This window comes from Ovis canadensis, chromosome X, assembly GCF_042477335.2.
Source record: "Ovis canadensis isolate MfBH-ARS-UI-01 breed Bighorn chromosome X, ARS-UI_OviCan_v2, whole genome shotgun sequence".
Lineage (NCBI taxonomy): Eukaryota > Metazoa > Chordata > Mammalia > Artiodactyla > Bovidae > Ovis > Ovis canadensis.
In genome coordinates this window covers 142,962,091-143,538,806 of record NC_091727.1, presented here as the reverse complement: position 1 = coordinate 143,538,806, position 576,716 = coordinate 142,962,091, and the positions used below count along the sequence as shown (strand labels likewise).

The window sequence follows — 576,716 nt, the reverse complement described above, 5'->3', positions numbered from 1 at the left end:
GGCTTTGGCGTAGTCAGTAAAGCAGAAATAGATGTTTTTCTGGAACTCTCTTTCTTTTTCCATGATCCAGCGGATGTTGGCAATTTGATCTCTGGTTCCTCTGCCTTTTCTAAAACCAGGTGGCTTCGTGGTAAAGAATCTTCCTGTCTATGTAGGAGACACAGGAGATGTGCATTCTATCCTTGTGTCAGGAAGATTCCCTGGAGAATTAAGTGCCAACCCATTCCAGTAGTCTTGCCTGGAGAATCCCATGGACAGAGGATCCTGGCAGGCTACAGTCCATGGGTTGCAAAGAGTCAGAAATGACTGAGAAAGCAGCTCACTCACTCAACACCTCATAGAGCAGAGATGAGCTATCATGCCTGAGCCTAATCCAAACCTCTGATCCACAGAATTGTGAACAAATAAATTATTTTTAAAACTGCCACCAAGTTTTGAAATGTTTTCAATTTAAAAGCAGTGGTTAGCTTGTATTGTGGTGCTGGAGAAGACTCTTGAGAGCCCCATGGACAGCAAGGAAATCAAATCAGTTCATCTTCAAAGTAAAAAAAAAAATGGGGCCTAAATATCATTATACAATAATTTGAAGATTTTCACTGATTTTGAGTCAGTGACTATGAGTCAGATACATACTTCAGTTCTTTATATATCACTGTGTTAACTTTAATAAGTAAGTTGTTCTGCCTTCTCATTCTTGCTAAGCAAACCTGGCCTGCTTGTTTACTGTAACTATTTTGATTTTAACTAATTTGATTAACCATTTATAATGGTGCTTTATTAACCCATCTGCATTCACAGAGTTCTCATGATTTTACACTATATATAATTGATTGAAGACAAATTATTTACTGATTTAGAAAGATTAGGGTTACTACTGTAACACCAATCTCCTTCAGACAGAAAAGCCTCTTTACAAAGCCTGGAAGGGTTGTAAGAGTAAATCCATATGACAGCATGGTTGCATTTTCAAGATATTACAGTAATGAAATATGTCAGACAGAGAAAGACAAATATCAAATACTTAATAACTTCACTTATAATGGAACCTTTAAAATAGAAACAGAAGCAAAAACCTTAACTCATAGATATAGAGAAAAGATTGTTTATTGCAGGGGGAGCAAAATGGGTGAAAGTAGTCAAAGAGAACAAACTTCTAGTTATAAAATAAGTCCTGATGATGTAATGTACACAGTATGATGACTATAGTTATAATACTGCATTGTATATTTGAAAATTACTGACAGTAGATCTTAAAATTTCTCATCACAAGAAAGCTTATAATTATTTGTGGTGATGGATGGCAACTAAACTTTTTGTGGTGATCATTTTCCAATGTATACATATATCAAATGATTATGTTTTACACCTGAAACTATTATAACATTATATGTCAACTACATCAATTTTAAAAAATTAAATATTTTTCTAGGTGATTGTGTTTGTTTGTTTAGCCAAAGAACATCACTGATATTTTTCAGCTAGCCAAAGATAAACAAGAAAAAAAAAAGTAAATAAAGAGATACAGAAGAATTTTACTATTTTATTTTTCTTAGAAATGGATGTTTAAATAATTGCATATTTTGCTTACTCAGTTATTCTAACTAAGCCTTTTGAACAGAAGTTCCTAAATTCTATAGATAAAATATAGGAGATACTAGCCCAAGAAAATTGCATGCAATAATTTATATAGAGATGTAAAGTTACATTTATTTGATGAGGCATGATAGAGGACCAGACAAAAACATTATCATATTTACACAGAGTTCCATGACCCAATAAAGTTTAAGAAGCACTATGTTAGAGGTTCATAACTAAAATTCTAAAAGTGGTGGAGAGAAGGTAGATAGGACAAAAGAACTGTTTGGAGGCTGTTGAAATAAGCCAAGTGTGAAGTAATAAAGCTGAGACTAGATGCAAGTTGAGATGGAGAAGCACGATTTAAAAAATTATTTCTGAAGTAACTGTCTTCCATCAAGTGCCCTATGAAAAGACTCTGAGACAGAGAATTGTATTTAGGAGATTAATTTGGAAATGCTTTTGGAAACAACCTTCTAACAGAATGAAAGAAGCAGGACTGAGTAGAAGGAGGAGTAATACCATAATACAGTAGCAACAGAGGCCCCATCCAATCTTGGCAAGAATGTTGAGCTTGGTATGACCTTTCAGAAATGTGCTAGGAGGTTAAGGGACCCGGTCTTTTTAATCCTCCATTGACCCATGAGAAGATGCAGGCTATGGTTAGGGAAGAGACATGACCTTCGTGAGTCCATTTCCCTTCAGTTTAGTTCAGATTAATCACTCACTCCTGTCCAGTTCTCTGCGACTGCAGCACGCCAGGGGTCGCTGTCCATCACAAACTCCCAGAGTCTGCCCAAACCCATGTCCATTGAGTCGGTGATGCCATCCAACCATCTCATCCTCTGTCGTCCCTTTCTTCTCCTGCCTTCAATCTTTCTCATAAACAAGGTTTTTTTCAAATGAGTCAGCTCTTCACATGAGGTGGCCAAAGTACTGGAGTTTCAGCTTCAACATCAGTCCCCCCAATGAACACCCAGGACTGATCTCCTTTAGGATGGACCGGTTGGATCTTCTTGCAGTCCAAGGGACTCTCGAAAGTCTTCTCCAACACAACAATTCAAAAGCATCAATTCTTCAGCACTCAGCTTTCTTTATAGTCCAACTCTCACATCCATACATGGGTACTGGAAAAAACATAGCCTTGACTGGATGGAACTTTGTAGCAAAATAATGTCTCTGCTTTTTAATATGCTGTCTAGGTTGGTCATAACTTTCCTTCCAAGGAGTAAGTGTTGTTTAATTTCATGGCTGCAGTCACCATCTGCAGTGATTTTGGAGTCCCCCAAAATAAACTCAACCACTGTTTCTACTCTTTCCCCATCTATTTGCCATGAATAGTCCCTTGGACTGCAAGGAGATCTAGTCGGAGATCAGTGCTGGGTGTTCATTGGAAGGACTGATGTAGAAGCTGAAACTCCAATACTTTGGCCACCTGATGCAAAGAACTGACTCATTTGAAAAGACCCTGATGCTGGGAAAGATGCTGGGACGGTATTCCATGATCTTAGGGTTCCAAATGTTGAGCTTTAAGTCAACTTTTTCACTCTCCTCTTTCACTTTCATCAAGAGGCTCTTTAGTTCCTCCTCACTCTCTGCCATAAGGGTGGTGTCATCTGCATATCTGAAGTTATTGATATTTTTCCCGGCAACCTTGATTCCAGTGTGTACTTCCTCCAGCACAGCATTTCTCACGATGTACTCTGCATATAAATTAAATAGGCAGGGTGACAATATACAGCCTTGACGTACTCCTTTTTCTATTTGGAACCAGTGCATTATGCCATGTCCAGTTCTACTGTTACTTCCTGACCTGCATACAGATTTGTCAAGAGGCAGGTCAGGTGGTCTGGTATTCCCGTCTCTTTCAGAATTGTCCACAGTTTATTGTGATCCACACAGTCAAAGGCTTTGGCATAGTCAATAAAGCAAAAATAGATGTTTTTCTAGAACTCTCTTGCTTTATTGATGATCCACTGCATGTTGACAATTTGATCTTTAGTTCCTCTGCCTTTTCTAAAACCAGCTTTAACATCTGGGAGTTCACAGTTCACATATTGCTGAAGCCTGGCTTGGAGAATTTTGAGCATTACTTTGCTAGTGTGTGAGATGAGTGCAATTGTGCGGTAGTTGAGCATTCTTGGCATTGCCTTTCTTTGAGATTGGAATGAAAACTCACCTTTTCCAGTCCTGTGGCCACTGCTGAGTTTTCCAAATTTACTAGGCTATTGAGTTTGGCACTTTCACAGCTCTATCTTTCAGAATTTGAAATAGCTCAACTGGAATTCCATTACCTCCACTAGCTTTGTTCGTAGTGATTCTTCCTAAGGCCCACTTGACTTCACATTTCAGAATGTCTGGCTCTAGGTGAGTGGTCAGACTATCATGATTATCTGGGTCATGAAGATCTTTTTTGTACAGTTCTTCTGTATGTTCTTGCCACCTCTTCTTAATATCTCTTTCTTCTTTTAGGTTCATAACATTTCTGTCCTTTATTGAGCCCATCATTGCTTGAAATGTTACCGTGGTATCTCTGATTATCTTGAAGAGATCTCTACTCTTTTCCATTCTATTATTTTCCTCTATTTCTTTGCACTGATAACTGAGGAAGTCTTTCTTTTCTCTCCTTGCTATTCTTTGGAACTCTGCATTGAAATGTACTACTGTTCTTTTCACAGCTATTTGTAAGTCCTCCTCAGACAGCTATTTTGCTTTTTTACATTTCTTTTCCATGGGGACGGTCTTGATCCCTGTCTCCTGTACAATGTCATGAACCTCCATCCATAGTTCATCAGGCACTCTGTCTGTCAGATCTAGTCCCTTAAGCCTATTTCTCACTTCCCTTATCAGACAGCAATTACTGGGGAAAAATTCAATATAAACCATCAATGGCCAGCATTCTTAGCAGTTGAAAGAATGAGTGCCTTTGTATTGAGAAGGAATATAATTGTCTCACTATTTATTCATTAGAAAAATATATTAGTACAGTTCTAAAATATAGAGGTTCATGGTAATAATTATGGTGTGCCAGATATGTGATAAGTATTATTAATACATCAATAAACAGGAAATTAATGTCATCATTTCCATGGAGTTGTATTCTAGGAGTGGAAGGAACAAAAATAAACAATCACATAAATAGACAAGATTGTGGTAAATGTTTTGGAGAAAATAAACCAAGTTATAATTTTGAAGAGTTACCAGTAAGCTATTTTTCTAAACTTTTTATTTTGTATTGGATATTAACAAACAAGGTTGTGATACTTTTAGGTGAACAACAAAGGGATTCAGCCATGTTTTTGTAGTTCAGTCTCTCAGTCATGTCTGATTCTTTTTGACCCGTGGACTGTAGCATGCCACACTTCCTGGTCCTTCACTATCTCCCAGAGTTTGATCAAACTCATGTCCATTGAGTCAATGATGCCATCCATGCATCTCACCTTCTGTCTCCCCCTTCTTCTTCTACCCTCAGTCTTTTCCGGCATCAAGGTCTTTTCTAATGAGTTGGCTCTTCGCATCAGGTGGCCAAAGTATTGGAGCTTCAGCTTCAGCATCAGTACTTTCAATGAATATTAAGGGCTGATAGGATTGATTGATTTAATGTACTGTACAATTTCTTATAAATCATTGGGTCACTGCATCTTTTAAAAGCTAGTTTTACAAAGCAAGCTCTGAACCAGCAAATAAATCAAAGTAGATTGCTTCATCAACAGATAGCATATATCTATTCAATAGGACATTTGGTAACATTAACTGGCAAATTCTTTTAGATATGAAATTGGAGGTACACATCAGGGTAACAGCTTGCCTGGCACATAGGAACCTTTCACCAAATGATATTTTATTCTTCCAGTGTAGAAGTAATATCTCCATCAAATGCTTCAGCTATTGCAGAAATATATTCCAAGGCAGAGAGTGGTGGGGTACACAAAACAGGTACCTAGATAATTAGATCCTCATTTGGATAGCAAAGTTGTCTGAGTTATTTGCTGCTGAGTGAGAAAGTAAGTTTCAGATTACATTAGAGGGCTTGACTTAAAAAAAAAAAAACACACATTTATTGCAATTGGGTGCATTTAAAAGAATATCTTATGTGATGCATGTCCTGATAGAAAATCTGGAGAATATATATAAATGTAAGGAAGAAAACTACATTTACCTATAATCTTACCTCCCATTGATAGCTGCTGTTAATAATCAAAAATATATTCTTCAAACTTGAGATATTTTGCTGAATACTTAAGATTAAAAATACATTTCTGGTCAAATCAGTTCACATCACTTGCACAGAAAATGTGGCAGACCACTATCACACAAGCCAGAGTGGCTGGTAAAGTTTCACCAAATTATATATTCAAGGAATAATGGCCGAGTGATAATGAAAAAGCAAACAGTTTCATGGTATTTTAAATTAGTTTTTGTATGAAGGTTGTACTATAACCTTTGAGTATTCTTTGACGTCTTTTTAAAACTAATTTAAAACTGACAGTTTAATAGGTTGAACTGGTTACTGGTTTGCTTCTTGGTGAAATTTATAGCATAGCTTACGGCAAAAAAGTTCTACTTGCCATTTCTGGATTCAGATGAAATACAATGCCACAGGACATAAGATTTGTTTTCCTGAATGGCTTCTGAAGTAGCTGGATGATATAAATCAGGAGTTTAGAAAAATTAATAGGTGTGGACTTACACTAATGGGAAACAGAAATTTGGAAAATTTCTGGTAAATAAATCCCTTCTCTCTTTCTCATTCTGATGGACTTAAAGAAGTATAATTTCTCTGTACATGTTGTTGGGCCAATCGGGTGTAATTGTTAGGGAATCTGGCTTACAGTCTTTTGCAAAGTAGTGGCCTATGTAGGAATTAATTAGCATGCATTGCTTTTCATTTTTCCTGCCCCTATTTTCATTTTTTCCCTACTCACAGTATCCTAGCATTAGACCTTCCAAGTAAAGTTTTAGCAATGTATTCTTGCCTCAGACTCTGCTTTTTAGGGAACTTAGCCTGAAAAAAGTATATATGCCAATGAATACATATAGTGTTATCACTGATAGATAAAATAAAACTGCTGTCCACAGAAGTTGTGACAATTACAGTTCCCACTGACAATGTACGAGACTGTTTACTTTTCAAAACCTTAAGAAAATATATGATCAAAACTTTAAATTGTATTTTTCAATCTTTGCAAAAAGTAGCATTTCTCATTTGCACCAAGATTATTCATCACATCACTGTTTTAATTTATTTATTACTATTATTATTTTTAATTCACACATTTATTATGGAACACCCTTAGTTTAATGGTATCATTAGCAATTAATTGAGGTTAAAGCATCTGCCTGCAATGCGGGAGAACTGGGTTTGATCCCTGGGTTCGATCCCTGGGTCGGGAAGATCCCCTGGAGAAGGAAATGGCAACCCATCCAGCATTCCTGCCTGGAGAATCCCATGGATGGAGGAGCCTGGTGGGCTACAGTCCACGAGGTCGCAAAGAGTCGGACAGGACTGAGCGACTTCACTTTCACTTTTCATTTTCGCTAACCGATTATTGCTATCCCAGGAGAAATTTTGAATTAGAGAAAGACTCCTTACAGCAATAACCAGGGACATGATACAACTTACCAAATACAAAGCAAAAGGAAGAAGTTCCCAAAACATAAACCTTAGTTCAGGATTCTTTCTGGTCAGATGATATAAGCTTATGCATCATGTTCCAAGAGAAACAGTCTTAGGAAACTAACCACAATCAGTGCCTTTGTGCATTTGGTTCGATCGATGGATCAATACTGTCTTATTACCAACTGCTGTAGTCAGAGTTGGACTTTGAAGAAAGCTGAGCGCCGAAGAATTGATGCTTTTGAACTGTGGCATTGGAGAAGACTCTTGAGAGTCCCTTGGGCTGCAAGGAGATCCAATCAGTCCATTCTAAAAGAGATCAGTCCTGGGTGTTCATTGGAAGCACTGATGCTAAAGCTGAAACTCCAATACTTTGGCCACCTCATGCGAAGAGTTGACTCATTGGAAAAGACTCTGATGCTGGGAGGGATTGGAGGCAGGAGGAGAAGGGGACAACAGAGGATGAGATGGCTGGATGGCATCACTGACTCGATGGACATGAGTTTGACTGAACTCCGGGTGCTGGTGATGGACAGGGAGGCCTGGCGTGCTGCAATTCATGGGGTCACAAAGAGTTGGACATGACTGAGCAACTGAACTGAACTGAACTGAAGTGCCAGAACCTTGTCTTGAGCTAAAATCTGCCAACATTAAGTTTTTTGCTCCTTTCTTTAGCATTTCACACAGATCATTTCTTGTCTCTCTAAAAGTAAAAAATCTACAGTCTGTTTTGAAATGTGTTATATTCCAGGAAAATGTAGGTAATAAAAATGAAACTTTATCTTCCCTGTGTTCAACATTAAACAATATATTTTCCAGTTACGTGAAACTTTCATTTAATTTCCAAAACTTCCTTTAATACAAGTCCACAGCCTATCCACATCCACCGTATCCCTTAATACTTGCTGCAATTCCATCTCTATTAAATATCCTTCCTTAACAACTTGAGTTCACCATAGGCCCTTATTTTTTATAAGCCTTAGATTAAATGTAATTTTTATTTTTTAGTTGGCACTAAATAATAAATTATCTTGTACTGCTTTGTTTTGCACATATGTTTTACACCCGAATGAGACTATAAGCTTCTTACAGCAGGAGCACAGTAAGAGCATTGTGGCAATAGTCCATTTCCAATGCAGGCAATAAGGATGCTCATTTTCCTTTTCCAAAATTAATTTTCATTGAAATGTAGTTACTTTATGATACTGTGTTCATTTCTACTGTACAGCAAAATGAGTCAGTCATACATATACATGTATCTCTGTCCTTTTGAACTTCCATCTCATTCAGGTCACCACAGTGCATTAAATAGAGTTCATTAATGAAGTGCATTAATGAGGTCAATGATAGTGACTTCATTTTGCTGTCATTTAAAAGGGGGTGGGAGGAAATGGGATTGACACATATACAACATTAACACTACATATAAAATAGATAACTAATGAGAACATACTGTATAACACAGGGAACTCTACTAAGAAATACTTAAATACCAATACTTCAGAAATATTAATAAACTTAGGTATGCAGATGACACCAGCCTTATGGCAGAAAGCAAAGAACTAAGGAGTCTCTTGATGAAAGTGAAAGAGGAGAGTTAAAAGAGGAGCATAAAAACTCAACATTCAGAAAACTAAGATCATGACATCCTGTCCCATCAGTTCAGTTCAGTTCAGTTCAGTTCAGTCACTCAGTCGTGTCTGACTCCTTGTGACGCCATGAATCACAGACCTCTGTGTCCATCACCGACTCCTGGAGTTCACTCAAACTCATGTCCATCGAGTCTGTGATGCCATCTCGTCCTCTGTCGTCCCCTTCTCCTCCTGCCCCAAAACCCTCCCAGCATCAGAGTCTTTCCAATGAGTCAACTCTTCGCATGAGGTGGCCAAAGTACTGGAGTCTCAGCTTTAGCATCATTCCTTCCAAAGAAATCCCAGGGTTGATGTCTTTTAGAATGGACTGATTGGATCTCCTTGCAGTCCAAGGGACTCTCAAGAGTCTTCTCCAAACCACAGTTCAAAAGCATCAATTCTTCAGCCCTCAGCTTTCTTCACAGTCCAACTCTCACATCCATACATGACTACTGGAAAAAACCATAGCCTGACTAGATGGACCTTTGTTGGCAAAGCAATGTCTCTGCTTTTCAATATGCTATTTAGGTTGGTCATAACTTGTCTTCCCAGGAGTAAGCGTCTTTTAATTTCATGGCTGCAATCACCATCTGCAGTGATTTTGGAGCCCCCCAAATAAAGTCTGATACCGTTTCCACTGTTTCCCCATTTACTTTCCATGAAGTGATGGGACCAGATGCCATGATCTTCGTTTACTGAATGTTGAGCTTTAAGACAACTTTTTCACTCTCCTCTTTCACTTTCATCAAGAAGCTTTTTAGTTCCTCTTCACTTTCTGCCATAAGGGTGATGTCATCTGCATATCTGAGGTTATTGATATTTCTCCCAGCAATCTTGATTCCAGCTTGTGCTTCATCCAGCCCAGCATTTCTCATGATTGACTCTGCATATAAGTTAAATAAGTAGGGTGACAATATGCAACCTTGATGTCCTCCTTTTCCTGTTTGAAACCAGTCTCTTGTTCCATGTCCAGTTCTAACTGTTGCTTCTTGACCTGCATACAGGTTTCTTAAGAGACAGTTCGGGTGGTCTGGTATTCCCATTTCTTTCAGAATTGTCCACAGTTTATTGTGATCCACACAGTCAAAGGCTTTGGCATAGTCAAGACAGCAGAAGTAGATATTTTTCTGGAACTCTATTGCTTTCTCGATGATCCAGCAGATGTTGGCAATTTAAGCTTTGGTTCCTCTGCCTTTTCTAAAACCAGCTTGAACATCTGGAAGTTCATGGTTCACGTACTGCTAAAGCTTGGCTTGGAGAATTGTGAGTGTTACTTTACTAGCATGTGAGATGAGTGCAATTGTGCGGTAGTGAACATTCTTTGGCGTTGCCTTTCTTTGGGATTGGGATGAAAATTGATCTTTTCCAGTCCTGTGGCCAGTGCTGAGTTTTCCAAATTTGCTGGCATATTGAGTGAAGCACTTTCACAGTATCATCTTTCAGGATTTGAAATAGCTCACTGTCCCATCACTTCATGGCAAATAGATGGAGAGACATTGGAAATGGTGACAGACTTTATTTTTGGTTGGGAAGACTCCAAAATCACTGCAGATGGTGATTGCAGCCATGAAATTAAAAGGTGCTTACTTCTTGGAAGAAAAGCTATGGCCAACCTAGACAGTATATTAAAAAGCAGAGACATTACTTTACCAACAAAGGTCTGTCTAGTCAAAGCTGTGGTTTTTCCAGTAGTGAGAGTTGGACTACAGAAAAAGCTGAGCACCAAAGAATTGATGCTTTTGAACTATGGTGTTGGAGAAAACTCTTGAGAGTCCCTTGGACTGCCAGGAGAGAAAGCCAGTCAATCCTAAGGAGATCAGTCCTGAATAATCATTGAAAGGACTGATGCTGAAGCTGAAACTCAAATACTTTGGCCAGCTGATGCAAACTGACTAATTTGAAAAGACCCTGATGCTGTGAAAGATTAAAGGCAGGAGGAGAAGGGGTTGACAGAGCATGAGATGTTTGGATGGCATCACTGACTTAATGGATAAGAGTTTGAGCAAGCTCTAGGAGCTGGTGATTTACAGGGAAGCCTGGCATGCTGCAGTTCATGTGATGGCAAAGAGTCAGACATTATTACGTGACTGAACTGAACAATGAAGTCAATTATTTATTATTAATGACCTCCCAATTGCTCTGTGCATATCATGTCATATCAATTTTGCTTGTATTCTGAGGCATATATGATTTATATCAGGTTATTGCTCAGGCAGAAAGTAGAATGCTGATCTAGCATATAATAAAATAATGAGCTTTTTGAGTTGATTTATAGTCTTTTGTTCAATTCCTAGTGAAAATGTGGGATTTATTTTTTTTTAAGTTTCAATAATACTTGAGAGCTTCCCTTCCTCACAAAATACTTAGATTGCTCAAGCTAACATAATATTGAATAAAAGTTATTATGCTTATTATCTTCATTATAATTATATCTATAATCTATTGAATGCTTTCTCTTCATCTTGTATATTATTTCTGCAATAATCAAAGAGGTACTATTATTATCGACATACTGAAAATGAGAAAACTAAGGCTCAGAGAGGTTAAATAATATGTTCAAGGTAACATAGTCAGTAAGGCTTAAAGCCAGAGTTTGGACCCAAGAAATCTGATACAGGAGCCTATTAGTTAGCCCCTATACTTCTTCTCTTCCATTGCACCTGCTCTTTCACCATCAAATCCTACAATTTTTACTTCAAACATTTTTAGTTCATACCAGTATTCTTTATGCCCTTGCAATTATAAATAAATGGTTACTGTATCTTTATTTTTTTTTTAGTTTTTTATTTTTTAAATTTTAAAATCTTTAATTCTTACATGCGTTCCCAAACATGAACCCCCCTCCCACCTCCCTCCCCATAACATCTCTCTGGGTCATCCCCATGCACCAGCCCCAAGCATGCTGTATCCTGCGTCAGACATAGACTGGCGATTCAATTCTTACATGATAGTATACATGTTAGAATGTCATTCTCCCAAATCATCCCACCCTCTCCCTCTCCCTCTGAGTCCAAAAGTCCGTTATACACATCTGTGTCTCTTTCCCTGTCTTGCATACAGGGTCGTCATTGCCATCTTCCTAAATTCCATATATATGTGTTAGTATACTGTATTGATGTTTTTCTTTCTGGCTTACTTCACTCTGTATAATCGGCTCCAGTTTCATCCATCTCATCAGAACTGATTCAAATGAATTCTTTTTAACGGCTGAGTAACCATAAATAAATGGTTACTGTATCTTTAAAAAATTTTAACTTTAATCAATATTGTGAACTCTCATATTTTTCAGTTTATGAAATCTTGTGCAACATCCACTCTCACTTCACTTGTACATATAATTACAATGATGATGTGATCACTAATATAGAGCCAGACATCTTGGAATGTGAAGTCAAGTGGGCCTTAGAAAGCATCACTATGAACAAAGCTAGTGGAGGTGATGGAATTCCAGTGGAGCTGTTTCAAATCCTGGAAGATGATGCTATGAAAGTGCTGCACTCAATATGCCAGCAAATTTGGAAAACTCAGAAGTGACCACAGGACTGGAAAAAGTCAGTTTTCATTCCAATCACAAAGAAAGACAATGCCAAAGAATGCTCAAACTACCGCACAATTGCACTCATCTCAAATGCTAGTAAAGTAATGCTCAAAATTCTCCAAGCCAGGCTTCAGCAATACGTGAACTGTGAACTCCCTGATGTTCAAGCTGGTTTTAGAAAAGGCAGGGGAACCAGAGATCAAATTGCCAACATCCGCTGGATCATGGAAAAAGCAAGAGAGTTCCAGAAAGACATCTATTTCTGCTTTATTGACTATGCCAAAACATTTGACTGTGTGGATCACAATAAACTGTGGAAAATTCTGAAAGAGATGGGAATACCAGAACACCTGACCTGCCTCTTGAGAAATCTGTATACAGATGAGGAAGCAACAGTTAGAAATGGACATGGAACAACAGACTGGTTCCAAATAGGAAAAGGAGTACGTCAAGGCTGTGTATTGTCACCCTGCTTATTCAGCTTATATGCAGAGTACATCATGAGAAACGCTGGACTGGAAGAAACACAGGTGGAATCAAGATTGCCGGGAGAAATATCAATAACCTCATATATGCAGATGACACCACTCTTATGGCAGAAAGTGAAGAGGAGCTAAAAAGCCTCTTGATGAAAGTGAAAGAGGAGAGCAAAAATGTTGGCTTAAAGCTCGACATTCAGAAAACGAAGTTCATGACATCTGGTCCCATCACTTCATGGGAAATAGATGGGGAAACAGTAGAAACAGTGTCAGACTTTTTTTTTTTTTTTTTTGCTCCAAAATCACTGTAGATGGTGACTGCAGCCATGAAATTAAAAGACACTTACTCCTCGGAAGAAAAGTTATGACCAACTTAGATAGTATATTCAAAATCAGAGACATTACTTTGCCGACTAAGGTCCGTCTAGTCAAGGCTATGGTTTTTCCTGTGATCATGTATGAATGTGAGAGTTGGACTACAAAGAAGGCTGAGCACCGAAGAACTGATGCGTTTGAATTGTGGTTTGGAGAAGACTCTTGAGAATCCCTTGGACTGCAAGGAGATCCAACCAGTCCATTCTGAAGGAGATCAACCCTGGGATTTCTTTGGAAGGAATAATGCTAAAGCTGAAACTCCAGTACTTTGGCCACCTGATATGAAGAGTTGACTCATTGGAAAAGACTCTGATGCTGGGAGGGATTGGGGGCAGAAGGAGAAGGGGACGACCCAGGATGAGATGGCTGGATGGCATCACGGACTCGATGGACATGAGTCTGAGTGGACTCCGGGAGATGGTGATGGACAGGGAGGCCGGGCGTGCTGCGATTCATGGGGTCGTGAAGAGTTGCTCACAACTGAGCGACTGAACTGAACTGAACTGAACTACTATTGAAGAATTCTGTATTGGTCAGAGTTTGATCATAGAAACTTAACCACAGGAAGTATATATATAATTATGTTACCCAAGATGGATGTCCTCTTGTTCTCTGTACATCCTGTGCTCTAGCATTCCCTGCTTCACATACACCCTGCTCTCTTGACTGACTTTCCCCTTTAATCATAGAGCCTAATCAGTAATTACTTATATACTTGTCTCACCCCATCCCTACCCCAGCTAATGATTGTTCTAGAATGGTTCCCCTTTGATAGTTTAACAAAGGGAAGACCTCTACCTCCAGGAAGTACTTGTCCCAAGGGGCCAGAAGGGGTTAAGAGAGACAAAACCAATGAACCATTCTGACATCAATTCTCCCCATAAACTGGTAGTCTTCCTATTCTCCCCAAGAGTGAAGGGTACTGTCGTGTCCTGCCCACCCCAGGGTAGGGTGTCACTTTGAGACCTTGCTTCAGATGTGTAAGCTCCCCCATTCATTAAACAAATGTTTCTCCTGCTGACTCTGGGCTCTTTCTTTGACCTTGAACCTGGGAAAGTATAGGCCTTGTTGGCCTGTGAGTGCAACTCTCAAATATATATATTTGACCTTGCGTGTGCATGTGTGCTTTGTCACTCAGCCATGTCCAACTCTGCAAGCCCATGAACTGTGGCCCGCCAGGTTCCTCTGCCCATGGGATTCTTCAGGCAAGAATACTGGAGCAGGTTACCATTTCCTACTCCAGGGGATCTTCCCAACCCAAGGACCAAACCTGCCTCTCTTGCATCTCTTGCACTGACAGGTGGGTTCTTTATCACTGAGCCACCTAAGAAGCCCATATTTGACCTTAAGCTTATGTAATTGTAGAACCTTAATAAATAGTCTCTTTAAGTCTGTTGATTTTACATTTAGTGGTCTTGAAATCTGCAGGGAAGGCAGCTGAGGAGGGCATGAATATGAAGTAAGAGAGAGTAAGGGGTGGCTGGAACCCATGAAAATGAACCTGATCTCATGTTGGTTTCTAGATTGTTTCCAGTTTCAAAGATGTGGCTATCATGCATATGAATTTGGTATCTGTATTACTGACACTGTTTGTGATGCCAGTTGTCTTGCTGTATCTCACTGTGTGCACTGTTTGTTGAACCCATGGTCGACAAGGCATGAGTGGAGAACCTGGAAGAAGACTCAAGGAGCTGAGGAGCTATAGGAACCACAGACACATTTATTCTCTGCTGGCTGACAGAGCAGCGGTAGCAGCAGCCATAACATAACCTAACACAACACAACCTCTCTCCTGACTGGCACAACAGCCATAAAAATAGGCATGCTATATTCTCTCCTCTCATGGCTGACCCAACAGACACAGCCGTGCTATAGCAGTAAGGCCACCAATTTGTGGGTGGCGCTTATACAGGCATACCACACACAACCTGGGACCAAGTGAGTACCTCGTGATGTGCATGTGCAGTGCTATAAGTGATCTCAGCTGTTACATAGTCATTATTTACAAGACATGGGGCGAGAGAGCCTGAACACAGTATCTTGGCTAGTTTGCTCTCTGTCCACAGTATCCTTCATCGAGGAACTAAATACTCATCTGGCTCAGTAGTCACAGAACGTTGAGGATCCAGGGGGAGGAAAAATAGCTGAAGTCCTGCTTCTGCCTTTTGCCAAAATGACTAGTCAGTAGATAAGCAACAACATGTATGAATTGCAACAACACCTGGTACTCCTGCATCAATCTTCTAAACATAAAAATACTTTGGCTGCTACTTTATTTTTACCTTCCAAATCTCACACAAAATGATTTATGACTCTTGCTAACTCTAACTATGCAGGGAAGGAAATTCTGGGACATGTGATTCCAACTTAGCTAAGTTGACACAATACTACTCCACTACAAACGCTGTTTATAATTTAACAAAGCCCAAAGAGAGTTAAAACCTGGATCCCTGATAGAAATCTTGAGCACACCCTGAAGTCTTCCTGTCTCTGAACCTCTGGCTATGAGAGAGTATTATTTAAGCTGCATTGTCTGTTCTTATTATTGAATGCATCCTGATACACAGTGCATCATATCAGCAGAAACTAACGTTCACTGTCATGTAGTAAGATTTAAGAGAAGTGAGCATAGGGAAAGCAAATTTTATGAAAGGTAATGGGAAACAGAAGAGAAATTAAGGTAAAGTCCAGAGCATGAAGAATTTTTTGAAAGTTCTGAAATGTCAGTAGGCATCTTCAGATAGGACTGCATTAAGGATAAGTTACCTATTTCCTGTTTTGGGTAAGAGGTCAGACCAGATGGCAGAAAAGAAATGTTTTAAATTTAACAATTTAAAATAAAACAATTTAAATTGTTTTCTTTGCACACATTTGTTTCAGAGCAGATATTCTTTGCAGTCTGTTTTTTTTTTAATTTTAAAAAATGACCTTCACTAGCTCACATTGTGAAACTAGGAAAGAAGCACCAAGGGGGGGGGGGTGCATTTTATGGATGACTTCCCAGGGAAGAGTAAATACAACACTGGAATCCACTTTAGTGCAGTCATGAGACACAGACTGAAGTGTTTGACTGAATTAAAAGAAGAACAAGGGACTTTGTTTTTCTCTAAATGTACCAGAGTGCAAGACAATCTTCTTTATTACAAAAACTTGTCTCTAATATCCAGCCTCCCTTTGGGCTTCCAGTGACCTAATTATTTAAATCTGTACAACAGCACATTCTGTGAGATGATATTGGAAAGTACCAAGGAAAATATATGTACCAAATTATATTTGGGGAGTGTAAGCCTAGAGGAACTGTTTGTATAACTTAATTGTATCTTTTGAAAGTATATACATTGTATGATCTTATTTCCAGTGATCTAAGTATATAATTACAACATGTTCACTCTAGATACATGGTTATATTTTGAAAAGAATACTCTGATGAATACTAATCCCACAAATACATAGTTGGTAAGAATTTAAAATGGCAGAAGAGCTCACTTAAGTTCTTTTTCAAAAACTGATGTCAATAGTTCTGTATAAATAGATATTTTGGTTGTTAAAGTGTTTATAAAAGTGGTACTTCTATTCTCAGGCATACATATTATTCTTTGAGGCAAAGAAAGAATTTGAGATTCATTGTTTTCCATAAATTGTTTCACAAAAATTTACTCAAAATTTAAAAAATAAATGATGTTAAACCTTTTTCATAAGAAATTACCAGAGTTTGTGTTGTGAATTCACCTCTGGCTAATCATTGCCAGTGACTTTCAAGTCCGATGGATTGGTTGTAAAGTGACAAGCAACACTGAATTGAAGGGTAGTTTGTGTTAGGCAATCATTAATCATGACTCACTGTCTCTAACTGACCTGACTTTTCTTTATCTTTTTTTTTTTTAAGTGGACAATAATATATTTGTTTACTTTTTAAAATTATATAACATCATGAATGAAATAATGCCATTTACAGTAACATGGATGGACCTAGAGATTATCATACTAAGTGAAGTAAATCAGAGAAAGACAAATATCGTATCATATCACTTACATGTGGAATATAAAAAAATGATACAGATGAAATTATCTACAAAACAAAAATAAACTCACAGACATAGAAAACAAACTTACGGTTACCAAAGGGGAAGGAAGAGAGAATCGGAGTTTGGGATTAACATATACACACTACTATATATAAAATAGATAACCAAAAAGAACCTACTGTATAGCACAAGAACTATAATCAATGTCTCATTATAAAGGAAAAAATCTGAACAGGAATATATATGTGTGTATATATATATTGGAGAAGGCAATGGCAACCCACTCCAGCACTCCTGCATGGAAAGTCCCATGGACAGAGGAGCCCGGTAGGCTGCAGTCCCTGGGGTCGCGAATATATACACATGTCTAATTGAATCACTTTGTTGTACTCCTGAAGCTAACACAACATGGTGAAACAATTATACTTCAGTAAAAAAAAAAAATCAAAAGATATAACATTAATAAATTAATATATAGCTGGATAAAATTATATATATATATGTAGCCACCTGACTACCAGATCAAGGTACAGAACACCTGGGCACCCCAACAGACTTTTGCATAGCCTCTCCCAAGAGTAACTGTCCCTAAGAGTTACTGCTATCGTGACCTCTCCTAAAAGATTAGTTTTGTCTGCTTTTGAACATCATTCAGAAGGGATCAAACAGTATGTACTTTTTGGACCAATTTTTTTTCATTGCAGATGATGTCTGTGAAATTCATCTACTGTCTTGCATGTAGAAGTAGTTACCTTTTCCTGTTGTGTGACACTCCACTATATTGAATATACCACAGTTTTCTTACTGATGATACTGGGGTTGTTTCCAGGTTTTGGGTATTATGAATAAAGCTTCTATGCACATTCTTGTACATGACTTTTGGTGCACATAAATGCTCATTTCAGTTTGATATATAAACAAGAAATGAAACTGCTGGGTCATGGGGTTTCTTTTATATTTAGCTTGAGCAGATACTGCCAATTTCCCAGTATCAGGGTATCAAGTTACACTTCCACTAAGAGGGTATAAGAGTTCCAGTTGCTGGACACTCTCACCAAAACATGGTATTGTCAGTACTTTCTTTTTTGGCTGCACTGTAGCATGTGGGAATTTTAGTTCCCCTGGGATCAAACCCAGGCCCCCTGCACAGAGACCTAACCACTGGACCACTGGGGAGGTTCTGTCAGTACTTTTAATTTTAGTCTGTCTGGGGGATGCAGTGCAGTGTAATTTATATTCCTTGATAGTTAATGAAGTGGAACGCATTTTCATATACTTATTGGCCATCTGGATGTAGCTTCATTTGTGAGGTATCTTTCAAATCTTTGGGGATATTTAAAAAATTATGTTGTCTGTTTGTTATCAATTTGTGTGATTTATTTATATATTATAGGTAAGATACATTGCAATAATCTTCTGGTCTGTGGCATGCCTTTTCACTCACATAATAGTATTTTTTTTTAATTGAGGTATAGTTGATTTACAATGTTAAACACAACAGAGTGCCTCAGTTATACATATATACATTCTTTTTCATATTATTTTCTGTTCACATAATGGTATTTTTGATGAGCATTTAAATTTTAATGGAATTCAATTTATTAATCTATTTTTTTTACAGTTAGTGATTTTCCTTAGTAGATTATATTTTTCAGAGCAGTCAAATTCAAAGCAAAACTGAGCAGAAGGCAAGGAGATTTCCCATACACTCCTGGCCCTCACACATACACAGACCTCCTCTCCATTACCAACATCCCCTCAACAGAGTGGTACAGTGTATCATGCTTTGAATTTCAAATTCCTCTGGTTCATTGTCAGTATAGAGAAAAGCAACTGACTTTTGTCCATAAACCTGTATCCTGCAACTTTGCTATAATCCCTAATTAGTTCCACTAATTTTTCAAAATGTTTTCAATTTTCTACATAGATGACCATGTCATCTGTGAACAGAGTTCCATTTCTTCCTTATGAATCCCGGGCTAGTGATGTTCCATGTGTGTCTTGTTTAAAAAAATCTTTGTCTATTCCTTGGTCATGAAGATTTGTCTCTATTTTGTTTTTGCTTTTTTAGAATGGAAGTTTTTTTTTGTTTTATCATTCACATCTAGGTCTATGATCCATATCTGACTAAACTTTACAAATGGAGTGAGGTAGAATTGAGGTTTATTTTTTTCCCTATGAAGGTACAATTAACCCCAGACCATTTATTGAAAGACTATTGCTTCCCCTCTGAACGGTGGTGGTTCCTTGGTCATCTGTCGCTGGGGACCATATATTTATGTCTGTTGTGGACTTTTATTCCATCGGTCTGTTAATAATCCTTGTGCCAATGCCTTAGCATCTTGGTTGCTATAGATTTAAAATGAGTTTTGACATTCAGTTTTATCCTTCTGTCTGACCTGACTTTTCAAATTACCTTTAAGCATTGCATTTTTGTAGTTTCATAAGGTTAGAAATATATGGAAACTGAGTAAGGAGTAAATGTGGAGAAGTGGGGGATCAATAGATGGGAGTCTTTACTAAACAGTGAAAAATGGTTAGATTTGAACCAACAACCCACATATGATTGCTATATATTTCCATGTGATGTGTTTCAAGATATGTTTATTATTTTAAAGTAAAATGAGAATATAAAAACTAATCAAACCTAATGTGTTTGCCTGGACAAAAAATAACCCATAGCTATTTTCTAAATCTTAAATAATTCAGCTAAGACATTGAAACAACTGTAGTAAACTTCACTTTTGAATATGAGCCTGCTTCTTTTTCTGTCACTGCAAAAGCTAAGGTCTGATTTGAAAGTCTAATTGCTATACCCAAGAGTAAACTAATACTTTAAACAAGACCAACACAATCTTGGTACACTTGGAGGGAAAATCATGAATGTTGTACTTTGTTATACTTTACAAAGCTTCATTATAAATCAGGTATGCTGAAGTAATAAATTTTAAATCTTGAGTATTCTTTTGTCTAGTTAGTTTCATAAGCAGCTTTTAATAATTTTGATGGTTCTGTTTTATTTATAGGATAAACTCCCAGTTCCCTAGCAAGGTCTTTTTTTTTTTAAGTGAAATAAAATGTTTATTAGGAGGAAAAAGAGGACGTGTGAATAGACTCACACACACGGGATCAGAGAGAGTCGCACTGTCATGGTAATTTGAATCACGAATATGGGGCCTTTCTTTCTGGTTTCCTTTGTCCACTAATCTTGCTTTCTTTGGTTCTGTTTATTTCAGGGCCCTCCCATGTGTGTGCATGTGCATCTCTTAGCCAAGATGGATTCTAGTGAAGAAGCCTATGCGTAGGTTGATATAACCTGCTATAGGATGCTCTTCTTCCCTTTTTGACCCCCGGGAGTCCTTCTGTGAACGTGTAGTCAAGAAGGTCTCCTTGGCCTCGAGAATAAGAAATATATGGTCTTCTTATGTCTTACCTGGGCAGGGCTCAGCTCCTCTCTACCACTGCCATTACTGTTATTCTTAAGTGTTCACTTGGAGGTAACGTCCAGTACAAAGACCTTTTGAAACTTGACTGAGACACCTTTTTAAATATCCTTCAAACTAACCTTTTTTCTCCATCACCCGATCCTCATTGAACACTGGATCATGACCATACTTTTGTTCATTCCATTCCCTTGGCAGAGAATATATCCCTTCTCCACCAAGGAATTAGTAGCTGAGACACTGCCTTCTCTAGGAAAATGTTCTCTGTTCTCACCACCCAAGAAGAATCTATCCTAATCTATCTTCCATCTGTGTTTCCACAGTACTCAGTATCTATCACAGTTTTAACAGTTACCAAATGTTATTTTAATAAATTGCCTATATTTTTTTTCTTCTTGAACATTGTGATCAGATCTATATGAAATCACAGTTTGTCTTCTTTTGACGAGCATTTCTATACTCTAAAAATTCAAAAATGAACATAATACTGTGTAAGTGTATATATAAGGTGTCACAGAGACTCCAAAGATTGAAACATTATTATTGAATTTCATATGGGAGAGTGACAACCCTCTGGAGTTTACAAAGATCTTGAAAAATATGTAAGACTTCTCTGTACAGACATAGAGGAAGTGTGAAAGTGTAGAAAACATGAATCAGAAGAGATAGCACTGGCAACCACATAATAGTCATCCTTATTTTCCTGGCAGAAGTTAGTATATCAATACATATATATTTTTAATGACTGAATAAAGCAACAACAACATCAAAAATCTCAGCATATTCCAAAAAATAAAATATTTTACAGATTACATTCCCTGATCAGTCAGTCCGTTCAGTCGCTCAGTCGTGTCTGACTCTTTGTGACCCCATGGACTGCAGCACACCAGTACTCCCTGTCCATCACCAACTCCCGGAGTTTACTCAAACTCGTGTCCATTGAGTCGGTGATGTCATCCAACCATTTCATCCTCTGTTGTCCACTTCTCTACCCACTTTCAATCTTTCCCAGCATAAGGATCTTTTCCATTGAGTCAGTTCTTCGCATCAGGTGGCCAAATATTGGAGTTTCAGCTTTAGCATTATTCCTTTCAAAGAACACCCAGGACTGATCTCCTTTAGAATGGATTGTTTGGCTCTCCTTGCCATCCAAGGGACTCTCAAGAGTTTTCTCCAACACCACAGTTCAAAGGCATCAATTCTTTGGCACTCAGCTTTCTTCACAGTCTAACTGTCACATCCATACATGACCACTGGAAAAACTATAGCCTTGACTAGATGGACCTTTGTACGGAAAGTAATGTCTCTGCTTTTTGATATGCTGTCTAGGTTGGTCATAACTTTCCTTCCAAGGAGTAAGTGTCTTTTAATTTCATGGCTACAATCACCATCTGCAGTGATTTTGGAGCCCCCCCAAAAATGAAGTCTGTCACTGTTTCCACTGTTTCCCCATCTATTTGCCATGAAGTGATGGAACCAGATGCTATGATCTTCGTTTTCTGAATGTTGAGCTTTAAACCAACTTTTTCACTCTCCACTTTCACTTTCATAAGAGGCTTTTTAGTTCCTCTTCACTTTCTTCCATAAAGGTGGTGTCATCTGCATACTTTAATGAGATATATTGATCAAGTACTGCTCTAGATAATTGCTGTCATGGTAGTACTTTCCTCATGAAGATAAGTAGGGAAGTGTTCCATTCTCTTCAATACTCGGCAAGAGACTGTGTGAATATTACTCATCTATAAAAAAGAATTCCTTTGGGCCAGTTCTAATGAGGTGGATGAAACTGGAGCCTATTATACAGAGGGAAGTAAGCCAGAAAAAGAAATATGAATACACTATGTCAATGCATATATATGGAATTTAGAAAGGTGATAATGAAAAACCTATATACAAGACAGCAAAAGAGACACATATGTAAAGAGGAGACTTTTAGTCTTTGTGGAAGAAGGTGAGGGTGAGACGATATGAGAAAATAACATTGAAACATACATATTACTATATGTAAAATAGATGGCCAGTGCAAGGTCAATGCATGAAGCAAGGCACTCAAAGCTGGTGTTCTGGGACAACCCAGAGGGACAGGATGGGGTGGGAGGTGGGACGGGGGTGCAGGATGGTGGGACACATGTGCACCCATGGCTGATTCATGTAGATGTATGGCAAAAACGACCACAATATTGTAAAGTGATTAGACTCCAATTAAAATAATCAATTTAAAAAATAAGTAGGGAAGTATTCCATTCTGTTGAATACTTTGCAAGATATTATACAATTTTGATATTAATTCTACTTTACATATTTGGTAGTATTCTCAGGTGAAACCATCTAAGCCTGAAAATCATTGCAGGGGAGAGGAATTTTATAATTGCCAATTTCATTCTTTAAATGTTATAGAACTATTTATGCTATCTTTTGATCTTGGTTGAGTTTTTGCAGTTTGTGGTTTTTGAGAAAAAAGAGTGTCTCTTCTGTGTTGTTGACTTTATTATTATGAATTTTTATAGTATTTATTTTTTTAACCATTTAGCAATTGCTGGATTGCTAATGAAATACCATATGACATTGATGATATTAGTTATTCATGACTTGTCTCACTTATTTTTGTCAATCTTTGCAATAAATTAATCAAATTTACCAATTTTTTTCAAAAACTCACCTTTTCATTTAATTAATTTTTTCTATTGCTTTTATTGTTTCAAATTAATTGATAATCATGCTTTTTTTAAAAATATGGTCATCCTACTACTCGATCTGATTTTATTTTGCTATTAAATAGGAATTCATTAGTACCATCCAACACATTTTAAATATTGTTATTTTCAGTAATTACACTTAATATAAATGGACAACTCCAACCAAAGGGCAGTAAGTGGAAGAATGGTTATAAAAACATGATCCAGTTGATGGGAGTAAGATGGTGGAGGAATAGGACAGGGAGACCACTTTTTTCCCCACAAATTCATTGAAAGAAAATTTGAACGCTGAGCTAATTCCACAAAACAACTTCTGAAAGCTGGCAGAGGACATCAGGCACTCACAAAGGCAACCCATTGTTTTCGAAAGGTAGTAGAACTAAATATAGAAGATAAAAAGAGAGACAAAAGAGTTAGAGACAGAGACCCATCTCGGGAAGGGAGTCTTAAAAGAGGAGAAGTTTCCAAACACCAGGAAACCCGCTCACCGGCAGGTCTGTGGAGGGTTTTGTAATCTCAGAGGGCAACATAACCGGGAGTAAAAGATAAATAAATAAAATCCACAGATTACGTGTCTAACAGTAACTCCCAGCAGAAAAGTAGCCCAGACTCTCATATCCACCACCAACAATCAGGGGCTGGACAGGGAGGCATGGGCTGCATTGCTCAGGGTAAGAACCAGGCCTGAATGCCCTGAAAGCAATCTGAGGGAGCTAATGTGAGATAGCAACCCAGACTGTGGGATAGCCAGAGAGAGAGAAAGAGAGAGAGAGAGAACTGTCCCATGAAAAGCCCTAACCTAGGGCACTGCCAGGCTGCTCTCATAGCAAAGAACTGAGAGCTAGCTGGCTGTGCACTGGCCCATACCCCGGTGGAGGCAGGGAGGCAGGTGGGGGCAGCCAGAGCCAGAAAGGGGCAATCTTGGTCCCAGAAATGGCATCCTCTACCAAACTGCTAGCAGGCTCCCAGTTGCTAACCAAGACCTGGGATTTTGGACAGCTGACATCTGCCGGGAGGGTTGCAGCCAGAGATCAACACCCTAGAAGAGACACATGGCACACCTGAGAAGGCACACTTGCTGCACACCCAGAAAACTGAGCAGCTGGAACAGGGGAGGCGATAAGACACACTCCTCAGCTGGGAAAGAGTGTGCTCACCAAGCAGCTTGTTGCCTGAGCTGCTTGGACTTGGGAAGGACACAAAATGCAGTTCCCACTGTACCTTTGTGGAGTACCCAGAACCTGAACCTGGGGAAGGACACAAAATGCAGTTCCCACTGAGTCTGCGCCTTTGTGGAGTACCCAAGAACCTGAACCTGAGCAGGTTAGACCTGGGAAGTGCACAAAACCCAGGGCCTACCTCAGAAAGTTCCCCTGCAGAGAAACTTGGAGCCTGAGCAGTGTAGACAGGGAAAGCACACATGCCGTGAGTGGGGGCAAACCCAGTGTGGTCCCGACACTGCGAGCACCCCACACACAAGCCTTGTTGTGTTTGCAGTGTTCCTCCCTCCCATAGCACACCTGAAGAAGTGATCCTAAATAAGTGACCACCTTTGCCCCCTTGTGTCAGGGTAGAAATTAGACACTGAAGAGACCTGCAAACAGAAGAAGCCAAAAGAAACAGAGGGAATTGCTTTGGAAATGTCAAGTGCAACAGATTAAAACCCTGTAGTTAATACCAAATACATTGGAAGAGGCCTATAGATCTTGAGAAGTATAAGAGGAACAAGGAGCTATCTGAAACTTAACTGCCCCCTCACTACCTGCAACAGCTCGAGAAATTCCAAGATATATTTACTATGATCATTTTTAAATGTTTATTTTTTTTTATTTTTAAGTCCTCTATGAATACTTTAAGTTTCATTTTTATAACCTACTATTACCTTGCAAAAAACCTTCTATTTTTAAAGCAAACTTCATATATATTTTTTATAAGTTTTGCAATTATGTTTGTTTTTTAAATAGTGTGTTTTTGAAAGTCTAGCCTCTACTGTAGATTTTTAATCTTTGCTTCTTGGTATTTGTTATCAATTTTCTACCTTAAAGATTTCAATATTCAAAACACATTTTTACTTAGGAGTGTGATTACTGGCTTGATGTCTCTCTCTCCCTTTTGACACTTATTTTTCTTCCCCGGGTCACCTCTATCTCTTCCCTTCCCCTTCTCTTCTCTATCCAACTCTGTGAATCTCTTTGGGTGTTCTCAGTTGTGGAGAACACTTAGGGAACTGATTCCTGGCTAGAACTGTCTCTCTCCTTTTGATTCCCCCTCTTCTCTTCCTGGTCACCTCTATCTCCTTCCTCCCTCTTCTCTTCTTTATGTAACTCCATGAACCTCTCTGAGGGTTCCAGACTGTGGAGAACACATAGGGAAATGATTACTGGCTAAATTGCTCTCCCTTCTTTTGATTCCCCCTCTTCTCCTCCTGGTCACCTCTATCTCCCACCTCCCTCTTCTCTTCTCCATGTAACTCTGTGAACCTCTCTGGGTGTCCCTCACTGTGGAGAATCTTTTAACCATTAACCTAAATGTTTTATCATTTGTGCTGTATGGGTGGAGAAGTCTTGTAGACTGAAAACCAGAGGATGGAGGCTTACGTCCAAAACCTGAGAAAACCAGAGCACTCCTGACTCCAGGGAAAATTAATCGATAAGAACTCACCCAAAAGACTCCATACGTACACAGAAACCAAGCATCACCAAGAGCCAACAAGTTCCAGAGCAAAACATAACATGCAAATTCTCTAGCAACACAAGAATATAGCCTTGAGCTTTAATAAAGAGGATGCCGAAAGTCATTCCAAAACCACAGACATCTAAAATCTTACTACTGGACACTTCATTGTACTCTGGAGAGAAGAAATCCAGCTCCACCCACCAGAACACTGACACAAGCTTCCCAAACCAAGAAACCTTGACAAGCCACTTGCCCAACCTCACCCACAGGGAGGAATATCCACATTAAAGAGGAACCGCAAACTTCCAGAATAGAGAAAGGCCACCCCAAACACATCAATCTCAATAAGATGAAAAGGCAGATAAATACTCAGCAGGTAAAGGAACATGATAAATGCACACCAAACCAAACCAAACAAAAGAGGCAGATATAGGGAGTCTACCTGAAAAAGAATTCAGAATAATAACAGTAAAAATATCCAAAATCTTGAAAAAAAAAAATGGAGTTACAGATAAATAGCCTGAAGACAAGGATTGAGAAGATGCAAGCAATATTTAACAAAGAAATAGAAAAAAATAAAAGTTAATCAATAATGAATAATGCAATAAATGAGATAAAAAACACTCTGGAGGGAACCAACAGTAGAATAACGGAGACAGAAGATAAGATAAGTGAGTTACAAGATAGACTGATAGAAATAAATGAAGCAGAGAGGAGAAAAGAAAAAAAAAAATAATAAAAGAAATGAGGAAAGCCTCAGAGACCACTGCGACAATGCTAAACGCCCCAACATTCGAATCATAGGAGTCCCAGAAGAAGAAGACAAGAAGAAAGGCCATGAGAAAATACTTGAGGAGATAATAGTTGAAAACTTCCCTAAAATGGGGAAGGAAATAGTCACCCAAGTCCAAGAAACCCAGAGAGTCCCAAACAGTATAAACCTAAGGGAAAACACCCCAAGACACATATTAATCAAATTAACAAAGATCAAACACATAGAACACATATTAAAAGCAGCAAGGGAAAAACAACAAATAACACACAAGGGGATTCCCATAAGCATAACAGCTGATTTTTCCATAGAAACTTTTCAGGCCAGAAAGGAATGGCAGGACATACTTAAAATGATGAAAGAGAAAAGCCTCCAACCCAGATTACGGCACCCAGCAAGAATCTCATTCAAATATGAAGGAGAAATCAAAAGTTTTACAGACAAGCAAAGGCTGAGAGAATTCAGCACCACCAAATCAGCTCTTCAACAAATGCTAAAGGATCTTCTCTAGACAAGAAACACAGAAAGGGTGCATAAACTTGAACCCAAAACAACAAAATAAATGGCAACAGGATCATACTTATAAATAATTACCTTAAATATAAATGGGTTGAATGCCCCAACCAAAAGGCAAAGCCTGGCTAAATGGATATAAAAACCAAACCCCTATATATGCTATCTACAAGAAACCTACCTCAAAACAAGGGACACATACAGACTGAAAGTGAAGGGCTGGAAAAAGATATTTCACACAAATAGAGACTAAAAGAAAGCAGAAGTAGCAATACTTATATCAGATAAAATAGACTTTAAAATAAAGGCTGTGAAAAGAGATGAGTAAGGACACTGCATAATGATCATTGGATCAATACAAGAACAAGATATAACAATTATAAATATATATGCACCCAACATAGGAATACGTAAGGAATTCCCATAGGAATTCCCATAGGAATACGTAAGGGAAATGCTAACAAGTATGACAGGGGAAATTAATAATAACACAATATAGTGGGAGAATTTAATACCCCTCTCACACCTATGGATAGATCAACTAAACAGAAAATTTACAAGGAAACGCAGACTTTAAATGATGCAATGGACTAGTTAGACCTAATTGATATCTATAGGACATTTCACCCTAAAACAATGAATTTCACAATGAATTTTTCTCAAGTACATACGAAACCTTCTCCAGGATAGATGACATCTGGGCCTTAAATCTAGCCTTGGTAAATTCAAAAAAATTGAAATCATACCAAGCATCTTTCCTGACCACAACACTGTAAGATTAGATGTCAATTACACTGACTTGATGGACATGAGTTTGAGTGAACTCCAGGAAAAGGTGATGGACAGGGAGGCCTGGCATGCCGTGATTCATGGGGTCACAAAGAGTTGGACACTACTGAGTAACTGAACTGAACTGAACTGAACAGGGGGAAAAAAAAAAACTATTAAAAATTCAAACATATGGAGGCTTAAAAATACGCTTCTGAATAACCAAGAAATCACAGAAGAAATCAAAAGAGAAATCAAAATATGCATAGAAACGAATGAAAATGAAAACACAACAACCCAAAGCCTATTGGACACTGTAAAAAGAGTGCTAAGGGGAAGGTTCATAGCTATAGAGGCTTACCTCAAGAAACAAGAAAAAATTCAAATAAATAACCCAACTCTACACCTAAATCAACCAGAAGAGGAAGAAATGATGAACCTCAGTGTTAGTAGAAGGAAAGAAATTTTAAAATATAGGGCAGAAATAAATGCAAAGGAAACCATAGCAAAAATCAAGAAAGCTAAAAGCTGGTTTTTTGAGAAGATAAATAAATTGACAAACCATTAGCCAAGAAGAAACAAAGGGAGCAGAATCAAATCAACAAAATTAGAAATGAAAATGGAGAGATCACAACAGACAACATAGAAATACAAAGGATCATAAGAGACTACTATCAGGAACTGTATGCCAATAAAATGGATAACTTGGAATAAATAAACAAATACTTAGAAAAGGACAACTTTCCAAATTGAACCAAGAAGAAATAGAAAATATTAACAGACACATCACAAGCACAGAAATCGAAACTATAATCAACAATCTTCCAGCAGACAAAAGCCCAGGACCAGATGGCTTCACAGTCGAATTTTACAAAAATTTAGAGAAGAGCTAACACCTATCTTACTCAAACTCTTCCAGAAAATTGCAGAGGAAGGTAAACTTTCAAACTCATTCTATGAGGCCACCATCACCCTAATACCAAAACCAGACAAAGATGCCACACACACACACACACACACACACACACACACACACACACACACAACTACAGGCCAATATCACTGATGACTGTAGATGCAAAAAACCTTAACAAAGTTCTAGCAAACAGAGTCCAACAACATATTAAAAAGATCATACATCATGACCAAGTGGGCTTTATCCCAGAGACGCAAGGATTCTTTAATATCCACAAATCAATCAGTGTAATACACCACATTAACAAATTGAAAGATAAAAGCCATATGATTATCTCAATAGAGGCAGAGAAAGCCTTTGGCAAAATGCAACATCCATATATGATAAAACCCTCCAGAAAACAGGCATAGAAGGAACATACCTCAACATAATAAAAGCTTTATATGACAAACCTATAGCAAACATTATCCTCAATGGTGAAAAATTGAAACCATTTTCCTTAAAGTCAGGAACAGGACAAGGGTGCCCACTCTCACTACTATTATTCAGCATAGTTTTGGAAGTTTTGGCCACTACAATCAGAGCAGAAAAACAAATGACAGGAATCCAGATTCAAAAAGAAAAAGTAAAAATCTTACTGTTTGTAGATGACATGATCCTCTACATAGAAAATCCTAACGACTCCACCAGAAAATTACCAGAACTAATCAATGAATATAGTAATGTTGCAGGATATAAAATTAACACAGAAATCCCTTGCATTCCTATACACTAAAAATGAGATAACAGAAATTAAGGAAACAATTCCATACACCATTGCAACTAAAAGGATAAAATACTTAGGAATGTATTTAATGAAAGAAACAAAAGACCTATTTTAGAAAACAATAAAACATTAATGAAAGAAATCAAAGAGGACACAAATAAATGGACAAATATATCATGTTCATGGATTGGAAGAATCAATATACTAATGAATATACAAATGAATATACTACCCAAAGCAATCTATAGATTCAATGTTACCAACAGGATTTTCCAAAGAACTAGAACAAATAATTTCACAATATTTATGGAAATACAAAAAAAAAACAACCCTCTAATAGCCAAAGCAATCTTGAAAAAGAATAATGGAACTGGATGAATCAACCTGCCTGACTTTAGGCTATATTACAAAGCTACAGTCATCAAGACAGTATGGTATTGTCACAAAGACAGAAATATATATCGATGGAACAAAATAGAAAGCCCATAGATAAATCGACACACCTGTGGACATGTTATCTTTGACAAAGGAGACAAGAATATACAATGGAGAAAAGATAATCTCTTTAACAAGTGGTGCTGGGAAAACTGGTCAACCATTTGTAAAAGAATGAAACTAGAACGCTTTCTAACACCGAACACAAAAATAAAATCAAAATGGACTGAAGATCTAATCGTAAGACCAGAAGGTGTAAACCCCTACAGGAAAACATAAGCAAAACACTCTTTGACATAAATCACAGCGGGATCCTCTATGTGTTACCTCCTAGGGTAATGGAATACAAGCAAAAATAAACAAATGGGACCTAATTAAACTTAAAACCTTTTGCACAATGAAGGAAACTATAAGCAAGGTGAAAAGACAGCCTTCAGAATGGGAGAAAATAATAGGAAACGAAGCAACTGACAAAGAATTAGCCTCAAAAATATATAAGCAACCCCTGTAGCTCAATTCCAGAAAAATAATCGACCCTATCAAAAAATGTGCTGAAGAATTAAACAGACATTTCTCCAAAGAAGATATACAGATGGCTAACAAACACATGAAAAGATGCTCAACTCATTATCAGAGAAATGCAAATCAAAACCATGGTGAGGTACCATCTTACATCAGTCAGAAAGGCTGCTATACAAAAATCTGCAAACAATAAATGCTGGAGAGGGTGCAGAGAAAAGGGAACCCTGTTACGCTGTTGGTGCAAATGCAAACTGGTACAGCCACTATAGAGAATAGTGTGGAGATTCCTTAAACAACTGGAAATAGAACTGCCGTATGACCCAGCAATCCCACTGCTGGGAATACACACTGAGGAAACCAGAATTGAAAGAGAAACAAGTACCCCAATGTTCATCACAGCACTGTTTATAATAGCGAGGACATGGAAGCAACCTAGATGTCCATCAACAGACAAATGGATAAGAAAGCTGTGGTACATATGCACAATGGAGTATTACTCAGCAATTAGAAACAATACATTTGAATCAGTTCTAACTAGGTGGATGAAACTGGAGCCTATTATACAGAGTTTAGTAAGCCAGAAAGAAAAACCACAATACAGTATACTAACACATATATATGGAATTTAGAAAGATGCTAACAATAGCCCTATATGTGGGACAGCAAAAGAGACACAGATGTATAGAACAATCTTCAATTAAAATAAATAAATGAAATAAAAAAAACATGATCCAGCTATATCCTGTGTACAAAAGCACTTTAGAAGCAAGAATGCAATTAGCTTGGATAAGAAAAGATCAAAATAATACAATATTCACACTGTTAGCAAAAAAAAAAAAAGGTGCTGTGGCTAAACTGATACTGTCAAAATCATCTTAAAAACAAAAATTTTTATTGGAAATGGAGACAATTTATATTAATAAAAGTAACCATTGAACAGAAATAGGGGTGATTTAAATAATATTTGTGCACAAGAAGAGAGACTCCAAATACTTGAAGGAACAACTGATGTAATTAGAGCAGAAAATATGCAATTTAAAATAATAATTGAAAGCTTTAATACCCTACTTCCAATAATGGGTCAAAGATCTAGACATAAGTTCAACAAGTAGACTTGATCAATATTATAAACTACCTAGACATAATAGACATTTATCGAACACTCCACCAAACATGGCAGAATACAAATTCCTTGGAACAACCTATGGTAAGATTAATATAGTAAGCCACAAAAAAGTATTAAATAATAAAAAAATATTTCAGTTGTTATTAAAAAACAAACATATTCTCTGACTACAGCAGAATAAAATTTGAAGACTGAGAGAAGGAAAGGAAGGAAATTCACAAGTATGCCAAAATTAAACAATGTAAACTACCTCACAATTGCACTCATCTTACACACTAGTAAAGTAATGATCAAAATTCTCCAAGCCAGGCTTCAGCAATATGTGAACCATGAACTTCCAGATATTCAAGCTGGTTTTAGAAAAGGCAGAGGAATCAGAAATCAAATTGTCAATATCCGCTGGATCATGGAAAAAGCAAGAGAGTTCCAGAAAAACATATTTATGCTTTATTGACTATGCCAAAGCCTTTGACTGTGTGGATCACAATAAACTGCGGAAAATTCTTCAAGAGATGGGAATACCAGACCACCTGACCTATATGCAGGTCAGGAAGCAACAGTTAGAACTAGACATGGAACAACAAACTGGTTCCAAATAGTAAAAGGAGTACGTCACGGCTGTATATTGTCACCCTGCTTATTTAACTTATATGCAGAGTACATCATGAGAAACGCTGGACTGGAAGAAGCACAAGCTGGAATCAAGATTGCTGGGAGAAATATCAATAACCTCAGATATGCAGATGACATCACCCTTATGGCAGAAACTGAAGAGGAACTAAAAAGCCTCTTGATGAAAGTGAAAGTGGAGAGTGAAAAAGTTGACTTAAAGCTCAACATTCAGAAAACGAAGATCATGGCATCTGGTCCCATCACTTCATGGGAAATAGATGGGGAAACAGTGGAAACAGTGTCAGACTTTATATTTCTGGGCTCCAAAATCAGTGCAGATGGTGATTGCAGCCATGAAATTAAAAGACACTTACTCCTTAGAAGGAAAGTTATGACCAACCTAGAGAGTATATTGAAAAGCAGAGACATTACTTTGCCAACAAAGGTCCATCTAGTCAAGGGTATGGTTTTTCCAGTGGTCATGTATGGCTGTGAGAGTTGGACTGTGAAGAAAGCTGAGTGCCGAAGAATTGATGCTTTTGAACTGTGGTGTTGGAGAAGACTCTTGAGAGACCCTTGGACTGCAAGGAGATCCAGCCAGTCCATTCTAAAGGAGATCAGGCTTGGGTGTTCTTTGAAAGTTCAGCTCAGTTCAGTCACTCAGTCATGTCCGACTCTTTGCGACCCCATGAATCGCAGCATGCCAGGCCTCCCTGTCCATCACCATCTCCCAGAGTTCACTCAGACTCACGTCCATCGAGTCTGTGATGCCATCCAACCATCTCATCCTTAGTCATCCCCTTCTCCTCCTGCCCCCAATCCCTCCCAGCATCAGAGTCTTTTCCAATGAGTCAACTCTTCGCATGAGATGGCCAAAGTACTGGAGCTTCAGCCTTAGCATGATTCCTTCCAAAGAAATGCCAGGGTTGATCCCCTTCACAATGGACTGGTTGGATCTCCTTGCAGTCCAAGGGATTCTCAAAAGTCTTCTCCAACACCACAGTTCAAATGCATCAATTATTCGGCACTCAGCCTTCTTCACAGTCCAACTCTCACATCCATGCATGACCACAGGAAAAACCATAGCCTTGAGTAGATGGACCTTAGTCAGCAAAGTAATGTCTAGGCTTTTGAATATACTATCTAGGTTGGTCATAACTTTTCTTCCAAGGAGTAAGCGTCTTTTAATTTCATGGCTGCAGTCACCATTTGCAGTGATTTTGGAGCCCCCCAAAATAAAGTCTGACACTGTTTCTACTGTTTCGCCATCTATTTCCCATGAAGTGATGGGACCAGATGCCATGATCTTCGTTTTCTGAATGTTGAGCTTTAAGCCAACTTTTTCGCTCTCCTCTTTCACTTTCATCAAGAGGCTTTTTAATTCCTCTTCAGTTTCTGCCATAAGGGTGATGTCATCTGCATATCTGAGGTTATTGATATTTCTCCCAGCAATCTTGATTCCAGCTTGTGTTTCTTCCAGTCCAGCGTTTCTCATGATGTATTCTGCGTATAAGTTACATAAGCAGGGTGACAATATACAGCCGTGATGTACTCCTTTTCCTATTTGGAACCAGTCTGTTGTTCCATGTCCAGTTCTAACTGTTGCTTCCTGACCTCCATACAGGTTTCTCAAGAGGCAGGTCAGCTGGTCTGATATTCCCATCTCTTTCAGAATTTTCCACAGTTTATTGTGATCCACACAGTCAAAGGTTTTGACATAGTCAATAAAGCAGAAATAGATGTTTTTCTGGAACTCTCTTGCTTTTTCCATGATCCAGCGGATGTTGGCAATTTGATCTCTGGTTCCTCTGCCTTTTCTAAAACCAGCTTGAACATCAGCCAGTTCTTTGGAAGAACTGATGCTAAGTCTGAAACTGCAATACTTTGGACACCTCATGTGAAGAGCTGACTCAATGGAAAAGACTCTGATGCTGTGAGGGATTGGGGGCAGGAGGAGAAGAGGACGACAAAAGATCAGATGGCTAGTTGGCATCACCAACTTGATGGACATGAGTATGAGTGAACTCTGGGAGTTGTTGATGAACAGGGAGGCCTGGCTTGCTGCAAATTCATGGGGTCACAAAGAGTCGGACACGACTGAGTGACTCATCTGAACTGAACTGAACTGAAGCTTCCCTAGTGGCTTGTTGGTAAAGAATCTGCCTGTAATTCAGGAAATGTAAGAGATATGGTTTCCATCCCTGGATTGGAGCGATCCCCTGGAGGAAGATATGGCAAGCTACTTTAATATTCTTTCTGGGAAAATTCCATGGACAGAGGAGTCAGGTGGGCTACAGCCCACAGGGTCACAAAGAGTCGGACACTATTTAACACACACACACATGCACATGCTCCTAAGCAATCACTGAGTCAAAAAGAAACCGTAAGGAAAATTAGAAGTTACTTTAAAGTGAGTGGAAAAATAACAAAACATCCCTAAATTTATAGAATGCTCCTGAAGCAGTGCTTAGAAGAAAATTTTGAGGTGTAAATAAATGCTGCTGATGCTGCTAAGTCACTTCGGTCATGTCCGACTCTGTACGACCCCATAGACGGCAGCCCACCAGGACCCCCCTTCTCTGGGATTCTCTAGGCAAGAACACTGGAGTGGGTTGCCATTTCCTTCTCCAAGGCATGAAAGTGAAAATTGAAAGGGAAGTCTCTCAGTCGTGTCCAACTCTTAGAGACTCCGTGAACTGCAGCCTACCAGTTTCCTCCATCCATGGGATTTTCTATGCAAGAGTACTGGAGTGGGTTGCCATTGCCTTCTCTGGTAAATAAATGACTATATTATAAACAAAAGACCCCAGAACAATAACCTAACAAAAGCAACAAGAAGGAATAAAAAATTTAAAATAGAGCAGAAATTAAAAAATAAACAAAATAGTGAAGTTAAAAGTTGTTTTTTGAAAACATTGAGATAATTGACAAAACTTAAGTAGACTGACCAACAAAATAGAATAAAATTAATAAAATCAAGTATGAAAGAAGGAATATAAACTGCATAACCTTATAAGAATTTAGACAGGGTTATATGGGAATTCTATGAATTACCGTATACTAACATAAAATGAACACATTCCTAGAAACATTCAAAATATAATGGAAAAGAAATAGAAAGAAATGAGTCAAATTAGTGATTTGTTAAAGTTCCATAAAGAAAAGGCTGAAAAAATAAAAGACTTCATTGGTGAATTCTAAACATTAAATATACGGAACACAAATTATTCACAAATTGTTTCAAAAAAAAAAAAAGAAATGGATCGAATAGCTTTCAGTACTTTCTATGAGGTTGGTATTCCCTAATACCTGGAGAAAATGCTATTAAAACAAATATAGCCACACTTAAAAATAGAATATATGTAATTATCAAGTGAAATTTAACCCAGGAATGGAAAGACAGTTTAACATCTCCACTCAATCAACAATATACCAAATTAATAAAGGATAAAAACCACATGATCATCCCCTACATGCAAACACAACTATTTAACAAAACTCAAAACCCATTCAATTAAAAAAATCAAAACATGATATGGCATAGAATGTAAAAAGAAATTTTATAATCAGATAAAGGACATCTATGAATTACTGAGTCATTAAGTAATCTCACATTTGATTATTTATGAAACTGCTTTTCAGTGTTCACACTACTTTACTTTCCCATCAATAAATGTATGAGGTTTCCATTTTCTTCACACCTTGTTCACTGTTTGTTATTCTCATTTTTTAAAAATTATATCTACCCTGGGTGCATGTGTGCTCAGTCACTTCAGTTGTGTCTGACTCTTTGCAAACCTATAGACTGTAGCCCGCCAGGCTCCTCTGTCCATGGGATTCTCCAGGCAAGAATACTGGGATGGGTTGCCATGCTCTCCCCCAGGGGATCTTTCCAACTCAGGGGTTGAACCTGCATCTCGTGCATTGCAGGCAGATTTTTTACCCACTGAGCCACTTGGGAAGCTTACACCTACCCTAGTGGGTATGAAATAATAACTCATGGTTTGATTTGCATTACAGAGATGTTGGTCATGTTTTCATGCATTTATTTACACACATCTGGATAAATATCTGTTCAAAAATTTTTCCCATTTATTAATGTGGTTTTCTTTCATTATTGAGCTGAAAGAATCTTATGTATATTATGGACACCCGACCTTTACCAGATATATGATTTCAAATATAAACTCCATTTTCTGGGAAACCTTTTCTCTTTCTTTTTATTGTCATTTGAAGCACTTTCTTTTTTAAAAAAATTTAATGAGGTTCAATGTACCTATTTTTCCTTTTTATTTTTCAGGCTTTAGATATTGTATCTCAGACACCATTGTCTAATATAAGGTCACAAAAATTTACTCCTTCTGCAGGTTTTGTAGTTACAGCCCTCACATTTAGGTCCTTGATACAATTTGAGTTAATTTCTGTATAGGGTGTAAGCTAGGCATTCAAAGTCATTATTTTTCTTGAGAACATTTAGTTGTCTTAGCACCATGATTTGGAAAAAGACTGTTATTCATTTTTATTGAATGGTCTTGGCACCTTGTCAAAAATTAGTTTAATATAGATGTATGATTTGTTTCTGGACTTTCAATTCTAGTCCATTCATATGTTTATCCTTATGCCAGTATCACATTGTCTTGATTACTGTGTCTTCACATGAAGTGTTGACATTGGGAATTGCGAGTCCTCCAAATTTGCTCTTTTTTCAAGATTGTTTCGGATATTTTGTGTCTTCATATTTCCATATGAATTTCAGAATAAGCATATCAATTTTGCAAAAGTATTTGGGATTTTGAAAGGGTTATGGTGAGTATGTAGATGTGCATTACTATCTCTGTTTTAATATTTCTTTAATATTTTTTTATTTATTTAACTGCATTGGGTCTTATATGGAGCACACAGGATCTTTGTTGTGTCCAGCAAATCTTTCGTTGTGGCGCTTGGGCTCCGGACTGTGTGCTCAGTAGTTGTGGTGCTCAGTCTTAGTTGCTCTGTGGCATGTGGGATCTTATCCCTCAACCAGGGATCAAACCCAAGTCCCCTGGATTGCAAGGCAGATTCTTAGCCACTAGACCAGGTAAGTATAAGCATTGGCATCTTTAAATACTGAAACTTCCAATCCATGAACACCAAATATCTTCCCCTTTATTTAGATCTTTGATTTCTTATGCTTTATAGTTTCTGTCTATAAATCATGCACCTGCTTGTATGCTAAGATTATTATTATTGCTAAATAGTTTATTATTTTTATAATATTGTAAATGTAATTAGTTTTCTTTATTTAATCTTCTGGTTCAATGCTTGTTTACAGAAATACAGTAGTTTTTTTTAATGGTGATTTATCCTGCAATCTCACTGTACATATTTAGCATTAGTTATATTTTTTTCTGCATGCATTTTTTAGTGTTTTCTACATATACAATCATGTCCTCTGCAAATAAAGGTGGTTTTATTTCTTTCTTTTAAATCTAGTGCTTTTTATTTCATTTTCTTACCTGATTGCTCTGGCTAGAACCTTCAGCATAGTATTGAATAGAGGTTGCAAGAATGAAGATTCTTCTCTTCTTCCTGATCTTAGACAACAGCTCTTAGTCTTTTACCATTATGTCCGATGTTAGCTATAGGTTTTTTAATAGATGTCTTTTATCAGATTGAAGAATTTCTCTTCTATTCCTAGATTGTTTAGAATTTGCATAATGAATAGGGGATTGGTTTTGCGTGAATGCTTTTTCTGGATCTATTGCGAAGGCTATGTGATTTTTTTCCTTTTTCTCTCTTAATATATTGCATTACATTGATTAGTTTTTATATACTGAACAAGTCTTGTATCCCTGGGACAAATTACCTTTAGTCATTGTTTACATTCTTTTAATACAATGCAAAATTTGACTTGTATCAAATATTGCATCAAATATGTATAAATTCTGTAAGATACATTCAGTTCAGTTCAGTTCAGTCACTCAGTCATGTCCGACACTTTGCATTGCTCTACATTAAAGAATTCTTTAAGGTGCCATTCTGTATATTTGTATTGTGTCTATTCTGATCATGTTCTTAAAAACATCAGTCATTATTTATTGCCTTCCACATGAGAACTTTCAGCATAAATTTCTTCTTATCCTTAATGTCAAGAGTAATGGTAAATTTTCCTGAACCACTGGTTTATTTTTATCTTATAAACAGTATGAACTATGATTCGGTTTTCTCAGAAAGTGTATGGTATCTAATGGCATGTAACTTTTCCTATTAGCTTATTTTCTAGGTGTATTTTACGTTCTATCCTTGTTTAGCTTTTTCTTTGTCATATACTAATAATTTGTTATCTTGCTCTATTTTTTATTATCTTACAAGTGGCCCAAAGTCCTTTTTTGGTGTAATATAAAAAATATTATATACTACTTGTGAACTGCCTATTCTCTATCTCTTATGTCTCAAAGACACCTAAATTCATTATGTCCAAAACTGAGCTTATGATCTCTCTCTATGTAATCCAAATATAATTTTTATCTCAGTGCACTGTACTTTCATTGGGCAAAATTTTGAAACATGGGTCATCCCTGACAACTTTCCTTTTCCTCATTTTCTCTCTTTAAGTTATCATCAAGTTCTGCAGATTTTGCATTCTAATTATCTCAAATAGGCCCAACTTTATCCTCTCAATTATCAATATAAAATATTTCTGAACTATTTTCTTTTCCCACCTGGACTGCTGCATTAGTCCATTAACTAATATAATTGCATTTACTCTTTTCCCTCACCAATCTATTTTCTACTCTGTATTTAAGATTGCTACAAAATGCAAATTATATTGTTATCCAGTTGCTGAAAACTTTGCAATGACTACTAATTCCCTTAAAAATAAAACAAGTTAACATTGGCCTACAGATCCTAGGTAGTCTAGCCCTTATTTCTCCTTGTACCACATTCTGCCCTGTTTTCCTTGCTAGGGTCATGCTGATTTTCTCTTAGCTTCTCATATATGTTACAGGCCTTCACACAAGCTTTTATCTCTGTCTAGAAGCCTCCCAAACCACCCATCCCCACTGACATGCAAACTCACTCTATTTAATCATCAGTTCCTCCTTGAAATCTTCCTTGACCTATTGACTAGATTAAGTTATTTTTATGTGATTTCATATTAACATGTATTTCTCCATTATGACACTTGATACAGTCCATTTTAGCTTTGTTTGTGTGGTTATTTGCTGAAGGCTTCTCTTCCCTCTCTGCAACTAGCTGAGAGAGATAGAGAGATTTATAACTGTGTAACTGTTCTTATATTTAATTCATGTGACACATTTAATATTGATTTTCCTTATTCTAGATTCTAAGTGATAATTTATTTGTAATAGCCAAGATGATTTTAGGGTTGTTTCTAGGACCACACTGCTAATCAGAGCAATGCTGTTCAATAGAACTTTCTGCAATGATCAGAATGGCATATATCTGTGCCATCCAAGAGTAGCTGCTAGCTACATACAGTTTTTGAGCAAATAAAATGCAAATGATGTAATTGAGAAACTGAATTTTAAATTTTATTTCATTTTCATTAGTTTATATTTAAATAGATACATGTGGCTAATGGTCATTGTGTTAGACAGAGTAATTCTGTCCAGAGACCAATTTTGAGGGAAAAAAAATGTTAAAGAAGTTTAATGTGTGTCCTTATGTTTGCATAAATTATCTTCTAAGCTTTCAGACTCATCTAGTTAAACAGAATATTATGAAATTCTAAAGGTTTTTGGAAATGGTCAGTCGATCTGAGGAGCAGGGGTAAACTAGAAGCTGAGTGATTGGGAGTCTGACTTATCTCCCACTTTCCCATCTTTATACCTTTAACCAAACAGAATAATTTTGTGTGTGTTCTAAATTAATCTTCTACTTAACTTTTTACTTGAACAAAGATTTGGTCCAATTAAAAGCTTTTAGAAACAACTACCTTGGCCAATAGATTTTATCTTTATTCAGGAACAGCATGCAATATCTACCCTGTATGAGCATGTGTGTATTTATAGGAAGAGAAAGTTGTTGTCCATGTAGAATGAATGAGAGACATAAGAAAGTCTCTCTACCTCCAAGTATTTCTCTCACTCCTCTACTATAGTACATAATAATATTAATACATGTATATAATACATATTAACTTCTGCATGTAGAATGTGAAAGATGTATACAACAGTTCTAGGAATCATCTTATTGAATTTTGACCCCTAACAAGGAATTTTTCCACCGAATATCTGACAAGAGCTTATTAACAGTTTCAGAGCAATGCTTTAGATGAAGAAAATACTGAAAGTAACAGTTTATAAATTCACAGATGCAATAATGGGCTAACTTGCCAAAGACAATTGGAACTGGGGCAAGATCAACTAAGTAGAGTTTGACAGAAAAAAAGTCAAACTCCAAAGAAGAAAAATGGCTAAGTGACAACTGAAGCAGGAAGTGATGGCAGAACAAAGTGACCTTGGAGAGCACATGGAACTACTTCAGTCAGAACTGTGAACTGCGGCAGTAGTCAGAATGCTGACATTACATATCATGAAAACTGAAGAAATCATTGAGGGTAGCACCAAACAGGTCTAGCACTGTTATACTTGAGTGGTGAGTTCTTCTGATGGACGTGTAGGCTATTACCAACCCGTTAACTAAGGTAACTCTGAGCATCTTTCCTTGATAGTGGGATCTTGTATTTATTTAAGAAGTCTAAATTTCCCCTATGGCCTTTGGTCTACTTGCAAAGTCTTAAAAGCCGTTAAACTTTTTCCTGAACATTTTCAGTGATGTGGAAAAGAAAACTAAGAGAATTTAATACCTACTACTTGTGAGACACTGGAGAAGGAAATGGGAACCCACTCCAGTATTCTTGTCTGGAGAATTCCATGGACAGAGGAGCTTGGCGGGTTATAGTCCATGGAGTCACAAGAGTCGGACACGACTTAGTGACTAAACCACCACCACCATTTGTGAGACACAGTAGCAGAAGATAGTTAAATCAATGTTCTCATGCAATCGCTACCAACAACTTGATTAAGTACTATTATTAATAATATTTTGCAGAGAGAAAACGCAAAGAAGTAAATTACCTAAGTTCACATAACAGGTTTGTAGTGGAGTCAGATACTGAATCTAGTTTTGTTATCCTCCCTTGCCCTCTTTTATGTATTGTATAGATTTCTAAGTCTCCTCTTAATATGTGGGGCTAAAAACTGCTCTGATCAGTCCATAATACAAGAAAAATTTGCCAGGCCTCTGTGACTGAGTTACTTTTTTCAGAAGATCTCTTTTAAAATGCATATTATTTAATAGTATATTAATTAATCCATCTAACACATTGAAATATACACATTAGTTTTATCATATAAACCTCATAAGGACAGAAGCCTGAGGAATCAGAACAAAGGGCAGGTCTAGACTCGAGACCACATAGGGGATAGTGAGAGATATTGGAGAGGATGGAGGCAAAGAAATAAGATAACAGGACAAGTCATGTAAGACCAGTTTATATTACAGGCTATCTTTATTATATTGTTTGAATATTCTTTCCTTTAACAGCCAAGAGAAATTTCTGGGTAAAATATTTTGCCAGTGCAGTCTTCATTAGGTCACAATATGCTGTGAGTTCTTGCTGGATTAAAAAAAAAAAATGCCCTGTGGTTATTAAGAGGTGATTGTGAGAAACTTCTCTGAATGACAACTTCCAGCTACAATGAGCCACATTTAATGAGTAGCAAAGCTATAATTTAGTCTTTGATCACTATCAGCAAACACCTTGGGTTGGCCAGGAGCTATAAGTATATGCTGCACTGATATTCTCACAGGAGTCTCACAATTTATTTTTCTTTTATGTTATTTTCTAGTGAAAGGATCATTCTGTGTTTCATACCTGGTATAATTTTAAAAACTTCTGTTATGAGGACTTCCCTGGTGGCTCAGACAGTAAAGCGTCTGCCTACAATGTGGGAGACCCAGGTTTGATCCTTGAGTCAAGAAGATCCTCTGGAGAAGCAAATGGCAACTCACTCCAGTATTCTTGCCTGGAAAATTCCATGGACAGAGGAGCCTGGTAGGCTACAGTCCACGGGGTCACAAAGACTCGGACATGACTGAGCGACTTCACTTTTCACTTTATGAGTGTATAACTAACCAATTTCGACTGCATAGTTAGTCTTAGGCAATAATTTCCCCAGCTACTGGTGGGATTTTGCACTCAAAGCTGTCATTAAAGACTTCTTTTGTGCAAATCCCTGAAAAGTGATAGAGTTTTAATCATGTAAGATTTATCAGGATCTGGGAAAAAGATCTGACAAAGCTGTTTCTTGTGATGTTATACTGAAAATTGCTTTGGTTAGAATGATCCTGCAGTTCATCCGTTTTGATCCCTACTTTTGTATCTTTGGATAGTTGAAGGTCAATGACATTACCAAATACATTTTGTCTTAGATGTTCTTTAATACATTTTATGTCAGAGCATTCAGAGAATTTTGTTATAATCTGGTCTAGATCTTATGATTTATGTAAAGAGAACATTTGGTAAGCATTTATATTTTTACATTTTTTATTTTTTTCATCAAGATGTTCTGTGAATTGGTGTTTTTTAACTTATTTTCTTTCTATAATAAAAATGTTTTAGAAGCATAGGTGAAAAATGTATATTTGAAAAATGATCCTGCACATTCCAGGGCTACTGAAATTGTGATTACAAAATGAGATCCATGCAGTTAACTTTATTAAAATAGGATTGCGATTATTTCTAAGTGATTCTTGGCATTTGAGCCCAAATAGAAGTTTCAACTTCCTTTGAAAAGTGCAGCACAATGTCATGATTTGCTTATTGTTTTCTTCTTATTTTGTTCATGTATGAGAAATCTTAGAGGACTGACTAGTTCTTAGAAACAGGGAGACTATGAATTGTCTAAGATTATTATTCATGGCAGGATACTGCCCAAAGTAGGTACCTTGTATAATCAAAGCAGACTTTGACAGTGTACAATAAACTGAACTATGGTAGAAGGGTAGAGGTGAGTTAATAAATTAATATAAAAATAATAATAATAAGGAGTTCAGAACCAACCTACCACACAGCTCATGGCATGGCAGATGGTCATGAAGTAATCATAGGCCATCACAATCAAGAAAAAGTCATCTAATCCTGCAAGTTCAGTTCAGTTCAGTCACTCAGTCGTGTCCAACTCTTTGTGATGCCATAAACTGCAGCATGCCAAGCCTTCCTGTCCATAATCAACTCCTGGAATCCTCCCAAACCCATATCCATCAAGTCAATGATGCCATCCAACCATCTTATCCTCTGCTGTCCCCTTCTCCTCCTACCCTCAATCTTTCCCAGCATCAGGGTCTTCTCCAATGAGTCAGCTCTTTGCATCAGGTGGCCAAAGTGTTGGAGTTTCTGCTTCAACATCAGTCCTTCAATGAACACCCAGGACCTATCTCCCTTAGGATGGACTGGTTGGATTTCCTTGCAGTCCAAGGGACTCCCAAGAGTCTTCTCCAACACCACAGTTCAAAAGCATGAGTTCTTTGATGCTCATCTTTCTTCACAGTCCAATTCTCACATCCATACATGATTACTGGAAAAACAATAGCCTTGACTAGACAGACCTTTATTGGCAATGTAATGTCTCTGCTTTCTAATATGCTGTCTAGGTTGGTCATAACTTTCCTTCCAAGGAGTAAGCATCTTTTAATTTCATTGCTGCAATCACTCCCTGCAGTGATTTTGTAGCCCAGAAAAATAAAGTCAGGCACTGTTTCCACTGTTTCCCCATCTATCTGCCATGAAGTGATGGGACTGGATGCCATGATCTTACTTTTCTGAATGTTGAGTGAATAGACTATTAAGGATATGAGGTGGTTAAATAACTACTATTTACTGAAGGTTTACCATGTCCCAGGTACTGTTTCCCAGGTGGTGCTACTGGTAAAGATTCCACCTACCAATCCAGGAGATATAGGAGTTGTGGGTTCTATCCCTGGATTGGGAAGACTCCCTAGGGAAGGGCATGGCAACCCACTCCAGTATTCTTTCCTGGAGAATACCATGGAGAGGAGTCTGGTGGGCTATGTATGGTCCACAGTGTTGCAAAGAGTTGGACATGACTGAAGTGACTTATGACCACAAAGGTACTGTTTAGCTATCACATTGATAGTCCAAGAACTCTAAAAGGTATCAGTGATCAATTTAAAACTTTTATTTTTTATCAGTTCAGTTCAGTCTCTCAGTCATGTCCAATTCTTTGTGACCCCATGAATGGCAGCACACCAGGCCTCCCTGTCCATCACCAACTCCCGGAGTTCACTCAAACTCACGTCCATCGAGTTGGTGATGCCATCCACCCATCTCATCCTCTGTCATAAGAGTATGACAAAAATACATCTGGGAGATGCAGCCAGCATAGTTACAACTTTTCTCTATGTCTAGATGTTCAGCAGCACCTTTGAGAGGGTGGGGTAGGTCAAACAGGTGTCTGTGTGTGTTAAGTTACTTCAGCCATGTCCAACGCTTTGTGATCCTATGGACTGTAGCCAGCCAGCCTCATTCCATGGGATTTTCCAGACAAGAATACTGGAGTTGGTTGACATGCCCTCCTCCAGGGGATCTTCCTGATCCATGGATTGAACTCACAACTCATGTCTCCTGTATTGGCAAGCGAGTTCTTTACCACTAGTGTCACCTGAGAAGCCCCAAACACTGTCTGCAAAGGACTAATTGGAAAGCAAGAAGTGCAAAAGCGTGTGGACATGAGAGTCAGAGATAGTAGCCATAATGATGAGCAGGTTTCAAAACACAGTGATCAGGTACATGGAGAGAAACAGCTAAAATATGAGGGGCTGCAGTTCTGGTTCCTCTGAAATTCCCAGAAGAAGTAATTTTATAATTCTTGCAAGTTTCCCTACATTTTTTTGGTGGAGATGACTATGAGGGAAGAATGTGATTAATTTTCACACAAATTGTTTTACTCAAGTAGTTGAGATGTTACAATTATGTTTTGAAGTCAAGTAAGTAATTTCAAGGACTTCTATGATGGCTCAGCTGTAAAGAATCTGCGTGCAATGCAGGATACCCAAGTTTGATCCCTGGGTCAAGAAGATCTCTTGGAGAAGGGAATGACAACCTACTCCAATATTCTTGCTTGGAGAATTCCATGGACAGAGGAGCTTGTTGGGCTCCATGAAATCACAAACAGTCGGATACAACTGAGCAACTAACACACACACACACAAAATTAATTTCAAAATTTTTTGTTTCAATCTGGTCTTCTTTAGGGGATTCCCCCTTGCTCTCTCTCATTAAGAATTCCTGTCCCTCCTCCCTCCCCGACCATTCCTCTGCATAAATTTATATTTAAAAAAAATGAATTCCTGTCCCACATTCAGCCTTTTCTCAAAGAGGTCATGTATTTTACAATTTTGATGAAAAATTCTTTCAAGCATTTGAGAAAATATGTTGAGTGTTGACCATATTCTAAGCACTGTGTAGCAAACAGTATGAGTGCTGAAAAACAAAAACTCCTGCAATCCTATGGTGAGTAAATTATATAAACAAAGAAAGAATTGATCTATAGCATGTGAGATTGTAACAGGTGTTATAAAGAAGAATGAAGATATAAAGGAGAGAGTGGATAGTGGGGTGCTATTTTTTACTGGATGATCAGGCAAAACCAGCTAAGAAGGTAATATTTGCACTGAGATCTCAAAGTTTAGAGATAAAAAATATTTAATTAAAAACAAATTCTATATCTTCATTTATATTATCTGGTTGATGAAGCATTGTGATCATACATTGCTTTTCTTCTTTAAGCATGATTTCCTTTACTTCTTTGAACATGTTTATGAATACCTTGAAATAACTCTCTGTGAAACTAAGATCTAGTTACTTTCACAGGAAGTTTCTGTCATTGCTTAGTTTCCCTCATGTTTGAGTCAGACTTTCCTGATTTTTTGCATATCTCAACTTCTTTTAGGAAACCTGGCATTTCGGGTAGTATATTGTGGCAACTCTAGGGTGTTAGACTTTCCCCAATTCTGAGGTTTGGTGTTGCTAGTTGATTATTTATTTGTTGAGTTATTGAATGAATTGTTTTAATGAAGTCTATGCTCCCCTTGCTGTGAAGCCATTTATGTCTCCCTTCAGAAGGCACAGCCTTGGATTTGTGCACAGTAACCTTGGGATCGGACTTCCCTGGTGGCTCAGACGGTAAGTGTCTGCCTACAATGCAGGAGACATGGTTTGGACAGAACATTTTATTTCTGAACGGCATTCCTGCTCTTAGAGGTAAGTACTCAGAAGACAGAGTTGGCTGTAGCCTCTATTCTCAGCTTTCCTCTCCAGGTGAAGAAACTCCACTTTATGAATGAGGTGGGCAATGTCAATTGCTGCTGCTGCTGCTGCTGCTGCTGCTAAGTCGCTTCAGTCGTGTTCAATTCTGTGAGACCCCATAGACGGCAGCAGGCTCTCCCGTCCCTGGGATTCTCCAGGCAAGAACAGTGGAGTGGGTTGCCATTTCCTTCTCCAATGCATGAAAGTTAAAAGAGAAAGTGAAGTCGCTCAGTCGTGTCCTACTCTTAGCGACCCCATAGACTGCAGCCTACCAGGCTCCTCCATCCATGGGATTTTCCAGGCAAGAGTACTGGAGTGGGGTGCCAGTGCCTTCTCTGAATGTCAATTGAAGCTCCAGTATTTTAAGTATACTGTGCTCATTATAGAGCTTCTTCCCCATGAGAGGGAAATGAATGAAAGAAGAAAATCCTCACTTCTCAGCCTTACTACCCAAAACCTTAGTCTCTGCAACAGGTAACTGGATGGGGAATGTTAATGACCTGTCCCTCCTGGGAAGGTATTGTAGCTCTCTAGCTGGTATCTGAGAGGGTAATCAAGTCCTGTTCTGGGTTATACATGCCTTGAGTGAGTTCTTGCTATACTGAGTTGAGGGGGAGTGTGTCATGTTTGAAATGACACAGACATTCGCTCTTCCTACTATGCTTTAGTAAGTTTTCTTTGAATTATTGTTTCTTCATTTGCTGCTTGCCCTTAAGGCCATTTCTCAAGATTTAAAAAAAAAAAAAAAGTCTACATGCTTTGCATTAATTTCACTGGGAAACAGGTTCATGCTGCTGACAATAAAGCGTTAATAAGAGGCTTCTTAATCTTAGAAGAGGCTGTGGTGGTTTAGTCCTGCAATATAATCCTTGAAATTGTTCCAGAAAGCTTACTCTAGAGTCTAGTTATTAAACTTTCCCCATAAGTCTCTAAGTCACACCTTTTACTAAATTCTTTTTTGCTTAAGCTGGGTGAGTTGATTTCATTCTCTGTAGCTGAACTCTCACCAGTATACTTTGAGATAATCAGAGTATGTTTTTAATATAACGATTTACGATTGATGTTTCAAGTCTTAGTGCCATATTCACACACAGTCATCTTAGCCTTTTGTTTGTACATACTTCTGCATCTATACATTCTCCTTTGCACAGCCAGGACACCTCAGAGAAATTATTCTACTTCCTAAAGCTGTAGATAGAGGGAATGTTTCTGTATGAAAGCAAAAGAAAGGGTTTCTGTCTAAAATATTAAAGTTGATGCCAAATAATTGAGGTTTTCACATTGTGAAAATGTGCTGTGTGATATTGGAATACATTCTTAAATAAATGTGGTTATGTTATATATCATTTTAATCTGCATTTCTCACTTTATATTTGTTTGCTAATGACATTACTTGCAGTGTATATAATATGTATTTTAGACTATGGAAATGATGTTAGACATAGAGCATATTTGAGTGATTTTTTATTCAAGTTCAAAACGGGTCATAAAGCAGCAGCGACAACTCACAACATCAACAATGCATTTGGCCCAGGAATTGCTAATGAACGTACACTAGTGCAGTGGTGGTTCAAGAAGTTTTGCAAAGGAGACAAGAGCCTTGGAAATGAGGAGTGGTGGCATAATGGCCAACCATCAGAAGTTGACAACAACCAGCTGAGAGAATCATTAAAGCTGATCTTCTTACAACTATATGAGAAGTAGCTGAAGAACACAATGTCAACCATTCTACAGTCATTTAGCATTTGAAGAAAATTGGAAAGGTGTAAAAACTTGATAAGTGGGTTCCTCATGAACTGAAAATCAAAAACAATCATCGTTTAGAAGTGGCATCTTCTCTTATTGAATGCAACAAAGATAAACCATTTCTTGATAGATGTTGACATCAGAGGAAAAGAAGATTTCATATGACAACTAGTGATAAGCATCTCAGTGGTTGGACTGAGTAGCTCCAAAGTACTTCACAAAGCCAAACTTGCATGAAAAAAAAAATCATGGTCACTGTTTGATGATCTGCTGCCCATCTGTTCCACTACACTTTTCTGAGTCCCAGCAAAATCATTACATCTGAGAAGTATGCTCAGCAAATCGATGAGATGCACTGAAACCTGCAACACCTGCAGGCGATATTGGTCAACAAAAAAGACCCAGTTCTTCTCTATGACATTGCCTGACTGCATGGTGCACAACAAATGCTTCAGAAATTGAAGGAATTGGGCTACAGAGTTTTGCCTCATCTGCCATATTCACCTGTCCTCTTGCTCAACAACTACCACTTTTTCAAGAACCTCGACAACCTTTTGCAGGGAAAATGCTTCCACAAGCAGCAGAAGGCAGAAAATGTCTTCCAAGATTTCCTCAAATCCTAAAGAAATAAACTTCTCTTTGGAAAAAATAAAAATGTATTGATTGTAATGGTTCCTATTTTGATTAATAAAGATGCATTTGAGCCTAGTTATAATGATTTAAAATTTGTAGTCTGAAACCACAATTACATTTGCACCAACCTAATAGCTCTCTTGCTAGCTCATGTTTTATGTGTATCTTGAATCTTTATGATATTTTTGCAATTATTTTGGTTGAGGTAAGAGATGTTTCCCTGGTGGCTTGGCAGTAAAGAATCCACTTGCCAGTGCAGGAGATGGGTGTTCAACTCCTAGGTCAGTGTGGGGAAATTAACAAGATGATGCTAGTCAGGTTCTCTTACCCCAGCTCTGTCACCCCATGTTCTGTGAACAATAACTTTGCATGGTGTGTAACAAATGAGATCCCTTACAGCACTGTGCATGTGCATCATAAGGTACTCGCTTGACCATGGGCTATTTTGTTCTGTAAGTATACGTAAACTTCACCTGGGAAAGTCATGAGGGGTTGTGTGTGGTTATGTTATGCTATGGCTGCTGTGCCAGCCAGAAGAGAATAAACATGTCTGCAGTTTCTACAGCTCTTCACATTTTCTTCAGCCTCTTAGTTCGTGCCTTGCCTACCATGGGTTCAGCAAACAATGTGCACAGTGAGACACAGAGAGACGACTGCCACCAGGCACAGGATCAGCAATACAATTGGCATAGTAGGCAGGATACCCAACAGGTTGGTGGGCCTGAGGCTCCACTGGATGAAGGAAACCAGTGGCCACCACAGAGCATGTGGTACCATGTGGCTTCAATCTTCTTGGCGTGGGCTCTGGTGAAAGACTGGGAAGCACTGGATGGGTCACCAGAGAGCACTGAAAAGCCATTACAGGTGGTGAGATCCCGTTTGACAAACAAGGTGGCATAGACTGCTGCTGGCACCATGGGGTGGATTTTCCTGACGGACCTGGAAGCAAATATGGATTAGTCTGTGTGATGCCATGCTGCTGTGCAATGTGCAGAGGTACTTGGAAGAACTAGAACAATGTATATTGGCATTAGAGCAAGAACCCTGTGGCCCTGAATAACCTAGCATCTCTGAAAGCCAGATGGTAAGTGACGTTGATGATGAATATTATGAGACTATGTGTCCCCGCTTGGAAGAAAGACCTGTTGTACAGCAGAAAATGAAGCATGAGCAGCCTATGGCCCACAGGAGACATCCCCAAGGGGCCTCAATTTGATTGAGTTCACAACATATTGACCAAGTGGAGTTGGTCAACTGGGGTAAGCAGTTTTGTCAAAAGCAAGGGGAACCCTTGGCAACATGGCTTTTGCAACTCTGGAATACAGGGTGAATGGTATCCTGTGTTCTAGGGATGAGATAGAACAGCTGTCATTTATAACCAGCCACCCCTTATTGAGAAAAAGGTTGCAGAATGCTAGGTGACTCATGCAGGGTGTGCCTAACCACACACCCTGATGGAATGGATTAATACTGTCATCCACACCATGTGGTCAAATGCAACGTGGGAGAGCTCCCAGATGCTGTGAGTAAATGGTATACCTAAGCCAAGTTGACCCAACTGCTGAGAGAACTGGGCATGAAGCTGTCAATATTTAACCCAAATATCCAAGGCCCACATGATAAGCATCTTACTGGCGGCATGTGAGATGCCATTTTGAACAATGCCCCATCCACCTCTTTTGGATCCTTGACTGCTATTCTTGTGCCCTATGTGCAGTGCCCGATTTATGAGGTGACCTTGATGGTGGCTAGCTTGGGAGAAATAGAGGGACAAAAGCAGTCAATGGGGTTTAGAAGTGTGAAGACCCCAAAGGGGGCCTGAACTGGTAAAGACCCCATCCAGGTGACGAGAATGCAAATGTGGGATGATTTACTGGCAGCAGGAGCTGACAGAAATAAAATTGATAGCCCAGTTTTCTTCTCATAGAGCTATGGAAGCAACTGAGACTGGAGCAGCACTTTACTGAGTTTGGGAAGCACACACAACAAGAGATTTGGGCGGTTCAGTTAGAAGATTACATGGCACCTGAGTGTGTTCCTTTCAATGATGCCCTTTCCTGCTTTGAATAGAGTTCAGACCAAGGTGCCCTCCTGAAGAGCCCAAGCAAGGACCAGAGGCCTTAAGTAAAACTTGCAATTCACTGGTCACTAGCTAATGTACAGAGAGTAATGGCCCTGGTTAACATTGGTGCCAAATACAGTCTTGTTTATGGCAAGCCAGAGCAGTTTCCCAGTCCTAGTGTATACATTGGTGGCTATGGCACACAAATGATCTAGATTTAGACTGTAAAGATTTAGGTTGGGTCCTCTGATGTAGATTTAGTAGAAAAGTATACTGTAAGGCTGCGTCCTATGATCTGCTACTACCCTCTTATTCTCTCGCAGATTTAGAACAGTTTGAAAGCATTTGGAGTAATGTGGGTGAGCTGAGAATGCCACACACACAAAAATTCCCCTCCTTAAAGGAGTGGTCCAGCCTGGGGGAAGGGGTTTTTTTCAGTTCTTTACTGAAAACAAAACAAAACAAAACCCTGCAAGGGTGGAGTTGCCCCTATGGAGGCTTTACTGCAATTTCTCAAGGACAGGTGGTGGATTGGACTTGGCCGTTAAAGATAAAGGCACTCCACATGCAGTGGTTGGCTCTTCTAGCCCCATGAGGACAAGGACTGCAATATGAGTTCCAGGTGATACCTGGTGTTGAGTTTTTCTTTGTACTGGGCATATAGCTTGCACCCTAGTAGTTTGTTTTTGTAGTCTCTACTGCTGTTTCAGGATGTGGATTCAAGTGGTGGCACTGTGCACTAGGAAGGTGCCACAGAGGGCATAGTCTGTGGGACAAGAGACCCCAAAGGGGTGGAATGTGGGGAAATTAACAATACGGCACCAGTTAGGCTCTCTTGCTGCACCTTTCACACCCCATCACCCCATGTTCTGTAAACTATGACTTTGCATGGCTATGTAACAGCTGAGATCACCTATAGCAATGCACATGCATGTCACGAGGTACTCACTTGGCCACAGGCTTCTTTTGTGTTGCAAGTATATATAAGGTTCACCTGGATAAGCTCTGTGTTGTTAAGTTATATCTGCTGCTATGGCTCCTGAACCAGCCAGGATAGAACAAACACATCGACAGTGTTACTTCAGGGCTTGAAATATTTGAGGGTATTTCTTTAAACAAGGAATGTAAAATTTAACTTGAATAAAATATTTTATTCTTAGTGAGAGAATTTTAATTTCTGCATTTAACACAGGGTATTAGAGAGCTGGAAGTCTGGATGGTTCTGAGTTTCTTGTTATATAAATGCTGTGTTAATGGTGTCTAGTTTGCAGCACATTGTAAGAAAATGTTACTGGAAGTTTTAAAGGCCAATTAGAATCCCATTTCCAACGTAGCCGTTACTATCACATTTCTGCTTGTGAGTTTCTCTTCTTCTAAATTACAATTTTCTGTATCAGCCTATTTGGCTCTCCAATTTTGGAGGCAGTGGTTTGCCCTGTAACTTTGCTTCTCTGACAGATCTAAGAAGAATTGTTGATTTTTCAGTTTGTTCAGCCTTTTACTTGTTAAAGTGGTGAATTGAAAGATCTTTATGTGCCAAACTGGAAACTCATCTTTGACAACCTTAAAAGAGGAAAGTTTGTCTATCTGATCAAAAATGAAAATTGCATATTGAATATAAACTTTCCAAATAGCAGCAAAATAGGATATTTTTTCTTGTAAGTGGAAAAAAAAAAAAACCAGCAAAAGTAAATGAGGACTTGTTTATGTGACAATCCCAATTCAGAATGCCTACAATATATCTTGGTTATAGCCTTTCACAGAACATAACTTTAAAAATAATTAAAAAATCATTCTTCATAATTGTAAAGCAGCATATTTTCCTTTCTCTTAACATCTTTTTGTTACATATAAAAATAGAAATCTGATTTACTTTCCCAAGCCAAAGAAATCATGGCAATGTGAATGAAATGATTTTGAGTTTTGGATTTAAAAATAATAATGCAGGGAATAATAATAAAAGGATTTCTCTAAATGAAACCATTTTGTAAATGAGCAATCAAAGATTAAAATAATGCAACATATTTATGCAAAACAATTTAACCTTCAATGATTATATATACCTTAAACCAAAACAGAACCAAAATGTACAACTTTTACCAAAAGAATAAAGACAAATAAAAGCCAAATCCTCATATGCTGGAAGAAAATAATATTTTATATGGAGTGTTGGAATAAGAAATGTCATTTACCCCCTAGGACAGAAAAAAAATTCAATTACCAACTCCTCTTATTGCCTCTCCTGGGTTATCATATCTCACCTGATAAGTGGAAGAAAATATCAGTCAGTCCAATAAACTATTTGAGTCCCTTCTTCTTTCATTTAAGCTGAGGCCAGAAAAGAACAATAACCAACTGTTTTTTTTCTTTTTCATAGTATACGATCCTTTTATTTATTTTTAAAATATAAATTTATTTATTTTAATTGGAGGTTAATTACTTTACAATATTGTATTGCTTTTGCCATACACCAACAGGAATCCACAACATATAAAGCTTTTTAATGGTAAAAAGTGAGTAAAACTAATTTGAAAAGATATTTCTTAATTAGAAGGGAGAGGATATAAATATATTCTGATGAAGTAGACTGATGCAGAGGAAAGGAAACCTATAATGATGAACAATTGTCTTTTCTTCTCAAAAAATGTATAATAAAAATAAATTCAGAATAGTGATTATGCTGATGTCAGGTAAGGGCAAATATGGAGAATTGAAGGGGAAAGTAATTGCATAGAGAACAGAGGGGATTTCAACTGTATTTGAGGTAGTTTATTTTCTAAGCTAGTAAGTGGAGATTTATTTAATATTTCTTTATACTTTCTGCTTATTTTAAATAGTTCACAATAGAAAGTGAAAGTGAAGTCACTCAGTTGTGTCTGACTCTTGCAACTACATGGACTGTAGCCTACCAGGCTTCTCCGTCCATGGGATTTTCCAGGCAAGAATATTGGAGTGGGTTGCCATTTCCTTCATTTTTAAAATTATATTTAAAGCAGTAGTATTAGAAATTGTTTGAAAAGATCATCTCCTTTCATTCCTTCTACCTCTAGGCAACATTATATCAAAACCACACTGCAAAAGCTAATGAGGTCCTTATACATTTTTGTGAAAATAAGACACACAGCATATTTTGTCATTTTAGTGACTATCAATTCATATGGTCAGTGAAGGTTACAAAAAACTAAGTAAAACTTCTCCAGCCTTAAGGCTATTTCTCTTCTACTTAATTGTTTCAAATCCTTATTTTCCTATGACATTTGCTCTATTGAGATAAAGACATATTAAAATGCAAAGGTTCTCTGAGGGAGCTGTATAAAGATATGAGAAAGTTTTAATTGAAAAAATGTCAAAATTGTGGAAAGGATTATTATTTAATAGTATGTTTCAGGCTATAGTGGATATATGAGAAATGCTTGCCAAATCCATGCTCCTTCTTTTGGAAGTAGCCTCCGCATCCTCAGCTGAGAGATTACTTATGCCAAATTCACACTCCCTCCCCAACATAGGCAAGCCAATAGGATTCTTTCCTTATAATTTAAACTAAGAAATTAACAAAAGCATCAATTTTTAGGCCATGTGCATCGATGGGCAGAAGGGAGATCTGCATAGGCAAACAGGAAAAAGAAACAGATGTCAAAGATAAATGGAGATAAAAATCAGGTGGCCCAAGACAGGTACAATAGCTATATTTATTTTTTATAAATATTCAGATCATACAGAGGCATATTTTAAAGACTTTGGTAAATGTTCTGAGTGACATTACAACCAAGTGAAATGTTTTTAGCAAGAAATTTGTAATGAGTAGGCACAAATTTTTAAAAAAATCATCTCAGATGTTCTAGGGAGAGAGGAGGGGAATGTAGGGGCTTGAGACTAACATAGGGAGGCCAGTAAAGTGTCAATTGCAGTTATCCAAACCAGAGTTGATGGCTCCTTGGATTAGAGGGGCCGTGTAAAAAGTGGCCAAATTGGCTGTATAGTATGAAGGTCGAGCTAACAAGAGTGCCTGATTAATTTGTTGTGATGGATAAATGAAAATGAGTTATCAAATATGATAAAATTTGAAACGAGCAACCAAAGGAATTAGTTGTAGACTAGTGAAGATATGTTGAATTTAGGGTGAGTAATAGATTTTGTTATATTACTAAAGAGTACTACAGAGAGTATTAATAGACACAACATCTGTGGAAATCAGGTAGACCAGCTACAATTACATTTAATAGTATATCCAGCGATTTCCTTCAAGGAATTTATTACACAGATATTGTTAAACATGTACAAAATGGCTAATGTAAAAAGTTATCCATTGCAGTCATGAAGAAAGTGCTAATTAAATAAATTAACAGTACAGGATATATTTGCATAATGGAACAATGTGTATTTTTAATATAGAATCAAGGTGTACTTCATGCATGAATCTAGAAAAATCTCCAAAATATATTAAATGAAAAATGTAGATATATGAGAGTGTGGTTTATATGTTACCATTTGTGTAAAAATAATGAGGAGTGAGATTAAGACATGGAAAGATGAACTTGCTTTTATTTGAAATGAATATCTCTGGAATGACATGAACCAAGTAATAGTAATATTTATACTATATGAACAGGGAGGACAGCTGGGAACAGAAGCAGAAAATAATTATTATACTCCTTTGTATTTTTTGAATTTTGAAACATGTTAATGCACTATTCATATATGAAATTAAAATTAGCTCTGTGAGTTTACCACAGCTATATAGACAATAACTTCATAGCACCTTGAGAAAATGTGAAAGAAAAAATTGTTGAATCTAGGGTAATTTTATTGAATTACGGAAAAAAAATATCATATTAAGTTTAGGATCAGATGAGTATGTGTCTCCTTGTCACTATTGCTGCAAGTTAATATGGCTCCATCTTTGTTTATAATAAAAATTTTATTTGAAAGGTCAACATATCCAACACTTTAGAACCTTGCTGTATGAATATTTGTAACATTTCATTGAGAAATGTTTTTATCTTTATTTATATAACAGTAACATATTCTACAACTAAAGTTTTTTATTAATCTAGGCAAATGTTTAATTTTATTTATTTTAGCTTATTCATACCAAAAAATGTGTTTGAAAAGGAGCAGTTTGATACAGAAACATTAAATGTTGGTCCTTTAAATACTATAAAATTTATTGGCTAATACAAATTCTATATTTTAAGTATGTTTGTATAAAATGGAATACTAATTTCTTAAAAATTCACATAATAGTTTTCAGTTATGTTTCTGGAATTAACAGAAAATATATTGAACAATTCTTTTTTTTTTCCAAAGAAAAGGTTTAATTATTAATACAGAGTAAAGAATGTCCAGATTGTAGCTTCATCTATTGATGATTACTTCTCTTAATATAATCGTACTGGTTTCACTGAAATTTGAAGGAAGTCCCATATCCATACATACATGTGTGTTTCAAATACTGCAGCCCTTGTTTTAGTAACAGTACATACAAAAGAACTATTTAATGGTATCTGCATTAAGATAGACCTAACTTTGTTTCAGTATGTCTGCCCTCTGATGCCCTCTTGCAACACCTACCATCTTACTTGGGTTTCTCTTACCTTGGACTTGGGGTATCTCTTCACGGCTGCTCCAGCAAAGTGCAGCCACTGCTCCTTACCTTAGATGAGGGGCATCTCCTCATCACTGCCCCTCCTGACCTTGAACATGGAATAGTTCCTCTAGGCCATCCTGTGCCCTCACAGCCACTGCTCCTTGGACATGGGGTTGCTCCTCCCACCTGCTGTCCCTGGCCTCAGGCATGGGGTAGTTCCTCTTGGCTGCCGCCCCTGACCTCAGATGTGGGGTGGCTTCAAAAGTACGTGAACTGTGAACTTCCTGATGTTCAAACTGGTTTTGAAAAGGCAGAGAAACCAGAGATCAAATTGCCAACATCCGCTGGATCATGGAAAAAGCAAGAGAGTTCCAGAAAAACATCTCTTTCTGCTTTATTGACTATGCCAAAGCCTTTGATTGTGTGATCACAATAAACTGTGGAAAATTCTGAAAGAGATGGGAATACCAGACCACCTAACCTGCCTCTTGAGAAATCTGTATGCAGGTCAGGAAGCAACAGCTAGAACTGGACAAGGAACAACAGACTGGTTTCAAATAGGAAAAGGAGTACGTCAAGGCTGTATATTGTCACCCTGCTTATATAACTTATATGCAGAGTACATCATGAGAAATGCCGGAGTGGAAGAAACACAAGCTGGAATCAAGATTGCTGGGAGAAATATCAATAACCTCAGATATGCAGATGACACCACCCTTATGGCAGAAAGTGAAGAGGAACTAAACAGCCGCTTGATGACAGTGAAAGTGGAGAATGAAAAACTTGGCTTAAAGTTCAACATTCAGAAAACGAAGATCATGATATCTGGTCTCATCACTTCATGGGAAATAGATGGGGAAACAGCAGAAATAGTGTCAGACTTTATTTTTTGGGGCTCCAAAATCACTGCAGATGGTGACTGCAGCCATGAAATTAAAAGACACTTACTCCTTGAAAGCAAAGTTATGACCAACCTAGATAGTTTATTCAAAAGCAGAGACATTACTTTGCTGACTAAGGTCCGTCTAGTCAAGGTTACGGTTTTTCCAGTGGTCATGTATGGATGTGAGAGTTGGACTGTGAAGAAGGCCGAGTGCCGAATAATTGATGCTTTTGAACTGCGGTGTTGGAGAAGACTCTTGAGAGTCCCTTGGACTGCAAGGAGATCCAACCAGTCCATTCTGAGGGAGATCAGCCCTGGGATTTATTTGGAAGGAATGATGCTAAAACTGAAACTCTAGTACTTTGGCCACCTCATGCAAAGTGTTGACTCATTGGAAAAGACTGATGATGGGAGGGATTGAGGGCAGGAGGAGAAGGGGACGACAGAGGATGAGATGGCTGGATGGCATCACCGACTCAATGGACATGAGTCTGAGTGGAATCTGTGAGTTGGTGATGGACAGGGAGGCCTGGCACGCTGTGATTCATGGGGTTGCAAGGAGTTGGACACGACTGAGCGACTGAACTGATCTGAACTGTGATGTCACACTGTTGTTGTTATATATATACATACATGTTTTTTTTTTTATTATTATTATAGTGAAAATCCTACAGGAAAAAAAAATATTGCCCTCTACCCTCCTAAGTTCTTGGTTGATACCTCCTATGCAAATTAACAGGAAAAAATATTTTTGTTGTTCAGTTGCTAAATTTGGTCCAACTCTTTGAAACCCCATGGGTTGCTGCCAGCCAGGCTTCCCTCTCCTTCACTATCTCTCTGAGTTTGCTCAGACTCATGTCCATTGAGTTGATGATGCCACCCAAGCATCTCATCTTTTGTCACCCTCTCCTCCTGTCATCAATCTTTCCCAGCATCAGACTCTTTACTAATGTGTTGCCTCTTCACATCAGGTGGTCAAAATATTGGAGCTTTAGCTTCAGCATCCGTCTTTCCAAGGGATATTCAGGATTGATTTCCTTTAGGATTGACTGATTCTCTTTTCTGTCCAAAAGACTCTCAAGAGTCTTCTTCAGTACCACAGTTTGAAAGCACCAGTTCTTCAGCACTCAGCCTTCTTTATGGTTCAACTCTCATATCTGTACATGACTTCTGGAAAAACCATAGCTTTGACTATATGGACCTTTATTGGCAAGGTGATGTGTCTGCTTTTAAATATGCTTTCTAGGTCAGTCATGGCTTTTCTTTCAAGGAGCAAGCAAGCATCTTTGAATTTCAAGGCTGCAGTCACCGCCTGTAGTAATTTTGGAGCCCAAGAAAATAAAGTTTGTCACTGTTTCCATTTTCCCCCCACCTATTTCCATGAAGTGATGAGACCAGAAGCTGTGATTTTAGTTTATTGAATGTTGAGTTTTAAACCAGATTTTTCACTTTCTTCTCAAGTTCAATAAGATATGTACCTGTGCTATGTCAATGGGAGATACCCAGGAAAACTGAGTAACTTCTTGAAATGGCACAAGCCATCACCTTAAATGTCATCTTCATCTAAAGAAAAAAGATGCGGAATGAAGTACTAGGGGAGCCGGTTATGGGATGGGAACAGAAAAAGCACAGTAAACAAAGGTAAAGTTGTTATGCAGATTTAAGCTGTCTTTTACATTGAGTTTCTAGAGATTTAGTCATCCATCTCTTCCTGATACAGAAAGGGAAATACCCTTGCAAACGGAGATTTCCCTTATAAATATAAATGTATCTTAATAAGGGTAAATCTTATTTGGTTTTTAAAACTTCTCCTGTGTGTGCTGTTTTAGAAAAATAATCAGCTCAAGATAAATCTTATGTTAGACATATATTTTATAGTGGTATATTTTCTTATTTTTCAAGATTTAAGCTAAAAACAAGGATTTTAGTCATAAACAAGACTAAATAAGAAATAAGTCACCTAAACAGACTGATAGCATTTGGAAATTTCTGAAAGTATTTTACAACAACAGCAAAAATAAACTTGTTTTGAGGAAAATCCAAAATAAATTAATACCCTTACAAATTAAACAATGGGATGGTTCCATGTCCTTCTGTTTTCTTCCACAAAAAGGGTCCACTGATAAAGATACTTGTTATTCAGTTCAGTTCAGTCACTCAGTCGTGTCCAAATCTTTGCGACCCCATGAATCGCAGCACGCCAGGCCTCCCTGTCCACCACCAACTCTCAGAGTTCACTCAAACTCACGTCCATCGAGTCAGTGATACCATACAGCCATCTCATCCTCTGTTGTCCCCTTCTCATCCTGACCCCAATCCCTCCCAGCATCAGAGTCTTTTCCAATGAGTCAACTCTTTGCATGAGGTGGCCAAAGTACTGGAGTTTCAGCTTTAGCATCATTCCTTCCAAAGAAATCCCAGGGCTGGTCTCCTTCAAAAGGGATTGGTTGGATCTCCTTGCAGTCCAAGGGACTCTCAAGAGTCTTCTCCAACACCACAGTTCAAAAGCATCAATTCTTCAGCGCTCAGCCTTCTTCACATTCCAACTCTCACATCCATACATGACCACAAGAAAAACCGTAGCCTTGACTAGATGGACCTAAGTTGGCAAAGTAATGTCTCTGCTTTTGAATATGCTATGTAGGTTGGTCATAACTTTTCTTACTTGTTATTACTATTAAACAAAATGAATATAAAATGCACAGCTTCCCAGTGGTTGGCCAAAAGTTAATAGGCAAGGACATGTTACAGGGAAGAACAAAATCTGACTCTGTGTTAGATCTGTTTCTTTTATTTAGCCTTTGCTCCCATTGCTTTTATTCACTACAAGGATACAGAGTATACACCTATACATAGTGGACTGTCTTGTGGAACCTTGCCCCTTTTCCTGAATGTTAAACCAAATGTTAAACCCTGTCCACCTGTGGATGCCTACAGGAAGGAAGAAATTAACACACTCCCACCCTGAGGCTGGACATTCTAGGAGATATTTATCAGATTTTGGTCTTTTTTACTTTACTTCCTCACTTCTTCCCTTCTGTGTTCTATAAAAGATACTAGCATCCAGACACCAATAGAACAGTTATTTTGAAGCATTAGTCTGTCATCTTCTCAGGCTGCCAGCTTTCTGAATAAAGTTGTATTACCTGTCTCAACATGTTGTCTCTGATTTATTGCCTTTCTGAGCAGTGAGCAGAGTGAGCTTGGACTCTGTAACCAACAAATGTGATAAAATGAGAGGCCAACAAGAGAGAATATAGCACTCAGCTTCCAATTTTTCCCTTAAACTGGTAAGATTTATTATTTACTATTGACAGTTAAGTTTACAGCTCTCTTATAGTTACAGTCCCTACATTTTGCATAATACAGCTACCACTATGTTATTTCACCTTACTTGGATGCAATGTTATCAATTGGAACCATTGCAAGAAATCTCAGCTATGGTGACCCAAGGACTAACGTGCAGATATAATCAAGGAGGGTCTTGGAATGTAGGAACAGAAAAACCAGACTCGTATCATCCTTCCACTCCCATGTTGTAACTATTAATGGATTTCAGCTCCTTCTGAGCAGTATATAGCCTGTTTCCCCTCCTACCCAACACAGGGAGGAGGTATTTGCCTTATTCTTACCCACCCAGTATCCATGCCTCATCCAATCAGCAAAGGGCCTACAAGACCCCCTATCCAATTCCTTCTACCCTGGGTGTAAAAGTGGACTAAGAACTCCTGTTCAGTGTCAGTTCTCCCTTGAGCTGGCCCACTGTTCTAACAGTGTCTCCCAATCTAATAAATTTTATTCTCCTCTCATTCCACCTCATGTCTGGAAACACTTTTCCAACCTGCACCAAGACCATGACATTTTTGGTGGCCTGTAGGGGGAACTTGTGATCTCTTCCCTCACCTCCTCATTTCTCCTTTTTCAAAGGAGTTCTTTACCAACAGGCAAGTGTTGTGGAAGCAACTGAGGAACTCTGTCCATGGTTACCCTCTGGTGTGTTCCAAAGGCCCCACTGCTCACTGTGCCCCAGTAGCTGCTGCCTGAACAGGTTAGGGTCTCTCTTTTGTCTTCTTGCCAACTGAGAACTAGGCCAACCAATATTGTGTGAGCACGGGTCAGACGCTTAAAAGCCAATAGGGTGCCTGCCACACGAAGACTCCTCTGTGAGGATAAGGGGGGCATGGAATGGATCAGGTCACAAGGGCATATGCCCCCAAGAAAAGTTGGAATCAAGATTGCTGGGAGAAATATCAATAACCTCAGATATGCAGATGACATCGGCCTTATGGCAGAAAGCAAAGAGGAACTAAAGAGCCTCTTGATGAAACTGAAATAGGAGAGTGAAAAAGCTGGCTTAAAACTCAACATTCGAAAAATGAAGATTACGGCATCCAGTCCCGTCACTTCATGGCAACTAGATGGGGAAACAATGGAAACAGTGACACACTTCATTTTCTTGGGCTCCAAAGTCACTGCAGATGGTGACTGCAGCCATGAAATTTAAAAAAAAAAAAAAGGTGCTTGCTCTTTGGAAGTAAAGCTATGAGCAACCTAGACAGCATATTAAAAAGCAGAGACATTACTTTGCTGACAAAGGTCTGTATAGTCAAAGCTATGGTTTTTCCAGTAGTCATGTATGGATGTCAGAGTTGGACTATAATGAAGACTGAACACTGAAGAATTGATGCTTTTGAACTGTAGTGTTGGAGAAGATTCCTGAGAGTCCTTAGATTGTAAGGAGATCAAAAGAGCCAATTCTAAGGGAAATCAGAGTACTAAATATTCACTGGAAGGACTGATGCTGAAGCTGAAGCTCCAATACTTTCCCACCTGATGTGAAGAACCAACTCATTGGAAAAGACCCTGATGCTGACAAAGATTGAAGACAGGAGGAGCAGGGGACGACAGAGGATGAGATGGTTGGATGGCATCACCAACTTGATGGACATGAGTTTAAACAAGCTCTGGTTGTTGTTGGACATGGAAGCCTAGCGTGCTGCAGTCCATGGGGTCTCAAAGATTTGGACACGACTGAGAGACTGAACTGACTGACTGACTGTTCAATTGTTTTAATGTAGAAACATTATTTATTAAAGGAAAAGAACAAGACTGGAGATGAATAATTGTTGTGTCAGAGCTATCCAAGGTACTTTGCATATTCACTCATTTAATCCTCACAGAAACATTTTGACGGAGGTTTTATATACGGACTTAAATATTAGGGTGAGGGGATGAGAATTAAGTCTCATAGAAATTAAGTACCTTGTCCTAGAAACCAAAATTTGAATGGAGAATTATCTGATTGAAAAGCACATGTTCTTCAGAGTACATTAAGCTCTGTCCTGGTTATAGTATAAATTCCCACGGTAGGAAGGATAAAATTTACTACTAAAAAGTAAATGCTGGAAATGTATATAAAGCAAATATGAATAGTGCTTATATCACTGAGTGCCAGGATAATAACTGTTTTCCTCCCTTGTTTTTAAAATATTTTTTCTGTACTTTTTTTTAATGAACAAAGATTATTTTTAAAACTTCATTTTAAAATAGTGAAACTTAATTTTAATTTTGAAGGAGATGGATTTTGAGAAAACATCATAAGGCAGTAGTTTTCATCTATGTTCCTGTGAGCTCTAAAATTCTATGGAATGGGTTGTTGTGGGGGCAAACCAAGGGAGTGGGACTTGGGACATCCCTCTACACTTCACACAAAGATTTTCTGGTTTTATCAATTATATATATTGAACTATATAAAAATATCATTTCTAGAAAAAATAAAAACAAAATAGTTTCTTTGCCAAAAGGAAAAAGATTGAAAACTTCTGTCATGGAACTAGAGTAATGTTGCTGTTTTTCAGCCACTAAGTCATGTCCAACTCTTTGCAACCCATGGACTGCAGCATACCAGGCCTCCGTGTCCCTCACCAACTCCTGGAGTTTGTCCAAGTTCATGTCCGTTGAATCTGTGATGCCATCTAACCATCTTATCCTTTGTTGCCCTCTTCTCCTTTTGCTTTCAATCTTTCCCAGCACCAAGATCTTTTCCAGTGAGTCAGCCATTAAAATAAGGTGACCAAATTATTGGAGCTTCAACATCAGCATCAGTCCTTCTAATGAATATTCAGGGCTAATTTCCTTTAGGATGGACTGATTTGATATCCTTGCAGTCCAAGGGATTCTCAAGAGTCTTCTCCAGCACCACAATTCAAAACCATCAACTATTTGATGTTCGGCCTCCTTTACGGTACAACTGTCACATCCCAACTAGAGCAATAAATCCACCCAAATTTGAACTAGTACAGGGTCATTATGGCAGAGCAGCAGCCTAACCCTCTTGTCATCTGTGATAAAGACATCAATATTAGTCACTGTCAACCTTCATTAAGTTCAGATCTTATATTCTTCCATCCCTAAGGGTGTGTTTCATTGATGATTTTCTTAGCAAACTACACAAGGACACAGGGACAGAAACTCACATCAAACTGGCATTTAGAACCAGATTGTTTTTTTCTTCCATTGAGCATTTACTACAAAGAAACAAAACCTCTTTTCAACAAAGTTTTTCAATTTTATTAAACTTATAATGGATACTTAATCTTTCTCAAATAAATACACTAATTTAAGTGAGTTTAATATGGGAATACATATTATGGTTTAAATATATATTTTGACATTGTTTCAATATGCATTTTTATTTTTTAAATCTCAAATCTAGAAAGCATGGTGAGCCTAAGAAGTTATTTCTATAATATATAGCTTTTTTGAGGTATTACATTCTCTTATTAAATTCAATTGGGATTTCATTTTCCACTACCACACATGTATTAATGAACTTTTTATGACTGTATGACCCCTTGCTGAGAATGAAATCAACCTGTGCTTTTAAGCTATATAAATCCCCACTTCTGTATAGACAAGATGCCTCATCTACTCATGACCTGCCTATCAATAACAGATGCCCCATTGGAATAGCTTCAAAAGCTAAGTCTTGGCCACGATTTCAAGGGACTACTACACAACTATACATCAAGGACCTAGACATGGCATACTGTGGGCAGCCCTGAAGGTTACTGAAGAGTCACACCAAAGGGGAAGTGGGCAAAGGACAGGAGAAAGAAACAAATAGAGTGACTTCCAGACATTTTCATTTTGAATTCTGACTTTCATTTAACTCAAATTCTTATCAATATGCAGACTTCATTCAGCTGTCAGCCATAAGGAACTTACCAAATCTTTCAAAGAAGAGCTTCTGTTTCACTAGTGGCTGCTTGCTCAAGTTGCAGAACATATCTGATCACAAGCACTTCAAATTTTGGGTTCCAAAGTGAAATAGTCATGGAATTTACTTATGATTAGAAAATTTTAAATCTATCCCATTCTAAATATGGTGGACTTATCTGGGGAGAAATAAAGAAGGAAAAATTCCTGCTTAAGAGCGAGCAATACCAATACAAAAATCGTAGCTGGAAAGAATACAAAACTAAGCAAAATAAAACTGGAGACAAAACTGCTCAATTAAGTCAAATTATTTCTGGGGTGGAATACATTTGTTCCTGTTCTTAATCATACTCATGTGCTCTAATTATATATTTACATGAACTTCATGAATTGTGTTCCTGTGATTATGAGACTCATGGTAGTTGTGGCTTAGCTTTGTCTTCCTTCGTGCACTTATCTATTTACTTAAATAATGTATAGCAAAATGGAAACTAAACAGAGTTAATTCTGGCTGCTCCTGATTTGATGCAGACTCTCAACACATTCTTTACTACAATAGCCCAGGAGAAAGTGCTTTATTTAGGATGATGGGATGGGCTTCCACCCACTGCTGCCTTATATGAAGCTGCTCCCTATTTCCAAAGGGCCACTTTTTCATAATTTGTGGCTCTCTATATGAATATAGCATTAAAATACTTCATCCCAATTACAGTAAGACAAACAATATATATTAGAAATTTCTCTAAGACAAATCATACATATTGATTGAATTCCAACTCTATGGCAGGCAGAATACAGGCAGTAAGGCACCTTACCTTACTACTGAGTGAGTAAAATTGTAAGAAGCAACAACTATGAGGAATCTTGACTTACCAGAAGTACCAGTCAAATTTAGGGCAATGCCCTGTTCATTATTTCCATTCTTGCTATAAGATCCCAGGGACTTAGCCTGTTTTCTCCTTCTTTCTGTAGTTACTACTCTATCCTTAGGGATTGCTCACCCTCAAACTGACAATAGATGCATTATATTTTTTCAGCTCCTTTTTTTGTTGTGTTGTTGTTATTCTTGAATAAAAACACAGTAGCTCTTTTTATTTCAAGGACCTTAATACTAAGTACTATAACAACGATAATAGTTAAAATGGAAAAAAGCTTTAAAAAATAATTTAAAAGTTCAAATATTTATGGTACCTGACCTAGAGGCCTAGATAACCTTACTGAGTCAGTACCTGGACAACCCCTGAAGGTCTCTTCTCTTGTTTTGAACAGAAGAAAATAACAGAAGACCCTGTTTTCTGGAGTAGAATTCAAGATTTGAAATGGACAAAAAAATTAGCAATCAGGCATTTCTTGTTTTGTAGGGCTATTACTCACCTCTAGGAAACTGTTAACTAAACAACATTTGGAGTAGATTACCATTTCCTCCTCCAGTGGACATCATTGTCAGAACTACGATGTTGTCTGACAACAAGAGTTGTCAGGACTCTTCACTCTGACCCATCCTCCTTTGGAGGCTCTGCAAGGCATGTCTCATATAGTTATTGAGTTATGCAAGACCCTTCACCACGACAAGCCTGTGTTCCATGAAGGGATCAGGGACCATCCTGAAGTCTATCTCTTGGGACATAGCCATGCATGCCATTGCCCTTTTGGAATAAGAAACAAAGCCACCTCTACCTGTTCCTATTCTTAGAGCCAAGTAAGACCCTTGTTCAAGTTAACATTTATTACTTATTTAAATGATCCATTCTTGGTTCATGAAATATTATGTAATTTTTTATCATGAGTAAATTTTATTTTATCTAATAAACATTTTGTCTATATGTGTTGGTAGTGATGGAGTGTGAGCCTTCATATAAATTCACAAGTCCAACTTGACTCAATATCTCTTCCATAATATATGGATAAATAAAAACAGGTATGTACAGATTAATATTTTGATTTTACCATTAGTAAATTATAGGTAATGAAAGAATGATCTCAGAATATCAGCAAATTTGGAAAACTCAGTAGCATCCACAGGACTGGAAAAAGTCAGTTTTCCTTACAATTCCCCAAAAAAGGCAATGCCAGAGAATGTTCAGACCACCTTAAAGTTGCACACATTTCACGTGCTGCCCAGGTTATGCTTAAAATCCTTCTAACTGGATCTCATCAGTACATGAGCTGAGAACTTCCAGATGTACAAGCTGGGTTTTGAAGAGACAGAGGAACCAGATATCAAATTGCCAACATTCACTGCATCACAGAGAAGGCAAGGCAAGTTCCAGAAAAACATCTACTTCTGCTTCATTAACTGATCAATTAGTCAAAGCTAAAGCCTTTGACTGTGTGGATCACAACAAACTATGGAAAATTTTTAAAGAGATAAGAATACCAGACCATATGCAGAATACATCATGCAAAATGCTGGGCTGGATGAAGGAAAGCTGGAATCAAGATTGCTGGGAGAAATATCAATAACCCCAGATATGCAAATGACACGACCCTTACGGCAGAAAGTGAAGAACTGAAGAGCCTTTTGATGAAAGTGAAAGAGGAGAGTGAAAAAGCTGGTTTAAACTCAACATTCAAAAAACTAAGATCATGTTATCTGCTCCCATCACTTCATGCCAAATAGGTGGGGACACAATGAAAACAGTGGTGAACATTGTTTTTTGGGCTCCAAAATAACTGAAGATGGTGACTGCAGCCATGAAGTTAAAAGATGCTTGCCCCTTGGAAGAAAAACTATGACCAACCTAGACAGCATATTACAAAGCAGAGACATTACTTTGTCAACAAAGGTCCATCTAGTCAAAGCTATGGTTTTTCCGGTAGTCATGTATGGATGTGAGCGAAAGTGAACGTCACTCAGTCATGTCCGACACTCTGCAACCCCATGGACTACACAGTCCATGGAATTTTCCAGACCAGAATACTGGAGTGGGTAGCCTTTCCCTTCTCCAGAGGATCTTCCCAACCCAGGGATCGAACCCAGGTCTCCTGCATTGCAGGTGAATTCTTTTACCCACTGAGCTATCAGGGAAGCCCCAATATGGATGGATGTGAGAATTGGACCACAAAGAAAGCTGAACACTGAAGAATTGATGCTTTTGAACTGTGGTGTTGGAGGAGACTTTTGAGAGTCCCTTGGACTGCAAGGGGATCAAACCAGTCAATCCTAAAGAAAATCAGTTCTGAATATTCATTGGAAGGATTGAGATAAAGCTGAAACTCCAATACTTTGGCTACCTGTTTTGAAGAACCGACTCATTGGAAAAGACCCTGATGCTGGAAAAGATTAAATGCAGGAGGAGAAGGGGAGGATAGAGGATGAGATGGTTGGATTGCATCACTGACTCAATGGACATGAGTTTGAGCAAGCTCCAGGAGTTGGTGAAGGACAGGGAAGCCAAGTATACTGCAGTCCATGGGGTTGCAGAGAGTCGGACATGACTGAGTTACTGAACTGAACTGATGTACTCATTGGTATTTTTTTTAGCCTATTCTACCAGTTACCGAGAGGCTGCGAGAAGTATGTTAAAAACGCCCTACTATGAATATTTTTTTTATTATTATTCCGTTTAGCTATATTAATATATATATGATGAAGTGATTTTATTAGGTGCATAAAATTGAAAATCGTTTTATTACAGTGGATTGACAGTAGGATATTACCCATTAATCTTCAGTGTAACTTCACTGTCTTAGGCTAACTTGTGTCCCCATAGTATATGTTTTTCCTTTAAATCTTTAAATATTTCTGTGTCCTTGTCTTTATGATGAGTCTCTGGATACTGTATAACTGTTAAATTATTTTATTTATCCATTTTAAAAATTATTAATGATAGTCTGTTATAGTAATAGATTCTTAATAAACGTTTGGAATTTTCTCATTCTAAGTCCTCTTTTTTTATATATGCCTTATGATTTTCCACAGAATATGTTTGTATTTTATATATTTTATATACTTTCACATATATATTATATATTTTCTGATATGAGTGAATATAAAAAATAAATGTTTGGAGATCCTCAGCTATGCACAATAAGAGCTGTAGTCTAGAATATCAAATAAAGCTATGTGGAATCCATGTATTTAAAGACTGTAATATTCAATTACATTTATTGAATATATATGATTGTATTATATACATGATTATAGTCAATTCATAAATTAATGTGTGTTTACTTTATATGTTGCTTATATGTAATGCATACATATATGCGAATATGTAGTTAATTTTGACTAGCAAACATAAGTATGATGCTATCTTCTCAGCTGTGAAAAGTATGGTAAGATATTCATTACTTTTTATAGTTAGTGTTGGGTGGTGATTTTTCCCATCTTTTAAGATTTCATAGGGTACAACTCTTTCTCCATCCTTGGATCAGAGGAATGAAAATTAGTTGTTTTATTTGTTTTATCAAAACTATCTAGATAAGTCCATGAAAATTTAGATAGGAACAAGACATTTTGCTGTGGTAGCTTTGTTGTCCCTTCCAAAGTGAAGCATACTGTGTAGTTTAAAAAGATCAGTGAAATGCTGTGAAGCATCAGAAAGGATGTTGAAAAACAAAATGGAAACATGATCCTTAGTTCTATAAAACCATGATATGGCCACGTTTATTTGAACTTTTCAGTCACTGGCCCCTGAGAAAAGACACAATGAGGCTGAGGAAAATCTAGAGGAAATGTTAAATGATTAAGGGTCAAATGTGTATTATGGGGAGAGTGGGGTGCCACAAGAAGAGAGTTTTAAAGGAAAGAATGTGTTCCTGCTAGAATTATAAGAGTGAAAACGTTCTACTAGTCTGAAGGGGGCTAACAATAGCAGAGAGAGTAAGCTATTGTGGACTTGTAAAATAAAGATATTTGATATTTTTTCATAGTTACATCTTTGCACTTAATGACTAATTTGAGTCTTTGATATGCACTTGAAACAACTTTTAAGATAAACTGTCTTAAATTTCCTTTGGTTCATCTACCTAAAAATGATGTCTTTACATTTCTATTACTAATAAAAAGTTCATGTAATATGAGAAGAGCGTTTGGGGCTATTAGTTTCTAAGTGTATAACTCAGCAGGAGAGCAGTGTGTGGTACAGGTGGAATACTAACTAAAGTATGTAGTCCTGTCCAATTAGGGCATGAGAATGTAGGGAAACTGCAAGGTTTTATTACAGTGGTTTAAAAGGTATTTAAGATTTAAAACTCTCAAAATATAATACAATCATATACAAGACTTTCTGACTGAAATAGTTTAGAACGTGTAGGACACACCATTTTTGTCCTCCTTTCTCCGCTTATGACAAACTCTCACATATTTTTAGAGCCTTTTAGTGCTCAGAAAGGGGCATCCATGGTGGTTCAGTGGTTAAAAACCCACCTACCAATGCAGGAGATGCAGGGACATTGGCTCGACCTCTGAGTTGGGAAGATCCCCTGGAGAAGGAAATGGCAACCCGCTCCAGTATTCTTGCCTGGAGAATTCCATGGACAGAGGAACCTGGCAGGCTACAGTCCCTGGGGTTGCAGAGTCAGACATGACTGAGCATGCAGGTATAGTCCTCAGAAAGATAAAGTCTGAAAATTCCAGGTATAGTGAAAGAGTACTGCTTTAGACCAGTAAACTTGGGGTCCAGCTTGGGTTTTAAAACTGGCCCTAATGTTAATCAAATCAGTTCAATTTTCTATTCATATTGCATGATCTATTCTGCTGAGTCTGCATATTGGCCATTCACTTATTTTTATTCACTGAGCATATATCAGTTGTACTACATGTTAGCTTGCTTTATATTTCAGTTTTAAAGGAGGACATCAATGAATTGTCAATCACCTTTGGAAAGTTGGCTCATTATCCAGAGAAGCTCCTCACAAGGGAATACCTTGTTCAACATAAGCCAGAAGAGAAGATTTTAAATGTTTTATTGTAACTCCTAGTTGGAAATATATTTTATGTAGTGACCTAGTTTATACACACACAATTAGTCACTGATTAGAATCATCCTAAATATGATACACTCTTAATAACTGCATTGTATTTTTTTCTCTTCTGTGTTATCTTACCCTATTCTGTTCTAATTCATTAATAGAATGTTGGACTGTTTGTAGGAATGGAGGAATGAATAGGTGGAACACAGAGAATTTTACGAATAGTGAGGATACTCTGTAAGATGCTATAATGATGGATATGTGGCATACATTTGTCTAAATACATAGAATGTATAACACCAAGAATAAACTCCAGTGTAAACCATGGACTTTGGGCAATGAGCATGTGTCAACATAAGTTCATCAATTGTAATAAATGTACCACTCTGGTGAGGGCTATTGATAATAGGGGAAGCTATGCTTGTGTGGAAAAAGAAAGTGTGAGTAGCTCAGTCATGTCCAGCTCTTTGGGACCCCATGGACTGTAGCCTGCCAGGCTCCTCTGTTCAAGGGATTCTCCAGGCAAGAATACTGGAATGGGTTGTTATTACCTTCTCCAGGGGATCTTCCCAACACAGGGATTGAATCCGGGTCTCCCACATTGCAGGTCAATTCTTTACCATGTGAACCACCAGCTTGTGTGGAAGCTAGGGGATACATGGATAATCTTTTTATCTTCCTCTTAAGTCTGATGTGAACTGCTCTTAAAAATAAACTTAAAAGCAACTTTAAAAATCCAAATTTGATAACCCAACATCTGGATTATCTCATAGTAGGTCTCCATTAATTTTTCTTCTCTTGAGAAAAGCAAAGAATGCTGGACACAATTGATATAGTGAGTACAAGTGGGTTGCCACCTGCAGTTTACAAAACATTGGTTTGCAGCCTAGCACATAGTCTTTCAAGATGAAGAATATTTTAATAGGATTATTTTGTTTGCATCTTCATTTTCCTAGACTGACTTTTCTCTTCATGCTGTGTTTTTCTTAATAGAACTCACTTAGCTATGTTTGTTTGTTTATTCAGTCCAGATCAGTCACTCAGTCATGTCTGACTCTTTGTGACCCCATGAACTGCAGCATGCCAGGCCTCCCTGTCCATCAGCAACTGCCAGAGTCTACCCAAATCCATGTCCATTGAGTCGGCAATGCCGTACAACCATCTCATTTTCTGTCGTCCCCTTCTCCTCCGGCCCTCATTCTTTCCCAGTATCAGGGACTTTTCAAATGGGTCAGCTCTTCGCATCAGGTGGGCAAAGTATTGGAGTTTCAACTCCAACATCAGTCCTTCCAAGGAATACCCAGGACTGACCTGCCTTAGGATGGGCTGGTTGGATCTCCTTGCAGTTCAAAGGACTCTCAAGAGTTCTTCAACACCACAGTTCAAAATCATCAATTCTTCTGCGCTCAGCTTTCTTTATAGTCCAACAAACACATTCATACATGAATATGGGAAAAACCATAGTCTTGACTAGATGGACCTTTGTTGGCACAGTAATGTCTTTGCTTTTTAATATGCTGTCTATATTGGTCATAACTTTCCTTCCAAGGAGTTAGCGTCTTTTAATTTCATGGGTGCAATCACCACCTGCAGTGATTTTGGATCCCAAAACAATGAAGTCTGACACTGTTTCCACTGTTTCCCCATGTATTTACCATGAAGTGATGGGACCAGATACCATGATCTTAGTTTTCTGAATGTTGAGCTTTAAGCCAATTTTTTTCACTCTCCTCTTTCACTGTCATCAAGAGGCTGTTTAGTTCTTCACTTTCTACCATAAGGGTAGTGTCATCTGCATATCTGAGGTTATTGATATTTCTCCTGGCATCTTGATTCCAGCTTGTGCTTCTTGCAGCCCAGTGTTTCTCATGATGTACTCTGCATATAAGTAAAATAAGCAGGGTGAGAGTATGCAGCCTTGATGTACTCCTTTTCCTATTTGGAACCAGTTTGTTGTTCCATGCCCAGTTCTAACTGTTGCTTTCTTACCTGCATACAGGATTCTCAAGAGGCAAATCAGGTGGCTTGGTATTCCCATCTCCTTCAGAACTGTCCACAATTTATTCTGATTCACACAGTCAAAGGCTTTGGCATAGTTAACAAAGCAGAAATAGATGTTTTCTAGAACTCTCTTGCCTTTTCAATGATCCAGCCGATGTTGGCAATTGATCTCTGGTTCCTCTGCCTTTTCTAAAACCAGTTTGAACATCTAGAAGTTCATGATCCACGTATTGCTGAAGCCTGGCTTGGAGAATTTTGAGCATTACTTTACTAGCGTGTGAGAGGTGTGCAATTGTGCGGTAGTTTGAGCATTCTTTGGCATTGCCTTTCTTTGGGATTGCAATGAAAACTGACTTTTTCCAGTCCTGTGGTCACTGCTGAGTTTTCTAAATTTGCTGACATATTGAATACAGCATATTAGTGATGATAATATCAATAATAGTAATAATAATGCAAATTTATGTAGTACTGGCTATTTGCCAGGAAATGTACCAATAATTTTGCATTCATTTATTTATGTAACTATCACAACACTTTTTTGAGTTAGAGACTATTAAAATCTTCATTTGCAGATGAGGGCACTGTTCTATGATATTAAAAAAAAATCTTTTTTCATCAAAAGGAAAAGGTAAACTAACAGTTAAACCTTCAAAGTAATTCCTAGCCAAAAGTATAGGTTTGTTTTTACTATAGTGCCTATATGTGGTCATGATAAATATTTCAAGGATAATATATAAGTAGGGAAAATACAAGCATCTACTCTGCCATTTTATTCCCTAATGATAACAATCATAAAGTGTTGCTTCTCAATATAGAGTGTATTTCAACTTGTTTTCCTTATCAGCATATCTGTACAGTCTCAGCATGTACAGATCCAACTTACTCTAAATAGCTGAATGTTTTTCCATTGTATAGATGTATCACAATTTGTTTAAGCAGCTCCCTATTGATCGTTAAAAGGCATGTGCAGTTTAAATTTTTGATACTGTAAAACTGTGCTCCAAAAGAGTATATCAGTTTTGACTCATACTGACAAAATATAGAATTGTCCCTTTCCCTACTTGCTCATGAAACTCAAGCATTATCATAATTTTCTATTTAGAATGTAAAAGTTACTATCTTGTTGTATTTTCATTGTATTTCTTGAATTATAATTATGGCTGATTACCCTACATGTGTTTTTAAGACATCTGTTGTTTTCTATTAACTGATATTTCCTTTTTCTATTTGGTTGTTTTCCTTTTTCTGATTCATTCTAAGACTGGCAACAGGCTTCTTCCTTCCACAACATATGCTATGGCAACACCAATGCAATATATTAATGAATATATATGGAATTTAGAAAGATAGTAATGATAACCCTGTACGTGAGACAGCAAAAGAGACACAGATGTAGAGAACAGTTTTTTGGACTCTGCGGGAGAGGGCAAGGGTGGGATGATTTGGGAGAATGGTATTGAAACATGTATATTATCATATATGAAATGGATTCCAGTCCAGGTTCAATGCATAAGACAGAGTGCTTGGGGTTGGTGCACTGGTATGATCCAGAGGGATGGGATGAGGAGGGAGGCAGGAGGGGGGTTCAGGATGGAGAACACATGTACACCCATGGCGGATCCATGTCAATGTACGGCAAAACCAGTACAATATTGTAAAGTAATTAGCATCCAATTAAACTAAATAAATTTATATTAAAAAAATATTGACCCATTGAATGGCATCAGAGATATGTCCAAGGAATGAAGATAGGAAAATAAGGCTAAGTGACAATTTTCTTTGGAATTCCTTCGTAGAATAGAGGCTACTTTTTGGAATTATGAAATCAAAAGGAAGCTAATAACAACTCTGCTTCACTGATTATTTACTGCTTCACTATAGTTTCACTAAAATTCATCAGAAGAATGTCAGAAAATCTATAACCAATGAAATTTTTTCCTCTTCACTGATATGTTTATTTACAAGATTTTAAAGTAGATTTTTGCTAGATTTTTCTCTAATAGAGGCAACATCTTGATGTAATTTGAACTTCAATATCTATACAATTTGCAGTTGACTGTCATGAAAACTAACAAAATAAGTAATTGCACATTATCTTACATTCATACTCTTCCAAAAGTAGAAATACATCTATGTAATTTCAAAAGAAAATACAATTCAGATATCTTTTGGAAAACATTAATAGCAGCATGTTAAAAAAAAAAAAAAAGGCTCATGTGCTATAAGCCCAGAGACTTACACAGATACACATAATTCTGAGGTATGATTATCTTTGCCAATCCCACTAATTCCACTGTCCCCCCAAATCTAGCAAATTTGAGGGCAAGCTCTAAGGGCTTGCTTATATAAACATTTATTTGGATTACAGCTATTCCTGTGACGTGCAATGAGAAAGTGACTGACCAGAGAAAATCACAGTCATAGAGCCTATTATTTTTTTCTGGCTGATTTTACACAGTCTGATTATGATGTACCTTTGTTTACTTTTCTGAATGTTTCCTGTTCACGTTTTTATGAGCTTCTTTTTTTTTGTGGGTTTATAGTTTTGATCAAGCTTTTGTTTTATTGACTTTTATTTTTTCTCAACTGTTTTCAAGTTTATTTATTTTTTAAATTTTTGTACAGTACTCAAAATATTTTTTTTTCTCTTTCAGTCTCTCTCTCATCTCCTGTAGTGACTTAAACATATATTAGGCCTCTTTACATTATCATATAAGTGCAACCATACAATATCTATTCTCCTATGTCTAGCTTATTTCAACTAGAATAATGGTTTTAAGGTTCACCTATGTTACGTCTTTTAAAATCTATTTTTATTAGAGTATAGTTACTTTACATGAACTTGAGCAAACTTCAGGAAATAGTGGAGGACAAGAGAGCCTGGGTGGGGGCAAAGAATTGGACATGACTTAGCAACCGAACAACAAGTTGCTTTACAATGTTGTAGTAGTTTCTGCTGTACAATAATATGAATCACCCATAAGTAAACAAACGAATATATCCCCTCCCTCTTGAACCTCCCTCCCAACCCACACAGCACTCCTCTTGGTCATCACAGAGCACTGGGCTGAGCTGTCTGTGATATATAGCAACTTCCCACTGTCTCAGAACTTCATTCCTTTTATGGCTAACAAATTTTTATTATATATATACCACAAAAAATAAAATATAATCTATCCTAAATTGGTGACATTGCACTCTATTTTGTGATTCTTCATCTGAAGTAACATTTATTTTATTGGTATCATTGTTTGCTTTTATTACAATAGTAGTTGTATATTCATTATAGACAATTTGTATTTTGTAAGAAAACTCACAAAGATGAATTTTTGGACAAAAATGTCTACAGTACCATTATCCAATGATATTTCTTATATGCTTTTGTCCAGTGTTTGAACATTGCAAATTATATAAATAAAAAAATATATATATATGTATATATACACACACACACATATATATAGTGATACAGTTTCTTACATGCCTTCTTCATTCAACATTATTTTAATATTCTTTGATAATCTAATTTTAATGACCACATTATATCATATAGATATATCATAATTATTTACGCAACTTTATTATAGCTGGATAGTTCATTTTCAAAAATAAAATACTATAACAAATGTTCCTATGTATATTGTTTGGAGAACACAACAGGATTATCCTTTAGAATAAATTATTAGCAGTGGAATTACAGATACTCATTGCCAAACTGTTTTCTAGAAATCTTGCATGAACTTTTACCCCCACTAGTAGAAGTCTGCTTTATTGGATTGCTTTCAAATACTGAGTATTTTTTGAAGTTTGTCAATTTCATAGACAGATGTATTGTCTCACTTTATTTTAAACCACTTTGATCATTTGTAATGTTTAACATTTTAAAACTAAATGTACTGGTCATTTTTATAACAACTTTTACAATGCTTCATTTGGGGTACATTGAAAATGTAAGAAAAAAGTCTATCAGACAGTTATGAAATTCAAATCTATTAGATAACTACTTAAAAGGCTATTGAGCATATTGAGTAACAGTACAGTAATAATCTTAGAGAGAGAAAATGAAGGCTTGAAATAGCACTGTAGTCATGGAAATAACATAACAGAAGATTGGAGAGTTATTTTAGAATATAAGTCATAAGACTTGTTTGCTGATAAGACATAGGAGAAAGAGAGAGTAAGACTAACAAAAACAATAGCAGTTTCTTGGCTAGGTGACAGAGGAATGAAGATATTATTAATTGTAATAAGAATTATGTAAAGAACATGGTTAAGGAAAAAAAATAATGGGTATAGTAGTAAACATGAGATATTTGAAGTACTGTTATATACAATCTGAGGAAATGGTTTAGCAGCAGGTTAAGTTCCTACATATCAATTATCCTGTATTAGTAGAACAGAAAAAAAAATTCCCCCAACAAACTCCTGAATATGCATTAGAAATCAACATACTTAAAAATGGAATTTCAAATAATAAAAAAAAATAGAGTAGAATAATTAGTGATATTGAGCATCTTTCCATGTGCCTCTTATCCATTGGTATGTCTTCTTTGGAGAAGAGTTTGTTTAGATATTCTGCCATTTTTTAAATTATTTAATTGTTTGGTTCTTTTTGATATTTAGCTGTGTGAGCTCTTGTATACTCTGGAGATTAACCCCTTATTGGTCGCATCATTAGGAAATATTTTCTCCCATTCTGTAGGTTGTCTTTTTATTTTGTTTATGGTTTCCTTTGATGTACAAAAGGTTTTAAGTTTAATTAGGTCCATTTTTCTTCTTTTTGCTCTTATTTATGTTACTCTAGAAGATGGATCCAAAATTATGTTGCTGCAATTTATGCCAAAGTGTATCCTGCTTATGGTTTCCTCTAAGAGTTTTATAGTATTCAGTCTTACCTTTAGGCCTCTAAATCGCTTTGAGTTTTTCTATGCATGTTCATAGTGTTAGAGATTGTTCTAATTTCATTTTTACATGTAGCTAACTAGTTTTCCCAGCACCACTTATTAAAGAGACTCTCTTCTCTGCATTGCATATTCTTGCCTCTTTTGTTATAGAGTAATTGACCTTAGGTGTGTAGCTGTGTAAGCTTATTTCTTGGCTTTCTATCCTGTTCCATTGATCTATATTTCTGCTTTTGTTCCAGTACTATATTGTGCAAATCAAAACTACAGTGAGGTATCACTTCACACCAGTCAGGATGACCATCATCAGAGAATCTACAAATAGTAAATACTAGAGGGAGTGTGAAGATAAAGGAACCCTCCTACCCTGTTGGTGGGAATATAAATTGATATATCCACTACAGAGAACAGTATGAAATTTCCTTAAATAACTAAAAATAGAGCTATCATATGATCCTGCAATTTCACTCCTGGGCATATATCCAGAGAAAACCATAATTTGAAAAGATGCATCATGCCCCAGTATTGCAGCCCCATTGCAGCACTACTTACAATAGCCAAGACATAGACACAACCTGAATGTCCATCGACAGATAAATAGAAAATGTGCGGTATATATACATAATGAAATATTACTCAGCAATGTAAAAGAATGAAATAATGGCACTTGCAGCAACATGGTTGGACCTAGAGATTATCATACTAAGTAAAATAAGTCAGAGAAATACAAATATGGTGTAATATCACTTATATGGGCTTCCCAGGTGGCACAATGGTAAAGGAAACTGCTTGCCAATGCATGAGATTCAGGAGACGTGAGTTCAATCCCTGGCTCGGGAAGATGCTCTGTAGGAGGAAACAGCAACCCACTCCAATATTCTTACCTGGGAAATCCCATGGACAGAGGAACCTGGCAGGCTAGAGTCCATAGGTTCAAAAAGAGTTGGACACAACTGAGCACACATGTACATAGCACTTATATTTGGAATCTAAAAAAAAAAAAAAACACATACAAATGAACTTATTCACAAAACAGAGACTCAAAGACTAGAAGAAACCTTGCAGTTACTAAAGGGGAAAGGTGGGTGGAGGGAGGGATAAATTACATGGTTGAGATCAACATATCAACACTACTACATGGAGACTGGGCTTTCTCGGTGGTTCAGTGATAAAGAATCTGTCTGCACTGCAGGAGCCACGGGAGATGTAGGTTCTATCTCTCTGGATCAAGAAGATCCCCTGGGGGAGGAAATAGTAGCCCACTCCAATATTCTTGCCTGGAGAATCCTATGGACAGAGAAGCCTGGAGGGTTATAGTCCATAGCGTCACAAAGAGTCAGTCATGATTGAAGTGATTTATCATGCACACAGGCACATTGAGAGCACTGGTGTGTCTGTGAATGTAACTGTATTTGATTAAATGAAGGAAGGACTATTAATTTGTTTAAACTTATCTGTTAAACTCCTGAAAGACATGTCTGGTCCTTCTCTTGATAGACTTAACATTTTATGTTTTGACCATGCCACTGTCTCCTCTAAGTTCTTTTTTTTTTTTTTTTTTTTTGCCTTCCTGTGAATTTAGGTCTTAAATTTCTATTAACAGGTTTAGTATTTAGTATGCTCTCAAGTGAGTTATAGATAAAAATCCTCATGATACCTATTGAAGGATATTTTTGTTACCTGAACAACGGAAACATATGCAGTAAGAGAAATGATCACAGAGATCAGTGAAGTGTTCCTGTTCCTGAATAATATGAAGGAAGGAGCCTAGGTGTCCATTCCAAGTAGAAAGATGGTCACGTACTTGTCACTTCCATGTGGTCCAAGTGAAAGTAGTTCACTCTCATTATGCATTTAAAATGCATTGGCATGTGCACACACACACACACACACACACACACACACACACATAGAGCAATATATCATGCTCAGTCTCTCCTATGACAACTATTAGATATGATCTCTTCAAAGTCCTTATGTTGGATGAGCTGGAAATAGCTTTTATCATTTAGTGTAGAAAACCTGGTAATAAGCCTAGCCATTGAGAGGCAGAGAGAAATAGACAGGGAAAGAAGGCTTGCTCTTAATCACTGATTGTCTCATAACAGCATCATTGAGAATCACAGCATAACTTCTAATATGGCTACTTTGACTATGGTATGGACCTAAAAAAGCAGAAGATATTAAGAAGAGGTGACAAAAATACCCAGAAAACTATCTTAAAAAGATCTTAATGATCCAGATAACCACAATGGTGTGATAACTCACCTTGAGCCAAACATTCTAGAAATGGAAGTCAAATGGGCCTTAGAAAGCATCACTATGAACAAAGCTAGTGGGGGTGATGGAATTCCAGTTGAGCTATTTCAAATCCTAAAAGATGATGCTGTGGAAGTGCTGAACTCAATATGCCAGCAAATTCAGAAAATTCAGCAGTGGCCACAGGACTGGAAAAGGTCAGTTTTCATTCCAATCCCAAAGAAAGGCAATGCCAAAGAATGTTCTCATTACCTCACAATTGCACTCACCTTACATACTAGCAGTGTAATGCTTAAAATTCTCCAAGCTTGGCTTCAACAGTACATGAACTGAGAACGTCCAGATGTTCAAGCTGGATTTAGAAAAGGCAGAGAAACTAGAGATCAACTTGCCAACATCCATTGTACCACAGATAAAGCAAGAGAATTCCAGAAAAAAAAAATCTACTTTTGCTTCATTGACTACGCTATTGCTTGTAGACTTTTGGATCACAGCCATTCTGACTGGTGTGAAATGGTACCTCATTGCGGTTTTGATTTGCATTTTTCTCATAATGAGTGATGTTGAGCATCTTTTCATGCATTTGTTAGCCATCTGTATGTCTTCTTGGGAGAAATGTCTAATTAGTACTTTGGCCCATTTTTTGATTGCATCGTTTATTTTTCTGGAATTGAGCTGAAGGGGTCACTTGTATATTTTTGAGATTAGTTGTTTGTCAGTTGCTTCATTTGCTGTTATTTTCTCCCACTCCGAAGGCTGTCTTTTCACCTTGCTTATAGTTTCCTTTGTTGTGCAGAAGCTTTAAAGTTTAATTGGGTCCCATTTGTTTATTTTTGGTTTTATTTCCAATATTCTGGGAGGTGAGTCATAGAGGATTCTGATGTGATTTATGTCGGAGAGTGTTTTGCCTATATTCTCCTCTAGGAGTTTTATAGTTTCTGGTCTTACTTTTAGATCCTTAATCCATTTTGAGTTTATGTTTGTGTATGGTGTTAGAAAGTGTTTTAGTTTCATTCTTTTACAAGTGGTTGACCAGTTTTCCCAGCACCACTTGTTAAAGAGATTGTGTTTAATTCATTGTATATTCTTGCCTCCTTTGTCAAAAATAATGTGTCCATAGGTGCGTGGATTTATCTCTGGGCTTTCTATTGTGTTCTGTTGATTTATATTTCTGTCTTTGTGCCAGTACCATACTGTCTTGATGACTGTGGCTTTGTAGTAGAGCCTGAAGTCAGGCAGGTTGATTGCTCCAGTTCCATACTTCTTTCTCAAGATTGCTGTGGCTATTCAAGGTCTTTTGTATTTCCATACAAATTGTGAAATTATTTGTTCTACCTCTGTGAAAACTACCGTTGGTAGCTTGATAAGAATTGCATTGAATCTATAGATTGCTCTCGGTAGTATATTCATATTCACTATATTGATTCTTCTGATCCATGAACATGGTATATTTCTCCATCTATTAATGTCCTCTTTGATGTCTTCCACCAGTGTTTTATAGTTTTCTGTATATAGGTCTTCAGTTTCTTTCAGTTCAGATTAGTTCAGTTCAGTCGTTCAATCATGTCTCACTCTTTGCGACCCAATGAATTGCAGCACGCCAGGCCTTGCTGTCCATCACCAAATCCCAGAGTTCACTCAGACTCATGGCCATCGAGTCAGTGATGTCATCCAGCCATCTCATCCTCTGTCGACCCCTTGTCCTCCTGCCTAAAATCCCTCCCAGCATCAGACACTTCTCCAATGAGTCAACTCTTTGCATGAGGTGGCCAAAGGACTGGAGTTTCAGCTTTAGCATCATTCCTTCCAAAGAAATCCCTGGGCTGATCTCCTTCAGAATGGACTGGTTGGATCTCCTTGCAGTCCAAGGGACTCTCAAGAGTTTTCTCCAACACCACAGTTCAAAAGTACAATTCTTCGGCGCTCAGCCTTCTTCACAGTCCAATTCTCACATCCATACATGACCACAGGAAAAATCATAGCTTTGACTAGACGGACCTTAGTTGGCACAGTAATGTCTCTGCTTTTTAATATAATATCTAGATCGGTCATATCTTTTCTTCCAAGGAGTAAGTGTCTTTTAATTTCATGGATGCAATCACCATCTGCAGTGATTTTGCAGCCCCACAAAATAAGGTCTGACACTCTTTCCACTGTTTCCCTATCTATTTCCCATGAAGTGATGGGACCAGATGCAATGATCTTCGTTTTCTGAATGTTGAGTTTTAAGCCAACTTTTTCACTCTCCTCTTTCACTTTCATCAAGAAGCTTTTTAGTTCCTCTTCACCTTCTGCCATAAGGGTGGTGTCATCTGCATATCTGAGGTTATTGATATTTCTCCCAGCAATCTTGATTCCAGCTTGTGTTTCTTCCAGTCCAGCATTTCTCATGATGTACTCTGCATATAAGTTAAATAAGCAGGGTGACAATATACAGCCTTGACACACCCCTTTTCCTATTTGGAACCAGTCTGTTGTTCCATGTCCAGTTCTAACTGTTGCTTCCTGACCTGCATACAGAATTCTCAAGAGGCAGGTCAGATGGTCTGGTATTCCCTTCTCTTTTAGAATTTTCCACAGTTTAACGTGATCCACACAGTCAAAGGCTTTGGCGTACTCAATAAAGCAGAAATAGATGTTTTTCTGGAATTCTCGTGCTTTTTCCATGATCCAGTGGATGTTGGCAATTTGATCGCTGGTTCCCCTGCCTTTTCTAAAACCAGCTTGAACATCAGGGAGTTCACAGTTCACGTATTGCTGAAGCCTGGCTTGGAGAATTTTGAGCATTACTTTACTAGCATGTGAGATGAGTGCAACTGTGGGGTAGTTTGAGCATTCTTTTGCATTGCCTTTCTTTGGGATTGCAATGAAAACTGAAATTTTTCAGTCCTGTGGCCACTGCTGAGTTTTCCAAATTTGCTAGCATATTGAGTGAAGCACTTTCACAACATTATCTTTCAGGTTTTGAAACATCTCAACTGGGATGCCATCACCTCCATTAGCTTTCTTCATAGTGATGCTTCCTAAGGCCCACTTGACTTCACATTCCAGGATGTCTGGCTCTAGATGAGTGATCACATCATCATGATTATTTGGGTTGTGAAGATCTTTTTTGTACAGTTCCTCTGTGTACACTTGCCACCTCTTCTTAATATCTTCTACTTCTGTTAGGTCCAGACCATTTCTGTCCTTTATCGAGCCTATCTTTGCATGAAATATTCCCTTGGTATCTCTAATTTTCTTGAAGAGATCTCTAGTCTTTCCCATTCTGTTTTTTTCCTCCGTTTCTTTGCACTGATCGCTGAAGAAGGCTTTCTTATCTCTTCTTGCTATTCTCTGGAACTCTGCATTCAGATGCTTCTATCTTTCCTTTTCTCCTTTATTTTTTGCCTCTCTTCTTTTCACAGCTTTTTGTAAGGCCTCCCCAGACAGCCATTTTGCTTTTTTGCATTTCGTTTCCATGGGGATGGTCTTGATCCCTGTCTCCTGGACAAAGTCATGAACCTCATTCCATGGTTCATCAGGCACTCTATCAGATCTAGTCCCTTGAATCTATTTCTCACTTCCACTGTATAATCATAAGGGATTTGATTGAGGTCATACCTGAATGGTCTAGCGGTTTTCCCTACTTTCTTCAATTTGAGTCTGAATTTGGTCATAAGGAGTTCATAATCTGAGCCACAGTCAGCTCCTGGTCTTCTTTTTGTTGACTGTATAGAGCTTCTCCATTTTATATTCTCTGAAAAGAATATAGTCAATCTGATTTCAGTGTTGACCATCTTCTGATTTCCATGTGTAGAGTCTTCTCTTGTATTGTTGGAAGAGGGTGTTTGCTATGACCAGTGCATTTTCTTGGCAAAACTCTATTAGTCTTTGCCCTGCTTCATTCTGCCTTCCAAGGCCAAATTTGCCTGTTACTCCAGGTGTTTCTTGACTTCCTCCTTTTGCATTCCAGTCGCCTATAATGAAAAGGACATCTTTTTTGGGTGTTAGTTCTAAAAGGTCTTGTAGGTCTTCATAAAACCATTCAACTTCAGCTTTTTCAGCGTTACTTGTTGGTGCATAGACTTGGATAACTGTGGTATTGAATGGTTTTCCTTGGAGACGAACAGAGATCATTCTGTCGTTTTGAATTTCTTTAGGTAGATATATTCCTAAGTTTTTATTCTTTTTGTTGCAATGATGAATGGAATTATTCCCTTAATTTCTCTATTTTCTCATTATTAGTGTATAGCAGTGCAAGGTATTACTGTGTGTTGATTTTATATCCTGCAACTTTACTATATTCATTGATTAGCTCTAGTAATTTTCTGGTAGAGTCTTTGTGGTTTTCTATGTTGAGCATTATGTCCTCTGCAAACACTGAGAATTGTATTTCTTCTTTTCCTTTCTTGATTCCTTTTATTTCTTTTTCTTCTCTGATTGTTGTGTCCTAAACTTCCAAAACTATGTTCAGTACTATTGGTAAAAGTGGGCACCCTTGTCTTGTTCCTGACTTTAGGGGAAATGGTTTCAATTTTTCACCATTGAGGATAATGATTGCTATGGGTTTGCCATATACAGCTTTTATTATGTTGAGGTATGTTCCTTCTATTCCTGCTTTCTGGAGAGTTTCATCATAAATAGGTGTTGAATTTTGTCATAGGCTTTCTCTGCATCAATTGACATAATCATATGGCTTTTATTTTTCAATTTGTTAATTGGTGTATTACATTGATTGATTTGTGGATATTGAAGAATCTTTGCATCCCTGGGATAAAGCCCACTTGGTCATGGTGTATGATTTTTTTAATGTGTTGTTGGATTCTGATTGCTCAAATTTGTTAAGGAATTTTGCATCTATGTTCACCAGTGATATTGGCCTGTAGTTTTCTTTTTTTGTGTGTGGCATCTTTGTCAGGTTTTGGTATTAGGGTGATGGTGGCCTCATAGAATGAGTTTGGAAGTTTACCTTCCTGTGCAATTTTCTGAAAGAGTTTGAGTAGGATAGATGTTAGCTCTTCCCTAAATTTTTGGTAGAATTCAGCTGTGAAGCCGTCTGGACCTGGGCTTTTGTTTGCTGGAAATTTTCTGATGACAATTTCAATTTCTGTGCTTGGGATGGGTCGGTTAAGATTTTCTATTTCTTCCTGGTTCAGTTTTGGGAAGTTGTACTTTTCTAAGAATTTGTCCGTTTCTTCCACATTGTCCATTTTATTGGCATATAATTGCTGATAGTATTCTCTTATGATCCTTTATATTTCTGTTATCTGTTGTGATCTCTCCATTTTCATTTCTAATTTTATTGATTTGATTTTTCTCCCTTTGTTTCTTGATGAGTCTGGCTAAAGGTTTGTCAATTTTATTTATCCTCTCCAAGAACAAGCTTTTGGCTTTGTTGATTTTTGCTATGGTCTCTTTTGTTTCTTTTGAATTTATTTCTGCCTTAATTTTTAAGATTTCTTTCCTTCTACTAACCCTGGGGTTCTTCATTTCTTCCTTTGCTAGTTGCTTTAGGTGTAGAGTTAGGTTATTTATTTGACATTTTTCTTGTTCCTTGAGGTATGCCTGTATTGCTACGAACTTTCCCCTTAGCACTGCTTTTACTGTGTCCCATAGGTTTGAGGTTGTTGTGTTTTCATTTTCATTCATTTCTATGCATATTTTTATTTCTTTTTTTATTTCTTCTGTGATTTATTGGTTATTCAGCTGCGTGTTGTTCAGCCTCCATATGTTGGAATTTTTAATAGTTTTTCTCCTGTAATTGAGATCTAATCTTACTGCATTGTTGTCAGAAAAGATGCTTGGAATGATTTCAATTTTTTTTTGAATTTACAAAGGCTAGATTTATGGCCTAGGATGTGATCTACCTGGAGAAGGTTCTGTGTGCACTTGAGAGAAAGGTGAAATTCCTAGTTTTGGGGTGAAATGTCCTATAGATATCAATTTGTCTAACTGGTCTATTATATCATTTAAAGTTTGCATTTCCTTGTTAATTTTCTGTTTAGTTGATCTATCCATAGGTGTGAATGGGGTATGAAAGTCTCCCACTATTACTATGTTATTGGTTTTTTTTTTTATCATCTTACCCATTTTTTTTATTTATTTTTTTTTAATTTTTATTTTTACTTTGTTTTACTTTACAATACTGTATTGGTTTTGCTATACATTGACATGAATCCACCACGGGTGTACATGCGTTCCCAAACATGAACCCCCCTCCCACCTCCTTCCCCATAACATCTCTCTGGGTCATCACCGTGCACCAGCCCCAAGCATGCTGTATCTGGCGTCAGACATAGACTGGCGATTCGATTCTTACATGATAGTATACATGTTACAATGCCATTCTCCCAAATCATCCCACCCTCTCCCTCTCCCTCTGAGTCCAAAAGTTGTTAATTTCTCCTTTCATACTTGTTAGCATTTGTCTTACATATTGCGGTGCTATGTTGGGTGCATATATATTTATAATTGGTATATCTTCTTCTTGGATTGACCCTTGGATCATTATGTAGTGTCCTTCTTTGTCTCTTTTCACAGCCTTTGTTTTAAGGTCTATTTTATCTGATTTGAGTATTGCTACTCCTGCTTTCTTTTGGCCTCTATTTGCATGGAAAATCTTTTTCCCAGCCCTTCACTTTCAGTCTGCATGTGTCCCCTGTTTTGAGGTGGGTCTCTTGTAGACAATATATATAGGGGTCTTGTTTTAGTATCCATTAAGCCAGTCCTTGCCTTTTGGTTGGGACATTCAACCCATTTACATTAAAGGTAATTATTGATAAGTATGATCCCATTGCCATTTACTTTACTGTTTTGGGTTCGAGTTTATACACCCTTTTTGTGTTTCCTGTCTAGAAAAGATCCTTTAGCATTTGTTGGAGAGCTGGTTTGGTGGTGCTGAATTCTCTCAACTTGGGCTTGTCTGTAAAGCTTTTGATTTCTCCTTCATATTTGAATGAGATCCTTGCTGGGTACAGTAATCTGTGCTGTAGGTTATTTTCTTTCATCTCTTTTAGTATGTCTTCTCATTCCCTCCTGGCCTGAAGAGTTTCTATTGAAAGATCAGCTGTTATGCTTATGGGAATCCCCTTGCGTGTTATTTGTTGTTTTTCCCTTGCTGCTTTTAATATTCATTCTTTGTGTTTGATCTTTTTTATTTGATTAATATGTGTCTTGGGGTGTTTAGTCTTGGGTTTATCCTGTTTGGGACTCTCTGGGTTTCTTGGACTTGGGTGATTATTGCCTTCCCCATTTTAGGGAAGTTTTCAACTATTATCTCCTCAAGTATTTTATCATCGTCTTTCTTTTTGTCTTCTTCTTCTGGGACTCCTATGATTCGAATGTTGGAGCGTTTAATATTGTCCTGGAGGTCTCTGAGATTGTCCTCATTTCTTTTAATTCGTTTTTCTTTTTTCCTCTCTGATTCATTTATTTCTACCATTCTACCTTCTACTTCACTAATCTTATCTTCTGCCTCCATTATTCTACTATTTGTTGCCTTCAGAGTGTTTTTGATCTCATTTATTGCATTATTCATTATATATTGACTCTTCTTTATTTCTTCTAGGTCCTTGTTAAACCTTTCTTGCATCTTCTCAATCCTTGTCTCCAGGCTATTTATCTGATATTCTATTTTGATTTCAAGGTTTTGGATCATTTTCACTATCATTATTAGGGATTCTTTCTCAGGTAGATTCCCTATCTCTACTTCTTTTGTTTGGTTTGGTGGGCTTTTATCCTGTTCCTTTACCTGCTGGGTATTCCTCTGTCTCTTCATCTTGTTTATATTGCTGAGTTTGGGGTGACCTTTCTGTATTCTGGCAGTTTGTGGAGTTCTCTTTATTATGGAGTTTCCTCACTGTGAGTGGGATTGTACGGGTGGCTTGTCAAGGTTTCCTGGTTAGGAAAGCTTGTGTCAGTGTTCTGGTAGGTGGAGCTGGATTTCTTCTCTCTGGAGTGCAATGAAGTGTCCAGTAATGAGTTTTGAGATGTCAGTGGGTTTGGAATAACTTTGGGCAGCCTGTATATTGAAACTCAGGGCTGTGTTCCTGTGTTGCTGGAGAATTTGCATGTCTTGCTCTGGAATGTGTTGGCCCAAACTTATTTTTTTCTTATAAACAAAATAGTATACATGATTATGCCAAAACTGACTTATATATCTAAGCAAATATATTAGCAGTAAAAACAAAATCTCTCAACATTGGCACTGTTGATATTTAGGGCTGGATGATTCTTTGTTGTGGGGTGCCATACATTGTAGATTGTTGAATATTTAATAGCATTCCTGGCCTCTACCTACTAGCTGTTAATGGAAACTCTTCTTCCCAACCCACTCTGTTTCTGTGTCTCCTCACTGCCATGTTGTAATAATTAAAAAAATGTCTACAGATACTGCCAAATATCCCCTGGGGGGCAAATTTTCTCTAGGTGTTAACCAGTGAAATAAATAAATCTCTGTGTAATTAAGAATTAAAAGTTGTTGTCCCCCCCCCCCAACACACACACACACACAGTATAGTACAGTTGTTATGATCCTCGACTGTTGATCCGATCTTTTGGCATTAACATACTGACTCAATCTTGGGCAACTTAATCTCTGCAACCTTTACATCTTTATATGCAAAATATGGATAATAATAAATTGTAGCCCCTTAGAGGGCAGATACTGGAGGCAGCTTACCCAGGTTTGAATACTGGCTCTGAAACTTCTGTTACTTTGGGAAAATTACTTTAATTTTCTGAGCCTCAGTTTCTTAATTTTTAAGTGAAATGGCAATAGCATTTACTGGATAGAATTAGTGCAAATCAAATGCATTAGTTTACATAGAGTGATCCTTGTCTGACACAGTAAGTTTTGTGTTCATGTTAACTAACATCATGTTATTATTAAAATTTGAAATATCTGAGCAACTATGCCTCATTTCATAATCTCACAGTCACTGACACCTTCCGTATGTGTACCTGGCTATTTAGAGAACTAAGTTAATAAAACACAGAAAAATTATTAGTTAACAATGTTTGTCCAAAAGATTTAGAGTTTTCTTTTTCATTATTAAAACAATCAAGCTGGTATTAGTTATACAACAATGCATTTTAGGTACTTGTTTTGTGGTTTATTTTACTTGCTTTCAGTATATCTACTTAATGTATGGGCTTCCCTGGTGTCTCAGAGGTTAAAGCGTCTGCCTCCAATGCAGGAGACCTGGGTTCGATCCCTGGGTCAGGAAGATCCCCTGCAGAAGGAAATGGCAATCCACTCCAGTATTCTTGCCTGGTGAATCCCATGGATGGAGAAGCCTGGTAGGTTACAGTCCACGGGGTCGCAAAGAGTTGGACACGACTGAGCAACTTCACCTCACCTCACCTCATACTTTGTATTGACATGAATAGGTCACTGGTTTCAAGTCAGAAGACTGGTGTTTAGAATGTGTTCTGTTACAAACTTGATGATCCTAAGACAAGTCACTTAATGTTGTCACACTGTCCTCATCTAGCAAATGGAAATAGTTAACCCAGCCATATTGATTTCACTGAGAAATTTTGAGAACCATGATAGTGAATGCTTTGGAAAAGCAAAAAGTTATTGTTATGCCCAGAGTCTGAGCCCCCAAAACTGAGCGAATAAGACATCCACAGCAATGCAAAAACATGAAGGGGTTTTATTTCTAGCTCGAGCTAGGGCTCCTACCACATCCAGTGCAGTGGAGTGGAGCAAGGAGCCCTGAGCCCAGATTTACAGCAGTATTCATAGGTTTTAGTTGGCAAGGGCTGATTGGCTGCAGGAGTTTCCTAGTATTTACTAATTGGCTAATCTTTGTTGGCTGCAGGGGTTTCCTGGTATTTACTAATTGGCTATTGGCTGCAGGGGGATGTCTTTTATGTCCTGATAAACTCAAACCAGGTTACGGGGAGTATGCTGATTAGACAAGTCCTGGCATCCATGGGGATGACCTCACTGGGCAATGACTCAGGCTTTCCCATGAGTCCTACCTTAGTCCCTGAAGCCTATCATGGTGTTTGTTAGGTCCCAACATTCCCCCCTGTCTTTTGTTATAGTGAGGAATCTTCCTCAGCATTTTGGGGCAGGGCCTGATATTGCTGCCTAAGTACTAGTACCTGGACTGTATTGATGCACTCTTTAACAAATGTGATAAGTCTATTTAGGATACAGGGGCCAAGAGTGAGCTTGGCCAGGGACTCCCTGATTACCCCTGAGTGATTCACATAAAAACAACGTTCTTCCCCTAACACAGCTCATAGGCCCCCTGAGAGACTTCATATTCAAGATACTTTTTTGGGAATTGGGGCGGAGGTCTCTTTCTTCTGTAACTTCTTCCTGCTGTGCATGGGCGTAGGCCTGCCTAGCAGAGCAGAAGTCTCTCTACCTGATCTAAGTTGGGGTGTTCCACATCTGAAACCAGGTTTTACCCATGTAGTTGCAGCGATTTAGTTGGCCCCTCTCAGAGATGAAATAGACAAGGGCCAAACAAGAGACCTAACAGGATGGTTATCTCTGGTCCCCGGAAACAGAAGGCAACATTTGGGGTGAGGGTTACAGGGTTTGTGACCACTTCTGATTGGTTGGTGGTGAGGCAACAGAGAAGTGCTCCAAGAATCTTGTGTTCAGTCTGAAGTTACCATCCTCCATCTGGGGGGGGGGCTCAAAGACATTGTTATGCATTTTTTTTTTTTTTTTTGAGTAGGAACCAGGACTCTGTCTGGAGGCTGTACCAACCTTTGATTGTTTTTCTTTTTGTATCCCCTCCCTTCCCTGATTAGCAATTGTTTGAACCCATGCTTTAGAATTCAGGGAAGGCCAAGGAGGCTGAACAAAGTCTATATCCTACAGATAAGAAATGGAGAACACAGAGCAGATCTGTACTCCAGAGCCCCACAGAGTCCCGCTCAGTTTTAATTTTAGGGAACTAGGCAACAATGACTATGATAACTTCCTGTCAAAATGGGACACAGGACTGCCCCAGCTTGGAGCAATACAAGCTCTAATCTGAAAGTACACCCATATCATCACCTAGTTATTTTTCAGGATATCTGAACCGTAGCTACTCTATTTTGACTTTTGTAAACGATTTCTTAATAGCCAAAGCAGATTTCACCGTTAATGACATCAGTGTTTCTCTAGATATGAGAAGATGCAAGAATTGAGACTCATAAAATTTTCTCCTGAAAAGATCTAACTATCTGACGGCCTGTTCTGCCAGTTTTCCCAGAGCACAGAGTGCCTCGTTCCTGATTTTCACCCTGAACTCCTTTCAGGGGCGTTGAAAGTCAGCAGTTGCAGCGGCCATGATTTAATCTTTGTAGATGTAGGTCAGTCTTCAGTTGGCAGAGCCCCTTTTTGCTCATAAACTTGACCATGATTATGAGGGGGGGAGCACTTCATGACCATTTTATCCCATGGTGCTGAGAATGTCCATTCTCAGGTTTGGCAAAGATTTTGTTGACAGGCCACTTAATGTGCTGTTACTGGATTAGGCCATAAAACAGTATCCAAAATTCTCTGGACCACCTGTCTTATTAGCTTCTTGGTCCAGGAAAATATTCCCTCTTGTTGCTTCTTGCCATATCTAGAGTTACACTGTTACCATCATCGATCTCATATGGGACTATAAATTATTCTATTAGAGGCCTCATACACACATTTGACAGTGTAAGAAACAGCAATTTTGTAAGACAGGGGAAATACAAATAACATAGCCAGCAGTATTAGTAAAGTCACAAGTAAGACTTATGTTAAGAACTTCCATTAGATGTAGCCCAGTATATCTTCAGGTCATCTGACTTAGTCTGCCCTGTAGAATCTTTATCTTCCAGGGAAATTATATATTGGCACCATCTATAAGGCATATAGCCCAGTTTTCTAGTGTTGCTAGACTGATTATCTTTAGCATGATTTAATTTTTTTAAGTAAATTTTCTCAGGGCCAACCAGTTAGAGTCTGGTAGTAGAGAAATGTACCAAGGTAACCCAGAACTAGACACAGGCCACAAACCCAACAGTTGGATTGATTTTTAAAACTAGCATAGGATCAGGCCTATGATAGAAAAGCATTTGACTTATATGCAAAGGTCTAAAAAGTCAAGAAAACATAAACGATCATACGAATCAGGTCCCACATCTTGGGGAAGCTGTCTACCTCTGATGTCATCATCTTCTCATCCTGGTGTAATGTAGTTTCTCCTGATAAAAAAGTCCTTCCATCCATGTTGGAGACAGTCCCTTAAATTATGTCTTTTTCCAGTCCTGGTTGCAGGTCATGAGGCGTCTGATCTTCACCCAAAGACAGATTACTGAGATAAGCTTCAGAAACAAACTTAGCGTGTTCTTCAAGAATTCAATTAAATTTTACATTAACATCACATAACAGCAAAGAACTATGTAAGAGATGAGTAATTTTACCAAAGTATTGTCATAATTAGTTTGAGAGGAAGATGTTCCCTACTCCCTGAAAACATAAGTTTCAACCCCATAATTTTTCAGATAGAAACCATAAAAGTTATATACGCTGGTTCATTCAGTCCTTTTGCTAACTTTTGTGAAGTCATCAGGTTTTCCATTAAAATACCAGGACATATCAGAATGTTAAAAACTCCATATAATTTTTAGGATATCTGTATTAGTAATTTTACCATACATTATAAGCTGAGTGGATTTATTACTCATCTGATAATCTTTTTCATGTAATTTAACCAACCAAATAAACACAGTTTAATATCTCTCTTTGGGATGTTTCAGGGGCCCTCTGAAGCACCCCAAAGTTAGCTAGAGATATAAAAGCATGTATCTTATTTACATTTTTTAGAAGTTTCTTCACTTGAGGTAATTTCCTTGTTGACAAACTTGTAACAGATATAATATTTAACTTCTACTTAACGTTAATTATTCTAAGGCCTGTCTATATTAGATAGGTCAACAAACAAACATTAATATCAGGTATTTAACATTGAATATTTCCCAGTTCGAATGAACCTGGAATTTATTGTTTAATTTAGAATTACTTGATTTGTAAGTGCTTACCTTTTTTAAGCCAAATAAATAGAGCGCATATACAAAAATATTACCAAGACATATTTAGACAGACACAGTGCAAGATCTAGCTTCAAGTCTTTTTTTTTTTTTTTTCTTTTTCCTCAGTGTCAGATAAGTGTTCCTGAGAGCCCTGGTCTCAAGGCACAGGGAAAGAAAATCAAGTTCTAACAAAATGGCAGCAGGTCTAAACCACATGGTTGCCAGACAAAGCAAAATTTCCTTTTCCAGGGGATCTTCTTGACCCAGGGATCAAACCCAAGTCTCCCATATTGCAGCAGACGCTTTAACCTCGGCTCCACCAGGGAAGCCCTTAAATACAAAAATACAGTCTCTCAGAAAACCTCCTATAGAGACACAGAACTTCAGATCTAAGTACTAATATCAGTCATAAGGGACAAAGGAGTAGAAGTCACTTGCCCCATGACTACAGAGAAGACCACAGGAGACAAAATGAACACACAAAGAGCAGAGACAATGCTGACACTCACACAGACACAACAAACAGATAACAAATACACGTCGTCTGAGAACACAACACTAGGTCTTCCTGGGCCCCCTCAAACTTTCTTTCCCTTGAGGTAATCTTACCAACAAGGCATCCACAGAGCCAGCCGCCTCCCCAGCATGATGCCGGGCCTCAGCCTTATGCTGGTCTTAACCAGAACTAACACCGGTGTTCAGATATCTCTCCTCCTAGTGAGGAAACCCCTTCTACTGGGAGAGTGTTATTCTTCCCAGTTAAAGGGATCCCAGACAAGACCCCAAATGTTATGCTCAGAGTCCGAGTCCCCAAAACTGAGAGAATAAGACGTCCACAGCAATGCAAAAGCATGAAGGGGTTTTATTTCTAGCTCGAGCTAGGGCTCCCACCACATCCAACACAGTGGAGTGGAGCAAGGAGCCCTGAGCCCAGATTTACAGCAGTATTCATAGGTTTTAGTTGGCAAGGGCTGATTGGCTGCAGGAGTTTCCTAGTATTTACTAATTGGCTAATCTTTATTGGCTGCAGGGGTTTCCTGGTATTTACTAATTGGCTATTGGCTGCAGGGGGATGTCTTTTATGTCCTGATAAACTCAAACCAGGTTACGGGGAGTATGCTGATTAGACAAGTCCTGGCATCCATGGGGATGACCTCACTGGGCAATGACTCAGGCTTTCCCATGAGTCCTACCTTAGTCCCTGAAGCCTATCATGGCGTTTGTTAGGTCCCAACAGTTATGGTGACGATAATGTTGATAATGATAATGATGATATATCAGCACATGGTGAAAGTGAAAGTCACTCAGTCCAGTCCAACTCTGTGACCCCATGGACTATACAGTTCATGGAATTCTCCAGGCCAGAATACTGAAGTGATAGCTGTTTCCTTCTCCAGGGGATCTTCCTAACCCAGGGATGGAACCCAGGTCTCCTACAATGCAGGCAGATTCTTTACCAGGTGAGCTACCAAGGACTAAATCTTTAAAACATAATGAACAAAACTGCACTGCATAATATTTTAAATTATTCTAGTTTATTTGATATAGTTCTATTAAAATAATATAAATAAATCTTGAATTTAATAATATAAATCATCTATTACAAAATTATATCTACTCTACTTCAGTTCATAGAGAAAATGGTCTAATACATATTCTTATATTTAATCTCATTTTAAATTTAAATTGTATATTCTGAAAACAAGCATGACACAGTATTCAGTAAAGTTTTAGGCTACCAGTTTAAAATGAGAAAACATATGCAAAAATATTAAAATTATTTTTCAAATTTGGTAGTTGTCTACTTACAGTAGGCATATCTCTCCCTTTTAAATATTATAAAAGAGTGTAATTTAATAGTGTTCCATCGCATTAAATTTGGAGTCAAGTCCTAGATGTTATAAAAATTGATGAGATGATTTCTAAAGTCCTTTCTGTCAAAATATGGTACTCAAATAATGCCAAAATAAATCAGTTTGCAAAGAATTGAGGCCCAGTGAATAGATGGATGTACTGAAGTAGAGCAGGCCACCTGGAGAAGTCCCATAGTGTTTGGGGAGAATTCAAAACATTTATAGATAATATTTTTTTCATTACAGTGGGAATTGGGGGGAAGGAGGTGCTGGCCACCATCCAAATGCCTGTTTTTTACTTAGGAGGAATCCTGCACCATATACAAAAATGAAAGTGAACTGGTTTCTTTTTCCCTACCATATTAGGTAGCAAGGCCACAAACCTAAGACTAACACTCTACCCTAGACACTGTTTGACTCTACAGAGCTCAAAGAAAGAGATGTCCAACATCAGCACTGCCTTGGAGTGGTGGTAATGACTTGTTTACCAGACAATACCTAACAAAGGAAAAACCTTGACTCGCAACAGCCTGAGTTTACATAAGGTCCAAAAAATAGGTGAATTTATTATAGTTCAATTATATAAAACTTTGGAAATACTGAAATTCTTGGCACGAATAAATAAAATTTCCATATATACTGAGGTTATAGCAAAGATACTGAGACTTTTACCAACAATGGTAGGAAGAAATGAAGACAGTGAATGAAGTTTTAGGAGTAGCTAATTCAGTTTCGTGGCTGAATAAATAGGTAGCTCAATCAGTTTGGGCCTCCCTGGTGGCTCAGACAGTAAAGAATCTGCCTACAATGTAGGAGACGTGGGTTCTATCCCTAGGTTGGGAAGATCCCCTGGAGAAGGGAATGACAATCACTCCAGTATTCTAGTCTAGAGAATTCCATAAACAGAGGAGTCTGGTGAGCTACAGTCCATGGGGTCACAAAGAGTCTGATACACCTGACCATGTTTTCATTTTCAATCATTTTATTTATTCAACAAATATTTACTTAACACATATACTGTACTGAGTTTTGGTGTTATAATCCTTGCCTCAAAAATCAACTATTTTAGGATCTTTGGTGAGACAAATATGTAGGTCCAGGCCATCTTGTGAGTGCAGAGGAAAGGCAGCCAGACAAAAGTAATATGGAATGGAGGAGAGAATTGAAGTCTTCCTTGGAAAGTTTGACCCCTGAGCTGAATATTAGTGGGTGAGTGGCCACTATACTCTGGAAGAGAAGGGTATGACAGAGGATGAGATGGTTGGATGGCGTCACTGACTCACTGGACATAAGTTTGAGCAAACTCTGGGAGATGGTGAAGGACAGGGAAGCCTGGCATGCTGCAGTCCACGGGGTTGCAATGAGTTGGACACAACTGAACAACAGGATGTATACAGGCAAAGTAGGGGGATAGGATGGCAGAGGAGTAGTCTATAAATAAGTGTACAGACTGAAAACTCAGCTTCAATGGGAATGAAGAAACTGGAAGATGGTAAATTATAATTGTTACTGAAAGCTAAAGATGATTTAGATATTCTTGTTGAATGACTAATAAAACTGCCCTTGGGTAAGATAACAAGAGGCTTTGCTAGTACTGAACAAATAGTAGGTAATCTTTTATAGAAGGATGGTAGGGATAGAAGAGGAAAATTAAATAATTAAGTTTAAAATCCCATTAGAGGATTAAAGACAGAAAATTTTTGGCAAGTTTGGGAGACTTTTGTAAGCCAATGGCCACTTAAGAAAAGAATCCAGTAACCTAGCAACAATCTACTCTCCCTTGAATGAAGACCAGGTGCATTCAAGGACCAGGCATACTCAAGCTACAACTCCTGATAGTTTTAAAAAATAAATAAATAAAAACAATAGATATCGAGTCTGAACCTTGTAACATACAGTCAGGGAGTTAACAATCCTTGAAGAGTAGCATTTCTATATGTAGCCAAGACAGAAATATAGTGAAAGGGGAAAGAAACTAGGTGAAAGGGGACAGAAACTAGGTGAAAGGGGACAGTATACTGAAAACTGAGATGAATTACCATATTTTAGTTTATGTTACCACCACTTTGCTAATATACATATAATTTAAATAGCACCATGACAGTATGAGATAGACCATATAGGGTTAAAGGGGGAACTAATGATGTAAATCTTGATGTCTGTCCCAAAATGAAGAAGGTGGTTTTCTCCCCTCTTCACTTTTTCTTTGATTATAAAACATGTAGTCTTTGCTCTTGGGGCTGCACTCTCTTGTCTGACTTCTATCTCCCCCAAGCACCCTATACTTATAAACTCACTCTTTGCCTGTCACTTTGTCTCACACTGTATTCTTTCTGTGCTGAGACAAAAGAAACCAAGCTTCAATAAGACCTGACATCAGGTGACTGGTTTCAATTAAAAGACAGGGGATTTGAGTCCCCTCCTAAGACAGGAGATGTGGGTTTATGTCACAGTCTGAGGTGTTGTTTGGTTTAAGCCCCCATCTGAAGAGGAATGCAGTTTCACAGGCACTGAATAACTTTCAGTACTACTAAGTCTGTTTTATTCTATAGGTAGACGTTGTACTCCAAAAAGCAAACTAAAGGCAGCAACACACATTTCCAGCAGCTAACGATTAAGTGCAATAAATGTTTGTCACTCATTCCAGTCCAATATGGGTTGGAGAAAAGTAAGAACTATTTTCTATGCTCTTAATTAGGAAGCCAGATTTCTTCCATATAGTGGCTTGACAATTCTGTAGGGTCCTAGTACCTTCCAGTGGATCATCTCCTTTTCAGGCAGAGAAAACAAGACAAAGAAATGAGAAAGAGAGACCACATGAAAGGTCTCAGGAGAGGTCAGGCCTGGAAGTAGTGTGCATTTATTTTGCCCATATTTCATTGCCAAGAACTCAATCATGTTTTTACCTAATATTAGGAATGCCCAATAAATGTGGTTTAGCTATCTACTAAAAAAGAAATATAAATGAATTTTTTGAGCATGTAACAGTTTCTCTGCCACAGATGAGGTATCACTCTTTGAGAGGAAAAGATCCAGACTGAGGGTAAGGCTGTGTGTATGTATAAACTACCGGATTATAAATTGATGAAGATAAGCTAATCCTTAATATAATGTTTTATTTATTGTGCTATGGACTAAAAGGGCTACAATTATTTGTCAGAAATCTTGGTGTATTTGGCACACTAATAAAGAGGTTTTTTGTTCATTTTTCTTCTGTTTTGATAAGAAATTCTTTTCATTCAAAGTAGCCAGAGAGCTTGCAGGATGAAGCTTATAGTTACCATTAATTTTTAGAAGAGAGTGCAATGGAGTATCACTCAGCCATTAAAAAGAATACATTTGAATCAGTTTTAATGAGGTGTATGAAACTGGAGCCTATTATACAGAGTGAAGTAAGCCAGAAAGAAAAATACCAATACAGTATACTAATGCATATATACGGAATTTAGAAAGATGGTAATGATAACCCTGTATGGGAGGCAGCAAAAGAGACACAGATGTATAGAACAGTCTTTTGGACTCTGTGGGAGAGGGAGAGGGTGGGTTAATTTGAGAGAATGGCATTGAAACATGTATAATATCATATATGAAACAAATTGCCAGTCCATGTTCGATGCATGATACAGGATGCTTGGGGCTGGGGCACTGGGATGACCCAGAGGGATGGTATGGGGAGGAGGGAGGGAGGGGGGTTCAGGATGGGGAATCCATAGTGGATTCCTGTTGATGTATGGCAAAACCAATATAATTTTGTAAAGTAATTAACCTCTAATTAAAATAAATAAATTTATATTTTAAAAAATAAACTGCCAAAAAATAAATAAATTTTTATTTAAAAAAAAAAAAGAGAGAGAGAGAGATTTCCCCAGCATTCTAGACAGGGACTTGAGCCAAGAGAAGAAAGTTTGACTTTTATAAAGTAAAACCAGTCCAAATTCCACTAATTGTTTCTGTCTCCATCCACCTAATTGACATGTAGTAGATACATTCATGGGCTTCCCCAGTGGCTCAGCAGTAGCAAATCTGTACTGCCAGAGATGGTTGAGACTTGAGTTTGATCCCTGGGTCATGTGGCTGGACGAACCTATACAGGCAGGCTAGATAACCTTCAGAGGAGTCCGTAAGTTTAAACACTCTTGTCACGCCCAGGAATTTTTATTGACTTGGAGCTGCACATTTGCTCCTTCTCCGAGAGAACCGGTGGGGAACAACCCCCCATAAAGTCAGAGGTGTAGGTGAGATCACGAAACAGTAAAGTAGATAGATTCTGGTTTGGGGGGTAGATGCTCAGGAACAACCCACTCCACCATTCTTGCATGGAGAATCCCAAGGACAGAAGAGCCTAGTGGACTGTGGTCCATAGTGTTGCAAAGAGTGAGACACAACTGAAGCAACTGAGCATACACTTACAGAGAGATACACCCATCCCCTTTATGGAGCAAAGCCCTGTCATGATGAAGGGACTTGTGTAATTCAAGAAAACTATGAATCATGCTGCACAGGGCCACCCAAGTTGGACAAAATGTGGTCAACTGGAGGAAGTAATGGCACAGATAGTAGACAGAGTACCTGAAGACCTATGGATGGAGGTTAGTAACATTGTACAGAAGGTGGTGACCAACACCATCCCAAAGAAAAACAAATGCAAGAAGGCAAAGTGGGTGTCTGAGAAGGCTTTACACAAAGTTGAAGAAAGAAGAGAAGTGACAGGCAAGGGAGAAAGGGAAAGATATACCCAAATGAATGCAGAGCAGCAGAGAATAGCAAGGAGAGATAAGAAAGCCTTCTGAAGTGAAGAATGCAAAGAAATAGAGGAAATAGAGGAAAACAATAGAATGGGAAAGACTAGAGATTTCTTCAAGAAAAATGGTGATGTCAAGGGAATATTTCATGCAAAGATGAGCACAATAAATGACAGAAATGGCAACAATAAAGGGTCTAACAGAAGCAGAAGAGATTAAGAAAAGTTGGCACAAATACAAAGAAGAATTATATGTATATAAAAAAGGGAGGTTTAATGACCTGGATAACCATGATGGTGTGGTCACTCACCTAGAGCTGGATATCTTGGAGTGTGAAGTCAAGTGGACCTTAGGAAGCATTATGAACAAAGCTAGTGGAGGCGATGAAATTCCAGCTGAGCTATTTCAAATCCTAAAAGATGATGCTGTAAAAGTGCTGCACTCAATATGTCAGCAAATTTGGAAAACTCAGCAGTGGCCACAGGACTGGAAAAGGTCAATATTCATTCCAATCTCAAAGAAGGGCAGTGCCAAACAATATTCAAACTACCATACAAATGCACTCATGTCACATGCTAGCAAGGTTGTGCTCTAAATCCTTCAAGCTAGGCTTCAGCAGTACATGAAATGAGAACTTAAAGTTGTACAAAATGGGTTTGGTTTAGAAAAGGCAGAGAATCCAAATATCAAATTGCCAACATCTGCTTGATCATAAAGCAAGGGGATACCAGAAAAATGTCTACTTTTGCTTCAATGACTACACTAAAGCCTTTACCTGTGTGGATCACAACAAAGTGGAAAATTCTTAAAGAGATGGGAATACCAGACCACCTTACCTGTCTCCTGAGAAACCCAGGTCAAGAAGCAACAGTCAGAACCAAACATGGAACAACAATAGACTTGTTCAAAATTGGGAAAGGGGTACACAAGGCTGTATATTGTCACCCTGCTCATTTAACTTATACGCAGAGTACATCATGTGAAATGCCAGGCTGGATGAATCACAAGCTGGATTCATGATTTCCAGGAGAAATAACAACAGTATCAGATATTCAGAGGATGCTATTCTAATGGCAGAAAGTGAAGAGGAACTGAAGAGCCTATTGAAAGAGGAGAGTGAAAAAGCTGGCTTAAAACTCAACATTTAACAACAACAACAAAACTAAGTTCATGGTATCTAGTCCCATCACTTCCTGGCAAATACAAAGGGAAGAATTTTAAGCAGTGACAGATTTTATTTTCCTGGGCTCCAAAATCACTGAAGATGGTGATTGCAGCCATGAAATTAAAAGACTCTTGCTCCTTGGAAGGAAATCTATGACAAACCTAGACAGCATATTACAAAGCAGAGACATCACTTTGCTGACAAAGGTCAAAGTTATGGTTTTTCCAATAGTTATATGTAGATGTGAGAATTGGACCATAAAAAAGCACGGGAGCTAAAGAATTGATGCTTTCACACTGTGGTGCTGCAAAAGACTCTTGAGAGTCCTTTGGACTCCAAGGTGATCGAAAAAGCCAAAAGGAAAAGAACCTTGGATATTCACCAGAAGAAGTGATGCTGAAGCTGCAATACTCTGGCTACTTGATGTGAAAAGCTGATTCATTGGAAAAGACACAAGTGCTGGGAAAGATTGAGGTCAGGAAGAGAAGAAAGAGGCAGAGGATGAGATTTTTAGATAGTATAACAAATTCAAAGGACATGAATTTGAGCAAACTCTGGGAGATAGTGAAGGAGAGGGAAGCCTGGCATGCTGCAGTCTGTGGGGTCACAGAGAATCAAACACGACTTAGTGACAGTAACAGCAACAACAAGACACACTCATGAGGTTTCACATGCCTCAACCTCAGGAGTGCAATGATATTTGTTGATTTTGAAAAATTGAGTATAATAGCTATGCACTAATGGCTTGAATGAAAACTGCTTTCCAATCAACATTAATCAATGTTGCTTGTTTTGTATTATTCAGATTACATAGTTAATTATTATATTGGTTCTGTTCAAATATCAGTTTAAAAGTTGCGTTTTATTTTTAGATGTTATACCTTGTTTGAATGTCATAGCCTAATATATGATTAAGCCTCTTAAATATACTTGAGATTTCTCAGTTTCTAGTTATGTCCTTCATTAACCATTATTCAATAGCTGCTGTTAAAAGTGATCCTCTCTGAAGCTTCATTATTCATTGAACTCTTTCTTGTAGTCAGTGAATCAAATGCCTTCCTGCTGCAGTCAGAGCAGTCTTTGGTAATAGTTCCAGTAGTGGTATTTCCTGCCCCTCCACCCTCACTCCCATTGTCTCCTTGACTGAAGCAGTCCGCTTGAATACAAAGCACATCCTAAACACAAACTTCCCTGCTTATGAGCAACAATCTCATTTTTATGTAAGTGAAGTACATTGTAAAGATTCACTTACACTTTGGAAATGAAAGCCACAATCCTTTGTTGTCAGTCATACTAAAATGCTGTTTCCTATCAACAAATTGGAACAAAAGCAATTGTCAAAATGTGTTAACACTTCAGGAGGCAGAATGTTAAATGAGTATCCAACTGAGAGAAAGGTCTACCCTAGGATAAAATGAAAATTTTCATGTTTCTCTTTTGAGTACTTACATAAGAGAAACTTACTTCTAAAATATTCAGAAATAAAATGCCCAAAGGAGAAAACCAGTGGGAAAATAAAACTACAAAGGAAGCACTAATGCTGAATAAAGTAAATTGTGAAAAGAAAATCTCTTTAAGCTTCATCAAATTGTACCAAAGACCAGTCAGCATGAACAAAGAGCAGTGCTGTTTGGTTTTTTTTTTTTTAATCTCAATGATAAAGAACTTTATGTATCACAAGAACCTGAGCTAGAGCCCAACACCACTGCTCTCTCTTCTTGAAATTGACATGCCCCAAAATTAGAATATTGGTCTGTGTTTGGGATGAAGAGGGTATGGAGAGTTAAGCATATCTTCTGGGTCCCAAAAAGAAATCAATGTCATATTAATGCTAGAAAAATTACAAAGGTGTGAGGGAGATAAATAGAATTAACAGGGATTGTGCTGGAACAAAAGGTAGCAGCAGTGAAATTGTCACTGTTCCTTGGACTGAAGGTATAAAAGCAGGGAATGGCTGCCAGAAGCTGAAAGGAGAGAGTCTAGTAAGGTAAAACACCTTGAAAGTACCCAGATCTAGTGTGGAGGAGCACATAGAAAAAGATGGGACTCCACAGATAAGAAATCCAGAACTCTAATTCTATATTCCTTCTTTTATCCAATCTCTGGATGTGTTTTCCCATTGGCTCAATGTAAATGAAAGCCAGGGTGAATGTAAGCCTATTTGTTGGCATAACTCATATATGTTACACCCTTAGGACAGAGAGTAAAGTGGGAAAGAATGGAGAACCTAGAAGGAGGAGAAAATAGACCATATTCAGCACATCAAGTACAGAGACATAGCTTGGAGACTCACTAGATAATAGATGTCATTAAATTTTATAGGTTTCCATCTCATTGTGGTGATGGAAACATTATAAAGCTGAAATGCAGTGATAGCTGCACAACTCTAAATTCACTTGCACACTTAAAATGAGTGAGCTTTTTGGTGTGCAGATTATACTTCGACAAAGCTTCTTCAAAAAAAAAAATACAAAATACAATCCTACATGCAGGGCAGCAAAGGAGACACAGATGTAAAGGGCAGACTTTTGGACTCAATGGGGAGAAGGCAAGGATGGGATGATTTGTGAGAATAGCATTGAAATATGTATACTGCCATATGTAAAATAGACAATCAGTGCAGTTCCATGCATGAGTTAGGGCACTCAAAGCTGGTGCTCTGGGACAATCCAGAGGGGAGGAGTGGGGAGGGAGGTGGGAGGGAGGATTCAGGATGTGGGGGGACACATGTGCGTCTATGATTGATTCATGTCTATGTATGGCAAAAACCACCATGATATTGCTGCAGTTAACATCTGCAGTGATTTTGGAGCCCAGAAAATACAGTCTGACACTGTTTCCACTATTTCCCCATCTATTTCCCATGAAGTGATGGGACCGGATGCCATGATCTTCGTTTTCTGCATGTTGAGCTTTAAGACAACTTCTTCACTCTCTTCTTTCACTTTCATCAAGAGGCTTTTTAGCTCCTCTTCACTTTCTGCCATAAGGGTGGTGTCATCTGCATATCTGAGGTTATTGATATTTCTCCCGGCAATCTTGATTCCAGCTTGTGCTTCTTCCAGTCCAGCGTTTCTCATGATGTACTCTGCATATAAGTTAAATAAGCAGGGTGACAATATACAGCCTTGACACACCCCTTTTCCTATTTGGAACCAGTCTGTTGTTCCATGTCCAGTTCTAACTGTTGCTTCCTGACCTGCATACAGATTTCTCAACAGGCAGATCAGGTGGTCTGGTATTCCCATCTCTTTCAGAATTTTTCACAGTTTATTGTGATACACACAGTCAAAGCCTTTGACATAGTCAATAAAGCAGAAGAAGATGATTTTCTGGAACTCTTCTGCTTTTTCCATGACCCAGCGGATGTTGGCAACTTGATCTAAGGTTCCTCTGCCTTTTCTAAAAAAAGCTTGAACATCTGGAAGTTCATGGTTCATGTATTGCTGAAGCCTGGCTTGGAGAATTTTGAGCATTACTTTACTAGCATGTGAGATGAATGCAATTGTGCAATAGTTTGTGCATTCTTTGGCATTGCTTTTCTTTGGGATTGCAATGAAAACTGATATTTTCCAGTCCTGTGGCCACTGCTGAGTTTTCCAAACTTGCTGGCATATTGAGTGCAGCACTTTCACAGCATCCTCTTTCAGGATTTGAAACAGCTCAACTGGAATTCCATCACCTCCACTAGCTTTCTTCATAGTGATGTTTTCTAAGGCCCACTTGACTTCACATTCCAATATGTCTGGCTCTAGATTAGTGATCACACCATCGTGATTATCTGGGTGGTCAAGATCTTTTTTGTACAGTTCTTCCGTGTATTCTTGCCACCTCTTCTTAATATCTTTTGCCTCTGTTAGGTCCAGACCATTTCTGTCCTTTATCGAGCCCATCTTTGCATGAAATATTCCCTTGGTATCTCTTATTTTCTTGAAGAGATCTCTATTCTTTCCCATTCTGTTTTTTTCCTCTATTTCTTCGCATTGATCACTGAAGAAGGCTTTCTTCTCTTCTTGCTATTCTTTGGAACTCTGCATTCAGATGCTTATATCTTTCCTTTTCTCCTTTGCTTTTTGCCTCTCTTTTCACAGCTATTTTTAAGGCCTCCCCAGACAGACATTTTGCATTTTCGCATTGCTTTTCCATGGGGATGGTCTTGATCCCTGTCTCCTGTACAATGTCACGAACCTCATTCCATGGTTCATCAGGCACTCTATCAGATCTAGTCCCTTGAATCTATTTCTCACTTCCACTGTATAATCATAAGGGATTTGATTGAGGTCATACCTGAATGGTCTAGCGGTTTTCCCTACTTTCTTCAATTTGAGTCTGAATTTGGTCATAAAGAGTTCATGATCTGAGCCACAGTTAGCTCCTGGTCTTGTTTTTGTTGACTGTATAGAGCTTCTCCATCTTTTTCTGAAAAGAATATAGTCAATCTGATTTCAGTGTTGACCATCTGGTGATATCCATGTGTAGAGCCTTCTCTTGTGCTGTTGGAAGAGGGTGTTTGCTATGACCAGTGCATTTTCTTGGCAAAACTCTATTAGTCTTTGCCCTGCTTCATTCCGCCTTCCAAGGCCAAATTTGCCTGTTACTCCAGGTGTTTCTTGACTTCCTACTTTTGCATTCCAGTCCCCTATAATGAAAAGGACATCTTTTTTGGGTGTTAGTTTTAAAAGGTCTTGTAGGTCTTCATAAAACTGTTCAACTTCAGCTTCTTCAGCGTTACTGGTTGGGGTATAGTCTTTGATAACTGTGATATTGAATGGTTACCTTGGAGATGAATCCAGATCATTCTGTTGTTTTTGAGATTGCATCCAAGTACTACATTTCGGACTCTTTTGTTGACCATGATGGCTACTCCATTTCTTCTGAGGGATTCTTGCCCACAGTAGTAGATATAATGGTCATCTGAGTTAAATTCACCCATTCCAGTCCATTTTAGTTCGCTGATTCTGAGAATGTTGACGTTCACTCTTGCCATCTCTTGTTTGACCATTTCCAATTTGCCTCGATTCATGGACCTGACATTCCAGGTTCCTATGCAATATTGCTCTTTACCACATCAGACCTTGCTTCTATCATCAGTCACAGCCACAACTGGATCTTGTTTTTGCTTTGGCTCCATCTCTTCATTCTTTCAGAAGTTATTTCTCCACTGTCTTCAGTAGCATATTGGGCACTACTGACCTGGGGAGTTCTTCTTTTAGTATCCTATCATTTTGCCTTTTCATACTGTTCATGGGGTTCTCAAGGCAAGAATACTGAAGTGGTTTGCCATTCCCTTCTGCAGTGGACCTCAATTTGTCAGACCTCTCCACCATGACCCGCCCATCTTAGGTTGCCCCACGGGCATGACTTGGTTTCATTGAGTTAGACAACGCTGTGGTCCTAGTGTGATTAGTTTGACTAGTTTTCTGTGGGTATGAAAATATTGATTCTAGTAATGTAATAGTTAAAATTTTTGCAATGAAAGCAAGAAAAATCAAGTTAATGGAACAAATATATACTAATTTATGAATAATGTATTTGTTTTATTACATAATCCCTGGTGGATCAGATGGTAAAGCGTCCGTCTACACACCTGGGTTCAATCCCTGGGTCAGGAAGATTCCCTGGGGAAGGTAATGGCAACCCACTCCAGTACTCTTGCCTAGAAAACTTATGAATTATTTATTTATTTTATTACTCATACAAATACCACCAAACTAAAGAGAAAGTCATATATGTAAAATAATTATTTGGTATTTTTTTGCCTTTTTAGCAGTTTTCAGCATATAAAACTATAGTTAAAATGTTTTGACTTTATCAATATAAAGGTATAGTCTTCAAGGTAGGAGAGATAATTTTTTAACCTTTTGTTAGCTCATCTGCAAATTTTCTTTATATAAATATGACATACATACTTCTGTTGTTTCCTCCATAACATAGGGATAGGCCTGGCTTTCAATGATAGTGTGAATGTGGAAGGATTGAAGAGAAATCTTGTCAAGAGTTCCTAGAGCTAGTGCCTCCTCATGATGGAACTGGGGGAGGGATCAAAGTTACCAGGAGCAAAGAGAGTTCAAGGACTCCCTCTTCACTCATAACTTTGGTGGTTTGGAGGCCAGGTAAGGTGGATTTGACAGATATACAGCCTTTTAAAAATTGATATAGTTGACATGCAATAAAGTTTCCTACATATGAACAAGTTCCATTCCATGAGCACGTTCATAAGACCAGTTTGTTCATAAGTCCAACAATGGTAGCCTAGCTACCCAACTAACACAGTCAGCTATATAGTACTGTCCTGCAATAGGTTTATAATACATTTCACACAAAAAATATTTTAAAAACAAACACAAAAAATTAAAACATTTTTAATCTTATAGTACAGTACCTTGAAAAGTACAGTATTACAGTACAATAGCTGGCATATAGAGGTTGGCATGGAGTGAGTAAGCAAGAAGAGTTACTGACTCGAGGAGGGAGAGGAGCTGGGAGATGGTAGAGCTGAAGGATTTTCAGCAATAGGAGATAGAAGGAAAGCTGCAATTTCACTCACGCCTGAGGCTGGTGGAAGGCACAGTTGTATCTTTGAAAGTTTGCAAATTATAGGTTTGTATATAGGGAACTTACTATATTATATCCTACAACTATACAACATAGTAATTCACAATTTTTAAAGGTTATACTATACCACTGGTTATTATAAAATATTGGTTATATTCTCTGTGTTGTACAATATATGTATGAAGCTTATAAACATAGTAGTTTGTACCTCTTAATCTCCTACTTATGCCCCTCCCCCTTCCCTGTCTCTACTAGTAAGTGCTAGTTTGTTCTCTATGAATATGTTTCCTTTTTAATATGTTCACTAGTTTGTCCTAATTTTAGATTCTACATATAAGTGATAAAATATAGTATGTCTTTCTCTGTCTGACATATTTCACTTACTAAATATTCTCCAAGTTCATCCAGGTACAGTACCTCCAAGATGTATCTGGAGTCTCACATTCATTGTGAGAATGTGAGATATTTTAGCAATATTCAAAATTACAAAAACTTGGAAACAACCTAGACGTCCTTCAATATAGGAATGGATAAGTAAAATATATACATTATTTGGCTAAATAATAGTTCATTGTTTATATATTACACACACACATGCACACAGAGTGAAATGTTATTTAGCTTAAAAATTCTGCCATTTGAAAAATCATGAATGAATCTGGAGGGCATCATGCTAAGTAAAATTCACACAGACATATATAAGTACAATATGGTATCACTTAAATCTGAATTTTTTTAAAGGGACCAATTAATAGGAATAGAATATTCCTAGATATTTTATTCTTTTTTGTTGCAATGGTGAATGGGATTGATTGCTTAATTTCTCTCTCTGATTTTTCATTGCTAGTATATAGAAATTCAGGTGATTTCTGTGTATTGATTTTGTATCCTGCAACTTTGCTAAATTCACTGATTAGATCTAATAATTTTCTGATACTATCTTTAGGGTTTTCTATGTACAGTATCATGTCATCTGCAGTGAGAGTTTACTTTTTCTTTTCTGCTCTGGATTCCTTTCATTTTTATTTTTTTCTTCTCTGATTGCTGTAGCTAGGACTTTCAAAACTATGTTGAATACTAATGATGGAAGTGGACACCCTTGTTTTGCTACTGATCTTAGAGAGAATGCTTTCAGTTTTTCACCATCAAGAATAATGTTTCTGTAGGCTTATCATATATGGCCTTTACTATGTTGAGGTAGATTCCTTCTATGCCCATTTTTTGAAGAGTTTTAATCATAAATGGGTGCTGAATTTTATCAAAGGCTTTTTCTGTATCTATTGAGATGATCATATGGTTTTTACATTTAAATTTGTTAATATGGTGTATCAAAATTATTGATTTGCATATATTGAAGAATGCTTGCATCCCTGGAATAAACCCAACTTGATCATGGTGTGTGAGCTTTTTGGTGTGTTGCTGAATTCTGTTTGGTAAAACTTTGCTGAGGATTTTTGCATCTATGTTCATCAGTGATACTGGCCTGTAGTTTTCTTTCTTTGTGTGTTGTCTTTGTCTGGTTTTAGTAACAGGGTAATGGTAGACTCATAGAATGAGTTTGGAAGTGTTCCTTACTCTGCAATTGCTTTGAAAGAGTTTTAGAAGGATAGGCATTAAAGTGAACTCGCTTAGTCATGTCTGACTCTTTGCAACCCCATGGACTGTAGCCTACCGGGCTCCTCCATCCATGCGATTTTCCAGGCAAGAGTACTGGAGTGGATTGCCATTTCCTTCTCCAGGGGATCTTCCCAATCCAGGGATTGAACCCTGGTCTCCCGCATTGCAGGCAAATGCTTTACTGTTTGAGCCACCGTTTGATAGAAATATTTGATTGAATTCTCCTGTGAAGCCATTTGGTCCTGGGCTTTTTTTTTTTTTTTTTTTGGAGATTTTTTATCACAGTCTCAATTTCAGTGCTTGCAATTGGGTTGTTCATAATTTCTATTTCTTTCTGTTTCATTCTTGAAAGATTGAACTTTTCTAAAAATCTGTCCATTTCTTCCAGGTTATCCATTTTATTGCCATATAGTTGTTCATAATAGTCTCTTATAATTCACCCCTAGGTATATACCCTGAGGAAACCAAAATTGAAAAAGACACATGTATCCCATTGTTTATTGCAGCACTATTTACAATAGCTGGAACATGGAAGCAACTCAGATGTCCATCCACAGATGAATGGATACAGAATTTGTGGTACATATACACAACGAAATAGTACTAAGCCATTAAAATGAACACATTTAAATCAGTTCTAATGAGATGGATGAACCTAGAGCCTATTATACAGGTTGAAAGTGAAAATGAACTCACTTTGTCATTCCTGACTCTTTGCAACCCCATGGACTGTAGCCTACCAGGCTCCTCCATCCACGGGATTTTTCAGGCAAAAGTACTGGAGTGGATTGCCTTTTCCTTCTCCAGGGGATCCTCCCAACACAGGGATTGAACCCAGGTCTCTTGCATTGCAGGCAGATGCTTTACAGAGTGAAGTAAGTCGGAAAGAGAAAGATAAATATTGTATTCTAACACATATACAGAATCTAGAAAAATGATATTGAATAATTTATTTATAGGGCAGTAGTGGAGAAACAGATAAAGAAACTAGACCTATGGACATGGGGAGGGGGAGGAGAGGGTGATATTTATGGAAAGAGTAACATGCAAACTTACATTCACTTCACTTCATTTCACTTCACTTCACTTCAGTCGCTTAGTCGTATCCGACTCTTTGCGACCCCATGTATGGCAGCACACCAGGCCTCCCTGTCCATCACCAACTCCCAGAGTTCACTCAGACTCACAGTCATCGAGTCAGTGATGTCATCCAGCCATCTCATCCTGTCGTCCCCTTCTCCTCCTGCCCCCATCCCTCCCAGCATCAGACTCTTTTCCAATGAGTCAACTCTTTGCATGAGGTGGCCAAAGTAATGGAGTTTCAGCTTTAGCATCATTCCTTCCAAAGAAATCCCAGGGCTGATCTCCTTCAGAATGGACTGGTTGGATCTCCTTGCAGTCCAAGGGACTCTCAAGAGTCTTCTCCAACACCACAGTTCAAACGCATCAATTCTTCAGCACTCAGCCTTCTTCACAGTCCAACTCTCACATCCATATGTAAAGTAGATAGTCAACAGGAATTTGCTGCATGACTCAGGAAACTGAAACAGGGGTTGTGTATCAGCCTAGAAGAGTGGAACGGTGAGGGAGATGGGAGGGAGGTTCAAAAGGTAGGCAATATATGTATACCTATGCCTGATTCATGTTGAGGTTTGACAAAAAACAACAAAATTCTGTAAAGCAAGTATCCTTCAATTAAAAATAAATAAATTACTTAAAACATTTATTAAGAATGAAGACTGTAAAAAAAGAGTAGAACGGTAGTTGCTAGGGACTGAGGAGAGGGGGAAATAGCTCTATATATGTCTAAGGGTACAGTTACAGTTAAGTAAGTTCTGAAGATCTAATGTGCAACATGGTGCTGTGATTAGTCACTCAGTCATGTCTGACTCTCTGTGACCCCATGGACTGTAGCCTGGCAGGCTCTTCTGTCCATGGGGATTCTCCAGGCAAGAATACTGGAGTGGGTCACCATGCCCTCCTCCAGAGGATCTTCCCAACCCAGGGATTGAACCCAGGTCTCCTGCATTGCAGGTGGTTTCTTTACCCTCTGTGTCACCAGAGAAGCCCGTAAAACATGATGAATGTAGTTAAATAATATATTATTGTATACTTGAAATTTTTTGACAGTTCCTCTTATGCATCCTTATTTCCCTAAAAATTGAACTACATGAAGTGATGAATATCTTCTTTATCTTGATAATGGCAGCCATTCCACAATGCATATGTATATTAACTTATTGTGCTGTATACTTTAAATACATATAACTATATTTGTACATTTTATTATAATTAAAATGTTGAAAATACTTTTAAAACCCATACATGTAGTTTCAAATGGCAAAATTTCCTTTCTTTTTAGAGCTGAGTAATAGTCCAATTTGTGTGTGTATGTGTGTGTGTACACACACCACATCTTTATCCATTCATGTGTTGATGGATACTTTAATGTTGCTTCCATTTCTTGTCAATTGTAAATGATGCTGATATGAACATGGGGGTGCATGTATCTTTTCAAATTAATATATATATTTTTTGATATTGGAATTGCTGGGTCGTATGGTAGTTTTATTTTCAGTTTTTCGAGAAACCTACAGGCTTATTTGCACAGTGGCTTCACTGATTTACATTCCCACTAAAAGTGTATGAGGTTTCCCTTTTTATTTTATTTTTAATTTAAGAATCAAAAAGAATTTGACAATACACTTAATTATGTCTGTTTATAACCAATATAGTTAGTTATTCTGCCTCTTATTTTTAAGTCTTTCAGGATAATATTTTTTAAGAATCTAAGCCAATTATTTTACAGGATGTTTCTCTTTTTAACATGGTCTGTGTATTTTTGTTGCTTCATGACAAGATTTGGGGATGCATATTTTGTTCTTAATATTTATATTTTTTTTGAAGTATAGTTGACTTACAATGTTTCAGGTCCACAGCAAGGTGATTTAGTTATACACATACACATACACATACATTATTTTGGAAATTTTTTTTGCCATTTTATGTTATTACAAAATATTGGCTATAGTTCCCTGCTTTATACAGGAAAACTTTGCATATCTATTTTTTAAATTAAAAATCAAGCATTTTTATTCATGCTAAGTCAAACTAGTGGAATCAAAATGCCATACTTTTTTATTAAGGCAAAAATTCATAAATTTTCTTATATATGTATATATACAAAAGCTTTTCTACTATGTTTGATAAAAGCTTGAGAAAGAACATCAAAAAAGATAAAGAAGAGATGGAGAAATTAGAACACATAAGCTGAATGAAATGGGAGCACTGAATATGAAGTAAAAACAAGTGAAAAAAAAACTAGATAAAAGTAGAAGATCATCATATAATCCAGTTGTTTGTAAATATGACAGCTCATTAGAAACATATCTGGAGCTCTGGAGGAGAAAAAAGCAATACCTAGGCATTTGTTTTTTCAAAAAAATTCAAGATAATTCTGATATGCATCTGGATTTTGAAAAGTGATTACAGGTTTTTCTATTCAACCATAGTTTTGGTGATAAAGAATTCTATCATTTTTCTGTTGACCAATCATGATACAACAATATTAAGTGAATAATAGTTACATAATCACAATAGCTTCCCTCATAGCTCAGATGGTAAAGAATCTGCCTGCAGTTCTTTGGAGACCTGAGTTCGATTCCTGGAATATCCTGGAAGATCCTTTGGAGAGGGAAATGGCAGCCAATTCCAGTATTCTTGCCTGGCGAATCCCACAGACAGAGGAGCCTGGCAGGCTACAGTCCATGGGATCACAAGAATCAGACACAACTTAGCGACTAAATCACTACTACAAATCACAACAATAAAAGATGTTTATCAGTTTTGACAATCAATAGCCACACAAAAAGATAATTACAATTGCAAGCCATAATGGGAACATGATTAACCTGATGATATAAAATAAATACATATATTTGGGGGGAGGTCAAGCAGAGTGATGTGGTAAGTGAAAGTGCATGCATGCACATCTTTTCATCTACCCATCCAGTCTGTCTTTTGGTTGGTGTATTTAATCCATTTACATTTAAGCTAATTATCAATATGTATGATCCTATTGCTGTTTTCTTCATTGTCTGGGATTTATTTTCTGTAAGTCTTTTTCTTCTCTTATATTTCCTGCCTAGAGAAGTTCCTTTAGAATTTCTTATAAAGATGACTTGGTGGTGCTAAGTCTCTTAACTTTTGCTTGTCTAGAAAGCTTTAGATTTCTTCATCAAATCTGAAGGAGAGTCTTGCTGGGTTGAGTATTCTTAGTTGTAAGCTCTTCCCTTTCATCACTTTAAATATGTCATGCCATTCCCTTCTGACTTGTACAGTTTCTGTTGAGAAATCAGCTGATAGCCTGGAGAGTTCCCTTGTATGTTATTTTTTCCTTTTTCCTTTGTTGCTTTTAATATTTTATCTCTGTCTTTAATTTTTGTCAGTTTGATTATCATGTGTGGCTCCTTGGGTTTATCTTGCCTGGTACTCTTTGTGCTTCCTGTACTTGGTTGACTATTTCCTTTCCCATGTTACAGAACTTTTCAGCTATTATCTTTTCAAATATTTTCTCATGTCCTTTCGCTCTCTCTTCTCCTTCTGGGACCCCTATAATGCAAATGTTAATGCATTTAATATTGTCCCAGAGGTCTCTTTTCCTTGTTTGTTGGTTTGTATTTTATATTCTGTTCTGTGGCAATGATTTCCATAATTGTGTCCTCCAGGTCATTTGTCCATTCTTCTGCCTCAGTTATTCAGCTATTGATTACTTCTAATGTATTATCTCTGTTTGTTTGTTCTTTAGTTCTGTTAGGTGTTTGGGAAACATTTCTTGCATCTTCTCCATTGTTTTCCCAAGATCTGGGATCATCTTCACTATCATTATTCAAAGTTCTTTTTCTGGAAGTTTGCCTATCACCACTTCATTTAGTTGTTTTCCTGGGGTTTTGTCTTGTCCCTTCATCTGCAAAATAACTTTCTGCTTTTTCATACTGATTAACTTTCTGTAATGTGTTTTTTTTTTCTTTTAGCTGCTGTGGGACTGTGGTTCTTGCTTCTTCTGTCTGTCCTCTGATGGAGGAGGCTAAGGTTTGTGCAAGCTTCCTGATGGGAAGGACTGACAGTGGCAAAACCTGGGTCTTGCTCTGGTTGGCAGGGCCTTGCTCAGTAAAGTTTTTCTCTGATTATTGCTGGTGGGTGGGATTGTGAATCCTCCCTGGTAGGTTTTTGTCATCAGGTGACCTAGCACTTGGGTCTACTGGCTCTATAGTTGGATTAACAGCCAGCTCCAAGAAGATTTATACCAAAGGGGACATTCCCAGAATGCTGTTGCCAGTGCCCACATCCTTCTGTGAGCCGCCGCTGACCCACTCCTCCACAGGAGGTTCTTCAACACTAACAGGTAGTTTTGACCCAGTCTTTTATTGGTATTGGTGTACCAAGATTTTGTTTGTGCCCTCCAAGACTGGTGTCTCTGTTTCTCCCAGCTCTGTGGAAGTCTTGTAATAAAATCTTGCTGGCCTTCAAAGCAATATTCCCTGGAGATTCCCAGTCCCTTTGTTGGATCCCCAGGCTGGGAAGCCTGACGTGGGGTTCAGAACCTTCATAACAGTAAGATAACATTTTTGGTATTATCGTTCTCCAGTTTGTGGGTCCCCCACCCAGTGGGTATGGAATTTGATATTTTCGTGATTGTGTCCTTCCTATTGTCTCGCTGCAGCTTCTTCTTTGCCTTAGGATATGGAGTATCTTTTTTGGTGGATTGCAGTATCCTCCTGTTGATTGTTGTTCAACAGCTAGTTGCAATTTAGTGCTCTTGCAGGAGGAGATGAGCACACATCCTTCTACTTCACCATCTTGAACTAGAAGCTGGGGATGTATAATTTTAAAAGACAGCAGTTGTTAAAGTAATATTTACAATGGACATTCATCCTGAAACACTTCCTATTTTCTATTCATAAAACATCTCTATGAAATAGGCTCTATTTCATTAATAAATCTTCAACCTAGTTACACTGAAATTAGAAAGAAGTCAATAAAGTAAAGCAAATTCTAAACTATATGGTTACTAATAATCCCTCTTCATAGATAAATCAGTTAAAATATCATTATTAACTCACTTTAAGATAATAATTTTCTTGCTCTAAAAACTTGCATTTTGAAAATTCTGTTGAAAGATGTCTATGATAAAATTGTGTTTCTTATATTTTAGCCTTCAGTGCACAATTTTCATAAAATTATCACAAAATATCTGGAAAAGGGAGATTTATATTACTACTAGATCCAGACTTCCAAGTGTTGCAACAACTGAAGTATAATATAGTGTGATTGATTTAAATCAATATTGTAGGTCCCAGGGAGACATTTTTATTAATACTCAGAGTTTCCAAGCTATGTGGAATTAAACTGGCACGATTATGCTTATATTCCCCCCAACCATGAATTTTTCTTACCATGAAACCTTCAGGGGCTCAATAGAATAGGAACAGAAAAGGAGTATGGATTCCATATACATTTAAAACATATAAGAACTGACTTTTGGTGTGTTCACTGTATCTAATGATACTCAGTTTTAAATAGCCCCTTTAAATATTTTATTTTAAATTTGTAAAACAAATCTAAATGGTAATATATACATATATCACCTATTTATTTATGATATTTCTTATAATGCTTTTCACTGACAGAGCAAAGTAATAAAAGCAAAGAATTTCAGACATGCAAACTATGAAATGTCACTATAATTTTCTGTTGGAAAAAGCCAAAATGCATATACATACACTTTCACAGTAATACTAAAGTTAGGCTCTGAAATGGATAAATAAAGAAAATAAGATGAGATATCCTTGTCTTTTTCCATGAGTATGATGAGTCTAAAATTTGAACTAAGCTACTTAGTCTATTTGTACACTGTTCTTTACACTGTTGGTGGTCGTTTAGTCACTAAGTCATGTCTGACTCTTGTGACCCCATGGACTGTAGCCTGTCAGGCTCCTCTGTCCATGGGATTCTTCAGGCAAGAATACTGGAGTTAGTTTCCATTTCCTCCTCCAGAGTAATCTTCCCAACCCAGGAATCAACCCCGGGTCTCCTGCATCGCAGGCAGATTCTTTACCAACTGAGCCATGAGGGAAGGAAATGGAATAAAGTGAACACTTTACTTATTCCAATTTATAAGTATCCATTTTCACAGCCTTTTTCTAATTGATATGATGATTAACATATTCTTTTTTTTTTATAACTTAAAGCAGTTATGTTTCTGCATGATTTATTTTTCCATTGATCTATTCTTGCCTAGAGAATCCCAGGGAGTGGGAAGCCTGGTGGGCTGACATCTATGGGGTGGCACAGAGTCGGACACAACTGAAGCAACTTAGCAGCGGCAGCATACATTTTTTCTTTTTAAAAGATGTATTGGATTGTATGACATTTCTCTGTAAATTAATTCAAAAAACCTTGAAAGAATTATATCTTTTCAACTAATAAATGAAAAAAAAGATTGCAACTGCCCTGTTTCTGATGAGAGAATGAACTAACAGAAGCTAATAACTCCCTCCATTGAACCCAAATTCATGTTGATGTGACAAAAATGAGAGAGAATTTGATGGATCCCAGGATCAAATATAAAAATAAGAAACACGTGGAGATTCAAAATCTGGTTGGGACCAAATGTGAGAGGAGAAATAAACTGTTTCCAAAGAAGGCCAAACACTATGGTCAGGGGATAAGTCAGAAAAAGCTTCTTGTTTGTCTCAGTCCATTCAGAGCTTCCCTGGTGACTCAGATGGTAAAGAATCTGCTTGAAATGCAGGAAACTTGGGTTTGATCCCTGTGTCAGGAAGATCCTCTGGAGAAGGGATTGGCAACCCACTCCAGTATCCTAGCCAGGAGAAATCCATGGGCAGAGGAGCCTAGCAGGCTACAGTCCTCGGTGTCACAAAGAGTTGAATATGACTGAGCGACTGACATGTACTAGTTTGTTTGTTTGTTTGTTTGTTTTTTCATTCAGGCTGCTATAAGAGAATGACATACCCTGGGTGGTTTAAAAACAACAGAAATTAATTTTTCATAGTTCTGGAACCTGGAAAGCCTAAGATCAAGGTGATGGCAGATTTAGTTTGAGACCCCACTTCCTGGTTAATAGGTGGTAGTCTTCTCATTGTATCCTCACTGGGCAGAAGGGTGAGGGAGCTCCTTAGAGTCTCTTCTATAAGAACACAAGTCCCATTAGAAGCACTAGTGCTATTCATGAAGACTCAGTCCTCATGATCTAATCATGTCCCACAGCCCTTACCTCCTAATACCATTATGATGGGTATTAGAATTTAATATATGAATTTGGATGGACAAATCTCCCAAAACATTTCATTTTTACACTTTTTCTTCTTTACATTTACCTTGATGGATCATTGCCTTTCTTGTCACCAACATGAGGGAAAAAAACAGCAGTGTCATCACAGCAGCAACTAAAAGTGGCTGCATATTATTAGGGCAATGCTAGATCCCAGCTGGAATGAGGGCGACTACTACTAATTTCAGGCCAACTAGGACTCTGAGCATTCTCTTCACTGAGCTTTAAGTTAGATGGCAACAAACAAGGAAAGTAGCCCTTAGAAAAAGCAGTGGTTGATGTCAAGGCGTGGTGCTGCTTCCTGAGGGACAATATTCCTGGGGAAAATATATTGAGTGCATTGCAAAAAAATGGTCAAAATCAGGGTCAAGGATTTCCTTCATCTCTCAGATACATATCAGCAGGCAATGCACCTTATATGTACAAGAATATATGCGCTAACAAGAAAAACAATAAGGTATCTGAGAAATCAAAACATAACCAAAGAAATGAAAGCAACTAAACAAACTATTCCAGAGTAAGCAAACTTATGGATAATAGATCATTATAAACATAGTTTGTAAATATGGTACAGATACTCAGCAATATAAAGGAGGTTATAGGAAATGAAGTAGAAATAAGTTAAAAAACAGTATTGAAGAAATTGGCTGACTGACCAAAGATATCCTCAAAAAAGGAATTAGTGAACTAAAAAATAAGGTTTAAGAACTCTCCCAGGAAACAGGAAAGTAAAAATGTATATAAAAGAAAATGTAGGATATATGAAATAAAATAATAAGAGTACAAGTATCAACATGTGTATTAACCTTAGAAGAGGATAAATAAATGGAACAATGAAGTTCTTAAAAAATCATGCCTGAGAATCTTCCCAAGTTATAGGCAGATATAAAGTCATTAGCTTAACAGGTTAATAGAAACCAAATATAATAGTTTTTTAAAAATCTGCGTGAATAATTTATTAGTGAAATTTAAGAACATCAAAGGGAAATGTGGGGAGCATTTGCATAGAAAGAGGAGATCACATACTAACGTTCTTTTTGTTCTTGATAGAAACAATGATATAAGAACACTAAAAAGTTCTGATGGAAAGAAACTTTAACTTTAGGACTTTACATCCAGGTGTATTATTATTTAAATGTTAACAGATAAATAAAATATAGTTTCAGAAATCCACAGCCTTGGAGTGTTTACATTAATATTCTCTTTGAAAGCATATTTGGAAAGAGTATTCCACCAAGAAGACAAACTATTCAGAAGGATAATATGAAATATGGTGATTGAGTGTAAATATCTATCTTAGTAAATTATTCAGGGCCAAATGTTTAACAGTATATACAGAACATGAGTACATATGCTATTGCTGAGGGAAATTTGGGTAGACACATATAAGCAATGATTGCAGTTTAAAATATGAATTTATCTCCTAGAGAAACAGAGATGTTTTCTCTTAGAGAAACATAAGATGGTGGAGGAATAGGATGGGGAGACCACTTTCTCCCCCACGAATTCATTGAAAGATCGTTTGAACCCTGAGCAAATTCCACAAAACAACTTCTGAACACAGGCAGAGGACACCAGGCAACCAGAAAGGCAGCCCATTCTCTTTGAAAGGAGATAGGGCAAAATATAAAAGATGAAAAGAGAGACAAAAAAGTTAGGGATGGACACCCACCCTGGGGAGGAAGTCATGAAGGAGAGGTTTCCAAACACCAGGAAATCCTCTCGTCAGTGGGTCTGTGGGGAGTTTGGAATCTTGAAGGGCAACATAATCTGAAAAAATAAAATAAATAAAAACCCTACAGATTATGCGTCTAGCCATGACTCCCAGTGGAGAGGTAGCCCAGACCCTCACATCTGCCACCAGCAACCAGGAGCTGAACAGGGAGGTGAGGGCTGCATGCATGGGGTGGGGACTGGACATGAATGCCCTGAGGACAATCTGAGGGAGCTGACATGAGATAGCAACCTAAACTGTGGGATATCTAGAGAGACAAAAGAAAGAGAGAGAGAAAACTTTCCTGCATAAAGCTGTGATGCACAGACTGGCCTGCTCACAGAATGAAAGATTGAGTGAATACAGAGGAGAGCTAGCTAGTTGTGGACAGGTCCCTCACCCTGCTGGGGGCAGAGAGGCAGTCGGGCAACAGTCAGAGCAAGAAGACTAGGGGCAATCTCGGTCCCAGAGATGGCATCTTCCACCAAACTGTGAGCAGGCTCCCAGTTACTAGCGAAGTTTTCCTGGGATCCTGGACAGTTGACATCCGCCAGGAGGGTCACAGTCAGAGATCAGCTCCCCAGAGGAGACACACTGCATACCTGAGACGGCACTCTTGTGGCACACCCAGGAAACCAAGGGGCTGGAACTGAGGAGGTAATAAGATGCACCGCCCAGCTGAGAGAGTGTACTCACCAAGCACGTGGTCGCCTGAGCTGCTGGGACCTGGACCTGGGAAGGGCACAAAACGCAGGCCCAACTGAGTCTGTGCCTTTGCGGAGTACTCCAGAACCTGAACCTGAGTGGCTTAGACCTGGGAAGTGCACGTGAAACCCAGGGCCCTCTTTAAACTTTTCCCCTGCAGAGCAACCTGGAGCCTGAGCAATGTAGACTGGGAAAGCACACATGCTGTGAGCAGGGGCAAACCCAGTGTGGTCCTGACACTGCGAGCACTCCCCACACATGCCAGTGATATTTGTTTGCAGTGCTCCTCCCTCGCCACAGCACAACAGAAGTTAGTCTAAATAAGTGACCACTTGCACCCCCTTGCCTCAGGGTGGAAGTTAGACACTGAAGGGACTTGTAAACAGAGGAAGCCAAAATAAACAAAGAAGAGGAAACTGCTCTGGAAGTGGCAAGTGCAAAAGATTAACATCCAGTAGTTAGCACTGACTACATTGGAAAGGGCCTATAGACCTTGAGAAAAAGTATAAGCTGGAACAAGAAACTATCTGAAACTGAACTGACCCCACACTGCACTCACTCAACAGCTCCAGAGAAATTTCTAGATATATTTTACTATTATCATTTTGCAATTTTTATTTTTTGTTTTTAAGTTCATTATTGCTCCTTTAATTTTCACTCTTATAACCTACTATTTGCTTGCAAAAAAAAGACCTTATTTTTAAAGTAAATTTCATGTATATATATATAATTATAATTTTGTGAGGTTTTTTTAATATTGTATTTTCGAGAGTCTAACCTCTACTCTAGATTTTTAATCTTTGCTTTTTGTTTTTTGCTATCAATTTTGTACCTTTAAATCCAATCTTCAGTACCCATTTTTACTTAGGATAGTGATTATTAGCTTGATTGCTGCCCCCCCCCCCCCCGTTGATTCTCCTTTTTCTCCCCCAGGGCACCTCTATCTCCTCCCTCCCTCTTCTCTTCTCTACTCAGCACTGTAAATCATTTAGGATGTTCTGGGCTCTGGAGAACAATAAGGAATTGATTCCTGGCTAGATCTGTCTCACCTTTGGAACCCCCTTCTTCTCCTCCTGGCCACCTCTACCTCGTTCCTCTCTCTTATATTCTCTATGGAACTCTGTGAAAGTCTCTGAGTGTTCCATGCTGTGGAGAAGACATAGAAAATAGATTACTGGCTAGATTGCTCTCTCCACTTTTGATTCCCCATCTTTTCCTCCTGGTCGCGTCTATATCCTTCCTCCCTCTTCTCTTCTCCATGTAACTCTGTGAACCTCTCTGGGTGTATCTCTCTGTAGAGTATCTTTTCACCATTAACCTAGATGTTTTATCATCAGTGCTGTATGGATGGAGAAGTATTGAGACTACTGTAAGAATAAGACTGAAAGCCACAGGCAGGTTTAAATCCAAAACTTGAGAACACCATAGAACTTACTCCAGTGAATATTAATTAACAAGAACTCATCCAAAAGCCTCCATAACCTACACTGAAACCAAGCTCCACCCAAGAGCCAACAGGATTGAGAGCAAGACATACCAACCTAATTCTCCAACAATGTGGGAACACAACACTGAGCACTAAAATACAGGCAGCCAAAAGTCACACCAAACCCACAGACACCTCAAAACTCTCTACTGGACACTTCATTGCACTCCAGAGAGAGGAGATCCAGCTCCACCCACCAGAACACCGACACAAGCTTCCCTAGCCAGGAAACCTTGAAAAGCCACTCTTTCAACCCCACCCACAGGGAGGGAGCTCTACAATAAAAAGGAACCACAAACTTACAGCCTACAGAAAGGCCACCCCAAACACAGCAATCTAAACAAGATGAAAAGGCAGAGAAATATTCAGCAGGTAAAACACATGATAAATGCCCACCAAACCAAACAAAAGCAGAGGAGATAGGGAGTCTACCTGAAAAAGAATTCAGAATAATGATAGTAAAAATGATGCAAAGTCTTGAAAATAAAATGGAGCTACAGTTATATAGTCTGGATACAAGATTGAGAAGATGCAAGAAATGTTTAGCAAGGACCTAGAAGAAATATAAAAGAGTCAATCAACAATAAATAATGCAGTAACTGCGATCAAAGCACTCTGGAGGGAACCAGAATAGAATAACTGAGGCAGAAGATAGGATAAGTGAAGCAGAAGATAGAATGGTGGAAATAAATGAAGCAGAGAGGAAAAAACAAATTAAAAGAAATAAGGACAATCTCAGAGACCTCCAGTACAATATTAAATGCCCCAACATTCAAATCATAGGAGTCCCAGAAGAAGAAGACAAAACAAAAAACCATGAGAAAATACTTGAGGAGATAATATTTGAAAAGTTCCTTAACATGGGGAAGGAAATAGCCACCCAAATTCAAGAAACCCAGAGAGTCCCAAACAGGATTAATCCAAAGTGAAACACCACAAGACACATATTAATAAAATTAACAACATCAAATACAAAGAGAAAATATTGAAAGCAGCAAGGGAAAAACAACAAATAACTCACAAGGGGATCCCCATAAGGATAACAGCTGATCTTTCAATAGAAACTCTGCAGGCCAGAAGGGAATGGCAGCATATACTTAAAGTGATGAAAGAGAAAAACCCACAACCCAGATTACTGTACCCAGCAAGGATCTTATTCAAATATGAAGGAGAAATTAAAAGCTTTACAGATAAACAAAAGCTAAGAGAATACAGCACCACCAAACCAGCTCTTCAACAAATACTAAAGGATACTCTCTAGACAGGAAACACAAAAAGGGTGTATAACCCGAACCCACCAAAATAAAGTAAATGGCAACAGGATCGTACTTATCAATAATTACCTTAAATGTAAATGTGTTGAATGCCCCAACCAAAAGATAAAGTCTTTCTGAATGGATAATAAAACAAGATCCCTATATATGCTGTCTACAAGAGACCCACCTGAAACTAAGGGACACATACAGACTGAAAGTGAAGGGCTGGAAAAAGATATTCCACACAAATAGAGACCAAAAGAAAGCAGGAGTAGCAATACTCATATCAGAATAAATAGCCTTTGAAATAAAGTCTGTGAAAAGAGACAAGGAAGGACACTACGTAATGATCAAAGGATCAATCCAAGAAAAAAATATAACAATTATAAATATATAAGCACCCAATTTAGGAGCACCAATATATGTAAGGCAAATGCTAACAAGTGTGAAAGTGGAGATTAACAGTAACACAATAGTAGTGGGAGACTTTAATGCCCCACTCACACTTATGGATAGATTAACTAAACAGAATACTAGCAAGGAAACACAAACTTTAAATTATACAATGGACCAGTTAGACCTAATTGATATCTGTAAGACGTTTCACCCCAAAGCAATGAATTTCACCTTTTTCTCAAGTGCACACAGAACCTTCTCTAGCATAGATCACATCCTGGGCCATAAATCTAGCCTTGGTAAATTCAAAATAATTGACACCATTGCAAGCATCTTTTCTGATCACAACGAGGTAAGATTAGAAGTCAACTACAGGAAAACTATTAAAAATACAAACATGTGGAGGCTAAACAACATGCTTCTGAATAACCAACAGATCACAGAAGAAATCAAAGAAGAATTCAAAATATGCATAGAAACAAATGAAAATGAAATCACAACAACCCAAAACCTATGGGATTCAATGAAATCAGTGCTAAGGGGAAGGTTTGTAATAATGCAACCTTACCTCAAGAAACAAGAGAAAAATCAAATAAATAACCTAGCCCTAAACCTAAGGAAACTAGAAAAAGAGGAAATGAAGAATGCCTGGGTTAGTAGAAGGAAAGAAATCATAAAAAATTAGGGCAGAAATAAATGAAAAAGAAACAAAGGAGACCATAGCAAAAATAAACAAAGATAAAATCTGGTTGTTTCAGAAGATAAATAAAATAAACAAACCATTTGCCAGACTCATCAAGAAAAAGAGGGGAGACAAATCTGATCAACAAAATTAGAAATGAAAATGGAGAAATCACAACAGACAACACAGAAATACAAAGGATCATAAGACACAACTATCAGCAACTATATGGCAATAATATGGACAACTTGCTAGAAATGGACACATTCTTACAAAAGCATAACCTTCCAAAACTGAACCAAGAAGAAATACAAAATTTTTAAAAACTCATTGCAAGCATGGAAATAGAAACTGTAATCAAAAATCTTCCAACAAATAAAATCCCAGGACCAGACAGCTTCACAGCTGAATTCTACAAAAATTTAGAGAAGAGCTAACACCTATCCTACTCAAACTCTTCCAGAAAATTGCAGAGGAAGGTAAACTTTCAAACTCATTCTATGAGGCCACCATCACTCTAATAATAAAACCCGATGAAAATACCACAAAAAAACAAAACTGCAGGCCAATATCACTGATGAATATAGATGCAAAAATCCTTAACACAATTATAGCAAACAGAATCCAACAAATATAAAAAAGATCATTTATCATTACCAAGTGGGCTTTATCCTAGGGATGCAAGGAATCTTCAATATTTGCAAATCAATTATTGTGATACACCACATTAGCAAATTGAAAGATAAAAACCATGTGATTATCTCCATAGTAGAAGAGAAAAGCCTTTAACACAGCTCAACATCCATTTATGATAAAAGCACTTCAGAGAGCAGGCATAGAAGGCATATAACTCAACATAATAAGAGCTATATATGACAAACCCACAGCAAACATTATCCTCAATGGTGAAAAATTGAAAGCATTTCCCCTAAAGTCAGGACAAGACAAGGGTGCCCACTTTCACTGCTACTTTTCAACATAGAATTGGAAGCTTTAGCAATGCAATAAGAGAAGAAAAATAAATAAAAGGAATCCAGATTGGAAAAGAAGTGAAACTCTCACTGTTTGCAGATGATGTGATCCTCTGCATAGAATACCTTAAAGACTCCACCAGAAAATTGCCAGAGCTAAACAATGAATATAGTAAAGTTGCAGGATATAAAATCAACACACAGAAATCCCTTGCATTCCTATACACTAATAATGAGGAAAGAAAAGAGAAATTAAGGAAACAATTCCATTTACCACTGCAATGAAAATAATAGAGTACTTAAGAATAAATATACCTAAAGAAACAAACTACCTATATATAGAAAACTATAAAAAGCTAATGGAAGAAATCAAAGAGAACACAAATAGATGGAGAAATATGCCATGTTCATGGATCAGAAGAATCAATATAGTGAAAATGAGGGTACTACCCAAAGCAATCAATAGATTCAATGCAATCCTTATCAAGCTACCAACAAAATTTTTCACAGAACTAGAGCAAATAACTTCACAATTTGTATGGAAATAGAAAAAAACCTCGAATAGCCAAAGCAATCTTGAGAAAGATGAATGAAACTGGAGGAAGCAACCTGTCTGACTTCAGGCTCTACTACAAAGCCACAGTCATCAAGACAGTATGGTACTGGCACAAAGACAGAAATATAAATCAATGGAACAAAATAGAAAGCCCAGAGAAAAATTCACGCACCTATGGACACCTTATCTTTGACAAAGGAGGCAAGAATATACAATGGATTAAAGACAGTCTCTTTAACCAGAGGTGCTGGGAAAACTGGTCAACCACTTATAAAAGAATGAAGCTACAATACTTTCTAGCACTGTACACAAAAATAATTTCAAGATGGATTAAAGATCTACATGTAAAACCATGTAAGGCCAAAGAACTAAACAGATATTTCTGCAAAGAAGACATACAGATGGCTAACAAACACATTAAAAATCACTCAACATCACTCATTATCATAGAAATGCAAATCAAAACCACAATGAGGTACTATCTCATGCTGGTCAGAATGGTTGCTATCAAAAAGCCTAGAAACCATAAATGCTGGAGAAGGTGTGGCGAAAAAGGAACACTCTCACACTGTTGGTGGGAATGCAAACTAGTACAACCACTATGGAGAACAGTGTGGAGATTCCGTAAAGAGCTGGAAATAGAACTGCCATATGACTCAGCAATCCCACTGCTGGGCATACACACTGAGAAATCCAGAACTGAAGGAGACACGTGTACCCCAGTGTTCACCGCAGCACTGTTTACCATAGCCAGGACATGGAATCAACTTAGATGTCCATTGGCAGATAAATAGATAAGAAAGCTGTGGTTTATATACACAATGGAATATTACTCAGCCATTAAAATTAATGCATTCGAATCAGTTCTAATGGGGTGGATGAAATTGGAGCCTATTATACAGAGTGAAGTAAGACAGCAAAAAAAAAAAAAGAAAAAAAATACAGTATATTAAGCATATATATGGAATTTATAAAGATGGTAATGATGACCCTATATGCTAGCTAGTAAAAGAGACACAGATGTAAAGAACAGATTTCGGACTCTGTGGGAGTAGGTGAGGGTGGGATGATTTGAGAGAATAGCATTGAAACATGTATATTATCATATATGAAATAGATTGCCGGTCCAGATTCAATGCATGAGACATGGTGCTCAGGGATGGTGCACTGGAATGACCCTGAGGGATGTGATGGGGAGGGAGGTGGGAGGGGGGTTCATGATGGGGAACACATGTACACCCATGGCTGATTCATGTGAACGTATGGCAAAAACCATCACAATATTGTAAAGTATTTTAGTTCAGTTCAGTTCAGTCTCTCAGTCGTGTCCGACTCTTTGTGACCCCATGAATCGCAGCACACCAGGCCTCCCTGTCCATCACCAACTCCCAGAGTTCACTCAGATTCATGTCCATCGAATCGGTGATGCCATCCAGCCATCTCATCCTCTGTCATCCCCTTCTCCTCCTGCCCCCAATCCCTCCCAGCATCAGATTCTTTTCCAATGAGTCAACTCTTCGCATGAGGTGGCCAAAGTACTGGAGTTTCAGCTTTAGTACCATTCCTTCCAAAGAAATCCCAGGGCTGATCTCCTTCAGAATGGACTGGTTGGATCTCCTTGCAATCCAAGGGACTTTCAATAATCTTCTCCAGCACCACAGTTCAAAAGCATCAATTCTTTGGTGCTCAACCTTCTTTACAGTCCAACTCTCACATCCATACATGACCACAGGAAAAACCATAGCCTTGACTAGATGGACCTTAGTCGGCAAAGCAATGTCTCTGCTTTTGAATATACTATCTAGGTTGGTCATAACTTTCCTTCCAAGGAGTAAGCGCCTTTTAATTTCATGGCTGCGGTCACCATCTGCAGTGATTTTGGAGCCCAGAAAAATAAAATCTGACACTGTTTCCACTGTTTCCCCATCTATTTCCCGTGAAGTGATGGGACCGGATTCCATGATCTTAGTTTTCTGAATGTTGAGCTTTAAGCCAACTTTTTTGCTCTCCTCTTTCACTTTCATCAAGAGGCTTTTTAGCTTCTCTTCACTTTCTGCTGTAAGGGTGGTCTCATCTGCATATCTGAGGTTATTGATATGAGTATTAATATATTCAGTGTCTAGAAGATAATTTATACGTTTAAGGAAAAGAGCCAGTGAATTTCTGGCTTTCTAGACTGGCGTGGGGCGGAGGTAGTATTCTAAGTTTGCTCCGTAAAATAAATACTCTACTATGTTTAGAAACTTATCTGGCTAAAAATTACCTCTTTTTTATAATAAAAGGCATTTTGTTAGAAATTCTATCCCTGTCTTTACAATTAGACAAAATTATTTTTCTCCAACTAAATTTTCCAAATATTTCTACCTATCACCAATTAAAGTGTTTGTTTATGGAATAGCTGCTTTTAAGCAGGGAGACAAACATCATTAATAGATAAAGATATATTGTATTTTGGAGTTAGAATAATGAAAGGTTAAAGAGATATTAAGACATTTAGAAAGAGCAAGGACAGATTTTGTGATCATTTCCCCATCAATCATTGAATATTGATCTTGCCATGTATACTGACTTTTATTCAGTTTTTTATACCTCTTTGATGAAGCCCTTGTGCTTTGGGAAAAGATAACTCTATCTCTAAACTCTAGGATAGCTCATGTGAATTAGGCCTAAGATAACTTACATAACACCATTTATTGCCGGGTGGTTCAGTAGTAAAGTACCCACCTACCAATGCAGGGGATGTAGGTTCAATCCTTGGGTCAGGAATATCCTCTGGAGAAGGAAATGGCAACCTACTCCAATATTGTTGCCTGGAAAATCCCATGGACAGAGAAACCTGGCAGGCTACAATCTATGGGGGTCACAAAGAGTAAGACATGACTTAGAAACTAGAAAAACAACAAATTTATTGCCAGCAGTTATTTTTAAGGGTAAGTTATTTTTACAAGTAAGAATATGCCCAATTCAGTGCAATAAGTAGGTAAGCATACTATATGTATTATAATCTAAGCAATTAGGACACATTTAAGAGAGAAAAGGGGATGCTGGTAATAACTATTCCAAAATATGAGGCATAAACTGGAACTGCTCCAAACTAGAATATGAGAATGTATACGTATTCCCATATGAGAATACAACTAGTTAGATGGAAAAAGAAGTTTGCTTGGAATTTCTTAGAAAAGAGTCCCTTGGATCTGCAGAAAAAATTGTGAGGGTCAATATGTCTCTGTGTTACTTCCTGCTTGAACATTCTGTGATTTCTATGTGGTTGTCTTAGCTATTATAAAGATAAAAGGAAAAAAAAATAGATCCATCCAAAATTACCTTGTTTAAATTAACCAGTTAAATGATTTAAAATTTCTTAACAACTAAATAACAGTCCATTAACTTTTGTTAGTCCAAAATTTTAGTAGATAAGCACCCTAGTATTTTGAAAACTTTCCTTTATGATAGAAAATAAAAGATGTAAAGATTGTATGTTTGCCTTTTTCCAAACAAACAAAACAAAAACAAAACTGTTTTATCCATACAATATTAGTCACGGGTGTGACCATGCCTCTAAATAACTTTCCGTCAGAGATAATCATATAGCCATGTCACTAACCTGAGTAATTACAAGAATCCCTGAAGGAACCTAGTTTAAATTTTAAGTTTCATCTGACTTATAACCAACAAATATGGAAAACAGGTAGAAAGAGCATGAAGTCGTTAAGAAAAAAGAGTGACACTGTCCTTTTTCCCCCATTATTAACTATCTTCCTCTTCAGTCAGTGAATTGAGCTCAGTAATTCTGGAAACAAACAAACAAACTATTCCTACAGGGCATACAATATCCAATAACTTCCTCCTTCGTGTTTAATGATCTTGTATGTGAGGAACCAATCTAATTTGTGAAAACAAATTACTTTTTGGAGATATGTTATTTCAACCCAAACTGAATATATTATTCATTTTTTTTATGAGCATTTACTCTTTTTTATTGTTTTGAAGTATAGTTGGTTTACAATATTAGTCTCTGTTGTACAACTGGTAATTCAAAATTTCTATAGATTATATTACATTTAAAGTTATAAAATATTTTAAAGTAGCAATAAAGACTATATAAGATGCAATTCATTATTTTTGTAACTGTTTCATGGTTCCGTTGGGAGGTGAGGCTTAAATCTCATACAAGATGTTACCTTGATTAAGTTGCTTTTGAAATCAAATGCAACATAATTTTAACATAAAATATCACTCAAGGGAAACATTTCATTTGCAAAGACAATTAATGAAATCCAAGGCAAAATATCTTAGTAAGAGTAATACAGAACACGTAAATTCTGATCAGCTTTAAAATTGCCACCAGAGAGTTCAATAGTGGAGTTTTTTTTTTTTTTTTCTAATAAACTAGGAAATCATACGAGTTTTCAAGACCAGGAAAATACTTCAGAAAGACATTAAAATTATGCCAGGACATAAAAATATACATGATAACATATAAAACTTAAAAAATTAAGCATATCAGGAAATACACTAGATTGTAACAACTTATTGGCCTTATTCCTTGACTTGGTTCTAGTAATACTAGGAGATTACTATGCAAACTGACAGTTGCCTTATAACATTTCCCCATTCAACCATAAAAGGCACTTTAATCAGCTTGAATTTGCTCAACTAATCAAGTAACAGTATTCACGATCTGACTCCAAATCAGCCATATCTCTTACTGTTTCTCTTAACACACTTAACTAAGCTAAATGGAAAAAAACTTTCTATTCCTAGCATACTTTCCAATGTTTTCTAAAGTCTGTGTTTTTATTCACATTAGTCCTTCTGCTTCATATGTTGTCTCACCCTCTCTCTCTCTCTGTCTCTGTCTCTCTCTCTCTCTCTCTCTCAATCAGGTATATTTAAGTCCTACCTATTAAAAAATCATTTCTTCCAGGATGAACTCTTCTCTTTATCCTCTTATACAAGAACAGTTATTTCATAAATTGAACCTTTCATATGATCTTTTATAAACCATCAATGTATATCTATACTATTTCACTGGAAGCTTGATAAAAACAAAAGAACACTCTTCTCATTTGTTCAAGATTGGCAGTAACAAGCTACATGACCACATAACTTCTCTGAGTCTATAAAATGAGAATAGTAAAACAGGTGGTCTCTGGGGCCCCTCCTATATCTTTAGTGATATGAATCTATTAGACCTTTAGCAGCTTAAGAATTATATTTGTGACTTCAAAACAAATCCAGTGTTTTGTATATATTAAGCATAGTAAGAATTTAATAACTAAAGAAATTAATCCATAAAATAGAGTTATTAATATTTATTTTGGTCAGTATTATGATGACACAAGGATGAATTAGCTAATTTAGCTGAAAGTTTTCTCAATTAAAAGATTCATGCAACTGTTGAGCAAATTCAATATCTTAATTTAATTCCTAAATGAGATCGGCAGTTACAAATAGCATCAAACCATAGGATCTTAAAAGTTTTTAAACAAATGTACAAAAACTTGTTTATCTATGAACTAGAAACTAGAATTATAATGATTAATGTAAAGTATTCCCTTCCTGTGTTTTTTATTTTTTGGATATATATATATAAAGTATCTCTGAGAGTGTAGTTCAGTGTTACTAAATCCACTTATACCACTGTGCAAACATTAACATTAGCTATCTCGAGAAATTTTTCATCATTTCAAACTAAAATTCTTTATTCGTTAAACAATAACTTTCCATTTTCCCTTCCCCCCAGTTACTGGTAACCAACATAATACCTTCTATCCCTATGAAGTTGACTTCTCTTGGAAGTCATATAAAACAAGTAATGTATTTATCCTTTTGTATCTACTTTATTTTACTGAAGATAATGACTGCAAGTGAAAGAGGTGAGTGAAAAATTCAACATTCAGAAAACTAAGATAATGATATTCGGTCCCATCAGTTTAGTTCAGTCGCTAAGTCCTGTGAGACACTGCGACACCATGAATCGCAGCAAGCCAGGCCTCCCTGTCCATCACCAACTCCCGGAGTTCACACAGACTCACGTCCATCGAGTCAGTGATGCCATCCAGCCATCTCATCCTCTGTCTTCCCCTTCTCCTCCTGCCCCAAATCCCTCCCAGCATCAGCGTCTTTTCGAGTGAATCAACTCTTCTTGTGAGGTGGCCAAAGTATTGGAGTTTCAGCTTCAGCATCAGTTCTTCCAATGACTCTCCTTTAGGATGGACTGGTTGGATCTCCTTGCAATCCAAGAGACTCTCAAGAGTCTTCTCCAACATCACAGTTCAAAAGTTTCAATTCTTCAGTGCTCAGCTTTCTTCACAGTCTAGCTCTCACATCCATACATGACTACTGGAAAAACCATAGCCTTGACTAGATGGACCTTTGTTGGCAAAGTAATGTCTCTGCTTCTTAATATACTATCTAGGCCGGTCATAACTTTCCTTCCAAGGAGTAAATTCATGATGACAGTCAACATCTGCAGTGATTTTGGAGCCCCTCCCCCAAAATAAAGTCTGACACTGTTTCCACTGTTTCTCCATCTGTATCCCATGAAGTGATGGGGCCAGATGCCATGATCTTAATTTTCTGAATGTCGAGCTTTAGGCCAACTTTTTCACTCTCCTCTTTCACTTTCATCAAGAGGCTTTTTAGTTCCTCTTCACTTTCTGCCATAAGGGTGGTGTTATCTGCATATCTGAAGTTATTGATATTTCTCCTGACAATCTTGATTCCAGCTGTGCTTCTTCCAGTCCAGCGTTTCTCATGATGTACTCTGCATATAAGTTAAATAAGCTGGGTGACAATATATAGCCTTGATGTCCTCCTTTTCCTATTTGGAATCAGTCTGTTGTTCCATGTCCAGTTCTAATTGTTGCCTCCTGACCTGCATACAAATTTCTCAAGAGGCAGGTCAGGTGGTCTGGTATTCCCATCTCTTTCAGAATTTTCCACAGTTGATTGTGATCCAAACAGTCAAATGCTTTGGAATAGCCAATAAAGCAGAAATAAATGTTTTCCTGGAACTCTCTTGCTTTTTCAATGATCCAGCGGATGTTGGCAATTTGATCTCTGGTTCCTCTGCCTTTTCTAAAACCAGTTTGAACATCAGGAAGTTCACAGTTCACATACTGATGAAGCCTGGCTTGGAAAATGTTGTGCATTACTTTCCTAGGGTGTGAGATGAGTGCAATTGTGCAGTAGTTTGAGTATTATTTGGCATTGCCTTTCTTTGGAATTGGAATGAAAACTGACCTTTTCCAGTCCTGTGGCCACTGCTGAGTTTTCCAAATTTGCTGGCATATTGAGTGCAGCACTTTAACAGCATCATCTTTCAGGATTTGAATTAGCTCAACTGGAATTCCATCACCTTCACTAGCTTTGTGCCACTGTGTAATTCTGCCTCATTTCAATATCGATTGAGCAAGTATTATATGAAGTATACAGTGCCAGAAAATAGAGCTATAATGCTGTACAAGCTAAACAACATCCTTGACCTCATGGACATTAAAATGCAGAGTAGAGAGACATTTACCAAATACTCAAATGTGAAACTTCAACTTTGATTAGTGATATAAAAGAGTAGTACAGCATGCTCCAAGAATAGGAGAATTTGACCTGGTCCAAGAGGTAACTGATTCCATGAGGAGTCTCAAGCTGAAATATGAAAGATGAACAAAATAACTAGGTGAAGAAGAAAGGGAAGAACGTTTCAAAAGGAGGAAATAACATGTGCAAGAGCTTTGTTATGGGAAGTAATATGGCACCATAGAAGACTTCAAAGACTGATTCCAGCAACTTTCAGAAATATAGGAGTGAGGGGGGAAATAGGATGAGACAGTTGTAATAACCATCAGGGTCCAGATCAAGCCAGGCCTCATAGCCTTTATTTAAACTTTTGATTTTGATTTTTAGAGCCATGGGAATCTATTGACGTGTTAAACATGAGTTTACACGCTAAAATTTACATTTTTAAATGATTATTCTGGCAGTTGAGTGTAAAAGTACTTATTTTGGTCTTGCTAAGATGGTAGTTTAGCACAAAATGCTAGATATCTATCAGTCAAATTCCATTATCCACTAAGTTTGACCCTGGAGGAATTTCACAGATGAATATCCTAGAATATAGGAAGTATAAGGAAAAGTGAAAAAAATTCTGGAGACACAAAAAGCTATTTTGAACTGGAGAGACAGTGCTGAAGATTGTGAAAAGCAATAAATTTAATCTCAAGGATACATACAGGAATTTTCAATCAAAAATTAAAGAATATATATTCTTCTCAAGCACATATTGGGCATTTTCAAAAATGGAACATGTACTATGCAACAAAATATATTAATTTTCAATTAATTTTCAATGCTTCATAACAAATCATTGTTGATTTAGCTATATTTTCATCTGGTGATTTAAGTAGGAAAGAAGTCACTTAGAAACTCCTTTTGAAAATTGGCATGTTCATTTTCTTACTACTACTAAGTCACTTCAGTTGTGTCCGACTCTGTGTGACCCCATAGACAGCAGCCCACCAGGCTCCCCCATCCCTGGGATTCTCCAAGCAAGAACACTGGAGTGGGTTGCTATGGCTGTACAAATCATGATAACTTTCATCTTCAAAGCCAAAAAGAAAAGAGATTTTCTGTTGGTTCAAGTCACTAACCTCTAGATCTTCTTGTAAGGGCTCCACTTATTAGGTCAGCCCCACCCAGGATAATCTTCCTTTGATTAACTAACAGTCAAGTAATTAGGGACTTTAATTACATTCTCAAAATTTCTTCATCCTTACCTTATAAGGCTTATATGGCTCTTCCCTGGTGACTCAGACAGTAAAAGCCTCTGCCTACAATGTTGATCTTGCATCAATAAGGAACTCTTTTCATATGACCTAGATTCCTTATGTCTTTTTATACATATATATATATATATATATATACACACACACATAGATGTATGGCATATGTATCATAAATGTATCTATAGCATATATATGGTATATAATTATATACTATATAATATATACTATAATTATGTAATATTGTATACTTATAAAATTTTACATAATTGTATTCATATATACACATATATGCACATACATATATACATGATATACATGTATGTTATTCATTCAGTCATGTCTAACTGTTTGCAACCCAATGGACTGTAGTTCACCAGGCTCCTCTGGCCATGGGATTCTGCAGGCGAGAATACTGTAATGGATTTCCATGTCCTTCTCCAGGGAATCTTCCCAACTCAGGGATCAAACCCAGGTCTCCTGCATTGCAGGCAGATGCTTTACCATCTTAGCTACTAGGGAAGCCCATAATATAGATATGTTATATATATAATTGTATATTTTAATATATAATATATATAAATGCAGATACACATAATATATATTAAATATAATGCAATTATTAAATTATTTTATGATTATACAATAATATAATTATATTATATAAGATATAATTATACACCATATAATGCTATAGATATGTTTATACTATAGTTGCTATATATAGGTTTTATTTATATATATATATGTATATATGGATATAAAAAAAGGCATTTAGGTCACATAAAAAGAGTTCTTAATTGACATAACCAGATCAACAACCAGAAAAACACTGCAACCATCAGTTCCTACACTTATACCCACAGATGATATGAAAGCTTATGGACTCTTTCTACTGGGTTGTCAGGTTATCTGCCACAAACAAGGGGTGCCTAACAATGAATTTCCTTTATTTTTATACAAAAGTTAGGCAATCACCCTCTATTCTCCCTCCTCCCCCCCAAAAAAAGCAGTGAAAAACCCCTTTGCTTGCATAAGATTAAATGGAAAGTATCCAGGGTTCTTATCCTCACCTTCTGGAATATAAATGTACATTTCCAAGTGCTAAATAAACCCCAGTTGTCTATTTTAAAACAGAAATATTGCCAAGTTCTGGGCTTCAACCCTTTGTCATGTAAATACCAAGGGAGACAGAGCTCTAGTCTTCCTGGAACTTTGGGACTTATCCTAGAGGTCTAGTCAGGACTGTAACTATTAGACTCTCTCTGGAAGAGATAGACATTTTATTGTTTCTTTGGATCAAAGCAATTCAGGGAAAAATAGCTCCAATCTTATTCTTGTGTATGTGAAAAGTAAAATGTTCCTAAGAGAAATTAAGACAAATATTTTCTATCTTTATATTTTTATATCTCAGGAAGTTAGGGCTTTTTAACAGGAGAACTGAGAACTCTAGAAAGCTTCATTTCCTCACATCCACACATATACAAAAATTTGCTATGTCAAATATAGCATAGTAGATAAATAGAGAAAGACTATTCAATGAAAACAGGTGGAAAAAATGTTTATTCATAGGGAAAAACTGAATTTGGACCATCACACCATTCAAAATTAAATTTATGTAAGAAATTAAAAACCTTGCATATAAAAATAAAATGGTATAATGTTTAATGGGAAATATAGGTGAATATATTCCTGACTTCAGGGTAGAGAGGGACTTCTAAAGACAAAAAAAGAATCTTAAGACATGATAAACTTGACTATATTTAAAGCAAAACTTCTCTCCACTTAGCAAAGCTTTTAGGAGAGTAAAAACACAACACACACACACACAAACACACACACAAAAGAAAAGCAAAAATTCACAAGCCATAGACTGGGAGATAAAAAAAAAATTGTATTACAGCACATATAAACAAGAAAGAACAGTAACTGAAAAACATGAATGTCATGTAAATCAATAAGACACAATATAGTCATAGAAAAATCAGTGAAAAAAGAGGTATTTCAAGTGAAGAAAACATTTACAACCAATAGAAAGGGATCCTCTATTCCATTGACAATCAGGAAAATACACATAAAACTACAATGAGAAAACCCTATACTTATTCAACTGGCAAAAATATAATAAAATAAAACAAAAAGTTTTCAATAAAAATAAATCAGGACAATGCCAAGATTTAGAGATAGAGTGAATCAATAGGCTATATATTTCTGGTGGGTGAACATTTTGTTGATAGAACCTTTTCGGAAAATAATTTTCATTATATTAGTTACATGTACAAAACATATATTTGTAAATGTATAACATAAGACATATAAAAACAGAAATATCAACAACAGTAAACAAAGCTGGAGCAACTTGAATGACAACATATGGGGAGAAAGTAAACAGGGATTATTCATTCAGTTCAGTCGCTCAGTGGTGTCTGACTCTGCAAACCCATGGAGTGCACCATGCCAGGCTTTCCTGTCCATCACCAACACAGAAACTTGCTCAAACTCATGTCCATCGACTTGGTGATGCCATCCAACTATCTCATCCGCTATCATCCCCTTCTCCTCCTGCTTTCAATATTTTCCAGCATCCAGGTCTTTTCCAAGGAGTGAGTTTTTCACATCAGGTGGCCAAAGTTTCAGCTTCAGCATCAGCCCTTATAATGAACATTCAGGACTGATTTCCTTTAGGATTGATTGGATTGATCTCCTTGCAGTCCAAGGGAATACTGAAGAGTCTTCTCAAACACCACAGTTCAAAGGAATCAATTATTTGGCACTCATCTTTCTTTATAGTCCAATTCTCACATCCATACATAACTACTGCAAAAACCATAGTTTTGACTAGACAGACATTTGTTGGCAAAGTAGTGTCTCTGTTTTTTAATATGCTATCTAAGTTGGTCACAGTTTTTCTTCCAAGGAACAAGCGTCTTTTAATTTCATGGCTGCAGTCATTATCTGAAGTGATTTTGTAGCCCCCTCCCCCAAATAAAGCCTGTCTCTGTTTCCATTGTTTCCCCATCTATTTGCCATAAAGTTATGGGACTGGATGCCGTGATATTAGTTTTTTGAATGTTGAGTTTTAAGCCAAGGTTTTCGTTCTCCTCTTTCGCTTTCATCAAGAGGCTCTTTAGTTCTTTGCTTTCTGCCATAAGGGCGGTGTCATCTGAGTATCTGAGGTTATTGTTATTTCTCCTGGCAATCTTGATTGCAGCCTGTGCTTCAACCAGCCCAGCATTTTCCATGAGGTACTCTGCATAAAAGTTAAATAAACAGGATGACAATATACAACCTTGATGTACTCCTTTCCCAATTTGGAACCAGTCTGTTGTTCCATGTTTGGTTCTAACTGTTGCTTCTTGACAGCCATACAGATTTCTCAGGAGGCAGGTCAGGTAGTCTGGTATTCCCATCTCTTTTAAGAATTTTCCAGTTTGTTGGGATCCACATAGTCAAAGGCTTTGGTGTTATAAATAAGGCAGAAATAGATGTTTTTCTGGAACTCTCCTGATTTTTTCAATGATCCACTGGATGTTGGCAGTTCGATCTCTGATTCCTCTGCCTTTTCTAAACCCAGCTTGAACATCTGGAAGTTCATAGTTGATGTATTGTTGAAGCCTGGCCTGGAGAATTTTGAGCATTACTTCGCTAGCCTGTAAGATGAGTGCAATTGTGTGATTGTTTGAACATTCTTTGGAATTTCCTTTATTTGGAATTGGAATGAAAACTGATCTTTTCCAGTCCTGTAGTCACAGCTGAGTTTTCCAAATTGGCAGACATATTGAGTGCAGCATTTTAACAGCATCATCTTTTTGGGTTTTAAATAGCTCAACTGGAATTCCATCACCTCCACTAGCTTTATTCATGGTGATGCTTCCTAAGGCCCACTTGGCTTCACATCCCAGGATGTCTGGCTCTAGGTGAGTGACCACATAATTGTGGTTTTCTGGGTCATGAAGATCTTTTTTTGTATAGTTCTTCTGTCTTCTTGTCATCTCTTCTTAATATCTTCAGCTTTTGTTAGGTCCATACCATTTCTTTTCGTTATTGTGTCCATCTTTTCATTAAGTGTTCCCTTGGTTTCTCTTATTTTCTTCAAGATATTTCTAGTCTTTCCTAGTCTATTGTTTTCCTCTATTTCTTTGCATTGATCACTGAGGAAGGTTTTCTTATCTCTCCTTGCTATTCTTGGAGCTCTGTACTCAAGTGGGTATATCTTTCCTTTTTTCCATTGCCTTTAGCTTCTCTTCTTTTCTCAGCTGTATTTGTAAGGCCTCCTCAGACAACCATGTTGCCTTTTTGCATTTATTTTTCTTGGAGATGGTTTTGATCTGTCTCTTGTACAATGTCACGATCCTCCTTCCATATTTCTTCAGGTACTCTGTGTATCAGATCTAAACCCTTGAATCTGTATAATCACAAGGGATTTGATTTGGGTCATGCCTGAATGGTCTAGTGGTTTTCTCTACTTTCTTAAATTTAAGTCTGTATTTGTCAATAAAGAGTTCATAATCTGACCCACAATTTAGCTCCCAGTCTTGTTTTTGCTGACTGTATAGAGTTTCTCCATCTTTGGCTGTAAATAATATAATCAGTCTGATTTCAGTATTGACCATCTGGTGATGTCCATGTGTATTGTTCTCTTGTGTTGTTATTCATAAGATGAATAGTCTTATAAGATGGATTATTTATAAGATGCAGTATTTTTCAGCAGTCAAAAAGTATAAACTGCAGTTACTAGGGAGTGCAACTGAAGAGCATTGTCAATGTTTCCCAGATGGGACTACACCAAATAAGCACTCTGTATGAAAATTCAGTCTTGTTTTTAATGAATAACTGAGGAATGTTAAAAGGAAGAGGTTAACAAAGCAAAAGAAAAAAATAAAGTAGGAAACAGAGAAAGTATAATAGTTTGGTCTTTAAAGAGCATAGTGAAAACATGAAATAAAGAAAAGCAAAGATTAAACACGATCATGTAACTTGAGAAAAAGGATAAAACTACAAAAATATAGGAATGACACATGAAAGATAATGTTAACATATTAGCAAGTTTTAATGAAATAAACCAAAGGCCCTAAATATGTAGAAACCTGAATGTTTAATAACTATTGAGAACAAAAGAATGATCACCATCTCCAACTTCCCAAATATTTCCTAACTTAGATTATTTAAAGTGTAACATGTGTTATATCTCCAATGAAAATATTATACCACTCAAAGTATTATGAAGCATATGAAACAATGTAAAATTTAGTAGCACAATCTTGATAGTCAAACTTCCCAAATAAAATCCAAATAAAAAGACAGTAAGAAAAGAAAACCAAGGATCAATCTTCACTACAAACATGTATCATGTAATAACCTAAATAAGATATTATCAACTTAAATCCATCGTTAACTCAAAGTAGAATCACAACCATAATGGCTGAGTTACAAAGTTATATGATTTGCACAGAACATGCAGAATCAGTTACTCCTGCCTGCTGCCTTCCAGCTCCTTGTGTTAAGCTTAGATCAGTAGTCAGATTTCCTTCTCATTTATTTTTAATTGTCTCTCATGGGCTCCCATCATATTTCATGTCCTCTGTTCTCATACCACTCACCTATATGTGTTTTAATGACTCTCAGTTTCAAAGAAAAATAATTGGGGTCCTAATTAATTTTCTTTCAGAGGACCCCTTGTAAATATCAGTTACAGACAGATATGTGTGGGAAGCAATCATCCCCACCTCACAGTTGCCAAAAGCAAAATGTACAAGGAAATTTGGAATAGAGGCTACACATATCATCACATATTACCAAGCCAAAATACTATTACATGTAAAATGATTTTGTAATATTTTTACAAACAGAAAAATAAATGATGAATGCATAAAGCAACATTAAATTGTATATGCTGATTTTCCAAGCCCTCAATTTTTTATTTATAAAATTTTAATTTAATCACTCTGAAGTAAAATTACTAGTTATCAGAATTCTTCTCATGGAAATTTTAAAATCTATCAATTCCAGTCCTCTCCCTAGATTGCATTACATGTCTCATCATCTATTTCTTAACATTTATTGTATGGTATAGGAATTATAAGTAGCTTAATTCAGAGTTTAATCTTTGCATTCCAAAAAGAGAGCTCTTATAAAAGAAAAATCTTAACTTTCAAGACCTTTTTATCGCCCTTGTACTATAAGAGTCTGTTTTTGGAACTCAAGGCTACAAATTTGACTCTGTAATCTCTGAGGTCTTCTGTGATCTCAGACACTATTCTCCAGCAAAGCAGACAGTATAGAGGTGGCAAAAAATGCCTCTTGGGTATAGGAAGCATAATACTGCAATTGTACTATTGATGGAGTATTTTTTCTAATTTAGTTTTATATTTATTGATTTCAGACTCAAGAACATTGTAACAGACTGATCCCTTGGAGACAATGTTCTCTTTCTTTCTCTCATTTCATATTTCTGCCTATCCCCTTCTCCCAGATAATGCTAAATCTTGCTTTACTATATGAATGACAAAATTAATGTGATTTAAACTGCAACGCTTAGTGGTAACTGAGAATATTTCCTTTGCTTTTAAATGCTCATGTTTAAGGAAATTATATTTGTATTATGTATAGCTTCAATTTATTGACAATTTAACTCTGAAATCAGTGTTGTTCTCTTCTCTATCTATACACACTTTCCAGGTCATTTCACTCACTCTCATGGTTTTAAATGCCGTTTATGACTCAGAAATGCGTAACTGCAGCTCTGACCTTCTGGATGTCTATTTGATATCTCCTGTTAGATGTCTAAAAAGGCCTCTCATATTTAACACTACTGGCTTAGTCTTCTAGGTATCAAAGTCTGAAGTAAAAATCAGTATGATGGCATCATTTGGGAGGACAAATCCAGTTTAGTAAATGCAAGGAGTAAAAGGTAATGAAATGCAGTTTAGATTCATCAATTATGTTCACTCAATACACAGACATCTCAAGGTTTGCAAGATCATAACTCAGAGCAATCCACAGTGGAAATAAAGACAGAGATTTACCTGCCAAGTCCTTTTTGTAGGGGGCATGAACATGTGCTTATGCATAACTGCATTCAAGAAAGGATTTGTTGACCATCTGCAGACTCCAGCTATCACCTCCTTCAGAGAACCATCTAATCCAACAGCACACATTTCGTGGGGCAGCTCACTACCAAAAGTGGATTACATAGGTAGAAAAGTTAGGCCATATTGGTCTACTTCAGGACATTTCTAATGGGCTTTACATGCCCAACCATAGGGTTAGTCAGTTTTGTTGAGTGTTTCTCACAGTTGCAATTCTCCCTCTATCTCATCTTACTTCTGTATCCTTCCATACAAGTGGTAACCCACAATAAATATACAACATGCTAATGTAAGTATTTCTATGTTCCAACAGAGGTTTGAAATTTGATTTCTGGTTCCTCTGCTTTGTCTAAATCCAGGTTGTAAATCCAGGAAGTTCTCAATTCTTCTAGCTTGAAGGATTTTGAGCATAACCTTGCTAGCATATGAAATGAGCATACATATACGGTAGTTTGAACATTATTTGACATTGGTATTCTTTGGGATTGGAATGAAAACTGATCTTTTTCAGTCCTGTGGCCACTGCTGTTTTCTAAATTTGCTGACCTGTTGACTGTCACACTTTAACAGCATACTCTCTTAGAATTTAACATAGCTCAGATGGGACTCCATCATCTCCACTAGCTTTTTTTCTTGTAGTAATTCTTCCTAAAGCCCACTTAAATTCACACTCCAGGATGTCTGGCTCTAGGGGAATGATCACACCATCCTAGTTACCCAGGTCAGTAAGATTTTTTTTTTTAAGTTCTTCTGTGTATTCTTGCCACCTCTTCTTAATCTTTTCTGCTTCTGTTAGGTCCTTACTGTTTCTGTCCTTTATTGTGCTCATCTTTGCATGAAATGTTCCCTTAATATCTTCAGTTTTTTTAATATAAATTTATTTATTTTAATTGCATGATACTGGATGCTTGAGGCTGGTACACTGAGACAATCGTTTTCTTGAAGAAGTCTTTAGTCTCTAGAATTACATTGTTTTCCTCTCATTATTTTCATTATTCACTTAGGAAAGCTTTCTTATTTCTCCTTGTGATTCTCAGGAAATCTGCATTCAACAAGATGTATCTTTCTCTTTCTCCTTTGCCTTTTGCTTCTCTTCTTTCCTCAGTTATTTTTAAGGCCTCCTCAGACAACCACTTTGTTATTCTTGCATTTCTTTTTCTTTGAGAGGTTTTAGGTCACTGCCTCCTGTACAATGTTATGAACCTCTGTCCATAGTTCTTCAGGCACTCTATCTACCAGATACAATCTCTTGAATCTGTTCCTTACCTCTGCTGTATGATCATAAGGGATTTGATTTAGGTCATACTTGAATGACCTAGTGATGTTTCCTATTTTCTCCAATTTAAGCCTGAAGTTTGCAAAAAGGAGCTGATAATCTGAGCCTTAGCCAGATCCAGGCTTTGTTTTTGTTGACTATATAAAGCTTGTCCATCTTCAGCTGCAAAGTACATAACCAATCTTATTTCAGTATTGACCATCTGGTGATGTCCATGTGTAGAGTTGTCTCTTGTGTTGTTGAAAGAGGGTGTTTGCTATGACCAGTGTGTTATCTAGGCAAAAGTCTGTTAGCATTTGCCCTGCTTCATTTTGTACTCCAAGGCCAAACTTGCCTGTTACTTCAGGTATATCTTGACTTCCTTTTTGTATTCCAGTTCCCTATAATACAAAGGGCATCTTTTTTGTATTTGTTCTAGAAGGTCTTGGAGGTCTTCATAGAACTGATCAACTTCAGCTTCTTCAGCACTAGTGGTTGGGGCATAGAATTGGATTACTGTGATGTTGAACGGTTTTCCATGGAAATGAACTCATATAATTCTGTCAATTTTGAGATTGCACCAAGTACTATATTTCAGACTCTTTTCTGACTATCAGGGCTAATCTATTTCTTCAAAGGGATTCTTTCCCACAGTAGTAGATATAAGTATCATCTGAATTAAGTTCGTCTGTTTTAGTTCAGTGATTCCAAAATGGTGACGTTCACTCTTGCCATTTTCTATTTAACTACTTTCAAGTTACCTTGCTTCATGGACCTAACATCCCAGGTTCTTATAAAATATTGCTCTTTACAGCATTGAACTTTACTTTCTCCACTAGACATATCCACAACTGAGTGTCATTTCAGCTTGGCCCAGCCTTCTCATTTTTTCTGGAGCCATTTCTCTGTTCTTCCCCAGTTGCATATTGGACACCTACCAACCTAGGGAACTCATCTTCTGGTGTCATACGTTATGCTTTTTCATACTGTTCATTGGGTTCTCAAGGCAAGAATACTGAGGTGGTTTGCCACTCCCTTCTCCAGTGGACCATGTTTTGTCAGAACTACTACTGCTTCATTGACTACAATAAAGCCTTTGATTGTGTGGATCACAATAAACTGGAAATTTTTTAAACGACAAGAATATCAGACTACCTTACCTGTGTCCTGAATGAAGGTCAAGAAGCAACAGTTAGAACCCAACATGGAACAATGGACTGGTTCAAAATTGGGAAAAGAGTATGTCAAAGCTGTATATTGTCATCATGCTTATTTAACTTTTGTGCAGAGCACATCATGCAAAATACTGGGCTGGATGAAGTGCAAGCTGGAATCAAGATTGCTGGGAGAAATCCATTCTAATGACAGAAAGTAAAGAGGAACTAAAGAATCTTTTGATGAGGTTGAAAGGGGAGATTGAAAAAGCTGGCTTGAAAGTAAACATTAAAAGAACTAAGATCATGGTATCCATTCCCATCACTTAAAATAGAAGGGAAAATAGAAGTAATGAAATATTTTATTTTCTGTCCATATAGTCAAAGCTTTGGTTTTTCCAGTAGTCATGTACAGATGTGAGAGTTGGACCATAAGGAAGGCTGAGTGCTGAAGAATTGATGCTTTCAAATTGTGATGCTAGAGAAGATTCTTAAGAGTCCTTTGTACAGCAAGGAGATAAAACCAGTCAATCCTATAAGAAATAAACCTTGACTATTCATTGGAAAGACTGATGCTGAAGCTGAAAGTCCAATACTTTGGCCACCTAATATGAAGACCTGACTCATTGGAAAAAACCCTGATGTTGGGAAAGATTGAGGGCAGGAGGAGAAGGGGAGAACAGGGGATGAGATATTTAGATGGTATCATCAACTCAATAGAAATGAGTTTGAGCAAACACCAGGAGACAGTGAAGTGTGACAACAAATCTTGGTGTGCTGCAGTACATGAGGTCTCAAAGAGTTGGCCATGACTTAGAAACTGAACAATATCAATGTAAGTATTTGTATCCAGAAAACTCAGCCTACAATATCATCTGTCTCTCATTTCTCATTAGTCAAAGTCCATTTGATAAACAGTTAATTCCCCAAACATATGGTATATCATCTGACTCCTTGGTAGTTACTTAAGGATAAAATAGCATTCTAGTTCACTGGGGACTGACAGAGTTTTAGCACTGATAGTCCTGCTTGTTCAATCCTGGGCAATGCATAATAAATTTGTTCACTATACTCAGGAAGACAGACTCCACACTACCTGGCGTGAAATTTCGTTTAAATATAGACATGGAAGAGTAAGTAGCAACTTTTTTTTTTTTAACTTTATTTTACTTTACAATACTGTATTGGTTTTGCCATACATTGACATGACCCAGAGAGATGTTATGGGGAAGGAGGAGGGAGGGAGGTTCATGTTTGGGAACACATGTACACCTGTGGTGGATTCATGTCAATGTAAGTAGCAACTTGATGCAGTACAGTTACCCATCATAAGACAGAAATGAGGCAACTGAGGAAATCTGAAAAGGAACATGCTCTGTTTGTCCAGTTCATTGTCCAGAATTGCACTAATTCATACATACTCTCCAAAATGCTCCTCTCATTCTTCTTCATGTTGGTATGCAACACTGCCATTCATTAGTTGCTGAAGGCAAGAACTTTGAACTTCTCCTTTTCTCTCAATCCATATCTAGTCCATTCTCAAATCCAGATGGTTCTACCTTCAAAATATATCCAGGATCTTATCCCTTCTAACTTTTTCCATCACCATATAGAATTTACCATGATTTTTTTTCCTGGACTTCTGCAAGATGTTGCCTGACTAGTCGTCTTGACTTTAGTTTTCCCAATTCAATTAGTTCTCTAAACATTAAGCAGATAATTGTTTAAACAAGCTGTCCCAATAATGTTAGTCCTCTACTTGACTTTCTCTGAATATTCACCATCACCCTTAAAATCTACAGTCTTGAGAGGTCAATAAGGTGGAATAGGAGGGCATAGAATTCACCTCCCTTCAATGAAAACATCAAAACTACATCCACATGTGAAGGAATTTTCACTGAAAAAAACTGGAGACTGAGAGAAAGATTATTTTATGTAGCAGTCTCTAAGTAAGATTTACACTGACTTTGGAAGGAAGGAAAGACAAGCAATAAATTTGGGGCCTGAACCTCTTGGAGGGGACACAGAAGAGGAAAGTGATTATATAGGCTTAAAGATTCTTTCTGGGAAATAAGAAGTTTGAGCCTCATATTAACCACCCCCATCCTGGAGTTGAACACTGATAGTACAAATCTCCTTAATTTGAAAACAAGTGAGGCTGAGAGTAGGACTGTAAGAAACCTAGACACCACTCATAAGGGGTATATACACATTTGTATAATCCAAAAATAAGGAGGAGTAAGAAGATTGAAATTGGCCAGGATCATGGCTGACTCTTCCCCACTGCCCCGGTATGTGCCCCAGCCTGAGATACATGCCAGCTCTGGCTCCTCCTGCTCAATGGTGAAGGAATATAGTGGCTGAGAGGAGTGCACAATTGTGAAGAAACAAGTGACTCAGACTCAGAAAGGCATATGAACAGGGCAGGGGCAACCAATCATTTCTGGTGCTTATTTTGGGAGTAGATTGGATATCTGGTGCCAGGGCCACTACAACCCATGCTCAATCCATGCCAAGTACCTGTATCAGACCCTCTTACTTCAGCACTGCTCCCCTTTGGAGTGAGGGTGATGATGCTGGGAGGTGGAGGGCACACATTTAGAAGGAACAGAGCCAGCATGGGCCAAAAGCTCAGGGCTTATGCTCCAGGAACATAGAATCCAACCCCTCTACCAATAGGATGGTGTTGGCCACTGCACAGAATAGGTGCCCCAGGTCAAACTTGACCATGATTCTAGCTGTTCCATCTCCAGCCTCACCTCTCACCAACTGGCAGCACACCCAGGGGAAAGATATGACCCATGTTCACTTCAGATCCAGCTTTCCCACCAAAGAAACTATGAACAGACTGTATAGGGACACTCCCACACAAGGATATCACATCAAGATCATCATAGGGTGCTCACTGTGGCATCACATATACTAAAATTGGAACAATATAGATTAGCATAGCCCCTGTGCAAGAATGACATGCAAATTTATAAAGCATTCCATATTTTTGATTTGAAGAATCAGTATTGTAAAAATGACTATACAATCCAGAGCAATCTACAGGTTCAGTGCAATCCAAATCAAATTACCAATGACATTTTATAGAGAATTAGAATTTACAAATTTATGATTTGTATGGAAACACAAAAGACCATGAATAGCCAAAGCAATCTTGAGAAAGAAAAACAGAACTGGGGAAATCAGGCTCCCTGACTTCAGACTATAGTTAATACAAATCTACAGTAATCAATACAGTATAGTCCTGGCACAAAATGGACATACAGATCAATACAATATGATAGAAAGCACAGAGATAAACCCACACACCTATAGTTACCTAATCTGTGACAAAGGAGGCAAGAATACATGGTGAAGAAAAAACAGTATTTCCAATAATGTGTGCTATAAAACATGACAGCCATATGTAAAAGGATGAAACAAGACTCCCTAATACCATACACAAAAATAAATTAGAAATGGATTCAAAACCTAAATATAAGTCTGGACACTCTAAAACTTTTAGAGTTAAACATAGGCAGAACACTCTTTGACAAACATCACAGCAGGATCTTTTTTGATCTTCCTCCTAGAGTAATGAAAGTAAAAATAAACATGTAAAAATGGGACTAGACTTAGGGCTTCCCTGGTGGCTCAGACCGTGAAGAGTCGGACACAACTGAGCAACTAAGCACAGCACAACTAAACTTAAAAGCTTCTGCACAGCAAAAGAAACAATAAACGAAACAAAAAGACAACCCAGAGAATGAAAGAATATTTGCAAATGAAGCAACCAACAACGATTTAATCTCTAAAATATACAAACAGCTTATGTAGCTCAATATCAAAGAAGCAAACAACTCAATAAAAATAAGAAGATTTAAATAGACATTTTTTTCAAAGAATACATACCTTTGGCCAAAAAGCACATAAAAAGCTGTTCAACATCACTAAATACTAGAGAATTGAAAATCAAAACTACAATGAGGTATCATCTCACACTAATCAGAACAGCCATCATCAAAAAATCTAAAAACAATAAATACTGGAGAGAGAGTGAGAAAAGGGAACCCTTTTGCACTGCTGGAAGGAACGTATTTAAATGCTTTTGTAAAAGTATAAAAGAGAATCTTAAACTTGGAATAAACAGGCAGTCCAAAGAAAACTGAGAGGCTGTCTCATTCGCTGACACCGTTCACCTCTTCAGGTTGAATCCCTGGCTGCTGGAGTTGGACTCTGGCAAGTGGTACCGAGAACAGGGGACACTAAAGAGTAAGTAATCTGAGATTGTAACGTGGGACGGTTAGGATTGTACCTGTGGGTGGCCGGCTCCCCTCTGCAGTTTAGGCAGGGTGAGGAGGGTACAGAATCAATAAAAATATTCTCTAGAAGAATGGGTTTCTCTGCATCTAAGAATAGACAAATGTTTATTGAAATATTACTTCATATGTTAGCCCATAGAGGCGTTAAAGTAACCACAGGGAGACTGTCTAAATTTCTACGTTTGTTTTATACTTTGCATGGGCCAGAAAAGGTTCCTGTAGATGTCTTTTCTCTGTGGAATATGAGTAGAAATGTCCTGAACTCCTGTCATGAGGCTGTTAGATAGTCTATGGGGGGGGGGGGGGCTATAGCGGTGGACGATTGGTCTCCACCTTCTGCACAGATCATGTTTTCTGCCATTGACAAAGAAAAGAAGAGAGACTGTGCTCTACCTCCGGAGGAAGGAGAGGGCTTACAGGACGCTGTGGCTGGGCGCCCTGGTGAGCCCCCTCCCCCTCTATGCAAACCTTTAAAAATTTATCCACCACTTTCTGACTTAAGGCGATCACCGCCACCTCCTCTTGCACCTCCCAGGGCCCAGGAGTTTCCCACTTTGCCTCCAAAGCCTCCCAGAGCATTGCCTAAGGATGAGAAAGATAAAGAGGCGTTTTTTTTTGTTTGTTTTGTTTGGTTTTTTAAACAAAGGACCTTTTAAAGCAGAGGCATGCACAATATACAGAGCCTGCTCCTTGGAGAAAACCCCCTCAGGGGAGCCTCACCCAGGCTTAAAAAAAAAAAAAGAAAGAAAGAAAGAAAGAAAGATTAATCGTAATAGAAACAATTCTACAAAAAAAAAAAAAAAGTGTTTCTCTTGTGGTCAAATGGGGCATTTTTGCTGGCAATGGCCTGCCAGGCAGAGACAATGGGCCATGCCAATGCAAACTAATACCAACCCCCCAAAGGCACTTTGCCCCAGATGCCAGAAAGGACATCACTGGGCAAAGGACTGCAGATCTAAATTTCAAAAGGATAGGACTATGCTCACCCCCCAAGTACAGGGAGGTAATTCTTCCCAGTTTAAGGGAAATGGGCAGCAGGGGTAGCCCCGGCCTCAGACAACAATAGGGGCAGCTGTATTGCAGAACTCCTCAGAGCAACCCCAGGTAGTGTAGGACTGGACCTCAGTTCCACCACTGCAGCAATATTAACCCCTGGCATGCCAGTTACTCCGATTCCAATGAAAGTGGTTGGCCCCCTACCTGAGGGCATTGTAGGACTTGTGCTGGGTGTAGCTCGCTTTCTTTTCAAGGAATTTCGGTGGTGCCTGATGTAGTAGACTCTGATTATACTGGGGAAATTAAAGTTTTGATCTCACTGCCTACCAAAACTGTGCAAATTAATAAAGGTCAAAGAATAGCACAGCTTTTGCTTTTACCTCATTATCAGACAGGAAAAACCTTGACTTCTCAAGCTAGGGGCCCCAGAGGATTTGGATCTAGTGATCTAGATTTTTGGGTGCAGGAAATTACAGCTTCTAGGACTTTAAAAGATCTTTTAATTCAAAGAAATAAAATTTCAGGACTGTTAGATATTGGAGCAGACGTCTCTTGCATTGCTGGAAAAGACTGGCCCTCGTCCTGGCCGACACGCTTGACCAGTGCTGGCCTGGTAGGAGCAGGTTCAGTGCCCTCAGTTGCTAAGAACTCACAAATTTTGGCATGGTCAGATGAGAAGGGGGCACAAGGCACTTTTTGCCCATATGTGGTTCCTTCACTACCTTTTTCTTTGTCGGGAAGGGATATATTATCTCAGATGGGAATGCTTTTATATAGCCCAGATGAAAAGGTTACTAATCAAATGCTGCAAATGAGGTATAATCCTGATAAGGCTCTTGGTAAAGATCAGCAGGTAATTGTTTCGCCATTAAAGGTGGTTCCCAACAAGAACAGAGAGTCTGGGATATTCAAATTGATCCTAGATGCTGTTGCTCTTGCTGCAGACCCTATTACCTGGAAATTTGATGATCCAGTATGGATGGAGCAATGGCCTTTAACAGCCAAAAAGTTACAAGCAGCTGAGGATTTAGTTATGGAACAACTGGCAGCTGGCCATATAGAACCTTCTAATAGCCGGTGGGCCTCCCTTCCCGAGTGACTGTGCCTTTTCAAAATAATGTGATAGTTATAGATCTACAAGATTGATTCTTTACCATTCCCCTGGCCGTCCAAGACTCTAAGCGGTTTGCCTTCAGTGTCACTTCAGTTATTTTGAACAGCCCTATAGAAGCTCAACATTCAGAAAACAAAGATCATGGCATTCGGTCCCATCAACTCATGGGAAATAGATGCGGAAACAGTGGAAACAGTGTCAGACTTTATTTCTGGGGGGCTCCAAAATCACTGCAGATGGTGACTGAAGCCATGAAATTAAAAGACGCTTACTCCTTGGAAGAAAAGTTATGACCAACCTAGATAGCATATTCAAAAGCAGAGACATTGCTTTGCCGGCTAAGGTCCGTCTAGTCAAGGCCATGGTTTTTCCAGTAGTCATGTATGGATGTGAGAGTTGGACTGTGAAGAAGGCTGAGCACCGAAGAATTGATGCTTTTGAACTGTGGTGTTGGAGAAGACTCTTGAGAGTCCCTTGGACTGCAAGGAGATCCAATCAGTCCATTCTGAAGGAGATCAGCCCTGGGATTTCTTTGGAAGGAATGATGCTAAAGCTGAAACTCCAATACTTTGGCCACCTCATGCGAAGAGTTGACTCATTGGAAAAGACTTTGATGCTGGGAGGGATTGGGGGCAGGAGGAGAAGGGGACGACAGAGGATGAGACGGCTGGATGGCATCACTGACTCAATGGACGCAACTCTGAGTGAACTTTGGCAGTTGGTGATGGCCAGGGAGGCCTGGCATGCTGCGATTCATGGGGTCGCAAAGAGTCAGACAGTACAGAGCGACTGAACTGAACTGATAGACGGTTTCAATGGAAGGTTTTGCCTCAAGCAATGAAAAATAACCCCATGTTGTGTCAGAAATTTGTAGACCAAGCTGCACAAAATGTTAGAAGAAAGTATAAAGATCTATATTTGATACATTATATGGAAAATATTTTCGAAGCTCATAAGGACAGAACCATGTTACAACAAATTTTATCTGAATTGATTGAGGCCTTGGAAAGCTGGGGTTTAAAAATAGCTCCAGATAGTTCAGTTCAGTTCAGTCCCTCAGTCGTGTCTGGCTCTTTGCGACCCCATGAACTGAGGTATGCCAGGCCTCACTGTCCATCACCAACTCCCGGAGTTTGCTCAGACTCACGTCCATCGAGTCCATGATGCCATCCAGCCATCTCATCCTCTGTCGTCCCCTTCTCCTCCTGCCCCCAATCCCTCCCAGCATCAGAGTCTTTTCCAGTGAGTCAACTCTTCGCATGAGATGGCCAAAGTACTGGAGTTTCAGCTTTAGCATCATTCCTTCCAAAGAAATTCCAGGGCTGATCTCCTTCAGAATGGACTGGTTGGATCTCCTTGCAGTCCAAGGGATTCTCATCAATCTTCTCCAAAACCACAGTTCAAAAGTATCAATTTTTTGGCGCTCAGCCTTCTTCACAGTCCAACTCTCACATCTATACATGACTACTGGAAAAACCATAGCCTTGACTAGACGGACCTTAGTCGGCAAAGTAATGTCTCTGCTCTTGAATATGCTAAGTTGGTCATAACTTTTCTTTCAAGGAGTAACTGTCTTTTAATTTCATGGCTGCAATCACCATCTGCAGTGATTTTGGAGCCCAAAAAAATAAAGTCTGACACTGTTTCCACTGTTTCCCCATCTATTTCCCATGAAGTGATGGGACCAGATGCCATGATCTTAGTTTTCTGAATGTTGAGCTTTAGGCCAACTTTTTCACTCTCCACTTTCACTTTCATCAAGAGGCTTTTCAGTTTCTCTTCACTTTCTGCCATAAAGGTGGTGTCATCTGCATATCTGAGGTTCTTGATATTTCTTCTGGCAATCTTGATTCCAGCTTGTGTTTCTTCCAGTCCAGCATTTCTCATGACGTACTCTGCATGTACGTTAAATAAGCAGGATGACAATATACAGCCTTGACATACTCCTTTTCCTATTTGGAACCAGTCTGTTGTTCCATGTCCAGTTCTAACTGCTGCTTCCTGACCTGCACACAGATTTCTCAAGAGGAAGCTCAGGTGGTCTGGTATTCCCATCTCTCAGAATTTTCCACAGTTTATTGTGATCACACAATCAAAGGCTTTGGCATAGTCAATAAAGCAGAAGTAGAAGTTTTTCTGGAACTCTCTTGCTTTTTCCATGATCGAGTGGATGTTGGCAATTTGATAGCTGGTTCCCCTGCCTTTTCTAAAACCAGTTTGAACATCAGGAAGTTCATGGTTCACGTATTGCTGAAGCCTGGCTTGGAGAATTTTGAGCATTACTTTACTAGCATGTGAGATGAGTGCAACTGTGCGGCAGTTTGAGCATTTTTGGCATTGCCTTTCTTTGGGATTGCAATGAAAACTGAAATTTTCCAGTCCTGTGGCCACTGCTGAGTTTTCCAAATTTTCTGGCATATTGAGTGCAGCACTTTTACAGCATCATCTTTCAGGATTTGAAACAGCTCAACTGGAATTCCATCACTTCCACTAGCTTATTCATAGTGATGCTTTCTAAGGCCCACTTGACTTCACATTCCAGGAAGTCCGGCTCTAGATGAATGATCACACCATCATGAAAATCTGTGTCATGAAGATCTTTTTTGTACAGTTCTTCTGTGTATTCTTGACACCTCTTCTTAATATCTTCTGCTTCTGTTAGGTCCAGACCATTTCTGTCCTTTATCGAGCCCATCTTTGCATGAAATGTTCCCTTGGTATCTCTTATTTTCTTGAAGAGATCTCTAGTCTTTCCCATTCTGTTGTTTTCCTCTATTTCTTTGCATTGATCACTGAAGAACGCTTATCTCTTCTTGCTATTCTCTGGAACTCTGCATTCAGATGCTTATATCTTTCCTTTTCTCCTTTGGTTTTCACCTCTCTTCTTTTCACAGCTGTTTGTAAGGCCTCCCCAGACAGCCATTTTGCTTTTTTGCATTTCTTTTCTATGGGGATGGTCTTGATCCCTGTCTCCTGTACAATGTCACGAACCTCATTCCATAGTTCATCAGGCACTCTATCTATCATATCTAGGCCCTTAAATCTATTTCTCACTTCCACTGTATAATCATAAGGGATTTGATTGAGGTCATACCTGAATGGTCTAGCGGTTATCCTTACTTTCTTCAATTTGAGTCTGAATTTGGCAATAAGGAGTTCATGGTCTGAGCCATAGTCAGCTCCCAGTCTTGTTTTTGTTAACTGTATAGAGCTTCTCCATCTTTGGCTGCAAATAATATAATCAATCTGATTTCGGTGTTGACCATCTGGTGATGTTCATGTGTAGAGTCCTCTTTTGTGTTGTTGGAAGAGGGTGTTTGTTATGACCAGTGCATTTTCTTGGCAAAACTCTATTAGTCTTTGCCCTGCTTCATTCTGCATTCCAAGGCCAAATTTGCCTGTTACTCCAAGGTTTCTTGACTTCCTACTTTTGAATTCCAGTCCCCTATAATGAAAAGAACATCATTTCTGGGTCTTAGTCCTAAAAGGTCTTGTAGGTCTTCATAGAACCGTTCAACTTCAGCTTCTTCAGCATTACTGGTTGGGGCATAGACTTGGGTTACCGTGATACTGAATCGTTTGCCTTGGTAATGAACAGAGAGCATTCTGTCATTTTTGAGATTGCATCCAAGTAGTAAATCCTCCTTTTTCTTATCTAAGGAGGGTATTAAATACCCATACCATGAGTCATGCCCCTTTGTAGCTGTGGAGAGATCATTTACTAACTTTAAATGATTTCCAGAAATTATTAGGGGATATTAATTGAATACGCTCACATTTAAAACTGACCACTGCAGATTCACAGCCTCTGTTTGATTGCTTAAAAGGTGATCCTGATCCCAGTTCTAAGAGAGAATTGACCAGTGAGGCCAAATCAGCTCTTGTTAAAGTGAATGAGGCTTTAATTGATCAGTTAATTAGGATTCATATTACCAGAGGATGGGATTTAATTATTCTCACCACAGAGCATACACCTACATGATGCTTGTGGCAAGAAGGCCCATTGGAATGGCTCCATCTACCAGTGACCCCAAGAAAAACAGTTTTATATTTTCCCAGCTTGGTGGCACTTAATTATAAAAGGAAGAAAAAGAAGTGTGGAACTTTTTGGAAAAGAAGTAGCAAATATAGTGATTCCATTCAATAAGGATCAACTGCCATTTATTTTACAAAATATTGAAGATTAACAAGTTGCCCTGATAGATTTCAGGGGTTGAATTTTGTTTCATTTTCCCTCAAGCCCTCTTTTGCATTAAAAACAAAACAAAACAAAAACAACAACAACAAAAACACATCCAGTGATTTTTCTGAAAACATTTTCTATTCAACCTCTGAAAGAGGCAATTTTAGTTTTCACAGATGGTTCCTCTAATGGTAAAGCAGTCACAATTATTGATGAAAAATCCCATGTTCAGGTAAGTGAAGAGACATCGGCCCAAAGAGCTGAGTTAAGGGTGGTTATTTGGGCTTTTCAACATTTGAGAGACTGTATCTTCAAACTTTTGACTGACCCCCAATATATTTCAGGGTTGTTTCCTCATATCGAAACTGCTAATATTCCAGAAAATAAAACTACCATCTTCTCCTTGTTATTTGATTTACAGAAGGAGATTAAGCATAGAGATAAAAAATATTTTGTGGGACATATTAGAGCACATTCCAGCTTGCCCGGCCCTTTGTATGAAGGAAATGCTTTAGCAGATGCATTAACTAAAGTAATTGCTTTAAACTTACATGAAAAGATTGACAAGGCCAGAAATTCTCACAAAATTCATCATCAAAATGCAGCTGGTTTAAGGTATGAATTTCATTTCCCTAGGGAAGCAGCTAGACAAATAGTTATGTCCAAATTGCCCAACGTTTAATCCATCTCCACTATTAGGATTTAATCCCTGAGGCCTTAGGCCTAATGCTCTCTGGCAAATGGACGTAACTGATATTCCAGCCTTTGGAAAACTGTCCTTTGTGCATGTTACTGTGGATACCTTTTCTCATGTTATTATAGCCTCTGCTAGATCAGGTGAAGCAGCAAGAGATGTAATTCAGCACTTGTTTCAATGCTTTTCCCAAATAGGACTCCCTGAACAGATAAAAACAGATAACGCCCCAGCTTATCCTTCTGCTGCTTTTAAGAGATTATTGTCAGCAATTTTCCATAGTGCATTCACTAGGAATACCTTATAATCCCCAAGGCCAAGCCATATTGGAAAGAGTGCACCAGACTTTAAAAAGTCAGATAGTTCAATTAAGACAGGGAGAATTAAATATTCCTCTCCGCATAATGTTTTTACACCATGCTTTGTTTGTAATTAATCAGTTAAAAGTGGACACACAGGGACAGACTGCATTGACGAGACACTGAACTCCTGAAGGGGCTATGACACGGCCTCTGGTTAAGTGAAAAGACCTCCTTACAGGAGAATGGAGAGGGCCAGATACACTGCTAACTTGTGGGAGAGGGTATGCTTGTGTGTTTCCACAGGATTCCACTTCTCCTGTTTGGACCCCTGAGGTTACTAAAATCCGTGAAGTCCTGGAATCCAGTATCGAAAAAAGATGGGGAGACCAGAAGCTTGTCAAGTCCAGAGCTTAGGGAGCCAAGGAAACGTCAAAGGGTGAAAAACATTTCACCTGAGGCTTCACCACTAGTACATCGCTTCAGGACCTGGCACTTCAGGAGAGACATGTTGATCGGGTTCAACTGCATTCTGCCCCACCTCGTCGCCATCATCATATTTAAAGAACCACTTCCAGCACGGTACCAACTTGGGGCCAGCTGAAACCTCCCGCTCAGCAGGCTGAAGAATTATAGAAAGGGGGAGACATGAGGCAACTCCTATGGTAATGTTTGTGGCTATGCTTGCTGTGTTGGCTTGTCAGCCGAGGCCTTCCAGCACAGAAAAAGTTCATTGGGCCGATTTTCCTAATCCACCTTCTTTCCACCCTGTTGATTGGATGAGTGAGCCCATTCGTGTTTTTCTCAATGATACTCTTCTTTTGGGCAGGGCTTCTATCTATCCTAATAATGTTAAAACAGTGGTCACCGCTCCCTTCAATTTTTCAGGCGTATCCATTTACCCACCTATTTGCTTTGTCATACATTCCTCTTTACAAGAAGCAGCTCCGGTTTTGAATGGATGCGTTAGCACTTCCTTGAAAGGCATGCTTGCTGATTCTCCGTGAAGTGATGGTAAGAGAGACTTTTGGTCTTTACAGCTGCTGATGCCGGGGGCACAAGAAATATTTGATGCCTTAAAAAGGCAGCCCCTCATTTAAAGGACTATCTGAGCTGTGCACTCCCCACCTTGGACTCTGATGAACAAGGACTATAGGCCTGGGAAAGCATAAGCAGAATTTCTGGCTTTCCTCATTGGAAAGAATGCATGTACGCCATAAAGTTATCTATTCCCATTGCTGTCATCAGACATTTTCTGACCAAACAGGGGTGCCCCTATCTTTCGAATCAATGATGGGGCTTGATTTATGTAGAGCCTTATAGGCCCACATGGAATAATTCATTTCTCCCTATGCCTTTAGTAATTACTAGGTGGCATGCTAATGGATGGGTTCCTCCTTTAGTGAGCTTCAATGGAATGGGTCCCATGCAGCCTGAGTTATGGAAAGCGTTGGCTGCTATGGTGCCTGTGATTTTACATAGACCTTTAAATGAACAAAGATACATTATACGGGCCTGCGTACATTCTCCCTATGCCTTTTTGTTGGCCAGAAATCAGAGTGATTTGGAAGTTTCTGAAGGAGAAACTGTTTACAATGTTATATGTGTGAATTGTTTTATATCAAATTGTGTTGAAGGGAATGATTATAATAATTATAAGGCTGTGATGATTGTAAAGCAACCACCATATTTGATGGTTCCTGTAAAATTAGAGGGACAATGGTTTGATGATTATGCATTGAAAGTTTTATATGAACTTAATGGCTTAATTTCTTGACCTAAGACATTCATTGCAGCTCTGGATGTGGGAATAACTGTCTTGATTGCCATAATTGCATCAGTTACGATTTCTGTTGTTGCCCTGTCAAAAGAAGTGCATATGGCCTTGTTTGTCGATCAGCTGTCCAAAAATTTCTCCATAGCTCTTACTACGCAGGAAATTATAGATAAGAAAATAGAAAATAAGGTCAATGCTTTAGAAGAAGCAGTTCTGCTTATGGGGCAAGAAATTACAAATTTAACAATTAAATTGTCTTTAAGGTGCCATGCTGAATTTAAATGGATGTGTGTTACCCCTCTACAAGTGAATGAGTCCATGCACTCTTGGGAATACATTAGAAATCATATTTTAGGTGTCTGGAATCATTCAGATTTTAGTATTGATATTTCTAAGTTACATCAGGATATTCAGAATATGAAGCAGGCGGAGTCTGACTTTTCCTCTCAATGGCTTTCTAATTCCCTCTTTGAAAATCTGGAGGGGTATCTTTCCCATGGATCCTTTTCTACAATATTCTGTGTTTTCTCAGAGGCTATTGAGCTACCTTATCAGATAAATCACAAATCTTCAAGTCTTTGTTCTCAGTTCAGTTCAGTTTAGTTGCTCAGTCATGTCTGACTCTTTGAGACCCCATGAATCGCAGCATGCCAGGTCTCCCTGTCCATCACCAACTCCCAGACCTCACTCAAACTCACATCCATCGAGTCAGTGATGATATCTAGCCATCTCACCATCTGTTGTCCCCTTCTCCTCCTGCCCCAAATTCCTCCCAGCATCAGTCTTTTCCAATGTGTCGACTCTTCTCATGAGGTGGCCAAAGTACTGGAGCTTCAGCTTTAGCATCATTCCTTCCAAAGAACACCCAGGACTGATCTCCTTCAGAATGGACTGGTTGGATCTCCTTGCAGTCCAAGGGACTCTCGAGAGTCTTCTCCAACCCCACAGTTCAAATGCATCAATTCTTCAGTGCTCAGCTTTCTTCACAGTCCAACTCTCACATCTATACATGACCACTGGAAAAACCATAGCCTTGACTAGATGGACGTTTGTTTGCAAAGCAATCTTTCTGCTTTTGAATATGCTATATAGGTTGATCATAACTTTCCTTCCAAGGAGTAAGTGTCTTTTGATTTCATGGCTGAAGTCACCATCTGCAGTGATTTTGAAGCCCAAAATAATAAAGTCTGACACTGTTTCCACTGTTTCCCCATCTATATGCCATGAAGTGATGGGACCAGATGCCATGACCTTTGTTTTCGGAATGTTGAGCTTTAAGCCAACTTTTTCACTCTCCTCTTTCACTTTCATCAAGAGGCTTTTTAGTTCCTCTTCACTTTCTTCCATAAGGGTGGTGTCATCTGCATATCTGAGGCTATTGATATTTCTCCCAGCAATCTTGATTCCAGCTCGTGCTTCTTCCAGCCCAGCATTTCTCATAATGTATTCTGCATATAAGTTTAAAAAAAAAAAAAAACAGGGTGACAATATAGAGCCTTGACATACTTATTTTCCTATTTGAAACCAGTCTGTTGTTCCATGTCCAGTTGTAACTGTGGCTTCCTGACCTGCATATAGGTTTCTCAAGAGGCAGGTCAGGTGGTCTGGTATTCCCATTTCTTTCAGCATTCTCCATAGTTTATTGTGATCCACACAATCAAAGGCTTTGGCATAGTCAATAAAGCAGAAATAGATGTTTTTCTGGAACTGTCTTCATTTTTCTCAGTTACTGGAAGATTATTGTGATCCTTTGATGATATCATGTTTCCTTGGTTTCTCATTTTCTTTGAAATTTTGTGTTATTTTCTTCACATTCACAGTAGAAGTCCCCTCCTCCAATCTTTACTAACTTCAAAATAGAAATACTTTCCACCAGCCCTGCTAGGGATTCTACTTCTTCAGACATTCTGTGAATTTGCCTGCTCCATGCTTCTTCCTTCTAATTATGGAAGAATTCTTAAGCTTATATGCCATTTCCCGATGCTGCAATGTACCAGGTCTGGTACTGAGAGCCTCCTTTTTTGCTTGCCCAATGGTGGAGGTAAAGCTCAAGTGTGGGGTAGTTCCTTTGCCATGGATTTTGGCTGACATTCTGCAGGTGCTCAATAGCCATCTGTGAAATCTTGCTTTTATCAGAGTGAGGAGCACATACAGAGTGCCAGTTATAAGGTAGGAGGTGTGAGTGAGGTGCACAGGGTGCTTGGTGTTCTCTGGGCCATTTGGAGGATTCATGGATGAAACATCCCCAATGGCTCATGAATAGGTTTCATTATGAATTCCAAAACAGTTAGTAGGACCTGTGTGCCTTTAATGTCCTCCTACCTACTTATCCACCTGTCTCCCAGCTTCTTCCTGCCACCAAGTCATGGAGCTCATGGTTCCGTATATTGGATGGAGTGAGAGAAAAATGGGCCTCTTTTGCAATGTCCCACATAGCTGGCGAAGCCAGGCACTCACTCACACGTTCTCACTTTCCCTGCAGAGAGAAACCATGGGTTAAGAAGGCTCTGATCTGTGTTTCCTTCGAGGATAAGTAACATGTATAAAGTCAAATTGTTTCTCTTATTCTCCCCAATGCATCCAAACTTTTTTTTTCTTTCCCCAAAAGTGTGCTGGTATTTCTCTGCTTGAAGCCTGTATTTCCACACAGATTCTCTCATCTGAGGGTGATTGTATAAGACAGTTCTCTTCATGGGCTCCCAGACCATGACCAGAAGAAGCTATAGACAGTTTACAGATCATTGCTGTATCTACAGCTGGCACTGATACATGGGTGGGCAAGACTCTTCCTTGGGCCCTTGGTGTATGGGGCTGGATCTCACAAATTCTACAATAGAATATTTTTGTTCATGGATGAATGCAAATTGTTATTGAGGGAGTAGACATGATAAGAGATGTGTTATTCAGCCACGTTACTGACATTATTCTCAAAAGGATATTTTTCTTAAGTCATGAATGTTCATTGAACATTACTGAGTGATTTTCTTTATCTATCACAATGAACAGTTTAATTCGTCTACTTTAATCTGTTAATATTTATGATTTTAGTGATAATATTAACAAACCTTACACTAATAAGTTAAATCTCACTTGGTAACAATGGGTTGTTTTTATATTTACTTCTGGATTCAATATGTTAATATTTTATTTAGGATTTTCACATCCCTGTTTACAAGCGAGATTAATCTCTGTTTTATGATTTTTTTAAAGAAAAATTCTATTCTTGTTCTATCCTTGTCTGATTTTCAATTCAGGTTTTTGGTAATTGGCTCAGTTTCCAATTAATTCTTAGACAATGCTATCTGAGTGGTCGCAGTATAATTTATTTACTCAACTTCATATTTGCTCACCATATCCAGTACCATTGTCCAAGACTTCAGAAACCTCTCTCCCTGTCATATACCATGTTTTTCTCTGAATAATATCAGAAACTAAGCTTATGTTGTAACTTTCCTTTCAGGAAGCAAAAAATGCCACATGGATTAGCTGAGTTGTAAATTCTCTACTTGCTGCTTCACATTTGTAATCCATTACTTGTTCTGTGTCCTCAGATATTGACTATTGTGTACTGCTCATCTAGAATCTCTTGCCAGTTGGCCTGGGGTTGGTTTTGAATAATAGTCAGAGCTGGTAAGGGATGGGAGGACAGAGGGAAGAAGAGGTTCTGGTTTTTCTTCACTGCTTCTTTGCTTCTACAGATTGAATTGTGATCTACGCCCCTCCTTCCCCCACCCCTGATCTATATGTTGAAGCCCTAATCCTCAAAGTGACTATATTTGGGGATAGGGCTTTTAGGAGACAATTAAGCTTAAATGAGGCCATAAAAAAGGAGTCCTAATCTAGTAGGACTGGTGGTCTTAAAAAAGAGGAAGAAATCTCTCTTTCCCTCTCCTTTTTTCTCCTTTTCTTTCTTCTCTCTCTTCTTTCTCTCTCTTTTCTCTCTTTCCCTAAGCACACACACTGAGGAAAGGCTATGTGAGTGCACATTAAGAAGGTAGCCATCTACAAGCCAGGAAGAGAGCCTTGCCAAGACACCTTAATCTTGGACTGATACTTTAATCTTGGACTTCCCAGTCTCCAGAAATGTGAGAAAAAAAAAATCGTATTATTTAAGCCACTTATCAGTGTACGTTATTTTGATATGGCAGCCTAAGATAACAAATACATCTATTTTGACACAATGTCTCTGGTAACAGCTGCATTCACCCACAGTTTCCCACTGGGAAATTCTCCTGCACTATGACCTTTTGTACTGAGTTTTGACAAGATTATTTCCTCCTGTTGTTCCTAGGAGTGGTGGTAGTTTTCCATAACTGGTTATCTATAATTGTTGTAATGTCCCTTGTTTATCCCTTGAGCCCTACTTACAATTCACTAATGGTCTCTTAGGTTAAAGTCCCTTCATTTCTACCATCTATAGTAAATTCTGTTCTCTGTTAGGATGCTGGTTACTTTCCCAAGAGAAAGCATCCTGTGATTTTTTAAAGAGGTACTACCAAAGCTAGCAGTTACAAAACATTGCTTAGTATATCAAATATATCCTACCATAGTATTTAATAAAAAATTTAGATTCCAGAATTATTTTTCTCAACTTTAAGACCCTTAGTAAAGTTTCCAGATACATTTTCCAACTATATGAAAATACAGTCCCTAACCAAAAGTTAATCACTGTGGTTACCCCCTCATTATAGGAGTTCAAATATAGAGACTACCCTATCCTCTAAATCAAACTTTATTTTGATGACAGAGATTTAATTAAAAGAAATTGCTATACTTGATGCCTTTAGATGGCCAAGTCCAGTTAGGTGGTACTTTTAACAGTAGGAGAGTATGTTTGCAAAGCCTCAATAAGCAATGTGCAAGTGTCTTACATAAAAAGCACAATCAGAAGATCAAATACAGGTGGCTTCTAAGAAAAAAGAATATCATGAACAAAATCAGTTGTAAATTATACACTGATTGTGATATGCCACCAGAGAATCTGTTGGTCTTTCAGTCAACAAGCTTGGTTGGGCAATTAGGTTAACACTCACAGCACATAGATAAATTTAATACTCATGTTTCCAACAACAAATTACTAAGGTATTTTTAACGAGATAAAGAAATGATTTAATTACATGGATTCGAAGGCAGGATGGAAGAAAATTAAAGCAAAAGTGGGGGGGGTTCAGGATGGAGTGGACACATGTATACCTATGGCCAATTCATGTTAATGTATGGCAAAAATCATCACAATATTATAATTATCCTCCAAATAAAATACATAAACATTTTAAAATATTTTCTACTCTATAACTTGATATTTGATATGTCTTCTTACATACAGTGATCTACATTGAAAATATTGCTCACATACTCTAAGGTGAATATGAAGATAAGTAACAGTGGGGAATGGGGAATGTACAAGTACATTATGGTCTCTGTTGAATATACTTGGATGAATAGTTTGCCTTGGAAATGAACTGAAGTAATTCTGTCGTTTTTGAGATTGCATTCAAGCACTGCATTTCAAACTCTTTTGTTGACTCTGAGGACTACTCCATTTCTTCCAAGGGATTCTTGGCCACAGTAGTATATTGTATGTTGTCACCCTGCTTATTAAACTTATATGCAGAGTGCATCATACAAAATGCCAGGCTGGATGAATACAAGCTGGAATCAAGATTGCCAGGAGAAATACCAACAACCTCAGATATGCAGATGATGACCAATCTAATGGCAGAAAGTGAAGAGGAACTAAATGGCCTCTTGAGGAGGGTGATCTGGTCTGATCACTTCATGGCAAATAGATGGAGAAACAATGGAAACAGTGACAGACTTTATTTCTTGGGCTTCAAAATTACTGAGGACAGTGACTACAGCCATAAAATTAAAAGACATTTCCTCCTTGGAAGGAAAATTGTGAAAAACATAGATCGTGCATTAAGAAGCAGAGATATAACTTTGCTGACAAAAGTCCGTGTACTCAAAACTGTGATTTTTCTGGTAATCATGTATGGATGTGAGAGTTGGACCATAAGGAAAGCTGAGCATCAGATAATTGATACCTTTGAATTGTAGTGCTGGAAAAAACTTTTGAGAGTCTCTTGGACTGCCAGGAGATCAAATCAGTCAATCCTAAAGGAAATCAATTTTGAATGTTAATTGAAAAGAATGATGCTGAAGGTCCCATAGTTTGACTACCTGATGCGAGGGGCTGTCTCATTGGAAAAGACCCTGATGCTGAGAAACATTGAGGGCAGGAGAAGGGGGCAACAGAGATGGTTGTATATCACTGACTCATTGGCCATGAGTTTGAGAAAACTCTAGGAGATAGTGAAGGACAGGGAAACCTGGCCTGCTGCAGTCTATGTCATCTCAAAGAGACATGACTTAGCAAGTGAACAACAACAGTGAATACACTGGTTACTGGAGCAGTGAACAACCTTCCTAGTGGTTGAATGCATTTTGTTCATAATATGTTCTTTCTCTGTCACTCCTTACCTGTCACTTTCCACTGATATGTGCTGTATTTCAGGCACTGAGTCTAGTTTTCTTGCCATTGTTATTGATTTCTGTCCCACTCAATTAAGTTCATATATAAACACCTGTGGGATCTTGACATATGTTTGTGGCTAATAATTGCATTGATCTATCATGTCCTGGGCTAAGAAAAGGACAGTATGCTGCTGATTAAAAAAACTGAAGCTTATTAAAATTTATAGGAAGAGTAATTTGACTGATGATCAAATTAAGTAGCATGTAAAGTTTCAAAGATGGTGACTAGCTATTTTTATTAATCTAATTTTTGAGTATCAAATTTCATTGAATATCAAACAAAAATTAATACATATGATGTATACAATGTTGCGGATTCATGTTGATGTATGGCAAAACCAATACAGTATTGTAAAGTAATTAGCCTCTAATTAAAATAAATAAAGTTAAATTTAAAAAATAAATGATAAACGTTGCATGAACACCCAGTTTAGATGTTTTTACCTATATTGTATACATATATAGTATATGCATATATACACACACATATATATGTTATATACATATATGCATGTATATGATTTTTTTAAAGAAATTAACCAATGTGATTGTGGAGAATGGCAAATCCTCCTAAACCTGCAAGATAAGCTGGCTAGCAAGAAATTCAGTTAAGAGCTAATGCTACAATCTTGAATCCAAAATCTACAGGGCAGGATAGCAAGCTGGTAATAAAGGCAGGTTTGAATTGTTTAATTTTTAAGAAATGTCAATCTTTGCTATCAAGGTTTTCAATTGATTGGATTAGACCCACCCATATTAAGGAGGGTAATATTATTTACTCAAATACTACTGATTTAATGTTAATCATCCATATATATATATATGAATATATATATAAACATATATATATATACACACAACAGTACATAAATTGGTGCTTAAACAAACAAACTGCCACATAGCCTAGCCAAGTTGACATGTGAAAATAACCACCACAATCTGTGATGTTATCTCTCAAAATATTTTAGGATAACAAATTTAATTTTATTAGTTCAGCTCAGTTTAGTCACTCATTCATGTCTGACTCCTTGTGATCCTATGGACTGCAGCACGTAAGGTTTCTCTATCCATCACCAATGCCTGGATCTTGTTCAAACTCATGTCCATCAAGTCAGTGATGTCATCCAGCCATCTCATCCTCTATCATCCCCTTCTCCTGCCTTCACTCTTAACCAGCATCAGGGTCATTTCCAATGAGTCAGTTCTTCAAATCGTATGGTCAAAGTAATGGAGCTTCAACTTCAGTCCTTCTGATGAATATTCAGGAGTGATTCCTTTTAGGATTGACTGGTTTGATCTCCTCGCTGTCCAATGGACTCAAAGAGTCTTCTCCAACACCACAGTTCACAACATCAATTCTCTGGTGCTCAGCTTTCTCTATTGTCCAAATCTCACATTCACACAGGACTAATGGAAACATCATAGCTTTGACTAGATGGAGCTTTGTTGGTAAAGTAATGTCTCTACTTTTAAATATGCTGTCTAGGTTGGTCATAGTTTTTCATCCAAGGAGCAAGCGTCTTTTAATTTCATGGCTAGAGTCACCATTTTCAGTGACTTTGGAGCCCAAGAAATAAAGTTTCTCACTGTTTCCATTGTTTCCTCATCTTTTTACCATGAGGTGATGGGACTAAATGTCATGCTCTTAGTTTTCTGAATGTTGAGTTTTAAGCCATCTTTTTCATTCTTCTCTTTCACTTTCATAAAAATGCTCTCCAGTTCCTCTTTGCTCTCTGCAATAAAGGTGGTGTCATCTGCATGTCTGAGGTTATTGATATTTCGCCTTGCAATCTTGATTCCAGCTTGTGCTTCATCCAGCTCGGCATTTCACATGAGGTACTCTGCATAAAACTTAAATAAGCAGGGTGACAATATACAGCCTTGATGCACTCCTTTCCCAATCTGGAACCAGTCCATTGTTCCACGTCCAGTTCTGACTGTTGCTTCTTGACCTGCGTACAGATTTCTCAGAAGGCAGTTATGGTGGTCTGGTGTTCCCATCTCTTGAAGAATTTTTCACAGTTTGTTGTGATCCACACAGTCAAAGGCTTTAGTGTAGTCAATGAAGCAGAAGTAGATGTTTTTTTCTGGGATTCTCTTGCTTTTTCTATGATCCAACGGATGTTAGCAATTTGATCTCTGGTTCCTCTGCCCTTTCTAAATCAAGCTTGAACATATGGAAGTTCTTGATTCACTTACTGTGGAAGTCTAGCGTGGAGAATGTTAACCATTACTTTGCTAGCATATGAGAGGAGAGCAATTGTGCTATAATTTGAACATTTTTTGGCATTGCCTTTCTTTGGGATTGGAATGAAAACTGACCTTTTCTAGTCCTGTGGCCACTGCTGAGTTTTCCAAATTTGTTGACATATTGAATGCAGCATTCTCACAGCATTTAAGATTTGAAGTAGCTCATCTGGAATTAATTTTATCAATAATTGAGCATATTTTAGAGCCTGAGTTTGAGAATTCAGTACTGAAATTTTTAAGACAACCAAGGCCATAGTATCAAAATTTTTGACAAATCATGTTCATATTTTGGCATTTTAAGTGTTAACAATTTGTTTAAAGTGTCCATTTGTAATTAAAAATTTTACAAATTAAAATTTGTAATTTTACACATTAAAATATGTAATTAGATAATTGCTTATATTCGTGAGTTTAAACTGAAATCTTTGTAAGCTTATATATAAAATGGAAACATTTAGAATGAAAACTCCCTGAAGGCAGGGATTTTCTTCCCCTTCAGTTCAGTTCAGTTCAGTCGCTCAGTCGTGTCTGACTCTTTGCGACCCCATGAATCGCAGCACGCCAGGCCTCCCTGTCCATCACCAACTCCCGGAGTTCACTCAGACTCATGTCCATCGAGTCAGTGATGCCATCCAGCCATCTCATCTTCGGTCGTCCCCTTCTCTTCCTGCCCCAAATCCCTCCCATCATCAGAGTCTTTTCTAATGAGTCAACTCTTGGCATGAGGTGGCCAAAGTACTGGAGTTTCAGCTTTAGCATCATTCCTTTCAAAGAAAGCCCAGGACTGATCTCCTTCAGAATGGACTGGTTGGATCTCCCTCCAGTCCAAGGGACTCTCAGGAGTCTTCTCCAACACCAAAGTTCAAAAGCATCAATTCTTCGTTGCTCAGCCTTCTTCACAGTCCAACTCTCACATCCATACATGACCACAGGAAAAACCATAGCCTTGACTAATTGGACCTTAGTCAGCAAAGTAATGTCTCTGTTTTTGAATATGCTATCTAAGTTGGTCATGACTTTTCTTCCAAGGATTAAGTGTCGTTTAATTTCATGGCTGAAGTCACCATCTGCAGTGATTTTGGAGCCCAAAAAAGTAAAATCTGACACTGTTTCCACTGTTTCCCCATCTATTTCCCATGAAGTCATGGGACCAGATGCCATGATCTTCATTTTCTGAATGTTGAGCTTTAAGCCAACTTTTTCACTCTTCACTTTCACTTTCATCAAGAGGTTTTTTAGTTCCTCCTCGCTTTCTGCCATAAGGGTGGTGTCATCTGCATATCTGAGGTTATTGATATTTCTCCTGGTAATCTTGATTCCAGCTTGTGTTTCTTCCAGTCCAGCGTTTCTCATGATGTACTCTGCATAGAAGTTAAATAAGCAGGGTGACAATATACAGCCTTGACGTACTCTTTTTCTTATTTGGAACCAGTCTGTTGTTCCATGTCCAGTTCTGTTTTTCCAGTGAAAGTGAAGTTGCTCATTCATGTCTGACTCTTTGCGACCCCATGGACTGCAGCCTGCCAAGCTCCTCTCTCCATGGGATTTTCTAGGCAACAATACTGGAGTGGGCCACCATTTCCTTCTCCAGGGGATCTTCCCAACCCAGGGATCAAACTCAGGTCTCCCACATTTTAGGCAGATGCTTTTTTTTTTTTTACCATCTGAGCCATAAGGGAAGTCTAATAGTCATATATAAATGGAGAGTTGGGCTATAATGACAGCTGAGTGGTGAAGAACTGATTCTTTTGAACTGTGGTGTTGGAGAAGGCTCTTGAGAGTCCCTTGGACTGCATGGAGATCCAACCCGTCAATCCTAAGAAATCAGTCCTGAATAAACATTGAAAGGATTGATACTGAAGCTGAAACTCCAATACTTTGGTCACCTCATGCAAAGAACTGACTCATTGAAAAAGACCCTGCGCTGGGAAAGATTGAAGACAGGAGGATGAGATGGTTGGATGGCATCACTGTCGAGATGGACATGAGTTTAGTAGGCTCTGGGAGCTGGTGATGGACAGGGAGGCCTGGTGTGTTGCAGTCCATGGGGTCACAAGGGGTCGGACACCACTGAGTGACTGAACTGAACTGACACAAGATGTTATAAACACAGATTAAGAACAACTCATTCTGCCTAGGGAAAACCCTAACAGGTTTCAAAGAAGAGTTAATGATGAAATTGCCTTGTGATAGATGAATAAGAGTTTTTTAGGAATATGAGGAGAAAGAATCTCACAGCAGAGGGAAGAAAAGTAATATTAGAAGGGAGGCTTTGAAAAGCATGATGTGTTTGGGGAAGAAAATGTAAAAATGTAATCTGCGCTGTTGGAATACACATTATAGCATAAATTAAAAATTATTTTCAGATTTCAACAGTCCAGAAAATAGTTCGATCATGACCAGTATGAATTAATCCAACCAGCTTGTTTCATAATAGCAATAAAGAAGGGAAAGGAGTAGACAGTAGGGGTATGTGAGGGAAACTAGGGGATCAGATAGGTGGTAAACATGACGTCCAACCAGGAAGTCAGGAGACTGAGATTGGTAGAGGAGCTAGAGAATGGCAGACAAGGAAGTGTCCTTCCATAAATGTGAATGATACATTTACCAACTGATAGGAGAAAAATTGGGCTTCCCTGGTGGCTGAGCTTCCCCAGTGACTCAGCAATAAATAAGTAAATAATCCACCTGCAATGCAGGAGCCACAGGAGACACAGGTTCAATTTCTGGGTTGAGAAGATCCCCTGGAGGAGGGTGTGGCAACCCCCTACAGTATTCTTGCCTGGAGAATCCCATGGACAGAGGAGCCTGGCAGGCCAAAGTCCACATGGTCACAAAGTCAGAAATGACTGAAGCAACAGTGCACACACACACGCAGAAGAACAATTAACGATAACCTTATGTTTAAAGATGAATTGTGCTGTCTCTGTGTAGTAAATCCTACCTGCTGACAAGCAAGTTTCTCTAGATAAGAACTAACAATAAACCTGACTCTATGAAAACTTGTGGAAACAGCCTCCAACTTTCTGCTTAACACTCTACTACTACCTTATGTCATCAGCCCCAAACTCTTCAGGTATATGGCATCCTGTGCCTGTATGTACCAGATGTTCTTAGGCTATTTTTTGATTGCCTCAAGATCTCCATAATGGTGCTTTCTCTGTACAAGCTTATCCTATGTGGGCAGAAACATATTATGTGCCAATCTTTCCCTCCTTCTTCATCTGTCTTCCCTGTTCTGTGTCCTCAGTTCACTTCAGTCCCTCAGTCGTGTCCAACTCTTTGTGACCCCATGTACTGCCGCACACCAGGCTTCCCTGTCCATCACCAACTTCCATAGCTTGCTCAAACTCATGTCTATTGAGTCGGTGATGCCATCCCAATTCTCCCTCCCAATATATATCAAATATGTCTACTCCTTTCTGTCCAAAGTATCTTTGCCTTAGTTTGGCCTCCATCCTTCAATGGTTCCCTATTACTGACAGTATAAAATTCAAATTGTAATGATAATGGTCTGAAATAAGTTAATGGCAGTTTCAAAATAACTAAACTTTATGAATTTGTTTATACTTTGAAAGAATCTGCCCTGTTATATCAGCAAGTTATGAAATGCATGAATAAAAATGATACTGGTTGTATTAAAATGTTTATGGAAGCAGCAGGTTGGATGTGACATTTTGTAAATTTAAAGACAAGTAATAACAGACATAAGAACTTGTTCAATTGATGTAATGTCTGCAAAAAAAAAACAATTAAAAAATACCATTAAAATGCTGAATTTGAACATATACTTGTGCTTTCTCTAAACTGTTAGTAGCAAAACTCCTTTTTTTAATGAGGTGCCATACAATTTCAGTGATAATTATGTAATTAATCTGAATGGTCTTGAATAGACTTTTTGAATTAATTTGTCCATCTTTTCTGCAGAAAAGCTAACCTTTGAATACAAAATTTTTTAGAGTAACAATCAGAGAAATTTCTATAATTCCCTACAAACTTTGTGAGTTTTTTCTTCCTGTTTTAGACCCATAGGGCCTGATTTTCAGTTTAAAACTTATCAAATGACTTTATGTGTGCCTTTGGGCAAGTCCACAATATTGTATGTGCCTCAGTGTTTTCATCTATAAAGTGATGATGATGGTGGTGGTGATAATTTCTTATAAGGTTGTTGTGAGCAATAACATGATGTATGTGAACCATTTAGCACAGCTCCTATCACATGGTAAGTTTCTTTTTTAATATAAATTTATTTTAATTGGAGGCTAATAGGTCCGTCTAGTCAAGGCTATGTTTTTTCCAGTAGTCATGAATGGATGTGAGAGTTGGACTATGAAGAAATCTGAGCGCTGAAGAATTGATGCTTTTGAACTCTGGTATTGGAGAAGACTCTTGAGAGTCCCTTGGACTGCAAGGAGATCCAACCAGTCTATTCTAAAGGAGATCAGTCCTGGGTGTTCATTGGAAGCACTGGTGTTAAAGCTGAAACTCCAGTACTTTGGCCACCTCATGTGAAGAGTTGACTCATTGGAAAAGACTCTGATGCTGGGAGGGATGGGGGCAGGAGGAGAAGGGGACGACAGAGGATGAGATGGCTGGATGGTATCATGGACTAGATGGAGGTGAGTTTGAGTGAACTCCGGTAGACGGTGATGGACAGGGAGGCCTGGCGTGCTGCAATTCATGGAGTTGCAAAGAGTCAGACACGACTGAGTGACTAAACTGAACTGAATTACTTTACAATATTGTATTAGTTTTGTCATACATCAACATGAATCCGCCACGGGTGTACACGTGTTTGCCATCCTGAACCCCCCTCCCACCTCCTTCCCCATACCATCCTTCTGGGTCATCCCAGTGCACACATGGTAAGTTTCATTCAGTATTATCTGTCATTATTATCACTATTATAATTTTCATATGCTTTGTATGAGATCTTTCCAACAAACTTTAAAATTTTATTAACTACTTTCCATTTTTCAAACCACTCTGTCATCAATGTTTTTAAATTAATAACATTTTGAGTTCTCACTAAACCTAATATGACTCAACCACAGAGAATACAAATAAGCATGGAGAAGAGAAATGGTATCAATCAGAATAGATTATATTATCATGCAACAACAATCAATACACAAACCTAATTTAAAATGATGAAAGTTTATTTCTCGCTCATTCTACAGGTTCAGTACAAATCATCAGGGCATCTGTGATCATCATAGTCACTAAAGATCTCAGGCTGATGGCACAACCATCAGAACATTGTTAGTCACCATTGTTGTTCAGTTGCTAAGTTGTTTCCGGTTCTGTGACACCATAGACTGAAGCAGGCTAGGCTTCCCTGTCTTTTACTATCTCACAGAGTTTGCTCAAAACTCATGTGCATTGAATCAGTGCTGACATCCAACCATCCCACCCTCTACTGCCCTCTTCTACTTTTTCCTTCAATGTTTCCCAACACCAGGGTCTTTTCTAATGAGTTGACTATTTGTAACAGGTGGCCAAAGTATTGGAGCTTCAGCATCCATTTTTCCAATGAATAGTCAGGGTTGATTTCCTTTAAAATTGACTGGTTTGATCTCCCTCCAGTCCAAGGGAATCTCAAGAGTCTTCTCCAGCACCACAATACAAAAGCATCAATTTTTCGGTGCTCAGCCTTCTTTATGGTCCAACTGTCACATGCATACATGGCTACTGGAAATACCATAGCTCTGACTATGTGGACCTTTTTTGGTAAAGTGATGTCTCTGCTGTTTAATACATTGTCTAGGTTTGTCACAGCTTTTATTCCAAGGAGCAAGCAACTTTTAATTTTGTGGTTGCTGTCACTGTCCACAGTCATTTTAGAGCCTAAGAAAATAAAATCTGTCACTCTTTCCACTTTTCCCCCATCTATTTACCATGAAGTGATGGGATTGGATGCCATGATCTTAATTTTTTTGAATGTTGAGTTTTAAGCTAGCTTTTTCATTCTCACTATATCAAAAGGGAAAAAGAAAACACTGGAGAATCTTATATCAACTATTCAATACTGTGCAATGTCATGGGATGTCTCTGACTCAAAATCATTGCCCAAAACTAATCGCATGGCTCTACCCAAATGCAAGAAGTCCAGGAAGTGTAATCTTATCATGTGTGCAAGATGGAGAGGCAGATATATATCGCAAACAACATGAATCTGACTATAGTCAGATTCAAACATATCCTAAACTTGGGTAGATATTATTAGATAAATGTCCCGTTGAAGGACTGTTGAAGTCTTTCTGTTGATTCCTAGGGATTTTATATTCTGACATTTACTATTAATGAGTGAAGTAATAACACTGTATTTCACCCCATTAAATTGAACAGGATGTAACACAATCGAATCATTTACTCACATTCCGTATGATCACTTCTTTAGAAGTATTCCCTACCACTTGAACATAAGTTAAAAAATTGGAGTGGCTCAACCTTTAAACTGTATCGAATCTAAAAGAGAAATACAACTAAGAATTTCATCACTAGTTGACATGAGGAACCTATGCTAATTCTCAAGTTCCTGCTTGAGTAACTGGGTAGGTAGTAGGTTGAGATAAGGGTGAGAGTAGCATATTTGGATGACTGTAAAAATTAGATGATGAATTCAATTTTGCCTTTATGATATTTGTAGCTAGGGAAATCAGTCTGGATTGGTTATGGAATTTGTGGAATCAGCATTGTACCAGTTAAAATATTTAACACCATTAGTACTAATAAAATAATCAAGAATGAATGTATAACACTGAAAAGAGTATAGGTACAAGGATAAAACTCCGTGGAATAACAAACAACCAAGATGTATATCACCTGGTAAATGAACATATTAATTTGTGATATTAATACAGTCACATAAAATAGGGCTCCCCAGGTGGCACAGTGATAAGGAATCCATCTGCTAATGCAGGAGACAGAGGATACCCAGGTTCCATCTCTGGCATTATAAAAGTTCTTGAGCACAGCTAAGATTAGCAGAAATGGATTTGCAGTGATGCCTATGTGCACTGCTCTGTCCTTCTCCAGTAGTTCTCATAAACCTGGACATAATTGGGTGGGAAAGTAGATAAGAGAACTGACTGAGAAATCTAAGGCATGATTGGTGAGGGTAATAGAAGGACAATTAGAATATGGCAAGAGGAATAATAATGGGAAATGTGATACTGAATATATAGCAAAGGAACTGAAGACTGAAAAGAGCTGATAAGTTGAGAAAAATGGACAGGTTAAACAGCTAAAATTCTTGACGAAATAAGAAAGGAAGTGAGTTGGAAGAATTGTAGATTTGTATTAGAATAGTAGGGATTACCTGGTAGCTCAGCTGGTAATGTGACCCTGGTTTGATTCCTGGATCAGGAAGATATTCTGGAGAAGGGATAAGCTATCCACTCCAGTATTCTTGAGCCTCCCTGGTGGCTCAGCTGGTAAAGAATCTGCCTGCAGTGTGGGAGACCTACATATTGCAGTTTAGGACATAAAATCTGAAGCAGTACTGGACATGGATGAATGACTGTGATATGAAAGCTCTCCAAGTTGAAGTAAAGATACTGTGATGTTAGAATGGTAGGTGAATTATCTACATGGACTTTATCAATGCTGATATCAGTATTTGGGATGGAGAGACTGTGCTCTAGGTACCAGAATCTTCAAAAGTGACTAAAAGGTCAATGGATGAATAAGGCAAGGAAGGGCAAAAGATGGTAGGTAATATAGGTAGGTAATATAGCTGGATACTACAGGCCTCAAGGATGAATGGTTTTCAACTACAGCTGGAGGAGTAATTATATTATCTATTATATTTGTATTGTAAATAAAAGCTTATCATCTCATATATAGATAGCAATGCATATACTTCCAGGAAATAAAATTTAATGATCTAGTAAACAACATGAAAATAAATGTTAAATACAAATATGTATGTGATGCTCTCAGATGTCACCTAGTTTTAAGTCAACTCTGGATAAAATATGACTCCAGTATACTTGCTGTAAATTCATTTAAACAACTAATATCTCATTAATAAAAATCATTGAGAAGTTCTTGCCTCATAATGGTTATACAACACACAATATATTCTGCAATAGAGTAAAACTATTAGTTTTTAAAGATTGGTCTCTGAAAGCCCTTGAAATTGACACACCCATAATGTTAATCAATTTATTCTTTTTTTAAAAAAAATCAATATATTCTAAACATGAAGGTGATGCTATGGATTTATCATAAGTTTCATATATTAAGTTCATACTAAGCAGTTAATCTGAATTGCTTATTCATATTAAGCAGCAGAGTGATATTTCTGGGTTACTGATCTCTTAGGAATATAGATTTTACATGAAAATCTAGATGAAGGATGTGATCATGACCAGAGGACAGTATAATTATGACTAGTACATTAAATACCTTATTTTAATCCAGGTACCTTACTTTAATTGAATATCTTACTTTAATCTTTTACAACAGGTCCCTACCCTGAGTCTGCTGTTCTCAGGAAGTATTCCTAGGTGCTGATCCTTTCCAACTTCCTGTTACTCCCAAAACATTACCATTAGACCATCTTTGTTCTGTAGAGCTTTTTGCCAATTATGCGAATATTCTATATCTTCACTGTCCAGGATGGTGTGACTGGCCACATTTGCCCACTGAGCACTTAAAAAGGGCTAGTGTGACTGAGGGGTTAAACTTTTATATTTCTTAATTTTAAACATTTTAAATTTGAATTTAAGGAAATCTTATGTGGCTAGAGGTTCTCATGTTAGAGAACATATCTTTAGACTTTGTTAGATTATCTAAAAACAGATTTCATGCTAACAAGTAAATGTTTGATCTATGATCTATCCTTGCAACTGGATTTGAAGGTACAGTTTTAGGGTAACATTATAAGTACAATTCTTTAAAACAAAGGATTGATACTATAATGATGAAATGGGAAGTACTTTTACAAAGTGACACAGCAGGAAATTTAGGGATATAGGTTTTACATAATGGCCAGAAAATTCCATTGGTGTGGTAGTAGTTTAGTCATTAAGTTGTGTCTGACTCTTGCAACCCCATGGACTGTAGCTCTCCAGGCTTCTGTGTCCATGGGATTTCCCAAGCAAGAATACAGAGTGGGTTGCCATTTCTTTCTCTGGGGTTGCAATTTTCTTTCTCTGGGGTTGCCATTTCTTCCCAATTCAGGGGTCAAACCCATGTTTTCTGTGTCTCCTGCATTGCAGGCACGTTCTCTACTGCTGACCCAACAGGGAATCTGAAAATTCCATTATGAACAGAGGAGTCTGGTGGGCTACAGTCCATAGGGTCACAAAGAGTTGGACATGACTGAAGCGACTTAGCATGCAGCATGCAGGCAATAGTCACTTATGCTAGCATAAAAGATTGACCTTGATAGCATAGGTTGATTTTTTAAGAGCCTCAGTTTGCTGAGAAGTCAGAGTTCTTACCTCACTAATGTATGAGGTCAATATATTTGCATTACCACCTATTTCTCAAGCCAAAATTGTACTACTCACCATTATATATATAAAAGTACATGTACTTTGAGATACAGTTTGGGGATGTTAGTAATAATCTTGAAAGACAGGTGAACTTAAGGGAGAAAGAGTCCCCATATTCCAGTTGGTCATGTAAAGCAAGTCTCTTGACATTTCAACATTCTTCTTTTCCCCCTTCCATACACCACCAAACTGAAAATTGTGGCGAGCAGGGGTGCAAGGCTCTTCTCTTTATTAGACTCAGAAGTACTGAAGTATTAGAGCATATGACATTGAAACCGTTTCCAATGCTTCTGGAATAACACCTTTGAAATTCAACTCATTTACTTACTATGGATTGCAGTTTTATCTCTTGCTATTCCCCGATATGAACTCCCTCCAATTACACTGTTTAATTCTTTACCTAATAAATGCATCTTGCACCTTTTATATCTCTTGCTTTTCTTCTTCCAGTCTCCCTTTGAGTCTCAGAATTAATTTTCTTACTTTAAAATGGGGCAGGTAGTGATTGAATCATTGTACTTTTTTAAGGATTTATATTTTGTATGAAAAATAGACAACAAAACACCTGGCACACGATGAATATACAATAAATGTTTAAATGCTAGAGGATTTTTTTCTTCCTGTTTTCTTCCTTCCTCTAAACACCACCATAATTTTTGCCATTTATATTATATCACTTTCTAACAGATCTTTATATAACTTCAACCAGAATGTAATTTCCTTGAAAGCAGTGAGGGGAGGCATTTTATAGATATAGTTGTATTTATTACATAGCAGGTGCTTAATAAATAAATGTTTCTCAGTTGGTTTTTAGGGATCTTTGGAAGAAAAGTTATGACTAACCTAGATAGCATATTCAAAAGTAGAGACATTATTTTACTGACTAAGGTCTGTCTAGTCAAGCTATGGTTTTTCCTGTGGTCATGTATGGATGTGAAAGTTGGACTGTGAAGAAGGCTGAGCGCTGAAGAATCGGTGCTTTTGAACTGTGGTGTTGGAGAAGACTCGAGAGTCACTTAGACTGGAAGGAGATCCATTCTGAAGGAGATCAGCCCTGGGTTTTCTTTGGAAGGAATGATGCTAAAGCTGAAACTCCAGTACTTTGGCCACCTCATGCCAAGAGTTGACTCATTGGAAAAGACTCTGATGCTGGGAGGGATTGGGGGCAGGAGGAGAGGGGGATGACAGAGGATGAGATGACTGGATGGCATCACTGACTCGATGGACGTGAGTCTGAGTGAACTCCGGGAGTTGGTGATGGACAGGGAGGACTGGCATGCTGCGATTCATGGGGTCGCAAAGAGTTGGACACGACTGAGCAACTGAACTGAACTGAACTGAGGAATATACTAGAACAATATAAAATGACTACACAAGGTTATATGCAAGATGAATATGGACAAGTTCCTTAACATCTCCAAATCTCTATCTTTTCATGTGTAACATGGAGATAATAATAATATTTAATTTAAAATGTTATTGTAGAAAGAAGAAAAATCTAAGCATGGGAAGAAATTAAGGTTAGGTTGATATCACATCTAAGTTTATGGGTGTTTAGTTCAGGAGAGATTTTGACAAATGACTGTCCAGAAGAGAATAACCAGGGATATAAGTTATTTTGTTGTCCATGTGGTGCAGTGACAAAGAATTCGCCTGCCAATGCAGGAGATGCAAAAGATGCGGATTTGAGCCCTGAGTCAGGAAAATTCTCTGGAATAGGAAATGGCAACACATTCCAATGGCAACACACTTGCCTGGAAAATTCCATGGAAAAGGAGCCTGGCGGGCTACATTTCATGGAGTTGCAAAGAGTCCGTCCTGACTGAGCAGGTCACACGCATGAAGTACGTAGATTAAACATGGGCGGGGGCACGGGGGGGGGGGTGTTGAATGACACCATCAGTTTTTAGCTGTGTGAGGAATTGTATTTGGCAGAAGAAACAATTAACTCTACCTTGCTCCAAAGAGCAAAATAGGACTATTGGGAAAGTTATAGCGATAAAGGCTTAAATCACTTCAATTTGATTTGCCTATATAATGTAGTAGAAGGAGCCTGAGAAAAGGAATTAAAACACTTAGATTCTAATTTCAGCTTTGCATTTATGCATCTGTGCAATCTTGGACAAGTTATTTATCATTTGAAGTCTCAGTTTCCAATATCAAAAATGAAGCTGCTTAACCAAAAATTCTCAAATGTTTGAACCTGAATATTCTAAGATTTTAACTTAGAAAAGAGAGAAAAATTTCTTCCCTTTAAAAGACATACTTGATAGAATGTTTTCTATGATATAAATAAGGCAATTGAATTTCAATAATTATTATGATTGTGGACTAAGCTGGATTTGTATTAAGTCATAAGTCTAAAAAATTATGGTAGTTCCTTATTATTCCTCTAACAAATATTTAATGTATAACTTAGTGGTTCATATAAAGTAACCTATCCAGTGCTTTGATTTTTGAATAAGGTATTAAATAATAGCTAAGGCAAAGACCTGGAACAATACTGAAAGTACATGTAGCTCTGTACTGTGAAAGTTTTGTTATTAAATAGAGTGGAAAAAAAAATAGAGTGGCAGTCTTTGTACAATTCTTAGAACAAATGGATGGTAGTTTTTTGTAAGAAACAAAGATGTCAGAAATTTTTAAAAAAGAGAGAAAAAATGATTAAAATGAGTGTTGTTTATTACAAGTCTGGTATTCCAGATTTAAATTGCTACATGTTGTGAAAAGGAAAAAGCAGTTTCAAATTTCATCACTTCCTTAACGGACGTGAGTGTAGTTCCTAGAATGTCAATAGCCCAAAGCTACCAAACTATTGAACAATGTATTAAAATTTCATGATATAGTTTCTTTAGCAGCAGTTTTACTCTGGTAAACTATCATTCAAGAAAATACAAGACCAAGCTTCTAAGAAGTGTTTACAAGGCCTTATATTGTTGAGCCTAATTTTCAGATTGTATCGAAGGTCAAAGTAATTCATGGTACCCTCATCATTCAGGAAAACTACCCTCCAAGCAAAACACAAGCAGAAGAACATCATTAAAACAAATGTGGAAATATATAATTTTTTATTTTCAAATTAGCTTCTTTCATGGTGGTATTATCTTTATACAGGCATATAGGTATTTTTTTCTACCTTGTGAGAGCTCTATGCAACACTATAAAGAGAACATTAGCATTAAGGCAAGAGACTGTCCAAGATCACACAGTTTAATCAACAAATATTGAAAATCTACTATGGGCTAGGCCCTGTGGAAGGTACAAAGCAATTAGAAGATATGATCCTTGCCTTTGAGAAACTTATAATTTGATTAGTGAGGCAGGTCTAAAATAATTAAAGCAAAATGAATGATAAAAGATATCATGTGATCAAAAACCTAAAGGAGGAGAACTGAAGGAGCATTTTACTCAAAGAAACCTCCATGGAGGAGAAGAGTGGTAAGATATACTTTTAAAGATGGATGGAGTACAGAGAAGGGTTTTTTATTAGAGGTCCTGAAAGTGACATACTTTGTTTCTGCTCACATTCTTTGGCCAAATTTGGTCCCTGGGCCACATGGAACTGCAAAGAAGCCTGGGAAATGCAGCCTACTTATGCAACCAGGAGGAAAAAGAAAAAAAAAATTGTCACAGATGTAAGTCACAGAGAATGATCCATCTCTTATTACTGTATTTATTGTATTTCAATCAGATAGGATACTCTAAATAACTTCTTTAGTTTTTCATTCTGTCTATATAGTATATTAGTCTACAGATACTTTCTAAACCTATTTTTGACCTAAAACATTTTTAGATTATTCATAATGCTGTACTGTGCTTAATTTGCTCAGTCATATCTGACTCTTTGTGACCCAATGGACTGTACCTGCCAGGCTCATCTGTCTATGGGGATTCTCCAGGCAAGAATACTGCAGTGGGTTTCCATGCCCTCCTCAAGGAGATCTTCCCAACTCAGGGATCAAACCCAGGTCTCCCACATTGCAAGCAGATTCTTTAACATCTGAGCCATGAGAAAAGCCTACGTAGCTTTACTTTTTTTTTTTTAATTTGTGTAGGAAATAATTTTCACCACAAAATGCCATATCTAGATACCTTTTTTCCTTCTCTTCATGTTTTGTAAAAATTAAAGTTCTCATTGTACCTAAAAGTATTGTTATTGTTAAATGGGAAAAAGTAAGCTACTTAAATATATATATATATATATATATATATATATATATATATATATACATACACACACATATATACATATATATATGTGTGTCTTTTTTTTTACTTTTAAATTGGAGTATAATTGCTTTACAATGTTGTGTAAATTTCTGCTATACAACAATGTGAATCGGCCCTCCCTCCCAACCCCCATCCCATCCCTGTAGGTCATCGCAGAGCACCAAGCTAAGCTCTCTGTGCTATACAGCAACTTCCTGTTAGTTAGGGTTTTTTTAAAAATATATATATATTTATTTTATTTAAAAAATAATTGCTTTACAGAAGCTTGTTGTTTTCCGTCAAACCTCAACATGAATCAGCCATAGATGTACATATATCCCCTCCCTTTTGAACTGCCCTTCCATCTCCCTCCCCATTCCACTCCTCTAGGTTGATACAGAGCCCTTGTTTGAGTTTCCTGAGCCACACAGCAAATTCCTATTAGCTATGTATTTAACATATGGAAGATGATACCACCCTTATGGCAGAAAGTGAAGAGGAACAAAAAAGCCTCCTGATGAAAGTGAAAGTGGAGAGTGAAAAAGTTGGCTTAAAGCTCAACATTCAGAAAACGAAGATCATTTCATCTGATCCCATCACTTCATGGGAACTAGATGGGGAAACAGTGGAAACGGGGGCTCCAAAATCACTGCAGATGGTGATTGCAGCCATGAAATTAAAAGACGCTTACTCCTTAGAAGAAAAGTTATGACCAACCTAGATAGTATATTCAAAACCAGAGACATTACTTTGCCGATTAAGGTCCGTCTAGTCAAGGCTATGGTTTTTCCTGTGGTTATGTATGGGTGTGAGAGTTAGACTGTGAAGAAGGCAGAGCACCAAAGAATTGATGCTTTTGAACTGTGGTGTTGGAGAAGACTCTTAAGAGTCCCTTGGACTGCAAGGAGATCCAACCAGTCCATTCTGAAGGAGATCAGTTCTGGGTGTTCTTTGGAAGGAATGATGCTAAAGCTGAAACTCCAGTACTTTGGCCACCTCATGCCAAGAGTTGACTCATTGGAAAAGACTTTGATGCTGGGAGGGATTGGGGGCAGGAGGAGAAGGGGACTACAGAGGATGAGATGGCTGGATGGCATCACTGACTCCATGGACGTGAGTCTGAGTGAACTCTGGGCTCAGGGACTGATGGACAGGTAGGCGTGGCGTGCTGCAATTCATGGGGTCTCAGAGAGTTGGACACGACTGAGCGACTGAACTGAACTGAATGTAAGTTTCCATGTTACTCTTTCCATACATCTCACCCTCTCCTTCCCTCTGCCCATGTCCATAAGTCTGTTCTCTATGTCTGTTTCTCCATTGCTGCTCTGTAAACAAATTTTTCAGTATCATTTTTCTAGATTCCATATATATGTGTTAGAATATGATATTAGTCTTTCTCTTTCTGACTTACTTCACTCTGTATAATAGGTTCTAGGTTCATCCACCTCATTAGAACTGACTCAAATATGTTCCTATTTAAGGCTGAGTAATATTCCATTGTGTATATGCACAAAAACATCTGTATCCATTCATCTGTTGATGGACATTTAGGTTGCTTCCATGTTCTAGTGACTGTAAATAGTGCTGCAATGAACAATCACATACATGTGTCCTTTTCAATTTTTGTTTCCTCAGGGTATATGCCTTGGGATTTCTGGGTCATATGGTGGTTTTACTCCTAGATTTTAAGGAATCTCCATACCATCTTCCATAGTGGCTCTATTAATTTACATTCCCAACAACAGTGCAAGACGGTTTTGTGTTTCTTTATGTATGGTGTTAGGAAGTGTTCTAATTTCATCCCTTTACTGTCCAGTTTTCCCAGCACCATTTATTGAAGAGGCTCTATTTGCTCCATTGTATATCCTTGCCTCCTTTGTGAAAAATAAGGTACCCATAGGCGCATGGGTTAATTTCTGGGCTTCCTATCTTGTTCCGTTAGTCTAGATTTCTGTTTTTGTGCCAGTACCATACTGCCTTGATGACTGTAGCTGTGTAGTATAATCTGAAGTCAGGAAGGTTGATTCCTACGGCTCCATTCTTCTTTCTCAAGACTGCTTTGGCTATTAAGGGTCTTTTGTGTTTCCAAATGAATTGTGAATTTTTTTGTTCTAGTTTTGGGAAAAGTGTCATTGGTAATTTAATAGGGATCACATTGAATCTGTAGATTTCATTTGGTAGTATAGTCATTTTCACAATATTAACTCTTCCCATCCAGAATCATAGAATATCTCTCCCTCTGTTTATATCATCTTTGATTTCTTTCATTAGTGTCTTATAATTTTCTGTGTACAGTTCTTTTGTCTCCTCAGGTAAGGTTATTCCTAGATATTTAATTCTTTTTATTGCAACGGTGAATGGGATTGATTGTTTAATTTCTCTTTATTATTTTTCATTGTTAGTATATAGAAATGAAAGTGATTTCTGTGCATTGATTTCATATCCTGCAACTTTGCTAAATTCACTGATTAGCTCTAGTAATTTTTTGATACTATCTTTGGGTTTTAGCTATCAGTTTTATAAAGGGTAGTGTCGGAGAAGGCAATGGCACCCCACTCCAGTACTCTTGCCTGGAAAATCCCATGGATGGAGGAGCCTGGTGGGCTACAGTCCATGAGGTAGCTAAGATTCGGACATGACTGAGTGACTTCAATTTCACTTTTCACTTTCCACTTTCATGCATTGGAGAAGGAAATGGCAACCCACTCCAGTGTTCTTGCCTGGAGAATCCCAGGGACGGGGGAGCCTGGTGGGCTGCCATCTATGGGGTTACGCAGAGTCAGACACGACTGAAGTGACTTAGCAGCAGCAGTGTATATATATCAGGGCTACTTTCTCAATTCATCTCACCTACTCCTTCTCCTACTGTGTCATTGCCACAAGTCTATTCTCTACATCTGCATCCCTATTCCTGCTCTGCAAATAGGTGTATCTGTACCGTTTTTTAGATTTCATATATATATGTTAATATACAAGATTCTTTTTCTGACTTACTTCACTTTGTATGACAGTCCCTAGGTTCATCCACATCACTACAAATGACCCAATTTTATTCCTTTTTACGGGTGAGTAATATTCCATTGTATAGATGTACCACATCTTCTTTATCCGTCAACAGACATTTAGGTTGCTTCCATGCCCTGGCCTTTGTAACTAGTGCTGCAATGAACATAGGGGTACATTTCATTTTAATTGTGGTTTTCTCAGGGTTGAGAAACCAATCCTGGTTTCCCAGGATTGAGATTTCAGGGTCATATGGTAATTAGCTGTTCTGCCATTAGTCAGCACACTACAGAGTCTAGATTCAGAACCAGGTTTCTAGACTAAAAGTTTTTGTACTTTTTCACTTGCTGTGAATATCATTTTAAATATATGAGAGTTATTTTTTGTAAGTTTCAATCTATCTTTGGTTAACAGGAATTTACAGTTCAGTCTCTATTCTGCCTCTTAATAGCTCTTTTGTAGCTTAATGCACATGAAAATCTTGGAGAACAGTAGACAGTACAACCACAGAATGGCAGAAACCCGAGTTTATGAAACACCAGGTGAAGGTGGAATTCCTGGAAATCCGAAATATTTGTTCTGAACAACAACAAAAATATACAAATCTACATTATTTGACTCATTAAGGAAAAAAGCACTTTGGGTTGAATCTGGATGGCTGAGAAAAAACAGAAAGCAAATGGCATCAGAACAAAACATGAAAACACAAATAAATGAAATGTTTTAAGGAAGACAGTGAGTTTGGCTTTCTACCTTTCGAGAAAAAGATAATTCATGAAAAGACATTGAGTTATACACTGAAGGCCTTTCTTCACTATTCTTCACTAGTCTTGTGTACACTTTGGTCATTGGTATCATAAAATCTGCCAGAAACCTTTGGTCAAAAAGTATCTCACTAGTTTGAAAAGGAAATGGCCAATTTATTTGTATAGCATTGGATAATAATAGCCAATATTTGTGGTGTGCTTACTATGCTGACTCCTATTCTAAGTGCGGTATATGGATTATCTCACTGAATGCTCCCAATCCTATGAAGTAGATACTATTATTAGATACATTATACAATAGTAGAAATTGTTTGAGACTGGTCTTTCTTCAGAGACAGGAGGCATTGCCTAGTTGTAGTTTGGGCTTCCCTTAATAACAGTTCTACCAGTTTCAGATTTGTCAACTTCAAATGAAACCAGGCCAGTAGGGAGAATGCAAGGGAGTCTTTCATTACTTCTTCACTTGAAAAAGGCATAAAATTTGTAAGCGAGCATTCAATTAAGTTCAGTTCAGTCACTCAGTCATGTCTGACTCTTTCTGACCCCATGAATGGCAGCACTACAGGCCTCCCTGTTCATCATCAACTCCCGGAGTTCACTCAAACTCATGTCCGTCTAGGCGGTGATGCCATCCAGCCATCTCATCCTCGGTCGTCCCCTTATCCTCCTGCCCGCAATCCCTCTCAGCATCAGGGTCTTTTCCAATGAGTCAACACTTCGCATGAGGTGGCCAAAGTACTGGAGTTTCAGCTTTACCATCATTCCTTCCAAAGAAATCCCAGGGTTGATCTCCTTCACAATGGACTGGTTGGACATCCTTGCAGTCCAAGGAACTCTCAAGAGTCTTTTCCAACACCACAGTTCAAAAGTATCAATTCTTCAGCACTCAGCCTTCTTCACAGTCCAACTCTACATCCATACATGACCACAGGAAAAACCATAGCCTTGATTAGACGGACCCTAGTCGGCAAAGTAATGTCTCTGCTTTTGACTATAATATCTAGGTTGGTCATAACTTTTCTTCCAAGGAGTAAGCGTCTTTTAATTTCATGGCTGCAGTCACCATCTGCAGCGATTTTGGAGCCCCCAAAAATAAAGTCTGACACTGTTTCTACTGTTTCCATTTCTATTTTTCATGAAGTGATGGGACCAGATGCCATGATCTTCATTTTCTGAATGTTGAGCTTTAAGCCAACTTTTTCACTCTCCTCTTTCACTTTCATCAAGAGGCTTTTTAGCGCCTCTTCACTTTATACCATAAGGGTGGTTTCATCTGCATATCTGAGGTTATTGATATTTCTCCTGGCAATCTTTATTCCACCTTGTGTTTCTTCCAGTCCAGTGTTTCTAATGATGTACTCTGCATATAAGTTAAATAAGCAGGGTGACAATATACAGCCTTGATGTACTCCTTTTCCTGTTTGGAACCAGTCTGTTGTTCCATGTCCAGTTCTAACTGTTGCTTCCTGATCTGCATACAGATTTTTCAAGAGGCAGGACAGGTGGTTTTTTTGGAACTCTCTTGCTTTTTCCATGATCCGGTGGATGTTGGCAGTTTGATCTCTGGTTCCTCTGCCTTTTCTGAGACCAGCTTGAACATCAGGGAGTTCACAGTTCACGTAATGCTGAAGCCTGGCTTGGAGAATTTTGAGCATTACTTTTCTAGCAGGTGAGATGAGTGCAATTGTGCGGTGGTCTGAGCATTCTTTGGCATTGCCTTTCTTTGGGATTGCAATGAAAACTGAAATTTTCCAGTCCTGTGGCCACTGCTGAGTTTTCCAAACTTGCTGGCATATTGAGTGCAGCACTTTCACAGCATCATCTTTTAGGATTTGAAACAGCTCAACTGGAATTCCATCACCTCCACTAGCTTTGTTCATTGTGATGCTTTTTAAGTCCCGCTTGACTTCGCATTCCAGGATGTCTGGCTCTAGATTAGTGATCACACCATCATGATTATCTAGGTCGTGAAGATCTTTTTTGTACAGTTCTTCTGTTTATTCTTGCCACCTCTTTTTAATATCTTCTGCTTCTGTTAGGTCCAGACCTTTTCTGTCCTTTATCGAGCCCATCTTTGCATGAAATGTTCCCTTGGTATCTCTAATTTTCTTGAAGAGATCTCTAGTCTTTACCATTACGTTGTTTTCCTCTATTTCTTTGCATTGATCACTGAGGAAGGCTTTCTTATTTCTTCTTGCTGTTCTTTGGAACTTTGCATTCAGATACTTATATTGTTTCTTTTCTCCTTTGCTTTTTGCCTCTCTTCTTTTCACAGCTATTTGTAAGGCCTCCCCAGACAGCCATCTTGCTTTTCTACATTTCTTTTCCATGGGGATGGTCTTGATCCCTGTCTCCTGTACAATGTCACAAACCTCATTCCATAGTTCATCAGGCACTCTGTCTATCAGATCTAGCCCCTTAAATCTATTTTTCACTTCCACTTTATAATCAGAAGGGATTTTACTTAGGTCATACCTGAATGGTCTAGCGTTTTTTTTTCTACTTTCTTCAATTTGAGTCTTAATTTGGTTATAAGGAGTTCATGATCTGAGCCATAATCAGCTCCTGGTCTTCTTTTTGTTGACTGTATAGAGCTTCTCCATCTTTGGCTGCAAATAATATAATCAATCTGATTTTGGTGTTGACCATCTGGTGATGTCCATGTGCAGAGTCTTCTCTTGTGTTGTTGGAAGAGGGTGTTTGCTATGACAAGTGCATTTTCTTGGCAAAACTCTATTAGTCTTTGCCCTGCTTCATTCTGCATTCCAAGGCCAAATTTGCCTGTTATTCCAGGTGTTTCTTTTTTTTTTCCCCAGGTGTTTCTTGACTTCCTACTTTTGTATTCCAGTCCCCTATAATGAAAAGGACATCTTTTGGGGGTGTTAGTTCTAAAAGGTCTTGTAGGTTTTCATAAAACCGTTCAACTTCAGTTTCTTCAGTGTTACTGTTTGGGGTATAGACTTGGATAACTGTGATATTGAATGGTTTGCCTTGGAGACGAATCAAGATCATTCTGTCATTTTTGAGATTGCATCCAAGTACTGCATTTCGGACTCTTTTGTTGACCATGATGGCTACTCCATTTCTTCTGAGGGATTCCTGACTGCAGTCGTAGATATAATGGTCATCTGAGTTAAGGTCACCCATTCCAGTCCATTTTAGTTTGCTGATTCCTAGAATATCAACATTCACCCTTGCCATCTTTTGTTTGACCACTTCCAATTGGCCTTGATTCATGGACCTGACATTCCAGGTTCCTATGCAATATTGCTCTTTACAGCATCGGACCTTGCTTCTATCACCAGTCACATCTACATCTGGGTATTGTTTTTGCTTTGGCTCCATCCCTTCATTCTTTCTGGAGTTATTTCTCCACTGATCTCCAGTAGCATATTGGGCACCTAATCACCTGGGGAGTTCCTCTTTTGGTATCCTATCATTTTGCCTTTTGAAAGCCAGGACTGATCTCCTTTAGAATGGACTGGTTGGAACTCCTTGCAGTCCAAGGGACTCTCAAGAGTCTTCTCCAACACCACAGTTTAGAAGTATCAATTCTTTGGTGCTCATCTTTCTTCACAGTCCAACTCTCACATCCATACATGACCACTGGAAAACCATTGCCTTGACTATATGGACATTTGTTGGCAAAGTAATGTCTCTGCTTTGCAATATGCTACCTATGTTGGTCTTACTTTACTTCCAAGGAGTAAGCATCTTTTAATTTAATGGCTGCAATTACCATCTGCAGTGATTTTGGAGCCCCCCAAAATAAAGTCTGACACTGTTTTCACTATTTCCCCATCTATTTCCCATGAAGTGATGGGACCAGATGCCATGATCTTTGTTTTCTGAATGTTGAGCTTTAAGCCAACTTTTTCACTCACCACTCTCACTTTCATCAAGAGGCCTTTTAGTTCCTCTTCACTTTCTGCCATAAGGTTGATGTCATATGCATATCTAAGGTTATTGATATTTCTCCCTGTAATCTTGATTCCAGCTTGTGCTTCTTCCAGCCCAGCGTTTCTCATGATGTAGTCTGCATATAATTTAGATAAGCAGGGTGACAATATACAGCCTTGATGTACTCCTTTTCCTATTTGGAATCAGTTTTTTGTTCCATGTCCATTTCTAACTGTTGCTTCCTGACCTGCATAGAGGTTTCTGGAGGCATATTCTTCAGTAAACAAATTCTTTGTTTTGCTCGGGTAGTAATTTGAGTTTAAAATTGATAAAAGAAAGACATTACATGTAAAATATCTAAATATCCATGAACGATATGAGCACTTCTAGTTTTGTTCACAAGTATGATCCATGATATCACCATCAATATGCTGATTCACAGCTTATAGATATATAGGCAAAATTATTTTGCTCACATTTTTCTTGGGAGTGAGAAATATATAACCAAGTTGTTTCCAGAAAATTCATCTGATGCATGGAGCTATTTTAAGACAGAAATGCCTCCATGGAAGATTTTATATGCAATTATACAAACCAGTCAAAATTATGCTATAGGACAAAATATGATTGGTAACACATTATTTTCAATGAAAGGCAATAGGTCTTTCTTTGACTATGCATTAAAATTGAATTATCACAGGATAAATTGTTAATTTGATAATATAGGAATAAAGAGACAACACAGTCAATATTCAAGAATGCTATCTTTCTATAAATGTATCTGGGTGTTTCTACATAGCCAAATGTGCAAATACCCATTCAGATTTTTTTCTTATATGATGCCAAACTGCTATAAATGTCTAACGATTGCTTACATTTTACCTAATGTTTGTTATTAATTAGACAAATTGTAAATATTGTTTTAAACTCTAAAGAAACCTTATTAATCTGTGTACTAGTCTACATCCATTCTGTACTATCAAATTGACAACTTTTTGATACCTTCATTGAAAAAGGTAGTGAGTTGCCTTTTAAAATATTCATGAAAAGAGTTCTGGTATCCAAATATTAATAATCGATATTTCAAGGTGATAAGGTTTAGAGTGAGTTTGGGTTACTTCTTTGTATTTTTCTGTGTTTGAATTTTTTATGATGTAAATATATAATTTCTATAAAATCAAAAAAGTATTTATTTAAAAACAATACCTATGAAACTACTAGAAAAGGAAAATCTTTGGCAACGACTTCAGGAAATAATGAACTGTAAAGCTACACCAGATTGTGGTAGACATTTTGTAATCTCATATATTTAAGAAGCCTCCTATATTAATAAGAAATTCACAAAGAGAAAATATATATGGGCAACAAACCTTTAATAAAACTTAAATTCACTAATATAGATGGTATACAAACAAGGTTAAATGAAATATCCATCTACACCCATTTGTCTGGCAAAAATGAAGTTAGAGTAGAATTGAGAGAGATTCCTTGTTAAGCAAAGTAGTCAGTTTTATAAAATAAAGAACATATATGTTTATATCTATATATAGATATATAAAATGAAAGGACTTTTACCCCCAAACTGGCTTAGGCCTTCATCCTTCAAGTCTTTAAAATATGTGACTGATAATGTTTTCTGATATGAGATAGTTCATTTTATTATGTTCCCAATTCCTCTAGACCTTGCATTGACTTTTGTTATTAAAACTCTTGCTTTGGTTTCAATTTTTAAAGAAGGTTGAATTAAAGACTGTGAAACTTATAATATTTAACACTATACTTCCAAGTTTCTGTGGCTGTGCTCAGCTCTCTGTACTGTTTTCTTTTATCCCATCAACCTCATTTTGGCCATGGCTTGAAATATATTTATAATTCTATGACTAAAAGAAGGGAGGGAGGAAATAAACTTGAGGCCACCTTAGCATCTGTTATGCTAGCATTTCTACATTCCAGTAGAACACTGTGATCAGACAGGAACAACTATATAATCACATATAAAAAATGAAGTTGGACTCCTTTCTTATACCATATTTAAAAACTTAGTTAAAAATGGATCATAAGCTTAAATGTAAGACCTAAAACTATAAAATTCTTAGAAGAAAATGTAGGTATAAATCTTTGTGATGTTGGGTTAGACAGAGTCTTTTTAGTTACAACACTAAAGTCATAATTGAAATTTGTTGCTAGTTTCAATAAAAATGATTGATCATTTGGGGAAAAAACACAATCAACAAAAGAATGAAAAATAAACTAGATAAACTATATTTCCCCAAAGGTCAAAAATATTTATGTTTTAAAAGACCACTAAGAGACTGGAAAGAGAACCTATGGAATTGAAGAAAATAATTGTATATTATATCTGGTAAGAGACATGTCAAAAACATATAAAGAAGCAACTTAAAAATCAGCAAAATATTTCAATGGATAGTTATGCAAGGAAGACTTACAAATGATCAATAAACACATGAAAATATACTCAATACCATTATTCATCAGGGGAATGCCAATTAAAACCATAATGAGATATTACTTCACACCCACTAAAGTGGAAGCAGTATTGGCAAGGATGGGAAGAAACTAGAACTCATGTCTTGCTGGTAGGAATATAAAACACTGGGCTCAGTGGTAGAGAATCCAGAATCCACCTTCAATGCAGGAGACCTGGGTTTGATCCTTGGGTTGGGAAGATCCCCTGGGGAAGGGAAAGACTACACATTCCAGTATTCTGGCCTGGGGAATTCCATGGAGTGTATAGTCCATGGGGTTGCAAAGAGTCGGACATGACTGAGTGATTTTCAAAGGGGCTTTCCTGATAGCTCAGATGGCAATGCAGGAGACCTTGGTTTGATTCCTGGGTTGGGAAGATTCCCTGGAGAAGGCAAAGGCTATCCATTCCAGTATTCTAGAGCTTCCCTTGTGGTTCAGGTGGTAAATAATCTGCCTGCAATGTGGGAGACCTGGGTTCAGTCCCTGGGTTGGGAAGATTCCCTGGAGAAGGGAAAGGCTATCCAATTCAGCATTCTGGCCTGGAGGATTCCAAGAAGTCACAGAGTGGGACACGACTTAGCAGCTTTCACTTTCAGCCACTGGAAAAACACTGTGGCAGTGACAGACCATAGACAAAAGACACATTTACTTTTTGCATCAGGCTCTGAAAATTATAGAGCTGACCCTGAACACAGCTCCTGGAGGGTAGGATAATTCAAAAATATGTGGCTTTTACAAAAATATACATTCAGTTCAGTCAGTCAGTTCAGTCGCTGAGTTGTGTCTAACTCTTTGCGACCTCATGGCGTGGGAGGCACACCTGGCCTCCCTGTCCATCATCAACTCCTAGAGTCCACCCAAACCCGTGTCCATTGTGTCACTGATGCCATCCAACCATCTCATGCTCTGTTGTCCCCTTCACCTCCTGCCCTCAATCTATCCGAGCATCAGGGTCCTTTCAAATGAGTCAGCTCTCTGCATCAGGTGGCCAAAGTACTGGAGTTTCAGCTTCAACATCAGTCCCTCCAATGAACACCCAGGACTGATCTCCTTTAAGATGGACTGGATGGATCTTCTTGCAGTCCAAGGGACTCTCAAGAGTCTTCTCCAACACCACAGTTCAAAAGCATCAATTCTTCAGCCCTTAGCTTTCTTCATAGTCCAAGTTTCACACCCATACATGACTACTGGAAAAAACACAGCCTTGACTACGTGGACCTTTGTTGGCAAAGTAATGTTTCTGCTTTTTAATATGCTATCTAGGTTGGTCATAACTTTCCTTCCAAGGAGCAAGCGTCTTTTAATTTCATGGCTGCAATCACCATCCACAGTGATATTGGAGCCCAGAAAAGTAAACTCAGCCACTGTGTCCACTGTTTCCCCATCTATTTGACATGAAGTGATGGGACCGGATGCCATGATCTTAGTTTTCTGAATGTTGTAGTAGGTAAATAAGAGTTTTTTAAAAAAATTATTAAAAGCACTAAAGGTACAAAGCAGAAACAAAGTCATAGATGTCATAGATATAAGAGGGAAGGTTGGTAAGGGGAGAGAGAAACAGGGTGGTGTGGGTGGTAAGGGAAGTTAAAAGGTATAAATGCTAAGTTACAAAATAAATAACTCATGGGGATGCAACGTACCATGTAAGGAATATGGTCAATAGTGATGTAGGGGGCGGTCCTAAGATGGCAGTGGAATAGGAAGGGGAGACCACTTTCTCCCCTACAAATTCATCAAAAGATCATTTGACCGCTGAGTAAATACCACAAAACAACTTCTGAATTCTGGCAGAGTACACTAGGAACCCAGAAAGGGAGCCCATTGTCTTCTAAAGGAAGTAGGACAAATTATGAAAGGTAAAAAGAGAGACAAAAGAGTTAGGGATGGAGACCCATCCTGGGGAGGGAGTCTTAAAAGAGCAGAAGTTTCCAAACACCAGGAAACCCTCTCACCAGCGGGTCTGTGGGCAGTTTTGGAATATCAAAGGGCAACATAACCAAGGGGAAAAATAAATAAATAAACCCCTCAGATTATGTGCCTAACTGCAACTCCCAGCAGAGAAGTAGCCCAGATGCTGACATCCACCACAAGCAAGCGGGGGATGAACAGGGAGGCATGGGTTGCATTGCTTAGGGTAAGGACGTTGTCTGAATGCCCTGAGGGCAATCCCAGAGGGCTAACATTAGATAGGAACCCAAACCCTGGGATAGCCAGAGAGGGGAAAAAAAAAAAAAAAAAAAGAGGAGAGAGAGAGAGAGAGAATACTTTCCTGTGTAAAGCTCTAACCAAAGGCAATGCCAGGCCCGCTCACAGAATTAAGGACTGAGCGAATATCAGAGGAGAGTTAGCAGGCTACAGACCGGTCCATCTCCACTGGAGCCAGGGAGGCAAGCAGGAAATAGCCAGAGCCAGAAGGAAAGGGGCAGACTTGGCCCCAGAGATGGCATCCCCTACCAAACTGTGAGCAGACTCTCAGTTCTAACCAAGTCTTCCTGGGATCCTGGAATGTTGACATCCATCAGGAGGGTCACAGCCATGGATCAGCACCCCAGAAAGGATGCACAGCACACCTGAGATGACACTCGCACTGCACACCAAGGAAATGGAGGGGCTGAGATTGGAGAGGTGATAAGATGCACTGCTCAGCTGGGTAGAGTGCACTCGCCAAGCATCTTGTTGGCCGAGCTGCTAGCACCAGGGAAGGGCACAAAATGCAGGCCCAACTGAGTCTGTGCCTTTGTGGAGTACCCAAGAATCTGAATCTGAGTGGCATAGATATGGGAATTGCACACAACCCAGACAGTCCATGCACTCCCAACACATGCCAGTGATATTTGTTTGTAGTGTTCCTCCCTCCCCGCAGCACAATTGAATAAGTGAGCCTAAATAAATGACGACCTTTGCACACTTGTGTCAGGGCGGAAGTTAGATACTGAAGAGACTTGCAAACAGAGGAAGCCAAAATAAACAAAGAAGAGGGAACGGCTTTGGAAGTGACAGGTGCAACTGATTAAAATCCTGTAGTTAGCACTGGCTACACTGGAAGGGACTTATAGACCTTGAGTAGAAGTATTAGGTGGAACAAGGAAATATCTGAAACTGAACTGACCACGCACTGCCCTCAACAGCTCGAGAAATTCCTAGATATATTTAATATTATCATTTTTTAACTTTAAAATTTTGTTTTTATTTTTAAATTCTTTATTACACTTTAATTTTCATTTTTAAAACCTACTATTACCTTGAAACTTGATGGAAGTGAGTTTGGGTAAACTCCGGGAGTTGGTGATGAACAGGGAGGCCTGACATGCAGCAATTCATGGGGTCACAAAGAGTCGGACACGACTGAGTGATGGAACTGAGCTGATTACCTTGAAAAAAAAAATACCCTATTTTTAAAGCAAATTTCCTATTTATTTTTATATATAACTTTTGTAATTTTCTTTTTTTTAATATTGTATTTTGAGAGTCTAAAGTCTACTCTAGATTTTTCATCCTTGCTTTTTGGTATTTGTTATCAATTCTGTACCTTTACGAATCTAATCTTCAGTACCCATTCTTACTTAGGAGTGTGATTACTAGCTTGATTGCTCTCTAATCTTTTTCTCCTTTTTCTCCCCAGGGTCACCTCTATCTCCTCCCTCCCCCTTCTCTTCTCTACTTAACTCTGTGAATCTCTTTGGGTATTCTGGGCTGTGGAGAAAACTCAGGGAACTGATAACAGGCTACATTGGTCTCTCTCCTTCTGACTCTCCATCTTCTCCTCCTGGTAACCTCTATCTCCTTTTTCCCTCGTCTCTTCTCTATGGACCTCCGTGGACATCTCTGAGTGTTCTAGACTGTGGAGAGCAGATATGGAACTGATTACTGACTAGAAAACTCTCTCCTCTTTTGATCCCCCCCTGTTCTCCTCCTGATTACCTCTATCTCCCTTCTCCCTCTTCTCTTCTCCATGTCACTCTGTGAACCTCTCTGGGTGTCCTCACTGTGGAGAATTTTTTCACCATTAACCTAGATGTTTTATTATCAGTGCTGTATGGATGGAGAAGTCTTGAGACTACTGTAAGAATAAGACTTTAAGCCAGAAACAGGAGGTTTAAATCCAAAACTTGAGAACACCAGAGAACTCCTTACTCCAAGGGACATTAATCGACAAAACTCATCCAACAGCTTCCATACCTACACTGAAACCAAGCTCCATGCAAGAGCCAACAATATTCAGGCAAGACATACCAAGCTAATTCTCCGACAAATCAGGAACATAAACCTGAGTCCAAAAATACAGGAGGCCAAAAGTCTTTTTAAACCCATAAACAACTGAAAACACTACTGGACATGTCATTGCACTGCAGAAAGAAGAGATCCAGCTCCACCCACCAGAACAGCAATACAAGATTCTGTAACGTAAACCTTGACAAGCCACTCGTCCAATCCCACCCATAAAGAGGACCCTCCTTAATAAAGAGCAACCACAAACTTCCAGCATACAGAAAGGCCACCCCAAAGACAGCAACCTAAATAAGATGAAAAGGCAGAGAAATATTCAGCAGGTAAACGAACATGATAAAACCCACCAATCCAAACAAAAGAGGAGGAGACAGGGAGTCTACCTGAAAAAGAATTCAGAAAAATGATAGTAAAAATAGTCCAAAATTTTTAAAACAAAATAGAGTTAGAGATAAATTGTCTGGAGACAAGGATTTAGAAGATGCAAGAAAATATTAACAAGGACCCAGAAGAAATAAAAAAGAGGCAATCAATAATGAATAATGCAATAACTGAGATCAAAAGCACTCTGGAGGGAACCCAGAGTAGGCAACAAATAACTGAGGCAGAAGATAGGATAAGTGAGGTGGATGATAGACTGGTATAAATAAATGAAGCAGAGAGGAAACGAGAAAAAAGAATTAAAAGAAATGAGGAGAAGCTCAGAGACATCTGGAACAATGTTAAATGCCCCAACATTCGAATCATAGGAGTCCCAGAAGAAGAGGACAAAAAGAAAGGCAAGAGAAAATACTTGAGGAGATAATAGAAGAAAACTTCCCTAAAATGGGGAAGGAAATAACCACCCAAGTCCAAGAAATCCAGAAAGTCCCAAACAGGATAAACCAAAGGCAAAACATCCCAAGACACATATTAATCAAAATAACAAAGATCAAACACAAAGAACAAATATTAAAAGCAGCAATGGAAAAACAATAGCATACAAGGGGATCCTTTATAAGGATAACAGCTGATCTTTTGATAGAAACTCTTCAAGCCTGAAGGGAATGGCAAGACATACTTAAAGTGATGAAAGAGAAAAAACTACAACCCAGATTACTGTACCCAGCAAGGATCTCATTCAAATATGAAGGAGAAATCAAAAGTTTTACAGATAAGCAAAAGATGAGAGAATTCAGCACCACCAAACCAGCTCTTCAACAAATGCCAAAGGATCTTCTCTAGACCGGAAACATAGAAAAGGTTTATAAACTCAAATCCACAACAGCAAAGTAAATGGCAACGAGATCATACCTATCAATAATTATCTTAAATGTAAATGGGTCAGATGTCCCAACCAAAAGACTAAGACTGGCTGAATGGATACAGAAACAAGACCCCTATATATGCTGTCTACAAGAGACCCACCTCAAACCTAGGGATACATACAGACTGAAAGTGAATGGCTAGAAAAAGATATTTCACTCAAATGGAGAAAAAAGAAAGCAGAAGTAGCAATACTTATATTATATAAAATAGACTTTGAAATAAAGGTCATGAAAAGAGACAAAGGAAGACACTACATAATGATCAAAGTATTAATCCAAGAAGATATAACAATTATAAATATGTATGTACCCAACATAGAAACACCACAATATGTAAGGTGAATGCTAACAAGTATGAAAGGGGAAATTAACAGTAACACTATAATAGTGGGAGACTTTAATACCCCACTCACACCTATGGATAGATCAACTCAACAGAAAATTAGCAAGGAAACACAAACTTTAAATGATACAATGGACCTGTTAGACCTAACTGATATCTATAGGACATTTCACCCTAAAACAATGAATTTCACCTTTTTCTCAAGTGCACACAGAACCTTCTCGAGGATAGGTCACATCCTGGGCCAGAAATCTAGCCTTGGCAAATGCCAAAGGAAATGGCAACCCACTCCAGTGCTCTTGCCTGAAAAATCCCATGGACGGATGGAGCCTGCTAGGCTACAGTCTGTGGGGTCACAAAGAGTCGAACACGACTGAGAGACTTCACTTTCACACCTAAAGCAACTAGAAAAAGAAGAAATGAAGCACCCCAGTTTTAGTAGAAGGAAATAAATCATAAAATTAGGGCAGAAAATAATACAAAAGAAACAAAGGAAACCATAGCCAAAATCAAAAAAGCTAAAAGCTGGTTCTTTGAGAAGATAGATAAAACAGACAAACCATTAGGCAGATTCCTCAAGAAAAAAAAAATGAGAAGAATCAAATCAACAAAATTAGAAATGAAAACAGAGAAATCACAACAGATAACAGAAATACAAAGGATCATAAGAGACTACTATCAGCAACTATATGCCAATGAAATGGACAACTTGGAAGAATTGGATGAATTCTTAGAAAAGTATAACCTTCCAAAACTGAACCAATAAGAAATAGAAAAATTTAACAGACTCATCACAGGCACAGAAATCAATACTGTAATCAGAAATCTTCCAACAAATGAAAGCCCAGGACCAGATGGCTTCACAGCTGAATTCTACCAAAAATTTTGAGAAGAGCAAAACACCTATCCTACTGAAAACTCTTCCAGAAAATTGCAGAGGAAGGTAAACTTCTAAACTCATTCTATGATGCCACCAGCACCCTAATACCAAAACCAGACAATGATGCCACACAAAAGAAAACTACAGGCCAATATCACTGATGAACATAGATGCAAAAATCCTCAACAAAATTCTAGCAATGAGAATCCAACAACATTTAAAAAGATCATACATCATGACCAAGTGGGCTTTATCCCAGGGATGCAAGGATTCTTCAATATCTGCAAATCAATCAATGTGATATACCACATTAACCAATTGAAATATAAAAAAAAAACCCATATAATTATCTCAATAGATGCAGAGAAAGCCCTTGACAAAATTCAATATCCATTTATGATAAAAACCCTCCAGAAAGCAGGCATAGAAGGAACATGCCTCAATATAATAAAAGCCATATATGATAAACTCACAGCAAACTTTATCCTCAGTGGTGAAAAATCGAAAGCATTTCCCCTAAAGTCAGGAACGAGACAAGGGTGCCCACTCTCACCACAACTATTCAACATAGTTTTGGTAGTTTTGGCCGCAGCATTCAGAGCAGAAAAAGAAATAAAAGGAATCCCAGTTTGAAAAGAAGAAGTAAAACTCTCACTGTTCACACATCACATAAACCTCTATATACAAACCCTAAAGACTCCACCAGAAAATTACTATAGCTAATCAATGAATACAGTAAAGTTGTAAGATATAAGATTAACATACAGAAATCCTTTGCATTCCTATACACTGGCAATGAGAAAAAAGAAAGAGAAATTAAGGAAACAACTGTATTCACCATTACAGTGAAAAGAATGATGTATTTAGAAATAAATCTACCTAAAGAAACAAAACCTGTATTTAGAAAACTATAAAACACTCCTAAAAGAAATCAAAGAGAACACAAATAAATGGAGAAATATACCATGTTCATGGATTGGAAGAATCAATATAGTGAAAATGAGTACACTACCCAAAGCAATCTGTAGTTTCAATGCAATCCTTATCAACTTGCCAATGGTATTTTTCAGAGAATTGGAACAAATAATTTCATAATTTGCATGCAATTACAAAAAAACTCGAATAGCCAAAGCAATCTTGAGAAAGAAGAATAGAACTGGAGGAATCAACCTGCCTCACTTCAGGCTATACTACAAAGCAATAGTCATCAAGACAGTATGGTACTGGCATAAAGAAAGAAACATAGATCACTGGAACAAAATAGAAAGCTCAGAGATAATCCACGCACCTATGGACACCTTATCTTTGACAAAGGAGGAAAGAATACACAATGGAGAAAAGTCAATCTTTTTAACAATTGGTGCTAGGAAAACTGTTCAACCACTTGTAAAATAATGGAACTAGAACACTTTCTAACATCAAACACAAAAATAAACTCAAAATTATTAAAGATCTAAATGTAGGAACACAAAATATAAAACTCCTTGAGGAAACCATAGGAAAAACCCTCTCTGACATAAATCACAGCAGGATTCTCTATGATGCACCTCCCAGAGTAATGGAAATAAAAGCAAAAATAAATAAATGGAACCTAATTAAACTTTAAAGCTTTTGTGCAATACAGGAAACTATAACCAAGGTGAAAAGACAGCCTTCAGAATGGGAGGAAATACTAGCAAATGAAGCAACTGACAATGAATTAATCTCAAAAATATACAAGCAACTCCTGCAGCTCAATTTCAGAAAAATAAAAGACCCAATCAAAAAATGGTCCAAAGAACTAAATAGATATTTCTCCAAAGAAGACATACAAATGGCTGACAAACACCTGAAAAGATGCTCAACATCACTCATTATCAGAGAAATGCAAATAGAACAGTCTTTTAGACTCTATGGGAGAGGGCAAGGGTGGGATGATTTGGGAGAATGGCATTGAAATATGTATACTATCATATGTGAAACGAATCGCCAGTCCAGGTTCAATGCATGATACAGGATTCTTGGGGTTAGTGTACTAGGATGACCCAGAGGGATAGTATGAGGAGGGAGGTGGGAAGGGGGTTCAGGATGGGGAACACGTGTATATCCATGGAAGATTCATGTTGATGTATGGCAAAACCAATACAATATTGCAAAGTAATTAGTCTCCAATTAAAATAAATAAATTTATATTTAAAAAAACACACAATGAGGTATCATCTCACTCTGATCAGAATGACTGCTATAAAAATTCTACAAACTGGAGAGGATATTGAGAAAAGGGAACCCTCTTATATGGTTGGTGGGAATGCAAACTATGACAGCCACTGTGGAGAACAGTATGGGGAATCCTTAAAAAACTGAAAATAGAATTACCATATGGTCCAGCAATCCCACTTCTGGGCATACACACCAAGCAAACCAGAACTGAAAGAGACATGTGTACCCAAATGTTCATTGCAGAACTGTTTACAATGGCCAGGACATGGAAGCAACCTAGATGTCCACCAGCAGACAAATGGATAAGAAAGCTGTGGTACATATCCACAATGGAATATTACTCAGGTATTAAAAATAATGCATTTGAATTAGTTCTAATGAGGTGGATGAAAGTGGAGCCTATTTTACAGAGCAAAGTAAGTCAGAAAGAAAAACTCCAATATAGTATACTAATACATATATATGCAGTTTAGAAAGATGGTGATGATGACCTTATATGCGAGACAGCAAAAGAGACACAGATGTAAAGAACAGACTGTTGGACTCTATGGGAGAAGGCAAAGGTGGGATGATTTGAGAGAATAACATTGGAAGATGTATATGATCATATGTGAAATAGATCGCCAGTCCAGGTTCGATGCATGAAGCAGGGTGATCAGGGCTGGTGCACTGGGATGACACTGAGGGATGGGATAGGGATGGAGGTGGGGGGGGGGGGTCAGTATGGGAACACATGTACACCCATGGCTGATTCAGTGAGTGTATGGCAAAAACCACCACAATATTGTAAAGTAGCCTCTCTTTAAAATTTTAAAAAGTAATGATGTCATATCATTGTATGGTGACAGATGGTAACTAGCCTTATCATGGTGACCATTTTGTAATGTATACAAATATCAAATCACTATGTTGCACACCAGAAACTCAGTTTTACAGGCTAATTATGATTAAGAAACAAAGAAACCCACAGAAAAAGAGATCAGAGGTGGGAATATAGGGAAAGAGGGAATTAGATGAAGATGGTCAAAGCATCAGACTTCTAGCATCAAACTTCCAGATCCATGGATCAAACCCAGATCTCCTCCAATGCAGGCAGATTCTTTATTGTCTGAGCTACTGGGAAAACCCAATAACAATATATATGATCATAATTACAAACATATAAACATGTATATATGGTATATTATTGATATGAAACCAGCAAAATGATGGTAGTTGTACAAAATTTGTTTTATTGCACACGACAATTTTCTCTATTTTAAAAACAGTATTGCTCTAGATTGAGCATTTGTACAATATGTTGAAACCTCATGCCAGTGTGTTGATATGAAGAGATATGGCACTTGGGAAGTTTATAGATCCTGAGTGTGGAACCCTAATTAATGAAATAAATGCTTTTATGAAAGAGATTTAACAGAGTTCCCTTCCACCACACACTGTGACAATGGGCCATGAACCAGAATGTAGGCTCTCCTCAGACATGGAATCTGCTAGAACCCTGATCGTAGACTTCCCATATTTAAGAATAGTGAGAAATAAATGTCTGTTGTTTATAAGCTTCTTAGTCTATGGTATTTGGTGAAGCAGCCTGAACAGACGAAGACAGGTATACAGCATTACTTTATTTTTCTAAGAAGAAAATTTTTCAATCTTTATACGAAGGTGCTTAAGAAAACATTGAACCAATTATAATAATTTTATGTGTAGTGTCACCTGGAAGCAAAGTCAGATGAAATCATTCTTGAGGGTCTATTGGCTACAATAAATTTTATTTCAACTTTTATTTAAAATTTTAAATTTTTGTTCATCATGGAATTTTTATATTAATTTTGATATTTTCTAATATTGTATTAAAATACCCTTTATCTTGATTTCTGAGCTTTTTAGAAATCCCTTAAATTTCTTGCCTGAGGTTAGTGCCTCACTCACATTTGGCTAGTCCCTGCAATATTTATAATCTTGTGTTAAGAAATTAAAGTAAATTAATGCCTTATCATTTGTTTGGGTTAATTATGAATTATACTTTTCTTTCTATGACAATAATAGAGATTTATATTTTTAAGAGCCCCCATGTTTTTTCTCATGAAGAGATCTAGAAATAAGAAGGCCCGCTCATTTTCAGAGGTACTCAAAGAAGTGGTAAAGTGAACAATGTTAAGCGTGGTCCAAATTGCCTCTTGAGATCAGTGTGGGAAACTGGAACTGTGATTTTATCCCATTTTCCATGTCAACTAAGCTGAATATAAAGTGCAATCAAAAGTGGAATGGCACTGATAGCATAGCACATAGAATTCACTCATGAATTCACTTATTTTCAATATAAAGTGAACAATTTTTCTAGATTTGTTTCCCAAAGCCAAGAGTTCTCATTGCAACATCCCTCAGATTCTCTCCCAGAGTTCAAGCTGTACGAAGAATATAAAAGCCCTCATTCGCTTGCAGGTTAAAATAGGTGTTGCACCCTTTATATTGGTAAAGTGTTTGGGTATTTAACTCAGATCTGGGTTCAAATTTTTTGCAAGAATTAAATGAAATAATTTTAATAAAGCAGTTAATACAGTGTCTGATCCATACTTAGTGCTTGTAATATAGATAGATGATAGATGTAAATACAGATGTAGATGTATAAAAATAAACATATTCATACATATAGAATTATACATATTCTCCGCTTCTTGCATAAATTCACAGAGAGTTCCTTTAAGAGGGTAACTCTTATTTAAATTAGCTGCTGCTGCTGCTAAGTCGCTTCAGTCGTGTCCCACTCTGTGCGAACTCATAGATGGCAGCCCACCAGGCTCCTCTGTCCCTGGGATTCTCCAGGCAAGAATATTGGAGTGGGTTGCCATTTCTTTCTAGTTAGGGCATTAAATGAGTTGGCAATGACACCTTGGGTGCCAAAGTGTACCATATATTCCATATAAGGAAATATAGTTTATTCTGTATTCTGCCCCACTCAAACTTAGAAATTATATATATAAGAATCTTATTTTAAAGAAAAGCCTGTTTTGTAAGATCTTTAATACCAGAGGGTTGTTCAATGAATATATTTTAATACAGTTAAACCTCCTTTAGGTAATATATCACCTTGTAAATATAACATTAACATATTACTATGGCTGTATATGATGAGACTACAAGGCAAATTACATCTCTAAACTTAAAAATTAATGTTGTGTTTTTTTTTCTAAATGCCAAATTAGTGAACTAGAGTAGGAGGTTTTATTCATAGGGACAATTAATTATTTTACGACTCTAGCCTCAATTTCTTGGAAGTATCCCATTCTTTCATGATTATATTTTCCCTCAGGACCACTGATAAGATAATTCTGATCTATTTATATATAACTAGATTCAAAGTAGTAGATAATTGTTAACGCAAAGCAACGCTCTATTTACAAGAGATGCACTAAGCCCTATATATTAATAGATGTTAACATCTATCCAAAGATAGCTTTCCCATCAGCCATTATTTATTTCCTTGTAGTAACTCAAACCATTAAACTTTAAAACCATTAAAATCACTTGTGGGTGACAGATAGTTAATGTGGAGAATGGAAGGAGCTGTCTTGAAAAGATTAATGTTGAAAAATTCTTCATAGATGAAATGACAAGGAAACTTCTAAAAGTCCCCCATGTTGGGATTAACATATTTTCCCGTTGTTGAAGACAGAAAGAAGCAGATGTTGAGAGGCTGGGATGCAGGATCTCAGCATAGATCATTTTCATTGCTGAAATATGTCTTTGTAAAAGTTCTCTGAAAAAAATTATGCTCTCTGATTAACTGCTCTAACTCATGTACACCCGTGGTGGATTCATGTTGATGTATGGCAAAACCAATACAGTATTGTAAAGTAAAATAAAGTAAAAAAAAAAAAAAAAGAATATTAAACAAACAAAAAAGAGTTACAATTCTGAGAAAATTTTAAAACATGCTAATAACTAATCTTAAACATGACGGTGACTTATAGAATAATGAAGTTATGGTAGTCATGTATGGTAGCAGTAAAGCTAAATTTGCAGCTGTGGGTTTTTTTAATCTTTTTTTTTTAATAGGTGAAAACATCTTTTAACATTGACTCTGAAAAACTAAGGTCACAAAATAATAGTAATGGTGTATGGAATAAATGAATAAAGCATAAAGCCCTGGTAAAGCATGGTTATTTGTTGGAGGAAAAAAGGTTATGGCATTACTACCCTGGAGAGGTTTCTCAGGCTTTTCACATTCTCTGTTATCTTGGGATTCAGTTTAATGACACAAACCAAAAACTGACTGACAGAATTTTAGCTTAAAAGAAAATAGTCATTTGATATATATTTTTATAGCAAGTACAGTAAACCTTTGGGTGGCCTACATATTTATTTTGCTAGTTTGCTATTTCTTTTAACTCTGCATATAGTGTATTTTGCCTGTGAGAAAAAAATATATATAACTTTATGTCCTCAAATATTTGGTCTTTTTGTTTAAAGTTTCTGTGCTTCACACCACGCTTAGAAATGCCTTTTTGAGTCCCACACAAAAACATTTCCCTGTATTTTCCACTTATCATTTTGTTTATATATTAAAAGGTTTAGTCTTCTGAAATTTATTCCTATTTCAGACTGAACTGGGGGTTCTAGCTGATTTATTTCCATATAGCTAATTATGTTTGCAACATATATTAAACAATCTATCCTTTCCTTGCTGATTTGAGATGCTACTTTTATCATGTTATGAGAAATAGCATTGTTTCTGGTCTTTCTCTTCTATTCCATTGATTTTCACCTATTTAGTCCTCTCCCAGGGTCAAATAACTTGTACCTTATATTACATTTAGATAACTGCTTTAACAAGCATCATGTCTTCATTAATCTAATTAATTTCTGACATTTTTATCAAAATATATTTGATGTACAACATTGTGTAAATTTAAGGTGTAAAACGATTGGCAGTATGATTGCTATTGTAGCCTTAGCTAATACCTCTATCACATTACATAATGCAAGTGTGTACACTTAACTTGTCTCTCATTTTCCCACTCCTCAATCCCTGTAGCTCCTGGTAACAATATCTGTTTGCTGTTTTGTTTTTGTTTTAGATTTCACATGTAACATATTTTAGATCACTAGTGTCGTACCTTCTTTCCATTCAGGTAGAATTTAGAATTAAATTATTAAGCTCTGAAAGATATCCTACCATGTGTCTGAATTGCATTGGATTTAAATTTATAAATCAAATTGGGCAAATTGACATTTTGCATTATCAAATCCTCCCACTCAAAAATTAGTTTTGTCATGAAGTAAGTCAGACACAGAAAGACAAGGACTATCGGATCATGATCTCACTTTTATGTAAAATCTAAAAGCAAAAACACAAACCCACCAAACTCACAGAAAAAGAGATTAGATTTGCAGTTACCAGAGGAAGGGATTGAAGTGAGAGGAACTGGGGCAAAGTGGTCATAAGTACAAAAATTCAGTTACAAGAAAAATAAGTACTAGAGATGTATAATATGACTATAGTCAACACTGCTGTATAATATAGGGATGTTTTAAAGAGAGTAGATCCTAAGAGTTCTCATTACAAGGAAAAATGTTTATTTCTTTTGACTATATCTATATGAGATGATAGATATTAACTAAACCTATTGTGGCAATCATTTCACAACATATGTAAATCAAACTACAATGTAGTGCATCTTAAATATATATATATATATGTGAATTATTTCTCAATAAAACTAGGGAACATCAGTTTTGTAATCTATACAAACAAGTACTGGTCATTAGTTTGTTTTCAGTCTGCTTTCCTTGAAAGGATCTAGTGTCATAGTTTAACTAGATGAGTGATATGAAATGATAACTTCTATATCTCTTTTTTTCTGCTCTAGAACATTAAGAAATATCAGGAATTTTCTTTTCCTTGAAAACTTACTGAAAATTGATTGCAACATCATTGATTCTATTGTCTGTTCAGTTCAGTTCAGTTCAGTTGCAGAGTCGTGTCCATCTCTGCGACCCCATGTATCACAGCACACCAGGCCTCCCTGTCTATCACCAACTCCCGGAGTTCACCCAGACTCACGTCCATTGAGTCAGTGATGCCTTCCAGCCATCTCATCCTCGGTCATCCCCTTCTACTCCTGCCCCCAATCCCTCCCAGCATCAGACTCTTTTCCAATGAGTCAACTCTTGGCATGAGGTGGCCAAAGTACTGGAGTTTCAGCTTTAGCATCATTCCTTCCAAAGAAATCCCAGGGCTGATCTCCTTCAGAATGGACTGGTTGGATCTCCTCGCAGTCCAAGGGACTCTCAAGAGTCTTCTCCAACACCACAGTTCAAAAGGATCAATTCTTCTTTGGTTCTCAGCCTTCTTCACAGTCCAACTTTCACATCCATACATGACCACAGGAAAAACCGTAGCCTTGACTAGACGGACCTTAGTCGGCAAAGTAATGTCTCTGCTTTTGAATATACTATCTAGTTTGCTCATAACTTTTCTTCCAAGGGGTAAGCATCTTTTAATTTCATGGCTGCAATCACCATCTGCAGTGATTTTGGAGCCCAAAAAAATAAAGTCTGACACTGTTTCCACTGTTTCCACTGTTTCCCCATCTATTTCCCATGAAGTGATGGGACCGGATGCCATGATCTTAGTTTTCTGAATGCAAAGCTTTAAGCCAACTTTTTCACTCTCTTTTTTCAGTTTCATCAAGGGGCTCCTTAGTTCCTCTTCACTTTCTGCCATAAGGGTGGTGTCATCTGCAATCTGAGGTTCTTGATATTTCTCCCGGCAATCTTGATTCCAGCTTGTGTTTCTTCCAGTCCAGCGTTTCTCATGATGTACTCTGCATAGAAGTTAAATAAGCAGGGTGACAATACACAGCCTTGACATACTCCTTTTCCTATTTGGAACCAGTCTGCTGTTCCATGTCCAGTTCTAACTGTTGCTTCCTGACCTGCATACAGATTTCTCAAGAGGCAGGTTACGTGGTCTGGTATTCCCATCTCTTTCAGAATTTTCCACAGTTTATTGTGATCCACACAGTCAAAGGCTTTGGCATAGTCAATAAAGCAGAAATAGATGTTTTTCTGGAATTCTCTTGCTTTTTCCATGATCCAGCAGATGTTGGCAATTTGATCTCTGATTACTCTGCGTTTTCTAAAACCAGCTATTGTCTGTTAGCTATTAATAAATGGCAACCTATTCCAGTATTTTTGCCTGGAAAATCCCATGGACCTAGGAGCCTGGCAGGCTACAGTCCATAGGGTCGCAGTGAGTAAGACAAGGCTAAGAACAAATATACATACATATAGCATGATTTTTATAGTTTTCTTCTTTTTTTACTTTTGGTCAATTCAAGTTGTATGTTATACCTTTTCTTGAGTAACTTTTTTAACTTATGTAATTTATTTTTTATAATTTTTGTTAATCTAGATTTGCAAAAATTTTTATATAAAATTTTGCATAATATTTTCTCAGTTTTTAAATTCTTCATATCCTCATTTTTCAACCTTATTCAAATTTGTGTTATTTTCATTATTTTCTGAGTTAGACCTGTGATGGGTGATTTTACTTTCACAGAAACTACTACTGACTTTGGTTTAATTTTTTTTTTAATTTTTTAAAAAATATAAATATTTATTTTAATTGGAGGCTAATTACTTTACAATATTGTATTGGTTTTGTCATACATCAACATGAATCCACCACAGGTATACACGTGTTCCCCATCCTGAACCCCTCTCCTTCCTCCGTCCCCATACCATCTCTCTGGGTGGTCCCAGTGCACCAGCCCCAAGCATCCAGTATCATGCATCAAACCTGGACTGGTGATTCTTTCATATATGATATTATACATGTTTCAACAATATTCTCCCAAATCATCTCACCCTCTCTCTCTCCCACAAAGTCCAAAAGACTGTTCTATACATCTGTGTCTCTTTTGCTGTTTCTCATACAACGTTATAGTTGCCATCTTTCTAAATTCCATATATATACATTAGTATACTGTATTGTTGTTTTTCTTTTTGGCTTACTTCACTCTGTATAATAGGCCCCAGTTTCATCCACCTCATTAAAACTGATTCAAATGTATTCTTTTAAATGGCTGAGTAATACTCCATTATGTATATGTACCACAGCTTTCTTGGGAGTGCTTTTCATATTAACTGACTTACTTACTTTTGTTGGTTCATTTTGATTTTTTTTTCCTAGCTTCTTGGCTAAAATATTTGGTTCATTGATGTTTAAAATATATTTTGTACTAATACAAAGTGATTAAGTTTACACATATTATTTGCCACACAGTTTGGATACTTCTTCAAGTAAAATTACTTTTCAATTTGCTCTAGTAACGACAGGTATATGCAGATATATTCCAGTGAAGAGAATTTACCTTAAAATACTACAGTTATTATTATTAATAATAAAGAATTTTATTGACTGCTGTTTGTACAAGCATAAATATTTCACTTAAAACTCTCAATAACCAGTGATATAAATTTAGTTATATATTTAAAGTTATAATATTAATTCCTAATTTACAAACAAATAATCTAATAACAAGAATCTTGCTTGAGGTCACACAGCTAATGAGTGGCAGAGATAAGAACAGAACACTGTCTGACTCAAGCTCACAATTCTAACTACCATTTTCTGCTGCCAAGCCTGCTCCAATGAAATAATGATGGCAGGAAGGAACGAGCAGAGAGGGAGGCAAATAATGGGGACATTATTAGGTCACAGAATACACTATGCATTTTTTTATCTGTTGTCTTTTAAATAAAACATTATGACATGTGCTTCATGAATCTTATTTTAATATCAGTAGTTTTTGAAATATGTTCTAATAGCCCAGTGATATTAATCACAAACTAATTTAATCCAAATAAAGAGATTTTGTAAATTATTTTACCTTGCAAGAAGATAAAATTGCATTAATTACTTTGGTTATCATGTTATCAAGGCACAAAAATGCTGCTTAGAACAATCTTAGTATGGAATTTTGGAAATGTCATTAGATTTTAAGTGCTTATTAAGAAAATGTGTATGCATCAAAGGAAAGAACACTATAAATTCCTCAGGAAAGTTGATTTTGAGCTAATGAAAACAGTTTAAAGAATCTAGGAAATAATACAGACAAAATTAATGTAGAAAGGGAGAAGAAAGCAGAATTAAGGCAGTCATTGGCATCCATTCTAATACACTCTAAATAAAGAAAAGATAATAAGAAAAATGTAGTAATATTAGAATTTAAAAAAAGAATCAGCAAATACTTAGCACATATAATTAATAAACTATAAAAGTATGTGATAAGGAAAAAATAAGAGAACCATATTTTTAAGTAGCAGCAAAAACTGATATTATAGTGAGGAAAATGCTATACAATAGAAGGTGCATTGTACTCTTGGCTAATAACAGCCTCTGGATTTTGAGAACAAACAGGAATATGTCTTGACCTATACAGTATGATAGCCGCTAGTTTCATGGGGATATTGAACACATGAAGTGCAGCTGGTCTGAACTGATATTTGCTTCAGTATAACACACACACACATTTTGAAAACTTAGGACAACAAAAAAGGATGCAATATCTCATTAATATTTTCATTTGATTAATATTGAAATAATATTTTGGAAATATTAGATTATTATATAATAAAATAATCTTTCTTTTGTACCTTTTAATTATGGGTACTACATACAAAGTTGCATATTCCTTGCATTATATATCATTTGGATTTCACTGTCCTAAACTAATACCACACACACACAGAGTGAAAGGTCAAACAAAAGAAAATCCTACAAAAATAATATACTTGATTGATTCAGTATTCAGGATTTGCTTTCAATTGAAAATAATATACTTGGTCCATTCAGTATTCAGTATTTGATTTCAATGGAAATCATTAAAGGTAGACATTTCATTAAGGCTCTCAAATTACCCAAATTGTCTTTCTAAATTTCTCAAATTGATAAGATAATTATTAACTCTATATTATATATATCTACATAATGTTACTGTTGTTCAGTCACTAAGTCATGTCCGACTTTTTTGTGACCCCCATGGACTGCAGCATGCCAGACCTCTGTGTCTCTCACTATCTCCCAGAGTTTGCCCAATAGGAAACATTTATTTGGGAGAAATAAAATGGAGCAGATGGTTTCAACTGGTGAGGCTCAATAAATAAATGACACTCATCTAGTGAAATGTTTATCAAAATAATGTTATAGGTACTAGTACATCCTGCTTAATTAAGTATATATGAAAGGATAATATTTAATGATTTATTATTTATTTAATTTAGAATTTAATTTAGAATAGTTTTCCAAAGTCTTCACAGTATTTGTGCCTAAATGTAATAAGGTCTACTTATTTACAAAGGGCTTAGGCTTTTGCTCATCATGTTGATAAAAGCCAACTTTCTTCTTTGGTTAGATCAGATTGGGGTTAATTTAAATTTTCTTTGGCTGGATTCTCAGATATATTTATTCAGGGAACTTATTTCCTATATTGCATTAAAGTGGATACTTGTTTGTCTCCACAGCACCCATTTCATCCTTCTGTCATTATGTGATGGTCATGTAGTTTGGGTGGGACTGACTCTCCTTAAAATGGTGAGCCCTGAGAAGCATAATCCAATTAGCACAATCTCACCTCCTGCAATACCAAACTATGGATAGTCAATAATCCTGATTCAAAGCAAGAATATATGGTAGAATAAAGTAGAATATATGGTATTCTGCTGACCACCACATTGGTTTGGATTGGTTCAAAATTTAGCACAGGAATTTTGTATAAATGTGTAGTGTACTGATGTAAATTCTCTAACTGCTGCAGCCATTTTGCTACAGTAAGAACAGTCTGAAAAAAAAAATCACAACACCTGGAGGAGAGCAGGGATGAAAAAATACCAGAGAAACTGAGTTAGACGCCTGATTAAACTGCCTGAATTCCTGCCCCTAGACTTTTCCAACAACATCTTGCCAACATGTTTTTTTTCATTGCATAAAACAATTTAAGTTGAATTTTCTGTTAAATATCAACCAAAAGCACCCAAACTGAAATACTTATAGTTTTCCCTTGATTAATTTTTTATAGTCTACTGTAAAAGTGTCTCTGGTTGTTTGATGGAATTTCTTATTCTTTCTCATTTGATTAATTTTTCTGAAAATTTTGTCTGTTCTGTCTTCTGCCTACTCATAGTTTGGTATCACTATTGTTGAACAGTGTAATTTGTTTGAGATTCAGTTAGAAGATCCTCATGAATTACAATTTGGCATGATTATATTTAGTCTGTGTATTCCTCTTACTCCCAAGTTTTGGTCAGTCATGTTGGTTTATTTATAAATAAGTAATATTTTATATGAGTGACTCTTCCTAACTGGGAACTGTTATAATACATCAAATTAAGCTTCTGAAATGCCAAAACATATTGTTTGAGTTTGCTGCTTGCTTATTATAATATCTGACATCTATATAAATCACTGGGTTTACAATGAAATTCATTCTTTAATTTATAAAAACATTAAGCAGACTATGCTTTCTTTGAATCCAATGATTTTAAGCATGTAGATCCATTGTCATACACATATATATTAACATATATGTTTGCATATATGTATCTTTATGTTCATTTTCTCTTATATGTTGTTTATATGTTCTGTTACTCCATTTTTGTGCCTCCTTGGATCATATTTCTTACCTAATGCTGCTTCTATTCACAGATGACTATTCAGCTGGTCATGACTCTCTGACGTTACACCTACATATCCCATATTATAAATGGACTCAGTCTTGGAAATCAACTTTTTTTTTTTTACAGTGTAGCCAATATATACTGTAGAGAATTGCTTGTGTAACCCACATAATGTGGGCAAGAATGAATAAACAGAAAACAGAAGAGTTACTGCTTTCTAGGGAACATTTAGCAGCACTGTACATGGAATGATCTGGTAACTATTATCATGCACCATGAAGGACCTTTTTCATCTCAGCCACCATTAAACTGCACCCTGATACAGTGTGGCAGGAATGATTCACATTAAGAAAATATAGATGAAGTTCTGAAGCAATCAGATTAAAATCACAACCACAGTCTTCTGGATCTGCACTAGTATAGTAGATTGTTTCCATATTTGGCTACTGAACATCTGAAATGTGGCTAGTCCAAACTGAGATAAGCCATAAGAATAAAATATACACTGGTTTTTAAAGACTCAGTATGAACAAAAAAAGGAAACTATATCATTAATAAATATTTTATATTTATTGCTTGATGAAATGATAAAATTCTGGTTATATTGGGTTAACTGAAATTATTAAAATTTATTTCATCTCTTTCTCTTTACTTTTTAAATGAAACTATTAACCAGTACTTTGGCCACCTCTTGCGAAGAGTTGACTCATTGGAAAAGACTTTGATGCCAGGAGGGATTGGGGGCAGGATAAGAAGGGGACAACAGAGGATGAGATGGCTGGATGGCATCACTGACTCGATGGACGTGAGTCTGTGTGAACTCCGGGAGTTGGTTATGGACAGGGAGGCCTGGTGTGCTGCGATTCATGGGGTCGCAAAGAGTTGGACATGACTGAGTGACTGAACTGAACTGAACTGAACTGATTAGAAAATATAAAATTACATATGTTGTATTAGAATTTTGTTGAACAGTGCTGCTATATGGAATACTGAGATGACTAACACCCTTCAATAAATATTGATTGCTAAGAATGTAAAACCTAAGCCTCCATAAGCAAGGTGTAAGACCTAGTAATAAGAATACTAAAGCAATAAAAAATACTAGCCATGTGAAACAAGAACCATGTGAGGTCTGGGAATCTTATAACAAGCTCCCAAGGTTGATTCAAATACAAGGTCAGTTTTGAGAATCACTGTTTTATAGTCGTTCCCAACAAATCCTTTCATAGTGTTCATAAATTTCCAAACAAAAGTACACCTTTGAGGGACTATTATAAAATAAACCTGTACCTGGTGGGCACTCCCTGACTTTGAGTTGAGAGCAAAGCTATTTAAGCAACCTTCCTTCTTAATAACTATGGCTTAAAAAACCATATTCTCTGGGCTATAAGCAGAGAAAAGTGAGGGAAAACACATTGAAATATATCAACCTATATGTACATAAATATTTTTCATCATGAAAGGTGTATTTTACAGCTACAGAAATTTTCTTAAGGGATACCTCATTCTATAATGAACTTAGCCTTAAATACAATGAGAATGGACACTATAGACAGAAGCAACAAGCCACATATTTCCCTGGTGGCACAATGGTAAAGAATCCGCCTGCCAATGAAGGAGATGCAAGAGACAAGGGTTTGACCACTGGGTTAGGAAGATTCCCTGGAATAGGAAATGGCAACTCATTCCAGTAGTCTTGCTTAGAAATTTCCATGGATAGAGGAGCCTGGCAGTCCATGGGGTTGTAAAGAATCAGACACAACTGATCACACACACACACACACACACAGCAAGTCACAGAATTTTTGTTGTTGTTGTTACCAGTTATGAGAATGTGGAGGAAGAGTCAGGTAAGACAAATGTTATTTGTTTCCAAGACAAGAGCAGAGGCAGGATTTTTGTTTGTGAGAGAGAAAAACTGCTGTTTTATGTAATTACTTCAAAACACTGCTTTAAAAATGTTTTGTTTTCCTTTTCAATATTTTTTTTCTAGTAAGCATACAAAAACTTTTGAAAATAATTTCTAAACCTCTGCCCTCTAGATGAAAATAATAAAAGCAGATGGACCAAAGTTTCTGCTGGGGTGACCTGCAGCTAGAGAAGACAGTAACACTTACATAAATCAACAAGAAAAAGAAAAGCTATGAACCATAAATTCCTGTTAGGAGTAAGAAGATTTTTCTGAGTAGATCAGATTTATTTTTTGTAAATTAATTCATTTATTTTAATTGAAGGCTAATTACTTTGCAATATTGTAGTGGTTTTTGGCATACATTCACGTGAATCAGCCATGGGTGTACATGTGCCCCCTATCCTGAACCCCCCTCCCACCTCCCTCCCCATCCCATCCCTAAAGGGTTGTCCAAGTGCACCAGCCCTGAGCACCCTGTCTCATGCATTGAACCTGGACTGGTGATTTATTTCTTTCTTATGATTAGGAGGAAAACAGTTAAATGATATAAAGTCATCACAGAGCCCTACTCACACCTGGCACCTGCTCTAAATGTTCTTCCACTAGAATCGAGAGTGCTTGAGACACACAAGGAGGCCTCCCCAACTAGGTCCCCATTCACCCTTAGGTCAACAGAACATCAGCATTTGAAGGAAACTATTCTACTTTCTAGACTCAAACCCTAAGCCTGTGATAATGGACTTAAGTCTTAGTTGCTGAGTTGTGTCTGATTCTTTGAGACCCCATGGACTGTAGCCCACCAGGCCCCTCTATCCATGGGATTCTCCAGGCTAGAATACTGGAGTGGGTTGCCATTCCTTTGTGCCAACTTCTTTCCTCTTTCTTTCATTATTTTGTTATTTTTCTTTTTTCCCATATTTTTCATTCCCTTTCTTTCTTTTTATTTTATTCTTTCTTCCCTATGCTACTCTTTATTATCTTTTTTTATTTTGCTATTTTACAATTTCTTTTATTTTTCTCTTCCTCTTTTATCCCTGTCTCTTAGTCCCTTTCTTTCTCCCTCTCTCTTTCCCTCTCTTTTCTTCATTCCTTTCCATTGCTCTCTTATTTTCCTCTCTCCTGTTCTGTTACTTTAAAACAAGTTATTCTCTTTTTTTTTTTTTCCTGTCTACTACAATTCCTTTCCTCTCCCTTATCTCTTTCCTTCCCCACCTCAACTCTTCCATTTTTTTTCTGCCTCCTTAAGTATAAAAAACAAAACATATATGTTCAAACAGAAGATGAAGAAAACTAAATGATTTGGAATTGTGTGAAAATCTTCCCATGTCCAAACTTGTTGAGGTAATCAAAGTTTATTTTTCTTGTTTGGTATCTTTCACTTTGGATTTTAAAAAGGGGACGAAGGGTGGAGAGAAAGAGAGGGAGAGAAATTGATTTTTTATGGTTTCTTCATTCAATTGTTATCATTGTCTGTTTTGACCAAAACAATAATCAAATGTTCCACATAATTAAAACTTTAACCTTTTTGAGGACATCTTTGTATGTCTGTACATAGAGATCTACCTTATGCTTTTAAAAGCTCCATGATATATCATTATCTGGATGGTGAGGCAGCATCACAAAGTGTTTAAACTTGCTGTTACTTGAGTCAAAGATGGAGTTTGATCTGACTCAGATGATAGCTCGTAGAGTAATCTTGAACAAGACACTTGCTTTCTCTAAATCTCGATTTTTCATCTGTAAAATGGCAATAATATAATAGTATCTACTGACCATGATGGCATTAATGTTCCCTCAGCTTAACTACAGAAATGGTCTGGACCTAACAGAAGCAGAAGATATTAAGAAGAGGTGGCAAAAATACACAGAAGAACTGTACAAAAAAGATATTCACAAACAAGATAATCATGATGGTGTGATCACTCACCTAGAGCCAGACATCCTGGAATGTGAAGTCAAGTGGGACTAAGAAAGCATGACTACGAACAAAGCTAGTGGAGGTGATGGAACCCCAGTTGAGCTGTTTCAAATCCTGAGAGATGATGCTGTGAAAGTGCTGCACTCAATATGCCAGAAAATTTGGAAAACTCAGCAGTGGCCACAGGACTGGAAAAGGTCAGTTTTCATTCCAATCCCAAAGAAAGGCAATGCCAAAGAATGCTCAAACTACCACACAATTGGGCTCATCTCACATGCTAGTAAAGTAATGCTCAAAATTCTCCAAGCCAGGCTTCAGCAATACATGAACTGTGAACTTCCAGATATTCAAGCTGGTTTTAGAGAAGGCAGAGGAACCAGAGATCAAATTGTCAACATCCGCTGGATCATGGAAATAGCAAAAGAGTTCCAGAAAGACATCCATTTCTGCTTTATTGACTATGCTGAAGCCTTTGACTGTGTGGTTCACAAGAAACTGTGGAAAAGTCTGAAAGAGACGGAATACCAGACCACCTGACCTGCCTCTTGAGAAATCTGTATGCAGGTCAGGAAGCAACAGTAAGAACTGGACATGGAACAACAGCCTGGTTCCAAATAGGAACTAGAGTACATCAAGGCTGTATATTGTCACCTTGCTTATTTAACTTATATGCAGAGTACATCATGAGAAATGCTGGGTGGAATCAAGATTTCTGGGAAAAATATCAATAACCTGAAATATGCAGATGGCACCACCCTTATAGCAGAAAGAGAAGAGGAGCTAAAAAGCCTCTTGATGAAAGTGAAAGAGGAGAGTGAAAAAGTTGGCTTAAAGCTCAACATTTAGAAAACGAAGATCATGTCATCTGGTCCCATGACTTCATGGAAAATAGATGGAAACAGTGGAAACAGACAGTGGAAACAGTGTCAGACTTTATTTTGGGGAGGGGGCTCCAAAATCACTGCAGATGGTGATTGCAACCATGAAATTAAAAGATGCTTACTCCTTGGAAGGAAAATTATGACCAACTTAGATAGCATATTGAAAAACAGACATTACTTTGCCAACAAAGGTCCGTATAGTCAAGGCTATGGTTTTTCTTGTCATCATGTATGAATGTGAGAGTTGGACTATGAAGAAAGCTGAGTGCCGAAGAACTAATGCTTTTGAACTGTGGTATTGGAGATGACTGTTGAGAGTCCCTTGGACTCCAAGGATATCGAACCAGTCCATACTAAAGGAGATCAGCACTGGGTGTACTTTGGAAGGACTGATGCTAAAGCTGAAACTCCAATACTTTGGCCACTTCATGCGAAGTGTTGACTCATTGGAAAAGACTCTGATGCTGGGAGGGATTGGGGGCAGGAGTAGAAGGGGACGACAAAGGATGAGATGGCTGGATGGCATCGCTGACTCGATGGACATGAGTTTGGCTGAACTCCGGGAGTTGGTGATGGACAGGGAGGCCTGGCATGCTGCAATTCATGGGGTCGCAAAGAGTCAGACACGACTGAGCGACTGGACTGAACTGAACAGTTTAACTATACTTTATACAGGCTTCTTCCTGATTCTAGGCCCTTAACCTTCCTTTTTTAAGGTCATTTACTTTAGAGAACTTACAAATTATTTCTCAGCTCCTCTGAGATATAAATCTTTCTAAAAGTCTTTTGCCAGTTTTACAACCCAGTTATGTCTTTCTCAAGAATCCATCCCTTTAAAATGTAATCATAAGATGAACTTATTTGCAAAACAGAAATAGAGATGCAGATGTAGAAAACAAACATATGGATACCAAAGGGAAAAGAAGGAGGTGTGGGATGAATTGGGAAATTGGGATTGACCTACATACACTATTAATACTATGTACAAAATAGATAGCTAATGAGAACTTACTATATAGCACAGGGAATTCTACTCAATGATCTGTGGTGAGCAAAATGGGAAGGAAATCCAAAAAATAGGGGATATATGAATACTTATAGCTGATTCACTTTGCTATACAAAAGAAACTGGCATGACAGTGTAAACCAACTATACTCCAGTAAAAAATGTAATCATCAAGAAACATAGCACCGTTTCCTCCCAATCTCTGTGGGACAGGGGGAGCTTAACTTTGGTGTATGTCTTGCTCAATCAATTATCCTGTCTCCTGTCATAAACATATGAATTTAGTTTTCCTCCATATAAAGCCAATTAGTAAACAGACGGCCTATGAGTCCCCACTAATGCCCTCTAGTACTTTTCCACTAGTTTATTCCAGAGTTTATACTACACCCCCCTATCCTTTGAACAGTATTGAGTTCAGACTGAGTTCTGACTTCTTGTTGCAATAATCTTAAATAAAGTCTTCCCTGCCTATTTAACTTTGCCTGTTGCAATTTTTGCATTGACACTAATTTGTACAGCTGTTGAGAGGGACAAATGCGATAACAGACACAAAGTATCCAGTGCTTGGTCAAAACTAAGTCCTCAGTAACCATCAGTTATCTTAATTACCATAAATGATTTGACCTACATTGACTGACATTTTCAATATCTGTAAAAATGTTTTCATTTTCACAGTGGTGAATGAATACTCCCATGTGTTTACTCTTCCACAATTTTGCAAGTATTTTTATAGGCTATTTTTCTAGAATTATATTTTAAAATTGTGTAAGGATTCATGAAGTCTATTTCAAATGGGAAGGAGAAGCCTCAAGGACTTCTCTGAGCGGATGGGTTGGGTGAAGAAAAAATTACATAGTGGTTTAAGCTGAACTCTCAAACTTCTGCTTGAAGAAAATCAACTCTGGTTTTACCTGTTTTATATATCAAAGTTCAAGGTCAGTTTTGCTGGAAAACAAAAGGCGAAATGCTTCTGTTGCTAAAAACAACAGCTACCACATGCACAAATATTTGTTAGGGTATTAGGGTCCAAGGAATTGTGTTTTTAAAAATATTTCCAGGGACTGTAATGAATATTAAATTTGATAACTGGTGGAAAATATAAAAATATGTGCTGGGAATCACATGCATTTGGTATTTCTGGGTTTAAATCCTAGCTTCAAATCTACCACTCACAAGCTATAACAGTGCCTCCTAACCCAGCATGTGCATTATGATCTACCTTTATATAACTCACCTCAGGCAGTCAGTGAAAGTCAGAGTTGCTCAGTTGTGTCTGACTCTTTGTGACCCCATGGACTATATAGTCCATGGAATTCTCCAGGCCAGAATGCTGGAGTGGGTTGCCTTTCTGTTCTCCAGGGGATCTTTCCAACCCAGGGATCGAACCCAGGTCTCCCCCATTGCAGGCGGATTCTTTACCAGCTGAGCAACAGGGGAAGCCCAAGAATACTGGAGTGCATAGCCTATACCTTCTCCAGGGGATCTTCTGACCCAGGAATTGAACTAGGGTCTCCTGCATTGCAGGTGGACTCTTTACCAACTGAGCTATCAGGGAAGCCCTAACTAACCTTCAACTACATAACAATTAGATTTCTTCCTCAATGCTACCAATCCCTCTCCCCTACAATTGTCTTTACAGAGGAGAGTATTGGGAACCAATTCATTTCGTCTTCTCATCTCAAGCCTGCTGCCCTGATATGACTGACAGGAACGTCGCTCAGTCGTATCCAACTCTTTGCGGCCCCATGGACTGTAGCCTACCAGGATCCTCTGTCCATGGGATTTTCCAGGCAATAGTACTGGAGTGGATTGCCATTTCCTTCTCCAGCAGATCCTCCTGACCCAGGGATCGAACCCAGGTCTCCTGCATTGTAGACAGACGCTTTACCGTCTGAGCCACCAGGGAAGTCCGATATGACTGACAGTCTCCCCAAACTGTGTTAAATCTATTTCTCTCACTCTAATTAAAAAAGTTCTCAAACACCAATGCACATTAAAATTCCCTAAGGAAGTTTTGAAAATACTCATTCCCAGGTTACACTTCATACAAATTAAGTCAGAATATCTGGGTGACGGAGTCCAGGTATCACTTTTTAAATACCCACAATTTGCACAGTTTGGAAACCACTGCTCTAGCTCATGGAGGGCCTGAAATGTGGACTACTTCCCCAAATTTTTTTTGCCAGCTGCTAGTTCCTGGGTTAATTTTAACTCAAGCCAACAAACAATTGCAAAACATCAATGCCAAAATTAGAACCCATCTTCTAACAGCATCTCAGCAGTCCAATCACAGTGACCATACTATGCCCCTACCCCAGGATTGAGACATCTCCATATCCATCCCATCCTTTGCAGGAAGAGCAATAATTTTTGTGGTGGGGGTGTGGCTCTGGAGAAACATCAGCGACACAGTTACATTTGCAATAGCTTTTGAAGAGGGAAAGTAGTTTCAAAGGTAAAGAGATGGAAAAAAAAATGATATTAAAAAGCGGCAACAGAGGCAGTCCTAAGATGGTGGAGGAATAGGACAAGGAGACCACTTTATCCCCCACAAATTAATCAAAAGAAAATTTGAACACTGAGTAAATTCCACAAAACAACTTCTGAATGCTGGCAGAGGACATCAGGCAATGAGAAAAGTAGCCCATTTTCTTTGAAAGGAGGTAGGAAAAAATATAAAAGACAAAAGAGGTAAGGATGGAGCTCCATTCCGGGAAGGGAGTCTTAAAAAAAAGAAGTTTCCAAACACCAGGAAACACTCTCACTGCTGAGTCTGTGGTGAGCCTTGGAACTACAGAGGGCAATATAACTGGGAAGAAAAATAAATAAATAATTAAACCCTACAGATTATGAGCCCAACGGTAACTCCCCCAGAGGATAAGCAGTGCAGATGCTTGTATCTGCCACTAGCAAGCGGGGGCTGGGAAGGGAGGCACGGGCTGCATTGCTTAGAGTAAGGACCGGGCCTGAATGCCCTGAGGGCAATCTGAGGAAACTAACTTGGGCTAGCAAACCAAACTGTGGGATAGCTACCATGCAAAAAGCCCTAACCTAAGACACCACCAGACCCGCTCACAGAACAAAGGGCTGACTAAAGCTATGGGAAAAGACCTAACCTAAGACACTTTCAGGCCCACTCACAGAACAAAGGACTGAGCAGAGCTAGCTGGCTACAGACCAACCCCCTCCGGTGACAGGCAGCCAGAGCTGGAAGGGGGAAATCATGGCCCCAGAGAGGCATTATCTACCAAACTGAAAGTAGGTTTCATTGCTAACTAAGACTTCTTGGGATTCTGGATGGTCAACATCCACCTGAGAAGGTGCGCCAGTTGTACACCCAGTAAACTGAGTGGCAGGGATGGGGGAGGTGATAAGTCACAGCGACCACTCTCACCAAACACCTGGTCACCTGGCTGCTCAGACCTAGGAAGGGCACAAAACGCAGGCCCAACTGAGTCTGAGGACTACCCAAGTACCTGATCCTGAGTGGCTTAGACCTAGGAAGTGCACACAACCAAAGGCTGGCCTCAGACAGTTCCTGGCAGAGCAACCTAGAGCCTGAGCAGTGTAGACAGGGAAAGCACACACGCCGTGAGCGGGGGCAAACCCAGTGTGGCCGAGTCACTGCAAGCACACGCCAGTGTTATTTGTTTGCAGCGTCCCTCCCTCCTCACAGCGCGATTAAACAAGTGAGCCTAAAAAAGTGTCCACCAACCCCTCCTTGTGTCAGGACGGAAATTAGACACTGAAGAGACCACCAAACAGAAGCTAAAACAGAGGGAATCGCCTTGGACATGACAGGTGCAATAGATTAAAACCCTGTAGTTAGTACCAAATACATAGGAAGGGGACTATAGATCTTGAGAAATATAAACTGGATCAAGGAACTATCCGAAACTGAGCTGACCCCACACTGCCCACAATAACACCAGAGACAGTTCTAGACATATTTTTATGATTTTTACTACCATTCTTACTTTTTAAAAAAAATTTTAAGTCCTCTATTACTCCTTTAATTTTCATTTTTATAACCTACTATTATCTTGCAAAAAAAAAAGAGACCCTATTTTTTAAAGCAAACTTCATATATACATATATATACATATATTATAATTTTTGTGACTTTGTTTGGTTGTTTTTTTTTTTTTCTTTAATATTGAATGTTTGAAAATCCAACCTCTACTCTAGATTTTTACTCTTTGCTTTTTGGTATTTGTTATCAATTTTGTACATTTAAGAACCCAAACTTCAGTACCCATTTTTACTTGGGAGTGAGAATACTGGCTTGACTGCTCTCTCCCCCTTTGGACTTTCCTTTTTCTCCACCAGGTCGCCTCTCTCTCCTCCCTCCCCCTTCTCTTCTCTACCAAACTCTGTGAATCTCTTTGTGTGTTCCGGATGGTGGAGAACACATAGGGAACTGATTACTGGCTGGATCTGTCTCTCTTTTGATTTCCCCCTTTATCCTCCTGGCCACCTCTGTCTCCTTCCTCCATCTTCCCTTCTCTGTATAACTCTGTGAACATCTCTGAGCGGTCCAGACTGTGGAGCACACAAAAGGCAGTGATTAATGGCTAGCTTGCTCTCTCTTTTGATTCAACCTCATCTCATCTGAGTCACCTCTATCTCCCTCTTCCCTCTTCTCTTATCCATGTAACACTGTGAACCTCTCTGGGTGTCCCTCACTGTGGAGAAACTTTTCATCTTTAACCTATATGTTTTGTCAATGGTGCTGTACAGATGGAGAAGACTTGAGGCTACTGTAAAAACAAGACTGAAACCAGAGGCAGGAGGCTTAAGTCCAAATCCTGAGTACACCAGAAAACTCCTGACTCCAGGGAATATTAATCGACAGGAGCTCATCAAATGCCTCCATACCTACACTGAAACCAAGCACCACCCAAGGGCCAACAAGTTCCAGAGCAAGACATACCATGCAAATTCTCCAGCAACACAGGAACACAGCCCTGAGCTTCAATATACAGGCTGCCCAAAGTCACTCCAAACCCACTGACATCTCATAACTCATTATTGAACACTTCATTGCACTCCAGAGAGAAGATATTTTGCTCCACCCACCAGAACACCGACACAAGCTTCCCTAACCAGGAAACCTTGACAAGCCACCCATACAAACCCACACAGAGTGAGGAAACTCCACAATAAAGAGAACTCCACAAACTGCCAGAATACAGAAAGGCCACTCCAAACACAGCAATAAAAACAAGATGAAGAGACAGAGGAATACCCAGCAGGTAAAGGAACAGGATAAATGCCCACCAATCCAAACAAAAAAAGGAAGAGATAGGGAATCTACCTGATCAAGAATTCCAAATAAAGATAGTGAAAATGATCCAAAATCTTGAAAACAAAATGGAATCACATATAAATGGCCTGGAGACAAGGATTGAGAAGATGCAAGAAGGGTTTAACAAGAACCTAGAAAAAAACAAAAAAGTCAATATATAATGAATAATGCAGTAAATGATATCAAAAACACTCTGGAGGGAAAAAATAGTAGAATAACAGTGGCAGAAGATAGGATTAGTGAGGTAGAAGATAGAATGGTAGAAATAAATGAATCAGAGAGGAAAAAAGAAAAGTGAATTAAAAGAAATGAGGACAATCTCAGAGACCTCTGGGATAATGTTAAATACCCCAACATTCAGATCACAGGAGCCACAGAATAAGAAGACAAAAAGAAAGACCATAAGAAAATACTTGAGAAGATAATAGTTGAAAACTTCCCTAAAATGGGGAAGGAAATAGCCACTCAAGACCAAGAAACCCAGAGAGTCCCAAACAGGATAAACCCAAGGTGAAACACCACAAGACACATATTAATCAAATTAACAAAATCAAACACAAAGAACAAATAATAAAAGCAGCAAGGGAAAAGCAACAAATAACACACAAGGGGATCCCCATAAAGATAACAGCTGATCTTTCAATAGAAACTCTTTAGGCCAGGAGGGAATGGCAGGAAATACTTAAAGTGATGAAAGAAAATAAACTACAGCCCAGATTACTGTACCCAGCAAGGATCTCATTCAAATATGAAGGTGAATTCAAAAGCTTTACAGACAAGCACAAGTTGAGAGAATTCAGCACCACCAAACCAGCTCTCCAACAAATGCTAAAGGATCTTCTCTAGACAGGAAACACAAAAAGGGTGTATAAACTCGAACCCAAAACAATAAAGTAAATGGAAACGGGATCATACTTATCAATAATTACCTTAAATGTAAATGGGTTGAATGCCCCAACCAAAAGAAAAAGACTGGCTGAATGGATACAAAAAGAAGACTCCTATATATGTTGCCTACAAGAGATCCACCTGAAAACAAGGGACACATACAGACTGAAAGTGAAAGGCTGCAAAAAGATATTCCATGCAAATAGAGACCAAAAGAAAGCAGGGGTAGCAATACTCGTACCAGATAAAGTAGAATTTAAAACAAAGGCTGTGCAAAGAGACAAAGAATGATACTACATAATGATCAAATGATCAATTCAAGAAGAAGATATAAAAATTATGAATATATATGCACCAAACATAGGAGCACCTCAATATGTAAGACAAATGCTAACAAGTATGAAAGGAGAAATTAACAATAAAACAATAATACTGGCAGACTTTTAATACCCCACTCACACCTATGGATAGATCAACTAAACAGAAGATTAACGAGGAAACACAAACTTTAAATGATACAATAGACCAGTTAGACTTAACTGATATCTATAGGATATTTCATCCCAAAACAATGAATTTCAACTTTTTCTCAAGTGGACATGGAACCTTCTCCAGGATAGATCACATCCTGGGCCATAAATCTAGCTTTAGTAAACTCAGAAAAATTGCAATCATTCCAAGCATCTTTTTTGACCACAATGCAGTAAGAAAAGATCTCAATTACAGGAGAAAAACTATTAAAAATTAGAACATATGGAGGCTGAACAATACGCTGCTGAATAACCAACAAATCACAGAAGAAGTCAAAAAAGAAATCAAAATATGTATAGAAATGAATGAAAATGAAAACACAACAATCCAAACCTGTAGGACACTGTAAAAGCAGTGCTAAGGGGAAGGTTCATAGCAATACAGGCATACCTCAAGAAATAAGAAAAAAAGTCAAATAAATACCTAACTCTACACATAAAGCAACTAGAAAAGGAAGAAATGAAGAACCCAGGGTTATTAGAAGGAAAGAAATAATCTTAAAAATTAGGGCAGAAATAAATGCAAAAGAAACAAAAGAGATCATAGTAAAAATCAACAAAACCAAAAGCTGGTTGTTTGAGATGATCAACAAAATTGACAAACCATTCGCCGGACTCATCAAGAAACAAAGGGAGAAAAATCAAATCAATACAATTTGAAGTGAAAATTGAGAGATCACAACAGACAACACAGAAATACAAAGGATCATAAGAGACTACTATCAGCAATTATATGCCAATAAAATGGACGACTTGGAAAAAATGGAGAAATTCTTAGAAAACTACAACTTTCCAAAACTGAACCAGGAAGAAACAGAAAATCTTAACAGACCCATCACAAGCACAGAAATTGAAACAGTAATCAGAAATCTTCCAGGAAACAAAAGCCAAGGTCCAGACGCCTTCAGAGCTGAATTCTACCAAAAATTTAGAGAAGAGCTAACACCTATCCTATTCAAGCTCTTCCAGAAAATTGCAGAGGAAGGTAAATTTCCAAACTCATTCTATGAGGGCACCATCATCCTAACACCAAAACCTGAGAAGTTCAATTCAGTTCAGTCTCTCAGTTGTGTCCGACTCTTTGCGAGCCAATGAATCACAGCACGCCAGGCCTCCCTGTCCATTGCCATCTCCCAGAGTTCACTCAGACTCACGTCCATAGAGTCTGTGATGCCATCCAACCATCTCATGCTCCGTTGTCCCCTTCTCCTCCTGCCCCCAATACCTCCCAGCAGCAGAGTCTTTTGCAATGAGTCTACTCTTGGCATGAGGTGGCCAAAGTACTGGAGTTTCAGCTTTACCATCATCCATTCCAAAGAGTACCCAGGGCTGATCTCCTTTAGAATGGACTGGTTGGATCTCCTTGCAGTCCAAGGGACTCTCAAGAGTCTTCTCCAACACCACAGTTCAAAAGCATCAATTCTTTGGCACTCAGCTTTCTTCACAGTACAACTCTCACATCCATACATGACCACAGGAAAAACCATAGCCTTGACTAGACGGACCTTAGTCGGCAAAGTAATGTCTCTGCTTTTGAATATTCTATCTAGGTTGTTCATAACTTTCCTTCCAAGGAGTAAGCGTCTTTTAATTTCATGGCTGCAATCACCATATGCAGTGATGTTGATGCCCCCCAAAATAAAGTCTGGTACTGTTTTCACTGTTTCCCCATCTATTTCCCATGAAGTGATGGGACCAGATGCCATGATCTTAGTTTTCTGAATGTTGAGCTTTAAGCCAATGTTTTCACTCTCCTCTTTCAGTTTCATCAAGAAGCGTTTTAGTTCCTTTTCACTTTCTGCCATAAGGGTGGTGTTATCTGCATATCTGAGGTTATTGATATTTCTCCCAGCAATCTTGATGCCGGCTTGTGCTTCTTCCAGACCAGCATTCTCATGATGTACTCTGCATAGAAGATAAATAAGCAGGGTGACAATATACAGCCTTGACATACTCCTTTCCCTCTTTGGAACCAGTCTGTTGTTCCATGTCCACTTCTAACTGCTGCTCCCTGACCTGCATACAGATTTATCAAGAGGCAGGTCAGGTGGTCTAGTATTCCCATCTCTTTCAGAATTTTCCACAGTTTATTGGGATCCACACAGTCAAAAGCTTTGGCATAGTCAATAAAGCAGAAATATATGTTTTTTCTGGAACTCTTGCTTTTCCCATGATCCAGAGGATGTTGGCAATTTGATCTCTGGTTCCTCTGCCTTTTCTAAAACCAGCTTGAACGTCTGGAAGTTCACAGTTTATGTATTGCTGAAGCCTGGCTTGGAAAATTTTGAGCATTACTAGCATGTGAGATGAGTCCCATTGTGTGGTAGTTTGAGCATTCTTTGGCATTGCCTTTCTTTGTGATTGGAATGAAAACTGACCTTTTCCAGTCATGTGACCACTAGTAAGTTTTCCAAATTTGCTGGCATATTGAGTGCTGCACCTTGACAGCATCACCTTTCAGGACTTGAAACAGGTCAACTGGGGTTCCATCACCTCCACTAGTTTTGTTCTTAGTGATGCTTTCTCAGGTCCACTTGACTTCACATTCCAGGATGTCTGGCTCTAGGTGAGTGATCATACCATCGTGATTATCTTGGTCTTGAAGATCTTCTTTTTTTTTTTTTTGGAGGTTCCTCTGTGTATTTTTGTCACCTCTTCTTAATATCTTCTGCTTCTGTTAGATCCATACCATTTCTGTCCTTTATCAAGCCCATCTTTGCATGAAATTTTCCCTTAGCATCTCTAATATTCTTGAAGAGATCTTTAATATTTCCCATTCTGTTGTTTTCCTCTATTTCTTTGCATTGATCACTGAGGAAGGCTTTCTTATCTCTTCTTGCTATTCTTTAGAACTCTATATTCATAGGCTTGCATTTTTACTTTTCTCCTTTGCTTTTCACTTCTCTTCTTTTCACAGCTATTTGTAAGTCCTCCCCAGACAGACTTTTTTTTTTTTTTTTGCATTTCTTTTCCATGAGATTGGTCTTGATCCCTGTCTCCTGTACAATGTCAGGAACCTCCATCCATAATTCATCAGGCATTCTATCTATCAGATTTAAGCCCTTAAATCTATTTCTCACTTCCACTGTATAATCGTAAGGGATTTGATTTAGGCCATACCTGAATGGTCTAGTGGTTTTCCCTACTTTTTTCTGAATTTAAGTCTGAATTTGGTAATAAGGAGCTCATGATCTGACCCACAGTCAGCTCCTGGTCTAGTTTTTGCTGACTGTATATAGCTTCTCCATCTTTGGCTGCAAAGAATATAATCAATCTGATTTTGGTGTTGACCATCTGGTGATGTCCATGTGTAGAGTCTTCTCTTGTGTTGTTGGAAGAGGGTGTTTTCTATGACCAAAACTCTATTAGCCTTTGCCCTGCTTCATTCTGTACTCCAAGGCCAAATTTGCCTGTTATTCCAGGTGTTTCTTGACTTCCTACTTTTGTATTCCAGTCCCCTATAATGAAAAGGACATCTTTTTTGGGTGTTAGCTATAAAAAGTCTTGTAGGTATTCATAGAACCGAACAACTTCAGCTTCATCAGCATTACTGGTTGGGGCATAGATTTGGATTACTGTGATATTGAATGGTTTGCCTTAGAAACGAACAGAGGTCATTCTGTCATTTTTGAGATTGCGTCCAATTACTGCATTTCGGACTCTTTTGTTGACCATGATGGCTACTCCATTTCTTCTGAGGGATTCCTGCCCACAGTAGTAGATATAATGGTCATCTGAGTTAAATTCACCCATTACAGTCCATTCTATTTTGATGATTCCTAGAATGTTGACGTTCACTCTTGCCATCTCCTGTCTGACCACTTCCAATTTGCCTTGATTCATGGACCTAACATTTCAGGTTTCTAAGCAATATTGCTATTTACAGCATTGGACCTTGTTTCTATCACCAGTCACATTCACACCTGGGTGTTGTTTTTGCTTTGGCTCCATCTCTTCATTCTTTCTGGAGTTATTTCTCCACTGATCTTCAGTAGCATATTGGGCACCTATTGACCTGGTGAGTTCCTCTTTCAGTATCCTATCATTTTGCCTTTTCATACTGTTCATGGGGTTCTCAAGGCAAGAATACTAAAGTGGTTTGCCATTCCCTTCTCCAGTGGACCACATGCTGTCAGACCTTTCTACCATAACTTGCCCATCTTGGGTGGCCCCAGTGGGCATGGCTTAGTTTCATTGAGTTAGACAAGGCTGTGGTCCTAGTATGATTAGACTGACTAGTTTTCTGTGGTTATGGATTCAGTGTGTCTGCCCTCTGATGCCCTTTTGCTACACCTACCATCTTACATGGGTTTCTCTTACCTTGGACATGGGGTATCTCTTCACGGCTGCTCCAGCAAAGTGTAGCCACTGCTGCTTGCCTTGGATGAGGTGTATCTCCTCACTGCCGCCCCTCCTGACCTTGAACATAGAACAGCTCCTCTAGGCCGTCCTGTGCCCGTGCAACCACCGCTCCTTGGACCTGGGGTTGCTCCTCTTGGCTAATGCCCCTGGCCTCGGGCATTAGGTAGCTCCTCCCGTCCGCCATCCCTGGCCTCAGGCAGGGGGTAGCTCCTCTCACCTGTTCCTGTGCCATCGCAGCCTGGCACTTTTGGCCGCTGCCCCTGATAACGGATGTGGGGTAGCTCCACTTGCCACTTCCCCTCGGGCATGGAGTCCTCACGGCTTCTTCCTCTGACCTCGGATGTGGGGTAGCTCCTCTCGGCCACACTTGTGTGCCACCACAGCTGCCCACGCTTGTGCACCATCGCAGCTGACTGCAATGAAAAAGATGCCACCAAAAACGAAAACTACAGGTGAATATCATTGATGAACATAGATGCACAAATCCTTAACAAAATTCTAGCACTCAGAATCCAACAATACATTAAAAAGATCATAAATCATTACCAAGTGGGCTTTATCCCAGGGATGTAACTTCAGTTCAGTTACTCAGTGATGTCTGACTCTTTGTGACCCCATGAATCGCAACACGCCAGGCCTCCCTGTCCATCACCAACTCAGACTGAGTTCACTCAGACTCACGTCCATCGAGTCTGTGATGCCATCCAGCCATCTCATTCTCGGTCGTCCCCTTCTCCTCCTGCCCCCAATCCCTCCCACCATCAGAGTCTTTTCCAATGAGGCAACACTTCGCATGAGGTGGCCAAAGTACTGAAGTTTCAGCTTTAGCATCATTTCCTCCAAAGAAATCCCAGGGCTGATCTCATTCAGAATGGACTGGTTGGATCCCCTGGCAGTACAAGGGACTCTCAAGATTCTTCTCCAACACCACATTTCAAAAACATCAGTTATTTGGTGCTCAGCTTTCTTCACAATCCAACTCTCACATCCATACATGACCACAGGAAAAACCATAGCCTTGCCCGATGGACCTTAGTCGTTAAAGGGATGTCTCTGCTTTTGAATATGATATCTAGGTTGGTCATAACTTTTTTCCGAGGAGTAAGCGTCTTTTAATTTCATGGCTGCAGTCACCATCTGCAGTGATTTTGGAGATCCAAAAAATAAAGTCTGACACTGTTTCCACTATTTCCCCATCTATTAGCCATGAAGTGATGGGACCAGATGCCATGATCTTCATTTTCTGAATGTTGAGCTTTAGGCCAACTTTTTCACTCTCCACTTTCACTTTCATCAAGAGGCTTTTTAGTTCCTCTTCACTTTCTGCCATAAGGGTGATGTCATCTGCATATCTGAGGTTACTAATATTACTCTCGGCAATCTTGATTCCACCCTGTGCTTCTTCCAGTTCAGCGTTTCTCGTGATGTACTCTGCATAGAAGTTAAATAAGCGGTGTGACAATATACAGCTTTGACGTACTCCTTTTCCTATTTGGAACCAGACCGTTCTTCCATGTCCAGTTGTAACTGTCGCTTCCTAATCTGCATACAGATTTCTCAAGAGGCAGGTCAGGTGGTCTGGTATTCCCATCTCTTTCAGAATTTTCCACAGTTTATTGGGATCCACACACTCAAAGGCTTTGGCATAGTCAATAAAGCAGAGATAGATGTTTTTCTGGAACTCTCTTGTTGTTTTCCATGATCCAGCGGATGTTGGCAATTTGATCTCTGGTTCCTCTGCCTTTTCTAAAACCACCTTGAACATCAGGAAGTTCACGGTTCACGTATTGCTGAAGCCTCGTTTGGAGAATTTTGAACATTATTTTACAAGCATGAGAGATGATTCAATAATTTCAGCATTATTTCCCATTGCCTTTCTTTGTGATTGGAATGAAAACTGACCTTTTCCAGTCCTGTGGCCACTGCTGAGTTTTCCAAATTTGCTGGCATATTGATTGCAGCACTTTCACAGCATCCTCTTTCAGGATTTGAAACAGCTCAACTGGAATTCTATCACCTCCACTAGCTTTGATCGTAGTGATGCTTTCTAAGGCTCACTGGACTTCACATTCCAGGATGTCTGGCTCTAGGTAAGTGATGACACCATCATGATTATCTGGGTTGTGAATATCTTTTTTTGTGCAATTATTCTGTGTATATTTGCCACCTCTTCTCAATATCTTCTGCTTCTGTTAGGTCCAGACCATTTCTGTCCTTTATCGAGCCCATCTTTGAATGAAATGTTCCCTTAGTATCTCTATTTTTCTTGAAGAGATCTCTATTCTTTTCCATTCTGTTGTTTTCCTCTATTTCTTTGCATTGACCGCTGAAGAAGGCTTTCTTATCTCTTCTTGCTATTCTTTGGAACTCTGCATTCAGATCCTTATATCTTTCCTTTTCTCCTTTGCTTTTCACCTCTCTTCTTTTCACAGCTATTTGTAAGGCCTCCCCAGACAGCCATTTTGCTTTTTAGCATTTCTTTTCCATGCAGATGGTTTTGATCCCTGTCTCCTGTACAATGTCATGAACTTTATTCTATAGTTCATCCAGCACTCTATGTGTCAGATCTAGGCCCTTAAATCTATTTCTCACTTTCACTGTATCAGTTCAATTCAGTTCAGTCACTCAGCCGTGTCTGACTCTTTGCGACCCCATGAATCTCAGCACACCAGGCCTCCTTGTCCATCACAATCTCCCGGAGTTCACTCAGGCTCACGTCCATCGAGTCTGTGATACCATCCAGCCATCTCATCCTTGGTTGTCTCCTTCCTCTGTGTAATCATAAGGAATTTGATTAAGTCGTACCTGAATGGTCTAGCGGTTTTCCATACTTTCTTCACTTTAATTCTGAATTTGGTCATAAGGATTTCATGATTTGAGCCACAGTCAACCCCTGGTCTTGTTTTTGTTGACTGTATAGAGCTTTTCCATCTTTGGCTGCAAATAATATAATCAACCTGATTTCAGTGTTGACCATCTGTTGATGTCCACCACGCTTCTGAGGCCAGAGGCAGTGGCCGGTAGGAGCCACCTCACGTCCCACAGTAGTGCCTAGAGAAGCTGTCCAAGGTTGATGGTCAGAAATGGCGGCGGTGAGGAGATACCCCTCATCCAAGGTAAGGAACAATGGCTGCGCTTTGCTGGAGCAGCTGTGAAGAGATACCTCATGTCCAAGGTAAGAGAAGCCCAAGTAAGATGGTAAGTGTTTCAAGAAGGCATCAGAGGGCAGACACACTGAAACCATACTCACAGAAAACTAGTCAATCTAATCACACTAGGACCACAGCCTTGTCTAACTCAATGAAACTAAGTTATGCCTGTGGGGCAAGCCAAGACGGGCGGGTTATGGTATAAAGGTCTGACAGAATGCGGTCCACTGGAGAAGGGAATGGCAAATAATTTCAGTATTCTTGCCTTGAGAACCCCATGAAAAGTATGAAAAGGCAAAATTATAGCATACTGAAAGAGGAACTCCCCAGGTCATTAGGTGCCCAATATGCTACTGGAGATCAGTGGAGAAATAGCTCCAGAAAGAATGAAGGGATGGAGCCAAAGCAAAAACAATACCCAGCTGTGGATGTGATGGTGATAGAAGCAAGGTCCAATGCTGTAAAGAGCAACATTGCATAGGAACCTGGAATGTCAGGTCCATGAATCAAGGAAAATTGGAAGTGGTCCAACAAGTGATGGCAAGGGTGAACGTCGACATTCTAGGAATCAGTGAACTAAAATGGACTGGAATGGGTGAATTTAACTCAGATGACCATTATATCTACTACTGTGGGCAGGAATCTCTCATAAGAAATGGAGTAGCCATCATGGTCAACAAAAGAGTCCAAAATGTAGTACTTGGATGCAATGTCAAAAACAACAGAAAAATCTCTCTTTGTTTCCAAGACAAACCATTCAATACCATGGTAATCCAAGTCTATGCCCCAACTAGTAATGCTGAAGAAGCTGAAGTTGAATGGTTCTCTGAAGACCTATAAGACCTTTTAGAACTAACACCCAAAAAAGATGTCCTTTTCATTATAGGGGACTGGAATGCAAAAGTAGGAAGTCAAGAAACACCTGGAATAATAGGCAAATTTGGCCTTGGAATGTGGAATGAAGCAGGGCAAAGACTAAAAGAGTTTTGCCAAGAAAATGCACTGGTCATAGCAAACACCCTCTTCCAACAAAACAAGAGAAGATTCTACACATGGACATCACCAGATGGTCAACACCAAAATCAGGGTTGCACAGATTCTTCAATATCCACAAATCATCAATATAATACACCACTTTAACAAATTGAAAAATAAAAGCCATATGATTATCTCAATAGATGCAGAGAAAGCCTTTGACAAAATTCAACATCTATTTATGATAAAAACTCTCCAGAAAGCAGGAATAGAAGGAACATACCTCAACAGAATAAATGCTATATATGACAACCCCACAGCAAACATTATCCTCAATTGTGAAAAATTGAAAGCATTCCCTCTAAAGTCAGGAACAAGACAAGGGTGCCCACTTTCACCACTACTATTCAACATAGTTTTGGAAGTTTTGGCCACAGCAATCAGAAAAGAAAAATAAATAAAATGAGTCTAGATTGGAAAAGAAGTAAATCTATCACTGTTTGCAGATGACATGATCCTCTACTTAGAGAACCCTAAAGACTCCACCAGAAAATTGCTAGAGCTGATCAATGAATATAATAAAGTTGCAGGATATAAAATCAACACACAGAAATCCCTGGCATTCTTATACACTAATAATGACAAAACAGAAAAAGGAATTAAGGAAACAATTCCATTCACCATGACAACTAAAAGAATATAATACTTAGGAATATATCTACCTAAAGAAACTAAAGAGCTATATATCAAAAACTATAAAACACTGGCAATGACGACATTGTATGCAAGACAGGAAAAAAGACACAGATGTGTATAACGGACTTTTGGACTCAGAGGGAGAGGGAGAGGGTGGGATGATTTGGGAGAATGGCATTCTAACATGTATACTATCATATAAGAATCGAATCACCAGTCTATGTCCGACGCAGGATACAGCATGCTAGGGGCTGGTATATGGTGATGACCCAGAGAGATGTTATGGGGAGGGAGGTGGGAGGGGGGTTCATGTTTGGGAACGCATATACACCCGTGCTGGATTCATGTCAATGTATGGCAAAACCTATACAGTATTGTAAAGTAAAAGAAAGTAAAAATTAAAAAATAAATAAATAAATAAAAAATAAATAAAACACTGGTGAAAGAAATCAAAGAGAACACTAATAGACTGAGAAATATACCATGTTCATGGATCGGAAGAATCAGTATAGTGGAAGTGAATATAATACCCAAAGCAATCTACAGATTCAATGCTATCTATATCAAGCTACCAACGGCATTTTTCACTGAGCCAGAACAAATAGCTTCACAATTTGTGTGGAAATACAATAAACCTCGAATAGCCAAAGCAATCTTGAGAAAGAAGAATGGAACTGGAGGAATCAACCTGCCTGACTTCAGTCTCTACTACAAAACCACAGTCATCAAGACAGTTATGGTACTGGCATGAAGACAGAAATATAGATCAATGGAACAAAACAGAAAGCCCAGAGAAAAATCCACACACCTATGGACACCTTATCTTTGACAAAAGGGGCAAGAATATACAATGAAGAATAAGATAATCTCTTTAACAAGTGGTGCTGGGAAAACTGGTCAACCACTTGTAAAAGAATAAAACTAGATCACTTTCTAACACTGCACACAAAAATAAACTCAAAACGGACTACAGATCAAAACGTAAGACCAGAAACTATAAAACTCCTAGAGGAGAACATAAGCAAAACACTCTCTGACATAAATCACAGCAGGACCCTCTATAACCCACCCCCGAAAATATTGGAAGTAAAAGCAAAAATAAACAAATGAGACCTAATTAAAATTAAAAGCTGCTGCACAACAAAGGAAACTATAAGCAAGGTGAAATGACAGCCTTCAGAATGGGAGAAAATAATAGCAAATGAAGCAACTGACAAATAATTAATCTCAAAAATATACAAGCTACTCCTGCAGCTAAATTCCAGAAAAATAAACGACCTAATTAAAAAAAATGGGCCAAAGAACTAAACAGACATTTCTGCAAAGAAGACATACAGATGGCTAACAAGCACCTGAAAAGATGCTCAACGTCACTCATTATCAGAGAAATGAAAATCAAAACCACAATGACGTACCATTTCACACCAGTCAGAATGGCCACAATCCAAAAGTCTACAAGTAATAAATGTTGGAGAGGGTGTGGAGAAAAAGGAACCCTCTTACATGGTTGGTGGGAATGCAATCTAGTACAGCCACTATGGAGAACAGTGTGGAGATTCCTTAAAAAACTGGAAATAGAACTGCCATATGTCCCAGCAATCCCACTGCTGGGCATAAACATCGAGGAAACCAGAGTTGAAAGAGACACATGTACCCCAATGTTCATCTCAACACTGTTTACAATAGCCACGATAGGGAAGCAACCTAGATTTCCATCAGCAGCCGAATGGATAAGAAAGCTGTGGTACATATACACAATGGAGTATTACTCAGCCATTAAAAAGAAATACATTTGAATCAGTTCTAATGAGGTGGATGAAATTGGAGCCTATTATAGAGAGTGAAGTAAGCCAGAAAGAAAAACACCAATACAGTATCCTAACACATATATATGGAATTTAGAAAGATGGTTATGATAATCCTGTATGCGAGACAGCAAAAGAGACACAGATGTATAGAACAGTCTTTTGGACTCTGTGAGAGAGGGCGAGGGTGGGATGATTTGGGTGAATGGCATTGAAACATGTATATTATCATATATGAAATGAATCGCCAGTCCAGGTTTGATGCATGAGACAGGGTGCTCTGGGCTGGTACACTGGGATGACCTAGAGGGATGGTATGGGAAGGGAAGAGGGAAGGGTGTTCAGGATGGGAAACATGTGTACACTCATGGCAGATTCATGTTGATGTATGGCAAAACCAATTGTAATTAGCCTCCAATTAAAATAAATAAATTTATATTTAAAAAAGTGGCAACAGCCTAAGGAAAGGTGTGAATAGTGCTGAAGTAGAGTATAGTATTAGGTGTCTTGTGTTTTATCAACACTTCTCAGACGGTGTCTGAAGAACTGAACCAAAATCCAAAATCATCTGGTTGAGCACAAGACTTCTGCATTTCTGCCAAGCTCCCAGGGTGATTCTGGAGTTTGACCTTCACATAAGTGGCAATTGGATACTATCTCAATGGAAAAAAAAATAATTAGAGTTCATCTTACCTTGAACTCCTTTTCTGCCTCCTGCGGACTTGCTAGCATCTACACAACCCCACAGTTGGTTTTTGCTGCCCCCTTGTGGAATGCGATAGGAATTATCCCTTCATTTCCCACTCATTTGTTGTGCATGGCTTTGGAAAAGCACACTATTCAGGAATCTTGTGCCCATCAAGCAAAGTTGGTAACATTAGAGAGATTCTTGGGACATCTCTCTTCCATTATTTCCATTATCTTGTATTACTGTAAAAATTAATAACTTCTTAGCTACCTCTAGGAAATCCAATTCTACAGCCTCCCTAAATCACTAATTCCTATGGGAGAGGGCAGAGGGTTCTGAATGGCCAAATAAAAGGTTCTTCAGGAGTAGAGATTTTGCACTGGATAATAACTTTCTAGAAATCGAACTTTGAAAAGATAAATGTAACAGAAGCACAGAGAATGGACTAGATAAGAGAAAAACTAGAGACAGGGGATTATTTAGACCACTGTGATAATTGAGAATCAGAATGGTTAGGAAAGGGACAGATGTGACAGACATCATAAAGATTAGACAGAATTAAGTAGTTTACTAATATCAGGAGTGTGGGATGAAAGAATATGATTCATTTCATGGTAAACCATTACTATTTTCTTGATCCTATGACTGAGGCACTAATCTCACCTGGTAACAGTTTACTGCACCTGAAAACTCAGTTATTTCAATATAAAAGAACTTTCATTTTCTAATTTGAAACTCTTATGGTATAAAGTAAAGATAGTAAGTCCTCAGGCTGTAGAGCAGATGTTATTCTCACATAGAGATAGCTATGGAACCCTATGCTAGCTATTCATTTATCATAAGGCATTGTCTCCAGAAGACAACTCTAAACCAAATGTTCCCTGTGAGAAATAACATCAAGTCATAAATGACAAGTATCTCTAGTTGTAAATATCAATTAATTGATCTGATAAATTAGCTCTTACCAGGTAGTAGGAAGGCTGGTGGGAATGACGCAAAAGACATTAGATGAGAGTTGGGCGGGTAAGTCAGGGTATTGTGTAAGATGTTACTTTGGGGGACCTGGAGTCACCTTCATGCACCATGAGAGCACTGAGTTCCTCAACTAGTAGTGATAACAACTGTTCATGTTTATTGAGTGGCTGCTTCTCATGTGGCAGGCACTAATCAAAGCTTCTTACCTGTATTAACTCAATCCTCACAGCAATCCAATGAGCTGGTAGGTGCTATTAACCCTATTTTACTAGCAGAGGAATGTCAGGCATATTGAGCGTGAGTAATTAGCCAAAGCGACAGTTAGGAAGTGAGTGAGTGAAGTGAGTGAAGTTGCTCAGTCGTGTCCGACTCTTTGTGACCCCGTGGAATACCAGGCTCCTCCATTCATGGGATTCTCCAGGCAAGAATACTGTGGAGTGGGTTACCATTTCCTTCTCCAGGGGATCTTCCTGACCCAGGGATCAAACCCGGGTCTCCCGCATTGGGGGCAGACGCTTTAACCTCTGAGCCACCAGGGAGGAGGTGGAATTTAATCTCCAACAGTTTAGCTCATTGCCTACATTATTAACCCCAGTGTTATAATACCTTGAAAATATTGTAAGAAAAAGTGTGTTTCTATGGGATAATACGGAGCCCTAAAGTCTCTAAGATGCTCAAGGTCTTAGGTTAATGCCACTCCTCCACAAGATCCAGGAGGAAACTCAATACTGAAAACATCTGGCAGCACCCTCCAGGACAGAACAGTGATGGGTAGGAGGCAAGAAGAGCAGAGGAACAAATAAAGAGTGAGTTATGAGGACATGATAGAGTAAGAGAGTTACTAAATGGCAGAAGTAGGATTTAAAGCCAGTCAATCAGGTTCCAGAATTCAGGTACTTACTCACTATACAATGCCACAGCTTATATGAGAGAACCTGGAGAAGAAATATCATAAGGACAATGGTGGTATGCCAGTTAAGATTTGGGTTTTTTTCCCTTTGTAAATAATACAGTGCATTTTTTTTTCCTTCAGAGAATGTGCTTTCTCACAATGCAGTATAACTATATTCCCTGCTAGAGCTGACCTCTGTTATTATCTATACATAATTCTGAGCCTTCTAAACATTATGATATGACCTGGTGCTGAGCATCTACAAAGGGAACTTTTAAATTCTGATTTTCATGATGAAAACCTGTACTTTTTTCTTTCCCTTCCAAAGCTGTTGTGAGTCTTACAGCTCCATAGGGCTTCAAGTGAAATTTCTATTTTACATATTCATTAGAACGCAATAAATTGTTTAAGTACTAAAATTTAAATACTGGGGAGTCAGGATCACCTTTTTAGACATTTTCCCAAAACTGTTGCTATATTAAATGTGTAGCAGTCATGAATATCTGTTATATTTAATTTCCTACAAATCTAAGCAGCCTCCAAAAAATTGCTTCATGCCTTAACTAAATATAAGACAAGAAGGGGGAACCTATCAACATTGATACAAAATACACAAAAGATAATATGATTACTTTTTATTCTTTTTCAATTATCCTTAAAATCCATTACAGTTCAACCTGAGAATAAATAGATCTCCTTTGCTGAAATTAGGATGATTTAAAGAAAAAAAAATTTTTTTTAAACTGGAACCCTTAGTTAGCAAGATTTCATAAACTGTACTTTTTGAGGGAGAATATAAAAACACATCAGAGATAACATGAAGAATTCATGTTTAAAGCACTTTCAACATATGTTTGGATTCAGTCCAGATTGTGCTCAATTTTATATATTCATCATCTTGTGCTGAGCCAGCCTTAAGCAAAACTGTCAAATAAGTCACTATGTCTTAAGGGCACACAAATGCTCTCTGGCTTTGCTTGGCAACCCATTCAGTCTTTTCCATCTACCTTTATTCTAAAATGCTTTTTTTTGTCATTACATCAAAATTCTTCTACAGCAGCTTCACTGGACCTCAGCTTACCTGTGAGGAGGGAAATATTTGATCAATTAAACTTATTCATTAACATGTTGTAAATGATTGTGAAATGCTTAAGATGTTAGCCTTCCCAGAAGTATTTGCATTTTGAAAGAGTCACGTTTTAATCTAAAGGAATCTTTAACATGAGAATTACAACAAAAGTCCATTTAGCAAGGGTAAATTTTCTGGTTCACTACAAATTAACCCTCCAGGAAAGCACCTAAAACATTGTTTGTTTCTCTTGTAAAGTGGAACTTTACATTAATAAGGAAGAGTTTAACAAGATTTTTCAGGAAAGGTAAGTAGATAATAAAATCCTTGAGTTATTATATATTTGGGAATGCTTTTCTTTTACCTTTAAAATAAACAACACACTAGATAGATACATAATTATTGGGCTACGACCTTTTATAATCCAAAATTTGAAAATGTGCCCTATTTTTATTTTTTTTAATGCAGTGTGAATGAGAATCTACCAAAACCTGACAAAGATGCCACCAAAAAAGAAAACTACAGGCCAATATCACTGATGAACATAGATGCAAAAATCCTCAACAAAATTCTAGCAATCAGAATCCAACAACACATTAAAAAGATAATACACTATTACCAAGTGGGCTTTATCCCAGGGATGCAAGGAAGTCTTCAATATCCACAAATCAATCAATGTAATTCACCACATTAACAGATTGAAAAATAAAAGCCATATGATTATCTCAATAGATGCAGAGAAGGCCTTTGACAAAATTCAACATCCATTTATGATAAAAACTCTTCAGAAAGCAGGAATAGAAGGAACATACCTCAACATAATAAAAGCTATATATGACAAACCCACAGAAAATATTATCCTCAATGGTGAAAAATTGAAAGCATTGCCCCTAAAGTCAGGAACAAGACAAGGGTGTCCACTTTCACTGCTACTATTCAACATAGTTCTGGAAGTTTTGGCCACAGCAATCAGAGGAGAAAAAGAAATAAACGGAATCCAAATTGGAAAAGAAGAAGTAAAACTCTCACTGTTTGCAGATGACATGATCCTCTACATAGAAAATCCTAAAGACTCCACCAGAAAATTACTAGAGCTAATCAATGAATATAGTAAAGTTGCAGGATATAAAATCAACACTCAGAAATCCCTTGCATTCCTATACACTAATAATGAGAAAGTAGAAAAAGAAATTAAGGAAACAATTCAATCCCATTCACCATTACAATGAAAAGAATAAAATACTTAGGAATATACCTACCTAAAGAAACTAAAGACCTATATATCAAAAACTATAAAACACTGGTGAAAGAAATCAAAGGGGACACTAATAGATGGAGAAATATACCATATTCATGGATTGGAAGAATCAATATAGTGAAAATGAGTATACTACCCAAAGCAATCTACAGATTCAACGTAATCCCTATCAAGCTACCAGCGGTATTTTTCACAGAACTAGAACAAATAATTTCAAGATTTGTATGGAAATACAAAAAAACTCAAATAGCCAAAGCAATCTTGAGAAAGAAGAATGGAACTGGAGGAATCAACTTGCCTGACTTCAGGCTCTACTACAAAGCCACAGTCATTAAGACAGTATGGTACTGGCACAGAGACAGAAATGTAGATCAATGGAACAAAATAGAAAGCCCAGAGATAACTCCACACACCTACGGACACCTTATCTTCAACAAAGGAGGCAAGAATATACAATGGAGTAAAGACAATCTCTTTAACAAGTGGTGCTGGGAAAACTGGTCAACCACTTGTAAAAGAATGAAACTAGATCACTTTCTAACACTAAACACAAAAAATAAACTCAAAATGGATTAAAGGTCTAAATGAAAGACCAGAAACTATAAAACTCCTAGAGGAGAACATAGGCAAAACACTCTCTGACATAAATCACAGCAGGATACTCTCTGATCCACCTCCCAGAATACTGGAAATAAAAGCAAACATAAACAAATGGGATCCAATTAAAATTAAAAGCTTCTGCACAACAAAGGAAACTATAATAAGGTGAAAAGACAGCCTTCTGAACGGGAGAAAACAATAGCAAATGAAGCAGCTGACAAACAACTAATCTCAAAAATATACAAGCAACTTATGCAGCTCAACTCCAGAAAAATAAACAACCCAATCAAAAAATGGACCAAAGAACTAAATAGGCATTTCTCCAAAGAAGACATACGCATGGCTAATAAACAGATGAAAAAATGCTCAACATCACTCATTATCAGAGAAATGCAATTCAGGACCACAAAGAGGTACATTTCACGCCAGTCAGAATGGCTGTGATCCAAAAGTCTACAAGCAATAAATGCCAGAGAGGATGTGGAGAAAAGGGAACACTCTTACACTGTTGGTGGGAATGCAAACTAATACAGCCACTATGGAAAACAGTGTGGAGATTCCTTAAAAAAACTGTAAATAGAACTGCCTTATGACCCAGCAATCCCACTGCTGGGCATAAACACCGAGGAAACCAGAACTGAAAGAGACACATGTACCCCAATGTTCAATGCAGCACTGTTTATAATAGCCAGGACATGGAAACAACCTAGATGTCCATCAGCAGATGAATGGATAAGAAAGCTGTGGTACATATACACAATGGAGTATTACTCAGCCATTAAAAAGAATACATTTGCATCAGTTCTAATGAGGTGGATGAAACTGGAGCCTATTATACAGAGTGAAGTAAGCCAGAAAGAAAAACACCAATACAGTATATTGACACATATATACGGAATTTAGAAAGGTGGTAATGATGACCCTGTATGCGAGACAGCAAAAGAGACACAGATGTATAGAATGGACTTTTGGACTCTGAGGGAGAGGGTGAGGGTGGGATGATTTGGGAGAATGGCATTGAAAAATGTATACTATCATGTAAGAAACGAAGTGCCAGTCTATGTTCGATACAGGATACAGGATGCTTGGGGCTGGTGCATGGGGATGATCCAGAGAGATGATATGGGGTGGGAGGTGGGAGGGGGATTCAGGATTGGGAGCTTGTATACACCCGTGGTGGATTCATGTCAATGTATGGCAAAACCAATACAGTATTGTAAAGTAAAATAAACTAAAAAGAAAAAAAAAATAAAAAGAGAAAAAAATAATAATAAAGACCAGCCTGAGATTTTGTTTTGCTTTTGCTTCATTTTGGTTTGTGAGCCATCTATTTCTTTTGTAGGAATACTTGTAAGTTTCTTTATCCTTAGTCAGTTCAGTTGCTCAGTTGTGTCCGACTGTTTGCGACGCCATGAATTGCAGCTCGCCAGGCCTCCCTGTCCATCACCAACTCCCGGAGTTCACTCAGACTCACGTCCATCGAGTCAGTGATGCCATCCAGCCATCTCGTCCTCTGTCGTCCCCTTCTCCTCCTGCCCCCAATCCCTCCCATCATTAGAGTCTTTTCCAATGAGTCAGTTCTTTTTATGAAGTGGCCAAAGTACTGGAGCTTCAGCTTTAGCATCATTCCTTCCAAAGAAATTCCAGGGCTGATCTCCTTCAGAATGGACTGGTTGGATCTCTTTGCAGTCCAAGGGACTCTCAAGAGTCTTCTCCATCACCACAGTTCAAAAGCATCAATTCTTCAGCACTCGGCTTTCTTCACAGTCCAACTCTCACATCCATACATGACCACTGGAAAAATCATAGCCTTGACTAGACGAACTTTGTTGGCAAAGTAATGTCTCTGCTTTTCAGTATGCTATCTAGGTTGGTCATAACTTTCTTCCAAGGAGTAAGCGTCTTTTAATTTCATGGCTGTAGTCACCATCTGCAGTGATTTTGAAGCCCCCAAAATAAAGCCTGACACTGTTTGCACTCAGTGTCAGTGTCTTTATACTTGAAGTTGAATAACTTTATAAAGGTATCTTGATCTTAACCATTTCTAATATTTTTGTCCAAGAACTCTTTGATCTGCAATATCTGAGTTTTTCAGAATTTTTCAGAAAAGCTTCATTTTACTATATCTTATAGTTTATGGAAATGGCACCCCACTCCAGTACTATTGCCTAGAAAATCCCATGGACGGAGGAGCCTGGTATGCTGCAGTCCATGGGATTGCTACGGGTCGGACACGACTGAGCGACTTCACTTTCACTTTTCACTTTCATTCATTGAAGAATGAAATGGCAACCCACTCCTACATTCTTGCCTGGATAATCCCAGGGACGGGGGGCTGCCATCTATGGGGTCGCACAGAGTCAGACACGACTGAAGTGACTTAGCAGCAGCAGCAGCAGCATAGTTTATGGGTAACTTCTGTTCATCTTTCATAAGTATCAATTATTACATGTTAGATCTCCACTTTTGTCTTCAATATTAATCATCTTCTTTTGCATCCAGATTCAAATTCCAATTCTGCCACTAACCAGCTATGTGGCTTTGGATGAGTTTCATAAACTCTGACCTACCTGTAAAATGTAACTCATAATATTATTTGCCTTAGAGGTTTGTTATGAGGTATGAACAACATAATTGTGTAAAAACACTTAGCATGGTAGCCTACAGCTGGTATTAGTATTAACTATTATTATTCAAGACTTCGGACAAAAAACAGAGAATTGAGTATTCATTATATTATCAAGGCAGAATGAGGAACTCTTGTTTTAAAAATCAGCTCATCTTCATCTTCCAATAAATAGAATGATCAGGCAACAAGGAAACCTCATTTTTAAAGCAATTTGGTTAGTCTTTATTTAAATAAATTTTACTTTAACATATTATCCTTTTAAACATAGTTTCCTTATTCCCTTTTGCTTTCTCTTGTTTTGTGAGCACTTTAGAGGCCCTGAGATTAAACACTTAGAAGGAGATGCATGTTAGTCGCTCAGTTGTGCTCTACTCTTTGTGACCCCATGGACTGCAGCCAACCAGGCTCCTCTGTCCATGGGATTTTCCAGGCAAGGATATTGGAGTGGGTTGCCATTTCCTCCTTCAGGGGACCTTCCTGACCCAGGGATAGAACCCAGGTCTCCCGCCCTGTAGGCAGATTCTTTGCCGACCGAGCTACAGGGGAAACAGAAGGAGATGTAAATGCCCTAACATACTGAGACACTCAGCATTGTTAGTCACATCTAGCCACATGGGGTTAAGGTGAGATGGCAGGCCTTGAAGCTTGAGAAAAGTGTTAGTGGACCCAGAGAAAAGATGCATAATTTAGATGGTATTTCAAATCAAGATACAAATTAATCTGGATAGCTAGAGTACTATGGAAAGTCTGAAAAAGGTCAGGTGTTTTTTTGCTGTTGTTGTTTGTTCCTTTTTAAAGCAGTTACTTGAGCAACTGCCTCTTTGGCTTTCCAACTGCTGCAAATACAGTACCAATGATAAACACCTCACTGAGCTTAAGTTATCTGAGTTAAAATTGGAAATAGTCTGGTGAGACCTTTATTTGGAGAAAAGCTCACTGTTTATTGTAGGAAGAGAAATACTTGAGCAGGACCATTTATAGATGAATTTTCCAGAGAAGAGTTAAAGTCATGACACATCAAAGCCAAACAGGAAACTGCTTCAGTGAGCAATCAGAAAGTTTTCTTAATTTATTGTTGGCATGAGCTCTTGGCTTGATTAATTACTCTTAATCTCCCTTCTGTGGTAGCTACTTTTAATTGTATATTTACTTCTGGAGTTATTTGGTGTTAGGAGTAGAGATTATTCTGAAGAAAAAGTTTCATTTTTCCTCTGCTAATCATTTTTTTTTTGGCATATATATATATCTATGACTGACCACTGTAAAATCTGTAGAAGTTAAGCTCCATGAGGAGAAGGACCATATATGCTATACTTACCTCTGAATTCCTAATGCCCAGTATAGTGCCTGGCACCTGGTATATACTTTATTGAATGAATGAATGAATGAGAACAAGGACTCTTTTGTATGTGCACCTCAGTATTCTGTGTTATTTGTATGTAATCTTTGTCATTCTCTTTCTTGAATATACTTATTCTCTCCCTGATACAGTTACTTTTCTTCTAAGAACAAGTGCTTAATCATAAATTTCTTTCAAAGGGAGCATAATGTGAACGTTTTCTATAATAATATGGTCAGCAATCTGTGATAAAGGTTGGAGTTTGCCTAAATTTAATTGATGAATTATACAACATCTTAGCCTAAAATCAAAGCTGGAGAATGGCTCATTTGGAACGATGATTCAGGGACAGGAGCTAAAGACAGAGAATGAAAGAGACAAGGAGATTAACCCATCCAAAGATGCCTTATCAAGGTGGCTACTCTTACCAGTGACTGATTTCAGGCTCCTTCTGACTCTTGTGAGAAGACTTGCTAGGAAATGTTTCTAAGAATTGTCTTCTCCAAAGAAACAAGGGGAAAGCATTCATTCATTGAATTTCATTCTTCATTGGTCAAGGGTTACCCTAAGAAGCATTAATTGCCTTGTACTTTCAGATTGCATTTGTGTGAGCAATGGGGAGGGTACCCTGGAGGTGGGCGTGGCAACTCACTCCAGTATTCTTGCCTAGAGAACCCCATGGACAGGAGCCTGGCAGACTATAGGGTTGCAAAGAGCTGGACAGGACTGAAGTGACTGAGCATGCATGAGCAATGAGCAGGTTCCCATCATGACCTTTCTATGGTATCAGAGAAGCTCAGGGCAGGAGACAATAGATATTTAGTTCAGACTTTAGGGGAGGTACTGTCAGTTTTCACCCGTCCCAAGCTGGTCAAAATCTGTGGGGAACTGGTTACAACAGATGTGGCTGGAGTAAGAAGTGAGGCTGAGAGATTTGAAGTTGTACATAAGAGCTATTCCATGTGAATAGTTAAATGACTAATCACTTATGAATATGCTTGAAAAATATGTTTCAGATAGCACCATTGAGATCCAAAAGAATACTTGGGCTACAATTCAATCTATGAATTCTGTAGCTGCTTGTGAATCGCATACACTTCACTCTGGTGTTTTGACATTAGCAGAGTCTCAAGATTGAATTCCAAGATGATATTCAACCAAAATGTATTTTAAGAGAAGAAAAATTATGAAAACAAGTGAAGTGTAAGTCAAATTGGAATTTAAAGGAGATAAAGACACTGTTCTCCTAACAAAGGCAACATTATTTTTGTAGAATTTGAAGGTATTTAACTTAAATAAGATTTCATCTAGAAATATTTATGTTTAGCCTGATTTTTAAACTGTTTCAGAAAACTTGACACTTAGATACAGTGTACTTGCAAAATAAAGTCAGACCCACTCACATTTAGAATCATATCTGCAAGGAAAATGACTTGATTCTTCTGTGCTCTGGATAGCATTGCCCTTAGAAACCTAACACCTGTCATGTCAAACACAGCTAGAATAAATACACTCACATCATGATGCCTAACAGAGAAATTTAGCCTGACCACTGCTACCAGAAGCCATCATCAGAATGGTTGTGCTCCATAATATACTTATTCATCAAGGTCAAACAGTGATTAATCATAATCAAGTAGTTTTTCTCATTTAAGTCTAGTCTGCTGATATAAACTTGATTTTAAATGCTGATCCTAGCTCAGTTCCAGGAGCCCAGAGCTACTTTAATTTTCATTTCACTACTCAAGATACTCGTTAAGGTGCATTCAAGAAACAAGAGGAGCATATAATTTGGCTGAGTCCCAAAATGTCATGCTATACTTCAAGGAAAATATTGATATTCTTGTGGACTGAAACTACTCTTGCACTAGAAATTATTGCTGAATTTGTCAATTAGCTAAAGATCAACTTCCATCATAAGTTACACACTGACACATCTAGGCCCCAGAGATGTAGAAAAATACAAGTATCCAGTGAGTGCAGTTGAGTCTGTAGATTGCTTTGGCAGGTCGAGTAGGAAGTTGGATCCCCAGACCAATATGTATTTCTCTTTTCTGGCAGCTTTCAGATCAAGAACATTACATAAAATGACTTACTGTTCATACATTTGCAGCGAATTTTGTATATGAAAGGTGTTTTATTCATGTCACTGTGATTTCTCTCAGTTTAATTGAAGAAATAAAAATTGAGACCTGTCTGACTCTCACCATTCTACTTACAAAATTAAAATAATAAAAAAATCAAGTATTTGTGGCAAAAAAATTTTAAGTTATAATCATGCAGTATATTTAGGCTATAAAACAGTCAATTCAAAAAAGTGGTGGTGCATAATGGAAAGAGGGCCAAATATGGAGCAAATATATGGAGACTGTCAGTCAAGATAGGCTAGGCTATTCTGTGGTATCGACAAACTCCAAAATCTCAGAGGCTTAAATAAAATAACAAAGGTTTATTTCTTCCTAGTTTTACTTATCCAATGTAGGCTGACCAGGGTAGGGAGGGTAGGGAGTAGGAAGTTAAGGAACTTTTCTCCACATAACTGTCATTCAGATTGATGGAATCTCCACTAACTTAAAATGCTGTCATTTTAATACAAAACTCAAGGGTCCATTGCAACATGGGAAGACAGGGCTTGAGAGTTGAGCCCAAGTATTTCAATGCTTCTTCCAGAAAGTGACATGCCACTTTTGATCTCATTACACCAGGCAGAACTAGTTATATGGCCTCCTCTAATTTCAAGGAGGTGGGGAAGTATAATCCTCTGTGTACTAAAATGAAAACAGAGCTGAATACATTGGAGGGTGCTAATAATGGCTACCACAATTTTAATCAGGACTACACCCTTTGTACATTCCTGGGAAAATGACAGCCTTTCTGAATCTTACTCTCCTCATTGTAAAATAAGGATTTTTGCCATGGAAACTATTAAATGAGATAAATGATTTAAAGTACAGAGTATTCAACACATTGTAAATATTTGATAAATGATGAACATTCTAGTTCAGGGGGAAACTAGTCTACTCTTACCACTTAGTCTTGAATTAACCAAGTTTGTATTTTGCCTGGTGGCTCAGACAGTAAAGATTCCACCTACAATGCAGAAGACCTGGGTTTGATCCCTGGGTCAGGAAAATCCCCTGGAGAAGTGAATGGCAATCCGCTCGAGTGTTCTTGCCTGAATAATTCCATGAATAGAGAAGTCTGGCAGGCTACAGTCCATGGGGTTGCACAGAGTAGGACATGATTGAGCAAAGGTTTAAAACATAAACTTGGTCTATACCAACAAGATTCATTATCTCAAAGTCAGTTCTTCCTATCACTGAATTTTGGGTCTGAAATTATTCGTGTTTATACTGCTATCCATCTGGATCCTTTAGGCCTGAATAAGTTTTCATTCCAATGCCAAAGAAGGGCAATGCCAAAGAATGCTCAAACTACAGCACAATTCCATTCATTTCACATGCTAGCAAAGAAATGCTCAAAATTCTCCAAGCGAGGCTTCAAGAATACATGAACCGAGAACTCCCAGATGTTCAAGCTGGATATAGAAAAGGCAGAGGAACCAGAAATCAAATTGCTGACATCCACTGAATCATAGAAAAAGCAAGAGAATCCAAGAAAAACATCTACTTTTGCTTCATTGACTATACTACAGCCTTTGACTGTGTGGATCACAACATACTGTGGAAAATTATTCAAGAGATGGGAATACCAGACCACCTGACCTGCCTCCTGAGAGATCTGTATGCAGGTCAAGAAGCCACAGTTAGAACCAGACATGGAACAATGGATTGGCTTCAAATTGGGATGGGAGTATGTCAAAGCTGTATATTGTCACTGTGCTTATTTAACTTATATGCAGAGTACATCATGCGAAATGCCAGGCTGGAAGAAACACAAGCTGGAATCAAGATTGCCAGGAAAAACATCAGTAACCTCAGATATGCAGATGACACCACCCTTATGGCAGAAAAAATAGAGGAACTAAAGAACTTGATGGAGAATGAAAAAGCTGGCTAAAAACTCAACTTTCAAAAAATGAAGGTCATGGCATCTGGTCCATCACTTCATGGCAAATAGATGGGGAAACAATGGAAACAGTGACAGAAAATGACTTCATTTTCTTTGGCTCCAAAATCACTGCAGATGGTGACTGCAGCCATAAAATTAAAAGATGTTTGCTCCTTGGAAAAAGAGCTATGACAAACCTAAACAGAAAATTCAAAAGCAGAGATATTACTTTGCTAACAAAGATCCATCTAGTCAAAGCTATGGTTTTTCAAGTAGTCATGTATGGATGTGAGAGTTGGACCATAAAGAATGCTGAGCTTTTGAACTGTGGTACTGGAGAAGACTCCTGAGAGTCCCTTGGACTGCAAGGAGATCAAATCAATCAATCCTAAAGGAAATCAGTCCTGAATATTCATTGGCAAGAGTGATGCTAAAGCTGAAACTCCAATACTCTGGCCACATGATGTAAAGAACAGACTCATCAGAAAAGACCCTGATGCTGGGAAAGATTGAAGGCAGGAGGAGAAGGGGATGACAGAGGATAAGATAGTTGGATGGCATCACCAACTCGATGGACCTGAGTTTGAACAAGCTCAAGAATTGGTAATGGACAGGGAAGCCTGGCATGCTGCAGTCCATGGGGTCACAACTAAACAACTGAACGACTGACTGAGACATGAGTAAAGATTATCTATGATTAATCAAGGTACTATGACCACTGATATAATTATTGTTATGTGTCAAGAATAGCAAAGAGTGGTTCCATAACAACTTTGTTCAGATTAATAAATAACATTTTGTTTTTTAAACATATTTGTGGTTACTATGCATATATGTTTTGGTTGCTTTGGGTATATACAGGTTTGATTAATAATGTATTTAGTAGCTTTTATTAAGTGGTTAATGTCTACATTTTGTGCATCTAGTTTATCTTTGCCTTATATTGTCAGCATGTCTGTGAGGTATCCTGCCTTCCATTTACTTTATTATTGCCGCAGAACACTTAGGATCATGATCTATTCATGTTGGGGATCCAATATATGTTGATTGACTACTGGCTGTGTAGCTTCAATGTTTCTTCTTAATAAAAATAAAGTACTTATTAAGTGTTAAGACAAATCATTTTGATGGATACATTTCTTTTTTATTCCTTTTTAAAATTATTTTTAATTGGATGTTAATTGCTTTACAATGCTGTGTTGCTTTCCATAACTATACACATATACCCTCCTTCTTGAGCCTCCCTCCTTTCCCTCATCCTAGACCTCTAGGTCATCACAGAGCATTGAACTGTGTTATAGAGAAACTTCACACCAGCTATCTGTTTTACACATGATAGTGTATATATGTTGGTGCTACTTTCTCCATTTGTTCCACTCTTTCCTTTCTCTACTTTGTCCATAAGTCCTTTCTCTCTATCTGTGTCTCCATTCCTTCCCTGAAAATAGGTTTGTCGTTATGATGGATACATTTCTAAATGCAGTGCATGTATTTTTTCCTTTTAAACAGATGTTAATGAAAATATCCTTTGATAATCTCTTCTATTCTTTGAAAATACTTAAGTTTACCTACCATTTATATCCATATGATCCAAAATGTCTCAGGTAGACACTTGATCTTGTTTTGAACTTCAGGTATATATTTCCAACTATAAACAGGATATCATTATCAGAATGTATCTTCTGTCATCTTCAGTTCAACATGGACAAAACTGAACTCATTATCTTTCCTCAGAAATCGAGTGGAGTTATTCTTCCAGTTTTCCCTATCTATAGTCTAACATACAAGTCTTACAGTCATTCTTGACATCTTCTGCCTTGTTATTAACATTCAGTCAGTAACTCAGTCTCATGGAAACTACTTTTTGAATATCTCTCATTATGTCTTGTTACTTCTACTGCTTTAGTTCATCTATTGTCAATGAAACAGCCACAATTTTCCCCCCTAACAAGACTCTTCACTTCTAGTCTTTCTGCAAATCACCTTTAACACTATTAGAATCAGTTCAGTTCAGTTGCCCAGTTGTGTCCTACTCTTTGCAACCCCATGAATGGCACACACCAGACCTCCCTGTCCATCACCATCTCCCGGAGTTCACTCAGATTCACGTCCATCGAGTCCATGGTACCATCCAGCCATCTCATTCTCGGTCGTCCCCTTCTCCTCCTGCCCACAATCCAGACCAGCATCAGAGTCTTTTCCAATGAGTCAACTCTTCGCATGAGGTGGCCAGAGTACTGGAGCTTCAGCTTTAGCATCATTCCTCCCAAAGAAATCCCAGGGTTGATCTTCAGAATGGACTGGTTGGATCTCCTTGCAGTCCAAGGGACTCTCAAGAGTCTTCTCCAACACCACAGTTCAAAAGCATCAGTTCTTCGGTGCTCAGCCTTCTTCACAGTCCAACTCTCACATCCATACATGACTGCCGGGAGTCAGCGTGAGGAACTCCACCCATGGCAAAGGTCATGTGGAAGGAGGCTTCGGCATACGCAAAGGCTTGATCAAGCCTCAGAAAACACCCTGTTCCCAAGCATCTACCCCCAAAACCAGGGTCTGCCTACTTTACTGTTTTATGCTCTCATCTATACCTCTGACCTTACGAGGGGCTCTCCCCCATCACCATTTCTCTCGGAGAAGGAGTTAACTTGCAGCTCCAGTTAATAAAAATTCCTGGGTGTGACAAGAGTGTTTCAACTTACAAACTCCTTTGAAGGTTCTCTAGCCTGCCTGAGCGGGTTCATCCGGCCACATGTGATTGTTTACAGCCTCCCAACCGTGAGAGGCACGAGATGCTTTAAACTTTCTATATACAGACTCTTTTGAAAAGTTAGAAAATTATTAGTATAGTATAGTGGGTTGATTAGGAATTATTTTGGTGAAGGGTTTTTCATTTATTGTGCCAATAATTGTTGCTAATTCCCTGCCCTGGGTGTGACAAGGGTGTCTCAGGTCAAACCTCTCTGCTGACAGACTAGCTTGTGTGACAACCTCTCAACCATAAACAGCACAGGGAGTTTGGAGTGTTTTGAAAGTCTTATTTAGCATAGGGCTTTTCTCATTGTTGAGTCAATGATTGCCACCAGGCCTCCATATCCTTAGGCACCTGTGAATATATTAATCAATGTATTTGGAATATAGAAAAGGAAATATAGTAGTTTTTAAGGTTAGCAATACTAGACTTTTTGAGTTAATGAATTTTCTCTTTCGGTATAGATCATTGTACTTTGTTATAAATCACTGTGTCCTTGCTATGCAAAAATGTAACTTTATCACTAACTTAATACTAAATAGATCTTAAGGGGAACATTGGTGAAGGGTTTCCATTTGTTGAACCAATATTTGCTGCTAAATCTCCATATTCCTTGCCCTTATAATGAATATAACTAGCATATAGGAAAAATAAGTATTAACCTTTAAGATTAATCATGTTAAACCTTAGGCTAAGTAATAAGTAAGTTCCTTTCTTGATTGTAACCCGCTACACCCTCACCCTATAGGAATGCAACTTTATCTGCTACCTTCAGAGGGTGGTACCTGGTTTAAGAAAAAATACCCTTAGAAAAAATAAGTTTTTTGGTTACCAGAAAGAAAGGATCATAAATGTTAGCAGGCCTCATGGCCAGAAGATGATGTAAAACCCATAAGACCTTTGTATAATTTTATATGAAGCACCTGATTGTGACAAGGGTCAGGTCTGCTGACCCCTGCATGACTTTGTATTCATCCTTATGTATAACAAAAGGTATATAAACGAATCTAAGAAATAAATAAATTGGATCAGTTTCTGGAAGGACTGATTCCCCCATGTCATTTTCTTCCCTTCTGGCTGAATTCCCATCTGGTATGTGGGTACTCACCAAGCCTACTAATTCTGCCTGCACTTCTAAGATTGAATTGGGGAGGCTTCAGTGCCTCCTCTCCTTAGGGAGAATGGAAAGACTCCTGTGGCCTACATAGGTGGTGACTGGTATTCCACGTAAAGCAAGTTATTCAGCCTCCTTTTCTCCACTAATTTTCCTACTACACTATCCTTTTCTAATCTCTCTCTATATCTGTAATTAAATAAGTTTTTTCCTAGGACACCAATTCCGTCCTCACCTTCAAATTACCCTGATTCCACTGAGGCTGGACCCCAGCACATGACCACAGGAAAAACCATAGCCTTGACTAGAAGGACCTTAGTCGGCAAAGTAATGTTTCTGCTTTTCAATATACTATCTAGGTTGGTCATAACTTTTCTTCCAAGGAGTAAGCATCTTTTAATTTCATGGCTGCAGTCACCATCTGCAGGGATTTTGGAGCCCCCAAAAATAAAGTCCGCATACAAGGTCATCATTACCATCTTTATAAATTCCATATATATGTGTTAGCATACCGTATTGGTGTTTTTCTTTCTGGCTTACTTCACTCTGTATAATCAGCTCCGGTTTCATCCATCTCATTAGAGCTGAAAAATATGTATTCTTTTTAATGGCTGAGTAATACTCCATTGTGTATATGTACCACAGCTTTCTTATCCATTCATCTGCTGATGGATATCTAGGTTTTTTCCATGTCCTGGCTATTATAAACACTATGTTCAATGCAGGATACTGGATGCTTGGGGCTGGTGAATGGGGATGATCCAGAGAGATGATATGGGGTGGGAGAGGGGAGGGGGGTTCATGTTTGGGAACTCATGTACACCCGAGGCGGATTCATGTCAATGTATGGCAAAACTAATACAGTATTGCAAAGTAAAATAAATAAAAATAAAAATTTAAATTTAAAAAAAGGAAAAAAAATCTAACAATGTTTCCACTGTTTCCCCATCTATTTCCCATGAACTGATAAGACCAGATGCCATGATCGTTTTCCGAATGTTGAGCTTTAAGCCAAATTTTTCGCTCTCCTCTTTCACTTTTATCAAGAGGCTTTTTAGCTCCTCTTCACTTTCTGCCATAAGAGTCGTATCATCTGCATATCTGAGGTTATGGATATTTCTCCCAGCAATCTTGATTTCAGCTTGTGTTTCTTCCAGTCCAGCATTTCTCATGATGTACTCTGCATATAAGTTAAATAAGCAGGGTGACAATATACAAACTTGACATACTCCTTTTCCTATTTGGAACCAGTCTGTTGTTCCATGTCCAATTCTAACTGTTGCTTCCTGATCTGCATACAGATTTCTCAAGAGGCAGGTTAGGTGGTCTGATATTCCCATCTCTTTCAGAATTCTCCACAGTTTACTGTGACCCACACAGTCAAAGACTTTGCCATAGTCAATAAAGCAGAAATAGACGTTTTTCTGGAACTCTCTTGCTTTTTCCATGATCCATCAGATGTTGGCAATTTGCTCTCTGGTTCCTCTGCCTTTTCTAAAACCAGCTTGAATATCAGGGAGTTCACGGTTCACGTATTGCTGAAGTCTGGCTTGGAGAATTATGAGTATTACTTTACTAGCATGTGAGATGAGTGCAATTGTGTAGTAGTTTGAACATTCTTTGGCATTGCCTTTCTTCGGGATTGGAATGAAAACTGACCTTTTCCAGTCCTGTGGCCACTGCTGAGTTTTCCAAATTTGCTGGCATATTGAGTGCAGCACTTTCACAGCATCATCTTTCAGGATTTGAAATAGCTCAACAGGAATTCCATCACCCCCACTAGCTTTGTTCATAGTGATGCTTTCTAAGGCCCACTTGACTTCACATTTCAAGATGTCTGGCTCTAGATTAGTGATCACATCATCATGATTATTTGGGTTGTGAAGATCTTTTTTGTACAGTTGTTCTGTGTATTCTTGCCATCTCTTCTTAATATCTTCTGCTTCTGTTAGGTCCAGACCATTTCTGTCTTTTATCGAGCCTGTCTTTGCATGAAATCTTCCCTTGGTATCTCTAATTTCCTTGAAGAGATCTCTAGTATTTCCCATTCTATTGTTTTCATCTATTTCTTTGCATTGATCATTGAAGGAGGCTTTCTTATCTCTTCTTGCCGTTCTTTGGAATTCTGCATTCAGATGCTTATATCTTTCTTTTTCTCCTTTGCTTTTCGCCTCTCTTACTGTCACAGCTATTTGTAAGGCCTCACCAGACAGCCATTTTGCTTTTATGCATTTCTTTTCCATGGGGATTGTCTTGATCCCCGTCTCCTGTACAATGTCACGAACCTCATTCCATAGTTCATCAGGCACTCTATCTATCAGATCTAGGCCTTTAAATCTATTTTCACTTCCACTGTATAATTAGAAGGGATTTGATTTAAGTCATATCTGAATGGTCTAGAGGTTTTCCCTTCTTTCTTCAATTTAAGTTTGAATTTGGTCATAAGGAGTTCATGATCTGAGCCACAGTCAGCTCCTGGTCTTGTTTTTGTTGACTGTATAGAGCTTCTCCATCTTTGGCTGCAAAGAATATAATCAATCTGATTTCAGTGTTGACCATCTGGTGATGTCCATGTATAGAGTCTTCTCTTGTGTTGTTGGAAGAGGGTGTTTGCTATGACCAGTGCATTTTCTTGGCAAAACTCTACTAGTCCTTGCCCTGCTTCATTCCACATTCCAAGGCCAAATTTGCCTGTTAACTCCAGGTGTTTCTTGACTTCCTACTTTTGCATTCCAGTCCCCTATAATGAAAAGGACATCATTTTGGGGTGTTAGTTCTAAAAGGTCTTTTAGGTCTTCATAGAACCATTCAACTTCAGTTTCTCCCGGGTTACCGGTTGGGGCATAGACTTGGATAACTGTAATATTGAATGGTTTGCCTTGGAGACGAATCCAGATCATTGTGTCGTTTTTGAGATTGCATCCAAGTACTGCATTTTGGACTCTTTTGTTGACCATGATGGCTACTCCATTTCTTCTGAGGGATTCCTGCCCACAGTAGTAGATATATGGTCATCTGAGTTAAATTCACCCATTCCAGTCCATTTTAGTTCGCTGATTCCTAGAATGTCGACGTTCACCCTTGCCATCTCTTGTTTGACCACTTCTAATTTGCCTTGATTCATGGACCTGACATTCCAGGTTCCTATGCAATGTTGCTCTTTACAGCATTGGACCTTGCTTCTACCACCAGTCACATCCACAGCTGGGTGTTGTTTTTGCTTTGGCTGAATCCCTTCATTCTTTCTGGATTTATTTCTCCACTGATCTCAAGTAGCATATTGGGCACCTAATGACCTGGGGAGGTCCTCTTTTGGTATCCTTTCATTTTGCCTTATACTGTTCATGGGGTTCTCAAGGCAAGAATACTGAAGTGGCTTGCCATTCCCTTCTCCAGTGGACCACATTCTGTCAGACCTCTCCACCATGACCCACCCGTCTTGAGTTGCCCCACCGGCATGGCTTGGTTTCATTGAATTAGACAAGGCTGTTGTCCTAGTGTGATTAGATTGACTAGTTTTCTGTGAGTATGGTTTCAGTGTGTATGCCCTCCGATGCCCTCTTGCAACACCTACCATCTTACTTGGGTTTCTCTTAACTTGGGCGTGGGGTATTTCTTCACGGCTGCTCCAGCAAAGTGCAGCCACTGCCCCTTACCTTGGACGAGGGGTATCTCCTTACTGCTGCCTTTCCTGACCTGTTTTCCTCAGTAGCTTTAAGAAATGATACATTAAAAAATTTTCTGGATACACATCTATACACTTTCTCAAAATGCATCGAGTCGTTTTTTTCACATAGGTTTGCCCACCTCTTGGACTGTACTTCCTTTGTGGAGTTCACTGAGCTAGCTGGAATCCAAGTCAAAGCCCTAGACCGACATACTTACTGTATCTCATATGCCAAGCATAAATGTAGCAAGCCATTTCTGGACATGAATGAAATGCGCCAACATGCTGCATTATCTGGCTTCCTGAATGCCTTCTGAGTACCTAGATGATGCAATCTGAAAGTAGTGGGTATTAGCTTCCCATGAGGTGAACTTGATCAATAAATGAGTCAGGCAGATAAACCCCTTCTCCCTTCAGCATTCAGAAGAATACTGAAAGAAGCAGGTCCTCTTTTCAAGCTTTCCAGAAAAGTCAAGCAACAGTGGTGCTGAACAAACACATTTGCTGAGAACAACTATGTCTCTCCACAGTGCCTGTGTTGAAGCAAAAACCAGCTCAGGAATTCACTGCCTGCCACTGTTTCATGCCTTTCCTTGCCTCGCTTACCCTTTTGTTCTTTACTTTCAAATCCCTGGACTTGCCCTTGCAAATAAACTGTCAGCACATTAATCTAGCCTTAGGCTCTAGTCACGGAGAACGAGGGCTAAGACACATAGTGAAAATCAAACAGTGTAAAGGGTAGACAGCAAAAAGTAAGTCTCCCCCAAGAAAAACAAAGCATAAGTCACAGAGTCTCATTTTCCTGCCTCAGAGGCATCCAGTATTAGCAGTTTTTATTTGTCCTTTCAAAGCAACTTCATGTATATTATATATTACACACACACACACACACACACACATATGATATTTCCCTTTTTTATACAAGCAAAAACATAATACTCCCATTGCTTCCTACATTTTCACATAGTCAATTTTCCAAAACATAAATCCAATCATGTTACTCTCAAACTTCAAAGCTTCTGGTGGTGGCTTCTCATTATCCCCAAATAAAAGTCAAATTCTGAGCACTGAAGACCCTCTACACTCTAGCACCCACCTCTGACTGTCACCATTGCTGTCTAGTTCCCTGTCTTAATATTCCTTTTATTTAGTCACACTGAATGTTTTCTTTTCCCACTACAAGCAGTGCTCTCTTATACCCATACATTTGTGCATGCTGTTCCATTTGCACAAAATATTTTTTCAATAGGTATGTGTGGAATGATTAAATCATTGGTCAAATAATGACTATAGTTTGATGTTCCTGTTAAATTGTACTTTATTTCCTCTTCTGTAAGTTAGCTATCAGTTTTAATAGCTGTGGACATATGTTTTGAACAGTGTCTGCTAATACCTCTAAAATAGCTATACAGTCTAGGACAAGGTAGGCATAGTGTTTTCAGAGGAAATCAGGGAGACAAGCTAGGTAAAATGATAACCTCAATTTTCTATACAGTGCTTCTCTAAAAGTACAAGACCCAGGCTCTAAAACGGATTTTTTTTTTTTTTTTCATTAGTTGCTGTTCTCAGGTGACTCATTTAATTCTGGCTTTCAATTGTGCTCCAGGTGATTGATTTTGCTAGAAATCTGGTAGGTGGATAAGTGGAATGTTACTGTTTCTTACATTTTTCAAAATCCTAATATAGCACATGGGTACAGAAGAAAGGAAAGAAAGGAGCGTTCAACCAAACTGCCTTTTCTCTGGCCTACATGTGGAAATATCACTACGTATTCAAAAACCTGAACACTCATTAACATCCTAGACATTCTCTATGTAAAACAAGAGTGAAATACACAGAACTGTTTACTAAGACTTTGAGGGAAAGTTTTCTGATATTTATACAAACTTATTAAAAGAAAACGAAGTTTTCAGTAAGAGTTTTGGGATTGCTTCAACTTTGTTCAGATGAAGAAAACAAGGCTTTGAGCTTCTTTAAAGGAAAAAGTTATATATGCATGAAGTATTGATTTAATCCTTCTTGATCCAAGGTCTCCCAGAATACCAACATTATGTAGTGCATCCCCTCTTGTTCATAATGCATTAAAGGGCATCCTATATGTTTTACTGAAGGCATTTTGAAATGAAAGTTTCTTCAAGTAATATACCTTTCTTAGAAAACAGCTACCTGTTGGCTTTTCTCTACCTTGGTTGTCCATGTTGTGCTCTGTTGAAGGCCTACAAAGACTTCTCTGTATCTCTCTACAGACACACTTGATTGTGTATGTACAGTGGGGCTTCTGTGGAAACTGGTTATTAAGAAACTGTTATGCCTTTGTCCATCTTTAAAGTGGGATAAAATAATGAGTTACTAAACCAAATTGAAATGTCAGTCCCCTTTGAATGAAGGTTATGAGAAGTGGCAATTTTTAATCACTTGCATTAGATATGAATGTAACAGACAAGATACATGAGATGCTTAAAGAAATTAATTTTACTTTGGGTAGTGAGAAAGCACAGCAAATTCCTATGAGGGAGAAATAACGGATCAATTCTATTCAACGTCATGGTGAATAATCTTAAATGGTTTTAAAAGTAGCTCTTACAATCCAGATTTTTTTTTTAATAAAAAGGAAAGTAGAATAAGAAAATAATTGAGAAAATCATTTTATCCTTGCAATTCACTTTTAATTTGGTCTAAACTTTCAGCCTAACCATGAAACATTAATGTTTAATAGATGATAATGTGTGCAACAACAACAAAAATGTTGTTGAACACATTAGGAAAGTTTGCCCAAAGGCCAGCTAATTATGCCTTTATAGGCCTTACCTAAATTTATGGTTATGTTCTGATTTCCCTTTACCCTTTTTATGTAAGTTTCTGTGGAATTCCTCATGTATGATGTGTTCCATTAACTGAGGATATTTATAAATGGTGTTGACTCATTATTTGGATACACCTTGGCCTTTCTTATGGCAGAGGAGTAAGAAAATAGAGAAGTTGAAAGATCAAGAGGTGACATGTTTAGAGTGACAATTAAATGCTACTTTAAGGTTCCCATAACAGGCTTCACAGTCTTGAGGTAAATACACATACATTTGTAACCATAAGAAAAATCAGAGTAAAAACTATTTCATACTTTTCCAGAAAGTGAGTATGATAACTAGGCCTTATAATATAGAAAAATGGTAACTTTTAGTTACTATTATATTATAGGAATAAAAAAGGTAATTGATCCATATCACTAACATTTTCCTCACACCAACATTTAGGGGTTTCAGCAAAGGAAATCAAGAGATTGAGGGGGAAATCTATCAGAAAGAAGTGAGAGGAAATTTAGCAGCATGAAGGAAAAAAAATATATACTAAAAGCATCAAAGTACTGACAAAATCAGGTTCATTATGGCTGTCTTCAGATATCACCTAATTCTATACATTTTAATATATATTCTACCATAAATGACTTTAATCAACTAAGATTGATACAAATGTAGTCTCTTCACATTTCTTACATTAATAGCATGTTATCTATTTTCTGGCTATAATTAAACCTAATGATAATAATAGATAATTATTATTGATATAATGCTTATGGAACATCAGGAACTATGTGAAGTATTTTGCATGCAATATCTCATAAAATCCTTATGACCACTTTCTACAAGGAGAGGTTAGTGAATGATTCACAGTTCCCAGATGCAGAAACACAGGCTTACAGAAGAGAAGTAATCTGCTTGAGGTCACAAGAATAATCATTGGTACATCTGGAATTTGAAAGTGTATCTCTGTGTGACTCAAAAGGTTATGTGCTAACCACTCCAGGACAACTTCTTCACTTAATGCTGTATCTTCATGAATCTGCTGTTGGATTAGGAAAGAAGCAAATGAGGTCAGGTGTCAATGTTGGTGTTTTTATGGCAAAACCAATGGATTCACTTCATGACATTTACTGAGCTTCTTTTTATCATGAGGAAACATTAGAAATTATATGCCAAAGCATGAGAAATTTAAAAATGAAAAAGATACAATATTAATCTCAAGTTCTTTCCAGTCTAGTGAGTGAAAGCAGATAAGCAAACAGACTCTTATAACTCAGAGTGATAGCAGCTATGAGGTAGAAGCGTAGGTTGCAGAAACAAGTCAGAGTCAGCAAATCAACTTTGGTAGGTTCAGAAAAGGTATCTCAGAAGTCCTAGTGAGTCTCTTTCTGTTTTGTCATATTCATTCATTTGCTTTATTCTTTGTGTATTTTTTTAATATAACAAAACAAAAAGAGATTCACAGTTATAGAGAACAAACTAGTGGTTACTTGGGGAGAGGAAAGTGGACAGGGCCAAGATAGGGGTATGGGATTAAGAGATACAAACTATTATGCAGAAAATATATAAACAACAAAGATATATTGTACACCACAGGGAAGTATAGCCATTATTTTGTAGTAATGGAGTATAAGCTATAAGAATACTCAATCACTATGCTGTACACCTGAAACTAATATAATATCACAAATCAACTATATTTCAATTATATTATATATCAAGAAGTCCCAGTGAGACTTGTACATAGAGAGATGCAGATAAACAGAGAGGTAGGAGTAGCAAAAAACTGGCTTTGCAGGCACAGGGATCATCATGTATAAAGATCTGAAGAGGAGAGAGAATATGGTACATTTGAAGAACTGTGGGTAGTTAAGTAAAACTATAACAACAGAACTGTTTAGTTGAGAATAATGTTTTATCTCACCTGTTCAGTCTCAGGGCATGGATTTCTAGCCTCAGTGATCCACTAAAAAGTGTCCTCAAGTGAATTCAACTGTATTTTTGGAGCACATTTTACTCCATCGTCTCTTCAATGCCCTGTAAAATGTGGAATAGCTACCAACCTGTCAACTTTCAACTGTCCCTGAATTAAAAAAGAGGCTAAAACTACTATCTTAAAGAACTTTGGTACTTAGCTGATTAGTAAGATAGGTAGAACCTATTTGAAGCCCTCTACCCTGAGCATTTCAAATGACCCAAGCTATAACTGTTTCTGAGTTCAGTTCAGTTCAGTTCAGTCGCTCAGTCGTGTCCAACTCTTTGCAACCCCATGAATCGCAGCACGCCAGGCCTCCCTGTCCATCACCTTCTCCCAGAGTTCACTCAGACTCACGCCCATCGAGTCAGTGATGCCATCCAGCCATCTCATCCTCGGTTGTCCCTTTATCCTCCTGCCCCCAATCCCTTCCAGCATCAAAGTCTTTTCCAATGAGTCAACTCTCCACATGAGGTGGCCAAAGTACTGGAGCTTCAGCTTTAGCATCATTCCTTCCAAAGAAATCCCAGGGCTGATCTCCTTCAGAATGGACTGGTTGGATCTCCCTGCAGTCCAAGGGACTCTTCCCCAACAACACAGTTCAAAAGCATCAATTCTTTGGTTCTCAGCCTTCTTCACAGTCCAACTCTCACATCCATACATGACCACAGGAAAAACCATAGCCTTGACTAGATGGACCTTAGTCGGCAAAGTAATGTCTCTGCTTTGAATATACTATCTAGTTTGCTCATAACTTCTCTTCCAAGGAGTAAGTGTCTTTTAATTTCATGGCTGCAGTCACCATCTGCAGTGATTCTGGAGTCCAAAAAATAAAGTCTGACACTGTTTCCACATCTATTTCCCATGAAGTGATGGGACAGGATGCCATGATCTTCGTTTTCTGAATGTTGAGCTTTAAGGCAACATTTTCACTCTCCTCTTTCACTTTCATCAAGAGGCTTTTTAGCTCCTCTTCACTTTCTGCCATAAGGGTGGTGTCATCTGCATATCTGAGGTTATTGATATTTCTCCTGGCAATCTTGATTCCAGCTTGTGTTTCTTCCAGTCCAGCGTTTCTCATGATGTACTCTGCATAGAAGTTAAATAAGCAGGTGACAATACACAGCCTTGACGTACTCCTTTTCCTATTTGGAACCAGTCTGTTGTTCCATGTCCAGTTTGAACTGTTGCTTCCTGACCTGCATACAGATTTCTCAAGAGGCAGGTGAGGTGGTCTGGTAATCCTATCTCTCTCAGAATTTTCCACAGTTTATTGTGATCCACACATGGTAAACAAATTTATTATGACTATGCAGGCACTACCATTAGAAAATATGAATCAGAACAAATTGTCATATAGCATATGTGCATATTTTAAACAACTGAGGCAGTGAGGAAGCACTGCCCACATGGCATATATTTTCACTGGCACCCCATTTGTGGCATGCTGGGTAAACAATTGAAAAGGAGCGTGGAAAAGGCATCTAGGTTAAATTACATGATACACCTTTCACTGGTGTTCCTACACTATATAGGAAAACTGAAGGCAAAAATTACTGTTAGCATTATGGTTCTTGACTACATAGCCAGGCAAAGGCTTAATGGGGGTGGTGGCATTCGAGCTGATCCCTTACAGGAACATAAACTATCAATAGTTACAGTTGGCAGGAAAATGTTCTGGGTTGTGGGAACAATAACAACGACAATAAAATGTAATGATTGTTAAGAGCTCTCTAGCTGGCCGGAAATTTTGAAAATATGTCATACGTTTAGCTCATTTAGTCTTCACAACAACCCTATGTGGTAGGCATTATCATTATCCACCTTATAGATGAGGTACAGAATAATCGGAAAAATGAAGTAGCATGCATAAAGCCACAATTCTGGTAAGCATTACAGTGAAGTCGCTCAGTCATGTCCAACTCTTAGCGACCCCATTGACTGTAGCTTACCAGGCTCCTCCATCCATGGGATTTTCCAGGCAAGAGTACTGGAGTGGGTTGCCATTGCCTTCTCCAGGAGATCTTCCCGACCCAGGGATTGAACCCAGGTCTCCTGCATTGTAGGCAGATGCTTTACCATCTGAGCCACCAGCATTAGAGCTGAGATTCAAAATAAGGTAATCTGACCACAGAATCTATACCCTTTCTTGCTCCCACAAAGTAAATGAGTAAAGAAGCGGTAGTAGAAAGATAAAACAATGTCCCTAGACCATGTCAAATATCCTGGAGCTACTGGGGCATAGCATATGATACTAAGTGTAAATAATGAGAGTAGAAGTTAGAATAGTTTGGAAACAGCTTATCAAAGACTTGAAAAATTATACTAAGGAATGTTTAATTGAAATAGTGACTGGAGTAAGATTAGGGAATGATAATGGCTTTTAAAGATGTTAAATGACATTGCAACCCACTTTGGGAATATTATCTTAACTATACCATTTAGAGATAAGGGCATACAGGAAAGAGAGACAAGAGATGGGAATGATGAAAATATTTGATGTCCCTTCTATGAGAGCTGCTGCCTTAGGTAAGTGGAGAGATAGAGAACAAATGATACATTCGATTTTTGGTGCTAGAATGGAGTGCATTAGAGGAATATGACATATTTAAAACCCATAACCCAATCCAAGTACCTAACCATAATGTCGTTTATATTGTAGCCATTTCTGAATTTTCCCAGCAAAGAGATACCAGGTAGTTTGTGTCATGTCATAACCACAATAACTAATCTCAATTATAATAGTGTTTAAAAAGGTATCTTGTGTATGACAGAAAGTTAACACTTGAGAAAGAAGCCCTTATGATGAATTTTGGTTGAGGGTTATATACACTATTTTAGAGGATTATATTTCTCACACTGTATTCAAGGGTACCATTTAATGCATTACCACATTCCTTCAGCAGTAAATCTAATGTGATCCTGTCTAAAACTATTATCTCCTAAAGTCTGAATTCCTATAAAAGAATGACTTAGGCATGGAAAGAATCTGGCACAACTATCTGCTTATTGCTTGCGTATGTGTGCTAAGTTATTCAGTCATATCCAACTCTTTGCAATCACATGGACTATAGCCCACCAGGCTCCTCTGACAATGGGATTCTCCAGGCAATAATACTGGAGTTGGTTGTCATGCTTTTCTCCAGGGAATCTTCCCGACCCAGGGATCAAACCTGTGTTTCTTACATCTCCTGCATTGGCCGGCGGGTTTTCTTACCACTGCTCCCACCTGGGAACCTTATTGCTTAGAGTACTAAATTACATCTTAGAAGTTTTAGATACTATAATGAAAAATCCAATATACCTGGAATGAGGGACTCAGTTTATTCTCAGATTCCCAGATGCAGTCCAGTGTATTGGTTAAAAGTGCACTATCTGGGCCACACCACCTGGATTCAAATTTCAGCTTTACCACTACTTGTGTTGACCCTGATCAAGTTACTTAACAACTCTGTGACTCAGTATCATCACTTGTAAAATTGAGATACTAAATTCACCAGCTTTAAATAGTGAGGATTATGAGTTAATACATGCAAATCTAAAACTCTTGATACCTTACCTGAAATATATATAATTCAGTAAGTGGTTGCCATTATTTTAAAAATATTGTATAAATCAGAGTATGTATCAAGAAATAATATTTCATATTATTTTCCATTATGTCACTTGGTTGTCTTTTATTAATTATAAATTCCAACATATAAATTTTACACTTAATGGCTGCTACATTTTATTTAAATTTCCAATTTGCCTTTGTCAGAACTAGAAGCAGTGTTAAATATCCTATATGCTGCAAAAGTGAATAAAATCTTGGCTCTATCACTTACTAATGATGGGAAAGTGACAGATTAGAAGCTTCCATTCAGAATTTATTGGCTTGTCCCTAATTATTCTCAACATCTGTGGTATATACTTCTGTTATGAATGTTATGGCCGATTAGTTGGCTTACAGGAATCTAGTTGACTTGTAAAGAAACTAGGATAAGAAATTGGTAGCAAAGAAGGAAAACCGTGCATGGCATGATTTCTTTACTGCAGACTGACAGACATTCCATAATTATCTGGTCTAAAATTTTATTGCAATAAGCTTCCCCATGGGCATGTTTGACAGGAATCAGAATTTCTTCCTTCCCCTGTGGGAGGTGATGTAACGTTTGACACTTGCAAAAATTGATAAAATTGAACAACACATTTCAGAGTCACAGGTTTATTCGCCCATGACCAGAGTTCCAATTATCTAACACGTTCCTTGTAAAGCTTATTGCAAAGAATGTAGAGGATGGAGGGTGGAGCATGTGGCAAGGTGTGCAAATACTCTTTGGTTCTAAAAAAGAGTAGATAGTAAACACTGTATACAATAGGAACTGGTATATATTGAAAGACCTGGTATGGTAGACTTACAATTATTAGACCAAAGCATGACTCCTTAAGCCTAAGATAATTTTACTGGATGTTCATTGGAGATGCTTGCCTCTCAGTTCAGTAGAGTTCAGTCACTCAGTCGTGTCCGAATCTTTGCGACCCTATGGCTTCCAACTCCCAGAGATCACTCTTGGAGCTTACTAAAACTCATGTCCATAGAGTCAGTGATGCCATCCAACCATCTCATCCTCTGTTCTCCTCTTCTCCTGCATTCAATCTTTCCTAGTATCAAGGTCTTTTCCAATGAGTCTGTTCTTCACATCAGGTGGTCAAATTATTGGAGTTTCAGCTTCAGCATCAGTCCTTCCAATGAATATTCAGGACTGATTTCCTTTAGGATGGACTGGTTGGGTCTCCTTGCAGTCCAAGGGACTCTCAAAAATCTTCTCCAACACCACAGTTCAAAAGCATCAATTCTTCAGTACTCAGCTTTCTTTATAGTCCAACTCTCACATCCATACATGACTACTGGAAAAACAGTACCATTGACTACATTGACCTTTGTCAGCAAAATAATGTCTCTGCTTCTTAATATGCTATCTAGGTTGGTCATAGCTTTTCTTCCAAGGAGAAAGTGCCTTTTAATTTCATGTCTACAGTCACCATCTGCAGTGATTTGGGAGTCCCCAAAAATAAAGTCTCTCACTGTTTCCATTGTTTCCCCATCTATTTGCTATGAAGTGATGGGACCTGATGCATGATCTTCATTTTCTGAATGTTGAGTTTTAAGCCAGCTCTTTCACTCTCCTCTTCCACTTTCATCAAGAGGCTCTTTAGTTCCTCTTTGCTTGCTGCCTTAAGGGTGGTGTCATCTGCATATCTGAGGTTATTGATATTTCTCCCGGCAATCTTGATTCCAGCTTGCGCTTCATCCAGCCTAAGATTTCTCATGATGTACTCTGCATATAAGTTAAGTAAACAGGGTGACATTTTACAGCCTTGATGTGCTCCTTTTCTGATTTGGAACCAGTCTCTTGTTCCGTGTCCAGTTCTAACTATTGCTTACATTTAGTGTTATAAATTTTTATTTTAGCAAACATCAAAATGTGAGCAGAAATAAAAGAAAGAGGGAGAGAAAATAAACTATTGATTTCCCCATGTTGTCTTAGCCTGGAGCCTAATTGAAGGTCAGTTTATGTATCCATCTTAAAGACATGTTTGGATCAGGAATCATGGTTTCCTGATACACAAGCCAAAAGAGGCTATTGAAAAGAATAATATTTCAGCTGATACAAACATTTTCTTAGGAAAATCAGACCTAAAGAAGATCAACTACAAAATAATTTGGCTACTTATCAGGAGCCCAAATAAAAGAGGGGTATCTTGACCAGATTGATAGATTGAATACAGAGCAGAGTGAGAGACTTTAAGTGTTCTGTTAGTCATTGATCCATAACTGAACCTAAAAAATGTATTTATATCTCAGGTGATTAACACCTACTTCTATCTTCAGTTCATCCTGTTCTGTAGCAGTAAATGCATATGTTATCTTCACCTTTTCCACATTCCATAGTGATAAAACTCATGTTAAAATATCTGACTACTTATGAGGCACATAGAGTGAATAGAAGGAAAAGAAAAACAACATGGTTCTCTGATTCACTGTAATGGTGCTCCCTCCTAATTTCTACTTCGCTCTTATCCTCAGCTCCATCGGCTTTTATAGTATATATTCAGGTAGACAAATACTGTTCATGGACTCACTGCCTCACAATGTTTTATGAAAGAGACTTGGAGAACTGCTTTGTAAGAGCAAGGGGAAAGTATGGCTCATGTCTGGCTTGCATGCTTCATAGACAAGTCCAGTTTCTGATCAGAACATAGTACAGATTGGCAAGAAATTAAGGAATGATTATAAATGGACACAACGTTGCTTTTGGGGATGCTGGATATCTTCTGAAATTAGACTTGGGTGATGGGTGCATAGCATTGCAAATATACTAAAATTCATTGAATTGTACACTTATAATGGGTGAATTTTATGATTTGTATAATATTTCAATAAGCAGTTTTTTTTAAAGGCAAGAACTAGTTTCTGAACAAATAATCTACACAATGCTAAAAGCCTAGATGAAAATTAAAAAGTTGAATTCATATATGGATGCCATATCTACAACAACAGTACTAAAATTACCTGGATTGTGAATTACTCTGGCAGGAGAAAAAGCCCTATATCTCCCACGCCCTATTTCCATCCCAACTCCACTCAAGTTTTATTTATTATTGTAAAGAAAACTACACTAAATACCTACCTGGAGATAATGGCATTTACAGCAATAAGTTGATGGCTATTTATTTCTTTTACATGAGACCTAACTTAACAAAACTTTTAGCAATAAGGTGTCTCTGCAGTCAGGCCTCTTTTCTTTTTTTTTTTGTTTTTTCTTTCTCTCTTCTGTTCCAGCATTACCCACCTAGACTCAAATACACCTTGCCTTTGCTTTTGGACTAGCCTCCTGTCCAGCTGAAGATTGTTGAATATTCTAGTCTTCTGATCTACAGTACACAAAATGTTTGCTATTTTCCAAATAGCTGCTGTTTGGCTAACAGTCTTTTAAACTATTCACTTAAGATCAAAGGTATACATCTTTTTTTGTATCACAGAACCTAATAATTGCTCTGGCCAAGAAGGGCAAGTGAACACAATAGTCACTTCACCTTAGATAAAAAATAGTTTCTAACCTATAAACAAGATTGTTTAAAAAAAAATCTGAAAGGAAACAGTTGGTAGATTGATATGGATGTAGAATGAAGTTGGCCTTCTAAGTTGGCCATATCAAGATAGTGTTGTGACCTGCATTGAATTAGGCTGAGCTCCACAATTTGTGGGTGGGAGAGTAGGGTGGATTATCACATCATTTCAAATTTGTTTTCAGAATCCATGTATTGTCTGGCTTTAGCAATAAAGATTTCAGTTGCTTGATATGCTTAAGAAATTTGAAAGTGGCCCTTATAACTTCAAGGAGTACACCTTAAGGTCTTTTGTATAATCCAGTGTAATTTAACACTGGAGTGATTTACCATTATCATATGCAGGAATAATTCTTGGCTCTGAATTCAGAATCCCTTATCTGTCCTTCATCCTTTTACATTTGCAACTTCATATCTAAAGGTCTTATGAAGCTCCAAACATTTGTCTGCTCTACTTTTTTAAACTATTCTCTGTAAAACAATGTATGCACATTTCAGCTCCCTTAACTTCCAGATTTGTGTCATTCTCTAGCTATTTCTTTCATGTGGAATCCTTTCTTTCTCTGCATTATTTTATGGCCCTCATCTTATTAATACCCAGTCAAAATTCTTCTCTTCTAAGTCTTTTCTGATCACTTCACTTGCCTTTCATGTAGGAGTACAAATTCTAGTGTTAGTATTACATCTCAGAGGTTTTATTAATTGGCCAAAATCAAACTAAAGGGATTTCCCCTTGAGGGAAAATTACCATTTTTTCATAACTCCACAAAGTCTTATGATATTTGTTAATTAGTTTTCAAGTAAAAAAGGAACAACCCCTATTAATAAACATGTTACATTTGGTTAATTGCCCAGATATTCCAATTTGCCAAAAAGTAAACTTTATTACAATGGTGTTAAGTTCATGCCCTTTCTTGAGAAGGCATAACATGAACTTTTACTGAGCAAGTATACTGAAAGATTTGATAGATCAAGTGGTCTGAAATTGTATACTAAATCCCAAATGAATATGGGAAGACAAATTAGAAAAGAAAAGTTTTGTAAAATTTTGGAAGCAAGTAAAACTGGCCAAATTATTTCTATTTTATTAAGATAAAAAAGCATGAGTGTCTTGTTCAGAAATCATTGAGATAGTCTATCTCCATATCATCAAAACAAGTAATAAAGAAAAAAAAAACTCAAAACCTTAGTTCTTATTTAGACTGTATTATGTGCCCACGGAGAAGACAATGGCACCCCACTCCAGCACTCTTTCCTGGAAAATCCCATGGACGGCAGAGCCTGGTAGGCTGCAGTCCATGGGGTCGCTAAGAGTCAGAAACGACTAAGTGACTTCCCTTTCACTTTTCACTTTCATGCATTGGAGAAGGAAATGGCCACCCACTCCAGTGTTCTTGCCTGGAGAATCCCAGGGACAAGGGAGCCTGGTGGGCTTCCATCTATGGGAGCACACAGAGTCAGACACGACTGACGTGATTTAGCAGTATGTGCCGACCTGCCTTCCATACTTCCTATTCTCAATCTCTATCTCTATTCATTCTTCCTGGTTTCTTCTCATGAAGCACTTCACTTCCTCTAAATTGCCCTGCATACATTCCCCTAAGAAGAAAAACAATATACTAGGAAATATCAGCAGATTGTGACAAGTCCCACTGCCTAAATTTTATTTAATACACACATTTATTCCAGTGTTTATTTTCATTAATCTATAGACAGCTAAAATCTTACTTAAGAATTAGGTTTTCATAGATGTAACATAATTTTTAGACAACAAAATCAGTAACACATGGTTTGAATTCATATTTCTTTTCTTGTTATTTTAACAATACACACATTAAGGAAAAGTGAAATCCATTGGTATTTAATTTCTCATTAAACATTTTCTTGTCCAGTATAACTTGTTTTTAGCTTTACAATTCAGCTTTTAAATCTAGAGGTAAAATATTATTGGAGGGCCAAAAGGTTTTTTATCTGTAATCCGTCAGGAAATAGGCAGTGATCATACCCTAAAGTTCCCCTATCTATTTCCTGAGATACTACCACATCTTTCCTGCTCTACTGGGGGAAATGTCCAAGCCAAGAATCATAGTTTCTTCTAGGACTGTTTTCACAGAGATAGTCATATCTGTCAGACAATTGAAAATGTGATACTTTCCTTATCTTTTCTCTGTTTCAGAAATTTTTTGGAACCAGCTAGGTCACTAATAGCCAAGAGGGTTATGCATCTGTGAAATTTACATTTAAGACCATTTTCCTTCTACAAGGATGCTATCACCCTCTCTTATCAATAATACCAACCTTATAATCTTCCATTTCCAAATTTGGTAACTTGCAATTGAGTTTTTTGTTTGTTTGTTTTTGTTTTTTACTATCGTACAGATGAGCACACTAGATCTATAGAAAGACTTTAGTTAGTGAATCAGTTTTAGGCACCAAAGAAATGTCTGCCTTCTTCCCTATAGCACCTGACAGTTCTGCCATCAAAGCAATTACTTCAGGTTAGGGCAGTGTCTTAAGAAAGTCTCAATTTAAGTAAAACTGCATTGCCTACAAAGAATAAAATCATTAGCAGTTACTAAATTGTCTGCATAGGTTATCTAGGAGTAGCAATGGAAAACATGAGAAAATCTTGGGAGGAGAGTAACTGTTACCTTTTGATGAAGGAGAGGAAAGCAAGTTTTTACTCTGCAGGAAAAGGATATTTGTACTGAATTTTCTGTAAGAGTTTCTTGGTAATATGAGGACACAGATGCCTAGAAGAGACAAGTAAATGTAAGAAGGGAAATTTATGTAAATAGGAGGGAGAAGAGAGCTAAAGATAGCCCTCAAAACTTAGCTTGGAGCCAGCTTTGATCTACAATAGGAAACTTGAAAGTCAAAAATGTACATAAATGTCATGCTTTTGCATGTGACTGTGTATGGATGAGTGCACATGTCCACACACAGGCATGCAAATATGGATGCATAACTGTCTCTATTTTACAGTGTTCTGCATTTTAAATAATATAGCAGATACTAAAGCATTTGACTGTGTGGATCAAAACAAACTGTATAAAATTCTTCAAGAGACGGGAATACAAGACCATTTTACCTGTCTCCTGAGAAACCTGTATGCAGGTCAAGAAGCAACAGTTTGAACCAGACATGGAACAATAGACTGATTCAAAATTGGGAAAAAAGTACAACAAGGCTATATACTGTCATCCTGCTTATTTAACTTCTATGCAGAGCACATCATGCAAAATGCCAGGCTGGATGAAGTGCAAGCTGGAGCCAAGATTACCAAGAAAAATATCAACCACCTCAGATATACAGATGATACTACTCTAATGGCAGAAAATGAAGAGAAACTAGAGCCTTTTGATGAGAGTGAAAAAAGAGAGTGAGAAAGCTGACTTAAAACTCAACATTCAAAAAACAAAGATCATGGCATCTGACCCTATCACTTCATGGCAAATAGATGGGGAAAAAGTGGAAGCAGTGACAGATTTTATTTTCTTGGGCTCCAAAATGACTGTGGACAGTAACTGCAGCCAAGAAATTAAAAGATGCTTGCTCCTTGGAAGAAAAGCTATGACAAACCCAGACAGCATATTAAAAGGCAGAAACATCACTTTGTCAACAAATGTCCACATAGTCAGAGCTATAGCTCTTCCAGTACTCATGTACAGATATGACAGTTGGACCATAAAGAAGGCTGAACACTGAAGAATTGATGCTTTTGAATTGTGGTGCTGGAGAAGATTCTTGAAAGTCCTTTGGACAGCAAGGAGAACAAATCAGTAACCTAAAGGAAATCAGTCCTGAATATTCACTGGAAGGACAGATGCTGAAGCTGAAACTCCAATACTTTGGCTACCAGATGCAAAGAGGTGATTCACTAGAAAAGACCCTGATGCTGGGAAAGACTGAAGACAAAAGGAGAAGGGGGCAGCAGAATATGAGATGGTTAGCTAGCATCACCGATTCAATGGACATGAGTTTGAGCAAACTGTGGGAGATAGTGAAAGAAAAGAAAGCCTGATGTGCTGGAGTTCCATGGGGTCACAAAGAGTTGGACACGACTTAGTGACTGAACAACAACAAAGCATAAAAGGACTGATAATTGACACGGATTTTAAAGTAAAACAATCCTTGGAACCAGGCTAAAAACATAGAAGGCTTGTAAATGGACCACATCATTTCACTAATTAGAGTCCTAAGGAAAGTACTAGGACCATTTACAGAAAAAAAGACTCTAAAAAAATTTTTAAAAAGAGAAGATAAAAGTATGCCTTACCACCTATTTCACCATTTCTGCTTCACTGTTTGTCAACAGCTCCAATTTCCACTAGTAACTTTGATAGGATAAAAAGTTCAAATCTCTCCTGATTTTCAGTGGCTAAAAAGAAAAATACAGTTGTACTCTGCATAACAAGAACATTTCTAACGTCCTCTAACCATTCCTTGATACTGTCAACAAAACAATGTATGCTCTGGTCAAAGAGAATTTCGATTATTTAATAGAAGCATTCAGTTTAGTTCAGTTACTCAGTCGTGTCCAACTCTTTGTGACCCAATGAAACACAGCACGCCAGGCCTCCCTGTCCATCACCAACGCCTGGAGTTCATTCACACTCATGTCGATTGAGTCGGTGATGCCATCCAGCCATCTCATCCTCTGTCATCCCCTTCTCCTCCTGCCCCTAATCCCTCCCAGCATCAGAGTCTTTTCCAATGAGTCAACTCTTTGCATGAGAAGTAATAGAAGCATTAATTGCATAAAATAGTATTTTTAAAGTAATTTAGATTCAGCCAGGTGGACTAAAGAATACAACTTTGTATCAAGCACAGTATTTTCCTAACTGGAAAAGGTAGAACAAAAACTGGGGACAAGAAATTGAAACCCAATGATCAAGGATGTTATAATGAGAAAGCAGTAAGTTTAATGTTCAGTCCAATTCAGTTGCTCAGTCGTGTCCGACTCTTTGAGACCCCATGGACTGCAACATGCCAAGCTTCCCTGTCCATTACCAACTCCAGGAGCTTCCTCAAAAACATATCCATCGAGTCAGAGACACCATCCAACCATCTCTTCCTCTTTCATCCCCTGCTCCTCTTGACTTCAAGCTTTCCCAACATCAGGGTCTTTTCCAAAGAGCCAGCTTTTCACATCAGGTGGCCAAAGTATTGGAGATTCAGCTTCAGAATCAGTCCTTCCAAGGAATATTCAGGACTGATTTCCTTTAGGATGGACTGGTTGGAACTCCTTCCATTCCAAGGGACTCTCAAGAGTCTTCTCCAGCATCACAGTTCAAAAGCATCAATTATTCAGCACTCAGCTTTCTTCATAATCCAATTCTTACATTCATACAGACTGCTAGAATAACCATAGCTTGGACTAGATGGACCTTTGTTGGCAAAGTAATGTCTCCACTTTTTAATATGCTGTCTGGTTTGGTCATAACTTTTCTTCCAAGGAGCAAGTGTCTTTTAATTTCATGGCTGAAGTCACCATCTGAAGTGATTTTGGAGCTAGAGAAAATAGTCTGTCACTGTTTGCTTTATTTCCACATCTATTTGGAGACCTGATGCATGATCTTAGTTTTCTGAATGTTGAGTTTTAAGCCAAATTTTTCCCTCTCTCCTTTCACTTTCATCAAGAGGATGTTTAGTTCCTCTTCACTTTCTGCTGTAAGTGTGGTGTCATCTCCATAGTGGAGGCTATTGATGTTTCTCCCAGCAATTTTGATTCCAGCTTGTGCTTCATCCAGCCTGCCATTTTCCATGATGAATTCTGCTGCTGCTGCTAAGTCGCTTCAATCATGTCTGACTCTGTGTGACACCACAGATGGCAGCCCACCAGGCTCTCCTATCCCTGGGATTCTCTAGGCAAGAATACTGGAGTGGGTTGCCATTTCCTTCTTCAATGCATGAAATGAAAAGTCAAAGTGAAGTCATTCAGGCGTGTCTGACTCTCAGCGACCCAATGGACTGCAGCCTATCAGGCTCCTCCGCCCATGGGATTTTCCAGGCAAGAGTAGTGGAGTGGGGTGCCATTGCCTTCTCCAGCTGCATAGAAGTTAAATATGCAGGGTGACAATATACAACCTTGACATAATCCTTTCCGGATTTGGAACCAGTTTATTGTTTCATGAAGGTCGGAATGGTGGCAGTAAAGAGATACCCCTCGTCCAAGGTAAGGAACAGCAGTTGTGCTTTGCTGGAGCAGCCGTGAAGAGATACCCCACTCCAAGGAAAGAGAAACCCAAGTAAGATGGTAAGTGTTGTAAGAGGGCATCAGAGGGCAGACACACTGAAACCATACTCACAGGAAACTAGTCAATCTAATCACACTAGGACAACAGCCTTGTCTAACTCAATAAAACCAAGCCATGCCTATGGGGCAACTCAAGATGGGTGGGTCATGGTGGAGAGGCCTGACAGAATGTGGTCCACTGGAGAAGGGAATGGCAAGCCAATTCAGTATTCTTGCCTTGAGAACCCCATGAAGAGTAGGAAAAGGCAAAATGATAGGATAACAAAAGAGGAACCCCCCAGGTCATTAGGTGCCCAATATGCTACTTGAGATCAGTGGAGAAATAACTCCAGAAAGAATGAAGGGATTCAGCCAAAGCAAAAACAATATCCAGCTGTGGATGTGACTGGTGATAGAAGAAAGGTCCAATGCTGTAAAGAGCAATATTGCATAGGAACCTGGAATGTCAGGTCCATGAATCAAGGCAAATTAGAAGTGCTCAAACAAGAGATGGCAAGGGTGAACGTCGACATTCTAGGAATCAGCGAACTAAAATGGACTGGAATGGGTGAATTTAATTTAGATGACCATTATATCTACTACTGTGGGCAGGAATCCCTAGAAGAAATGGAGTAGCCATCATGGTCAACAGAAGAGTCCGAAATGCAGTACTTGGATGCAAATCTCAAAAACGATAGAATGATCTCTGTTCATCTCAACGGGAACCATTCAATATCACAGTTATCCAAGTCTATGCCCCAACCAGTAACACTGAAGAAACTGAAATTGAACAGTTTTATGAAGACCTACAAGACCTTGTAGAACTAACACCCAAAAAAGATGTCCTTTTCACTATAGGGGACTGGAATGCAAAAGTAGGAAGTCAAGAAACACCTGGAGTAACAGGCAAATTTGGCCTTGAAATGTGGAATGAAGCAGGGCAAAGACTAATAGAGTTTTGCCAAGAAAATGCACTGGTCATAGCAAACACCCTCCTCCAACAATACAAGAGAAGACTCTACACATGAACATCATTAGTTGGTCAACATCGAAATCAGATTGATTATATTCTTTGCAGTCAAAGATGGAGAAGCTCTATAGAGTCAACAAAAACAAGACGAGGAGCTGACTGTGGCTCAGATCATGAACTCCTTATTGTTAAATTCAGACTTAAATTGAAGAAAGTAGGGAAAACCGCTAGACATTCAGGTATGACCTCAATCAAATCCCTTATGATTATACAATGGAAGTGAGAAATAGATTTAAGGGCCTAGATCTGATAGATAGAGGGCCTGATGAACTATGGACAGAGGTTCGTGACATTGTACAGGAGACAGGGATCAAGACCATCCCCAAGGGAAAAAAAAATGCAAAAAAGCAAAATGGCTATCTGGGGAGGCCTTACGAATAGCTGTGAAAAGAAGAGAGGCGAAAAGCAAAGGAGCAAAGGAAAGATATAAGCATCTGAATGCAGAGTTCCAAAGAAGAGCAAGAAGAGATAAGAAAGCCTTCTTCAGCGATCAATGCAAAGAAATAGAGGAAAAGAACAGAATGGGAAAGACTAGAGATCTCTTCAAGAAAATTAGAGATACCGAGGGAAGATTTCATGCAAAGATGGGCTCGATAAAGGACAGAAATGGTCTGGACCTAAGAGAAGCAGAAGATATTAAGAAGAGGTGGCAAGAATACACAGAACTGTACAAAAAAGATCTTCATGACACAGATATTCATGATGGTGTGATCACTAATCTAGAGCCAGACTTCCTGGAATGTGAACTCAAGTGGGCCTTAGAAAGCATCATTACGAACAAAGCTAGTGGAGGTGATGGAATTCCAGTAGAGCTGTTTCAAATCCTGAAAGATGATGCTGTGAAAGTGCTGCATTAAATATGCCAGCACATTTGGAAAACTCAGCAGTGGCCACAGGACTGGAAAAGGTCAGTTTTCATTCCAATTCCAAAGAAAGACAATGCAAAAGAATGTTCAAACTACCGCACAATTGCACTCATCTCACATACTAGTAAAGAAATGCTTAAAATTCTTCAAGCCAGATTTCAGCAGGACATGAACTGTGAACTCCCTGATGTTCAAGCTGGTTTTAGAAAAGGCAGAGGAACCAGAGATCAAATTGCCAACATCTGCTGGATCATGGAAAAAGCAAAAGAGTTCCAGAAAATCATCTATTCCTGCTTCATTGACTATACCAAAGCCTTTGACTGTGTGGATCACAATAAACTGTGGAAAATTCTGAAAGAGATGGGAATATCAGACGGCCTGACCCGCCTCTTGAGAAATCTGTATGCAGGTCAGGAAGGAACAGTTAGAACTGGACATGGAACAACAGACTGGTTCCAAATAGGAAAAGAAGTACATCAAGGCTGTATATTGTCACCCTGCTTATTTAACTCATATGCAGAGTACATCATGAGAAACGCTGGACTGGAAGAAACACAAGCTGGAATCAAGATTGCTGGGAGAAATATCAATAAACTCAGATATGCAGATAATAGCACCCTTATGGCAGAAAGTGAAGAGGAGCTAAAAAGCCTCTTGATGAAAGTGAAAGAGGAGAGTGAAAAAGTTGCCTTAAAGCTCAACATTCAGAAAACGAAGATCGTGGCATCCGGTCCCATCACTTCATGGGAAATAGATGGGGAAACAGTGGAAACAGTGTCAGACTTTATTTTTGGGGGGCTCCAAAATCACTGCAGATGGTGACTGCAGCCATGAAATTAAAAGAGGCTTACTCCTTGGAAGAAAATTTATGACCAACCTAGATAGTATATTCAAAAGCAGAGACATTCCTTTGCCGACTAAAGTCTGTCTAGTCAAGGCTATGGCTTTTCCTGTGGTCATGTATGGATGTGAGAGTTGGACTGTGAAGAAGGCTGAGAACCAAAGAATTGATACTTTTGAACTGTGATGTTGGAGAAGACTCTTGAGAGTCCCTTGGACAGCAAGGAGATCCAACCAGTCCATTCAGAAGGAGATCAACCCTGGGATTTCTTTGGAAGGGATGATGCTAAAGCTGAAGCTCCAGTACTTTGGCCACCTCATGCGAAGGGTTGACTCATTGGAAAAGACTTTGATGCTGGGAGAGATTGAGGGCAGGAGGAAAATGGGACGACCGAGGTTGAGATGGCTGGATGGTATCACAAACTCGATGGACGTGAGTCTGAGTGAACTCCGGGATATGGTGATGGACAGGGAGGCCTGGCGTGCTGCGATTCATGGGGTTGCAGAGAGTTGGACTCGACTGAGCTACTGAACTGAAATGAACTTGTTGTTCCGTGTCCAGTTCTAATTTTTGCTTCTTGACCTGCATACAAATCTCTCAGGAGGTAGGTAAGGTGGTCACATAGTCCCATCTCTTGAAGAATTGTCTGCAGTTTGTTGTGATCCACACAGTCATAGGCCTTGGCATAGTCAATAAAGCAAAAGTAGATGTTTTTCTGGAACTCTCTTTCTTTTTCAATGATCCAATGGACTTTGACAATTCAATCTCTGGTTCCTTTGCCTTTTCTAAATCCAGCTTGAACAACTGTAAGTTGTTGGTTCACATACTGTTGAAGCCTGGCTTTCAAAATTTTGAGCATTACTTGCCTAGCATGTGAGATGAGTGCAACTGTGCAGGAGTTTGAACATTCTTTGGTGATTTCTTTCTTTGGGATTGAATGAAAACTGACCGTTTCCATTACTGTGACCACTGTTGAGTTTTCCAAATTTTCTGGCACATTGAGTGAAGCACTTTCACAACATCATCTTCTAGGATTTGAAATAGCTCAAATGGAATTCCTTTAACTCCACTAGCTTTGTTCCTAGTGATGCTTCCTAAAGCACATTTGACTTTGCATTCCAGGATGTCTTGCTCTACGTGAGTGATCACACCATCATGGTTATCTGTGTCATGAATATCTTTCTGTATTGTTCTTCTGTGTATTCTTGCCACCTCTTCCTAATATCTTCTATTTCCATTAAGCCCATATCATTTCTGTCTTTATTGTGCCCATCTTTGCATAAAATGTTCCCTTGGTATCTCTAATTTTCTTAAAGAGATCTCTAGTCTGTCCCACTTCAGTGTTCTTGCCTTGAGAACCCCATCAACAGCATGAAAAGGCAAAAAGATAGGACACTGAAAGATGAACTCCCCAAGTCAGTAGGTGTCCAATATGCTATTGGAGATCAATGGAGAAATAATGCCAAAAAGAATGAAGAGATGGAGCCAAAGCAGAAACCCAGCTGTCGATGTGACTGGTGATGAAAGTAAATTCTGATGCTGCAAAGAGCAACTTTGCATAGGAACCTGGAATATTAGGCAAATGAATCAAGGCAAATTGGAAGTGATTAAATAAGAGATGGCAAGAGTGAACACCAACATTTTAGGAATCAGTGAACTAAAATAGACTGGAATGGGTGAATTTAATTCAGATTACCATTATATCTACTTCTTTGGCAAGAATCCCTTAGAAGAAATGGAGTAACCATCAGAGTCAACTAAAGAATCTGAAATGCAGTACTTGAAAACAATCTCAAAAATGACAGAATGGTCTCTGCTCATTTCCAAGGCAAATCATTCACTATCACAGAAATCCAAGTCTATGCCTCGACTAGTAATGCTGGAGAAGCTGAAGTTGAACAGTTCTATGAAGATCTACAAGACCTTCTAAAACTAACACCCAAAAAAAGATGTCCATTTCATTATAGGGGACTGGAATGCAAAAGTAGGAAATCAAGAGATACCTGGAGTATCAGGCAAATTTGGTCTTGGAGTACAAAACGAAGGAAGTGAAAGGCTAACAGAGTTTTGCCAAGAGAACACACTGGTCATAGCAAACACCCTCTTCCAACAACAGAAGAAGAGACTCTACACATGCATATCAGCAAACAGTCAATACTGAAATCAGATTGATTATATTATTTGCAGCCAATGATGGAGAAGCTCCATACAGTCAGCAAAAACAAGACTGGGAGCTGAATGTCACTCTGATCATGAACTCCTTAGTGCCAAATTCAGACTCAAAGTGAAGAAATTAAGGAAATGGACCTACTTTCAGTATGACCATTCAGGTATGACCTAAATCAAATCCCTTATGATTATATAGTGGAAGTGACAAATAGATTCAAGGGATTAGATCTGATAGACAGAGTGCCTGAAGAAGTATGGACAGAAGCTCATGACATTATACAAGAGGTAGTGATCAATACCATCCCCAAGAAAAAGAAATGCAAAAAGGCAAAATGGTTGTCTAAGGAGGCCTTAAAAATAGCTGAGAAAAGAAGAGAAGCAAAAGAAAAGGAGAAAAGATATATCTTTTTGAATGCAAAGTTCCAAAGAATCACAAAGAGTGATAAGAAGGCCTTCCTCAGTGATCAGTGCAAAGAAATAGAGAAAAACAACAAAATGAGAAAGATGAGAGATCTCTTCAAGTTTTCTGTAACTAATCTTAAATGTCCAGGCTCGGTGTTTTCATCCTTTTCAGGAAAGAAGGGAGTGAAATTATCAAGTTTAAGTTAATTCTTTTAGTGATAATAAAGTCTAGCATCTAAGTTCATGAAACTACTTTGTATGATGCATTGTGCCCACTAAATCCATATGTTGAAGCCCTCACCCCTCAATGTGATAGTATTTGGAGAAGGAGCCTTTGGGACATAATTTGGTTAGGTGAGGTCATGAGTCTGGGGCTCTCATGATGGGATTAGTGCCCTAATAGAAAGGAGTTTCCTGATACGGATCACTTCCCTGGTGGCTCAGATGGTAAATAATCTGCCTGCAATGCAGGAGAACTGGGTTCAATCCCTGGGTTGAGAAGATCCCCTGGAGAACAGAATGGCTACCCACTCTAGTATTCTTGCCTGGGAAATTCCATGGGCAGAGGACTCTGATGGGTTACAGTTCATGGGTTTGAAAAGGGTTGGACATGATTTAGTGACTAATACTTTCACTTTTCAGGAAGGGACAACGAGAGATCACTTTCACCCTCTTTCCCATGTAAGGACACAGTAATAAGACAGCAATCTATAAGCCGTGAAAAGAATTTTACCAGACATTGACCATACTGACAGTTTGACCTTAGATATCTGGTCTCCAAAACTGTGAGAAAATAAATTTCTACTGTTTAAGCTACTCAGTATATAGTGTTTTATATGGCAGTTCAAGTTTACTCAGGCAGGGAAACCTGATTAAAAAAGTCATTAAAACAGAACCTAAGACTTTTAGTTTACTAAAAGACTGACTGACTGACATGTCAAAATGTGATCTGTCCAACAAAAAAGTAAATGCTGAATTAATTCACAGGAATGAAATAGTAGATTCCCCACAAGAACAACAGATGATACTGTTCTCTAACTCCGTGAGCCAACTTCTTCAATGTTATACTAAATTCAAGAAACTTCATTTTAAAGGGGAGTGATACAAAAAAAAAATTAAAAAAAAAAAGGGGGAGTGATACAAAGCAAATATCCAAAAGAGGACAATCATTGTTATAAGAGGAAGCAGGGTGAAAAATAAAGCAGGACCTAATGACAGAAGACCTAAACAGACATTTCTCCAAAGAAGACATGCAGATAGCTAACAAACACATGAAAAGATACTCAACATCACTCATTATCAGAGAAATGCCAATCAAAACCACGATGAGGTACCATCTCACTCTGGTCAGAATGGCTACTATCAAAAAGTCTACAAACAATAAATGCTGGAGAGGGTGTGGAGAAAAGGGAACCCTCTTACATGGTCAGTGGGAATGAAAGCTAGTATAGCCACTATGGAGAACAGTGTGGAGATTCCTTTAAAAAACTTGAAATAAGACTGCCATAAAACCCAGAAATCACACTATTGGGCAAACACACCGAGGAAACCAGAATTGAAAGAGACACATGTACCCCAATGCTCACCACAGCACTGTTTACAATAGCTAGGACATGAAAGCAACCTAGATGTCTATCAGCAGACAAATGGATAAGAAAGCTGTGGTACATATCCACAATGGAATATTACTCAGCTATTAAAAAGAATGCATTTGAATCAGTTCTAATGAGGTGGATGAAACTGGAGCCTATTATACAGAGCAAAGTAAGTCAGAAAGAAAAACACCAATGCAGTGTATTAACACATGTATATGGAATTTAGAAAGATAGTAATGATGACCCTATATGCGAGACAGTAAAAGAGACACATATATAAAGAACAGGCTTTTGGACTCTGTGGGAGAAGGCAAGGGTAGAATGATTTGAGAGTAGCATTGAAACATGTATATTACGATTTGTGAAATAGATCACCAGTCCAAGTTCGATGCATGATACAGGGCACTCAAAGCCAGCGCACTGGGACAACCCAGAGGGATGGGATGGGGAGGGAGGTGGGAAGAGGGTTCAGGATGGTAGACACATGTACACCTATGGCTGATTCATGTGAAAGTATGGCAAAACCACCACAATATTGTAATGTAATTAGCCTTGAATTAAAATAAATTAATTAATTAAAAAAAAGAGCAGGACCTAATGGAGACTGGGTATAAGGTCTACAATGTTGTACAATAACAGGGGACAGAATTCACATTGTGGTATGAGTAAATGTACCTAGAAGCCCTGCTGGAAATGTGGTTTGTAGTTCTGAGTTTTCCCCTAAATAAAATGATTTGTAACTTTAGGTAAGAGAAAGAGATATACCATTGAATCCCTAAGGCCTCTTCTAATCTTATTTTCATGGTTCTATAACTGTGTTCCTGCATATGGTAGTAAGCTTTTTATTTGAAGCTGGATTATGTACCTGTCAGGGATATTGTAGAGAAGTTTCTCACAGTGGGTTAGAACTTTAACCATGAAATCTTTAAAGTCTCACGTATTCAATCATACACTTCAGAGTATGTCATTCTGAGTCCAACACCCCATAAAAACATGTGGGAATAAATGAACATTTTCAGAGCAAAAAACTGCTATCAAATTATAGTGGTCTATCCAATATATAATTAAATGTTGAAGTCTTGGTACCCAACACAGAGGAAGGAAAGAGTGAGCATTCTAAAGAAAAAAAATCACCGTGAATTTTTTTAGCATTGTGTTTCAGAGTCTGTGCAGTCCTCTTAGGACACAAGTCTAGATCAAGCCTGAGGAATAGAAGAAACAGAGCTGAAAATAGCATGGTTAAGACATCTATTATAGTATGGAGGGTACAAGTTGCTGCTATTTCATTGGCTCTGAATCATCAAGCAGTGCTATGATGGCTCGGACCAATAAAAAGAACATGAGGTATGGGGTATACAATTTGGGTTCATATCTCAGATTTAGTGGGCTTCCCTGATAGCTCAGTTGGTAAAGAATCCACCTGCAATGCAGGAGATCCTTGTTTGATTCCTGGTTGGGGAAGATCCACTGGAGAAGAGATACGCTACCCACTCCAGTATTCTTGAGCTTCCCTTATGGTTCAGCTGGTAAAGAATCCACTTGCAATGTGGCAGACCTGCGTTCAATCCCTAGGTTGGGAAGATACCCTGGAGAAAGGAATGGCTACACACTCCAGTATTCTGGCTTGGAGAATTCCATGGACTGTATAGTCTTTGGGGTCACAAAGAGTCAGACACGACTGAGTGACTTTCACTTTCACTTTCTTTCTCAGACTTCCCTGGTGGCTCAGATGGTAAAGCGTCTGTCTACAATGCGGGAGACCCAGGTTCAATCCCTGGGTAGGGAAGATCCCTTGGAGAAGGAAATGGTAATCCACTCCAGTACTATTCCTTGGAAAATCCCATGGACAGAGGAGCTTGGCAGGGTACAGTCCATGGGGTCACAAAGATTCGGACACGACTGAGCGACTTCACTTTCACTTTCAGTGATATAAAATTTAGGCAAATTTAAATTCCGCAATTATGTATTTTTTAAAAAGCAATAATTAGTGCTATGAACTGAGTATTATTAGGTTCCAGGTTGAAATTCATTATTTCACTAAGCTGCATAAAAACCTTACAAGGTAGGTGTAATGGAAGACATTTTACATATGTTCACACATGGTTATACAGCCAGTAAATGGTGCAGTTAATTTATCAAGCACATTTGATTCCAACATCTATACTTTTAGCTTATTGAAATACCCTGCTTCCTGACCTTTATTTTCCTCATCTGTATAATGAGTAAAGTCTTTTGAAATGGCATGGTGAAGTTAGAAATACAATTGTCCCTGGAACAATGCTGGGATTAGGAATGCCAACTCTTCATGAAGCAAAAGCCTATATGTAACTTATAGTCGGCCCTGGATATAAACAATTGCTCCATATTTGCACTTCCCCATACGCAGATTCAATCAACTGCAGATGATGTAACACTGTAGTATTTACTGTTGGAAAAAAAAAAAAAGATCCATATATAAGTGGACCCTCAGTTCAAACCTCTGTTGCTCAAGGGCTAACTGTAACTTAAAATATCTAACACCCATTAATGGTCCTATGGACTATGGCTTTTATTATCGACCCTACCCTTCTAGGCACATATTAGGGAATCAGGCAGCGAGATTCTTCATTCCTGATTCAAGGAGTTGCACTGCTTGTTTGTTTCTGCAGGAGCCATCTTGAAGGATGGAGAATTTACCCAAAATGTAATGTCCTAGTGGGTAAGAAAAATGACTAACAAGGCACTAAAGTAATGAAACACTATTTTTGGCTATACACTTTCCCACACTGACAAAGATTATTTGTGTGTGTAATACAGACAAACACACACACACACATTCTAGTGTGGGAAAAGATGCAGAGAATAGACGCTGCTGGTAGTAGAGTTAAATCAAATGATGTTTCTGAAGGGCAACACAGCTTCGTGTATCAGAAGACTTAAAATTGTCCATACCCTTAACCCAGCAATATTTCTTCGAAAAATGTATCCTCAGAAATTAATCATGTGTGGACAAAAATTTATGTACATGAGCTTCATTAAAGCATTATTTATACTGCTGATAAATTGAAAACAACCTAAATCTCCAACATTAAGAGACTTGCAAAATAAAATATGCTCATGAAACATTATGCAGCTGTCAAAAACATGTTTCTGTGTGCCATGAGAAAATCTTTACAGTATATTCATAAGTAAAAATACCAGGATAAAAAAACTCCATAGACCACAATCTCAATTTTTGTTAAACTGTTGTATGCATCCATACATATACACACAACCCATGCATAGGAAAAGTTTTGGAGGGATATAAACTACTATATGAACAATGATTATCTCATAAAAGTGGGATTATTTTTTTAATATTCTCACTTACCATTTTCTTATTTTTAAAATGAATCAATTTGCAGTTAGAAATAGCATGAGGAAAATCTTGGATGGGGACCTGATGTCTCTGATTGACAGTTCAAATACACAAGTAGTTACATGAGTGTTGCAAACCTGCTCTGAATATGTGTGATAGCAGGATATTGGACCTCATTAAGTTCTTCCAATGCATTAAATGACTTTCCTTTCCAAAGGGAGATGGGTGGTGACCTGAAGAGAAAAATTTCTTGCCTCATTTTTTCATGAGGTCATCTGTTCTTGTGTCTTACCTTTGGGTAATATCTAAACATCACTGTGAGCAGTAGTACTTCTCTTCTTGAACGTCTTAATCGAAAACCTACACATTAACAAACTTTTAAAAACAAAACAGCCAACCGATTTTCAAGCCTGATTTTCTACTAAGCATGCATGTGTGTGAAGAAAAAGATAACTCAGCAATTCCATATTTGATGAGTTTTCATGACATGAATAAGCACAATTCAAGCAAAACTCGAGTAAAATAAAAAAAAGAATTTCTGTTTTTAGGTCAGTCAGTGAGGTTATGAGTCAAAGATAGGAGATTGGAACAAATAAACTATAATTATCTTGGTGTCAAAGTAAGCTCTGGAATTTCTAACACAAACAGTTATTTTTTTAACTAGATCTCTGTTGGAAAAATAGCATTCACTATTTTTATTACCCTTTTGGTATTTTACAATCTTTCTTTTTTGAAAATATAAACTCTTCCTTCCAGGAATTTAGGAATTCTGTTTCTAGCAACCTTAATTCCATTTTCCTAAATCTATAACTGATTTGTCATTTGGTTTAGAAGTAGACAATTTAAAAGAGCAATGTTTAATGTCAGGATGGGGAACACGTGCATACCTGTGGCGGATTCATGTTGATATATGGCAAAACCAATACAATATTGTAAAGTAATTAACCTCCCATTAAAATAAATAAAGTTATATTAAAAAAATTAAACCAGCTTGAACATCAAAAAATTATAATGAATTTATACACACTTTTATCAGTAAAATGCTTGGCATTTGTAGAAATAAAAAGATAAATCCATACTCTAAACATTAGCAGATTCTCCCTTCCCTGATGTGCCTAAGGTTCTCTCATCCAATCACTTCTCCCAGTATCCAAATTGTTCAGAACGGCAGTACAAGCTTTTTGATTGAAGTTCTAAATCCCAAGCCTTTTTAGATTCCCATGTTGAGAAGAAGGTCTGACAATTTAAATTTCACATTTGTTTTATTGTTGATATAAAACTAAAGGACACCTCAGAATTGATTGGACTCCCAAATCCAAATGTATATAACTTAAAATATTAACAATTGCTGGTCTATGTGTAGAGAGCTGATAAAATTGGAGCAAAATAAAATTTCCTCCTTTATCCCTCTGCTATACTGAACCAATTTGTGTGAACTGAAAAATACTAAAAGGAATAAGCATAGATATGAAATGTGAATTGTATTAGATATTTATATTTATCCTGAAAATATATATAGGCTCAATCTTAGGGAATGAGGATAGATCTTACAGAATTTTTAATAAGGAATCTTCATTTTTAGAAGCATTAATAGGAGAAAAGGGGAGGGACATTTGCCCAGTGCTTTAATGAGGGATAGTATCAGAAGTTTGGTCCAAATCACAGCTATTAAGATCTGGATGTCAGAAACCAGCAGGGTTCAGGAGCCCAAGCCAATGCAGATAATTACAGAGGCTCCAATGACCCAGTCTCCTCTCAAACCCTTGCTATCACTTACTCTATTATAAGGAACTTGGGTTCTTCCTGACAGAGCTATGGGCTGTTCATGGATAATAGGGCATACATAGATAAATAACATTCACCCTGACAGACTATAATAATCTACAACTGAGAAGAGTTTATTTTTCCCTGTCTGAAGAAGGGAGAGGAAAAGAGAAATCATTGAGGATGCAAGACCTAACTTCTTACAGTTAAAAGATCACAATGTGCTACACACTGCCTAACTGCATAGCAGGGTGCAGTAGAAATAAGTACAATGAACTAGGAGTCAGATTTTAGTCCAAGTTTTTTTGTTTGTTTGTTTTAGAAGCTGTGAGACTATGGCAAGTCACTTGATCTCCTTGGACCTTGGTGGGTGGGTGGGTTAGTCGCCTAGTCATGTCTGACTCTTTGCGACCCCACGAACTGTAGCCTGTCAGGCTCCTCTATCCGTGGGATTCTCCAGGCAAGAATAAAGGAGTGGATTGCCAGTCCCTTCTCCAGAGGATCTTCCTGACCCAAGGATTGAAACCAGGTCTCCTACGTTGCAGGCAGATTCTTTACGATCTGAGCTACCTTACTATCTCTAAAATAGAGACTTTTCCCTAGATCCAGGGATCCCAAACTCAAGTGCCTGGAAGGGATAGGCAGATGATATAAATCAGATCATGTAAATATGTCTCGTACGAAAAGCAATAGCCAGAGCAATAGGAAAGGTTATAGCAATTGATTGCCTGCACTAGAATCAGTTAAACAATAGGGAGTGGTGGGAAGTGAGGTAAACTAGAGAACCCTAGTTTAATTTAAAGAGAACAGCCACTAATGAGCTCATTTCTCCAACAGATCATTGCTTTGAGAGAATACAGGTTCCATTTTTCCAAACATTCTGATTCTTCAATGATACTAGATATCCAGATTTTTTATGCAAACTCTCCCACATACTTTTATGTTAGCAACTAATTTTAGTTACTTTACATTACTGCCCACATCAAACAAAACATGCCTTGGACTGGATCTGTCCTACAGATAGCCAGTTTGCAACCTCTGACTCATATAACCTATGAGACTCCATTGTGACATTAATAAGATCCACTTCAGTTCAGTTCAGTTCAGTCGTTCAGTCGTGTCCAACTCTTTGCGACCCCATGAATCGCAGCACGCCAGGCCTCCCTGTCCATCACCATCACCCGAAGTTCACTCAGACTTAAGTCCATCGAGTCAGTGATGCCATCCAACCATCTCATCCTCAGTCGCCCCCTTTTCCTCCTGCCCTTAATCCCTCCCAGAATCAGAGTCTTTTCCAGTGACAGAGGTCTTTGCATGAGGTGGCCAAAGTACTGGAGCTTCATTCAGCATCATTCCTTCCAAAGAAATCCCAGGGCTGATCTCCTTCAGAATGGACTGGTTGGATCTCCTTGCAGTCCAAGGGACTCTCAACAGTCTTCTCCAACACCATAGTTCAAAAGCATCAATTCTTCAGTGCTCAGCCTTCTTCACAGTCCAACTCTCACATCCATACATGACCACAGGAAAAACCATAGCCTTGACTAGATGGACCTTAGTCGGCAAAGGAATGTCTCTGCTTTTGAATATACTATCTAGGTTGGGCATAACTTTTCTTCCAAGGAGTAAGCCTCTTTTAATTTCATGGCTGCAGTCACCTTCTGCAGTGATTTTGGAGCCCCAAAAAAATAAAGTCTGACACTGTTTCTACTGTTTCCCCATCTATTTCCCATGAATTGATGGAACCGGATGCCATGATCTTCGTTTTCTGAATGTTGAGCTTTAAGCCAACTTTTTCGCTCTCCTCTTTCACTTTCATCAAGAGGCTTTTTAGCTCCTCTTCACTTTCTGCCATAAAGGTGGTGTCATCTGCATATCTGAGGTTATTGATATTCCTCCCAGCAGTCTTGATTCCAGCTTGTGTTTCTTCCAGTCCAGCATTTCTCATGATTTACTCTGCATATAAGTTAAATAAGCAGGGTGACAATACACAGCCTTGACGTACTCCTTTTCCTATTTGGAACCGGTCTGTTGTTCCATGTTCAGTTCTCACTGTTGCTTCCTGACCTGCTTACAGATTTCTCAAGAGGCAGGTTAGGTGGTCTGGTATTCCCACTTAGTTATTTTAAAATCCTGGTCTTAGTTTCTGCCAATGCCATTTCTCTGTTTAATCTCTTTCTTAGCTATACACCAGCCTTTCCCATTCACCTTTTTCTTATGGTCACTGTCTTTGACACCACTGTAATCTTCTCTGCTTCTTCAGCCAGCCCTCATCAAGTAATACTTGAGAAGTCCGAACCCTGACTACTATTCATGATTTCCCAGCCATGGCCTTTTAACTACTATAGCCTAAACATACCTCCCCATCAAATCCTACCCACTATAGCCAGGTTTTAAAATACTTAGGATTAGTCAGTCTCTGCCTTAATTATGTACAACATTCACCTATGTGAATATGTATATGACTTTGAATGGAGAGATCAACTTACTCTTAAATGGGAATACTTCCAGATAAGTGCATCTTGAGTGGTAGGTATCTAGGTCCATTTGGGCTGCTATAACAAAAATAAGCTTATAAACAACAGAAATGTATTTTTCACAGTTCTGGAGGCTTGAAGTTAGAGATTAGGGTGCCAGCATGGTCTGGTGAGGGCCTCTTCTGAACAGCAGATTTCTCATTGTATCTTCACATAGCGGAAGGGCTGAGTCGGCTCTCAAGGGCCTGTTTTATAAGGGCATTAATCGTATTCATAAGGATTCCACCCTCAGGATCCGAGGGCCACCAAAAGGCTTCACCTCTGAATACCATCATATTGAGTGTTAGAATTTCAATATATTAATTTCTGAGGGATACAAGCATTCAGACCACAGTCATAGGCTTCTATAACTTTATGTGATAAAAGCTTTATGTTTATCTGAATATGTACTCTTCTAATGGGTAGAGAAACTAAGTTTGGTTGCAGAAAGTGTTTTCAGGGATTTGTACAATAGTAAAGCAGAATTCTTTGGGGATAATTAACATTTTAAATGAGGTACTGTCACATCTTCCCTGACAACCTCAATATTATCATTTGCCAGCAAGGTCAGCATTTTCCTAATATATATTAGTCCAGTCATTGCTTTATCAACAAAATGTTGAGAGACTAAGACTACTCTTTCAAGCTCTATAAACTGATGGAGCATATTTACTAATTGCTGTTGTATAGGGGCATCTGGTCCCATCACTTCCTGGCAAATAGATGGGGAAACAATGGAAACAGTGAGAAACTATTTTCTTGTGCTCTAAAATCACTGCAGATGGTGACTGCAGCCATGAAATTAAAAGACGCTTGCTCCTTGGAAGAAAAGCTATGGCCAACCTAGAAAGCATATTAAAAAGCAGAGACTACTTTACCAACAAAGGTCCATCTACTCAAAGCTATGCTTTTTCCAGTAATCATGTATGGATGTGAGAGTTGGGCTATTAAGAAAGCTGAGTGCTGAAGAATTGATGCTTTTGAACTGTGGTGTTGGAGAAGACTCTTGAGAGTCCCTTGGACTTCAAGGAGATCCAACCAGACCATCCTAAAGGAAATCAGTCTTAAATATGCATTGCAAGGACTGATGCTGAGGCTAAAATTCCAATATTTTGGCCACCTGATGTGAAGAACTGCCTCATTGGAAAAGACCCTGATTCTGGGAAAGATTGAAGGCGGGAAGAGAAGGGGACAGCAGAGGATAAGATGGTTGGATGACACTGCCGACTCAATGGGCATCAGTTTGAGTAAGCTCTGGGAGTTGGTGATAGACAGGGAAGCCTGGCATGCTGCCTTCCATGGGGTCGCAAAGAGTCAGACACAACTGAGTGACTGAACTGAATTTAGAAACCTAATTTGATGAAATTTGGCTTTGAGACTAAATTCCTGTTTGGAACAGACATTATTGCAGAGAGGTAGAGAGAATAGTCATGGTGTTAAATATGACACCCCTTTTACCTTAGGCAATTATTTAACTTATGAGCCTCAGTTTCGCCTTCTGTGGAATGAGTATGGTCATTTTAATATCTATGTCATAAGACTGATGTGAGGATCAAAAATGATGATCAAAGATGATCATGCTTTTCACAGTGTTCTCATATAAAAAGCACAGAATAAAGGTCTTAAGATATAATCTGGTCTCAGCAAGGCCTAACAGAAAATAGACTATATTAATAAAAATGCAATCCTAATAGGCTATATTAGGAGGAAAATGTGTATATGGAGATGAGACTCAGTATACCTTGGGGGAGAACAAGTAGCCAAGGGCAGGATTTCCACTTGGAAGTTACTAGAGAGGTTCCTATTCCTTAGAATTAAAGCCCTCCAGGCTTACGACCCTTCTTTTCTCTGTTCAATAAAAGCTCCAAGCTTCTTCCCAACACATGTCCTTTGCACCTGCTAATACTTCTGCTTGCAACACTCAGCCTTAACTAAACCCCCCATCACATTAGGCTGATGATTTTTTACCTTTCCTTTAAATCTCAGCTTCCATGAATTCCCCAAGGCATATTTTCCTTGGCCTCCAAGTCTTAGGATTCTCTATTAATTTTTCTCATAGGACTCTGCATTTTTTCTTTCACTAATTTATCATAATATGTAACTATATATATTTTATGAGGTTAAAATTACCTGTCTCCCCTTTCCAACTGTAACCTCTCTAATGCCAGGGGCCATGTCTATATTAATTCTCTTATTCAATACTTATTGAACGAATGAAAGAATGTCACTGGGAGAATTAATTTTAAAAATTCCTAGATGAGGTAATAAACTTAAATTAAGTTCACATTAGGATCTAAATAACTGTTATTCATTCCTTCCTGAGAGCACGTTTGGATGGCTGAGAAGAGAGCAAAGGAAAGTGGGTGACAATGTAGAGGAAGAGTGAAGATAGGAGTATTAGAAGCTGAACACAATATAACTTTGGCCTCTGCTCCACCAGGCTAGGGCCACCAGCCTGCCCTGACTGACTGAGCCTATGAGATGGGCAGCCATCTAGCAAGGTATCATCCTTTCATTTGTAAATCTATTTCAGATGAGCATATAAGGCAGACACCAAAGTTTGAGAGTTCAAGATTTTAAGATTTGTTTTGATGAAATTGTCAGTTTAAATGGCTCCACGTTTCTCTTCCAAGGTTTATTAACTGACAAGACTGACAAGCTTGTTGTCTTCCATCTTTGAAGTGGACATATCTAGTTGCAGAAAGTGTACTGAATTTACGGAGGCAACATATTCTATTTTTAAGACTAAAATAAGCAGACATCAAAGAGTTAATATTGGCAGATTCTCTCCCTAAACTCTATGCACATAGCAGACCTTTCTGTCACAGTGATCACCCAAGGATTGGGTGTGAGGGGGAGGCATGTAGAATTTTCTGCCAGGATTTGGGCTTGCAAAAAGGCTGATTGCTTTCTCATGGAGGGGTTGATCTTTCCAAATTCTTTTCTTTTTAACATAAATTTATTTATTTTAATTGGATGTTAATTACTTTACAATATTGTATTGGTTTTGCCATACATCAACATGAATCCGCCACAGGTATACATGTGTTCCCCATCCTGAACCCTCCTCCCTCCCCCCTCCCCATACATCCTTCTGGGTCTCTCAGATCTTTTCAAATTCTTAAGGCCTGCCATTCTAAGTTTTAAACAAACATTCCTGTTTTAGAACTGGAATGTTATTTAACAAGTGAAACTATCAACTGCTGAAGGGCTTCCCTGATACCTCAGTTGGTAAGGAATCTTCCTGCAATGCAGGAGGCCTGGGTTCAATCCCTAGGTTGGGAAGATTCGCTGGAGAAGGTAAAGGCTGCCTACTCTAGTATCCTCGCCTAGAGAATTTCATGGACTGTATAGTACATTGGGTTGCAAAGAGTTGGACAAGACTGAGCTACTTTCACTCACTTCAACTGCTGAGAGAGACTGACAGAGATGGATGGATGGTGTTTGGGTTTAGGGACTTACACGTATTGAATGTTTGCTACATCACAGGCTTTTTATTTACACTATTTCATTTAATTTTCAAAACTTCCTTAGAGACAGATGCCACTTTTCCCATTTTGCAGCTGAAAATTTAAAGCTCATAGAGATGCCTACCCAAAGTGACACAGCCAGTATGTAGCACAGCCAGCATTCAAACTCAGGTCTGTTTGGCTCTGAACCTCAGCTATTCTTCACCATATTTTGCAACTTCTTAGATGTATTTATAATGCAACATTATATCTATAAAAGTGGAAACAGTATCAATCATCCCACCCTGCTAAGTACTTTTGTTCTTCCCACTTCTCATCAATATTCAATTTGGAATTCTACTGTAATTTTCTTTCCACTTTAATTCCAGTGCAAATGTGGATACAGAAGGAGCATCAAAATATTAAGGAAAACAGAACTGAAAGATTCTTTGGGATAAAGATTTTATGTTATTCTCATCTTAGTATCCCCAAAACCAAGCATAAATTCTGGCTCATAATAGAGGTTCAATAATGTTTGAGTGGGGAAAGAAAAGATTTGGGAGCTTACCAAGGAGATCCCTTAGTGGTGGAGACACTTGGATGTTTATTTGCTGAAAGAGATCTCCTTGCACTGCTGACTGTATAAACTCTACATCCACACAGGGGTGCTTGGATCATGACTCACACACCCAACATGAAAAGTGTTTATGATAGTGAACTCAATGCCCAGGCCAGAAAATTTAGGGAATGGCAAAGGTATTATTTTTCTTCATCCTTAACTCCTTAGGAAGAGTATATACTATTATTAGATCCCTCAGACAGGCACTTATCTATTAGCACCAGGCACTATGCTAGTCACTGGAAATACAAAGATAAATGAACCTCAAATACTACTTTGTGAGAGTTCACAACCTAGTTGGATAGACAGACCCATAAGCATTATTATTTTATATGAAATATAGCAAAGAGTAATGGTAGAAAAAAACAAGTTATTTAAGAAATTCAGAGGAAGGGTATCTGACAAACCTGGTATTATAAAGGAAAACTTCCTGGAGGAACTGATACCAAAGTTGAATTTCGATGGATGTATAGCATTTAGCCAGGAAAGGCATAGATTTGGAAGTGATCACCATATAGGTAAGAATTGAAAAATGGTTTCCGTGATGGTTCAGCAGTAAAAAATCGGCCTGTAATGCAGGAGATGCAGGTTCAATCCCTGGGTTAGGAAGATTCCCGGGAGAAGGAAATGGCAACCCACTCCAGTATTTTAGCCTGGGAAATCCCATGGACAGAGGAACCTGGTGGGCTACAGTCCATGGAGTCCCAAATTGTCAGACACGATGGAGCGACTGAGCATGAAGAGTTGAAATGGTGAAAGTGGATAAGATCTCCAATGAAAATTTGCAGCGTAATAATACCTTTGGAACTAAACTATAACTCTAGAGAATATCAACATTTGGGGGCTCAAAAAGAAACCATAAGGAAACAAAGAAGGACCAGTGAGACACAGGATAAATAAAATAGTTTTTGTGCCACTTGAATGGCCACTCAAATGTTCATGTGTAAGTATGCTTATTCACTCAGTCATGTCTGACTCTGCGATCCCATGGACCACAGCACGCCAGACTCCTCTGTCCATGGCATTTCCCAAGCAAGAATAAGTACTTCTATTTATAATAGGCAAAAACTGGAAACTTGAATGCTTAATAGCTGGTGAATGGGTAAACAAACTAAAGCGTGTGCATGCCTGCTATGATGCTTCAGTCCTAACTCTTTGCAACACCATGGACTTTAGCCCTCCAGGCTCCTCTGTTCATGGGCTTGAGTGGGTTGCCATGGCCTCCTCCCAGAAATCTTCCCAACCCAGGGATTGAACTTGTGTCTCCTTCATTGGCAGGTGGGTTCTTTACTACTAGTGCCACCTGGGAATCCCCAGTGAACTACTAATACACCAAACAAAAACAGATGAGTCTCAAAAACATCATGCTATAAGAAAGATGCCAGAAACCAAAGAGTAAATACTATACAATTTCTTTCATATGAAATATTTTTAAGGAAAAACTGATCTAAGGTTATCCAGATAACAGATTAGCAGCTAGCTGGGTGTGGGGAGAGAGAGAGGAATGATGGAAAAGGGGCAAGAGGGGACTTTGGGAGATGAAGGAAATACTCTTTATCTTAATTACAGTGGTAATTACAGGAGTGTGAACATTTGTTATACTTAGCCAATGGTATTCTTAAAATGAGGACATTTTACTGTAAGTAAATTGTATCTCAATAAGGTCAAAATAAACCTTAAGATAAAATAATCTATAGTGAAATTTCCCTAGTTGTCCAGTGACTAACACTCAAAACTCCCAATTCAGGGACCCAGGTTCCACATACCACAACTAAGAACTAGCACAGCCAAAATAAATAAATAAATATTAAAAAAAAAAAGTAGTCTGTAATGTCACAGAAGTCAAAGAAGTGTTATAGTATTATATCCCCAAAACAGTATTAAGTATATAACTTCTCAGAAACCAAGATTTTTGACATTTCAGGATGGGGAGCTTAAATCAAAAATGATAAGTGCAGGGTTGATATCCTGTAAAACACAAAGTGGGTGGGGGTATTGGTATTTAGAAGACAACTAAGAATATGTGTAAGAGATATTTGAAAGCAAAAGCTAGATTGCAGTTAGGTGCAGAGTGAAGTTAGAAAATAGAGATTCCGGATGTATATTACCCTTCTGAGAAATTCAGACAGAAAACAGAATGGTAGCAACAGAGCTCAAGGAAGGGTTGGGGAGTGTTCATTTTGGGAGAATTTTTTCTATGTTTATAGACTGAGAGTAAAGAATCAGTAGAGAGGGAGAGGACTGTGAAGATTGTAGGGGACATAGGGAAGGGTGAGGATAAGGGTTAAAGTGGAGTGATTTGTCTTGACAAGACATAAAGAGGGCTGTAGATACAGATGAGTTTGTAAGTAGAAGGATTAGAAATTGAGGGAAGACATTCTGATTCCCTATGTCATCTTTTGAAAAGGTGTGAGTCCACATTTGAATATTGAATTGAGAAAAGGGAGAAATTTTGGAATAGCCATGAATTTGAAAGTGTTGACTCAGATTAACTAAAAGGACTGAAGGGCAACATGGAAGGCCCAGATGTAGTAATCAGCTATTGTAATGTTACCAACATGAATTCATATTTTTGGTTTATTTCCATCAGGGCTCCATTCCTCCACATATGGATGAGAAGTATTTTAGAATTAATTAATCATTTGAGTTGTTCTGAATGGTCCTACAGAAGCATAAGAGAAGGAATTTAAGGGTGTTGTTAAAGGGATCATTTTAGCATTTGGTCCAGGTTGAACATAGACCAAAAAATTCAAAGGAAATTGATATATTAAGGCAAAATAGAAAAGTCAGAGGAGCCAGAAGGACTAATTATGTTATAAAAATGAAGGGGAGTTGGTAGGTAATTTCTGAGAGACCTGGAAATTATAGTTGTGATTGGAGAAAAAGAACATCAATTTTTTTGTTCCCACCCTCCCCAATCCCATCCTCACCCCGGCAACCCAGGGATTAAGGGTTTTCTTTTGTGCTCAGGGACTCCTTGCTTCAGTTTTTAGAGATATATAAGATTCATTGGAATTTAAAGATTTCACAGGTAGTAAAGATCTAGTCAATGGTGAGAGGTTTCAAATCTTGGAGGGAAAATGTTTCTCATGTATAGCATATGGTCACTAAATGACTGTCAATATATGAATGGAGAGATTTTATGATGAGGGATTCTACAGATGGCTTAAGAATGATGGGTATTCAATGGGTAAAGATTCCTGGAAAAGGTAGATCCTGAAATAAGAACTATCAAAGAGAAATCATAATGGCCAAGGTAATATGATTAGTTGGTTTTGTCACTCGCAAGATACTGAAGATTATAAGTCACATGCCATAGCTCCTGTTTTCAGTGAGTTCACAGAAAATCATATTGAGCAAGGTAAGAAAAAGTGGTAGTGAGATTTTTTTTTAATTTTACGCATTTTTAAAAATTTGTTTCTGTTTACATTTATTACAAAATATTGGTTATATTCCCCGTGTTGTACAATACATACTTGAGCCTATCTTATACCCGATATTTTGACACTCCCCCAAGTGTCAGTTACTCAGTCGTGTCCAACTCTTTGCAACCCGTGGACTGTATCCCGCCAGGCTACTCTGTCCATGGAATTCCCCAGGCGAGAATACTGGAGTGGGTAGCCAGCCATTTTCTTCTACAGGGGATCTTCCAGACCCAGTGATCAAATCTGGGTCTAATGCATTGCAGGGAGGTTCTTTACCATCTGAGCTACTAGAGAAGCCCTGCTCACCTAAGGGTGTTAGGGAGAATCTGGAGAGTTGAAACAAATAAGCAATTTTAGTGGCCATTACCCAGGCGTATCCAATTTAAAGAGTAAGACTAATTATAAATATATATGCACTCTATATATTGAGAGATGCTATGCATCTGATTCATTTGATGATCAGAACCTTATAAGATAGACAGTATTATTATTTTCATTTTACAAAGGAAGAAGAAAAAAAGTTTTAGAGATGCTAACGTCCCCAGAATCAAACAGTTTATAAGTGGCAGAAATGGGATTCCAAACAGGTATGGTTCCAACTCATTAGTGCTTTTCATATGAACCTATCCTTGTATCTCTTGGGCCTTATGAGTGGCTGAATTCCTGCTGCTTCCCGTATCCAATGGAGTATAGTTATTAACTTGAAATTCAGTCGAAGTAAAGGATTACCCTTCTCCTGTAATCCAACAAATGAATCATCCTAATTGTACCAAGTTCATAACTAAAATCTCAGAGCTAGTAAGTAAGCAGTTCCATGGTCCCATTAAAACTACCAACATTATGATTCTTACCTCATCAAAATTATATCTGGGAATATTACATGAGAAAACATTAATTTTATAATTGAAAAACAAAATAACTAAATTGGAAGGAATAATTCTTTGAAAATCACAAACTACAAAAAGGAAACTAAGATAAAATAGATAATCTGAATAGTCCCTAAAACCACTAAAATAACTGAACTCATAATTAGAAGCTCCCTAAAAGAGGAAATCTCCAGATTCAAACAGATTCACAGTTTCAAAGGAGATATTTAAAGAAACATCAACACCACTGTACACTTTCTCTTCAAGAAAACAGATGAGGAAGGAACACTTCCCAATTCATTCTATGAGACCAGTATTATCTTAACAACAAAAACCAGATAAAATGGCACAAGAAAACTATAAACTGATATTTCTCATGTTTAGATGCAAAATTTCTCACTAAAATATTAGCAATTGAATCTTGCACCTTACAAAAAGGATTATACACTGTTATCAAGTTGGATTTATTCCAGGTTTGCAAGTGATTCAACACAAGAATATCAGTTAATGTGATACATCATATCAAAAGAATATAGAAAATAAACATGATCATATCAGTAAATTCAGAAAACTCTCATTTCAATGACAAAAATACTCAGTAAACTAGAAATAGAGGGGCACTTTTTCACCCTGATCAGTTCAGTTCAGTCACTCAGTCGTGTCCGACTCTTTTCGACTCCATGAATTGCAGCACGCCAGGCCTCCCTGTTGATCACCAACTTCCGGAGTTCACAGACTCACGTCCATCGAGTCCGTGATGCCATCCAGCCATCTCATCCTCTGTCATCCCCTTCTCCTTCTGCCCCCAATCCCTTCCAGCATCAGACTCTTTTCCAATGAGTCAACTCTTCTCATGAGGTGGCCAAAGTACTGGAGTTTCAGCTTTAGCATCATTCCTTCCAAAGAAATCCCAGGGTTGATCTCCTTTAGAATGGACTGGGTGGATCTCCCTGCAGTTCAAGGGACTCTGGCTACTGGTGGAGTGATAGACCTATATAAAATTAAACAAAATATAGAATGCAGAAATATTCCCATGCACATTTGCCCAACTGATTTTGGACAAAGAGGCAAAATAAATTCAATGGGGGAGGGACAGCCTTTTCAATAAATATGTCTGTAATAACTAGACATTCATTACACTATAGAAGTACCCCATATACACTGTAAAACTTTCAGAAACAGAGGAGAAAATTATCAGAATCTAGGGCTAGGCAAAGAGAATTTAGACTTGACACAAAAAAACACCAATCATAAGAGAAAAAAATGATAAAATAGACTTGGTGCATCCTCAGTTGCTTCAGTTATGTCCAACTCTTTGTGACCCTATGGAATGCAGCCCACCAGGCTCTCTGTCCATGGGATTACTGGAGTGGCTTGCCATGCCCTCCTCCAGGGTATCCTCTAGACTCAGGGATCAACCCTGCAGCTCCTGCATTGCAGGCAGAGTCTTTACCACTGAATCACCTGTTCTTCAAAACAAAAAATGAAGGGAGCCATTTAAAATGTGATTCTCCTGGATAAAACCTTACTGTAATTATCCCTGGACATGAATGAATAGAATAAGCACCAATATATTGAGATGCAGCAATATCCTGGAATGTCTCTAGTAAAAATCTCCTATTATAATCTCCACTGTATGAGGACATTGATACAATCAGTCTATCTCTTATAGTCATGTCACTGTTTATGAGAGTCCAGTCCACAGCTTATGAAAAGAAAAATACTTTGAAAGAGTATGTTACATTAAGACTACTGACTTGAGAGAGAGAGAGAGAGAGAGAGAGAGAGAGAGAGAGAGAGAGAGAGAGAGAGAGGGAGAGAGGGAGAGAGAGAGAGAGAGAGAGAAGGTAATATTCAGTAAATATTAACAGGAACAGCAGTCTCAAATATTTAATTCCCATAAGCCCTGCCTCTGATCTATATGAAAATGATGCAGCTGTCCCAACCCAGTCATTCTCAGTTGCCTCAGAATGAGAGACACAGATGGTCTTTCAGGTAGCTAATCCAGTATTATTAACAGTTTTATCTGTTAATGCATTGGTCTCGCTGAAAAGCACATAGTTGGGTCTGTTTGTGGATGGGGAGCAGAAGCCCTAAAGTACTTCTGCTGCTTCTCTTTGATCAGCCTAAAGTAGTTTTCTGTGTTAGCAGTTGTCTGGGGAAGCTTACTGAGCTTGAAGATCTAGTTTGATTTGAGTAATTTATTAATAATTTGGGAAAAACTAATTAAAATTGTGTTTGGTTCTAAAGTTAGAGCTCCTACAGGGGCCCAGAAGAAATAGAAGTGTAAAAGGAAACATTTCAAAAGATTCTGAGTTTGTTATTCCCCCAGTCCCATCTTCCTTCCAATATCTTCCCCAGACCATCTTCTCACTCTGATTCATTTTTTTCTATCTCTTTCTCTATTTGCACACACATACAACACATATGCACAGGCACACACACACATACACACACACACCATTGCTATTCAGAGACAGCACGTGAGAATAACCTTCTTTGGGAGAGAAGATTCACTATCATACTCCAGGAACTGGACTCAAAGAGCTGCCCATACTCATCCACCTATAGTCAAACATTCTAGTCTCAGGTTCCATTTTTCCTTCTTAATCTTCTGTTAGAATTGGAAACATAAGCTATCAGAGCTAGAAAGAATCTTAGAAATTCTACCCTTTCAGTTTATAGAAGAGGAAATTAAGAGAGAAAGAGGATATACGTGATTTGTCCATGGGCACTGAGTTAGTCAATGGCAGGGACAGGGCTAAGATTTAAGCAGCATGTTATGAAGGATGAGGAATAAGAAGCAGTGGCTTCTTTCTTGATATGCTTCACTCAAAAGTGACTTGCCTCTGTTCTACTATCTTCTCTGCCCATAAGACTCACGGTGCTTAGATGGGAACTGACTGTGTTAAGTGGTGGTGGTAGATGGTGGTTTTGAAGCGGTGATACTCCTTAGGTCTTCAACCTGTTTATTAATATATTTAATGTTTTAAGTTAGAACACGACCCCACTGATCCCAGGCTAATAAGTGAGATTGAATTTCCTTAACTGGTTCATTTCAGCCTGAGATTCTATGAAAACCTGAGAGCTCTCAATTTAAAATGTAGCCTCTAGGCAAATCATCACATATGCATCAATTCAGATCAGTTCAGTCACTCAGTAGTGTCTGACTCTTTGCGACCCCATGAATCGCAGCATGCCCGGCCTCCCTGTCCATCACCAACTCCCGGAATCTACCCAAACTCATGTCCATTGAGTCAGTGATGCCATCTAACCATTTCATCCTCTGTCGTCCCTTTCTCCTCCCGCCTTCAATCTTTCCCAGCATCAGGGTCTTTTCCAATGACTCAGTTCTTTGCATCAGGTGGCCAACATATTGGAGTTTCAGCACCTCTGCAATTCCTTCCAGTTAAATTACCCAGGCCCAGTGAGAACATGAAAGCCAAATCAAGGGTGCTGGTTGGTGCTTTAGGATTTTCTTGTCCTAATCAACATATTTAATCATCTTGTTTTTTTTCTGAGATGACCTGATTTGATTGATGACAGATTTCATCATGCTTTTTTCTTTCTCTTTCTCTCTCTTGCACATGTGAGAAATCAGCATCTGACTGTAAGCAAATCAATTAACTAGGAAGTTCATTCTCAGTGCCAACTTTGGTGCTTTATTCCATCTCTGCTTTTTTACCAAAGACAGCTAATGGTATAATCTTATTTTAGACTCAGTTTTTCAGAGTACATACTATTCAGTAAGAAGGGCTCCCCAGGTGGTACTAGTAGTACTACCTTGTCAGGTGGTACTGGGTGGTAAAGAACTTACCTGCCAATGCAGGAGACATAAGAGACCTGGGTTAGATCCCTAGACTAGGAAGATCCCCTGGAGAAGGAAATGGCTACCCACTCCACTATTCTTGCCTGGAGAATCCCAAGGACAGAGGAGTCTGGTGGGCTATAGTACATAAGGTAGCAAAGAGTTGGACACAACTGAGTTACTTAGCACACACAGGAAATAATAGCAGCCGTTATCAATGTGAGTACTTACTATATTCTTGACACTGTGCTAAGCCAGGATTAACCTAGTTAATTTTCATGAAACAGGTTCTATTATTAAAGCCTTTATGCAAATGAACACACTGAGACTCAAAGAGGTTAAGCAATTTGCCCAAGGCTACATAATTAAATAATGAACCTGCCTGCCAACACAGGAGACACAAGAGATGCAGCTTAGATTCCTGGTCTGGCAAAATACCCTGGAGGAGGGAATGGCAACCCACTTCACTATTCCTGCTTGGAGAATCCCATGGCCAGAGGAGCCTGGTGGGCTACAGTCCAAAAGGTCACAAAGAGTCAGACACAACTGAAGTGACTTAGCACACACATGTGTGCACAGAGTTAAAATAAGTGAAAATAGCAGGAATTGAATCCAGGTTTGTTGAGTTACAAAATAATCTGTGCTGGTGAATTCTACATACTATTTAAAGAAGAGTTCAAGCCTAGTCTTCTCAAACTATTTCAAAAATAGAAGATGAAGGAATGCTTCCTAACTTAATTTACAAGGTCAGTACTACCCTGATACCAAAACCAGAAAGACATCACACACAAAAAATGAGGCAATATCCCTAATGAACATAGATGCAGCAATCCTCAACAGAATATTAGCAAACTGAATTTAATGATACATTAAAAGGATCATACACCACAGCCAAGTGGGATTTATTCCATGGAAGCAAGGATGGAACAACATGACAAGCCCAAAGCTGACATTATGCTCAATAGAGAAAAGCTGAAAGCTTTTCATCTAAAATTCGAAGCAAGTCAAGAATATCAACCAACTCTTACAACTTTTATTCAATATAGACATCTTAACAAGAGCAATGACAAAGCAATTCAGTATTCTTGCCTTGAGAATCCCATGAACAGCATGAAAAGGCAAAAAGAAAGGAAACTGAAAGACGAATTCCCCAGGTTGGTAGGTGCCCAATATTCTACGGGAGATTAGTGGTGAAATAACCACAAAAAGAATGAAGTGATGGAGGCAAAGCAGAAATAGCAGCCAGCTGTGGATGTGACGGGTGATGGAAGTAAAGTCCAATGCTGTAAAGAGCAATATTGCATAGGAACCTGGGATGTTAGGTGCATGAATCAAGGAAAATTGCAAGTGGTCAAACGGAAGATGGCAAGAGTGAACATCGACACTTCAGGAATCAGTGAACTAAACTGGACTGGAATGGGTGAATTTAATTCAGATGACCATTATATTTACTACTGTGGGCAGGAATCCCTTAGAAGAAATGGAGTAGCCATTAAGGTCAACAAAAGATTCCAAAATGCAGTACTTGGATGCAATCTCAAAAATGACAGAATGATCTCTGTTCGTTTCCAAGGCAAACCAGTCAATATCACAGTAATCCAAGTCTATGCTTCACCAGTAATGCTGAAGAAGCTGAAGTTGAACAATTCCATGACCTATGAGACCCCTTAGAACTAACACTAAAAAAAAAAAAAAAAAAAAAAAAAAAAGATGTCCTTTTCATTATAGGGGACTGGGATGCAAAAGTAGGAAGTCAAGAGATACCTGGAGTAACAGGCAAATTTGGCCTTGGAATGCGGAGTGAAGCAGGGCAAAGACTAATAGAGTTTTGCCAAGAAAATGCACTGGTCATAGCAAACACCCTCTTGCAACAACACAAGAGAAGACTCTACACATGGACATCACCAGATGGTGAACACTGAAATCAGACTGATTATATTCTTTGCAGCCAAAGATGAAGAAGCTCTATACAGTCAGTAAAAACAAGACTGGAAACTGACTGTGGCTCCCATGTAATCATGAACTTTTTATTGACAAATACAGACCTAAATTGAAAAAAGTAGGGAAAATCACTAGACCATTCAGGTATGACCTAAATCAAATCCCTTACGATTATATAGTGGAAGTGACAAATAGATTCAAGGGATTAGATCTGATACACAGAGTCCCTGAAGAACTATGGGCGGAGAGTTGTAACACTGTACAACTGGTAGTGATCCAGACCATCTCCATGAAAAAGTGCAAAAAGGCAAAATGGTTATCTGAGGAGGCGTTATAAATAGCTGAGAAAAGAAGAGACGCTAAAAGCAAATGAGAAAAGGAAAGATGTACCCATCTGAATGCAGAGTTCCAAAGAATAGCAAATAGAGATAAGAAAGCCTTCTTTAGTAACCAATGCAAAGAAACAGAGGAAAATGATAGAATGGGGAAGACTAGGGATCTCTTAAAAAAAATTAGAGATACCAAGGGAATATTTCATGCAAAGATGAGCACAATAAAGGACAGAGATGGTATGGACCTAAGAGAAGCAGAAGATATTAAGAAGAGGTGGAAAGACTACACCGAAAAACTATACAAAAAAAGATCTTAATGACCTAGCTAACCACGATGTTGTGATCACTCACGTAGAGCCAGACATCCAGTAATGCAAAGTCAAGTGGGCCTTACAAAGTATCACTAAGAACAAAGCTAGTGGAGGTGATGGAATACCAGCTGAGCTCTTTCAAATCCTAAAAGATGATGCTGTGAAAGTGCTGAATTCAATTTGCCAGCAAATTTGGAAAACTCAGCAGTAGCCACAGGACTGGAAAAAGTCAGTTTTCATTTTGATCCCCAAAAAAGGCAATTCCAAATAATGTTCAAACTATTGTACAATTGCACTCATCTCACACGCTAGCATAGTAATCCTTAAAATTCTCCAAGCCAGGCTTCGGCAGTACGTGAAGGATTTAGGAAAGGCAGAGGGACCAGATACCAAGCAAGAGAGTTCCAGAAAATCATCTATTTCTACTTTACTGATTATGTCAAAGCCTTTGACTGTGTGGATCACAAGAAACTATGGAAAATTTTTTAAGTGATGGAAATACCAGACTACCTGACATGCATCCTTAGAAATCTGTATCCATTCAGGAAGCAACCATTAGATCTGGACATGGAACACCAGCCTGGTCCCAAATCAGGAAAGGAGTATATCAAGGTTGTATATTGTCACTGTGCTTATTTAACTTATACGCATAGTACACCATGCAAAATGCCAGGCTGGAATTGAGAGTGCTGGGAGGAATATCAATAATCTCAGATATGCAGATGATACCACCCTTATGGCAGAAATGGAAAAATAACTAAAGGGCCTCTTGATGAAAGTGGAAGAGGAGAGTTAAAAACTTGGCTTAAAACTCAACATTCAGAAAACTAAGGTCATGGCATCCAGTCCCATCACTTCATGGCAAATGGGAAAACAATGGAAACAGTGACAGACTTTATTTTGGAGGCCTCCAAAATCACTGCAGATGGTGACTGAAGCCATGAAATTAAAAGACATGGGCAGAGGACCTGAATAGACATTTTTCCAAAGAAGACATAGAGATGGCCAACAGGTACATAAAAAGATGCCTAACAGCACTTTTTCAGAGAAATGAAAATCAAAACCACAATGACACATCACCTCATACATGTTAGAGTGGCTATTGTCGAAAAGACAACAAATAATAAATGTTAGTGAGGTTGTGAAGAAAAAGGAACTCTCCTACACTGTTGGTCAGAATGTAAATTGGTGCAACAACTACAGAAAATGGTGGAGGTTCCTCAAAACTTTAAACACAGAATGACAATAGTTCTAGGAATTCCTTTCTTGGGTATGTATCTGTAGGGAAAGAACAAATTAGCCAAGATGGCATGGTTAGTCTATCTCAACAGCTTCTCACTCTTGCTCAATGTTTTGTAAATAATGTTTATGTAACAGTTGAGATCACTTATAGCACAGTGCATGTGCATCACAAGGAACTTGCTTGATCACAAGGTATTTGCTTGGTCACGAGGTACTCGCCTTGTCAGGAGATGTTTTGTGCAGTACATCTGTATGAACCCATGAAAGCCCTGGATGTTGCTGCATTGGGGCTACACTGGGGAGACATCATGATTACATTATATGATGCTATGCTACAGCTCTGTTATGGCTATGTTCTGGTTATGCTGTGGCTGCTGTTATGGCTGTGTGTAATCCAGGAGAGAGGCTGTGTTGTGGCTGCAGTGCCAGTCAGGAGAGAATAAACATATCTGCAGTTCCTATGGCCCCTCGAGTCTCCTTCCAGCCTCTTAACTCCTGCTTTACCTACCTTGGGTTCAAAAAACAGTGTGGATAGTGTGAACAGCGAGACAATAGGCATCACAAATAGGATGAGAGCAATACAGTATCCAAAGACAACAGAAACACTTATTCAAAAATATACATGCACCCAAATGTTCACTGCAGCATTATTTACCATAACCAAAATGTAGAAGTAACTCAAATGTTCATCAACAGGGGAATGAATAAAGATGTAGCATATATGTACAATGGAACATCCAGTTCAGTTCAGTTCAATCGCTCAGTTGTGTCCTACTCTTTGCCACCCCATGAATCGCAGCACGCCAGGCCTCCCGTCACCAACTCCCGGAGTTCACTCAAACTCACGTCCATCGAGTCGGTGATGCCATCCAACCATCTCATCCTCTGTCATCTCCTTCTGCTCCTGCCCCCAATCCCTCTCAGCATGGAAGTCTTTTCCAATGAGTCAACCCTTTGCATGAGGTGGCCAAGGTACTGGAGTTTCAGCTTTAGCATCATTCCTTCCAAAGAAATCCCAGGGCTGATCTCCTTCAGAATGGACTGGTTGGATCTCCTTGCAGTCCAAGGGACTCTCAAGAGTCTTCTCCAACACCACAGTTCAAAAGCATCAATTCTTCGGTGCTCAGCCTTCTTCACAGTCCAACTCTCACATCCATACATGACCATTATTGAACCATAAATAAGAATGAAATCTACACCTGCAATAAAGTGGATGATCTAGAGCCTGCGTGTGTGCTAAGTCACTTTAATCATGTCCGACTCTTTGTGACCCTATGAACTAGGGCCCGCCAGGCTCCTCTGTCCATGGGATTCTCCAGGCAAGGATACTGGGGTAGGTTGCCATGACCTCCTCCAGGATCTAGAGCAGGAGTCCACAACCCCCAGGATGCAGACAGGTTCTGGCCCATGCCCTGTTAGAAACTGGGCTGCAAAGCAGGAGGAGAGCAGTGGGTGAGCAAGCAAAGCTTCATCTGTCACTCCCCATCACTCCTCATCACTTCCAATGCAGCCTGAACCACTTCATCCCCCAGTTCATCGAAGTATTGTCTTCCGTGAAATTGGTCCCTAGTGCCAAAATGTTTGGGGACTGCTGGTCTAGAGGGTATTATGCTAAATGAAATATCAGACAGCAAAAGGCTTTTAAGTGAATTCTGCAAAACAAAAGAGGTGAACAGAACCAAAACAGGTTCTGTACAGAAAAGAAACTGTTGGTTACCAGAAGGTAAGCTGACTGAGGTTGGGCGGGGGCAAATAATAGGTGAAGGAAATTAAGAGGTACAAACTTTCAGTTATAAAAAAAATTAAAAGTCACAGGGAAGTAATGTATAGTGAATATAACCAATAGTATTTTAGCAACAGTAATTTTGTATAATGACAAATAGTAATTAGACTTATTATGGTAACCATTTGAAATGTATATAAATGCCAAATCATTATGATTTACACCTGAAGCTAATGTAATATTGTATATTCTTTGTATATACTCAAGTTTTAAAAAATGCAAAGAAAAGTAATTAACCTCAAAGAAATCTGCAATTTTAAACAGATGTTAAACCACCTCTAAGTCTTATTGGGCCCTGTGAACAGTGACAGCAGCAAAAGAAATGCAGTAAATGAAGCCTCACCACTTAGAGCAGTAAAAGCCCTTCCTTCTGTGTGCAATTTACTACCAAAAATAGACCCAAGGGAAATTTTGGCTCAGTGCATGCTGAAAGCGATCACAATGAAAACAAATTTTAATTTTAGAAAAGCTATAAATAAAAACAAACACATTTAGGTTTTAAAAAATCTGTAAGATTGCTATTATTGCCTAGTTTTCTTAGTAATAGAGTGAGTGAGATTTTTTTCCACAAATACTTCTTACTTGCTGAAGCAGCTATTTTTAACAAGGCAAGAGCTAAAAGCATACTAGAGTAAAATAAAATTATAAATATTAAAATGCAAAACTGCTTTGGGAAGAGTACAAACCAGTCTCAATGAACTGCTTGCCTTTAAAATCTGTACCAACTGAATTTTCTTATTAATGGTTTATTTTAAGAAAAATCCAATTCCCTTCAGTGTGAACACAATTCTTACAGTAACAGCCTATCTTCCACGGTTAATTGCTGCTTGTCTCCTTGAATATAATCATTTGCATAATTATGATTTTTTTCAATAATAAAAAGGATTACATAATCTTGGTGAAGGAAACATCATAAAATTTAAATTTATATAAAATTAAAGGAATAAATGTTCCATAGTAACAGAACAATTAACATTTACCAAAAGCACAAAGGTTTTATTATGAGAGCGTATGTATTAACAAAAAATCACTTTAGATTACACTACTCTTCAAGTGTCTTTAAAAATTAAACTCTAGATCTTATTTTGAAATTGCTATATTGAGAGGAAAATCAGTAGTACCAGCCATAAGTCATTGTTTATAATAAATGAAGACAGTGGGTGGAAAGCAGATGTATCACTGTAATTTTGCTTCAATGAGGTACAAATGTAGACTAGAAGTCACAGTCCACTTGGATGAAAGTTGGATTATGTTAAAATATACACTCTTGAGAACAAGAGGGAGGAGGAGTAGGTGGACGTGGAGTACCTATCTCTCCACGGATACATCAGGAATACACCCTCAGATACAGAAGAGCATGCAGAACACCAGCTGAGAGCGGACAGGAGTACCTGACCAGTGGAAAAGAATATACTGAACCATGCAAAATTCGGTAGGACAAAGGAACTAGGGGGAAAAAATAGGAGTGTGAGTAGGACTGGACCTGCCTTCAGCAGGTGGGGGAACTGAAGCAGGGGTCTGATCCCCATATCAGGGCAAATGAGTCAGAGGTGAAACATGTAAGGTTTAGAGTGAAACAGCTGATCTGTGACAGCCTAAATTGAATGAGAATCAGATAGTCCTTGTCACAGCCATACATATCCTGGACAGAGAGGCTGGTCCCCTGGAAGGTGCAGTGGCTGGGACCTGGAGTTCAGGGATGTGGAGCAATACCAGGGTGAGGGCTGCTGTTGACTATGGAGAGACAAATTGAGGGGATGTGGTGGGAAATGCCTGCGGAGGAAAGCTGTGCAGCCATGGAAACAAGGTGATATTGCTGAGTCATGCATGGGGGTGGAGCCATCACCATAGCTTCTGGTAACATTAGCAGCTGAACAATAGAGAGGCTGCCCATCAAATGCCTGAAGCTACAGAGTAGGACCTCACCCAATGTGCTCCATTAAGTGACTGATGAACTGAACTACAGAGTAGGACTCCAGTCAGGAGGGCCCCTCTATGGGCCTGAATGGGTGGAGCTACAGATAAAGACTGGCCAAAGAGGCCTTCTGATCTATTCACAAGCTACAAGAGGCTCAAAAAAAGAGACTATGATAGGGCCATAACTCCAGGGGTGGAGGCAGTCCATATCCCTGCACACTTTGTGCCACCAGGGTCCTCACAAGCCAAGCAGCCATGCCATCTTCATGCTCAGCTCTCACAGAAGCAGAGCTGCCACAGGCAAAAATATCCAGTATCTATAGCACAAGGTTGCTGTAGTTGTGTCCAACTCTTTGAGACCGTGTGGACTGTGGCCTTCAAGGCTTCTGTCAAGGGGGTTCTCCAGGCAAGAATATTGGAAAATATTGGCCAATACTGGTTTCCATACTCTTCTAGAGCACTATATTTCCTGCTGCCCTAGCTGCCAAATGCCCTGAGTATCTGTTGCTGCCAGAACCCCTGCAACCCAAGCAGCTGCATCACCTCCACACCTGGCCCTCACAGGGGCAAACCCAAGCCCACTGGGGCAGCCTCAGGAGCAATCCCCAGTGCACAATCTAAAGCAGTTCAGTTCAGTTCAGTTGCTCAGTCGTGTCCGACTCTTTGCCATCCCATGAATCGCAGCATGCCAGGCCTCTCTGTCCATAACCATCTCCTGGAGTTCACTCAGACTCATGTCCATCAAGTCAGTGATGACATCAGCCATCTCATCCTGGGTCATCCCCTTCTCCTCCTGCCCCCAATCTCTCCCAGCATCAGAGTCTTTTCCAATGAGTCAACTCTTCGCATGAGGTGTCCAAAGTACTGGAGCTTCAGCTTTAGCATCATCCCTTCCAAAGAAATCCCAGGGTTGATCTCCTTCAGAATGGACTGGTTGAATCTCCCTGCAGTCCAAGGGGCCCTCAAGAGTCTTCTCCAACACCACAGTTCAAATGCATCAATTCTTCGGCACTCAGCCTTCTTCACAGTACAACTCTAACATCCATACATGATCACAGGAAAAACCATAGCCTTGACTAGGCGGACCTTAGTCAGCAAAGTAATGTCTCTGCTTTTGAATATACTATCTAGGTTGGTCATACTTTTTTTCCAAGGAGTAAGCGTCTTTTAATTTCATGGCTGCAGTCACCATCTGCAGTAATTTTGGAGTCCCCAAAAATAAAGTCTGACACTGTTTCCACTGTTTCCCCATCTATTTCCCATGAAGAGATGGGACCAGATGCCATGATCTTTGTTTTCTGAATGTTGAGCTTTATGCCAGTTTTTTCACTCTCTTCTTTTACTTTAACCAAGAGGCTTTTGAGCTCCTCTTCACTTTCTGCCATAAGGGTGGTGTCATCTGCATATCTGAGGTTACTGATATTTCTCCTGGCAATCTTCATTCCAGCTTGTGTTTCTTCCAGTCCAGTGTTTCTCATGATGTACTCTGCATAGAAGTTAAATAAGCAGGGTGACAATATACAGCCTTGACATACTCCTTTTCCTATTTGGAACCAGTCTGTTGTTCCATGTCCAATTCTAACTGTTGCTTCCTGACCTGCATACAGATTTCTCAAGAGGCAGGTGAGGTGGTCTGGTATTCCCAACTCTTTCAGAATTTTCCACAGTTTATTGTGATCCAAACAGTCAAAGGCTTTGGCATACTCAAGAAAGCAGAAATAGATGTTTTTTTCTGGAACTCTCTTGCTTTTTCCATGATCCGGCAGATGTTGGCAATTTGATCTCTGGTTCCTCTGCCTTTTCTAAAACCACCTTGAACATCAGGAAGTTCACGGTTCACATATTGCTGAAGTCTGGCTTGAAGATTTTTGAGCATTACTTTACTAGCATGTGAGATGAGTGCAATTGTGCGGTAGTTTTAGCATTCTTTGGCATTGCCTTTCTTTGGGATTGGAATGAAAACTGAACTTTTCCAGTCCTGTGGCCACTGCTGAGTTTTCCAACTTTGCTGGCATATTTAATGCAGCACTTTCACAGCATCATCTTTCAGGATTTGAAACAGCTCAACTGGAATTCCATCACCTCCACTAGCTTTGTTCGTAGTGATGCTTTCTAAGGCCCACTTGACTTCACATTCCAGGATGTCTGGCTCTAGATTAGTGATCATATCATCATGGTTATCTGGGTCGCAAAGATCTTTTTTGTACAGTTCTTCCGTGTATTCTTGCCACCTCTTCTTAATATCTTCTGTTTCTGTTAGGTCCAGACATTTCTGTCCTTTATTGAGCCCATCTTTGCATGAAATGTTACCTTGGTATCTCTAATTTTCTTGAGGAGATCTCTAGTCTTTCCCATTCTGTTTTTTCCCTCTATTTCTTTGCATTGATCGCTGAGGAAGGCTTTCTTATCTCTTCTTTCTATTCTTTGGAACTCTGCATTCAGATGCTTATATCTTTCCTTGTCTCCTTTGCTTTTAGCCTCTCTTCTTTTCACAGCTATTTGTAAGGCCTCCCCAGACAGCCATTTTGTTTTTTTGCATTTCTTTTCCATGGGGATGGTCTTGATCCCTGTCTCCTGTACAATGTCCTGGATGCAATCTCAAAAATGACAAAATGATCTCTGTTTGTCTCCAAGGCAAACCATTCAATATCACAGCTCTCCAAGTCTATGCCCCAGCCAGTAACACTGAAGAAACTGAAGTTGAATGGTTTTATGAAGACCTATAAGATCTTTTAGAACTAACACCCCCCCAAAAATGTCCTTTTCATTATAGGGGACTGGAATGCAAAAGTAGGAAGTCAAGAAACACCTGGACTAACAGGCAAATTTGGTCTTGGAATGCGGAATGAAGCAGAGCAAAGACTAATAGAGTTTTGCCAAGAAAATGCACTAGTCATAGCAAACATCCTCTTCCAACAACACAAGGTTCTCACCTGTGTTGAGACATCACCAGATGGTCAACACCAAAATCAGATTGATTATATTCTTTGCAGCCAAAGATGGAGAAGCTCTATACAGTCAACAAAAACAAGACCAGGAGCTGACTGCGGCTCAGATCATGAACTCCTTATTGTTAAATTCAGACATAAATTGAAGAAAGTAGGGAAAACTGCTAGACCATTCAGGTATGACCTAAATCAAATCCCTTATGATTATACAGTGGAAGTGAGAAATAGATTTAAGGGTCTAGATCTGATAGATAGAGTGCCTGATGAACTATGGAATGAGGTTTGTGACATCTAAAGCAGAGGTGGAAATAAAACCACAATTGAAACCCAGGAGCAGTCTGGTTAAGGAAGATGCAAAATCTTCCCACTGACTGTACAATCTGTAGGTTAAACCCACACGATCAAATAAGTAGACTGTGTCTATGGAATATATATATATAAAAGGACATTGAGAGCTCCCACAAAAGAAAACACACTAGTTCTGATATTTGTGGACAGTGGAGGCAAGAACACACAGGATTAGGACCAGATTAGAATCTGAGCTGCCCCCACAACAGGTCCAGAGATCAGCACAGTGTTGGAGGGCATCCAAAGGAGGTGAGGTGGACTGAGACTTCCAGTGAGGGAAAGGACTCTCAGAGCAGAGACTCAGGAAAATCATGTGGGGGGGAGATGGTCCTAAGATGGTAGAGGAATAGGATGGGGAGACCACTTTCTCCCCCACAAATTCATCAAAAGAACATTTAAACGCTGAGTACATGACACAAAACAACTTCTGAATGCTGGCAGAGGACATCACGCACCCAGAAAAGCAGCCCATTGTTTTCGAAAAGAGGTGGGAAAAAATATAAAAAACAAAAAGAGACAAAAGAGGTAGGGATGGAGCTCCGTCCTGGGAAGGGAGTCTTAAAAACAGAGAAGTTTCCAAACACCAGGAAACACTTTCACTGCCGAGAGTCTGTAGTGAGCCTTGGAAGCACAGGGGGCAACATAACAGGGAGGAAAAATAAATAAATAATTAAAACCCACAGCAAGTAGGGGCTGAGCAGGGAGGCATGGGCTGCATTGCTTAGAGTAAGGATTTGGCCGAATGCCCCGAGTGTAATCAGAGCGAACTAACTTGGGCTAACAAACCAGACTGTGGGATAGCTACCATGCAAAAAGCTCTAACATAAGACACTGCCAGGACCGCTCACATTACAAAGGATGGAACAGAATTAGCCAGCTGCAGAACTCACCCCCCCCCACCCCCCCACCCCCGGTGACAGGAAGCCAGAGCCAGAAGGGCCAGAAGGGGGCAATCACAGCCCCAGAGAGAAAGTATCTACCAAACTGCAAGCAGGCTTCTTTGCTAACTAAGACTTGGGGTTCTGGACAGTCATCATCCACCTGAGAAGGTGCACCAGTTGTATACCTAGAAAACCGAGCAGCAGGGACGGGAGAGGCAATAAGCCGCTGTGACTGCACTTGCCAAACACCTGAACTACTCGGACCTGGGAAGGGCACAAAATGCAGGCCCAAGCGAGTCTATGCCTCTGAGGACTACCTCAGTGCCTGAACCTGAGCAGCTTAGACCTGGGAAGTGCATGCAGCCCAGGGCCAGCTTCGGACTGTTCCTAGCAGAGCAACCTAGAGCCTGAGCTGTGTGCACCATGAGCAGGGGCAGGCCCAGTGTGGCTGAGATACTGCGAGCACACACCAGTGTTATTTGTTTGCAGCATCCCTCCCTCCCCACAGCACGACTGAACAAGTAAGCCTAAAAAAAGTGTTCATCACCGCCCCCCTTGTGTCAAGGTGGAAATCAGACACTGAAGAGACCAGCAAATAGAAGAAGCTAAAACAGAGGGAACTGCCTTGGAAGTGACAGGTGCAATAGATTAAAACCCTATTGTTAGTACTGACTACATAGGAAGGGGCCTATAGATCTTGAGAAATATAAGCCGGACCAAGGAACTATCCGAAAATAAACTGACCCCACACTGCCCACAACTACACCAGAGAAAGTCCTAGATATATCTTTGCTATTTTTACGATCATTCTTTTTCTTTTTATTAACCTTTTTTTTAATTTTTAAGACCTCTATTACTCCATTAATTTTCATTTTTATAACCTACTATTACTCTTCAAAAAAAAGACCCTATATTTAAAGCAAAGTTCATATATATATATATATATATATATTAATAACTTTTGTGACTTTTTTTTCTTCTTCTTTTCTTTAATATTGTATTTTTGAAAATCCAACCTCTACTGTAGATTTTTATTTTTGCTTTTGGTTTTCATTATTAATTTTGTTCCTTTAAGAACCCAATCTTCAGTACTCATTTTTACTTGGGAGTGAGATTACTGGCTTGACTACTCTCTCCTTTGGACTCTCCCTTTTCTCCACCAGGTCGCCTCTGTCTCCTCTCTCCCACTTCTCTTCTCTACCCAACTCTGTGAATCTCTGTGTGTTCCAGATGGTGGAGAACACTTAGGGAACTGATTACTGGCTGGATCTGTCTCTCTCCTTTTCATTTCCCCCTTTTATGCTCCCGGCCACCTTTGTCTCCTTACTCCTTCTTCTCTTCTCTGTATAACTCTGTGAACATCTCTGAGTGGTCCAGACTGTGGAGTGCACATAAGGAAATGATTACTGGCTAGCTTGCTGTCTCCTCTTTTGATTCCACCTCATCTCATTCTGGTCACCTCTAACTCCCTCCCCCCCTCTTCTCCATGTAACTCTGTGAATCTCTCTGGGTGTCCCTCGCTGTGGAAAAACTTTTCATCTTTAACCTAGATGTATTATCAGTGGTGCTGTATAGAAGGAGAAGTCTTGAGACTACTGTAAAAATAAGACTGAAAACCAGAAGCAGGAGGCTAAAGTCTAAATCCTGAGACCATCAGAGAACTCTTGACTCCAGGGAACATTAATCGATAGGAACTCATCAAATGCCTCCATACATACAGGAACGTGGCTCACTCATGTATGATCTTTGCAGCCCCATGGACTGTAGCCTACCAGGCTCTTCTGTCCATGGGATTTTTCCAGGCAATAGTACTGGAGTGGATCGCCATTTCCTTCTCCAGCTGATCTTCCTGACCCAGGGATTGAACCCAGGTTTCCTGCATTGTAGACAGACGCTTTCCCATCTGAGCCACCAGGTAAGTCCATACCTACACTGAAACCAAGCACAAGCCAAGGGCCAACAAGTTCCAGAGCAAGACATACCATGCAAATTCTCCAGCAATACAGGAACACAGCTCTGAGCTTCAATATACAGGCTACCCAAATTTACTCCAAAACTATTGACATCTCATAACTCATTACTGGACACTTCACTGCACTCCAGAGAGAAGAATTCCAGCTCCACCCACCAGAACACTGACACAAGCTTCCCTAACCAAGAAACCTTGACAAGCCACTGATACAACCCCACCCACAGTGAGGAAACTCTACAATAAACAGAACTCCACAAACTGCCAGAATACAGAAAGGCCACCCCAAACACAGCAATATAAACAAGATGAAGAGACAGAGGAATACCCAGCAGGTAAAGGAACAGGATAAATGCCCACCAAACCAAACAAAAAAAGGAAGAGATAGGGAATCTACCTGATAAATAATCCCAAATAATGACAGTGAAAATGATGCAACATCTTGAAATCAAAATGGAATCACAGATAAATAGCCTGGAGACAAGGGTTGAGAAGATGCAAGAAAGGCTTTACAAGGACCTAGAAGAGATAAATAAGAGTCAATATATAATGAATAATGCAATAAATGAGATAAAAAACACTCTGGAGGCAGAAGATAGGATTAGTGAATTAGAAGATAGAATGGTAGAAATAAATGAATTGGAAAGGAAAAAAGAAAAATGAATTAAAAGAAATGAGGACAATCTCAGAGACCTCCAGGACAATATGAAACGCTCCAACATTCGAATCATAGGAGTCCCAGAAGAAGAAGACAAAAAGAAAGACCATGAGAAAATACTTGAGGAGATAATAGTTGAAAACTTCCCTAAAATGGGGAAGGAAACAATCACCCAAATCCAGGAAACCCAGGGATTCCCAAACCCAAACAGGATAAACCCAAGGTGAAACACACCAAGACACATATTAATCAAATTAACAAAGATCAAACACAAAGAACAAATATTAAAAGCAGCAAGGAGAAAAAAAGAAAAAAAACAAATAAAACATAACGGGATTCCCATAAGGATAACTGCAGATCTTTAAATAGAAACTCTTCAGGCCAGGAGGGAATGGCAAGACAAACTTAAAATAATGAAGGAAAATAACCTACAGCCCAGATTACTGTACCCAACAAGGATCTCATTCACATATGAAGGAGAAATCAAAAGCTTTAAAGACAAGCAAAAGCTGAGAGAATTCAGCACCACCAAACCAGCTCTACAGTTCAGTTCAGTCGCTCAGTCATCTCCGACTCTGTGTGACCCCATGAATCGCAGCACGCCAGGCCTCCCTGTCCATCACCAACTCCCGGAGTTCACTCAGACTCACGTCCATCGAGTCCGTGATGCCATCCAGCCATCTCATCCTCGGTGGTCCCCTTCTCCTCCTGCCCCCAATCCCTCCCAGCATCAGAGTCTTCTACAATGAGTCAACTCTTCACATGAAGTGGCCAAAGTATTGGAGTTTCACCTTTAGCATCATTCCTTCCAAAGAAATCCCAGGGTTGATCTCCTTCAGAATGGACTGGTTGGATCTCCTTGCAGTCCAAGGGACTCTAAGAGTCTTCTCCAACACCACAGTTCAAAAGCATCAATTCTTTGGCACTCAGCCTTCTTCACAGTCCAACTCTCACATCCATACATGACCACAGGAAAAACCATAGCCTTGACTAGATGGACCTTAGTCGGCAAAGGAATGTCTCTGCTTTTGAATATGCTATCTAGTTTGCTCATAACTTTTCTTCCAAGGAGTAAGAGTTTTTTAAATTCATGGCTGCAGTCACCATCTGCAGTGATTTTGGAGCCCCCAAAAATAAAGTCTGACACTGTTTCCACTGTTTCCTCATCTATTTTCCATGAAGTGTTGGGACTGGATGCCATTATCTTCGTTTTCTGAATGTTGAGCTTTAAGCCAACTTTTTCACTCTCCTCTTTTACTTTCATCAAGAGGATTTTTAGCTCCTCTTCACTTTCTGCCATAAGGGTGGTGTCATCTGCATATTTGAGGTTACTGATATTTCTCCCAGCAATCTTGATTCCAGCATATGTTTCTTCCAGTCTAGCATTTCTCGTGATGTACTCTGCATATAAGTTAAATAAGCAGGGTGACAATATACAGCCTTGATGTACTCCTTTTCCTATTTGGAACCAGTCTGTTGTTCCATGTCCAGTTCGAACTGTGGCTTCCTGGCCTGCATACAGATTTCTCAAGAGGCAGATGAGGTGGTCTGGTATTCCCATCTCTTTCAGAATTTTCCACAGTTTATTGTGATCCACACAGTCAAAGGCTTTGGCATACTCAAGAAAGCAGAAATAGATGTTTTTCTGGAACTCTCTTGCTTTTTCCATGATCCAGTGGATGTTGGCAATTTGATCTCTGGTTCCTCTGCCTTTTCTAAAACCACCTTGAACATCAGGATGTTCACGGTTCACGTATTGCTGAAGCTTAGCTTGGAGAATTTTGAGCATTACTTTACTAGCAGGTGAGATGAGTGCAATTGTGTGGTGGTTTGAGCATTCTTTGGCATTGCCTTTCTTTGGAATTGGAATGAAAACTGAACTTTTCCAGTCCTGTGGCCACTGCTGAGTTTTCCAAACTTGCTGGCATAATGAGTGCAGCACTTTCACAGCATCATCTTTCAGGATTTGAAATAGCTCTACTGGAAGTCCATCACCTCCACTAGCTTTGTTCGTAGTGATGCTTTCTAAGGCCCACTTGACTTCACATTCCAGGAAGTCTGCCTCTAGATTAGTGATCACACCATCATGATTATCCGGGTCATGAGGATCCTTTTTGTACAGTTGTTCTGTGTATTCTTGCCATCTCTTCTTCATATCTTCTGCTTCTGTTAGGTCCAGACCATTTCTGTCCTTTATCGAGCCCATCTTTGCATGAAATGTTCCCTTGGTATCTCTAATTTTCTTGAGGAGATCTCTAGTCTTTCCCATTCTGTTCTTTTCCTCTATTTCTTTGCATTGATCACTGAAGAAGGCTTTCTTATCTCTTCTTGCTATTCTTTGGAACTCTGCATTCAGATGCTTATATCTTTCCTTTTCTCATTGGCTTTCACTTCTCTTCTTTTCACCGCTATTTGTAAGGCTTCCCCAGACAGCCATTTTGCTTTTTTGCACTTCTTTTCCTTGGGGATGGTCTTGATCCTTGTCTCCTGTACAATGTCAGCAACCTCAGTCCATAGTTCATCAGGCACTCTATCTATCAGATCTAGGCCCTTAAATCTATTTCTCACTTCCACTGTACATTCATAAGGCATTTGATTGAGGTCATACCTAAATGGTCTAGCGGTTTTCCCTGTTTTCTTCAGTTTCAGTCTGAATTTGGTAATAAGGAGTTCATGATCTGAGCCACAGTCAGCTCCTAATCTTATTTTTGTTGACTGTATAGAGCTTCTCCATTTTTGCTGCAGAGAATATAATCAATGTGATTTCTGATAGGAACCAGCTCTACAACAAATGCTAAAGGATCTTCTCTAGACAGAAAACAAAAAAAGGTCATATAAACCCGAACCCAAAACAATAAAGTAAATGGGAATGGGGTCATACCTATCAATAATTACCTTAAACATAAATAAGTTGAATGCCCAACCAAAAGACAAAGACTGCTTGAATGGATACAAAAAAAATACCCCTGAGACCTTGGAAAAATATATCTCATGCAAATAGAGACCAAAAGAAAGAAGGAGTAGAAATACTCATATCAGATAAAATAGACTTTAAAATAAAGGCTGTGAAAAGAGACAAAGAAGGACACTACATAATGATCAAAGGATCAATCCAAGAAGATATAACAATTATAAATATATATGCACTCAGCATAGGAGAACCGCAATATGTGAGACAAATGCAAAAAAGTATGAAAGGGGAAATTAACAATAACACAATAATAGTGGGAGACTTTAATACCCCACTCACATCTATGGATAGATCAACTAAACAGAAAATCAGCAAGGAAACACACTTTAAATGATACAATAGACCAGTTAAACCTAATTGATATCTATAGGACATTTCAGCCCAAAACAATGAATTTCACTTTTTTCTTAACTGCACATGGAACCTTCTCCAGGAGAGATCACATCCTGGGCCATAAATCTAGCCTTGGTAAATTTAAAAAATAATTAAAATCATCCCAAACATCTTTTCTGACAACAATGCAGTAAGATTATATCTCAATTACAGGAGAAAAACTATTAAAAATTCCAACATATGGAGGCTGAAGAACACGGTCTGAATAACCAACAAAAGACAGAAGAAATCAAAAAAGAAATAAAAATATGCATAGTAATGAATGAAAATGAAATCACAACAACCCAAAACCTGTGGGACACTGTAAAAGCAGTGCTAAGGGGAAAGTTCATAGCAATACAGGCATATGTCAAGAAACAAGAAAAAAGTCAAATAAATAACCTAACCCTACACCTAAAGCAACTAGAAAAGGAAGAAAGGAAGAACCCCAGGGTTAGTAGAAGGAAAGAAATCTTAAAATTTAGGGTAGAAATAAATGCAAAAGAAACAAAAGAGACCATAGCAAAAATCAACAAAGCCAAAAGCTGGTTTTTTGAAAGGATAAATAAAATTGTCAAACCATTAGCCAGACTCATCAAGAAACAAAGGGAGAAAAATCAAATCAATAAAATTAGAAATGAAAATGGAGAGATCACAACAGACAACACAGAAATACAAAGGATAATAAGAAACTACTATCAGCAATTATATGCCAATAAAATGGACAACATGGAAGAAATGGACAAATTCTTAGAAAAGTACAACTTTGCAGAACTGAACCAGGAAAAATAGAAAATCTTAACAGACTCATCACAAACCCAGAAATTGAAACTGTAATCAGAAATCTTCCAGCAAACAAAAGCCCAGGTCCAGACGGCTTCACAGCTGAATTCTACCAAAAATTTAGAGAAGCGCTAACACCTATCCTATTCAAACTCTTCCAGAAAATTGCAGAGGAAGGTAAATTTTCACTCATTCTATGAGGCCACCATCAGCCTAATTCCAAAAAACTGATAAATGTCACACACAAAAAAAGAAAACTACAGGCCAATATCACTGATGAACATAGTTGCAAAAATCCTTAACAAAATTCTAGCCATCAGAATCCAACAACACATTAAAAAGATCATATACCATGGCCAAGTGGGCTTTATCCCAGGGATGCAAGGATTCCTCAATATCCACATCAATCAATGTAATAAACCACATTAACAAATTGAAAAATAAAAGCCATGTGATTATCTCAATAGATGCAGAGAAAGGCTTTGTCAAAATTCAACATCCATTTATGATAAAAACTCTCCAGAGAGCAGGAATAGAAGGTACATAACTCAACAGAATAAAAGCTATCTATGACAAACCCACAGCAAACATTATCCTCAATGGTGAAAAATTGAAAGCATTGCCCCTAAAATCAGGAACACAACAAGGGTGCCAACTTTCACCACTACTATTCAACATAGTTCTGGAAGTTTTGGCCACAAAACTTTGATTTCTTCTGTCTTTTGTTGGTTATTCAGAACCGCGTTCTTCAGCCTCCATATGTTGGAATTTTTAATAGTTTTTCTCCTGTAATTGAGATCTAATCGTACTGCATCTGCAATCAAAGCAGAAAAGGAAATAAAAGGAATCCAAATTGGAAAAGAAGTAGAACTCTCACTGTTTGCAGATGGCATGATCCTCTACATAGAAAACCCTAAAGACTCCACCAGAAAATTACTAGAGCTAATCAATGAATACAATAAAGTTGCAGGATATAAAATCAACAGTCAGAAATCCCTTGCATTCCTATACACTAATAATGAAAGCAGAAAGAGAAATTAAGGAAACAATTCCATTCACCATTGCAACGAAAATAATAAAATACTTAGGAATATATCTACCTAAAGAAACTAAAGAGCTATATAAAGAAAACTATGAAACACTGGTGAAAGAAATCAAGGAGGACACTAATAGATGGAGAAATAAACCATATTCATCGATCAGAAGAATCAATATAATGGAAATGAGCATACTACCCAAAGCAATCTATAGATTCAATGCAATCGCTATCAAGCTACCAGTGGTATTTTTCACAAAGCTGGAACAAATAATTTCACAATTTGTATGGAAATACAAAAAACCTTGAATAGCAAAAGCAATCTTGAGAAAGAAGAATGGAACTGGTGGAATCAACCTGCCTGACTTCAGGCTCTACTACAAAACCACAGTCCTCAAGACAGTATGGTACTGGCATAAAGACAGAAATATAGACCAACGGAAAAAAAAAAAAAAAGAAAGCCCAGAGATAAATCCATGCACCTGTGGACACCTTATCTTTGACAAAAGGGGGCAAGAATATACAATGGATTAAAGACAATCTCTTTAACAAGTGGTATTGGGAAAACTGGTCAACCACTTGTAAAAGAATGAAACTAGATCACTTTCTAACCACATACACAAAAATAAACTCAAAATGTATTAAAGATCTAAATGTAAGACCAGAAACTATAAAACTCCTAGAGGGGAACATAGGCAAAACACTCTCTGACATAAATCACGGCAGGATCATCTAAGACACACCTCCCAGAATACTGGAAATAAAAGCAAAAATAAACAAATGGGACCTAATTAAAATTAAAAGCTTCTCTACAACAAAGGAAACTATAAGCAAGGTGAAAGACAGCCATCGGAATGGGAGAAAATAATAGCAAATGAAGCAAGTGACAATTAGTCTTAAAAATATACAAGCAACCCTGTAGCTCAATTCCAGAAAAATAAAAGACCCAATCAAAAAATGGGCCAAAGAATTAAACAGACATTTCTCCAAAGAAGACATAAAGATGGCTAACAAACACATAAAAAAAGATGCTAAACATCACTCATTATCAGAGAAATGCAATTCAGGACCACAATGAGGTACCATTTCATGCCAGTCAGAATGGCTGTTATCCAAAAGTCTACAAGCAATAAATGATGGAGAGGGTTCGGAGAAAAGGGAGCCCTCTTACACTGTTGGTGGGAATGCAAACTAGTACAGCCACTATGGAGAACAGTGTGGAGATTCCTTAAAAAAACTGGAAATAGAACTGCCTTATGACCCAGCAATCACACTGCTAGGCATACACACTGAGGAATCCAGAATTGAAAATTACATGTGTACCCCAATTTTCATCACAGCACTGTTTATAATAGCCAGGACATGGAAGCAACCTAGATGTCTATCAGCATATGAATGGATAAGAAAGCTGTGGTACATGTACACAAGAGAGTATTACTCAGCCATTAAAAAGAATACATTTGAGTCAGTTCTAATGAGGTGGATGAAACTGGAGCCTATTATACAGAGTGAAGTAAGCCAGAAAGAAAAACACCAATACAGTATACTAACGCATATAAATGGAATTTAGAAAGATGGTAATGTATGCTTTTGGCTTACTTCACTCTGCATAATCAGCTCCAGTTTCATCCACCTCATTAGAACTCAAGTGGGCCTTAGAAAGCATCACTGCTAACAAAGCTAGTGGAGGTGATGGAATTCCAGTTGAGCTGTTTCAAACCCTGAAAGATGATGCTATAAAAGTGCTGCACTCAATATGCCAGCAAATTTGGAAAACTCAGCAGTGGCCACAGGAATTTTAGAAAAGATCAGTTTTCATTCCAATCCCAAAGAAAGGCAATGCCAAAGAATGCTCAAACTACCACACAATTGCACTCATCTCACATGCTAGTAAAGTAATGCTCAATATTCTCCAAGCCAGGCTTCAGCAATACGTGAACCCTGAACTTCCACATTTTCAAGATGGTTTTAGAAAAGGCAGAGGAACCAGAGATAAAATTGCCAATATCCGCTGGATCATGGAAAAAGCAAAGGAGTTCCAGAAAAACATCTATTTCTGCTTTATTGACTATGTCAAAACTTTTGACTGTGTGGATCACAATAAACTGTGGAAAATTCTGAAAGAGATGGGAATACCAGACCACCTGACCTGCCTCTTGAGAAATCTGTATGCAGGTCAGGAAGCAACAGTTCAAACTGGACATGGAACAATGGACAGTTTCCAAATAGGAAAAGGAGTACATCAAGGCTACATATTGTCACCCTGCTTAATTGATGAAAGTGAAAGAGGAGAGTGAAAAAGTTGGCTTAAAGCTCAACATTCAGAAAACGAAGATAATGGCATCCGGTCTCATCACATCATGGGAAATAAATGGGAAAACAGTGGAAACAGTGTCAGACTTTATTTACCAAAGTCTCAGGATACAAAATCAATACACAGAAATCATTTGCATTTCTATATACTAACAATGAAAATTCATAAAGAGAAATTAAGAAATCAATCCCATTCACCATTATAAGAAAAATAATTAAATATCTAGGAATAAACGTACCTAAGAAGACAAAAGATCAGTACACAGAAAAATATAAGACACTAATGAAAGAAATCAAAAAATGACATAAACAGATGGAGAGATATTCCATGTTCCTGGGTAGGAAGAATAAATATTGTGAAAATGACTATACTGCCAAATGCAATCTACACATTTAGTATGATTCCTATCAAATTACCAATGGCATATTTCACAGAACTAGATAAAAAACTTTCACAATTCATATGAAAACACAAAAGACCGCGAATAGCCAAAGCAGTCTTGAGATAGATGAATGGAGCTGGAGGAATCAACCTTCCTGATTTCAGATTATACTACAAAGCTACAGTCATCAAGACAATATGATACTGGCACAAAAACAGAAATATAGACCAATGGAACAAGACAGAAAGCCCAAAAATAAATCCATGCATCTATAGGTGTCATATTTGACAAAGGAGGCAAGAATATACAATGGAACAAAAACAGCCTCTTCAATAAATGGTTCTGGGAAAACTGGATAGCTACATTTAAAATAATGAAATTGAACACTTCCCAACACCATACACAAAGATAAATACAAAATGGATTAACGACCTAAATGTAAGACCAGAAACTATAAAACTCTTAGAAGAAAACATAGGCAGAACACTCGGTGACATAAATCAAAGCAAGATCCTCTATGACCCACCTTCCTTAGTAATGGAAATAAAAACAAAAGTGAACAAATGGGACCTGATTAGACTTAAAAGCTTTTGCACAGCAAAGGAAACCATAAGCAAGGTGAAAAGATCTCCCTCAGAATGGTAGAAAGTAATAGCAAATGAAACAACTGATAAAGGATTAATTTCCAAAATATACAAGCAGCTCATACAACTCAATACCAGAAAAAAAAAAAATCAAAAAATGGGGGAAAAGACCCAAACAGCCTTTTCTCCAAAGAAGACATACAGGTGGTTAACAAACACATGAAAAGATGCTCAACATTGCTCATTATTAGAGAGATGTAAACCAAAACTACAACGAGATATCACCTCATACTGGTCAGAATGGACATTCTCAAAAAATCTACAAACAATAAACACTGGAGAGGGTGTGGAGAAAAAGGAACACTCTTGCGCTGTTGGTGGGAATGTAAATTGATACAGCCACTACGGAAAATGGTATGAAGATTCCTTAAAATCTAGGAATAAAACCACCATATGACCCAGCAATCCCACTCCTAGGCATATACCCTGAGGAAACCAAAATTGAAAGATTCACATGCATTCTATTGTTCATTGCAGCACTATTTACAATAACTAGAACATGGAAGCAATCTAGATGTCCATGGACAGATGAATGGATAAAGAAGTTCTGGTGCATATACACAGTGGAATATTATTCAGCCATAAAAAGGAATACATTTGAGTCAGTTCTAATGAGGTGGATAAACCTAGAACCTATTATACAGAGTGAAGTAAGTCAGAAAGAGTAAGATAAATATCATATTCTAGTGAATATATATGGAATCTAGAAAAATGATACTGAAGAATTTATTTACAGGGAGCAATGGAGAAACAGACATAGAAAATAAACTTGTGGACATGGGGAGAGGGGAGGAGAGGATGAGATGTATGGAAAGAGTAACATGGAATCTTCCATTATGTAAAATAGATAGCAAACAAGAATTTGCTATATGCCTAAGAAACTCAAACAGGGGCTCTGTATCAACATAGATGGGTGGTATGGGGAGGGAGATGGGAGGGAGTTTCAGCAGGGAGGGGATATATGTTACCTATGGCTAATTCAGGTTGAGGTTTGACAGAAAACAACAAAGTTCTGTAAAGCAATCATCCTTCAAGAAAATAATAAATTAAAAGAAAAAGCAAGGAAGCAAATTAAATATATATATATATATATATATATATATATATATACATATATATTTGTTTATCTGTTGTGTTCCATTTGCCAATTCACACTTGAGGCACTGAGAACCAGCACCTAACATCCCCAAACTACCATGGTCCCCATTTTTTCCCATTGTTGGGACTGGTTCAGATGCTCTCCCAAACCAGCATCAAGAGCAGCACAACTGTGCAACAGCTAACAATCTGCTTTTAAGGAAATTCCCAGGGATGTAGCCAGTAATCTGGCTATGCCCCTGACAAAACACATCACTAATCACCACATGCCTTCCCCCTCCTTCCCTTGCTATACCAGAATTAGCAGGCATCTAACTCTCACTCACAATATCACTTAGGGAAAGTTTTCCTATAAGGAATCACTTGCTTTCAAGTCACTGAATTCAACTAACTTATACAAATGTGGGCAAAGAATAAGGGAAGGATGTGTATCTTAAAGAAGTTGTCTCCAATCTTTTTGGCATCAGGGATCAGTTTTGTGGAAGACAATTTTTCCATGTATGGTAAGGGGTGATGGTCCAGGTGGTAATGTAAGCGATGGGGTGTGGTGGCTGATGAAGCTTCCCTCACTTCCCTGATGCTGACCCTTTGCTGTTCAGCCTGGTTCCTAACAGGTTGGGGACCTCTATCTTAAAGAATTAGTTTGTAGTATTTTGTGAACTCCTCTTCCCCTCAATCTAGATAAGGATGATTAAGCTGACCTGCCAGGATGCAATGAATCTCAACAGTGCACTGGATAGTGAAGTTCATGAAGGCAGAGGCTGTGCTGATTTTGCTATGGCCTAGTGTCATAAGTTCTAGATAAAAATTAACAAAGCTTTTGAATATATAGATATATGAAAAATTATATCTAAACGCTTAAGGTTTAAAAAGCACAGAAAAACTAAAGTGAAGAAGCGAAGTGAAGTCGCTCAGTTGTGCCCAACTCTTTGTAACCTCATGGACAGTAGCCTGCACCAAGCTCCTCTATCCATAGGATTTTCTAGGCAAGAGTACTGGAGTGGGTTGCCGTTTCCTTCTCCAGGGAATCTTCCCGACCCAGGGATTGAACCCAGGTCTCCTGCATTGTAGACAGACGCTTTACCGTCTGAGCCGCCAGGGAAGTCCTCACAGAAAAACTGCTGCTGCTGCTGCTAAGTCGCTTCAGTCATGTCTGACTCTGTGCGACCCCATAGACGGAAGCCCACCAGGCTCCTCCGTCCACAGTATTCTCCAGGCAAGAACACTGGAGTGGGTTGCCATTTCCTTCGCCAATGCATGAAAGTGAAAGGTGACTCTTAGTGACCCCATGGACCACAGCTCACCAGGCTCCTCCATCCATGTGATTTTCCAGGCAAGAGTGCTGGAGTGGGGTGCCATTACCTTCTACAACAGAAAAACTAGAAGGGTGGAATTATGTCTCTTAACAAAGACACTTACTCCGTGGAAAAAATGTTATGACCAACCTAGACAGCATATTAAAAAACAGAGGCATTACTTTGCCAATGAAGGTCCGTCTAGTCAAAGCTATGGTTTTTCCAGTAGTTGTGTATGGATGTGAGAGTTGAACTATAAAGAAAGCTGAGTGTTGAAGAACTGATGCTTTTGAACTGTGGTGTTGGAGAAGATTCTTGAGAGTCCCTTGGACTGCAAGGAGATCCAACCAGTCCATCTTAAAGGAAATCAGTCCTGAATATTCATTGGAAGGACTGATGGTGAAGCTGAAACTCCAATACTTTGGCCACCTGATGCAAAGAACTGACTCATTTGAAAAGACCCTGACGCTGGGAAAGACTGAAGGCAGGAGGAGAAGGGGACAAAAGAGGATGAGATGGTTGGATGGCATCACCTACTCAGTGGACATGAGTTTGAGTAAACTCCAGGAGTTGGTGATGGACAGGGAGGCCTGGTGTGCTGTAGTCCATGGGATCTCAGAGTTGGACACAATTGAGCAACTGTACTGAACTGAATTATGCTTGGAAGTGAGAAAGATTCAAATTACTTACTAAGTAACTTAGGGTAATAAACTTGGCAAGCCACTTAATCCCTCTGACCCTCAGTTTTCTAAGCAATATTGGAATAAATAGTAGTATATACATCACATTGATTCTGTTCTTTCTAGCCAAAGATGGAAAAAGATCTATATAGTCAGCAAAAACAAGACCTGGAGCTGACTATGGCTCAGATAATTAGCTCTTATTGCTAAATTCAGGTTTAAATTGAAAAAAGTAGAGAAAATCACTAGACAATTCAGGTACGACCTAAATGGAATCCCTTACTAATATACAGTAAAGGTGGTGAACAGATTCAAAGGATTAGACCAAAACTATCCCAAAGAAATGTAAGAAGGCAAAGCGGTTGCCTTAAGAGGTTTTGCAAAAGGCTGAGAAAAGAAGAGAAGAGAAAAGTGAAAGGCAAGGGGGAAAGGGAAAGATACACCCAACTAAACACAGAATTCAAAAGAATAGCAAGGAGAGATAAGAAGTCCTTCTTAAATGAATAATGCGAAGAAACAGAAGAAAACAAAGAGTGGGAAAGACTAGAGATCTCTTCAAGAAAATTGAAAGTATCAAGGGAACATTTCATATGAGGATGAGCATGATAAAGGACAGGAATAGTAAGGACCAAACAGAAGTGGAAGAGGTTAAAAAGAGGTGACAAGTATACACTAAGAACTATAGAAATATATCTTAATGACCCAGATAGCCAAGATAGTATGGTTACTCACCTAGAGCCAGACATCCTGGAGTATGAAGTCATGTGGGCTTCAGGAAGATTTACTATCAACAAAGCTAGTGGAGGCGAGAGAATTCCAGCTGAGCTATGCAAAATCCTAAAAGATGATGCTGAAGTGTGGCAATCAATATGTCATCAATTTTGGAAAACACAGCAGTGGCCACAGGACTGGGAAAGGTCAGTTTTAATTCCAATCCCAAAGAAGGGCAATGCCAAAGAATGTTCAAACTACCATAAATTGCACTCATTTCTAATGCTAATAAGATTACGCTCAAAATCCTTCAAGCTAGGCTTCAGTAGTACGTGAACTGAGAAATTTCAGATGTACAAGCTGAGTCTAGAAAAGGCAGAGGAATCAGAGACCAAATTGTCAACATTTGTTGTATCATAGAGAAGGAAAGGGAATTCCAGGAAAAAAAAAATCTACTTCTGCTTAAGTTAAAGCCTTTGACAGTCTGGATCACAACAAACTGTGGAAAGTTCTTCAAGAGATGGGAGTACTAGACCACTTTACCTGTCTCCTGAGAAACCTGTATGCAGTTCAGGAAGCAACAGTTAGAACTGGACATGGAACAACAGACTGGTTCCAAACGAAAAGGAGTACGTCAAGGCTGTATATTGTCATCCTGCTTATTTAACTTCTGTGCAGAATACATCATGAGAAACGCTGGACTGGAAGAAACACAAGCTGGAATCAAGATTGCTGGGAGAAATATCAACATCCTCAGATATGCAGATGATACCATCCTAATGGCAGAAAGGGAAGAAGAACTAAAGTCTCTTGATGAAAGGGAAAGAGGAAAGTGAAAAAGCTGGCTTAAAACTCAGCATTCAAACAACTGAGATCATAGCATCCAGTCCCATCACTTCACTTCATGGCAAATAGAAGGGAGAAAGTGGAAGCAGTGACATATTTTATTTTCTTGGGCTTCAAAAATCACTGAAGATGGTGACTGCAGCTATGAAATTAAAAGACACTTGCTCCTTGGAAGGAAAGCTATGAAAAATCTAGTGTATGTATGTGCTAAATTGCTTCCAACTCTGTGATCCCACTGACTGTAGACCACGAAGATCCTCTGTCCATGGAATTTTCCAGGCAAGAATACTGGAGTGGGTTGCCATTTCCTACTCCAGGAGATCTTTCTGGCTCAGGGATCAAACCGGTGTATCTTGTGTCTCGTGCATTAGCAGGCAGATTCTTTACCACTGAGCCACCTGTGAAGCCTAGACAGCATATTAAAAAGCAGAGACATCACTTTGCTGACAAAGGTCTGCATAGTCAAAGCTAATGTGTTTCTGGTAGTTCTGTATGTATGTGAGAGCTAGCCATAAAGAAGGTTTAGTGCTGAAGAACTGATGCTTTTGAATTGAGGTTCTGTAGAAGATTCATGAGAATCCCTTGGAGAGCAAAAATATCAAACCAGTCAACCCTAAAGGAGATAAATCTTGAATAGTTACTGAAAGGACTGATGCTGAAGCTGAAGTTCCAATACTTTGGCCACCTGATGCCAATAGCCAACTCATTGTAAAAGACTCTGATGCTGGAAAGACTGAAGGAAAAAGGAGAAGGGGTAGGCATAGATGAGATGGTTAGATCACATCACTGACTCAATAAATGGAGCAAACTCTAGAGTCTCAAAAACATGAATTGGAGCAGACCCTGGGAGATAATGAAGGACATGGAAGCTTGGCTTGCTAAAGTCCATGGGGTCACAAAGAGTCAGACATAACTTAGTGACTGAACAACAACAACATATATATTAAAGAATATTGTATTAAATGAGATAATATACATAAATGTCTTTGTATGGTTCCTGGTACAAGAAAGCACAAATGCCAAAGTCATGAAATTCCTTTTTAAAATTGTACAGATAAAAATTGTCATTGTTTCCATTTTATAAAAATTGTCATTCATAGAGGCTCCTCAAGTTCAATTTCCATGTATTTGTACAGACATATCCATTCATTCCTGTGATGGACAAAAGAGGTGTATACACATTCACATAGTTTGTCTTCTGTTGATTTCCCTGTTTCTCCTCAAGATTCCAGTGGGCTTGGTCATATACATTCTTGGAAGATCAAGAGAATGCATTACTCTAATACAACTTTCTTGGGGAAATGGATTATTCATGAAAACGAAGTGAAGTGAAGTGAAGTCGCTAAGTTGTGTCCAACTCTTTGCGATTCCATGGACTATAGCATACTGTGCTCCTCCGTCCACGGGATTTTCCAGGCAAGAGTACTGGAGTGGGTTACCATTTCCTTCTCCAGAGGATTTTCCTGGCCCAGGGATTGAATCCAGGTCTCCTGCACTGTAGGGGGACGCTTTACCATCTGAGCCAAAGAGAAGACCTTTTATAGGATTAATTGATTTGAAAAGGAAATTTACCTCAAAGCCATGTTAGCTGGGATCACAGAAAGTGTTATATTTCTAAGAAGAAATTATTTGGCTGCTTTTCACCCAGTCTTTATTTTCCTCTTCAAACAAAGCTATATATTAACTGTAGCCTTGATATATCATTTTTATTGTATGAATCACTGGGTAAAATGTCTAAACTTCAGAGATATTAGAGGGAATATTTATTCTTCAATGCTGTAATTTCCCTAAGGAGGGACTAAACCTTTAGGCCTCTTGCCTTACCTCTTAGTCCTCTCCACTGAGATGTAGTGAGTTTCCTGATAGGTGGGTTATAGCCATTGTTCCAAAATTATATTAGTAGGCTGATAATCTAAATCTGTAAGCATTCTCCTTCCCTCTTCACACAAGACCAGTGTATGGAAGCACCACTAGGTAAATGGTATCTTCTGCAGAACCAAATTGACCCTCAGGTGAGCAGTGCTAAGACTGGAGAGAGAGGTGGATGCTAAGCCACTGTCTCAAATATAACTTAGCAATAAACATGATAGTTTGATCTCTATCTTCTGGCCATTGTATGTACTGTTCAACTGGTTATGAATGTTGGTGAATAAAAAATGCATCTTTTTTTCAGCTAGACATCTGAAACTGTATTCACACAAATGAAATCAAGCCTGATTCCTTTTCTGCATATAAATTTCAGGTGAGACAGAGTATATAATATAAAAGTCTCATGTAGGTTTATAAGTATGCTAGAGTGATTTCAAAAAGAAGTATGTATTTGAGAGTAACATAACACTGAATGTAAATTCCCCTTTGCGACTTTCTGCCTTCATGACTTGGGACAAATTAACTAACCTCTCTAGTTTACTCATTTGTAAAAATGAGAATAATAGTAATAACTCAGTGTTTTTGCAAAACTGTGTTTATGAATGCCTGGTACATGATAAACTCAACAAATGCTGCTTCTATAGGAATATTATTTTCTTAGCATCATTAATACCATTATTTGAGGGGAAGCCCTCTCTGGGTTCTCACAATCCCCTCATGACTAAGGTACATGCATGCCTAATGCTCTGTGCAAACCCAGTTAGACAGCTTAGCTCTGAAAAGAAGCAGAAAACAGTGCCTATAGCTAACATGATGCCCCATATTTCAAAAAGATTTCTGTGCTCTTTTAGAATCAGGAAAGTAAAGCTATTATGGTTCTACATTGAAGAGGCCCCTGCCTCCATCTGTGTAATTTCTTTACAGATAAAAATTGAAAAGGAGACAGGTTAAAAAAAAAGGATGTTATCTGTGCTTTTCCAAGGACAACTCTGTCTGACTCCAGAGGCTATGCCTTAAATCCTACCTTGCCTCCTTCCAGTATCTTCCCAGACAAAGAAGCTTCTGATTATATATATATATATATATATATATATATATATATATATATATATGTTTTAGGAAATATTTTTCTGGGTTCAAAATGTGGTAAGACCTCAGCTCCCCTGAAGATTAGGTGTCTGAAAATCTCAGTCTACTGTAATAGCACATATCTTAGAAGCCATCCAAACAAAGTGAAACCATATATAAAATCAAAGGTGTAGCCTTTAAATATCCACCAAGGAATAGACAGATGAAAGAAGTACGAGAGACCTAAATATTTCAGTCAGTATATGATGGTTAGTCAATTCATTATGTATTTAATTGTATGAAAAGAGTAGTCCATTGGTTATTTTACAAAATAGCAGCCTAAGACAGCTCGTGGAAATGAAGTCAAGAAAATAACAGAGAAGCAGTTAAAGGAAGAATATAGAAAAGATAGGTATAGTGACAGTGACCTGAAGCAGTTGGGAGGTGGAGTAGCAAAAAGCAACATATATCAGAAAGAAGATAGCTAACAATGAAGAGACAAAAGACAAACTTGATTTGAAGAGTAGTTAGGAGTAGGACAATAACTGAGAGTCCCTTATACCTCATCAATATCATCTTAGATGTGAAAAGCAGGTAAATGCATCCCAGGACCTCAATACAGCCTCTTAAGACCAACAGTACTACAGGCACAAGCTGAGCTATGTTGGAATAAGCAATAAGCTTTGACCAATACCACATGCACAAACAACATGGCAGAAGCAGGGCAGCATGGAAATCATCCATGCTCCTTTCACTGAAGGGCAAAGAGCAGAATTGCAAACAATTACAAGGAAAAAAATGGCAAAACAACCAAGGACTAAAAGCACAGAAAAGGAGTACAGATCTGAACAACATTTATAAGAAGATATAATATTTACGGAGTATTTCCTAGGTGTAAGTACACCATTAAATGTTTTATTACAGTGTATTAGTTAATGCAGTAACCCTGCAAGTTATTATACCCACTTTACAGATAAAGAAACTGAATTGTAGAAAAGTTAGGTAACATAGATTTAGTTCTATCTGACTCTTTAGTTCACAATCTCAAATGGAATATTGTGTCTTCTCAGTGTCTTCCCCAGGAGTAGTGTTTGATTTTTAAAATAGATCTTGAATCATTAAAACATTGGATGTTGAAAGTAGAAGATCTAGGCCTTGTACTGCATGAATGGTTCTTAAAGACCTCTTAATTTTGTCCCAGTGCTCGTTGAGAAGGTGAAAGATTTTTATTAGGCAATATATTTGACCTAATTGTGTGACTTTTCAGAAGGATGACTTTGACATTTCAAAGTGAGAGGGAGCATTAAAAGGCTAAATATAGTTGGTATTTTTTTTTAAAGACAGGAATTTATGATGCTGTAAAAGAAATTAATTTTTTCCAGGAAAAAGCCTTTTGAAAATTATGTGAATATATTATATATTTGCAATGCTGATAAAATTGAACAGTTTTGGAAATAGTTGCTAACTTTTAGTTTTTAAAGTGCCTGTCAAGAATCATTTCCACACACATCCATAACTCCCTCTACACACAGGTATATACACACACACAAACACACGGACACATGTGCATGCATGCACTTGCACACAATACAATTTATCTTTTAAGCACAACAAAAACATACTATGGATTATTCCTTATACTGGTCTGAATCAGAGCTTTGTTGGAAGTGAAGTGTGTTGGATAGAGATTGCACAGACCAGTTGGAGATACAGAGAAGCCCTGGCAAAAATAATTTACAATATGGTGGTAGGGAATTGGGAATACTATTGAAAACAGGCAGTAGTCAAAGATTCGAGGAAGGTAACTTTCCATCTTAGACAAGTGTATCAGTAAATGATGGGCTTTGGGACTCGAAAACTGCACTTATGAAAAAAGACCCCATCTTCAGGAAGGACCCTGGGAGAGCAAACTGGGATACTGTTCATCGGGATCCCACTTACAGAGGGTTGGAACCTAAATTTAAAATCCAGGCAAAGTTTTTACAGTGAAATGGGTTAGAAATTTTTAAACTACCATCTTATATATTCCAAACATGAGCAAATGATTAAATATATTGAGGATTATGAGAGTTAAGTTTCTTACTGTTGGGGGAGTTACATATATGGAAAGGAGGATACAAAATGTACCCTGCTTTGCTTAAATGGAATTGAAAGTACCATTATGGGAGACATATATATATATGAGAGAGAGAAATATACTCTGGTACAAAGATATATTTCATAGCTCAATCTGCTGAAATAATCTAAAAGAAATGAAGCATCAATAATAATGAGCACCTCTCAAGTCCAGATCTTGGTTTCTAAATATTATTCTCCAATAAAAGGAACCTGGGCTCCTTTGTTGATTCCAGGGAAGGAACAGATTAAATACAACATGTACCTAAGAACATGATTTGAAATCAGGAAACAAGAAAGTACTTAAAGAATAATGGGGACATGTGAAAAAGAGGAGACAGCTCAAAGGAACAATTCAAGTGAAAGTGTTAGTCACTACTCAGTCCTGTCCAACTCTTTGCAACCCCATGGATTGTAGCCCACCAGATTCCTCCTCTGTCCATGGGATTTTCTAGACAAGAATATTGGACTGGATTGTCATTTCCTTCTCCAGAGGATCATCCCCACACAGGGACTGAATCCAGGTCTCCTACACTGGAGGCAGATTCTTTACCATCTGAGCTACGAAGGAAGCCCAAAAGAACAATATGAGCATTCAAATAAATTTGCATACTAACAGCAATGGATTATATTCCACTGAATAAAATAGGAATCCATGAGCCCATATGGTTATACATAAATAGAAGGCGGGTGAAGGGAAGTATGTTCTTACAGCAGAAAACCCAATGGGTGAAATTTTGATGAGAAACAGAATCTGTAAATCCAGCCATAAAATGACCTCCCTTCAAATTATTCCTACAAATTATAAAAGATCTTCATGACCCAGACAATCACGATGGCGTGATCACCCACCTAGAGCCAAACATCCTGGAATGTGAAGTCAAGTGGGTCTTAGGAAGCATCACTATGAACAAACCTAGTGGAGGTGATGGAATTACAATTGAGCTATTTCACATCCTGAAAGATGATGCTGTGAAAGTGCTGCACTCAATATGGAGCAATTATGGAAAACTCAGCAGTGGCCACAGGACTGGAAAAAGTCAGTTTTCATTCCAAGCCCAAAGAAAGGCAATGGCAAAGAATGCTCAAACTACCACACAATTGCATTCATCTCACACACTAGTAAAGTAATGCTTAAAATCCTCAAAGTGTGGCTTCAGCAATACATGAATCATGAACTTCCAGATGTTCAAGCTGGTTTTAGAAAAGGCAGAGGAACCAGAGATCAAATTGCCAACATCTGCTGGATCATCAAAAAAGCAAGAGAGTTTCAGAAAAATATTTATTTCTGCATTATTGACTATACCAAAGCCTTTGACTGTGTGGATCACAATAAAATGTGGAAAATTCTGAAAGAGATGGGAATACCAGACCACCTAACCTGCCTCTTGAGAAATCTGTATGCAGGTCAGGAAGCAACAGTGAGAACTGGACATGGAACAACAGACTGGTTCCAAAGAGGAAAAGGAGTACGTCAAGGCTGTATATTGTCACCTTGCTTATTTAGCTTCTGTGCAGAGTACATCATGAGCAACACTGGGCTGGAAGAAGCACAAGCTGGAATCAAGATTGCTGGGAGAAATATCAGTAACCTCAGACATGCAGATGACACCACCCTTATGGCAGAAAGTGAAGAAGAACTAAACAGCCTCTTGATGAGAGTGAAAGAGGAGAGTGAAAAGTTGGCTTAAAGCTCAACATTCAGAAAACTAAGATCATGGCATCCAGTCCCATCATTTCATGGCAAATAGATGGAGAAACAGTAGACACAGTGTCAGACTTTATTTTTTTGGGCTCCAAAATCACTGCAGATGGTGATTGCAGCCATGAAATTAAAAGATGCTTACTTCTTGGAAGGAAAGTTATGACCAACCTAGACAGCATATTAAAATGCAGAGACATTACTTTGCCAACAAAGGTTCATCTAGTCAAGGCTATTGTTTTTCCAGTGTTCATGTATGGATGTGAGAGTTGGAATATAGAGTCCCTTGGACTGCAAGGAAATTCAGCCAGTCCATCCTAAAGGAAATCATTCCTAGGTGTTCATTGGAAAGACTGATGTTGAAGCTGAAACTCCAATACTTTGGTCACCTGATGCAAAGAGCTGATTCGTTTGAAAAGATCCTGATGCTGTGAAAGATTGAAGGCAGGAGGAGAAGAGAACTACAGAGAATGAGATGGTTGGATGGCATCACTGACTCAATGGACATGGGTTTGGGTGGACTCTGGGAGTTGGTGATGGACAGGGAGGCCTGGTGTGTTGCGGTTCTTGGTGTCACAAATAGTTGGACACAACTGAGCGATTGAACGGAACTCAACAATTATTTATTAATTACAGTGCTACAGGAGAGAAAACTAATAGATACCACCTTAAATAAGGCTCCCAATATTACACCCTGAGAAGGATACCGTATCATTTATGAGGTATTCCTGTCAAAATATTCATAACCAGAATCTCTGCATAAGGAATCACTATTGAGCAATATTCTTTAAAGTACCTATCCTGTACACTTGAAAAATATCAAAGCCTAAAAAACAGAAGGGACTGTTCTTAATGAAAGGATATTAAAGAGAAATGACTAATAAATTCAATAATTGATACAAGATTGGATTCTGGACCAGGAAAAAGTACTACACAAGACATTATTGGGGTAACTGATGAGATTTGAATATTGACTATGGGTTAGATAACAGTTGCATATAAACGTTAAATTTCCTGATTTTGACAACTACCACCATGTAATAGAAGACTCTTGTTTCTAGAAAATACATGCAGAAGTATTTAGGGAAAAATGTAGGCATGGATGTATACAGGTCACCCTCTCTCAAAAATGCATAAATACATACACTCATATACATATATATATAAAGAGAGACAGAAGGAAAATATAAAAAGTTGGTGAAACTGAGTATAAGATAGATGAGAGTTCCTAGTTCTATTCTTGCAACTTTTCTGCAAATATTAATTTTTACAAAATGAATATTTAAAACAACAAAAACCCTCAGAAAAGGTGCTTGAGATACCATCCTGGGGATTGAGTGCTTTTGAACATCCAGTGAGTGAAAGCATTGAACATAGAATCTAGGTAGGAGCCCAGGCATGCAAGGGATAATGAAGAAACCACTGGTTAACAAAGAGTAAGGCAAAAAGTCAGGTGAAAAACCAGAGTCAAAAGAGAAACAGCTGCACAGCTAACTCAGGTAAATTCCTATTGTAAGGCTATATGAAGTTCATCTGTTTACTGACAGGTTTAGTCAAAGATTCTGTGTGGCCCTGCAATGCTAAGGAGGCTACATGGGCTGGGAACAAAGTATATGATTAGATTTAGATTTAATCTGCATAGGGACAGTTCTATGCAGCTGCACCATGTAACATCCTGATACAGCTAGAACCAATTTCAATATAGCTCTTTACAACTTAATTCTGTAAGCTCCCAAGAAGGAAAATTTGCATGGATAGAAAGACTTTCTTTTGTCTTGTCCTATTATTTCTTTTGTTCTTCCAAATCAGAAGATGAGAAAATAGCTACCTTTACACTCTTGGTTCTCAAACAAAGCTGCACTTTGAAATCACCTGGAGAAGCTTTAAAATTATCAACACCAGTGCCACATATTCAGAGTTTCTATTTCATCAGTGAGGGTGGGGGTCTCAATATGAGCAATTATTAAAAATGTCTTCATTTGATTATAACTTGCAGTCAGGGTTGTCAACTACAAGCCTAGACACTGCTTCTCAAAGTGTCATTTCTGGACCATCTGTATCATAATTATCTGGGGTATTTATAACAAATGCAAAAGTACACATCCCACCCCACACTTACTAAATCACGATTTGGGGTGAGGTATTTTTTAGAACATTTCAAAGGGACCATTTTATTCTCTATGTTCACTATGTTTGAGAACCACAGCTCTCGATTTCTAAATAGCTCACTTAAGAAAAAAAAAAAAGAAAGAAACAAAAAAAGCAAGACTAGCTCTCCAGGGAATATTTCTTTTTCTACTTATCTGTTTCCAGAATGCTACCTCGCTGATCATATAAAACTATGTGATTTTCAGAATATGATATGTGACAGATGGAATTTCTTGGGGAAGTTGATGCATTATGCAGAAATGATACAAGGCCTTCATTCTGATTTTAACAAAATTATAGACATTGTAATATATATTTGGGATTCAATTATAAGAAAAATATCACATAAGACATGGAGAACACTAAAGTGTGGTGTCTCATCAGCAGGAGTGCTGTCACCTAATATTAATTATGAACTAATAGTGGTGATGAATGATTGGTCACTCTTGAGGTATACCCTCCAGCAGAGCATAATTTCACAAATTCTTGAAACAGTGATGGCTAACTTGCCTATATCTTGGTAGCAAATAAAGCAAAGAAGAAAACTACATAGGAGCAGATGAAGATAAAACCCTGACTTGTTTTGTAAAGTATAAAGAAGTGAGAGATAGTGTTCTGAATCCTGTGGCCAATTCAAGAAGAAATAAAGATGATTTTCTGGAGAATAAGAAAATCATTTATTTTAGCATTTAATCCACTTATTAATTGTGCATAATGATAGGCATATCATATTATTCAGAACATTCATTTGTGATACCTCTATATAGAGAAATAAGAGAAGAAAATAAGATGAAAATTCATGTCAGGGTATTTTTCTAGGAAGGAAGTCCCAAAATACTTCTAAAGTCATTACACTACCAAAAGTGTTAACAAAACTATATTTTCAGGACTGAAACGATGATTCTGAGTCACTAATAAAAGATTAAATGACAGCATGACACACTTAATGAAGTAGGGGGGAAAATGCATCACATTTTTGAAAACTTCTAAATGAAATCTGTTAAAATTCTGGCACTGAGAAAGTTAATTTTTGCCATATGGAAATACAGGATATCTTGTCCTCTGTTGTTCTTCAGATATAATTTTATAAACTGTGTGAAGAGAACAGACTGGGATTAGCTGTCCTCACTATTACTAAGTGATTGCATTCCCTTTGCTTCATTTGGATTCATGAATGTGTCCTAAGAAACCAACTATTTAACTCATTTATGCACCAAAGAGTTAAGCAATATATGAAGACATTAACATTCTCCTCAAGGGTTGCAGTTCCACATAACTCCATCTGGAAACTGTCACAAAGAAAAATGAACAAGTTTGTAATCATTATCTTTAGATTTCTATTACCATAAATGTATTTCTCTTTTATTTAATTCTATGTCATGATTACAAGTTTTAGTCTATAAAATGAGAGGTAAACCTGGATTTATTCTGTGAAATTAGAATGGAACTTATAGTAACACAAACACATTTTAATTTACCACAGTTATAATTAGCAAAATTTTATTCTATGCTACTGAACACCACTATTTCATTTCAGTTAACACATTTTTTCACAAAGCTGGGTAGATAGATGATCATTTCTACTATATGCATTATCTATATTTGCAAAGATTTTAAATAAAACTATGTACATGACATTGTACAGGAGACAGGAATCAAGACCATCCCCAAGAAAAAGAAATGCAAAAAAGCAAAATGACTGTCTGAGGAGGACTTACAAATAGCTGTGGAAAGAAGGGAAGTGAAAAACAAAGCAGAAAAAGGAAAGATATACCCATTTGAATGCAGAGTTCCAAAGAATAGCAAGGAGAGATAAGAAAGCCTTCCTCAGCGATCAATGCAAAGAAATAGAGGAAAACAACAGAATGGGAATCACTAGAGATCTCTTCAAGAAAATTAGAGATACCAAGGGAAAATTTTATGCAAAGATGGGCTCAATAAAGGACACAAATGATCTGGACCTAACAGAAGCAGAAGATATTAAGAAGAGGTGGCAAGAATACACAGAAGAACTGTACAAAAAAAGATCTTCATGACACAGATAATCACGATGTTGTGATCAGTCACCTAGAGCCAGACATCCTGGAATGTGAAGTCAAGTGGGCCTTAGGAAGCATCACTATGAATAAAGCTTTTGTAGGAGGTGATGGAATTCCAGTTGAGCTATTTTAAATCCTGAAAGATGATGCTGTGAGAGTGTTGTACTCAATACGCCAGCAAATTTGGAAAACTCAGCAGTGGCCATAGGACTGGAAAAGGTCAGTTTTCATTCCAAGCCCAAAGAAAGGCAATGGCAAAGAATGCTCAAACTACCACACAATTGCACTCAACTCACAAGCTAGTAAAGAAATGTTTAAAATTCTCCAAGCCAGGCTTCAGCAATACGTGAACCCTGAACTTCCACATGCTCAAGATGGTTTTAGAAAAGGCAGAGGAACCAGAGATCAAATTGCCAACATCCCCTGGATCATGTAAAAAGCAAGAGAGTTCCAGAAAAACATCTATTTCTGCTTTCTTGACTATGCCAAAGCCTTTGACTGTGTGGATCACAACAAACTGTGGAAAATTCTGAAAGAGATGGGAGTACCAGACCACCTAACCTGCCTCTTGAGAAATCTGTATGCAGGTCAGGAAGCAACATTTAGAACTGGACATGGAACAACAGACTGGTTCCAAATAAGAAAAGGAGTACGTCAAGGCTGTATATTGTCACCCTGCTTATTTAACTTCTATGCAGAGTACATCTTGAGCAATACTGGGCTGGAGGAAGCAAAGCTGGAATCAAGATTGCTGGGATAAATATCAATAACCTCAGATATGCAGATGACACCACCCTTGTAGTAGAAAGCAAAGAAGAACTAAAGAGCTTCTTGAAAAAATTGAAAGAGGAGAGGGAAAAAGTTGGCTTAAAGTTCAACATTCAGAAAACTAAGATCATGTCATCCAGTTCCATCATTTCATGGCAAATAGATGTGGAAACGGTGGACACAGTGTGCGACTTTATTTTTCTTGTCTCCAAAATCCCTGCCGATGGTGATTACAGCCATGAAATTAAGAGACACTCCTTTGAAGGAAAGTTATGACCAACCTAGACAGCATATTAAAAAGCAGAGACATTAATTTGTCACAAAGGTCCATCTAGGCAAGTCTATGATTTTTCCTGTAGTCATGTATGGATGTGAGAGTTGGACTATAAGGAAAGCTGAGCTCAGAAGAATTGATGCTTTTGAACAGTGGTGTTGGAAAAGACTCTCGAGAGTCCCTTGGACTGCAAGCAGATCCAACCAGTCCATCCTAAAGGAGATCAGTCCTGGGTGTTCATTGGAAGGGCTGATGTTGAAGCTGAAACTCAATATTTTGGCGACCTGATGCAAAGAACTGACTCATTTGAAAAGACCCTGATGCTGGGAAAGATTTAGGGCAGGAGGAGAAGGTGACAACAAAGGATGAGATGGTTGGATGGCATCACTGACTCAATGGACATGGGCTTGTGTGGACTCTGGGCTTTGGTGATGGACAGGGAAGCCTGGAGTGCTGCAGTTCATGGGTTCACAAAGAGTTGGCTATGACTGAGCGACTGAACTCAACTGAATTGAGCTCATGTGCATGTAGTTGTACACGTTTGTAAAAGTCTAATGGTTATTCAGCAATAGGCAAAAAATTTAGATTCAAGCATTCATGGAATGGAAAACCAGTGACTAATTAGGGAAAAAAAAAAGCAGGAGTAACTTCAAATGAGGAGAATGCTCTACTCCACAACTTTCTTCACATTATTTCAATCAAGTGTTGGTTATTCTGCAGAACCAAGGCTAGACCATTAGTATGCAGAACACTACAAACATTCTTAAAAATTTGATTATGGTCAAAATATCTGGAACATTTTCAAGGAAGAGAAAGTCCAGCACCTTTAAGAACATTTCTATAAATGTTTGTAACAAAGGGAATTCTATAAATGCAGGGAAGCAATTCATTATCTCTACCAGATGCTAACAATCTGGTTTAATCAATAATCAGCTAGTTTGTTTATTCCCTTTCCAAATCAGAAGATCACTTTTCATTCATTCAGCTAGTAATTTGTAAGCTCCTACTATGTGCCTGTACTAGGCTAGGTACTGGGAATACAGTCTTGAGCAAGGTGGGAGGAGGAGTTAAGAGTCATCTGAGAAACATAACCTGCGTGGACAATTGTTCAGTTCAGTTCAGTTCAGTTCATTTCAGTCGGTCAGTCGTGCCCGACTCTGCGACCCCATGAATCACAGCACGCCAGGCCTCCCTGTCCATCACCATCTCCCGGAGCTCACTTAGACTCATGTCCATCGAGTCCGTGACGCCATCCAGCCATCTCATGCTCGGCCGTCCCCTTCTCCTCCTGCTCCCAATCTCTCCCAGCATCAGAGTCTTTCCCAATGAGTCAACTCTTCGCATGAGGTGGCCAAAGTACTGGAGTTTCAGCCTCAGCATCATTCCTTCCAAAGAAATCCCAGGGTTGATCTCCTTCAGAATGGACTGGTTGGATCTCCTTGCAGTCCAAGGGACTCTCAAGAGTCTCCTCCAACACCACAGTTCAAAAGCATCAATTCTTCAGCGCTCAGCTTTCTTCACAGTCCAACTCTCACATCCATACATGACCACTGGAAAAATCACAGCCTTGACTAGATGGGCCTTTGTTGGCAAAGTAAAGTCTCTGCTTTTCAATATGCTATATAGGTTGGTCATAACTTTTCTTCCAAGGAGTAAGCGTCTTTTAATTTCATGGCTGCAGTCACCATCTGGCAATGGCACCCCACTCCAGTACTCTTGCCTGGAAAATCCAATGGGCGGAGGAGCCTGGTAGGCTGTAGTCCATGGGGTTGTGAAGAGTCAGACACGACTGAGCGACTTCACTTTCACTTTTCACTTTCATGCATTGGAGAAGGAAATGGCAACCCACTCCAATGTTCTTGCCTGGAGAATCCCAGGGACGGAGGAGCCTGGTGGGATGACGTCTATGGGGTTGCACAGAGTCAGACATGACTGAAGTGACATAGCAGTAGCAAAAAATAAAGTCTGACACTGTTTCCACTATTTCCCCATCTATTCCACATGAAGTGATGGGACCAGATGACATGATCTTCATTTTTTGAATGTTGAGCTTTAAGCCAACTTTTTCACTCTCCTCTTTCACTTCCATCAAGAGGCTTTTTAGTTCCTTTTCACTTTCTGCCATAAGGGTGGCATCATCTGCATATCTGAGGTTATTGATATTTCTCCCAGCAATCTTGATTCCAGCTTGTGCTTCTTCCAGCCCAGTGTTGCTCATGATGTACTCTGCACAGAAGCTAAATAAGCAAGGTGACAATATACAGCCTTGACGTACTCCTTTTCCTATTTGGAACCAGTGTGTTGTTCCATGTCCAGTTCGAACTGTTGCTTCCTGACCTGCATATAGGTTTCTCAAGAGCCTGGTCAGGTGGTCTGGTATCCCCATCTCTTTAAGAAATTTCCACATTTTATTGTGATCCACACAAAGGCTTTGGCATAGTTAATAAAGCAGAAATAGATGTGGTTTTTTTTTTTTTTTTTTTTTTTGGAACTCTCTTGCCTTTTCCACGATCCAGCGGATGTTGGCAACTTGATCTCTGGTTCCTCTGCCTTTTCTAAAACCAGCTTGAACATCAGGAAGTTCACGGTTCACATATTGCTGAAGCCTGGCTTGGAGAATTTTGAGCATTACTTTACTAGTGTGTGAGATGAGTGCAATTGTGTGGTAGTTTGAGCTTTCTTTGGCATTGCCTTTCTTTGGGATTGCAATGAAAACTAACCTATTCCAGTCCTGTGGCCACTGCTGAGTTTTCCAAATTTGCTGGCATATTGAGTGCAGCACTTTCACAACATCATCTTTCAAGATTTGAAATAGCTCAACTGGAATTCCATCACCTCCACTAGCTTTGTTTGTAGTGATGTTTCCTAAGACCCACTTGACTTCACATTCCAGGATGTCTGGCTCTAAGTGAGTGATCACACCATCGTGATTATCTTGTTCTTGAAGATTTTTTTGTACAGTTCTTCTTTGTATGTTTGCCACCTCTTCTTAATATCTTCTGCTTTTGTTAGGTCCAGACCATTTCTGTCCTTTATCGAGCCCATCTTTGAATGAAAAGTTCCCTTGGCATCTCTAATTTTCTTGAAGAGATCTCTATTCTTTCCCATTTTTTTGTTTTCCTCTATTTCTTTGCTTTGATTGCTGAGGAAGCCTTTCTTATCTCTTCTTGTTATTCTTTGGAACTCTGCATTCAGATGCTTATATCTTTCCTTTTCTCCTTTGCTTTTCGCTTCTCTTCTTTTCACAGCTATTTATAAGTCCTCCCCAGACAGCCATTTTGCTTTTTTCATTTCTTTTCCATGGGGATGGTCTTGATCCCTGTCTCCTGTACAATGTCATGAACCTCAGTCCATAGTTCATCAGACACTCTATCTATCAGATCTAGATAATTTTAAATAAGTTATAAAATTATTATTTAAGGCTATCTCCATTAAAAACCAAATATCTCTCTAACATTAGAATTATTTTCCTTTTTACAGAAGGGAAGTCTAAAAATATTAATGATCAATGGCATGATATATATATATATATATATATATAAAATATGTATTTCAAATAAATATATGTTTATTCCATAGGCACTTTATCTGTGAAAATACATGAAATTTCAACACAAGGCAAAGTTCAAATTATAATCAGAATTATCAAAATTCAAGCTCATCATTCATTTGAAATGTCCAGGTGTTTTACTCAGGACAGGCTCAGGGATCTTTCTATGGCTCAGTGGTCAAGAATCTGCTGCCAATGCAGGAGACTCAAGAGACACAGTTTCAGTCTCTGCAATGGGAAGATTCCCTGGAGTAGTAAATGGCAACTTACTCCAATATTCTTACCTGGAGAATTCCGTGGACAGAGGAGCCTGGTGGGCTACAGACCATGGGGTTGCTAAGTATTGGACACAACTGAGTGACTGGGTGTGCACATACACAAGTATTTTACATGTGTGTTACTTGCTCAGTCATGTCGATTCTTTGTGACCACATGGACTGTAGCCTGCCAGGCTCCTCTGTCCATGGAATTTTCCATGCAAGAATACTGGAGCAGGTTGCCATTTCCTCCTCCAGGGGACCTTCCTGACTCAGGGATCAAACCTGGGTCTTCTGCACTGCAAGCAGATTCTTTACCACCTGAGCCACGAGGGAAGACTTGCCCCATATTTTACACATAGGATATGTTATTTTTCTGATACTTTTTTTCAGAGAGCAAAATTAAATTGGAATCTGTTCTTTGTTGTTGTTGTTGTTTTAATCACATGGTGATTGTAACCGCAACCATAAAAATTGTTATTCATTTGACTTTTTAATCTCGCCAACTTGCATACATTTGAGGCCCCTATAAGGCTCTCTGATCAGGTTCTGAATAAATTGAAAAATAAAGCATAGGAGAAGGAAGTAGAGAACCAGAATATCACCTATATTGTTAATGGAGTATAAGCTGAAGGACATACCCTTACTTCTGTTAATCAAGTAGACTTAATACACCCTGACGTCAGACAGGCAAATTCACCAATTCACAGCAATGGAAATCAGTGTCACTGAACCAGGACAGCCCCCTTTCCTGTAAGGGGCAGAACACAATGTCTCCCTATCGGCAGGCCTTTACTCAAAAAGGAAAAGCACGGAGCTTAGCCAAGCATGCTAGTTGTCTACCAATCACACAAGGCATTCTGTATCACTTGGAGCAGAATGATTAAAGGGAGTATAGAATTACAAGGAGTGTGTCTAGAAAATTCTCTCCTCTTCAAATCCAACGAAGCTGGAAAAAGTCATCATTCCCTTCTAACACAAACTGCAAGCTTTGACTCAAGTCTTGTTAACGGTGCTTTGTCTTTCTTTATACTTCACTCTGTCATCACTCGTTTCTGTTCTTTTACCATTTTTCCATGTTCCCATTCTATTTGCCACTGGGGCGAATAGAGATCTGTCCCTCTTTTGGCTCAAGTGTATAAGGTGATGGAAGGCCCTTAATGGACAACCTTGATAGATGAAATCATATAGGCTCCTCAGTCTTTAACAAAACAGTCATAGAATTGAATAGGGGAAAGCCCTGGTAGCAAAATGTGGTGGGAAATATAATATTTTGGTGAGAAATAGAAGAAGGTTCATCCAGCAGGAACCATAAGAGTAAATCCTGATAGTGATTGTAGTATTTTACTAGAGTTGTAAAATTGAGTACTCAATAACTGTAGTATTTTGTACATGTTAAAAAAAAATGCGTTGACTCTGTCCTAGAGAGTGCTTAACACTCATGAGTTAAACCTTGTGGCCAATAAAAAAAAATATAAGGTTCTCCCAATCAAAAACAGCTGTAGCATCTATAAACTAACTTAGGTTAAAACATATAGAATCAATATAAAGAGTTCTCATTTGTAGCCATATTCAGCTTATACAGATAAATATAATATAATAAATGAATTTTAAAATGCCATTTTAAACAAGTCATTCTGAAGACATTTTCTATATTTCAAATTCACTGATGTGGGTAAAATGTCCAATCCTCCAGAGATAAAAAAGCAGAGAGAAAAACTAAACAAAACACAACTTTTCACACTTTTATTCTGTCATCAAGCAGCAACTCTCTTTCAATAGTCCTTACTATTCTGTACTAGGAGACCTTTTGGAAATACTATCTTACAAGCCATGGCTTTATGGACATTTGTCATGTGCTAATACTCTCTTTCTCTGGAAAAGTAGATGGACTGGATAAACTGTCAATAACAGGGCTACATAAATAAGCTGTTTCACTCACAATTGATAGCTTAATATTATAATCATGAGAGAAAAAAAAAACAAACATGGTATTTAAAATCGTAATATCTTGTTCTCTGTTCTGAGAATAGTTGCACATTTCTACTTTGTAATATTTCTCTTTGACACCAGAGGAAGCCCCAAGTGAGAAAGAGGATGTTAGTACCTAACATCACGTCAATTAACTTGTGCACAAAAAAAGAAAGATTAACTTGCTTCGTAGGAAGTACTGACTAGGTTCATTTCAAAAATAATCCTTTGCCTGCCAACCTAAGACAGAGTTGGGTATAGCAGAGGAGCCTTTAGTGTTTGAACTTCTAAGTAATTCAAAGAAAGATAAATTATTAGAAAAAAACTGAGAAACCAGAACTGATATTACCTTATTAATACTCATTATTACCTTGAGTAAAAAAATTAAAGAGCTATTTAAAACAAAAAACTCATTTGATTCATATCTGCCTCTTAGAGGTTTAATTTTATCACTCTCTGCCTTATAAGTAAAAGAGTGAATTAATTTAACTTAGGGTTTGGCAAAGAGAAGCAAATTTCCCCTCAAACACTCCTTTTCCATGTTCAACATCTTACTCTAACCTACTTACACTGCATGTATCTAGTTTTAACTTACATGTATTCTGTAGAATATACATAACTGCCCTGTAAAGTGTATAAACAAGTTGTTCTTTTAACTCATTTATTACTGATGGAGATACTTCTACTGTTTGCCCATAGGCTTCCTGACTAGAAGTGTGATTTCTGGTACCACAGTCATAATGGAATTGCATTAATAAAACCATCTGGACAGCCAAGAAATTTGTCCTATATTTCATTCTTTTGGAATTCACTTGTCTGTTTCTTCATAGAACCATTAATAAAAATTTTCATTGCCCCCAAACTATATTAATTACATGGTTGTGTTTATTTTTTAATGTTCCATTCCATTTTGTTGAACAATTTGGAAGCTTAGATATTCTTAAACAAATATAACTTTCTAAAACTTTAAGAACACATGCTGAATGGGTCTGTTATTTCTAAAGTATCTTGTCTTTACTAGCAAGTCTCTACTTTTGCTAAATCATACTTACTCTCAGTCCTAAACTTTAGATCTTTCAACATTATCTAAAGTAGATTGGTTTGCCTAATGGCTATCTTACACTCCAGTAAATAAATGTGATGTGATTTTAGTTTACATAAGTCTCTTCTCACTAAATTTATGCAAGGAATGTGCATTAAGTTACTGGGTTAAAAGATGTTAGCAATGGAGTCGAGCTAGAGAACATAAATGATATTCTAACTTAGTTTGAATTTCCAGTCACTTAGGTTAGGTTGGTATTTGCCTAACAAAGCGGGAGGAACATTTTTAGAGAGGCTTCCTAAGAACAATATGTTAATGTATGAAATGTTGCAATATTATCTATTAAAAATGTGCACTTTTTAAAAAATACTTTTGAAATATGTCTTGGTCATCTATAATTTATTATTCATATTTCTGTTCTCAATAATAATCAAAATAGTTAAAATATTTCTTGAATATTTATGTGCTAAGGACAGTAATTTACATGTGTTTTACAGAAGCCTCACAATTGTCCTATAAAGTGAGACTCATTAATATCCCCATTGTTTGGTTGACAGCTTAGAGATATAGAAAGACAGTGACTTGGCTAAATTCACAGCTAATAAGCAACAGTCAAGTTTCTAACCCAGATGATGTGACTATGTAACTCTACTCCAAAACTTGCACTTTACGCATTATGCTGTCTCCTTTCCTGGCTCTATATCTGTGCGTGTGCATGCATGCGTGTATGTGTATGTACGAGCATGGATGCATGCTCACATACATATGTAAACCAAGTTTCAAAGATAATGTGATAATAAATATGTTATGCCTTTCTTTTCTCATGCTAAAGCAAAATAAAATTCCTAGTTAATATAGCATACTGGTTAAAAGTACAGATTGGATAGCTGAGGTTTGAATCCCACTTCCTACATCTTTTACCTTCACTTACATTGTTATATTACTTAACCTCACTAAGCCTCCATTTCCTCAACTCTAATACAGTAACAATGAGAAGAATGTTTATCTCATGAAGCTATGTTGAGGAAAAGTAATATCAAGCATAGGAAAGAAACAGTTTTAAAAGAACCTTGGTATACCAGGTACTGTCCTAGGCACTTAGGTTCTAATTGAGTCCTCTTAGCAATCTTATAAAATAGTCATCAATATCTTTTTACAAATGAGGAAACTAAAGTTCAGAGAAAAGTGAATTACTCAAGGCTAAAAAGTAGTAAGTGGCAAATCTAGGATTGGAATCCAACCCAGACCTGTTGGTCACAAAGTCCAAGCACTGTCCCATGATACCACTTTGTTTCTCACGTGGAGGGAAATGAATCTTGGTAGGAAAGATGAAGTGACAGAGGCCAGTTTGATGAAATTCACAATTTTGCTGAGGACTGGATCTGTTTCTATTTCTATTTCTTGATGTATTTGAGGGCAATGTGTATTGAATAAATGCTCATTGTCCACCAAGTTTATTTTCTTGTCTGCCCTAGCTATCAACGAACCATTTATACAATAGCCTCTGCAACAAAAAATTTGATCTAATGGAGGAATAGGCATTTTTTCATTCTTTTATCAGACATTTACCAAGCCACTTCTCTGTGCCAAACATAGTGTTAGGTACCAAGTATAGAGAACTTAAAAAAAAAAAAAAACCCTCCTGAAAAAAAAGAAAAAGGTCCTACCCTCCAACAGCTACTTGCATTAGGACATGTGGGGCAGAAGTAGACAAAGAGAAGCCATTTACACATAAGATGCTTCTTTTCTTTCTTGCTCCCAGAGCAGAATGGTACCTCTGAAGATTAGCAGCATGAAAGAAGCCAGCTAAAATGGTCACCCCAATTTATCTCAATTCAAGTTTCCAAGGAAGTAATCTCCCAAGATCCGATGCCTAAAGAATTGGGAATATAGAACCATATGAGATCTTAACATTCTGTCATGTTTTTCCAAAACTGAATAAAATTTCCTCCTTTTAACTGTGCCATCATATAAGGAAATGGAGTAATTTTAGAAGTTTAAGAGGGTTAAACACTTAATTATTTAAATTGTTTTAATTTTTTTTCCTTCTCATGCCAGTTTTCCCAAATGAACAGAAATAAAGGAGCTATTTCAAAAGCCATGCCAAAAAGAGAGAGAGAGAGTGTTCTCTTACAGCCAATAGATCACACGACCAAAATCACAAAGTGGTTTTTAAGCTAAGGCTACTTTTCTATCAGTATTCCTCGTGAGTGAGGGTTTTTGTTTTTTTTTTTAAGTGCTGGGTTATATAAGCAGCAAGCTGCCTGAATCCACAGCGTGAGGTATGTTTTGTTCTGATTCTTTTCTGTTAAATGACATTTTCACTAAGAATATAGGCAAATTTCAAAGATATGTGGCACATGCCATCCTATTGATTATATATTTCTTCAAAATAACGTGAAACAAATCAACAAAGTGACTGGATAAAGGATGATTATAGGTAAATAAATTTGTGGAAAAGAAAAGAATATAGGGTATAAATGGGGATAAATGTGATTCTAGAAAAACTCTTGTCTCTAAGTATTAAGGAAGGAAAAGATGTCCTATATAAATGTCCTATGTAAAAAATGTCCTATGTAAATTAACATCTTTTCCTGCTTAAATCTCTTATCTTGCAAATCACTTTGAATGTCAGACTCGCCAATGCCAAGATCATCTTTGACTCTGTGTGTGTGTGTGTGTGTGTGTGTGTGTGTCTATCTGTGTTCATTTGACAGTCCCACATTTTCAATAGCCCAGTATTCCAAATTGCTGAAACTCCATACAGAGCTCTAAATGATATAATCCTGTGTAGAAATTTAAATCACCCACGGTATAGGGAATTTCACTACTGACAAGTACTACTGTTAATTTCTGAAAGAAAATGCACATTTCCTCATATCTTAGAATGTTTCTCCAGAAGAAAATATTTTTGCCTTATCTACCTAAGAAACGAATAAGGTTTAAATACAGAAATCACCTTTTTACTTCCGAATTTTCCTTACTTATATTATCTTCCTTAACAATTTGTGGTGTTATTGTTTTTCTTTGGGGGTTAATTCATCTTCCTTATGTTATAGTGCCACCTATTGATGAATAATAAATATTGCCGATTTTAGAACTTAAGATATAAATATGCCTAAAAATGGCACCCCACTCCAGTACTCTTGCCTGGAAAATCCCACGGACGGGGGAGCCTGATAGGCTGCAGTCCATGGGGTCGCGAACAGTCAGACACGACTGAGCGACTTCACTTTCACTTTTCACTTTCATGCATTGGAGAAGGAAATGGCAACCCACTCCAGTGTTCTTGCCTGGAGAATCCCAGGGACGAAGGAGCCTGGTGGGCTGCCATCTCCAGGGTCGCACAGAGTCGGACACGACTGAAGTGACTTAGCAGTAGCAGCAGCAAAGCTCACTTAACCTCCTAGTGAAGTTCCATAGATAGCAGAAAGATCCATACTTTTGCCCTTAGAATTCTTTATCTCTAGGGGAAAAAAAGCAATATTTAATCGTTTACTTTTACAATATTTTCTCATTCTGAGTATTTGATTTGTGTGTTCTTGGCAGCAGTAAGTTCTAAGTCCATTTCCCAAGATCTGGGAATCACAATAAAAAGCAAAATGGGTTATTTGGACTTTTATATTGAGTCTGGTTATTTAAAGGAAGAATGGGCAAGACTTCTTTCTTCTCCACACATAAAGAGAAAGCTTCAGTAGGGCAACGATGTCCTTCCCAAGAAAACAGAAAATGAGGTCTCATTTGTGAAGACCCACATCTGATAAATTTAACATATAGCCTGGTGTGAACCTGAAGGAGTGGATGGAGGGGCTACCAAGTGGTGATTTTAGAGATTCTCTTCTAAAACTGTCTGTAGCTCTCATGTCTGTAGAGGTAACTCTTTTACTTCCAATCTGAGTGCAGGACTGGACCCACTCCTGGTCCTGGGCAATATGAATGTGCATTTCTTGGGTTTTCTCCCTTTCAGTAGGATTGTGAGATACAGATTAAATAGGAACAATTTAGAGGAACTACTTCTTATCACCAGATGGGGATAAGGGCTTCATAAATAGGCCCTTAACTGATTTCAAATCAGTCAATGAAGCCTGAATTTCTCTTTTGCGGGGACGGGGAAGAGAGTGTCAGTCAGTTAGTCTGCTTCAGGATTCTTCACATCTATGCCAAGCATCCTATCTAAATTGAGAATAAGTTGGGAAATAGGATACATTGCATGTAGCAGGAATTTCTGAGTCTCAGAACTCTAGAAACATCCCTTTTATTTATAAACCTGCTCCTTTTTATCACCTCATCCTTTCCCAATGCCATTAATTACACTTCTTTTATGAGAAATTAATAATGAATACTCTAAATCAACAGGAATCTTTAAAGTTCTTTAAAAAGCAAGCAATGTGACACACATATCCAAATATTTCTCTTGTTCTCTAGTATTGAATCACGTCAGAGACGAACTATTTGATGATAAACAACCAAAAGAATTTATATGATGTCTTCAGAAGGCTGAGAGCATAGAACAATTTTAATAACTCAGTGCCACCATTAAAGTTGTTCATTACATGGAAACTAGAAAACACCAGCACACTGGGGAGACATGCTTAACTTTTAGCAAAAGGAGTATATCTTAAAAGGAATTCCCTTCCATTTTCAATCTCTAATAGTAAAAGAAACATCCTTATTTCATTTTGATACAGACTTTCCCTGAGTGTTGATCCACCAGATGGTTTCTAAAGACCCAGGAAACAAAGCCTCTATAGATTTTCATGAGGAAAGCATTCTTTAAAGAACAAACAACCCAGGAGATGTACCAAGGCAATCATTCAACACAGCATCCTAATATCTCTGCAGAAGAAACAGAATGTTTTCACTATTTAAAGTGCATCCCAAGATTAGGAGATACAATGATCTAAGCCACTCAAAAGTGTAAGAGTTAAAGATAAGAGTTATATTTTTAGAAAATTTTATTCAAAGTTTTCTTTCTGATTCACTGAACATTTTCTCAAAAGCACTGAGCAAGAACTTCAATAGTATTAGGAGAAACAGACGTTAACACTTCATTTATCACTAAAAACTAGGATTACTTGCATTCATTTAAGAAGGGTGGGAAAAGGACAAACTTATTTCTCAGACCTGAAAGTGAGATAGTTCACTAAAGACTCTAGGGGACAGTGTGTTGTGTGAGGCAACAACTAAGGTAGATGGCATTTATTAAGCACTTACTATGCTTTATACAATGTGCTAAAAGCCTCTTATTCTAATCACACAGGAAGGTACTATTATATTAGTTCCATGTACCATGTAATTTGCCCAAGGTCACTCCTCAAATAACTGGCAAAGCTGATACTCAAATCCAGATTAGACTAACTGCAAATCAATATGCTATACTACCTCATTATATAAAGGTAAGCAGAAGGTCCTACGGATGAACAATTCTGGGAAGGTTTGCAAGACTTCATAGAGGAGATGGTCATCAGCTGAGACCTAAAGGACAAACAGGGGTTAATTAAGAAAGTGGGAACAGGAAGACTGTACCAGGATAAAAGAAGATAAGGCCTAGAGTAAAGGAAAAAATAACACTTAAGAACTGTGAATAATTTCCTATGGCTGAAGCACAGTGCTTGAGGTGGGTAGTGAGAGGAAATCATGATAAAAAGATTAAGAGATCATGGAGGACATTATTTGCCAAATTAGAGAATCTGGAATTTATCATGAAGGCAACAGCCGGACCCATGTTAAACAAGAAAGTGACATGATCAGATTTGTGTTTTTTTCAGTGTTCACTCTGGAGCAAGAAAACAAAATAGATGGGAGAGGTTGAGACTAGAAATTAAAACAGTTAGGAGGCTGCTTTAGTTTTTCATGAAAGAAATTATGGTGAACAGAACTAAAGCAAGTGCTGAGGAAATGAGAGAGAAACAGATTTGAGAGATACTTGGCAAGTAGAAATGACAGGACTTGGAGACTAGATGTGGGAGACAAAGGACAGGGAGGAGTCAAGTATGACTTCTAGGTTCTGGCACAGATACCTGGTGGATTAAAAAAAAAAAAACAAACAAACAGACTGAGAGAAAGGTTTTGGAGATTATGGGTTTATACATACCTGCTGCAATTGTCTCCAATAGGCTGTTTTCAGCCTTTTAAAAGATCCCATGGGGAAACTACAAATTCTCCTCTAGACTCTGAATTCTGAAACAGCTTCTTCATTTGATTAATATTTCCAGGGTGCATTTAGGCATCTGATGTTAGGCACTGGGGGAGGATAACAGAAGAAGCATAAGCTATGATATCTCCCCTCTAACACTTTGTTGAGAAGTTAAAAATATAAACTTAAAAATAAATGAACTTATAGAAATGACTGCCAGAATAAGTGACTATATAGCAAAATCACCTGACACTTTTATAGTTTCATAGTATAGTAGTATGTATATTAATCTGGATAGGCTAGTTGACACTGTGACATAACCTATTACTAGTCTACAGCAAATCTAGGCGACTCTCCAGAACAGATATCCTCAACAAGATGACTAGAATTCTAGAATGTTTCAGTATTAGGGTACTGCTTCCTCCCTGGCAGAGCAGGTCAGGAGGTCGACTTCAAGGTGGCAGTGGTGGTGTGGGCAACAGTAGGGAACTATGATTTGCCTCTATGCCCAGAGGTGGAAGACAACCAAATATTGCTTAACAGTTATATCTACAACACTGTATCAAGCACTAAACTAAGTTCTTTGTAAATATTAATTTTGTGTGCGCCTACATAGTCGCTCAGTCATGTCCATCTCTATGACTCCATGGACTACAACCCTCCAGGCTCCTCTGTCCATGGGATTTCCCAGGCAAGAATACTGGAGTGGGTTGCCATTTCCTCCTCCAGGGAATCTTCCTAACCCAGGGATCAAATCCATGTCTCCTGCAGTTCCAGCATTAGCAGGGGGATTCTTTAACACTGAGCCAGTTGGGAATCTCAATATTAAGTTTAAATCCCCTCAATGAGTTAGGCACCATTGTTTGCCCTGTTTAACAGATACAGTAACAGTCATAACAAGATTAATGAAGTGCTCCAAAGTCAAAAAGCTTATAAATGACAGACTTGGGATTTGAAACTTGGGTACACAGACTCTGCAGTTCTGTCTCTTAAGCGTTCTGCTACACTGATTCACATGACAACTCTTCTGCTTACTCAAGAGGTAGAAGAGATCAACACAGGAAACTGTGTGTCTTAACTTGGACTTGTAAATTAGAAGGATGTGTTTAGAAGAGGGTGAGAAGAATGGCATCTTTGAAACAGGGCATCGGTATTGAGAAGCAATGGAAAATAAGATTGTTGAACATCAAATTCATCTGAATGTAATTCAGAACAGTGCTGGAGTCCATGCAGAGAACCTACATGAAGAGCTGCCTCACATGCAAACAGTGTGATGAAATTATATACCCTGTCCACACCAAATACACATGTGCACACACACACACACATTCTACAGTCCTGAAGTGACAAAACCACCATTAGAAGTTTGTTCCTTTGCTCATCAGTTAATAGACATTGAGTCCCTCTATGTACCAGATACCATGCTTCAGTTCTAGTAACTAAGTTAGAAATACCCTGCTGATAAGTGACAACATGGCAAGCAACAGCAAAAAGAAAAAAGCATAGTCCCTTCGCTTGTAATCTAGCTATTATCCTTTCTCAGTAATAGTCATTTGGCCACATGGAACAGAATATCATTCTGTGTACTTTAGGCAAAAGGAATTTTTTTTTTAAGAGAGGATAACAGGAGAATGGAGATCTAATCTTAGAAAAAACTCGGAGACAAACTGCAGAAACAATCTGGTCAGTGCCTCATCACTGTTAAGAGTAAATGAATGTCAACTGATTTTCATTTCTGTTACCCTCTATTAAACTTTTACTTCCAATAGTAGAGCTTCTGACTTGTCCAGCTTGGGTTATAGCCATCCTTTATTTAGCAAAAGAGGGGCCCAACTAAATTACCACCAAACTGTATCCTGTAGTGAAGAGGTAATTCCTCTAAAAGAAATTGTGTTACATTTAAGAAGAGTGAATGGATGTTCTCTATCCAAAAATCAACTAATGTTTTATCAAAACTTGTTAAATTCAGACCTATGAGTGACAAAATTTATTTCATCAACATATCCTTAACAACAAAGGAAAGTAAATTACTCTCTACAGTAATTTAAGTGGTTTAGTTTAAAATAGACAGACATAAGGATATGGGCCAACACAAACAAATACACATACATGTGTAGAGACATTTCTTATCTTTAAAATCCATAAAGATTTTCCATTCTACTTTATAAACTATATATCTTTATATTAATAAAAATTTTAAGAGGTAAACAACTATGATGCTTATAATAATATCTAATACTTACTGAGCTCTTAATCTTTAATTGAACATATACATATTTTTCATAATAGAAATAATTACTAACAATATTTCAAAATGGAAACTATTATCTTTATTTCACAGAAAAGAGAAATGAGCCACAAAGGGACTAACCAACTACTACACAATTAATAAGAGGTAAATAAGAGGTTGACCATGCTACTCCATTTCTTCTGAGGGATTCGTGCCCACAGTAGTAGATATAATGGTCATCTGAGTTAAATTCACCCATTCCAGTCCATTTTAGTTCTCTGATTCCTAGAATGTTGACGTTCACTCCTGTCATCTCTTGTTTGACCACTTCCAATTTGCCTTGATTTATGGACCTGACATTCCAGGTTCCTATGCAATATTACTCTTTACAGCATCAGACCTTGCTTCTATCACCAGTCACATCCACAGCTGGGTATTGTTTTTGCTTTGGCTCCATCCCTTCATTCTTTCTGGAGTTATTTCTCCACTGATCTCCAGTAGTGTGTTGGGCAACTACTGACCTGGGGAGTTCCTCTTTCAGTATCCTATCATTTTGCCTTATCATACTGTTCATGGGGATCTCAAGGCAAGAATACTGAAGTGGTTTGCCATTCCCTTCTCCAGTGGACCACATTCTGTCAGACCTCTCCACCATGACCTGCCCATCTTGGGTTGCCCCACAGGCATGGCTTAGTTTCATTGAGTTAGACAAGGTCGTGGTCCTAGTGTGATTAGATTGACTAGTTTTCTGTCAAAAACAATGGAATGATCTCTGTTCATTTCCAAGGCAAACCATTCAATATCACAGTAATCCAAGTCTATGCCCCAACCAGTAATGCTGAAGAAGCTGAAGTTGAACGGTTCTATGAAGACCTACAAGACCTTGTAGAACTAACACCCAAAAAATGATGTCCTTTTCATTATAGGGGGCTGGAATGCAAAAGTAGGAACTCAAGAAACACCTGGAGTAACAGGCAAATTTGGCCTTGAAATGCGGAATGAAGCAGGGCAGATTAATAGAGTTTTGCAAAGAAAATGCACTGGTCATAGCAAACACCCTCTTCCAACAACACAAGAGAAGTCTCTACACATGGACATCACCAGACGGTCAACACCAAAATCAGATTGATTATATTCTTTGCAGCCAAAGATGAAGAAGCTCATTACAGTCAACAAAAACAAGACCAGGAGCAGACTGTGGCTCAGATCATGAACTCTTTATTACCAAATTCAGACTTAAATTGAAGAAAGTAGGGAAAACCACTAGACCATTCAGGTATGACCTAAATCAAGTCCCTTATGATTATACAGTGGAAGTGAGAAATAGATTTAAGGGCCTAGATCTGCTAGATAGAGTGCCTGATGAACTATGGACTGAGGTTGCTGACATTGTCCAGGAGACAGGGATTAAGACAATCCCCTTGGAAAAGAAATGCAAAAAAGCAAAATGGCTGTCTGGGGAGGCCTTACAAATAGCTGTGAAAAGAAGAGAGGCGAAAAGCAAAGGAGCAAAGGAAAGATATAAGCATCTGAATGCAGAGTTCCAAAGAATAGCAAGAAGAGATAAGAAAGCCTTCTTCAGTGATCAATGCAAAGAAATAGAGGAAAAGAACAGAATGGGAAGGACTAGAGATCTCTTCAAGAAAATTAGAGATACCGAGGGAAGATTTCATGCAAAGATGGGCTCGATAAAGGACAGAAATGGTATGGACCTAACAGAAGCAGAAGATATTAAGAAGAGGTGACAAGAATAAACAGAAGAACTGTACAAAAAATCTTCACGACCCAGATAATCATGATGGTGTGATCACTAATCTAGAGCCAGACATCTTGGAAAGTGAAGTCAAGTGGGCCTTAGGAAGCATCACTACGAACAAAGCTAGTGGAGGTGATGGAATTCCAGTTGAGCTGTTTCAAATCCTGAAAGATGATGCTGTGAAAGTGCTGCACTCAATATGCCAGCACATTTGGAAAACTCAGCAGTGGCCACAGGACTGGAAAAGTTCAGTTTTCATTCCAATTCCAAAGAAAGGCAATGCCAAAGAATGCTCAAAAAGTACCATATAATTGCATTCATCTCACATGCTAGTAAAGTAATGCTCAAAATTCTCCAAGCCAGGCTTCAGCAATACATGAACCGTGAAATTCCTGATGTTCAAGCTCGTTTTACAAAAGGCAGAAGAAACAGAGATCAAATTGCCAACATCTGCTGGATCATGGAAAAGGCAAGAGAGTTCCAAAAAAAACATCTATTTCTGCTTTTTTGACTATGCCAAACCCTTGACTGTGTGGATCACAATAAACTGTGGAAAATTCTGAGACGGATGGGAATACCAGACCACCTGACCTGCCTCTTGAGAAATCTGTATGCAGGTCAGGAAGCAACAGTTACAACTGGACATGGAACAACAGACTGGTTCCAAATAAGAAAAGGAGTACGTCAAGGCTGTATATTGTCACCCTGCTTATTTAACTTATATGCAGAGTACATCATGAGAAATGCTGGACTGGAAGAAACACAAGCTGGAATCAAGATTGCTGGGAGAAATATCAATAACCTCAAATATGCAGATGACACCACCCTTCTGGCAGAAAGTGAAGAGGAACTAAAAAGCCTCTTGATGAAAGTGAAAGTGGAGAGTTAAAAAGTTAGCTTAAAGCTCAACATTCAGAAAATGAAGATCATGGCATCCCGTTCCGTCACTTCATGGGAAATAGTTGGAGAAACAGTGGAAACAGTGTCAGACCTTAGTTTTGGGGGTCTTCAAAATCTCTGCAGATGGTGATTGCAGTCATGAAATTAAAAGACGCTTACTCCTTGGAAGAAAAGTTATGACCAACCTAGATAGTATATTCAAAAGCAGAGATATTACTTTGCCGACTAAGGTCCATCTAGTCAAGGCTATGGTTTTTCCTGTGGTCATGTATGGATTTGAGAACTGGACTGTGAAGAAGGCTGAGCACCAAAGAATTGATGCTTTTGAACTGTGGTGTTGGTGAAGACTCTTGAGAGTCCCTTGGGATGCAAGGAGATCCAACCAGTCCATTCTGAAGGAGATCAACCCTGGGATTTCTTTGGAAGGAGTGATGCTGAGGCTGAAACTCCAGTACTTTGGCCACCTCATGCGAAGAGTTGACTCATTGGAAAATATATCCTTTTCAAAATGGCTTTATTTTGTTTACAGAGTATTTTTTTTCTTTTCTTTTCTTTTACATTCAACTTTAGTTTTAATTTCTACCACCGACAGAAAGAGAAAGCATTCTCGTGGTAATTATTTGACATCTACTTCATAGCTTCACGTTGTGATTGATATTTATTTTGATGACATTTGTAAGGCAAGGGAGTTAGAGAAGGTGAGGTTCAGAAAAAGAATGAGACCTGCACTTTACTGGAACAGATCGCCTTTAATGAGGTGAGAAGTGGCAGCAGTCAGATTAGCTAGCTGCTGTGCTTATCCAAGAAAAGAGTAAGTATATATAGGCATGTATGTAGAAAGTTACTGTCTTAAGGGGGTCTGTTCTCCAAGGTTGTTCAGAGTCGTTATCTCTCTCTTTTTTTTTTTTGAGTAGCTATCTCTTAAACAAGCTTTAGGTTTCACAGGTAGAAGCCAGATCTTGGCCCAGGCCTGTGAAACCTAAAGCTTGTGCTCTTTGCTGTTAAACTATCTGATGTATTTATAATTTATAAGCACTTTGTTTTTTGTTACAGGTAGTAAATAGCATTACTACTTTGGGACATAATAATTATTGTAATTTAATCAATATTTCATTATTCTAAAATTTAAAATAAAATATTTTCCATTGTGATCCCATGGACTGTAGTCTGCCACGCTCTTTTATCCGTGGAATTCTCCTGGCAAGAACACTGGAGTGAGTTGTGATTGCCTTCTCCAATGCACACACTACTAACTACTACATATAAAATTGATAAATAACAAGGACCTATTGTATAGTACAGGGAACTATACTCAATATCTTGTAATAAGTTATAATTGAAAAGAATCTGAATAAGAATATATATATATATATGTATAACTGAATCACTTTTCTGTACACCTGAAACTAACACAACATTGTAAATCAATAAAATAAATATTTTTAAAAGATAAGCTGGCTTTTTTGTAGCACACTGCCTTTTTCCTTCTCTTCATTTAAATTTAGATACATCAAAACTATAAAACAATTTCCATAGGAAATTATTAGCAATATAGAGCTCAAGCAGGAATGTGAAAGTGAAAGTGAAGTTGCTCAGTCGTGTCCGACTCTTTGCAAGCCCGTGGACTGTAGCCTACCAGGCTCCTCCGTCCATGGGATTCTCCAGGCAAGAGTACTGGAGTGGGTTGCCATTTCCTTCTCCAGGGGATCTTCCCTACCCAGGGATTGAACCCGGGTCTCCGCATTGTGGGCAGACGCTTTAACCTATACATCAAAACTATAAAACAATTTCCATAGGAAATTATTACCTATATAGAGCTCAAGCAGGAATGAGTTGGCTCTTAAAGCACTGTATCTGATAAAAGGCCTTTCGGTAATATATCAGCATTGTGGTACAACCAATATCAGACTTTACTCTTGAGTTTCTCTTGGCTGCCAAGATTTCTGTCCTTTTTCTTGCACTGTGGAAAATTATTAAAGTTGAATGTATTCAACATCTGGTCTTCCATTGAGCTAACTAGTTAAGTATCTAAAGCTCATTATTCTTAATATGATAACAAAGTAGTGGTTTTTTTTCAGGCTAAATGGAGCATGCAAAAAGAAGAACCTTTTTTTTTTTTCCTTATCATCTCAGCCTGGGCCAACCTAAAATGAAAGATATGTAATAGATTTTACTATCTGATAATTGGTGTATGCCCCGATCTTTTGAATTTCAAGTCTCAAGCACTTGTAATTTTCTCAACTAGAACTTGCTAACTTGTGAAACAGTTCTATACCATTAGTGAGTTTGCTATATTGAGTTTTGGAGCAATCCAGTAAACTGGTAATCAAAAGGGTAAGAGCAAGCCCTGCAGAAGAGATCAAGGATATTTGGTTCTAACAACCCAATTTTGGCACATATATATCCTGAGTCATAGTTTCTTTTATGATTTTTCAAAGAACAGTTTTTCAGATATTATCATTAAGCATATCATCCATTTTTGAATGGAGAAAGAAATAAGAAAAAAGATAGAGTCTATGAGGCATAATGACAAAAACTCAGCATTCATTGAGTGCATAAAGTGAGCCAGGTGCTTTACAATCCTTATTTGATGTGAATATTGAAACTCACAAGGGTCCTATCTGTATTCATCTTCAGGGCTATACTAACAAAGATGGAAGTGGTTAACAACAGAAATTTATTTTCTCACAACTCCGGAGGCTGGAACTTCGAGATCAAGGTGTCGGCAGATATGATGTCTTGAGGCTGCTCTCTTTGGATTGAGGATGCCCATTCTCTCCTTGTCTTCACATGGTCTTGCCTCTGTACCTACCTATGTGTATATTTCCTCTTTCTGTGAAGACATCAGTCAAATTGGATGAGGGCCCACACTAATAACTTCATTTTAGCTTTTCACATTCACAGGTACATGGGGTTAGCACTTCAACATATGAATTTGGGGAGGAAGATACATTATTCAGCTCATAACAGTTAAATAATCCACCCAATGGGCTTCTGTGGTGGTTCAGTGATAAAGAATCCACCTGCTAATGTAGGAGATATAAGTTCAATCCCTGGGTCAGGAAAAGCCCCTAGAGAGGGAAATGGCAACCCACTCCAGTATTCTTGCCTGGGAAATTCCATGGATAGAAGAGCCTGGCAGCTACAGTCCACAGGGTCATAAAAGAGTCAGACATGATTTAGCGACTAAATGACAACAACAACAATTCACCCAACATCACACAGCTAGTATATGGGGAATGTTGAATTTGCATCCAGAACCATCTGACTCTCTAGTCTTTGCTGTCTTTCCATTTAGAAAGTCAATGATTTAAGAAAAAAAAAATAGCCTGTATTTCTAAGAACATACAATAGTCAATTGTTCCCTCATCTCAAAATAAACTACCAGAGTTGCTCTAATAAATATGTAATTACTTTTTTATTCTTCTATAGGAATCAGATCTCACATACATTGATTTCTCCAAAACAATGTGAGACAGTATGCTAAAGCACCCATTTGGTTGTGGGCTAGAAGTCAGTGTGTTCTGCCTCAAACCAAAAACTGCAGTTTGCCCTTATAGCAAGGCTGTTTCAGAAATCAGTGAGTGAATCATGTTCACCTATTCTTTCGTTCCTTGTTCACTCCAAATATTCAGAACATAAAGACATACAATGTGCTATATTTTTAGCAGAACTGTGAATATACCAAACACATGCCTGTAATATGGGAGACATGGGATTGATCCCTGGGTTGGGAAGATCCTCTGGAGAAGGGAAAAGCTACCCACTCCAGTATTCTGGCCTGGAGAATTCCATGGACTGTCCATGGGATTGCAAAGAGTCGGACAAGACTGGTGACTTTCACTTCACTTCACTTCAAACTTATATATAACTGTAATAAAGCAAGGCATTCGTGTTCATCTTAAAACTACATTCGAAAACATTAAACAGAAACAAAATGTAAGTAAACATTGCCAAGTTACAATGCGTAGCAACACATTTTTATATGTCAGGAAATATAAATATACTGTGTAAAATGTTCCCCAATTAAGTTTTTCCTTTTTTTTTTCTTTCTATAACATCTTTTGCCAGTTTATTTTTAAAGCACTCCCAATATCCATGATTTAATAATAGCCAGGACATGGAAGCAACCTAGATGTCCATCAGTAGATGAATGGATAAGAAAGCTGTGGTACATATACACAATGGGACATTACTCAGCCATTAAAAAGAATACATTTGAATCCATTCTAATGAGGTGGATGAAACTGGAGCCAATTATACAGAGTGAAGTAAGCCAGAGAGAAAAACACCAATACAGTATACTAATACATATATGTGGAATTTAGAAAGATGGTAATGATAACCCTGTATGCGAGACAGCAAAAGAGAGACAGATGTATAGAATAGTCTTTTGGACTTTGTGGGAGAGGGCGAGGGTGTGATGATTTGGGAGAATGGCATTGAAACATGTATAATATCATATGTAATACGAATTGCCAGTTCAGATTTGGAGCATGATACAGGATGCTCAGGGCTGGTGCACAGGGATGACCCAGAGGGATGGTATGGGGAGGGAAGTGGGAGGGGTGTTCAGGATGGGGAACACGTGTACACCCATGGCAGATTCATGTTGATGTATGGCAAAACCAAAACAATATTGTAAAATAATTAGCCTCCATTAAAATAAATTTATATAAAAAAATAAAGACAGTGTCCATGAAATAGCCAGATGTTCATGATCAGCAATATTATTCCTAATTGCATCCCACTGTCTTACTTCCAATCACTATTGTTGGAAGAATCACAATGCATTGGTCCTGCTTGATGCAACAGAAGAGAACTTTGTAAGAACCTTCATTGCACACACATTTTTGGAGTTTTGAAGGGTAGAAAGGTTAAACAGCAAAGATGAAGGATAACCCATCAAAGTAAGCCCATATTTCATGGAATTACTTGATTTACTTACCGCTTTTCCTCAAGGTCTGACAGACATACTGGTGATTATGTTAACTCCTTCAAACAGATTTATATGTTCTGGGAAATGTTTGTTTGACCTACCCTCAGAGATGTTTTGATAAAAGGTTTATTTTTTTTTAACAATTTGGTAATTCTTAAAGAATGAAGAAGAGTAGAAGTAAATATCAAATGTTATATATTCCAGTGGTAAATTAAGCTTATAGAAAGTGGTGGGGGTTTCAGGGAGTGGTGTTAAAGCTTCTAAAGGTCTGACATGTTGCTCTATAACTGTTGATTCTTATAAGTGTCCAGGTTTACACCAGGTGTGTATCATTTGCAGGTGACCCCAACAAGATAGTTATACAAGTTTTCCTCTTTTGAATATTAGACTTGTCTTTTTCTTTTTTTCTAATCTGAAGCCAAGCTCAATAGAAGGCCCAGGTGTTTCTTTGTAGACAGTCAAATAAAATTTTAATGAAATTAGACTGCACAATAAAAGGCATAAAAGCTTTACACATAGAACATACTGAATAGATGTTAAACAGAATACAGTTTCCTCAATTTGCCCTATCAGTCAAAAGGGAAAAGTCTCCTGAAGAATACATGATAAGGTATTGTACCTCTCCTTACATTTTATTATCTAAGAGCCTTATCATTTCAGTGTCACGTTTTTTCTCGTTTTCTTAGATAATATTTTATTACAGTCTTTTAAAATAGCTTTTAATCAGCTTTAACCTAAAAATAAAATGTTAGTACTCTCAGCTGTGAAATTGGTGAGATCTCCATTTAATCCTTACCTCCACCCTGATTTTCATAATTAAGGATTTACTGATATTAAAAAATCTTATTACAGTTCCTAACACCTTCCTTCTCCTCATGTCCAATTCCTCCACCAAAGTGACCATTTTAGTTTAAAATTATATTTCTATTTGTATAGTCCATTTTTTCCCCTGATAACAAAAAATCCAAGATCACCTTTTAGAGGCCACATTCAGAACGTGAGACCTGAACAGGTCTAATTTGTTTTATGGGTCTCCTACTGTGTCACAGTAAAAATAAATTTGCATGTTTGTGTGTGTCTGTGTCTTAGTAAGAGTTGCCACCTGTATAAAATATTTGGTTTTCACTGGTATATTCTTTTGAAAAATCTAAGTGGTGCAGTCGAGCTAGTAGTTATAAGAGATAAATTAAAAAAGCTCTCCAATTTCTCAAATATTTATTTGCTGCAACAACACAGTATGAGGGGGAAAACAATTGGAAGTGTTTTGCATGTGTGGGAATAGTTGATTTCAATATCATACTGTCCAGGTATAATTCAGGTATAGGGCACTGCATGCCCTACACTAATATGAAGAGGCAAATACAGTGAATGGGGCTACCCAACATCTAAATTTCAGGAAGAACTTAACTAAAGAGCTGTTTCTCCAAATTTCAGAGTTAGAGAGAATATGATGTCCATGTTCCTGAAGTTGTATTGATAGGCCAACTTTGTTCTTTTAGTACTGTGTAAAATGCTCATTTTCTTTGAGTTCTCCAAATGGGTCTGTTCTTTCCTGCATTCATATGTTCCCTCTCCTAGAATATGCCCAACAACACCATCCTACCCCACAGGAGGCAGGCACTGTTTCTGCTTAGCTAACTCCTATTCATCATTCAATTCTCTATTTAAATAGCACTTCCTCAGAGAGGACTTTGCTAACCACTGCACTATAAACTCAGCTCCTGCTTATTATTCTTTCTCACAGACTTTGATTTTCTTCCTTCATATAATTTCAATATTTATACATATTTAGCATGTTAATGTCTACTTCTCACAATACACTGTAAAATACTAATTACTTCTCTTTGTTCATCATTATGAATTTAGCCTGGTCTTTAGAAGGCATTTAAAATAATTTGTTGAATATATCAGTACATGCATGACCCACTCTAGTTACCATCTTATTAAAATTCAGTGTACTTGTTATAAGATGGTGAAAATAACTTTTTACTGGAATAATAGCAAAGAAAATTTGGTCATTCACATAAAGCTAGTTAACTTTCAAACATATAAACACAGGCTCCTATTTTGAAAACTGTTTTCCTATAAATGTGCTAAGTGCTTCGGTCATATTCAACTGTGACCCTATGGACTTTTGCCCACCAGGCTCCTCTGTCCATAGGATTCTCCATGCAAGAATACTGGAGTGGGTTGTCATGCCCTTCTCCAAGGGATCTTCCCAATCCATGAACCCGTGTCTCTTAAGTCTCTAGCAATGACGGGTGGGTTCTTTACCACTAGCACCACCTGGGGAGCTATGGATGTACATGCGTTCTCCATCCTGAACCCCCCTGTCACCTCCCTTTAACTCATCTGTTTCCACCTAAAATATGTAGACTCCCTACCTCTAACAAGGCATAATTTAGGGAACTAAGCCTCTAATAAACCTAATACTCAGCTCTCTGTCCTTTGTTTAGTTACTCCACTGGAAGATAATTTCATTAACCCCCTCCTGTGCAATAATTTTATCTGCTACATGTTCAGAAAAAAATTATTTTCTGGCAGTATAATTATGTTACCATAGTAAATGACATGTGTTTTCTGAAATTCATCAAAGAGATGAACTCTGATACCTGGTCTATTTGAACTAGCTTTAAAATAATGGGGCCTCTTTTAGTCTATTTACATGAGAGATTTAAAGCTTTAGATTCTAACTTTAACTCCATTTAAAAACTGGTGATATTTAAGGACTTGGAACATCAGGTCGCTCATGACATTTGCATTTCAGAAATGTATCTGGTAATACTGTCTTAAGAATTACAAGAAACTCATCTGGAGTACAATGCAAAATCCAACCATCCCATGCTTTAGTCTCTGAATTACTGATTTTATCTGAAAGATTTGGCAGTTCTTCCTATAATTGTGTTGTGGTCTTACCAACTGAAGGGTTTAACTGCCTCCACAGGGTTGAAAACATGGGCAGACATTGGAGGGAAAAATTACCCAGTGATTCAGGGCTTAGTAAAGATAGGCCAAAACAGGTGTTGTGTGGGACAGTTGTCACCCACAGAAGAATGCCCTTATAAACTTATCTAACAAGGGGCTAGCACAGGATTTTCCCAGCTGCCCAATAGGGGCCTATAGACATATATTTAGAGGTGAGATTCTGGTTGCTTCCATTTCAAAACAAACCAAATCATAAAATGGTCAAAGAAATAATCATTTTATAGGCATGCTCAGATCATGTGAACCTCTGGTCATTTAGACTGACAGAGTATTAAGACAATTATTTCATTAATTCATTTAATTGAATTCCTGTTAAAAGGACATACTATGGAAGGTTTTAGGGACACAACAAGGAGTAAGTATGACTCACGTCTTTCCCTTTCAGGTCACTCAAAATCCAGTAGAAGGACACACATAGTTTAAATACAGTGTAGGCCAATAGATGTAGACACAAGATCTTAAGGTAGAGTTAGGCAGGTATCCAACCCAGCTTGGAGATGGTTCGTAAAGATTCTCTTAGAGAGGATACTTGAGCTAAGATTTGAAATAATAGTAGTTTGCCAATGTATTAAATGAGAGAGTAGTGTATTCTAAGCAGAGCAAATTCTAAATACAAGCTCAAGAATGGCACAAACAATAGGTTGACAGCAACACACACAAGACCATATAGCAGTAGAAGCTAAGTGTAAAGAAACAAGTCTTGGAAATTAGCTTATGTCCTTATCTGCTATTTTCCATAAAAATGAAGACCAATTCTAGTTAATTAAGAAGTATGAATATTTTGAATCCTTCATTAAGGGTTTAAAGCAATAACAATCAATTTAACAGGGAAGGTGGTGAGGTGAATCTAACTATAGTACATGAAATATAGTCAAAGTTTTCATTTGTATCTTAAGAACCTGAAACTGAGGTGGTAGGTTGGATAGCAGTGGGCCTGATTTTTTTTTTTTTTTTTGTCTTATTGCCATCAGGTGTGCTTGCCAGCAAATTTAATTCGCCATAGAGATAGTTGTATTGATCAGCTAGGCTGCATTCACAAATCAATCATTCTCTCTCTCTCTCTCTCACACACACACACACACAATATCACACATATACATACACACACACTATATCACACACATACATACACACACACAAACTCTCCCTCTCTTCCCCTACCCCACCCTCGCTTCCACTACCCCACCCTCGCTTCCCTATCATGCCTTGTCCCAGAAACATTATGAGGCAGCTTAGCAGTTCACAAAGACGCATGCAATACAATAAAATGCAATAAATTAAAAAAAAAAAGTGGAACCATAAGGCAAAGGAGAAATAAAATCTGTAAAGCCCAAGAGAGTTCAGTGTGTCAAACTAGTCAGGAAAAAACTTGTTAAGTCCTACATAATGGAAAAAGTGAGCCACAATTTTGGGTCTAAGCTGTCAGGCAAAGGACTTAAAGAAGGATACACAATCACATCATTCACAATATCTAACGTGCACAAACCCTTCTTCAACAGAAGCACCACTTGTCCTATCCTTGATTTCTCCTGTGAAAAACTGCACACTAAGTTTCTCAAACAAAGCACATCAGAATCACATACAAATATACAAATGATCCGAAATTCCCAATGGATTTGTGACCATTGCAAACGTCTTTCAAAATGCTCTAAATATGTGATCCTTTCCCTTCCTGCGTCCAGTCACAACTTGTTTAGTTTCATCAGTGCAGTGAATTTCTGTGAGGCTTTTAAAAAAGGCAAATTTATCATCATGATTGCATAATGCTATTCCTCTAGCAACATCTACCAATGCTTTCAACGTCTTGGAATACCTTCTCCAAGATCACCTATATCTCCCCTATCAACTACCAACTATTGGCCTGTCAGCAAGGATAACTCAAGGTTTACTATGTGTAATTACATTGTAGAACAGGAAAGGATGAAACATATTGATGTGATACTTGAGCATTACCCAGTCATTTTCCTATAGGATGGAAAGAAATTTAAGGTGAGAAATAAGATAGATGGTGGGGGAAGCAACTATATTGTTGGTTTCAACCATGGTATATGGCATCTCACCAGTATCACACACCAAAGTTGTTAATTCCAATAAAAATTGAAGATAAATAGCTGGATTGCAGAAAATGATGTTCTATCTATACAGCATGAAAGTAATTTTCATTTTGGCAATCATATTATGTTACAAACACAGTCTCTACTGAAGACTGGGTGACTCATAAAATCAAATTTTTTTCCTAAAAGTTTTTTCCCCTATTTTAAAGGTTTCTGTCTATTTGATGAAAAGATTGTGATTCAAAGGTGAAAGGATATCTACCAACCTACTCCCAACACCCTATGGGGCAAGCTGCAGGCAATAAATCTAACTGTGACAAACAGAAATACTGTATTAAAATAAGTGCATTTCACTTGTCAACTTTGTTCTGTGGTCCCTATGGAGGAAATGGTCAGGGAGTCTTCAATCCTACTGAGCCTTTACTTGTGAAAATGATAAAATTTAACTAATTAAGATAGACAAATTTGAATTGGAAAACAGGGACATATTTGTGCCCTGAGCTTTAAAACCTGTTAAGTGTCTATGTGTGTGGGAAAGGTGAAGAAAACTGAGAATAGGCATATTGCTGGCTGGAGTAACTCCCAAATCCTTTGCAGGAATGGTGAATATAAAGCATCTGCCTACAATGCGAGAGACCTGGGGTCGATCCCTGGGTTGGGAAGATCCTCTGGAGAAGGAAATGGCAACCCATTCCAGTACTATTGCCTGGAAAATCCCATGGACAGAGGAGCATGGTAGGCTCCTACAGTCCACGGGGTGGCAAAGAGTCGGACACGACTGAACGACTTCATCTTCATCAGAGAGGATCTCGAGGAATGTTTTTCACTTATATAAATCTCCTAACTAGGAAGCACAGTTGCAATATTCTGAATATGCCTCTTTATCATGAATTTAACATTGAACACAGCTTATAAATATCCTTTTGAACAACTGACATCTTTGTGTCTTAAAAAGCATTAAAGATTAGATTTTAAAGGTGACTTTTTCCTATACAAAGAAAGGAAAATGTACAGTGAGTAAGACAAGCACTTATCAAGTCCAAACTCATAATTCTTAAATTCTTCTGATAGTTGTTCCTAAGGAAATAGACAGTTCTGGAAGGGACCATTCAATAAACATTGGCCTTACATCTCTCAATGACATTTTCCCTTCCATGTGCTATCCCATGTTACATAACCTCCTGGTAATAAGCTACAATTGAAAGGGTAACAGGCAGGAAGGCCAGGGGTCTCCAAATGGAGGAAATAGCCTGCAAGTGTCAGACATTTTATCTCTCTTAAAAGGCAGGAGGAAACAAACTAGCGATATTTTTTTCCTTCTCTATACAAATTTAAAAGGAGGTTTCTCTTAAAATTCCGTGTTGTCATAATGATACTTGGTTTCACCTGAAGTTAACCAATGCCTCTTTCTTATGTAAATGTTTATCTTAAGCTATGCTAATGTACTATGCATTTACCCCAAACTCTGTCTTCAAGTTGGTTCCACCTTTTGGGTTCAGAACCTACTTGATAAACCAGTATGTTATACTCCGATATTGTTCCTCTAATCTATGTAAATGAAATTATTTGTATGGTGATCTGCCCTTCTTCAAGGTTCAAGTTAATCATTTTATGGCCCAAGATAAAACATTTGAAGCCAAGATTATCCCAAAATGCATTTTATGGGTGAGGGGCCTGGTGCCATTCTAAGTTTTGAGACATTCCTTTCATTCATTAACAGACTGCTGGTGACTATATAACATCCAGCTGAAGACTGGCCGTGGGGCACTCTTTCTGCCCCCTTCTGATGCCTATGTCAGAAGCTTTCTCTATCTCCTTTATACTTTAATGAAACTTTATTACACAAAAGCTCTGAGCAATCAAGCCTCGTCTTTGGCCCTGGATTGAATTCTTCTCCTCTGGGGGCCAAGAATCCCGGAGTCGTAATTCAACAACAACCTTTCACAAGCTTAAGGAAGCAACTCTTTTATTTAAGAATCCTTTCATTCCTGTGGAATTTTCTGGATTCAGAGGTTCCTAAATCAACTTCTGTCTTAAGCACCTGTACACCTTGGAGAGCTAAAAAATGTACCTGGCTAATTACGACTGCCTGTGTTGATTTTGAATTATAAGAATTTCAAAGACTGCTTTCAAACTTTAATTTCTAGCCCTGATATGAATTTTAGATTCTCTATTTTTTTAATATAAATTTATTTATTTTAATTGGAGGCTAATTACTTTATAATATTATATTGGTTTTGCCATACATCAACATGAATCAGCCACAGGTATACACGTGTTCCCCATCCTGAACCCCTCTCCCTCCTCCCCCCACTACCATCCCTCTGGATCATCTCAGTGCACCAGCCCCAAGCATCCAGTATCATGCATCGAACCTGGACTGGCAATTCATTTCATATTTGATATTATACATGTTTCAATGCCATTCTCCCAAATCATCCCACCCTCGCCCTCTCCCACAGAGTCCAAAAGACTGTTCTATACATCTGTCTCTCTTTTGCTATCTCGCATACAGGGTTATCGTTACCATCTTTCTAAATTCCATATATATGCGTTAGTATACTGTATTGGTGTTTTTCTCTCTGGCTCACTTTACCCTGTACAATAAGCTCCAGTTTCATCTACCTCATTAGAACTGATTCAAATGTATGTTTTTTAATGGCCAAGTAATATTCCATTGTGTATATATGTACCACAGCTTTCTTATCCATTCATCTGCTGATGGACATCTAGGTTGCTTCCATCTCTATTTTTTAGAAAATGAATACATTTCCCACTGTGATTCATAACCTTTTGACTAATGTTAACAATACTGAGGCTGGTTGGCATTAGGTAAACCTGGATGCCTGTCTTGTTTCAGTATAAGTTTGAAAGCAACCAGGTTGTCAAGGGGAAAAAATGTAGGGAGCAGATGGACTCTTCAGAAATCTCATGATCTTTCCTCTCACAAGGGTTCCCTTTTAGACAAAAGATAAGGAGTAATCTAGAAAAAAGTAAGAATCATAGTGAAATAAAACACCATATTTCCAGTTAGGAAGAGTATTACCTTTGTGAAATTGATGCAGTGCCAAAGAAGGTCTCTGTAGGTACTAGGCTTGATAATGAATCATGTAATGTGAATATTGATTTAGAATTTAATAATTAAATCTAATATGCTTTTTCATGTTGGACAATTTCTTCTTCGCCTGCAGGTAATCCCTGCTGTGACAGAGCAGGACTTAGGCAATAAAAGGCTTCCTTAACCTAATATCTAGTAGTTCCTTAAATTCCTTTCAGTTTGTAATGCACCACCTTTCACAAGTTCCAAGTGCAGCCTCAGGTCCAGCTACTATTGAATGACTGACCTCTTCCATATCATGAAACTCCCCACAATGGAGTATTACTCAGCCATTAAAAAGAATAGATTTGAATCAGTTCTAATGAGGTGGATGAAACTGGAGCTGATTATACAGAGTGAAGTAAGCCAGAAAGAAAAACACCAATACAGTATACTAATACATATATATGGAATTTAGAAAGATGGTAATGATAACCCTGTATGCGAGACAGCAAAAGAGACACAGATGTATAGAACAGAATTTTGGATTCTGTGTGAGAGGGAGAGGGTGGGATGGTTTGGGAGAATGGCACTGAAACATGCATACTATCAGGTAAGAAACGAATTGCCAGTCTAGGTTCGATACAGGATACAGGATGCTTGGGGCTGGTGCACTGGGATGACCCAGAGAGATGATATGGGGAGGTTGGTGGGAGAGGGGTTCAGGATTGGGAATTCATGTACACTCGTGGCGGATTCATGTCAATGTATGGCAAAACCAATACAGTATTGTAAAGTAGAATTAAAAAAAAAAACAAAACTCCTTTTCCCATGAGCAGTTGGGCAACTTCCTTCAGAAGCCACTAAGAGGCACTTCATGCATAACAAAGTCCCTGCTCAACTGTAGAATAGCTATCAAATTGTTCAGACACCCAAGGAATTACACTATTAGAGAATTTCTCAAGGCTCTCTAGAGCCACACTAGAGAAGCAAATCTTTAAAGTATTATGTATGTGACACTACTCAAAAATCCCTCTTGTCGGCCCTAAGATAAGGCTCTTAGTTCTTTTTTCCAATTTTTCCTAAAGTGCGTTTGGAATAGACCAGTATAGTTAGTTGATCAACTCATGTAACTAGGAGCCTAACAACCACACACTACCTTTGCACAACTTCTCTACCTTAAGAACAAAATAGCATACCTGGAATAAAGTTTGTTGGCATCAGAGATTGGGTGTGCAAGCATGTGTGCAAGACCATGTAAGTGGAGGAGGAGTTGCCATATGTGGAAGTAAATGGCACTATCACCACCCATCCACATAACTCAAAACACTAGAAATCATCCTTAACACCCCTTCAATCAATAGCCATATCTCACCACCAATTTCCACTGATTTTACCTTCCAAATAAACCTTGACACTGTCCACTTCTATCCCTGCTTCCAGCACCCAGGTTCAAAGAATCATCATCAGCCAACAACACAGTCTCAGCCTCTTAACTTTTCTCCCTGCATTTGTCCATTACAATCTATCCCCAATATTACAACCAGGGTGATAGTTTAAAAACATAAATTCTTTAATGATTTCCAATCATTCTTAGGATAAAGACCAAAATCCTTACCCTGGCTTATGAAGGCCCTGCAAGACCCTGCCTAGCTCTCCATCCAAATTTCCTTCAACTCTCCACACAGTGCTCTGTGCTGCAGCCACATAGTCACTGTCAGTACTCACTCTTCAAGATGCCTCATGTTTTAGGGCTCTTTCAAATGCTGTTCCTTCTTTCTAAATTGCATTTCTGCACACTTCCCCTGAATTAACTGCTTAATTTTTATTGTTCAGTCACTTGCTTTTGTCCAACCCTTTGTGACCCCATGGACTGCAGTGTGCCAGGCCTCCTTTTCCTTCAGTTATCTCCCTGAGTTTGCTCAAACTCATATCCATGTAGTTGATGATGCCATTCAACCATTTTGTCTACTGTCACCCCCTTCTCCTGCCTTTGATCTTTCCCAGCATCAGAGTCTTAATCAATGTGTTGGCTCTTCTCATCAGGTGGCCAAAGTATTGGAGTTTCAGGTTTGGTCCTTTCAATGAATATTCAGGGCTGATTTCTTTTAAGATTGACTGGTTTGATCTCTTTGCTCTCCAAGGGACTCTCAAGAGTCTTCTCTAGCATCACAGTTTGAAAGTGTCAATTTTTTGGCACTCAGCCTTCTTTATGGTCCAACTCTCTCATCCTTACATGACTACTAGAAGAACCAGAGCTTTGACTATATGGGCCTTTGAATGCAAAGTGATGTCTCTGCTTTTTAATATGCTGTCTAGGCTGGTCATTGATTTCATGACAAATAGATGGGGAAACAGTAGACATGGTAGGTGACTTTATTTTGGGGGGGAGGGGCTCCAAAATCACTGCAGATGGTGATTGCAGCCATGAAATTAAAAGATGTTTACTCCTTGGAAGGAAAGTTATGACCAAACTAGATAGCAAATTAAAAAGCAGAGACATTACTTTGCCAACAAAGGTCCATCTAGTCAAGGCTATGGTTTTTCCAGTAGTCATGTATGGATGTGAGAGTTGGACCATAAAGAAAGCTGAGTGCTGAAGAATTAATGCTTTTGAACTATGGTGTTGGAGAAGACTCTTGAAAGTCCCTTGGACTGCAAGGAGATCCAACCATTCCATCCTAAAGGAAACCAGTCCTGGGTGTTCATTGGAAGGACTGATGCTGAAGCTGAAACTCCAATACTTTGGCCACCTCATGGGAAAAGCTGACTCATTTGAGAAGACCCTGATTTTGGGAAAGATTGAGGGCAGGAGAAAGGGACGATAGAGGATGAGATGGTTGGATGGCATCACCGACTCAATGGACATGAGTTTGGGTGAACTCCAGGAATTGGTGATGGACAAGGAGGCCTGGCGTGCTGTGATTCATGGGGTCACAAAGAGTCGAACATGACTGATCAACTGAAATGTACTGAACTTTCCTGTATGGGGATGCCATGCATTTTGGCAAAGTTACCAGGTCTATTTTCATTACAAAGATGTACAGAGACTATTTCATTTGATAAAAATTCATTCCAGTTCAATGACTTACCTACATCCAAAACCTTTCCTGCTATCTACTGTATCTAGCTTTTTTGCTTGCCTTTTTACTAATTTTGATTGATTTTTCACATGCATGGAGAATCACTTCTTCTTTAGCCCAGCAAACCACATCCTTTTCTTTCCCATTTTTTACCTCAAAGAAACCATCTCCAAAATGATTTAGTTAAACAAATCGTCCCATTCTGCTAGGCCTACTACTCTAAACCCAAGTATTTACGCACAGTTTGCATTTATCAACTAGTACAGGAGTTAGGAACATGTGCTCTGGTACTCAGCCACTGGATTTGAATCTTGATTCTCACAGTCAATACCTTTCTAACCTTTGGGTGACTTTCTTCAAACTATCCTTTGGTTTTCTCATATGTAAATTGAGTGTTACAGTAGTATCTACCACACTGGATTGGGTGTTGTGGTAATCAAATTAATTATTCATGTAAAGTATGTAAAACAATGTCTGGAATAGTATAAAAGCTCCTTAAATTTTAGCTATTAACTTATTTAAAAGAAGTTCTTTGTTCCCCTAGATTCTGGAAATTTCCATCTCTTTGGACTTCTGTCTTTCACCTTTTACAGGAACCATGCAGCCCAGTGTATCTGCAGCAGCAATTGAAGGAGAATGAAGAATCATCCTTCCCCTTTGTGTTGAAAGAAGTATACTGGGAACATTCACTTATGCTTGATAAAGAAAACACTGACCAAACAAAAAAAGAAGGAAACTTATCATACTACAGAAACTTCCATTAAGCAAATATGTTATCCTGTAGCTGTGGCTTTGAAGATAAGAAATGTTGAATTCTTCAATAAGTACAGGGCATTAACTAGATAATTTTTTAAATGATAGAAATGATTCCCTAACAATTAAGATCATGAGACAACTGTTTCCCAAGTTTTCTCCTGCCCTTGCCATTTTTTCTGTGGTTGAAGTAATTGAACTTCACTTGATTCCAGAATAAACATATTTCAAAGATCCATCTCCCCTCCCACACCCACAATATGTTATCTAGTGTAGACTGATGATCCTCCCCGTACTTTTGCTAAATTCCTAGTCAGTAGAAATAATATTAATGAAACATGAAGAGTCAACATTAATTAGAGTTAATGAAAAATTAAAATTCTCTTCTAATTACTATGTGTCTGATATTTTGCCCTCGCTGAAATATACAAGAAAATTAATTAACGAGTTTAACGCTGCTCTTTCCTTTTACTATATTTTTGAAATGACCTTAGCAAAGATTGTCAATAAGTTCAAATCAAATATTCTCTTGAAGGCAATTTAAGCATGGAATTCCTACCTGGGATGCATCTATTCCCACATGAGTAATGCCCACTGATAGGTGGGTACATGAGTGGTAAGATAGCTATGGCCTAGAAAGTCACTCAGTTGAGAGAAGCCTCTTCCTAGCTTTTGCACAATTATTGTCATCTTTTCCTCCATTCCTCTTACAATCTGTAAGATAAAATTTAGACACATTATACAAAAATGTGTTTTTTAAAATTCTTTTTCTAAAAGAATTTGAGATATTTTGCTGAGAAGGGCAGAAGAGAAAAAAGGATTTTCTTTGGTATATTTTTTTAAGTATAGAATATTGATGTCGATATGATTTCTTTCATGATTAAGAGAATATCACTGTAATTCCATTGAGGATACTACAATTAAGATAATAACCAATAGGTTAATGATCATATTACCATCAATTTCTATCAAAAAGAGAGCTACAAATATATTCAGTTAATAATCTCAGGAACAATTCTCTAAATTTAAACACTTATTTCCTTTGGGCAGCTTTCACTGAACATATATCATGCTTATTTCTGAACAAAAAAGTGTACTTTAGCAACCAAGAAACAACTATTTCAACTTCTTTATCTAAGTTGTTTTCATCATTTTATCTATTGTCTTATTTTTTGTGCATATCTTACATTCCTTTGTATTTTCATGTTCATTTTTTTCTGATTTTTGTTGTTGGTGTTCATTTATATTTACCCCTGACTTAAACACATTTCTATTTTTATAGCTGAATCTCCCTGTTCTTCCTTAATGGTTTCTTGTGTCAAATAAAAACAAATCTAAACTTAGGTAAGATGACACTTTTTCTGAAAGACTACTGCAATCAGGAGAACATTCCAACTTCAGGATCTGCAAGTGTCTCTCAAAACCAAACAGAAAAAAGCTTTTCTCATATATGGAGGGGTCATCAGGGCCAACAGAAACTTCTGAGAGGAAATCAGTCAAAGAAGTGATATATGCAGAGGGCATATTTAAAGTGGTCTGACCAAAAATGTTTCTAACTGTGGTTTTCCTACTTTAATTCTATGAATGCATTGTGTACCTGTCACGGTTCTCTAAGAAAACAAACAAACAAACAAAAACAGGATCTGTATACATAGAAAAACAGTTGCCTTGTGATTGCAGAATCTTGATAAGCTTAAAATCTTCAAGGTAAGCCAGGCAGGATGGAGATCCAGGGAATAGTGGCAGTTTGAGTACAAGGACAACTGTATGGCAGGATGTCTTCTTGTCCTGGCAAGATCAGTTTTAAGGCTTCACTGATTGAATGAGGCTCACTGGCATTATGGAGAGTTATCTACTTTATTCAATCTGCTAATTTAAATGTTAATCTCATTCAAAAAACACTTTCACAGAAATATCCAGAATAACATTTAACCAAATATCTGGGTATCACTGGCAGCTAAGTTGATGAATAAAATTAAGCATCACATACTGTTAAGGGGGAATGTTTCATGTTTGTTCAGATTTGGGGGAAGCCAAAGTACAAGAACCCATGGAGAAGAAAGAAATTTAATTAAAATTTAGTTAAGATAAAAGAGAGGGTAAGAAATGCACGGTCTTCCCTGGTGGCTCAGGCAGTAAACAATCTGCCTGCAATGCAGGAGAACTGGATTTAATCCCTGGGTCAGGAAGATCCCTTGGAGAAGGATACACAATTGTGAGTACTTGTTCATTTCTTTGTTTTCAAACTTCATTTTCCTGGATATGTTTGTTAGATTCAATACAAACTAAGCACTCGAAAAGACCATATGTTTACTATCATAATTAACACTGCTAGATTCATCACCTAGTTTCACATTAAATGAGAAGAGTTCATTTAAGAACTATTTTGAAGGGAAAGTAATACAAAAGGTTGGGTAAAGAAATTAAAATGTAAGGTAAATGTTTCAAAAATTCAACCAAAGTGAAAGGTTGGAAGAGTCTCAAAGATTACATAAAGTAGTAGTAATATCAGATGGCATATTTCATTAAAGATCAAGAATGCATATACATTCAACAGTTATTATGCATTTACTATGAACTGGCACTGTGCAGATAAATGGCAATTCATTTAAGGTTGAACAAAATGGAAAGTCTTCCCTGATACTGTAGAGCTTACAGTAATAGTAGGGAGACAGACACGTCCGTGTACCATACAAATCCATGTCACTTGAGTGTCACAAAAAATTGTTTTCTTTCAGGTATATATCTGTAAGCATGTATATAAAGATGGGCTTTGTATATAATATATATGCCAACAAGTATTTTATCTTTCAAGTCAATCAAAGTATTGATATGAACACTAGCTTTGAATTATAAAACTGTTCAACAAACTAAAGAGAAAAAATTGTATATAATATATATGCCAACAAGTATTTTATCTTTCAAGTCAATCAAAGTATTGATATGAACACTAGCTTTGAATTATAAAACTGTTCACAAACTGTAAAGAGAAAAACTAACTTTTAATTATATGGTCTTTCATACCTGTCACATAGAATTATCCCTTTGCCCAGAATACTTCTTACCACTTATATTCACCTGGCAAAACCTACTCATCTTTCAAGATACAATTCAAATGTCACTTTCTCTGGGGGGATTTCCCTTATCTCTGGCTCAAGCTATTAACTGTTCCCTAATCTGTTCCCACAGCATTTTTGCAAACAGGGGTTTTTATTTCTTTTCATGTTAGGTTGAATGTATTTGTTTACTCATATATCTCCCACCAAACTATTGAGTTGCCTGGGAATAGCTGCCATGTATTTCTGAGCTTTGTAAATTAGAGACTAGCACAGTATCTGCTTATACACAAGTGTACTGAGTGAATGAATCTGCATGGCTTATAATTGAATGGTATATTGCTTGGATGTCTGATGTGTTTATCACCTTGATTATACCTACCACCTTGTATGGAGGTATATTTAAAACAACAAAGATTTATTTATAACTCACATTACATAAATATTATTGATCCACAGGGAAGATCTTTCCATCACAATGACTCAAAATTTACAGAGCACCCACTGTCTTGATTTTTCCTGGTCACCAGGCTAGAAAAAATTATTTAAAGGGTTTCACACAAAAATTAAATGTTGGGATCAGAAAGGAGACTTGCTACATCCACTCAACAATCCTCCGGCAAAGCTGGCCACATCAAATTGCAAAGGAGCCAAGAAAATAATCATACCATTTGCCTGGAAGAAAAGAGCCAGAAATCAGACCTAATGACTGCTGCACTTGACAACCAGAAATAAATGTGTTTTCTTGGAGTTCAGAAAGTCATCTTACACATCAACAGAAAACATGTATCAAAGTCATAAGGGAAATTATAAGGAGAGAATTGATCATGGGACACTATTTAAATTTAATCTAAAAGCCCTGTCTTTTCTGTAGTACTATGAAATAATATCTTAATATTTTCCAGTGTTCATTATCATCCTTTTAAAGATCTCATGCTTTTTATTTCACTCACTTCATGTCAAATTTTTTTTTGCCAATAATTAGCTAGAATTTTCAACTGTAGTCCAAGAGTCTAAATTATTGTTATGGGAGCACCACAAAGCAAAGGCATAACATTAATATTATAATTTGACACTGCTCTAAAATACAGTTAACTTATTCCCTTTTTCATCAGATACTCATTTTAATTGCTCTAAATTAATTGTTTAGGGCATGATTTCACAAAGCTATGTTGGGATCTGACCTACTTAAACAGGCTTCGTATATAAAACTATTAACCAGCTTAGAGAAAGGTTAGTAGACAAGAGCATAGAAACAAGTCCAGAGAACACAATTTCTATATCTTCTCCAACTAGTGGTTCACATTCAAGTATGTTACAACTAATTTTACAAAATAATTTTACAAATAAGGTGATAGAAATGGGTTGTATGACACAGAAGGAAGAGTCCTAGTCTTAAATATAAAAGATTTTGTTTTAGTCTCAGCCCCTCTGATACTAGGTTTCATAACTATCATCAATATTTTAAGATAAAGGAAGAGAGGGAGGAGACGAGATGGCAGAGTAGAAGGATTTGAGCTCACCTCCTCTCACAAGAAAACCGAAATCAAAACTAACTGCCGAATAACTAATGAAAAAGGACCAGAACCTACCAAAAAAAAAAAAAAATCTACATCCAAAGAGAAAGAAGAAGCTAAGTAAGATGTTAAAGGGGGTACTTTTGCAATATAATCAAATCCCATACCTGTCGGTGGGCAACCCACAAACTGGAAAATAATTATGTCACAGAGATTCTCCCATAGGAATGAGCGTTCTGAGCTCCTTATCAGGCTCTGCTGTCTGGGGCGTGACATCAGAAAAGAGTTGCCAGGGCATTCGGTTTGAGGGCCAACAAGGGTTGGTCACAACCAACAAGGGTTGGTTTGGGGAAACAAAGACTCCACTCTTGGAGTATACAACAAGGTTTCATGTGCACTGGGACCCAGGGTAAAGTAGTGACACCATAGGAGCCTGGAGTAGACCTACCTATGGTCTCCTGGGGAGGAAGTAGTTAGCTGTGGCCCACTATGGGGCAAAGACAGTGGTGGCTGAGGTTCTAGGATACAGTTATCCTTGTGAACTCTCACAGAGGTCATTACTGTGAGAGGCCTGGCCCCATCCAACATCCTGCAAGATCCAGTGCTGGGATGCCTCAGGCCAAACAACCAACAGGGTGGGAACACAGACCTATGCATCACAGGCAGCCTGAGTAAAGCCATCCTGAGCCCAGCATCATCTCTAAATATACCCCTTGACACAGCCCTGCCCAAATGAGGGATAACACCCAGCTCTACCCACAAGTGGGCAGGAACCAGTCCCTCCGACCAGGAAGCCTGCAGAAGCTCTTGGACCAAACACACTCACCAAGAGGCAGATACCAGAAGCGAGAGGAACAATAATCCTACAAAATGCAGAAGAAAGATTAGAAACAGAAATTTAGGCAAAATGAGACAGCAGAAAAATATGTTTCAGAAGAAGGAATACGATTTAAAAAAAAACAAACAAAACAAAACAGAAGAACAACTAAGTGAAATGGGCACAGGTGACATGCTTGGAAAATAATTCAGAATAATGATAGGAAAGCTCATCCAAGATCTTGGAAAAAGTATGGAGACACAGAACAAGAAGATACCAAAAATGTTTAAGAAAATCTTACAAAATTTAAAGAACAAGTAGAGATAAACATTACAAAAACTAAAATGTAAAATATACTAGACAGAATAGCATCAATAGCAGAATAAATGAGGCAGAAGAAAAACAATGAGAGCTGAAATACAGATTGATGGAAATAATTGCCATGAAATAGAACAAAAAAGAATGAAATGAGATGAGGACAGTCTAAGGGACATCTGGGGCAACATTTAACACACCAATGTCTGCATTATAGTGGTCCCAGGGACATGGGAAAGCTCATTGGTAAATGTAAACATACAGTAAAAGAAATCATCCACATACAAATATGAAATCAAAAAGCAGTGATTGTGAGAGGAAGAAAGTACAAATGCAGGATATTCAGAATGCACTTGAAATTAAGAGACCAACAATTTAAAATACTCACACACACACAAACACACAACTATATCAAAACCTCATAGGAACTGTAAACCAAAAATCTACAATAGATACTCACACACACAAATAAAATGTGATTCAATCACAACTCTAAAGACAGTCATCAAAACACAAGGGAAGAGAGCAAAAGAGGATGGAAAAAAGACCTACAAAACAAATCCTAAACAATTAACAAAATGGCAATAAGAACACACATAATGATAATTACCTTAAAAGTAAATGCATTAAATGCTCCAGACAAAAGACACAGACTGGCTAAATGGATGCAAAAATAGAACCTGTATATATGCTGTCTACAAGAGACCTATTTCAGATCTAGGGACACATACAGAGTGAAAATGAGGGTATTGAAAAAGGTATTCCATAAAAACAGAAATCAAAAGTAAGCTGGAAGAATAATACTCATATTGAACAAAATAAAATTTTAAATAGAGACTATTACAGAGGCAAGGAAGGACACTAACTAATAATCAAGGAATCAATCTAAGAAGATAAACAATTGTAAATATATATGCTCCCAACATAGGAACACTTCAATATATAAGACAAATACCAATAGCCCCCCCAAAAAAAAGAAAAGAAAAATCAACAGTAATACAATAATAGTGGGGGACTTTAACATCCCACTTACATCAATGGACAGATCATCCTGACAGAAAATCAACAAGGGAGCATAGGCCTTAAATTAAACATTAGACCAATTTTTTTTATAGAATATTCCATCTGAAAGTAGCAGTATACACAATCTTCTAAAATGCACATGGAACATTCTCCAGGATAGATCACACATGTTGGGTCACAAAGCAAACTTCAGTAAATTCAAAAAATTAAAATCACATCAAATATCTTTTCTGATCAAAATGCTATGAGGTTAGAAATCAATAACATTAAAAAAAACTAAAAAAATATACAGAGGCTAATTAATATACTACCAAACAACCAATGGATCAATGAAGAAATCAAAGAGGAAATTTAAAAAAAGAAGAAACAAATGAAAATGAAACCACAAAGACACAAAACCTTTGGGATGCAGCCAAAGCAGTTCTAAGAGGTAAGTCTATAGCAATAGAACCTTAACTCATAAAATAAGAAAAATACCAATAAATAAGTTCATCTTACACATAAATCAACTAGAGAAAGAACAATAAACAAAACTGATAGTAGTAGAAGGAAAGAAATCATAAAGAAAAGAGCATAAATAAATGAAAGAGAGATGAACAATGGAATAAATAAATCAAAGTAAAAACTCGTTCTCTGAAAAGATAAAATCAATAAACCTTCTAGCTAGACTCATCAAGAAAAAAAGGGAGAGGGCTCAAACTAACAAAGGAAATGAAAATAGAGAAGTTACATCTGAATGCACAGAAATACAAAGGATCATAAGAGACTACTACATGCAACTATATATCAATAAAATAAACAACCTAGAAGAAATAGACAAATTATTTAAAAGGTCTGAGCAACTATATGCCAATAAATTGTACAACCCAGAAGAAATGAACAGATGCTTAGAAAGGTATACTCTCCCAAGACTGAACCAGGAAGAAATGGAAAATAGGAACAGAGCGATCGCAAATACCAAAACTGAAACTGTGATTAAAAACTTCCAAAATACAGAAGTCCAGGACCAGGTGGCTTCACAGGCTAATTCTAACAAACACTTAGACAAGAGTTAACATCTATACTTCCAAAATTCTTCCAAAAATTTGCAGAGGAAGGAAGTCTCTCTAACTCATTCTATGAGGCCACCCTCATCACCCTGATACCAAAACCAAAGATAATATCAAAAAAGAGAGAGAGAGAGAAATTACAGACGAATGATCACTAATGCACATATACACAAAAATCCTCAACAAAATAGTAGCAATCTGAATCTAACAACACACTAAAAGGATCACACACCATGATCAAGTAGGGTTTATTCCAGGGATGCAAGAAATTCTCAGTATCTTCAATTTGTCTGTCCACCATATTAACAAACTGAAGAATAAAAACCATACAATCATCTCAACAGAGACAGGATAAGCTTTTGACAAAATACAATACCGTTTATGACCAAAACACTCCAGAAAGTAGGCATACAAGGAAATTATCTCAACATAATAACGGGCATATATGACATACCCACAGCTAACATCATTTTTAATACTGTAAAGCTGAAAGTATTTCCTCTAAGATCAGGAACAAGACAAGGATATCCACTCTTGCCACTATCATTCAACATGATTTTGGAAGTCCTAGACATGGAAATCAGAGAAGAAAAAGAAGTAAAAAGAATCTAAGCTGGAAAAGAAGCAAAACTGCCACTGTTTGCAGACGACATGATACTATACATAAAAAATCCTAAGCTGTTATCAGAAAACTACTAGAGTTCATCAATGAATTTGGTAAGGTTGCAGGATACAAAATTAATACAAAGAAATCTCTTGTGTTCTTATACAGTAACAACAAAAGATCAGAAAGAAAAATTAAGGAAACAACCTCATTTACTATCACATTAAAAAGAGTAAAATATGTAGGGATAAGCCTGCCTAAGGAGGCAAAACACTTATACTCTGAATACAATAAGATGCTCATGAGAGAAACTGAAGGTGACAAAAACAGACGAAAAGATATATCATATTCTCAGACTGGAAGAAACAATATTGTCAAAATGACTATAGTACCCAAGCAATCTCAGAATAAATGACATTACAAATGACATTCTTCACAGAACCAGAACAACAACAAAAAATTAAATTTGTATGTAAACACAAAAGACCCCAAATAATGAAAGTAATCCTGAGAAAGAAAAATAAAGCTGGAGGAATCAGGCTCCCTGACTTGAATTTATACTACAAAACTACAGCAATCAAAACAGCATGGTGTTGGCACAAAAACAGAAATATAGATCAATGGAATAGCATAGAAAGACCATAAATAAATCCACACACCTATGGTCAATTAATCTATAACAAAGGAGTTATAAATAATGGAGAAGAGATGATCTCTTCAATGAATGGTGCTGGGAAAACAGTACAGGTACATGTAAAATAATAAAATTAGAATATTCTTTAATACCATAACACAAAAATAAACTGAAAATGAAAGACATAAATGTAAAACTGGATACCATTAAACTCTCAGAGAAAAACAGGCAGAACACCCTTTGACATAAATAGCAGCAGTATCTTTTTGGATCTAACTTCTAGAGTTATGAAAATAAAAACAAAAATAAATGAATGAGACCTAATTAAATTCAAAATCATTTGCACAGCAAAGGTAACAATAAACAAAACCAGAAGACAACTCACAGAATGGGAGAAAATACTTTCAAATAAAACAACCAACAAGGGATTAATTTCCAAAATACATAAAAAACTCATTTAGCTCTATATCAAAAAATTAAACAACCCAATGAAAAATGGGCAGAAAATCTAAATAGACACACATCCAAAGAAGATATCCAGATATCCCACAAACACATGAAAAACTGCTCAACATCATTGATTATTAGAGTCATATGAATCAAAACTACCATGAGGTACTGCCCCATACCAGCCACACTGGCCATCATCAAAAAAATCTACAAACAACAAATGCTGGAGAGAATGTGGAGAAAAGGAAATGCTCTTGTACTTTTGCTGAGAATGTAAACTCAAAAGTTGCTATGAAGAATACTATGGTGATTCCTTAAAAACTTAGGAATATTCCTTAAAAACTTTAAGAAAACATGACCCAGCAATCCCACTACTGGACATATACCCTGAGAAAACCGCAATTCCAAAAGACACATCTATGCCAATGTTCACTGCAGCACTATTTACAAAAGACAGGACATGGAAGCAATCTAGATGTCCATTGACAGATGAACGGATAAAGAAGTTGTGGTACAGAGATACAATGAATTTGAGTCAGTTCTAGTGAGGTGGATGAAGCTAAAGCCTGTTATACAGAGTGAAGTAAGTCAAAAAAAAAAAAGAAAAGAAAAAAACAAATATAGTATAATAAGCATATATGTGGAATCAAAAAAACAGTGCTGATGATCCCTATTTGTAGGGAAGGAATGGAGACACAGATGTAGAGAATGGACTTGTGATACAGGTTGGGGGTGGGGGAGGTGAAAGTAGAACAAATTGAGAAAGTAGCATATACACACTACCAAGTGTACATGTGTAAAATAGCTACTGGGAAGCCGCTGTATAACACAGGGTATCCAACCTGGTACTTTGTGACAACCTAAAGAGGCAGGATTGGGAGGGAGGCTCAAGTCATAAATATATATAATTATGACTGATTCACAATGTTGAACAGCAGAAACCAATACAACATTATAAAGCAATTATCCTCCAATTATTTTTTTTAAAGAAAATATCACCTCAGAAGTCAGAAGATCCCATGATTAAAGGCAGAATGTGACAAAACAATCTAACTGTATTATCAAATGCATGAAACCTCATGAAGGAGATGGGGGAAAGGTGCTTACCTCACAACTTTGTGAATAGAGGATATAAAACTAGAGGTAAAAGACAGAGCACTGTACTCTAGTTGATTGTTTCCTTCAAGCATACATGTTAACAAATCTGAAATCACTATACTTTGTATACTTATATTGCATAAACCTGCAAACAATGGATGGTGCAATTCAGGTTTTTTCACTATTGGAATGTGAATTTACAGATAAACCAAAGGAGAAAGCTAGAATGAATCATATTATACTCAAATAGATACATGGATGAACAAAATGTGGTGAAAAGTAAGGAAATCCTGCCATTTTTAACAATAAGATGAATTTGGAGGACATTAAGTAAAATAAGCCAGACACAGAAGGACAAATATTCTATGATTTCACTTAAATGAAATACCAAGGGTAGTCATACTCACAGAAACAGGAAGTAGAATGGTGGATTCCAGAGGTTCAGAGGAGAGGGAAATATGGAGTTGTTGTTTAATGGATATAGAGTTTCAGTTTTACAAAAATTCTGGAGATTGATTGCACAACAATATGAAAATATTTAACACTGTTTTACACTTAAAATGCTTAGGTGGCAAATTTTGTTATGTGTACTTTAACAAATTATGTTTCAAAATATGGTCTTTCAAAACATACATTATGAAAAGGTGGGAAGAAAAGGAATAATTTTACAGTGGTCACACTGGACCACTACTACCTAAACCAGGTGACTGAGGTGATTACCCTCAGCGAAAAGTTATGCTGATGCATGTACCATTGCTGCTACAGCAGCTAAGTCACTTCAGTTGTATCCGACTCTGCGCGACCCGAGATGGCAGTGCACCAGGCTCCCCCATCCCTGGGATTCACCAGGCAAGAACACTGGAGTGGGTTGCCATTTCCTTCTTCAATGCATGAAAGCGAAAAGTGAAAGTGAAGTCGCTCAGTCGTGTCCGACTTTTCACGACCCCATGGACTGCACCTTACCAGGCTCCTCCGTCCATGGGATTTTCCAGGCAAGAATACTGGAGTGGGTTGTCATTGCCTTCTCTGGCATGTACCGTTGAGATGTTGTGATAAATGATACTCTACTGCTGTAGTCTTCTTCCCAAACACAGACAACCCGAGTCTAATCATGAGAAAAATATCAGAAAAACCGCCTGAAGTACATTCTATGAAATAACTGACCAGTATACAAGACCATCAAGGTCACCAAAACAAGGAGAGTTTGAGAAACTATCACAGTCTAGAGAAGCCTAAGGTGATATGAGGACTCAATGTAATATGACATCCTGGATGGATTCCAGAAACAAGAAGAAGAGTAGTGACAAACCTAAGAAAATTCAAAAATTCAAATAAGTGGTAGACTTTAGGTAATAATAATGAATCAAAATTGTTTCATTAGTTTTGACAAATCTATCAACAGTGCTAAAAATCATTACAATAGAGGGAACTGGATATGGGATATATAGGAATCCTTCATACTATTGTTGAAACATTTTATTCAATATAAATCTAAAACTATTCAAAAATTCACAATTTTAATATTTTAAAGAAGACTATACAGAGTATGCTCAAACTACCGCACATTTGCACTCATCTCACGTGCAAATAAAGTAATGTTCAAAATTCTCCAAGCCAGGCTTCAACAATATGTGAACCGTGAACTTTCAGATGTTTAAGCTGGTTTTAGAAAAGGCAGAAGAACCAGATATCAAGTTGCCAACATCCTCTGGATCATCAAAAAAGCAAGAGAGTTCCAGAAAAAACATCTATTTCTGCTTTATTGACTATGCCAAAGCCTTTGACTGTGGATCACAATAAACTGTGGAAAATTTTGAAAGAGCTGGGAATACCAGACCACCTGACCTGCTTCATGAGAAACCTATATGCAAGTCAGGAAGCAACAGTTAGAACTGGACATGGAACAATGGACTGGTTCCAAATAGGAAAAGGAGTACATCAAGGCTGTATATTGTCACCCTGCTTATTTAACTTATATGCAGAGTACATCATGAGAAACGCTGGGCTGGAAGAAGCACAAGCTGGATTCAAGATTGCTGGGAGAAATATCACTAACTTCAGATATGCAGATGATACCACCCTTATGGCAGCAACTGAGGGGAACTAAAAAGCCTCCTGATGAAAATGAAAGAGGAGAGTGAAAAAGTTGGCCTAAAGCTCAACATTCAGAAAACGAAGATCATGGCATCTGGTCCCATCACTTCATGGCAGATAGATGGGAAAACAGTGGAAACAGTGTCAGACTTTATTTTCTTGGATTCCAAAATCACTGCAGATGATGATTGCAGCCATGAAATTAAAAAAACACTTACTCCTTGGAAGGAAAGTTATGACCAACCTAGATAGAATATTGAAAAGCAGAGATATTACTTTGCCAACAAACGTCCGTCTAGTCAAGGTTATGGTTTTTCCAGGGGTCATGTATGGATGTGAGAGTTGGACTGTGAAGAAAGCTGATCGCCAAAGAATTTATGCTTTTGAACTGTGGTGATGGAGAAGACTCTTGAGCGTCCCTTGGACTGCCAGGAGATCCAACCAGTCCATCCTAAAGGAGATCAATCCTGGGTGTTCACTGGAAGGACTGATACTGAGGCTGAAACTCCAGTACTTTGGCCACCTCATGCGAACATTTGATTCATTGAAAAAGGCCCTGATGCTGGGAGGGATTGAGGGCAGGAGGAGAAGGGGACAGCAGAGGATGAGATGGCTGGATGGCATCACCGACTCGATGGACATGAGTTTGAGCTAACTCCAGGAGTTGGTGATGGACAGGGAGACCTGGTGTGCTGCAGTTCATGGGGTCACAAAGAGTCGGACATGACTGAGTGACTGAACTGAACTGAGTGGCCTAAAAGGCCTCTGTTAGACCCTTAATAATCAAAGAATTAAATACCTTCACTAGATAACCATTACTGATGAAGGTTATTACAACTAAATTACATTTCCTTCTAAGTTCAGTTCAGTTCAGTCGTTCAGTCGTGTCCGACTCTTTGCGATCTCATGAATTGCAGCACGCCAGGCCTCCCTGTCCATCACCATCTCCTGGAGTTCACCCAAACTCATGTCCATCAAGTCAGTGATGCCATCTAGCCATCTCATCCTCGGTCGTCCCCTTCTCCTCCTGCCTTCAATCCCTTCCAGTATCAGAGTCTTTTCCAATGAGTCAACTCTTTGAATGAGTTGGCCAAAGTAATTCAGTTTCAACTTTAGCATCAGTCCTTCCAAAGAACACCCAGGACTGATCTCCCTTAGAACGGACTGGTTGGATCTCCTTGCAGTCCAAGGGACTCTCAAGAGTCTTCTCCAGCACCACAGTTCAAAAGCATCAATTTTCAGTGCTCAGCTTTCTTCACAGTCCAACTCTCACGTCCATATATGACCACTGGAAAAACCAAAGCCTTGACTAGACAGACCTTTGTTGGCAATGTAATGTCTCTGCTTTTGAATATGCTATCTAGGTTGGTCATAACTTTCCTTCCAAGGAGTAACTGTCTTTTAATTTCATGGCTGCAATCACCATCTGCATTGATTTTGGAGCCCAAAAAAATGAATTCGGACACCATTTTCACTGTTTCCCCATCTATTTCCCGTGAAGTGATGGAACCAAATGCCATGATCTTCGTTTTCTGAAAGTTGAGTTTTAAGCCAACTTTTTCACTCTCCTCTTTTACTTTCATCAAGAGGCTTTTTAGTTCCTCTTCACTTTCTGCCATAAGGGTGGTGTCATCTGCATATCTGAGGTTAAGCAGTAAGCTACAAAATAAATTTGAGTATACTTGGTTTGTTATGAATTAAGGTCTAAGGTGTTTGCCTCATAGTTGTAAATTAGCAGCACTGACCAAAACCTAACAATTTTCGATTCCACCAACACTGCACTTTCATTTATGCTATCCCTATTATAACCTTTTAACTTGAAATAAATTTAGACTTAGAAAACTTTGTGAAATTAGTCTACAGTGTTCCCATATACTGTTCTCTTAGCCTTCTCCATTGTTAATATCTTACCTAGTCATAGTATAATTTTTAAAACCAGGTAATTAACACTATTACACCACAGACTAGATTTCACCAGTTTTTCCTCTAGTGTTATTTTTTCTGTCCCAGAATCTAATTCAGAATCCTACATCACATTTAGTTGTCATGTCTCAGTATCTTCTAAACTGGCACAGTTCCTCAATCTGTCTTCTCTTTCATGACCTGGGCACTTCTCAAGAATACTAACCAGCTATTTAAAGAATATTCTCCATTTTGGGTTTATCTCATATCTGCTACTTTATTATGATCAAATTCAGATTATACAGTTTGTACAGGAATACAAAGAAGAGAGTCTGTGCCCATACCAGTGGCCTTTATCAGTAGGTACAGGACGTCACTATATCTTATCACTGGTACTATTAAATTTGATCTCTTGGTTTAGGGTTTACTATTTTTCAAATATCAGAATAAGTGCATTTACATTACCTGTTTAATTCTTACAACCAACCTATATACTGCATATTATTATTACCCACAGATTTTTTTTTAAGCTGAGCTCTCTAGGGTCAAGTAACTTGCCCAAATACAGTTTGTAAATAGTTGAGGCAGAATCTGAAACTAGGCAGTCTAGCTCTAGAGCCTCCACTTTTAATCTCTATGAATACTGCCTCTCTATCCTAAAAATTGGGTTTACCAATCTTTAAAATCTTATCATTAAGTCCCTACTGTTCTTTTCCTTCAGTGTATTAACATATCGATCACTGGCAGTCATTCAGGAAGTATGGCATCTGAAAATTGTCCCCTCTCAATTTCAAAGTATGTAATACTTTGAAATAAGATTGTGAGAATGTTTCACAATAGATTTTGCACAAACATTTATTCAAAGCATCCTGAATTTCTCAATTCTTGTATCCAACCATTAACTTCCAACCATTAAAACAACTAACCATTAACATCCAACCACTAACACACACACAGTTAATCTAAAGACAGATTTGAGGAAATATCATATTAAACAGCATAATGTAGTGTTTAAGCATGTAAACTTTAGTGTTGGGATGACTGAGTTTAAATTATGGTTTTACCACTTACTAGTTACAAGACCTTGGTTAATTAATCTCTCTTCTAAGCTTCATTTTTATGTGTGTAAAACAAAATGATATTATAACAATTGATAAATGTGTGCTCAGTCGTGTTTGACTCTTGGCAACCCTATGGACTGAAGCCCGCCAGGCTCCTCTGTTCACAGAATTTTCCAGGCAGGAATACTGGAGCGGATTGCCATTTCCTACTCCAGGGGTTTTTCCAGATGCAGGGATTGAACCAGCATCTCCTTGCATTGGCAGGCAGATTCCCCACCACCAGTGCCACCTAAGATGCCACATGCCCCCTAAAATGGTGGAAAATGTGTGAGATATATAGTACACAGTTAAAATCCCAATGTACACGTAATTGTAGTACCAGAGGAGAGGGAGAAGAAGAAGACAGATTCACTATTTGAAGAAATACTTCACATAGAAGTATTCCAAATCTTAAAATATTTCAAAATGAAGTCACAGACTGAAGAATATGCATAAAACAACCCTCCTCCCCAAAATCTAAATACATCACAGTAATCTAGAGAAAACAAAGTTAAAAAGAATATCTTAAAAATGAAACAATTTACCTCAGATTGGGACTTGAACTCATGTGCTGGGACTCGAACCCAGCCAAAACCCAATTTGTATTCTTGTTTTTATTACCATAAAAAGAAATAAGATGAATCGGGTAATGGAAATGACAGAAAAAAAAAAAAAAAACAGTAGGCAAACGAGACAAAGCCAGTGACATATACATTTTAAAATATCATACATTCATCTATAAATGCCAGAAGTGAGCCAAAAATTTTATTCTGAGTGCTCTAGTATCTAGTATTTGTCTGAGCAGAGCAAATAATTATCAGATTCAACAACTTTATAATATAGATTCAAAGTAACTGTTTAGGAGAGACACAGCATTCTGTGAACCCGAGGTATTTCCCCAGTGGGTCCTCCTAAAGTGAAAACTGTTTGATATAGCAGTCTACATCCTCAATAAAATCCCAGGACAAATAGAATAGTGATCTTCTTTAACAGCTTCTTCTTATACTGCTTTAATATATGCCTATCACAAAGTAAGCATTACATAAACTTTTGTTGATTGAATAAATGCCTTCCCTTGTAGGACATTTTAATAAAATCAAGGAATATTCATTCAGTACCAACACTTAGATAAAGGGCAAAAATAAGATGATTCAAGAATATAGTTCTCTGATGGTCTAGAATGTTCCAAGGACAAAATCTGACTATCCAATGGTCAGTGACTGGAAGCAAGAGAGCTAAATTCAACTTGCATATATTTGGTTTAGGCCACAGGATGTCTCTATTTTTTTTTCTTTTTTCTTTTATTTTTTTTGGCTATGCTATCTTTTTTTTTAATTTTTTAACATAAATTAATTATTTAATTGGAGGCTAATTACTTTACAACATTGTATTGGTATTGCCATACATCAACATTAATCTTCCACGGGTGTATACATGTTCCCCATCCTGAACCCCCTCCCACCTCTTTCCACATACCATCCCTCTGGGTCATTCCAGTGCACCAGCCTCAACCATCCTGTATCATGCATCAAACCTGGACTGGTGATTCATTTCACATATGATAATATACATGTTTCAATGCCATTCTCCCAAATCATCCCATCCTCGCCCTCTCCCACAGAGTCCAAAAGACTGTTCTATACATATCTGTGTCTCTTTTGCTGTCTTGCATATAGGGTTATTGTTACTATCTTTGTAAATTCCATATATATGCATTAGTATACTGTATTGATGTTTTTCTTTCTGGCTTACTTCACTTTGTATAATAGGTTCCAGTTTCATCCACCTCATTAGAACTGATTCAAATGTATTCTTTTTAGTGGCTGAGTAATACTCCATTGTGTGTATGTACCACAGCTTTCTTATCCATTTGTCTGCTGATGGACATACAGGTTGCTTCCAAATCCTGGCTATTATAAACAGTGCTGCAATGAACACTTGGGTACACGTGTCTCTTTCAATTCGGGTTTCCTCAGTGTGTATGCCCAGCAGTGGGATTGCTGGGTCATAAGACAGTCCTATTTCCAGTTTTTTAAGGAATCTCCACTGTTCTCCATAGTGGCTGTACTAGTTTGCATTCCTACCAACAGTGTAAGAGTGTTCCCTTTCCTCCACACCTTCTCCAGTGTTTATTGCTTGTAGACTTTTGGATAGCAGCCATTCTGACTGGCATGAAATGGCGCCTCATTGTGGTTTTGATGTGCATTTCTCTGATAATGAGTGATGTTGAGCATCTTTTCATGTGTTTGTTAGCCATCTATATGTCTTCTTTGAAGAAATGTCTGATTAGTTCTTTGGCCCATTTTTTGATTGGGTCGTTTATTTTTCTGGAATTGAGCTGCATGGGTTGCTTGTATGTTTTTGAGATTAATTATTTGTCAGTTGCTTCATTTGCTATTATTTTCTCCCATTATGAAGGCTGTCTTTTCACCTTGATTATAGTTTCCTTTGTTGTGCATAAACTTTTAATTTTAATTAGATCCCATCAATGTTGAAAAATTGTAAGCATTTCCCCTAAAATCAGGAAGAAGATAAGGGTGCCCACTTTCACCACTACTATTTAACATAGTTTTGGAAGTTTTGGCCACAGCAATTAGAGCAGAAAAAGAAATAAAAGGAATCAACTAACACACACACAGCCTATCAGGCTCCTCTGTCCATGGAATTATCCAGGCAAGAATACTGGAATGGGTTGCCACATCATCCTACAGGGGGATAATGGTGGAAGGAACATAAAGTTGGATCAGGACAAATTTATTGATATAGACTCACTAAGCAAAGATTCTGTATTAAATATTGCAGCTTAGGTAGTCTGACAGGGCTCTAACATTCTGATGGGTTGGTTGGTTCACTGACTGAAACATGGACCAAAGTTGGCTCACAGTAAGCAAACTGGACATGTTAGGCCAAAATTTCTGGCTTAATGTAGGGAAAGGGATTCAAAGGATGAAGAGACTGGAATATTACTGTATTTTCCATTTAAGACCTGCTCACCCACACCAGAAGAGCCCAGAAGACATACTGTTCACAAATATTGTGAGAACTAAACTTCTGAGAAAAGCAGCAGCATCCCTGAGGAGCTATGTATGCTTTTTGTAGGCCAGACCTCACTGTGAGAACAGCAGTCATTGGACTGAAAAACCTAAATGCAATGGGAGTAATTGGATTTTGACGTGATAGGATCCACATGGCAGCATTCAATAGCAAAAGACATAATTACCATAATGGAAAGCAGATTCAAAGCAGTAGTCAGAATAGTCTGACTCATGCAGACCTAAAATGCTGGCTACTTGATCATGGTGTTTCTAGAATGAAATTGATAGAAGCCCACTAAATTCTTAACTTTATCTGTATAAGCAGAAAAGCTCTAGGTCAAGAAAACAAAAGTCTAACCTGAATCATTAAAACACAGAGACACAGCCCCTCAATCAATTCCCATACATAATATAGTTCACAAACCCAGAATCTCTTGAATGAGAGAGAGGTTGAGCAGCTTTGAGAAAGGATCATGGTATACTACCAAAAACATATGTTACTAATCCTTTCCCCAACCTTCCTTATAGGGACCAAAAGTCCTATGTGCATTGACAAAAAAGTACTAAAAGAAATTAATCAGATCTTCAGCGGACTAGTGGACAGTGATTTGGAATAGATTCCATGCAACCCAAAACAGCACTGTAGGCCACCAGAGTACAGGATTATGGAGGTGAGGTGATCAATGGAGTTTTAGTTCAGGTCCATCTCACAGGGATACAGTAGTTCCCAAAATGCATCCTGTGGTTATTTCCCCAGTTCTGGAATGCACAAAATAGAACAGACACACACACACATCCAGCAGCTGGAAGAATCCCCACGTTGATTCCCTGATCTCTTGAATGAGGCAAATGGTGGGAAAGGCCAACTGGAAGTCAGTAGAACTGTCTCTACCTAAGACAACAGTAAATCAAAAGCAATACCACATTACCAGAGGGATAGCAGAGATTAGTGCCACCATCAATGACTTGAAAGGTGCAAAGGTGGCAATTCCCACAATATCCCCTTTCAACATGCCTATTTGGCCTGTGCAGAAGTCAGATGGGTCTTAGAGAATGAAAAGTTGATTATTGTACACTTAATTAGGAAATGGTTCCAATTTCAGCTGCTAAACCAGATGTGATTTTACTGCTTGAGCAAATTAACACATCGCTTGAATATAATATGCATCTATTGGTCTGGTAAATGATTTTTTTTTTTCTGTATCTGTTAATCAGTTCAGTCACTCAGTTGTTTCCGACTATTTGCGACCCCATGGAATCTGTTAATAAGGACCATCAGAAACAATTTTCTTTCAGCTGACAAGGCAAACAATATACCTTCACCATCCTAGCTCATAATTTCTTTACAAGGATCTTGATCACCTTCATTTCCACAAAATATCATTGGTCTTTGATATTAATGATATTATGCAGATTGGACCTAGTAGTAAGAAGGACACATACAATACTCTAGAGATATTGGTAAGACCATTGCATTCCAGAGGGTGAGAAGCAAATACAACAATTCAGGGGCATTCTATTTTGGTGAAATTTACAGAGGTTCAGTGGTGTGAGGCATGTCAAGGTATCTCTTCTAAAGTTAATGGCAAGCATTTTATCTTGTCCTTCTTATAACCAAAAAGAGACACATACTGTCTAGTGGACCTCTTTCAGTTCTGAAGGCAACACACTCCTCATTCTGGTATGTTACTCTGACTCACTTACCAAGTGTCTCAAATAACTATTAGCTTTGAGTAGGATCCAGAATAACAGAAACCTTTGCAACTTGTCCAGCCTGCAGTGCAAGCTTCTCTGCCACTTCGGACCCATGATCCAGCAGATCAAATGGTGATTAAATTGTCTGTGGCACATAGGGAAGCTGTTTAGAGTCGATGTCATGATCTTGGCAAACTATAGTGCAAGCTCTCAGGAATTTTGAGCCAAGACCTGTGATCCACTGCAGATTATTATACCCCTTTTGAGGAAGAATTCTTGGTCCATTTCTGGGCTTCCCTAGAAATTGAGCATTTAATCATGGGCCAACTTATCTTGTAACTTGAACTCACCACCATGAAATAGGTATTATCTCACCTACCAAGTCATAAAGGCTGTAGGCAATGCAGTATTGCATCATCAAATGTAAGTTGAATATATGAGATTGGTGTTGAAGAGACCCTGAAAATATGAGGAAGTTTCATGGAGATGTCCAAATGCCCACTGTCCCCATTACTATTATACTACCTTCTCCTTCTCAGCCTGTACCTACAGCCCCCTGGGGAATTCTCTATGATCAGACAGCTGAAGAAGATAAATTTCAGGTCTTGTTTACATAAGGATTTGAAAGATAGGCAAGTACCACCCAGAAGTGGACAACCTCTTTATAAGACATCCATGAAGGACAGTGGTGAAGGAAAGCCCTCCCAGTGGGTAGAATTTAGAGTTGCACACTTGTCTGCTCACTTTGCTTAGAAGGAAAAAATGGCCAGCAGTGCAATTATATAACAATTAACAGATGTGACCAATGGCTTGGCTCAATGGTCATGGACTTGGAAGGAACGTATTTGAAAAACTGTTGATAAGGAAAATTTGATATAGAAGTCTGTGGATATGCCTTTCTGAATGGGCAGAAAATGTGAATATATTTGTGTCCCATGTGAATGCTCACCAAAGGGTAGTCTCTGCAGAGGAGGAATTTAACAATCAAGTGGATAGATCTACCCATTCTGTAGATACTTATTAGCTTCTTTGCCCAGCCACCTAAGTCACTGTCCAGTGGGTTCATGGACAAAGAGGCCATGGTGGCAGAGATGGGGGTTATGCATGGGATCAGCAACACGGACTTGCACTCATCAACACTTGGACATCAGCTTGGACTGAGTGTCCAACCTACCAGGAACAGAGACCAACAGTGAGTGCTCAATATGGCACCATTCTCTGGAAAAGTCAGCCAGTTATATGGAAACAGGTCAATTACGCTGAACTGTTAACAACATTGAAAGGAGACTGTTTTGTTCCTACTGGAATAGACACTTATTCTGGATATGGATTTGCTTTCCTGTATGCAATTCTTCCGCCAGCACGACCATCTGAGCACAACAGAATGCTATATTCACCATCATGGTATTCAATACAGCATTCCTTCTAATCAAGGAACTCACTTCATAGCAAAAGAAGTACAACAGTGGACGATGCTCATGTAGTTCACTAGTTTTACCATGCTTTCTGCCACTCTGAAGTAGTTGATTTGACAAGAGTAGAATGGCTTTCTGAAGACCCAGTTACAGTACCAGCTCTTTCACAATACCTGGCAGGGCTTGGGAAAGGCTCTCCAGAAGGTTATATATGCTGTGAGTCAGCATCTAATACTTGATGCTTATGTGCCTGAATCACAGTGACTCCACTTTGTTAGCTCCGTATTAGGCCTGCAGTCCTATCCCTCCACTTTATGCATAGCTAAACTTTATCATACTTACAAAGAATGTACCCAAACCAAACAAGTTCCCTATCAGCTTGCCTTCATCAGATATGAAAAACAGGAGAATGTCTTTTGCTGAAGCAAATCGTTAATGGTCACAAGATGCCCCAAGGGGGAGGAAAAACCCAGTTCTCAACAGTGTGGGCATCGTTCTCCCTTGGTAGAGATATTCTGTTTTAAGCTTTGCCCCCTTTAAATCTCCCTGTACCCTTCTGGGCAATTCAGAGTGCAAATGCTAATGCCTCTGGATCATCATCCACCTGATCTTGCCTGTATGTAAGTTATCCACAATAAACTTCATAATTGCACTTTATGGAGTTACATGCTTCACTTTTTGGTCATAAAGTTCTTTCACAGTTTGGAGGATATTATTCAATATCTCCACCTCCCAACACTGCTTTTTCTCCCATAGCCAGGATTCATGGATCCAGGAATAAAGGGTACAAATGGGAATGGCATCACTCATTACTACCTTATTGACTCACTAGAAAATTTCTGCTTCGTCTTCCTGTGATCTAATGTTCTGGTAGCCTAGAAGTTTGTTAAAGAGGGAGGAATAATTCCACCAAGAGACACAACAATGATTCCATTCACCTAGAAGTTAAAACTGCTGCCTGAAAGACATAAACAGACATTTCTCCCAAGAAACATACAGACAGCTAATAAACACATGAAAATATGCTCTACATTGCTAATTATTAGAGAAATGCAAATCAAAACCACAATGAGGTATCATCTCAGACTGGTCAGAATGGCCATTATCAAAAGTCTACAAACAAATGTTGCAGAGGGTGTGGAGAAGGGGGAAGCCTCTTATACTATTAGTGGGAATGCAAACTGATACAACTACTATGGAGAACAGTATGGATATTTCTTTAAAAAATAGGAATAAAACCACCATCACTTCAGTTCAGTTCTGTCGCTCAATCCAGTCTGATGCTTTGTGACACAATGCAGCACCCCAGGCTTCCCTGTCCATCACCAACTCCCGGAACTTGCTATGACAAGTAGAAGATGGATCTCATATCCATCAAGCCGGTAATGCCATCGAACCATCTCAGCCTCTGTCATCTGCTTCTCCTCCTGCCCTCAATCTTTCTCAGCATCAGGGTCTTATCTAATGAGTCAGCTCTTCGCATCAGGTGGCCAAAGTATTGGAGCTTCAGCTTCAGCATCAGTCCTTGCAATGAATATTCAGTATTGTTGTCCTTTAGGATGGACTGGTTTGATCTCCTTGCAGTCCAAGGGACTCTAAAGAGTCTTGTCCGACCCCACAGTTCAAAAAACATCAGTTCTTCAGTATTCAGCTTTCTTGGTGCTCTAATTCTCACATCCATACATGACTACTGGAAAACCACAGCTTTGACTAGACAGGCTTGTGCTGGCAAAGTAACATCTCTGCTTTTTAATATGCTGTCTAGGATTGCCATAGCTTTTCTTCCAAGGAGCAAGCGTCTTTTAATTTCATGGCTGCAGTCACCATCTGCAATGATTTTGGAACCAAAGAAAATAAAGTTTCTCACTTTACCCATTGTTTCCCCATCTATTTGCCATGAATTGATAGACCAGATGCCATGATCTTCATTTTCTGAATGTTGAGTTTTAAGCCAACTTTTTCACTCTCCTCTTTCACTTTCATCAAGAGGCTTTTTAGTTCTTCTTCACTTTCTGACATAAGGGTGGTGTCATCAGCATAGCTGAGGTTATTCATATTTCTCCTAGAAATCTTGACTCTAACTTGTGCTTCATCCAGCCCGGCATTTCAAATGGTGTACTCTGCATGTAAGTTAAATAAGCAGGGTAACAATATACAAACTTGATGTACTCCTTTTCCAATTTGGAACTAGTCCGCTCTAACTGTTGCTTCTTGACCTGCATACAGATTTCTCAGGAGGCAGGTGAAGTGGTCTGGTATTCCCATCTCATGAAGAATTTTCCACAGTTTGTTGTGATCCACACAGTCAAAGACTTTAGTGTAGTCAATGAAGCATAAGTAGATGTTTTTCTGGAATTATCTTGCTTGTTCTGAGATCCAACTGATATTGGCAATTTAATCTTTGGTTCTTCTGCCTTCTCTAAATCCATCTTGAACATCTGGAAGTTATTCATGTGCTGTTGAAGCCTAGCTTGGAGAATTTTCAGCACTACTTTGCTAGCATGTGAGATGAGTGCAACTCTGTGGTATTTTGAACATTCTTTGGCATTGCCTTTCTTTGGGATTCGAATAAAAACTTTTCCAGTCCTGTGGCTACTGCTGAGTTTCCAAATTTGCTGGCATATTGTGTGCATCACTTTAATAGTACAGTATTTTAGGATTTGAAATAATTCACCTGGAATTCCATCACCTCCACTAGTTTTGTTCATAGTGAGGCTTCCTAAGGTCCACTTGCCTTCGCACTCCAGGATGCCTGGATCTAGGTGAGTGACCACACCATTGTGGTTATCTGGGTAATAAGATATACATATACATACATACATATAAATATATATATAAATAAATAAATATAAATATATGTATATGTGTGTATATATATATATATATATATATATAGAGAGAGAGAGAGAGAGAGAGAGAGAGAGAGTATAGTTCTCTGTGTATTCTTGCCACAGCTTTTTAATATTTTCTGTTTCTTTTAGGTCCAGACAGTTTCTGTCCTTTATTGTGCCCATATTTGCATGAAATGTTGCCTTCAGTTCAGTTCAGTTCAGCTCAGTCATGTCCAACTCTTTGCAACCCCATGAATCGCAGCAAGCCAGGCCTCCCTGTCCATCACCAACTCCTGGAGTTCACTCAAACTCATGTCCATGGAGTCGGTGATGTCATCCAGCCATCTCATCCTCTGTCGTCCCCTTCTCCTGCCCCCAGTCCCTCCCAGCATCAGAGTCTTTTCCAGTGAACTCTTCACATGAGGTGGCCAAAGTATTGCAGTGTCAGCTTTAGCATCAGTCCTTCCAATGAACACCTAGAACTGATCTCCTTCAGAATGGACTGGTTGGATCTCCTTGCAATCCAAGAGACTCTCAAGAGTCTTCTCCAACACCGCAGTTCAAAAGCATCAATTCTTTGGCACTCAGCCTTCTTCACAGCTCCACAATGGAGGTAATATAAATTTATCTAAAAAACACATAGGATATATCTCAGTATTACCATGTTCTATGATTAAGGTCAATGGAAAACTATAATAACTCAACTCAGGTAAAATTACTAATGACTCAGATACTTCAGGAATGAAATCATGAGTCACACTACCAGGTAAAGAAGAGTAACCAACTGAGGTGCTTGCTAAATAGAGTACAGAATGAGTAGTAAAAGATAATTACAAATACTAGGTATGATCCGTGACTAGCTTCAGAAGTAGAAATATAATTCTCTTGAGTATTTCCTCCTTGTTTTGTTAGGAATATGTTTCTGTGTTTACATATGTATATGAGTGAGAAGACATATTTTTTCTCCCCTCTCTCATTTTTTTATCACAACATGTAAGATAAGTTGACTTTATATATCATAGTATTTAAGCATTGCTAATTATACATCACAGGACTTAAATTGTGGGATATTAAGGAGAAGACAGGGATAAAGACCATCCCCAAGAAAAAGAAATGCAAAAAAAAAAACACCAAAATGGCTGTCTGGGGAGGCCTTACAAATATCTGCGAAAAGAAGAGAAGCAAAAAGCAAAGAAGAAAAGGAAAGCTATACCCATTTGAATGCAGAGTTCCAAAAGAATAGCAAGGAGAGATAAGGAAGCCTTCCTCAGCGATGAATGCAAACAAATAGAGGAAAATAATAGAATGGGAAAAACTAGAGATCTCTTCAAGAAAATTAGAGATACCAAGGGAACATTTCACATAAAGATGGGCTCAATAAAGGATAGAAATGGTATGGACCTAACAGAAGTAGAAGACATTAAGAAGAGGTGGCAAGAATACATGGAAGAACTGTATAAAAAAGATCTTCATGACACAGATAATCATGATGGTGTGATCACTCACCTAGAGCCAGACATCCAGGAATGTGAAGTCAAGTGGGCCTTAGGAAGCATCACTATGAATAAAGCTAGTGGAGGTGATGGAATTCCAGTTGAAATATTTCAAATCCTTAAAAACAATGCTGTGAAAGTGCTGCACTCACTGTGTCAGCAAATTTGGAAAACACAGCAGTGGCCATAGGACTAGAAAACGTCAGTTTTCATTGCAATCCCAAAGAAAGGCAATGCCAAAGAACGCTCAAAAATTACCACACAATTGCACTCATTTCACACACTAGTAAAGCAATGCTCAAAATTCTCCAAGCCAGGCTTCAGCAATACGTGAACCGTGAACTTCTAGATGTTCAAGCTGGTTTTAGAAAAGGCAGAGGAACCAGAGATCAAATTGCCAACATCCACTGGATCATCAAAAAAGCAAGAGATTTCTAGAAAAACATATATTTCTGCTTTATTGATTATGCAAAAGCCTTTGACTGTGTGTATCACAATAAACTGTGGAAAATTCTTCAAGAGATAGGAGTATCACACCACCTGACCTGCCTCTTGAGAAACCTGTATGTAGGTCAGGAAGCAACAGTTAGAACTGGATATGGAACAACAGACTGGTTCAAATAGGAAAAGGAGTACATCAAGGCTGTATATTGTCACCCTGCTTATTTAACTTTTATGCAGAGTACATCATGAGAGCACTGGGCTGGAGGAAGCACACCCTGGAATCATGATCGACAGGAGAAATATCAATATGCAAATGATATGCAATATGACACGCAGATATGCAAATGACACCACCATTATGGCAGAAAATGAAGAGGAACTAAAGAGCCTCTTGATGATGATGAAAGACGAGAGTGGAAAAGTTGGCTTAAGGCTCAACAGTCAGAAAACTAAGATCATGGCATCTGGTCCCATCATTTCATGGCAAATAGATTGGGAAACAGTGGAAACAGTGGCTGATGTTATTTTTCTGGGCTCCAAAATCACTGCAGATGGTGATTGCAGCCATGAAATTAAAAGACTCTTACTCCTTGGAAGGAAAGTTATGACCAACTTAGGCAACATATTAAAAAGCAGAGATATCACTTTGCTGATAAAGGTCTGCCTAGTCAAAGCTATGGTTTTTCCAGTAGTCATATATGGATGTGAGAGTTGGGCTATAAAGAATGCTGAATGCCAAAGAATTGATGCTTTTGAACTGTGGTGTTGGAGAAGACTCTTGAGAGTCCCTTGGACTGCAAGGAGATCCAACCAGTCCATCCTAAAGGAGATCAGTCCTGAATGTTCATTGGAAGGACTGATGTTGAAGCTGAAACTCCAATACTTTGGCCACCTGATGTGAAGAGCTGACTCATTTGAAAAGACCCTGATGGTGGGAAAGATTGAGGGCAGGAGGAGATGGGGTAGACAAAGGATGAGATGGTTGGGTGGCATCACCAACTCAATGGACATCAGTTTGGGTAAACTCCGGGAGTTGGTGATGGACAGGGAGGCCTGGCATGCTGTGGTTCACGGGGTCACAAAGAGTCAGACATGACTGAGTGGTTGAACTGAACTGAACTGAAGGAGAAGAAATGGAAATGCACTGCAGTATTGTTACCCAGGAAATTCCATGGACAGAAGTAGCCTGGCAGGCTACAGTTCATGGGGTCACAAAGAGTCAGGCATGACTGAGAGACCGAGGACAAGAATAAACATCACTAATAACTGTATCTTTTCTTCTGTACAGAGTTTAGCATATTTTCATCTATATACAATAAACTTGTATTATTTAGGTAGAATTATGATATTGTCTTTGTTTAAAGATTAATTATATGTTAAGGAGATTCATATGAGTCCTAATTTGAGAATAGTTGGGCTTATGATTGTTAATTTTATGTGTCAACTTGATGGGGTAGTAAAGTGCCTAGAATATGATGAAACATGTATTTCTGAGCATGTTTCCAGATGATATTGTCATTAGAATCAACAGAGTGAATGAAATCGACTGCCCTGCCCCCAGTGTCAGGGGCCATCATCCAATCCATTGAGAATCACAATATAATTTTTTTTAATGAAAAAAGGAAAATATGCCTCTCTGCTTGACTGCTTGATGTGAAAAATTGGTCCACCTCTGCCCTAAGGAATGGGAATTAAATCATGAGCTCCCCAAGTTCTCAGGCCTTCAGCCTCAGACTGAACTATGCTACTGGTTTTCTTAGGTCTCCAGTTTGTAAATGGCACCCAGTAAAGCTTCTCACCCTCCATAGATGTGTGAGTCAATTCCTCACAATAAATTTCTTTAGGGGATGGAAGAAGATGGCAAATAAAAGGATGTGGAACTCACCTCCTCCATAAATAGCAGGAAAAATAAACCTACATGTGGAACAATTCTCATAAAAAACTTTCTGGAAACTGGCAGAAGGACTCCTATATAAACAATACTATAAGGAAAACACACATAGAATCTTGTAAGAAGTAAAAAGAAGTGATCAGAATAGAACCTGTGCCCCTATGAAGGGATTCAAATGAGAAGGGAGATTATACAGGTGGAGAGTGAGCAGTTCAAGCCACATGTTGGGTGCCTCAGCCCTGGGGTCTGACCCTGGTAAAATGAGTCCCTTTGGTTGGTTGGAGGGTCAGTGGGACTGAAAGGAGGGCTCTGAGAAGTCTGGACTCTGCTCATGAGGAGTGTGCACATGCTTGCTTATGCTCTGAAAAAGGGTGGAGAGGGCAGATTGAAACTGCACAGGTTACTAGCCAGTTGCCCACAACTACTCTGACACACACCCCAGCCTGAACTGCACAAATGCTCTGGTTCTGCTTGTTTCATGACACACCTCCAAATGGGGGTAAAGGCTGCCAGAACCAAGGGGACAACTTGGCTGCGAGGCACAAAGCTGGCTCAGATGCAGAATGGCACCTGAGAAGGGAAAGTCAGCCATTACTGGCACATACACAGGTGGCATATCAGAAGTAGTCCAGGTCTCTGACTGTGGCCAGAATACCATGGGTCACACCCTGACCCACAACAATTGCCCACACTAGCCCCACCAGCTCTGTGGGGCAGAGGAGAACTAAGATATAAGGAACAAAGGTGGCTCAGACCCAAAGTGACAGTACATTGGAAGTAGCCTGAGTTTCTGGCTGAGACCAGGGCCAACATAGCCTGTACCCAGACCCACATTGAGTACCCAAACAAGTCAAGCTTGTCCATCACAGCTCCTCTTTGGGTGAGAGTGCAAATGCTTGGAGGGGGAGAACACACACTTAAAAGGAATGGAGCCAGCTCAGACTCGACCCCTCAGGGCTTCTGCTCCAATAACGGTACATGACTTGACCTTCAATAGGTCAGTGACAGCCACTGACCAGAGGAGAAGCCCTAGCTCACACCTAGTACTACAGCTTAGCCCCTCCATCTCTAGCCCCACTTCCTACCAAGTTGATAGCTGCCAGCACACCCTGGGGAAACATGTGACTTGTGTTTATATTAAATCCAGCTCTTACACCAAAGCCACTGGGCAAATGAAGACTATACAGGGACACTCTCAATACAAGCACATGCCTTCAAGACTGTAATATGCAACTGTTTCACCTAATTTCATAGACACAGAAAAAGTTAAGCAAAATGAAAAGACAGGAATTTATTTCACTTGAAAGAGCAAGGAAAAAAAGATAAAACAGATAAAAGTACTAATGAAGCAGAAATAATTTACCAGATAAAGAATTCAAAGCATTTGTAAAAAGAATGCTAACTGAATTAAAGAAAAGAATAGATGAACATAGTGAGGATTTTAACAAAGAACTAGACAATACAAAGAAGAACTACTCAAAGGTGAAAACACAATAACTGAAGTGGAAAACACACTAGAAAGAATTAACAGCAATGTAGGTGAAAGAAAAATGCATAAGTCATCTGGAAGATACAATAATTTAAATCACCCAAACAGAACAGCAAAAATAAAAGCAAACTTTAAAAATGAGAACAGTTTAAAAGATACCTCTGAGATGACACCAAGTATATCAAAATTTGCACTACAGGGCTCCTAGAAGGAGAAGAGACAAAAAAAATAGTTGAAAATGTATTTGATGAAATTATGGCTGAAAACTTTGCAAAACTGAAGAAAGAAACATGCAACTTCCAAAGACTGAATCAGGAAGAAATAAAAAATCAGAGCAGACTGATTACTAGTAGTGAAACTGAATTTCTTATTAAAAATTCACAGCAAACAAAAGTCTAGGACCAGACAGCTTCATGGGAGAATGATACCAAACATAAAATGTTACTCAGTCATAAAAAATGAAATGTTGCCATTTGCAACAATGTGTATGGTCTTAGAAGGGATTATGCTTTAGTGAAATAAGTCAGTCAGAAAAAGATGAATACTATATTATCACTTATATGTGGTATCTGAAAAATAAGACAGATGTATATAACAAAATAGAAACAAATTCATAGATATAAAGAATAGTGATTACCAGTAGGGAGAGGGAGGGTGAGGGGCCAGATATTGTTGGAGGATTAAGAGATACAAACTAATTTGTATACAACAAATAAGCAACAAGGATATGCTGCACAGCACAGGGAAATAAAGCCATTCTTTTTAATAACCTTAAACAGAGTGTAATCTACAAAAATATTGAATCATTATTTTGTACACCTAAAACTAATATAATAGTGTAAATCGGCTATACTGCAATGAAATCTCTTTATACACACACACATGCACACACATGTTTTTAGAAAAACATGGTTGAAGCAAAAATTATGCTACCTGTTTACATGCCATTCAATGTATAAGTAGAAAATACTTTTGATAATCAGAGAGAGTAAAATAACCTATATGCATGTAAGATTTTCTATACTTCACTTGAAATGGTATGGTTGATATGAATACACTATGATAGCTTACACACACACATACACACATGTAATGCCTAGTTTTTAGTCGCTAAGTCATGCCTGACTCTTTTGCAACTCCCTGGACTGTAGCCTGCCAGGGTCCTCTGTCCATGGGATTTCCCAGGTAAGAATACTGGAGCAGGTTGCTATTTCCTTCTCAAGGGATCCTCCTGACCCAGGCACCAAACCTGCATCCCCTGCATTGGCAAGATGATTCTTTACCACTGAGCCAGCAGGGAAGCCCATAATGCTCAGGGCAACCACTAATATTGATATAAACATACAAAGCAATACAATTCTGAAAAATAATATAAATAATCAAGATGGAATCCAAAAAAGGGTAGGAACAACAATTTCACCTTGCCTGCATCATCCCATTTCTCAAGTCAGCATTGTTCAGTGCAAATAGGTGATGCCCTAATCTAATAATTCCCCTAGCAGAATGAGCAATCACCTTTCCCAGCTTTGGGAGCCATTGCATGAAAGATAAACTTGCTTCACTTTATCCCTATCCAGTTCACTGGGGATACAAGCATAGCTGAGACTTTGGAGATGCTACTAGAATGGCAAGAGTTATCAGTATCAGCCACATGGTGAGACCAGCCACAGGACCCAGTGGTCTGTTGTAGGCCTGCTCCCTAACTGATTTCACTACTAAGGAAATCGGCAACCAGCACAGTTGTGTTGGATTCATGGCAGTGTTCACCCCAAGGGCCCCATAGGTTTTCAAGTTCACTGGCTCCAGCTGCCTAAGTCTCTCCACCCTGTCCCCTACAGCTTATCCTGGACCATGCAGGTAAACACATGCATGCAGCCAGCTAAGACTCCTATTGTCAGCCCTCAACCTTGCATTCATGCCCCACAGCTAGCCTCTGCCACCATATGTGAGCACATAATCACTCTGAAGCATCACTGCTAGATGCTTCAGTCTCTCACTGCTGAACCTGGAGCCACTGCTGAGAACCACAGCAGACCTTGCAGTCACCGTGCCTCATCACAGTTCTAGTTGCTAAAGGTCACACAGCTGCTGACATTGTGGGTTGCAACTGCCTGAGCCAGTGAGATACTGAACACCTCCCAAAACACACACCTAGAGCCATTGTATGCCTGAGGTATATAAATCATTTGTAACTCTAGTATAAAGGTTATAAGACAAAAATATTTTTAAAAAATATGACTACAATAATTCGTTAATGGGTACACAATATGAAAAGATGTAACTAGTGACAACAGAAATACAAAATGTGAGGGTGAAGAGTATTTTGTATGTAATTGATGTTAAGTAGTTATCAGCCTAAAACAGACTGCTATGTTATATGAAAGACTTGTGGTAACCAAAAAGCCAAAACCTACAATAGATACAAAAAATAATTAAATAAAGACAAAGGAATCCAAGCAAATCACTACAGAAAATCATCAAATCACAAAGGAACACAGCAAGAGAGAAAAATGCAAAGTGAGGATATATAAAACACTGAGAAAACAATGAACAAAATGACAATAGTAAGTCCTTCCCTATCAATAATTATTCAAATTTAAACAGGTTAAATTATACAAGTAAAAGACCTAAATTGTCTGAATGGAATTAAAAAAAAAAAGACTCATATGCTGCCTATAAGAGACTCACTTCACATTGAAGGACACATAGAGACTGAAAGTGATGAAAATGGTTATTCCTTGCAAATGGCAACCGAAAGAGGGCAGAGGCTCTTTTTTTATATCATTTATATTAGACAAAAGTGACATAAAGTAAAAAACTGTAGTAAGAGACAAAAGTTATTATACAATGAAAAAGGGGTCAAGCTTTCAAAGAGAAAATAACAATTGTGTGTATAGATGTGTGTGTGTGTGTGTGTGTGTGTGTGTGTGTGTATGCACCAAACACTACAGTCATCCTTCAATTTCCATGGGGTATTGGTTCCAGTAGCCTTTGATATTCATTGGGTATTGGTTTCAAGAGTTGCTGTATATATCAAAATCCACAGATGCTCAAGTCCCACAGTTGGTTCTCCATATGTGAGTTTCCACATATGCAGATTCAACCAACCATGGATTGTGTAGTCCTGTGTGTATTTATTGAACAAAAAACATATATAACTGGATCTGCATAGATTAAACCTGTGTTAACTCTATATAATACAAATATTAACATACTTGAATGGAAGAGTAGATAGCAGAAAATAATGTTAGTTTTCACTCAGTTGTGTCTGACTCTTTGCAACCCCATGGACTGTAGCCCACCAGGCTCCTCTGTGCATGGAATTCTCCAGGTAAGAATACTAGAATGGGTAGCCATTCCCTTCTTCAGGGGATCTTCCTGACAATCCTAAATGAAGTCAGTCCTAAATATTCATTGGAAGGACTGATGCTGAGGCTGAAATTCTAATACGTTGGCCACCTGATGTGAAGAACTGAGTCACTGGAAAAGACCCTGATGCTGGGAAAGATCGAAGGCAGGAGGAGAAGGGACTACAGAGGACAAGATGGTTTGATGGCATCATGGACTCGATGGACATGAGTTTTAGCAAGCTTTGGGAGTTGGTGATGGACAGGGAAGCCTGGCATGCTGGAGTCCATGGGGTCGCAAAGAATCAGACACAACTGAGCGACTGAACTGAACTGATCAGTAATGAATAAACAACCTGGCAAAGGTAGACAATGAACTAAAAGCCTTTGAAAAATACTATAAACCAACTAAACCTACAGACATGTTCTAAACACTCTATCCACAACAGAATATATATTTTTCTTAAGTGTATGTGAAACATTCTAGAGGCTATACTATAAGCTAGCCTAAAAAAATAAGCCTCAATAAATTTAAAAGAATTTAAATAATACAACTATACAAAGTTTGACAATAAGGTAATAAAATTACATATCAACAATGGAAGAAAATTTGATAAATTAAACAAAATATATGGAAATTAAACAACACCCTACTAAACAGTCAATGGATCAAAGAAAAAAATCACAAGGAAAGAAAAATTTTGTGACAAATGAAAATAAAAGTACAACATACCAAAACATATTAGATGTAACTAAAGCAGTACTTAGAACAAAATATATAACTCTAAATGTCCACATTAAGAAAGAAGAAAGATTTCAAATCAATAACCTAACAGTCCACTTTCAGACACTGAAGAATGAAGAACAAACTAAATATAAAGGAAGTAGATAGAAAAAAAAAGATTAGAGTAGAAATAATCAAAATAGGGAATAAAAGAGCAGCAGAAATAAAATCAATGAAACAAAAAAAATGGTTTCTTCAATAGAGCAACAAGACTAACAAACTTTTAGCTGGTTTGGGGAAAAAGAAAAGATTCAAACTACAAAAAAAAAGAAAGAAAACAGAAATAAAAGTTAAAAATTACTAACCTTACAGAAATAAATAGTATTATAAATAAATGCTACAAATAACTTTACACCAACAAATTATGAATTTCAATTGGAAAACCTCACCTAAAGGCACAAGCTTCTATTTCAAGAAGAAATAGACAATCTAAACTTATAGCAAATGAAAAATTGAATGTAACCAAAAAACTATCTACAAAGAAGACCCCAGGTTCAGATGATTTCACCTCTGAATTCAATCAAATATTCAAAGAATTAATAACAATTATTCACAACACTTCCAAGAAGGAGAAAAGGGAACAATTCCCAACTTATTTTTGAGGCTGAAATTACCCTGATACCAAAACAAAATGCAAACCTCATAAGAAATTAAAACCACAGACCAATATATCTTATGAATATGGACATAAAATTACTTAACAAAATACTAACTAACCGAAGTCACAACATCATATACTATGATCAAGTGTAATTTATCCTAGGCTTGTAAGGCTGGTTTAATATAATATATCAATCTAAATTTTTAAAATTATATATACATCTCAATAAACAGAAAAATCATTTGATAATACCCAATATTCTTTCATAATAAAAATATTCAGTAAATGATGAATAAAGGGGATCTTTCTCAACCAGATAAAGGGTATCTAAACCCTATAGCCATATAGCTCTCTTCATTTCCTTTGGATATATACCCAGCAGTGAGATTGCTGAATCATACAGTAGTTCTATTTACAATTTTTTTAAGGAACACCCATAACGTTTTCCATACCAAATATATTAATCTACATTCCCACCAACAGTTCTCTGTTCTTCACATCCTTGCCAACATTTTTATATTTTGACTTTTTGATAATAGCCATCCTAACAGGTGTGAGGTGATACTGGTGGTTTTGATTTGAATTTCCCAGATGTTTAGTGATGCTGAGGACTGAATTCGATGAACCTGAAATGATGAACTCATTTGTAGGTCTTCTTTGGGAAAATGTCTATTAGGTCCTTTGCCTATTTTTCAATTTGTGCTCCTTTTGTTTTGTTTTGTTTTTGCTATTAAGCTGAGTTCCTTTACATAGCAAATATTGGGTAGGCCAAAAAATTCATCTGGAAACTTGCTGCTGGGGGGTGGGGGGTGGGGAGGGCAGGGGGAGAGGATAGTAAAGAAGTTTGGGACTGACATGTACACACCATTATATTTAAAATGGACAACCAACAAGGTCCTACTGTATAGCACATGGAACTCTGCTCAATGTTGTGTGGCAGCTTGGATGGGAGGGGAGTTTGGAGGAGAATGGATACATATATATGTATGGCTGAGTCCGTTTGCTGTCCACCTGAAACTATCACAACATTGTTAATAAGCTATACCCAATATAAAATAAAGAGCTAAAAAACATATAATAAAAAGCTGTCCATTGTATTTCCATACACTAGAAATTTTAAAAATTAAACAACAACAAAAAGCTGGTTCTGATTTTTCTGTTACATACTATGGAAAAATCAGAACAAACTTTTTGGACAACCTAATATTAAGCCCTTATCAGATATTTGGCTTCCAAATATTTTATCCCATTACATTGGCTGCCTTTATACTCTTGAAAGTTTCCTTTGCTCTGATGAAGTTTGATAAAATCTCACTTGTGTATTTTTGTTTTTGTTTCCTGTGCCTTTGGTGTCACACCCAAAAAAATCACTGCCAGATCAATGTCAAAAAGCTCTTTTTCTATGTTTTCTTCTAGAAGTTTTATGGTTACAGGTATAATATTTAAGTATCTACTCTATTTTGAGTAAAATTCTATATATGTTGTGACATATATACTGCAGCATTATTCATAAAAGCCAAGATATGGAAACAACCTAAGTGTTTGTCAATGTATGAATGGATAAAAGAAAATGTAATAGGTATACACACATACATATGCATACACACAGGAATATTATTCAGCCTTTAAAAAAGAAGTCGGTGTTGCCATTTGCAACAACATGAATGAACTTAGAAGATATTAGGGTAGGTGAAGCAAGCCAGACACAGAAAGACAAATACTGCATGATCTCATTTACATGTAGAATATAAAATAATAGAACTCATAATAGCTGAGAAAGAGTATAGATTTCAGCTGGAGAATGGGGGAAATGGGGAGATGTTGGTCAAAGTTTACAGAATTTCAGTTACATACAATTGAGTAAGTTCTGGAGATTGAATGTACAGTATGGTGACTATAGTTAAGAATGCTGTATTGTATACTTGAAATTTGCTAGGAGAATTTATCTTAAGTGTTCTCATCACAAAAATATTAGATAACTATGTGAGGTGATGGGTGTGTTAAATAACTTGATTATGGCAACCATTTATCAGTGTATTCAGTTCAGTTCAGTTCAGTCGCTCAGTGGTGTCCAACTCTTTGTGACCCCATGAACTGCAGCAAGCCAGACTTCCCTATCCATCACCAACTTCCGGAGCTTGCTCAAACTCATGTCCATTGAGTCAGTGATGCCATCCAACCATCTCGTGCTCTGTCATCCCCTTCTCCTCCTGCTTTCAATCTTGCCCAGCATCAGGGTCTTTTTCAATGAGTCAGTTCTTCGCATCAGGTAGCCAAAGTATTGGAGCTTAAGCTTCAGCATCAGTCCTTCCAATGAATATTCAGGACTGATTTACTTTAGGATTGATTAAGTTTAGGAAATTCACAAACTATATATATATATGAAAGTGAAAGTGTTAGTCACTCAGTAATATGACTAAAAGTCTTTGCAGTTCTATGAACTGTAGCTTTCCAGGCTTCTCTCTCCATGGAATTATCTAAGCAAGAATACTGGAGTGGGTTGTCATGCCCTCCTTAAGGGAATCTTCCCCACCCAGGATCAAACCTGCATCTCATATGTCTCCTGCATTAGCAGGTGTGTTCTTCACCATTAGTGGATTTGAAATGGTTTCAAGAATAACCTTGGATATATGATTTTAAAATCGGACAAAATTTGATCCCATCTACTTTTTTTTGCCCTAGGGGTGGGATTTTAAGTTCTATGATATTTAGGAATTCCACCAATACAAGGAAAGATAACTTTAATGGAGGAAATCCTGGGCACTTCTAAGAATTCTTTTAGATATGGAACAAGAGTGCTTTCCTTTGATTTGAAAAACTGTCCCTTTAAAAAACCAATGTCATGCATGCATAAAATAGCTTATTTCCTTATGTTTATCATAACAGAAGTGAATGGAAAACTTATTCTGGAAAAATCAGAAAATGGTACATGTCAAACCAATGTTCTGGGTGCCTGGATATAGTGAAAACACAGTTTCTCCCACCACTTGATACTATTCTCTCCCTTTAGCCTTCATCTACCTGGCCCCCTTTTGGTTGCCCAAAGTTTTCAATTGTGGCATTCTCCAAACTAAATCTTTTCATGCTTCAAAATTCACTCTTTCTTCTCCATCTCTGCTCATTGTCCAGCTACATATTGTAGCTGATCTCAGTATTTAATCAGATTACTGTACAAGAGGTTAAGTGGCTCATAGCTCCCTTAGAGGAACATTGTATTTTAAAAGTAGATAAATTTCTAATTGGTAGAATTCAGAAACCATCACAAAATAAATTATTCTTCTAGAAGAATTCAAAAGCAAAGGGGCTCAACTGAGCTTATAAAGTACCCTGCCTACTTTCCTTCATGCCTACTTACTCTACTCCATTTTTTTCTCTCTCTTTTTAAATTTTATTTTAATAAAGTATAGTTGATTTACAATGTTGTGTTAATTTCTGATGTATAGCAAAGTGATTCAGTTATATATATATATATGTGTGTATATATATATATATATTATTTTCTCATATTCTTTTCCATTATGGTTAACCACAGGATGTTGAATATATTTCCTTGTGCTATACAGTAAGACCATGTCATTTATTCTATATATAATAGCTTTCATTAGCTAATCACACACTCCCAGTGCATCCCTCTCACACACACCCTTGGCAACCATAAATTTCTTATCTGCCTATGAGTCTGTTTCTGTTTTGTAGATATGTTCATTTATGTCATATTTTAGATTCCACATGGAAGTGATATCATGTGGCATTTGTTTCTATCTTCTGATTGACTTCATTCAGTATGATAATCTCTAGGTTCACCTATGTTGCTTAAAATGGCATTATTGCATTTCTTTTATGGCTGAGTACTATTCCATTGTGTGTGTGTGTGTGCACGCGTGCGCCTGTATCTCACATCTTCTTTATCCATTCATCTGTTGATGGGCATTTAGGTTGTTTCCATGCTTCAGCTATTGTGAAATAGTGCTTCTATGAACATAGGGGTACATATATCTTTTTGAATTATAGTTTTGCCTTGATATATGCCCAGGAGTAGAATTGCTGGATCACATAGCAACTTTATTTTTACTTTTTTTCTCCTCTATTTTTTTTTTTTTAAATTTTAAAATCTTTAATTCTTACATGCGTTCCCAAACATGACCCCCCCTCCCACCTCCCTCCCCACAACATCTCTCTGGGTCATCCCCATGTACCAGCCCCAAGCATGCTGCACCCTACGTCAGACATGGACTGGCGATTCAATTCTTACATGATAGTATAAACTCCCTCCCTACAGACTATAGATGGTCCACTGGAGAATGGAGTGAGAAAACCAGTATTCTTTCCTTGAGAATCCCATGAACAGTATGAAAAGGCCAAAAAGATATAACACTGAAAGACAAACCCCCCAGATTGGTAAGTGTCCAATATACTACTGAGGATGGCTGGATGGCATCGCTGACTTAATAGACATGAGTTTGAGCAAACTCAGGGAGACAGTTAAGGACAAGGAAGCCTGGTATTCATTGGGTCACAAAGAGTCAGACACAACTTAGCGACTGAATGACAATTTTAGCGACTGAATGACAATAGATTGTGAGAGTTGATCCTCAGACTTACACCTGCTATATTAGTTATACCATTGAATAACAAATTACTCCCAAACTTAGGCTGAAAACAACAATAAACATTTTTATTTAACAGCTTTTGTAGATCAGGAATTTTAGCACAGCTTAGCTGAGTGGCTCTGGCACAAGATCTCTCACAAGGCTGCTGAGGCTACAGTTACCTCAAGGCTTCACTAGGAGATGATCTACTTCCAAGCTCAGTCATGTGACTATTGATGTGCCTCAGGGCCTCTCTGGCTGTTGGCTGGGGATATCAGTTCCATAGGACTGTTCACAGCATAGCTTCTAAATGCACACACACACACATACACTATAATTAAACCCAAGATGGAAATCAGAGATTTATATACAACCTTATCTTATCAGAAATGATATGCCATCACTTCTGTTCCTCAGAAGCAAGCAACTGAGTTCAGATCGCACTCAAGGGAAGATGGTGACATAAGGGTCAGAATTTCAGGAGGTGGAGAATGTTGGGGTCCATCATGGAGGCTCCTGCCACATTTACACACACCTAAACAAGGGATGGGAAGGGTGATATCACTTCATTAGAAAGTTTATCATGCTTAAAGTTATATATAGAGTCTAAACTATTTATACAGACTATATCTATAGATGTTCATTTGACCTATGTCAGTTACTGTTAGTATACTTTTTCAGAGTGCCTGCTTTTATGAAGGTGCATATTTTTAAGGATTTAGTAGAATGGGACTATGATCAAGAAAGAGATAAGTGAACAAAGACATGGTTTAGTATGCAGATATGAATAATTATTTTGTTAATTTGTATATTAAATACTACTTGTATATTAAATATTTGAACTCCTGATGCATATTGCATCATACAATATACTGTAGATCCAAATGTAAATAGAATAGTCTCTGCCCTGCTGGTCTCCTAGTCTAGTGGAAGTAACTAACAGGTAAACAAAACAGGGATTCCCAAGTGGTTCAGCGGTAAAGAATCCACCTGCAATGCAGGAAACACAGGAGACGTGGGTTGAATCCCTGGGTTGGGAAGATACCCTGGAGGAGGAAATGGAAATCTACTTCAGTATTCTTTCCTGGGAAATTTCATGGACAGAGAAGCCTGGCAGGCTACAGTCCATGGGGTTGCAAAGAATCAGATATTACTTAGTGACTAAACCACCACCACCACCAAACTGGCATATAAAGCATGTGTGAGAATAGAGGTTTGACTAAAATGCCACAGATAATGAAGTGTATACCTTTGCCTGAATAGCCAGGAAAGGAGTTGAATCGTTACCTGAGTCTTGAAGTAAGAATGTTTCAGGAGGGCAGAACTGGGGAGTGAATTACAAGCAACAGTTTAAACAAAGGAGTGAGTCAGGAAGGCGTGGGCACTTTCTGGGGACCCAAGATGTTCAGCAAAAGGAGTCTTGGGTGTGTGAGCAAAGGAATGGCACTGCAGGAGGTTTTAAATATAAGTAGGAGGCAGGTCATATTAGGCCATGCATGCCATGAGAGGACCTTGGATTTTATCCTGAGGCTATTTCTGTACTGCTGCAAGTATTTAAACAAAGGTTTAAGAAGGACAAATTTGTGATTTAGAAATATCACTTTAACTTCAGTGCGGCTTTCAGAGTGGGGATGAGGGAGGAAGCAAAGGGGAATGGGGTTGTATTGTGGTGCAACGGTACCGTGGTTGCAATAGGATTGTATTAATACTATGGGTTTAAGAGCATGTGCTTTGGCCTCAATTTCTGCTTCATAAGAAAATTAACATCTTTATGATTTTTTTTTCCAAAAGGGGCTACAATCTTATCCCACATTTCTATTAGTGAGAATGCTAAATTAAATTTACATTTTATTTTGTATTTAAAATAAATAAAAATAAAATAAAAATAGATATTTTATTTTTATTTAAAATAAATATTTTACATTTTATTTATATTTATTACAAATATACATTTGTTGGGTTTCCAATAAACAACAAAAATATGTGACATTATCTGTGTTAAAATCCTTCAAAGAAATGTTAAAATAACTTTCATTAGGAAGCATGCACTCACACCTTGTGATGGGCTAAATAATTTTAAGCTGATCATCCAATGTACTGACATGGGATAAACAGTTCTGTGATGGACATATTCTTATTGACCTTGTGATGTGACTGTAACTAAGCCCCAAAATGTAAATCTGCTCTTCCTTATTTTTTTTTTTGCTATGCAGATAGAAACTAATTTGTCAGCATGCCAGGTTTAACTAGCTGAGATGAAGCTAAGCTAATTTAATAGGAACTGTTCAATATCTTTGACCGACCTGACACTGTCAGTTAAAGTGGATCTATGCCCCACTGTCTTTCATTATTCCTAACTCTTTCATCAGAATGGCTGAACATCAAGTCAAATAATATGCTTAGTAGTCAATAGGCCTGACTTTTTTCTCAAGGACATTCTTCTGGTGCCAGAAACTGTTAAGTGGAAAAACATGTACTGTGAAGGTGAGAGGACACTAATTAAATGTACATAGCTCTAGCTAAAGAAGCGTGAGGCAGAGCTTGCTGAATGAAAACTCCACAGACTGCTGACTGAGGTCACAGCTGTTGACCTGCCTCAAGTTTCTAAGTTGTAATTTCTCTTTCATATGATTTAACATCCCTGTATTTACATTAGGCATGGGCCCTCCTCAGAAAATGCTGCACAGTTTCAAGTGCAAATATTATGGTTCAATTAGGCATGCTTCATCCTTAGGTCATGAACTTTACCTCTTTAGCTACATGTACTGTTTTTAAAGCATTAAGTTATTTTGACCTGTGTTGGACGTATAATATGAGGAAGAAATAAACCTTGGTTGGGTAAGCCAGAAAAAAAAAAAAAGTTCTTCTTCAGTGTACAATGTAATGATGCTCTAGAGTCAAACCTCTTTCAAAACTCTTGGTAATATTCTAATCATTGGAATCTCTGTGCTTCAATGTCCTCATCTTTAACAGGCTAATGGTAATAACTGTTCTTACTTTGTCTTAAAACAAACTATGGAAAATTCTTAAAGAGATGGGAATACCAGAAGACCTTACCTGCCTCCTGAGAAATCTGTATGCAGGTCAAGAAGCAACAGAACTAAACATAGAACAGCAGTCTGGTTCCAAATCAGGAAAGGAGTATGTCAAGGCTGTAGAGTACATCATGTGAAATGCCAGGTTGGATGAAGCACAAGATGGAATCAAGATTGCTGGGAGAAATATCAATAACCTCAGATACACAGATGACACCACCCTTATGGCAGAAAGTGAAGAACTAAAGAGCCTCTTGTTGAAAGTGAAAGAGGAGAGTGAAAAACGTGACTTAAAACGCAACATTCAAAAAACTAAGATCATGGCATCTGGTCCCATCAGTTCAGTTCAGTTCAGTCGCTCAGTCGTGTCTGACTCTTTGCAACCCCATGAATCGCAGCACGCCAGGCCTCCCTGTCCATCGCCAACTCCTGGAGTTCACTCAGATTCGTGTTCATCGAGTCAGTGATGCCATCCAGCCATCTCATCCTCGGTCGTCCCCTTCTCCTGCTGCCCCCAGTCCCTCCCAGCATCAGAGTCTTTTCCAATGAGTCAACTCTTCGCATGAGGTGGCCAAAGTACTGGAGTTTCAGCTTTAGCATCATACTTTCCAAAGAAATCCCAGGGTTGATCTCCTTCAGAATGGACTGGTTGGATCTCCTTGCAGTCCAAGGGACTCTCAAGAGTCTTCTCCAACACCACAGTTCAAAAGCATCAATTCTTTGGTGCTCAGCCTTCTTCACAGTCCAACTCTCACCTTTATAGATGGGGACACAATGGCAACAGTGAGAGACTATTTTCTTGGGCTTCAAAATCACTGCAGATGGCGACTGCAGCCATGAAATTAAAAGACACTTGCTCCTTGGAAGACAAGCTATGACCAACCTAGACAGCATATTATAAAGCAGAGACATTACTTTGCCAACAAAGGTCCATCTAGTCAAAGCTATGGTTTTCCCAGTAGTCATGTATGGAAGTGATATTTGGACCATAAAGAAAGCTGAGCACCGAAGAATTGATGCTTTTGAACTGTAGTGTTGGAGAAGACTGTTGAGAGTCCCTTGGACTGCAAGGAGATCAAACCAGCCAATCCTAAAGGAAGTCAGACCTGAATATTCATTGGAAGGGCTGATGCTGAAGCTGAAACTCCAATACTTTGGCCACCTGGTGCAAAGAACTGACTCATTGGAAAAGACCCTGATGCTGGGAAAGATCGAAGGCAGGAGGAAAAGGGGATGACAGAGGACAAGATGGTCGGATGGCATCATGGCCTCAATGGACATGAGTCTGAGCAAGCTTTTTGAGTTGGTGATGGACAGGGAAGCCTGTCCATGGGGTTGCAGTCCATGGGGTTGCAAAGAGTTGGACATGACTGAGCAACTGAACTGAACTGAACAAAGAAAATATATGAAAAGCTTTTAGCATGATACTTGTAACTTAGTGTGTGCTGCAAACACTATAGCTCGTAGCATAGGTTTGAATTTAAGAGAGAGTAATTTAGAACAGGACATTCCAGATGGTCCTTCCTCTTTCTTAATTAAATCTACCTATCACCTCTATTGCAAACAGTCCACATCTGACAGCTGTTGCCTTGATAAAACTTCAAAGCACCACAAAGTCAAATCCAAGTTAACAAACTTTCGGTCTGTTTGTTTTTCAAAAGCAAGTAATAATTGCCAACTTCTTTGATTGTCAAAGTAGTATAACTTAGCTATCTTGTTTGCACCTGAGAAAGCTGAAGAAATAGGAAAAAAAAGATATGTATTTTGTGTTAATAATACTATAAGTGAAAAGGACTCCCACATACACTGTTCATTTAAATTCAAGTGTTATTATTATATTTGCCCACAAAAGTTTACAGTAAACATATATTAATAATCATCATTATTAATTTTATCTTTAATTTCATTAACAATTCTCCTTAGTTTATTGTAGCTGAACAACAATGTCCTATTTATTGCTTCTCACAATTGATTGCATAGGATGAAAAGAAAAAAGAAGGAAGGATTTATATCAGATTTCAGGAAAATACCTAAAAATCATGAGCTTAGTCCTTGCATTCAATCTTTTAACCCCACTATAAATAGACCTTTTTTTTTAATTGCTAGATGAAATTTGATAGCCTTTAGCCATTACCAGACTTAGTAGGTGCTAAATGTAGCAAATCACAGTGATCTATGAACATCAAAAATAGGGTTCAAATATAGAAACATTATTGAAAAAACACCTCTGGCAATATCTACCTTCAAAAAGACATGAGGTATAAAATACTATAAATAAGAAATAAAACATGATTTCAGTTAAAGAAGATGTGCTGTGCTTAGTTGCTCAGTTGTGTCCAATTATTTTTGACACCATGAACTGTAGCCCACCAGGCTCCTCTGTCCATGGGGATTCTCCAGGCAAGAATACTAAAGTGGGTTGCCATGCTCTCTTCCAGGGAAAAAAGATATTAGAAAGTTATTAAAAAGAGTTGTCAAACATGTAGTAAATGTTAGGTGAAATGGATAATTTCATGGAAATATATAAATTGCCAAACTGATTCAAGAAACATAAAATGTGTACAGAGTCCAATAAGTATGATAGAAATTAAAGCAGTAGTTTTAAAACTTTTAACAAGTTAAGCACCATATCCAAAGTGTTTTACAAGAAAAATCTACCAAACTTTCAAGGAACAGATTTTCCAATATTATGAGAATTCTCCCAAAATACTAGAATAGGAGGAAATATTATACACCATAGTAGCCATAAGAAATCCAAACAAGGATAGTAAGAGAAATGACTATCTTTTCAAATGTTATTTCATATGTTACTAGAGATGCTATAGTTATGATGGTAGTGTTAGTCACTCAGTCATATCTGACTCTTTGCGACCCCACAGACTGTAGCCTGTCAGGCTCCTCTGTCCATGGAATTCTCCAGGCAAGAATGCTGGAATGGGTTGCCATTTTCTGCTCCAGGCAATCTTCCTGACCCAGGGACTCAACTCAAGTCTTCTGCATTGCAGGCAGATTCTTTACCATCTGAGCTACAGGGAAGTCCAGAGATGCTATTATCCTACACAAAAAGTTAACTAAATCCTACACAGTGTGAAAGAGAAAATACACCATGATCAAGCTAGGATTATCCCAAGAATTTGAGAATGGGTTATATTAGAAAATATATTCATGTCACTTACCACTTTAAAGGAAAAAGAAAAAAGTATGAATATTTAACTTGTAGGAAAGCATTTGGTATAAATCAATACCCATTGATGAACGAAAAACAAGAAAATGTAATCCTGATAAACTAAAAACTATTAACGAATGACAAAAAAAAGTTATCTTGAAAAATTAGTAATAAAAAGATACCTTCCTTAAGCATATTAAGAATATCTCCAAGAATTTACCACATCATCATCCTAAATGGGAAAAATTAAAAGTACTTCCTTGAAAATCAGGCAAAAGACATGGGTATCTAATACAACCAGATCAATTCAATATCACACTGTAAGTCCTAGACAGTCTAATAAAAAATAAACACAAATAATTAGAGACATGAATATTTGGAAAGAAGAAGATGTCCATTACTTATAGATTATTTTATTTCTCACATGAATAATATCAAAGAATTTACCAACTACTAGAAATTAGAGAAAAGGTTAGAAAATTGACTGGATATATAAGATTATTTTACAACTAAAAACCAATAGCACTGATCAACATATATATATATATAAATTATCAACAAAATATCAAAAATTGAATAAAGCAAAGTATATAAAGTATAGTATATCATGACTGACTGGAATTTATCCAAGAAATTCAAAGCTAGTTTTACATCCCCAAATCAAAGAATGTAATTCTTCAATCAACAGACTAAAGAATAAGCATGTGATCATCTCAACAGGTGCAGAAAAAGCATTTGTCTAAATTCTATGTCCATTCACAATAAAAAAAACTTAAAATAAAATTAAGTTTTTTAACTCAGCAAACATGCAATACAAGGGAATCCCAACAACCTGATAAAGGACATCTACAAAAATCCTACCACTAACTTCATACTTAACAGTAAAAGATTGACTGCTTTCTCTAGGTCAGTAACAAAGAAAGGATGTCTCTATCCACACTCCTACTTAATATTTTGCCAAAAGTCCTATCCAATGCAACAAGGAAAGAACATTCATATAGACTAGAAAAGAAAGAATAAAACTGTCTCTATTCAAACTCACTTGTCTATGTAAAAAGTATCAAAAATGTACAAAAAAAGCTATTAGAACAAACAGGTGAATTTAGCAAAGATCTCAGAATAAAAGATCACTTTACAAAAATCTATCAAGAGTGAGGGGAGGTATGTATATCTATAGTTAATTCATGTTCATGTATGACAGAAATTAAACCAGTATTGTAAACCAATCAATTAAAAATAAATATTAAAAAAAAACAAAAATCAATTATATTTCTATAAAAAATTTTAAAAATCACTTATATTTCTATACACAAGCAGTGAACAAATTGAAATTAAAATAATAAACAGTATGGCTTACAATAGCACCAAAAACATTAAATACTTTGGTATAAATATAAGAATATATGTAGGAATTTTATGCCAAAAATAGTGAAACACTAATGAAAAATCAGAAAGACTTGAAGGATACAGGCATATCTCATTTTATTGCACTTCACAGAAAATGCATTTTTTACAAACTGAATTTCTGTGTCAACCAAGTCTAGGGTCACCAGTTTTCCAACAGCACTTGTTCACTTCCTGCTTCTGTGTCACATTCTGGTAATTCTTGTAATATTTTAAGCTTTTTAATTATTATTATATTTCCTATGGTCATCTGTGGTTAGTAATTTCTTATGTTACTGCTAGGTAGGAAGTTAGGCATGATCAAAGAGTGGTAGCCTAGCTGAAAAGGATGCAAGCTGATCTATAAACCCCATCCCAGACACACCCAGGAAAGATCACAGATATGCTACAAAATAACCACAGAGACTTTTCCAACTTCGATCCCTAGTCATACAGTGGATAAAAACTAACCAGAGGTGCATCCTCAAGTAATTTTAGGCAGCCAGGATTCTATTAAGTGTTAATAAACATTCTACGCATATATGGATCTGATTATAACAGATTGAATTAATGGAAGACATATACAACAGAGCGTGCTGTTATATAACTTGTGATTGTCAATCAGCCTTGAGCGTATGCCCATTTGCATTCGCTTTCATTGATTAGTGGTGGGTACAAGCCCTATTTTGTACAGGGCACAAACAAAAGGAGACAGGAAGTATAAAAAGGGGGAAGCCAAGAGGGAATGTGGATCATATTCCTTTGGGGTTGGCCTGCTCCCATGCCTTCGGAGTGTCTCTATAATAGAAAATCTGTCTGCCTGAGTTGAACTGAGCTGTAATCTTTCTGTTGTTTTAAACCCTTTGGTCTGTTGCTGCAAATTTTTGTTGCAATGAGACAAGAACTGAAGAAGAGAAATACACTGACCTGACCCTACTATTGTAAAAAGATTATGACTAATTAAAAGTGGTTAGCATTTTTTATCAATAAGGTATTTTAAACTAATGTATGTATATTTTTAAAGACATAATTGTACTATTTCACACTTTAAATAGACTATAATATGGTATAAAGAACTTTTATATACACTAATAAACCAAGTAAAAATCACATGACTTAGCATATCATGATATTTACTTTATTAGACTGGTCAGGAACCAAAACCACAATATCTCTAAGGTATATTTGTGTACTGTGTTCATGGATTGTACCATTCTATAATGGTAAGACATAAAAGTGATCTATGAATTGAACAGAATTTCAATAAAAATTACAGGGAAAATTTTCATAGAAACATATGCTAAAATTGATAGTGAAAAGCAAAGCAACTACCAGAGGGAAAACAATTTAAAAATGTACAAAATTTATAAATTTACATTATCCCATTTCAAGACTTACTACAAAGCTAGAGTAATCAAGACAGTGTTGTGGGGAATTCCCTGATAGTCCAGTGGTTAGGACATGGCACTCTCACTGCTTCTTGGCGTGACCAAAATAAAAGACCGTGTTGTGGACAAAGAATGTGTTGGAGAAATAAAATAGAAGTAGTCTTGTTCAGGCTTCAGAGGCAAAAGAGCAGAGCAGGTCTCTGATCTTGCTTCTAACCTGCCTGGACACTGCCCTAACTGGGAGTGACTGGGAGTGACTGCCTGTTGTGAGTGCGAGACTTACAGCACCATAAGTAAGATGGGGGAAGAATTTTGAAATTGTTGAGCCCCTGGAGGGGGGCTGGCCAACAAAGCCCCAGACTTAACAACATTCCAAGTTTTACAAGACAAAACAAAAAGCATTAACATGAAATCAGGCTTGCAATTTGGTCACAGATTGATGATGATATCTGTCCTGGGATTTTAAGTGGGAACCCTCAACTACAATCTTTGAAGTCTCACCCACTGAGTGGACTTGATGCCTGGGACCTTTTCTCAATTGGGCCTCCAGATGCGCTGTGACATGGGACTTCCCAGCACTGATTAACTCTGTATATTGGTCAAAATCCAATTTGGTCATATATCCTCTGCTCTATTTCTCTTTTCTTTTAAAGTTAGTATATTGAAAGTAAGCTAGATAATTCTCTAATAAATATTTGTATTATGTGTTTGTGTATGGAGATACAACCAGTCCATTCTGAAGGAGATCAACCCTGGGATCTCTTTGGAAGGAATGATGCTAAAGCTGAAACTCCAGTACTTTGGCCACCTCATGAGAAGAGTTGACTCATTGGAAAAGACTCTGATGCTGGGAGGGATTGGGGGCAGGAGGAGAAGGGGACGACAGAGGATGAGATGGCTGGATGGTATCACGGACTCGATGGACATGAGTCTGAGTGAACTCCGGGAGATGGTGATGAACAGAGAGGCCTGGGGTGCTGCGATTCATGGGGTCGCAGAGAGTCGGACACGACTGAGCAACTGAACTGACTGAACTGACTATCTTGTTAACAAATCCTTTGAACCTGAGATGAAAGAGAAAACCTTTGGCAAAACAGAATGTTGCCTGCCATATCAGTTGCAACCATCAGATTATCAACCAGTGTAGCCATCCCTGATTGTGTACTCTGAGGAAATTCAGGATGGAGAAAAACAATACTGGCCCTAGATAGCTGAGGTTCATATATCAAAGGAATGATTTCAATGAGCACACATTCGTGTGTGGATGTGAGAGTTAAACTATAAAGAAAGCTGAACACTGAAGAATAGATGCTTTTGAACTGTGGTGTTGGAGAGACTCTTGAGAGTCCCTTGGACTGCAAAGGGATCCAACCAATCCATCCTAAAGGAGATCAGTCCTGAATGTTCACTGGAAGGACTGATGTTGAAGCTGAAACTCCAATACTCTGGCCACCTGATGTGAAGAGCTGACTCATTGGAAAAGACCCTGATGCTTGGAAAGATTGAGGGCAGGAGGAGAAGGGGACAACATAGGATGAGATGGTTGGATGGAATCATAGACTCAATGGACATGGGTTTGGGTGGACTCCAGCAGTTGGTGATGGACATGGAGGCCTGATGTGCTGCAGTTCATGGGGTTGCAAAGAGTTGGACACGACTGAGCAACTGAACTGAACTGGACTGAACTGAAATTCTTGCATCATCCCATACACAGAAAAACACTAAACGTATTAACTTTTGAAATCTGTTTTTCAATTAACAGTAATCTTTTGATGATCCTACTACTTGTTTGGGGGGAGGTGGTTTGTTGCAAAATTCACGTATATCCTGGCTCCTCCTTTACCTCTTCAGAACAATCCCTCAGAGCCATCTGAGAGCCTGTCTCCTGGGTTTAAGTCTTCAGTATGTCTATGGATAAAGCTTAATTATCAACTTTTGGGTTGTGCAAACTTTTTTTCAACCAACAGTGTGTTATTGGTGAAATGATATATAAACTGATGGACCAGAACAGACATTCCAAATTTAGACCCACACACATTATGTCCAACTGACTTTTGACCAATGTGCAACAATTGGACAGTCATATTCCAAAACGTGAAAGAAAGCTGAGCACCAAAAACATTAATGTTTTTGAACTGAGGTGTTGTAGAAGACTCTTGATAGCCCCTTGGACTGTAAGGAGATCAACCCAGTCAGTCCTAAAGGAAATCAGTCTTGAATATTCATTGGAAGGACTGATGCTGAAATTAAAACTCCAATACTTTGGCCACCTGTTGCAAAGAACTGACTCACTGGAAAGGACCCTGATGCTGGGAAAGATTGAAGATGGGAGGAGAAGGGGACAACAGAGGATAAGATGGTTGGATGGCATCACCGACTCAATGGACATGAGTTTGAGCAAGCTTTTGGAGTTGGTGATGGACAGGGAAGCCTGGTGTGTTGCAGTCCATGGGAGTCACAAAGAGTCGGACATAACTAAGTGACTGAAGCGAACTGATCCAAGATATGAACTGACCCATACATAACACCATATACAAAATTTAAGATTAAATGGGTAAAAGACATGGATGTGAAATCTAAAACTATAAAACTTTTCAGAGAAAACAAAGGAGAAAATCCTTATAAACTTGAGGTAGGCAAACATTTCTTAGATATGACACAAAACTTTTCTCTTCTTTTAATGAGATAGTAACACACAGATTAGAATATATTTGAAGAATATATATTTGATCAATGAATGGTATTGAGAATATATTATATAAAAGACTTTCAAAACTTATTAGGAAACAGATAACCCATGGATAGAAGATCTAAATAGAAATTCCTTCAAATAAAACATACAGATGGCCAACAGGCTCACGAAAAGATGCTCAATGTCACTAACTATTCAAGAAATGCAAATCAAATTTACACTGAGATATCACCTCACACCAGTCAGAATGGCCATCATCAAAAACTCTACATATAATAAATTCTGGAGAGGGTGTGGAGAAAAGGGAACCCTACCACATTGTCAGTGGGAATGTAAATTGGTGCAATCACTATAGAGAACAGTATGGAGGTTCCTTTAAAAATGAAAAATAGAGTTACCACATGATCTAGCAATCCTACTTGTGGGCATATATCCAGAAAAGATGGAAACTCTAATTCAAAAAGATACATGCATCCCAATGTTCAAAGCACCACTGAGTACAGTAGCCAAGACATGGAAGCAATCTAAGTGTCCATCAACAGATAATTGGATAAAGAAGATGTGGGGTGTGTGTGTGTGTATGTGTGTGTGTGTGTGTGTGTGTATTTGTCATATATAACTTGTTATATATATATGTATATATATATGTATGTATATATATTTATATATATTTGTTGTTGTTCATTCGCTCAGTCATGTCTGACTCTGTGACCCCATGGACTGCAGCATGCCAGGTTCCCTGTCCTTCACTATCTCTGGAGTTTGCTCAAACTCATATCCATTGAATCGGTGATACCATCCAACCATCTCATTCTCTGTTATCACCTTCTCCTCCTGCCTTCAATCTTTCCCAACATCAGGGTCTTTGTGTGTGTATATATACACACACACAATGTAATATTACTCAGCCATATAAAACAATGCAATTTTTCCATTTGCAGCAACATGGATGCGCCTGGAGGGTATTATGCTTAGTTAACTAAAGCAGACAGAAAAGACAAACACTGTGTTTTCACTTATATGTGGAACCTAAAAAAATAAAACAAATAAGTGAATATAACAAAACAGAAACAGACACACAGATATGAGAATAAACTAGTGGTTATCAGTAGGGAGAGGGGCTGAAGGAGGAACAAAATAGCGAAAAAAAGCATAAAAGGTACAAACTAGTAGAAAGAAAGAAATAAGATACAAGGATATAATGTGTAGCACAGGGAATGTAGCCAAAATTTTATAATAACTATATGGAGTATAATATATAAAATTATTGATTAATAATATAAATCAACTATACTTCAATAAAAAACTCACACATGCAATTCATTATTTGTAAACAACTTACTGCATAAAACATCAGCCTAAATTCTGATTTTGAACTTGTGGGAATTTGGGTACACACAATATACCTGCACCTTAACTTTCTCCTTTCAAAGATGGGAATATTAATAGCATATATTTCATGGGGTTGTTGTGAGGATTATATGAGTTATATGCAAAATGCTTGGAACAGTGCATGGGAATAATAAGCTACACATTATTGTTATCTAGTGTTACTATTATTTCATTATTTTGATTTATGAAAGGAAAATTATAAAAATAAATGTGCTAAATATGTTAGAGCGATATATAAGAATTCCATACATAACCTAAAAATCAGTTCACATATCATGATTTCTCTTTCCCTTCTCCAGGGGATCCTCCCAACCCAGGAATCAAACCCAGGTCTCTTGCATTACAGGTGGATCTTTACCTGTTGAGCCACAAGGGAAGCCCAAGAATATTGGAGCAGGCAGCCTATCCCTTCTCCAGCAGATATTCCCACCCCAGGTATCAAACCAGGGTCTCCTGCATTTTTAGGAGGATTTGCAGGCGGATTCTTTATCAACTGAGCTGTCAGGGAAGCCCTCTTATATAATTAAATTAGAGAATATGCTTGGCTTATTAAATATTGAGAAACAAGTATTATATACTTAGTATGACTAAAAATTATTTTTATGTATTTTATATAATAAATCTTTCATAATGGACTGACCTAAAAAACATTTATTTTAAAATCACTTTTCTATCACATATCAGAAAACATTACAAAATGAATTTTTTTATTCCCTAGACAAATCCAAGAAATTATGTATTAATAATTCATCATTAGTAAATATTGGGTGCCTATTATACCAGATATTCTAGGTGGTGGATATTTAACACTGAAAAATTTGTATTAATAAAAGTCCTTTTTAAGGAGCTTATATTCAAGTTAGGGTAAAGAATACATGATGATGTGTCAAGATGAAAAATAAAGCAGACTAAATTAGAGAACAACACCTAGGATGGTCAGATAAATATTGCATGTTGAGATGACATTTGAGTAGAGACCTAAATAAAGTGAAGGGACAAGCATGGAGCTATCTGGGGGTGTGATGTTCCAGGCAGAGGGAATGATCAGAACAAAGGCTCAAGGGCAAGAGCACCAGTTCATGCATTCAAGAAATGGGAAGATGGCTACAATGGTTTTAGACCAAAATGTTAAGAAATAGCTCTATTAGAGTTATCTTTAGACCAAAATGTTAAGAAATAGCTCTATTAGAGTTATCTTATATAAATAAATGCTTGTAATTGAAAAGAAAAGGGGAATGGAGGCTGCTATCCAAAGAATAGGCACTGTTTGTTAGAAGCTCCTTCATGGAATGCCTCTGTCGCCTACAAGCTATAGCTTTCTTAAAGACAGGAATTTTGTTTTACTAATTCTTCTCAGTACTTGTCAGATACCAAACACTTCATATATATTTGACGGACTCAATCACATGAATAGCATATCCGATTGTTTCCTCTTGTCTTTTAACTTCTATAGTATAGCTGATACTAAATACAAAGATCATGAACTCAATTTTTGAACTTGGATATTCAAGTCCAATATCTCAATATTAGTAGCTTAGGGTCACTGACATAGATAAATAGGATGATTTGGGCCCCCCACAAAGAAATAATGGACTCCAAAATCTAGGGTAAAGATAAATGGGCCTTTCTCTGTGACACACAATATAAATGTGATAAATGTACTATGGAGACTATTCTGAAGGAAAATTATCTTTTTGTCTAATTACATATGTTACTGGAGATGGAGGTTAACCTGTAGATGCGATATGAGTTTAAGAAAACATTCTAATTAAGTCTCCAGAGAGAAAGTTACCTGTGAACTCCACTGATGAGGAGGAAAGTTTGAGTTAACTTTTGGAGCCAATGAAACTTACCTGGGATTCAGAGCATGTTCTCAGATTACTGAGAAAGTATATTGCTTATTAGAAACATTTTGGATATGTCAGATTCATGGGAGTTTGGTTAGCAATAATTCTCCAGAACCTGATCACCTCTGAAAAAAGTGATACACTCAAGTCTCTATATCACAAAGCTCTGGACACCTGTTGGAAGGACTCAATAATGAGGTTTTCAAACTATTTTTTATAATACATGAATAGAATTGGAGGTCCGGTAGAGAGAGCAGAGGAGTTAGGAATAGTGAAGGAGCTAGAAAAAGACAGAGGGTTAGACAGTATGATTAAAGGTCAATACCTGAACTGGCAAAAATGGCCAAGGGGCTTTTCAAAACATATGGAAATAAAATATTCTATTTTAAATTATATATTTAGTTTGTTATAACTCCTCTCATTAATAGCCCTGAGTCTTTAATAAAAGGCCACAACACAGAGTCATTTCACATGAGTGTCATTTGGGGAGCCAATACCATATACAATTAAAGTAAGACATAAAATGTAGAGTGATAATTCAGCAGAAGTTAGAATTCAGCAGAATCACAGTCAGAGTTGACTGGGAGAAATATAAGCCACCAGGAATTTACAGAAATCTTTGCAAGAGCATTAGACTTTCCACAAGATGAGCAAAGGATATTTGAGATGATCTTACCTAGATTTCCTGGAGAAGGAAATGGCAACCCACTCCAGTACTCTTGCATGGAGAATCCCATGGAGGGAGGAGCCTGGTAGGCTACAGTCCATGGGGTCGCAAAGAGTCGGACACGACTGAGCGACTTCACTTTTACTTTACCTAGGTTTAATTGCCAGAGTGATCCCAGCTGGCATCTGAGTTACAAAAATCCAAGAGCAGATTTAAGTGCAACAAATATTTATTGACTGAAAGTCCCTCTGCTGGAGCCTTCAAGCCAAAAAGATGACCCTATGCTGAGGGAACATAAAATGCTGTGGGTGTACATACTATTTTATTATTATTATTCTAGTGTGGTGTGATGGGACTTGGCACACGTAGCATTACAAGACTGCTAGAAGCCATAAGAAGAAACGTGTCTTGCTTGAAATCTGAGAGCCAGAATCAAGAGCAACTGGTATTAGTCTAAAAACCAAACCTTTTTTTTAATATAAACTATCCAAGTATTAACATGTCAGTCACTTAGCACCTTAACCCTACTAGTTATCACTCACATTCAAATAAAAGTTACAACAACCTGTTCTTTATACTTACCTAACGCTTGAGCTTCTCTACATAGAAGAGTATGATTGTATACTATTTTTAAAGGAACTATAGTAAAGTTAGTTATGTGGGATACTAAAGAAATTCAGCTTTGTGGTTTATCACATAATCCAAAGAAAATGAAATTAGGTATTGGAACATTTAGCAGATGGGGTTGGATATTTATATGTAAAATTCAAAATGCAAGTTCATCTCTTTTATTGTTCCAAGTCTTTTGAAGTACCAGAAAAAATTTTTAAAAAGAATAAATCTCTGAGAGCACTGGAAAACAAGAGAGGGGACTATAAAATGCTAGAAACAGAACTTTTTAGAAAATTAAGAGTTTATGGCATGGCATTTTGACAGAGAAACAGGAGAAGAAAAATATCAACAGCTTAAAATAATCAGGAAAGAAAATTTTGAAGGTTTAAGAGAAATTCCCAAGGTAGTGAGAGCACACAAAGTACAGATGGCTACCCTAGGAAAATCAGAGACAATTAATAATGGCAAATAAGGATAAGTTTAAAAAGTAAAAATATATGCATAATTTTATATCAATTAATTTAAAATTTTAGATTAAATCAATTGTTTTATATGGACATTTAAGTCATTCAGGAATAGGTAGGTTATCTGGACATTGTAATAACTATAGCAGAAGTGGTCAAAGTATGAACTGTCTGTCAAAGCTCACATTGAGCCACCAGGGTCAGACACCTTTATTGTAAAACACAGGAAAAGATGAGAAGCTACCGAACTCACTTTATGAGGCTAGCACACACTAAAGGCAAAATTCAACAGCAGAACACAAAAGGAACATAAGGGAAGTCGGTGGAAGTAAAGAAAATAATAGTTGAACCTCATTTAGAAACACAGATGACAAAATTTTAAACATATAATGAATAATATGATTAAATAAGTTTATCATAGAATGTTTAGTGTGGTTCAACATTAACAAAATTAATTTGAAGATTAAAAGAAAACAATCATGTGAACATCTCAATTGGTACCACATTTAAAAGACATAGTGTGCATGCTCAGTTATGTCCGACTCTTTTGCAACCTTTTGGACTGTAGCTGCCAGGCTCCTCTGTCAATGAGATTCTTCAGGCAAGAATACTGCAGTGGGTTGTTATTCCCTCATCCATGGGATCTTATCAACGCAGGGACTGAACTCACATTTCCTGCACTGCAGGCAGATTGTTTACAGCTAAGCCAAAAGGGAAGACCTCATTTAATGAAATCCAGTACTAATTCCTGATTTTAAAGAAAGAAAGAAAGAAAGAAAGAAAGAAATAAAGCAAAGAACCAACAAAATGTGAGTGAAAAATAAATGTACTTTCTAAAAACAATTATTAAAATATTCCCAATACAAACAGCATAATGATGTTTCTCATGCTCAGTATATTTAACATTGTAAAGGAGATCATAGCTAATGAAATTGAAAAGAAAAAATAAAGGAAGCAATAATAGATAAACACTGGAAAGTAGGACACAAAACTGTGAATATTTGCAGATTTTTTTTTTTGGTTTCTTTTTTTTTTAATTTTTATTTTTACTTTATTTTAGAAAATCCATGAAAATCAGCTGAAAAGCTGAATGGAAACTGAAACCATATAAAAGTTAAAAATAAAAGAAGTCAATACCTTTCCTTCATGCCAAAAATAACCAAGTTGATAATATCATGAAAGCAGATCTTATATTCAATACCAACAAACATAAATATAACTATTAAAATAATCTTATGAATAAGTATTCAATTTAAAAAGTAAATGTGACCCTGTATGCAAGACAGCAAAAAAGACACAGATGTGTATAGCGGACTTTTGGACTCAGAGGGAGAGGGAGAGGGTGGGATGATTTGGGAGAATGGCATTGAAACATGTATACTAGCATGTAAGAATCGAATCGCCAGTCTATGTCCGATGCAGGATACAGCATGCTTGGGGCTGGTGCACGGGGATGACCCAGAGAGATGTTATGTTGAGGGAGGTGGGAAGGGGATTCATGTTTGGGAACGCATGTACACCCGTGGTAGATTCATGTCGATGTATGGCAAAACCAATACAGTATTGTAAAATAAAGTAAAAATAAAAATTAAAAAAAAAAAAAGTAAATGTGTCTCAGTGCACCAGCCCCAAGCATCCAGTATCATGCATCGAACCTGGACTGTTGATTCATTTCATATATGATATTATACATGTTTCAATGCCATTCTCCCAAATCATCCCACCTTCGCCCTCTCTCACAGAGTCCAAAAGACTGTTCTATACATCTGTGTCTCTTTTGCTGTCTCGCATACAGGGTTATCATTACCATCTTTCTAAATTCCATATATATGTGTTAGTATACTGTATTGGTGTTTTTCTTTCTGGCTTACTTCACTCTGTATAATCGGCTCCAGTTTCATCCACCTGATTAGAACTGATTCAAATGTATTCTTTTTAATGTCTCAATAATATTTCATTGTGTATATGTACCACAGCTTTCTTATCCATTCATCTGCTGATGGACATCTAGGTTGCTTCCATGTCCTGGCTATTATAAACAGAGGAATGGTACAGGGAGGGAGGAGGGAGGGGGGTTCAGGATGGGGAACATGTGTGTACCTGTGGCGGATTCATGTTGATGTATGGCAAAACCAATACAATATTGTAAAGTAATTCACCTCCAATTAAAATAAATAAATTTTTGAAAAATTTAAAAAAAAGTAAATATGCAAGATGTTTAAGAAGAAAGCAATATAACTTTTCTAACAAGTGAAAAATAACTCTAAAGAAATGGAGGTACATGGCACATTCCTGAATGGGAAGATTTAGCAGTAAACCAAAGTTATTCTATAAATTATTCTATAAATTAAATCCTATTACAACCAAATACCAATGTGAATCTTTTTATCTTCACAGATTTATTCTAAAATTTACATAGGGGAGAAAATAAACAACAACAAAAAATACACACAATTAAAAAAAAAAAAGAAAGAGGGTACTTTATCCTTTGTAGTGAGGTAAATGATAGATTCCCAAAAGATATGTACACAGCCTAATGCCCGGAACTGTGAATATTACCTTACTTGGAAAGAAGGGGTGTGAGGGAACTTTGCAGATATAATTAAATTAGGATTGTGAGATGAGATTATTCTGAATTAACTGGGTAGGCCCTAAATCCAAAGACAAGTGTCCTTATAAAAGTGAAGGGAGAAATTTCAGAGATAAAAGAGGAAAAGGCAATGGGAAGATGGAAATAGAGATTGGAGTGATGCAGATGGAAAATTTAAGGAACAAAAAATCCCATAAAGCCACTGGCGGTTTGTGATTCTGTCAACACCTTGATTTTGGACTTCTGCCTCCCAGAACTGAGAGAATAAATTTCTATTTAGAAGCCAACCAGTGTGCGGGAATACATTACAGAAGCCTGAAGAAACTAACAAAAACCTTCCAAAGATCAAAATATATAAAAGTATTAGTAATTAAGTAGTATGCTACTGGCACAAAATAGACAAAAATAGTTCAATAGAAAATAAATCCATTTTTATAAAGGAATTCAGTGTGTGATAACAGTGGTTATTCACATAAGCATGGAAATTATGGTAAATTTGATAAGTTGTTTGGGAACATTTGCACAACTATTTTTTTAAATCAACCCTGAAATTAAACCAAGCACAAAAAAATTTCCTGATGGGGTTAAAGGCTTAAACATAAAAATTAAAAAATATATATATTAGAAGAGAACTTCCCTGGTGGTCCAGTAATCTGCCTGCCAATGCAGGGGACATGGGTTTGATCCCTTGTCCAGGAATATTTTACATGCCCTGGGGCAACTAAGCCCATGCACCACAACTACTGAGTCCACACGTTAGAACTACTGTAGCTTGTAGGCTCTAGAGCCCATGCTCTGCAACAAGAGAAGCCACAACAATGAGAAACTTGTGCACCACAACTACAATGTAACCTCTGCTTGCCACAACTAGAGAAAGCCCATGTACAGCAACGAAGACCAAACACAGCCAAAAATGAACTTTTAAAAAGTATTTTATAAAAATCAGTATTAAGATTGAATGAACATATATTTATAATCTTAATATAAGAAAGGACTTCTTATGCAGAAGCTGTAAAGGAGAAGAATGAGAGATTTTTTGGCACCTAATGTGCTATATCCAGAAAATACATGGAAGAGCAAAGAATAAGGAGGATTCAAGACAGTCTAGAAGAGTAATTGGAAGGCTGTAACTTACAAGATAGCAACACTTATTTTAAAAAATACAGTTTGGCACTACCTAGTAAGTTAGATATATATATATACCTTATAATGCAGCATTTCTTCTCTGAGGTATACATTAAAAACTATTTTACATATACATCAAGACACATGTAGAGAAGTGTCTATAGCTTTGCTCATATAATAAATAAATGAGATAACCTAAATGTTCATCAACAGTGAAAGTTATAAATTGTGGAATATTCAAAAAATTGAATAGTGAACATAAACTGCCTCTACATGTGTTAATCTTGATGCATTGCAAATATATAATATTAGACCAACAAAATCAAGTCACATAGGAATAAACAGATATGACAGTTAATTTTATGTGTCAACTTGGCTGGGCCAAAGGGTGCCTAGATATGTGGCAGTAGTTTAAAAGAAGTAAGGTAGATCTGTTTGTTTCTATTAATATGGGGGGAAAAAAAAACTCAAAACATTAAATGAAAGACTAAGTTGCAGAACACCACACACAAAATTCTCCCATTTGTGGAGGAGATATACATACAGATATTTGTATGCATTCATATGTGTGTGTGCATGTGTGTGTGACAGAGAGAGAGACAAAAACAGAGGGTAGGTAGGTGGGTGATTGCATAGACAGATGTTTGATTTGCTCATATATGTTTATGTACATATAGAGAGGATCATTTGGAAGGACACACACGAAACCTAACAATGGCTACCTATTAGGAGAAAGAGGTATTTAGGAAAGAGGGTCAGGTAAAGAAAGCAGTAAAGGAAAGACTTTCATACATCACTCTATAGACTTCTGAACATTTTACACTGAGGATAATTTAGTATAGTACTTGTCTAACAGATTTTGAAATTAAAATAATAAAGAGGATATGCCTTTTTTAGAATCTGAAATGGAATCAAAGTGCACAAATGCCATGGGGCTTTAGAAGTGTGAAATGGCTGTCAATGAAATCATGGTATATGTGATTTTAAATTCAGTCCAAATGATCAATCATGCCTTCTCCTGTAAGCAATAAAAGCAACTAGATTACATTTTTAAAAGTGGGCTCTACTTTCCTGTCATGATTCTCTAATTTGACAGTCATCTCCTTTGAAGACAACACCATCATTAATGACCAGACAAATATTCTTGTCAATTAAACCAATTAATCTTATCTCACACAACATGACTGCCCTTAACAGATTCATCCTGCAATCTGGAACAAAGATTCAGTGCTTTTTTTGTCTCCAGCCAACCAATCCTTCAACATGAAATCATCCTTTTATTAATTTCTTGTCTTAGCATCCAATGCAGTTTAATAACAGGCAACAGGAGTACGTCAAGGCTGTATATTGTCACCTAGCTTATTTAACTTATACGTAGAGTACATCGTGAGAAATGCTGGACTGGAAGAAGCACAAGCTGGAATCGAGATTGCTGGGAGAAATATCAATAACCGCAGATATGCAGATGACACCACCCTTATGACAGAAAGTGAAGAGGAATTAAAAAGCCTCTTGATGAAAGTGAAAGAGCAGAGTGGAAAAGTTGGCTTAAAGCTCAAAGCTAAGATCATGGCATCTGGTCCCATCACTTCATGGGAAATAGATGGGGAAACAGTGAAAACAGTGTCAGATTTTACATTTTTTGGGCTCCAAAATCACTGCAGATGGTTATCTCAGCCATGAAATTAAAAGATGCTTACTCCTTGGAAGAAAAGTTATGACCAACCTAGATAGCATATTGAAAAGCAGAGATATTACTTTGCCAACAAAAGTCCATCTAGTCAAGGCTATGGTTTTTTGAGTGGTTATGTATGGATGTGAGAGTTGGACTGTGAAGAAAGCTGAGTGCCGAAGAACTGATGCTTTTGTTTGTTTGTTTTTGATTTATAATAATGCTTTATATTTGTATTTCCCTAATAGCTAGTGTTTTTTTTTAGTTTTTTATTTTTAAAATTTTACAATCTTTAATTCTTACATGCATTCCCAAACATGAACCCTCCTCCCACCTCCCTCCCCATAACATCTCTCTGGGTCATCCCCATGCACCAGCCCCAAGCATGCTGCATCCTGCGTCAGACATAGACTGGCGATTTAATTCTTACATGATAGTATACATGTTAGAATGTCATTCTCCCAAATCATCCCACCCTCTCCCTCTCCCTCTGAGTCCAAAAGTCCGTTATACACATCTGTGTCTCTTTCCCTGTCTTGCATACAGGGTCGTCATTGCCATCTTCCTAAATTCCATATATATGTGTTAGTATACTGTATTGGTGTTTTTCTTTCTGGCTTACTTCACTCTGAACTGATGCTTTTGAACTGTGGTGTTGGAGAGGAGTCTTGAGAGTCCCTTGGACTGCAAGGAGATCCAACCAGTCCATCCTAAAGGAGATCAGTCCTGAGTGTTTATTGGAAGGACTGATGCTGAAGTTGAAACTCCAGTACTTTGGCCACCTCATGTGAAGACTTGACTCATTGGAAAAGACCGTGATGCTGGGAGGGATTGGGGGCAGGTGGAGAAGGGGATGACAGAGGATGATATGGCTGGATGGCATCATTGACTTGATGGACATGAGTTTGAATGAACTCCGGGAGTTGGTGATGGACAGGGAGGCCTGGGGTGTTGTGATTCATGGGATCGCAAAGAGTCAGACATGACTGAGCGACTGAACTGAACTGAACTGAACTGAAGTCACATGAGATTAGTTTTATCACTCCAAATTTTTATGGGGACAATAAGTTCATAGCAAACCTTACTTAAGCAAATCTCAAAAGTAAGTAAGTTTCTCTTCCTTTTTAATTTTCTGTTCCTACTCTCCGATAGGAACTGAGTGAGTTCATATTAGAGATTCAAAGATAAGTAAGATGTGGTCCTGAAATAATCTGCTTTGTGAGTATAAGGCTTTTAAAAATATATCTTCCCTATTAAAAGTGTAAAATATGATCATTGTCTAAATTTTGGAAATGGTTAAAAAGTTATAAAGAAAAAATAAAATTACTCAATATCATAATTACTGCAGTATCCAGCCATAATCTCCTGTAATATTCTGAAGTATTTTGGATGGTTTTCTTTATACAGCTCAGATACTATTTATAGAATTCTGTATACAGCTTTTGTTGTTGTTATTTAGCATTATACTATAAGCAATTCTCATGTTATTATAATACTTAACAACCATAACCTAATAACTAAATAGTGTTCCACTATAAATATGGAAAGCAATAGGGAAAGGCTTTCTGAGGAGGTAAAATTTCTCCTGAATCCTAATGGAATGTATTCATGGGTTGGGATGGGTGGTAGGATGCAAGGGAAAAACATCTGAAAAGTAGCCCAGAACTACTGGAGGCAAGAGAAACATAGCACTTTGTCCAAAATCCAAAATAATTCAGAACTACTGGAATACAGAGTTCAAGTGGGACTGACAGGAAACAATACCAGAAAGATGGACAAGGGCCAGATCATGAAGGGGAAAGGTAATCTGTATTATGTAACTGTATGCTAAGCACTAGGAACAATTTTGTATTATGTCGTGAAGGACTTTATGCTAAAAGTTTGAAATTTACCACTGAGGCTACGAGAGGTGGGTGGAGCAATCAATGAAAGTTCTTAAGGTGAGAAGTTGCATGAATAATGATACTTTAGAAAAATAGTCCAAAATTATGTCTATAAACATGTATTAAACTATGATACAACAGTAAAAGAAATCAGCAAGACAGTACTGCACCAAGTTGGAGGCTTTTTTCCCAAGACCTGGGTGGCATGTTAGCAGAATTACTTTTTTGTAGAAAAATAGAAAAACAGTTCAAAAGAGAGTGATATTTTGAGAGCCTTTGGGCAAAGGGCCATTTGTGAGCTGCTTGGCACCAAAGAGGAAGAAGGGAAGAGAGAGCAGTGGAAGACACTGGGAAGGAAGAAATCTAAAAAGAATTTCAGAAGTTGCACTGTTGATTGGACTCACAGTCTTGTGACACTCCTTGAAGAAAACCTACAAATACGTCATTTTAGAGTTGGACTAAAGTTTATTTGAATGTAACCCTGTACTAGAAGTTCAAGGCAAAGGCAAGGTGGCGAGCTTTGTACTGATTTTTTTTTTTAAATTGGAAGATAAGTGCTTTACATTATGTTGATTTCTGTTATACAACAATGTGAATCAACTGTAAGTATACATATATCCCCTCTCTCTAGAGCCTCCATCCCACCCATCCCCCATCCCACCACTCTAGTTCGTCATAGAGCACTGAGCTGAGTTACCTGTGTATACAGCAGCTCCCCATTAGCTATCTACTTTGTATATGGTAATGTATATAGGTCAGTGATACTCTCTGATTAAAGCAATATGTGAACAGTATGATTTAAAACTGTGTAAAAACAAAGAGTAACAAATAGTTTAAAAAATAAAACACCAAAAAGTAGCAGTGGTTATCTCAGACAGGTGGGAGTATTTTTTTTTTCTTTTCTATATGTCTGCATTTTCTAGATTTTTACAATGAACAAATATCTCTGTTACCCTCATGAATATATAAATCTTTGAAGAAGGTCTAGACTTGGAGTCCTTAGTATTTAAATTTCAGACTAAGTTAGGTACATGGATAAACTTTCCCTGAATATGTTAGTTGCTGAGTCATGTTTGAGTCTTTGAGACCTCATGGACTGCAGCCTGCCAGGCTCCTCTATCCTTGGAATTGTCTAGGCAAGAATACTGGAGTAGGTAGCCATTTCCTCCTCCAGGGGATCTTCCTGGCCCAGGGATCAAACCTGAGTCTCCTACATCACAGGCAGGTTCTTTACTCTGAGATACCAGGGAAGCCCTGTGCTAGTGGTAAAAACAAACCTGTCTGCGAATGCAGGAGGCATAAGAGACATGGGTTTGAGTCTTAGGTTGGGAAGATCCCCTTGAAGAGGGCATGGCAACCCACTCCAGTATTCCTGCCTGGAGAATCCCATGGACAGAGGAGCCTGGCAGGCTACAGCCCACAGAGTAGCAAAGAGTCTGACACTACTGAAGTGACTTAACATGCAGCACACATGGAAGAGTTAGCCCAGAGAATATATTAGATGCAAAGTGGCCTAATAACAATCTTGAGAAATATTAATATTTAGGATCAAAGGTGGAGACAAAGAAAACCACAAAAAATTCTGATAACAAGCAGCCAGAAAGGTAGAATAAGGAGGAGTAATTCCTTAACAAATAGAAGAAAACAACAGAATGGGAAAGACTAGAGATCTCTTCAAGAAAATTAGAGATACCAAGGGAACATTTCATGCAAAGATGGGCTCGATAAAGGACAGAAATGGTCTGAATCTAACAGAAGCAGAAGATATTGAGAAGAGGTGGCAAGAATACACAGAAGAACTGTACAAAAAAGATCTTCACGACACAGATAATCATGATGATGTGATCACTAACCTAGAGCCAGACATCTTGGAAAGTGAAGTCAAGTGGGCCTTAGAAAGCATCACTATGAACAAAGCTAGTGGAGGTGATGGAATTCCAGTTGAGCTGTTTCAAATCCTGAAAGATGATGCTGTGAAACTGCTGCACTCAATATGCCAGCACGTTTGGAAAACTCAGCAGTGGCCACAGGACTGGAAAAGCAAGAGAGTTCCAGAAAAACATCTATTTCTGCTTTATTGACTATGCCAAAGCCTTTTACTGTGTGGATCACAATAAACTGTGGAAAATTCTGAAAGAGATGGGAATACCAGACCACCTGACCTGCCTCTTGAGAAATCTGTATGCAGGTCAGGAAACAACAGTTAGAACTGGACATGGAACAACATACTGGCTCCAAATAGGAAAAGGAGTATGTCAAGGCTGTATATTGTCACCCTGCTTATTTAACTTATATGCAGAGTACATCATGAGAAATGCTGGACAGGAAGAAACACAAGCTGGAATCAAGATTGCCGGGAGAAATATCAATAATCTCAGATATGCAGATGACACCACCCTTATGGGAGAAAGTGAAGAGGAGCTAAAAAGCCTCTTGATGAAAGTGAAAGAGGAGAGTGAAAAAGTCGGCTTAAAGCTCAACATTCAGAAAACGAAGATCATGGCATCTGGTCCCATCACTTCATGGGAAATAGATGGGGAAACAGTAGAGACAGTGTCAGACTTTATTTTTTGGGGCTCCAAAATCACTGCAGATGGTGACTGCAGCCATGAAATTAAAAGATGCTTACTCCTTGGAAGAAAAGTTATGACCAACCTAGATAGTATATTCAAAAGCAGAGACATTACTTTGCTGACTAAGGTTCGTCTAGTCAAGTCTATGGTTTTTCTGTGGTCATGTATGGATGTGACAGTTGGACTGTGAATCAGGCTGAGCGCCGAAGAATTGATGCTTTTGAACTGTGGCGTTGGAGAAGACTCTTGAAAGTCCCTTGGACTGCAAGGAGATCCAAACAGTCCATTCTGAAGGAGATCAACCTTCGGATTTCTTTGGAAGGAATAGCTCCAGTACTTTGGCCACCTCATGGGAAGAGTTGACTCATTGGAAAAGACTCTGATGCTTGGAGGGATTGGGGGCAGGAGGAGAAGGGGATGACAGAGGATGAGATGGCTGGATGGCATCACGGACTCGATGGACGTGGGTCTGAGTGAACTCCGGGAGATGGTGTTGGACAGGGAGGCCTGGTGTGCTGTGATTCATGGGGTCGCAAATAGTCAGACACAACTGAGCGACTGAACTAACTGAACTGAACTAATTCCTTTTATGTAAACAAAGGAAGACACTTCAATGAGAAAGGAAGGCTTAAGGGTCTCCATTTCCATAGACTAGAAGTCAACTAAAATAAGTACAGGAAATTGCCTAGGAATTTGGTGCTTCTAGGATTTTTGGCAAAATTTCCAAGACTAGCTTTAGGAGATTAATGTTGGAAGAGGCCAGACTGTAATCGGTTGTAAAGTTAATAAGAAGCAAGGTCAAAATAGTAGAAGGTTCCTTTTTCAGGAAATGCAGCTGTATTTTCACTAGAAAGAAGCTGTCAGTTAACAGCTACCTCCATGGAAAACTATTGAAGATGAAAAACTAAAATTTTACATAACCTGCTGCTCCTTCTGTCTCTGTAACTCAGCTTGCTCCTTGCAAAGTCAGGATCATGTAGGTCTTGAAGTCTCAGAAAGTGGGGACTCACAATACTAGGAACTGGAGCTTATCTCCCTCACCCTTGTTCTGATCTTTGCAAACCTGCTTAATCATACCTGCATGTATAAAATCTCTGTAACCCCTTTGTTTGGGGCTCAGAGCTTGGAGTGTTAACTCCTCTGGGCCCACAGGCATAATAAACCTGAGTTCTCCAACTCTCCAAGTATTGGGCTTAGTTTCTCCAGTACTGGTTTCTGAAACATTTCTGGAGGCCCCAGTGAGATTCTAACCATGCTGGCTCCTTGAGCCACCTGACTGGTGGCTCTGTTGGGTTGGAGCAGAGGGGTCTGAGATGAACATGGAGGCACACCACCTGACCGTAATCCGTGTTCTCTTTCAGACCAGTGTTCTGATTCTCCAAATAGCCGAGCCCTGACCAGACTCATTGGAGGGACAGACCAACTCACCAAGAATGGCCACAGGATCAGGTAAGGTTCCAGGGCCAGTCCCCAGTCAGGTCCTACCCCAATGGGTAGAAGAGGAGACTGATCACCTCTTTAGAGCTCCCAGGAAGGGAGCATCAGATAGAGAGAACTGGGGACTCAGGAGAAGGGAGGCATTGTGACTGATAACCTCCCAGAAAGGGAGCAACAGTTAAGGAAACCTGGGGACTTGGGAGCCGGGAAGCATTGTAATAGCCTCTGAATAACTGTGAGTGTGTGATTGTTGACTGAATGGAGTGACAGAAATTTTTCTTTTTGGAAACTGCAAAACCAATAATTTTTGCTTACAGGAATGTCGCTCAGTCGTGTCCGACTCTTTGCGGCCCCATGGACTGTAGCCAACCAGGCTCCTCTGTCCATGGGATTTTCCAGGCAATAGTACTGGAGTGGATTGCCATTTCCTTCTCCAGCTGATCTTCCAGGGATCAAACCCAGGTCTCCCGCATTGTAGACAGACGCTTTACTGTCTGAGCCACCAGGGAAGTCCAACAACTATCTTGTTAAAAGCTCTTCCTAGGAAAAAGCTTGAAGTTAACCCTTTCCATGTCCTTGAAATACACAGCCAACTTTGCCTGAGACCTTAGCCTCGAGAAATTAGAACTTCAAACAAAGAAAAAAAATAAAAGAGGGGTCAAGAGATATTTTAAATCTCAAACAGAAAGTTATAAGATCTCTGTCAGTCTGTCTGTCTGAATTTATATATGTCTCAGTGTAAGTCTTTTGTTTTTTTTTTCTAATAATATTGTTGAAGTTGTAAACGAGTTGTAATTTAATTGGCCTAAATAAAAGTAAGCACTTACAAATCAAACAATTCTAAATACAAGAAAAATTAACCTAAAATTAATTAAAAATTAACCTATGTTAAATTTCAGATTAACATAAACTGGGAAATATTCAATATTATATATATAGTATTAATGTTTGTTTGCTAATCTAATGAGGAAGTAGGATGTATGTTTTTAATAAAAAAAAGATATAAGAAATAAAATTACATTTTATGAAGGGGAAAGAAAGTAGGTCTGATTTACAGGTAGCTGTTACAAAAAGTGATTAGAACGTTTGTGGAAAGTGACTGAAAAAAAAAAAAAAACCTTTGTGCATGTTTAGGACTGATGAAGTTTAAAATATTTTTTAATTTAAATTTATTTATTTTAATTGGAGGCTAATTGGGAGGGATTGGGGGCAGTAGGAAAAGGGGACGACCAAGGATGAGATGGCTGGATGGCATCACGGACTTGATGGACTTGAGTCTGAGTGAACTCCGGGAGATGGTGATGAACAGGGAGGTCTGGCGTGCTGCGATTCATGGGGTCGCAAAGAGTCGGACACGACTGAGCGACTGAACTGAACTGAACTGAATTACTTTACAATATTGTATTGGTTTTGCCATACGTCAACATGAATCCACCGCGGGTGTACACATGTTCCCCATCCTGAACCCCCCTCCCACCTCCCTTCCCATACCATCCCTTTGGGTCATCCCAGTGCACCAGCCCGAATTATCGTGTATCCTGCATTGAACCTGGACTGGCGATTCGTTTCTTACATGTAATTAAGCTTACCTAAATGAGTTTAAAGTAAGCTGGTGCAAAGCTTGAATTCAGCCTTTCTCTCTGTTAAGAGAGTTCAGATGTTGAACTGTTTTTAATAATAGATTTGTTTCTTTACCTCTTAATTGATCTGTTCTATATTTACTTTGAAATCTTTTTTTAACTTTGGCTAAGTAAATAACTATTATTTCACAGTGACTTATATAATCCTACCTGACTGAGTGTTATAAACCCTTTTGATATTTATTGACAAAACTTCCTAAATGACTTCTAGCTAACTTTGGGATGCTTCAGAGGGCTCCTGAGACATCCCAAAGAGGTATTAAGCTACCTGGGTTCATTAGACATGTTAAATTACATAGGAAGTACTCTTAAAGGGGTGATAAATCTTTTCAGATTATACTGTGTGGTTGATGTTACTAAATAGATATCCTAAAATTGTGTGAAATTCATATAGATCTGATACGCCCTGATAAAATATGGTCAATTGTAATTCTAGTTATCTTATTAAAGTGTTACATATCACAACAATGACCAGGTTTCTTTGTGAATTACAGTAGAATCAGATTTTAAACATGCTTTCTATGGTTTTACTCTCATGCTTTTAGAAGACTACTGCTAGTTCTTCAAGATTTATGAGAAAAGACTTTCTAAGATTAAATAGATAAACAAATTTTGTTTTTAACAGTAAACTGGCACCAGATTAGAATTTGGTCTTCTCTCTGTTTAGAGAACAAAGTTTTCTTAGAATGCAGATTTTGATAACAGATTATGGATTTCACTGCCTTTAAGCAATTTATATTTGTTTTTAAAATATTTTTGTTACTTTGGTAAAGTAAATAAGCATTATTTAAGATTATGGTACATGTAGACAAAGCTCATAATGCTTCTACCAAAAATAACCCCTCACAGTAAGACTTCTGCTATCCTGATGTCCTTAAAACATGGCGATTGTCTGCTCCTAAATCAGGAAATTAAAAATGGATAAAAAACAGATGAAAATCAAAGCTAGGGCTATGGGAAGTCTAGGACAGCTGCTTGGCTTTTCCCAGCTCCCTGACAGACCTCATTTTATTTGATGGGTTAAAGCCTTCCCTGGCTACATTGTTAATGCCATCATAATGAGTTCTCAAAAAAATATATATGTTTCACTCAATATTAACTTCCAGTTTTGTAATTAAGGTCTGTGTTTACTAAGAATCACTTCTGAGATAGCTCCTTGTTATATTGCTAAAAAGTCTAATTAAGTTATTAAAAAGGATGCCCTAAGAATGTTTCTAAAGCTTATCTTGGTAACCAATCTTTGGATAAAGGTCAGATGCTCCATGAAGTACAACCAAGAGATTGACATTTGTCTATAATCATTTAACTTAGTCAGATGACCTGGGGTATACCGGGCTATACCCAGTGAAAGCTCTTGACTTAAATTCTTGCTTGTGACCTTACTAATAACTGCTAACTATATTACTTTCTATGTAGCTTTTTTCAAAAGATTATTTATGTTACCAAATGTGTGACTGAGCCTTTGATAAAATGCTGATATGTGGTTCCATATGAGATCAATAATTCTAATAATGTAACTCTAGATTTGGGAAGAAGCAACAAGAGGAAATATTTTCCTGGACCAAAGGTTAGTAAGTCAGGTATGGTCCAGAGACTTTTGCTACTTACAAGGCCTGGTCTAGTGACAATACATTGAGTGGCCTGTCAATGGAATCTTTGTTAGACCTGGAAACGAGCCTTCCCAGCCCTATGGGACACAATGACCATGAAATGCCCCTAAAACATGGCCAAATATGTGGCTATGCAGGGGCTCTGCTGACTGGAATTTGTCCTTTGCCAGCTGCCTCTACAAAGAGTAAATCATGACTACTACAAGATGCTAACCTTCAACATCCCCTTGAAAGGAGTTCAGGGCAGAGACAAAAAATAAGCACTCTCTGCTCTGGGAGAAACCTGGGAAAACAGGCCTTCAGACAGTCAGATGTTTTCAGGCAAAGATTTTTATGAGTCCAAATTCTTGCATCTTCTCATACCTAGAGAAACACTAATGTCAGGAACCAATGTCTGAACCTGGTTCTCCTGGCTAGCCCCTCAGCAGCTTTCCTACATCTGTTAACCTTTGGGCCATATATCTTTAACTTTCTTCTTGTTTCTCCAAGTAGTAGTATGACAAGAATATCCCCCAGCCAACACCCAGACAATGCTAGAACAAGCTGCCTCATCATTCTGTGGACATTCACCTCCCTCTGTAAATACACTCCGAGGTCCTTAGGCTATTCTCCATTTGAGATTTTATATGGGAGAACACTCCCAGTGACAGGAAAACTCAAGGGAAACCCCCAACAACTAGCTGACCTGGAGATGTCTTGACAACTCCAGGCCCTGGGAAAAGTCTTCCACCATATCGCCTGAGAAAATCTTAGAAAGGACACCCATTCCTTTGGGCAATTGTGTTCATCCCTATCAGCCAGGAGATGAAGTATGGGTTAAAGATTGGAAATAAGAACCACTTCAGCCAGCTTGGACAGGACCTCACATGGTTGTCCTGGCAACTCCTACTGCTGTTAAAGTTACAGGCGTCATCCCTTGGATGCACCACACCAGAGTCGAAAAGGTAGTGCCTTCCTGTGGTGAGGACACCTGGAAAGCATTTCAGGACCTCGAAAATCCCCTCAAAGTTTGGTTCCAAAAACAACAGCTTTCACCTATGAAAGACACTAAGCCCTGCTCCAGGTACTCCAGAAGCTGACTAGTCAACGCATGGAAGAATCTTAAGGATCTGGCTTTCAAATTATCAGTGGATTTTCATTGTCAACCATGGCGTCTATCCCTAATCAGTATTATTGCTGTGCTTTTCATTACAGGGCCAGCTAGAGTCCCTGGCTGAGATGGTTTTACAGAGTAGGAGAGGGCTAGACTTACCGATAGCTGAAAAGAGAGGACTCTGCCTCCTCTTGAATGAAGAATGCTGCTTTTATGTAAACCAATCAGGAATAGTCAGGGATATGGCCCAACAGCTAAGGAAATGAATCATGAAAAGGAGAGAGGAACCAGCAAATTCCTGGGGTAATTGGAACAATATCTGGAGCTGGGCATCGTGGCTTCTCCCTTTACCCCATCCTCTCTTCATGCTTTTTGTGGCGCTCTTGCTTGGCCCTTGTATTCTCAATGCTATTACCCAGTTCAAAACCTCTCGAATTGAATGCATAAAGTTACAAATGGTAATAGCTCAATATAGCCCTCTAAACGATGGGGAGCTCTGAATGTCCTACCAAAACATGAGCTGATGCTTTCTACAATGAGTGACAGCAGCATCAAGAGAGGAGAATGAAGAGGAAAAGTTTAATTTTTATATAACCTCTTGCTCCTTCTGCCTCTGTAACTCAGCTTGCTCCTTGCAAAGTCTGGATCATGTAGGTCATGTCGTCTCAGAAAATCGGGACTCAAAATACTAAGAACTGGAGCTTATCTCACTCACCCTTGTCCTGCTCTTTGCAAACCTGCTTAATCATGCCTGCATGTATAAAAACTCTGTAACCCCTTTGTTTGGGGCTCAGAGCTTGGAGTGTTAACTCCTCTGGGCCCACAGGCATAATAAAACTGAGTTCTCCAACTCTCTGCGTGTGGTGCTTGGTTTCTTGAGTACTGGTTTCTGCAACACTACCAGTAAAAATCTCCTTCCTTCTACTTTAAAAATGTGATTAATTTTTGAAAGTGAAACTTGCTCAGTCATGTCCAACTCTTTGTAAACCCATGCAGTATACAGTCCATGGAATTCTCCTGGATAACCCAGGGATAGAACCCAGGTCGCCAGCATTGCAGGCAGGTTTTTTAACAGCTGAGCCACGAGGGAAGCCCAAGAATACTGGAGTGGGTAACCTATCCCTTCTCCAGCAGATCTTCCCGACCCAGGAATCAAACTGGGGTCTCCTGCATTGTAGGCAGATTCTTTGCCAGCTGAGCTACCAGGGGAACAATTACTTTTTAGAATTAAATACATTTTTCTTAGCATGGAGACTATTAAAAGAATTACAATGATGAATCAAATAAAATATGAAAGGGTCTCACTCAGGGCTGGTATATAGCAGAACTTAACCAATGTTAGTTTTCAGAAAGAACTGCATCAAAAAAATAATAGTAACAGTGGTCATGTTAGAAAAATATTAGGAAGGTATTATTCTTTTCTGTAGCATCTGATTTTTCTAAACCATAATTTGTTAATTTTATATTTTGATGTTTCCACTAATAAGAAAGTTGACTTGAAAAATCACCAGATTGTGAAATCTCAGTTTCCAGTGTGAAATCATTATCTGTGAAATCAAATTACAATATAACTCACCAAACATTGGATGCTGATAACCCAATTTCAAGGTATAGACACTACTACAACAGACTTCTGCATTAGAATATATATATATATGCATATATATTTATATACATGCCTGATACATAAAGAGTGATTGATAAATGAACATGTGAAAAAATATGTGGTGTGACATTTAAGGAATGACATAATTCACGAATTTGCATAAAAGTATTCCCCCATGATTCTGTTCCAATCCTGCCACTCAAAACATCATTCAGTCTCTTTCAGCCTCTAATACCTCACTTGTGAAATGGGAAAAATATTAATGTCTTCCATATGTCTCAGGATGGTTTTAAGAATAAACTAATCATTTGAGAATCATTTACTCCATGCTTGGAGTGAACTGAACCCTGGCCAGTGAACTGAAGTGGAGGAGTGCACAATTAAATCAAGACCCAACAGAAAGTTCTGGAAAGGAACTCTTATTCCCAATGCCTCCTGGGTCCATAGGTGGCAGGAGGGAAACATATAGAAAGCACAGTCTTCACTCCCTTACTAATTCTGCCCAGAAGATGTGCAGCCATTTCCCTAACTCGTGAGGTAAAGATGACTGAGCATGCTTGGAGGTTTTCTGTGGAGGTACACAGTGGTACACATTATGAACACCCTAAAATGTCACTCTGTGCTATTACTCAGTAAGGTTATCTTCCTCAAGAGTAAAATATTAAGATGCCCATTGTGACTTCATATATAAGCCATGGCTTGTCTTTCAGCATTTGTTGTTAACAGCCACTTTGTTCTCCATCTCAATCACTTGTTTCTGAATTCAGGGGCAGAGGATAGGAGGACATTTCTTCCCCTCTAAAATTCCCAAAGGATTTATTCTCACTCGTTTCACACAAAGCCAGTCATTTGGGGAAATGTAGCAGAGTTACAGGAACTTCCTTCATTTTTTCACCTATCAGAAAATGCACTCAAACCTGGAAGCCAGGCTTAACTACATAAGAGAGTTAGTCTTTTTTTTTTTTTTTTTTTTAACCTTCACTTCGAGCTCATCTCCTGTGTGCATTAAATTCTGGTCACAAAAATGTCCTACCTCAGTTTGATAGTAACTTCATTTTTTCTCATTACCATCTCATGGAAGACTAGTAGGGTCTCCAAGACATTGTGGGTCAAGTGTGGGTGTTAAATCTTAAATCACTCAGTTTAACCCTCTTTTATTGGACATTGCTATGTATGTCTACTACAGATAGATCTGTTTATTCTAGATTTACCCGCAGTTCCCTGTGTCCTCTCTCCACTACTTACACGTTTCACAGGTATATATATATATGTTTACTTTATAGTCAGATATATACTTAACAAAATAATAGAATACTAGGTGATTTATGTGCATTAATTAGATCCTTGATTTTATTATCATTATTTTATAAATAAGGAAGTGGAGGTTCAAGGAGATCAACTTATTTCCCCAGTCATACAGTTTGAAAGTGACAGATCAAGAATTAAAATCAGGTCTTGCTGACTCTTGAATTCATATATTTAACTACTGCTTATGGTTTGAAGTTGTGTAATGGCTTTGGATAATTTTATTTTGTTTTTAAGTTCTATAGTAAAAGCATTTTTTTCTATGTTTTAACTGAAATTATCAAACAAAGAAAAGTTTAATTTTCTAGTGAATATCAACACAGCCACCACCTAGGTTCTGCAATTAACACTTCACTATCATTGCTTTAGGCTATATCTATCCATCAACGTATCCTTCTATCCATGCATCATCCCATCTTATCTTTATGTATTTCAAAGTTGCAACTATCTGTATACTTTCCCCAAATACTCCAGCATGTAGTTAATTAACTGAAGTTTGTTAATAGATTTTCTGTTGATTTAAAATTTACATAAAATGAAATGTACAAACCATAACTGTACTATTCCATAATTCCCTCTGCCAAAAACTACACAAAAGAGGAAAAAAAAAAACCAACTTTGAGGGGTAAGAAAGCTGGGACAGTGCTTTTCAAACACAGGATGAGCTGTCATAGGAAGAAAAGTGTATCAGGCTGATGTGCTGATTCAGTGCTCAGTGTCTGCCATCCTACAACTTAATTGTGAGAACATACCTTCGCTAAATCTCAATTTTCTCATCTGTCAAATTAAGATAGAATTATTCTCCTTCCAGGAATATTGTTAGCATCAAATGAGATAATGCATATAATGTGCTTCACCCATTATTGCTATTTTTTCCCCCTGTAAGAAAATGAGTTCAGCACTTTACTTTTTTTATTTTTCTCCCCACACTGTCTCATGTGCTTCCCAGTCTTTTAAAATAATTCTCTGAAGTTTTGGGATCCAGATCATGGCTGTGACACAATTATGTTATGTACATGATAAGCATTTTGTTTCCTGAATGAATGTCTGACTTTAATTCAATTTTTTTTGATGCAATGATTTTTATTTGCATTTAAAGTTACAAACATACATATAGATTCTTATGACTGTTGTAGGGAATTTAGTAGAGGAGATCAACTTGCCTTATCTAAATTCAAACAGAAGAATAACATGAGAAGGATGGGGCAATAAAGTGGTATGGGATTCTCCTAAGAGTATACATCCATTTACCCATAACAGCAAAATTATGCAGTCATCAAAATTGTTGCATTCTTTATTTAAACATAATATTGCAGTAATCATTTATTCATTTAATATAAATTTATTAAGTAGTTACTGTATGCCTGCCCTAAGTGTTGAAGATACAAATCTTCACATTAGTGTGGGAATAACAGGTAAAAAGATTAGATAATATTTTTACTTCCCTGGTGGCTCAGACAGTAAAGCGTCTGTCTACAATGCAGGAGACCCGGGTTCGATCCCTGGGTCAGGAAGATCCACTGGAGAAGGAAATGGCAATCCACTACAGTACTATTGCCTGGAAAATCCCATGGACAGAGGAGCCTGGTAGGCTACAGTCCATGGGGCCGCAAAGAGTTGGACACAACTGAGCGACGTTCCTGTAATATTTTTACTGATCAATCTTGAAATTTCTCTAAATTAAATGACTTCATTCCTCCATGATTTTTTTATCTTGTGCCTTTATTTTTTATTTATTTATTGTTATTTTACTTTATAATACTGTATTGGCCCTGCCACACATCAACACGAATCCGGTATGGGTGTACATGAGTTCCTAATCCTGAACTCCCCTCCCACCTCCCTCCGCATACCATCTCTCTGGGTCATCCCAGTGCACCAGCCCCAAGCATCCTGTAACCTGCAGTGAACCTGGACTGGCGATTCGTTTCTTACATGATATTATACATGTTTCAATGCTATTCTCCCAAATCATCCCACACTCTCCCTCTCTCACAGAGTCCAAAAGTCTGTTCTATACATCTGTGCCTCTTTTGCAGTCTCGCATACAGGGTTATCGTTAACATCTTTCTAAATTCCATATATATATGTGTGAGTATAATGCAAAGAAATAGAGGAAAACAACAGAATGGGAAAGAGATCTCTTCAAGAAAATTAGACACCAAGGGAATAATTCATGCAAAGATGGGCTCGATAAAGGACAGAAGTGGTAGGGACCTAACAGAAGCAGAAAATATTAAGAAGAGGTGGCAAGAATACACAAAAGAACAGTACAAAAAAGATCTTCACAATCCAGATAATCACGGTGGTGTGATCACTCATCTAGAGCCAGACATACTGGAATGTGAAGTCAAGTGGGCCTTAGAAAGCATCACTACGAACAAAGCTAGTGGAGGTGATGGCATTCCAGTTGAGCTATTTCAAATCCTGAAAGATGCTGTGAAACTGCTGTACTCAATATGCCAGCACATTTGGAAATCTCAGCAGGACTGGAAAATCACAGGACTGGAAAAGGTCAGTTTTCATTCCAATCCCAAAGAAAGGCAATGCCAAAGAATACTCAAACTACCACACAATTGCATTTATCTCACATGCTAGTAAAGTAATATCAGTAACCTCAGATACGCAGACGACACCACCCTTATGGCAGAAAGTGAAGAGGAACTAAAAAGCCTCTTGATGAAAGTGAAAGAGGAGAGTGAAAAAGTTGTCTTAAAGCTCAACATTCAAAAAACGAAGATTATGGCATCTGGTCCCATCACTTCATGGGAAATAGATGGGGAAACAGTAGAAACAGTATCAGACTTTATTTTTGGAGGCTCCAAAATCACTGCAGATGGTGATTGCAGCCATGAAATTAAAAGACGCTTACTCCTTAGAAGAAAAGTTATGACCAACCTAGATAGCATATTGAAAAGCAGAGATATTACTTTGCCAACAAAGGTCCGTCTAGTCAAGGCTATGGTTTTTCGTGGTCATGTGTGGATGTGAGAGTTGGACTGTGAAGAAAGCTGAGTGCCGAAGAATTGATGCTTTTGAACTGTGGTGTTGGAGAAGACTCTTGAGAGTCCCTTGGACTGCAAGGAGATCCAACCAGTCCATTCTGAAGGAGATCAGCCCTGGGATTTCTTTGGAAGGAATGATGCTGAAGCTGAAACTCCAGTACTTTGGCCACCTCATGTGAAGAGTTGACTCATTGGAAAAGACTCTGATGCTGAGAGGGATTGGGGGCAGGAAGAAAAGGGGACAACAGAGGATGAGATGGCTGGATGGTATCACTGCCTCAATGGAAGTGAGTCTGAGTGAACCCCGGGAGTTGGTGATGGACAGGGAGTCCTGGCGTGCTGCGATTCATGGGGTCACAAAGAGTCGGACATCACTGAATGACTGAACTGAACTGAATTGAACTGATACTGTATTGGTGTTTTTCTTTCTGGCTTACTTCACTCTGTATAATCAGCTCCAGTTTCATCCACCTCATTAGAACTGATTCAAATGAATTATTTTTAATGGCTGAATAATACTCCATTGTGTATGTGTACCACGGCTTTCTTATCCATTCATCAGCTGATGGACATCTAGGTTGCTTCCATGTCCTGGCTATTATAAACAGTGCTGCAATGAACATTGGGGTGCATGTGTCTCTTTCAATTCTGGTTTCCTTGGTGTGTATGCCCAGCAGTGGGATTGCTGGGTCATAAGGCCATTCTATTTCCAGTTTTTTAAGGAATCTCCACCCTGTTCTCCATAGTGGCTGTACTAGTTAATTATTGTTATTATATTCATTAAATTAGCCATGTTTATCTTAAAAGATACAGGAGAAGGACTTATTTGATGCTATGTTAGTGAACTAGCTTGATCTGTGACTGGTTATAAACTCCAAATTCAGGAGAAAATGTATAAAGTAATCAAGGAACTGCTCTGTGATTAACCCCTGAGCTTTCTTAATTAGTTTATCTAAAGTTCACTTTCATTTGTCACCACCACCTATATCCCAGGCTCTTTTGTACGATCTAGGGAAATTACAATAAGTAATGAAAGACACCACCTCAGCCCTTATGGATCTTAAGAGGAATAATAGGGAACAAATACTTATAAATGAGGGTAAGCAATAAAAGTTGTACTGAGGGTGCTCTGGAAAGCATATATTTGGTGACCTAACGTTCAAGTCTCTTATAGGCATATTTTTATTTAGAATAGCACCCCAAGGAGAACAAAGGGCTTTAATTATTTATAAAATACATTTATCATTTCTTTCCATCTTCATTCCATCATCCCTCTTCTCTTCGTCATGCCTTTCCTCCAAATAATCTGTTAGAGAAGTGCTGATATTTTGAATGGTTGGTAGAAAGCAATCTGAAAGCATGTCAATGACAAAAGACAGGACTTATCATCTAAAGATCCATTTATTAACAGCAGTTATTCTTCTTTTTCTCCCTTCCCTCACTTCTAACAGCCAAAACTGAAGACTATATGTTAGAATGGGAAACATTAAAATATGATTATATCTCAGTCCACCTCAGTATTTAACTGTTCTTTGTCAATGTAAATTGACTTCAACAACTGATACTTTTTTTAACCAGTTAAGTCATCAATCAGCACATTAACATACTTAACATTAATATTTCTAATAACAACATTACTATCTTCGAAATAAACTGCCAACAAGGTACTCAGTAATAACTGACCTCACTACAACAGTATTCTTTTATATATGAATATTGAGTTAGTGATATTTGGTTTAGATTTAGAATGTGCAGCTGAGCTAACATGCCTTATTGACATGTCTCTAAGCATATGCCATTAAGAAACATGTATATTTAAAGAAGGGAGGAAAAAAATATTATATATAGCTATAAAAAATAAAATAATTACTGGCCTGTTTTTTGTTTTTAGTACTCAGAGAAGCATGCACCACTCCTGCCTCCACTCCATCGCTATCCCTTTGCCTTTTTATACAAGTACATCGTTCTTTAATGACTTAATAAATATAGCCTCTTTCTAGCCTTTCTAAAAACACACCAGAAAGATATACAGCATTCCTATTCCTCCCTTATTGATTTTTTATAGATATTCACAATATAGTCATATCACCCCATTAACAAGCACATATTTTGTTTCAAGCATGTTAATGGGGGATAATTTCTAGCAGCCTAGTCAATCTATTACCATTCTTCTTAAAGATTGGAAGAGTTTCAAACCTGAAAATGTTATCATCAACCATGTGGGCCTCGATCAAAGAAAAGGCAAATTGAACACTGCATAAGAAGATCAAGTAATTTAAGCAGTAATTTAAAGCAGTGTAAAAAATGATCAGGGCCTTTAACTTATTTTCAATAGTACCTCTAGCTTGTTATAATCCTTCAAAGTCTTTAGTAAAATAAGACATGGTCTATTTTGTGGTCTTCAATCTTTTGAGGTGAGGTTACTCTACATTTCCTGGAATAGCTACTATTTCTTGAATACCACCTTTAACAAGCCTTTTATGTGTGTTCATTACCTTATATCCTACAATATCCCTACAAAATAGGTATTTTTTAAATGTACAATTTAAAGAAGAGGATCCAGAGAAATACGATAACTCGCCCCCAGTCTTATAGACAGTAGATGGTGGAGATGGGAATTTGAACTTCAATTTCACCTGATTCTGGGGCCTGAGCCTCTGGTTACTATATTGTACTGAAAAAAAAAATTAGATTCCCAGGTACCTCTGAAGTTTGGCCAAATACATACAAAGTTGGTAGGAAGAAAACCTCAATGTCTGGAGGAGGAGAGAGAAAGATGCCTGAGGTTCCCTGAGTTCTGCTTTTTATCAGCACTGTTGAAGAGTTAACAAATCCCAGAGAGGGATGATAACAAATCCTGCAGAGGAATGGCTGTGGGGTGGGTGAGATCCTTGACACAGAAAAATTAAGCTTCAACAGAGATTCTTGTATCCAGGTTTGGCACCAAATTAGCTGTTTTCCCCCATACCTGACAGTTACTTAGGCTAGGATAATGGACATCTCAGTGGATCTGTATGGACAAGTATGTGAAGACCAGAATCTCAGCTAAAATACTGGGACAACTTAAGACCCTAAATGTGTGACAAACTCTACAGAATACAGAACCTTAAACATAAGAGTTTACATGTCCACTATCCCTATGGAATGGAGACTAAGAAGTAGAGATCATGTTATTACAGAAAATGATGTCATGTCTCTGGCACACTGAGTCCATCCATGCCTCTATACTTATTTCTACCTGCAGTGTTACAATATTTCCCATTTAGCTAACACAGTATGTGAAGTACTAAGTGCTGACTTGCTAAGTATTTAGTACAGAACTTGGCATATAGGAAGTGCTCCATGACTATTAAAACAAGCACGTACTAGATAATAATAAACACCTTTTGAGTAGAACTAAATCTATGCGTCCTACTAGTTATTTATTATACCTCTCAAATTCAGTTATTTCTATATAATATTAAAATCTCATATTCACTTTTAAAAACAAACTTTAAAGCAATGAACCTTTAAATCTGATTTCAAAATAGCTTTTTTTCCCTAAATTTAAATTGATGACACATCTAGTCTAAATACATTACTTCCTATTATAAATATGTTCATTAATATATTACTCTCTTAGTGGAATTTGGATATAAGTGTGTATGTGTATATATATGCACACAATTTAAACATGCAAAATTCAACTTGGTCAACCTAAAATGCATGTATGGAGATATATATAAGGAAAATGTAAAGAAATCAAACAGTTCAATATCATATAGTATTTATCAGATTTGTGTTCTAGTAATATAAAAAGAATTACAAGCAATGATGTATGTGTGTGCTGTTAAGCTGAGTCCAGATTATTTCAGTCCCATTTATGGTATTGGAGAAGTGAAGTGAAGTGATGTGAAAGTCGCTCAGTTGTTTCCAACTCTTTGCAGCTCCATGGACTATACATACAGTCTATGGAATTCTCCAGGCCAGAATACTGGAGTGGGTAGCCTTTCCCTTCTCCAGGGGATCTTCCCAACTCAGGTATCGAACCCAGGTCTCCCACAAATGCAGGCAGATTATTTACCAGCTGAGCCACAGGGAAGCCCAAGAATACTGGAGTGGGTAGCCTATTCCTTCTCCAGCGGATCTTCCTGAACCAGGAACTGAACTGGGATCTCCTGCATTGCAGGCAGATTCTTTACCAACTGAGCTACGATAGTACTAAAGTGCTTCACAAATGTTTTCCATGTAAATTGTGAAAGCAGCTCACTCCTTCCTTGGAAATGCACTTACACTCTGTGCTAAAAAGTGGAATATATCTATAAACTATATTTTATATGCTATATTTTAATACAGAATTTGATGATTTTATATGAATACATTAAAGTAACAAACAGTAGAGAAACAGTAATAACAACAATGTATGAAAATGTATCAACAAGCAGTAAACCTCACCCTTTTCCTCACTCCAGTAATTACTGCTAATAGTTTCTTGTGTATTCTTCAGACATTTTTGTTTTACTATTTAACTTTTCATGCATACAGGATTTGTTTCCTGTCTTCCTAATTAGAGGCTGAGCTCATTAAGTACAGGGACTGCAGCATATATTTCTTCCATATTCTACATACTGTATAACTCTGTGCTGGATACCTTATAAGTATGCAATAAAAATAACCTCAGCTGTGATGGTTCCATTGACTCTCTTAAAAAGGGGGAGAAATTCAAATCACGCATATTATATGAAATCAGGGCAACATTCTAAGGCCAAGTAGTAAAAATTTTTGTTCAATAATCCCTGGGTCGTAGTATTAAATTCTGATGGCTCATTTTTTAAAATTTGGAAAGAGAGGCACTCATTCGTTGAGTAAATTCATGCAGAATCAAACCTGGCTCTATACTGTGGGATATACAGAAGCACAACCATCTCATGAAGCAAGTATCATTATTAAGTTCATTTTATAGACAAAGAAACTGAGATATAGAAAGGCTAAGTATTTATTCAAGATTTATGCAATTAGTAGATGCCCAAGTTGGAATTCAAATTCAGGTGGTCAGGTTCTAAAGTATATGTCCCTTGAAGGAAAGGAATATACTAGAGAGTTGGCATAAAGTAAATATTAGAACATGCTTAGCAATCCATTCATTGGGAAGGGGTTGTGAAAGAAAAGTAGGCAAAATGATTGTGAGGTTTCAAGCCTGCATTTCTCAGGAAGTAATTTGAGACACCTGCCAGATGAGTATTTCAAAACACCTATCAACATTGTATATCCTTTCTTGCAAAAAAGAAATCAAGCTTCCTTAGTGATGATTTAATTTTAAAGTTATAAAATATAATTATCACTCACTAAATAACATCACTTTATTTTCCCTATATCACTCTACTACCCATACAAGTATACTAGGATTTTTCACATAATAATAATATAGGTAACTAAAATATTCTTGGCTAAATTTCAGCCTCTTAGCAGACTTACGTGAAGCAGATTAATAAATGATTCTTCCCTGGCTCAGAGGTTAAAATCTTACCAAGTTCACATAATCATGGCAGGATCAACTATCTGTCAGTCAAGTATTCTTTCCTGAAGTTTCTGGGCATTCAATTCCATGTTTACTGATAGTGTAGATTTAAAGAAAAAAAAAGGGCAGAAAACTGCAGCAGAAGTATGGAGAACAATATTCTTGTACCAATATACTTTCGGGATCACAGTTCAGTTCAGTTCAGTTCAGTTGCTCAGTCATGTCTGACTCTTTGCAACCCCATGAACCACAGCACACCAGGCCTCCCTGTCCATCACCACCTCCTGGAGTCCGCCCAAACCCATGTCCATTGAGTCGGTGATGCCATCCAACCATCTCATCCTCTGTCATCCCCTTCTCCTACCTTTAATCTTTCCCAGCATCAGGGTGGATCACAGTAGGTGATCTCTATTTTTTCCTGATATTTACAAGCTACGTCTTGTTAAACATTATTCATAGGTTATCTAAAAATTGCATATGCAGATCCAAGGGTCAATAAGATTGAAAGAAATTTCACAACAGAAAAATTATAAGAATACTGTGACTTCCAGAGACACTGACATATACGGAATACTATGCCAGAATGCCTATGTATGCTCTCATAAATGTACTTAGTGACTTCTATCATGTGAAAGAAGCCAGAATTCACTCAACTGGATATTAATTACTGCCTGGAAAACCCTTCTTCCACACTAATATCTCCATGAATGTTTCCCTTTAAATATCAAAGCTTTCCCTCTACGAAAACCTTGTCACATGCAGAGAACTGGTTAACCGGGGGGTGGGTGGCAAAGAGATATTTGATAGGACTTTTTTTGCCGACATGCATCTAATCTGGAAATCTCCAACTTGAACACACACCTTTAAGCAAAGTTGTACTTCAGAGACTTTGAAAAAGATCCTAAGTCCCAGCCTCTAGGAAAAAATTCATCTCCTGCCAGTATATTCCATAAAATGGAATGCTTCTGTGAAATATACTCATCTTGAAAGTATTAAAGGATTTAGAGAAGATATGTTGTTGCTAATATTATTAAGCTACATCTGCACAGTCATGCACACTGGATAATAAAATAGGTAAATATATTCAGCTATATTTATTTGCCATGGTCCAGTCTAACCCTTATGATTATACAGTGGAAGTGAGAAATAGACTTAAGGGCCTAGATCTGATAGATAGAGTACCTGATGAACTATGGAATGAGGTTCTTGACATTGTACAGGAGACAGGGATCAAGACCATCCTCATGGAAAAGAAATGCAAAAAAGCAAAATGGCTGTCTGGGGAGGCCTTAAAAATAGCTGTGAAAAGAAGAGAAGCAAAAAGCAAAGGAGAAAAGGAAAGATATAAGCATCTGAATGCAGAGTTCCAAAGAATAGCAAGAAGAGATAAGAAAGCCTTCTTCAGCAATCAATGCAAAGAAATAGAGGAAAAGAACAGAATGGGAAAGACTAGAGATCTCTTCAAGAAAAGTAGAGATACCAAGGGAACATTTCATGCAAAGATGAGCTCAATAAAGGACAGAAATGGTATGGATCTAACAGAAGCAGAAGATATTAAGAAAAGGTGGCAAGAATACACAGAAGAACTGTACAAAAAAGATCTTCACAACCCAGATAATCACAGTGGTGTGATCACTCATCTAGAGCCAGACATCCTAGAATGTGAAATCAAGTGAGCTTTAGGAAGCATCACTACGAACAAAGTTAGTGGAGGTGATGGAATTCCAGTTGAGCTGTTTCAAATCCTGAAAGATGATGCTATGAAAGTGCTGCACTCAATATGCCAGCAAATTTGGAAATCTCAGCAGTGGCCACAGGACTGGAAAAGGTCAGTTTTCATTCCAATCCCAAAGAAAGGCAGTGCCAAAGAATGCTCAAACTACTGCACAATTGCACTCATCTCACATGCTAGTAAAGTAATTAATGCTCAAAATTCTCCAAGCCAAGCTTCAGCAATGTGTGAACTGTGAAATTCCTGATGTTCAAGGTGGTTTTAGAAAAGGCAGAGGAACCAGAGATCAAATTGCCAACATCTGCTGGATCATGGAAAAAGCAAGAGAGTTCCAGAAAAACATCTATTTCTGCTTTATTGACTATGCCAAAACCTTTGACTGTGTGGATCACAATAAACTGTGGAAAATTCTGAGAGATGAGAATACCAGACCACCTGACCTGCCTCTTGAGAAATCTGTATGCAGGTCAGGAAGCAACAGTTAGAACTGGACATGGAACAACATACTGGTTCCAAATAGGAAAAGGAGTACGTCAAGGCTGTATATTGTCACTGATTATTTAACTTATATGCAGAGTACATCATGAGAAACGTTGGACTGGAAGAAACACAAGCTGGAATCAAGATTGCTAGGAGAAATATCAATAACCTCAGATATGCAGATGACACCACCCTTATGGCAGAAAGTGAAGAGGAACTAAAAAGCCTCTTGATGAAAGTGAAAGAAGAGAGTGAAAAAGTCGGCTTAAAGCTTTACATTCAGAAAACTAAGATTGTGGCATCTGGTCCCATCACTTCATGTGAAATAGATGGGGAAACAGTGGAAACAGTGTCAGAATTTATTTTCGGGGGGCTCCAAAATCACTGTAGATGATGACTGCAGCCATGAAATTAAAAGATGCTTACTCCTTAGAAGAAAAGATATGACCAACCTAGATAGCATGTTGAAAAGCAGAGACATTACTTTGCCGACTATGATTCGTCTAGTCAAGGCTATGGTTTTTCCAGTAGTCATGAATGGATGTGAGAGTTGGACTGTGAAGAAGACTGAGCACCGTAGAATTGATGCTTTTGAACTGTGGTGTTAGAGAAGCTTCTTGAAAGTCCCTTGGACTACAAGGAGATCCAACCAGTCCATTCTGAAGGAGATTAGCCCTGGGTGTTCTTTGGAAGGAATGATGCTGAAGCTGAAACTCCAGTACTTTGGCCACCTCATGCGATGTGTTGACTCATTGGAAAAGACTCTGATGCCGGGAGGGATTGGGGGCAGGAGGAGAAGGGGACGACCGAGGATGAGATGGCTAGATGGCATCACTGACTCGATGGACGTGAATCTGAGTGAACCCCGGGAGTTGGTGATAGACAGGGAGGCCTGGCATGCTGCAATTCAACGGGTCGCAAAGAGTAGAATACGACTGAGTGATTGAACTGAACTGAACTGAGTGTAATCCTGAAGATTTCAAGAATTCTAAAAGCCACAGTGCTACCACCCTACCCAATCATCTCAGTCACAGAGAATAAGACCTGCTGGCCCAGTTCTCTAGTCAGAGTTGATAATAAACAATAGATAATGTATTGTGACAGAGAATATATTTTTCATGAAATATGCATGGAAACGTTTTGTTTAACAGGTATGTTACTTGTCTGGAGAAGAGCTCCTGTAACAACATTCCTGTATTTTCATGTAGGTGGCCAAAATCATGTTTCGGGCCCGTTGTTAAACTTTTTTTTTTTTTTAATAGCAATTGGAACTAGATTTGAACCCAAAAGTCTAGAAATATTTGAACTACTAATTCCTAATACTCTGAACTTTTTGTTAAAAGGTAAACTCTCATTTCTAACAAGTGCCTCACAATAGACTCAATGATCTGAAATATTTCCTCTATGTATATATGTATAATTAATTTGCAAAAGTTAATACATATAATATTTATTAACTTTTATTAGTATAGTATTTTATTAATAGTATAAAGAATATGGACAGAGACATGATTCATAATTCATATATCCACTACTTTTAAAAGTGATTACCTTGCCCAAGATGACACAACTAATAACTGAAAAAGCAATATGCTTTTGAATCCCAGGTCATACTCACTCCAGAGTGAAAAATATAAAAATGTTATGGAGATTTTGCAAAGAACATACTTCTTTGTATGCAAAGAAAAAATTTAAAGCAAAGAAAAATTTAAAGCTTATTCATGCATGAATTTTTACTTTAGTAAAAATATAAGCAATGATCTACTTGAGCAACTGGAATGTAATATCATTAATAAATTTCCTTTGCTTAGAAACTCAAGAACAGGGGTTGTTTTATGACAGGTAATGATAAAGCTGTCTATTTTGTAAAACTGCACTCAAAATAACATCATTATTTGATCATAATTTTCACATAGAAAGTCTTAGGCATGTACTTTGCGTGTGTGTATGCATGTGTGCATATATATGTGTATGTATGTATATATAGTGGTATGTGGGATCTAGTTCACTGGCCAGGGATTGAACTCATGGTTATTATTATCAAAAGGAAGCACACACACCTATGGTCAATTAATCTTTGACAAAAAAGGAAAGAATATACAAAGGGAAAAAATCTCTTTGTTAAGTGGTGGAAAACTTAGACAGCCACATGTAAATCAAAAGTAACACACCCTCTCACAAAAAAAAAAGCACAAAAATAAACTCAAAATGGCTTAAATACTTAAACATAAGACATGACAACGTAAAACTCCTAGAAGAGATCATAGGCAAAATTCTGACATACATTGCACCAATGTTTCCTCAGGTCTGTCTCCCAAGGCAACAGAAATAAAAACAAATGAAAATAAACAAATAAGACATTTCAAACTCACAAGTTTTTTTGTATATCTAAAGAAGCCATAAAGAAACAGAAAGACAAATTACAAAATGGGGGAAAAATATGTGCAAACAATGTGATTGACAAGGGTTTAATGTCTAAAATATGCAAATACAACTTAACAACAAAACCAAAAAACCCAATTGAAAAATGGGCAGAAGATCTAAACAGACACTTCTGCAAAGAAGAAATACAAACAGCCAACAGGTACATGGAAATATGTTCAACATCGCTAATTATTAGAGAAATGTATATCAAAACTACAATGAGGTACCACATTGTACCAGTCAGAATGGCCATCATTAAAACTCTATTACTACAAACAACAAATTCTGGTGACAGTGTGGAGAAAAGGGAACCCTCCTACAATACTGGTGTGTATGTAAGTTGATATAGCCACTATGAAAAACAGAATGGAGGTTCCTCAAAAAAACTAAAAATAGAATTATCAATTCAGCCGTTCAGTCGTTTCTAACTCTGTGTGACCCCATAAATCACAGAACGCCAGGCCTCCCTATCCATCACCAACTCCCGGAGTTCACTCAGACTCACGCCCATCGAGTCGGTGATGCCATCCAGCCATCTCATCCTCTGTCGTCCCCTTCTCTGCATAACCCGAATCCCTCCCAGCATCAGAGTCTTTTCCAATGAGTCAACTCTTCGCATGAAGTGGCCAAAGTACTGGAGTTTCAGCTTCAGCATCATTCCTTCCAAAGAAATCCCAGGGCTGATCTCCTTCAGAATGGACTGGTTGGATCTCCTTGCAGTCCAAGGGACCCTCAAGAGTCTTCTCCAACACCACAGTTCAAAAGCATCAATTCTTCAGTGCTCAGCTTTCTTCACAGTCCAACTCTCACTTCCATACATGACCACTGGAAAAACCATAGCCTTGACTAGATGGACCTTTGTTGCCAAAGTAATATCTCTGCTTTTCAGTATGCTATCTAGGTTGGTCATAACTTTCCTTTGAAGGAGCAAGTGTCTTTTAATTTCATGGCTGCAGTCACCATCTGCAGTGATTTTGGAGCCCCAACAAATAAAGTCTGATACTGTTTCCACTGTTTCCCCATCTATTTCCCATGAAGTGATGGGACCAGATGCCATGATCTTCGTTTTCTGAATGTTGAGCTTTAAGCCAACTTTTTCACTCTCCTCTTTTACTTTCATCAAGAGGCTTTTTTGTTCCTCTTCACCTTCTTCCATAAGGGTGGTGTCATCTGCATATCTGAGGTTATTGATATTTGTCCTGGCAATCTTGATTCCAGCTTGTGCTTCTTCTAGCCCAAAGTTTCTCATGCTGTACTCTGCATATGAGTTAAATAAGCAGGGTGACAATATACAGCCTTGATGCACTCCTTTTCCGATTTGGAACCAGTCTGTTGTGCCATGTCCAGTTCTAACTGTTGCTTCCTGACCTGCATACAGATTTCTCAAGAGGCAGGTCAGGTGGTCTGGTATTCCCATCTCTTTTAGAATTTTCCATAGTTTATTGTGATCCACACAGTCAAAGAATTATCATATGGTCCAGCAAACTGGCTCCTGGTATATATCTGGACAAAACTCTTAATTCAAAAAGATACGTGCATCCTTATGTTCATGGCAGCACTATTCACAGCAATCAAGACATGGAAACAACCTAAATGTCCTTTAGCAGAGGAGTGGGTAAAGAAGATGTGGTACATACATGCAGTGGAATACTACTCAGCCATAAAAAATGAAATAACACCATTTGCAGCAACATGGATACAACAGAGATTATTATACCAAATCAAGTAAGGCAGAAAGAAAAACACATAAATACTATATAATATCACTGACATGTGCAATTTAAAAAAGACACAAAGGGACCTATCTAAGAAATGGAAACAGACTCACACATATAGACAACAGACTGGCGATTACCAAGATGGAGGGGACTAGGAGACAGAGTAGGAGATTGGTGTTAGCAGATGTAAGCTATTATATATGGAATAGATAAACACTAAGGTCCTAGCATATAGCACAGAGAATTATATAATGTAATGTATGATAGACCATAATGGAAAAGAATACTTTAAAAAATTATATCTATCTATCTATCTATGACTGAATCACTTTGCTGTACAGAAAATATTAACACAACACTGCAAATCAAAAATACTTTAATAAAAATAAAAACTTAAAAAGGAAGTAGATCTACTCCTTCCTCTTGTTCACTTTTAAAAAGTCAATTGATAATCAATAATTATATATCATCTTTTAGATCTGGCTCAACATCATTAGTCATCAAGAATATTCAAACCAAAATCATTTTGAGAAACCACTTCACACTCTCTAGAACCACTGGAATCAACAATAGAGATAATGACAATTATTGGAAAAGATACAGAGAAATGAATCCTTCATATTTAACTGGTAGGAATGTAAAATGATGCAACCACCTTTGAAAACAGCCTGTCATTTTCTCAAAACGTTAAACAGAGTTATCACATGACCCAGAAGTTCTGCTTTTAGATATATACTCAAGAGAAATTAAAACACATGTCCACGTAAATGTTCATAGTAGCATTATTCATAATAGTCAAAAGTGGAAGCACCCAAACGCCATCACATTATATAAGAAAATGTGATACATCCATACAATGGAATATATTTAGCCATTAAGAGGAGTGAAGTATTAACTCGTGATACAAAATGGATGATCTTTGAAAACACTGTGGTAAGTGAAAAGTGCCAGTCATAAAAGGCCACATTATATATGTTTCTATTTATAGGAAATTTCCAAAACAGGAAAATCTATAGAGACAGGTAGTAGATTAGTGGTTGCCTAGGGCTGGAGAAAAAGAGAACTGGGAGAAATAAGGAGTGACCACTAGTAGGCATAGGATTTTTTCATGTAATGAAAAAAATGTTGATCATGGTGATCATTTCACAATTCTGTAAATATACTAAAAACCATTAGATTGTATTATACATTGTAAAAGTAAATAGTAATATCCATGAACTCTCTCTCAAAAAAGCAATTATTTTCAAAAGGATAGAACAACAAAATAATAACTTTTGAGGGTTGGAGGAAGGAGAGGATTTCTTGATTTTTCCTTTGCGATCATGAAGAGGGAGGAAAGGGAAATTAGAGAGGGAAAAAAATGTGTGCTACTTTTACTCCAGTATTAGTTAAAATAAAAGTTATAGAGTTGTTTCAGGTATTTAGCAATTATAAAAAACATATTAACAAGAGAAGTGGAAGTCTTAGAAGAATATAGAAGAAGGTATGTTCAGTATCAATATATACTCTATTTTGATTTCTATACTGGGGATGTTTGAATTTTTCAGGCATTTTCTGCTACTGAGGGTTCTGCTGTTAGTGCATTTTGTATCTTTATGAAGACAGTGTCTCTGTTGGGATGTCTTCTCATCTGAGATATTTAGAACCAGATAAATTGGCAAATCTATCATACTTAATTTAGAAGTAAAAACAATCCCCTTGTCTGAGAATTTCAATTCATCTTTATATATTATAGTACATTAACTATCAAAAACGGTATAGAAAAGGAGTAAGTAAGTCAAAATTTACTTAATCATTTGTCTAGGAAGAAAAAAGCAACAGAACATGTGAAAAGACAAGAGAAGGAGGAGTGAAGATAGACAAAGTTAGAGAGAAAGTAGAACACTAGAAAAAGTGAGAGACAAACTGAAATAAAGAGAACAAAAAAGAAGCAACTGAAAAGATGATTTAGGCCTTGCAACTGAAAATCCTTTGTTGGTTCACAAAATAATAACTTCAGAGAGTTTAAGGAAGGAGAGTAGTTGGATAATAGAAGCAAAAGATCATAGAAAAAGGAAGAGAATTCCAGAAAAACCTCTACTTCTGCTTCACTGACTACACTAAAGTCTTTGACTGTGTGGCTCTCAACAAATTGGGGGAAACACTTAAAGAGATGGGAATACCAGACTACCTTGTTTGCCTCCTGAGAAATCTGTATACTGGTCAAGAAGCAACAGTTAGAACCAGGAGTATGACAAGGCTGTATATTGTCACCTTGCTGATTTAACTCATATACATCATGCAAAATGCTGGACTAGATGAAGCACAACCTGGAATCAAGATTGCCCGGAGAAATATCAATAATCTCAGATATGCAAACATCACCACCCTTATGGCAGAAAGAGAAGAGGAACTACAGAGCCTCTCAATGAAAGTGAAAGAGGAGAGTGAAAAAGCTGGCTTAAAACTCAACATTCATAAAAACTAAGACCATGGCATTAGTTCCAATCACTTCATGGCAAATAGATGGGGATACAATGGAAACAGTGACAGATTTTATTTTCTTGGGCTCCAAAATCTCTGCCAATGGTGACTGCAGCCATGTAATTAAAAGACGCTTGCTTCTTGGAAGAAAAGCTATGATCAACCTAGACAGCATATTAAAAAGCAGACATTATTTTGCCGAAACAGGTCCGTCTAGTCAAAGCTATGGTTTGTCCAGTTGTCATGTATGAATGTCAGAGTTGGACCATAAAGAAAGCTGAGTGCTGAAGAGTTGATGCGTCTGAACTGTGGTGTTGGACAAAACTCTTGAGAGTCCCTTGGACTGCAAGGAGATCAAACCAGTCAGTCCTAAAGGAAATCAGTCCTGAATATTTATTGGAAGGACTGATGTTGAAGCTGAAGATCCAATACTTTGGCCACCTGATGCAAAGAGCTGACTCACTGAAAAACACCCTGATGCTGGGAAAGATTGAAGGCAGGAGGAGAAGGGGATGACATAGGATGAGATGGTAGTATGTCATCACCAACTCAATGGACATGAGTTTGAGCAAGCTCCGTGTGTTCGTGATGGACAGGGAACCCTGGCCTGCTGCAGTCCATAGGGTCTCAAAGAGTCAGGCATAACCAAATAACTGAACTGAACGTATATATAAAGACCAGACTGAGAAATATACTATTAAAATTATTCTATCTGGAACATTGTTGTGGCAATGATGGAGTTTCTGCTGAAGGAAATGAGGTTTTTAACTTTCCCATTGGCAAAACAACAGTCCTTTGACAAGGAGAGAGGAAGAAATTCCTTTTTCTCTAATCTCCAAGACCAATTAGAACCTTAATCACCTATAATGAAGAAGCGGGTCAAGAAACCCCAATGTGGGAAATAAGCCGGTGCTTGCAAGATATATGGCATCAGGGAGGACTGCAATTCAGGGACCCCTGTTCAAATGCACAGACAATGGACCTCTGATGGCTAGTTTTAAATTTTCCTGTTTCTAAAATAATAATAATAATAATAATAATAATCCAGTAGTGCAGACATAGAAAACAAACATATGGTATGGGGGCACAGGCATAGGAAAGGTAGGTAGGATGAATTGGGAGATTGAGATTGACATATAGACACTACTATGTATAAACTAGATAACTAACAAGAACGTACTGTATAGCACAGGGAACTCAATACTCTGTGGTAACATAAATGGGAAGTAAATCCAAAAAAGAGGGGATGTATGTATACATATGGTTGATTCACTTTGCTGTACAGCAAGAAATTAGCACACTGTAAAGCAACTATACTCCAATAGAAACTAATTTTTTTAAAAACTTCCCTTTTCTGTCTGATAATTTTCTTCTGCCATTCCCAAACCATCAATAAATTATTGTTAAGCATTTAAGAGTCAGATATGAACTGTGTTTAGGGGTTTACTTTCTACAGTGATGTGTTCATTCTTAGTGTAATGTGGGTTGGGTAGGAGGCAGTCGCATGAAGAAGAAATTGTAAGACAGCACAATATGACCAGGGGAAAAGTCCGAAGCACATTCCTTAAGAAAGAACTTTTAAATAACCATCAGGCACACTTTTGGAACATACGACCAAGCATTCGCTAGTATTTCTAGGAAATACTTAGAAAGGAAACTGGGCAGAGACTAGGTTACTTGATTAGGTTAGTTAGGTGACATGGGGGAAGGAAGGCTGAGGCTAGGTTATTTGGATATTTAAAAGGAAAAGAAGCCACTGAAGGTTAGAGAGGTTGGAAAAACTTGGATTCATAGTAATAGTTAATTATCCCAAAAATGGAAAGGGAAAGCATTATGGTTTTGTAAACCTCTCGTTACCTGGCTGTTGCATGACCTTAGATGGTATTTAGATGCAGTAAGCCCAATATTTTTCATCTATAAAATGAGGAAGTAGATCATCTTTAACATTCTGTTAGTGTCAGCATAATTGGAGTAAGTGTTTGGTCTTAAGGTGATCACTGGGAAGGAAACTACACTTGTGCATATACTTTAAAAAGTTAGTTTCCAATATTACATAGCTCAAATATGTGCCTTATGGCACCTTCACAATTCCTCATTTATTTACTGACTCTACACATCCACATAATTGTTTATAATTCTAAAATGTTCCTATTTCTCCTGCTCTCTTTTCTGATCAAAACAGTAAGCTCTGATCATTATATAAAATTTAGAATACCAAAAATCATGAATATAAATTACCTAAAACTCCATTACACATAGATAACTACCATCAACATTTTTGGGCACGACATATAATTTACATATATACGCATACATTTCCATATTTTGAGATGTTTTTCATTAAACAATTTATCTTAGCTACCTTTCAATGTTAGCATAGATTATTATTTTAAATGCCTTTACATTATTCAACTGTATGAATAAACAATAGCTTATAAATCGAATCCCCTCTTTTAGGACATTTAAATTGCTTCAGAAATCTCAGTATTGTGAGTTCAGTTCAGTTCAGTCGCTCAGTCGTGTCTGACTCTTTGCGACCGCATGAATCGCAGCACCCCAGGCCTCCCTGTCCATCACCAACTTCCTGGAGTTAACTCAAACTTACATCCATTGAGTTGGTGATGCCATCCAGCCATCTCATCCTCTGTCGTCCCCTTCTCCTCCTGCCCCCAATTCTTCCCAGCATCAGAGTCTTTTCCAATGAGTTAGCTCTTTGCATGAGGTGGCCAAAGTGTTGGAGTTTCAGCTTTAGCATCATTCCTTCCAAAGAACATCCAGGGCTGAGCTCCTTCAGAATGGACTGGTTGGATCTCCTTGCAGTCCAAGGGACTCTCAAGAGTCTTCTCCAACACCACAGTTCAAAAGCATCAATTCTTCAGTGCTCAGCTTTCTTCACAGTCCAACTCTCACATCCATACATGACCACTGGAAAAACCATAGCAATAACTAGACGGAGCTTTGTTTGCAAAGTAATGTCTCTGCTTTTGAATATGCTATCTAGGTTGGTCATAACTTTCCTTCCAAGGAGTAAGCGTCTTTTAATTTCATGGCTGCAGTCACCATCTGTAAGCGTCACCAAAATGAATATTCTTATAACTGTTTTTGCTCACTATTATTTCCTTGAGATAAATTTCTTGAAGATTTGCCACATGAAAGAACATGCACATTTTAAAGTTTTTTATTAAATATTGCCAAATCATACTCCTGAAAATCTGTACCATTATACCTTCCCACTTGCAGCTTGTGGTCAGGTATTTTCTTCACATTTTGGAACGATGATGGAAAATTTTAAATTTTACTTTGCCAAGAAAACAGGTAAATAGCAGTATCTTATTTTAATGTTCATCTTTTTTATTGGTAGTATAGCAGACCATTTTTCATATATATTATCCAAAAGACTAACCTATAAAAATATTCTTTTGAATTACTTATTCATTTCCTTTCCAAATAATTTTCTCCTAAGATTTTCATTCCTCTTACACATTACCTTATAAATGGTGTTAGTGTGGTTTTAAATAGGAATTATCAAGACAGACTCTAAAATTGGATGAGAAATGTCAGCCTGTGTTCTCTCTCCTATTTTCCTTTAGGTACAAGGTACCGTTAGGAAAGTTATCACAAATCAGGTTGCTAGATAAAGAAGAAAAGCTAAATAAAAGCTCTTAGACATCAACAAATTCTGGTATTTTTTAAAAAATCATTTAATACATTTTTGGTAGATGAGAATTTGTTAATCTGCCCTGAGTAACAAAACTTTGACTCAACTGCACTTCACAATACACAAATACTTTTTGTGTACTAAAAAGGATGATAACATTAGGACAGAGATTTAAGCCATATTTAATATGAAATAAATGTTTCTGCAATAAATATTCTTTTTCACATATAAACATAGTAATTGAGGTAAGCCATTTGTGAGCTCTTGCTTCCTTGTGAAATCACTAATAATTATACTAATGGGAATATTTAATAACATGAGCTAAACAAACCTAAACACAACATTTCAAAAGATCTAACTTATTTCCAAAACAGTTGTGCAGAAAATCAACTGGGTATTTCCCTAAACTAGAGAAATTTTATGATACTTTCCCATGTTCTGCTTAGAGACTGATCATTTAGTAAAGTTGCAATTGCAAAAAGTCGATCCATTTCCATAAAGCCTCATCATCTATACAGATTTTTTGAAAATACCTATGCTCTTTTGCTAGCCCTTCAGCATAATTAAATGCAGCTGTAGTCTTCATGTAAAAGAATTTCTAACAATTAATTGGAAACCTGCTGAAAGTAATTATGCTGTGAAAATTCAACTTTTCCAATATTCAAAAGTATATTACGCTTGTTGAAATGTTTTCCTAGCACCCTGAACCTAGTCAAAAATAATGAAAAAATGTTTAAGCTATATATTTGTTTTGGTGCATTTTTAAATTTGTTTTTCAATCCAGAGACTGATGAATTCTATTATAACTTGAATTACACCTAAATAATTATAAGTAATGCATCATATTCCCATATTTTTACTGGATTAAAAGGGATGTTTTCCCTTAAAGCAAGACAGGCTGGTGCGAGTTAATACCAATTTCAACAGCTTTACAGCTGATATTTTATGTGAAGCTGTATATAGTTGTGACAGTTTAAAGAAATCATTACAAGAAAAATTTTTACTTTCCTCACATTTCATTTCTTACACAGTGCAATGCAAATGTTTTAAGTGATGCCATCTGCTACTTCTTGTGTTCTCTTAAACTTCTGCAAGAAGTTCTTATAAATGAATTTCCTGACCAAAAGAACATTTTTAGAAACCATGGCCAAATAAATAAATAAATAAATAAAAATCACTGATCTGACTTCTATGTTCCCAGTTAATATCCTGGTCAAACCTAAGAGGAGGTTATGGGGAAAACAGTTCACACTGGTGATGGTTTGTAAACCACTATCTTGCACATAAATGCATGTCTGGGTTCTGGGAATGGTCCAGATGTATTCAACATCACCAAAGAAAAGGATTTGTCATAGACTTTTAATTAGAAAACAAACTGGGTAGAGTCCTGACTCCTTGGAGGAATGGATAAAAATTCAAATCACCTTCAAGGACTGTAGACATAGGGAGTAAGGAAGTATGCAGGCAGGTTGGTGTTTACCAGGAATTAGTTCAGAGCTAGTGATTTAAGGAGGAAAAATTCAAGAAAGAACAGTAGTGGTTATATGAAATCCATGAAAGAAAGAGGATTTTCTTCCTTGAAGACAGATAAACCTAAATAAGTTAATATCAACTCTAACATCTTTAACATCATGATATATTACCTGGAGTTATCAAGTAAAACTCAATTATCCTAAATATAGCAATAAATTCTTATTTGAGTGGTCACTGCATATCAAACACTCTAAAAGCACTTGATAAACAATATATCATGTAAACATTACAATAATTCTATGAGTAGTCAGATAACAAGCTTCCCAGATGACTCAGTAATAAAGCCTGCCAAAGCACAAGGAACAGGAGATGTGAGTTGGATCCCCAGGTCAGGAAGATACCCTGGAGAAGGAAATGGCAACTCACTTCAGTATTTCTGCCTGAGGAATTCCACGGACAGAGGAGTCTGGCAGGCTATAGTCTATGGGGTCGCAAAGAGTCAGACACGACTGAGTGACTGAGCACACACACACATACATTCAGATAAATAGGCCCATTTTAGAGATAGGAAAAACAAGGATTAGAGAGGCTTCGTAACTTGCAAAAGGTCACACAGCAATAAGTGACAAAAGTGGGAGTCAATACTAAGACTAATAGACTTCAAATATGAGCTTTCATCCTCTATATTGCCCAATTCCTGTAAATGTCCCTTGGGTGCTGCTCAAGGATGCTTAGGAGTAAACCACATTTTCAGCTTTTTTTTCCCTTCTTACACCTACTGATTGTTAGACTCTTGCAGTTCAGTTCACTTCAGTCGCACAGTCGTGTTTGCAACCCCATGAATTGCATCACGCCAGGCCTCCCTGTCCATCACCAACTCCCAGAGTTCACTCAAATTCACGTCCATTAAGTCAGTGATGCCATCCAGCCATCTCATCCTCTGTTGTCCCCTTCTCCTACTGCCCTCAATCCCTCCCAACATCAGAGTCTTTTCCAATGAATCAACTCTTTGCATGAGGTGGCCAAAGTATAGGAGTTTCAGCTTTAGCATCATTCCTTCCAAAGAACACCCAGGACTGATGTATAGAATGGTCTGGTTGGATCTCCTTGCAAACCAAGGGACTCTCAAGAGTCTTCTCCAACACCACGGTTCAAAAGCATCAATTCTTCGGCACTCAGCTTTCTTCACAGTCCAACTCTCACACCCACACATGACTACTGGAAAAATCATAGCCTTGACTAGATGGACGTTTGTTGGCAAAGTAATGTCTCTGCTTTTGAATATGCTATCTAGGTTGATCATAATTTTCCTTCCAAGGAGTAAGTGTCTTTTAATTTCATGGCTGCAGTGACCATCTGCAGCAATTTTGGAGCCCAGAAAAATGAAGTCTGACACTGTTTCCCCATCTATTTGCCATGAAGTGATAGGACCAGATGCCATGATCTTCGTTTTCTGAATGTTGAGCTTTAAGCCAAAGTTTTCACTCTCCTCTTTCACTTTCATCAAGAGGCTTTTTAGTTCCTCTTCACTTTCTGCCATAAGGGTGGTGCCATCTGCATATCTGAGGTTATTGATATTTCTCCCCGCAATCTTGATTCCACCTTGTGCTTCTTCCAGCCCAGTGTTTCTCATGATGTACTCTGCATATAAGTTAATAAGCAGGGTGACAATATACAGCCTTGACGTACTCCTTTTCCTATTTGGAACCAGTCTGTTGTTCCATGTCCAGTTCTAACTGTTGCTTCCTGACTTACATACAGGTTTCTCAAGAGGCAGGTCAGGTAATCACGGAATGATTAAAAATACAAGCAGTTGAAAAGGTAGAATAAATCTTTAGTAGTAATGGATCACTATATATTTAATTGAAATAGAAACTTACTAAGTCGTTCTCATCATACTTGTGTGTATGATAAATACGACCTAGGGGCTTATCATTACCCAGTGGTCTCACTAAGTTACAAAATTTGATAAGATTTCTCATACATGGGTGACAAATGGATTCAGGGGACACTACTGCTGGGGAAGTGGAAAGGCATCCCCTTTTCTTCCAGGTTGTACTTATTTCTTCTCTGCTGCTTCCCTTGGGCCTTATCTACTCCTAAGTATGGACAAAGAAGGTGCTTCTCTAGGTGGTATAGCATGGTAGACAGGTGGAATAATAGAGCAGTTTAGAACATGGACTAGAACCAGATTCCCAAATTTAAAGCCTGACTTTGTCACTTACTGATTGTATGAGCTTAGACAAGTTACTTAATCTCTCTATACGTCAGTCTCCCCATTTGTTAAATAAAAGCAATAATTTACCTAATTAATAACATTGTAAGAAAAATTCAGTTCAGTACAGTTGCTCAGTCATGTCTGACTCTTTGTGACTCCATGGACTGCAGCACGCCAGGCTTCCCTGTCCATTGCAAACTCCCAGGGCTTGATCAAACTCATGTCTATCGATTTGGTGATGTCATCCAACCGTCTCATCCTCTGTCATCCCTTCTCCCACCTTCAATCTTTCCCAGCCTCAGGGTCTTTTCCAGTGAGTCAGTTCTTTGCATCAGGTGGCCAAAGTACTGAAGCTTCAGCTTCAGCATCAGTCCTTTCAATGAATATTCAGGGCTGATTTCATTTAGGACTGACTGGTTTGATTTCCTTGCAGTCCAAGGGACTCTCAAGAGTCTTCTCCAACACCACAGTTCAAAAGCATCAATTCTTTGGTGTTCAGCCCTCAGCTTTCTTTAGAGTTCAACTCTCACATCCGTACATGACTACTGGAAAAACCATAGCTTTGAGTAGATGGAACTTGTTGGCAAAGTAATGTCTCTGCTTGTTAATATGCTGTCTAGGTTGGCCATAGCTTTTCTTCCAAGGAGCAAGAGTCCTTTAATTTCATGGCTGAAGTCACTGTCTGCCATGATTTTGGGGCCCCCAAAAATAAAGTCTCTCATTATTTCCATTGTTTCCCCATTTATTTGCCACAACGTGATGGGACCAGATGCCATGATCTTAGTTTTCTGAATGTTGAGTTTTAAGCTAAGTTTTTCACTCTCATTTTTCATTTTTATCAAGAGGCTCTTTAGTTCTTTGTTTTCTGCCATAAGGGTGCTGTCATCTGCATATCTGAGGTTATTGGTATTTCTCCTGGCAATCTTGATTCCAGCTTGTGCTTCCTCCATCCTGGCGTTTCTCATGATGTACACTGCATATAAGTTAAATAAACAGGGTGACAATATACAGCTTTGATGTACTACTTTTCCGATTTGGAACCAGTCTGTTGTTCCATGTCCAGTTCTAACTACTGCTTTTTGACCTGCATACAGATTTCTCAGGAGGCAGGTAAGGTGGTCTGGTATTCCCATCTCTTTAAGGATTTTCCACAGTGCTGTGATCCACACAGTCAAAGGCTTTGGCGTAGTCAATAAAGCAGAAGTAGATGTTTTTCTGGAACTCTCTTGCTTTTTTGATGAGCCAATGGATGTGTAATAAAGATTAATAAAGATTACACAAATAATAACATGTATACTCCTAGTGTACAGTAAGCACTGCATAAACATTTTCTGTAAGGAGATAAAACCAATCAATCCTAAAGGAGATCAACCCTGAATATTCACTGAAAGTACTGATGCTGAAGCTCCATACTTTGGCCACTTGATGTGAAGAGCTGACTCAGAAAAGATCATGATGCTGAGAAAGATTGAAGGCAGAAGGGGATGACAGAGGATGAGATGGTTGGATGGCATCACCATCTCAATGGACATGAGTTTGAGCAAGTGTCAGGAGATGGTGAAGGACTGAAAAGACTGGCATGCTGCAGTTCATGGGGTCACAGAGTCAGACGTGACTGAGCTACTGAACAACAAGAATTAAACTTTCAGAATTTGGGAAGAAGGACCTTTTAATTATTCCTTTTGTCCCTATGGGAGGTTCTTGCCACTGGCAGTCCTGTTTCCTTTCCACTTGTTTTTATTCTCCTATGGTGGTTGTGGTGGTTTAGTTACTAAGTTGTGTCTGACTCTTTGTGACCCCATGGACTGTAGCCTGCCAGGCTCCTTGTCCATGGGGTTCCCCAGGCAAGAATACTGGAGTGGGTTGCTATTTCCTTCTCCAGGGGATCTTCCCCACCCAGGGAACAAACCTGCATCTCCTGCATTGCAGGCAGATTCTTTACAGACTGAGCCACCAGAGAAACCCTTATTCTCCTATAAAGAGTCATAAATCAGTGATTAACATGCTGGAATACTATTCGGCAATAAAAAGAATAGCTTATTGATACAGGTACAAATTCTACGGATTGTAAGGTTATTTAGCTTAGCGAAAATATGTCATCCTCAAAAGGTTACATGCTATATAAATCTATTCATGTAACAATCTGTATAATTTTTTCATTTCAAAATTGAGAACAAAGTAATAGTTTTCAGAATTTAGGGGCAAGAGGAATAGTTTTGAATTTTGATTTTAGTAGTAGTTCCATGAATCTATACATGTGATAAAATGACAAGGAACTACACACAAATACACATTCACACTCATACACACACAGAGAGAGGAATGCATGTAAAATCTATCAAAATCTGAATGACATCTGTAGACAATCCAATGTTAATTTCCTGGCTTGGGTATTTAGTCATGTAAGATGTTATCATTAGTTGCAGCTGGGTGAAGGGTATACAGGAATTTTCTGTACTGTTTTCGCAACTTTCTGTGAGTCATTAATTATCTCAAAATAAACTTTTTAAGTGCTGATTAAGGATGCTTTTCCTAGTAGATAAAGCTGGGCTAATTTCCTTATTTGTCCAAGGCCAAATTCACCAGACTGGTATTTCAGAACACTATAAGGAGAATTGTTAATAGCTGTGCTGCAGAAAAGCTTTCTGAGGTCAATACATTTAGGGAACATGACATACCCCATCCCCTCTTGGAGAGTCCCTTCTACATTGCTCTGTTGTTTTCAATCCTTCCTGTGGACCAGAATTATCCAAATAAAAATTAAAGGCAGAAATGATCTTTAAATCAAAGAAATCATCACAATCCTTAGCCACACACTAGAAATAATATCTTCCACTTACAATGAAATTTAAACAAAAATATTGTATGACTCTGAGCTAACGCTTGCTTTTCCCTTAAGTGTTCAAGCTGTGAATATCTGATTTAGGCCTGTGACAGACATTGAAAGCAGCAAGAAATGGCCTATTAGGAAAATAGCTTCATAAGATAGAACAAAAAGGGAGCTGGAGTTAAGGAGAAATTATACCAACACATCATCTTCATTTTCAGAAGGCAGCTAGAGACTGCTTCAATATGAGGAGGCAGATAAGCAACAGATAACGAAAGATGCCAGCCAGTCTGTTGAGCAGAAATTAACGAGAAGATTGCCACAGAATACCTCTAAAGCAGGCATTTCACTGAGTCATGCTGACCTACTCAATCCAAAGCTGGCACTAGTGAGGGCTGAGAAAGTAGAGAATACCCTAACCTGAAGATAGAAATGGCCTCCAGCAGAAAATGAATACAGCAATTCAGAAAGAGAATGAGACAAACCTGAACTGAAGTTTCTGTCATGCACAGGCTCATTCCTCCTACCACTTCACACATCAGCAAACGCTTGCTCCCATTCAAAGCTGGAAATAAAAGGGACAATGCCTAAGCACAGATGATTTTAAAACAAGAAGCAGAACAGCATAAGCAAAAAGTAGATGAAGGAAGAAGAAACTGAAGAACAGGCTTTGAATATTCTTTAAAAGCCTCTTTTAACAGGTAAACTCTACAGTTCTACTGAAGGATATTAAACACAGCTTGTCCTTGGATAAGAAGACAATAATATGCTACTCCTGATTCTCTGTAAATGAAATCATAAAATAATAATCAAAATATCAATAGGCCTTAGGGAGGGAGCCTGAAAAAAACTGATATTACAGTTCATCTCAGAAAATAAATAGATGAAAATATCCCTCCAAAATCTTAAAAACAAGTTTTATAAGGACCTTTCTTACCAAATAATAAAATGTATATGAGAAATTTGTTTTAGAAGATTTATACTGGCACAAGAATAACACTACTAAACAGAACAGTCCAGTTCAGTTCAGTTCAGTCGCTTGTCGTGTCCGACTCTTTGCGCCCCCATGAATCGCAGCACGCCAGGCCTCCCTGTCCATCACCAACTCCCGGAGTTCACTCAGATTCACGTTCGAGTCGGTGATGCCATCCAGCCATCTCATCCTCAGTCGTCCCCTTCTCCTCCTGACCCTAATCCCTCCCAGCATCAGAGTCTTTTCCAATGAGTCAACTCTTCGCATGAGGTGGCCAAAGTACTGGAGTTTCAGCTTTAGCATCATTCCTTCCAAAGAAATCCCAGAAATTGGTACAAACACATAAGGGAATGGATTACATAATAAAGGCAGGAATTAATTACATTGGATATTCAATATTCCATAATGGTGTCAAAACAAGTGATTAGTTGTATAGAAAGACAAAAAGTCATATAGCTACCTAAATTCTTGCTTGGGCTTGTGCTTACTCATTCAGTTGTGTCCAGTTCTTTGCAACTGCAACATTTTCCCTTAATTCAAAGACAGTTCTTAAAATTACCAATCAATTAGAAAAATTTGCTCTTAAAACTATACCCTTGTAACAGAGTTTGGGATTTCACTTTGTCCACTCCTGGCATGTCACTGTTTGTTATCAGAGCAAAAAACAAACAAACAAACAAACAAACAAAACAAGATTCTTCAAGTCAGACTCAGTGCACTACAATTATCTACAAAAGCACAGGGATAGAGAGGGAGGAAAAATGGCTAAGAGTAGATTTAAGAATCAAAAAAGAAAGAAAGAAAGAAAGAAAACTCCCCAAATAATGATAGCCTGAGTTTTTATAGTTTTGGGGAAGAGATATGGAACATGGTGGTTAAAAGTATTAGATCTGGAGCCAAAACCTATGGTACATCCATAAAATGGAATATTCTTCATCAACAAATAGAAATGAGCCATGAAAAGACATCAATGAATGATAGATGCATACTGATAAATCAAAAAAAGCTAATCTGAAAGGGTTACATACACTATAATTCCATTAATATGACACTCTGGGAAAGGCAAAACTAAAAAGATAGTTAAAAGCACAGTGGTTGCCATGGGCTGGAGGGTGTAGTTAAATAGGCAAAGAATCTAGATTTTCTTTACAATTGTTAAAACCAATAGAACTTAATGACACAAAGAATAATGTATACAAATCTTTATATATGTAAATAAAGTAAAACATTTAAGAAGTTGTTGGATCCCAAGATGAAATGATAACTGTAACAAGAATCTAACTGTATTACAACTATATGAAATAATTTCAATGAAGGTGGTGGTGGAAAAATGTTCTAACGTAGGTGACCTTGGAAATTTAGACAAAAAATAATAATAATAAAGCAAAAAGGAACCATAGTCCTCTTTTGGGTAAAGTATTTCTCATGGAGAACTGGTTAACAATTTTGAAACCATTCACTTCAAATATATAGTGGGAAGAACAATTATGTAAAAGGATAGCAGATAGTCAAATCCATGTTTCTCACTGTTGGAGTGGTATGTTAGAAACAAGAGGGGAAGGCTAGATTAACATATATTAATCCATGTGTTAACAGATTAGAGTTGGAGGCATCAGTATGAATTCATGAGTACCTAAATATAGAAATGAGTAGTTAGATATAGAAATATAAGTATAGGCATATGTTAATACATATACATATATTACCTTGTGCTCTCAGTTGAAATGGATTAGAAGCAAGAAAACCTATGGAACAAGCATACCCAGCTTCCAATGTTGTCTCCAATAAACGGAACCATGATCTTTGCAGAAATGGTTGGTTTTTAGGACCAGGGCAGAAATAAAAAAAGAAAACCTGGAGCATCTTATAGTCCCAGAAAATAAGAAAGTGATAAAAAAAAAAAGATGGATCTATCAAAGCGACACAGGATCCAACTGAAAGAGCTCCCAATGGTCAAAGTGGAATTATGTTGTATTCAACAACATACCCAAGGCTTAAATTTTATATGAAAAGATGAGACACAATAAAATTATTGTGGAAAAGTCAGACATAGCTGGTGCATCAAATACATACAAGGAAATTCTATATGCTTGTAAAAGGGCATTAGGTAAAAATGAAGGCAATATGAATAAAATATTAATATATATTTAGTTAATAATTATGTATCATGTTCTTTATTAATTGTGAAAAACACACCATACTACCATAATATCTGAATAGCAAATGAAACTAAATGTGGGATATTTGTAAACTCTGTGCTATCTTAACAATTTGTATATAAAGCTAAATTTTCCTGAAAAAAAAGAAAAAAGATTCTCCTAACCTAAATGCCCATAAGAAACTGATGAAACACATTATGATATATTATGTTAAGCAGAATGAAGTTTACATGCTCTGATTGAGAAAGGGTTCCAAAATATATCAAATGAAAAGTTAAAGGGATAGCAGTACATTAATAAAAATGATAAAAATATTTTCATGTGAAATGTGGTTATCTTTGAAGATAGGATTGTTTAAAATATTTTTTATACTTTTCAGTATATTTTCCATATTTTCTGTAATGAATGTATTTTATAATCAAGATATAATAATAAAGTGATAACTTACAGTGAAGTATACTGCAAAAATATACTTAATACCCATAGTTTACATAACTTATGTCTAAAAGATGAGAAAACCGCTTGCCAACACTTTTACTAGCAACACAGAAGGAAATAATATCTCCATTATGTTTATTTTTTCTTTGGAAATACCTCTGTTATGCAAAATTTAAAAACATAAATAATTTAGAAGTGGAATTAATGTGTTATTAAAATTCATAACTCTATGCTTACTTTAAGTCAGTGATAATAATGTACTATATGTAAAGTACTATAGCATAATAAATAATTTATAATTTATAGAACAATAATAAGATACATCTGGTCGAAGTTGATTTAAACTCTTTGTAACTCTGAGGAGCAGACATCACACATGTAAACTGGCTCTGTAAAGTACTTTTTTTTCCTCAAGTAAATATTAGCTTCAGTGGAGTTCTGATAATTTTCCCAGTTACACTCTAAAAGGGCATCATAAGGACTAAACTATACAGAGGCTTTACAGAATGTGTTGTGTTCTACATCTCTTGTAAAGAAGTGTATTTCTAAACGCTGTGTGTTACAATACTTAAATTTTTCATTTTTAAATTTGAAAGACACTTACAAAAAAACACAAAACATAAAATTTGAATGCATATGTATTGGAGTTATTATACTGCAGGTTGTCCTAATCCTCGCGAACACCTAATCAAGTGAGGATTTATCCTTTTTTCCAAAGCGGCCAATTCCTTTTTAAACTCAGCTTCTATCTCATCAATTAACCCCTGAAGCTCTTTGAGGTCTAGGACACCTATACAGTTAGACCCAGTCAGAATGGGGGCATTTGCATCATTTGACTATCTGTGTAGTCTCTTTCTTAACTCCTTTCTTCCCTGACCTCTTCAGGAGCCCCTGCTGCTGTTTAGGAAAGCCCTTCCATTATCTACGTTTGCCATGTTAAAGGGAAAGAACAAACTTTTAGAGTGACGACCTGGACCCTCAAGGCCAAATTCAGGTTGCTAAAAACTCTCAAAGGAGAAGGCGGGGATGACTGCAGCAGCGGAGGAGGTGAAGACCTTTAGGTCAGGCTGGGGGAAGAAAGGAAACGGCTGGCCTCATCCTTAAGCACTGCCAAAGGAAACAGCACACTAGTAAGAAAGCACTGAGGAAGACCCCACAAAACCCTTCTCACGCCCCTGCCCCCTGCCAGTGAACTGCATTCCCAGCCGGCTTTTTTTTTTTTTTCCTGGCATCATTCATTGGCTGAGAGTGTGATGGACAAACCTGCAGCCCAACGAACCTGCAAGCTCATGGGCTTTCCTGGCTCTTTTTACCTTTGACTCGGCCTAGGTAGTTGAAGCACCCACCTCCCACCTTTTGCATTCCCAGAATCCTAGCTATACTGATTAAAAAATCTAGGACACCTGCCCGCTTCCCACCCAAACCCCCACCAGACTTAACCTGAAAAGACCATTAAGTTGTCTTTCCAATTAGCTTCTTATGCCTACCCAACTTGATTTGAGAAAAGAATTTTTGGTAAAACCTAATTAAAGAGATGAACTGGAAGAAAATACACCAATCTCCGTACACCAATCTTCCTGTAGTGTGCTTCTGAATGATTATCTGCATTTCTCATTTTATTCTGCAAATATTTCATAATGACATGTGTTCCTTTAATACTGGAAAATACAGAGCAGGAAGGGGCTAAATACTTCAGTAAATGTGCTAAGCTGCAATAAGGATGTTGCATTCCATGTAGAAATTTTAAGGGCTCTACTGTGATGTCTGGCAAGCACGGTATATGATCCCATTTGAGAATCTCTGCAGCAGTGACCCAGGTGCTGTGTGTGTGTGTGTGTCTGTGTGTGTGTTCAGTCATGTGCAACTCTTTGCGAGGCCCCATGGACTACCAGGTTCCTCTGTCCATGGAATTTTCCAGGCAAGAATACTGGAGTGGGTTGCTATTTCCTCCTCCAGAGGATCTTCCTGTACCAGGGATCAAACCCACATCTCTTGAGTCTCTTACATTGACAGGCAGATTCTTTATCACTGCACCACCTGGGTAGCCCATAGTGAACCAGGTACATGCTTTTTACTAGTCTTCTATTTGGCACTGGCTTATAAGTAAATCTGCTGTCACACCATTTTCTCGATGGATGTAAAAGTCTCAGAACTAAAATACAGGCACTCTCAGAATAGCACAGGTATTGCTAAAAGCAATCATTTGCTTCCTGATTTTGTATAAATCATAACCTAAATATCCAAACATGCATGACTGGTTAAACATATATTTCATGGGTTGGGACATTTTTACATTTATAGACACGAAGGGGCTTCACAGTGGCTCAGGTGTAAAGAATCTTCCTGCAATGCAGGAGACACCAGTTCAATCCCTGGGTTGGGAAGATCGCTTGGAGGGCATGGCAACCCACTCCAGTATTCTTGCCTGGGAAATCCCATGGACAGAGGAGCCTGGCAGGCTATGCTCTGTGGGGTCGCAAAGAGTCAGACACAACTGAAACGGCTGAGCACACAACAAACACATAGACATGAGGGGCCACTGTTAAGCAGGGATAAATGCAAGATACTAAACTATATATGGTGGGATCTGGGAAGACTATTGGATAATTTCATGGCAAGAGACCCTGAAATTTGCAAATCCTGTCTTCCTCCTGCTGCAACTCTTTCCTGTAAGGTCTTGAAGAAAATATATGCAGTTGGGGAAATGGCAGATGTGAAATAAAGCATTATTTGCTGTGCTTGTGACTTTGTGCCTAGTACAAAGCACTCTGGTAAACTGAGTTTAAGGGGTCTCCTCCTTAAAATAAATTCAAACCAAAATCTTAGGATCATGCATAATATTACTTACAAGGAAAAATAAACCACACAAGGGAGGGAGACCTCCTCCCAAGTCACAGTGGAAGATGGGCCTGGGTCATTTCAGATCCTACTCTGGGAAGTGAAAACTTTTATTGATGTCCTTTCTGGGTGAGGCACTCCTGCCTATCTCCCCCCTCCCCCATCCCCACTTCTTCCCACTCCCTATCCTCCTCCCTTCCCTTCTCTCATTTCCCATCCCTCTCTCTTCCACTCTGTTCTCCTTCCACCCCCCTCCTCACCCTCCCTCCCCCTTCCCACTTTCTCTACTTCAACCCTCTTCCCCTTCTCTTCCTCTCCCCCGTCCCATTTTTCTACAATCACTTGAATGTATATCCTCCAAAAAAGACCTAAGATCTAGCAAATGCATCAGAACATTAATTATAATCATATATTTTAAAATATCCCTTTTCCTAAGGATTCCCTACTTTTTCTATAATAAGCAACACATTTTTTATAATGAGGCAAATATTGTAGATTTTTATAGCATGATACACTTTATTTGACATTTCTTTATTTTAGGTTGCAATAGAACATGAAAAATAAATACCAAATGATATAAAGTGATCATTTCCAGTGAAAGGCAAAATAGAACATATTACAAAGAAAATGTGGTTAGTACCTTTAGTTCACAGTTACACAGGATAAGATGAGCAGAATTTTTAAAAAAATGCTATGTTATATTAACACCTCAGTAGTAAACAGTAACTTCATTATCCTTAAATTTATAAATCACTATGTCACATTAACATGCTCAGTCATATCATACATGGTTTGATGGACATTATTAAATGTATGCTAATCTTTTTTCAAGCAGTCAAATTTCACAATGCACTGTTCAAGATAGTATAATATTGTATTTCTGTAGCAAATGAAAGCACAGCTAGTACAAAGCAGATTTAAAGCCTTAGTCTTCCAGTCTGGGAAAAAAAAAAAAAAACAAAACCAAACACTTGCATTGATATTTCAGGAACTTTGTTTTATTTCAAGGAAATATTGTCTTGGTTAACAATTCTTACAGTTTTCACAGCTATATTGTAATAGGAACACAACAAAAAATTTCACAAAAATTAGAACCTTGTAGCACCAAACAACATGCTTTAGACAACTGACAGCAAGTTACACGTTTTGAAGAATATTACACAACAACAGGCTAGATAGAATCAACTGATATTTAAGACAATTTAAGACAATATTTTAGGCTATGAAGAAAGTACAAAAACTCAAGACTATGAGGAATACTAGTGTTGAGATTACAGGGCAGGTTTTTTCAAGGCTATATAAACCTGTTTCATTTCTGCTTGAAATTTGAGATTCCTGAAAATTCTTTCATGCAGCCTCTTTTATATTTTCATTATTTCCTATTTCCATAATCTTTATGGACTCATAGGTACTGTTGACTTCTCTTGTATAGTAATAGATTGATTTCAGGATGACGTTATCATGCAAAGTTTGACCAATTTCAAAATCTTCATCAAGGATAGCATCTTCTCGTGGTTCAAGCTTTCCGATAGTAGGAATCTCAAGAGGGCTAAAGATATTGAAGAATGATGCATCAGGAACCACTCTTGGCTGGGTTTCAACTTGTCCAGTAGCTGCTGTGCAACTCTGGGTGGTTGTCATTGTAACATCCTTTCCTCTTCTCCAATCTTACAGCCTTTGCAATCTTGGATTTCCCAGTCCCAAGAGAAGAAGGGATCATTGTGATCTGGCTTTGACTTTATTATATATCTCTTGGTCAGCACCTCATTCTTGAAGTATGGACTGGGTAGAAAGCAAAATTCAAATGTGTAACTTACAGGCCTGCTGGGTTTTTAAAACTTCAGGCTAACATCAGACAGAAGTTCAGAATGGGCTCATCATACTTCTGAATCATGGGCCCCAGCTTGTCAACATTCTTGAACACAGTCAGCCAATAGTCAGGAATGCCTTTAGGATCTTATCTTTTAGGCTTTCCTTTTCGAGCTCTTTTAAGAGCTCTATCTTTAGGCGTGACCTCAGGAACTCTTTTTGGAGCCTCTTTTCCTGGAGTCCTTGCCTTAGCCTCTGCTGCTTTAGCCTGCCCTTTATCTTCTGCCTTTGCCTGGAGGGCTTATTTTGGATCTTCTTTTACTTCAGGCCTGGCCTCCAGAGCATCTTTGGACTGTGCTTTTTCTTCAGTCTTTGCTTCGGAATTTTCTTTTGGTGTTACATTTTCTTCAGCCTTGACCTCAGGTTTTGCTTCCAGGTCATCCTCTTCTTCCTCACTCTCTAAAGCAGGCATCTCACTAGAGTCTTCCTGCATCTCTTCATCGCTGCTGAACACCTCATCCTCCGAATTCCATTCACATTTTTCTTCCGTGGGCTCATATTCTGCATTGATGATTTGGAATCGCCGGTTGTACAGAGCCCTATTGAGTTCGGCATATTTTCGTTCGAGATCGTGAACTGCCTTTAAGAACAGGGCGTCTACCTTGTCACATTCGTCTTGAATATTTCTGAGAGCCTGCACACGATTTCTAACCGCCAGAGGCAGCTGATCCACGAAACTTCTACCTGACGGAGCCCGCCTCACACTTCTGGAGGGCCCAGGTACACGTATACGTCTATAGAATGGGCTGCGGCCACTGCTGCTACTGCAACTACTGCTGCTGCTACAGCTGCTGCTGTCAGATTCGTCCCCAGAATCGCTAGACGAGATAGCTACCATCTCTCCATCCACCCCCTGGGCGGCAGGTTCCGAGACCCTGTTAGGATCCGCTTCTGCCATTCTGCAAGTCTGCAAACCTCTTAGGTGGTTACTACCGCGTGCCCAGAGATGGGTAGAAAATGACTCACGGATGCTTGGGTGGTGGCGGCGGAAGCCGGGGCTGAGGAAGTGGCAGCGGTGAAGGCAGCAGGAGCGCTGGGCGGGGCGCGGCTGGGCCGAGGTGACTGCACCGGAGGTGGCAGCGGCAGCGGAGGCCTGGGCGACAGTGGTGGAGGCAAGGCCTCTCTGACCTGCAGCTGCGGCGGACTGAGGTGTGACGCAGCTGAATATCGCACTGCGAGAGCCCGAGATCTCTTCACTGCTTACATCTTAAGCCCCCTCCCCTCGCAGTCAGACCTCCAGTTCCTTTAGTTCCCAGTGTGCCTTTAGCTCGCACCTCATTTGCTAGACAAACTTGATTGACCTTGATTGACAATGCATCAGCCCAATAAGTGCGCAAGCACACCGCCGCCTCTAGGCTCCGCCTTCCTTTCCAGTCGCTCCTTGGTTGCTGAGGCACACACCACTGAAGACTTTTTTTCCCCTTAAAATTCTGTCTTTATAGTTTTATAATTTCAAAAAAAAAAAAAAGCTTAGATATGAGGTAAAAATACTAGTCATGGTTCCTAACAAGGGAAGAGGAGTACGCTTCCATCCACTCATCCTTAATTCCCGTTTGGTTTGTCAGGGGCCTCGTGACAAAAAGCTGTTCTTAAAAAATTGGAAGAAAATGCTCCAAATGGCATCATTGGATAGTATGATTATGGATTTTTTTTTTAATTCTCTTTCTTTTATCTGAATGTCTTATGAGCATGTATTTTTACACTGGGTAAAAAGGGGGAGTCGTTTATTGGCGAAGGGGGGAGGGGCTAGAAAGCAGGCATATTGAATTCCACGTAGCAGCTTTAATAAGTGCTGTTTGTGATGTTTGGCAAGCCTGGTTTATATCCATCTACAAGGTTTGCGAACCCATGTTGCCGTGAGTCAGTTACACCATTTTTTTTTTACTGTATTTCTCTTTTTAATCTGACATGTAATAGACCCCGTCCTTGCTGGTGATTTGCCACGTAGTCTTTCTCCATGCTTTTAACAATCTTGTAGATAAAAAGGATAAACGGGCATTCAAATGTTAGGTAGTAGTATTTAAAAGCAGATGGTTTATTCTATACTTTTGTGGCAGCAGCTTTTAATTTCACGAATAGCAGGATGGGAGGGGGAATCTGTTGATGAAACTGCATCCTCTGTCAGGGTGTACTTTACAATGGCATCTGCCACCAGTTTCCTTCTAACATTGTACAATTCTAGCCATACTGAAGTATGATTTACAGGTTCAGTAATAGATGAATACACTTTTGCAAAATGAAGTTTAAAAACAGGTATCTGTTATTTTTATTTACAGGATTCTTTTCTGCAACAGAACGACTCCCTTGGTACAACCAAAAAGACCAGTGTTTACTTTTCATTGAAAGGTAAGGAACATATTTAGCCCATTTTTATGAATGACAAGAATTACCTATCTATATTTGAATAAAAATTCACAAGATGTAGCCTTTTATTTGGAAGATATCTTGTTAGTTCCATGGAAGCAGAAAAATCCACAGAGGTGATTTGGAATACTAATGTAGAAAATAACCTAATTAATCACATTCACATTTCTGAACTTGCTCATAGACTACAAGTAACAAATTAAAATATAAAATATGATGAATTATTCATTTCAAATGAGGAAAAGTATTAAAGTTAGATTAACTCTTATCTTTCCTTTTTATTACAGAATTTGTGCTTATTTAGTTGTATTTTTTAAGTTAGGAAACACTTTTATTTCTATTTTATAAATGAATTTACTTTTATTATTTACTCCTGATTGTCAAAGTATGTAAGCATTGTAAGGAAAAATACAGCATAGAAAATTTCAATGGTAATACAAACACAATCAAATGATAACCACTGTTAGAATTTTGATGCATTTTCTTCCAGAATTTTCTTTGTAAATATATACATATGCCTGTTTACATATGCTGTTTTATCTATGTGACATCATATTGTGTTTTGTAATCTGCTTATTTATCAATTAATTGTGGCTATATTTTCACAGTAAATGGTTGAACATCTCATTTTTAAATAGATGCATATTCCATGAAAATATTTCCCGTAGTTTAACCAGATTCCTATTGTACAGCAGCTACTTATACTACCTCTCTACTAGTACACATATTTATCCTGTTAGAAAATAGTTATCTCAGATACCTACTCTATGCACTTGTAAAAATTAGCCATATGATGAATTCCTAGAAATGAGAGTCCTGAAATAAACTGCCTGATCATTTTACTCTTTGATACATAGTGCAAAACTTCTCTCCAGAAAAAATTATCACAATTTGCAATTACACCAACAATGCATCAGTTCATTTATTTAGTCATTCAACTATTATATTTTTGTGCCTGCCATGTGCCAGGCACATGTGGTAGAGGAAGATGATATAAGTCTCACTAAAACTTACTGGGTGCATATCCTTTCATTTTTATAATTTTAATTAAAATATATACTATAGAAACAATGATTTAAATCAATGAAGCTATGGTGTAAATATTGTTCTATAAATTATTATTTTCCCTTAAAATGATGGACACATTTTGTTAATGAAGGAAGTTATATTTTATAGTACTTTAATGGTTTAATATACATGTTAAGTTTTGTACCAACAAGAATTAGTATTTTGTTTCTTTTTTAATTTTTTAAATTTTTTTATTTTACTTTACAATACTGTATTGGTTTTGCCATACATCAACATGAATCCACCACAGGTGTACATGTGTTCCCAATCCTGAATCCCCCCTCCCACCTCCCTCCCCATACCATCTCTCTGGGTCATCCCAGCACACCAACCCCAAGCATCCTGTATCCTGCATCGAACCTAGACTGGCAATTCATTTCTTATATGATATTATACATGTTTCAATGCCATTCTCCCAAATCATCCCACTCTCTCCCTCTCGCACAGATCCAAAAGACTGTTCTATACATCTGTGTCTTTTGCTGTCTTGCATACAGGGTTATTGTTACCATCTTTCTAAATTCCATATGTATGCGTTAGTATACTGTATTGGTGTTTTTCTTTCTGGCTTACTTCACTCTGTATAATAGGCTCCAGTTTCATCCACCTCGTTAGAACTGATTCAGATGTGTTCTTTTTAATGGCTGAGTAATACTCCATTGTTTATAATAGCCAGGACATGCAAGCAACCTAGATGTCCATCAGCTGATGAATGGATAAGAAAGCTGTGGTACATATACCCAATGGAGAATTAGTATTTTGAAGTAAGCAGTGAGTTTGGGATTCAGACTTTTTAATGTATTTTTATTAGCTAGTTAATTTTCTGAGTATCACTTATTTGATAATCTTTCTATCTCACACATATTTGAAGTGTCACCTTTATTGTATTAACTAAATCATTTGGTTCTGTTTCTGAATTCTGTTTTCTGATCCATTCTCCATAAAGTTAGTTAAAGTGTTAGGTGCTCAGTCATGTCCAAATCTTTGCAACCACATGGACTGTAGCATGCCAGGGTCTTCTGTCCATGGAATTCTCCAGGCAAGAATATAGGGGTGGGTAGCCATGACCTTCTCCAGAGGATCTTCCCCACCCAGGGATCAAACCTAGGTCTCCTGCACTGTGGGCAGATTCTTTACTATCTGAGCCACCAGGGAAGCCTGATCCAATCTCCATAATTTATCTACAAATAACTAAGGAGGGAGTTTTTAAAATAACTTTATATTTTCTAGAAATAATATGGATTGAAGGAAGTCAGTATGTTGAATTCCAAAAAATAAATTTAAAATAACTCAAAACATGCTGATAGTCACCATTCACATTTAAATAAACATCTCCAAGTTAATTTCTTATTATTATGCATTTGTATTTCTTAGATTAGTGGTAAAATTGAATGTCTTTTCATATGTTTATCGTCCACTTGGGAATTGCTTATTCATATCCTTTGTTTTTCTGCTGAATTGAGAAAAAAACTAATCAGTGGTTGAAATCCTAAGGGTGAAATAATTTTGACCTTAAGACAACTGTGACTCATTTAGAAAATACCTCTCTTCTAATTTATGATATTGGATAAATATGGCTCAACCACAGCTTTCATTCTAAAAGTACCTACTTAGAGCATTGTTTACATGCTTTTCAAGCATTAGTTTCTTAATCACTCATGCTGATACAGAAAAATTTGGAATGGAACAGGGAGAGTAAAAAGAGAAAAAAGTACTTGTGAAAAAAACCTCATACAAAGATAATATATTAATGAGCTATGCTGTTTTTGATTGGAAGTATACCCTCCCCCACCAAGCCATAGATTTTAGGTGCCTATTTCTAACAATGGTCTATTTTTGATGTGCGTGCACTACTTTAGGTATCTCAAGAAACACACTTATTTCTGTAGCATTTTTTGGGTCTATAAGTTAATTTTATAATGGCAGGTCCCTAAAAGAAAATAAATATTGTATTCATATAATGAATTTAATTTATGTATAATACCATTGTTTTTCTATTTTAAGTATTAGGGCTAGTATATAATATGCTATTTTTCTTCATATAAGGCTATCTGTAAATTTAATTTAGTTCAGTTCATTTGCTCAGCTGTGTCTGACTCTTTGTGATACCATGAATCATAGCACACCAGGCCTCCCTGTCCATCACCAACTCCAGGAGTTCACTCAAATCCATCGAGTTGGTGAAGCCATGCAGCCATCTCATCCTCTGTAATCCCCTTCTCCTCCTGTCCCCAATCCCTCCCAGCATCAGGGTCTTTTCCAGTGAGTCAACTCTTCACATGAGGTGGCCAAAGTACTGGAGCTTCAGCTTCAGCATCAGTCCTTCCAAAGAAAACCCAGGACTGATCTCCTTTAGGATGGACTGGTTGGATCTCCTTGCAGTCCAAGGGACTCTCAAGAGTCTTCACCAACACCACAGTTCAAAAGCATCAGTTCTTCAGTGCGCAGCTTTCTTCACAGTCCAACTCTCACATCCATACAAGACCACTGGAAAAACCATAGTCTTGACTAGATGGACCTTTGTTGCCAAAGTAATATCTCTGCTTTTCAGTATGCTATCTAGGTTGGTCATAACTTTCCTTTGAAGGAGCAAGTGTCTTTTAATTTCATGGCTGCAGTCACCATCTGCAGTGATTTTGGAGCCCTCCAAAATAAAGTCTGACACTGTTTCCACTGTTTCCCCATCTATTTCCCAGGAAGTGATGGGACCAGATGCCATGATCTTAGTTTTCTGAATGTTGAGCTTTAAGCCAACTTTTTCACTCTCCACTTTCAGTTTCATCAAGAGGTTTTTTAGTTCTTCTTCACTTTCTGCCATAAGGGTGGTGTCATCTGCATATCTGAGGTTATTGATATTTCTCCCAGCAATCTTGATTCTAGCTTGTGCTTCTTCCAGCCCAGTGTTTCTCATGATGTACTCTGCATATAAGTTAAATAAGCTGGGTGACAATATACAGCCTTGATGTATTCCTTTTTCTATTTGGAACCAGTCTGTTGTTCCATATCCAGTTCAAACTGTTGCTTCCTGACCTGCATATAGGTTTCTCAAGAGGCAGGTCAAGTGGTCTGGTATTCCCATCTCTTGAAGAATTTTCCAGTTTACTGTGATCCACACAGTCAAAGCCTTTGGCATAGTTAATAAAACAGAAATAGATGTTACTTGTATAGTAATATGATCTCTGTTCCACTGTTATATGATATTCTTTTGCTGGGTTAAATGTTCATCGTTCTACATGAGATGGTTAACACAGAAACTATTTCAGGTTGAACATGACTCTTGGACTTCTGTTTATACCTTCCCTATTATGATGATATACACAGTCCTACCCACCACCCCTGCCACACAAGCACGATACACAATACACAATGAAAACTGCTCTAGCATTATCTTTTGTTGTAGATGTTTAAGAAGCCAAGCATTGCAAATTCATTTATTTTTGGACTTTTTTCTTTTTTTAGTTCTTCTAGACAGATTTTTTCTGAGTAAAAAAAAAATAGTTATTTTTAAAACAATTTTACTGAAGTATAGTTGACCCTGCAACAACAGTTTTGAGCTGCATGGACCCATGCATATTTTTCAATAAATATCACAGTACTACACAAGCCACAGTTAGTTGAATCTCAGGATGCAAAGACGTGGATACTATGGCACACTATAAAGCTATACACAAGATTTTTGAATGCACAGAGGATCAGCACCCCTATACCCAGAGTTGTTCAATGGACTGTGAAAGAAATACAATCATACATAAAGTGTGCAGTTTGCTAAGTTTTAAAAATTTATTGATTTTAATTGGAGGCCAATTAGTTTACTATATTGTAGTGTTTTTGTCATACATTGACATGAAGCAACCATGGGTGTACATGTATTCCCCATTATGTAGCCGCCTCCCATATCCTTCCTCATCCTATTCTTCTGGGTCATCCCAGTGCACCAGCCCTGAGCACCATGTCTCCTGCATCGAACCGGGACTGGCAATCTGTTTCATCTATGATAATATACATGTTTCAGTGCTATTCTCTCAAGTCATCACACCCTCAACTTCTCCCACAGAGTCCAAAACACTGTTCTATACATCTGTGTCTCTTTTGCTGTCTCACATGTACGGTTATCATTGCCATTTTTCTAAATTCCATATATATACATTAGTATACTGTATTGGTATTTTTCTTTCTGGCTTACTTCACTCTGTATAATAGGCTCCAGTTTCATCCACCTCATTAGAACTGATTCAAATGTATTCTTTTTAATGGCTGAGTAATATTCCATTGTGCATATGTACCACAGCTTTCTTATCCATTCATCTGCTGATGGACATCTAGGTTGCTTCTGTGTCCTGGCTGTTATAAACACTGCTGCGATGAACATTGGGGTACACATGTCTCTTTCAATTCTGGTTTCCTCGGTGTGTATGCCCAGAAGTGCGATTGCGGGGTCATATGGCAGTTCTATTTCCAGTTTTTTAAAGAATCTCCACACTGTTCTCCATAGTGGCTTTACTAGTGTGCATTGCCACCAACAGTGCAAGAGTGTTCCGTTTTCTCCGCACCCTCTCCAGCATTTATTGTTTGTCAACTTTTTGATAACAGCCATTCTGACTGGGGTGAAATGGTACCTCATTGTGGTTTTGACTGGGATTTCTCTGATAATGAGTGATGTTGAGCATCTTTTCATGTGTTTGTTAGCCATCTGTATGTCTTCTTTGGAGGAATGTCTGTTTATTTCTTTGGCCCATTTTTTGATTGGGTCATTTATTTTTCTGGAATTGAGCTGCAGGAGTTGCTTGTATGTTTTTGAGATTAATTATTTGAGTTGTTTCATTTGCTATTACTTTCTCCCATTTTGAAGACTGTCTTTTCACCTTGCTTATAGTTTCCCTCGTTTTGAAAAAGTTTATAAGTTTAATTAGGTCCCATTTGCTTATTTTTGCTTTTTTCCCCGTTACTCTGGGAGGTGCATCATAGAGGATCCTGCTCTGATTTATGTCGGAGAGTGTTTTGCCTAGTTTTCCGCTAGGAGTTTTATAGGTTCTGATCTTACATTTAGATCTTTAATCCATTTTGAGTTTATTTTTGTGTATGGTGTTAGAAAGTGTTCTAGTTTCATTCTTTCACAAGTGGTTGACCAGTTTTCCCAGCACCACTTGTTAAGACATTGTCTTTTTTCCATTTTGAACATATTTCTCCATCTATTTTTGTCCTCTTTGGTTTCTTTCATCAGTGTTTTATAGTTTTGTATATATAGGTTTTTTGTTTCTTTAGGTAGATATATTCCTAAGTATTTTATTGTTTTCGTTCCAATGGTGAATGGAATTGTTTCCTTAATTTCTCTTTCTTATTTCTCATTGTTAGTGTATAGGAATGCAAGGGATTTCTGTGTTAATTTTATATCCTGAAACTTTATTATATTCATTGATTAGCTCCCGTAATTTTCTGGTGAAGTCTTTAGGGTTTTCTATGTAGAAGATCATGTCATCTGCAAACAGTGAGAGTTATACTTCTTTTCCAAATTGTATTCCTTTTATTTCTTTTTCTGTTCTGATTCCTGTGGTCAAAACTTCCAAAACTATGTTGAATAGTAGTGGTGAGAGTGAGAACCCTTGTCTTGTTCCTGACTTTAGGGGAAATGCTTTCAATTAATGTTTGCTGTGGATTTGTCATATATAGCTTTTATTACATTGAGGTCTGTTCCTTCTATGCCTGCTTTCTGGAGGGTTTTTATCATAAACGAATGTTGAATTTTGTCAAAGGCTTTCTCTGCATCTATTGAGATAACCATATGTTTTTTTTTTTCTTTTTTAATGTTAATGTCAACTTCTTTATTTTTTTTTAATTTTTATTTTTACTTTATTTTACTTTACAATACTGTATTGGTTTTGCCATACATCGACATGATTCCACCACAGGTGTACATGCATTCCCAAACATGAACCCCCTTCCCACCTCCCTCAACATAACATCTCTCTGGGTCATCACCGTGCACCAGCCCTAAGCATGCTGTATCCTGCATCGGACATAGATTGGCGATTTGATTCTTACATGCTAGTATATATGTTTCAATGCCATTCTCCCAAATCATCCCACCCTCTCCCTCTCCCTCTGAGTCCAAAAGTCCGTTATACACATCTGTGTCTTTTTTGCTGTCTTACATACAGGGTCATCATTGCCATCTTTCTAAATTCCATATATATGTGTTAGTATACTGTATTGGTGTTTTTCTTTCTGGCTTACTTCACTCTGTATAATTGGCTCCAGTTTCATCCATCTCATCAGAACTGATTCAAATGTATTCTTTTTAACGGCTGAGTAATACTCCATTGTGTATATGTACCACTGCTTTCTTATCCATTCATCTGCTGATGGACATCTAGGTTGTAAAATATACAAGCAACTTATGCAGCTCAATTCCAGAAAAATAAATGACCCAATCAAAAAATGGGCCAAAGAACTAAATAGACATTTCTCCAAAGAAGACATATGGATGGCTAACAAACACATGAAAAGATGCTCAACATCACTCATTATTAGAGAAATGCAAATCAAAACCACAATGAGGTACCACTTCACACCATTCAGAATGTCTGTGATCCAAAAATCTGCAAGCAATAAATGCTGGAGAAGGTGTGGAGAAAAGGGAAACCTCCTACACTGTTGGTGGGAATGCATCCTAGTACAGCCACTATGGAGAACAGTGTGGAGATTCCTTAAAAAATTGCAAATAGAACTGCCTTATGACCCAGCAATCCCACTGCTGGGCATACACACCGAGGAAACCAGAATTGAAAGAGACACATGTACCCCAATGTTCATCGCAGCACTGTTTATAATAACCATATGGTTTTTATTTTTCAATTTGTTAATGTGGTATATTACATTGATTGATTGTGGATATTGAAGAATCCTTGCATTTCTGGGATAAAGCCCCTTGGTCATGATGTATCATATTTTTAATATATTGTTGGATTCTGTTTGCTAGAATTTTGTTAAGGGTTTTTGCATCTATGTTCATCAGTGATATTGACCTGTAGTTTTCTTTTTTTTTGCATTTTTGTCTGGTTTTGGTATTAGGGTCCTGGTGGCCTCATAGAATACATTTGGAAGTTTATCTTCCTCTGCAATTTTCTGGAAGAGTTTGAGTAAGATAGGAGTTAGATCTCTAAATTTTTGGTAGAATTCAGCCGTGAAGCCGTTTGGTCCTGGGCTTTTGTTTGCTGGAAGATTTCTGATTACAGTTTGGATTTCCGTGCTTGTAAATGGTCTGTTAAGATTTTCTATTTCCTCCTGGTTTAGTTTTGGAAAGTTATACTTTTCTAAGAATTTGTCCATTTCGTCCAAGTCGTCCATTTTAGTGGCATATTGTTGCTGATAGTAGTATCCTATGATCCTTTGAATTTCTGTGTTGTCTGTTGTGATTTCTCCATTTTCATTTCTAATTTTGTTGATTTGATTCTTCTCCCTTTGTTTCTTGATGAATCTGGCTAATGGTTTGTCAATTTTATTTATCTTCTCAAAGAACCAGCTTTTAGCTTTTTTGATTTTTACTATGGTCTCTTTTGTTTCTTTTACATTTATTTCTGCCCTAATTTTTAACATCTCTTTCCTTCTACTAACCCTAGGGTTCTTCGTTTCTTCCTTTTCTAGTTGCTTTGGTATAGAGTTAGGTTATTTATTTGACTTTTTTCTTGTTTCTAGAGGTAAGCATGTATTGCAATGAACCTTCTCCTTAGCACTACTTTTACAGTGTTCTATAGGTTTTGGGCTGTTGTGTTTTCATTTTCATACATTTCTATACATATTTTGATTTCTTTTTTTTGTTTCTTCTGTGATTTGTTGATTATTCGGAAGCATGTTGTTCAGCCTCCATATGTTGGAATTTTTAATAGTTTTTCTCCTGTAATTGACATCTAATCTTATACTGCATTGTGGTCAGAAAAGATGCTTGGAATGATTTCATTTTTTTGAATTTACCAAGGCTAGATTTATGGCATAGGATGTGATCTATCCTGGAGAAGACTCCATGTGCGCTTGATAACAAGTTGAAATTCATTGTTTTGGGGTGAAATATTATATAGATATCAATTAGGTCTAACTGGTTTATTGTATCATTTAAAGTTTGTGTTTCTTTGTTAATTTTCTGTTTAGTTGATCTATCCATAGGTATGAGTGTGGTATTAAATTCTCCCACTATTATTGTGTTATTGTTAATTTCCCCTTTCATACTTGTTAGCATTTGCCTTACATATTGTGGGGCTCCTATGTTGGATGCATATATATTTATAACTGTTATATCTTCTTCTTGGACTGATCCTTTGATCATTATGTAGTGTCCTTTTTTGTCTCTTTTCACTGCCTTTATTTTAAAGTCTATTTTATCTGATACGAGTATTGCTATTCCTGCTTTCTTTTGGTCTCTATTTGTGAGGAATATCTCTTTCCAGCCCTTCATTTTCAGTCTGTATGTGTCCCTTGTTTTGAGGTGGGTCCCTTGTAGGCAACATATATAGGGGTGTTGTTTTTCTATCTATTCAGCCAGTCTGTGTCTTTTGGTTGGGACATTCAACCTATTTACATTTAAGGTAATTATTGATAAGTGAGATCCCGTTGCTATTAACTTTGTTGTTTTGGGTTTGAGTTTATACACCCTTTCTGTGTTTCCTGTCTAGAGAAGATCCTTTAGCATTTGTTGGTTTGGTGGTGCTGAATTGTCTCAGCTTTTGCTTGTTTGTAAAGTTTTAGATTTCTACTTCATATTTGAATGAGATCCTTGCTAGATACAGTAATCTCAGTTGTAGGTTTTTCTCTTTCATCACTTTAAATATGTCCTGCCATTTCCTCCTGGCCTGAAGAGTTTCTACTGAAAGATCAGCTGTTATCCTTATGGGAATTCCCTTGTGTGTTATTTGTTGTTTTTCCCTTCCTGCTTTTAATATTTGTTCTTTGTGTTTGATCTTTGTTAATTTGATTAATATGTATCTTGGGGTGTTTCACCTTGGGTTTATCTTCTTTGGGACTCTCTGGGTTTCTTGGACTTGGGTGACTATTTCCTTTTCCATTTTAGGGAAGTTTTCAACTATTATCTCCTCAAGGATTTTCTGATGGCCTTTTTTTTTTTTTTTGGTCTTCTTTTTCTGTGTCTCCTATGATTCCAATGTTGGACCATTTAAAATTGTCCCAGAGGTCTCTGAGGTTGTCCTCATTTCTTTTAATAATTTTTTCTTTTTTCCTCTCTACTTCATTTATTTCCACCATTCTATCTTCCACCTCACTTGGCCTATCTTCTGCCTCCATTATTCTACTGTTGGTTCCCTCCAGAGTGTTTTTTTGTCTCATTTATTGCATTATTCATTATATATTGACTATTTTTTGTTTTTTTCTAGGTCCTTTTTAAATATTTCTTGCATCTTCTCAATCCTTGTCTCCAGGCTATTTATCTGTAACTCCATTTTGTTTTCAAGATTTTGGATCATTTTTACTATCATTATTCAGAATTATTTTTCAGGTAGACTCCCTATCTTCTCTTTTGTTTGGTTTGGTGAGCATTTATCCTTTTCCTTTACCTGCTAAGTATTTCTCTGCCTTTTCATCTTGTTTAGATTGCTGTGTTTGGGGTTGCCATTCTGTATTCTGCCAGTTTGTGGTTTTTCTTCACTGTGGAGGTTCCTCACTGTGGGTGGGGTTGGATGAGTGGCTTGTTAAGGTTTCCTGGTTAGGGAAGTTTGTGTCAGTGTTCTGGTGGGTAGATCTGGATTTCTTCTCTCTGGTGTACAATGCAGTGTCCAGTAGTGAGTTTTGAGATATCTATTAGTTTGTTGTGACTTTTGGCAGCCTATATATTGAATCTCAGGGCTATGTTCTGTGTTGCTGGAGAATTGTCATGGTATGTCTTGCTCTGGAATTTGCTGGCCTTTGGGTGGTGCTTGGTTTCAGTGTAGTTATGGAGGCTTTTCGATGAGCTCATATTGATTAATGTTCCCTGGAGTCAGGAGTTCTATGGTGTTCTCAGGTTTTGGACTTAAGCCTCCTGCCTCTGGTTTTCAGTCTTATTCTTACAGTAGCCTCAAGACTTCTCCATCTATACAACACTGATATAAAGCATCTAGGTTAATGATGAAAAGCTTCTCCACAGTGAGGGACACCTGGAGAGGTTCACAGAATTACATGGAGAAGAGAAGAGGAAAGAGGGAGGTAGAGGTGCCGAGGAGGAGAAGAGGGGGAATCAAAAGGCGAGAGAGCAAGCTAGCCAGTAATCAGTTCCCTATGTGCTCTCCACAGTCTGGACCCCTCAGAGAGGTTCACAGAGTTCTGCCAAGAAACAAAGAGGGAGGAAGGAGACAGAGGTGACCAGGAGGAGAAAAGGGGGAATCAAAAGTAGAGAGACAGATCCTGCCAGTAGTCAGTTCCCTAAGTGTTCTCCACAGCCTGGAACACACAAGGAGATTCACAGAGTTGGGTAGAAAAGAGATGGGGGAGGGAGAATATAGAGGTGACCTGGTGGAGAAAAAGGAAAGTCAAAAGGGGGAGAGGGCAATCAAGCCAGTAATCACACTCCCAAGTAAAAGTGGGTACTGAAGATTGGGTTCTTAAATGTACAAAATTGATAACAAATACCAAAAAGCAAAGAGTAAAAATCTAGAGTAGGGGTTAGATTCTCAAAAAAATACAATATTTAAAAAAAAAAACAAAGTCAAAAAATTATTAAAGATATATATGAAGTTTTCTTTAAAAATAAGGTCTATTTTTTTCAAGCTAATAGTACATTATAAAAATGAAAATGAAAGGAGTAATAGAGGACTTAAAATTAAAAAAACTTAAAAAAATCATAATAGTAAAAATATATCTAGGAATTTCTCTTGAGCTGTTGCGGACAGTGTGGGGTCAGTTCAATTTCAGATAGTTCCTTGATCTGGCTTATACTTCTTAAGATCTGTAGGCCCCTTCCAGTGTAGTCAGTGCTAACTATAGGGTTTTAATCTATTGCACCTGTCACTTCCAAGGAGGGTCCCTCTGTTTTAGCTTCTGTTTGCTGGTCTCTTCAGTGTCTAATTTCCACCCTGTCACAAGGGGGCGCAGGTGATCACTTATTTAGGCTCACTTGTTCAGTCATGCTGTGGGGAGGGAGGAACACTGCAAAGAAATCTCACTGGCAAGTGTGGGGAGAGCTCACAGTGTCTCGCCTGCATTGGGTTTGCCCCACTCACAGCGTGTGTGCTTTCCCAGTCTACACGTTTCAGGCTCTAGATTGCTCTGCCAAGGAAATGTCTGAAGCAGGCCCTGGGTTGCCTGTACTCCCCAGGTCTAAGCTGCTCAGGTTCAGGTTTGGGGGTACTTCACAAAGGCGCAGACTCAGTTGGGCCTGTGTTTGTGCCTTCTCAGGTTCGAACAGCTCAGACGACCAGGTACTTGGTGAGTGCAGTCTCCCCAGGTGGGGAGTGCATCTTATCACCTCCCTGGTGATAAGCCTCTTGGTTTTCTGGGTGGCTGTGGGCGCGCCCATCCCAGGTGTGCCATGTGTCTCTTCTGGGGAGCTGATCTCTGGCTGCGACCCTCCCGGCGGATGTCAACTGTCCGGAATCCCAGCAAGTCTTGGTTAGCAACTGGAAGCCTGCTTGCAGTTTGGTAGAGGATGTCTCTCTGGGGCCAAGATTGCCCCTTTCCAGCTCTGGCTGCACCCCGCCTGCCTCCCTGTGTCTGGTGGGGGTTGGGCCCATCTGCAGACACCTAGCTTTCCTCTGGTATTCGCTCAGTTCTTTGTTCTGTGAGAGGGCCTGGCAGTGCCTTAGGTTAGGGCTTTTTGCGGGATAGTTCTTTCTTTTTTTTTCCCTTTGTCTGTCTCTGGCTGTCTTACAGTTTGGGTTGCTATCTCATGTTAGTTCCCTCAGATTGACCTCAGGGCATTCAGGCTGGGTCCTTACCCTAAGCAATGTATCTGGTGCCTCCCTGTTCAGTCCCAGCTTGCTGGTGGTGGATGCGAGTTCTAAGAGTTGCCATTAAGGACGTAATCTGTGGGTTTTATTTATTTTTTTCTTCCCCATTATGTTGCCCTCTGAGATTCTAAAACTCCCAACAAACCCGCCGGTGAAAGGGTTTCCTGGTGTTTGGAAACTTCTCCTCTTTTAAGACTCCCTTCCTGGGACAGATCTCCATCCCTATCTCTTTTGTCTCTCTTTTTATCTTTTATATTTTGTCCTACCTCCTTTAGAAGACAATGGGCTGCCTTTCTGGGTGCCTGATGTCCTCTGCCAGCATTCAGAAGTTGTTTTCTGGAACTTGCTTAGCGTTCAAATGTTCTTTTGATAAATTTGTGGGGGGGAAAGTGGTCTCCCTGTCCTATTCCTCTGCCATCTCTGCCATCTTAGGACCACCTGCAGTTTGCTAATTTTTGATAAATCTATGTAGCTGTGAAGCCATCACCACAGTCAAAATAATGAATGTTTTCATCACTCTCAAAAGTCGTTTTCCTATTTTGTTACTGAGTAGTTTCCCATTGCTTGGATATATTACAGTTTGTTGATGGGCAGTTGTGTTTTGAGCTTTAGACTATTATGAATAAAGTTGTTATGTTCATTTATATATAAGTCTTTGTATGAACATATAGTTTCATTTCGTTTAGAAAAATGCCAGACATGGTATGACTGCATCACGTAGTATATGTTTAATTTTTTTAAAAAAATTAGCTGTTTTCCAAAGTGGTTGTAAAATTTTGCATTGCTGGTAGGAGTCCCAACATTTGGTATGGTCAGACTTTTTAATTTAACCATTCAAATAGGTATGTAAGAGCATCTCATTGTGATTTTAATTTGCAGTTCCCCTTTCTATGTAATGATTTACCATCTACTTACCTTCTTTGTTGAAGTGTCTATTCATATTTTGCCAATTTTTCTATTAGGTTGTTGTGTTACTCTTGAGTATTAGAAATTATTTTTCTACTCTGGATACAAGTCCTTTATCAGGGATAAGCTATGCAAATATTTTCTCCCCATACATGATTTTTTTTTCATAGTCTTAACAGAGTCTTTCAGTTTTTTAGAGAGCAAAAATTTGTAATTTTGATGGTCTAATTTGTCATCTTTTTTTGTTCCTTTTATGGTTTATGCTTTTTTGCCTAGGCCAAGGTCACAAGGATATTCTTTTTTTTTTTTAAGTTTTGTACTTTAAGATACTATATTTCAATCTGATCTATTTTTGTTCATGGTACAAGATGTGGATTTAAATTATTTTTATTTATTTACTTACATTTTTGCAAATGGATAACCAATTGTTCCAGCATAATTTGTTGGGAAAGCTCTACTGAATTACTTTTGCACCTTCATCAAAAATTTATTTTCCATGTATGTGTGGGTGTGTGTTAGACTCTTTTCTGTTCCCTTGTTTATTGATTTTAATCATCTAATTGGTAAATGTTTGTTAGGTATATTTGAGAGGAAAATAGACTTTAATTATAGGATAAAAGAATTTCATTGCAGTGGAGACAGTTACAGAAGCTGGATCTTCATCTTTGGCCTTTCATTTCTGCTCTCAAATATCTGTGAAAAAGAGGCAAATAACAGCAGTAATAATCTAGAAAACCAATCAGCACAAGAAACATCAAATGCTCTTCTGTTTTCTGGAGTTGCCAGTGTATAGCTGTCTGTAGTCCAGCCATAGGAATGGTAGCTATTCAGGAGCTACCATTATTCAGGAGCACAAGTAATGCCACTATATTTCTTTCCTTTGATAGAGAGACCTGTTTGGTGAAATTAAATAGATACTGTTTTCAAGCTGTTAATAAACTGTGGTTTAAAAAGGAATAGTAATAAGATTGGTTATTATTTCACACTATTGTTTTTCAAGTCAAAATTATATCATTTCATACTCATTCCTAAGGTAGGGATACACATAAATGAATAGAATAAGGCATATAGCTATAACTTTTTTAGTTTCAAGAAGCTTGATTTAATAAACATATCAAACTTTGTGCCAGTAAACATGTATGATCTTTTCTGACAAAAATGGAATATGCCCCCATAACATTTGATTTTTAAAAGGAGCTATTTGTAAATTACGTTTCTGGCATTATAGCCTTACCTGCATGGAATTTGTCAGGGTTATCGTTACCATCTTTCTAAATTCCATATATATGTGTTAGTATACTGTATTGGTGTTTTTCTTTCTGGCTTGCTTCACTCTGTATAATAGGCTCCAGTTTCATCCACCTCATTAGAATCTGATAACACTTAGCCTGTAATGAAATCTAGGACTCTGCAAAAAAATAAATAAAACTAAAAATATAAAAAACCCTATATAATTCTGAGCTTGAGCATTAGTGGACTTTACCTTGAATAGCACTGTTTTACAGAAAAAAAAAATTGCTATATTTAAATAAGCCTGTGGTTCTTAAAGCAATTTTTGACTGCTGGGCAAAATTCATGATTTCTGTTAGGTTTCTGTTATAATGACATCATAGTCAGTTTCAGACCTCTAGTCAGAACTGTGTGTTCAAATCACAGCAAGGATTGAGGAAGTGGATGGCAGGTTTGTAAGGATAACAGACAGGGTCAGGACTAAGGGAAGACAAAATGGCTGCCATCTTCACTGTACTGTGTGCCCCAAGGTGAGGAAAAGAAAGTGGAATCCTTTGAAGTCTTCCCTGTTCAGGAGCAGAAGCAAATAGGTAAGTGTCGATGCAAAGATGCAGCCTAGGCAATATAAGCCCCTTCCAAATTCTTATCATCTCCACATCTCCAAGTGAGACAATCTAAGTAAAATCAATGTGCTTCCTATGAAAATGCAACTTTTAAGTCCATAACTTTTTCTGATGAGAAGAGCTGACTCATTGGAAAAGACCTTGATGTTGGGAAAGATTGAGGGCAGGAAGAGAAGGGGATGATAGAGGATGAGATGATTGAATGGCATTACTGCCTCAGTGGACATGAGTTTGAGCAAACTCCAGGAGATGGTGGGAAACCTGACGTGCTGCAGTTCAGGGGGTTGCAAAGAGTTAGACACAACTTTGTGACTGAACAACAACTTTCACTCAGAGCCAGATTGCTGCCCCTAAATACCTCTTATATACAAATTTTCCAGCTTACTCTGGAAATGAGGAAGTATTTACTTGAGTATGTGCAATTGGAGGAGGATTCAGGAGATGCAAGTGAGGGGAAAGTAAGAGTAAGAAATTGGTTGGTAGAAAGTGGTATAGGTTAGGATGACAAACAAGAAGTAGCAGAACTAGAGTTTGAATCCACCAGACTCCAAAGTCTATATACCTCTTTAGTAAATTTTTCTAACATTAATGTATTTAAGAATTACCTGAGGGTCATGTTAAAAAGATATGTTCATGACCCCAGAAGTTATGATTTAGTAGGTCATATATGGAGTCCAGAAACCTATATTATAATCAAGTATCACAGATATTAATAATTCTGATGCAGATGGTCAGTGGACATGAATATTTTCTTAGAGGAATAGTTCTGAAACCATTTGGTTTAAGGATCCCTTTACACTACTAGAAATTACTGAGAACCCCAAGGAGCATTTGTTTATGTGGTAAAGAATATCTGATAAATAATAGCTATTGATATATATGGTATTAAAAACTAAACAGAAAATTTAAAATATTAATCCATTTGAAAATGCCAATAATAAAACCATTAAATTTTAACTAGATAACATTTTGTGAAAAATAATTATATCTTCAAAATTAGAAACATCTAATGAACAGAGATGTATTCGTTTACCATTTTTCAAATCTCTTTTATGCTGACTTAATAATTCTCATATATATTTCTACATTCAATTTTTGTGATGCAATTTTTTGGTTGAAGTATATGAAAAAAAAAAAAACACTCAAGCCTCACACAAAAAACATATTTGCAGATAATGTGTAAAGATCCTGGAGACTCCCATGGATACAGGCATCACACTTTGACTTAGCGTCTTAAAGTAATAACTATTATTGCTATCAGAAATGGTTATGTTCTTCAGTCTGTATTAGTCATCAAAGTTTAGGGACCCTAAAGAAGGTAGAAAAATTAATTTGTTCCTTAGACTGTGTGGAGTTGTTAAATGATTTCATAAAATTTATCCCAATATTGTTCTTTTATTAATTTGCTTTATACATTTGAAAGCACTATAGAAATATAAAATAGGAGTCCAGGTGTTTGGGCAGAATTTTGTTTAAAGAAATTGGGATTCAGAACAAAGATTTCTTTCAGGGTAGAGGAATATCAATAGGAAATGAGGAAGAAATACATTAGGTGAACATAGGAATACATAGGTAGGAAAAGTATAAAAGCAGCAAATAATCTGGAGTTGTTTATAGTGGATATTTACAATTGAATAAATAACTATAATGGTGAGAATGTGCTAATCATAACCTTTTAAGAGTTATTACTTTGCCTGAATAAAAGAACCCTTTCTTCTGGTCAGCACATCTCTTCAAAATTGGTTACTTTTTGTTGTTGTTGTTACTTTAAGTTTTAGTTCTGTAACCTAAAACTTGCTGCCAAATTATGCAAAGACTTTAACAAACATTATCTCATTTCTTATCTTTGGTCAAAGTGGAAACACCTGAAAAGGAGATTGGGAAAAGGCAGCTGGGAAAGTGAGAGAAAAATTGAATGTTTGTAATCTTGGCAGCCATTTGAGGTAAGTGTTTCAAGGAGGAGGGAGGGAGTAATCCAATGTGTCAATTGATGCTGATTGATGAAGTTAAGATAGAAAATGAAAATTGATCGTTAGATTTACTGACATGAAGGTGATTAATGACCTGGACAATAAAAGTTCCCATGGAGTGGTTGAGGTGGAAAAGCCCCAAGGTGGTTTTCATTGGTTTAAGTGATACAATAGCATGTTTCTATGCTAATGTGTTTTTCAAGAGCTTCAGTAGTGGACACAGTACATACAAATCTTTTCCTTGTAGAACCTATAATCCAGTAATTCAAGCTGATGAAAAGCAAGTTTTCTTCTGTTTCAGCATGCTGTACACATACAACATGCCCAGGTAGCTCAGTGGTACCACTGCCTGCCAATGCAGGAGCCACAGGAGACTTGGGTTCGATCCCTGGGTTGGGAAGATCCCCTGGAGGAGGCAATGGCAACCCACTCCAGTATTCCTGCCTGGAAAATTTCATGGACAGAGGAGCCTCGTGGGCTACAGTCCATGGGGTCGCAAAGAGTCAGACATGACTGAGCAGTCTCATGCAGATACACATTTTAGATGTTTCTCTAATTTTTAGGATATCAAATTTATTTTCAAGATGAGAAATTTCATGCTAAAACAATTTGGAATAGATCAGCCAAATAGATTACAAAATTTTGATAGGCCTGCTTATCAGAAGAGTTAAAGGATTACATAAGTAATCTGTGTGCTCACATTCAGTGCTGTTCAGCAATTTGGGGTTAGAATTGACTCATTCAATAGAGAAAAATAGTTATCTAGAGTTACTGACTCTGAAGTAAATCAAGAAAATGTACTGAGATCTTCAGGTTCCTGATTCAGACAATGATACAGGCAGATTATTTCAGCGTCTGTCAAAGGGTGAAAAAGATTCAGGGGAATCTAGGTATAAGACAGCTGACTTCCTAGTGTGAAATTTCCTATATTCCTGTCTACTGCATGATAACTGCTTCTGGCAATGATATGACAAATAGGTAAAAATAGCTGATATGACATGTTAAATATCAGGTTAGCAAATTCTTTGATTCAGAATATCTGCGAAAGTAGTGGACAGAGAGCATGGTAATCTGAGCAGTACTACAGTCTTTACTCTTTAGGAATCTACAATCCAGTGAGGGAAAAGGAAATTACAAGTGACATTCTACATATACACGGCAGGAAGATAAACAGCCATGAAAAGGGACAGAGACAGGTAATAAGTAATCTGGACTGTGCACTTCTCTGGTGGCTCAGCTGGTAATGAATCCGCCTGCAATGCAGGAGACCAGGGTTTGATCCCTGGGTTGGGAAGATCCCCTGGAGAAGGGAACAGCTACCCACTCCAGTATTCTGGCCTGGAGAATTCCATGGACTGTATAGTTCATGGGGTCTCAAAGAGTGACATGACTGAGTGACTTTCACACACAATCTGGTCTATTAAGGGAAGAAACTCTTAGTAATTTATAGATTATTTAGGCTGTTTTGAATAGTTTCCATTTGCTTTTTGCTGATTATAATTAACACTGTTCCTTGAGCATCCCCATACTTGCAGATGTGAAGAGAGATGGGAAAACTTGAATCAGTCCATTTTAGCAACTCTGTTAACCAGGTTGGGTAAAGAAAGAAATGAAAATAGTGAGTGAAATGGTGTTTTTGAGTTTTCTATACATTTCTATTTTCCAAAGTTATCTTCATTATCATTAAAGTTAGTTGTATCCACCACATGGTTATGCAGAAAAACATATTGACTAGTTTAAGCTATAATCCCACACCCAAGAAAGATTTATGCTTCATGTATCTGAAAATTCTAGATTAATATGGCAATTAATAGAACATCTGCTACAGGTTGTCCCAGTTTGTAGAAACTGATATTATCAACCAATTTAAATTTTGTTAACATTAGACACTTTCCTGCTCTTTCAAGGGAGCATTTGTCCTGTGACCTTGTGAACTTAAGGGATAGATGTACAGCTGCAAATAATCATCATATTTTCAATAGAGTCCTCAGATAGAATTTGCAGCCATTTTTCATGCTATTAATATAACATTCTTTAACAATGCAGGCTTTAAATCAGGCTGCCAGGGGTCCAATATTGGTTCTACTACTATCAGACATTGGAAAAATTATTTAACCTTCCTGAGACTGACTTTGCTCATCTGTCAAATGGGAAAGTAATAGCATCTACTTCATGAAGTAGTGAGAATTCAATGCGATGATCCATGTAGACCACTTGAAAGAGTACCCATTCATGGTGAATACTGAATAATAGAAATCATTATTACATGACTGGTGGAAATAGTCCTAGGAATATCAAGTCTTTACATTTATATAGACTTTAATACTTTTTAGACTATGGCCAAAAAATATTTCATTTGAACCTGGGAACAGGTGACAGGCTTGAAAACTGAGACACAGAGAAGTTATGTAATTTGTCTGAGAGCACTCAGTAAGTTAAGAGGGAAGCTGGTCTTTCACCTCTATAATGATACTGAATTCTAATGATGATTGCTTCATCAGTGAAGTTAAACAGCTTGCCTAGTGTATTTTCCTAAAATACTTTATCTGCCTTCATCAAGCCAACTCTTCCTCAGTGTTTTTCTTGGAATTGAGAACTAATTTTTCTTCCCCTTGAGATGAATACTGAGTTATCTCTTTCACATGGTTTTCCAAATCAGGCAAGTCCAGCATACTAAACTATTATTAATACAAGTTTTCACACTTTCCGATGCTGTTCAGTATACCTCATTATTGTTTCAAATAAGCATCTATAAGTTAGTTATTATAACAAGTCTGTATGATCTGGCCTTTGAATTTTTAGGAAACGTGCATATGTGGTCATTTGTGAGATGAGAGGTGACTCATATAAATGTACCTAGCTGTGCTACTTTTAGTTTATAGCCAATATATTCATGTGTACTGCTGCTAAGTCACTTCAGTCGTGTCTGACTCTGTGCGACCCCATAGACGGCAGCCCACCAAGCTCCCCCGTCCCTGGGATTCTCCAGGTAAGAACACTGGAGTGGGTTGCCATTTCCTTCTCCAATGCGTGAAAGTGAAAATTGAAAGTGAAGTCGCTCAGCAGTGTCCAACTCTTAGCAACCACATGGGCTGCAGCCTACCAGGCTCCTCTGTCCATGGGATTTTCCAGGCAAGAGTACTGGAGTGGGGTGCCATTGCCTTCTCTGATTCATATGTACACATTACATCAAATTATCTATTCTGTTTTTAGAAATATACTTTAAAAAATTCATGTAACAGTGGCAGAGTACAGAAGGTAGTAATTGAAGCATTTTTTTTTAAATTTTTTTAAATTGAAGCATTAATAGATGAAAAAAACAACTAAAGCTATTTAAAGCTGTGCATAAATAAATGTGTTTTGAACTGTGTTCCCTGGTGAAATAATAGCTTCCCAGGTTTGCTTCCTATGCTTAGGACTTATCTTTCATATGTTGTTGGAAGAGCTGACAAGTGTATCCTGGCACAACTAGATACAGGGAAAAGTTGACAGATTTTAAACTACAACTGAGTTTGGATTCACAGTGCATTGCATCAATAAGCATCTCATGATTCTCTTATATAAAATATATCACTTTTAACACAAAGTGTAGATAAAATTATAAGGAATAAATGAAAGGTACAAGTCTATCTCACTTTGAACTTCTAATATCTGAGTTATATTCCATTTGCATGACTGATCAGATGTGAATGAAATTGATTTTATATGTTCAGTGCTGAAAAACACAGACAAGCTTTGTGACTTGAAGTATCTTGTCAAGGGTTTACATAAAACTTATTTATTAAATAGAAATTGGGACAATGGGGGAGAAAAGATGTGGCAAGACTTACTTGGAGAGTCTATTTTCATAGAAGTAATATCACACATTTGAAAAGAAACTAGTATTCAGTTAGCACTGGTTCATGTAAGGTGATCCCTTGAGTAGAGGAACTGGAATTTTCAGTGGTCCTAGGATGTTTTGGTTATGTTATGTATAATCATGAGTTACCACATCTAAAGACACACAACAGGGCAAAATCTGTTGTTAAAGAAGACTCAAGAAAGTAATTAGTGAGCATCCAAAACTTATCAAGTGCACTGACAAAATAAGTACCTTTTTGGCAAATGCTTAGTTGAATTTGGTGTGTGTGTGTGTGTATGTGTGTGTGTGTGTGTGTGTGTGTGTGTATATATATATATATATATGTATATATATATATACATACATACATAATGGTTTTCTACAGAATGCCTCTTATTTTGTTCATGGCTTCTTGACTAGGGCAAAATGTTAAAGGGGCAAAGTTGTTCTTCTGAGAGCCTTTGCCCTTTTCTTTAACTATACTCAGAATTTTCAAACATTTTCAGAAATGTAGGCAGGAGAGTGCCATTCCTACTAGTTGAGAAATAACCATGATAGGGACTCTATTGACGATAAGTCAGTCATGTCACCTAGATGCCAGGTTATAGTAAACACAGTGTTTTGTGTTCCATCTCCAAACAATTTATATTTGTCATCCAAGTGCTAGATACTTAGTTCAAGCTTAGTATGTTATTGAATAAATTAAATTCATTTCCTATTTCCTATCTCTGTCTGCTGAAAGAGTCCAGAAGCAGCAATATTACAATGGGGGCTCCTGCAGAGGATATACAAGATGATCCTAGAGTGTCTTGTAGAATCAGAAAGTAAGGACGTATTTAGGAGACAAAATGATAAGGGTGTGTCAAAAGGATACAGAAGCCAACTAAAGGAGCCCCTAAAGGCCAACACTGAAATAATTTCAACAAAAAAATAAGTAAAGTAGTATCAAAATATTGCCCAAAGTAAGAACCTAATTAATACTCATGATTTATACTGATACAGTGAACAAATCTCCCATACAAAATAATTTAAAATATTTTATGTAGCTATTTCCCATTAAGGAGGTAGAGCATAAATCTCCATTACTTAAGTGTGGATTGGACACATCCTTTCAAAGAGTACAGTATGGAAACAGAGTATGATCTTGCAGTGGAAAAAGCTGGCAAACATTCACTACCTCAGTCTTGTGATCAACATTAACATCAATGATAAGTCATCTTCACATGTACCCTCAATGTAATGCAGTGAGAATAGTTCTTGACTTGTGTTCTTTCTTCCAAGAACTTGCAGTCTAATTCTAAACATGAAAAAAAAAAAAATCAGACAAAGCCAAATTGAAGAGTGTCCTGAAAAATCAACATCTGATCAATACTCCTCACAACAAAGAAAATTCTGAGTAACTGCCAGTCTAGAAGAGCCTGGGAGACATGATTAATAAATGTTATATGGTATACTGGATGGATTCCTGGAACAGAAAAAGGATATTAACTTAAAAACTAAGGAAATTTGAATAAAGAATAGACTTTAGTTGATATGAACGTGTCAGTATTGGTTCATTAGTTGTGGCAAATGTACATAGTAATGTAAGACATTATCAATAAGAAAACTAGATGCAAAAGATTCTTGCAACTTTATTATAAATCTAAAGATATTCTAAAACAGAAAGTTTGTTTTAAAAAACATTTTACTTCATCATCATAAAAGCTAAATAATAACAATGATTTGTTTTTCTGAATATAAAATCCAAAATATATTACTATATTAAGAGAAATAAGAGAGTGAAGTACTCATTTCTTTAAAATAAACAATTATCTAAAATTTATACTTAGCCTTTCTTTTCCATTTTATATGTTGTATCTGCAAAAGTTTATTGCTGCTCTACACTTTCTGGTATGATCATTAAGATATTAGAGACTCATCTCTTGCCATTTGACAATTCTGTAGACAGAAAACGAGGCAGTATTTCAGATTCTACACCTTTTCCCTGGAATGATAAATGTGCCATGACACAGCTATGCTAGAGGGAATTCACCTGAAGTGAAGGCTTTTAACATAGCACAGCTTTGTATCATGTTGATTCCAGTCAAAATAAAGGATAATTTCTCCCTCAGAACAGTCATGTTACCAACTAGAATAGAATGTGTTGTTGCTTGAGTTTTATTTGGAAGAAAGATATCATTTTATATATACTTGCTAAAACTAGTATTTTCAGGAAATTTTCAAGTATCATTAACGTCCCCATAAACCCTCTATTTTTTCTTATTTGGCCTGTGAATTCCATAAAACTGTGATGATCCTCTATATTATCCGTCGGTGTGAAATAGCAGAACATAATGAAAATTAAAGGTATTGGTAGTATATATGTATGTATATACGTGCATATGTCATGCAGTCAGTTCAGTTATCAGATGTGTCTGACTCTTTGCGAACCAATGGACTGCAGCACACCAGGCCTCCCTGTCTATCACCAGCACCTGGAGTTTGCTCAAACTCAAGTCCATTGAGTCAGTGATATAATCAAACCATCTCATCCTCTGTCATCCCGTTCTCCTGCTGTCCTCAATCTTTCCCAGCATCAAGGTCTTTGCAAATGAGTCAGTTCTTTGCATCAGGTGGACAAAGTATTGGAGTTTCAGCTTCAGCATTAGTCCTTCCAATGAGTATTCACGATGGATTGCCTTTAGGATGGACTGGTTGGATCTCCTTGCAGTCCAAGGGACACACAAGAGTCTTCTCCAACACTGCAGTTCAAAAGCATCAATACTTCAGTGCTCAGCTTTCTTTATAGTCCAACTCTTACATCCATACATGACTACTGGAAAAAATAAAGCATTGACTAGAGGGACTTTTGTTGGCAAAGTAGTGTCTCTGGTTTTTAATATGCTATCTAGGTTGGCCATAACTTTTCTTCCAAGGAGTAAGTGTCTTTTAATTTCATGGCTGCAGTCATCATCTACAGTGATTTTGGAGCCCCACAAAATAAAGTCTGACACTGTTTCCGCTGTTTCCCTATTTCCCATGAAGTGATGGGACCAGATGCCATGATCTTCGTTTTCTGAATGTTGAGCTTTAAGCCATATTTTCACTGTCCTCTTTCGCTTTCATTAAGAGGCTTTTTAATTCCTCTTCACTTTCTGCCAGAAGGGTGGTGTCATCTGCATATCTGAGGTGATTGATATTTCTCCCAGCAATCTTGATTCCAGCTTGTGCTTCTTCCAGCTCAGCGTTTCTCATGATGTACTCTGCATATAAGTTAAATAAGCAGGATGACAAAATACAGCCTTGACATACTCCTTTTCCTATTTGGAACCAGTCCGTTGTTCCATGTCCAGTTCGAACTGTTGCTTCCTGACTTGCATACAGATTTCTCAAGAGGCAGGTCAGGTGGTCTGGTATTCCCATCTCTTTCAGAATTTTCCATAGTTTATTGTGATCTACAGAGTCAAAGGCTTTGGCAAGCAGAAATAGATGTTATTCTGGAACTCTCTTCCTTTTTTTGATGATCCAGTGGATGTTGGCAATTTGATCTCTGGTTCCTCTGCCTTTTCTAAAACCAGCTTGAACATCTGCAAGTTCATGGTTCACGTACTGGTGAAGCCTGGCTTGGATAATTTTGAGCATTACTTTACTAGCTTGTGAGATGAGTGCAATTGTGCAGTAGTTGAGCATTCTTTGGCATTGCCTTTCCTTGGGATTGCAATGAAAACTGAACTTTTCCAGTCCTGTGGCCACTGCAGAGATTTCCAAATTTGCTGGCATATTGAGTGCAGCACTTTCACAGCACCATCTTTCAGGATTTGAAACAGCTCAACTGGAATTCCATCACCTCCACTAGCTTTGTTCATAGTGATGCTTTCTAAGGCCCACTTGATGTCACATTCCTGGATGTCTGGCTCAAGGTGAGTGATCATACCATCATGATTATCTTGATCATGAAGATCTTTTTTGTACAGTTCTTCTGTGTATTCTTGCCAAGTATTCTTAATATCTTCTATTTCTGTTTGGTCCAGACCATTTCTGTCCTTAATCGAGCCCATGTTTGCATGAAATGTTCCCTTGATATCTGTACTTTTCTTGAAGAGATCTCTAGTCTTTCCCATTCTGTTTTTTCCTCTATTTCTTTGTATTGATACCTGAGGAAGACGTTCTTATCTCTTCTTGCTATTCTTTGGAACTCTGCATTCAGATGCTTGTATCTTTCCTTTTCTCCTTTGCTTTTTGCTTCTCTTCATTTCACAGCTATTTGTAAGGCCTCCTCAGACAGCCAATTGGCTTTTTAAATTTCTTTTCCATGAGGATTGTCTTGATCCCTGTCTCCTGTACAATGTCATGAACCTCCGTCCATAGTTCATCAGGCACTCTATCTATCAGATCTAGGCCCTTAAATCCGTTTCTCACTTCCACTGTATAATCATAAGGGATTTGATTTAGGTCATACCTGAATGGTCTATTGCTTTTCCCTACTTTCTTCAATTTCAGTCTGAATTTGGCAATAAGGAGTTCATGAACTGAGCCACAGTCAGCTCCTGATCTTGTTTTTGTTGACTGTATAGAGCTTCTCCATCTTTGGCTGCAAAGATTATAATCAATCTGATATCAGTGTTGACCATCTGGTGATGTCCATGTGTAAAGTCTTCTCTTGTGTTATTGGAAGAGGGTGTTTGCTATGACCAGTGCATTCTCTTGGCAAAACTCTATTAGTCTTTGCCCTGCTTTATTCCATATTCCAAGACCAAAATTGCCTGTTACTCCATGTGTTTCTTGACTTCGTACTTTTGCATTCCAGCCCCCTATAATGAAAAGGACATCTTTATTGGGTGTTAGTTATAAAAGGTCTTGTAGGTCTTCATAGAACTGTTCAACTTCAGCTTCTTCAGCATTGCTGGTTCAGACATAGACTTGGATTACTGTGGTATTGAATGGTTTGCCTTGGAAATGAACAGAGATCATTCTGTCCTTTTTGAGACTGCATCCAAGTACTGCATTTCAGACTCTTTTGTTGACCATGATGGCTACTCCATTTCTTCTGAGGGATTCCTGCCCACAGTAGTAGATATAATGGTCATCTGAGGTAAATTCACCTATTGCAGTCCATTTTAGTTCACTGATTCCTAGAATGTCGATATTCACTCTTGCCATCTCCTGTGTGACCGCTTCCAATTTGCCTTGATTCATGGGCCTAACATTCCAGGTTCCTATTAAGTATTGCCCTTTACAGCATTGGACTTTTCTTCTATCACCAGTCACATCCACACCTGGGTGTTGTTTTTGCTTTGGCTCCATCTCTTCATTCTTTCTGGAGTTATTTCTCCACTGACCTCCAGTAGTATATTGGGCACCTAATGACCTGGGGAGTTCCTCTTTCAGTATCCTATCGTTTTGCCTTTTCATACTGTTAATGGGGTTCTCAAGGCAATAATACTGAAGTGGTTTGCCATTCATTTCTCCAGTGGACCACATTCTGTCAGACCTCTCCACCATGACCTGCCCGTCTTGGGTGGCCCCGCAGGGCATGACTTAGTTTCATTGAGCTAGACAAGGCTGTGGTCCTAGTGTTATCAGATTGACTAGTTTTCTGTGATTATGGTTTCAGCGTGTCTGCCTTCTGATGCCCTCTTGCAACACCTACTGTCTTACTTGGGTTTCTCTTACCTTGGACATTGAGTATCTCTTCATGGCTGCTCCAGCAAAGTGCAGCTGCTGCTCCTTACCTTGGACAAGGGGTATCTCCTCACTGCCGCCCCTCCTGACCTTGATTGTGGAATAGCTCCTCTAGGCCCTACTGCACCCATGCAGCCACCACTCCTTGATTGTGGGGTTACTCCTCCCAGCCGCCGCCCCTGGCCTCGGGCATGGGGTAGCTCCTTCCGGGTACCACCCCTGACCTCGGACATGGGGTAAAGTCTCAGAGCTATTGCCACCTATTTACAAAGATTTTTCAGATGAAGTTCCTATGTCTGTGAGAGAGAGTACGTTGCCTACAGTTTGACATATCATTAAAAATTGAATGAAATGATTTGTAAAATAGAGAGGCTCTTTAAAGTAACTAGCTTTGGTGATAGTGACAATTGAAATTAAGACTGTGAAAGATCAAAATATGCTTTTAATTAATTTGAATTCATATTGACTTTCACCTGAGCATGTTCAATGAAAAATGCTGTTGATAAACTCCCTTTTAACATGGAGAATTGGATATGATGACTGGTTTACAACAGCACAGTAATGTGAATATATGCATTGCATTTGACTTTTCCTTTTCACCTTGGGGCCTTAGCATCTGATATTCCTTGTGACTGGAACATACAGTCAACTTTGGCTCTTTTATTACTCTTTTACTCTTTAATCACCTTCATTTGCTGCTGCTGCTGCTAAGTCACTTCAGTTGTGTCCGACTCTGTATGTCCAAATAGAGGGCAGTCCACCTGGCTCCTCTGTCCCTGGGATTCTCCAGGCAAGAACATTGGAGTGGGTTGCCATTTCCTTTTCCAATGCATGAAAGTGAAAAGTGAAAGTGAAGTCGCTCAGTTGTATCTGACTCTTAGCTACCCCATGGACTGTAGCCTACCAGGCTCCTCCATCAATGGGATTTTCTAGGCAAGGGTACTGGAGTGGGGTGCCATTGCCTTCTCCACGCCTTCATCTGGCTAGCTCTAATTTATCTGTCAAGTCTCAGATTACATGTTAATTTTATGTTAGTATCTCAGATTTGACCTTCTATTCTAAATTAGTTCACCTATTATCCATAGTGACCTATGCTTTTCCTTTATCATTCTAATCATGATTATGATTAAAACTCACTTGTTTGATATTTGTATAATGACTTTTACCTTTACTAGATCATAGTCTCCATGGAATATAACATAGTATCTGGTGCATAATAGATGATCAAAAGGGAGTTGCTATAAAAATGAATGAACAGATAATTGTTATAACATTTAGATTACCAGCAAGGCTGTTACAATTTGTATCTAATATTTATATAAATTCAGCATACTTCATACAAATGAATAGAGATAAAGAAAATACAGTTTAGCTTCTAAAATAGAAACAGAAAGTAAGCCACAGTACTTTTAAGACAGAGTACTTGAGTAGGAGACTTTGTTGCTGTTGTTATTATTATTATTATTATTATTATTATTATTATTATTATTTCCCACAACACTTGTATGGTATTATTCCAAATTGCAATTATTTTTCTCAAAACTCCTATGCTATCTCAACCTGTCAATCTTAGTAGATGATCTTGGCATGTATGATTGAGTGAAAATGAAGGCTCTTATTTGAGAAATGCTTCAAATTTTCCCCTTTCATCTTCCCTGTCACTAACAAAAGAAAAAAAAAACTATGCCCATACTCTTTATTCTTTTCGTCTGCTCTTTCAAGAAGGGAGTTCCTCCAACTATCCCTTTGATTCCTCTCTGTTTCCTCTATGGCTTTGCCACAAAGAGTTATTGCCTCTCTTTCCTGTCTTCTTTAAAGTCTTTCTATTTAAACATTGTCAGCCTCTGAATATGTTCAGGTTTCTTCTATGATAAAAACAAACAAGAGTAAAAAAATATTTTTTGAAAATTCTTCATCTATCTTTGGGCTTCACTGGTGGCTCAGCTGGTAAAGAATCTGCCTGCAATGAAGGAAATACAGGTTCAGTCTCTGAATCAGGAAGGTCCCCTGGAGAAGGGAATGGCTACCCACTCAAGTATTCTTGCCTAGAGAATTTCATGGACAGAGAAGCCTGGCAGGCTACACTCCATGGGTCTGCAAAGAGTCAGAAATGACAGAGCAACTAACACATACCCTAAGTCTCTAATTTCTCACCTCCAATTTACTCTTTAACCCTCTGTCATCTGGTCTCTGCCCTAACTAATTGAAATTGTGTTAGCAAAAGTTGCCAATAATTTCTTCACAGTCAAATATAATGGACATTTTCAGATTTTATCTTATTTGACCTATTTGACTTAGTATAGTTGTCCATAACATCATTTTTTTCTGGATTTTTTAAAAGTTAAACTTAATACCTGCTGATTGTAAAAAAATATATAAATAGTATAGGAAAACTTACAAAAGGAAATAATGCTTTCTCATATGCAGAGATAACCAGTAGTTACATTGGTGAACTTTCTGTATGTGTGTACTATAATTCATACAACCTGTTTGTTATTGATGAACATTTAGGTTTTTTCCTCAAATTTCTAAATGAAATTCCTCAAGTGAAATTTATGAATCTTTAAGGATGATTGCCCTCACCTTGAAACTTTACTCTCCCCACTCTCTTTCTGTGACCTTACTTTATATTCTGATACTGCTGTAGCTCTTTCCACTCTGGCTAATTTTCTGATGTCTTCTTTGTAAGTTTTACTTTCTCTGCCAGCCCCTTGTGTGTTTTTCATTTGGACCCAGTGCTCAAACCTTTTTTCATATGAAATCTTCCCTCAAGGTAATTTAATTTTCTCTCATGACTTTAGCCATCACACAGTGACTGCCAATCCTGTATCTCTAACTCAGGTCACATTCCAGAGTTTTATCACCCATACATCCAATTTCCTACATGTAGGTTCATTCACATGTTTCAAGCTTTATAAATCTAACATTGAACCTAGAACGTTACTCAAAGTCTATGTCATTTCCTATAGTATCCAGTCATTGGCCTTTTATCTTGTCTCACCAGCCAGAAAAGGCAGAGGAACCAAAGATCAAATTGGCAACATCTGTTGGATCATAGAAAAAGCAAGGGGATTCCATGAAAAAACATCTACTTCTGCTTCATTGACTATGCTACAGCCTTTAACTGTGTGGATCACAACAAACTGTGGAAATTTTTTTTAAAGAGATTGGAATATTAGACCACCATACCTGCCTCCTGAGAAACCTGTATGCAGGTCAAGAAGCAACAACTAGAACCAGACATGGAACAACAGGCTGGTTCCAAATTGGGAAAAGATTATTTCAAGGCTGTGTATTGTCACTTGCTTATTTAACTATTATGCAATGTACATAATGAGAAATGCCAGGCTGAATAAATCACAAGCTGGACTCATGATTGCCAGGAGAAATATCAACCACCTCAAATATGCAAATGATACCACTCTAATGGCAGAAAGCTAAGAGGAACTGAAGAGCCTCTTGATGAGGGTGAAAGAGGAGAATGAAAAAGCTGGCTTAAAACTCAACATTCAGAAAACTAAGATCATGGCATCCAGTCTCATCACTTCATGGCAAATAGATGTGGAAAAATTGGAAATAATGATAGATTTTATTTTCTTGGACTCCAAAATCACTGTGGATAGTGACTGCAGCCATGAAATTAAAGACTTTTTGCTCCTTGGAAGGAAAGCTATGACAAACCTAAACAGCATGTTAAAAAGCAGAGACATCACTTTGATGACAAAAGCCCATATAGTCAAAGCTATGTTTCTTCCTGTAGTAATGTTACGAATGTGAGAGTTGGACCATAAAGAAGGCTGACCACCGAGGAATTGATGCTTTCACAATGCTGAGAGTCCCTTGGATTAGAAAGAGATCATACCAGTCAATTCAAAAGGAAATCAACCCTGAATATTCATGGGAAGGACTGATGCTGAAGCTGAAGCTCCAATACTTTGGCCACCTGATGTGAAAAGCCAACTCATTGGAAAAGACTCTGGTTCTGGGAATGATTGGGAGCAGGAGGAGAAGGGAGCGACAGAGGATGATGATTAAATGGCATCACCAACTCAATGGATGTAAGTTTGAGCAAACACCGGGAGATATTGAAGGATAGGGAAGCTTGCCATCCTGCAATCCATCTGGTGGCATAGGGTCGGACACTGAGTGACTGAACTACAACAACAAGCCAGAACCTTGCCCTAGATTCTTTTCTCTTCCTCATGCTTTGTATCTAATTGCTCATTAATTCCAGGAGAATTTCCTTAGTATGGATGATATTTCCCCCTTTTTCACCCATAATACCACTGTTTTTATTTCAGACTCTTTTCTTATCTGTATGAATACCTGAATTAACCTCATTATCTTCAGGTTTACCTACCTCCAGCTCATCTTTCATACTGTAAGAAATTGTCTCTTAAATAATCACATGTGATCATATCACTCTCCTGCTTAAAATAGTCACTATCTCCCCATTAGCTTCATTATAACTCTCATAGAATAAATTAAAACTTCAGCATCTCATTCAAATCTTTTTGAACTGGTCTTTGCCTGTCCTTCTAGATGATATTAGGACTAAGTTTCAAGGAACTGTAATTAGAATGGATTATGTGGAAAATTCTGAGAGATGGGAATTCCAGACCACCTGACCTGCCTCTTGAGAAATCTGTATGCAGGTCAGGAAGCAACAGTTAGAACTGGACATGGAACAACAGACTGGTTCCAAATAGGAAAAGGAGTACGTCAAGGCTGTATATTGTCACCCTGCTTATTTAACTTATATGCAGAGTACATCATGAGAAATGCTGGACTGGAAGAAACACAAGCTGGAATCAAGATTGCCAGGAGAAATATCAATCACCTCAGATATGCAGATGACACCACCCTTCTGGCAGAAAGTGAAGAGGAACTAAAAAGCCACTTGATGAAAGTGAAAGAGGAGAGTGAGAAAGTTAGCTTAAAGCTCAACATTCAGAAAACAAAGATCATGGCATCTGGTCCTATCACTTCATGTGAAATAGATGGGGAAACAGTGGAAACAGTGTCAGACTTTATTTTGGGGGGCTCCAAAATCAGTGCAGATGATGATTGCAACCATGAAATTAAAAGACGCTTACTTTTTGGAAGAAAAGTTATGACCAACCTAGATAGCATATTCAAAAGCAGAGACATTACTTTGCCGACTAAGGTCCATCTAGTCAAGGCTATGGTTTTTCCAGTAGTCATGTACGGATGTGAGAGTTGGACTGTGAAGAAGGCTGGGTGCTGAAGAATTGATTGGCTTGAACTCTGGTGTTGGAGAAGACTCTTGAGAGTCCCTTGGACTGCAAGGAGATCCAACCAGTCCATTCTGAAGGAGATCAACTGTGGGATTTCTTTGGAAGGAATGATGCTAAAGCTGATACTGCAGTACTTTGGCCACCTCATGCGAAGAGTTGACTCATTGGAAAAGACTCTGATGCTGGGAGGGATTGAGGGCAGGAGGAGAAGGGGACGACAGAGGATGAGATGGCATCACTGACTCGATGGACGTGAGTCTGAGTAAACTCAGGGAGTTGTTGATGGACAGGGAGGCCTGGCGTGCTGTGATTCATGGGGTCACAAAGAATTGGAGACGACTGAGTGACTGAACTGAACTGATGCTATTCCAAGTGTGCAGTAGTGGAAACAACCACCAATTGAATGTGAACTAAAATCCTTAAAGGCATTTGATGATCAAATATGGGAAACAATGATATTTGACAGACCTTTGGGTTCCAGTAAGAACGAAAATGACAAAAATACCCAAGAGAACTGAAGAGGAGGGACAGTAAGTTAACACAACAAATAAAATCCAGAAACTATTACCAAGAGTCACTGTAAAAATCTGTGGCATTGAGCTTATGGTGGGTAGGTATATTAGGTCGACTTAAAGGGTCAAATTCAGGATGGAGAGTGACAGAAAAATCTGTGATATATCTGATCAGCTTTCTCTTCAGACTTTGTGTTGGCTTCCTTACAACTATAGGACAAAATCTAAGATGTTAAAATGACCTAAGAAGGCCTCTATGATCAGGCTGTTTACTTCCTATGCAGCCTTACCTCCTGCTACTGCCCTCTTTCACTTTAGGCTCCATCAACACTAAATACGGTGATCTTTCAAGTCTCTCTTTTTTTTTCACGTTTTTTTTTTTCCAGGTAAATCCAAATTTTATTTTTTAAATTTGTTCCAAGTTTACACTTTATTTATTTATTTTTAATTTAAATTTATTTATTTTAATTGGGGGCTAATATCTTTACAATATTGTATTGGTTTTGCCATACATCAACATGAATCTGCCACAGGTGTACACGTGTTCCCTATCCTGAAACCCCCTCCCACCTCCCTCCCCGTACCATCCCTCTGGGTCATCCTAGTGCACCAGCCCCAAGCATCCTGTGTCATGCACCGAACCTGGTCTGGTGATTCGTTTCTTATATAATATTATACATGTTTCAATGCCATTCTCCCAAATCATCCCACCCTTTCCCTCTCCCACAGAGTCCAAAAGACTCTTCTATACATCTGTGTCTCTTTTGCTGTCTCGCATATACGGTTATCGTTACCATCTTTCTAAATTCCATATATATGTGTTAGTATACTGTATTAGTGTTCTTCTTTCTGGCTTACTTCACTCTGTATAATAGGTTCTACTTTCATCCACCTCATTAGAACTGATTCAAATGTATTCTTTTTAATGGCTGAGTAATACTTCATTGTGGATATATACCACAGCTTTCTTATCCATTCATCTGCTGATAGACATCTAGGTTGTTTCCATGACCTGGCCATTATAAACAGTGCTGCGATGAACATTGGGGTACACGTGTCTCTTTCTATTCTGGTTTCCTCGGTGTGTATACCCAGCAGTGGGATTGCTGGGTCATAAGGCAGTTCTATTTCCAGTTTTTTAAGGAATCTCCACACTGTTCTCCATAGTGGCTGTACTAGTTTGCATTCCCACCAACAGTGTAAGAGGGTTCCCTTTTCTTTATACCCTCTCCAGCATGTACTGCTTGTAGACTTTTGGATCGCAGCCATTCTGACTGGTGTGAAATTGTACCTCACTGTGGTTTTGATTTGCATTTCTCTGATAATGAGTGATGCTGAACATCTTTTCATGTGTTAGCCATCTGTATGTCTTCTTTGGAGAAATGTCTGTTTAGGTCTTTGGCCCATTTTTTGATTGGGTCGTTTATTTTTTTGGAATTGAGCTGCAGGGGTTGGTTGTATATTTTTGAGATTAATTATTTATCCATTGCTTCATTTGCTATTATTTTGTCCCATTATGAAGGCTATCTTTTCACCTTGCTTAGAGTTTCCTTTGTTATGCAGAAGCCATGTATTGTTTCTTCTGCCTAGAATGTCCTTCAGTTCCTCATTTCTTCAGTGAACTCCTATTTATTGTTTAAAACCTTGTACTGACATCACCAACTTCAGGAGCCTTCTCTGAACACACCTCTCTCACAGAGTTACCCATCCATCAATCCACTCATTTGTTTGTTTATTATTGAGAAATATTTATTGAGTACTTAGTGTGGACCAGATGCCGTGTAAAGTACTGGGAACATCATGGCTAGAAGACAGGCCAAATGTGACCTTTACCCTTCTTGGCCTTATATTTAGAAGTGAATATACATATGCATATGCACGTGAACACACATGCATCACACACACACACACACAAATACACATTCAAATAGATAAAGAAAATAATCATCAGTTTTTTAAGTGCTATGAATAAAAAAGGCAAGAAACTGTTATACAGAATAATGAGTGTAAGGGATAGATACAGAAGCAACATAGTATAAGGTTGACCCATGTGAAATTGCTAGTATTTGAGTATTTTTGTTCCACGTAATTGGTGATTTTATATAGTTCAACCTAATAGTTGCCTTTCTGAGGAACTGACTTTAAACTTAGATCTGAAGATGAGCTAAAACTGGCTAAGGTGGCTAAGCTTGAAGCTTAGCATGTTTCAGAAACCAAGAGAAAACTGAAAAAGATAGAATTGAGAAAACTGTTGAAATGTAAGAGCTATAAGCAGGACAGATTGTATTGGATCTTTATAGGAATTTGGATTGATTTTCATTGAAGTATAAAGCGACTAGATTATCTTAAAATCCTTCTGATTTCAGTGTGGTACTGAAAGGGAAGAGAATAAGGGCAAAAAATAGGGCTGTCAAGAAGTTGATATCAAGAGGCAATATAATGTTGTGCTAAGTGTGCAGGGTTTGCCCTCATGCTGCCTTGATTTAAATCCTGGTTTTACCATTTGCCATTTATTATGTCACTTTATGCAAGTTACTCAAACTCTCTAAGCTTCAGTTTTTTCATTTGTATCATAGGATAATAACGGGATCATCTTCATAGAACGTTGATCTATGACTAACCTCTAGATTAGTCTAGAGACTGAATAAGATTATCCACTGCACAACACTGAGCAGTCCCTGGCATCTAATAGAGATTAATAATCCAATAACAGGTGACAGTACTTGCACTATTTTGATGACAGCATATTTGAAGAGAAGTGAACAAACATGAGACCTCTTGTTGTGGGGGTTTAAGCAGCAAAATTTATTAATGAATTGGATATGTGAATTGAGGGAGAAGGATTTTCAGGCATGACTCCTAGGTTTCTGTCAAAGAAAGGAATGGATTGTGTTGCACTCTACTAAAATGAGGAAGGTCTGCCTGGTACATTATTTGGCTACAGAAATTTCTCTTTCATTATACCATATAAGGCAGAATGAAAGAAAGAAAAAAGGTAAGTACCATATAATATAAAAATAAATAGTTATTTAAAATTTAGATAATAGAACCCTACATGAGATATGAAAAACAATTTATTTTATATTTATACCACAATGTCTAAAGCATGTAAAAATTTTGTGTATATATTATTTTTTCTGAAACTCTAAGATTTTGTAAATCTTTTTACCATACTATGTGATAAACAGTGAACAATTAAACTTATGTGCTTACTTTGTCTTATATTAAAGGCGTTTTGTAATCATTCCATCTGCTTCTCTCACAGAATGGAACCTTCTTGGTATACCAGCAGATGAAGAATTTAAGGAGGGTGTCTATCTTTATTCTCTTTAGCAACTGAGAGTCTGCTCTGGGAACCATCAGGCACCATGGGTAAGCGGGACAATCGGGTGGCCTATATGAATCCTATAGCAATGGCCAGATGGAGGGGCCCATCTCAATCTGCAGGCCCAACAATACAAGATTATCTGAATCGACCAAGGCCTACCTGGGAAGAAGTGAAGAAACAATTAGAAAATAAAAAGAAAGGCTCCAAGGCATTAGCTGAATTTGAAGAAAAAATGAATGAGAACTGGAAGAAGGAACTAGAAAAAAGCAGAGAGAAATTATTAAGTGGAAATGAGAGCTTATCCAAAAAAAGAGACAGAAAGAAAAAGAAAAAGAAGAAATCTTGTCGGTCTTCATCTTCTTCTTCATCAAGCACTGATTCTTCAAGCAGTTCTCCAGATTCTGAAGATGAGGAAAAGAAACAAGGAAAAAAGAGAAAGAAAAAGAAGAACGATTCATACAAATCATCAGAAAGTTCTCCATGTGATTCTGAATCAGAGAGCAAGGAATCTGTAAAAAAGAAAAAGAAGTCAAAGGATGAAACAGAGAAAGAAAAGTGTATTAGAAGTCTCAGCAAAAAAAGAAAGAAGACTTGTTCTGAGGATAAACCTTTATCATTGGAGTCCTCATCAGAATCAGATTATGAAGAAGAGATGCAAGCAAAAAAGAAGAGAAGACGTGAAGAGCAAGAAAAAACAACAGAAAAAGCAAAGAAGAAGAAGAAGAAGAAACAGCACAAAAAACATAGTAAGAAGAAGAAAAAGAAATCAGGTTCAAGTCACAAATCAGGATAGTATGAAGAAAAAAAAAAAAAAAGGAAGATTTACCTGTTGAAAAAAGCAAGGAAGGTCTATAGGAAAATTCAACTGTGAGTGTTATAGCATATTTACCAAAATGCATGAGTTCTCCTGTGTTAGTAGAATTATTCCTGGACTTTGTTGCCAGTCAAATGCCACTGTGCCAGAAAGGGCCTTAATTGTTGCCTGCAGCTTAAATGTAGGGTTTTGTTTTGTTTACGTGTTTTTCCCTACACTGGCTAGTTTCTCTGAGAGCTAAAATCGTGTTGTCATACTAGTGGTTAAAATGTTTAGAATTAAATTAAATGTTTTAGATGATAAATAATTCTGACCAAACAATGTATCTAATGTCAAAAGTATCTAATTTGGATACATCTTTAAAATGTATTCAGAAATATCCAGGCAACAATACCTTTTTGAAGCATAGACTTAACATTAATGTCTCAAAATATTTATGTTTGAAGAGTAAAATTTAGTTTATTTTTCTTTTCTCCATAATAAACTTTTGTTTACATGGGGAAAGGGCTTGTGAGGGGAAAATAGTTTGCTATCACTTTGGCGAGCTGAATAGTGTGCCTTTGATACTTATACATCCTATTTTTGCTAGTGCAGCAGCCATTCTCTTCTTATTTAGTAATGTATGCTGCTTCACATGAACAAGAAAGACAGCAACTTACTGTATATGTAAAACCCCAGTTTTATAAAACTTACCTCCACTTCAACAGTACTGAATAATATTTAGAGTGTTACATGATTTGAATTAACTTTGATACCCTTTGGAGGAGAATCATTTTAAATAGACCTGGTATTTTTTTTTATTAATAAATCTTTATCCTGAAATGTTCTGCATGTTTTATGCTATTAAGTTTTGATTATCCAGGGATGTTCTATATAATCAGTAATCCTTTTTTAATATGATTTATGCCTATGGTACAAGTTTCAAGTTTTTAATTTACTAATTTTACTATATTAATTTTATTACTGTGTTTGATTGCATACTTTCCAAAATATTTAGCATGTAAAAAGAAGGTTATAAAAAATATTTAATGCCTTCATATTGAAGCTGGTTTACTGTAAGCAAGTTGAGTGCCAGACCTCTAGTATGCTATATGTCTTGTTATATAAAACTACTGCCAGAATCTTAGTATGCTGTTTAAACATTTGCTGTCTTAAGCATTAATTTGAATTAAAATTGGAGTTAAATTAGGAAATTATAGTTTGTTTCATATTTTACTAAGATTTGGAGTTTGTTGCCAATTCATGTTTACCACTAAGCTGAAATAAGTTGAAATTTATTTTTGCTTTACATATTTTATATAAGAGCAATATGAATTATAAATTGATGCCTAAAAACACCCATTACAGAGGATGTGCTAATTGTAATGTCATATGTACAAAGTATTTTGGCATGAGGAGAGAATAGATAGCTATTTTTTTAAGTAGGTGATTTTATGTCAGCTCCCTTGTATCACAAGTAAAATTATTATAAAGATAGAAAACGTCTGGTAGATAAATATCATATTGACTCCCCAAATTTTTGCAGTGTATACATCAGAATCTCTCAGTAACATAATTGGAACATTATAATGCCTTGTTAGGTCAAACTGAAGCTTCATAACTGTAGCTGTTTCCTAAAACATAGCTATATCTATATGCCAATAAAAACTATTATATTTAAGGGATATTTTTATCCATATAGAGTTTTCAAAAATTATTTTTTATTGAAATATTAAAAAGCATGTATTATTTGTAGAATGTGGCAAAGACATTAACAACTATCAAATATCTATGGGCTCGCATTCATTTCCCAGCCCCTTGTAGTTAGGCAATGTCATTTATTACTTCTAGCAGAGGGATTACAGAGAGATTGTTAACAAAAGTGATGTTTCATTTCAGTACCGGTACAGTAAAAAGTCTTGTGTGACCCTCCAGCTCTCTTTACCTGTCATGTGGACCTGAAAGCAGTGTGCTCCAAATAGTGTACCTACAAGATGGATGCAACCTGTATCTCTAAGTCTCTGTAAGGGACCTGCCCTGAAGAGCTGATGGACTTGGTGTGAATGTTTTGAGTGTGAGAAATAAACTGTTATGTGTTAAGCCACTGAGATTTTTGGGTCTTCCTTTTCATTACTGCAGCAATCAACTATTGTATTCTGAATAGTAACATACAACTCTAGAATGTCTGTTTCATTATTTACATAAAATACCTCACTTATTTCTATCACATCTTCATGTAGTCAGCAGAATGATTAAAAAGTAATCATTTATGCCATAACAGAAGGAAATGTTATTTTATTTGCATTGGTTTTTATGTAATGACTGAAGAAGAGGGTGGCCTAGGATATTTCACACTTATCAGCAATGATAACTGTCTAGGAAGTAAAACTACTTCATTATTCCTCTGATTATCGCCAAAACAATCTTCTAGTAAAGGTTTGTGGAAGGCAGTTTTAAAAAGCACTCATAGAAATCAATGAAGAATAGGGATGCTATTTTTTTACATATAAGTATAGATGATGGTTAAAAAAAAAGTGATAAGGAAATAAATAGAAGACAATAGACTAAGTAGATTTAGGTGAACATTTAGTATGTTGCCTGCAGACTAAAAGCTAAATAAGTTATCCCTTATGTGAAAAGCACTACAACTGTTACTAGGATTGTGCTCTATGTGATTCATAAGAATAGCTTTAGACAAAATACTTAAGTAAATTTGTGGGATAAGAAGCAGTGGGAAAGTCAATAAGAAAGTAGACAAGAGATGGGGGGAATCAATACAATCTAGATTAAGAATGTAATTGCAAGCAGAAAAAGGAAAAATTAAAAGATCTCAGACTGAAGATAAAGATTATATTGGAGATAAGGAGAATGAATAGAATTGGTGGTTCTGGTTTTGTATCTTGTGATACTTTCTTTGGCTGTTACAAATTTGTTTTGAGAAAGGTTCACCTTTGACATTGTAGTTCTGTGATCATTTTCTGTTTAACCATATTTATTTTACCGAAAAAAGAAGTATTTAATTTGTGATGTAGGTTTGAAGCTACTTCATGACTCATGAAAATTGTAGTCAAACATTCAAGCATACCTATGTACTTCAGAGCTGAACTAGTTTTCTTAGTCCTACTTGAGCTGCAAATAAGATGTGTTCTTTCTTCAAATGACTCTATCACTTTTGATTCTCATGACACATATATCAATCTACCTTTTTCTTGTTGTTGTTCAGTTACTAAGTCGTGACTGATTTTTTGCAAGTTCATGGACTACAGCTTGCCAGGCTCCTCTGTCCTCCACGATCTCCTGGAATTGGTTAAAATGTATGTACCTTGAGTCAATGATGCTATCTAGGCATCTCATCCTCTGCTGCCCCCTTCTCCTTTTACCTTCAATCATTCCCAATATTGGAGCCTTTTCCAATGAGTCAACTTTTGCATGACATGGCCAGAGTACTGGAGCTTCAGCTTCAGCCTCAGTCCTTCCAATAAATATTCAGGGTTGATTTCCTTGAGAGTTGGTTGGTTTGATCTCCTTGCAGTCCACGGGACTCTCAAGAATTTTCTCCAGCATCACCATTCAAAAATATCAATTCTTCAGCACTCAGCCTTCCTTATGGTCCAACTCTCACATCTGTATATGACTACTGGAAAAAACCATAGCTTTGATTATATATAATCTTTCCTGATAACTTAGTTGGCAAAAAATTCACCTGAAATGCAGGAGACCCTGGTTCGATTCCTGGGTTGGGAAGATCCACTGGAGAATAGATAGGCTACCCAGTCCTGTATTCTTGGGCTTCCTTGTGGCTCAGCTGGTAAAGAATCCACCTGCAATGTGGGAGACCTGGGTCTGATCCCTAAGTTGGCAAGATCCTCTGGAGAAGAGAAAAGCTACCCACTCCAATATTCTAGCCTGGAGAATTCCATGGACTGTATAGTCTATGGGGTCACAAAGAGTCAGACACGACTAAGTGACTTTCACTTTCACTTTGATTATACAGACCTTTCTCATCGAAGTGATGTCTGCTTTTAAATGTACTATCTAGGTTTGTCATAGCTTTCCTTCCCAACAGCAAGTCTTTAAATTTCATGGCTGCAGTCACTGTCTGCAGTGATTTTGGAGCCCAAGAAAATAAAATCTGTCATTCCTTCCAATTTTTCCCCTTCTATTTGCTGTGAAGTGATGGGACCAGATATCATGATCTTAGTCTTTTGAATGTTGGTTTCCAGCCAGCTTTTTCACTCTCCTATTTCACTCTCATCAAGAGTCTCTTCAGTTCCTCTTTGCTTTCTGCCATAAGGGTGGTATCCTCTGCATATCTGAAGTTATTGATATTTCTCCTGGCAGTCTTGATTCCAGCTTGTGCTTCATCCAGCCCAGCATTTCACATGATGTACTCTGCAAATAAGTTAAATAAGCAGGGTGACAATATACAGCCTTGTCTTACCTCCTTCCCAATTTTGAACCAGTCAGTTGTTCCATGTCTAGTTCTAACTGTTGCTTCTTTACCTGCATACAGGTTTCTCAGGAGACAGGTAAGGTGGTCTGGTATTCTCCTCTCTTTAAGAATTTTCTAGCTTGTTGTGATCCACACAGTCAAAGGTTTAGTATAGTCAATGAAGAAGAGGGAAGTATTTTTTTTGGAATTTCCTTGATTTCTTCATTATGCAACAGATGTTGGTAATTTAATGTCTGGTTCCTCTGTCTCTTTTAAACCCAGCTTATACATCTGGAATTTCTGGCTTCACATACTGCTGAAGCCTAGGTAGAAGGATTTTGAGCATAACCTTACTAGAATGTTAAATTAATGCAATTGTATGGTAGGTGGAACATTTTTTGGCACTACCCTTCTTTGGGATTGGAATGAAAACTGATCTTTTCCAGTCCTATGACCCCTGCTGAGTTTTCCAAATTTACAGACATATAGAGTAAAGCAGTTTAACATCATCTTTTATGATTTGAAATAGATCAGTTGGAGTTCCATCACCTCCACTAGCTTTGTTTGTAGTAATGCTTCCTAAGGCCCACTTGACTTCACACTCCAAATCTCTGGCTCTAGGTGAGTGATCATACCATTGTGGTTATCCAGGTCATTAAGACCTTTTGTGTATAGTACTTCTGTGTATGCTTGCCAACTCTTAATCTCTTCTTCTTCTTTCATGAAATGTTCTTGATATCTTCAATTTTCTTGAAGAAATCCCTAGTCTGTCCCATATCTTTTGTTTTCCTCTATTTCTTTGCATTGTTCATTTAAGTTGGCCTTCTTGCCTCTCCTTGCTATTCTCTGGAACTCTGGATTCAATTGGGTATATCTTTCCCTGTCTCCCTTGCCTTTTGCTTTTCTTCTTCCTTTCGCTAGCTGTAGAGCCTCCTCAGACAACCACTTTGCCTTCTTGCATTTGTTTTTCTTTGGGATTTGTTGTTGTTGTTCACCGCCTCCTGTACAATGTTATGAACCTCTATCCATAGTTCTTTAGGCACTCTGTCTACCAGATCTGATTCCTTGAATCTAGTCATCATCTCCACTCTATAATCATACAGGATTTTATTTAACTCATACCTGAATGACCTCATAGTTTTCTCTATGTTCTTCAATTTAAGCCTGAATTTTGCAATAAGGAGCTCATGATCTGAGCCACAATCAGCTCCTGGTCTTGTTTTTTAGTTTCTTCATCTTTGACTACAAAGAGCATAATCAATCTGATTTTGATATTGAGTGATGTCCATGTGTAGAGTCATCTCCTGTGTTGTTGTAAGCAGGTGCTTGCTATGACCAGTGTGTTCTCTTGACAAAACCCTCTTAGCCTTTGCTCTGCTTCATTTTGTACTCCAAGGCCAAACTTGCCTGTTTTCCAGATATCTCTCGACTTCTTACTTTTGCATTCCAATCCTCTGTGATAAAAGGGAAATATTTTTTTGGTGTTAGTTCTATAAAATGTTGTATTATGTATTTTGCATATGCAGGCTCAGGTTATTAAGAGTGTTGGCTCTTGGATAAGTACTAGTTTAAAATTCTCACCCTGCCATTTCTTGATATGTGACCCTAAGTAAGTTAGTTCACCTATTATGTGTGTTTCTTCAGAAACAAAAGCAGAAAAACAACATCTGTCTCTGTGACTGCTATGAGAATTAGATAAATAACATTTAAAGCATTTAATACAGTTTTTGGGACATAGCAAATACTCAATGAATGCTACTTCTTTCCTTCTCTTCCTAACATCATCATCATTACCATTATTTTATTATTATATCATCATTTTCATTTCTTCATTGTAGTCTCCTGAAAAGTAGAGGCTGTTTCATCTTTTATCTCTTGCAATGATGGTGCACAGTATTTTGCATATGATAGGTGCCTCATAACTTTCATTAAATTGAATTAGCCGGTAAAGCCCTTGGGCAAATGAGAGTCTGAAAAAATCCAGTGTACCATTGCTATGTATCTGCTCCCTGACTCAGTTTGTAAATGGCTTATTGAGATAATTCATGTGTCATAAAATCCATATTTAAAAATATGTAATTCAGTGTTGTGTTTAGTATACTCACAGATATATACAAAGATAACCACAATCCATTAGGACGTTTTAATCACTTCAAAAAAGAAATCCTACCTCCTCATTACCCTTGAGCCTCCACATACTTTCTGTTTCTATAGATGTCATTTAAATGAAATTATACAATATGTGGTCTTTGGTAGGTGGCTTTTTTCACTTAGTATAATATTTTCAAGGTTCATAAAATGAAAGAAAATCTAGTGCATCTTACCAAATTTCTACTAGAACAAAGGGAAACACCACTTTCCATACATAGGTATACTGGGCATAATTAATCTGACTTGCACATCTTTATTTTTCTTTATTTTTTAATTATTTTCCATTACGGTTTATTATAAGATATTGAATATAGTTCTCTGTCCTATACAGTAGCACCTTGTTATTTATCCATTCTTTACATAAAAGTTTGCTGTCTGGTAATCCCAACCTCCCACTCCATCCATCCCCCAACCCTCTATTCCTTGACAACCACCAGTCTGTTCTCTATGTCCATGATTCTGTTTCTGTTTCAGAGATGGGTTCATTTGTGTCATATTTTAGATTGTACATGTAAATAATAGCATATTATATGTGCCTTTCTCTTTAAACTTACTTTACTTAGTATGAGAAACTCTAGGTCCATCCATGTTGCTGCAAATGGCAATATTTTATTTTTAATGGCTGAATAATATTCCTTTGTGTATTTGTACTATATCTTTATCCATTCATCTATTGATGCACATTTAGATTGTTTTCATGTATTGACTATTGTGAATAGTGCTAACTTGCACTTCTTTTCTTTTATATATAAATTCATTTATTTTAATTGGAGGCTAATTACTTTACAATATTGTATTGGTTTTGTGATACATTGACATTAATCCACCATGGATGTACATGTGTTCCCCATCCTGAACCCCCCTCCCACTTCCCTCCCCATCCCATCCCAATGGGTCATCCCAGTGCCCCAGCCCTGAGCATCCTGTATCATGCATCAAACCTGGACTGGTGATTCATTTCACATATGATAATATACATGTTTCAATGCCATTCTCCCAAATCATCCTACCCTCACCCTCTCTCACAGAGTACAAAAGACTGTTCTATACATCTGTGTCTCTTTTGCTGTCTCGCATACATGGTTATCATTACCATCTTTCTAAATTCCATATATATGTGTTAGTATACTGTATTGGTGTTTTTCTTTCTGGCTTACTTCACTCTGTATAATAGGCTCCAGTTTCATCCACCTCATTAGAACTGATTCAGATGTGTTCTTTTTAATGGCCAAGTAATATTCCATTGTGTATATGTACCACTGCTTTCTTATCCAGTCGTCTGCTGATGGATGTCTCTAGGTTGCTTCCATGTCCTGGCTATTATAAACACTGCTGTGATGAACATTGGGGTACACGTGTCTCTTTCAATTCTGGGTTCCTTGGTGTGTATGCCCAGCGGTGGGATTGCTGAGTCATAAGGCAGTTCTATTTCCAGTTTTTTAAGGAATCTCCACACTGTTCTCCATAGTGGCTGTACTAGTTTGCATTCCCACCAACAGTGTAAGAGGGTTCCCTTTTCTCCACACCCTCTCCAGCATTTATTGCTTGTAGACTTTTGGATCGCAGCCATTCTGACTGGTGTGAAATGGCACCTCATTGTGGTTTTGATTTGCATTTCTCTGATAATGAGTGATGTTGAGCATCTTTTCATGTGTTTGTTAGCCATCTGTATGTCTTCTTTGGAGAACTGTCAATTTAGTTCTTTGGCCCATTTTTTGATTGGGTCATTTACTTTTCTGGAATTGAGCTGCAGGAGTTGCTTGTATATTTTTGAGATTAATTATTTGTCCATTGCTTCCTTTGCTATTATTTCCTCCCATTCTGAAGTCTGTCTTTTCACCTTGCTTATAGTTTCCTTTGTTGTAACTTGCACTTCTTTGAAATCCTGATTATACAGCAAGCTATTTGCCGAATTATATTTTCTGGATGTAGAAATGCTCAAGTAGGTATTCATAATAAATTGGATCAATTTTTATGATGAAGGCTGATAATATTAACACACCGTGAGTATGATTTTGTGCTCAGAAACTTGCCAAGAGCAGAACTGTTTTAGGACATCTTGAATATGCTAATATTTCTTCCAATAAACTACTATGAATGGTATAATCAAGAACTCTTATAAATGATATTTTTAGATATCTTTTCTCAGAAGTTGTTTATAAAAATTAAGAATATTTCTATGATAAATCATTTTATTGCTAGTTATTTTTAGTATCTTATTTCCCATTTGGAGAAAATAAAACTTTTATTTTTCCTTGAATTTAAGCTAACATAAATTTATAGAATTACTTTGTATACTGAAAAATTCATCACCCATTTTGCTATCTTACTGAGAATTCAAAATTCTATAGCTCTTGGAAACTTATGAAATATAAATAGATTAGAAACTAAATTACTCATCATTAAAATAACCATTTGTATCAATTAAAATAGTCATATTAAGTCATCAAATATTTATATGAACTTGATTTTTTAAAAAAGTATCGATCAAATGTTTTTAGCTATAGTACTATCTAAGAATAACTGGTTAAAATATCATCTTGTAAAATCCAGGTTATTCTCTGCATGTGGAGAAAAACCTGGGTGGATTGAGAGTCTCTGCATTTGGTTTGTACATCCCACTCTGTGACAGGCCTGCAGACTATGAGGTTAGTATTCCCAGCATTCAGATTATTCCCTGATATTTTTAGGTTCTGTGGAATTGCATCAAAGAGTTTTAGATAAGGATGCTGACAACTCAGGAAAGTATTCTTTCATTTACTACTTTACTTGTGGAGTCTGATTATATGTAGTACTTTCAGGAAAAGCCTGTTTCATGGGAATAATTTTAAAGGATATCTTCAAAAAATTTAGTTGATACTAAAAATTAAAGGTTTTGAAAAAATAAAGGTTATGAACCCTGTTCCCTTTCTCATTTCCTTTGACAGCATTGTATCAACCTTTTAACAGAATTAAAATACGTAGTCTGTCGAAAGGACCCCCCACCCCACATTCTCCGAAGGGCTACTATATCAATTAAGTCTTCCACCGAAGGAACTTTGTATTTTCTCCTCCCCAACTTCATGGCAGTATTATTTTTGTATATATTTAAAATAATTACTTATGTCTTTCGTTGTTTCCAGACTTGAAAATCCCTTTTCATATGAGTATTTCTAAATCTTTCCTATACACAGTTACAGCTGTCTGTTGTAGCCATGAGACTACCTTCTTCTCATCCCAATTCAGAACCTAAGCCAATCATTTTACTGCCAATCATTTCACCTAGGCATAGTTATTATATAATTGACATTAAGTGCTATGAAATAGGAGCTTGGTAAAACTTAGTAGTTTTGATTAATATATTGCAGTTTTTACCATAAACTTTATTTGCCAACTTAAGTGCAAAAACTTAATGCCAAATTTGGAGACAGTACAGTGTAGAAATGCAGGCCTTGAAGACCGCCTGCCTCACAGCAGCCCTACAGTTAAATGAGTTAATCCATATAATATTTAGGCTTTAAGACTCTCCAGCTTTTCAACCACTACTGTCTTTTCCATTTCAAAAGTAACAGATACCCTTTGCATCCCAGTATAGCACCTTACTGCCTCCCAATTCTTATATTCTTAACACTCCCTTCCTTTATGTATGTGTGTATGTATCTACATCAATACATCACCAAAGTGCAAATAGTAAAATAAATTCCCTGTATTTTTAAGATCTCATTTTCTCCTGTCTTCTCTGCATGAAACAGATTTTCTTCTTTCACAGAGGTAATTATAATCCTCTTTCTGTCTTCAGTGACCCAGAGCAACTTAATTATTTTGTTATCAGTATATCTCAGTTTCAACCCATCCACCCAAAAATGTAATCTTCATTCTATTTGTTTACCTATTTTTTAAAATGTACATTATTTGGTCCTTATCCCAACATTCAGAGTATTAATTTTATAGATCAATCTTCTTCAGATATAATCCAGAGAAATATTTTCCCTTTATTATAGCCTCTTTACTCAGATAAAGATTTGTAAGTACAGAAAACTTAATAGAAAGTGAAGAACCATATTACCCTTACACCTATCACAAATGAACAGGATGGAAAGCAATGAATAAAATACATGATGTTGTGTAACTCAAAGCAATCTCAATAATATGTCAGTGCATAAAACAAGATATAAATATGAATATCAACCCATCAGGTGTGAAGCTATATATATATATATATATATATATATATATATATATATATATATATATATATATATGTCATTAAGCAGTCATTTAATGTCTGCTGAACCATGATGGCTGTGTATTTTTAGACCTAACCAAGAATCCCATATGAATGATGTCTATAGGCCCAATAGTCCTATGTAATGTTGAATAAATATTTAACAATCAAATTCTAAAAGATAATTGCAATTAAGTAACGAGACAAAAATCAATTGCTATATATATATATATATATCCATATATGTGCATAAAAATTTTATAAACTGACTCTACATATCTGATAGCCTGATAGCTCAGTTGGTAAAGAATCCACCTCCAAAGCAGGAGACCCCGGTTTGATTCCTGGGTAGGGAAAATCCGCTGGAGAAGGGATAGGCTACCCACTTCAGTATTCATGGGCGTCCCTTGTGACTCAGCTGGTAAGGAATTTGCCTGCAACGCAGGAGGCCTGGGTTCAATCCTAGGGTTGGGAAGATCCCCTGGAGAAGGGAACAATTACCCACTCCAGTATTCTGGCCTGGAGAATTCCATGGATTGTACAGTCCATGGTGTCGCAAAAAGTCAGACACGACTGAGCAGCTTTCACTTCACATAGATATCTGGCTTGTACTCACCCAACCATAGATAGTAGACTCTACCAAGAGCAGTGCCCAGGGGATTGTATCAATCACAGATCTAGTCATTTAACAGAATGCACACACAATTTAGGATAATTTAAAAGGGTTTATTTTATTATTGTTTTAGTTTTGGAGGTTCCAGATATGTCAATCAAAGAAGAAAAAGAAGTAAAAGCAATTCAGATTAGAAAAGAAAAAGTAAAACTAAAACTCATTGTTTGCAGATGACATGATACCAAACCTAGAAAACCGTAAAGAGGCCACCAGAAAATTACTAGAGCTAATCAATGAATATAGTAAGGTCACAAGATATAAAATTAATGCACAGAAATACCTTGCATTCCTAGATACTAACAATGAAAATCATAAAGCGAAATTAAAGAAACAATTCCATTCACCATTGCAACAAAAAGAATAGAATACCTAGGAATAAACCTACCTAAGGAGACAAAATGCCTATATACAGAAAACTATAAGACATTGATGAAAGGAATCAAAGATGACACATACAGATGGAGAAATATGCCATGTTCTTGGATTGGAAGAATCAATATTGTGAAAATGACTGTACTATCTAAGGCAGTCCACATATTCAATGCAATCCCTACAAAACCACCAATGGTATTTTTCAGAGAACTAGAACAAAAAAATTCACAATTCATATGGAAATGCAAAAAATCCTGAACAGACAAAGCAATCTTGAGGAAAAAAAGAAAACAGATCTGGAAGAATCAGGCTTCCTGACTTCAGACTATACTACAGGGCTACAGTACTCAAGACAGTATGATATTGGCACAAAAACAAAAATATAGTTCAATGGTACAGAATAGAAAGCCCAGAGATAAACCCATGCACCTATAGTTACCTAATCTATGACAAAGGAGGCAAGGATATACAATGGAGAAAAGACAACCTCCTCAATAAGTGGTGCTGGGAAAACTGGACAGCTACATGTAAGAGTGAAATTAGAACTCTCCCTAACACCACAGACAAAAATAAACTCAAAATGAATTAAAAACCTAAATTTAAGTCCAGACACTCTAAAACTCTTAGAGGAAAACATATGCAGAACACTCTTTGACATAAATTACAGCAAGATCTTTTCTGACTCACCTCTTAGGGTAATGAGAATGAAAACAAAAATAGGCAAATGGAACTTGGTTAAACTTCAGAGCTTTTGCATAGCAAAGAAAACCATAAACAACAAAAAGACAATCCTCACAATTGGAGAAAATATTTGGAAAGAAGCAACAAAGGATCAATCTCTATAGTATGCAAACAGCTCGTGAAACTCAATATCAAAACAATAGATGATCCAATCAAACATTGGTGCAAAACCTACATAGACATTTCTCCAAAGAAGACATATACATAGCCAAGAGTCACATGCTCAAAATCACTAATTATTAGAGGAATGCAACTCAAAACTACAATGAGATATCACCTCACACCTGTCAGAATGGTCATTATCAAAAAATCTACAAACAATAAATCGTGGAGAGGGTGTGGAGAAAAGGCAACCTTCTTGCACTGCTGGTGGGAATGTAAGTTCATACAGCCACTATGGAGAATAGTATGGAGAGTCCTTAAAAAAATAAAAATAAAACTACTATGTGACCCACCAATTCCACTACTGGGCATACACCAAGAAAAAAAAAACATAATTCAACAAGACACACATGCACCCCAATGTTCATTGCAGCACAATTTACAATAGCCAGGGCATGGAAACAGCCTAAATGTCCATCAACAGAGAAATGGATAAAGAAGATGTGATATACATATACAATGGAATATTACTTGACCATGAAAAGGAACAAAATTGGGTCATTTGCAGTGATGTGAATGGATTGTCTTATAGAGTGAAGCAAGTCAGAAAGAGAAAAATATTGTAAAATTACAAAGCAGGAATAGAGACACAGATGTAGAGAACAAATATATGGATACCAAGTGGAAAGAGGGGAATGCAATGGATTGGGAAATTAGAATTAACTATTGATAGTATGAATAAAATATATAACTAATGATAACGTACAGTACTGTACAGGGAACTCTACTCAACGTTCTGTGTTGGCCTGAATGGGAAGGATTTTTTTTTTTAAGAGGGTATTTGTATATGTTAGCTGTTTCACTTTGCTGCACAGTAGAAAATAACACAACATAGTAAAGCAACTATACTCAAATAAATTTGTTTTAAAAAAACTTTTTAATAGAAGGGTTTATTTATAGAAGAATTATTTATGAAAGTGTTGGCAGAATGTAGGAGAACCATATGAGATAGTGTGGTAACCTAGGGCTAGTCATAATGGGTTGTTACAACTTCTAGACCTGAAGAGGTAACAGTTGTGTATATAAGACCACCTTGGATTGAGCCTGGTCACAGTCAGCCTGATCTGACATTTCAGAGAACAAATTCCCTGATCTCACTTTGTCTTTCTTTCTGATCTCCTGTTCTGATTCCCCACTAGCTCTACCTGACTGGAAATCAGAAGTCATGGGATCTTGTCAGTATAGTCCAACATAGGTCAGCCTCCTGGGGCACCAAGTCAGTTGAAAAAGGGTAGAGAGAAGAGCTGGAGGGTCAAATGAAAGCTAATCATCACTGGTGGTGGTTTAGTCGCTAAGTTGTATCCAACTCTTGTGATCCCGTGGACGGTAGCCTGCCAGGCTCCTCTGACCATGGCGTTCTCCAGGCAAGAGTACTGGAGTGGGTTACCATTTCATTCTGCAGGGTAGCTTCCTAACCCAGGAATCAAACCCAGGTCTCCTGCATTGCAGGCAGATGATTTACCAACTGAGCTATGAGGGAGGCCCATAATTAGCACCATAAACCTCTTTTACACCTCAGCATCCATTCTTGTCCTTCATCTGAGTAAAAATTTCATGTCTCCACCCAAGGAGTTGCATGAATTTACAGAAGCTACCATATCACTGCAAGGTGGCATCATTTCGATCATACTGCCTGTAAAGTATTAGCCACTACTGTTCATTAAAATAGTGATGGAGAGCAGGGGAAAAGTTAAAAGGAACGAAAAGCATAGTTGGTAACCACAGCTGCCTTTCCTCTCCCATTCCCTGGTTGCCTTACCCTCTGTCAGCACCTGAATGGATGAGGTTCCTTACCTAGTTGGATGTAACAAACCTTCATTCCTTCATTCTGAATCCTATGGCCCTGACTTTGTTGGGTTGTTGCAGTTTTCAGTTGATGTGGACAATTGAGCGACAAAGTAACAGACACAAGAGGAGTTGCCTCCTGTTACTCCCTTTCCCAGTTGTCAAGGCCCCCGATTCTGAACATAATCCTCTTTGTCTCATTGTATAGCAACAACTAAAGTTCCTCCTAAAATTAGAATCAATTACTTAGTTCAATACAATGACTCCCTTCTTTGCATGTTGCTTTAATGACCTGTGTACAGTGCAAGCTAAGTCACTTCAGTCGTGTCCAACTCTGCGACACTATGGACTGTAGCCCACCAGTCTTCTCTATCCATGGGATTCTTCAGGCAAGAATACTGGAGTCTGTTGTCATGGCCCTCTTCCAGGGGATCTTCCTGACCCAGGGATCAACCCCTCATCTCCTGAAGCTCCTGCACTGCAGGCGGATTCTTTACCACTGAGCCACCGGGGAAGCCCTGCTTTAGTAGCATAAAGAGCTAAAAAAGGGGGAAAAAAAAGCCTACAAAGTAATTCCAGCTTGCCATCCATCATTACCTTATTTCCTTGTGGAAATATTCCTCCCTTATACACTAGGATTTTCAAGCCCACCAAGCCAAAGATTGTGGGAATGGAAGCTAAAATTCTTCAAGTATATCACAAACTATAGTTGTAGGAAGGCCATTCCTACCCACCACTTAGTTCCTGGTTATGGGAGAAATTTCACCATTTATTGGTCACTGGTTTGAGACATATACTAGCATCCTTGAGGACAGCATCTTAAACTTGCCTGTTTTTTTTTTTTTCTATTCATCATAAAAAAATGAATCTTCAGCAGATGACATAAGACACATAATATGTGTGTGTGTGTAGGTGTGTGTTCAGTTACTTCAGTCATGCCCAATTCTTTGTGACCCTATAGACTGTAGCCCACCAGGCTCCTCTGTCCATATGATTCTCCAGGCAAGAATACTGGATTGGGTTGCCATGCCCTCCTTCAGGGGATCTTCTTGCCCTGGGGATTGAACCCTGGTCTCCTGCATCTCCTGCGTTGGCAGGCAGATTCTTTACCCACTGAGCCACCTGGGAAACCCAAGGCACAAAATAAAACCAGTCAATTCACTCTATGTGAGCCCATTGCTCTAAAATGTATACCCCAGCTAGAGATAATATTGTGTGGGATACCATGGCAATTGATACAGACATTCTATAAGTCCATGAATAATGGTGCTGGCACAATCTTTCCAGGCAGAGAAGGGAAATCTATATCTAAAATAATGTGTCTATCTCATGAAGGGCAAAGTGTTGCCTCCTCCATAAGAAGATTATCTACTATAATCAGTTGGACACCAGAGAGCCTGCTGGTCCGTTGGAAATGATAGCATATTTGGAGCTCAAAGTTTACCTCTGGTGTGAGCAGGTTAGTCTCTCAAAAGTGGTGATCAGCTCTGGCAATGGAAAGAACATATTTTTGAATCCATGTATAGTTTCTATCCCTGCCACCACGGACCTACTGAATAAGCATCAGGGTGATTGGGAAAGGAGGTTGACTAACGAAAAGAGCCATTCATCTTTTCCATTTGACTATTGAGAGCTTTCTTGATATAAATGACCTTTGGTTGGTATTTGCATGGGTGTGTGCATGCTAAGTAGCTTCAGTTATGTCCGACTCTTTTGCAACCTCATGGACTGTAGCCTGCCAGGCTCCTCTGTCCATGGGGATTCTCCAGGGAAGATACTGAAGTGGGTTGTCATGCTCTCTTTCAGGGGATCTTCCCCACCCGGGGATTAAACCTGCATCTCTTATGTCTCCTGTGTTGACAGGCAGGTTCTTTACCACTAGTGCCACCTGGGAAGCCTCAGTATTTGCAAAGGCTACAAATATCTACACAGTCATTGCTCATATGAAGAGGTCTTTTCAAACAACTCCCCACCTACTGTAATTTCTTTGTTGCTAATTTCCCAATTCTGATATTTGTAAATGCCTAACCAACCTTTTAGTCTTTGCTCATGAATTGATATAGATCCATACTTCAAGCCGTCTCTCCTCCCACTGATGTACAAAGTCATATATATCTCTGAATATTCTGTCTACTGGAAGGATTTCCCTTCACGAATGATTTTCACAGCCATTCCTTCTAGGTGGTATTGACGTGTCTTGTAGTTCCATCTGTAAATCAGGCCCAGTGCCTTTTCCTCCTCATTAACTACTCATAAGGAGCCCCTCAGAAAGTAATAGATGTGTTTGAGGGAGAGGTGATAAAGCAGCATAACCAGATGTCATGAGAACCTGAGATATCTGCTCATAAATTTTAATAAACTTTATTTGTAGAGCAGTTTTAGGTTCATAGCAAAATTGAGTAGAAAGAACAAAGAGTTCACATACATCCCCTTTCTCTACAAACACATGGCTTCCCTCATTATCAAATCAACACCAGAAACATGTGCTTGTTACAATTGATGAGCCTACATTGATCCATTATTATTACCCATAGTTTGCCCATTAGAGTATGTTCTTAGTGCTGTACAGTCTTTGGGTTTGGAAAAAAATGTATAATAGCACATATCCACTATTACAACAATATATAGAATAGTTTTACTTCCTTAAAAGTCCTCCATGCTCTACCTATGTATTCCTTCTTCTCTCATACCCTGGCAACCGCTGATCTCTTACTGTCTCCATAGTTTTGCCTTTTCCATAATGTCATATTGTTGGGTTCATACAATACGTAGGCTTTTCCGATTGATTTTTTCACCTAGTAATATGCACCATAAGTTTCCTCCTTGCCTTTCTTATGGTTAGAAAATGACTTTCGTTATAATGCTGAATAATATTCCATTGTTTAGGCCACAGTTTATTCTTTCACCTACTGACAGACATCTTGGTTGCCTTCAAGTTTGGGCAATTATCCTAAAGCTGCCATAAACCTCCATGTGTAAGTTTTTATGTAGATATTGGTTTTCCATTCATTTGGTTAAATTCTAAAGAGCACAATTACTGGATCATCTGTTCATAGTCTTTACATTTCCTTCCAGATATGTTTAGCCCAAGTATATACTACTTCCAGTTTATAGTGAAATGCTGCTCTACACATCCAAATTCAATGTTGTGTGAATCAGACAACACCAGTTCATAATCAATAATAATCTCTTTTAGGGCTTATTCTTAAGTCTGAAACTGTTTTGTTTTTAAATGGAAAATAGAGGAGACTTTCCTGGTGGTCCAGTAGTTAAGAATTTGCCTGCCAATTCAGGGGACATGGATTCAATCTCTGATCCAGGAACTAAGATCCCACATTCCATGGGGCAACTTAGCCCATGCACAACTACTGAGCCTGTGATTCTAGAGCCCATGCTCTGCAACAAAAGAAGACACTGCAATCAGAAGCCCATACACCACAGCTAGAAACTAATCCCCACTTGCTACAACTAGAGAAAGCCCTTGTGCAGCAATGATGACCCAGGACAGCCAAAAATAAATAAACAAACAAATGTTTTTGAAATAGAAATAGAGGAAGATATTTCTCCTAAACCAAATTGTTCTGTGCTATTGTCTTCCCATTGGGGTTTGCCAGAGACTCCATATAACATGTCTGTCTACCACAGAAACTGCCTGTATTTTGGGGACCTCTGGTTCATTAAGCCTTAGTAGTAAAACATGTTGCCCTACAGCCTGGAACTGATGCAGAGCCCATTCTTTTCTAGAATCCACTTAAAATGAGATGTATAAGCTGTAAAATGAATCTTTCAGAGCAGCACAAATGTGTTTTCTGTTGCCTCCCAAACCCAAAGAGGACCACAAAGCGTTATGCCTATTTGTGTGTGTGTGTTAAAAGGTGAGACAACTTATCTCTTATTATGGAAGGAAATATCTGAGTGTACTCAAGACCAGAACTTTGCATGGTTTATCTCCTACTCTCTGGTATGCATATGTCTTACTAAGAAGTCTGTAGCAGTGCTCCTGAAAATATGCTCCATGGACTCATGTCAGTTCCTACATTGTCATTTATCTGCAACAAGATCAATATAGAAATGGATAGAAATGCCTAAAAACTTAAACAGCAAGTTGACATACTTGCAACATCTAATCATACAGATTTCTAATAAATTGTGCTTATTATATTATACAAAAGTATCAGTCCTTGGTAAAATGAAAAAAATAAAAATTTTAAAATTGGAAATTAAAAAAAGAAATTACCGTTTACCAATGAAGTTTGATAAAAACTGATCTAGGTGCTTGCTACTTCCTATTCTGTAGGTCCAGTTAACATAATATCAATCTAATAGGCCAAGATGATCAAAGTTCCTCTGGACTATATTATGATTGAGAACAGGAGAGTTCCTTGCCCTGATGCAATACAGAAAAGAATATATCACTGTCCATGCCATGCAAATGTAAACTATTCCTGATATTCTATACTAATTATAAGGTAAAATAAAGCATTTTACAGGTCAGTAGCTGCATACTAGATTCCAGAGTCTGTGTTGGTTTGCTTCAGTAAATATACTACATTTAAAACCACAGCTGCAATTCACATCACTTCCTGATTATTTGTAATAATCTACTGTCATTTTCCATGATCCATCTGGCTTTTTCAACAGCCAAGCAAGTGTGATAAATGGGAGTGTTATAGGAATCATTTACCCTGCATCTCTAAAGTATTTGATAGTGGCACTAATCTCTTAAATTCTCTGAGGGCTTTTGGTTTGTGATCTTGGAAGAGGCCCCCACTTCACTTGTTCTGCAATAAGAGTCCTCCATGAAACTATTTTGTCTACCATAATAGCCCTCCCGCTTGACATATCATCACTTTACAACTTGATCATTTCTATGAAGTATTTCAACTTAACTCTGAGACAAGGAGATATTATGAAATTCTGCTAGCTATTAATACTTAATATATCTATTCTCACTATATACGCTGCAACCAGAGAAGTAACAGAAAAGGTCTACATTCCAAATGGATGTATTGTGGAATGGATGTGAGCCAAGATTACATCTCTCACCTGATTTCACTAAGTCCCTACTTTGACCGGTGGACTACAGTGGCATTTTTGTCTCTAGAAGTCATTAATCTAAATTCCAGGTAAGTAGCTATTAATCCCAAGAAGGTTACAGTATTATCCTTTCACCAATGCATAGTTACTTGGATTCAGGTCTTAACTGAAGTAGGATTGAGGAACGTTCATGGTGTAACATGAACTGCTACATTGCAGGGTCCCTCCTCGAAGGTTTACAATTTGCCCCTGAGTTGAAGGGATTTGACCCAATTCTATTTTAGGATTTGGAGAAGAGGCCATGGATTCCCATGATAGTGACTCAAGCTAGGTTTCTAACTTGATTTGGAGTTTTTCATACTTTTATCATCAACTAGCAACTCAGTAGGCTTCCAACATATTTACTTCTGTATTTACTCTGTGGTCAATTGATAATTGCCATAGTTTGCTTCAGGTCAAAACACTCTCTGATTATCATTACATTGTTTGGTTTATTGAGAAATTGCACATACTTTGTCTCTGGTAGTTAAATATTGCTACTAATATATAACCTCTACCACAACAGGATCCCATTGTTCCCAATGATATCAGGGAATTCAAATCCACCACAATATCCCTTATTGTTATCTCTGACTTACAGAGTTCAGCTGTGACAGAAAACAGTCCTGACTGCATGTTGGATTTATCCCTTTGTCTGTCTATACCTCTGGTTATTCTGGCTCTGTACTTTGTAAAGCAATGTTGCCTATACCCTGAAATGCACATAATAACCCTTTCTCAAGGGTCTGCCTCCAGGGCTTGATCTTTAGCTATAACATGTTTCATTCATATAGAGATAAAAAATTGCAGAACAGAGAATAACATTTGTCTTGTTTGAGGTTTACAGGAGCACGGTGACCAGACCTCCGTGGACAGCTGCAAGAACAAAGGTTTATCACATCTCCTCTAGAGTCTGAGGGGGAACCAAAAGTTTGCAACAATCAGCTACATGCCCTCCGCTTCTAGTATAAATGAAGCCTGAATTCTAACTCGAGTAAGATGGTTCTTTTGGACACAAGTCCACTGTCTTCTCCATTTGCTGGCTTTCTGAATAAAGTCGCTATTCTTTGATCATCTCAAGTTTGTCAAGAGATAACTGGACAAATAAGGAGCATTAAAAAAGTGTTGGAGCTGGGAGGGTGAAACTGGTGAATTTAAAAGTCTAAATTAAAATAAGAAACTGCAATAATTAACAGGAAAAAGGAAAAATAAATTTTATTATAGGCATACAATGAAGTAGTATAAAGAACTGCGTGTTTTGTTTTGGTAAATAAAGCTTATTGAACGAAGTTCTTAAAAACTGCTTAAATAAATTTTAAAAATTTACTTGAGTAAATCTCTCAAAATAATAAAATCCAGTCATGATGGACTTTTGTTATGAATTATGGCTACAACTGTCTTTTCATCTTGTGTCTGACATACTGTACTATCAACCACTCAACTCATATTTATAGATTTTTTTTACAACATTCTTCTAAAACTAACTTTGACATTGATCTTGGAGGGAGAGCAGTGAAGAGAAATCTTAGTTCCCTGGCTAAGGACTGGATTTAGATAACCTGGATGAAAACTGAGTTCCTAGCCACTAGACTACCAGGGGCTAAAAGCAAAATGGCCCTGGCTTTTTCCACCATTTGAAAGCAAGAATGTTTCAAAGAGGCAAAAATTATAAAGCAGATACAAATTTTACTATTACAGGGACAGTATAATGTATGAGAGGCTCACAGAAAAACAGTTTATTTATTTGTCAGAGGCAAGGCAGTGATACACACTAGGTGAGGAGTGCAGGCATCCTAAGTGAGAAATGCTGTATGTCAGAAGCTAGGCAGAGACACACACCGAGAGGAGTGAGGGCATTTTGAATGAGGAAGAGAGCAGTAAAGAGGTAATGTAAATCATCTATATAGGACAGTCCTTCTGGGTCTTTGTTTGCTGCTGCTGCTAAGTAGCTTCAGTTGTGTCCGGCTCTGTGTGACCCCATAGGTGGCAGCCCGCCAGGCTCCCCTGTCCCTGGGATTCTCCAGGCAAGAACACTGGAGTGGGTTGCCATTTCCTTCTCCAATACATGAAAGTGAAAAGTAAAAGTGAAGTCACTCAGCCATGTCTGACTCTTTGAGATCCCATGGACTGCAGCCTACCAGGCTCCTCCGTCCATGGGGTTTTCCAGGCAAGAGTACTGGAGTGGAGTGCCATTGCCTTCTCTCAGGTCTTTGTTTACCTTTGGCCAATTATCTTGTTTCTTTCTTCACACCTGACTGGTCCATGGACCCTCCCCAAGATGCATACACAACTTTTTTCTATGATGGATCGCACTGCAGACTCCAAAGGCTGCATGTTTTCATTTATCATGGAGCAGGGCACTCTCCCTTTTCGACCCTCAAGAAGCTTCCCCGTGCATATGCAGACAGAGAAGTCTTCCTTATTCTCAGGAGAGGGCACCTTATCTATTTGCTTTAGCAGAACTCAGCTTTTGCCACTAGCTTTGTCCTTGGAGGGTCTGAGTGAAAAGGAAGCTTTAATTTTAGTCCACTTGACAAATTCCAGGTGTCTGGCCCAGAGGCCCACTACATCGTACCTCAACATGATTAGATGATGGTTCATTGTGACAAAATCTATGTCAGAAATGAAAGTTGCTAAAACAGTTATAACAAGTATGCATTTCAAGTCATTGCTTATACATCATTAAACTATCCTTAAGCATTTTATTTTCAAGGAATATTTTTTTCAAAATGCTGTGTTCATTTTTTCTGGAATTGAGCTGCAGGAGTAGCTTGTATATTTTTGATATTAGTTGTTTGTCAGTTGCTTCATTTGCTATTCTTTTCTCCCAATATGAAGGCTGGCTTTTCATCTTCCTTAGAGTTTCTTTGGTGTGCAGAAGCTTTAAATTTTAATTAGGTACCATGTATTTATTTTTGCTTTAATTTCCAGTATTGTGGGAGGTGGGTCATAGAGGATCTTGCTGTGATTTATGTCAGAGAGTGTTTTGCCTATGTTCTCCTCTAGAAGTTTTACAGTTTCTGATCTTATATTTAGATCTTTAATCCATTTTAAGTTTATTTTTGTGTATGGTGTTAGAAAGTGTTCTCAGTTCAGTTCAGTTCAGTCGCTCAGTTGTGTCCGACTCTTTGCGACCCCATGAATCGCAGCACACCAGGCCTCCCTGTCCATCACCAACTCCCGGAGTTCACTCAGACTCACGTCCATCGAGTCCGTGATGCCATCCAGCCATCTCATCCTCTGTCGTCCCCTTCTCCTCCTGCCCCCAATCCCTCCCAGCATCAGAGACTTTTCCAATGAGTCAACTCTTTGCATGAGGTGACCAAAGTACTGGAGCTTCAGCTTTAGCATCATTCCTTCCAAAGAAATCCCAGGGCTGATCTCCTTCACAATGGACTGGTTGGATCTCATTGCAGTCCAAGGAACTTTCAAGAGTCTTCTCCAACACCACAGTTCAAAAACATCAATTCTAGGGCACTCCAGCCTTCTTCACAGTCCAACTCTCACATCCATACATGACCACAGGAAAAACCATAGCCTTGACAAGACGGACCTTAGTTGGCAAAGTAATGTTTCTGCTTTTGAATATGCTATCTTTGTTGGTCATAACTTTTCTTCCAAGGAGTAAACGTCTTTTAATTTCATGACAGAAGTCACCATCTGCAGTGATTTTGGAACCCCAGAAAATAAAGTCTGACACTGTTTCCACTGTTTCCCCATCTAATTCCCATGAAGTGATGGAACCAGATGCCATGATCTTCGTTTTCTGAATGTTGAGCTTTAAGCCAACTTTTTCGCTCTCCACTTTCACTTTCATCAAGAGGCTTTTTAGTTCCTCTTCATTTTCTGCCATAAGGGTGGTGTCATCTGCATATCTGAGGGTATTGAATTTCTCCCGGCAATCTTGATTCCAGCTTGTGTTTCTTCCAGTCCAGCATTTCTCATGATGTACTCTGCTGCTGCTACTGCTGCTGCTGCTAAGTCACTTCAGTCATGTCCAACCCTGTGTGACCCCATAGACAGCAGCCCGCCAGGCTCCCCCATCCCTGGGACTCTATAGGCAAGAACACTGGAGTGGGTTGCCATTTCCTTCTCCAATGCATGAAAGTGAAAAGTGAAAGTGAAGTCGCTAAGTCATATCCGACCCCCAGCGACCCCATGGACTGCAGGATGTACTCTGCATATAAGTTAAATAAGCAGGGGGACAATATACAGCCTTGACGTACTGCATTTCTTATTTGGAACCAGTCTGTTGTTCCATGTCCAGTTCTAACTGTTGCTTCCTGACCTGCATACAGGTTTCACAAGAGGCAGGTCAGGCTATCTGGTCTTCCCATCTCTTTCGGAATTTTCCACAGTTTATTGTGATCCACACAGTCAAAGGCTTTGGCATAGTCAATAAAGCAGAAATAGATGTTTTTCCGGAACTCTCTTGCTTTTTCCATGATCCAGTGAATGTTGGCAATTTGATCTCTGGTTCCTCTGCCTTTTCTAAAACCAGCTTGAACATGAGGAAGTTCACAGTTCACATATTGCTGAAGCCTGGCTTGGAGAATTTTGAGCATTGATTTACTAGCATGTGAGATGAGTGCAACTGTGTGGTAATTTGAGCATTCTTTGGCATTGCCTTTCTTTGGGATTGGAAGGAAAACTGACCTTTTCCAGTCCTGTGGCCACTGCTGAGTTTTCCAAATCTGCTGGCATATTGAGTGCAGCACTTTCACAGCATCAACTTTCAGGATTTGAAATAGCTCAACTGGAATTCCACCACCTCCACTTGCTTTGTTCATAATGATGCTTTCTAAGACCCACTTGACTTCACATTCCAGGATGTCTGGTTCTAGATGAGTGATCACACCATTGTGTTTATCTGGGTCGTGAAGATCTTTTTGGTACAGTTCTTCTCTGTATTCTTGCCAACTCTTCTTAATATCTTCTGTTTCTGTTAGGTCCATACCATTCCTGTTCTTTATCGAGCCCATCTTTGCATGAAATATTCCCTTGGTATCTCTAATTTTCTTGAAGGGATCGCTAGACTTTCCATTCTGTTGTTTTCCTCTATTTCTTTGCACGGATCGCTGAAGAAGGCTTTCTATCTCTTCTTGCTATTCTTTGGAACTCTGCATTCAGACGCTTATATCTTTCCTTTTCTCCTTTGGTTTTTGCCTGTCATCTTTTCACAGCTATTTGTGAGGCTTCCCCCAGACAGCCATTTTGCTTTTTTTGTATTTCTTTTTCATGGGCATGTTCTTGATCCCTGTCTCCTGTACAATGTCACGAACCTCATTCCATAGTTCATCAGGCACTCTATCTGTCAGATCTAGCCCCTTAAATCTATTTTGCACTTCCACTGTATAATCATAAGGGATTTGATTTAGGTCATACCTGAATGGTCTAGCAGTTTTCCCTAGTTTCTTCAATTTGAGTCTGAGTTTGCTAATAAGAAGTTCATGATCTGAGCCACAGTCAGCTCCTGGTCTACTTTTTGTTGACTGTATAGAGCTTCTCCATCTTTGGCTGCAAAGAATATAATCAATCTGATTTCAGTGTTGACCATCTGATGATGTCCATGTGTAGAGTCTTCTCTTGTGTTGTTGGAAGAGGGTGTTTGCTATGACCAGTGCATTTTCTTGGCAAAACTCTATTAGTCTTTGCTCTCCTTCATTCCGCATTCCAAGGCCAAATTTGCCTGTTACTCCAGGTGTTTCTTGACTTAGTACTTTTGCATTCCAGTCCCCTATAATGAAAAGGACATCTTTTGGGGGTGTTAGTTCTAAAAGGTCTTGTAGGTCTTCATAAAACCGTTCAACTTCAGCTTCTTCAGCATTACTGGTTCAGGCATAGACTTGGATTACCATTATATCATATGGTTTGCCTTGGAAACGAACATAGATCATTCTGTCATTTATGAGATTGCATCCAAGTACTCCATTTCGGACTCTTTGTTGACCATGATAGCTACTCCATTTCTTCTGAGGGATTCCTGCCCACTGTAGTAGACATAATGGTCATCTGAGTTAAATTCTACCATTCCAGTCCATTTCAATTCGCTGATTCCTAGAATGTTGACGTTCATTCTTGCCATCTCCAATTTGCCTTGATTCATGGACCTGACAGTCCAGGTTCCTATGCAATATTGCTCTTACTGCATTGGACCTTGCTTCTATCACTAGTCACATCCACAGCGGGGTATTGTTTTTGTTTGGCTCCATCCCTTCATTCTTTCTGGAGTCATTTTCCACAGATCTCCAGTAGCATGTTGGACACCTACTGACCTGGGAAGTTCCTCTTTCATTATCCTGTCATTTTGCCTTTTCATACTGTTCATGGGGTTCTTAAGGCAATAACTGAAGTGATTGCCATTCCCTTCTCTGGTGGACCACATTCTGTCAGACCTCTCCACTATGACCCAACCATCTTGGGTAACCCTGGAGGCATGACTTAGTTTCGTTGAGTTAGACAAGGCTGAGATCAGTGGACAGATAACTCCAGAAATAATGAAGGGATGAAGCCAAAGCAAAAACAGTACCCAGCTGTGAATGTGACTGGTGATAGAAGCAAGGTCTGCTGCTGTAAAGAGCAATATTGCATAGGAACCTGGAATGTCAGGTCCACGAATCAAGACAAAATGGAAGTGGTCAAACAAGAGATGGCAAGAGTGAACGTTGACATTCTAGGAATCAGCACACTAAAATGGATGGGAATGGGTGAATGTAACTCAGATGATGATTACATCTACTACAGCGGGCAGGAATCCCTCAAAAGAAATGGAGTAGCCATCAGGGTCAACAAAGAGTCCGAAATGCAGTACTTGGATGCAATCTCAAAAACGACAGAATAATCTCTGTTGGTGTCCAAGGCACACCATACAAAATCACAGTTATCCAAGTCTATGCCCCAATCAGTAACACTGAAGAAGCTGAAGTTGAACGGTTTTATGAAGACCTACAAGACCTTTTAGAACTAACACCCCAAAAAGATGTCCTTTTCATTACAGGGGACTGGAATGCAAAAATAGGAAGTCAAGAAACACCTGGAGTAACAGGCAAATTTGGCCTTGGAATGCGGAATGAAGCAGGGCAAGGACTAATAGAGTTTCGCCAAGAAAATGCACTGGTCATAGCAAACACCTTCTTCCAACAACACAAGAGAAGACTCTACACATGGACATCACCAGATGGTCAACACCAAAATCAGACTGATTATATTCTTTGCAGCCAAAGATGGAGAAGCTCTATACAGTCAACAAAAAGAAGACCAGGAGCTGACTGTGGCTCAGATCATGAACTTCTTATTAGCAAACTCAGACTCAAATTGAAGAAACTAGGGAAAACCGCTAGACCATTCAGGTATGACCTAAATCAAATCCCTTATGATTATACAGTGGAAGTGCAAAATAGATTTAAGGGGCTAGATCTGATAGATAGAGTGCCTGATGAACTATGGAATGAGGTTCATTACATTGTACAGGAGACAGGGATCAAGATCATCTCCATGAAAAATAAAAATAAAAAAAAGCAAAATGGCTGCTGGGAGAAGCCTCACAAATAGCTGTGAAAAGAAGAGAAATGAAAAGCAAAGGAGAAAAGGAAAGATATAAGCGTCTGAATGCAGAGTTCCAAAGAATAGCAAGGATAGATAAGAAAGCTTTCCTCAGCGATCAATGCAAAGAAATAGAGGAAAAGAACAGAATGGGAAGGACTAGAGATCTCTGCAAGAAAATTAGAGACACCAGGGGAATATTTCATGCAAAAATGGGCTCGATAAAGGATAGAAATCATGTGGACCTAACAGAAACAGAAAATATTAAGAAGAGGTGGCAAGAATACACGGAAGAACTGTACAAGAAAGATCTTCACGACCCAGATAATCACAATGGTGTGATTACTAATCTAGAGCCAAACCTCCTGGAGTGTGAAGTCAAGTGGGGCTTGGAAATCATCGCTATGAACAAAGCTAGTAGAGGTGATGGAATTCCAGTTGAGCTGTTTCAAATCCTGAAAGATGATGCTGTGAAAGTGCTGCACTCAGTATGCCAGCAGATTTGGAAAACTCAGCAGTGGCCACAGGACTAGAAAAGGTCAGTCTTCATTGTAATCCCAAAGAAAGGCAATGCCAAAGAGTGCTCAAACTACTGCACAATTGCACTCATTTCACATGCTAGTAAAGCAATGCTCAAAATTCTCCAAGCCAGGCTTCAGCAATACCCAAACCGTGAACTCCCTGATGTTCAAGCTGGTTTTAGAAAAGGCAGAGGAACCAGAAATCAAATTGCCAACATCCACTGGATCGTAGAAAAAGCAAGAGAGTTCCAGAAAAACATCTATTTCTGCTTTATTGACTATGCCAAAGCCTTTGACTGTGTGGCTCACAATAAACTGTGGAAAATTCTGAAAGAGATGGGATTACCAGACCACCTGACCTGCCTCTTGTGAAACCTGTATGCAGGTCAGGAAGCAACAGTTAGAACTGGACATGGAACAACAGACTGGTTCCAAATAGGAAAAGGAGTACATCAAGGCTGTATATTGTCAGCCGGCTTATTTAACTTACATGCAGAGAACATCATGAGAAACGCTGGGCTGGAAGAAACACAGGCTAGAATCAAGATTGCCGGGAGAAATATCAATAACTTCAGATATGCAGATGACACCACCCTTATGGCAGAAAGTGAAGAGGAGCTAAAAAGCCTCTTGATGAAAGTGAAAGTGGAGAGCGAAAAAGTTGGCTTAAAGCTCAACATTCAGAAAACGTAGATCATGGCATCCGGTCCCATCACTTCATGGGAAATAGATGGGGAAACAGTGGAGACAGTGTCAGACTTTATTTTTTGGCGTTCCAAAATCACAGCAGATGGTGATTGCAGCCATGAAATTAAAAGACATTTACTCCTTGGAAGAAAAGTTATGACCAACCTAGATTAGCATATTCAAAAGCAGAGACATTACTTTGCCAACTAAGGTCTGTCTAGTCAAGGCTATGGTTTTTCCTGTTGTCATGAATGGATGTGAGAGTTGGACTGTGAAGAAGGCTGAGTGCCAAAGAATTGATGCTTTTGAACTGTGGTGTTGGAGAAAACTTTTGAAAGTTCTTTGGACTGCAAGGAGATCCAACCAGTCCATTGTGAAGGAGATCAGCCCTGGGATTTCTTTGGAAGGAATGCTGCTAAAGAAAAACTCCAGTACTTTGGCCACCTCATGCGAAGTGTTGACTCATTGGAAAGACTCTGATGCTGGGAGGGATTGGGGGCAGGAGGAGAAGGGGATGATAGAGGATCAATTGGTTGTATGGCATCACTGACTCGATGGACATGAGTCTGAGTGAACTCCGGGAGTTGGTGTTGGACAGGGAGGCCTGGCGTGCTGCGATTCATGGGATCGCAGAGTCAAACACGACTGAGCCACTGAACTGAACTGAACTGTAGTCCTAGTGTTATTAGATTGTCTAGAGTTCTGCAAGTATGTTTTCAATGTGTCTGCCCTCTGATGTCCTCTTGCAACACCTACCATCTTACTAGGGTTTCTCTTAGCTTGGTCGTGGGGTATCTCTTCACGGCTGCTCCAGCAAAGCACAGACTCTGCTCCTTACCTTTTATGGGGGGTATCTCCTCACCACCGCCCTTCCTAACCTTCAACGTGGGAGGGCTCCTCTAGGCCCTCCTGCGCCCACACAGCCACCATTCCTTGGACGTGGGGTTGCTCCTCCTGGCCGCCACATTTCATTTTTTTATAAGTGGTTGTCCAGTTTTCCCAGCACGAGTTGTTAAAGAGATGGTCTTTTTTCCATTGTATATTCTTCCTCCTTTATCAAAGAAAAGGTGTCCATAGGTGCGTGCATTTATCTCAGTTCAGTTCAGTTCATTTCAGTCGCTCAGTTGTGTCCGACTTCTTGTGGCCCCATGAATCGCAGCACGCCAGGCCTCCCTGTCCATCACCATCTCCTGGAGTTCAGTCAGACTCACGTCCATCGAGTCCATTATGCCATCCAGCCATCTCATCCTCTGTCATCCCCATCTCCTCCTGCCCCCAATCCCTCCCAGCATCAGAGTCTTTCCCAATGAGTCAACTCTTCGCATGAGGTGGCCAAAGTATTGGAGCTTCAGCTATAGCATCATTCCTTCCAAAGAAATCCCAGGGTTGATCTCCTTCAGAATGGACTGGTTGGATCTCCTTGCAGTCCAAGGGACTCTCAAGAGTCTTCTTCAACACCACAGTTCAAAAGCATCAATTCTTCAGCGCTCAGCCTTCTTCACAGTCCAACTCTCACGTCCATACATGACAACAGGAAAAACCATAGCCTTGACTAGATGGACCTTAGCCAGCAAAGAAATGTCTCTGCTTTTGAATATACTATCTAGGTTGCTCATAATATTTCTTCTAAGGAGAAAGCGTCTTTTAATTTCATGGCTGCAGTCACCATCTGCAGTGATTTTGTAGCCCAAGAAAATAAACTCTGACACTGTTTCCACTGTTTCCCCATCTATTTCCCATGAAGTGATGGGACTGGATTCCATGATCTTCGTTTTCTGAATGTTGAGCTTTAAGCCAACATTTTCACTCTCCTCTTTCACTTTCATCAAGAGGCTTTTTAGCTCCTCTTCACTTTCTGCCATAAGGGTGGTGTCATCTGCATATCTGAAGTTATTGATATTTCTCCCGGCAATCTTGATTCTAGCATGTGTTTCTTCCAGCCCAGCGTTTCTCATGATATACTCTGCATATAAGTTAAATAAGCAGGGTGACAGTATACAGCCTTGGCGTACTCCTTTTCCTATTTGGAACCAGTCTGTTGTTCCATGTCCAGTTCTAACTGTTGCTTCCTGACCTGCATACAGATTTCACAAGAGGCAGGTCAGGTGGTCTGGTAATCCCATCTCTTTCAGAATTTTCCACAGTTTATTGTGATCTACAGAGTCAAAGGCTTTGGCATAGTCAATAAAGCAGAAATATATGTTTTTCTGGAACTCTCTTGCTTTTTCCATGATCCAGAAGATGTTGGCAATTTGATCTCTGGTTCCTCTGCCTTTTCTAAAACCAGCTTGAACATCAGGGAGTTCACTGTTCGTGTATTGCAAAAGCCTGGCTTTTAAGAATTTTGAGCATTACTTTACTAGCATGTGAAATAAGTGCAATTGTGCAGTAGTTTGAGCACTCTTTGGAATTGCCTTTCTTTGGGATTACAATGAAGACTGACCTTTTCCAGTCCTGTGGCCACTGCTGAGTTTTCCAAATTTGCTGGGATATTGAGTGCAGCACTTTCACAGCATCAACTTTCAGGATTTGAAACAGCTCAACTGGAATTCCATCACCTCCACTAGCTTTGTTCCTAGTGATGCTTCCTAAGGCCCACTTGACTTCACATTCCACGATGTCTGGCTCTAGATTAGTGATCCCATCATCATGATTGCCTGGGTCATGAAGATCTTTTTTGTACAGTTCTTCTGTGTATTCTTGCCACCTCTTCTTAATATCTTCTGCTTCTGTTAGGTCCATACCATTTCTGTCATTTATCGAGCCCATCTTTGCATGAGATATTCCCTTGGTATCTAATTTTCTTGAAAATATCTCTAGTCTTTCCCATTCTGTTGTTTTCCTTGAGCCAAAGCAAAAACAATACTCAGTTGTGGATGTGACTGGTGACAGAAGCAAGATCCAATGCTGTAAAAAGCAATATTGCATAAGAACCTGGAATGTCAGGTTCACGAATCAAGGCAAATTGGAAGTGGTCAAACAAGAGATGGCAAGGGTGAACATCGACATCCTAGGAATTAACTTACTAAAATGGACTGGAATGGGTGAATTTATCTCAGATGACCATTGTATCTACTACTGTGGTCAGGAATCCCTCAGAAGAAATGGAGTAGCCCTCATGGTCAAGAAAAGAGTCCAAAATGCAGTACTTGGATGCAATCTCTAAAACGACAGAATAATCTCTGTTCGTCTCCAAGGCAAACCATTCAGTATCACAGTTATCCAAGTCTATGCCCCAACCAGTAATACTGAAGAAAAATTTGAACAGTTCTATGAAGACCTACAAGACCTTGTAGAACTAACACCCCAAAAAGATGTCCTTTTCATTATAGGGGACTAGAATGCAAAAGTATGAAGTCAAGAAACACCTGGAGTAACAGGAAAATTTTGCCTTGGAATGTGGAATGAAGCAGGGCGAAGACTAACAGAGTTTTGCCAAGAACATGCACTGGTCATAGCAAACACCCTCTTCCAACAACACAAGAGGACTCTACACATGGACATCAACAGATGGTCAACACCGAAATCAGATTGATTATATTCTTTTCACCAAAGATGGAGAAGCTCTATACAGTCAACAAAAACAAGACCAGGAGCTGACTGTGGCTCAGATCATGAGCTCCTTATTGCCAAATTCAAACTCAAATTGAAGAATGTAGGGAAAACCACTAGTCCATTCAGGTATGACCTAAATCAAATCCCTTTTGATTATACAGTGGAAGTGAGAAATAGATTTAAGGGGCTAGATCTGATAGATAGAGTGCCTGATGAACTATGGAATGAGGTTCGTGACATTGTACAGGAGACAGGGATCAAGACCCTCACCATGGAAAAGAAATGGAAAGAGGCAAAATGGCTGCCTGGGGAGGCCTTACAAATAGCTGTGAAAAGAAGAGTGGTGAAAACCAAAGGAGAAAAGGAAAGATATACGCATCTGAATGCAGAGTTCCAAAGAAAAGCAAGAAGAGATAAGAAAGCTTTCTTCAGCGATCAATGCAAAGAAATAGAGGATTTATCTCTGTGCTTCCTCTTTTTTTCCATTGATCTATATTTCTCTCTTTGTGCCAGTACTATACGGTCTTGATGACTGTAGTTTGTAGTAAAAAATGGGCCAAAGAACTGAATAAACATTTCTCCAAAGATGACATACAGATGGCTAACAATCACATGAAAAGATGCTCAACATCACTCATTATCAGAGAAATGCAAATCAAAACCATAATGAGGTACCATTTCACACCAGTCAGAATTGCTGCGATCCAAAAGTCTACAAGCAATAAATGCTGGAGAGGGTGTGGAGAAAAGGGAACCCTCCTACACTGTTGGTGGGAATGCAAACTAGGACAGCCACTATGGAGAACAGTGTGGAGATTCCTTAAAAAATTGCAAATAGAACTACCTTATGACCCAGCAATCCCACTGCTGGGCATACACACCGAGGAAACCAGAATTGAAAGAGACACATGTACCCCAATGTTCATCACAGCACTGTTTATAATAGCCAGGACATGGAAGCAACCTAGATGTCCATCAACAGACAAATGGATAAGAAAGCAGTTGTACATATACACAGTGGAGTATTAATCAGCCATTAAAAAGAATATATTTGAATCAGTTCTAATGAGGTTCATGAAACTGGAGCCTATTATACAGAGTGAAGTAAGGCAGAAAGAAAAAATACCAATACAGTATACTAATGCATATATATGGAATTTTGAATGACGGTAACGATAACCCTGTATATGAGAGAACAAAAAGTCTTTTGGACTCTGTGGGAGAGAGAGAGGGTGGGATGATTGGGGAGAATGGCACTGAAGCATGTATAATATATAAGAAACAAATTACCATTCCAGGTTTGATTCAGGATACAGGATGCTTGGGGCTGGTGCACTGGGATGACTCAGAAGGATGGTATGGGGAGGAAGGTGGGAGTGGGGGGTCAGGATGGAGAACACATGTACCCCTGTGGTGGATTCATGTTGATGTATGGCAAAAGCAATACAATATTGTAACATAATATATATATATATATATATATATATATATATATATATATATATATAATGTTCAGATTACATGTATCAATCACATGAGGCACCTGTTAAAAATAGACTTCTGATCCTCATGCTAGATCATCTGGATCAAACTTTGTAAGTATAGATGTGAGAGTCTTCATTTTAGTCTTCATTTGTAATGAAGGCTTCATTTAGTGTTCATTTTCTAATCCCAAACTTCAACATTAACTTCTAAGAAGTAGTTTATGGAATGAAAAGGAAATTAGGGATGTTTGCTGTAGATGGCATTTTTACATGAGTTAGTAAAATGAAACCTTAATAAAATTGAACTTTACTAGGTGGAATATCCATCCAGCATACATTTAAAGAGTTCTTACTTTGTGTCAGGCACTGCTAGGAATTAGGGATACAGCATTTATTATCACATGGACCTAATGGAGGAGAGAGATATGCAGGTTGATCATTATAATTAATTGTAATTAGTGAATTTATAGTGATAGGCAAAGAAGAGAAACACCTAACTCAGACTGTGGAAATCAACAGGGTCTTTTTGGAGATGGTGATACCTGAGCTGAATCTTGAAGAATAGGTCTAAGATGATTCAGTAAAGGGAGACATATTTGAGGTATGTGCATTCCAAATGAAAGGGATGGATGGAACATATTGGAGATTATCTGACTTGTAGAAGAGTGAACCTGAAGCCTTGTCAGTTACAATTTTCTTAACACTTTTGCTCTATAATCGCTCCTTCTTTGATGCTGCCAACTTTTGCCCAACATTTTCCTAGACTTATTTTTTGAAAGTAATTACTTGGGCATCCCCCATTTCCAGGGAGGGACGTGGCACTTCACTCAGTTTTCCATTCATTTTTTCTCTTGTCGTCCTGAGTAAATATGTCTTCAGCAAATTCAAAATCATGAAGACTTATCTCACATCTTCAGTTCACAATGCTGATATCTATCTTTTAGTTCATCAAAAATTCTCACCAGCATGCCTATAGGTCCCTCTCATGGCCAAGCCCTAGAATTTGTAAACATCTTCAAGAGTACAAGCTCTGAATTCTTGAATTCTGAAACTTTCCTCTCATCACATTCTCATATGTTTCCACTTCTTCCACTTTCTCATTTCCCACTCTTCAAACTCCTCTATAGGTCTTTGATAACTCCCAGTTCACCCAGTCTGTCAGGCTCCTCCAGGTTTTACTACCTGCCCATTCTAAGCTAGATATCTTTTCAACTTAATTTTAGGCATACAGTTATTGAATTTTCATTTTTATTCACCTTCAAACTTTATCTTGAAAGAGTCTTTGTTTTGTCACTTCTCATTCTTTACCTTGGAAACAAACAGATCATTCTGTTGTTTTTGAGACTGCATCCAAGTACTGAATTTCAGACACTTTTGTTGACTAGAATGATCTCAAATGACAGAATGATCTCTGTTCGTTACCAAGGCAAACCATTCAATATTATGGTATTCCAAGTCTATGCCACAATGAGTAATGCTGAAGAAGTTGAAGTTGACCAGTTCTACAAAGAACTACAAGACTTTCAAGAATTAACACCAAAAAAAAAAATAAATAAAAATAAATGTTCTTTTCATCATAGGAGACTGGAATGCAAAAGGAGGAACTCAAGAAACACCTGAAGTAACAGGAAAATTTGGCCTTGGAGTACAGAATGAAGCACAGCAAAGGCTAATAGAGTTCTGCCAAGAGAATGCACTGGCCATAGCAAACACCTTCTTCCAACAACACAAGAGAAGACTCTACACATGGACAGCACCAGATGGTCGGCACCAAAATCAGATTGATTATATTCTTTGCAGCCAAAGATGGAGAAGCTCTATACAGTCAGCAAAAACAAGACCAGGAGCTGACTGTGGTTCATATCATGAATTCCTTATTGCCAAAACCAGACATAAATTGAAGAAAGTATGGAAAACCACTAGACCATTCAGGTATGACCTAAATCAAATCCCTTATGATTATACAGTGGATGTCAGAGATAGATTTAAGGGACTAGATCTGATAGACAGAGTGCCTGATGAACTATGAACAGATTTATGACACTGCACAGGAGACAGGGAGCAAGACCACATTCAAGAAAAAGAAATGAAAAAAAGCAATATGGCTGTCTGAAGAGGCCTTACAAAGAGCTGTGAAGAGAAGAGAAGTCAAAAGCAAAGGAGAAAAGGAAAGATATACCCATCTGAATGCAGAGTTCCAAAGAATAGCAAGGGGAGATGAGAAAGCCTTCCACAGTGATCAGTGCAAAGAAATAGAGCAAAAGAATAGAATGGGCAATACTAGAGATATTTTCAAGAAAATTAGAGATACCAAGGGAAAACTTCATGCAAAGATGGGATCAGTAAAGGATATAAATTGTATGGACATAACAGAAGCAGAAGATATTAAGAAGAGGTGGCAAGAATACACAGAAAAACTGTACAAAGAAGATCTTCATGACCCAGATAATCACGATGAAGTGATCAGTCACCTAGAGCCAGACATCCTGGAATGTGAAGTCAAGTGGGCCTTAGAAAGCATCACTATGAACAAAGCTAGTGGAAGTGAGGAAATTGCAGTTGAGCTATTTCAAATCCTAAAAGATGATGCTGTGAAAGTGCTGCACTCAATATGCCAGCAAATTTGGAAAACTCAGCAGTGGCCACAGGACTGGAAAAGGTCAGTTTTCATTCCAATCCCAAAAAAAGACAATGCCAAAGAATGTTCAAACCACTGCACAATTGCACTCATATCACTCACTGGTAAAGTAATGCTCAAAATTCTCCAAACCAGGCTTCAGCAATATGTGAACCGTGAAATTCCAGATGTTTAAGCTGGTTTTAGAAAAGGCAGAGGGACCAGAGATGAAATTGCCAACATCCACTGGATCATGGAAAAAGCAAGAGAGTTCCAGAAAAACAACTATTTCTGCTTTATTGACTATGCCAAAGCCTTTGACTGTGTGGAACACAATAAACTGTGGAAAATTCCAAGAGAGGTGGGAATACCAGACCACCTGACTTGCCTCTTGAGAAATCTGTATGCAGGTCCGGAAGCAGCAGTTAGAACTGGACATGGAACAACAGACTGATTCCAAATAGGGAAAGGAGTGTGTCAAGGCTGTATATTATCACCCTGCTTATTTAACTTATATGCAGAGTATATCGTAAGAAATGCTGGGCTGGATGAAGCCACAAGCTGGAATCAAGAATGCTGGGAGAAATATCAATAACCTCAGATATGCAGATGACACCACCCTTATGGAAGAAAGTGAAGAGGAACTAAAAAGCCTCTTGATGAAAGTGAAAGAAGAGAGTGAAAAAGTTGGCTTAAGACTCAATATTCAGAAAACGAAGATCATCGCATCCGGTCCCATCACTTTATGACAGGTAGATGGGAAAACAGTGGAAACAGTGGCAGACTATTTTCTTGAGCTCCAAAATCACTGCAGATGGTGACTGCAGCCATGAAATTAAAAGGCGCTTACTCCTTTGAAGAAAAATTATGATAAACCTAGAGTCTGAGTGAACTCCAGGATTTGATGATGGACAGGGAGGCCTGGCGTGCTGAGATTCATGGGGTCGCAAAGAGTCAGACACGACTGTGTGACTGAACTGAACTGAGACAGCATACTAAAAAGCAGAGGTGTTACTTTGACAACAAAGTCAAAGTCCATCTAGTTAAGGCTATGGTTTTTCCAGTAGTCATGTATAGATGTGAGAGTTGGACTAGAAACTCTATGAGCACTGAAGAATTGATGCTTTTGAATTGTGATGTTGGAGGAGACTATTGTGAGTTCCTTGGACTGCAAGGAGATCCAGCCAGTCCATCCTAAAGGAAATCAGTCCTGAATGTTCATTGGAAGGACTGATGCTGAAGCTGAAACTCCAGTACTTTGGCCACCTGATGCGAAGAGCTGACTTGTTAGAAAAGACCTTGAAGCTGGGAAAGATTGCAGGCTGGAGGCGAAGGGAATGACAGAGCATGAGATAGTTGGATGGCATCATCGATTTAATGGACATGAGTTTGAGTAAACTCAGGGCGTTGGTGATGGACAGGGAGGCCTGGTGTGCTGCAATCCATGGCATTGCAAAGAGTCGGACATGACTGAGCGACTGAACTGAACTGATTCTTTACCTTCTACTTGAGAATAACATCTATTTATGAATATGACAGTCTTTACCCTGAAGGAGCTCAAAGTCTTGTTTTAATAGGCATATATGTAAAGAGATTGATTTTACATAGCAAGGTAAATTATTCCAACAGTTAACTAGAGGCTGATGTTCCCTAGCTTTAAAATTTTAGCCATAATATTTTCTCCTAAGCCTTAAACTGTATATCAAAAACTCTGTTGGATAACTTTATTGTCATATTCACAGGCACTTCTAACCTGAGATGCCTCAGGTGAACTTGTTTTATCCCTACACAATTTTTGGATATCTCAACCTTATGAGTGTTTCTGAAAAGTCAGTAATTTCCTTTTCCTCACTACAAAAGAAGCCTCTAAAGTTAATTTACTTTTTAATATTTTTGCCAGTATTAATCCCTATAAAGTGAGAATTGTTATAATAGGAATAATTATACACACAAATATCACACAGAGTCATGGAAAGGTACAAAAAGGTTAACATATTGATAAAGATCTTGAAACAATGTCATATATTGTGAAGGATGTGCTGTGCATATTCTCTCAATCTTGTCCAACTCTGTGACTCCACGGACTGTAGCCCACGAGGCCCCTCTGTCCATGGGGTTCTCCAGCCAAGAATAATGGAGTGGGTTGTTATGCCCTCCTTCATGGGAATCTTCCCAACCCTAGGATAGAGCCCAGGTCTCCCACTTTGCAGGCGGATTCTTTATCGTCTGAGAAGCCCAAGAATGCTGGAGAGGGTAGCCTATCCCTTCTCCAGGGGATCTTCCCAACCCAGAAATTGAACTGGATCTCCTACATTGCAGGCAGATTCTTTACCAATTAAGCTACCAGGGAAGCCCGCTAGTAAGGGATACATACATATTTTCTAAACATTAAGATAATAAGATATATTTAATATAGCATGTGACCAACTAATTGTTTAGGAGTACATCATTTTGTTTCTATGCATTTGATCTCTTTTGATATTACTAATTTTAAATTTTGTTATCAAAAGTTAGCCTGTGTTATTTCTGCACATTTGACTTTATATACATTTTCTTGGTAACAATATAAATTTTTACGTACAAAGAGAAACATTTTGACAAAAGGTATAATCTCAGTGGGTTACAGGCTTCAAAGCATGCTTGCTAATTCTCTTATTTATTTGATTTAATTTATTTCATGTTATTTATTTTTTTATTTGTATTATCTGTTGTAGATTGATAAGTTGAACATATCATGCTACAATTTTGTCTCCCTCAATTTCTCCTTGTTTCTGGTATTTTCTAACTACTTAACATATTACTGAGTTTTATTTTTAACTCACTCTGAGGTGCTACATGATTTAATAGATGGATCTTGGCCACTTGCGTTCTTAGTGATAATTATTATACTTTGCTACCAGGTTAGATCAGAGTTTGTTTAATTATTTATTAATTTTCAAAGGATATCTAATTGCTATTGTGGTACCAAGATCTTTGTTTCCTTGCTGACTGACAGCTGGGGCAGGACTTTGCTCATAAATGACACCTATGCTACTTCTCACACTTCCCATGTTTTCCCCTTCTGCAGCAGGGAGTTGAGGAGTCCCTCTCATTCTTTAAATCTGACATTCCCTTATGTCACATCTCTGACTTCAAATGAAAACGAAAAACTGTTTCATTTAAGGGCTCATGTAATGACATTGGGTCTACTTAGATGATCTAGCTTCTCGGGTGGCTCAGCAGTAAAGAATCTGCCTGCAACGCAGGAGTCACAGGAGACTCAGGTTCGATCCTGGCTTGGGAAGATCCCCTGGAGGAGGACATGGAAACCCACTCTAGTATTCTTGCCTGAAGAATCCTACAGATAGAGGAGCCTGTCAGCCCACATACAGTCCACAGGGTTGCAAAGACTGAAGTGACTTAGCACACAGGCACTTAGATAATCAAGGATAATCTCTATATTTTCATGTAGTGACATTAATGACTTCTGCAAATTCCTGTTTATCACATAATGTAACATATTAAGAAATTCCTGGTATTAGAATTGTGGAACATTTGGGGGATAGTCTGTCTACCATAGTACATCTGGCCCACTGAGATTCATGTCCCTTCCAAATGAAAACTATATTTACTTCACCCAAAGGTCCTCAAAGTTCTCATTCTATTATAGCATCAATTCCAAATCCAAAGCTCACATACAAATCTCAGCAACTCAGTAATTCCAAGTCTCATCATCTAAACCATGTGTGGATGAGGCTCTGACTATAATCCATTAAGTCCAACTCCTAGGGCATAGTTTCTTTACATCTGGGGACCTGTGAAACTGAAAAAAAACAAGTTTCTGCTCCTAACATACACTTGTGGCATCGGCATATGATAGCAGATTATAAATATTCCGTTTCCAAAAGGGGATATTGGATTGTAAAAAAGAATCACCAGTCTAAATGAGTTTTGAAATCCAGCTGTTCAAGCTCACTTATTGTTCAATACCTGGAAGTAATTTTTTGTAGCTCTCAGCTTTGCCCTCTAAGTTCTTCTCTCTTGTCTGTTGGCTCTGCCCTTTGAGTCATCTTTCCTTTTTCATGAAAAGTAACACGTGTTTGCAGCTGAGTAGTTTTATTAACCTGCTTACCACCAGTAGCATTTTGAAGGTTCAGCAGCCTTCTTCCATTCTGTACTCTCTCTGTCCTTTTCAATCTAAGTTAGCAGTGTTTCTGCTGATATAAAATTTCAAGAACTTTATGGGTCTCCTGTGGATGTCACAAAAATTCAGCTCATTAAACAGAAGTTAGGCCTACACATCTTTCTGAGAATATCCCTTCTCCATTTTTGGCTTCTGCTGAGATGTCTAAAAGATAATATTCTTAAAATTCCTAGACGCTCCCTAATTTCTTCCAGGGAATCTCAATCATGCCCTCAATCTTTTTGAAGAATATTTTGTCTGACTGAATATTTTGACATTTTGGCATCTGAGTATGCTAAGAATTTCCTGAATCATTGTCTTGATTCCTTTTTCTTTCACAGTACTTCCTTTAATTTGTCTCTTTTCTTGCATTCTACCATAAACATCAAGAGAAAACCATCTTCAACACTTTCCTTGAAAATCACATCTAATTGCCCAGACTTTCATTTACAAATTCTGCTTTCAATATCACTGAAGGACAATTCCACTGAACTGTCAGCCAATGCATGACATGGGTCCCTTGTCCTCCGGTTTCTAAGAACATGTTTCTTTTTTTTTTTTTTTCTGAGCCTTCACCAGTAGTATTCTCCAAGTCCAGATTTCATGGTGATGTGGACTTTCTCTAAATTGTTTAGGATTTCTTTGAAATTTCCTCTCTTCCTTCTGAGCCTTTACAAGCAGCATTCATATTTCTATTCACAGGGTGTTTGGGCAAGATAGACTTTTCTCCTATCATATTCTTCAAAATTCTTCAAACCACCACTCTCAAATGATTCCAAACCTGTTTGCCTATTTTTATTGTATTTCTTTGTATAACTACCTCACTTCTGATACCTAGACATGAATTATTTTCCCACTGCTGCCTTAACAAATTACCACAAACCTTAAAACAGCACTCATTTATGATTCCACAGATCTGTAGGTTAGAAATAAAGGCACAACATCATTCAGCTGGGCCCTTTGTACAAGTTCTCACAAAACCTAAGTCAAGGTGTCAGCAGAGCTGCATTGCTTACTGAAGAATCTGGGGGAGAATCTGCTTTAAATTCAGGTGTTGGCCGAGTACATTTCCTTGGATCTGGACCTCTCAAGTTCCCATTTCCTTGCTGACTGTCAGCTGGGGTCGGTCTTTTCTTCTAGAAGCTGCTTGCATTCTTTCTCGTGCTATCCATGTGTCTCCTTCTAGCAGTGGCACATTGAGACCTCACTTACTTTAAATTTCTCTGACTTCCCTTTCTTCTGATTTCAACAACAGTCACGACCTTAATTGCATCTGCACTGTGCCTTTCCCTGTAACATACCATAATTACAGGTTCCAGGCATTAGTGCATGGGCATCTTTGGTGGCCATTCTACCTACTTCAATTTTTTAAGTAAATTAACAGGAAGAAAAATACTGTTTTATATTTACCTCTGGTAGTTGCTTTTTACAGTTTTCCCAGAGGTCTTAGTTGAAATCAGTGGAAGAGAGAGACTATAGTTGACTTACTGAATCTTGACTGGCAGCAGAAGTCCTAATCTTTGATTTTTAATTAATTAATTAAAAAGCAAGTGTTTACTGAGTAACTTCTATGCACTTAGCACTGTGAGATACCAGACAAAACAAAAAAAGATAAGTTATTGTTCCTAATCTTAAAAAGCTGGTAGTCTTTGTAATGAAGAATAAAATATCATTAAATTCTGATATTGGGTAAGTCTAAGCTATATTCCTTCTTAAAAGAGCTGTTTTTCTTCAAGTTTTTGACTCTGTCTTCCTGTAGCTAGAATTCATTAATAGAATTTCACCAGAAAAAGAACAAGGCTTGAAATATCAGCATATTCATGAATAGCTGCTTTAATTTTCTGATTGACCTTAAAAAGCTGTACCAGTTGCAAAAGAAAAAAAAATCAGCTATTTGAAAGCTGCTGCTATAGAAACAGCTTTACTTCAGCACTTCCAAAAGGTTATTTAATTAAGTTTGAGGGTGAATTTTGGGGAGAGAATGAGAGCTAAAAAAGAAACATGTACACATACAAAAGGTATTTTACACGTATATATTATGAGATGGAAAGAAAAGAGAGAAATTGAGTGAACATGTGAGGAATTCTTCCAAGGCTGAGGTAATGGCTTTAGTCGCAGAGTCAGTGCTGTTAAGGAGACAGTGTTAGTTATTTGACTGACAGTTCACAGAAGGAATTACCCATTCTATTCTCAGCATCATCAGAGGAAACTTCTACTGTTTGTCACGGACACTTCAGGAAGATTTCTCTGGTATAGAATTCTTAGGAAATGATCTCCTTGATATAGCAAAGTAGCACCAGTGCATTGATTAAGAGCCCAGTTTCTTAAGAGAGATGGTCTAGAATTGAATCCTGGTTCCAGGCAGTCTTTGAATACTTTGGCAAAGTTACAAAGTGCCTCTGTATCCCAATTTGTAGGATGGGAACATTAGTAATTGCCCCTGGCTCATTAGGTTTGTGACGATCAGATGAAGTGTTTTTTTTTTTAATATAAATTTATTTTAATTGGAGGCTTTCCACCACTGTGTACACGTGTTCCCCATCCTGAACCTTCCACCTCCCTCCCCATACCATCCCTCTGGGTCACCCCAGTGCACCAGCCCCGAGCATCCTGTATCATGCATCGAACCCAGACTGGCGATTCGTTTCACATATAAGAGACACAGATGAATTTTTAAATGCAAAAACTTAGACTAGTATCTGGAACAAAGTAAATACTTTGCTAGTTGCTAGTCAGCAACAATATTATTTGGCACTTTGGAGTCAATGTACAACTAGCAGGAGATATCCTCCACCTCAATCATGACCTTTTGGAGTTTTGCGGGTAACTTAAAGGCAAAGACATTTGGCAAACAGAACATTAAAATATTTTCTTGAATTCACAGTGTCTTCAATGCCATAGCTATGAGGTCAAGTCCTAGTTCAAGTTTGACTGATAGTGAAGGCGACAAAAAGAAGGGAAAACATACATTTTCACCAGGGTTCACAAGAAAGTGAACTTTATAAAAGTAGTGATTTTCTTTTGTTTCACTCCCTCCCCCAACATAGTGTTAATCATCTATATGACTTTGGGGTAAACAAACATTAAAGGCAACTTACTTATGTAAGTGAAGATAATTACTAAATTTCTCCCATCATCATAAAACATATCACCTCTTATTTTATTCAAAGGCTTTTTGTCGTTTGATATTCCAGATAGGCCATGACCAGACATCTAGGGATCCCAAGCCAGCTATTAAAAAGCCTATTGAGTTGGCCAAAATGTTTGTTAGTATTTTTCCGTAAAATGTTGGAAAAGCCTGAATGAACATTTGGGCCAATCCAATAGATGTATCCACTTTTCCTAATATGTAGCCATTTTTTAACAGGCAGAGGTCAATGGTATTTTAAATTAATTAAATGTGAATTAAAGGAAAAAAGAAAAGTCATTAAGCAAATAACTGCCCATTCAAAGCAATCAGTCCTTAAATTCATTATTTCCTTCATTTTGCTAATGCAGTTTGTTTTTTCTTTCAAATTTTAGCATGGATAAGAATCTTCTAGAAGGCAGCGTAAAACAAAATGTTGGCCTTCAGTCACACCATTTTTGATTCAGTTGTTCTGAGATGGGGGCCCAATGATTTACATTAAGGTTTTTTTTTTTTTTTTTTTTTGTAAATGGCAACCCACTCCAATATTATTGCCTGGAAAATTCCATGGAAGGAAGAGTCTGGCAGGCTACAGTCCGTGGGGTTGCAAAGTGGCAGACATGACTGAGCAACCTACGCTTTCATAGTTGGTTTACAATGTTTCAGATATACAGCAAAGTGATTCAGTTATATATGTACATATTCTTTTTCAGATTCCTCCCTGTTCTAGGGCATTACAAGATATTGAATATAGTTTCCTGTACTATACATTAGGTCCTTGTTCTTTATTTTATACATAGTGGTGTGTATACTTTAATCCTAAACTAATTTATTCCTCCCCCAAACATTTCCTTTTTGATAACGATAAGTTTGTTTTCACAGTCTGTGAGTACATTTCTGTTCTGTAAATATATTAAGTCTCCTACTTACAAACCTTCAAGTTGCAGACTTTCAAAGATGCAAACATGGGTTCCATCAGCATCAGTCTCCATCAACATCAGGCATGAGTGAAATTGCAGCTTGCCATTTGTCTCCTATTGCTCTTCAACTCTATCATCTTCTACCTCCTCTCCGCCCCCTCCAATCAGTAACTCTTCTAGCCTGTTCACTCAAGGCCAGCCCCTGTATGCCAGCTGTTGTAATGTACTACTATAATTTTCATGGCACGGTACTGCAAGATTCAAACTTTATTTTTGTGAACATTTTAATGTGTTATTTGTGTGAAAGTATTTTAAGCCTATTAAAGTACAGTACTATACAGTATAGCCAATTGTATTAGTTGGGTACCTAGATTCCCTTTCTTGAACTTATGAACAAGTGGATTTATGAATGAGCTCTTGGAATGGAACTCATTTGTATGTAGGAGACTTACTGTAAGTTCATTTGTGTCATTTTTTATATGTCATAAATATGATATCATATGACATTGTCTTTCTTTATCTGACTTACTTCCCTGGTGGCTCAAGACACTAAAGCGTCTGTCTACAATGCGGGAGACCCGGGTTCAATCCCTGGGTTGGGAAGATCTCCTGGAGAAGGAAATGACAATCCACTCCAGTATTCTTGCCTGGAAAATCCCATGGACAGAGGAGCCTGGTAGGCTACAGTCCATGGGGTTGCAAAGAGTCAGACACGACTGAGCGACTTAACTCCCTTAGTATGATAATCTCCAGGTCTATCCAGTTGCTGCAAATGGCATTAATTCATTTTTTATGACTGACTATTATAATTCCATTGCTTATGTATGTACCACATCTTCTTTATCCATTTATCTATCAGTGAATATTTATGTTGCTTCCATGACTTAACTATTGTAAGCAGCTCCCCAGTGAACTTTTGGGGTGCATGTGCCTTTGTGAATTACATTTTCCTCTGGCTGTATGCCCAGGAGTAGGATTGCTGGATCATATGGTAGCTCTATTTTTAGTTTTTTAAAAGCCTATTTCTTGATTTCTGAAATGAGGATGAAGAACTAAAAGGCATTCTCTAAAAGCATACCTTTTCTTTTGGGTAAGATATTCCATGTGTTTACTTATCCTCTTACTGTATTGTGCTTTGCTTCTGCATCTAACCTTTGGTATGTAGGGATACCTCAGATCTACACCTGGAGAAGGTAAAAGTGGGACATTCTGAATGATTTTTTTTTCTCCCATATCCCTTTACTCAAATATTGCTTTCATCTTGATGAACAATAGGAGACTTAGTGGATTATCCCATCTAAATTCTGCTCCCTGAATCTCCCCTCATGGCATAATTCTCCTCAAACCATTTCCTCATAGCATCAATCTATAGGTTTTTCTTTTGCTTTTCTTCTTTCCTTGCTTTTGACACTGTTTACACACACACACACACACACACACACACACACACACACACACACACACCCCATAAGTCTTTTGCTCTGTTGGGCTCGAGCTTTTACTTCATTTGTTTTACATACCCAGTTGCTAAGACAATTATTTTGCTCACTATGCCATATAAATACAAACCTCCCTATTTTAGTTATTTATCAGTTTCCTGCTTAGCTTACCAACTAATTTCATATTTTTCTGATTGATAAATTAGAATGCAACCACCTGGAGTGTTGAGACCCCATAACAAGCAGAATTTCTTACCTCTGCATCAACAGCAAATCTTACTTCAAACTGTAATCATTTGAAAGAGGAAATCAGTTCTGCTCCTTTTGTAGCTATGTGAGCATGAAGGAAAATATGCTTTAAGAGCAGCAAGTTATGAAAGGTACTTATTAAAATCAATTATTACCTGCAACTGACGTAGGTTTACAGTCATGATTTTTCTTTCTGGCCATTTATTATATCAGTTCTCTGAAAGAATGGAAGCAATACTATTGAAAATTTTTCAAAGAAAAAATATTCTAAAATTTCTCCTTAATTACTTGAATTTCAGAGTTTTATTTACTTGCCTGTCTTATCTGTTTTGCCTTTGTAATAGCACATTTATCTTAATTCAGTGTCATGTTTCTGTGCAGTTTGACAATCATTTGGACAAGGAGGACACTACGCAGGAAGATTCTGATGAAACGAGAGGAGCGGTTGTCAAGGAGAGTTCACATAATTAGACAGTGGTGCGGTGTGTGCCACATATGCAGGCACAAGGAGATATAGGAGGAGGAAAAACACATTTGCATTGATGCTTCTTTCAATTTCTTCATGTCAAACTGCTAACTCTAAGTTGGGAAGACATACACACAGATAAAATCAATTTAGAAACAGAAAATGGATGGCAGATGCATCTTAAAATAGCACCTAAGGAACACATGAATATAGAACAAAGAAAGACTTTAGTTAAGGAAAGTATTCTGCAGCCTCTAATGGTGACCGATGCCAGGTTTACAGAATCATTGGATCAAGCTCCTCTTTTTCTGAGACTGAGTTAAGGATATTACTGAAATATGTCATGGATCCTTAAAACATTGTGGCAGATAGTTGAGGGAGTGTGATAGGATATAGAGGCAGAAACACTCTTTGATACGAAGATAGCTGACATCTTACTCCAAAATGCTAAAAACATTACTTGATCACAATTTCAGTATTAGCCATATCTTTGAAAGATGGTGAAGAGTTCCGTTAAAATGCTTGAGCTAGATAGGAGTAGAAATCATTAATTCATTAACAAAATACTTATTGAGTGCCCGTTATGCACTAGATGTTGTGCTTTGTGTGGTTGGTGCAACACTGAATAGAACTGGGTCTCTAAGTTCAAGGAATGTCTAGTCTGATAGGAGAAGTAGACAAGTAAATGTGCCATTACAGTGCAAGCTGAACGGTGTGGGTAGGGGTGATGGGCTAAGTATAGGTGGCTGAAAGATCACAGAGGAGTGCCATCTTACTCAAAATGGAGGTTGGGTCAGGAATGGCTTCTGAGAGGAAGTAATGTCTTTAGCTGAGACAAAAAGCACAGATAAGGTTGAAATACTAAATAAGAGGTCACTGCGTAAAGCAATTAGAGATAGAGGGGAGTTTTCTTCTTTTTCTGCTATTCTTTTTAATTAAAATATTTTAACTGAAGTACAGTGGATTTACATTGTTGTATTAGTTTCAGGTGTATAGCAAAGTGATTCAGTCATATATATTTATATATACAGGAAGGAACGTCACTCAGTGCGGCCCCATGGACTGTAGCCTACCAGGCTCCTCTGTCCATGGGATTTTCCAGGCAATAGTACTGGAGTGGATTGCCATTTCCTTCTCCAGGGGATCTTCCTGACCCAGGGATCGAACCTAGGTCTCCCGCATTGTATAGAGACGCTTTACCCTCTGAGCCACCAGGGATAAAAGTATATATATATATATATCCACATATGCATATGTATACATACATATACACATATACCTATGTTCTTTTCAAATTGTCTTCCGTTATAGGTTATTCCAATATATTTAGTATAGTTCCCTGTGCTGTACAGTAGACCCTTGTTGTTTATTTAATATATAGTAGTGTATATATGTTAGCCCCAATCTCCTAATTTATCCCTCCTCCCCAACCTATCCTCTTTGGTAACCACAAGTTTGTATACTATATCTGTGGGTCTATTTTTGTTTTGTAAGTAAACTCATTTGTATGAATTTTTTTATTTATCATTTAAGTGATATCATATGATATTTGCCTTTCTCTGTTTGGCTTACTTATGATCATTTCTGGGTCCTTCCATGTTACTGCAAGTGGTATTATTTCATTCTTTTTTATGTTGAGTAATATTCTGTAATATGTATATACCACATCTTTATTTTCAATAGAAGATTTTAATAAATTAGTATCTATTAGATGGGTAAAGGAAGTAAGGAAGAAATATATGGAGAGCAACACATGAGGTAGTATGCATACACACACATGCAGACAAATAAAAGTCATTCAATATTGTGGCTCCTTGGCATGCCATTTAAGATCAAGCACCATTTTGACCCTTCCCTTCCCTTCCCTTCCCTTCCCTTCCTATCTCATTTTTCACAATCCTGCCAATCCTAAACCTTCTCAGTTTAGGCAATATTTTCATCATAAAACAGAATTATTTGATTCCAATTTTGCTTTTCTATTTTGTTATTGTAGCTTTGTTTTAATTCCTTGAGATTAAAATTTGTGATCTATTCCTTCTTCATATGCTTAAACTAGTCAGATATTAAAAGAAACAACAAGCCTCCTAAAATAGCAGATTGAAGGCTTTAATTGTACTCCTACAAAATATTTAAGATATAATATTGTAGTGTTCAAAAAAGAAATGCATTGAATATCAATGCATCTTTAGGGTTTCAGAACCTTGTATCATAAGGAGAGAGCAATTTGGAAGGACATTTTAGCAGTGTGTTTTGTCATCTGGCTATCTCTTGAACTGGAATGAGTTTTTCTGATAATTTAAACATGACAATTGTAGTATAAATAGTTAATTAATTTTCTTTCTCAGCTACTACTATGAAAATAAGACAAAAATTCCAATGAGATAGAACTATGCACAACTAGAATGACTAAAATTAAAAAGACTGGAAATGGCAAGTTTTGGCAGGAATGTGTTCCAATTAGAGCCCTTCTTCCCTGCTACTGGGAATGAAAAATGGTACATCCACTGTGATAAACACTTTGGCAGTTTCTTAATTGTTAACCATCCACCTATCATACAATCCAGCCATTGCAGTCCTAGGTAATTACACAAGAGAAAAAGAAACATATGTCTATTCCAAGACCTTATATGAATGCTCATAGCGGCATTATTCATAATAGCCACAAACTAGAAACAGCTCAGCTGTCCATCAATAGGTAATGTATAATGGATTAAAATAATTGAGTTATATGCATACAATGTACTACTTGTCAGCAATAACATGCAATGATATTAATGAATCTTAAAAGATTTATGCTATGACACATAACAAATGTGTCACATTGACACAATGCAGTCACATTGACAAATGACTGCATACTATATGACTCTATATATGAAATTCTAGAAAAAGCAAAAATATAGAAATGAACAACAACAAAAAAAATAGATGAGTAGCTTTCAGAACCTGGGAATTTACTACAAAGGAGCATAAGGAAACTTTCTGGGATATTGGACATAGTTTATAGCTTGATTATGATTTTGATTATATGACTGCATACATTTGTCAAAACTCATTGAAATCTGCATTTTTAAGGAGCAAATTACATTTTAAAAAAATTATACCTCAAGGATTAAAAAGTAGACAATAGCTTTGGATTGTGTATTTTCTTACTAAGACATTAAAAAATCAGATTGTAGTCTCTAATAATGCTATAGAATGCGGGGTGAAGTAAAACTGTAACAATTAATCTCATAATAAACAATTCTGCCTTTTGTTCTTCTTATCCCCTAGTAATAAGTCAGGTAGTCAAGTAGTTAAGGACTCACCTCCAGTTTCTGGTTAGGATGTTTGGTAAGCAGTAGTTTTGTAGTAGATTTCAAGAAAGAACCATTAAGAAAGAGATCAAGGAAATTGGTATGAGATGGAATTACATTATATCCGTAATAGTGCGTGTGCTTTTTTTTTTTTAAACAAATATGGGTTTAACTGCTTATTAATTAATTTAGTGGATCATGGCAATTTGTTTTTATTTTTAAATAGAATAAAGGAGAATTGAAGATGTAACAGTACATCTCAAGTAATAAGTATTATTCTGAACTTCTGGCTTATGTGTTTGTGTGTTTAACCAAGCAGGACCCTATGAGGCCTTCCCAGAATAGACCCCCATCCATGCCCTTTGCCTGCCTTTTGTATGTAGAAAAACTTGAAAGAATAAATTTAATCAGAGAAATGAGAAAATGCAGAAAGAAAGGAAAACAGTCAAGCAAGAAAAAATAATAATACTTTAGCCATTAAAAAGTTAAGGACCTTTAGTTCTTCTCAAGGACTGCAGGTAATATTCTGAGCTATGTTCTTTGAGCAGCTTTGAAACTGAAACCCCTACCAGGTGGAACAACTTAACTGTACGCTGATCACAAGCATGTAGACTCCAGAACAGTTGGAATCAGAAGGTTGATGATGCTGATTCCCCATTACCTCACCTCCAACCAATCAGAAGAATGTCCATGAGTTGGCCTCACCCTGATCCTTGAACACTATAAGACGTCTCATTATCCCCTCCATGGCAGGACACACAGTCTTGACATTAGTCTACTGTGGTTCCCTTTGCTTGGTTAAGCAATAAAGCTTTTTCTTTCTACTTCACCCAAAACTCTGTATTCAATATTTAAACTGGCATCAATGTTCAGTTCAGTTAAGTTCAGTTCAGTCACTCAGTCGTGTCCTACTCTTTGCGACCCCATGAATCGCAGCACGCCAGGATTCCCTGTCAATCACCAAATCCTGGAGTTCACTCAAACTAACATCCATTGAGTCAGTGATGCCATTCAGCCATCTCATCCTCTGTCATCCCCTTCTTCTCCTGCCCCCAATCCCTCCAAGCATTAAAGTATTTTTCAATGAGTCAACTCTTGGCATGAGGTGGCCAAAGTACTGGAGTTTCAGCTTTAGCATCAGTCCTTCCAAAGAAATTACAGGGTTGATCTCCTTCAGGATGGACTGGTTGGATCTCCTTGCAGTCCAAGGGACTCTCAAGAGACTTCTCCAACACCACAGTTCAAAAGCATAAATTCTTCAGCGCTCAGCCTTCTTCACAGTCCAACTCTCACATCCATACTTGACTACTATAAAAACCATAGCCTTGACTAGATGGACCTTAGTCAGCAAAGTAAAGACTCTGCTTTAGAATATACTATCTAGGTTGGTCATAACTTTTCTTTCAAGAAGTAAGCGTCTTTTAATTTCATGGTTGCAGTCACCATCTGCAGTGATTTTGGAGCACAAAAAGATAAAGTCTGACACTATTTCCACTGTTTCCCCATCTATTTCACATGAAGTGATGGGACTGGATGCCATGGTCTTCGTTTTCTGAATGTTGAGCTTTCAGCCAACTTTTTCACTCTCTGCTTTCAATTTCATCAAGAGGCTTTTTAGCTCCTCTTCACTTTCTGCCATAAGGGTGGTGTCATCTGCATATCTGAGGTTATTGATATTTCTCCTGGCACTCTTGATTCCAGCTTGTGTTTCTTCCAGTCCAGTGTTTCTCGTGATGTACTCTACATATAAGTTAAATAAACAGGGTGACAATATACAGCCTTGACATACTCCTTTTCCTATTTGGAACCAGTCTGTTGTTCCATGTCCACTTCTAACTGTTGCTTCCTGGCCTGCATACAGATTTCACAAGAGGCAGGTCAGGTGGTCTGGTATTCCCATCTTTTTCAGAATTTTCCACAGTTTATCATGATCCTCACAGTCAAAGGCTTTGACATAGTCAGTAAAGAAGAAATAGATGTTTTTCTGGAACTCTCCAGATCCAATGGAGGCTGGCATTTTGATCTCTGGTTCCTCTGCCTTTTCTAAAACCAGCTTGAACATCAGGAAGTTCACAGTTCATGGATTGTTGAAGCCTGGATTGGAAAATTTTGAGCATCACTTTACTAGCGTGTGAGATGAGTGCAATTGTGCGGTAGTTTGAACATTCTTTAGCATTGCCTTTCTTTGAAATTGAAATGAAAAATAAACTTTTCCAGTCCTGTGGCCACTGCTGAGTTTTCCAAATTTGTTGGCATATTGAATGTAGCACTTTCACAGCATCATCTTTCAGGATTTGAAATAGCTCTACTGGAATTCCATCACCTCCACTAGCTTTGTTCGTAGTGATGCTTTCTAAGGCCCACTTGACTTCACATTCCAGGATGTCTGGCTCTAGATGGGTGATCACACCATCGTGATTATATGGGTCGTGAAGATCTTTTTTGTACAGTTCTTCTGTGTATTCTTTCCACATCTTCTTAATATCTTCTTCTTCGGTTAGGTCCATACCATTTCTGTCGTTTATCGAGCCCATCTTTGCATGAAATATTCCCTTGGTATCTCTAATTTTCTTGAAGAGATCTCTAGTCTTCCCCTTCTGTTGTTTTCCTCTATTTCTTTGCATTGGTCGCTGAAGAAGGCTTTCTTATCTCTTCTTTCTATTCTTTGGAACTCTGCATTCAGATGCTTATATCTTCCCTTTTCACCTTTGCTTTTCCCTTCTCTTCTTTTCACAGCTATTTGTAAGCCTTCCCCAGACAGCCACTTTGCTTTTTTGCATTTCTTTTCCATGGGGATGGTCTTGATCCCTGTCTCCTGTACAATGTCACAAACCTCATTCCATAGTTCATCAGGCACTCTATCTATCAGATCTAAGCCCTTAAATCTATTTCTCACTTCCACTGTATAATCATAAGGGATTTGATTTAGGTCATACCTGAATGGTCTAGCAGTTTTCTCTGCTTTCTTCAATTTCAGTCTGAATTTGGTAATAAGGAGTTCATGATCTGAGCCACAGTCAGCTCCTGGTCTTGTTTTTGTTTACTGTGTAGAGCTTCTCCATCTTTTGCTGCAGAGAATACAATCAGATTTTGGTGTGACCATATGGTGATGTCCATGTGTAGAGTTTTCTCTTGTGTTGTTGGAAGAGGGTGTTTGCTATGACCAGTGCATTTTCTTGGCAAACTCTATTAGTCTTTGCCCTGCTTCCTTCCGCATTCCAAGGCCAAATTTTCCTGTTACTCCAGGTGTTTCTTGGCTTGCTACTTTTCCATTCCAGTCCCCTATAATGAAAAGGACATCTTTTTGGGGTGTTAGTTCTAAAAGGTCTTGTAGGTCTTCATAGAACCATTCAACTTCAGCTTCTTCAGTATTACTGGTTGGGGCATAGAGTTGGATTACTGTGATCTTGAATGGTTTGCCTTGAAAACGAACAGAGATCATTCTGTCATTTTTTGAGTTTGCATCCAAGTACTGCATTTCAGACTCTTTTGTTGATCATGATGACTACTCCATTTCTTCTGAGGGATTCCTGCCTGCCGTAGTAGATATAATGGTCATCTGAGTTTAACTCACCCTTTCCAGTCCATTTTAGTTCACTGATTCCTAGAATGTGGACGTTCACTCTTGCCATCTCCTGTGTGACCACTTCCAATTTGCCTTGATTCATAGACCTGACATTCCAGGTTCTTATGCAATATTGCTCTTTACTGCATCGGAACTTGCTTCTATCACCAGTCACATCCACAGCTGGGTATTGTTTTTGCTTTGGCTCCATCCCTTCATTCTTTCTGGAGTTATTTCTCCACTGACCACCTGTAGCATATTGGGCACCTACTGACCTGGGGAGTACCTCTTTCAGTATGCAACCATTTTCCCTTTTCATACTGTTCATGGGGTTCTCAAGGCAGAAATACTGAAGTGATTTGCCATTCCCTTCTCCAGTGGACCA

The 576,716-nt window shown here is 38.0% G+C and overlaps 3 protein-coding genes and 2 non-coding genes across 23 annotated transcripts; 3 read left to right on the top strand and 2 right to left on the bottom strand.

The window, feature by feature from the left end:
- Nucleotides 1-113,355: 113,355 nt before the first annotated feature.
- LOC138930621 (uncharacterized) lies at nt 113,356-484,897 on the bottom strand. 15 transcript variants are annotated; one of them, XR_011446255.1, is made up of 7 exons: nt 484,594-484,897; nt 475,836-475,915; nt 351,624-351,772; nt 227,058-227,253; nt 120,788-120,884; nt 119,636-119,765; nt 114,696-114,837 (listed from the first exon to the last, which is right to left on the bottom strand). XR_011446255.1 is itself a non-coding variant. In XM_070291125.1 (6 exons), the coding sequence occupies exons 3-6, from the start codon at nt 120,881-120,883 to the stop codon at nt 114,364-114,366; spliced, it is 798 nt and encodes a 265-aa protein (XP_070147226.1). In that variant the 5' UTR covers nt 120,884; nt 227,058-227,253; nt 351,624-351,669; the 3' UTR covers nt 113,632-114,363. The 15 variants fall into 15 exon arrangements, 4 of the variants coding, with proteins under 4 accessions (XP_070147226.1, XP_070147225.1, XP_070147227.1 ...); XR_011446261.1 differs by lacking the exon at nt 351,624-351,772 and having other exon boundaries at nt 113,356-114,837; nt 118,992-119,765; nt 226,799-227,253; XM_070291125.1 differs by lacking the exons at nt 475,836-475,915; nt 484,594-484,897 and adding an exon at nt 118,992-119,089 and having other exon boundaries at nt 113,632-114,837; nt 351,624-351,669.
- LOC138931237 (U6 spliceosomal RNA) lies at nt 146,264-146,365 on the top strand. The gene has a single exon (XR_011446486.1). It is a non-coding gene; the product is annotated as a U6 spliceosomal RNA (small nuclear RNA).
- On the top strand, nt 281,198-281,269 carry TRNAC-ACA (transfer RNA cysteine (anticodon ACA)). The gene has a single exon. It is a non-coding gene; the product is annotated as a tRNA-Cys (tRNA).
- NAP1L3 (nucleosome assembly protein 1 like 3) lies at nt 482,933-484,525 on the bottom strand. Its single transcript, XM_070291123.1, is given in 3 exon segments — nt 482,933-483,428; nt 483,431-483,616; nt 483,619-484,525. Coding segments are annotated over 3 exon segments (1,416 nt in total). The 3' UTR covers nt 482,933-483,105.
- Nucleotides 483,776-525,213, top strand: FAM133A (family with sequence similarity 133 member A). Of its 5 annotated transcripts, none has more exons than XM_070291132.1 (4): nt 483,776-484,347; nt 485,904-485,973; nt 503,599-503,685; nt 522,250-525,213. In XM_070291132.1, exon 4 carries the CDS (start codon nt 522,353-522,355, stop codon nt 523,103-523,105), a length of 753 nt encoding a protein of 250 aa, XP_070147233.1. In that variant the 5' UTR covers nt 483,776-484,347; nt 485,904-485,973; nt 503,599-503,685; nt 522,250-522,352; the 3' UTR covers nt 523,106-525,213. The 5 variants fall into 5 exon arrangements, with proteins under 5 accessions (XP_070147233.1, XP_070147232.1, XP_070147229.1 ...); XM_070291131.1 differs by lacking the exon at nt 483,776-484,347 and adding an exon at nt 484,585-484,776; XM_070291128.1 differs by lacking the exon at nt 483,776-484,347 and adding an exon at nt 484,977-485,108.
- The last annotated feature ends 51,503 nt before the right edge of the window (nt 525,214-576,716 follow it).

What these genes read in the sequence shown, in the direction of transcription:
- LOC138930621 (XM_070291125.1), bottom strand. Translation starts at nt 120,883, where the DNA reads ATGGAACACTCAGAGACTTTCACAGAGTTCCATAGAGAATATAAGAGA. An exon ending in AGAAGAAGGGGGTTCCAAAG is followed by an intron (nt 119,766 to 120,787) that starts GTGAGACAGATC and finishes TGCCCTTCCCAG; the next exon opens with GTCCAGGTCCCAGCAGCTCA. An exon ending in TTCATGACTTCCTCCCCAGG is followed by an intron (nt 114,838 to 118,991) that starts GTGGGTGTCCAT and finishes ATACATCCCCAG; the next exon opens with CTTCTAGTTCAAGATGGTGA.
- FAM133A (XM_070291132.1), top strand. Translation starts at nt 522,353, where the DNA reads ATGGGTAAGCGGGACAATCGGGTGGCCTATATGAATCCTATAGCAATG.